The sequence below is a fragment of the Canis lupus genome, chromosome 7, assembly GCF_003254725.2.
Source record: "Canis lupus dingo isolate Sandy chromosome 7, ASM325472v2, whole genome shotgun sequence".
Classification (NCBI taxonomy): domain Eukaryota; kingdom Metazoa; phylum Chordata; class Mammalia; order Carnivora; family Canidae; genus Canis; species Canis lupus.
In genome coordinates, this window is record NC_064249.1 from 42448535 (window position 1) to 42862082 (window position 413548).

At 48.8% G+C, this 413548-nt stretch overlaps 18 protein-coding genes, 4 long non-coding RNA genes, 1 other non-coding gene and 1 pseudogene across 119 annotated transcripts; 13 read left to right on the plus strand and 11 right to left on the minus strand.

Moving 5' to 3' along the window:
- Positions 1-237: 237 nt before the first annotated feature.
- On the minus strand, positions 238-11029 carry CHRNB2 (cholinergic receptor nicotinic beta 2 subunit). Of its 2 annotated transcripts, none has more exons than XM_025431074.3 (6): positions 10456-11029; positions 9173-9318; positions 8946-8990; positions 8402-8511; positions 6728-7628; positions 238-3500 (listed from the first exon to the last, which is right to left on the minus strand). In XM_025431074.3, exons 1-6 carry the CDS (start codon positions 10517-10519, stop codon positions 3330-3332), a joined length of 1437 nt encoding a protein of 478 aa, XP_025286859.1. In that variant the 5' UTR covers positions 10520-11029; the 3' UTR covers positions 238-3329. The 2 variants fall into 2 exon arrangements, with proteins under 2 accessions (XP_025286859.1, XP_025286860.1); XM_025431075.3 differs by lacking the exon at positions 10456-11029 and adding an exon at positions 9954-10093.
- Positions 11030-19281: 8252 nt separating this feature from the next.
- Positions 19282-26944, plus strand: UBE2Q1 (ubiquitin conjugating enzyme E2 Q1). The gene is made up of 13 exons (XM_025428791.3): positions 19282-19716; positions 21792-21896; positions 22185-22289; positions 22909-22959; positions 24246-24386; positions 24539-24623; positions 24852-24912; positions 25054-25144; positions 25262-25320; positions 25405-25453; positions 25609-25704; positions 25921-25987; positions 26458-26944. The coding sequence occupies exons 1-13, from the start codon at positions 19390-19392 to the stop codon at positions 26487-26489; spliced, it is 1269 nt and encodes a 422-aa protein (XP_025284576.1). The 5' UTR covers positions 19282-19389; the 3' UTR covers positions 26490-26944.
- A 38738-nt stretch (positions 26945-65682) lies between these two features.
- Positions 65683-82642, plus strand: SHE (Src homology 2 domain containing E). The gene is made up of 8 exons (XM_049112982.1): positions 65683-65724; positions 65826-66031; positions 66194-67184; positions 69618-69744; positions 77313-77597; positions 78633-78789; positions 79229-79348; positions 80645-82642. Exons 1-8 carry the CDS (start codon positions 65683-65685, stop codon positions 80829-80831), a joined length of 2115 nt encoding a protein of 704 aa, XP_048968939.1. The 3' UTR covers positions 80832-82642.
- An 8431-nt stretch (positions 82643-91073) lies between these two features.
- IL6R (interleukin 6 receptor) lies at positions 91074-133505 on the minus strand. 5 transcript variants are annotated; one of them, XM_049112608.1, is made up of 11 exons: positions 124773-124967; positions 117597-117828; positions 117234-117482; positions 116751-116874; positions 114940-115121; positions 114485-114651; positions 113851-113992; positions 103373-103419; positions 102200-102269; positions 99429-99522; positions 91074-94473 (listed from the first exon to the last, which is right to left on the minus strand). In XM_049112608.1, exons 3-11 carry the CDS (start codon positions 117475-117477, stop codon positions 94227-94229), a joined length of 1317 nt encoding a protein of 438 aa, XP_048968565.1. In that variant the 5' UTR covers positions 117478-117482; positions 117597-117828; positions 124773-124967; the 3' UTR covers positions 91074-94226. The 5 variants fall into 5 exon arrangements, with proteins under 5 accessions (XP_048968565.1, XP_025284577.1, XP_035575023.1 ...); XM_025428792.3 differs by lacking the exons at positions 117597-117828; positions 124773-124967 and adding an exon at positions 133350-133504; XM_035719130.2 differs by lacking the exon at positions 117597-117828.
- Positions 133506-150387: 16882 nt separating this feature from the next.
- On the plus strand, positions 150388-152035 carry LOC118355261 (uncharacterized). The gene is made up of 2 exons (XR_007412043.1): positions 150388-150583; positions 151431-152035. It is a non-coding gene; the product is annotated as an uncharacterized LOC118355261 (long non-coding RNA).
- Positions 152036-153573: 1538 nt separating this feature from the next.
- ATP8B2 (ATPase phospholipid transporting 8B2) lies at positions 153574-173580 on the minus strand. Of its 5 annotated transcripts, XM_049112610.1 has the most exons (28): positions 173454-173580; positions 171596-171663; positions 169597-169655; positions 169184-169297; positions 168962-169060; positions 168620-168681; positions 168452-168524; positions 167672-167742; positions 167368-167447; positions 166386-166544; positions 166094-166182; positions 163990-164186; positions 161871-162079; positions 161169-161212; positions 160718-160883; positions 160420-160608; positions 160156-160271; positions 159906-160070; positions 159709-159820; positions 159502-159607; positions 159272-159416; positions 158941-159124; positions 158628-158851; positions 158389-158472; positions 157853-158098; positions 157569-157707; positions 155641-155771; positions 153574-155388 (listed from the first exon to the last, which is right to left on the minus strand). In XM_049112610.1, the coding sequence occupies exons 2-28, from the start codon at positions 171624-171626 to the stop codon at positions 155110-155112; spliced, it is 3573 nt and encodes a 1190-aa protein (XP_048968567.1). In that variant the 5' UTR covers positions 171627-171663; positions 173454-173580; the 3' UTR covers positions 153574-155109. The 5 variants fall into 5 exon arrangements, with proteins under 5 accessions (XP_048968567.1, XP_025284583.3, XP_048968566.1 ...); XM_025428798.3 differs by lacking the exons at positions 171596-171663; positions 173454-173580 and adding an exon at positions 170885-171053; XM_049112609.1 differs by lacking the exons at positions 171596-171663; positions 173454-173580 and adding an exon at positions 170048-170225.
- Positions 163361-179077, plus strand: LOC112647728 (uncharacterized). Of its 4 annotated transcripts, XR_003128441.3 has the most exons (4): positions 163404-163762; positions 171729-171942; positions 177475-178381; positions 178975-179077. It is a non-coding gene; the product is annotated as an uncharacterized LOC112647728 (long non-coding RNA). The 4 variants fall into 4 exon arrangements; XR_003128440.3 differs by lacking the exon at positions 178975-179077 and having other exon boundaries at positions 163415-163762; positions 171729-171906; positions 177475-178321; XR_003128442.3 differs by lacking the exon at positions 178975-179077 and having other exon boundaries at positions 163423-163762; positions 171729-171850; positions 177475-178321.
- AQP10 (aquaporin 10) lies at positions 174285-178292 on the minus strand. The gene is made up of 7 exons (XM_049112616.1): positions 178078-178292; positions 177488-177653; positions 176806-176932; positions 176061-176198; positions 175845-175963; positions 175412-175629; positions 174285-174983 (listed from the first exon to the last, which is right to left on the minus strand). Exons 1-7 carry the CDS (start codon positions 178290-178292, stop codon positions 174794-174796), a joined length of 1173 nt encoding a protein of 390 aa, XP_048968573.1. The 3' UTR covers positions 174285-174793.
- Positions 179078-183274: 4197 nt separating the features above from the next.
- HAX1 (HCLS1 associated protein X-1) lies at positions 183275-186313 on the minus strand. 3 transcript variants are annotated; one of them, XM_025428838.3, is made up of 7 exons: positions 186138-186313; positions 185413-185672; positions 185050-185243; positions 184126-184177; positions 183892-183998; positions 183676-183766; positions 183275-183527 (listed from the first exon to the last, which is right to left on the minus strand). In XM_025428838.3, the coding sequence occupies exons 1-7, from the start codon at positions 186188-186190 to the stop codon at positions 183442-183444; spliced, it is 843 nt and encodes a 280-aa protein (XP_025284623.1). In that variant the 5' UTR covers positions 186191-186313; the 3' UTR covers positions 183275-183441. The 3 variants fall into 3 exon arrangements, with proteins under 3 accessions (XP_025284623.1, XP_025284622.1, XP_025284627.1); XM_025428837.2 differs by having other exon boundaries at positions 185374-185672; positions 186138-186297; XM_025428842.3 differs by lacking the exon at positions 186138-186313 and adding an exon at positions 185926-186075 and having other exon boundaries at positions 185374-185672.
- A 75-nt stretch (positions 186314-186388) lies between these two features.
- Positions 186389-203014, plus strand: LOC112647734 (uncharacterized). 2 transcript variants are annotated; one of them, XR_003128444.3, is made up of 5 exons: positions 186389-186690; positions 186794-187166; positions 192697-192891; positions 197960-199526; positions 202647-203014. It is a non-coding gene; the product is annotated as an uncharacterized LOC112647734 (long non-coding RNA). The 2 variants fall into 2 exon arrangements; XR_003128445.3 differs by having other exon boundaries at positions 186927-187166.
- On the minus strand, positions 187162-228589 carry UBAP2L (ubiquitin associated protein 2 like). 29 transcript variants are annotated; one of them, XM_035719133.2, is made up of 29 exons: positions 228472-228589; positions 224288-224417; positions 223083-223160; positions 222407-222517; positions 217960-218128; positions 217419-217514; positions 216969-217014; positions 216374-216486; positions 213793-213867; positions 211811-211863; positions 210127-210212; positions 207692-207863; positions 203569-203767; positions 202675-202952; positions 201944-202116; positions 200800-200989; positions 200057-200111; positions 199385-199559; positions 198984-199056; positions 197982-198177; positions 197813-197901; positions 196742-196795; positions 196045-196126; positions 195110-195327; positions 194514-194619; positions 189953-190020; positions 189017-189214; positions 188572-188622; positions 187162-187751 (listed from the first exon to the last, which is right to left on the minus strand). In XM_035719133.2, the coding sequence occupies exons 2-29, from the start codon at positions 224375-224377 to the stop codon at positions 187656-187658; spliced, it is 3390 nt and encodes a 1129-aa protein (XP_035575026.1). In that variant the 5' UTR covers positions 224378-224417; positions 228472-228589; the 3' UTR covers positions 187162-187655. The 29 variants fall into 29 exon arrangements, with proteins under 29 accessions (XP_035575026.1, XP_025284595.1, XP_025284601.1 ...); XM_025428810.3 differs by having other exon boundaries at positions 217927-218128; XM_025428816.3 differs by having other exon boundaries at positions 213808-213867; positions 228407-228546.
- On the minus strand, positions 196202-196338 carry LOC112648985 (small nucleolar RNA SNORA58). Its single transcript, XR_003129420.1, has one exon. It is a non-coding gene; the product is annotated as a small nucleolar RNA SNORA58 (small nucleolar RNA).
- Positions 228590-228647: 58 nt separating the features above from the next.
- On the plus strand, positions 228648-247337 carry C7H1orf43 (chromosome 7 C1orf43 homolog). Of its 5 annotated transcripts, XM_025428833.3 has the most exons (10): positions 228648-229077; positions 229431-229532; positions 234400-234517; positions 234735-234788; positions 236034-236200; positions 236289-236347; positions 239413-239506; positions 241291-241331; positions 246270-246399; positions 246913-247160. In XM_025428833.3, exons 1-10 carry the CDS (start codon positions 229012-229014, stop codon positions 247012-247014), a joined length of 933 nt encoding a protein of 310 aa, XP_025284618.1. In that variant the 5' UTR covers positions 228648-229011; the 3' UTR covers positions 247015-247160. The 5 variants fall into 5 exon arrangements, with proteins under 5 accessions (XP_025284618.1, XP_025284616.1, XP_025284617.1 ...); XM_025428831.3 differs by lacking the exon at positions 241291-241331 and having other exon boundaries at positions 246913-247337; XM_025428832.3 differs by lacking the exons at positions 229431-229532; positions 241291-241331 and having other exon boundaries at positions 228696-229077; positions 246913-247337.
- Positions 247338-252574: 5237 nt separating this feature from the next.
- Positions 252575-280655, plus strand: TPM3 (tropomyosin 3). Of its 17 annotated transcripts, none has more exons than XM_025428861.3 (10): positions 252575-252923; positions 254020-254145; positions 264386-264519; positions 265972-266089; positions 266415-266485; positions 267707-267782; positions 268478-268540; positions 268749-268818; positions 269700-269778; positions 279311-280655. In XM_025428861.3, the coding sequence occupies exons 1-10, from the start codon at positions 252807-252809 to the stop codon at positions 279312-279314; spliced, it is 858 nt and encodes a 285-aa protein (XP_025284646.2). In that variant the 5' UTR covers positions 252575-252806; the 3' UTR covers positions 279315-280655. The 17 variants fall into 17 exon arrangements, with proteins under 17 accessions (XP_025284646.2, XP_025284644.1, XP_035575033.1 ...); XM_025428859.3 differs by lacking the exons at positions 267707-267782; positions 279311-280655 and adding exons at positions 267101-267176; positions 270502-270705; XM_035719140.2 differs by lacking the exon at positions 279311-280655 and adding an exon at positions 270502-270705.
- On the minus strand, positions 256164-258352 carry LOC112647743 (uncharacterized). The gene is made up of 2 exons (XR_004817368.2): positions 256620-258352; positions 256164-256517 (listed from the first exon to the last, which is right to left on the minus strand). It is a non-coding gene; the product is annotated as an uncharacterized LOC112647743 (long non-coding RNA).
- A 697-nt stretch (positions 280656-281352) lies between the features above and the next one.
- On the plus strand, positions 281353-362299 carry NUP210L (nucleoporin 210 like). 15 transcript variants are annotated; one of them, XM_025428847.3, is made up of 40 exons: positions 281370-281891; positions 282964-283100; positions 292337-292468; positions 293379-293472; positions 294413-294563; positions 295680-295812; positions 296494-296652; positions 301214-301282; positions 302376-302482; positions 303304-303444; positions 305984-306121; positions 307109-307264; positions 310237-310435; positions 312627-312772; positions 319273-319494; positions 321233-321406; positions 325473-325665; positions 329953-330041; positions 330265-330369; positions 330674-330775; positions 331686-331814; positions 332138-332265; positions 333283-333415; positions 334534-334596; positions 334969-335148; positions 335517-335597; positions 335683-335814; positions 338231-338389; positions 339316-339407; positions 340713-340788; positions 342584-342759; positions 343370-343587; positions 346727-346863; positions 352991-353117; positions 356350-356499; positions 358023-358273; positions 358918-359122; positions 361542-361646; positions 361925-361999; positions 362085-362299. In XM_025428847.3, exons 1-40 carry the CDS (start codon positions 281692-281694, stop codon positions 362186-362188), a joined length of 5568 nt encoding a protein of 1855 aa, XP_025284632.3. In that variant the 5' UTR covers positions 281370-281691; the 3' UTR covers positions 362189-362299. The 15 variants fall into 15 exon arrangements, 11 of the variants coding, with proteins under 11 accessions (XP_025284639.3, XP_048968577.1, XP_025284634.3 ...); XM_025428846.3 differs by having other exon boundaries at positions 281373-281891; positions 340609-340783; XM_049112619.1 differs by having other exon boundaries at positions 281689-281817; positions 340609-340783.
- On the minus strand, positions 324140-324666 carry LOC112647740 (ubiquitin-like; annotated as a pseudogene).
- Positions 362300-362563: 264 nt separating the features above from the next.
- Positions 362564-363748, minus strand: RPS27 (ribosomal protein S27). 2 transcript variants are annotated; one of them, XM_025428876.3, is made up of 4 exons: positions 363718-363748; positions 363331-363439; positions 363053-363163; positions 362564-362647 (listed from the first exon to the last, which is right to left on the minus strand). In XM_025428876.3, exons 1-4 carry the CDS (start codon positions 363721-363723, stop codon positions 362619-362621), a joined length of 255 nt encoding a protein of 84 aa, XP_025284661.1. In that variant the 5' UTR covers positions 363724-363748; the 3' UTR covers positions 362564-362618. The 2 variants fall into 2 exon arrangements, with proteins under 2 accessions (XP_025284661.1, XP_048968594.1); XM_049112637.1 differs by lacking the exon at positions 363718-363748 and adding an exon at positions 363651-363669.
- A 2243-nt stretch (positions 363749-365991) lies between these two features.
- On the plus strand, positions 365992-369818 carry RAB13 (RAB13, member RAS oncogene family). 6 transcript variants are annotated; one of them, XM_025428870.3, is made up of 10 exons: positions 366167-366246; positions 367542-367602; positions 367766-367992; positions 368075-368153; positions 368377-368437; positions 368672-368749; positions 368856-368945; positions 369025-369090; positions 369177-369230; positions 369421-369818. In XM_025428870.3, the coding sequence occupies exons 4-10, from the start codon at positions 368089-368091 to the stop codon at positions 369496-369498; spliced, it is 492 nt and encodes a 163-aa protein (XP_025284655.1). In that variant the 5' UTR covers positions 366167-366246; positions 367542-367602; positions 367766-367992; positions 368075-368088; the 3' UTR covers positions 369499-369818. The 6 variants fall into 6 exon arrangements, with proteins under 6 accessions (XP_025284658.1, XP_025284653.1, XP_025284654.1 ...); XM_025428871.1 differs by lacking the exon at positions 366167-366246 and having other exon boundaries at positions 367818-367992; XM_025428873.3 differs by lacking the exons at positions 367766-367992; positions 368075-368153 and having other exon boundaries at positions 365992-366246.
- A 1879-nt stretch (positions 369819-371697) lies between these two features.
- Positions 371698-375009, plus strand: JTB (jumping translocation breakpoint). Its single transcript, XM_025428874.3, has 5 exons — positions 371698-372674; positions 372777-372814; positions 372978-373060; positions 373973-374052; positions 374458-375009. The coding sequence occupies exons 1-5, from the start codon at positions 372592-372594 to the stop codon at positions 374612-374614; spliced, it is 441 nt and encodes a 146-aa protein (XP_025284659.1). The 5' UTR covers positions 371698-372591; the 3' UTR covers positions 374615-375009.
- Positions 374913-379259, minus strand: CREB3L4 (cAMP responsive element binding protein 3 like 4). Of its 2 annotated transcripts, none has more exons than XM_049112627.1 (10): positions 378815-379259; positions 378587-378731; positions 378253-378490; positions 377997-378118; positions 376315-376407; positions 376069-376175; positions 375914-375982; positions 375719-375803; positions 375437-375533; positions 374913-375319 (listed from the first exon to the last, which is right to left on the minus strand). In XM_049112627.1, the coding sequence occupies exons 2-10, from the start codon at positions 378728-378730 to the stop codon at positions 375126-375128; spliced, it is 1149 nt and encodes a 382-aa protein (XP_048968584.1). In that variant the 5' UTR covers position 378731; positions 378815-379259; the 3' UTR covers positions 374913-375125. The 2 variants fall into 2 exon arrangements, with proteins under 2 accessions (XP_048968584.1, XP_025284641.1); XM_025428856.3 differs by having other exon boundaries at positions 378587-378743.
- A 5102-nt stretch (positions 379260-384361) lies between these two features.
- On the plus strand, positions 384362-388030 carry SLC39A1 (solute carrier family 39 member 1). 4 transcript variants are annotated; one of them, XM_035719143.2, is made up of 5 exons: positions 384433-384486; positions 384642-384742; positions 384964-385182; positions 385347-385477; positions 386512-388030. In XM_035719143.2, the coding sequence occupies exons 3-5, from the start codon at positions 384996-384998 to the stop codon at positions 387166-387168; spliced, it is 975 nt and encodes a 324-aa protein (XP_035575036.1). In that variant the 5' UTR covers positions 384433-384486; positions 384642-384742; positions 384964-384995; the 3' UTR covers positions 387169-388030. The 4 variants fall into 4 exon arrangements, with proteins under 4 accessions (XP_025284667.1, XP_048968585.1, XP_025284668.1 ...); XM_025428882.3 differs by lacking the exon at positions 384642-384742 and having other exon boundaries at positions 384362-384486; XM_025428883.3 differs by lacking the exon at positions 384642-384742 and having other exon boundaries at positions 384418-384486; positions 384939-385182.
- Positions 388031-388492: 462 nt separating this feature from the next.
- On the plus strand, positions 388493-397380 carry CRTC2 (CREB regulated transcription coactivator 2). Of its 5 annotated transcripts, none has more exons than XM_049112625.1 (14): positions 388493-388764; positions 391257-391358; positions 391436-391548; positions 392008-392073; positions 392667-392735; positions 392917-393020; positions 393122-393151; positions 393307-393386; positions 393470-393516; positions 393622-393872; positions 394175-394581; positions 395721-395990; positions 396403-396610; positions 396739-397380. In XM_049112625.1, the coding sequence occupies exons 1-14, from the start codon at positions 388612-388614 to the stop codon at positions 396957-396959; spliced, it is 2121 nt and encodes a 706-aa protein (XP_048968582.1). In that variant the 5' UTR covers positions 388493-388611; the 3' UTR covers positions 396960-397380. The 5 variants fall into 5 exon arrangements, with proteins under 5 accessions (XP_048968582.1, XP_048968583.1, XP_048968579.1 ...); XM_049112626.1 differs by having other exon boundaries at positions 388497-388764; positions 393322-393386; positions 396424-396610; XM_049112622.1 differs by lacking the exon at positions 388493-388764 and adding an exon at positions 388994-389194 and having other exon boundaries at positions 393322-393386.
- An 892-nt stretch (positions 397381-398272) lies between these two features.
- Positions 398273-411398, plus strand: DENND4B (DENN domain containing 4B). Of its 6 annotated transcripts, none has more exons than XM_025428890.3 (28): positions 398273-398436; positions 399656-399995; positions 400427-400679; positions 401151-401220; positions 401367-401536; positions 401612-401856; positions 402132-402198; positions 402292-402350; positions 402527-402671; positions 402898-403073; positions 403186-403286; positions 403632-403847; positions 404188-404333; positions 404583-404722; positions 404805-404931; positions 405552-405758; positions 405999-406127; positions 406862-407057; positions 407330-407497; positions 407744-408132; positions 408290-408412; positions 408552-408721; positions 408803-408944; positions 409166-409402; positions 409887-410004; positions 410098-410263; positions 410350-410414; positions 410521-411398. In XM_025428890.3, exons 2-28 carry the CDS (start codon positions 399679-399681, stop codon positions 410664-410666), a joined length of 4488 nt encoding a protein of 1495 aa, XP_025284675.1. In that variant the 5' UTR covers positions 398273-398436; positions 399656-399678; the 3' UTR covers positions 410667-411398. The 6 variants fall into 6 exon arrangements, with proteins under 6 accessions (XP_025284675.1, XP_025284674.1, XP_035575040.1 ...); XM_025428889.3 differs by lacking the exon at positions 398273-398436 and adding an exon at positions 398791-398967 and having other exon boundaries at positions 409334-409402; XM_035719147.2 differs by lacking the exon at positions 398273-398436 and adding an exon at positions 398791-398967 and having other exon boundaries at positions 407750-408132.
- The last annotated feature ends 2150 nt before the right edge of the window (positions 411399-413548 follow it).

Consider the following 413548-nt stretch of genomic DNA (forward strand, 5'->3'; position numbering starts at 1 on the left):
TCTAGAGGAGCGTCCCCAGGAGCAGCCTCAGCTCTGCTGCCCCAGGTCCAGCCACGTGGCCATTTCTTCCCCAGCGACTAGAGTCCTTGTAAAGCACAAATCCCAGAAATCAAAGTGACTGCTCACCTTCAGGTTCTCGTACTTTCATGCCTCACAAGTCCAATTTCTCCAGCTCCCCTCACCCCCCGCTTTCCCACATCTGCCAACCCTGCCCCCAGATACAACAGAGACAAGACGTCTTTGGAAACAACTTTTCTTTGCGAGAATCTTGAGTTCCTAATGAATCTGGCCTGGCTAGACCAGTGCAAATATTCCAGAAGCACAGACAGGGGAGGCCAAGGCCGGGCAGGAAGCTCGGGGTCGGGAGGCACCTCAGCAACTCCTAGACCTGCAGTCCCTTAGGAGCCACAGGACATTCACCCTGGCCACTCGGGCCTGCTGGCCAAACACTGAAAGGTGCCACTGGCTCTCACTCTGGCCTGGGCACGTGATGGGCAACACCTGCTGGACCAAGGGACTGTGTGGCCATGCCTGAGAGCCGGAACCGAATCCTACATGCCCGTGGCTCTCCCCCAGCCTGCCGCGAGGCCCAGTGGTCCCTCCGCCTCTAAGTGAGGCTTCCATCAACAGGGGCCCCTTCCCTGCAGGCAAAGGCCCGGCGCTGGGAGGAGACAGGAGTCGTGCCCCCCAATTCCACCCAGAGCCTTCCCTGCCTCAGCCTCCCTACACGGACAGGCCTCCTCCACACAGAAGGCCAGCTGTGAGGCTTCCATGCCTCGTTTGCTTTCAAGTCTTCAGTAACATAGTCTAGCTACTGCCATATGAGACACCTAGCCGCCAAGAAACCACTTTCCTACAGCAGCACCAGCGACCCGAAGCAGAGTCTGCCCAGGCCCTCTCCTCGGACAAAGTGGTTTTCAGATGGCCTGTGACCCTGCTGTCCAGCCTGCTTCCCCAGCCCAGTGTCTGCAGTGCCCTCTCCACACTGAGGGCACCCAGCCCTGGGCAGGGGTGGGGAGCCCCAGACAGCACCAAGGGAGGGACAAGGGACCACCCTCAATGTACCTTCCGGTGCTCCCAAGGCTCCAACTCCCATCCGTGCCCTCCTCTCCCCACTGCCGGCATGTCCCCACAGAGAGCTGCACCCAGACATGGAGGGGATGGCACTGCCCCAAGGGCCCTGCCCACTCAGCCCCGTCACAGGCGGCCTGTCTTTCCTCAGCAGGCTCGGCCACCCTCACGTCACCGCTGAGAACGAGCAGGGTCGGAGCCCAGTGCTTGTGCAAAGTGAGGCAGCCATCTCCTGGCCTCAGTTTCCTTATGTGTCAGATGCTCGTGGAGAGCTGGGTAAGCTGGGGCCTGAAGCCTCTCAAGCATTTCTGGTGACCTGCTTGGACCACAGCCATGCATGGGCAGTCCTAAAGCAGGGAGCTGGCAGAGTTGTTCATCGGGCCTCCGTGGCAGAGGCCTCCCCATGTGGTCCAGGATGAGGCCAGAAGCCCAGGACAGCTAGATGGGAGGCCTCGGGCTGGCACCCCACCCCTGGGGGGAGGGTTCCTCTCCAGTTGCTCTCCCTAGGAATTTGCAGGTGGTACAGGCACAATACAGGCAACTCCCAATTTGCTGCTCTAGAAAAGCAGACACAAAAGCACTGTCTGCACAGTGCCCAACACCCCTCAGAAGACATGGCATGAGCCCACCTGGGCAGCTGGGGAAAGGTGCTGAGGCACAGCATGCTCAGCTGCTGGCTTACCATCCATCCGGGGCAGGACTAGGTCAGCCCAGGGGCCCCGAGCTCACCGGGTTAGGAGGAGCCCAGGGCCAAGCTCAGCCCAGGGCTGGAATGGCGCTTTGCCAAAGGCACACTCCGGAGTGGCACAGCCATCAGACCCACCAAGCCGCCCTGCAATGTTTCTCCCTTGCCCGGCCCCCCCAGGTCCCCACCCTACTTCAGGGGACTCAGTTGCACAAGGAAGAGAGAAACAGTTGGGTGAGCCCACTGCACACTTGTCACATCTCCGCCCTGTGCCAAGTACAGACAGCTTCTTCACGAACCTCCGTCCCTCTGTACAGCCAACTCACAAAGGGGGCGCTGCTGTCCCCATGTTAGAGATAAGGTCGCTGAGGCCAAGCAAGGCAGAGATGTGCTCCCAGCAGCTGAGAGAGCAGGTGTGAGCCAGGACTCAAATCCACACTGAGACTATCCTCCCTGTGGCCTATGCTGCGTATCCCCCCAACCCGTCAGTGCCGCCTGCACTGCTGCTGCGCCTACAGAACCTGTGTCTGGCCGGGATCCCAAAGAGAGCATGATCTGCAGTGGCCAGCCCTTTGGCTGCACTGGGCACGCTGACCCTTCTGTGACCGGCCACCTGCTGGCCTGGCAATGAGGACCAGCGGGACCCCAAATCAGACCCAGTCACGGGTCAGGGGTGGGGGCAGAAGGCCCGTAGGAGGTCTGTTTCCTAGGCTAAGAAGCCAGGTGGTCCCCAGCTAGTCGCTGGGAGCAGGGTCAAGACACAGCCTCCTAAGCCCACAGGACAGAAGCAGAGGCCGTGCTTCCTGAGGAGCCAATGACAGCAAGGAGGTTCTGCTTCACCCCGGCTGGTGGGGAGGGTGGGCAGCGCCGCAGGCAGAAAGGCTGGGGCTCCTTAGAGCTAACAGCATTACTTGACTGACCCCTGCCACCCGGGCAGTTCCTGCAGGGAGGGACAGCCGTGAGTTCGCATGTTGTGCAGAGTTGCAAGGACCTGGGTGGGCTCTGCGCAGGTCACCGGAAGACATGGAACCAGGGGCTCCTTTGCTGCCCAGCCCGGTTTGAGCAAGAAAGGAAGTGGGGAGACATGCAGGGACAGGGTGCAGGGCCGGGGGCTAGGCTCCAGAGCCCATGGAAGCAAGGGGCTGAGGGGCCTTGGAGGCCCCCTACGGGTCTGACCACAGCCCAGAGGCCAAGTCCTTAGGAAGGGGCCGAGTCGAGTCCCACAGGGCCCTCCTCCTGCTCATCCCTCAGAGCTACTATGACGTCAGCCCACCACATGCTGTCAGTTCGGCACCGCATCAGAGGCCCTGGGGCTGTGTCCCCTTCATGCTTTCCTGGGGTGGGATGCCCCACATCCACACCCTCAGCCTCCATGCCTGACCAGCAGCACCAGTGTGGGGCTGGGGCAGGGCAGCAGCCGGTTGGGCCTGGGGGTGCGCTGGGAGGGGCTCAGGTGGCGGGAAGGCTGGATTAGGGGCAGCACACCCCGCCACCTGTAGCCTCCCTGTCCCTCCTCTCCCCAAACTACTGTCAACGGAGAACGGGGTGGAGGAGCTGAGAGCTGGGGAGGGCCTCACTTGGCGCTGGGGGCCGAGTGGTCCGTATGCAGGAAGGTGGCAGCGGAATAGTTCTGGAACAGAGGTTGCAGGAACATGCCGATAGTGCCAAACACACAGACGAAGACAAAGATCCAAAGGAACAGGCGGTCGATCACCATGGCGACATACTTCCAGTCCTCACTCACCTGCACAGATGAGACAAGGGAGGCCGGGTTATGAATCACACGGTGCAGGAGAGGAGTGTGGATGGGAAATCGCAGGTCTCACCACACACACACCCTCCCTACTCTGCGACCCTCCATGACCCCAGAGCGCAGCTCCAAACTTACCTGCTGAAAAGCCTCTAGCAGCCCCACCACCTCCCGGGGTCATCCAAACTCCCAAATTTGGGTTCAAGACCCACCCACAATAAATCTGAGCCTCCACATGTGCTGTCCTCTCCCGCCCGAGACCCCAAACTCACCACAGCTCGGTGCACGCTCTCACATTGCTGTGCCTTTCTGTCTACCATTCCAGCCTTCCTTTCCTCTGCCTGGTAAACTCCTACACATCCTCTACAGCCCAAACTAAACGTTACCTCTTCTATGAAGTGATCTTTGCTGACACTCTCTGCACTCTCTCAGCAGTGTGGACATGTCTTGATCACAGTACGGCCTCCACAGCCCACCCCAGCCAGCGTTGAGCTCCTAAATGACAGAGACCCTACCAGATGCATTCTGTAATCCCAGCACCTGCAACAGAGTGCTGGTACCTGGGTGTCCCTGCAGGCCTCCCTCCTTACGTGACTACCTGGGAGCCCTGTCCAATGGTGCCACCTCCACACACAGGCAACCCCAGTGTGAGGACTGGTCCCTGGAAAGAGGACATCTAGGTCGGACAGCTGTCACAGGGCCTGCTTCCAGGGCCGGCCTCCCCTCAGAGCTCCTTCACTCAGCCCGAGTCAGGGCCTTGGCACACATCCCCCTGGGGGTCTGAGAAGGAGGCCGTTGTGTCCGTTGACCTGGTCAACCACTGAGTAACAGGCTTGTCCATGCCATGCTGGTTACTGCTGTGGCTTACTGTCCACCAAGGGAAGGGGGCCCAAATAAAATAATCACATGCTAGTGGGTGCTTCTAAGGAAAGTCGGGGCTGAGACACTTGGAGGGGTGTAGCCTGGGATGGCCTCTTTGAGGAAGTGACACCTGAGGTCACATCTGAAAAGCAAGAAGGAGCCAGCTGTGGCAGGAACAAAGTGGAGAAAGAGACAAGCAGGCAAACCCAAACTGAGGGCCCTTCGGCCAGCCTGCATCCCTCAAAATGTTGATGCCATGAAAACCAAAGCTGAGAAACTGTTGCAGATCGAAGGAAAAGAAAGACAGAACAGCTAAATGCAACTTGAGAACCTGATCAGGATGGGAGAGCGCTCCAAAAGACATTGCTGAGAAAGCTAGAAAACTTTTTTTTTTTTAAGATCTATTTATTTGTGGGTTTTTAAAAAGATTTTATTTATTTATTCATGAGAGACACAGAGAGAGAGGCAGACACATAGGCAGAGGGAGAAACAGGCTCCTCACAGGGATCCTCAAACTGGGATCACTCACAGGGATCCCCTCACTCGATCCCCAAACTGTGATCACACTCTGACCCAAAGGCAGATGCTCAACCGCTGAGCCACCCAGGCTTCTCTATTTATTTGTGAGAGAGAGAGAGAGAGAGAATGCACAGATGGGGGGGTTGGGGAGGGGGCAGAGGAACAGAGAATCTCAAGTGGATGCCACACTGAGCGTAGAGTCAGACACAGGACCCCATCACAACCCTTGAGTTTATGACCTGAGCTGAAGCCAAAAGTTGGACACTTAACCAAGTGAGCCACCCAGGAGCCCCAAGACCTGGAAATTTTTTTTTTACGATGAAATAAATAAATAAATAAATAAATAAATAAATAAATAAATAAAATTAAAAATAAAAAGATTTTTTTATTTATTCATGAGAGACATAGAAAGAGAGGCAGAGACACAGGCAGAGGGAGAAGCAGGCTCCTCACAAGGAGCCCAATGTGGAACTGGATCCCGGGAATCCAGGATCATGCCTTGAATCAAAGGCAGACACTCAACCGCTGAGCCACCCAAGTATCCCCTGAAAACTTTTAATATGGATTCTGTATCAGTTAAAGATATTATATGGATGTTGATTTTCCTGAATTTGATCATTGATCCTAGTTATGCAAGACAACATCCCTATTGTCAGGACAGAGTGAAGTATTCAGGATAAATGGTCACAATGTCTGCAACTTTCTCTCAAACAGGAGAGCAAATGTTAATAGCAATAATAATACTTTTCATTCAAAAGATTTGGGAGGGGAGAGAAAGAGAACAGGGGGAGAGGCAAAGGGGGAGGGAAAGAATCTCAAGTAGACTCCTCACTGAGCACAGAGCCAGATGCGGGGCTCAATCCTAGGACTTTGAGATCATGACCTGAGCCAAAATCAAAAGTCGGATGCTTACCTGACTGAGCCACCCAGGCGCCCCAGTAATAATATTTTTTAAAAGGAAAAGAAGAAGGGCATTCCAGGCAGAAAATCCTGAGCCAGGGCAGAGAAGGCACAAGATTTGAGAAGGAGATATTGTCTATTTGGATGGAAGAGAATAAAGCTGATTCAGGAAGACCAGCAAGAGATTCTGCATGGTCCAGCAAGAGCTGGTGGAGGCCTAGGGCCAGGGGAGTACCCTGGAGATGGACAAGGAAGGAAACACCTGAGAAGTATTGTGGACATTGTGCTCACAGGACAGGCCTTCGGCTGATGTGCACGGAGGGGACGGTTAGAGAGAGGAGTCAAGAATCACTCCAGGCTTTCAGTCTGAACTGCTGAGTGGACGATGATGCCATTTACTAAAAGATAGGGAGACTGCAGGAGAAGCCGGATGGTGGCGGGATGTGGATGGAGCACCACACCCAGCTAAGTCTGAGGCCTTACGCCCAGCTCTGTGCTCCTGTCTCCGGGGCCTGGCCTGCCCTCTGCCCATCAGGAAAGCTCCCCTCTTGGAAGAAAAGAGCCGGGTGTGCACACAGCGGGGGATGCTCTGGGAAGCCCCAGCCTTCACCTACCCCTCCTCCAAACCGGGGCCCAAGAGGAAGGAAAGAGGTGTGGACTTGGGCCCCTGCCCCCCACCTCACAGAACCCCTTCACCTCCCACCTTTGACCTCCAATTCTGTCGCCATGAGGCGCAGAGGGACTCCTCCGGGCACCAGCTCGAACTCGGGGGACCAGAGGGCCTCGGGTCTCTGGGGGGTCATGACTTCCCCCGTGTCCCCCTACCCTATCCCCACCGGCACGTCCCGCCCCGGCCTGTCGGACTCCTACTGACGCTACTCCCCGCGCCGCCGCCTCCTGGAAGCCCACCGATGTTAGCCCCGCGCAGCCGCGCCACTCACGCTCTGGTCGTCATCCTCGTTGCGCACGTGGTCCGCGATGAAGCGCACGCCATCCACCGCCGAGCGGAGGCCACAGCCATCTGTCCCCACCCCGCCGCGCGCAGACCCGGAGTACGACTCCCCCGGGGCTTCTCGGAAGAGGAGGGCGCCAGCCTCGCGCTCCCGCTGCCGCCGCCTTAGACGCAAGCGCTGGCGGGCGCAACGGTGGCGCGGCTGCTGCATAAAGAGCAGCGTGGGCAGCTTCTCCAGGAAGACCACCTTGACCCAGGGCGCCATGGTGTGCGTGGTGGGCGAGCGGTGGTGCACGTTGAGCACGCAGACGCTGGTGACGATGGAGAAGGTGACCAGCACCATGGTAAACATGAGGTACTTGCCAACGAGCGGCACGTCTAGGGACGTGGGCGGCACGATCTTGGAGATGAGCAGCAGGAAGACGGTGAGCGCCAGCAGCACAGAGATGCACAGTGTCATCTTCTCGCCACAGTCAGATGGCAGGTAGAAGACCAGAATGGCCAGCGAGGTGATGAGCACGCAGGGGATGATGAGGTTGATGGTGTAGAAGAGTGGCTTGCGCCTGATGATGAAGTCGTACGTGATGTCCACGTAGGTGGAGTCGTCTGGGTTCTCGTTGCGCCTGCCGGGCAGCGCCACGATGTCCCACTCGCCACTGGGGGTGAAGTCGTCCAGGCTGGCCACGTCACTCTTGAGCACCAGGTCGATCTCTGTCCGATCATAGGTCCACGAGCGGAACTTCATGGTGCAGTTCTGTTGGTCAAAGGGGAAGTGCTTGACTTCGATCTTGCATGCGCTCTTGTAGATGGCTGGCGGCAGCCAAAAGATGCTGCCATCATAGGAGACCACGGCATTGGAATAGAAGGACACCTCGTACATGCCGTCAGCACTGTCAAGAGATGAGCACGGTAAGCCGGGCTCAAGCACTCCTGCACCCCAGCCATCAACTCCCCCCTGAGCGGGAAGAGAGGAAAGCCAAGGGAGATAGGAGTGGGAAACCCTCTGGGCAGGAAACCCAGGTATGAGGGTAACCATCTGGGGCATCCAGAGGTGGGGCAGGAGCTGAGCAAGAAGAGGATATGGGTGAGTTGGTGGCCAGGAGGCCCCTGAGGCCTTTTGGAGGCAGAAGAGGGTGGTTGAGGGGGCTGTCTGCTACTTGTTGTGCATTGTGCCAGCTGGTTGCTCCACGCGAGTTTGGAGAAGTTGGGGGAGCCATGAGGGCCAGAGTAAGGAGCACCAAGCTATGAGGGGGACAGAGGTGAGTGGGAGAGGAGATGCACCCCTCTAGTGATTTGGGATCTCAGAGGTAAGTGGGATTATTGCAGGAAAGAGAAACTGGTTCTTTGACCCTGGACAATCCTCTAGGAAAGCCTATTCTTGAGTCAGTATAGACACTGGGGCGATCTTTATTTATCTTTATTTATATCCCACTGCAGCTCCAAACCGTGGGACTCATGTTGGCTGGGAGGGACCTGGCTATGACCCAAATTACCTTGTAGTCATCCAAGTTCTCCACATTACACTTCACCAGTCTGGTTCTGTGCCAGTGACAAGTCCCTTCTGTCCTGCAGCATGAGCTAATTTACATTCCTTAAGACCCCTTCCCTCCCAGAGCATTCTTGTGGTGTCCTCCAGCCTTCTCATTGCTCCAAGGCCACCTACTTGTTGTATAGGACCACGTCTGGGAGCCAGATGTGTTTGGAAGGGAGCCGAACTTTCTTCATGTTGTCAAACTCCTCAGGCTTCCAAGTAAGGCGATAGTCCTCCCATTCCTGGGACAGGGAGAGAGGGAGCATTACCAGCCCATGCCTTTGGTGAGGCTCAAGGTCAAGGACAAGGGCGGGGGGGCAGTCTGGCTTGAGGAGGTTTTCAAAATCCATCCCCTCCCCACAGTGACTTCTCTGTTCAGCAGATGTGGCTCATAAAACATTTTCTCACTTAATTTGCACATCTAAGCCAAGATATTAGAATCTACATTTTACAAATAGGAAAATGAATCTTATAGAATTTAACATATTCAAAGTCAAAGAGCTGGTGAGTGGAAGAACCAAGTTTCAGATCCAGTTATTTAGCATTCCAACAAATCTATACCTTTCTGCCTTTTTTGAGGAGATTAAAAGAAGGAAAAGCACATACAAAAGAGAGAGAGAGAGAGAGAGAGGAAAGAGGAGACCAGGGATGTGGACTGGGCAGGAAAAGCACTAACCTGGGTCAACCAGACATTGGTGGTCATGATCTGCTCCCGCTCATGCTGCAGGGAAGAAGAGAAGCTGCCAAGAAGGCCCCCCAGCCTGCAGGCTCACCACAACCACCCATGGCCCTTCCCATAGCTCCCCAAGCCTTGGGAACTCCAGAGGAATAAGCACACATGTGAATCCATTCTGGCTGTTCTGACTTCCATAGCTGGGCAAAGAGTTTGGGACCCCCACTCACCACACTAATGAGCTGGGCCAGGGACACCATGAGCTGTACCGTCACCAGCTCAGAGCCATTGGTGGCCGGGCGAATGAGCTTGTTGTACCGGGAAGGATCCAGGAGATGCTCCACTAGCCGCTCCTCTGTGTCAGTGCCCCAGACTCCTGGGCGGGTGGGGGGGGGGGGGTTGGCAGGAAGGAAGGAAGTAGGCAAGGAGGGCCCACCTAGCATCCCACTCTCTCTAGACCAGTGGGGCAACCAGGCCAAAACAGGAGCTTCCCACCACTCCATCCCTAAGGGTACAGCAAAATGCTTATGTTATCCCATGGGGTCCCTCATAGAGAAGCACTTCTCTGAGTTCACTGGCTGGGGACACCACACAGATGTCTCCAGACTAAAAGCCCAGTCTTCTAGGTTAGTGGAAACCTGCTCTTCCTGCAAGATCTCAGACCGTGGCTTCAAAAAACATGAGATTTCATGTTTTCATGGCTTCTCCTAAAAGATCTCTCCAATTCAAGGAGGGTTTTAGGTGGTGGTGAAAGGGAACAGCTCCTTATGTTCCACAACCTTTCTCCACAGTCCAGGTCCATCTGTGTATACAAGGAACATGAGGTGCCTCCACACGTGACTTTCGGTTTTGACCCCGTCCCATCCCCACCTTCAAAGACACTGGTTTGGGGTGGATGGCTGGGCTGCCTGTGCTGTGTGTCAGTCCCCAATTCCACACACACGGAAGCCCACCTCCCATGAGATGGCATGCAGGTGTGGAAAGCTTGTTTAGTTGTACAATCACTTTTACCTGCCCCTGCATAGACTGTCCTGCAACTCTGCACAAATGTACCCCACTCCCTCAGAGCTCCAGCCTGGCCCTCAGAGCTCCAGCCTGGCAGAGCGTCTTCCCTTGGAAGTCTTGTATCCCACCCTACAAGAGAGTCGAGAAGTCACTCAGTCCCCTTCCTGTCTGGTCCCTGTGGAGTGGTCAGACTTAGGAGCCCAATGTGGGGCACAGGAAATGATGGAGCGCTAAGGGAAGGTGCCCATCCAGGTAGAGTTCTGGAGATAATGTTTCACAAGAAGTCAAATGGCATCTCAACCACAGAGTGTGCCCTCCTGCTACCCCAGAAAGCCTGGGGAGACCCCCCCCTCCTCCCTGCCGGTGCCCCTGCCATCCCCACCATTGCCCAGATCTCCCTCGATTCCTTGCGTCGCCTACTCCTGCGAGAACGTCATCATTCCAGCTCGGTCTTCCTGGCGCCCCCCACCTCTGGGGATCCCCCTTCCCCTAGAACCGTGGTCCTTACCTGCGTGCAGCCCGAGGAGGCCAAAGCCCAGCAGCAGCGCTGCGGGCCCGGAGCGCGTTGCCATGCCGCGGGCGGGGCGCTGTCCGCGGTGCTGAAGCCGCGCCCGCGCCGCCAGAGGGGCCCTGCGCGGGGCCGCGGGGCGTCGGGGGTCCGGGGCTACGGGGCTGCGGTCGTCCGGGGCTATGGGGCTGCGGGAGAGACCAGGCTTCTTGCTAGCACCGGCCTGAGCAGACGGAGGCTTTTCCGGCTGCTCTTGCAGGGAACACAACTCGGACGGTGAGGGGGAGGAGTCTCCGCCCCGGAGGCGGAAGCGCCAGAGCCCAGAAAAAAAGGGGCGTCCCTGGGTGGGACGTTCTGCTGCTCAGCCAGCTCACCGGATGGGGGAGTGCAGGAGCCTGCAGTGGGGGCAGGGACCGGGAGGACTCTGAGAAGGGCGGGAAGCAGCAGCGCGGGGAAGACCAATAGGTCAGGACCCGGCGGGGAGTCAGGAGGAATTTCTGGGGCTCCCGCCTTCTTCTTTGCTCTTACTAATCCAAATGATACTGATTCTCTGGGAGACTCAGGATGCAGCTGAGAAAATGCATTGTAGGCCCTTCCAGAAAGAGACAGGGGCCGTGGGTTTGCTATTTTTAAAAAGCAAACAACTTCAGAGTCTGGAAACAATCAGTCATCTGTCCCCTTCTCTGCGTCCGAAAACTCCCTCAAAGGCCAAGCTTCCTGCCCTTCCCCAGGGGCCTGAAAAGAAAGCAACTTTCACGATTAGGGTAAGTGGCCCTTACTCCCTTTCACTGCAGGGTTTGGCTTCTGTGTTACAAAGGGGATCCAAGGACCATTTTCACAGAGGCCGACCTAAGAATGAAGCTAATGCAAAGAAGAGCAAACGTGAGACAGAGGATTCACAACCCAATGACATCTTTGACCAGAAAAGCCCTGCACTTTCAGCTTCTGAGTCAATCAAGTCTTCCCTTTTCTCTTAGGTGGATTTTTGTCACTTGCAACTAAAAGATTCCTGACTAAAGCAGCCTTATCATACGTCCAGGCTCTTTTTCCATCTCTGCCTCCTTCTTCAACCTGGTCTGGACCACTATACCCAGCTCCACACCCCACTGCTGGTGAGGTCTCTAAGACTCTGAACACTCTCTAAGACTATGAACGCTCTCCACCCCACATCTGTCCCATCCTCCACACTTCAGGGCCTTTTAAACATGTAGTTCCCTTGGCTATTTTATCACATTTCCCCTCAGCCGCCTTTTTTTTTTTTTTTTAAGATTTTGTTTATTTATTCATGAGAGACAGAGAGAGAGAGGTAGAGACACAGCCAGAGGGAGAAGCAAGCTCCATGCAGGAGCCCAATGTAGGGCTTGATCCCAGGACACGGGACTCATCCCCTGAGCTGAAGGCAGATGCTCAACTGCTGAGCCACCCAGGCGTCCCCCCTCAGCCACCTCCTAATGAACTTTGATCACTTGACAGAAGTGTCACTTCTTCAAGGAAGCTGTACCCTGCTGTACGTTTGCAAAGCTGCCCAGTGAAGAAAGGAGTCAACCAAAGCAGTGGCTGCCTCTACTGCTAGACCACGAACCAGCACAGGGCCAGTCTGGTCATGACAGCTCAACAATAAGCAAAGGGGCTGGTATAGGACCAACATCTTCTAGTGTAGGGAAAATTCCTTATTTATTTATTTTTAAACAGTTTGAAGATTTTATTTATTTATTCATGAGAGACACAGAGAGAGGCAGAGACATAGGCAAAGGGAGAAGAAGACTCCCTGTGGGGAGCTCGATGTGGGACATGATCCCAGGACCCTGGGACCACGACCTGAGCCTAAGGCAGATGTTCAACCACTGGGCTCAACCACCCAGGCACCCAGGAAATTCCTTTTTAAAAGCTCAGCTAAAATCAACTTATTTAACATGCCCTGTTCCGCAAACTGAACAGCAAAAACAAGACAAGTACCAGAAAGAGAGAAGTGGGTGGCCACAGACCCCATAATGCACATGACAGTGGGGGCTAAGACCTGCAGCACAAGCTCCAGGAAAAATGGACGCATGAACATGTAATGATCTCTTAAGAATCAGAGATCTTGGAAGCGTGGAAAGGAGTGGAGAAGAAAAGCCTTAAGGAAAAGAGAAGAAATGTGTGCCACTACTGTATTTGATGAAAGGGTCAAAGGTGGGGAAAAGACCCACCTTCAACAATTCAGATCAACATTTGTTGGGTATCAAGGATTGTATATGTGTTGATACAGTGACCAAAGGACCCAGCTATTAAGGAGATCACAGTGTGGTGGCTATTCAGGCAGAGAAGTGAACAAGGTGCAAGGAGGAGGGGAAGGTAACAGTGCCTGAGCATCTGCAAGAAGTGGAGATGAAACAGATTTCAGAGGAGGAAGCTTGCAACACAGGTGCCTTAAAGGCATTTCAAAGTCCTTACCAAGAGGACCAGTGACTGCACACGCAGATATACTTGGTACTTAAGCACTTTTTTCTTTTGGTGGATGCACAGTGACTGAGGAAAGCTCCTATGAAAATCTCTCTCTGGAGTGGTTGCTGGTTTCTGGGATGATGGACCAGATGGTCATCTGCTTGCTTGCTTGAAGCTCTTTTTTTTTTTTTTTTTTTTAATTTTTTTTTTTATTTATTTATGATAGTCACAGAGAGAGAGAGGCGCAGAGACACAGGCAGAGGGAGAAGCAGGCTCCATGCACCGGGAGCCCGAAGTGGGATTCGATCCCGGGTCTCCAGGATCGCGCCCTGGGCCAAAGGCAGGCGCCAAACTGCTGCGCCACCCAGGGATCCCTGCTTGAAGCTCTTGACAGCTCCTTGGCGCTCCTTTCAGGCCATCTATGTGGCCTGTTTACCGTGGCCTCTATCTTTTCTTTTGAGATTCCCCAGCTTTTGCTTCACTTTTTTTTTTTTTTTAAGATTTTATTTATTTATTCACGAGAGACAGAGAGAGAGGCAGAGACACAGGAAGAGGGAGAAGCAGGCTCCATGCAGGGAGCCCGATGTGGGACTCGATCCTGGGTCTCCAGGATCAGGCCCCGGTCCAAAGGCAAATGCTCAACCCCTGAGCCACCCAGGCGTCCCTTTTTTTTTTCTTTTTTTTAATAAAATACAGAACACTTCACGAATTTGCATGTCAGCCTTGCCCAGGGGCCATGCTACTCTACTGTTTTAGTCTATGTGCTGAGAAGTGAGCTTTACTTCAAGTTTAATTCCAGCTCAGCAGGGAGTCCTCTGAGTACAACCACCCAGTGGCCAAGGAGAGCTGGACCGCCTTCCCTCATGTCTCACACACGCTCACTCCTCGCACACCCACAAAAAGAAAGGCAGTCAGGGAGAGAATCATGCAGGGATGCTCAGATCTAGAAGGCTCAGCCCTGAAGCAAAACCGTGACCAGGAAAAGTTCTGGTGGGACACTCCATTGCCTCTGATGGTAAGGGACATTTTCTCTTGTGAAGCACTACAATTAATGCTATTTTCTTTTATTTAAGTTATTTAAAAAAAAATTTTTTTTTTTTTAATTTATGATAGTCACAGAGAGAGAAAGAGTGAGAGGCAGAGACATGGGCAGAGGGAGAAGCAGGCTCCATGCACCGGGAGCCTGATGTGGGATTCGATCCCGGGTCTCCAGGATCGCGCCCTGGGCCAAAGGCAGGCGCCAAACCGCTGCGCCACCCAGGGATCCCCCAAGTTATTTTAAAATTAAAAACTATTTAACTGTTAAAAACTATCACCACAGTAATACATATTCATGAAGACCGATTGGAAAACACCAATTAGCTACACAAAGTCCAAAAGGTTCATAATCCTACCTCTTAGGAAAAAATAACTGTTAGCACTTTACATATAAATATTTAAATATTTATATATTAATAAAATATATACAGTATACATATAATATCTATATGACAGGTATCTATATGAATATTATGTACTTCCAAATTTACCTATGTGTACTTAAATATTATATGCAAAACATATATAAATTACAAGTGCACAGCTAAATTTTCACACGAACACATCCATTAGTCCCACCCAGATAAAAAAAAAAAAAAATAGAACATTACCAAGATCCAGATTTTCCCATTATGTTCCCTCCCAGTCATTATTCCCTCCTTTTCAAAAGGAACATGATAGAGGGAGGGCAGAGCTGGGGGGAGGCTGCTTAAAGTTCTAGAACTAACAGAGATCATGAGTATACAATACTGTTGATGTATGGAATGCCACTGGACTGTACACTTTAAAGTGGTTACAATGTGTAAATCCTATGTTACACGTGTTTTCCCACAATTAAAAAACAACTGAAAAAAAAATAACCAGTATTCTAACAGAACACATTGGCTTTACCTGCTAAATTTTATACAAATGGAGTCATAGGGGTACCTGGGGGGGCTCAGTCAGTCAAGAGTCTGCCTTCGGCTCAGGTCATGATCTCAGGGTCCTGGGATTGCTTTCTGTGTCCGGCTCCCTGCTCAGCAGGGAATCTGTCTCTCCCTCTCCCTCTGCCCTCTCCCCACTCCTGGTCTCTCTCACAAAAATAATCTTTAAAAAAAAAGTAAATGGAATCATAACCTTTGTGTGTGTGGCTTTTTTAGACACGACATTAGTGTGACTTGTGGGCCCTGCTGAACACGCTACCCTGTGTGAATATGCCCTTGTTCATCCACACCACTACTGTCAGATTTGTGTTGTTTCCTGTTTTGAATTATTAAAAATAATATTGCCATGAACATACTTGTTCATGTTTTTGGTGTACAAAAATTTGCATTGGGTTCATAACTAAGTCATGTACATTTTTACTCATTTTTTTTAAAAGGAACATTCCGTAAATCTAGACTCGTAACCTTCCTTTTCTTTTTTTTTTTTAAGATTTTATTTATTTATTCATAGAGACAGAGAGAGAGAGGCAGAGACACAGGCAGAGGGAGAAGCAGGCTCCATGCAGGGAGCCTGACGTGGGACTCGATCCAGGGTCTCCAGGATCACGCCCTGGGCTGCAGGCGGCGCTAAACTGCTGCGCCACTGGGGCTGCCCCGTAACCTTCCTTTTCTATTTACTGTTCCTCCAACACCTCTCTATGCTGGTGAGTATTCTTTGGTAATTATTGTTAATAACTGCACTGTGTTCTACTGCAGGTAAGTTTTTGCACATTTCTTTAATAATTTCCAAATGACATTGCTGGATCAAAGATTTTTACATTTAATTACTGATGTATTGGTAAACTGATACTATCTGGGTTGCCCTGGGGCCTCAGCCTAAAATTCCAGGGTTGAACACCTCCACACTCTTAGGATCTTGTCTATGCTGAGCCTTCACCTATCCTCTCTTCTCCCTTACCTTTCCTCCGGATCTCCTTCTACTTTGGGACTCAGTTCTCTCAGACTGTCCCTCCATTTCCATCTAAGTAGGTTCCTCACATTCCATCTTGGGAGTTAACCCTGGTATCACCCTTTAAGGCTCCTGCTGCTCTTGATCCCTATTGTGTTCATCACATTGCCTTACAGTGATCCAATTTACCCATCACCATGTGCTTCTGAGGGCAGGAGTAAGAGACACAAGGAAAAACCATCCGTAAGCAGCAGCTGTCGTGGAAGGAGCCTCTGCTCTGTGCCAGGAGTCACTGCCTCCCAGTGTTCACAACAGTCCCTGGCAAAGAGCAAGAGCTCAGGATGTATTTGTTGAGTCTGGGACAGAATACTATGCTTCTGGGAGCAAGTCAAAAGAGAAAGCCACTCAGTTTGTCCCGAACAGGTACATGTCCTCACTTCAATAACACATGGCCTTTTGGAGAAAAAACAAAAATCTCTATACTTTACTTTTCATAGAGCAGTCAAAATGACCTTTTAACATTTTCTTTTTTTTTTTTTAATTTTTTTATTTATTTATGATAGTCACACAGAGAGAGAGAGAGAGGCAGAGACACAGGCAGAGGGAGAAGCAGGCTCCACGCACCAGGAGCCCGACATGGGATTTGATCCCGGGTCTCCAGGATCATGCCCTGGGCCAAAGGCAGGCGCTAAACCGCTGCGCCACCCAGGGATCCCGACCTTTAAACATTTTCAATCAGATCATGCCATTCCTAGCTTAAAATCTTAAGTGGTTTCCCAACGTACTGTAAATAAAACCCAGACAACCTTTCACCACTGGCCTCCTTTCCTCCCCTCTTTCCTCTTAGGAGACGGTACGTGGATTCTCTACTTTCCAAACCTTAAAAATTCCTTATCATGTGCACCATTCTAAGCACTTCTCATATCATCCCACCTGGTCTCCTCAGACGCCAGGACAATCTCCCCGTTCCAGGAACAGAAACCAAAGCAGACAGGCTGAGCAACTTGCCTGGTCAACATCTTCCTTGATCTTAAAGGAAAGCCCAAGCTCCTACACAGTTTTGAACATTTGCCAGGATGTAACTTCTGCCTGCTGTATGTGCACCCATCACCCTAGCTCTTCTTCTAACCTGCCACCATCCTAACCTCTAAACCTCCCCACACACCATACCTTCGACCTGGGACAGCACCCAGCCCTTTCCTCCCTACAGAAGGCAACTCATCGGTCAGAATGTTGCATGCTGCTTGTTCAGGGGAGCCTCCCACTGGACTAGTTGCAGGCAAAGGGCAGGACGGGCCCCTCATGTCCAGCGCTGCATTCCATGTATAGGTGCTCAGTAAGCATGATAAAACTAGTGAGTCAGTGGGTGTTAAAGAGGTCACCTTTGCTGTATCTATCTCTCCCAGTGAAATGCAGGCCCCACTAGAGCAGGGAGCTTTGTTTTATTCACTCCTGCTTCCCTAGCACCTAAGAGTTCATTAAATAATTGTAAGCACCAGTTGCTTTTATGCCTGATGCCCCTGCCCTGCATGTGTCAGCAGAACGCTACATAGCACTCCCTACCAGGCTTCCTCCAGAGGGCTCTTCCTGCCAGAGCTGCACCAGCAGGGACGGGAAGTTACAGGTCTGCCCTCACTGCAGGACCTGTCTGCACAGCACTGTGGAAACATCTCCTCACCTTGTTTTCTTCTAAGTAAAACTCTTTATAAAATATGGAGTTCAGAGGCGCCTCAGTGGGTTAAGTGTGGGATTCGGTTTGGGTTCAGATCATGACCTCACCGTGATGAAAGTGAGCCCCGCCTCTGCCTCTGCCTGGAGCTGAGCTGGAGCTTAGGATTCGGTCTCCCCTCTCCCTCTGCCTCTTCCTCCCTCCTGCTCACTTTGAATTACAAATAAGTAATTTAAAAAAATAAATAAATAAGGGCAGCCTGGGTAACTCAGAGGTTTAGCGCCGCCTTCAGCCCAGGGCCTGATCCTGGAGTCCCGGGATGGAGTCCCACGTCGGGCTCCCTGCATGGAGCCTGCTTCTCGCCTGTGTCTTTGCCTCTCTTTCCTGTGTCTCTCATGAATAAATAAAATCTTAAAAAATAAAAATAAGATAAAAAATAAAAATATGGAATTCGAGATTTCCCTAATGGTTTCATTTGTGGGATTCTCTCGTTTGGACTGGAGTCAAGCCGTGTGAAACCTCTGGAGAAAGCACCAGGGGAGGCCGAGGGGCAGGCAAGGCCCACGGGCAGGGCCAGCAGCTGCTAGGACTGCCTGTGTCCTTTCCCCTCTTGCAAACACGGTAAGACGCCGTCCTCACAGAGCTGGGGAGAGGGAGTGATAGAAACGCTTGCAGGATACCAAGACAGGCAGGGCTAGGTCAGGGGTTGTTGAGGCTACGGGCTCGCATCCCCAGACATGAAAATGACGCGAAAAGGAGGCTCGGCCCCCGAAAGACATAATTAGCCCCAAGAACAGAACACGGCATCCAACCTCGGCTCCTGACTCCCGGAGCTCACAGCCAAGACGGCCTTTATCACAGGAGCGAGAGCGCAGTCCACTCCCAACAAAGCTTGGTCCTCCCTGCCGGCCCCGGGGGAAGGGGGGGCGGCAGGCCGCGAGGTCGGTGGGCAGAACTCTCCTGGCCCCGGCCCCCCGTACCCCCCTCGCACCCTCGGTGACGGTATCCTCCGGCGGGGGCCAGGGCCACCGCCGGGGGAGAGGGATAGTGTGTGTGGGGAGGGGGGAGTCGGGGTCCCTGGGGATGGCGGACACCCCGGCTCGGCCCCGTACCCCCGCGACCAAAGCCCCCACGGCCCCAGCCTCGTCCTCCGCCACGGGGACCAAAAGGGCCGACCACACCTCGGTCAGGGGACCTGGGCACCGCGCGGTGACCTCTTGGTGTCCTGTGCACCGCCCGGCCCACGCCACGGCTCAGATGAGGAAACTGAGGCTCAGAAGAGCGGTGGTTACCCCAAGGTCACCGGGGAGGCCCGGCGGGCAGGAGGGGAGGAGACGAGCCCGCAAGCCCCCTAGCCGCTCCCCAAGCTCTCGCCGCCCCCCGCCCCGCACGGGCGCCGGGGTTCGGGGCCTCCTGTCAGCACGCCACAGGCTCGCCGCCGCGTGGGCCGGGGAAGACGCGCCCGGGCAGGAAGCCGGTCCCGCGCAGGAGGCCCCTGGGAACACGCGGCGCCGGGACACGTGACGGGGAAACGCCGGCGGGAGGGCGCACGCGCACGCTCACGCGCACGGCCTGCGTCAGCACGCACCGATGCGCGGAAAGCGCCGGGCCCAAAGCCCCCGGGTCACGTGTGGAGGGCGGCAGGCGAGCACCAGGGGGCGGGCGAGAGAGAGCGGTCACGTGAGGGAGGCCGGCGCCGCGCGGTCACGTGAGGGGCGGGGCGGGCCGCCGGAGCGGAGGGGGAGGGGCGCGCGGCTTCCGGCGGCTGGGGGCCGGCGAGCGGGGGGGCCCCGTCCCGGAGGCGGCGGCGGCGCCATCTTGGCGAAGGGGGGATCAGGAAGTGCGGACCGCGGCGGCGGCGGCGGCGGCGGAGCCCGAGCGGAGGCCGGAGGCTCCCGGCCCGCCGGCCCCGGAGCGGAGCGGAGCGGAGGATGCAGCAGCCGCAGCCGCAGGGGCAGCAGCAGCCGGGGCCGGGGCAGCAGCTGGGGGGCCAGGGGGCGGCGCCGGGGGCCGGGGGCGGCCCGGGGGGGGGCCCGGGGCCGGGGCCCTGCCTGAGGCGGGAGCTGAAGCTGCTCGAGTCCATCTTCCACCGCGGCCACGAGCGCTTCCGCATTGCCAGCGCCTGCCTGGACGAGCTGAGCTGCGAGTTCCTGCTGGCCGGGGCCGGAGGGGCCGGGGCGGGGGCCGCGCCCGGACCGCATCTGCCCCCGCGGGGGCCGGTGCCTGGGGATCCCGTCCGCATCCACTGCAACATCACGGTGAGGACCCCCGTCGGGGACCCGGGGCCACCCCGCACGACCCCGCGTCCCCGGACCCGGAGGCCCGGTCTCCCTCCCGGGCTCGGCTCCATCCCCGCGGGGCCACTGGCTTCTGCGGCGGGAGCCTGAGCCGTGCGCCCGGAGTCTGCCAGGGACCCGGGGGGCGAGGGGCGCCCCGACATATGGCGGCCGCACCGGTCCCTTTCGCTAACCCACATCCACACCCCGAAGGTCTTGAGCGGGCCCTGGCCACTTTACCTGCCGCCCGCGGAAGCCCCTTTCTGCCCCTGCTGTCATCGCGGGGCTCGGGGCCTCTGCCCCGGCTCCGCTGCAGGGACCTCCCGGCCTGAACCCTGCACGATTCACTGATGCTCCCTGTTCTCCCGTACCTTTGACTGAGGACGTTGCCACCTGTGGGATCCCTGCCCGGGCGCCTTTCCCGAAGCCCCCCTTTGCTCCCTGAATTTTACCAAGTGTTGGTTTCGCAGATCGTGGAGTTTTTTTTTTTCTCTTCTTTGGTTCCCTTTCCATTCCCATGTAACCTCTAACTCTCCTCCTTTTGCCCCAGCTGGTAGCAGATCTGCCACTCCCCTCCTGTGCCCTGGGTGGGTGCTTTTCTTGGCCACGATGGTGATGTGGGAGCACCATCTACTTGGTTCTGAGCAGTAACTGTCCCTTTTCTCCCCGGTGAACATCTCTCCATGCAAGAGCTTGCTGAACAAGGAGACACCCAGCGTGTCTCCTACTCATGCACTTTCTGACTTCCTGGGGAGGGGGTCAGTGGCTGATAACTACCTGCTGTGATAGCATCCCCCTTGCCAGGGGCATTAGCTGGGGAACCTGGGACAGCACCTGATCCAGGCTGGGGTCTGGGGAGAGACTGATGCTGGATGGTGTGGGACCCAGGGCCTGAGTGCAGTTTACACAGTTCTTGTGTTCTCTCCCTTTTTCTCCATCAAACCAGGTCAGGGTGTACGGCAAGCCTCAGTCTGGGTTGGATGGTGCCCCACCAAAATGCGTGTCCCATTTCTTTCTTTCTCCAGTTTTTTCCCACTAAAAAGTTGAGATTGGTGGACTGGGTGTGGTTAGCGAGGTGAAGATTTGAGCATCTTTTTTGTTAGGGTTTTCTAGCATTGAGGGTTAGCACCCTGAGAAAGTTAAGACCTTGGGTAGAAGTGGGTAGGTTTCCTTGACCTCGGTAGAACTCTCAGGAACTGATTCTGTTTCTGTATTAAACTTCCAGCTCCTGGAGGGTAGGTTGTCCCCTTCTCGCTGCCCATCTTGTGGCCAGAGTCTGTTTGTGGTCTTTGTGCCAGGAAAGAAGTCAGACTCTGTGGCCCCTGCAAAGGGGCCTGACCTGGGCCCCCGGGTTTGGGCAGAGGGGAAGTCTGGTCAGGCTGCATTTGGCACCGTGGCTCAGGAATGCTGGGAATGCTAGCAGCGTAGGCTTCTCCTAGCCTGCCATGTGGAGCCCTGCAGCCTACGCTGGGCGGAGAGGGTGGCAGGCTCCAAGGGAGCGATATGGAAAACTGGTCTTCCAGGGCGTGTGCTGTGGGTAACCCACGTGGGGAGAGTCTTCCTGCTCCCCTCTTACATTGAGGTTCTGGGGACAAAATCCAGTTTGTGTCTGTTCTTCCACAGCTAATGTGGAAGTGATCTGCAATCTTTGCTTTTATTCAGTGTGATTGTAGTGAGGGGATCCCTTCCTGAGCAGACAGTGGGATCTGAGGAGCCGAAGGGCCAGGGGGCTGTGTGCTGGGAGTGGGCAAAGCTGCACTGGCCGCGGGCTGGAGGGGCTGCCTCCCTCACCATTGGTGGTCTGCCGCCCCTGTCTCTGACGCTTCCTCTTGGGAAGAGAAAAAAATGTTCAGACTGTTTGGAAAGGGCCCTCTCAGGAATGAGTTCTCCTGGTGTGGGGTTCGTTGGGAAGTTGTTCGGTTAGATACTGACTTGCTGAGCTGGGCTTCTGTTGGGGAGAGGAGGAGCAAAGAAAATAGAAACATTGGGCAACAGAAGGCAAAATGGAGCCTTTCCCAGGGTCGTGCGTTTTGACCCTTCTCCCGCTTTTTTCTCAGGAGTCCTACCCTGCGGTGCCCCCAATCTGGTCAGTGGAGTCCGATGATCCAAACTTGGCTGCTGTCTTGGAGAGGCTGGTGGATATAAAGAAAGGGAATACTCTGGTGAGGGGCCAGGGTGTCGGGTGGGGGACACCCTTTCTAAGAGGCCCATGTCACGGAGACTCCCTGGAAAGGGTACATCTGGGGGCAGACTGCTGGGCAGGGGGTTCTCTGAAGCCGGAGGGGGAGCCTAGCGCCAGAGCGGGATGGTCCAGTAAATGCCCCCTGCAGCCACATGGCCTGTAAGGCTCAGAGAACTAGCCAGCACGTGTGGGTTCAGGGGCTCGTCCACACATCCATCCAGGTGGGGGGCACGGGGTGTTTGACGTCACTGTGATCCTCTACCCCCAGCTATTGCAGCATCTGAAGAGGATCATCTCCGACCTGTGTAAACTCTACAACCTGCCGCAGCACCCAGATGTGGAGATGCTAGACCAGCCCCTACCGGCGGAGCAGGTAAGCAGCAGAGGGGCCTAGGCACCATGGTGTGGGGCTGTCCCAGGACAGCACTCAGCGAATACCTGTTCGTCCGGATACACCTGCAGTCAATTCTCTCCACTTCTGGCCACTGCAAATATGTACCCATGTCGTGGCGCTCTCTGTCTCCAGATGGGCATGTAGCCAAATAGAGTACCTTCTATTAAGACGCAGGAGTGGGCAGGGTTTCCCCTTTTGGCAGGATGGGGAACATTTTATCGTTAACAGTAGCAGTGGGTGGCCATTGGGGACCCAGGCTCCTCGTTGAAAACTGACAACGTGGTGTCAGTCTAGAGGCACCTGTGTAGAAGAGGGGTTCTTGGGAGAATCAGCCCAGGTGGTAGGAGGTGGGTAACACAGCCACTGTGCATCTCTTGATCTTTAGCTCGTGGTGGGAAGAGAAAGACGGGCTGGGCTGCCCGTGGAGTCACTCCCTGGGCAGTGGCTTCCACTCCCACCTAGCCTGGGAGAGGCTGGGCACTTGAGGGCAGTCACACCACCCTCAGACCCAGGGCTCGGGGGCAGAGGTTGGAAGCTGCGTGCTGAGAAGCCACTGGGGCTCTGATTTCTGCCTCCCCCTTCCCCCCCCCCATCACAGTGCACACAGGAGGATGTGTCATCAGAAGATGAAGATGAGGAGATGCCCGAGGTAGGGTGGACCCCCTGGGCAGCATTGGCGGGTGACTTTTTCTGTCAGCACCACTGAGTGCTCCCTGTATGTAGCCCTGCGGTCTAGACCGGGCAGAGAAAGGATTAAGGCCAGATTTATTGACTTGGAAGAGCAGCCAGGGTGTGGGAGACAGACACCCCTACCTGTGTCTTTATGGCTCCAGGAGTCTTGGAGTCCTGCATCCCAAGTTTAATGGGGGGCTTTACCCGATCTCCCTAAGCTGCGCTTTTCCTATAAGATAGGATTTGTGACGACTACGTGTGGTTGTCGGGAAGGCAAAGCCAGGTGTTAAGTGCAGAATGCGCCGCACAGTGGGTGATAAGTGCTGAATCTTCGTGATCTGGTCTCTGGAAACAGATGCTTTCGCAGAATGTCACATAACGGTCAAGAACTTGGGCCATGTGGAATGGGATTCACATTGTAGCTCTGTTGAGGGTGGTGTCACTGTGAGCGTGGTGGTAACGCTCACTGACCTCAGCTGCCTCGTCAGGGTGGTGGGACGAACAGCCAGATAGTGGCGTGGTGATTGTAAGAAGTGGATGAGCCACAGTGCAGCACCTAGTATAGCACCTGGCACGTGACGGGTATCCCAAGGATGTCATGAGCTGGGGTGACAACCAGAGCATTAGTATTAACCGCATGGTGCTATGGCCTTGGGTTCGCTGCTTTTGTGAGGCAGGCGGCCTGTGCACCACCCCACATGGAGTGAACCAACTGCTGACCCACCTGCAACAGGGTGAACAAGGGGCTCATTCCTTCCTGACCTCTGCCACCTCCCTTGTTCCACCGTCTGCAGCGGGGGCCTCCGTGCGCTTGATCCAGGCCCTATGCTGACGGGGCGGGCAGGACACTTCCGACCCCGAGTCTTCAGAACTCGGGCACTGTAGTGACCTGGTGAGACGTGAGCTTTGAGTCACAGTGTCAGCCACAGTTACTCGAGGAACCATCCCTGCCAAGGGAGAGTTTCAGGGGTGGCTGGAGTGGAGTTCTAGGGAACAAGATGGCTGAGTCCTGCTTGCCTTCCCTGGGTCCGTGGGTAGTTCTGCTGCCTGAGACTGATGGGGAGGAGATTGGCCTCGTCCTTAGATCACGGACAGAACGGGGTTGGGACTCGCTGCAGGAACGGAGAGGCGCCATGTTCACCAGCCCACTGCATGCACTGTTGCTGCGCCTGTGGCTCTAAGCCAGATGGGACGGCCTGTGGCTCCCTGCACAACCTCTGCTGGTTCTCTCCTCTCCTGCCCTGCCCCGTGCCCCTGCCCCAGGACACGGAAGACCTAGATCACTATGAAATGAAAGAGGAGGAGCCAGCTGAGGGCAAGAAATCTGAAGATGACGGCATTGGAAAGGAAAATTTGGCTATACTAGAGAAGATAAAGAAGAATCAGAGGCAAGATTACTTAAACGTAGGTGCCTTCCCAGGAAAACTGGGCCCGGGGGGTGGTGGGTGCGGCTGTGGGTGGGGGGTCCTGGGACATCCAACTGGGAAACAGAGGCCTCCCTGGGGGCAGGGAGGCTGTGGTGTGTCTGAGCCTAGCCTGGTACCTCTCCCATGCAGGGTGCGGTGTCTGGCTCGGTGCAGGCCACTGACCGGCTGATGAAGGAGCTCAGGGATATATACCGGTCACAGAGTTTCAAAGGCGGTGAGTGTGGGTTGCACTGGGTCCTCGAGAAGTCCTGGGACACGTGAGTGTGCGTGCACCCTTCAGGCCAGGAATGCAGTGCCCCAGCAGTGGTTTAGGTTGGGTTTGTGTGTCCGTGTGGCCTGGACTTGGAGTCTTTGCCTCTGTTCTGTCAGCCTGGGGGGTGGGCTCATAGGCCGCTTGTACTCTGGACCTTCCCAACGGCCCATGTTGTCTTCCTTTTTCCAGGAAACTATGCAGTCGAACTTGTGAATGACAGCCTGTATGATTGGAACGTCAAACTCCTCAAGTGAGTGTTGACTGGGTAGTAAATGGGGAGCAGCGTGTGTGGACGGGCTTGTGCCCCTGTGGGCAGCCTGGGGGAGCTGGAGCTGTCTCTGGGCTCCTGGGCTGGGACCTGGGCTCTGAGCTCACCCTTCTGGCTTCACAGAGTCGACCAAGACAGCGCTTTGCACAACGATCTCCAGATCCTTAAAGAGAAGGAAGGAGCCGACTTCATCCTACTTAATTTTTCTTTCAAAGTAAGATTTCTCTTTGTGGCTGCTCCCTGGTCAGCCAGGTGACTTCCTTGCCTGGTGGAGGGCCATCCTGGGGGTGGACTCGGGCCCCTCTGACATCACCTTTGTCTTCCTTCACAGGATAACTTCCCCTTTGACCCGCCGTTTGTCAGGGTTGTGTCTCCAGTCCTCTCCGGAGGGTGAGTGCTCAGCAGGGGCGGAAGGTGAGGAAGGCGTGGAGTTTGGCCACATATATAGCTGCCTCACTGACCTTTCTTCTGCAGGTATGTTCTGGGCGGAGGTGCCATCTGCATGGAACTCCTCACCAAGCAGGTGAGCCTGTCGGTCCCTCCTGGCTGGCCTGGGCAGGGCAGGGCTGACATCAGCATACGTATACATCCCTGCAGCCTGGGTGGTGGGCATAACTCTGGGCAGGAACATGCACAAGAAAAGCTAACCCTTCTTTGCTCCATCCCTCCCTGTTCCAGGGCTGGAGCAGCGCCTACTCCATAGAGTCTGTGATCATGCAGATCAGCGCCACGCTGGTGAAGGGGAAGGCACGAGTGCAGTTTGGAGCCAACAAAGTAAGGAGCCAGGCCCTGAGGCTGCTCGCGTCGAAGCCCAAGAGGGTGAGGCCTCTGGCGCCTCTGCCGAGCGGGCCTGGGGGGCAGGGCTGTGGGCAGAAGGTACCACAGGTCAGCAGGGCACTGTGCCGGGGCACCAGGTCTCTGGCTGGCAGCTGTGGAGGGTGGGGCAGGAGGGCCGCAGCCTGCCGTGTTCACGGTCACCTCCTGCCGCAGTCCCAGTACAGCCTGACGAGAGCACAGCAGTCCTACAAGTCCCTGGTGCAGATCCACGAGAAGAACGGTGAGCTGCAACCAAGGCCCCGAGGACGGCACTTCCCACCACAGAGCAAGAATCCCTTCTCTTGGTTTCTGAGCCGTTACTACCCCCCTGTTTCTGTCCCGAGAAGGGCTGGAGGTGGTGGCTCCCTTCCCAGAAAAGGACTGCCTGCCTGTTGTATTGGGTTGGGGGGTGGGAGGTGGCGTCCTCAGTGCTGCCCTATTCCCGACTACCCTTTGAGACAAAAGCTCACATCACTATATCCTTTCATGTCAGGCAGCTCATGTGTGTCCCCCCCACCCCCATAGTCCTGACTTCCAGTGGGCGGCTTCCCAGCCCCCATACAGCTGCTCTGCCCCCCCTCCCCCCCACTGGGAAGCCCTTGCCATTGCTAGGATCTTTTCACCCCTGACCTTGGAGGTACCCTCCATGACTGGGCTGAGAGGGTGGGCATGGGCCTGCACCCCGTGACGGTCTCTTGGCTTTCTGTGCAGGCTGGTACACACCTCCCAAGGAAGATGGCTAACCCTGGAGAGCCGTCCCTCCCTCTTCCCCAGGCGCCACTGGACCAATTACCTTTGAATGCTGTATTCGGATCTCACGCTGCCTCTGTGGTTCCCTCCCTCATTTTTCCTGGACGTGATAGCTCTGCCTATTGCAGGACAATGATGGCTATTTTAAACGCTAAGGAAAAACAAAAACACAGACCTGTTTCAAGTACTCAAGACTGACTTACAGACCAACCAACCACCTGGCTGGAACCCCTGCTAGCAGGCATTCTTATAAAAAGAAACTTTCGAGCCTCCTTATATTGCTGGAAACTCAGCTGTGCTCCAGACTAGAGCCTCCTTACCTATGCTATGGATTTTTAATTTATTTTCTCTTATTTCATGTACACTGCTTTTTTTGGTTACAGTGTATGATGGATGTGTATGAAAAAAATGTATCTTTGGGAAAACAATTACAGTTTGTTAATTTGAAGATGCTGGTCTTGACTCATCTTTCTTTTTCTTCCCACCTCCTGCCCCCCCCATCCCCACCCCCACCCCCACGCTGCCTGGGCGGTGGGGGAGGGGCAGGGCCTCGAGGCTGGGACTTCGCAGTGAAGCTCACCTGGCTGGCCCCCAGGTTTCTCACGAAGGCCCCCTGGAGCAACCTGCAGCTGTCCCCTCGGGATGCAGAGCCTGGCCCACTAAACCACAACAGAGCAGGCTGGAATGATGCCCTTGATTCTTAGGATGACTTTTCTTAGTCACAGATGTTTTCAAATTTCTAAGAAAGTGAGGATGAAGGCTTGAGAGCCGCTTCAGAGAATTGCTTCTGAATGAATGGAGGGGGTGGTGGATGTGGTGCCCCCTGCTCCCCTCCCTCAGAAGGCTGGCTTCCAGCTGGCCCCAAGCACTCGGGCCTCTTCATTGGGCTTGTGCAGGAAGCTGGGCAGAGCTCTGAAGCAAGTTGGTGGCTTAGAGAAATGGGCTCTCTGAAGCTGCTCACCTGAGGTGGGTCCCGCTGGAGTGGTCAGCCTCCAGGGGCTTGTTCTGTGCACCCGGGTCCTCACTCCGGCTCTGGGAACTGCTGGTCAGGGGAGAGTGGGGTGAGGAGGCTGTGTGGTGTCGCACGGACCTGCCTCCTGACCAGCAAGCTTGCCCTGGGGCTGAGGTGGCCCCTTGGGACCCATCTGCCTGCACACTGGGTGGTGGGCAAGGCTGGCGAAGGCTAGTGTAGGGGAACTCAGACTCAGGACTGCTGGCTGCGCACCTGCAGGGCACCAGCACTCTGTCCTGTATTGAAGACCCTGGCCATTTGGCCCCTTTCCTGTTAGGGATGCTGAGTCTCCATCCAGCTCAGCCCTGTGCTGCTCTGGCTCTGCCCACACCCACCTGATGCGGGTGCTAATCCATGAAGAGGTTGAGATAAAGAGGGGCCCCGAGGGGAAACACTCCGTAGAGCTGAAATCTGGGTCTCCAGGCCTCTGTGGCTTTCCTCTGAACTTACCACCAGCCCTGGCTGGAATGTAGACTGTGTTTTTAGTAATGTGTACTGTGAGCTGTCCTCTGTATAATGTATTTTGTAATGTATTTTTCTCATCTACCAAAGGATGAAACAAATAAAATTATTTAAATAGTTTGGCTCTAATAAAATTATTTTTTCAAGATATATTTAAGTAATCACACCCAACATGGGGCTCGAACTCATGGCCCCAATATCAAGAGTCACAGGCTCCTTCAAACTGAAGGGACAGTGGGGCCCATGCCCACGGGCACGAAGGGAAGCGCCAGCCCCTGTGAGTTGACCACACCTGAAGAAAAGCCTCCACTTGTCCCGTCTAATTTGACCCTAATGATGGAAGGCTGCTGTGAGCAGAGTGAGCCGAGGCTGTAACAACAAATCAATGCTCTCCCTGCACTCGGAGGCAGAGGAAAGAGGAAACCAGCTCCTCTGGTCACCCTCCTACTCCTCAAAGTGGGGCTCGCAGGGGGCCACATGAACGCACGTGGGTACGGGCACAGTGGGTGCAGAAGCCGGGCTGGGGGCGGGGGTGGCAGGCAGGGATGGACAAGCGAGCTCTGATGGCATGCCATGCTTTGTGCACCAAGGTGATGGGTGTTGTTTCAATGCTCACTGATTCTGGTCTGGAATGCCAGAAAAACACATTTTTCTGGTCTGAAAAACTCCAGGAAGTTACCCCCCCCCTTCTCCAGAGTCCCTTAGGGCAGCATCTGTCATGTTCTTGGGGCACATAGGAGGATCCCCTCCCTGCCACAGGCCTCAACCTCGCGGAGGTGTCTGCACGGTAGACAAGCTCAGGCAGCTCTCTCCTGAGTGGTGAGCTGGGGGCCAGGCCAAATGGGGGTTGCAGCACTAGGGGGGACCGATGGCCTCTTCACTCCCAAGGCCTCTTCACCATCCTTGCAATGGGCCAGAGAGGGGGCAGGCTGACGGGTCGTGTGACTGGGAGTCTGGGGGTGGGGGAGGACCGCCCCCATCATTCCTCTATAACTTCAGCTTGCTTCCCTAGGGGATGCCAGGTCAGGGTGCAGCCTCCAGGCCCCAACAGGGGACAGGCGGGCAGGGAGCTGGTATTCAAGGCACCAGGGATTCTCCATTTGAGGATGTGCTGGACATGCCAGTATGGACTTGGCATGTCCGCACAGCACCGTGGAGGGCTGAATGGCAGGAAGAGGGTCGGGTAACACGAGATCAGGCCCCAGGCCAGGGAGAGGAGAGCAGGTGCGCAGCCGAGGCAGGAGGGAGGGTGAAGGGAGAGTGTGCCCGGCAGCCTTAACCCTGCTGCTGAAGCTCCTCGGGGATCTGGGTTCACTGCGTCTTGCGGGGAAGTTCCGGGGACACAAAGCTGTCTTTCCTCAGCTGCACATGGCAGAGCATTGGCTGGAGGGGTGGAGGGTGAGGAGCAGAGCAGCCTTTGCCCAACCCAGGCTCCTCCACTGGGGGGGCACAGCCCCCTACCCCAAGGCCTTCCCTGTGTGGGACCAGGGCCGCTCGAATGTACAGAACTAGCCATAGAGTGGACCTCAGGTTTGGCCCATTCCCAGCTGTGCAGTTTTGTTTTTACAAAATGTGAGGAAGTCCCTGTCACTTTTTGAGCCTTTTCTCCTCCATGAAGGGGGAAGCCATCGGCCTGACCTCTCAGGGGCACCCCAGTGTCCACACAAGATCTGAGCACCCTGGATCTGGGGGAGTGCTCTGTCCCCTCTGCCCTGCTGGGAGCTGCTGTTGGGCACGGAGCACCTCTACACCCACCCCCTCTGACACCTCAGCCATTAGCGCCTGCCTGGAGCTCCTGTGCCCTGGCCGGGAGCTGGCTACTTCCCAGGTCAGGCAGCAGGAGCTCCCCTCTGCTGTCATGACCCAGGATAACCTCCAGGGTGCCCCTCCCCAATGGGCCCCAGCCCCTGTCGCTGCACTTGGGCTGTGCCTTTCCTGGTGACTTCCTGTGCTTGTGCCCCCGGTGTCCCCGATGCCCATGAGCACTGTCCCCTGCATGGTTACCTGAGACCAACTTGACAAAAGGCTAGGAGCAGGCCTCTCCCTCTCAAAGATGTGCAAACAGGGCCAACAGGTGTCAGGATCTAACAAACAGCAGGTCAGGAGACCCCATGCCCGGTGCTAACCCCAATCACTGCATCTCAAATCACAGTTTTCTTCCACTCCAGAATCCTTTCCCAGTGAAATCAAGCCAAATTCAGTGGATGTAAGAAGAGAGCAAAGCACCTCTGGCAGGAGTGGGGGGACGCCTGCCCTCCCCCTCCACACCCCAGAACCCCACCCTTGGGCAGTCCCAGAGGCTCTCCCTAGCGAGAGGGGGAAGCTGCTATGCTAGGGGCAGCTCCAAAATCGGGGGTGGGAGGTGGGGAGGACCTAAGAAGACAGTAAGAGGCACCCAGAGGCCTGGGCTGCCCTCTGCTGCCCCCTGCTGCCCTCGGCTGTCCTCTGTTGCCCCCTGCTGCCCCCTGCTGCCACACTACTGTCCTCCTGCCGGCCCTCGGCTGTCCTGCTGAAGCCTGTCCAGTCTCAGAAGGGTGGAGAACAGCTCACTTCTCCAGCATGAACGGATAGCTGAGTCACAGGGGATTTGTCACTGTCCATGCTGGGCAAAGACTGCACCGGGAGGGGGCCCACCAGCCAAAATCGATGACCGTGATCTCAGCCCAGGCATCCACCCTGCTCAGCACCCAGCACCTGGCCAAGGAAGGGAGGTGGGAAAGGACAGTATCCTACCAGAGGTAGGTCACAGCCGTCCTCAATTAAGAGGGTGGAAACCATGTGAGCAGCAGGCTCTTGAGAGGGATGCGGCGACAGAGAATCCAGGTTCGGAAGGAGGGAGAAGGAAGGAGCGGCTCTGTCCAAGTCTCGCAAACCCCACCCCCATCCCACCCTAGCCCTGCCTGCAGGCACCTGCTACAGCAGCCTGTAACCCCCAGGTGGCACTCTGCTGGCCCCAGGCGGTGGCAGGCAGGCAGGTACGGCTGTGGCTCCACCTGGGCCGGTGAGGGGCGGCACCTGCACGTCCTGCGCAGCATCTGCAGGCTGCACAGAGGTAATGCGCCCCACGTCTGTCCCTGAAGATGCCTGTGAGTTTGCACCGCGGGTCCGCTCCCCGGGCTGAAGCCGAGGCAGGAGGATGGGCCTGAAACCATGCTTGCCCCAGAAAGGCTGTGCCTGAGAAGAAGAGGGTCTGAGGGACCATACTGGTCACCAGAGGCCCCTCCTCGCCATCGGCGGGGCTGAGGGTGGCCAGCCAGCTGGGTCTCAGAAGCATTCCCTCAGGAGCAGCACTAGGAAGGGGCCTCTGGGGGAGGAGCAGGGGAGGCGGACGAATGTGGGGTGGGCAGGAGGGCCAGACCCCACTACTGCACAGACAGGGCCTACAGCAAGAAAGTGCTGGAGGCACAGGGCCAGGAGGGTGGGCAGGGCCACAGAGTGCGGGTTGCTGGGGGACTGTGAGCTGTGAGCCGGTGTGCACTCTCCGGGCCGGACACATTTCCCACCGCTCATCACTGCCCCTGGGTTTAAGCACACGCTTCACACCACGCAAAAAGGGAAACAGACTGTATAAGTCGCCGTGGGCCACAGTGGCGCAGCCCGGGGCGGATGGGACCATTCTTGATACACCTCATCCCAGCCCAGCACATCCTGGCCCCATCCGCCAGGGACAGAAGGATGTCCTCAGTGGCCTTCGCCCTGGTGATCTCACTGCACCTCTGCATTCCTCATTTCTGTGGGAACCACACAGAAGGCTGTCCTCCACAGGTCAGTCTCAGGGGGTCACCAGGAGCTATAGGGGTGATGTATATACATGCTGGAGACAGATGCCCGAGCCCTGGGGGTGCCCAGGCCATCACTGCAGTACCACAGCCTGCACATGCACACCTCCCCCAGCCCTGCCCTTGGAGAAAGTGGTGATTCTCAGCCTGCAGGCCCACATCTGGGTGCACAGGCGGTGCTGGGTGGGTTTTCTGTGATGAAGAAAGCATCCCAGAGGAACAGACTCCTCCAACACTGAGGGCACCAACCAGGAGTGTGCTCAGGGAGGGGCAGCAGGAGTTGCAAAGACAGGTCGAGGGAGGAGCACCTCAGGATCTCCCAGTGGCTTGCCAAGTCCTCGACCGGAAGCCTTCTCCAAAACCCAAAAAAAGAAAAGGTATCACTCAGGAACAGCAGTATTTATTTCATTGATTTCTATGTGGAATTGCTCCAAGTAGGTTTGGAGTCAAAGAGCACCGACAGCCCCTGTGCTGACCCAGGATTTAGGAGACAATAGGGGCTCCCACCCACTTCCCCTTTTCCTGTGAGGATCCTGAGCCTACCCAAGAAAGGGCGCCCAGTAACAGGGAGGTGGGGAGGGCAGCTCTGGGGGGCTCCACCAGCCCTCCTCAGAGGGAGGAAGGGGGAGCTGTTTATGCTGGAAGCCGGTCTGGTTGAGAGAGACCTGGTGCCCTCAGCAGCCCCCGTGCCCTGCCTGCTTCTCCGCTGCTCTGGATGGAAAACCCCAGCCCTGGTTAACCCACATACCTGCCCACCAACCGCTGCCAACACTACCACCCCACCATAAACCCCTAGATACTTTCCTTCTCTCCAAACGGACACCACATCCCTGCTCCTACCCCCTGGAACCCACCCCCGGCCTTAGCCCCCATGTACAGGTGTCTCTCTGGGACCGCACTCGCAGGTGGACGTGCCACACCGCCCAGGCCACTCTGGGAGACACACACACTCAGCGCATCTGCCCCGGAGCAGCTTTCTCCATCTGAGTTAACAGCATCACAACCTACCTCCTGGCTTGGGCCACAGTCATCTGTCTCCCTGGATCTCTACACTAAAGTCCCTGGCGAGCCAAGTCAGCAATTCCTCGAAAACACACGGAGCTCATAAACTTCCCTCTGCCCACACCCACCAGCCCAATACCAGCCAGCGCCGTCCCCCAGCAGGGCCACAGCAACAGCATCCGGAGACTTCCCTGCTGCCACAGCAGACCCCCACAGTGCCACCCCCGCACACAACACCATCTCTTATGAACAAAGCTCAGATCCCGTCATTTCTCGGATTAAAACCTTCCAACAACTTTCATTGTACTTACAAAACCCAACCTCTCCATTTGGACTCACCAAGCCCACCATGATCTAATCCTCCTTCCCAGAGACCCCTCTGCACCCACCCTCCCCTGCACCTGCCATGTCACACACTGGGGCTCTCTTTGTCTGGAATGTGCTGGAATTTTTGGTATGTTCTTCCCCTGGTCTTCACAGGGCTGGCTCTGACCTATCATCCAGACCTCAGCAGAGATGCCACTTCTTACAAAGAGGCCGCCCTAAGAGTCATCTGAAGAAATGACTGCCTCCCCCGCCCCACCCATTACACCGCCTTATCTGAACTCTGTCTGGTACTTACTACCTGACATTTTATTTATTTATTGGTTTACTGTATGTCTCTTCCCATGGGAATACAAGCACCTTGAAAATCCAAGTCCTATTTGTCTTCTGACAACTACCTTGATCACAGAGGTAGCCCCACGGCCTTGCACGCTGTCTGGTGTTAGACTCTCCATTGGCATAGAAAAAGGAGGGGTGAGAAATGACCTGGGGCAAATTCTTCATTCTCTGAGCCGGGTTTCCTCTTCTACCGGATCACACCTGAGCAGATGTGCAGATTGAGTGGGCTGGCGTCTGCTCAGGACAGGGCATGATATAGGCCCCCAATAATTGCAGGCCGGGTCCTGGAGTCAATCCCAGTCCCAGGGCTGATGGGCTCCTTAGCGTCGTCATAGTCACATGTGCCAGCAGGAGACTCAGCCACTACCCCCGCTGCTATCATGACTTGGGTTCTCCCAGCAAAGCAGCCGGAATGCGGTTTGCAGAGCAAGCCCTCCACGCACAGTGAGCACTGCTGCTGACCAGCAAGACCCACAGCAAACCTCTGTGCTGACCCACGCTGCCCTCCAGCCAGGCAGGTGAGGTGCCCCTTTACTTGGAATCTCCAAATACCTACCCAAGAACCAATTAGCAGCAGTGATTTCAGGCTAAAAATTATCAATACAGAAACATTTAACCATTTTTGGTCTAATTATTATTCCCTAATGACTTAAGAGATAAATATAATAATCCCATTTTAGCAGTTTGTGAAATGAAGTTTCAGAACAAAATCTGCATAATTATCCAGCCAGCACAGCAGGTGTATCACCCCAAACGAGCCTCAAAGCTCAGGATGTTATTATTAAAAAATATATATATATATATATAATTTAAAAAAATATATATATATACATATATTATTAAAACAAAACAAAACAAAAAGCTCAGGGTGTATTCCTTACACGAAGCGGCCACCCGGAAGCTTCCAAGACCAGGACACCACCTCACCAGCTGCCATACAGGCCAATTTCAATTCAGTTCTACTGTTGCTACAAGCACAGCAACCCACCGACAGCCAGGTCAGTCCCATTACTTTGGGCATTTCCACCAGCTGGTCAAGTGTTCTGGAAGCAGCCTGCTGCTGAGTCTGAGCTGTGGGAAAGAAGACACAGGACACAAAGGTCAGTGGCCAGAAGGCCCTGGGGTGGAGGGGAGTCCATCGGGTTCCAGCATGCCCCAGGGAGAAATTGTCCCGCCAGCCAGTGCAGGAGTGCAGCTTCCTGGGACACTCAGAAAGGTGCTAGCAGCCTCCAAGTTCCTACACTTCCACGCACTGGGCCACTGCTGGCCACTCCAGACAGTCACCTCTTGAGACCCCTGTTTGTATTTGGGGAACTGTCCCAAGGCCACCTGAAGGGCACATCCTAGTGGAAATGTGATATTCATAGCAGTGACCTTCAGCCTCTCTCCCTGTCACCCAGCAATGCACCTGGCACATCTGCTGTGTGCAGACGCGGTGACAGATGCACCACACAGGCCCTGCTGGTCCTCAGGGGACCCATATTGAATCCCTCCACAAATTTTGTCAAACATGTGTGCTCCAGACACTGGGGCCACAAGTCGCACGTTTTAGCAGGTGCAGCAGACATTTTGTGTACGAAGAGGTATGACGTCGGTGACCACAGTACAATGAGGAAACTCGGACAATGAGAGAGGGCTAAGGGTACCCTGAGGGCAAGGGGTAACCACTGAACACAGGCCTGAAGAAGGGCAAGAGCCTCAGGGCCAGGGCAGCAGGTGCAGGGGCCTTCGGACGCGCACCAGTGCTGGGCCACCTGACATGGGCCTTCCTGCTTCTGCTCAGCCCCGACTCCGTTCCTTAGGGTCACCTTGAGTCCGGGTGAATGGGTGGGGGATCCATGGTGGCACATCCACAGAGCAGAATGCTGCCAGAATTGCCGATGTGGAACTATGCGGATGGACCTCAGGAACATTCCACAGAGTGGGAGAAGCCAGACGCACCGATCCCAGTGCACGAGACCTCGGAAGAGATGGACCTCACCTAGAGGGGCAGGGAGCGTCAGGGCGGGGACGGCTGACCGGCTGTGGACAGGAGAGCCTTCTGCACGGCTGACACGGTCCGCACAGGTGTGGCAGGGCTGCGTCCCTCCGTCACAATACACCGAACTCTACACCTAAAACGGGTTCATTATATTCCATGAAAACAATACTTCAGTTCATTTATTTATGTATTTTATGTATTTGCTGCTTCAATTGGATTGATTTTTCACACGTATTTGTTAGACCTGCCAAACCTTTCAGTGTTCCCATTTCCATGTGACTACAAAAAAGTCCATTGTTGCTGAATCATTATATGTTATGAAAATAAAAGCTTTAGGGCAGCCCAGTGACTTAGCGGTTTAGCACCGCCGTCAGCCCCGGGTGTGATCCTGGAGACCTGGGATCGAGTCCCACGTCGGGCTCCCTGCATGGAGCCTGCTTCTCCCTCTGCCTGTGTCTCTGCCTCTCTCACTCTCTCTGTGTGTCTCTCATGAATCAATAAATAAATTTTTAAAATCCTTAAAAAAAAGTTTTAATATTTATAAAGTTGTGTTTATGATTATTTGTATTCTTATACAACCTTCTCCGGAATTGACTGCTACTTTTTTCTTCCTCCATTCACTTGGGTTTCCTTAAATCACTAGCTAAGGTTTGCCACCCCCAATGACTCACAGCACCTCCTCATTCCGTTCACCTTTCTTCATGCAGATATCACCTGGCATCTCACACAGCCCTGCTCCAGCCAGGACTGGCTGCTGCATGAGCGCCCTGCCCCTTCCCCAGTAGCAGGGAGGTCACTGGTCCCTCTCCTGTTCCCAGATCTTCTCGCTTTTGGGCTTATGGGTTCATTTTATTGGAGCACATTCCTCCATAGCTTTTTGAGAACAAGTACGTGGGTCATATATTTTTTTGAAACCCAATTTTTCTGAACAAGTCCTAATTTTACCTTTATTCTAACTTAAAAATAGATTTGGATTTGGACATTATGTTGTGCAAAAATCAATGATGTTCCCCATATCCATTAATGTAGATTCTCTCTCTGAAGCTGAAGTCAATATCTAAAATAATTCCATACTTGTCTCAGTGTAGGTTTTAATTTTCCCATTTACTATCTTGGGTACTTGCCAGTTACTTTCAATCTGAAAACTCATATCCTTCCCTTCTAGGAGATTTTGTTCTATGACACTTGGCACTTCCTCCCCTGTGTTGATCTGCACTCTTGCTGAATGCATGTTGTACCACCGAAGCTGATTCTTTGATTTTACCTTTTCTCCTCTCTGCAGCAATTCTACTACAAAATATTTCAATTGATACATCCTCTCTCCAAAAAGCAATAATAAAACTTGACAAAATTGTCAAAAACAACCATCTCAGCATTCTGGGGGTTGACCAGAAGCATATAGCAAATTGAGAGCCGTTGGTGGGACAAGTGTTAGGTCTGTGTTTCAGCTTCTCCCACGCTCACTCTTGGCCCCTTCGGCAGACAGCTCCACCAGGGAGGCAAAGCCCTAAAAACCAGCAGCATTGGAAGTGGCTGCCTGCTGGAGCAGATAGCAGAGAAGCCCCGATGTGGTCAGAACTAGTCTGTCCCTCAGAGGCGTGCAGATGGGAGGATGAGCACTGCATCTCTCATGCCTCCCGGTCTACGAAATGCCGATTCCCAGCTCTTACCCAACTTCTTATTGGGTTGTTTTCTTTTCTCATCGATTTTCAGTTTGGGTTTTTTTTTTTTTTAAGACTTTACTTCTTTTTTTTTTTTTTTTAAGATTTTATTTATTTATTCATGAGAGACAGAGAGAGAGAGAGAGAGAGAGAGAGAGAGAGGCAGAGACACAGGCAGAGGGAGAAGCAGGCCCGACATGGGACTCGATCCCAGGACCCCGGGATCATGACCTGAGCCAAAGGTAAACACTCAACCACTGAGCTACCCACGCGGCTCGATTTTCAGGAGTTTTTATTTTGCTTTTCTTTTTGCTTCTTCTTTTTTTGTTTTAAAGACTTTATGTATTTATTCATGAGAGACACAGAAAGAGAAAGGCAGAGACACAGGCAGAGGGAGAAGCAGGCCCGACATGGGACTCGATCCCAGGACCCCGGGATCATGACCTGAGCCAAAGGTAAACACTCAACCACTGAGCTACCCACGCGGCTTGATTTTCAGGAGTTTTTATTTTGCTTTTCTTTTTGCTTCTTCTTTTTTTGTTTTAAAGACTTTATGTATTTATTCATGAGAGACACAGAAAGAGAAAGGCAGAGACACAGGCAGAGGGAGAAGCAGGCTCCATGCAGGGAGCCTGATGTGGGACTCGACCTTGGGACCCCAAGATCACGCCCTGGGCCAAAGGCAGGTGCTAAACCACTGAGCCACCTAGGGATCTCCTCTTTTTGCTTCTTTTTAAAAAGCATTCTGGATATTAATCCAGGGACCAAAAAATGTTTTGGTAAAGGGTGAGAGAATGAATACTTGAGGTTTTGCAAGCATATAGTGTCTGCTGTAGTGACTCAACTCTGCTACCGTGCAGTACTAGAGACAGTGTCTAAATGGGTGAGGCTGTTTTCCAATAAAACTTTATTTGTAGACATTGAAATTGGAATTTCATATAATTTTCATGTGTCATAAAAAATATTCTTCTGGGATCCCTGGGTGGCACAGCGGTTTAGCGCCTGCCTTTGGCCCGGGGCGTGATCCTGGAGACCTGGGATCGAATCCCACGTCGGGCTCCCGGTGCATGGAGCCTGCTTCTCCCTCTGCCTGTGTCTCTGCTTCTCTCTCTCTCTCTGTGACTATCATAAATAAATAAAAATTTAAAAAATATTCTTTTAAAAATTTCCCCCACCATTAAAAAACATAAAAAACAATCTTAGAACTTCTACTCTGGGAAGATGATGGTGTAAAAGGATCTTTTCCTATTCCTTCTGCTAAAAACCTAGGTATTAAATATAAAACAAACATAAGACAACCATGACCTTAGAACCAAGGGACAACATGGTAATGAATTCCCTGGGTTTTCTTCTTGCCTCCCATATCTAGACTTAGAATCAAAGAACCCACAAGCACCAACAGGCACAGATGAAAAAAGCCCCAACAAAAGCCTGCTCTTTCCAGCCAAAGGACTAGAAATGGGGCAGCTACACATGGTAGAAAACTTCTTTATTTTATTAAAATATTTATTTATTTATTTGGTGAGAGTAGAGAGAGAGGGAGAGAGTCCAGCTACACTCTACACTGAGGGTGGAGCCCAACATGGGACTCAATCCCATGACCCTGAGATCATAACCTGAGCCAAAACCAAGAGTCAGATATTCGACCAACTGCACCACCCAGGCACCTCCAGAAAACTTTTAACTAATAACTATTCTACCCTAGCTAAACACACACACCATAGCCCCAGGTCTATGCACCCCAGCAATGATGAGCAGGGAGCCTAGACTTCCACTCTCAGGAAGCTGTGATGAGTCACTCCAAAACTCCCACCCCAGTTATGTTGCAGAAGGCCAATCGGCAGCCAGGAATTTTATCCTGGTAGCCAGCAATGAAACCAGTCCCCACCACTGCTGTTGCCTGTGGACTCAGTGAAGGGCACCTGGGAAGCTTAGACTTCCACACCCACCCAGCAGCAATAAGCGCCTATACAGGTGGTGCCAAAGGAGCACTGTTGGAGAGTCAGGACTTGCCCGAGTGGTGACAAAACCACCTACACCCGGGTATCAATGAAGACCACGTGGAGAACCAGAATTCCCACTCTCCAACAGCAACAGAGGGCCCTGCACCTCTACCCTTATCTGGCAATATCAAGGTGGCACCCTGCTTCCCCTGCTGGAGCAGTGCCAGAGAAAGCCACGTAAAATAGAAGGTTTGCATAAAAGCTAGAGTCTCATAACATAATAAGAAAATGTCCAAGTTTCAATCAAAATTCACCTGTTATACCAAGAACCAGGGAAGTCTCAAACTGAATAAGAAAAGACAATTAATATCTGCCAACACCAAGATGACACAGTTGTTAGAATTACCTGACATTCTATTATTTTATTTATTTTATTTTATTTTATTTTATTTTATTTTATTTTAAAGAGGGAGATAGGGGGGATGAGAGGCAGAAAGAGAGAGGGAGGGAGGGAATCTTAAGCAGGTTCCATGCCCAGCACAGAGCCCAACACAGGGCTTGATCTCACCACTCTGAGATCATGACCTGAGCTGAAATCAAGTCAGACACTTAATCAGCTTGAGCCACCCATGCACCCTCTTAAAAACATTTTAAAGCAGCCATTATTAAATATTCAACAATTACAAGTACTCTTAAAACAAATGAAAAAAAAAACCCTCAGGAAAGAAAAATAAAGTGTCAGGGGGGGAAATGTATTAAAAATGGGGAAATTAGAATGAAAAATAGAATAATTGAAATTTTAAATAAATAAATAAATAAATAAATAAATAAATAAATAAATAAATGAAATTTCTAAAAAGTAGATAAACCCAACAACTGAATGAGGGACAGGAAACAACCAGTGACTAGAAGAGAGAACACCAGAAATTATATAATCTGAACAGAAGATTTTAAAAACCTATGCATTCAGAAAGCTGTGTGAGCTCAGAGTAGCATAAATTCAAAGAAATCCATGCCAAGACACATCACCATTAAACTTCTGAAAACCAAAGACGAAGAAAAAACCTTCAAAGTGCACAGAGAAAAATGACACTGTATATAAGAAAAACAATTTGAATGACAGTGGATTTCTCATCAGAAACCATGGTGGTCAGAAGAAAATGGTACACTATTTCTTAAGTTCTAAAAGAAAAGATCCATAAATGTAGTGAAAATATCTTTCAGGAATGAAGGGAAAATTAAGACATTCTCAAATGAAGGAAAACTAAGGATTTGTCACCAGCAGACCCACCCTAAAGAAAAAGGCCAAAGGAAGTTCTCTAAACAAAGAGGAAATGATAAAAGAAGGAACCTTGAAACATCAGGAAATAAGAAAGAACATGGTAAGAAAAAATATGAGTAAATACAATAGGCCTTCCTTCCCTTGAGTTTTCTGAATTACATTTGACGGTTGAACCAAAATTGTAGCACTGTCTGATATCGTTCTAAATGGACACAGAGGAAAATTTTAAGACAATTATATTATAAGCAGGAAGAGTAAAGGAAAGTAAGGTTTCTGTACTTCACTCAAATAAAGTCAATAGGCATGGACTATGATGAGTTGAGTATAAATAATATAACATCTTCAGTTTTAAGATACACTTAAAAACACTACAGATAAGTCAAAATTGAATTATAAAAAAATGTCCAAGTAAACTATAGGAAAACAGAAACAAAAAATAGGAAACAAAAAATAAAATGGCAGACTTGAACCCTAACATATCAATAATTACATCAGGCATAAATGGTCTAAAAAATATACCAATTTAAAGACATAGAATGCCACTGTGGACTAAAAAACATGACCAACTATATGATGTCTACAAAAAGCTCATTTCAAATATAGTGATATATTTTGAAGTAAAAAGATAGGAAAATAAAATAAGTAAAATGATAGGAAAATATATGTCACGCAAACATTAATCAAAGGAAAGAAAACATAGCTATATTAATATCAGATGAAACAGACCTCAAAGTAAAATCACTAAGAAAAACAGAGAGGGATACTATATAATTACAGAAGATCATTCCACCAAGAACACACAGCTATCCTAAATGTGTTGGCACCAAACAAGAGAGCTGCACAATATATGATGCACAAATTAATAGAATTGAAAGAAGAAATACACAAATCCACAATTATAATTGTAGCTTTCAATCTTTCAATGCCCCTCTCTCAACCAACAGAACAACTCAACAAAACATCAGCAAGGATACGGAAGAACTCAACAATACTATTAACCATCAGGATTCATTCCACATGTATTGAACACTCTGCCCAAGAGCAGAATACATATCTTTTTAAGTGCCCACAGAACATATACCAAGAAGGTTATATCCTGGGCCATGAAATAAGTCTCAATAAATGTAAAATAATTCAAGTCACATGCAGTGTGCTATCTAGCCACAGTTAGAATTAAATCAGAAATCAATAGTAGAAAATATGTGGAAATCTCCAAATATTTGGAAACTAAGTAACATACTTCAAAATAACCCACAGCATGAAGAAATCAAAAGGAAAACTAGAAAATATTTTGAACTGAATGAAATTGAAAACACAACACAAATTAAAATGAGAAACAATATCAAGATTTATGGGATGCAGATAAAGTATCACCTAAAGAGAAATATGTACCATAAAAAGCCTGTATCAGGAAATAAGGAAGCTTAGAAATTAATGACCTCAGCTTTGACTCTAAAGGAGAAACAAAAGAAGAAAAGCAAATGAAACCCCAAGAGAACAGAACAAAAGAAATAAGTAATTAAGAAAAACCGAAAATAGGGCAGCTCGGGTGGCTCAGCGGTTTAGCACCGCCTTCAGCCCAAGGCCTGATCCTGAAGACCCGGGATAGAGTCCCACGTCGGGCTCCCTGCATGGAGCTTGCTTCTCCCTATGCCTGTGTCTCTGCCTCTCTCTCTCTCTCTCTCTCTCTCTCTCTCTCTCTCATGAGTAAATAAATAAAATCTTAAAAAAAATAATAATAACATTGAAAACAGAAAAACAATAGAAAAATCAATGAAACAAAGAATTGGCTCTTTGTAAGGATCAACAAAATTAATAAACATCCAGCAAGACTAGATGAAAAGAAAAAGAGAAGACACATATTACCAATATCAGGAACAAAACAGGATAGACGTCACTGCAGACCCATAGACACTAAGGTAATAAGGGAATACTAAGAGAAACTCTTCACATGTAACCACAAGCACAAACGTCAAACACAAAGTTCGACAACATAGACAAGACATACTCCTTCCTCAAGGACTTATGATTGTCAAAAATCAATCTGAAATCAATCACTGGAGTAGCCCCTTAACTGTTAAAGAAATTGAACTCATAATTGAAAGCCTCCCAAAAAAGAAATATCTAAGCCCAGATGGTTTCACTAGAGAATTCTACCAAACAAAGAAAAATTAACATCAGTTTTACAGTCTAGTCCCAGTAGCGGAAACATTTCCTAATTCATTTCATTTTATTATTATTTTTAAAAGATTTTATTTATTTATTTGACAAAGAGAGAGAGAGCACAAGAGAGGGGAGCAGGAGAAGGAGAGGGAGAAGGAGTTTCCCCACTGAGCAGGGAACCTGACACAGGGCTCCATCCCTGGACCCCAGGATCATGACCTGAGCTGAAGGCAGATGTTTAACTAACTGAGCCACCCAGGTGCCCCTTCCCAATTCATCTTAGATAGCTAGTACCACAGAAATACTAAAACCAAAGATGGTGCAAAACAAACAAAACCAAAAAACTACAGGCCAATATCCTTCTTTAAAAAAATGCAAAAATACTTAAAGTATAATAAATTTAAAATCCTTAAATGTATTAGAAAATCATGTAATAGTAGTACTAAAAGTATTAGAAATTAGAAATCCTCAGCCAAGAGAACTTAGCAATATATACACAAAAAATTATACACCACAGCCACGTCGGGTTTATTTCAGGAATACAAAGCAGGTTCGATGTTTGAAAAAGCAATCACTATAATCCATCATGGAAAAGGTACTTGACAAAATTCAACATTTGTTATAGATTGAATTATGTCCCCCCCAAAAGGATACATTGCAGTCCTAACCCCCAGCACATCAGAATGTGACCTGACTTGGAAAAAGGGTCTTGACAGAGGTAATCAAGTTAAAATGAGGTCACTAAGGTGGGTCCTAATCCAATAGGACTACGTCCTTATGAAAAGAGGACAGAGAGACAGGGAAGACAGCATGAAGACACACACAGAGGATTCCACATGGAGATACAAGACTGGAAAAAAAAAAAAAAAAAGACTGGAATGATGCACCTGAACATGGCTAACAGGTGGCTGGAAGCTAGGGAGAAGAGAGGAACGGTTAAGAGGGAATCTGGACTTGCTGACACCTTCAGTTTGGACATACAGCCTCCAGAAACATGAGAACAAATTTCCATTGTTCTAAGTCACCCAGTCTGTGGTATTTTTTAAAAAAGATTTATTTGTTTATTTGAGTGAGGGAGAGAGAATGCTGGAAAGTGAGCACAAGAGAGAGTACAAGCAGGGGAGAGGGGCAGAGGGAGAGTGAGAAGCAGGTTCCCCACTGAGCAGGGAGCCAGAGGTGGGGCTACACCCCAGGACCTTGAGATCATGACCTGAGCCCAAGGCAGATGCTTCACTGACTGAGCCACTCAGATGCCCCTTGTGGTATTCTTTTAATAGCAGTCCTAGGAAACTAATATAACATCCATTCGTAATTTAACAACAAAACAAAACAAAAAACTCAAAAAACAAAAACCTCTGAAAAACAAGAACAGAGAAGAAGTCCTGCAACTTGATAAAGGATATCCGCAAAATCTACAGACACTGTTACATTTCATCGTGAGAAACTGTGAGAGAATAAAGCAAGGACACCCACACTCACTGCTCTAACTCAATGTAGAGCTGCACACATTAGCCAGTACTAAGGCAAGAAAAATATCAGAAGGCAGATAGATCAGAAAGGAAAACATAAAACTGGCCCTATTTACAAATGATATGATTTTCAACATAAAAAAAACTGACACACAGGGGTTCCCACAGGGTACAGTCACTTAAGCATCTAACTCTTGACTTCATCTCAGGTCATGATCTCAGGGTCTTGGGATTGAGCCCTGGTGTTGGGCTCTGCACTCATGGGGGAGTCTGCTTCTCCCTCCTCCCCTCCCCCCCAAATAAATAAATGAAAGAAAGAAAGAAAGAAAGAAAGAAAGAAAGAAAGAAAGAAAGAAAGAAAGGGATGCCTGGGTGGCTCAGTGGTTAAGCGCCTGCCTTTAGTTCAGGGGGTGATCCTGGAGTCCCGGAATTGAGTCCCACATCAGGCTCCCTGCATGGAGCCTGCTTCTCCCTCTGCCTATGTCTCTGCCTCTCTCTCTCTCTCTTCCTCTCTCTCTGTCTCATGAATAAATAAGTAAAATCTTTAAAAAGAAAAACTGACTTATAGGTTTAACACAATTCCTATCAAACAAAATCCCAGCCACAGTTTTTTAGACAAAGGACAAAGTTATTCTAAAGTTTATAGGAAAAAAAATAAATAAATAAAGTTTATAGGCATAGGAACTAGAATAGCTAAAACAATTTTGAAAAAGAAGAATAAAATAAGGAATTAGGCTTCCCAATTTCAATACATCTCAGATAACCACAGCAACCAAGACTGTGTGGTTTTGCTGAAGGCGCAGATCCATATATCAGTGCAATGAACTGAGAATCCAGAGACAAATCCATACAAATATGCCCAACAAATTCTTGATAAAGCTGTAAAAGCAATTTAATGGATGAAATACAATCTTTTCAACAAATGGTACTAGAGCAATTGGACATCTACAGGCCAAAGAAAGAAAGAGAGGAAGAGAGGAAGGAAGGGGGGGAAGGGAGACAGGGAGGGACTCACCCTAAGTCTCTCAGCTTATACAAAAATTAACTTAAAATGGATTGTGGGCTTAAAAAATGTAGAACATTTTATCTTTTTTTTTTTTAATTTTTATTTATTTATGATAGTCACACAGAGAGTGAGAGAGAGAGAGGCAGAGACACAGGCAGAGGGAGAAGCAGGCTCCATGCACCGGGAGCCCGACGTGGGATTCGATCCCGGGTCTCCAGGATCGTGCCCTGGGCCAAAGGCAGGCGCCAAACCGCTGCGCCACCCAGGGATCCCCATTTTATCTTTTAGAAAAAAAAAATAACAGACAATCTTTGGGATCTAGGGCTGGCCAAAATATTCTTAACCTTGACAATGAGAGCACCATTCATATTAGGAAAAACTGATAGATTGGACTTTACTAAAATTAAAAACTTTTGTCTGGGGGGAAAAAAAGACCCAAGACCCTGTTAAAAGGATGAAAAACAATTACAAAGTGGGAGAAAAATATTTGCAAACCACATATCCTGCAATGAACTAGTATCTAGAATACATAAAGAGCTCTCAAAACTCAATAACAAAAGAAAACGAGCAATCCAATTAGAGAATGGGGAAAAGAAACAAAGCAATACTTTGTGAAGTGGAAACACAGTACAGATGGCAAATAAGCACATGAAAAGATGTTCAACACCATTAGCATCAGGGAAACACAGATAAAGGGATCCCTGGGTGGCGCAGCGGTTTAGCGCCTGCCTTTGGCCCAGGGCGCGATTCTGGAGAACCGGGATCGAATCCCACGTCAGGCTCTCGGTGCATGGAGCCTGCTTCTCCCTCTGCCTGTGTCTCTGCCCCTCTCTCTCTCTCTCTCTGACTATCATAAATAAATAAAAAATTAAAAAAAAGAAACACAGATAAAAACCACAGTAAGATATCATTACACACCATCAGAATGGCTAAAATAAAGCATGGTGACAACATCAGTGCTGGAGGGATACAGGGAACCCTCCTAGGTTCCTAGCAGGAATGAAAAGTGCTACAGCTGCTTGAAAACAGTTTGGCTGTTTCATAAAAAAGTAAACACACAATGACCATACCACTCAGCATTATAGTTCCAGGCATTTATACCAGAGAAACACACAGACTCTACATGTTTACAGCAACTCTATTTGTAAGAGCCAAAAACTGGAAACAATTTGGACATGCTTCAGCAGGGGAATGGCAGTAAACTGTGGTCTGCCCCTACCTCGGACTGCTCCTCAGGCAGGAATAATTGTTGGCTGTGCAACAATGCTGAGCGAAAAAGCCAATCCCGAAAGGTTACACACCGTATCATGTCCTTTATGTGACATTCTTGAAGTCACGCTATGATACAAATGGAGAACAGACCAGTTGTTGCCCCGGGGTCGGGTGGGAAGAGGGTGAGTCTACGAAAGGCCTCAAAGGCTTGATCTTCACTGTATCACCATTAATGTCCTGGTTGTGATATCGTTTTGCAAAATGTTACCCCTGGAAGAAGCCGGGTAAAGAGTGCACTGGATCTCTCTGTACTGCTTCTTACAACTGTAGATGAATCTACAATTATCTCAAAAAAAAAAAAAAAAAAGCGTCCTTAGCTTGCCAGCAGTACAGAAACAGGCAATGGGCCAGGTGTGAACTGCCGGCCCAAGTTTGCAGACCTCTTTCCTGACCCTCCATTGGTTATATTATTGTGAATACATTCTCCCAGTTTCATGCTTGAATTCATCTTCCTTTATGTTATCTTTCAAAAGAAAAGCTCTTAATTTGAACTCATGCATCTTTTCTTTTTCAGTGAACTTTTTATGCCTTAGCACATCTTATCCTACTCTGGGGCCATAGATATTCTTCTACATTATTTTCTAAAAGTTTTAAGGTTTTGCCTCTCATATTAAGTCTGTAGTCAATCTAGCTTATTTTTGTGCCAGAGGTAAAATAGGATATAGGTTCTTATTTTTCTGCTTGAATATGCAATTGTCCCAATTCAACAAGTGTCGTGTCTGCCCATTCACCAGAGACCTGTGACTCTTCAAGAGGAAGAAGTCATCTCTGCATTTGCATGAGCCTCTCTTAGGCTGTCAATTGTATTTTATTGGTCTAACCGTCTATTCCAGGCTAACACCACATCTTCTTAGGGGGCAAGGCCTCTCATCTTCCTTCTCAGGAAGAAGTGTCTTAAATACTCATAGGCTTTTACTCTGCCATATACATTTTAGAACCAGCCTGTCCCATCCCTGAGAAAGCCCTGTGGGAATTTTTATTGGAATTATACAGAAGTAACAGATCAATTTGGGGAGAAAGACTCTTACAAAAACTCTTACTGCAGGGATGCTTTGGTGGCTCAGTTGGGTGCCTGCCTTCGGCCCAGGGCATGATCCTGAAGTCCTGGGATCAAGTCCCATGTCGGGCTCTCTGCATGGTGCCTGCTTCTCTCTCTGCCTGTGTCTCTGCCTCTCCCCCCCAACACCCCCCGTCTCTCATGAATGGATAAATAAAATCTTAAAAAAACAAAAACAAAAACAAAACCTCTTACTGCATCTTCCTCTCCATGCACATGACAATTGCTTATTTGAGTCTTCCTTAAAGACTTTCAATAATGTTCAATTACTTCCTCCAAACAGTCCAAGCTCACCTTTCATTGGATTTATTCCTAGGTAACTTAATTTCTTAGATTTTATTTATTTACTCATGAAAGACACAGAGAGAGAGGCAGAGACACAGGCAGAGGGAGAAGCAGGCTCTTCACAGTGACCCCGATGTGGGACTCGATCCCCAGATCCTAGGATCACAACCTGAGCTGAAGGTAGACGCTCAACCACTGAGCCACCCAGGCATCCCTAGGTAATTTAATTTATTAATTGCTCTTAAAAGTGGTTAATTTTTCAAATTACGTTTTATTGTCTCTTCGTGAAAAAATATAAATGCAATTAACGGGTACACCTGTCTTATGTATCCAGCTGCCTTGTTAAACTGTTACTGCTAATAATGTATGTATTATTTAAGTTTTCCTAGGTAAAGAAACATCATCTACAAATAATGACAGTTTTGTTTCTCCTGTTCCAAATGTATGTGCCCTTAGTTATTTTTCTTGTCTTAGTATACAAAACTAGAGCGTCCAGTATATGCTGGACAGGTGTGATGAGGGTTGGCATCCTTGTCTTGTCCCTGATTTTAAAGAAAATGCTTATAATGTTTCTCCATTAAATTACTGTTTTCTCTAGTTTTAGTAGATAATTTTTATGAGGGTAACAGTAATCTATTTCTAGCTGTTAAGAATCTGTATTTTGTAAACCATAAATTCATGCTGAATTTTATCAAATATTTTGCTGTGTCTGTTTAAGATGATCCTATGATTTTCATTCTTTAATCTGTTGGTGCAATTTCCTTCATATTAAACCACTTCTGCATCTGGGGGGAGAAAACCACTTGTCATGAAATGTTACCTTCACTAGCCAATTTTGCCCATGATCATCGTGCCAGCATTGTGTTTGCATGCAGCAGGTGTAGTCATGGGCGAAACCTGCCTATAATTTTTCTTTCTGATGTTATTCTGTCTGGTTTGATACCCAGGTTGTCATTTTGGCCTCACAGAATGAATAAAGTATCTCCCTTCGTTTATTCTCTGGAAGAATTTATATTATATTGAAATTTCCTGTTCCTTGAAAATTTGGTAAAATTTGCCTTTAAAACAACCAATTTTCTTTGTGAGAAGATTATAAAGTATGATTCAATGACTTTACAGTTAGAGGACCAGCAGGATCCTCCTATCGGTTTTAATTTATTTTATTTTATTTTGTTTAAGATTCATTTATTTATTTGCAAGAGAGAGAGAGAAGGACAAAGAGACAGAGCACGCAAGCAGAGGGAGAAACAGATTCAGGCTGAGCAGAGAGCCCATCGTGGGACTCGATCCCCAGATCCCGGGATCACGACCTGAGGCAGACACTCAATCACTGAGCCGCCAGGTGCCCCCTCATATTGGTTTTTAAAATAATACACTTTAAGAAATATGTGTATTTCTTCTGAGTTTTCAAACTCATTATATTATCTTACATTGTAGTCCCTGCTGGATCTACGGTTAGAATCTATTTCCAATTGAATATTGACTTACTACTTTTTTTTTTCTTGATTAGTTGTGGAAAAGTTTCTTCTATTTCATTCATCTTTTTAAAGAATGGCTTTATGGCTTTATCGACCTCTTCTACTGTAGCTCTGTTTCTTGTGCTTCCACCAGCCCGGGGGTATGGGAAGAGATGGGGAGGCATAACTGGCATGTAACTACAATTTTATTTAGGAAATTTGAATTAAAAAAAAACAAAAACTTTGTTTTTAAAATTTGTGTCTGCTCTTTATTTGGGCTTATCTTTATCTACTTCTTTAATCAACTCTTAGCTTCTGAACTTCCATCCGGTCTTTCGGGGCACCGAGGCATTCCATGCCGGGTTTGTCCCTGGAAGTGTGCTCTGACCCTGACCCACAATCCAGATGGCAAGTATTCTCCTTGTTACTCTGTTCTGAGCATTTTCAAATTCTTGTTGTCATTTCTTATTTCACCCATGTGTTGTTGACTTAGGGATGTGTTCTCTAAATTTCCAAATGCATGGCCCTTGGATTTCATCTTGTGATTACTTCTTACATCAAGGTATGTGCAGCGGTCCCAGGAAACCATATCCGTCCACTGGCCAGGCCAGCCCAAGGCCCTCATGCCTTGTCCCCAACTCCAGAAAGACAGAACCTGCTCTCCCACCCCACACAACTCCACACTTGGACAGTGTGGGAGCTAAGCAGCTCTGGCACAGGCTGGCCACGGTGGGCAGAGAGGGTCACTTGAGGAAAGGAGGGTGAGCTGGGTGAACACCACATCCAGCCGGCCTGGTGCCTGGGGGCACTTTTCCAAACCACAGGAAAGGGAACAGAGTGAACAGGTAGTGGCCCTGTCGCTGGGCAGAAGAGACACAGGTCAGTTTGGGTGCCAGGAATCTATGGGACGGCTACCAGGCAGGAAGGAGCCCCAGAAGTCCCAGAAGTCCAGGGGTTCACTTCGCGTCAGGGCCGATCCCTGTGCTGGGCCTGCCCAGAGTGCATGCTAGAGGCCCTGTAGGGAAGGGCTGCTGGGACACAACACTGTTCCAACCCAGCCGGGGTGGGGAGACCTTGGGAAGCACCCTGAGATCCTCCCCTGAGGCTCACGAAGCCCAAGCCAGGTCATTTGGGAAGAGTGGGAAGCTGTGGCCATGCACAGGCCCAGACCACTTGGCAAGGCTGTGTGGGTCTTTGGCGGCTCAGGGGCACTTCAGACCAGGAGGAGGGCCAGGTTTTGCAAGACAGGCCCCAAGCAGGTGAAGAAGTTCAGGGTGTTTGAACTAAGGCAGTTACAAGAAGGGCCTCTGAGCTGACAAGGAAGTAAGCTCGGACAAGCAAGTCCAGTGGGAACAAAAGGCCGGGGGCAGCAGATCTAGGGTCCCGTGCATCTCTGCTTCCCTAAGTGTGGCCCCACCTGGTGCTGATGCAAGGTCTCAGGCCGTGCCCTGGACATGGCCGCTCTCTGTGGGCAGCGCTCAGAAGCTGCTCTTCTGAGCAGTGACCTTCCAGAGGGAGAGAGGTGCAGAGGGCAGAGCGCCTCACCCTCAATGGGCATCTCGTGGATGGTCCACGGTGCCAGCAGTGGGGGGCCAAGACTCAGTGAGGGGAATGGGACGCTGGCCCAGCAGAAGGCAAGATCCCCAAAGGTACAGTGGCCGACAAAACGGGCAGGTCACCCATGCGGACACTGAATCTAGTGGCCACGGGCAAGAGCAACAGTGAGACCGAAGCCAAGGCTGTTGGGGACAGAGGTGAGACACAGGGCACGCAGACAGGCCAGGGAGGATGACCCGATAGCCACCCTTCGAGGGCTGGTGTATAAAGAGAAAGGGAGAAGAGCCGTTTGGAGTCAGCCAGGGGCCATGGCTGACAGCTGTTCTGTGGGGCCTGCAGGCAGCCCCTAGGCACCCAGCTGAGTCCCGCAGACTGCCTGCTGGCACACCCTCTCCTGCCCCTCAACAGGCCCCTGGACCCGCACCCCGGGCCTATTTGTCAGGCTCCTCGAATCTAACAACACAGAAGCACAACCGTGGTCCAGGCTTCCATGAGGACTTTCATGAGGACCCAGGAGACCCTGAGACCACCCTGCACTGCCCACACCAGCTGCGGACTCCCCACCCCCCGAATTCCTTTGCCAACACGGACCACTAACAGGTTGAAGTCCCCCTGCAATACGGCCCAGCCAGCCCCTGCCGATCTGGCTCTCAGGTGGGGTCCTCCACTGCCCGCTCACCTGTACCCGCTGCCAACAGGCCCGGCTCACCTGAGGGGAGCTGCTGGGGCTCCACAGTGGCTCTGCGTCTCTGCCCACCAAGGTAGCCCCCATGCACACCCCGTTTCCCACGCCTCCTGCTCTGGCACCATTTGTCTTCCAGGCAGGAAAGACCAGATTTCATTCATTCTGTCTTACTCTCACACCAGCAGCCAGAATGAGGCCACACAAACAGTAGGTACTCAGTAGGCACTTGCTACATTAAACAAGTAAAAATCTTGATTTCAGTAGCCCACCACCAAACTGCCTGATGACACCTGTGGTCCTGCCGAGAAGACAGGCTTCCCTTCATGTAAAAATCCCACATTTTCTGCACCTGGCCTGGCTCCTGACTGTTGAAGGTCATAAAATTCCCTCATGAGCCCGGAGCCCCAGAAGGATGTAGAGGAATGCAGGGTGGAAGGCCATGCACCACACTCTGGGGCCGAGAGACCGACAGCAGTTCCTGCGGCCTCTGGGCCATGGCAGGGGCGTCCCTGGGAGGCCTGCTGGGGGGATTCACACCAGTTCCCATCTGTGGAAGAGCCTCCCAGAGGGCTCCCAGAGGGCAAGTGCCCCTCCTTCGTGAAGCCCAGGTCTGTGACACAAGGCTGCAAAGTGGGGAGAGGCCACCCCAACCACATCTCTGAAGCACAGAGCCATAGGGGGTCATCTGCCCGAGCTAAGGGCACGGCTCTCCTGTCGGCAGCGGCAGAAGGAACAGGTTCCAGGGACACAAGCCAGACGTGCTGACATCAGCCTCGGCCACCCCAGCCATCAGGGGACCAGGAGACAGGCCCTGACCCGCCTCCCCCGGGGCTCCAGCTCTGGGCTGCTTCAGAGTGCTCCCCGCCAGAGGCTCAAAGCCCTTTACTGCCCTGAGAACAAGAAAGGGAAAATGTGAGTGGGCACGGTTTTCTGAGGAAACTGAGGCAGAGGGAGGCAGAGGCAGAAACAAAGGGAGGCCAGGCCTCCGGACTTCAGAGGCGAGGTGTGCAGCCAACGTGGCACCAGTGGCCCAGTCAAGGCACTAGGTACAGAGGGGCTCCCACGGGTCCTGGCCAAGCTGGAAGGAGGTGCTTCCCAGGGGAGGAATGGAGGAGCGGCCGCCAGCACCCGCAGCGCCTCCAGGCTGTGCGGCCATGGCCGGGCTGAAACCCGGAAGGCCTGAGCCGCCTCCCAACACTGAGGGTGTTAGAGAGAAAGCTATAAAACCAGTCTTCAAGGTTCCAGACCCTGAGTTAATCCGTCATCCACTGAACGTGTGCAGATGCAGGAGTCTATGCGTGCGAGGTGTGCAAACACAGACCTGAGAGAGACTCAGGCCCAGATCAGGACCCAGATCTGCAGGGACAGGAGCTAGTCAGGGCAGGCTCCCAGGAGGAAGCGGCTTTTAACATAGGAGGAGTGCAGGCTGCATCCCTTTCATGGGTTCCCCAGCGGGAGGCTGGCTCTCACCCTACCATGGGGCACGTTCCTTGCATCCTGCTCTCGGCCGCCTCCCCATGCACACGCAGGCCTCCTGTGGCCTGTCCACCCTGGCCTGGCACCCAGAGCTCACGGCCTGAGCCGTCTCCTGTCCTCTGGCGGGAAGGGGTTAAAAGGGGGGAAGGAAGGAAGCAGGATGCCATTCCTGGCCCCCATGGCACTCTGCACACCTCTGGGGGGGCCTGGCCCGCACTGCCCTGGGCCCCAGCCCCACTGCATCCCACTCCACACACACAGCCCTCCCCACTTTGACATGTCTACACCGCCCTCATGCCCTTTGAGGCTACACCCTATTTTTCCTCTTTTGTGCCAAACTGGCAGAAAGGGTTGTCTCCGCCTAGTGGCCCTTTTCTTTCTGAGCCAGTTTCTGTTCCGCCTCCTGGAAAGGCTTTCCTGAGGTTGAAGGTTGGGTGTGCTCACCAACCGCACCCACCCCCCCGCCCTTACCCTTGGGGAGGCTTTTCCTGGACCCCCTGTCACCTCCCCTGCCACCTCCCCCTAGCTCCCAGCCAGGGCATGACAGTGCTGCATTTCCCAACCATGATGAAAACCAATTTTCACTAGAAATTTTCATTTTGGAAAAATGTATTTTTACACCATTGTCTTTTTTTTTTTTAAAAGATTTATTTATTTATTCATTCAGAGAGAGAGAGAGAGGCAGAGACACAGGCAGAGGGAGAAGCAGGCTCCATGCAGGAAGCCCAATGTGGGACTTGATCCGGGGTCTCCAGGATCACACCCCGGGCTACAGGCGGCGCTAAACCGCTGCGGGACTGGGGCTGCCCCATCGTCTTTATTTCTTAAAAAAATATTATTTATTTATTCATGAAAGATACACAGAGAAGCAGAGATATAGGCAGAGGGAGAAGCAGGCTCTCCACGGGGAGCCCCATGCGGGACTTGATCCCAGAACCCCAAGATCACACCCTGAGCCAAAGACAGACGCTCAACTGCTGAGCCACCAAGGTGTCCCATACACCATCGTCCTTTAAAAGCAGCTTTTACTGATCCAAAATCACTTTGCTGGCTTAAGAAAATAGAAATGCATGATGTAGAACTCACTTTTCTCAGTCTTCATGTTTATATGACATTTAAATTCAAATTTTCTAATTTGCTTTACTTCTAAATATTTAATGTTTATTACACACGAATTTACAAGATGCCGAGCAACAAGCAATTTGTGAAAACATGCAATATGTTCCTAGCACTTATAATTTATAAAACATGTTCACATGCCTTATTCCATTTGATCTTTAAACCACCCTGTGTGGCCCACATTATCATTGTCCTTTCTCTGAAGCATAAGGATCAGAGAGGTTAAGTGACTTCCCTCAGATCCCATGGCAAATTTAGAGTAGGGTTTGAACGCAGAGCTTCTAACTTCAAATCCTACATTCTTTTCATTGTATCATGAAAAATCACAGTTTTCTTCTCTTTGGGTTTCACCATTATTAAATAAAATAGGAAACTAATATTTTTGTTTCTTCTACAGCAAGCGTCTGGAAACCACAGCCTTGGGCCAAATCCAACCCACCACATTTTCATAACTAAAGTTTTTTTTTTTTTATAACTAAAGTTTTATTGAAACAGAGCCACGTGCATTCGCTTACTTACTGTCTATGGCTGCCGTTGTGCTACAGTGTCAGATGTGAGTATTTGCAAGAGGCCTGTGGCCTGCAAAGCATAAAATATTCACTCTTGGCCCTCGTTCTACAGCCATGGTTCTCACTTCTGACTGCAAATGAGATTCTGCTAAAAAGTTACTTTTTCTTTCCTTTTTAAACTCCCAGTGCATTGCCTGGCCCATCCCAGATGGACACAGTCAGAATCTCTGGGGCTAGTCTTAAAGCTTCAATATTTTTAAAAGCCCTCCCAGGTGATTTTAATATGCAGCCAAGGTCAAACACTGCTGTTCCATGGTGTCATGCAGATTCAGGAAACACTGGTTTCCAGGAAATGTGCTTGAGGTGGGGAGTAGAGAAGAACCACCAGCAGCACCATACCCCCCGGAAAAGAAGCCCCGTCAACATCTTTCCATCTGTGGGGCTCCAACCAATGTCATCAGTGAGGGCAGCCTGTCAGCAGGTGCCATTAATGTTGACAGTTGTCATTAGGAACTCTTAAAATGGGAATGCAGGCCCTAACAGCGATGCTTTCTCTGCCCCCTGCTTTATGTACATTTTGGGGGGGCCCTGGGTGTCTCAGTCGGTGAAACTCTCTCTTGGTTTCAGCTCAAGCAATGATCTCAGGGTCGTGAGATGGAGCCCCGCATTAGGCTTTGTGCTCAGCGTGCAACCTGCCTGAGATTCTCTCTCTCCCTCTCCCTGTCCCTCCCCATGCACCGTCTTTCTGTCAAATAAATATAAATAAATAAAATATTTTTTAAAACTCTTATTTATTTATTCATGAGAGACACAGAGAGAAAGGCAGAGACAGGCAGAGGGGAAAGCAGGCTCCTGTGGGGAGCCCAACGTGGGACTCAATCCCAGGACCCCGGGGATCACACCCTGGGTCAAAGGCAGACCTCAACTACTGAGCCACCAGGAGTCCCAAGGTCTTTAAAAACATTTTTGATTGATTATAGATTTGACAGGAGGCTTGGTACATTAAGGTAGAGTCACCTCGGGGCAGCCTGGGTGGCTCAGCAGTTTAGCGCTGCTTTCAGCCCAGGGCGTGATCCTGGAGACCCAGGATCAAGCCCCATGTCAGACTCCCTGCAAGGAGCCTGCTTCTCCCTCTGCCTGTGTCTGTGCCTCTCTCTCTCTGTGTCTCTCATGAACAAATAAATAAAATCTTTAATAAAAAAAAGGTAGAGTCACCTCATGTCCCACAGGAAATCTTTTACATCTCATTTTAAATAATGAAAACACCTTATTAGAATTTTTCAGTTACAAAAGCACAAAAAGTTATCATAGAAATACAGAAAATATGGGGGCGCAGGAGGCCCAGTTAAGCATCTGACTCCTGATTTTGGCTGGGGTCTTGATCTCAGGGTTGTGGGATAGAGCCCTGGGTCAGGCTCCAGGATCAGCGGAAAGTTCTCTCATCTGCCTCTCACTCTGCCCCTCCCCTTCCCACTCAAATGCTCTCTCCTCGTCTCTAAAAAAAAAAAAATATATATATATATATATATTTTTTTTTATATATATATCTTTTCCTGGTTTTGTCCAAATGTCTAATCATTATATTTGGCTGTCATTTCTCTTAGACTCTCAATCTGCATCAGATCCTCTCCTTTAATTTTTCCATGACCATGACTTTGCTCAGAGACCAGGAGGCTGTCCTGTAGACAAGAGTGCCATGACCTACTATACCCCTCTTTCCTTTAGACTGTGCATGAGCCACAGAGCTTTGGATACTTTGGGTTATTTTTTGGCTAGAATACTTTATAGATGCTGTGCTCTCCTTCACGAACATTACACCACTTCAGGGTGCTTACATCTGGAGTCACTTCTGGTGACGCTAAATTCATCAGCACGTACAGATGCAGACATCCCGGTCCCTCTGCTCTAAGACTGCCATCAGTATTGTACCCGAGTTTACCATGTTCTGATAACCACTGTCTGAAACAGCATCTTATTGTGGTTTACAACGTGATGATATTCTAATCCAATGGTTCCTTCTGCATTTATGAGCTGGAGTTTGGCCTAAAATAGCATTTGTGTTCGAAAAGCAAGATACTTATTCATCCCCTTTAATCACCGAGTTTTATATTAACACATTCTTGTCTTCCCACCTTCAATTGTGTCCAGGGAATTTTATTTCCTTCTCCTTTCTCTACAGATATCATTACAAATCACTGCTTTGTCACCAGCAGCAAGTTTTAACCAGTCACTTGTATTTCTGGTACTCAATGTGCCTGGTCTTTATTTGGCCTGTGGGGCCTTCTCTGTGCTAGTTGTCTCTACATTTTATTTGGAAACTTTCAAACATACACAGGAAATAGTATGACAAACCCTACATACCCATCCTCAATGTCAGCAATTCTCAGAGACATCCCGCTTTCATCTGGGCCATCCTGAAACAAGCCTCCAACACCACACCACTTCATGTGCAAACGCTTCAGTACAAACCTCAGCTGCTAATACAACCTCCCGTCCTTTCCAGTGAAGCCCACAGCTTCTTAGAAGTCTGGCATAACAGCTCCAGGCCCAGGATCAGCCATTTCTGTTACAAGGCCTGGCTCCTCTTGAGGGGAAATGGTATTTCAGAGGGCACCAGTTGGGAAGCAAAGATACTGGAGGGTTTTTATTTTATTTTATTTTATTTTATTTTTTATTTTATTTTTTTTTTATTTTTATTTTTATTTTTATTTTTTACTGGAGGGTTTTTAATCACATTATGGAGGTTACCCATCTTCTCAGTGAGAAGAAACTCAGAAAACCAGGGAGGGTAGGAAGCACACTCACTGGCTCACACTAGAGAGTGGGTGGACCATTCCAAAACTCACTATGAAGCCACAGTTAGTGGATGCAGTGCTGGCACAAGGACAGACGTTTAGATCAATGGAACAGAATGATGGCCCAGAAATAACTTACTACAATGATAGCCACTGACAAAGGTGTCAAGGTAATTCAGTGGAGAAAGATGGGGACAGCTAAATGTCCACATGCAAAAGAAAGAGGTTGGCCCTTACACCATACACAAGAACAAATTCAGAAAGAATCACTGACCTAAATATAAGTGCTAAAACTATAAAAACTTGGAGCACCTGCGTGGCTCAGTTGGTTGAGGTCTGACTCTTGGTTTCTGCTCGGGATGTGATCTCAGGGTCGTGCGATTGAGTCCTGAGTTGGGCTCCATGCTCAGTCGGAGGTCAGTGAGTGAGAGTGAGAGTGAGAGTGAGATTCTCTCTCTCTCCTTCTCCCTGCTTGTGCACTATCTCTCTCTAGAATAAATATGGAAAATCTTTTTAAAGGGGGGGGGGCAGCCTGGATGGCTTAGTGGTTTAGCGCTGCCTTCAGCCCAGGGTGTGATCCTAGAGACCGGGGATCGAGTCCCACATCAGGCTCCCTGCATGGAACCTGCTTCTCCCTCTGCCTGTGTCTCTGCTTCTCTGTGTGTGTGTGTCTCTCATGAATAAGTAAATAAAATCTTTTAAAAAATCAATATTAAAAAAAAACTCTTAGAAGAAAATATGAGTATAAATCTTTGTGATCTTGGGTTAGGCAATGGATTCTTGGATAGGACACCCAAAGCATTTGCAAATGAGCAAGAAATAGAAACATTGGAATTCATCAAAATTAAACACCATCATGTATCAAAGAGCACTATAAAGACTGTGAACATAAGACCAATGGGAAGAATATCTGCAATTATGTGTCAGATAAGAAACCTGCATCCAAAATGTACAAAGAATTCTCAAAAGTCAGTGATGAAAAGACAAATAAACCAGTTTAACACAGACAAAAGATTAAGGAGACATTTCTCTGAAGAAGATACACAAACGGTCAACAAGCACATGAAAAGATGCTTGGTTATTAAGAAAATGCATATCAAAACCATGAGATGCCACTTCATATTCACTAGATGCTAAAATTAAAAGACAGACAACAGCAGGTTTTGGTGAGGAAACCAGGTGTTTTGGTGTAGAACCTAGAACCTTCTGTGCTGGTGGAAATCCAACTGAGTGCACCTGCTATGGGAACTGGTGTGGAGGAGAGTCATCACATGACCACAGGGCCACTCCTGAGTGTCTGCCCAGGACACACACTCACACGAACATTCCTACACCATGTTTTATTCACAAAAGCCAGGAAAATGGAAGCAACACAAATGTCCGTGAAATGCTGAATGGATAACAAACTATGGGCAGCCCTGGTGGCTCAGCGGTTTAGCGCTGCCTTCAGCCCAGGGGGTGATCCTGGAGACCTGGTCAAGTTTCCTGCATGGGGACTGCTTCTCCCTCTGCCTGTGTCTCTGGATCTCTCTCTCTCTCTCTCTGTCTCATGAATAAATAAATAAAATCTTTTTTTTTTTTTTTAAGGATAAACTGTGGTACATCCTCATCCTATCGTTCATGGATGGAACAAGGGACAGGGACATGCTGACATGGATGAACCCTGAGAACGTTATACTAAGTGAGGGAAAACAGAAAATGTCACCTGTCATATGATTTCATTTGTAGGAAATTCAGGAATAGGCAAACCCAGAGACAGAAAGTAGATGAGTAGTTGCCAGAGGCTGGGAAGGACGGGAAGAGAGGCAGCTAGTGTGCACAGGGCTGATCTTGGAGGTGATGAACATGCTCTGGAATTAGTGGTCATGGTTGCATGTCCTCGTGAATACACTTAAAACCACTGAATTGTACATCTTAGGATACTGATTTTTATGGTACGTGAAGATCTCAATATTAAAAAGAAATGTTAATACAATGAAAAACAGAAAGAAACAAAGGCCCACTGTTGTCACTGCTGTGAGCCCCAATCATCCCTCACCTCTGTTCACAGATGTCCACCTTCTACCAGAGGCTGTGAAACTTCCATGGCCAATCTGTCTATCTGAAAAAGTCTCACCCACTTCACAGCTCTTGACAGGGCAGTAAAGTTATAATCAGAAACTCCTCTTTAAAATCTTACTTCTTTGGGGGCGCCTGGCTGGCTCAGTCATGGAGCGTGTGGCCCTTATCTCAGGGTTGTGAGTCTGAGCCCACTTTGGATGTAGAGATTACTTATGCAAATAAAAATAAAATAAAATACTGCAGTTGCTCTGTGTTGGTAAGTTGACACCATGCACAGTGGGGAAGACTACTGCCTCCCTGTAAGGGGTGAAGACCACAGGTCCCTGATGCCCCCATGTGAGACAGCGAGGCCAAGCCAGCCCCAGGTACTGGGCCTCGACACAGGATCTACAGGAGGGTCAGCAGAGCCCCCACCCAAACACCACAAGAGCTGCCACAGGGACTCCTGTGCCATTTCACTGTCCTGGAACAGGTGGAACCAGCCTGCCAAGAAAGCAAGGGGACTCAGCCCCAGAGCCTGATCACATGCCAAGAATCCCCCAAAACCGCCCCTTTGACTCTCTTTCTTGACCAGGTCACAATGGGTTACTTCACACTCTGTGCCCCATTCCTGTTTTCTTCTCCTTTGTCAGATAAAAACACAATAGGTCCATCTTCTATTATGGAAAGTTATTTACACATCTTATCAGTTACGTGGTTTGGGGCAACGGGGACATGCATTCAACTCTTGGCTAACCACTCACAAGGGCCATGTGCTTGGCTGAGGATTCAACCTGTAGCCTCACTCCCAAGATGAGACACCACCCACCCTATGGCTGTTATAGGAATTTAATAAAACCACACCACGGCAGCATGTGGCCTCACTCCTGGAGAGTGCCTGATAACGAAACTGTGTAAGTGGCACAGAAGGAATACAGTACAAGTGGGCAAAATTGAGTTTAACTGCCTGGCAACGAGGTGCTGAGACCAGCAAATTCTTGACAAAGGTTTGGCCTGCAGCAGGGGCCCCACAAAGGTGATCCCCTCATCCAACACCCAGACTGAGCTTGGGCACAAGAACTAGGTTGTTTGTCTGAAGCATGCTGAGCCTCAAGCACATTATTTGGCATAATGTACAACAACAACAAAAAAGCCAGGGGCAGATTACCTGAGTAGATCCCACTTCCATTTCCCATTCTTCTTCAGATGTACTTACTACAAACTTCAAGCACTCGTGTTGCTACGTAATTATTTCAGGTTTGTTGGTCTGCCTCCCCATACAGTAAGATTCCTGGGGTCAAATACTATACTGTTCACATTCTACTCTCTAGGTACACAGCCAACTGATTGAACTGGTTCATTTCAGAACGAAATGGGTGCAGTTTTTTGGCTGAAATGCACCTCTCCCTATGATATGAGGCCTGAAGGCTGCACCTAACAAGTCCCCTCCTTCCAAAGTAACGGGTCGGGGGACCCCCCACCACCACCCAGGTTTACAGGGGACGGGGAGGGGTGATGAAGTGGGCAGGACACAGGACTTCCTGCGCCAAAACTGGCCAAGTCCAAGGCAGAGTGTGAGGGATTTGTCAGCCTCCTCGCAACTTCTTGCATAGTCATTGTTCTAAAATACCTTTTAAAACTGGTGAAATTGGGACACCTGGGTGGCTCAGCGGTTGAGCGTCTGCCTTTGGCTCAGGGTGTGATCCTGGGGTCCAGGATCGAGTCCCACGTCAGGCTCCCTGCATGGAGCCTGCTTCTCCCTCTGCCTGTGTCTCTGCCTCTCTGTCTCTCTCATGAAAGAATGAAATCTTTTTTTAAAAATAATAAATAAAATAAAACTGGTGAAATTAAGTCACTGGCAAGTTAATAAATTATATGGGGGGACAACCAAAGATAAGCAGCTGTTCAGAGTGAAGAATACCTTCCAGCGCTGTGGAAGATTGCCAACATATACTTCTGTCTCACTTTTCTTCAATCCTAAGAAGAGAAATAGTATACGGGGGTCTAAGTGTAGGGGACTTGGAGGGGTCAGAGCACATGATAGGTGACACATTTTCTTCAGTGGTAACCTCCCCCCCCAACACCCCTCCCCTTGTCAAGAGTAAATGTCTATGCCGTGCTCAACCATTTGGCAAATGCCTGGTGACTGACATCCCGGGAGCAGCCAGAGCCAAGTGGCAGAGCCGACATCACTGCCTTCCCAGTGGAAGCCCACCAGGAATGCAGCGCTTTCAATGAGGTCTTAGGAAGGGTTTCAGGGCCAGAGGGCGTTTGGGGGCTCAGGTTGGGCTGAGGAGGGAAGGGAAGCTGTCCTACAGCCCTCAGTGTACCTGCCTGAGCTGAAGAGTTTGAACCAGGGAGGGGGCCTCAGCACCACTGGGTTTGAGGCGGTGGGGGTGACAGGGAGGGGAGGAGGGAAGAATAAAGGGGAAACCTGGAGTAGGGAGCAGCAGGTGCACAGTGCGATGGCGGCAGGGGACGCATCCCATGTGAAGGCAGCACACTGTTAGTGTAGCTGGACAGACCCCACGTTTCAGGCCCGAACAGACACTGAGTAGGTTACTGGGATGCAGGTTACACAGACTGAGGGTCCCCGCACCGACTGCCCCCAGGCTGACTTACCTGCTCCTCTGGCACTTGCTTTCTTCCCTTTCTTTCCAAGCGGCTCAGCAGAGGGTGCAAAGCCACTGCTGTCAGGGACCTACCTGACCTGCCCCGCTTCCCAGCCCCCGAGCCCAGACTCTGGCAAAAGCAGCAGAGCCCTGCCTCTATGCCCCTTCCTCCTGCCAGGCCCACGTTCCACGAGGGAAGTCCTCCACTGCATATTCTTATATAACTTAATGTAATGCTCACAGCACATTTAGGGAAATGCTGGGGGTGACTCCTGAGCTGCAGTACTGGGGGGGGGGGGCGGGGGGCAGGAGAAGGGAAGGCTGTGGGGTGGAAGGATTGTTAATCAACAAAAGGAAGCAACTTTCAGCAGGTTCTCCTGCAAAGCCCACTAGCCACAGTGACAGGATGCCAGGACAATTCACCACCATGGAACTGCTGAACAGGTCCTGTGGCAGGCAGAATAATGGCCCCCCAAAGTGGCCAACTTCCTAATCCCTGGAACGTATTAAGGTTTCTGGTTAACAATCCCAATGTGGGGAGAATGGGGTTCACGCCACCATACAATTCTCCAGACACCCAGCTTGGTGTCCTACTATTCAACTCAATCCTGGCCCTACCTCCCCAGAGACAGCACCGGATGCCCCAGGTTAAGTGAGTCCCACACGATGGCCACCCCTCTTCAGACACCAGTCACAAGCAAGCCTGGCCTGTCACCTGTGCTTCTGGCTGACCAGCTGTAGCCTGGAGGTCCCCAGCGCCCCTGCCTTGAGCTCAGTTAATTTGCTACAGTGGCTCATGGGTTGCAGAGAAGCATTTTCCTTATGGAGCTCCGGTTTATTATAAAAGGAACTAGCTCCAATGCAGAAGGGTACACGTGTGTGGGAAGGGGCACAGAGCTCTCATGTCCTCCGGGGGGACCACTCTCCCCACATCTCCAAGCACTCACCAACAGAAAGCTCTCAGAATACTGTCTTCTGGGGTTTTTATGGAGGGTTCATTCCAGAGGCATGATTGATTAAGTCTTTGGCCACTGGTGATGGACTGGACCTCCAGCCCCTCTCTCTCCAGCCCCTCTCCCGTCCTGGAGGTGTGGGGGGGCTCCAATCACAGGTTGGTTCCCTTGGCAACCAGCCTCCATCCTTAGGCTACCTAGGGGCTTTCAGAGCCACCTCATTAGCATAACAAAAGACACGTTTAGGGCTCTTATCACAGGAAATTCCATGGGTTTTAAAAGCTCTGTGCCAGGAAGGGGATGAAGACCAAATACATGTTTCTTATTATAAATCACAAGATCACACCATCGATAGGTTTGGTCACATGAAAAGCGGAAATCGAATTGCTTATAGCTGATTTTAAAATAGAAAGATTACCCAATGGGCCCCATGTAATCACAGGGACCCTAGAGAGTGGAGGCACCAGGTAGAAGAGGGTTGGTGGAAGAAATGTGGCTACAGAAGCAAGATCATAGCAAAGCAGGCCAGCCCTCCCAGAGCTGGAAAGGCAAGGAAGCAGGTCTCCTCTGGAACCTCCCAACATCTCGATTTTTGCCCAGTGAGACCCGGGTCAGACTTCAGAACTACAGAAGCATCACTTGTGTTGTTGAAGACACAAAAAATGAGGTAATTTGTTACAGCAGCGAACAGGAAACTACTACAGGCACTGTGAGAAGCCCTGAAGCCACACTGGGCTGTGCAGAGCAGCCAGCTGGCCCACAGAACCACAGAACACAGCCTCTGGGCTTCCCCACTGCTCTGAGCCCAGCCCAGGGACCTGGGGTTAACCTGTCAAATGGGAATCCAAACACCGATGCCAGAGATCCCAAGGGTGTAAGGTCCTGCAACTCAGAGCACTTGACACGTTTTAGAGCAGCCACTGTGTCTACCTGTGCAGATTTCACAGGCTTGTTCTATGACCCTGTGGAGGATTATTTCCCCATTTGACAGATGGAAAAGGCAAAGCTCAAGGACAGGAGATGATTAGCTTATGATTATAAAAGATACTGAGGTAACTCAAGTCTGTGACTGAAGAGTTGGTTCTTTTCCTACAGAGAAGGCTGTCAAAGTCATTTTAAAGCGATTTTTTTTATTTTAGAAGAAATATAAATTATAACATTAAATTTTGAAAGAAAATGGTAATTCCTCTAAATGGTTCCCAGCTGTGGGAAGAAGCAAGTGCTCAGTGGCAACCACAGGAAAACAGAGCTGAAGTAGTGAAGGTGATCAGAAGATACCGACATGGATGAATAGAGAGGTTCATGGGCTGAATCAGCCCAGCTGTTCGAGGGTCAATTTCCCAGTAATCCCTGGAAGTCTGTGGGCTGGAACAGGGCTGGCACCCATACCTCCCAAGCAAAGGCCCCCCTAAATCTTTCAAAGGTGCCTTTAAGGGTCTGCCAGGTGCTCTGCTAAGCTGTGATTTCTCACAGTCTCATTAAATCCTCTTGAAACCCTAAGATCTAGGCATTACTACCCATGGTGCAGGTGAAGCCCCAGTGCTTGGACAGGACAACCTGCCAATTTGTCCAAGATCTCTGATCTCTGCTCATCAGTGGAGAAGCCTGTGTTTTAATCTAGACCACAGAAATACAAGGTCATGAGCTTCTACTCTCCTGCCTGGTCTGGAGTAGTATCCTATCTGTGTTTCCAAAAAGACACAGAATATATAAAGAACTCATAACTCAATAACAAGAAGACGATAACCAATTAAAAAGTGGCACCTGGGTGGCATGGTCAATTAAGCACCAGACTCTTGGGTTTCAGCTCAGGTCATGATCTCAGGGTCATGGAAGCCCTGGGTGGGGATCTGAGCTCAGAGCAGACTCTGCTTGAGACTCTCTCCCTCTGCCCTCCCGCTTCCCATGGGTGCTCTCTCACACTCTCAAATCTTCAAAAAATAAATTTAAAAAAATAAAAAATAAAATGGGCAAACAATCTGAAAGATATTTCTCCAAAGATACACAAATGGCCAAAACACACACACACACACACACACACACACATGAAGACCCTCAATCTCTTCAGCCATCAGTGAAACACAAGCCAAGGACATGATGATGCCAGTCACACCTGCTCAGAGGGCTCTAACTAAAGACACAGTGTCCAAGATATGCAGAAATGGAACCCCTCACACTGCTAGTAGGAATGTAATTGGTGCAGCTACTTTAACACTTTGGAAGTTTCTCAAAAAGTTAAAGAATTCCATGTAACCCAGCAATTCCACTGCCAGTTGTCTACCCAAGATAAATGAAAAACCTATGTCCACACAAAGACTTGTTCCCAGCAGCACTGCTCATGATGGCCAAAGTGGAAACAACCCAAATGTTCATTAACTGGTGGATGAATGGATAAATCAGACGTTGTGTATATATATATATATATATATATATATATATATATATGCACACACAATGTAGTAACATAACAACCTAGTAGCATAAAAGAACGGAAATATATTGCTAAATGCTACAACATGAATGAATGTCAAAAACATGATGCTAAGGAAAAGAAGCCAGACACTGAAGGCCATGTACTGTTTTGTTCCAATCATAGGAAAAGTCCAGAACAAAGTTGTAGAGGCAGAATGTAGATTAGTGGCTGGGGCGGTGGATTGCTAATGAGCACAAGGCTTCCTTTTGGGGTGGTGGAAATGTTCCAAAAGTAGATTGTGATGGCTGTACTGGAAGTATACTAACTACCTTTGTACACTTAAAACAGGTGAATTTTATGATGTGTAAATCATATCTCAATAAAGCCTTTTAAAGAAAAACTCAAGATACAGTTCCAAGAATGGCTGGTGTCAGCAAGCACCTCTTCTGCCACCCATCTCGGAGAGCATCTCGGACACAGATGAAGCTGATGGGGGGCCTGGGTCAATCAGTCCCCGTGGCTCATGGCTCGTTATGCAAGGATTTGGGACGCAGTACGGGAGCCTCCGCAGCGCGGTCAGATTTTTTCAGCTAAAAAGTCTTTAATGGCTTCGCAACGGGAAGGGTTGGCCTCTTCCAAGGTAAAGCGCACCCCCCCCCCCCCCCCGGTCCTGCAGACGTTGAGTCTCCGCTGTCCACTCCCGCCCACCACCCCCACCAAAAGTCTCGCAGACGCACCTGGCGAGAGCAAGCCACTGCCCGGGGATAACCGCGCGCCCTGCCCCCCGGAGTGGAAATGGGGGTGCGGCCTCCCAGGGGCCTCCAGCGCCCGGGTCCCGCCGCCCCTCGCCACGCAGCCTGGGGCCCGGAACCCCCGCGCCGGGTGTGCCCCGCGGCCGGGCTAGTCCACCTGCCGCCTCCGCGCCCCGGCTGCGCGCTCTGCCTCCTCGCGGCCTGCGGGCGGCGCCAGAAGGGAGGGGGATCGTCCCGGACGCCGGGGACCCTCCGTACCGCCCCCCCCCGCCCCCGCCCCCACCCCCACCAGACCGGCTGCGGCTCGCGCAGTGAGCGGACGCGGCGGCGCGCCAGGCTCGTGGCTGAGCGCGGGGGCCGCTCGGCGAGGGCGCGGGGGCTGCGGACCCGCAGGGGCCCCGGGCCGGCACGTGCAGCCGCGGCTCGTCTCCGCCCCCCCCCCCCCCGCCGCGCCCCGGCCGGAGGCGCCGACCCCGGCGGATCTGGGCGGGAGGCGCCAGCCGCCGAGGGAGGGGCCCGCCGAGGGTGGGCGGCCCGCCGTCGGTCCCCGTCCGTCGCGGCGCCGATCGTGTGTCCCCGGCGAGGGTGGGCAGGGCTGTCCCGCTCGGGGGGCCAGGGAGGGTGGCAAGAGCCCGGACGCCCCGCGGCCCGCCGCCCCGCAGAGCCCGGCCCCGGGCCCCACCCCGCCGGGCTGCGCGCCGGCCGGCGGGGGACGCGGAACAGCCCCGGGGAATGAGGCGGCCTCGGCCCCTGGCGCCCCTCCGCGTGTGCGCCGCGCCCCTCGCCCGCCTGCCCCGCGGGCCCCCCCCATGGCGGCCCGGTGGTTCAAAGAGTTCCCGCTGAACCTGAAGACGGCGTCCGAGCGCGCCCGGCCCGGTGGCGGCGGAGGCCGACTGCGCAAGAACTCGGAGGCGGGCGGCGCCGGGCCGGCCCCGGGCAAGGGCCGTAAGAACTCGGCGGCCGAGCTGGGGAGCGGCAGGGCGGGCGTCGGCGCCCCCAGGGACAGCCGGCCGCCCCGGGAGAGCCTGCAGGGCCTGATCCAGGCCGCCGCGGGCAAGGGCCGCAAGAACTCGCGGGCAGCGGACGACGAGCAGCACCGGGGCGTGGCCAGGAGCGCGGGCTGCAGCTCCTACATCGGCAGGCTCGTCAAGGTGGACGCTCAGGAGAAGAGCGGCAAGAGCAGCGCCAGCAGCACCAGCAGCTGCTCCTCGTCCGCGTCCTCGTCTCCGGCCTCCCTGGGCCCCGAGCTGGACAAGGGCAAGATTGGAAGGCAGCCAGAAACGGTGAGAACGCAGCCCCCGGGGGCCGCCTGTGCCCCCCCGCGTTGCCCCCCTGTGCCCGCCGTGGACACCCCCCTTCCCCGTACCCTCCGCCATACCCCGCCGAAGCGGACAGCGGGAGCGACCCCAGAGCACCTACTGAGCCCCGTGCTTCTCTGTACCCCGAGAAGGTAACTGTGTGCTTCCCTGCAACATCTGGTGACAAGGGACCATTGCACTGGTTCCATTCTTTTTTATCTTGAAAAATCCTCGTTCTAAGGATGAGGGACTCTCCGGAAACGTACTATCCATTTAATTTTGTTAGCCGTTTAGAAGAGTAATTGAGACATCCTTGTTTTGTTAAATTTGACCCCCTGATAAATGTGGTTTATTTTAATTTCGAGATCCAGGGGACTGCGGAGCCAGATCTGTGTATACATTCATGCTTCTTGAGCAGGAGTCTATGGACTTGAGAGCTTCTGGGAAGGGTTGACCGCACCCACCCAGCCCCTCCTCTGCTACCATGGAAGGCTGGTGCCGCTTCCCAGCGCTGGCTTCTCGGGCTGTGCCAGCAGCTTTGATTCCTCCCCTGCCTATTTTGCAGCAGCACAAGGAGAAGCCACCCAGGGCTTCGTGGGCTGCAGAGGGTACAGAGTGGGACCAGGAAATGCCCCTAAGGAAATCACACAGCAGAAGAGAAGGTGTTTCCTGCTTCTTACGCCCCAGAGGTTTTCTGGTTGCTGTCCAGTGCGAGGCTCTTAAGGAGCATGACCCTGTAAGGAGACCCACTCCATCTAAGATTTTTTTTTTTGAGTAAGGGAGAAATTATGAGCAGGGTGGAGGGGTGGAGGTAGAGAGAGAGAGAGAGAGAGAGAGAAGCAGACTCCCCGCTGAGCAGGGAGCCCATTGTGGGGTTCCACCCCAGGACCCCGGGATCATCACCTGAGCCGAAGGCAGATGTTTCACTGACTGAGCCCCCCAGGCGCCCCCAGAAATCAGGAGGAGCTTCCAGACCCCAGCCCAGGCTGTCACTTCCTGTCATAGGAACCTTAGCTTTCTCTTGCCTGGGCTGGAACACACAGCATGCCCTGCAGGCACATGCCATGTGTGTCTACACTGGGCACTTCATACCCCCACTTCTTCTTTACACAGATATTTACAGGGTGCCTGTGCTGTGCTGGGCACCAGGGTGGGGGAGAGGTAGAAAGATGACCAAGGACCCAGCTCACCCACATATTAGCCACCGGTCTCCCTGACTGTTGGACTCCATCTAAGCAGATCTAAGCACCGTGCAGCCATGGGCGAGAGCTGCACTCCACAGCCCTCTGTTCCTGGGAATGCAGGACGCATGTGGAGGAGTGAGGGCTGCTCAGGTGCTCTGCAGTGGCTGCTGGGCATCCCTCCTGGGTGTCCGCCATTTCGTAGGCCATCCCCTTCCAGGCAGGTTGGCCCCTCTCCTCATTTCTCCCTGTTCCTCTGAATTTCTCCAGCTAGCTCCAGTGATGCTTCTCGGTGTGTCCACGAACTGTCTGGCAAGTGTGATCGGACGTTGAAGGAGGACCTGCAGCTTCCTCCCTTCATTTTGATTCACCTTCTCTTGCCCTTCTGTTCTGATTTCTGTCCTTCTCTTTGGCTGCAATAAGTTGTTTCTACCCTCCCAGCTGTTTGCAGTGGAGCCACATGGATAACAGGTCAAGGGCTGTGCTGTTTGTTTCCCATATAATTCCCACAAAACTCCTCCTCCCTCAGAAGAGCCTATGAAGCTCAGGCTCCCTAGCCTGGACTGTCACCCACACTGAACACACCACATTCTAGGTACATTTTCTGTTTTTGGAAGGTTAGAGGCTCTCTGCCGCAAATGCTAACCAAAACTCTGTGAGGATCTGTCTGCCCATGAGTTATTGAACTGAGGACTCCCCTGGTTCTCCTCAGGTCTGACTAGTTCTTAGACTTCTTATGAAGCTTTCTGTTTGGAGGTGTTACAGGCAAGAAACGGGCTCTCGCCAGGCTGGTAGACTCTCAGTAGTCACTGGATGACCGGCTGACCTGCATCTAGATTGCTCACCAGGTTGGCATTAAAAAGACCAAAATTATGGGGAAGCTGGTAGACTAAGTTCATTTTGTTCTGCTCTACGGTGACAGCGTCCTCCACTCCCACCCCCCACCCCCCCACCCTGCCGCCAGCAAACACATTACTGTTTGGGAGAGAGCTGGATGGAGAGATGCTGGGGCACAAGCAAGAGCTTGGGTGAATGGTGGCCAGTCAGTTATACCACCAGAATCAGTCAGATGTTTGCCCACTTGATAATGTGGATAGTTACATGATCCAGTGCAAATGCCATTTACAGCTGGCTGGAAACCTTGACTCAAGTCTGCAGACCCGTAGTCACCATCTTGATACCAGCAGCCATTCTGGTGCTTGATAACCCGGCAGCTCTCCTCTCTGGTTCTCTTAAGGTCATCATTTTAGAAGACTATGCTGACCCTTATGATGCCAAAAGGACGAAGGGTCAAAGGGACGCAGAGAGAGCAGGAGAGAATGATGGCTACATGGAGCCCTATGACGCACAGCAAATGATAACAGGTTTGTAACTGGGAACATGGGTGGACCCAAGTCTCACACGCTGGCAGTGACAGCTGCTGACCTGCGTATTTGGGGAAGAGGGATAACAGGGCTGAACCAGACCTTGTCAACTGGAAGTAAGAGAAGTCGGACCCAGAAGTAAGGTCAAAATATCTAGTTAACTTCCTTTATGGTTTTATATCCTTTGGTGTCAGAATTTGCAGGATCTTTAAAGTTTTTCTGATTCTGTACAAAATGATACTTGTGAGTTTGCTTAGAACGTGACGTTCAGTGTTGAGATTGTTTATATGCATTTCTTGGCCACTTTGAAAGCTTTGACATTCGTCATGGAAGTTGAGACTCTCGAAATGCCGAGGAACTAATACACACTTAGAGGATTTCATGTTGTTGGAAGGTACGCACATGACCCCGCGTTAGCAGTGGAAGATTGATTTCTCAAGAAGCTCTACAACATTGGAGCAAAAAAATTAAATACTAATCAATGTGAGCTGAGCCATGCAACGCAAACCTTCTAAAATCAAACTCAACTGATCCTGTAGCTTTTCAGGTCGGAACATTCTCACTTGAGCAGAGCAATTACCCTGTCATTTTTTTTTTTAATTTTATTTATTTATTCATGGGAGACACACACACAGAGGGAGGCAGAGACATGGGCAGAGGGAGAAGCAGGCTCCATGCAAGGAACCTGATGTGGGACTCGATCTCGGGTCTCCAGGATCACACCTTGGGCTGCAGGCGGCGCTAAACTGCTGCGCCACCGGGGCTGCCCTCACTCTGTCATTTTTAGTGTTAGACCTTTCCCTTTTATTCATAATTCTCTTTAAGGTCATGTATATGATACTTAAAAATAACATGAACTAAGTTATTTAGATATGTTTGTGGAATTTAAATAGTTTATTCACCCAGTTTTTTCTTAAATGGTCTTCAATCCATAGTGACAAATGTTTTTCTGAGAGCTGAGCCATTGCTCCCTTCTCTGAGTGTTTCGTGCCTGGAGAAGGACTCGGCCACATGCTCAAGACTCTGTCCCCCCCATTTAGAGACAGATTGAAAAGCTGTCAGGGCACAGGCTTCACAGGCATGGTCCAAGGCGGTGAGTACAGAGAAGTCAGCATCCTGGAAGGGTCAGGGCAGGCTTCAGAATGAAAATGAGCCACAGCAGGAAAGGGGCGCCGCGTCCTGCTTCCCTGCTCACAGAGATAAGACTGTGCTCTGGGAGGGTGTACCCTGGCCAGTCTGTGACCCTGAAGGTCACTGGACTGTGACCTCTAATGAAATCTGTAAATGAAAGGAAGTGAAAATGAACTTAGTCAGAATTTTAAAAAATATCAGCGGCTTTGAAAGAAATAGGGGAAAAGATTTAGTTTTACATGAAATTAAGGGAAAAAATACTCTATAAAAGAAAAGAAGACTTAATTTTGATTTATTTTTCTTTTGTCCTTTAGTTTTTATTCTTCTCTCTTTTACCAGAATAAGTAGTTTATCTACACTGTCCCAGCTGTTTATTTCTGGGGCCACACTGATAATAGGGGGAAATGCCCTGCTTTTTTCCCCCCTATATAATCCCCATAAGACTTGGTGCTTATGGACTCCAGGAGACTCCCCTTGGTACAAAATCAGAGACTCTGACTTGCCTGTGCTCATAGATTTTTTAAGAAATAGCAGAAATCAGAACCCAGATCTCCCCACTCCCGATCGAGTGGTCTGCCTCCTATACCATGTCGTCTCTGCCCATGTTGGAAATGGTGTAAGCAAACGCACTTCATGCTTTCCACGTGAGTAAGGCATCTTTCCACTCAGACTCACGAAGACGGTTGTACTGAAAAGTCAGAATCGTCCAACATGAAGTAATGATAATAATAGTGGTTAATATTTGAGCATTTATTAAGTGCCAGGCTCTGTTTACAATTTTTTAAAAAGGTTTCGTTTATTTATTCATGAAAGACACAGAGAGAGAGGGCGGCAGAGACACAGGCAGAGGGAGAAGCAGGCTCCATGCACGGAGCCCGACGCGGGACTCAATTCCGGGTCTCCAGGATCACGCTCTAGGCCAAAGGCAGGCACTAAACCACTGAGCCACCCAGGTTTCCCCCTCTGTTTACAATTTCTGTGAATACATTTATTTAGGAATGTAAGAGTATCCAATTGGAGAATAAATTTATTAAACATCTAAACTACTAATTTTTTAAAAAATTGATAGCTTATTTTGTTTTAAGAAAATCCATGAATTTGTCTCCTTTAAAATCTATATCAAAGAGTCTGTCTCAGATCAGTAGAGAATACACCTCCTATTCTACCCACACACCCCACAGCTGGACAGAATAACAGGAAGTGAGTTTATCGGAAGCTGGAAATAAAAGATTTGCTGCTGGGGATTTTTTTTTGTTTTTGTTTTTGTTTTTAACCTACCTTTTCAGTTTGCTCCTTTATGCTTGGTTGTCATGTCCAATTTCAGAAATGTTTCTTATTTCTTGAAAACATTAGAGACATTTCTTTAATTTGGGCATTTTTCAGGACATGGACAGGCCCTAGCAAACACCAGCCCCTGTCCTGCCTTGCTGGCCCCCACGAGGTGAGGGTAGCACACCTGATTCAATGCTGTTCATAATATTATCTTACAACATCTAACAAATACTTGTTAGGTATTTATTTATCAGGTACCAGGCCCTGTGCTGGGCTCTGGGCATCCAGGAAACAAGACCCACGTGACCCAAGTCCTTGTGATCCGACCTTACAACCCAAGAGGCAAACAGACAAGGAAATATGTCCTGGAGAAGTGCGAGTGCCATGAAATACAGAGTGAGAATCACCGTCTGCATCAGGCAACAGACGAATAGACAGAAAAGGCATTTATTAACTTCCTGTGGTCCAGTAACTATGGGAGCCAGACTCCCTGGATCCCCCCACAAAACTTTGCTCTTAACTTTAAAAGCTAAAGGATCTATACATTTATGAATAAATCCTCTCTTAGATTTACCCAAAGGATTGTTCATAAAAAGATAGGATTATGAATATAAGGCAGTATTATTGTAAACCTCTCTGTTGTTCTGCTTACGTATATTTTAGCTAAATAATTAGCAGAAATATTCTATCTATTGAGTATGATGAGTTCTGGCTGCCAAATGAAAACTTTAGCACCGGAAGGGTCTTGAGCCATCTGCTGAGACCATATCGTTTGGTAGGAAAACTGCTTCCAAGCTGGCATCCTGTACGTTGGTGCCAGGCTTACCATCCAGCTGCCTAAATCCTACAGCTCTGTATGGTGGTGGTAGAAGTCGCCAGCCCGCAGTGAGGGTGCCGAAGTTCGGAACCATTCCACAATGTGTCCGCGTGGAGAGTGCAGACATTGGGTCATCCGTGTCTGCTTTTACTTGCCATACCCCGTCTCAGGTGATTTTAAGTTTTATTTTTGCCTACAAATGGTTTTTGTTGGCTTGTCCAAATAGTCAAATCTAAAGGATGACCTCAGTGTTGGGGTGTCCCTTTAAAAAATCCGTTTTGGAAAAAAAATAGACTTTTTGATTTATCTAATTTGTCTACTTCTTGTAAAACTTTGAATTTCAGAGCTCCTAGATTATATCTGCTTTTGTTCAGATCTTTAGATTTATTTGATAAGGAAATATTCAAATCATTTATTTTTTAGGGAGAGCTAGGGGAGGGGCAGAGGACAGAGACTCCCCTCTAAGCTTGGAACCCAAGTTGGGGCTCGATCTAATGACCCTGAAATGACCTGAACCAAGATCACAACCTGAGCCAAAATCAAGAGTTGGTCACTTAACCAACTGAGCCACCGAGGTACCCCTATTCATTTTAAATAAAAAATGAGAGTATTAATGAAAGATGTGACCAAGGGCACCTGGGTGGCTCAGTGGTTGAGCGTCTGCCTTCAGCTCAGGTTGTGATTGATCCAGGGTCCTGGGATCGAGTCCCACATCGGGCTCCCTACAGGGAGCCTGCTACTCCCTCTGCCTATGTCTCTGCCTCTCTCTGTGTGTCTCTCATGAATGAATAAATAAAATATTTTTTAAAAGATTTTCACTTGAAACAGCCCTTTTCTGATTCTGAGGGAAAAACAGCCTCTGAGTCTGTAAGTTTATCGTTTTGTAAGCATTGTGAGATGGGACGGGAAAGGTGCATTATAGAAATGTGATTAACATTCTGTGTGAACTCTGGGGTGGAAAGGCAGGGGCCCGGGGAGCTGGCTATAAACGGCTCCCCTGACCATGCACGGCCTCAGTTTATTCACCTGTGAAAATGGGCTCACACATTTCTCAGTGCATCACACAGATAGCTTCACGAAGATGCTGGTGTAACACACCTGGTGCACGCATGTCCAATGCATGGAGTCATTCCTTAGACACTCCAGAGAGAACTGCATTTTCCAAGAGAATTGCAGACAAGCGTAGAGGAATAGTAATTGCCAACTGCTGTCAGCTTTAGTAAGGGTCTTGCATGGGCCCAGGCCAGCCCAGCAGGTGGTGTTTATCTACGGCCACCACGGTGTGTTGTCGCCGAGGTAAATGGCCTCTATCATCGGAGCAGAGCCGGGGCGTAGCTTCCTCTGGCTGTTTCCTCCTCCTCAGCCCTGTTTCCTCTCAGAGCCAGCTCTCCACGTCAGGGGCTGCTCTCCCCCAGGAAGGTCGGAGCGCGGCTCCAGGATTGTTTCTGTTTCTATGGCGCCACAGGCTGAGGGCGGCCAGGTGCTGGGGTGGACGGGGGCCGGGGAAGGGAGGGTGTGCTCAGGCCCTGCTTTCCCCTAATTAAACATTGTTTTCAAGGTGATAATACCTCGCAAATTTTGTCCCACCCCAGGGCCATCCCAGGAAGGAGCATGGCCGGCCACACACTCCCCGGGGATTGGGCTCACAGGCCACCCCAAGGACGAGGAGGGCAGGGCCTCCCCTCCTGCACACACACACACGTGATGACAACCCAAGGTCCTAATTATTGACCATCGTTTCAACACAAACATTGAAATTTCCTGGTGATCAGGACTCTGGTCTTTTTTTTTTTTTTTTTTTTTTTAAGATTTTATTTATTCGTGAGAGACAGAGAGAGAGGGAGAGAGGCAGAGACAGGCAGGGGGAGAAGCAGGCTCCATGCAGGGAGCCCGATGTGGGACTTGATCCCGGGACTCCAGGATCAGGCCATGGGCTGAAGGCAGATGCTAAACCATTGAGTCACCCAGGGATCTGGACTCCGGTCTTAAGGTTGGAATCAAGTCTCTGTTTCTTTCAGCTGGGGCAGAGGTGAGGACCGTGGGAAAGGTGACCCCCGTGGCACCAGGCAGCCCAGACCAAGGACAGACTTGGGTTTTGATCAGAAACTTAAAATTTCTAAATTCACCCTTTGAATTATTTTGTGTTTTCTCTTTCCTCTTTCTTAGCTCTATAGAAACGTTCTTTAAAAAAAAAAAATTCCAGCCCTATCTTACTGGACCAGGAGCAGAGTGTTTTTCATTCTCTGTAACTTGGTCTAGAATAATGGAAAGGAGGCTTAGGATTGAAAGTCAAGAGGCAGGACAGAGAGGCAGCCCTGTGTCCTGCCCGGCTCTCGACAGGGCATCAGACAACTCCAGACACCACTTGGATGTGGGGGATTCAGACCTGGGGGAGCCCCTGTCCAATGACAGGATGGCCGTGGAGGGAAGGCCAGATGGGAGCTCTGGGGCCCAGGAAGGGTGCGGGTGCTTCTGGGGCTTCGCTTCCCAGGAGAATCCTGGGCCCTAGAGCTGCTGAATTGGGGTCCTGGTGACGGGCCGGGCCTCAGGGCGCTCTGGCAAGCTGTGGATGTGAGGTGTCAGGTTGGAGCTAGCTACATTCAGGGCCCCGTTCAGAATTAGAACCTAATCCTGAAGCCAGTGTCACCCTTTTGGATTTAGGGTCCTGGTTTTCCTACTTTACCTTGAATGTTTCATTTGTCATCCCCTCCTTGGGACGGAAGTCAGTAAGTCTACTCCCCAATGTCGCCAAGCCTGTTTCAAGTGACTGGCCCTTTCGTGCTCATCTGGCCTCTCCCTCTGTTTCTTTGCTGACACTTCTCCCTCCGCCCACCCGGACAACAGCAGCAACCTCCTCCTATGTAGAGGATAGGGAAGGAGTCCCCACACGGCCACAGACTTTGGAGACTCACTGCTGGGCCTGGGGGCTGTCCCAAGCCACCCGTACCTGGTCGGTAGACCGTTGAGAGCTCACAGGGCTGGAGCAGTGCCCCGAGTTGCTTGCACTTAGGAAGGTTCTAGACTGTATCCAGGTGGGCAGATTGGAGGCCTCGTGGTGGGCGGTTAGAAGAAATGCAGCACACTCTGGGGCCAGGCTCCAGCTCTAAGGCCTGTGGATCCCAAGCTGGCCAGTCCCACACACTGCTGGCTCCAGCCTGCTGAGGCAGCTTAGCCCCTGCTTGGTTTTTGGATCCTTTACTTCCAATGAAACACAGACATAATCCATGTGACCGTTTGTTTTTTTTTTTAATTTTTATTTATTTATGATAGTCACACAGAGAGAGAGAGAAAGAGGCAGAGACACAGGCAGAGGGAGAAGCAGGCTCCATGCACCGGGAGCCCGACGTGGGACTCGATCCCGGGTCTCCAGGATCGCGCCCTGGGCCAAAGGCAGGCGCCAAACCACTGCACCACCCAGGGATCCCTCCATGTGACCTGTTACACAGCATAAGATGCATGGCATGTGGAGCATCCTGAACTGTTCATCCTTGCCTTTACAACTTGTGCATTTGGAGCGTGGCACGTCCACCCTTCTGCTCCCTGGCCCTATGTTCCCTCCTGGCCTCTGTCCTCTGAGCCCCTCTCTCGCTTCCCCTGGGGTCCCCGCCCTGTATCTCCACTCAGGCAGGTTCCTCCACTGGAAGTGACCTCCTCTGTCACAGTAAACCCACCTTCCATTTCTCTTCCACTTGGAGTCAGTCCAAGCACAGTGGCTTCTGGAGCCCAGCTTCCTGCTCTTGCATCCAGGCTCTGCCACATTTGGGTTTGGACGGTTACCCTAAACTCTGCACTTCAACTTTCTCTTCTGTAAAATTAGGGAAATAACGGTACCCGCTTTGTCGGGCAGTTGTGAAAATCGGTGCACCCAAGACGATGTTAGCTGTTTCTCTTCATCCTGCAGTGATCAGCCTGTCACGTATTATTTGTGAGTGTGTCTGGCTCCCAGTCTTTTGAAACCACCTAGAAGTCCAGAACTCCATCCAGCGTAGGTAAACCTCTGCCATCAGGGTATGTGGCCCAGTGCTGGGAACACGGCAGACAGCTCTTCTTACAATACTATGGTCTCAGCTTTCTAGGCCAGTGGCACCCCAGGGCCATGGGGCAGGTACCCTGTGGCCATGTCCCTTCCCACTCGCAGCTGGGGGCCCCAGAGGCACGTGTGTTCAGGTGCTTCCTGCTCATCGGGCCCGGCTGCGTACCTGGCTCAGGTGCCTGGAGGAAGGTGTTGGGCACACTGCGGAGTGAGCTCCGTGTTCTCTGCCACCTCTATCCAGACAGCGGGAGCTCGGTTCATTAGGGGCTTCCTAGGCCTTTTCCTGTGAAGGTTTTGTCTGTGGTGTGTTTTCAGAAATCCGACGCCGAGGTTCAAAGGACCCCCTGGTGAAGGCTCTCCAGCTGCTTGAGGGTGCCTGTGAGCTGGGCGAGAACAGCGCGAAAACGGAGACTTTGGCCAAGAGACGGAGCTCAAAGGAGCTCCTGGGGAAGCCTCCCCAGCTGTACGACACGCCCTACGAGCCAGCAGATGCAGCTCCTGACCGGAGGGCACGGCTGCCCGTGGAGGACGAGAGGCCAGCGGCCGAGTACGAACAGCCCTGGGAGTGGAAGAAGGAGCAGATTGCGCGGGCACTGTCAGGTGAGGGTCCCCCGCCCCGCACTCCCCTGGCCTTCCTCCCTGCGGCCCCTGCGCCTGCACATCCGAGGGCCTGAGATTGCACCTGTGCCTTTGGCGGCTGAAAACTCCCAGTCCGATGGCTGCCTGCTTGCCTGCCCCTAGGCTCTGAGGTTGGAGCAGCTCTTACCAGCTCCTCCGCGGTGCTCCCCCCCAGAGCCAACGACGTTCCTCCTTAGACGATGGCAATACCGGGTCAGCACATCACGGACCGACCGGTGCTTGGGGGCTGCCGAACTCGCTTGTTTTTCTGTCAATAATCGTCCTACGGGAATCTTTCTCTGAGAGCGAGTATGTAGAATGACGGCAGAGGGGGTTAATGAGCAGGGTCAGTAGAGGGAGGGATATTCTTCCTTTTGCTTCTCCCAGGGTGTAGCTTTTCTGCCTGGCTGAAACCTTAGGAACACAGACCCTCCTTTTCCTTGGATTTAAAAGAGGGATGCCCGTTCCATCCCCCGATAGAGCAGGCTGCTATGGCTGGAGCGTAGAGGGGCAGGATGCCTGACCGCCAGCACCTGAGGCCATCGGCTTGAGTCCCGTGGCCTGTGGCCCCATGGGCACTGGCTCTCCCGCAGACGCCAGCCCCTGCGGCTCCAGACTGTCTGTGTTCTGTCCGGCCCAGGTGCCAGAGTGGCTATCATCCCATAGTTTTTGCTTCCAAGTGCAGTTCTCTGTTTTAATGATTTCATAGTAAAAACTGCTTCTTTGGTTTCATAGAATGAGATGCTCTTTTTTTCTTCTAAATATATTGAAGTAGAAGTTTTTAGAAGTACATGCCCATGTGTCCTGGCACCCCCACCCCACGCATCTCCCCACATGGGAGATGGGCATGTCCCAGGAAGGTGGCCATGGAGGACATCTGCGGTCAGGGTATCTGCAGGGCACTCCTGCTGTTATGATGGGGCTTCCTTCCTAAGCTGAGCCAGGCAAGGGGGTGTTTTCTCCAATGTGCACACGGGCCGCCCTGGGGGCTCTGAGGTGAACAAGCCCTCTTTCCAGTCCAGTTTGAAGGCTCTGACCGACCTTCCGTCAAGGAGGACACAGTGAAGCAGCACCAGCGGCAGAAAAGCTGGACGCAGAAGATCCTGAAGCCAGCTGCCTCAGACCACAGCGAGGGCGAGAGGGTGGACCCAGCCCTGCCACTGGGGAAGCAGCCGTGAGTGTCCTCCTCGCGCACGCCCCACATGAGGGCTGGGGCCTGCCCTCGAGGTGGGGGAACCTCGCCCATGTCACAGGATTATTTTCGTTCATGAGTTCAAGTCTGGGTGGGGCTAATATTATTAGTGAAAACCAGTCTCCAAAGCCCATTTTGTGCAGAATAGAAAGTGCACTGCATCCTAAGAGCCCGGCTTTAAATTTCATTTTCTGGTACAGGCTGAACACTTAAATGACACCAGCTCTATTAAGTCCCTTTCACAGGATCGATAGGTTTTGTGCCCAGGATCACCCACACCCGTACCTTGTCCTGTCTGAACATGAAGCAGGGTCCAGATCAGGCTATTGAGCTTCCCCCAGAACTGCATTAGAAACAGTCCTCTGTGGAGCGGGGCCCTGTCAGGGTCTGTATTTTGACAATGGTGCCTCCCCCTTTACAGTTGGTATCATGGTGCCATCACCCGTGCAGAGGCCGAGAGTCGACTCCAGCCCTGCAAAGAAGCTGGTTATCTGGTTCGAAACAGCGAGTCGGGGAACAGCAAGTACTCCATTGCACTGAAGTGAGTGCGGGAGCTGCGTGGGGCTTCACAGAAGGGGCAGGGAAGGGGGCGGTTGGGGTGAGGAGCATAACGAGTGGCCTTTCATCTCAGGCACAGGACCTGTCAGAAAAGACCAATGTGATGGGGGTTCTCAGGGTGCATATTGCCAGGAGACGCAGCGCCCTTGCTGGAACTGTGGGATGGGATGTGAGAGGCTCAGGTTGGCGAGCCCGTTGGGAGGGAGGTAGATGCCCCATAGTCTCCTGTGATAATGTGGGCCTCTCTTGTCCCTGTTTGTGCTGAACGTTCCCTGACCCATGAGGTCCAGCAGAGATAATCCTGACAAAAAGAGAGTTTCCAACAAGACAGATTGGTGGTTCTCTTATTCTCTAGCATCTGTAACTTTCAGATCCTTGATGTCAAAATGCCATGTGCAGTTTTGATACCAGTTTCTTGTGGGGAAGGAGGAAACGCTGACTTGCTGTTACTTCCCTGTTTAATTGAACCAGAACGTTCATTCTTGCACGAGGGGCCTGGTGGAGCTTGTATTATGGAAATTCTCGCTGCCCTGTGGGCTCAGCGGTGCTGTGTTGGAGGATCATTGTCAAAGCCCTACCAGAGTTTCCTTCCTGAGGAAGCTAAGCCCCTGCAGCTGAAACAATCAGACAGGCTGGGGGTGTTTGAGCAACGTGGCTTGCAGAGCAGGGCCAGCCAGCAGATACACAATACCAGGAATAGCTCTGCCGTGTTCCTGAAACAGGGCTTGTGGGGTAGATCTTGGGCCTTAATATACAACTAGAACAGCCTTCCAATGTGGGGGTGGGAGGGGAGGGAGGAGGAAACTGGGTTGGTTTTGTTGTTGTTGTTGTTGTTGTTGTTGTTATTATTACTATATTATCTGGGGGAGGGAAGAGGGCAGTAAACCTTATGTGTCCTTGTCCCATGACCAAGAAGGTTTTTTTTTTTTTTTTTTTTTTAAAGGTGGGTTTTTAAAGGTGGGTTTAAACCTCACATTTGTAATCTGGCAATTCAGAAGACAGGGGAACTGGGCTTTGGTTTTCTTCGTCTTTTTTGGTCCAGTCCCTGATGCCTTGTGTGTATGAAGGACAAACAACGCAAGATGCCCCACCATAGCCAAGGACTTCAAGGCCCTCTGTGATCCCCCTAGACTGCACAGTGTGTTTCTGTTGGCATCTGTGACCGTTCCAGGGACAGGACGGGCAAGACTGCCTGTGACTGTGGCCAACACGGTTGTCAGTGGGGTGGGACCCCTGGCCACCTCATTCACAGCTCCTCCTTGGTTTTGTTTTGGTCTAGGACTAGTCAAGGGTGTGTCCACATCATAGTGGCCCAGACCAAGGACAACAAGTACACACTGAACCAGACGAGCGCAGTCTTCGACAGCATCCCTGAGGTTGTACACTACTATTCCAATGAGAAGCTGCCTTTCAAGGGGGCAGAACACATGAGCTTACTCCACCCTGTGCACAGCAAGCTTCACTAGAGAGCCCGCCAGCAACGGCCCTGGCTGGTCACCCCCACCCCCCTGAGAAGGGTGTCAGCACCCAGCCAGCAGCAGGGGATGAGACTACGCCACAGTCGTCGGTGGGAAGTGGGTGTCTCCATCCAGAAGTCAAAATCTTTGGCCTTACATCCATTCTGTGACACTTGGTTACTGACCAAGTGGCTTTTCTGCAATAAGAAGTCATAATTTACCAGGTGCCTCCTCTCTCTGGAGTAGGCAGGTGGAGGGTGAGTCCGGGAATATTAAGGTTTTCCAAAAATGTACTTGTTTTTACCTGAACACCTGGTCTCTAAACAAACCAACACAAATGCAATTGGCTTTTATGTAAGGCAATAAAAAATGGTCATGTGGACCAGAAGAGCATGTATCACGGATCCGTCCTGGGGAAAAAGGATGAATAGTGGAAAACAAGTGCACAGTGGACGACTTGGAGAAAATGTCCTGCTTCAGCTCTGGAGTCCATGGAAATTCAACTCTCAAGAGATTATTCTGTTGCTCAGCCTTCTAAGAAAGTTTGTTTCCTCCATCTCTGTGGACTTTTTCACCATTATCATCAATATAAACATAAGTAGGAAGGAAGATGCCCCTGATTGAAGAATCCGCAATATAGATTAAGCATTGGTAGCATTATAATTCTGAATTATAGAATAAAATAATGATTTAATTCTTGATTTTTTAAAAATCTGAAAATTTGCACAGCTCAACTTATTGCATAATTATACAGAGCTTCTAAATCTTTCATTTCACCTTCGGACATTTCAGTTGTTAGGGTATGGTTTTTAATTTTGGTCCCCCCATTAGATTTACCTTGTATTTCAGAGTAAATTTTAAATATACGTACCTCTGTCCTAAGGATCTGAGTGCCTGAACTGGGTCTATAACACCTGCAGCTGCTCTTTGCAGAATGACCAGTTCACATTGTATACAAATGGTTTTGAAGACTGAGGTTCCTCTACTACTCCTTAAGATATTAAATTAATACTCATAGTATTATCATCCTTATGGATATTGCCAGTTTACTTACTGTGAAAATAAAAATAAACCATGAGACTGGCATTCTGTGAGGAGGCCCCAGCAAGTGGCCAAGAATGACAGCTGAGCAGGTGCTTCTGTCTCTGGCTTTGCTGTGTGGCTTTCAGAACTGATCCAGATGCAAGTGCGCTGCCATTCATGAAAAGTTCACTTTTGTAGCTTCTTTTAAATACATGAAAAAGGTTGATTTGGTTCATTTTTAGGAAAGTATATCTTTCTAGTTCTTAGTTATCATTTTATTATTATGGTTAGTAAATACCTGCTTCTTTATTCAATTAAGGTTGTAGCCAAACAGTTGTGTGATCTTTGATTTAAAAAATTTGAGAGGAACTTTTTCTTAACTGAATCTCAATGATTTTATTAATAGGGTGTCTGTTTTTTAAATACTGATAGAATTTTTTAAATGTGTATTAGTTCATGTGTGACATCTTTAGTCCAGATTTCTAAAAATTTTTAGCATCTATTAGTTCCAATTCCATTCAACAAATATTTATTATCTTCCATATACAAATAATTCATTTATTAAACTTATTTTTAGTTCGACATTTTAGAAGTGAAAGCTTATTTTTTAAACTTATTCTACAAAATATAGCAGTTATCCTAATTTTAATAAATGCTAAAAAGCCTTGTCAAGTTTTCCGTGTGCACTCGATGTTTGTTGGCCCATTCCCAGCAATGGTGACGAATGTATAACAAAACACCATCTTGAAAGCAAACCTGATGCATTAGGTATTTATTAAACTTCTATTGTATGCTCAGTATTGTGCTTTCTCCACACTGGTTCCCTGGACAGTTATATCATTTTATTTGTGTCATTGAAAGTAAAGATGTGGAGTTTGTATGTGGTCCGGGTCCTACACAGCAACGCAGGGGCTGGAAGAAGAAACGTACATTAGAGCTGAGCTGCCATGTTCTTCCTGGGGTTCTGAGCCTCTTGACAGAAGCAGGGGCTTAACTGTGGCTGTGGCAGCGCAGGCGCCCTGTGCTCAGAAGACAGGCCGGGCAGGTGTCCCTTGCAGGCGTCCCTGATGGCTTCCTCTGGAGGCCTCCTGGACCAGCTGATCTGAACCGCAGACACCTTTCCTCTTGGAGCCCCTGGTGCTTGGGCTTTTTGTCGTTTTGTATCCATACACATATTGTGTCTCCATTCTTTTGAGTTACCTCTATCTCTCAGAATCTTTTCTGATTCTTTCCGGAGAAAATTCTGTTCTCTAGCAGATTGGAGCTCGCCCGCCTTAAATGTGGCACCGGGAGCTCCCTGCGCCTGTGCACCTTCTCCATCACACCCCTTTGTAAACCACACTCTGCGCAGACTCCCTCGATGAATTTATTTAGTTGCTTCATTTCAGGCCATAAGACATTTCTGTTCATTTTGCTGCCATAGCGGTTTCTATCAGGATGAATTTCAACCAGAGGAGTTGTCTGTTTAAATAAGTAGGAATAAAATAGTGGAGTGCATTACGATATGTACAAAAAGGAAAATATTGAGGGGCGCCTGGGGAGTGCAGTTGGTCGTGTGTCCAACTTTTGATTTTGGCTACGATCATGATCTCAGGGTGGTGGGATCAGCCCCATGTCAGGCTCCCCACTCCCCAAGAAGTCTGCTGGAGATTTCTTCTCCCTCTGCCCCTCCCCCATATTCGTGCCCCCCCCTCTCTCTAAAATAAATCTTTTTTTCAAAAAAGGAAAATACCAATATGCCTACTCTCTTTTGGGGAGAGAAATGTCCTTTTAAGTTATCCAGAGTACTTTCTCAAGCATTTATGAAAAGAGCCTTTATTCTCTGCTGAATCCTTACCTATCTATTGGCCTCTGCCATAGGATGGGGAGGTGGGCTGACGATTTTGAGATACGTGGGAAAATAGTCCTGATTTATTAAGTGGATTATTCAACTTCTATTACTCTGTTAATGGCCATTGTGAGTAACTGTTAATACTGGATTGAGCAGATCCAAGCATCTAGGATATTCTACACTAGGGTGGCCTTCCCGTTCTATGAAAATATTGTTTTTCCATCAGTCTAGAGGGAACGCGAAGATATCTGCATCTCACTTCTCCTCTCATCCTTTCAGTAGTCGCCGAATTTCTGTGACCCTTTGTCACTCAGGAGCGCTCTCCCACTTGCCACAAGCGTCACTACTCGGACCTCGCGGTCTCTTTGGAAACATCCTCTTTATTTTAGCCTCCGCTTTTTGTGCCCCAGGAACTTGTACTTGGAGACTCCCGGCCTGGAGCAGCCTCACTTCCTCCAGCGATTCCTGACCCCACAGGAGCGAAGAGACGGCGCGTTACTGCCACCTGCCGGAAGCTCGGCAAATGGCCTCAGGCCGGGCTTGGGGGAGGGCGCTCTGAAGTGTCTGCAGCGGCTGAGACCGGACGGGGCGGGAGGACGCGGGCGCGGATGGGGCCGGGGCCGGGGACGAGGACGGGGCGGACGGGCGCAGACGGGCGCAGACGGGAACGGGGCACGGGGACGGGGAGAGCGCGCGGGCGCAGGCGGGGACGGGGACGGGGAGAGCGCGCGGGCGCAGGCGGGGACGGGGCGGGCGTAGACGCGGACGGGGGACCGGGCGGGCGCAGGCGAGGACGGGACGGGGATGGGGTGGGCGTAGGCGGGGACGGGGACGGGGAGAGCGCGCGGGCGCAGGCGGGGACGGGGGACGGGGCAGGCGCAGGCGGGGATGGGGATAGGGAGAGCGCGCGGGCGCTGACGGGGACTGGGGCCGGGGCGGGCGCAGGCGAGGACGCGGACGGGGGACGGGGCGGGCGCAGGCGGGGCCGGGGGACCCGGAGGGCGCAGGCGGGACACGAGGCGCAGCCGTTGCCATCCCGAAGCCCGGCTTCCCGTGCGGAAGGCAGGCGGCTGTGCGGCGCGGGTGCGGCTGAGAGCCCTGCGCCCTTGGGCCGCGGGTCTCGTCGTCGGCCAGTGAACAGCTGGCAACAGGCCCTGGAGATGGGCTTTGCATTCGGTCATGTCCGTAACCATTCGGTTATTTTGTTAGGGAGCTGTGACATTTGAACATAACTAATACATACTTCTGATGCTTGAGAATATCTGGAGATCCTGGGTGAGGCCAGTGCCCGTCTGGAGTGCTTTGGTAAATTATATGGAGACTGTACAATTTCTGGATGTGTTGCAGCTGCCAGTACAAGCCACGTGCCCTCCTGAAAATGGTTGAATCCGAGATGTAGCTTTAAATAAACATTGTTCCGTGAAAACCTGCCTGTGTGCTCACTTCCATCAGCTTTGAGAATCCCATCCCAGTGTCAACGCTTCCAGGGGCTGCTCACCTGAAGGCTAATGGGAGGGCGCGGAGACCGTGCTGGGCCTGGGTCACCATGAGACCCTCCAAGCATGGTTCCTCCCTAGTCACATGTGGCCCCGGGGAGCTTCAGGCTGGGCTCTTGGCATCTTCTAGAGCAGACAGCCGCTGCCTTGGTCCTCAGCCCCTAACCCACCTACCTGTCATCCGCCATCCTCTGGTAGCTCTGCTTTTGTTCCTATCCTTTGTTATTCATGCAGATGCCGCGTCCTACCCGAAGGAGTTGATGCTTTCTCCTGTTGTGAAGCTTGAAATCTATAATTGTTGAGACTTCTACTACCTGACTTTGATAGTAGCCATGGCTGAGAACCACCAAAGAAAACTGTTCAGAAATGCACAAATACGTTCTAGAATGCTACTATATTTTTTCAGGATCAATTTTTTAATTTCCAGGGCAGCCCCAGTGGCGCAGCGGTTTGGCGCCGCCTGCAGCCTGGGGTGTGATCCTGGAGACCCGGGATCGAGTCCCACATCGGGCTCCCTGCATGGAGCCTGCTTCTCCCTCTGCCTGTGTCTCTGCCTCTCTTTCTCTCTGTGTCTATGAATAAATAGATAAAATCTTTTTAAAAATTTTAATTTCCATTGAACATTTACCTAAATTGCCAGCAGGTGGTACAAGTGTCTGTTGTGTTTGCCCATCTCTGTGCAACAGAAAAGGAAGTTTGCACTGAGGAGTTTGCACTCTCCTCCCCCCAGCAGAGTACAGCATCACAGTCCAGGCTGAGCACATTTGTAAGAGCCCCTGGTTTGGCTGGAAAGGTCAATGTGTGAGCAACAAGAAGAGACATTGAGCACCGGTGCTGCTGAAACACATGCTCTTGTACATTGCCTGTCTTTAATTCTCCATAACTCTGTGAGCCACGTGGTAGCCTCGTTTTTTGGATCAAGACATCTGGAAGAATCCAATTCCTAGTCCTGGGTGAATCCCAGAGTGAGTTGTGGGGCACAGTCCATAGTCTCCTTGTCACTGTGCCTGCACCTTCTTATAGCCTGTCACCTCCCCACATGTGAAGAGCACAAACGAGTGGCACAAGGTCTGTCAAACTAGCCACTTGGTTTATGAGCAAGTGAAAAATGAAGTTTAAAAAAATGCACAAAAGCGAAGACATGGAAGCAAGCCAAGTGCCCGTGGACAGATGGAGGGATAAACCAAATGTGCAGACAACACAAAACAAATGTTACTCATCCTTAGAAAGAGGCAAGTTCTGACGCGGGCATCAACGTGAGGCTTGAGGATGCTGTATTGAGTGAGACGAGCCAGTCCCAAGAAGACAATACGGTAAGATCCCACTTATATGAGATACCCCATCAAACTCACAGAAACAAAAGAGAGCAGTGGGCAGCAGGCTTGGGGAGAGCGGGAAATGGGGATTATATGACAGCAGTTTTGGTTCTGCAAGATGAAATGTTTCAAGGTTGTGTGCACGATTGTGTAAATATACTCAATGCCACCAAACTGTATACTAGGAAACGGTTCCACGGAAAATTTTGTTATATGTATTTTGCCACAGAGGGAAATAAATAAAAACAACACCAGTGTCTAGACAACCAGGGACCAGGCTGTTCTCCCCACTTGTGAACCCCGTGGACTCGGGTTGAGGCATGGCATCTACCGCCGCACACACCATGCTGGATCTGAGGGCCTATCCTTTCCCCAGTGCGGGACAGGCTCTGCCATGGGACCCATGCTCTTATCAAGTCCAAAATCCAAAAAAAAAACGGTAAAAAAAAAAAAAAGGTCCAAAATCCACAGGTAGCCCCAGAATCACCTCCTCCAAGTCATGAATCACTATCATGTGAGCCACAGTATCCTCTTGGATTCAGACTTAAAATGCCTCCTAAGGATATGTTTTTAATGATTCAGATTACCTTCTGATTTATGATCATAAACAGGATGACTAGTTTTGGATTGAGGGAAGATGCATTCACATAGTAAAAGCTAATGTGAAAGTAATTAGTTTATTGAGGTACCAACCAGTGTGTTGTTGACAAGTGAGGATTGTGGTTTACCTTAGTGATAGTTAAGGAGGAATTATTTTAGGGCACCCCTGGCTGGCTCAGTGGGCAGGATACCCACGGAGATCACTTTAAAAAACAAAATCTTAAAAAAAAGAAAAAGATATATTTATATTCATTTTTAATTGTTTTAAATGGCATATTTGCAAGTGAAACATTCTGCTTAAAATCCTTTCGTTGTTTGTTTGTTTGTTTGTTTGTTTTCTGATGGAGGATGTCAGAGCTTTGGAAAGACTCACATAACGAGCTCCTCTACGCCAGCTTTGCCTTGGCTGTCTCGTGCCCCGCTTTGTTTAACCTGTGGTCCCACCTACTTCTCATACTTCTCCATCAATATTCTTGATAGCACAGTGTGGCTGAGCTATTCCAAAACAGGGACTTATAAATGTTAAATGAAAAGCTTTCTTCAATTGTAAAAGCATGCATGCTCATATGAAAAAATGTTTACTGTGCATAAAAGAAAAAAGTTGAGTATCTATCTAGTTTTTGGTGATTCCCTAATGCTCTTAGAACGTCACAAAAGTTGCTCAATAGAGTGTGTGTACAAGGCTGCCCACTGCCCCCCAGCCGCAGCTCTGGGCAAGCCCCTCATGTGCAACCACACTCCCACTGGACCTGTCTGCCTGAACTCCTAGGCAGACTGGCCATAGACTCCTGGAGACAGTGTTTGCTCACAAACTGTGGTGGACGGTCAGCATCCTAAGGAACAGGCTGGTCCCTCTGTCCCCCAGCCAGCACTGAGAGTCTCACTGTCCAAAGAGAACCACCATGGGATCCCTGGGTGGTGCAGCAGTTTGGCGCCTGCCTTTGGCCCAGGGCGTGATCCTGGAGACCCGGGATCGAATCCCACATCAGGCTACTGGTGCATGGAGCCTGCTTCTCCCTCTGCCTGTGTCTCTGCCTCTCTCTCTCTCTCTCTCTGTGACTATCATAAATAAAAAAAATAAAATAAATAAAATAAAAAAAAAAAACCAAAGAGAACCACCATATAGTGTGGTGACCAGAGAGAGTAGGTATAAGGTTTCCATAAAGCACAATTGGAGCATTTCGAGGAAGTTCACCAAAGTGTCTAGCAAGGAAATAGCAGGAGAAAACCAAACCATTCACTCAAGTTCAGAGGTGAGAGCTGGTACAGAGGGGGAAGGAGAGTGGTTAGATTTGGTTTCTGATCAAGGGTCATTTCGAGGAAGGAATTGGCTGCTGCCCCTCCCCTCTGCACCTCATCCTTTGGGGTTTGGCTGCCTTTGGAGGCTCCTGACCCACAGGCTTGGCTTCCTGTCCCTGCTCACATGACAGGTGTTGACAAACCAAACGGGGAACCCAGGTCTATCCACCCCCGTGGAGGTGAGTGGGCCAGGCCCCCGCCCACGAGAGATTGGGAAAAGAACCATCCAGGTGGTCACCAGTGCCTGTGGGCCTAAGGCACATGGTAAGGACAGAGCACGTGCCCCACGTGATCTTGGAGTCGAGCAGACCAGGTTTACGGTCCAGGTGAGCCCCTTAACCAACTCAGAGTCCTTGGACCGACCACTACCTCAAGCTCAACTTCATCCGTGAGCTGGCAAGAGCACTTACCTTGTAGCGTCATTAGGATGACAAAGAATATCCAGTTTGTGAGCACATGGTGGAGCGTCCACAGGCTGCAGCTATTACCAACAGCTCATTTTAACATACTCTTTCTACCAAAAAGGGGCTGTGGCCTTCAAGTGACCAGTAGGGCTGGTGGTGTCTTCTTTGCTGTCCACAGAGTTTGTTGCCCAGTTAATACCACACATGGTCGCAGGATCCTGCCTGCAGCCTAGTGGTCTCCAGCACAGAGACTAACACTGGTTGTGCTGTGGGGGACCTGGGAGTGCCCACTCAGGCCACAGACACCCTGAGCCAGAGACCTGGGGCTGGAGCCCAAGCTGCTCCTGACCCTCAGACCTGCCCACGGAAATGATCCGCCAAAGGACGCCATACGTCCTCAGGTGTGGAGCTCCCACAGCACCCACATCGTCCTAGAAATGGCCACGGTTCATAGTCACTCCTGAGCTCCATGACCATCTTCCTCAGAGCCATCTGGGAGGCTTGCTTTCTATGCCCACATCAGACCCGCTGAACAGGGGTCCCTGTGGATGCCCACGGGATTTTGGATGCCCACGGGATCCGCAGGGAGCCGCAGGCAAGTGGCTCTACAAGCGGGTGTCTGCCCCTCATCTCTCACTGGGCACAGACTCCAAGATGTCACACTTACAACATCCAGCATTCCAAAATCCCTATTGCACAGCACATCAGCTTAGCAACCAAAATAGAACGCAGTTGTCTTCTCAATGAATTCTATTCTGCAGAATCATAGTGAAGCTTCCATTATGCGCAGTGAGATTTGTGAACGCTGGCAACTCTATTAAGAGATCTGAAGTTCTCTTAGAAGAATGTCCTTAATTAAACAGTACATCTGTAGCACGAATGTTTTTTAATTTTTATTTATTTATGATAGTCACACAGAGATAGAGAGAGAGGTAGAGACATAGGCAGAGGGAGAAGCAGGCTCCATGCACCGGGAGCCCGACGTGGGATTCGATTCTGGGTCTCCAGGATCGCGCCCTGGGCCAAAGGCAGGCGCTAAACCGCTGCGCCACCCAGGGATCCCAGCACGAATGTTTAATGACTTTACTGAAAAACTTATTTTACTCGTTTTGAATCCTCACCTAAACGACTGGTGTGAAATAAGACACGGCTAAGGTGTTTGTGTGCTCAGTGACACACACTTGCAGTAGGCAGGGACTTCCATGAGGACACTGGGGCAGGTCAGCACCCGGAGACAGCACAGGGTTAGGTCATCGGTCATCACCATACCAGCACAGGCGGCATGTGCGGGGGCGGGGGGCTAACCCCCTAGCCTGGCCTTTGCACAGCCCAGCTGCGGCAGGAAGCCGGAGGCCTCCAGCAGCAAGCAGTGGGTCTCCTGCCCCTGGCCCGGGCATCTCTCGGGTGTGGACAGTCCTGGACGGAGGAGAGTTCTCTCCTCAGCGTCTGTTCTCATAGCTGGTGGCCCTTTGCCACCTCCAGGAATCACTCACTCACAGCACCCCCCAGTTCTGGTGGAAGGAGCCTCAGGACCATGTCACCCTGATGGTGACACTGGAGAGAGATGCACCTCCTTCTGTTTCCGGCCCGCTCCCACACTGGCACGGCCCACAGTGGCCACCCGGGGGGGACATCTGCTTCCTGCCACACTTCAGGCTGAACGGAGGCCAACCTCAAGGAGATGTGGCCCGCAGCTCATCCTGGGCCTCGGACTGCCAGCCCAACTCACATCAGTCCTCGGCTGCCCAGCCCAGAGCCGTTGGCATGACACCCCTGGTCCATGGAGCACCCACACGATGGCTCTCCTCTGTTTGGAAGATGTGGGGTGGCCGTGCCCTGGGTCTTTCCTGCCAAAGACCCTTTTCCAGAGGGGACACGTTTGGCTGATGATCGGGAGGGTGGGGTTGCCTTTGTGACACCATTCACATGCCCCCCACCCCCATACAACAAATAGTTTTTTGATGAATAACTGCCCTCCCTTCCTCCCTGACACGCCCATCACAGGGCCACAATGATAAACATGGCAGCAGTATCCACGCCCTTCCAGAAACCCCACGATTCATTTTGGGAAACATTTTTATAATTCAAGTCTTTCGAGAAATTGCTCATTTCTTGAAACTATCTCTTTTTAGAGGTAGCTCAATCCTGCCGGGGGCGGGGGGGGGGGGCTCCCCACGTGGTCCTGAGCTTGACGCTGTGTTTCTCCAACCCTTCCCTCTCTAAGCAGGCAAGTCTTTCCCCTAAACAACACAGGGCACCAAACCATAATTACATCTCAAGCATATTTTTAGAAATTATTTATTTCAAACATGTACAATTTTCACTTTGAATGCAAAATAGCTGATAAAAAGAGAAAAATATTGAAAAACATTATACTGACCCTTTGCCCCATATACAGACATCAGCCTTTGGTATTTGCTTTCAGGTAGTTAGGTAAAAAAATTTTTAAAAATTAAAACTATTATTTTTCTTTAAAAAAAAGGTAAAGTTGAGGTATTATATTTAACAGATGTGTGATACCCATCCAAACACAGTTTCTCTGCTAATTAACAGCCTTGCTAACGTGCTGTTCCAATCCTCTTCCTAAAGCAGACATTCATTTGAGCATATGTTCATAAAACTGGCAGCATTCCTTAATAATCAGTAAGGTTGTCATAGAAACTCCCTGGCACTGCCCCCAGGCCACCCCAAGGACACAACGCTAGCAGAACCTGCAGAGGATGCACAGGGGTGTCTGGCACAGAGCCTGAGCCAGCTGGCCTGCCTTCCAGCAATAGCCCCGCTGCCAACTGCCGCATGGGAGAGCTGGCATGACCTCGGAAGGGCCACCCATTGCCCCTGCTTCTCCAAATGAAGGCACATTTCTCACCAACTCTACCTGAAACTGGATGTCAGACTCTTCCCCAAGTGGGTCAACCTTCAGTACCTTTGATGAGGGGATATAGCTCAGCTGGGCAAGATATTCCTAAACATTCTGCAGGAAACCCACAGACATACCATGACCACGTCAAGCCTGCCCCACACGGCTCTTCTCACCAGCGGGAGGCTCCCAACATGGTTCCAGTGGCAGCTGCCACACCTCATCACGGTATCCTGCCCCTGGGATAGCAGGGGACTGGCAGAGGTTCTGTGAGCCCAGAGCCTGGCACACAGACTTCAAGGTCAAGACCTCGTCAGAGCAAAGAGCTCTCAGAGTTACCAAAAGCTTTGTAGGTCTATTCAATGCTACCCACTTGAAGTTTCAGAAACATTTCCATTAATGCTACAAGAATTACTGACCACATTAGTTGAGACCTTGACCCAGCATATTTTCAACTTTTCTCACCCAGCAAGAAGAGCTGTCATCTCAGGTCTGGCTGTGGTACAGGGGTCAGGTGAGTAACACCCCTCTCGAGGGAAACAGGTGCCCTGTAGGACATGGGGGAGGTCGGTTGAGGCATGCTCACTGACAGGGTTTCGAGATTCCAGCGCAAAGCCCAGCAGGTGCACTTGAGCACACTGAGCATGACCTACAATCCAGAGAAAAATACTTTTCCTTCATTTTCACTAGCTTATAAAGAAATAAAGGGAAAACACCCTCTCCAATACTTTAAAAAAAAAAAAAAAGGCAGTTTCATTACAATAATAATGAAAGTAACAACAGGAGATCAGAGCAGCGCCTGCGCTATCTGTTTCATCTTCCGCCACCCCTGGGGCCTGGCTCTGGTGGCACTCTTGGAAAAGAAGAGGCTTCTCGTGCACAGTCTCATTTGTGTATTTCTCTTTAACAGCATTTTTGCTGTTCTCAAACTTTAGAGAAAAACAACAACAAACACCTGCCTCACTTCTGGCAGCATCAGGACCCAAAGTCACACACAGAACCGCCCGGCCGTGGCGCCAGAGCACACAACCGATGGGACCCAGCAAATAGTCAATAAAGCATGGCTCTCCTCCTCCTGTCGCCACCTGTCGCCACCTGTGCGCCACTGTGCTTGTTTCTCCAAAAAGACAGGCTACTAGAAAAGTCTGTGGTCTGGTGACTTCTTAGGTGGTCACAAGGCTGACTTTAGTCACCGCTTCACTCTGGGACATCCCGTGCGGTGACCACACACATCCCTGAATTGGCAAGGCCACACTCACAAGTGTGAGTAGCCACCCCACCACAGCAACACACATGGTGACATACTCGGTCAGTGCCCTAATCCTACCCAACCTGAAGCAAATTGAGGAGTCACGTAAGAGGATAACCCCAAGGGAGAGGATGGTGTGACAAGGCCTTGGACAACCTGGGGCTCAGGGGTGGACGCTGGATGCCGTGTTCACAGCTGCCAGGACGGGAACAGCGTGCCCCCAGGTTACAGAAGACACACACTATGTTTTCATGTTTCACTATGTTTTTTAAGACAAAAACAAGATGTAGAATGAAACCAGACTCTCTGCTTTAAAAGGAAAACTGTGTTTTCTCCCTTTTCACTTGACTGTTTTGTGCTAAAAAGGTTACTAAGTTTTTCCCCCCAAGTTATTCATACATTGACAGTGAGCACAGGCTCTCCCACTCTCTCAACATAAAACAACAGGTGTTTCTTTCTTTCTTTCTTTCTTTTTTTTTTAAAGCAAGTTAAAATGCATTCTTGCCAGGATCTTTTTGTCTTTTCACATTAACATCATCTTCCCTTGTTTCTTCGGCTCAACTGAAAACAAAGTCGTGGCAGCAGGAGTACAGCAGCCGCAGGCCTGGACCCCCAAGGCAGAAGCCCCCTGCAGCCAGCTCTCCTCCCTGGGAACAGGGAGGCCTGTCCCCATGACCCTCTTCCTCTTGGTCCCTCCTCCTGAAGTCCTGGGATCCCAAGAGGGGAAGTAGACTAGTGCACCTGCTTCCGGATTCAGCAAGTGCCTGGGTCACCATTCACATTCAGCAAAATGCTAATGAGGAACTAATCACAACTGCATGCCAAACCCACAGGCCCTGAGATTCTCAGCAATACCTCTGTGCTGATTCCAGGTGTGGGGAAGAAGGCAGGTGCTTCTCCCATCCTCAGACCTGGAAAGACTGAATCGTGAAAGCAGAGGTTCCACAGACAAGCTGGGAGGTGAGGCTGTGCCGGGAGCTGCCAGGGGCGTCTCAGCAGGAAACCTGCCACCTGCTGTAGGCTGCAGCTTGTGCCTCCGCAACCACCCGGCTCTGCCCACCTGAGTGTCCTGCCCCCTCTGGGCACCGGCATGGACTCCAGCTCCTTTAGGCACTTGGGAAAGGAGGGTTCCAAGACTCAATCACCTCTTCCTTCTGAACAGAGGCAGCAAGCAAACCTGTTTCAAGAAGTGAAGCACCTTGCACGAGGCCCTCCTGCACAGGCAGAGCTCCAGGCCCCACGCCCCTGAGATGAGTTGGTTTGTGCTTCATTGTTCACACAGCTCAGCAGGTCTGGCGCCCTGCTGGCCAGGCGCCACCCAGCCAGCTATCTGGGGAAGAAGTAGTCTGTATTGCTGATGTCGTAGGGGCTCTGTGGGCCCCTGGCATCCGGGTGGCTGTGCCTCGAGGTGTTGTCAGACCCAAGGCTGCTGGGGGACACTGGTGGGGAGATGAGGGGCACACGAACCGGGGTGGGCTTGGGCCTCTCAGGGACCAGCTGTCCCAGAGAATACGGCGGGTGCACGCTGGCCTTGCCTTCCTTCAGGGCATGCAGCTTCCACGTCTTCTTGAACCTTCACAGGGACACACAAACACAAATCATACACATGTTTAGTTCCCCCATGACAGACCTGCTCTGGTGGCCTAGCACTCCCGGCTTTTGGCTCAAGAGTTACAACAATTTATTCCGTCACTGGGAGGTTGGTTACACAATACCCTGAGGAACCAGGGGTATCATGGTCCGACTTAGAGATGGGGAAACTGAGGCTCGCATGGCCATAAGTGTCCTTCTATAGCCCTGGGGACTTGGTCGGTCCTATACCAGAGGCTGCCCACAGGCCCACAGGCCCACAGGCCCACAGGCCCACATCACTGGCCCCAAATCCATTCGCTTAAAAAAGAGCACATATTCTTTTAGCGCGGAAGGAACTCAGGCCTCTCAGCTGGGCTGAGGTGGGCAGGGCACAGCAGCAGCAGGAAGGGCTGCCCCCCCTCCTGCTCCCAGTCCCCCAGCACTCGGCCCACTCCTGCCACCCCGCGTGGGCACCCCTGGGGCACGAGTGAGTCATCTGGCAGGAAAGTGGATGTGACACAGGAAGGAGATAAACATCTCTCTGATCACAGCTTCCTTGCCCTGCTCGGCTCTGAGCCCTCAGTCAGGGCTCAGGAACCAAGACAAGTCACTCTGCCGACCAGAGAACCATTAGCTGGCGACAGTCATCTCCTGAGATGTGTCAGGCCTGCGCTGGGGAAGCACCCCTCGCCCTGCCTCCCACTGTCACCACCAACTCCCACGCAGGCCCAGACGCTCCCCCAGTCCCTTCTCCAGGAAGGGCTTGGAGGCAGGAGGGAAGCCAAGGCCAAAAACAAGTTTTGGGGGTTTTCCTTGGGTTTCTTTTTATATCAACAGGCTATTCCTGTCGTGCTGATGATAAATCATTGATAGTTGGCTCCCAGCCCATTATCCAAATGGAATAAACAACGTGCAGAATGGGGCCGAGGGCTCCCCACCTGGCAGAGAGTACAGCAGGGGCGCTTCCCACAGCTCCGCTGGGCAGGGTCCTGGGGGTTAACACCCTCCCTCGGGACCCCAGTATAGACTGAGGGCAGGGGGCACTCTCAGACCCTCTGGCCCAGGAATCCACTTCTGGGAACAGAGCCTAAGGAAGTTCCAGAGCCGCGGGAAAAGCTTTATGCACAAAGATGTTTAGCACAGAGTTGTCTGTGAGAGCGAAACCACCACCAATAGGAGGTTGGCTGAGAGGCCTGGGTACATCCGCTTAACGGCACCTGCAGCTAAGGTGAGGGTTACAAAGAAATGAGATAATGCGAAAAAAAATGCTTATGTTATAATTGACACTAAATTTAAAAGGCAGGACTGAGAGTTCTAGATGCAAAATAATCACAGCTACATAAAAACAAGACACTGGGCCAAGGAAAGAGCCTCAGGAAACTCACCTGAACCTAAAAAATTCTTCATCTGGATTCAAACTGCAAGGGTGTGTTCACTTCGTGCAAGCTCGGGGATGTGTGTACTTTTCTGTGTGTTTGCAAGATTCTGATCACATTTGCATGTTAAAAATTAACAGTCTTTGGATAATTCATGATGTTTTTCTTTTATTTGTCACTATTTTTTTTAAGATTTTATTTATTTATTCATGAGAGACACAGAGAGATAGAGCCAGAGACATAGGCAGAGGGTAAAGCAGGCTCCATGCAGAGAACCCGATGTGGGACTCGATCCCAGAACCCCAGGATCATGACCTGACCCAAAGGCAGACACTCAACCACTGAGCCCCCCGGGTGCCCCTGTTTGTCACTATTTATCAAATCAGCATATACCACAATGAAGTCTCTGTTGACATTAGCTAACCCACAGGGAAAGCAGTGTCTGACCTCTTTTTTTCCAAAGCAAGTAACTGGATGTATAACTGAGAAAAATGAGCTTTGCTTCTTCTGAAATAGTTTGAGTGAATAAGATGATTTTGAAAAATCACTAAGGTCAGGGGCGCCTGGGTGGCTTAGTGGGTGAAGCTTCTGCCTTCAGCTCAGGTCGTGATCTCAGGGTCCTGGGGTCGAGCCCTGTGTCAGGCTCGCTGCTTATCGAAGAGTCTGCTTCTCCGTCTCCCTTTCCCTCTCCCCCTGGTCATGTTCTCTCTCAAATAAATAAATAAAATCTTAAAAAAATAATAAAAAATAAAAATCACTAAGCTCAAAGGGACTTTGGTAGCAGCCAGCCTGGGGGTGTCCACAGCTGGCTCTGCTCTGGCCTGAGAAGGGGACTGGTGGGCCAGGGACGAGGGAGGGTGGGACCCTGCTGCCAGACTTCACACCTCAGCCTCTTCCTCTATCTTACATATTGCGCTTCACAATGTTTTGCTTAAAGAAAACATTCTGCAGCCAAAACAAAATTTTAAAAACATAACAACCATCACTTCTAAACAAGTCACAGGTAGAAACCAAGACCTAGTGAGAAGTGACATAGAGAGCTGCCCGTTCACAGCCACATCTGCGGCACCAGGAGCAGCCTGTGCCCCCACCCTAGAGGTGGGGGCGTAGCTGGTTTTCAAATACTAGAATGAGGCACATAGTTAATTCACAGTGATTTAAACAGGCACGCCCGCAGGAAGTCCTCACTAAAGTGCAGGTCCATTCCAGATAAATACACAGAAAACCAATTCTCGGCTTTGAAGACCCTATTTCTCAGTGCCTCATAGCATAAACCACAGAAAGGGCCCTGGCGGGGCACAGGGCGTGGTGCAGGAGAACTACACCCCCACCTGGAGTCACAACACTGCTTCAGAAGATGCCACACCTGTTTTCAGACACATATAAGTGTCTTTTAATTATCACTAGTAATTGTGGGAAAATACTTAGGAAATACTATGCTTTGCTTGATATACAAAATAAACGTATTACATAGATAAAACGGACTGGCAGGATGTCATATCCTGCGTGTTGCAGTGTGGCCATTCCAGTGGTCACTGAGGCTCTTCCGAATTCCCAGTTTCCCCAGGTTTATATACCTTTCGACATGTGGGCTTTGGGAAAACGGGAAGCCACCAGGCTAGCAAACAAATCACTGAACACTGTCAACACGCGGCACCTGCCCCATCTGTGCCTCCAGGGGCTCTGGTTGTGTAGCAACCGGCTGGTGTCCAAGCACCATCAGCAGATTAGCAAACAAATGTTTATGAAAAACAGGGTCGGTTCCCAACCTAAAGCTTCTCTTTCGATGGTTCAGAGCACACCAAGATGGCGCTGCTTGTTAAGGAAGCCACTGGCCAACACAGGATGGAAGGGACTAGCTGGGCACCTCTCTTAGCTGACGGCCGTTAGTCTGGTGGGCAGGAACTCTTGGGACATGGGTTCTAGTCCTGGCTCCACTAGTAATAAGCTTGTGTCCTTGGGCGAGTCATCTCACCTCTCAAAGCTTTTCCTCATCTGTCAAATTAAAGAATTGGACTACCTGACCTGTAAGGCCCTATCCAAAGAGCATGAGCTTTGGGCTGGGGTCTTGGCTTTCTCGGCACCAGCTGTCATGACCTCGGCTCTTCCAGCTCCCATCTCCTCATCTGCCAAGTGGAAACCCTGACAGTTACTCTATAGGGTCTGTGGTGGCTTATAAGAAAGGTCCTTGGAAGCCCAGACAAGAAAGAGAAACAACATAGAAGTAGGTGCTGGAAGGGGGACCACGAATCCCTCCAAAGGCAGGAGGAAGACCCCAGAATGCCAGCACAGCCCCCCTCTGGTCCAGAGGTGTACGAGACCGCAAGCACTCAGCCCCTCCAAGGACCAACCTCCACACACTTGGAGGCTTATCTTCTGTACACCCTCAGACAGCTTGCTCACCACTACACTGGGACAACAGAGTGGACACAACCCTGGACACAGTTTGAGATGTCACCTTGCCAATCTTCCAACCCAGATAACTTGAGTGGCAAAGCTGTGGCTCAGAGTCTCCATGGGGATCCCATGTATGTGGAAATCTAACCCTCCCTTCCCAGACACCCCAAAACCTCCCCTCACAGTCACTGGTGAGAACCCCTGAAAGCCACGCATGAGGCAAGAGAAGGAGGGACAAGTCTGAAGTTCCTCCTGCGCTCGGGCAATTGTCGCTGTGAGCTGCCATCTGAGCCAAGACCCAACCTAACCTCCCCAGATCTTCAGCATGTGCAAAATTGCTCGTTCCTGTGCTCCAATCATGAACTCTGGAAGGTTCCTTACTGCCCACATAGGAGGAATACTGTTGGCTGACTCTGCAAGCTAGGGAATAGTGACCAAACCAATGGTGCCCAGCTGGAGAGATGGAGACGTGGGCACAGCACCAATGCAGCCCAAGTGTCTCTCCACCTTCAGCAGGACTGAGCACTGACAGGGCCCCTCTAGGTCAGCTGGTTTTGAGATACAGAATATTCCCAGGGGGTCTGGCCAGGCACTCAGACTTGCCAGGCACTCAGACTTTCATGGTGCTTCTCATGTGGCCCTGCCACCACTCTGGTCTATGACTTTTGGAGGATAGGTGAGGTCTTATCACCTACAGCCCCTCAAGCCTAAGGAGCTCCCTCCATATGGGACACACGCCCTCCCCCTCTAGGTCTGTCAAGCAGGCTTTCTGGCCCCTCTGGGTCTGCACAATTTTTCAACATCCGAATTCCAGGGGGCCCATCACAGCATCCTCCCCACCCCACCTCCCACACTGGCAGGGATCAGAATTGTCTACAAACACATCTGCCTGCGGTTTTCACAGGCACCTTGACCTCCATGGTCCCAAACTAGAATCACTGCCCTACCTGGTGGTCTCCCCTGCACCCAGCATCTCCGAGATAGTAACAACACTGCCATCTATACAATTGCCGAGGCCAGAGTCTTGAGGGTCACCCTGGACGTTCCCCCATCTTTCCTTCTCCTCATCTAATCTGTCATCCAATCTTGTCAGTTCCTCCTCTAAAACAGAATCCAAATCAGGTCACACCAGCCAGATAAGGGGCAGAAGGCCACCCCTGGCCACCGCCAGGACCTCACTTACCTGAGGACAATGCCGACACACAGGAGTGTCCCGAAGGCCAGGCTTCCTCCGGCCACCAGGAAGGTGGGCAGCGGTGCTGAAGAAGAATCTTGCACTAGAAGAAAGAAGACAAGGAGGAGGAGAAGGAGCAGAAGGAAGAGGAAGAGAAAACCACTCAGCTGCCTCAAAGGAATGTCAGCCCTAGAGGAGGAATTGGCTCTGTGGACCAACAGGCCATCGGAGGAGCTGGCCCCCCGCAAATCTGACCTCAGGCTCCCACCACATGACAGGAGAGACACCTGAAGCTCAGAGCCACTTGTCAGAGCAGCCTTTCTGGCGGCGTCCAGCCTGTCCCCACAGGGCACAGGGGGTGCAGGACACCAGGGCTTCACAGACTTCATCGACAGCAGCTCCACCAAGGATGCCATCAGAGTTCAGACAGGTTACATCAAGTTTCCTCCACAGGACATCGTGCCTTCTTGGTCACCCCACTCAGTGCTCAAGCCCCAGGAGTGAATTCCCTGAAAGCCGGGACCCCCTGTGTCTTTTCTGCTCTAATGCTCCTAGCTGCTCACATGGAGCCCAGTGCAAAGCAGGCTCTCCACAAATATCACCAAATAGACGAAGGAACAATTGGCTTCACAAGCAGCCATGTCCATCCATGGAGAGGCCTTTCCCACAGCTGACAGAGAGGCTCTGGGTGGCACACCGGCCACTCCAGAGAGGCCATCATGCTCCCTTGCCAGCACTGCACACACTTGCAGGCTCGAGGACTCAGGATTCTAGCTCGTCTGCCCACGTGGCATCCACTGCGGATGCTGGTGCCACCTGACAGTCACCACTTCCAGGGCCCACGGGATGTAGCTTTCAGAAGTCCAGACTGGGCCCAGGCTGCAAGGACAGCTTTCTCCCATCATAGCCTGCATCTCTTGGCAGAGACAGTGGTTTAACAGAGGCCGTGGGATTGGCTTCCTCATTGACGGATACTTCACCATCTTCGGTATTTGTTCCTTTCTCCCTTCAACAAATACTTAGGGACTAGTTACCACCATGTGTCAGAATTTGTTCCAATGTCTAAGCCTTGGGGATACAGGATGACAGAAAACTCCTGCCTTCAAGGAGCTTACTTTTTTTTTTTTTTTTTTAAGTAGGCTCCATGCACAGTGTGGAACCTTATGTGGGGCTTGAACTCATGACTCTGAGATCCATATCTAGGCTGAGACCAAGACTTGGATGCTTTATCCACTGACCCACCCAGGTGCCCCCCTGGATCTTACATTCTAATCAAGGGAGAGACAAACAAATGAACATGAAATATTACCTCAGTAATGACAGGGCAATGATGAAAAGTAAAGCATGGGAAGAAGAGAGTGACGGGGGGCTCTGTCAGACAGTGTGGCCAGGACAGGACTCCCTGACAAGGGAGTGTCTAAGCAGAGACCTGGATGTACAAAGCACCTGGCCAACTGGAGGTTGGAGGAAGAGCATGCAGTATGTGCAAAGGCCCTGAGGTAGAGCAAGGAAGGCAGAGTGAGTGACAGGGAGAATGCGGTAGGCAAAGTCTAAAGCTCTGACCCCACAGAGAACAGAGCTTGGATTTGTGGTTTCAGTCACTTTGGCTGCTGGTGGGAAAAGCATCTGCTGGGTGTTAACAGGAAAAGCCAAGAGACCAGTAGGTAGCTGCTAACGTCCTGCAGGAGGAGAGGCCATAGAGGAGGGCCCAGGAACTGGTGGGGGAGGTGGTGAGAAGTGGTAGCTCCCAGATGTGTCTGGGGAATAACAGGGCCTGCTGACCCCCAGCTTCTGCAACCCAGAGAATGAGCTGCCAATCACCAGGATGAGGAAGACATGAGAAAGGAGAGGAGGCATGAGGTGCTGTTTCAGATTTCCAGCGAGCACGATACCAAGTGCACACATCAACCAGACGGCTGCATACATGAATCTGGGTCATGAATTTGGGAGTCATCAGCCCACAGATGGCCTCTACGGAGACGGGGCTGGATGAGCTCAGCCCCCCGAGGGCCCCTCCCCTACAGCAGCCCTGGAGCTGCGCCCTTGCTTCCACCTCCCCATACCCTCTAGGGGGACACACCCCCTGAGGTCTCTAAAGTCCACCTTGCTCTATCTAGGCCTCTGTTTTGGCCCATCTCCCTGGCTGCCCTCTTTGAGCCTGACCTCAGAGCAGACCCTGGAGATCAGGGGTGCGGGGTTGCTGAGCAGATCTGAACCTCAGTCTGTTAGCAGGTGCTACCTAGCGTGCTCTGCCAAGGCTCACAACTGGGACAGTGCAGCATGGACATCAGGTGGGGCCAGAAATCTGCCCAGGGAAGGGTGGTGAGCCAAGGGCTTCCTCAGAAAGCCAAGAGCTGTCAGAGGAAGCTGCTCCAGGGCTGAAGCTCCGGAGTCGGAGCTCTGGGAATCCCACACATATAGGACCCCTGATTTTTCTTGATGCTTTGCTGGTCTTGTAGGTGTAGGAAAGCTAAGCGCTGAAATCAGGTGTGCCCCCAAGTAATGGTATCCCCCAACACGGCTTCCATTTCAGACTCTGGCAATATTGTTTGTGGCACATGTATTTGTGTTCTGGGCCACCCTTCTCATGGTTCCCTCTAACATATTTCCACTAACAACATCAGACTTGAACATCCAGAGTAGTAACAGAACATTTCTGCCAATGCTCCTTGTCTTCTACAGACTGGCCTCCTGGCAACATTTCCAAGTAAGAAAGGGGTTTTCTGCGGAGAAGACTTTTGTGCCCCTGAGACCACTGGAAAAAAACACCCAGTCCTTACCTGGGAGGCTGGTTGCATTTGCAATATCTTTAGAAATATTATTTTTATTGTCTTCATTAGTGGTCGGTGCCTAAAAGAGAGATTCCCCCGGTAAGTTGGTGTCTGCAGATTCCACCTTCAGCCCCAGCTCGGCACCCACTCTGAAGCAAGCTTTCTATCTCAGCGACCTCTCCATTTCTGGCTTCTTGCCTCAACATCTCGACCACTCTGTGTGTTATCTGTATCTACACCCTATCTACTCAAGGTGGGATTTCTTCCCATCTACCTCTCCAGCATGAGCTTGGGGCACAGCACCTTCTCCAGAAAAGCTTCCCGACAGACTGGCTACAACAGCACCATTCCCCAGGTCCCACACCAGGGTACAGGTGCCCCATCTCCTGGGAAAACCACAGACTAGAATCCTGGACCCAACACTTATTGGCTCTGTGACCTTGAACAGACTTTGTAACCCATGTAGGAGTGTTTTCCTCCCTCCCAGGCACAGCCATCCTGGCTTTGCACCTCAGTTAGCATAATGATTGAACAAGATTGCAGGTGCAAGGCTCAGGGCAGAGCACGGCTGGGCCGGTCCTCAGCCAGCAGCCATCCCCATACCCGGGCTTGGTCAGGAGTCCTCTGGCCACACAGCACAAGTGTCCCTCGGAGCCACTTCTGCTGGGGGCTGCACAGCCCTGCGGCAGGTATGAGTAAGGTGCAAGGCCTAGGTTGCTTCCCTGGGCCGTCAAGCTCCAGGGAGAGCTGAGCCTCCCAGCTTAGCTGGTCCTTAGGGAATTGAGGACTACAGGAGGACACACAGTTGGATGGGAAACTGGATTACACAAAGACCTATTAAGCAGCTTCAGAGGTAATCCTCTTTCCAGAAAATTATGACACCAGGAGCCATAGAGGAAAGGCTCGGATAAACTGAATCTGAGCCACAGGCTAGGTAATCCATGGCACCCACCAGTCAGAGATGAGACGGCAGCCGTGAGCCAGGCCAGCACCACTCCACATGCCACAGGGGCCACAACAGGCCCGGGATGACGGCTCTTACCCTAGTTCACAGGGGCTTGAAGAGGGTGGGCAACGCCACAGCCACGTGTCCAGTACGTGGCAGAGCTGGGATCTAGGGCCAGCCCACCTCCCCCACCCCTAGATGCTGATACCTGACCCCTGACAAGGGCGGGAGCTCACCTGAGTGGAGTGGGGCAGCTCAGTCTCGGCTGCAGGGCTCCTGGATTCTGTGGGGGGAGAGTCTCTATTAATGAATGATTCATGGACCCTGATGGGCTTCAGAAGCAGAGAAAAGCTCATTGCCAAGTTATTTAAACGAGCCTGAGGTTAGACAACCAGATAGCCAACCCTAAAGGATCAGTTTTATAAATGAGGTTATACCCCTATGTTGCAATAGTTTTTAAAAATAAATTAGAAAAGGGGTCCCTGGGTAGCCCAGTTGGTTGAGGGTCCCACTCTTGGGTTCCGCTCAGGTCGTGATCTCAGAGTGGTGAGATGGAGCCCCATGTCGGACTCTGTTCAGCATGGAGCCTGCTGGAGATTCTCTCTCCCTCTCCCTCTGCCTGTTCCCCTACTCACGTTCTCGCAAATAAAAAAATAAATAAAATATTTAAAATTAGATAAATTAGAAATATATTGAGAATATAATGTTGTATGAAAAACCCAAGACAAGGAAAGGCTTAATCTGACCCAAAGTCCCTAAAGAATAGTATTTATATCATAATTTATCCTGTATGATATTATACATCATAACATGTTCACACACAAGAGGAAAAAAACACAAGGACACATCACCAGATATAAGCACTATTAACATCTTAATATTCTTCTACTACTGTTTTTGCAATAAAAAATATTTAAACAAGTTCTCATCCCTCTGGGTGGGTTTGATAGGCTTGGCCTGAGAAGGCATGTGGTTCGGGCACACATGCAGGCCCCTCCCCTCCTGGGAACAGTATTTCTGTATTTCTGCAGAAACCGCAAGCCCCTCCCCCGCACCCCCACCCCAGCAGCAGCAGGTCAAGCATCCAAGCAAGAGCAGGAAGGCGAGGCCAGCTCTGAGGCCAACGCAGGCCCAGGGGACCAGGAGCTGAACTGTGACAGGCAATGGGTGGAATGCACTGGATTTTAAAATATTTTCTTTTCAGTCTATCATTTTTCCATCAAGAAATTTAAAATACCACAGAAATGGTTTACACAAAGATGTGGAGCCTCCCTGAAGCAGGAGGACAATAAGGGGACAGAAGACCAGGTGACCCTGCCCCTCCCAGGAGAGAACCTCCAGCAGGACAGTGTCGTCCCCAGGACAGAGGCAAGCACACACAAGCAGCCCTGTAGCAGACCCCAGGGCCTGCGCACCTCCCTTGGTATAGAGGACACAGAGCCCCAACGTCCCAACCACACAGCACGTCAGCCCACAGTCAGTCCGGGGTAAACGGGAAGGCCCGTCTCCATTCGTTGCTACTCGCCCAACCCAGCGCAGGCTCAGTGGGGTGATGGAAGGAGCAGCAAGAGAGTATAGGCACGATGAAGGTCAGGGGCAGCCCTACACGGGGCTGCTGTCTACTCTCCCCCCTCAGCTCCAATGCCCCACATGGCATGTCGTCCGGAGAAGGATGTTTCACTGCTGCGGCTTAGATTTCTGGGTGTAAAGTGGGGATTTTATCTCAAATAACCCAGAATGAATACAATTTTTCTAATGCATAATAACTCTTACATAACAAGACTCTTTCAAAACTCCCTGAATGACCACGAGGACACTAGATTCAGACCAGTTGGTCCCCAGAGATGAACGTAAACAACTTTTGTATTGTTACAAATAATCATCATTTCCATTTCACAGAAAAGAATGCGGGGCTCGGGGAAGTACTTGTTACCACAAGTAACACGTCACCCACACTGTGTGCGGTCTCGGCACACCTGCTCCAGGTCTCACCTGCCCGTGCTTCTGTCGACGGCCCACCCCTGGGGTGCCCTGGGAAGCGGGCACGCCTCTTTCAGTTTTACAAAGACACGAGGCTCAGAAAGGCGTGATCAAAGTCAGGGAACACATGTTTTTTTCTGTTCAGGCAAAAGTATTTTATATTTCTAACTCCCACATTCATTGAGCACTTACTATGTGCCAATCTCCCCACTTCACGTAAATCAATTTGTTTGGTCTCCACAACAAAATTGTGAGGAAGTATCATTATTTTCCCCCACTTTACAGATGGGGAAACTGAGGCACCAGGAGGTTTAATAACTTGCCGAAAGTTTTGTAAGAAACAAGTGGCAAATCTTTCTGGCTCTAAAAATGAACTTTTTTTTTTTTAAGATTTATTTATTTATTTGAGAAAGAGATGGAGGGAAGGAGGGAGGGGTAGAAGGAGAACTCCAGCAGACTCTGCGCTGAGCGCAAAGCCCAACGACCTCACAACCCTGAGATAATGACCTGAGCTGAAATGAAGAGTTGAATGCTTATCTGACTGTGCCATCCAGGCACCCTTGGACTTTTTTTGTTTGTTTGCTTATTTTAAAACCATCTCAAAAAAAAAAAAAAAAAAAACACATCTCCAGGGCAGCCCTGGTGGCTCAGCGGTTTAGCACTGCCTTCAGCCCAGGGTCTGATCCTGGAGACCCAGGATCGAGTCCCACGTCGGGCTCCCTGCATGGAGCCTGCTTCTCCCTCTGCCTGTGTCTCTACCTCCCTCTCTCTCTCTGTATCTCTCATTAATAAATATATTTTTTTAAATCAAAAAAATCTCCAGATTGAACATTCCTTATCTTTAGGAAAAAAGTAGGAGCTGAGGTAGAAAACAGACGAGTTTCCTCTTCTTCCTAAAACATCTCCCTGGATTTGGAGAGCCTTTAAAGACCCCTGATGCCTGGTCCATCCCAAGATGCTGAGGCCATAGGTCCCAAATGACCTGAACAGATGACACTGAACACAGCTGAGTTCGGGAAATCCTGGATCCAATGGCTATCTATGGTCACTCCTGGTGGACGGCTGCACCCAACCTTCATTAGTGCCACATACCCTCTTGCTTTTTTTTTTTTTTTTTTTACTTTTTAAATCATCTTTCTGAAAAACTGTGTAGTCAGTAAAATTTCAGTTATGGAAAACTACTTAGAAAAGACTAATAGAAACATTAACTGTAGTTGCTACTGTATATCTTCCTTCCATGAATGTTTCCAAGATTAGAGGACATACTTTCATATTCATAACAAAATGAGTGAATGATAAGAGACAATGGGGCCAGGACGCCTAGGTGGCTCAGCGGTTGAGCATCTGCCTTTGGCTCAGAGCATGATCCCGGGATCCATTATCGAGTCCTGCATCAGGCTCCCTGCATGGAGCCTGCTTCGCCCTCTGCCTCTCTCTCTCTCTGTGTTTCTCATGAATAAATAAATAAAATCTTAAAAAGAGAGAGAGAGAGAGAGAGAGAGAGAGATAATGGGGCCCCTGGGTGGCTCTGTCAGTGAAGCATCTGCCTTCAGCTCAGGTCATGAGTCCTGGGTCCTGGGATGGAGTCCTGTGTGGGGCTCCCTGCTCAGTGGGGAGTCTGCTTCTCCCTCTGCTCCTCCCTCTGCTCACACACTCTCTCAAATAAATAAAAAATAAATAAATAAATAAAATCTTTTAAAAAAAAGATTGAAAGAGCACATGTGAAGTATTTTTTTCCCACATGAGTTTTTTTTTTAAGATTTTATTTATTTATTCATGAGAGACAGAGAGAGAGAGGCAGAGACATAGGCAGAGGGAGAAGCAGGCTCCATTCAGGAAGCCTGATGTAGGACTTAATCCCAGGCCTCTAGGATCATGCCCTGAGCCCAAAGCAGACACTCAACCACTGAGTCACCCATGCATCCCTCCCACATGAGTTTTTAAAACAAGAAACTCATTTCTATCAACTTGAAGATTGGTTTGAGTTCACTTCCTTGGGTCTTAGAATGGAGAAATCGAATATAAAAGATGACAGAGGCCTTTGTGACAGATAAGTAATCTTGTTCACGACACTGAACCTCTCCTAGACATTGTTTCTTCATTTCCGAGCAGGGCGGATGGCTTCCTCTCAGACATACATATGCTGAAAGTAGCACCTGCCTGGCACACAATATTTGCTTAAACACTGATCTGACTCTCAAAATTAGGAACACAGAACATCACAAGCCCAGGGATGAGATGCCCAGCATGATGACCACAGTTAATAATACTGCATTGCATATTTGTGTGTTTTTAAATATTATATTCATTTATTCATGGGACACACACACACACACACACACATAGAGAGAGAGAGAGAGAGAGAGAGAGAGAGGCAGGGACACAGGCAGAGGGAGAAGCAGGCTCCACGCCAGGAGCCCAATGTGAGACTCGATCCTGGGACTCCAGGATCACGTCCTGGGCCGAAGACAGGTGCCAAACCACTGAGCCACCCAGGGATCCCCCTGCATTGCATATTTGAAAATTGCTAAAAGAGTGGACCTTAAAAGTTTTCATCAGAAGAAAAAGAAATTTGTGGGACATCTGGGTGGCTCAGCAGTTGAGCATCTGCCTTTGGCTCAGGGCGTGATCCTGGTTCAGGAATTGAGTCCCACATCGGGCTCCCTGCATGGAGCCTGCTTCTCCCTCTGCCTGTGTCTCTGCCTCTCTCTCTGTGTTTTTCATGAATATATAAATAAAATCTTTAAAAAAGAAATTTGTGACCATGTGAAGCAACAAATGCTGAGCAGACAATGTAATCGATCACCACTCAGCAACATAAACAAATATCAAATCATTAAGTTGTATACCTGAAACTAACATGATGTTATATGTTGATTATATCCCAATATAAGTAAAAAAAATATTGGGGGGGGGCGTTGGACAGAGAACAGAAAACATATTTTTCTTTTTATTTTATTTTATTTTATTTTATTTTATTTATTTTTATTTTTTTAGAAAACATATTTTTCTAACCAGGTGTGTTTAAATTGCGTATCATGAACAATTAAGGGTAGAGCTCAGGGGCAGGAGCACAGAGAGGGAAAGAGGAGTGAGCCAAGAATAAAAAGCAGGAAAAAAAGAAAAGGAGGCCAAGGGTGGTGGCAGAGAGATGAGAGGACAGGAAGGAGGGACCCAGTGCAGGACCAGGCAGGGGGCCAGGCAGCTTCCTGCAGGGTCTCCCCCTCCAGGCTCATTTGCTGCTTCACACTTGCAAATCACCCACCAGAAAGTCAATCACTGCTCCTCCCTTCGTGCAAAACACCAAACCCGCAGGGAGGAGCTGCCAGTCTCCTGGGGAGTCAGTCACCTCCGTCCTGCCCCAAGCACCCTGGGGTGGTCTGCACAGAAGTCCGCTGGTTGGGGGCCGAGGGGAAAACTGCCCAGAAGCAGCAGGACACCCACACGGCCTCCTTCCCCTCGCATAGGGAATGACCATAACCGTAAAGGGAATAGCTACTTTTTACCTAACTGTTTATGTCCTTACTTAGCAAAATTTTAAGTTGGCAATCTTATATGGTGCCCAAGATGACGGAATCCCAGGGTCCAGGACATGCGAGCTGGGCAGCCTGGTACACGGGCGACTGTGGCCCCCGGGCCGAGAGAGAGAGAGAGAGAGAGAGAGAGAGAGAGAGAGAGAGAGTGTGTGTGTGTGTGTGTGTGTGTGTGTATACACGCGCACACGCGCACACGCGCACACGAGGCAGGCCAGGCTGGAAGTGCGAGGCAGGCCAGGCTGGAAGTGCGTGCACATGTGGGGCCAGGCCGGGTTCAGGCCCGAGGGAGGGTGGGGAGCGAGGGCCTGGGTGTGAGGAGAGAGCCCATTAGGTTAGCTGAGCGCAGGGGGCACAGTCTCTCCAGAAATGCGTGCCCAGGGGCTCTTCCCCCAGAGACAGAAGGAGGGGGCAGAGGGTCTGAGCTCAGGGCACCCTGAGGCCCCTTGGTGCTACGTGTTTCCTGAGCACTGGGGAGCCGCCCTTGAGGGGGTCATGGGGTTTGCAAGCAGAGAGACATAACCCGCTGTCCTCATGGGCTTCCCAGGTACCCTGCCCCCACGCTCTCTTTGCAGAGGGGCCCTGGGGGCCCGAGGCTCATTCAACATCACTGTGTCAGAGCTGCGGGAGAAGTGTGGAGAACACCCTCCCATGGTGAGCAGGGCTGACTGGCTGCCTGCCCAGGGACCCCTCCTTCCAGCCAGACGTCGGGGGCACAGCTCCATGCGTCATGGCTGCAGGTGCCGTCAGGGGTGACTGGGCCCTACTGGCTGGAGTGCCCCCCAACGCAAGCAGTATGGCTCGGGGAGCAGCCCCCATGTTCCCTCCACCTGCCACCCTCTACCCGACCCTCAGGTGGACTTTCCAAGGTCTGCCTGCACCTGCCCTGCCACTCTCACACCTATTCTCCAGCCTCACCCAAAGCCCCCTTCCCACCTGACATACAGCCAGCCTATAATCTCCTTCTCTCCGGGGACACTCCCACACACCCTCTACCACACGACACAAAAACCTCCTCCATGAAGCTTTTCCTACTGTCTCCATGTGCCCCATAACATGCCAACACCACACTCGGGGAAACATCACACGCACACATGCCCTTTCCACTAGCAGCTGTAGGCCAGTATCCAGGGTAGGGATCCTGGGGTACCCACAGCCCCCTTCCTGTCAGCTCAGGAACCAACCAACACCACATCGCAACTGCCAATTCCTCCAACTGCGTATGCATCACTTTCTGGAGGATGTTTTCTCTTTGCGCTTATAAAAACTTTGCAAGGTCTCAATACTGTCCATCGTGGCAGCTGCCCTTGGTGGGGGACACAAAAGTCACTGGAGTTAATCACCTCTAGCCTCCAGTGTGTCAGGGAAAGGGGACAGCACATGCCCAGCCCAGAGTCCCTGGAGGAGAGCCCTCCGCACGTCAGCCCACGCTGCACCCAGGATGCCAGGGGCAACACGTGTGGAAGATACTGCAGAGTGCACACACTGGCTGGCCCCCACCCAGGGGAGTCTGACAGAGGTGCACCAGGACATATGTGAAAAGTCAATCAGGTAAAGTACTTCTTCAATAAAAATGGCCAGATCTGGTTTTAAAAATAAACTCTCCAAAGGGAGCAAGACTGGGAGCATCCCCACTTCACACATGACAGGGCTAAGGCTCTGAGAGGCTATACAACTGGACTCCTAGGGCCAGTGTGCTCCCCACAACCTCCGTGTCCCCCAGGGATCACCACCTCCACACTGAGGCAGGGAGGCAGTGGCAGCCTGCATCTTCAGGTCCTGGGGGTTGGGAAGCCCACTGATGCCCCAAACATCAAGGAACTGCTACTGTCTGTAAAACACACTGAACCTCACTCTCCAGAAGTGCTCCCCAATCACTTGCTTCAGCCACCAAAGTGCCTCTGGCTCCGCCCTCAGCAGTGGAGGAACAACTGGTTTCTCTCTTGGGCATATTTACCACTGGCTTTGAAGACCCACCAAAACCACACATGGACAGGATAGGGTCTCAAACACATCAGCTGCTTATAGGAGAAGCAGCTAAGTGTCCTGTCCAAGTGTTCACTGTCACTCCAGCAAGGCACAGAAGCTCAAGAATCAGAGACTGTGCCCTGTGCAGGCCAGGTGGCTGCAGCTCCACCACCTTCCACAAATGAGACCAAGTTCAGAGGACGGTAGCCAGACAGGGAAGGAGCCCAGAGGCCATCCTGGACAACAGCCTGGGAAGAGAAACCCAAGCAGACGCAGGTACTTTGGCCATCCCAGAGGACTTCCAAACAGTAGACCAGCAGACTTGTCTCCGGTTACCCCAGAGGACAGGGTTGGGTTCACAGGACAAAGAACTTTCTTCTTGAACAGACATTTCTGCAAGGAAGATACACAAATGCACAGAAGCACATAAAAAGGGATCCCTGGGTGGCGCAGCGGTTTGGCGCCTGCCTTTGGCCCAGGGCGCGATCCTGGAGACCCGGGATCGAATCCCACGTCGGGCTCCCCGTGCATGGAGCCTGCTTCTCCCTCTGCCTGTGTCTCTGCCTCTCTCTCTCTCTGTGACTATCATAAATAAAAAAAAATAAAATAAATAAAAAAAAAAGAAGCACATAAAAAAATGTTCCACATCTCTATTTGTTATGGAAATGTGAGTCAACTGCCACAATACCACTTCACACCCAGTAGGATGGCTATTACCAAAAACAAACAAAAAACAAAATCACAAGTGTTGAGTATGCAAAGAAACTGGAACCCTGGGCATTGCTGACAAGAATGTAAAATGGCACAGCCACCGTGGAAAACAGTGCAGTGGTTCCTCCAAAAATTAAAAACAGAACTACTGTACAATGTAGCAGTTCCACTTCTGGGTGTTTACACAAAAGAACTGAAAGCTGGGACCCAAACAGATATGCACACAGCGACATTCACTGCAGCATCCTCCATGGCCACTAAGAGGTGGACACAACCCAAGTGTCTGTCCACAGGCAAATGGATAAGCAAAATGTGGCCCAGTCACATAACAAATAGTGGTCAGCCTTCAAGAGGACAGAAGCTTTGACATGAGCTGCAGCACGGATGAAGCTCGAGGGCATCATGCTACGAGAAACACACCAGTCCCTAAAAAAGACAGATCCTACTTGATAGCACTTCCACACTTTCCTCCTCCACAAGGAGGAAACCCACAGAGTAGGTGGCGGTCCCCAGGGCTGGGGGGCTCGAGTTTAATGGGGACAAAGGTTCAAGATGAAGAGTCCCAGGAGTGGGTGCTGGATAGCTGCACTAAAGTGCTAATACACCTAATGCCACTGAACATACACTTAAGGATGGTTACAATGGTATTTTACCACAATTAGGCATTTTAAAAAAGAAAGGACTTTCTAACAAAACAGGGTTTCTTAAAGCTTTTTGTGACCTTCTAAATGCAGTGGTTGGGATACAAGGTAAACAGGTCAGCCTGTATCTGGAACATTTTCTCTGCACAACATTGTAAATAACTGTCTCCCCTCGCACAGGCTGCCAAGGCCACAGTCACACAATGAGCATGTTTTGGCTCAAAGTGTATACAAATCAAAGAAAATCATGGACAGGTCAACACAATCTGGCCTGAGGGGTATCACGATTTACTGAAATGGTCTCCCCAAGTAAGACAGGGTAGCTTGGCCTTCCTTCCTGTCCGGGCCTTCACAAGAAGTAAGCTTTTGAGAAGAGGGTCCAATAGAAACCTGCATCCTGGGATCCCTGGGTGGCACAGTGGTTTGGTGCCTGCCTTTGGCCCAGGGCGTGATCCTGGAGACCCAGGATTGAATCCCACATCAGGCTCCCGGTGCATGGAGCCTGCTTCTCCCTCTGCCTGTGTCTCTGCCTCTCTCTCTCTCTCTCTCTCTCTGTGACTATCATAAATAAATAAAAATTTAAAAAAAGTATTAAAAAAAAAAAAGGAACCTGCATCCTGCTCTCAATGGACAGCAGCAAGTAAAGGACCAGGAGAGACATGAGCCTGCACTGGACCTCATGGGCAACCAATGGCAAGTCTCCCTAACCTGGGCCTCCCCTGGGGGGCAGAGTGGGAGAAGGGGCAGGCCCAGATGGACCTGGGTGGTTGGTTTTATTTCTGTCTTTTCCTTTTTATCCACATGTACTCAATACATGGGTACTTTACTCTCTTTTTTAAATTGCCTGATAATAACAACCCTGTGGTTCAATCCTGTCGCTGGGCTACATAGATGTGACACTGAAGGCAGCCTGGAAGCCATTCTATGATGCCAACATTGGGAACCACGGGATGGGCTGGCTGCTAGAGTGAGTAGTAAGCTCTCTGTCTATGGAAGCATTCAACCAGAGACTGGATGGCCACCCTCTGCACTGTAATCCAGAAGTTCCTTTACCTGGTCCGGGTCTGCTAAATCCTAAGCTTTCATAGGAAGGGATCAAGAGATGCCTCAAACTTTTCTCAGGAAAAATGTAAAACAGCCATGTTAGATTGCTGGTCAGGAGGCAGCACGAGAAGAATTAGAAATAGCTTCCTCTGGAAAGCAGGCCTGGAAATGGGAAGGGCCAGGACGAGCGATGCTGTTATTATAAACCCTTCTCTGCTTCTGGGCCATAAGATTGTACTAACTTGATAAAAATTTCAGCAGTTAAACACACACACACACACACACACATATTAATCATGCTGTTGCTAAACAGTACATTTTCCAAAACTAATGACAGGCGAAGGCTCACTGTGTTCTCCATACACACAACCATACTCAGAAAGAGGAAAGCCACATGCTAAGATGTTCTCCCTGCTGTTCTACAGGTGGTGAAGACACTGACAATAGTTATTTTTCATACATTTGTGGGATAACAAGCATGGTGATTTCAATAATTCCCCAAAGGCAATCCTTATTGCCTTTAACGTCTTTCTAAAAATAAGCGATGTCAGTCACTGCGGCACACTAAATACAGCTACAGGTTCTTTGTGGCCTCCATCCAGCTGCAGGGTGAGCTTGCCACCTGCGCCTGCATGAGCAGCGGGAAGGGGAGGCTGGGGAGGCCACAGGAGGCCACAGGGATACACTGCCCACCGAGACAGAGCCGGCACAGGAGCGCCTGGGGGCCGGCCTTCCACAATCCTGAAGGATGTCCAATTTCGGGGTGACTTGCTGCACAGCAGGAGGTAACCGGGATGTCACCAGAGCTCACACAGCCCCCCGCGCCCCTCACGGTACCTGTCCAGGGGGTGCCCACTGCCTCCTGGCTCCACGTACTCCAGGAACCATGCCCAAACTCCTCTCGGGCCCGAAGCTGCACCACGTGCCTCATGCCCCTCCAGGCGTCATGGATGATGCAGTGATGCTGGAACTCCTTGATCTGAGGTTGGGAGGGCCACGAGGAGTCGGGGTAAGGCCTGGGGGCTCTGGTCAGGTCCCTTTGCAGAGACACAGGTGCCCCCCGGGCCAGCCCTGCCCTTAGGCCGCATCCTCCCTCGAGTGCCTGAGTGACCAGGCTACAGTGAGATGCTCCAGAGGCTCAGAGTGGGATGCCCCACCCCCGGTGCATGGGGGCGGGGGTGGGGGGTTTGGGGAGTGGGGGAGGTAGGGGGTGGACCGTGACACCCTCAACACATGCGTGGCCCACCTGCCCCTGCATCACACTTGTCCTCCATCCAGGCCTGTGAAGATGAGGGGCCCAACGTCCTCAGTCCCGTTTGAGAAATGAGACAATAAGGCTTAGAAAAATTCAGAGGCTACCCTAAGGCTGCTCTGGCACAAGGCACAGAGTGGCACCCAAATCCTGGTTTCTTTCCAATACCTTTCCTGCCACCCCTGAGTACCAAGCTGCAGAAGTAAAGGAAGAACTTACCATCAACATTGTGAACGTCTTTGACCTTTCAGCCCGGTACCGGAGTTCAAACTGTAGCCTGTAGAAATAGGAATTCCAGGAAGGAGGGTCTTGCCAGGAGACCCTGAGCCAGCGGGGGTTCCTGTCCACGGCAGTGACGGTGATGTTGACAGGCGGGTCAGGCTGAACTGTGGGCCAAGAGAACACGCTCTCATGCAGCAGCATGTGTGGGCTGGGCAAGCTCCCCCAAATCAGCCAGGACTACCCCACCCCCCCCACCTCTGGCATCCAGGCCATCTCCCCCACCTTCATCCACCAGTCAGGCCTCTGGCCAGTAAACCCCAAAAGGCAGCAGCTCATCAAACCTCGCAAGAGGCACCCCTTACCCCCCAGGAGGTCTCTGCAGGGCCCTGGGTCAGAAGGGATGGGGCATGGAGCAGTGGGGGCGGGGGGGGGTTCCAGAGGAGCTCACTCACGGATTCCGTAGCCCTCAAATGTTTGTGGAGTGCTGGACCTGCTCCCAGCGCTGTTGGTGACGCACAAGGACACGACATACAAGGAGTTGTCTCCCTCGGGGACGGCCAGCTGGCAAGAGAACTTCTGGGGCCCCTGAGCATAAGGGCATGGCTCCTGGGAATCTCCTACTGGGCGGCCCCGACTGTGGACACAGGACAGGGACAGGCTGGCTGATGCCCACCTCGCCGGGCTTTGTTAGGATCAAGTGGAAACTGAGCGAGACATCCAGGGTAGCACTTGGTAGGGCAGCTCAAAACCCTGAGCTAAAAGACTCACTGGGCCCTGGAGGCATTGGGCGGGGGGGGGGCAGCACACGCCAGGAAAGGCCCCAGCCCAGCCTCAAACCTCCAAGCAAACAGACTTGCTCTTTGGTGACAGGGACAGCCCGGGGACCTGGGCTTGCAGGCACTGCACTTCCCATTTCCCAAGGAGAAGGCAGCGTTTCCGGCCCAGGAGCCCATCAAGACTGCTGAGTGGGTGAGTCACACACGGTCACACCTGGCCTGGAAGCCTGAGACGTCATCCACGTAGGACAAGTGTGGGCACACGAGGTGCCAGCAGCCACTCGTCTTGCTGCCGGAGGACAGATCACTGCTGATTCAGGTTCAGACCCCAGGCCCAGAACAAACTCTTTCTGGGAAGCCTGCTACACTGCCCCCAGCGGGACTGAGAGCCCCCCCGCACCCCACCACCATCCAGGCTTCCACCCCACCTGACATGGAGAAGCAGCCCCCCACCACCACCGTGTAGGGACCGAGGGTGGTATCTCTCCCGCAGTCCTGGTAAGTGGCCATCCCTGGGCACCGCTGACCACCCGGCACCTGGGCCCAGGGTATAAATGTGTGCGCACACCTCGCCCAGGGGCCTGATGAGCCCCCACGGGCTTTGGCTGCTCCTGACTCCCTTCCACTGGCCCCACCATTCACCAGGCAGGTGGGAGCCAGCACTTGAAGTATGCAGGTTCCAGCAACACCTGAACCAGCTTCCTGGGCCGGCCTAGGCAGCTGCCAGCCTGGGCAAAACGTCCTATCTAGGGAGGAGCACTCTCCAGGCCCCAGTCACACCCACAACTCAGCTGTGGGATTGTGGGGTTTTGCAGTCCTCCCTCTGGGCAGCTGTGCCGTTTGCAGACGGATAGTCTACACAGCTGTGCACGGAGACCAAGACTTTCATATTAGTGCCCGACCACTCTCCACAGACACATGGGTGGAAACCCAGCCCCTGCTGAAGTCACTGCTCAGATTTTTTGACACCCTAATGACCAACAGCTCAAACGCCAGCAGGAACCCCCAGACTAAGGGGCCCTGCGCTCTGGCTCTGGCCTCTCCCATCTGCTGGTGGAGCCTCCGGAGCTCCCCCTAGGCTGGCTGTGCCTCCCCCACGGCCCCCTCCTCTCAGGGCCCATCTAGTGGGAGGAGCCTGAGGAAAGACTTGTGAGGAGCTAGCAGCTCTCCCTGCCCCTCCCAGGGACATGTGTCTCCTTCAGAGCAACACCCCAAACCTGGCGTTTGGAATGCAATCAGGCACACTGGGAGCTGAGTCCTAGCAGAGCCACTGGCAAGCAGGGCCACCTTAGGGCAAGCTACTTGCTTGCTGGCTCGACCTCAGCTTTGCCATCTGCTGCACAAGGAACACAACGCCTGCTCCCCAAGGCTCTCAGGGCCCTACACGCAGCACTGGCCAGCCCCCCCATGCTCCCAGGACAGAGTCGGGGAACCATCGGCCGGCCAGCCCGTCCCCCTCAGTGCAGGAGCCCAGCCCGGATACTCACAACTTCCTCACCAGTAACGTGGCTCTGGTCTTTGGGGAGGGAGGGTGCCGAGGACTCCACTCACAGAATACCATGCTCAGGGGACTCTTTCGGAAGCAGGCAAGCTGGGGCTCCTCGGGAGGGGCTAAAGGGGGAGCAGACCTGGCATGACGGGAGCCCGCCCCTCAGCCCCCAGCCCACTCACACCCACTCCATCCCACACTGACCATATTCACCAGCAAGGGCACCGGGCCCCCGGACTGAGCCGTAAAGGACAGCACTCAAATCTAGGCCTCAGGCTGGGACCCCAGGCCTCAGCCCTAAGCACTCAGGCCAGGGCAGGGAGGGGCCAGGTCAGCCAGATGCCCCCACCCAGGGGAGCCTCCCATCTCCCACGCTGGCAGAGGCCAGTGGATCTTTCCCAGAATTTGTCGGGCCAAGGAAACAACAGGGTTTCTAGGACATCTGGGACCTGTCTCCCAGCACTCTGAGCACACAACTCACCATCCACCAGCAGACGCACAGTTCCAGCCAGGCGGCCGTCCTGGTAACACGAATAGTTTCCGGAGTCGCTGAGCTGCACAGATCTCAGAAGCAGAGTCCTCCCCACAGCAGCCCTGCTGCCCAGATAGGAGTCGTCCACAAGATTCTGCAGCAGCCACTGAACAGTGCCATTGTCTTCTGGCTCCCCGCCTGGGCACGTCAGGGTCACACTGGCCCCAGGCAGGCTGGTTACCACACCGCTCATCACCTCTGGTGGGAAGACATCGGGGTGGGGGGAGGGCTGTCAGAACTACACATCTCTCAAGTCCATCCACTGATCCACTGGCCTGGCCACAGCCTCCACAGCCTCCTCCGCCTCCTCACCTCCTTGACCAGATCGTGGCAGCAATGGCCTTCCCAGGGGCCTCCGGAAGCCGCCCCTGGCCACCTGATCCTCTGATTAGAAAACCTTTGGGGGGCACGCCTGGGTGGCTCAGCAGTTGAGCATCTGCCTTTGGCTCAGGGCGTGATCCTGGGGTCCTGGGACTGAGGCTCCTTGCAGGGAGGCCTGCTTCTCCCTCTGCCTGTGTCTCTGCCTCTCTCTCTCTCAGTGTCTCTAATGAATAAATAAATAAAATCTTAAAAAACAAAAAAAGAAAACCTTTGGGACACCTGGGGGGCTCAGTGGTTGAGTGTCTGCCTTCAGCTCAGGTCATTGTCACGGGGTCCTGACATGTTAAATCCCATGTTGGGCTCCCTGCTCAGCAGGAATCTGCTTTTTCCTCTGTCCCTCTGCTGGCCCATATGTGTGTACAAGCACTCTCTCTAATACATAAATAAACTCTTGTAAAAATGTATAAGTAAATAAAAATTAATTTAAAAAAATTAAAAAGAAACCCCTTGGGGGTCTGCACTGTTCATAGCATGAATTCTGAGTGTGAGGCACCCCCAGCACTTGCAGGCTCATCTCTCCACAGTCCCCTCAGAAGGGACAGAGCCCCTCCTCCACCCCACACACCCTCTGATTTCAGGTCACACCTCCATACCCCCTCCCTGAGGCCTTCCCTCGCCCCAGGCTGGATTAGGCCTGGGCAGGTGCCATCTTCCTCACCCACCACACACGGCCATGTGGTTACTGAGTCTGTATCTGCCTTCTCTTCAAGACTCTGATGCTACAAGCGTTGACACTGTTTTGTTCTGTTAACATTTCAGCATCTAGACCACTGCCTGGCACATGACAGGGGCCCAGCCAGCATCTGACAGGTTAGTGACAGAAATACCAGGTACCCATGGTGAGGGTGCTCACAAGACGCGGGATACATGAGGAGTCTCGGAACACCTGGGTCTCGAGAGTGGGTGGTCCATTTCACAGACAGTAACCAAGACACAGAGGTTTTGGGAGAGCTGCCCAAGATCACCTGTAAGCTGGCTGCACACCTCTCTATGCAACCACATAGGGAGATGCTGTTTTTATTCCAGGGAGCAAACTCGAAGGTAAAAAAGAACAAATGTGCTCCCTTACCCACGAAAATAATCATGTATGTGCTACTCAAGGAAAGGAATACTGAAATGTAAAGGAACAGGTAAACTTTTTTTAGTATAGGTTTAATACAGTCATAGAATTTGAGATAAAATTAGTCTAACCAATTAATTAAATTAGTCCAAGCAGCTAAGGGAACCGGAGCCAGGAAACTGCCAGTTTTCATAGTAAGCACACTTGGACCTTCAAACCAAATGTACGACTGCTTATTAGACAGCAGCAGCAGTAAACCTGGCCAAAGATTTCAGAAAATCCCAGAAACAACTGGACCTCACTGTCTTCCATGCTCCAGGGCCTAGAGGGCCAGCATGTGTGTCCCCGACCTGCAGAGCCTCCTGCTTAGGAGGACAGGTTCTGACATCACAGCACACCCACAGTGGCCTCAGAGGGACTAAGGGCCAGGGAGTTCCAGGAAGACAGCACCCTCAGAGTGACTGCAGGGCACAGTCCAGAGACCAGGACACCGTGAACCGCCTTCCAGTGTCTCCCTCACCTGACCACTGGGAGCAATCTCTGCCCTGAGGCTGGTGGCAAGGGGCAGGCAGCTACCGGTCATCGTGGGACTTCTTCATTCCAGAGCCGTGGACTCCAGGTGAGAAAAGCAGCTGCATCTCACTGTGCAGAGGGCCCATGTGGCAAGTTCTGACCCTTTTGCCTTGACTTCTCCTCCCTCTGTCCTATATTCCACAAATATCTGAGAAGGCCCCCAGAGCCACGTACCCATGAGGAGGACCAAGCAGTCAGGCAGCAGAAAGATCCTGTCTGCAGGACAGAAGACCACACACCACTGCAGAACGGGGACATATCCCAGCCCTGGAAGCCCAAGTCCATGGAGGGTGCATCTCTGCCCAAGGGGCTTTCCAAAAAGCCCTAATTACAGCACCCCTTCCACATGGGATCCTCAATAATATATTTCTAGGATTTCAGGTACTGTTTTAAACATCCTGGGATGTACTGAAAACACACACGGTAACGTATGCAAATACAAAAACTTTAAGAAGCATGAGATGCCCCTGGACCTTAGCACGACCACTAATCCAGAGCCTCCCTGCCTTCGTGGAGTTATATCTCGGGGGCAACACTCCTTTACTTTTAAAAACAGGCTCATGACGCACAGATCCTGAATTCCTTCTTGGCCTTGGCTGATTTGGGGGCTTTCTATAAGAAGTTTGCTGAGGGTCTGCTGGAACGTGCTCTCATCACTCATGGTGTGTCTGTGACTCATCCCCATGCAGCTGCAGTTCAGTTGCCGAGCACTGATGTGATTCTGCAGAGGCAGGTTTGGGTGGCTTCAGGAGCTCTGCTGCATCAAAGAGCATGGCTCTTGGTCATTTGCCCAAGACTTTCCTGGAGCACGACTGCTAGTCTGAGTGTGTGCCTGTCACACTTGTCCTCTTCTTTCATGGCTGAATACACAGTCTAGCGTGCACAAGCCCAGGGGCACCCAATGGGCAAGTCCAGTCCACAGAACAATTTCCATATGTGCCTGAATGAGGCTATGTTTAGAAGACCCATCCAATGCTCCTCTCTCTCTCTCTCTCTTTAAGATTTTATTTTTAATTAATATCTACACCCAAGGTGAGGCTTGAACTCACAACCCTGAGATCAAGTCACATGCTCTACTGACAGAGTGGCCACATGCCCCTGTCTTTCAACCTTTTTTTCCCCAGATTTTATGTTTACCCCCCTAACACCTCTGATCACCATATCCATATTTCTACTTTTCAATTTTCCACTTGATAAAGCAGCTATAAGGATAAAACTTAACATGAGGTCAAGCTCAAGCACAAATTACCAACACGGTAAGAACAAAGATGGAAATACTGCCAAAGAGGACTGTCTGCTGGTGGGTGTGGTGCATGAAGATCTTCCCATTGGCTAATGCGTGGAAATCAGAATTCACAAGGCACCGATACCCGACAGACACAGGCAAGTTGCATGAAGGCCCACGTAGAGGTCAAGGACCATGAGTGCCTCATCCTTGGACACTTTCACAGGGCACTATCCCCATCCCCAAGCATGACTATGAGACAGTGAGCTTCTGCTAGTGCTCATCAAAGAACTCAGTACGCGCTTAAGATGTGTTTTACGTCCTCCCAGAGGGACAGGGCCTCCACCCTGAAACCCGCCAGCGGGCTTGTCACAGATGACACAGAGGTCCTGCGGCTGCCATGGAGTGCACAGCCAACACTGCAGTCCAGAGGAGCCAGTCACAACAGGAGGTGCTGCAGAAAGAACCTGTGAGCCAGGAGCCAGAGGGAACCCTCTCTTCTGCGTCCACTTGTCTGGTCACTTCACCTCCCCCAGGGTCAGACGGAAGCTCGCGCAGTGTGCAGCACCAGCCTGAGCAACAGTGGTGGCCGTTCCTTCCCAGCTCTCACAATGGCCAAAGCACTGGGGCAGCTTAGAGAAATAGCAAATAAAAAGGCTTTTTTTCTCATCCACAAAAGCAGAGCTGCTGTGATGGCCACTCCCTCTGCCAAGGAGCTTGAGTAATGGTTTTCTGAACCTTTAAAACTGAGTCACTATTTTTTTTTAACCGGGAATGATTAATTATCAACCACCCATTGGCAACTTGCCTGTCCCAGCCCTTCTTCAAAATATGTTTCTTCTAGGGGCGCCTGGCTGGCTCGGTCAGTACAGCACACAACTCTTGATCTCAGGGTCATGGGTTCAAGCCACATGTCGAGCACAGAAGTTACTCCAAAAAAAATTTTTTTTTAATGTGCAAACTATGTTTCTTCTAGACCTTCTAAAAGCACCATATGCAGACTAGTCAAATACTCAGAGAGAAAAAAACCACAAGAAAAGAATCGTGCCAAAGCCAGAGCAGGTAGGGCTGTCCCTCTGCACCAGCCACCCACTCACCCCTGCTCCTGACGGGTCTCTGAGCCAGTGCCCACGACACCCGCGTGGCTGTGCCAGGGCCTCAGGGCACCTCTTTGAAGGGAGGAAGTGATGTGCCCAGATCCATCCTGGCAGCTCTGCCCGCCTCTCCAGGGGGTGGGACAAGAGCTGAGTCTTTCTCTTCCTCCTCCTTCAGTTTTTGGATTTTCTATAAGCTGTATTAACGTTAGAACCAAGACACATGTGTATTTAAAACAAAGAAGCCATCTGGGTCTGTCAGCAGGAAGGAGGAGATGGGCAGAGTACAAGGCAGGTAGGGGTCCCGGGAGGGTTAGCGCGTCTCCTTAGACCAGCACCTTCCAGGTCAGAGCAGGTCTGCCCTCCCCTGGGGTCTGGGCTCTACAGGCCCGGCCCCCAGCCCTGCTGGCCCATCCAGGCTCCTCCCCAGCAGCCTCACCTCCCCTGAGCAGCCAGGACCCTCCCGAAGCGGGTCTCCTGGGGTGGGGGTGTGGAGGGCCAGAGGGAAGAGACCCCATGGCCGAGCAGTGCTCCTGAGTTCTCCAGGGGCAGCTCAGTGCCCAATGTCCCACGCTGGGCCATGGGAGCAGCAGGAAAGGGGCCACCCTACCCGCGTCAGCCCTGCACCAGGAGCAGCTGCTTAGCTGTTTGGGGGCCGGCTTGTCACCCGTGAAGAATTTCAGGGTTTTGACCTCACTTTGGGGAGAATTGCTGGTGCTCGTCACAATGTACTCCTCTCCCTCCCTGCCCACACTGCAATCTTCAACCTCCACAAAACTCTGCAGGGAGCTTAAAACTGCCCATAACACAGGCTGTTCTGACATAGAAGTCCCCGACATACTGCGGGGTTCAGGGAGGAGGTCTGAGTCAGAGGTCTGACCAGGGGAGGCGCAGAAAGTGCAAGCCCCCCTGAGGGGGACAGCTAGGGTCCTAATGGATGAGACCTGCACAGAGCAGAGGCCCAGTGCCTGCAACCCCGGTCCCTACAGGAGCCACGACTGCCTTCCTTCTGCTTATACTCCAGTCACCCTGACCATGAACCAGCTGTCCCCCAGGTGCCGGTATGAGGGCCCTGAAGGCAGGAGAGTGGAAAGAGCCACCCAGGACCAGGAGCCTCGTCTGTGCTCCCCACAGCCAACGTCAGAAGCAGGACAGCGGCACCTCAGTTTCCTGCGAAGACTGGGGCACCTCACTTGGAACTGAAATCAGGCAAGTGACCACTCCTTCAAACAAACGTCCCAATGCCTCCTCCCTAAACGCCGGTGCACTGGGTGTGTCTGGTCTGCGGGCCTAATGCCTGCCGTGAAGCACACATCTAAGAGCAGGGACAGCCTGGCATGGAAGAAACAGGAGACCCGAATCCACTCCTGGTCTCACCAACAGTTCACGGGCACCTGGGGCCCTTCACGGAGCTGTCGCCTGAGCCCGGCTCTCTGGGAAGGGAGTGTTCAGACCATGGTGCCTACTGCCCAAGTTCCCTCCTCTGGCATCTTACCACACAGAGTCGGAGGCGTCAGCCCTGAAGGCAGGAAGGCCATCCATGTCTGTTTACCTCAGACAATACCAGCTTCAAAACATGTAATTGATCAAGAGGTTTACTATCCTAACAGCTGACAACTTTGGTTTGGAGACAGGTGACAGCCACATGCCAGGCCCTCCAACGAATGCAGTTCCTCTCCCTGGAAAGCTCTAAGTGAGGGCAAGTCCCACAGCCTCCCTGCCTCCTCTTCCTGGAGAGGAAGCGAATCCAGGTCCTAGTAGCCCCTGGCAGCCAGTCCCACCCCTGTGGGCCCTGCAGGCCCAAGAGATCTCGGTCTCTGGGGCCCTGGGGCGCCACACTGCCGGGGGCCCCACACATAGCTCTGGGAAACAGGGCCCCTCCCCTTTCTGGACCTCAGGTCGGGTGCCAGAAACCAAAACAGCTTTGCTGCTTTTCTACTTTTTTTCCTCTTCAAGTAAACTTGCAAATGTCAATAATCAGAAAAACACGCACACAGAGACATATTTCTCAATTCAGTTTCAGCTGCCGTTGCCCTTGCCAGCAAAAACCAGCCCAGCTGCCTGGCCCCACTTATGTAAGCAGTGAACCAGTGGCCCTGCACGCTGCCACTGAGGACACATGCTTCGTGCACACCTGCCAATGCCACAGCCCCGGTTTCTGAGGGACTCAGGTCTGGCTGACAGGCCAGCTGGCAGTACAGGATGGAATCTAACCTCTCGGGTTGCAGAGGCCCAGGATCTCAGAAGGGATGACAGAGAAACCAGGTCCCTTCTCAGCAATAGGGGCCCTGAATTGAAGGGAGTGGCTGCTGAGAAGTGTCCCGAAGAATGTGAGTACCACAGTCCAGACGCATAATTGAGTCCCAGGAACCTAGAAGACGGCCAGGGCTCTGCACCTACCAGCTGAAACACGTTTCCTGATTTCTGTGTTGTCGTCACAATGCTCATCAACAACCATGAGCACTTAGCACCCCCAGTGATGCACCCATGAACCTGCCCCTCCTCACAACCACCCTGCTAGGAAGGGAAGCTCGTCCCATGGCACCATTGGAGCAACACGAGTTCAGAGCAGTTCAGGAACTTGCCAAATTCAAATAGCTGGTGAGGGCAGGGGTCTGGACGGCTCCAGGGACGTCTGGCCAAGTGCCTCTCTCTCCCCTGGGGCAGGTGTCTCTCTGGCCTCCCCCCAGCTCCCCCTCCCCCGAGCTGCCCACCACCTGTCTCTTCCTGCCCTTCTGCCTCTCCACCCAACACAGAGGCTGGTGGGAGGGAGTCCAAGCTGTGAGGGGTCAGGGCAAGAGGCCTCCTCAGGCATCCTGCCACCTAGAATAGTGCCTGGGGGCTCGAACAGGAGTCAGGGACCAAGAACCCTGACCTTCCCGAGGGCACCACTTTGTGAGACCCACACACACACTCCTGCTCTCACCAGGTCACCCATTCACATGCCTAAACACTTAACATCCCCAGGCCCCAAGGAGAGGCCAGGCTGCAGGCTCTGAGGCCCTGCCGCCTTCTCTAACTCAGCTCACCCCCTCCTGCCTCTTCCCAGCACCTCCAGACCCTGACCCCTGCCAGCAGCCTCACCCCTGCTCTCTCGTGTTTACGGTGCTGTACCTGCTTGTATTTGTCTTGTGTTTGGCAGAGCTGGTGTTTACCTTGGCTCCGCACCACGGACTACGCCCTACTTGGGGAGAGGAGGCTCCTCTGGCTACAGATGAGGTGCTGGACGCAGCTCATGGATCCGTGCGGTGACCAACTCAAGAGAGAAACATGGAATCCTGCCCTGGCGGCCTCCGAGGTAACCTGCTGGGTCAACCCCAGACGTCTGGCCTGGTCACCTCCCAGAGATTATCACCTAAATAGAGGAAGAGATACGGAAGGAGGGCAAATGGTTCAACTGCCCCAGAGGCCCACTGAGATTGGCACTGCCTAAGGCCAGAAAGGGACTGCGCCAGGGTGCTGGGCAGGGGGCTCCCCGGGGGCTGCAGCAGGCCTCCTGGGGCCAGGTGCCCCAGGAGGCGTGGCCGGGACTGGACTGGAGCTCACACCCTATTCACATCTAGCCCTTGGCTGGTGTTTCCAGAGCACAGCCATTCTGGTCCCTGAACTCAGCCCGGGGTGGGGGGGGTGTCCTCCTGCAGCCCCACCCTGCGAAGGTGCTGCTGGGTGCTCCCCCATCCCAAACCATCCCCACAGCCTACCCCTCCAGACCTGAGGAAGCTAAGGATTTGAGGAGCCACAGAGTGGTGGGGCAGCACGGAGGCTGATGGTGTTCTCCTCATACGAGTCACGCTCACATGGGCATGCGTTTTGGGAAAATTCATCCAGCTGCACATTTACGCTGAGCGCTCTCATCTGTGGGTGTGCACCAGCACGCGCATTATTATGGAGGCCCTAAAGTCGGCGACTGCAGTCCCATAGCTGCCTGAGCTAGGTCTAGGACCTGAGCACATACTCACCTGAATGCATCCGTGCACACACACGTACCTGCACACGCACAGCCGCGTGCACACACACCCATGCACCTCACTGGTTGGTCCAGCACACCCTGTGGCCCAGAAGGAGCCGTTCCCAGGCGGGCACTAGGCAGGTCCCTGCCCTACTACACTCTATGACAGGAAGACTCAGCATTGTGAATGCTCCCAACACCATTCTCCAACTTTTACCTAATCCTGGTAAAAATACCAACAGGAATTTTTGGGGACTAGACAATCTGATTCCAAAGGAAAAGTCAGCAAGAGCAGCTAGGGCGATTCCGAGGAAGCAGAGGAAGGAGGCAGGAATGAGCCGACCAAACCTTAAAGCAGGTGTTAGGGTTGCCTTTGTGAAAGCAGCGTGGTGCTGCTACAGAGACTACAGCATGGAGAAAATGAGAAATGGTTCAGAAATGACAATGACCAAGAATCGCTTAGTCTGCACTCATGAACTGCACATTTGAAATGGCTAAGATGATACATTTGATGTGTATCTTACCACAATCTCTAACAAGTAGCTCAGTCTGAGCACTGGCTGAATACAGGTCTTATTCCAAGCACTCCTGTATCCCAGCCTGCGCCTCCCCACAGTCAGCCTTCCAGGGGAGGAGGCTGGCGATCCCACTAATGAGGGGAGAGGAAGATTCAAACCCAGGCCTCAGAACATATGCTACTATTCACTACTCACTATGCTGAGAAGCAGTATCAACCAGAACATTTTAGAATTTGGTTGATTTGAAAGGTGGCTTTTTACATCAGTGGGAGAGGGGTGCCTGGGTGGCTCAGTGGGTTAGGGCCTAGTCAGGTCATGCTCTCAGGGTCATGAGATTGGGCACTGCACTCAGCACGGAGTCTGCTTCGTATTCTCTGCCCTTCCCCCATCTAAATGAATAAAATAAAACCAATGGGGGGAAAGTGGATTATTCAATAAACTGTAAAGGGACATTATATTACATAACTGGGGAAACAAAGAGCCACACCCCATGCCTTAGTGTATGATAAATTCAAAATGGACTAAATATTTAAATGTAAAAAGCTCTTTAAGCCATCAAAAAAAGAATAATCTTTTAAAATAATATTGGCGGGGATCCCTGGGTGGCTCGGCGGTTTGGCGCCTGCCTTTGGCCCGGGGCGTGGTCCTGGGGTCCCAGGATCGAGTCCCGCGTCGGGCTCCTAGCGTGGAGCCTGCTTCTCCCTCCTCCCGTGTCTCTGCCTCTCTCTTTCTTTCTATGTCTATCATAAATAAATGAATAAATCTTTAAAAAAAATTTTTTTAAATAATATTGGCTTGGGACACCTGGGTGGCTCAGCAGTTGAGCATCTGCCTTTGGCTCAGGGCGTGATCAGAGTCCTGGGATCAAGTCCCACATCATGCTCCCTGCATGCTGAGCCTGCTTCTCCCTCTGCCTGTGTCTCTGCCTCTGTGTGTGTGTGTGTGTGTGTCCCTCATGAATAAATAAATAAAATCTTAAAAAAAAAAAGACGAACAACCCAATTTTTTAAGTCCGCAATTAGTATGAACAAGAAATTCATAGAAATAGGTTATGCAAATGTCTCTTAAACAGGAAGAAACCTATACAATCTCACTCAGATAAGGTAATTCCACAGAAACACCTTTTTCTGTGTAGATTCTAGTTTAATAACACATTTTTGGCAAAGGTGTAGAGACACGGGCAATCTCTCATTGCAACTGGGGATAGGAATTGGTGCAGCTTCTGTTCTCTCTCAAAATTACAAATGAACATGCCCTTTGACCCACAGACTCTGCTTCAGGGAATGTGGCATTACTGGGGCAAGATGAGAAACAAGTAGGTTACCCACGAGAGGGGACGGGGCAGAGGGACTCTGCACATCCCCATAAGGAGATATCAAAACAGTCCAGAGGAAGTTCTTTATGTGAGTTCCCTCCTACCCCATTAGGTGCAGGGTCAAGAGGCCAAGCACAGGGTTCAGAGCCAAGTTCCAGCCAAAGGGCATTACTCAGGAGCAATGTGACTACGAGCTAGCTGCTCAGGCTCCATTTTCCCATCTGGAAATCGGAAATAATAAGACTACGCACTTCAAGATGCTGTTCTGAGGATCATATTTGATCATTAAGGTTAAAACCCCAGCTCTATTTTCCAGACGTACCTAATCTCTCAAGAAATATGAGTTCTAATCCTTTTTTGTTCCTTTTAAGATTTATTTATTTTAAAGAGAGCGAAAGAGCTGGGGGAGGAGCAAAGGGAGAGAGAGAGAATCCCAAGCAGACTCCCCGCTGAGCTGAGTGGCAGAGCCCCACAGGGGGCTGGATCTCATGACCTGAGAACACGACCTGAGCCAAAACCAAGAGTTAGCCACCTAACCTACTGAGCTGCCTGGGCAGCTCAATAATTCTTAATGCCACTGCATGCACATGTCTCCATTTCTCTGCAAGAAAAGTCCTCATACAATAGCTTCCCCTCCTCTCAGGGTCAATGACATCCATCAAGCCCCACTTTGTGTTGGAAGTGTTGCCTGCTGAGGCGGGAAGGAACCTGCCCTAAACTGGGGGGTTGGCAAGTGGGCCCAACCCCAGGCAGAACCACTGCCTCCCTCGGGGAAAGCTCACTGACAGTAACATGTGTTTGCAAACACACTCCCCCCCACCCCCGCCCGCCCCAGGGAAGGTGAATGCACACAGTGGAAAAGGGACATGTGCATTGTGTTCTTCAGCACTGTTCAGTCCTTGAGACAGGCAGCAGAGCCCACCTGGGCCACCCCAAGGCATGGTGTTGGGGAGACTCTAATACAGATGCTGTGAAAAGAGAAGGTGACCTTAGCATCTCAGTACTTTGTGGGCAGTGGGGGTTGGGGGTGGACTTAGCAGCACACGTTGGCGCAGAAAGCAGGCTTCAGAGCCTGTCACTTCCTTGCTGCGTGATCTTAGGCAAGTTAGAACGTCTTTGAGCATCAGTCTCCCCTTGGCCACTCAAGGACTATTTCAGCGGCCCTCACCTCCGTGTGCATGCTGCATCGTCTCCATCAGCATGCCAGCAAGTTGACAGCTCATTCATCTCTCTCAAAATCCCTTCTCTTGCCCCCACTTTTCCAGTGAAACCACACTGCATTTCTTTAGCCCCTTTATAGCTCACATCCTCAAAGAGCAGCCTATGCTGGCCACTCCCAGTTTTCCTGCCCCCAGCAGGCTGTGAACCTACTCCTGGAAACTTTCGGCCTCCACCATTTCACTGAAACTTCTCCCTTGGAGGTCACCAAAGGCCTGCTTGTTGCTGGGTGCGCTGGTCAGGCCCCTGCCCTGTGGGTCACTGTGGGGCCCTGTGGACTGCCTGTCCTCTTCGACAAGCTGTCCTCAAGGGGCTTTCAGACACCAATTCTCAGGCTCCCTGGGACTGGCCTCACCTCCCCTGCCAGCCTGAGAGGGCTCCACCAGGGCCTCTGCTCTCCTGTTCTCCAGACACACAGCCTGTGTGAGGGCATGAAGTGACATGTGCCCTTAGACAACTCCACACTCATACCTCAAGCCCAGGCCCCACTCCCAAACCCAGATGTCTGCATCCAGCTCCTCAGCATCTTCTGCTGACTCTATGACAGATGTCTCCGTTCCCATAAGTCCCAAACTGACCTCCTGATCTTCCCCTCCAACGAAACCTGTGCAGCCTCCGGCCTGTACCACACACACTTAAGATGTTCGGCTGCTGCTCTGAGTAGAAGCTCTAGAAGCTTCTCTCTCTAGTAGAAGCTGGCACACTTCCCCACACACAGTCTATGCTCACCGTGCTGTTATTTTAATGGGTAAGCAGAGACGGCAGCCCAAAGGCTGCTTCTAGGGACAGGCAGTTGGGAGGTGGAGGGACATCATGGGCGCTGGAGACGCGGCCTGGACACAGGGTCTCCAGGCCACCAGGCAGAGCTAGCGGATGGCAGGTAAGAGTGGAGGGCCTGTCAAGGACGCAGCACCACACTGGACCAGGCCCTGACTCCACCAGGACCGCACACCTCTTTGGATCTCAAGCCCAGGGGAGACATAGTACACAGATTAATTAACCGAAGGAAGCCACGGGGCCTCACCAGCAAGAGGACAAGGTTAGGAGCCTTCCTTTGCCACTCTGGCCCTCCTGGATTCTCTTCTCAAGATTCCGACCTCGATGGCCGTTAAGGACACGACCTCTAGCACTTCCCCATCCAGCCATTGTCTCAGGGGCACCCAAGTGTCCCCATGAAGCCCTCTGCTCCAGAACCTCACAGGCCCTCAGTGTCAGGTCGTATCTGACTGCCAAAGAGCCTGGACCTTCCGTGCCCAGAGTGGGAGTACAAGAAATCTCTAAAGACTTTCTCATTCCTTCAGGCCTTTATCCCAATGTCCTCCCTTCCATGAGAACGTCCCTGGCCAGTTCCACATGCCCCTACATATACACAGTCCCAATTCCCCTCCCCTGCTTTTTTTTCCTCCTTGGCACTAGTAAGCACCTAACTCACATCTCCAAAAGTGGAAGCTTCATTGAACCAGGCAGGGATTTTGTCTGTCTTGCTCATTTTTGCATCTACAGTTCTAAGAATACCACCTGGACCACATGACTAGCTCAAAACACCTTTTTCAAATGTGTGATTTAGCTACACATACTTCAGCACTGGCTCTGCAGAGGGACTTCTCTATGCACCCTGCACAATACCATCTCTCCTTTCATCTTTACCACTACCCATTACACAGTAGAATAATTCATATTCTCTGGATGAGGACAGTGAGTCTCCAAGAAGTAATTTCACTCACAAAAGCTCACATCATTTCTACATAGCAAGGCTGGGCGGAGGTCTGTCCAGCTCCAAAGCCACAACCCCAGCCTGTGATGGTGAACTGTACTCTCATGGAGAAGAGGAGGTCTGGAGAGGGATAACAAGCTACAGCAGAAAAGCTCTAGAAGAAACTGTGCAGTGCTCCACGCAGTGTCGCATCCATAGAACTTCCTACAGAGTTGGAGGACGCTTGCCTCTATTCATACCTGCTACTGAACAACTAAAGAACTCCATTTGTAACTTGACTTCATTATAATTAATTTAAATGTAAACAGCTACCCTGGTAAGTAGGTTAGTGGGACAGTGAGGCAGGGAGAAGGAAGGGATGCACATTTCCAGGAGAGAGCACCCAGGTGGCTTCATGTGATGCTCACAAACATGTGGCAGGGGAGGGGGGTTTGATGCAGTCTGCTGGGGTCATGTACCTACTGTCTGGGGCCCGGTCCTCCCTCCAAGGAGCTTCCTCTCTGCAGCATCCCTATCATCAGATACTTTATCTTTGGGAAGTTGGTAACACGAGGCCTCAGGCAGCTGGGTTTGCTAAGTCCCTCTGAGGGATTTACACTTGGCCATTCTCAAGCTCCTTGCAGGGTGGAGTCTGGGTGGCTGGGACCACACTGGCCCCATAGGGCTTTACAGGGACGCAGTGTTTGCTGAAATGAATAAACAAAGGCAGAGCCAAAGCGGGGAGACATTTCTGGCAACGGAGGAGCCTGATGGGGGAGGGCCTGCCTGATGGGGGAGGGCTCATCTTCGGCCCCTCAGGCGCACACTCCAGTCAGTCATCCCTAAACCAGCGAATCATCAGCCTCGTGTGTTGAAAAGGGCGCTTCCCGAGCCTCACTCCCAGATAGCTCTCTTCAGGAAGGCTGGGGTTGGGGAGTGCAAATATTAGGCAGCACACACATGGCTTCTGATACATCTAAACCCAGAACTACCCTGTGGAGAAATGCTGGTTCAGGGTGAGGCTAGGAACACAGGTAGGCATGGGGGCAGGAAGACATCGCCTAAAGGGAAGTTCAGAAGTTGAAACAGGACTTTTAAGAGACTTAAAGCCGTATGTGCTTGTCTTGTACACTGTCATACCTTGTAGTGGGCGGAAGGACCCTGAGTCACCCGTGTCCTCCCACACCCCACACCGAAGTCCCCAGTCAGTATCCCTAGACTGCAAGTCCACCTGAGCAGCGCTGCCAGCTCTCAGCATGTGGGCTGCACTCATGGCAAGGAAAGCACGCCTCCCAGCTACACACACACACACACACACACACACACACACGTACACACATGAGCCCTCTCCCCGCCCCCCCCCCCCCCGCGGATTTCCCCTCCAACCAACTCTAGCCTCTGCCGCCCTGCCGCTTCTCCAAAGCGAGACATTCACAGTCCTCTACTACTCGCTTCCTGGACGATGTATTTTTACTCCTCAGCTTGTGGGCTGAGTGAGTCTACGTGGGTGTGGGAGGAGAGCTGGGTATTTTCTACTTCTCTGCATTTTCCTTCTGAACCGGGCTTTCACTTCCTCCCCCGACTCTCAGTTCTGTCTTTCCGGGGCTGTCCAGGCCTGGAGATCACCTGGCTCGTCCCTCCGGAGTACCAGGCGAATGAAGACTGCCTACAACAGGCTGTCCTTGCAGAGCCTTGCAACCACTTAGGAGTAACGGGGCACGGCAACTACAGCAGGAACCTCCCAGGGGCAGGTGCCCTGGGGTGTGCTGTGAGGAGCAACAGAGGCGGACCAGAGATCTGTTCCCTCCCCGGGGGAGACTGAAGCAACCCCACCACAGTGGGACAAGCCCAGGCCTCACTTCCCTTCCTGAGGCCCCTTCTGTCCCAGCCCTCAGCCAGCTCTCAACTTGCCCAAAAACACCCCCAGTTCTGCCCGTGGGGCCAGTTCTACATTTGGGTGCCTTGGGGATCTACAGCAGTGAAGCCAAGGGGGGGAGGGCCTCCCCCAAACACCTGACAGTCTCCCATCCCCACTCTCTGAACCTGGCTCCTCTCAAACAAAGTATATTTTATAATCAGCAGAGGATAAAAATAGGCATGTAAGGAACCTGAGGCACAGTCAACAGGGGTTGCTCCTGAAGGAGTTAACCAGTGTGTGCTGAGAAAGGGGACCCATTTATTTTCCTCTGCCCAGCATAAGGGGCCCCACCATCCAGAAAGCAGAGAGCTCACCAGCCTCCAGCTCTAGAGTCCTCTCCCTCCTCAAAGAGAATGATCAGGCTGAGGATGTTTGTCCAGGACAGGAGCCATGGGTTCCCAGAGACCCGCAGGCTGCTCCTCAAAGAAGCCCTGGGATCCTAAAATAAACCTCTTGAAAAGCAGCCCTGGTGCTGGGCTAGAGGGCAGCCTGGACACACAGCTGGGCACACTGCCAGGGCCCAGAGACTGGCCTGGCTGCCAGAGGTGATTACTGTCAACAGGAGCAAAAGGTGCCCACTGCCCTCTGCCTGGGCCTCCTCTCCTCTGGAAAAAGAGGCCTGGATACACCAGCCCCGAGACAACCTCCCCACCCAGGTTAAATTCCCAAGGGACACACACACACACACACACACACACACACACACAGCCTGCCAGCCCTGGTGTCTGCCCAAGTAAGTGCGGTCGGTGGGAGCCCACGATGCCAGCCCCTTGGCAGTCCCTGCGTTGGGGGCAGAGCCAGCCACCGGACTGCCAGAGTTGACAGCGAGAGGAGAGAAGCTTGCGGGTACCAGGGACCTGCGCACCGGGGGAGGGGTCGTCCCCTTCCCCCCTCCCCCGCCCCAGGGGACCTCTGCCCTCCGTCGGGGCTCCCGGGGCGCAGGCAGGAGGCTCGCCCAGGCCGGGCAGCGTGTAGTCACGCGGACTCGAGGCCGAAGGCGCAGGACGGCGGGGGCGCACGTGTGTCGGGTGGGCGCGGAGCCCGCGGGGACCTCCAGCAACCCCGGGAAGGGGCGCCGCCCCCGCCCTCCCCCGCCCTCCAGGTACGCCCGGTGCCCTTACCCGGCGCGGGGCAGCCCCACGGGGCCAGGGCGGCCCCCGGCGCGGCCAGCAGGGCTGTCAGCAGCGCGCAGCGCAGGGCCAGCATGCTTCCTCCACGGCCGAGGCCCGAGGTCCAGGGCTGCGGGCCGGGCCGGGCGGGCGGCGGGGCGGGGCGGGCTGCGGGGCGGGCTCAGGCCCGGAGGGCAGCGCTCTTGCCCGGGTGGCCTGCTCCCAGCGCGCGGCGAGCCCCCGAGCTCCCTCTGCCCAGGCTCCGTGTCAGCGCCACTTCCCACTCGCGCATGACTCAGAGCCGCCGACCGTCCCGGCAGCGCAGGACGACACTGGAGGAACTCGCGCTGGAGCGTCCCCGCCGGCCCCGGGCGCTGTTACGAAAGCGGAGCGCGTGGCGCAACCGCCCAGCGCTCAACCGACCGCCAGGCCGCTTCCGGCCGCAAGCGCCACACCTGGGCCGCAGCACCCGCGATCCCCCGTCTGTCCCCCGTCCGTGGCCCCCCCGCCCCCGGCCCGGCGGCCTGAGCGCAAGGAGTGAGCACCACCGCTCTGTTTCGATTTTTGGTTTCCAGGATGGGATTGCGCTGTGAAAAGAGCACCTGGAGAGCCAAGAGGAGGCCAAGGACTCAGCATGGGGGTGAAGCTGTCCTCCGCAGCCTGAATTGTCTCTTGGGACCACTTGGGGAGCCCTGAAAACTACGGATGTCTGGGACTCCCCCTCTGAGATTCTGGGGTCAGGTTTGGACATCGGTAGACTATGGGAAAGGTCCCTTCTCTCCCCAGCCTGCTCTCCAGGTGTGCAACAGGGCTGTGAGGTCTGGTTCAGATCTCCCCCGCAACCAGACTTCTGCTTCTTGTGTGTGACTGCTGTCCCAAATCTCTGACTTTACACTCTGCTTGCCCGTCAGATACACAGATCAGAAAGTCTGTCTGGTCAGGGTGACTGTGATGATCCCAGGGGATGACATTGATACAGGTGACACAAGTCTGGGCCACAGGTGCTCAATGAGGTCAGAACCAGCATGTCCAGCCTCCCCATTTGACAGATAGAAACTGGTGCTTGGCTTTCAGGAGCAACCACACAGACCTCTGGAGGGCCCACCTGTGCTCCCCAGGGAGCCTGGGGCTGATAGGGTGGCCTCAGAGTTCAATCTAAAGGGGGGGGAAAAAAACTCCTAAAATAAGGTCTAGGCTGAGCAGTCTCTGGAAAACCAACCACCAATCAGAATGTGCTTTTCCATTTTTGGCTTCAGACTGATCCTCACCCAAATCAAGGTTCCTGGGCCAGCTGGAACGGGCATGACCTGACAGGGGCTCCAAGCTGAAGTGCAGCTCTCAGACCCCATGCATTGGGGTCTCTTTGTGGGAACACCCATCAGCAGTCTAGGCAGAAGCTGGCACACACCCTGCCCCAGCTCATGGTGGAAGCTGGTTCCGGTAGGCTTCCTTCAGCCACAGCCACAGGCAGGGAAAGAATCACTTGTTGAAGGGTAGATCTTTTGGCCACTAGCCTTCTCTTCCATCTGTAGTAGATGCACACCTGAGAATCACCAGAGGGACAGGCTGCATACCTGTGACCAGAAAGCCTTCTGCTCAAAGAGGAGAGTTTGAAAGAGGGATGTTAAAGCCCAAGAAGAGGTGTCTCAGATCCCACCCCGCTGACTGCACCACACTGAGCCTCCCGTCTCTAATCCACTGGTGAGGAGAGTGTGTTCTGTAGTCAGGACAGGCTGAGTTCCTACCCCAGCTGTGCCACTTGCTGGCTGTGTGACTTGGGCAAGTTACTTAACCTCTCTTGAGCCTCTGATTCCTGATTTTTTTTTTTCTAGATTTTACTTAATTATTCATGAGAGACACACACACACAGAGAGGCAGAGATACAGGCAGAGGGAGAAGCAGACTCCATAAAGGGAGCCTGACGTGGGACTCGATTCTGGGTCTCCAGGATCATGCCCTGGGCCAAAGGCGGTGCTAAACCGCTGAGCCACCTGGGCTGCCCTGATTCCTGATTTTTGAGAGGAGAGCAACAGCATGCAAAGTACTGGTGGTGTTCCAATGAAAAGATCGGCCCATCTTTTCTCAGCCTCATTTTCTGATTTCCATGTCTTGAATATAGTTACATATCTACAATATTATTTTTTAAAGATTTATTTATTTATTCATTAGAGACACACATAGAAAGAACAAGGCAGAGAGAAAAGCAGGCTCCCTGCAGGGAACTCGATGTGGGACTCGATCCTGACTCCAGGATCATGCTCTGAGCTGAAGGCAGACGCCCAACCGCTGAGCCACCCAGGCATCCCTCCAATATTATTTTTATGGCTCCTCACCCCCAGGCCATTCTTCAAGCTATGTCCTCTACCAGAGACTCTGCTCCTTTGTCCTACATCCTGCTCACCCTTAAGATGCACTGGTATGTCTTCTCCCAGAAGGTGTCTACTCTCTTCCACAAGTGCCTGGAACGCTTTCATCCACAAGGTTAGATTAAGTGGCCCATCTCTATGCTCCTCCAAGAGCCCAGGCTGACCTCGTTCACCACCCTGATTTCCCCAACACATCACAAGACCCATCTGTGTATTCTCACCACTGAGCAGGGCCCGGCCCATGAAGAGGGTTTCATATATGATGTGGCCTTCCAGCTCTCTGACCTCTGTCAAGCCCCACCAGAACTCTACATGAAGTGGAGACTCAAAATTCTTTTTTTTTTTTTTTTTTTTAAGATTTTATCTGGGGACACCTGGGTGGCTCAGCGGTTGAGCATCTGCCTTCAGCTCTGGGCATAATCCTGGGGTCCAGGATTGAGTCCTGCCTTGGGCTCCCTGTGGAGAGCCTGCTTCTCCCTCTATCTGTGTCTCTGCCTCTTGCTGTGTCTCTCATGAATAAATAAATAAAATATTTTTTAAAAAAGGTTTTGCCTATCTGAGAGAAAGAGCATGAGCAGGAGGAGGGACAGAGGCAGAGGGAGAAGCAGGCTTCCCACTGAGCAGGGAACCTGATGCAGGGCTTGATCCCAGGACCCCAAGATTATGACCTGAGCCCAAACCAAGTCAAATGCTCAACCGACTGAGCCACCCAGGTGCCCCTGAAAATTCTTGAGACAACATCCTAGACCTTGATCTGAAAAACACTGATAAAAAAGGGAAGAAAATCTACCTGTGTGGCTCATCCTGACCTGCCCTCGCCCAGACCTGGTCCCTGGTACCCATGGAGCTGCCAGCACATCTCACCCTTGGCTTCTCATCCCTGGGGGAGGGGAGAGACTCAGGCTCCGGGGTGAATCACCGAGTGGGAATAGGGCTGTGGGGTCACCAGGAAACAAATGAGAACAGAGTGGGCCGAGGTGAGGTGAGTGGGGTCCCTGGGACCCTACACACCGCACAGCGACTCTGCAGATCCTGGACCAGGGCTTCTCCCTCAGATAACCATGTTGCCAGTGAAGTGCTTTCTCAGGAAGAAGCCTTTGAATTTGTCAACCCCAAGGGCTAGGAGACATAAGTACACTGAGGATCAGAGAAGTTAAGGGCATTGTTCAAGACAGGCTCCGGAGTTAAGTCTGTCCCCCCGCCCCCACCCCCAGCTCTCCTTGTGGAGGGTGCACAGGCCCAGGACCAAGGACATGCCTGCCACACAAGCAGGCACTTGGGGATGGGTCACTCGGGGATGGGTCACTCGGGGATGGGTAGGCTGGGAGGGGAGAGAAGAAGAGCGGGACCTGGCCAGTGGGACACCGCCTTCTGGGGCCCCCCAGCCCTTTGCCACCATGCCCAGTGCGTGTTCCTGTAGTGCCCTTCGTCTCCCCTAGGGGGAGCAGAGGGCGGGGCCACTCCATCAGACTGCCTGCAGTCCTCTCCCACCTCTGACCCCAGAGGCTAACTTCAGAGTGGACCATCTGAGCAATCCTCATTTGTTTCCTTTTAAAATAAACCTGTGATCTAGTGGCAGGTCCGTAGCCATGTGGCATCCAGAAATCACTGTAACTGCAACAGTATCTCATGCAATTGTTGAGTATTTTCTGTTCAAGGATTTCAAAACACTTTTCTAGTTTTTTTGTTTTCTCTCTCACAGAGAGAGAGGCAGAGACACAGGCAGAGGGAGAAGCAGGCTCCTCACAGGGAGCCCGATGTGGGACTCTATCCCAGAACCCGGGGATCACGCCCCTGAGCCAAAGACAGACGCTCAAACACTGAGCAGGTGTCCCTTTTCTAGTGTTTTTAGAACTCTCTTTATCTTGTGTTACTAAAGGCTCATTTTCTATATCATTCCTAATTTTCATGGCATATGCTCTTGGCCAACTCCTGAAAGGAAGGTCTAATAGTCCATAAGCAGAAGCGCAGATAAAGCATGTCCTAATTTTAGTATTTCAAAGGGAGGTGAAATTTTACTTTTAACTTGCTAAAGTTGTTAAAGAAAAACAAGGAATGAAACTCGGTGTCATCACTACATCTGGCCCTGTGAACCCAGAAACCAGGGTCACTGATATTTGAAAAATGTAACATCATTGACTAGTTGCAGTTATTTGAATCAGAAATTGAATGTGAGTGAACGAAGGTTACTTTGTTTTCTTGAAAATTATCTCTTTTTTTTTTTTTTTGAAAATTATCTCTGTTAAAACGAATTCAACCTTTATTTCTTAAAAACAAAACAAAAAATGTAGCACGCTATTTCCTAAATTATGCTCCCTGGAATTGTAGTGGGATAATTCAATATGTGTCTAGAGTCTGCTACCTTGCAAATGTTCTTTATAAGAAAATAATTAGGGATGCCTGAGTGGCTCAGCGGTTAAACATCTGCCTTCAGCTCAGGGCATGATCCTGGAAGCCCAATACAGGAGTTGGAATAGAGCTTGTCCCACCCAGCTGGGTAGCTTTTTGGGTCCTTGTTGCCACACTGCCCTTTCCTGGGGCTCTGAGATAACAGTTGGGCCAACTCCCAATTTATTCATTTCTTGGTGAATCTAGAGCCCCTCTCCTGCCACCACTCAGGGGGAGGTGGCACCCCAGGAAGGGACTGGGTGGCATGGTGCCTGGAGGCAGCAGTGCCCATCTTTGATTGTTGGACCAGGGACTCTGAGGCCAGGAAAGGGGCGAAGAAGGAGAGTGGTGGGGTGGGGTGGGTGGGTGTGGGAAGCCCAATACAGGGTTGCTGGAAATTAAAAACACAGCAACAGAAATGAAGCAACGCAAATTATTTCCCCAAATCCCCAAAAGGCTCAAAGTGACAGTTTGGACTTTGGGAATGGAAGGTGTATAAGTAAGGAAGCAGGTCTCTATTCCTGGCAACAGATCCGTGTCTGGACAGGGCAAAGCAGAGGGTCCTTGAGCTGGGAGACACGCAAGCACAGCGGAGAACCCTGGTGTGGTCTCTGGAATACAGGGCAGTCTGTGTGTATGCGGAGTGTGACCAGCCTGCACCCTCTGCTTCCTTTCAGCAAACAGGATGCTGAGGGCCAAACCTTTTCCCTCCTAGAAGGCGATTGCTAGATTCTGCTCCAGAAAACCTGACCAGCCCAAGAGAAGACCTAACAATCCAGATGTTTGAGAATTCTTGCAGCAGACAGCTGCATCTAGACACCCACTCCACACAGATCTTCCGACCAGTATTTTGGCTCCTCTGCCCCTCTGGCTTGCCCTCTGCACAGGGATGCTCCTGGCCATGGACACCACGAGTAGGCTCTGCCCCCTGGCTTCTGTTTGGTTCAGCCAGTGTGAGACCCAGAAAGAAGGCAAGAGGGAGGGAGAGGCTGGGGCATGTATCCCTCTGTCTCCTGGGATGGGCCACCTCAGACTTCCTGTGTCTCTCAACCCAAGTGATCTCTTGAGATCTATCTATCTCTCTTGCCTTTGTAGGTAAATCCTCCTGAAATTACCTAGTTTGAGTGGACCATATGTTTACTGCCGAGGCCTGACTGATGTAGTGCCCTGCTCATAAATGAACAGTCAAGGATCACCAGACAACTGAGAAAAGATACAAAGACAGAAAAAGCAAGCAATTTGCAGAAATACTCTATATTTAAAAAAAAGGATCACTAATGTCATCAGAGTGACATTGGAAGATCTGGCATCCGTGAAACAAAACGGGATCCAATTCGCAGGGGTTGCTGGAAATTAAAAACACAGCAACAGAAATGAAAAGTGTTGAGGTGACAAAGTTAAAGATAAATAGAAGTGGGCAGCCCTGGTGGCTCAGCGGTTTAGCGCCGCCTTCGGCCCAGGGTCTCACATCGGGCTCCCTGCGTGGAGCCTGGTTCTCCCTCTGCCTGTGTCTCTGCCTATCTCTCTGTGTCTCTCATGAATAAATAAATAAAATCTTTTTTTAAAAAATGATAAATGGAAGTGTTGAAAGATAAAGTCCCAGAAGCTGGAGCAACAAAACCCAAAGAAAGGAAAGAAAAGATGAGAAATGTAGAAAAATAGTCCAAGAGGTGCACTATTTGAATAATAAGAAAAGAGAGAAGAAAAAATAAAGTAATTCAATCAGATTTCTCAGAACTCAGGGAGCCAGGTTTCTGCCCTGAAGAGCCAGTGGAGAACCTCACACAGGGGACCCTGGGGACAAACTCTCAGAAAGAGGGAGAGTGAGCCCCACAGCCGGCTGACATGCCCATCGTCAATCTCCTGCTTCACAGCTCATAATGCCTTTTCACTGATGACTGAGGAATCAGCACAGAACTCTTGAAGCACTTCTCCCTCATGAAAATGCTAAGCTTCTAGGTAGAAGGTGCTGGAGGGACCCAGAAGGAGGAATGGGCTCATCCTTCTGGTTCCAGCAGCTGCACTGCATGCGAAGATGGATGGAAGGGCATGCTGGGGTGCTGCCCCCTGGACACGTACCCCCAGTCCTCCTAAGACAGCCCTTCAGGCAGGACACTGAGCATCCCAGGCCTTCTGCTCCCTCTGTGTGGCAGGCTGTCTGCATCCTGAGGGTTTGCATCCTGCTTGCCCAGTGACTGCAGACCGGCTCCTGCCCGGGAGACCAACCAACTGCTCTGCCATCCACTGGGCTGCAACTTGACCTTCTCTACTGAGGTCTGAACACCTGCATTGAGGAAGGATCCCTTCCAAATGTAGTCTTCCTTGGCTGCCTCAGCCCTCAGTTACCATAGAGTTCTTTTTCATCTTACTATAATTATTTTGTTATAGTTTAATGCTTCTTTATGGTAAAATTCCCTGTTTGTTTTTTTAAATATTTATTTCAGAGAGAGAGAGAGACAGGGAGAGCAAGCAGGGAGAGAACAGGAGAGAGAGAAACAGGATCTCCACAGAGCAGGGAGCCCGACATGGTGCTTGACTCCAGGACCCTGGGGGGGATCAATCAGAGTTGGAGACTTCACCAACTGAGCCACCCATGCTCCCCCCAAATTTTCTATTTATTTTTTTTTAAGATTTTATTTATTCATGAGAGACACACAGAGAGGCAGAGACACAGGCAGAGGGAGAAGCATTCTCCCCGTGGGAAGCCCGATGCAGGACCCCGGGATCACGACCTGAGCCAAAGGCAGACCCTCAACCACTGAGACACCCAGGTGCCCCTAAAATATCCTATTTAAATCACTGTGTGATTCTGTGTCCTGATTGGGCCCAGACTGATAGAACCAGGAGTCAGAAGAGCTTGCTCTGGACAGCAGTACTAGAAGGCGACAGAGTCACACTTTCAAAACGGTGACAGGGAAACATTTCCAGCCCAGGGTCCTATACTCCTGCCAAAGCCCGAGTCACACTGGGACAGAATAAAGCTTTGAAACAAACGTCTGAGAGTCTGGAGCTTCACATACAATGTGGCCAATAAGAGAACAGGTCTGTGGGGTCTAGAGGCAGGAAACAGCAGCAGCGAGCGACCCCCCCCCCCACATACACACACACCCCACCCCTCCAGCCGAGGAGGTGGCAGCTGAGCCAGGGACAAGCCTGTCCTACTGGGGACAGAGGTGTCCACGTGGCACAACCAACCATTTCCTCCTCTCTCTCAGAATCGGGCTCTTGCCTCCAGAAGCACTCAGGGGCTCAAAGGACTCTCCAGAGGCTTCACTTCCCCACCTTCCCACACCCACCCACCCCACCCCACCACTCTCCTTCTTCGCCTCTTTCCTGGCCTCAGAGTCCCTGGTCCAACAGTCAAAGATGGCCACTGCTGCCTCCAGGCACCATGCCACCCAGTCCCTTCCTGGGGTGCCACCTCCCCCTGAGTGGTGGCAGGAGAGGGGCTCTAGATTCACCAAGAAATGAATAAATTGGGAGTTGGCCCAACTGTTATCTCAGAGCCCCAGGAAAGGGCAGTGTGGCAACAAGGACCCAAAAAGCTACCCAGCTGGGTGGGACAAGCTCTCTTCCAACTCCTACCCCTCAGGCCCTGGCTCATACCAGAAGGCGGAGTGCCCTGTGCCCATGCCCTGTGCTGTGTACCCTGTGCCCCGGCTGAGAAAGTTCACAGAAACCCTTCCATCTCCCGGCTCATCTCTGGCTGCTCTCCCTCTTCTGCCTGGGCACCCATGACAAACCGTGTCCTTGTCCTGAACACCGACTTGATGTGAGTGTATGTGGTTCTCGCCTGGGGCCCCACACTTAGAGCACTCTGCACCCCACGCACACGCATGCCCACACTCATACCCACGTGCACACATACTGCACAGCACTCGGTTCAGGCTGGGGACAGGCCTGCGTGCACCACAGGAGATACCTCCTCTCTCGCTCTGGACAGGGATGCACTGAGGGCGGATGCAAGTTCTGGGGAATGATACAGCCCACTTGCTGCTCTGGGAGGAGCTGGCCCAGAACCACCATCACCCAAAGGACAACAGCAAATGGCTGAGCCGAAGCCTATTCGCTGCTGTTTGCACCTTGCTGACCCCAGCCCAGGGGCAGCAAACCGTAGCCCTCAGGCCCCTTCGGGCTACCGCTTGTTTTTTAATAGCACATGATGGATGAATCTCATGAATATAAAAAAAGCCAATCACAAAATTGTACAGAGTACGTGATTCAACTTATATAAAATGCAAAAAGTGGCAAAACTGACCTATGATGTCAGGGGGGTGGGCAAGGATAGAGGTTGCCTTTGGGGAAGTGGTGGATAGTGTCTGGAGCAGGGCACAATGAGGTCTCAGGTGGTAATTACATGGGCACTTATTTCTTATTAGAGTTATTTCTAGATATTTGTTTTTGAAGCTGTTATTTTTCCTTCTAAGACACTTCTTTAAAAAATATATTTCTTGGGGCACCTGGGAGGCTCAGTCAGTTAAGTATCTGCCTTCGGCTCAGGTCATGATCTCAGGGTCCTAGGATCGAGTCTCATGTTGGGCTCCCTGGTCAGTGAGGAGTCTGCTTCTCCCTCTGTCCCTCCCTCTTGCTTGTGCTCTTTCAGATAAATATAAAATATTTTTAAAAATAATTTAAAATATGGGGATCCCTGGGTGGTGCAGCGGTTTGGCGCCTGCCTTTGGCCCAGGGCGCGATCCTGGAGACCTGGGATCGAATCCCACATCGGGCTCCCGGTGCATGGAGCCTGCTTCTCCCTCTGCCTGTATCTCTGCCTCTCTCTCTCTCTCTCTGTAACTATCATAAATAAATAAAAATTTTAAAAAATTTAAAAAAATAAAAATTAAAAATAAAAATAATTTAAAATACTTCTTTTGGGGATCCCTGGGTGGCGCAGTGGTTTGGTGCCTGCCTTTGGCCCAGGGCACGATCCTAGAGACCCGGGATCGAATCCCACATCAGGCTCCCGGTGCATGGAGCCTGCTTCTCCCTCTGCCTGTGTCTCTGCCTCTCTCTCTCTCTCTGTGACTATCATAAATAAATAAAATAAAATAAAAAATTTAAAAAAAATAAAATAAAATACTTCTTTTATTGAAATACATTATATATAGACATGAATTGCACTAAACTTAAGTGTATATATAGTTCAGTGGATTTTTGCATAAGTTTACATCGACGAAAGCTCCAGCCAGATCAAGATATAGAATATTTCAAACACAGGTTCTTCCAAATCCCCATCCCCCACAAGAGTAACCACTACTTTGATGATGACTACTGATTGGGTCTGCCTCCTCTTCATTTTGGCATCAATGAGATCACATGGAATGATATCTTTTGTGTCTGTTTTTTTTTTTAAGATTTTATTTATTCATGAGAGACATAGAGAGGCAGAGACATAGGCAGAGGGAGAAGCAGGCTCCCCACGGGGAGCTCGATGGGGGGACTTGATCTCAAGACGCCCCAGGACCCCGGGAATTAGGACCTGAGCCAGAGGCAGATGCTCAACCACTGAATCACCCAGGTGCCCCAAGATTTTTTATTTATTAATTTGAGAGAGAGAAAGTGAAAGTATGAGCAGGGAAGAGGGACAGAAAGAGAGGGAGAAGCAGACTCCCTACTGAGCAGGGAGCCAAGGACTTGGGGCTTGATCCCAGGACCCCGAGATCATGATCTAAATCAAAGGCAGACACCCAACCAATTGAGCCAGCCGGGCACTCCTTGTACATACATCTTTTGATGGATATATATGCACACATTTCTCTCACCTGCAGTGGATTTTCTGGTCATAGGGTGGGCATACATTTAGCTGTAGTTGGTAGTAATAAATATTGCCAAACAGTTTACCATGAACCAATGTCCAATCCTATCATCAAGACATGAGAGTTACAGTTAACTTCACATCGTTGTCAACACCTGCTGTGGCCACTCTGACTCACTCTAGCCCTTTTTGTACACATGTAGCGGTATTTAGCTGTGGTTTTAATTTACATTCCCCTAGGGCAGCCTGGGTGGCTCTGCGGTTTAGCGACACCTTTGGCCCGGGGCATGATCCTGGAGACCCGGGATGGAGTCCTACATCAGGCTCCCTGCGTGGAGCCTGCTTCTAACCTCTGCCAGTGTCTCTGCCTCTCTCTCTGTTTCTCATGAATAAATAAATAAAATCTTTAAAAAATAATAATTTACATTCCTTTATTGGTAAACATGTTTGTATGTTTATTATTTCTTTGGATATCATCTTCTTTGAAATGCCCAGTCAGGTCTTATGCTCGTTTTTAAATTGGATTATTTTTCTGTTCCCTTATTTATTTGCAGTTTTTTATGTGGCCTGATGTAAATCATTTTGTTGGGTATGTATAATCCAAACATGTTTTCAGAGAATGCACCTTTTCTCTTTTTATGATGTATTTTGGTAAACTGAAGTTCTTTGTTTTATTAAAATTTATAGCTTATTGTGTTGATGTTTTAATTTTTTGGTTAATATATTTTATACCTTGTTTAAGAAACCTCTTCCTAACTCAAGGTCATAAAATTAGTCATTGTTTTCTTCTAGAAGTTTTATAGTCATACCTTTTATATTTTAGCCTATGATTTTTTTTTTTTTAAGTAGACTCCACACCCAGTATGGCACCTGAACTCATGACCCTGAGATTAAAAGTCACATGCTCTACCAACTGAGCCAGCTAGGTACCTCTGATTTATTTTCTATTAATGTTTTGTATGTGGTGTAAGGTAAGGGTATTTATTGTTTCCATGTATATCCAATTGTACTGGCACTATTTATTTACTTTTTTAAATTAATTTATTTTTTAAAGACTTTTTTTATTTATTTGGCAGAGAGAGAGAGTACAGGTATAGGGAGAGTGACAGAGGGAGAGGGAGAAGTAGACTCCCCACCAAGGAGGGAGCCTGACATGGGACTTGATCTCAGGACACCAGGATCATGACCTGAGACGAAGGCAGACACTTAACCCACTGAGCCACCCAGGTGCCCCTTCTTGTTATCCTCTTAATATCTATCATGCTATTTCCCTTTTCATTCTTGATTTTTGGCAATATATGCCTTTTTTCAAAAATTTTTATCAGTCTTGGGGATCCCTGGGTGGCTCAGTGGTTTGACGCCTGCCTTTGGCCCAGGGTGCGATCCTGGAGTCCCAGGAATGAGTCCCACGTTGGGCACCCGGCATGGAGCCTGCTTCTCCATCTGCCTATGTCTCTGCCTCTCTCTCTCTCTCTCTCTCTCTCTCTCTCTCAGTGTGTGTGTGTCTATCATAAATAAATAAATAAATCTTTTAAAAAATTAAAAAAAATTTTATCAGTCTTGGCTGGGGGGAGATCATCAATTTTAGTAGTCCTTCAAAAAAACAACTTTTGTTTTGTTGATTCATACTATTACATGTTTGGTTTTTATTTCATTAATTTTCATTCTTAGATTTGCTATTTCCTTCCTCCTATGTTCTTTGTTTTTTTTTTCAAATCTTGAAAATTATTTATTATATTATTAATTTTTAGCCTACTTTTCTAACATATGCATTTATAACTTCTTTTTTAAAGATTTTATTTATTTATTCATGAGAAACAGCGCATGCGAGAAAGGCAGCAACACAGACAGAGGGAGAAGCAGGCTCCATGCAGGAAGCCCAGTGTGGGACTCCATCCCTGGACTCCAGGATCATCCCTGAGCTGAAGGTAGACGCTCAACTTCTAAGCCACCCAGGGATCCCTAACATGCATTTAAAGCTATACATTTCTCTCTAAGCATGACTTTATCTGCATCCTATAAGTTTCGGTACGTTGTAACTTCTATGCCAAACAAAATTAGACATTACATAGTTGGAAAATGGAAAACTATTTTAATAGCATTTTTAGATAATTGCAAATATTATTTTTTTCATATAGAACTCAAGAAGTGATAATTTCTTTTTTTTTTTAATTTTTATTTTTTATTTTTATTTTTTTTTATTTATTTATTCATGAGAGACACAGAGAGGGAGAGAGAGGCAGAGACACAGGGAGAGGGAGAAGCAGGCTCCATGCACCGGGAGCCCAACGTGGGATTCGATCCCGGGTCTCCAGGATCGTGCCCTGGGCCAAAGGCAGGCGCCAAACCGCTGCGCCACCCAGGGATCCCAAGAAGTGATAATTTCTTAAATGTGGAATTTAAAACCATATCAATAAATAAATAAATAAAACAATATCAATAAAATGTTCAAAAAATAAAAATAAATTTAAAATTAAATATTCTCTTTTTTGTACATAAAAAGATTGATCTATCTTGTAATTTTTTTTTTTTAAGATTTTATTTTGGGGGCACCTCTCTGGCTCAGTCAGTTAAGCATCCAACTCTTGATCTCAGGGTCATGAGTTCAAGACCAGCATTGCTCTACCACCATAGTTGTCACCTGGTCTCCCCTCCACAAAACAACACATCAGAGAGCCTATGAACTTGCCTTCCTAGAGCCTCATTGATTCCTTCTATTTTTTTTTAAGATTTTATTTATTTATTTGTGACAGAGAGAGAGAGAAAGAGAGGCAGAGACACAGGCAGAGGGAGAAGCAGGCTCCATGCTGGGAGCCCGACGTGGGACTCGATCCTGGGTCTCCAGGATCACACTGAGGGCTGCAGGCAGTGCTAAACCGCTGAGCCACCCGGGCTGCCCTCATTGATTCCTCCTAAAGCTACTCAGAGTGTGGCCTTCTAACTACCAAGTCACAAACTGCTTGTTGCCGATCCTCCTTGTGCTAAGTATAGAACTTGAAATACGCATTTAGAAATGTTATCACAAGATGGCGGCAGAGTAAGAGGACCCTAGGTTTATCTAGTCTCACCAATAGAGCTGGATAACTATCAAATCCTAAATACTCCAGAATCTACCTCGAGTCTGGCAGAATAAACTCCACAAGTGAAAGCGGAGAAGAGGCCACCCTGATGAAGGTAGCAAGTGCCAAGACAATGGCTGCTTGGTGGGGAAGGAGCCACAGTCACAGAGAAGGGTGAGAAACTGACCAGTGCGCAGGGGAGAACAGAGGGAAAATGATTCCCAATAGCAACTGGCTTGGGAAGCAGAAGGTGAGAGGGGCCGAATTTCATGAGTTCTTGCAACTAATAGGACTTAAAGCCTCGAGTTTACAGGTCCACAGAGAGCTGCACTGGAGTTCGTACTGCTCCAGGAGAGAAGGCAGAGCAAATGGCCCATGGACATGTAGCATGGAAACAGTGATCTGAGGAATATCTGGGGCACACAGTGGGGAGATTATCTGCTGTTCTCCAACTGTGTCCCAGAGGGGCAGCATTCACAGAGACCCCTCCGGGAATAGAGAGCTGGGAAGTGCCATTTCCCTCCCCAGTCCTCAGCGCCCTCAGCATAAGCACAGGGGTCACTCACTGCCTCACTTGCTTTTATCAAGCCCTGTCCCCTTATGCTCTGGTGGAACTACCACTCCTCCTCACACTTGCCTCAGTCCCAGCACAGCACATCCCTTCCCCCAGAACACCAGCAGGAAACCCTGCCCATACCTCCTCTCCCAGCCTTCCTAGAGTTTTGTGAGGCCTCTCTGTTCCAGCATTGGTGGCTCAAGTTTCATCTTACAAGTAGACCAGAGTACACCTAGTTTAAAAGTTGCCACATTTGGGCCAGTGTCCAACACTGCTCACCTCAGGCAGAGAGAGCCTCTGCAGATGGCTGGCCTGAGGGAGAGAATGGCCTGGACACAGCAGCAGAGCACTGGCAGCACACATCAGAGACACTCCTGGAAGCTCAGGCCTGGGGAACAGGAGATACTCTACAGCAGGGAAACCAGGACCTCTACTTCACAAGGCCCTGACCTCCAACAGCAGGAGACCTGGCTGGCTTTCCCAACAAAGAAACAGGCAGACACTTAGACAAAATGAGAAGACAGAGGACTGTATCCCAAATGAAAGAACAGGACAAGACCGCTGCTAGAGATCTGAGTGAAACAGATATAAGTAAAAAAATAAGTAATGATCATAAAGATACTGTCTGGACTTGAGAATAGGGTAGAAAGCATCAGGGAGACCATCAATACAGACATAAGGAATAAAGAGCAGGGATACCTGGGTGACTCAGCAGTTGAGGACCTGCCTTTGACTCAGGGTGTGATCCTGGAGTCCTAGGATCGAGTCCCACATCAGGCTCCCTACATGGAGCCTGCTTCTCCCTCTGCCTGTGTCTCTGCCTCTCTCTCTGTGTTTCTCATAAATAAATAAATAAACAAACAAATAAATAAAATCTTCAAAAAAAAAAGGAATAAAGAGCAGAGAAAAAGGTCTTGATAAATAAAATGAGAACATGCTTGATGGAACGGACAGCAGGCTGGAAGAAGCAGAGGAAGGAGTCCATGATCTAGAAGACAGAGTACTGGAAAGCTCAGCAAAAGAGAAAAAAAGAATTACACAAAACGAGAATAGGCTTAGGGAACTCAGAGACTCCATCTAACATAGTCACATCTATAAGATAGGAATCCCAGAAGAAGAAGAGACAGAAAAGTGGGCAAGGGATGTATTAGAACTAATAGGTGAAAACTTCTCTAATCTGAAGAAGGAAACAGATATCCAGATCCAGGAGGCACAGAAAACCTCCAACAGGGGCAGCCCCGGGTGGCTCAGCGGTTTAGCGCCGCCTTCAGCCCAGGGTGTGATCCTGGAGACCTGGGATTGAGTCCCACGTTGGGCTCCCGGTGCATGGAGCCTGCTTCTCCCTCTGCCTGTGTCTTTACCTCTGTGTGTGTGTGTGTGTGTGTGTGTGTGTGTGTGTGTGTGTGTCTCGTGGATAAATAAATAAAATCTAAAATAAAAATAAAAAAAAGAAAGAAAACCTCCAACAAAAAGAAAAGAAAACCCCTAACAGAAGCAGATCCATTCCAAGACATATGGTAATTAAAATGGCAGAATACAGTGAAAAAGAAAGAATATTAAAAGCAAGAAGACGGGGGATCCCTGGGTGGCTTAGTGGTTTAGTGCCTGCCTTCAGCCCAGAGCATGATCCTGGAGACCCGGGATCGAGTCCCACATCAGGCTCCCTGCGTGGAGCCTGCTTCTCCCTCTGCCTGTGTCTCTGCCTCTCTCTGTATGTCTATCACAAATAAATAAATAAATCTTAAAAAAATAAAATAAAATAAATAAAAGCAAGAAGACTCTTACATGGAATTTTATTGCAATTCCCCTTTGCTGTAACACCCAAGCTCCTGATCATTTTCCTTTTTTCCAATAATGCTAGTATCATACTGTAGTGCTAGTACCAATACTAATAAAACGCTGTTATTTTACAGAAGTATCCATCCGTCACAGATTGGAAACATTCACCAGAAGCACCATTGCTGGCTCTGGCATTGTCTGCCAGAATAGCCTGAGCCGACTCAGGGGTCTCTGCTTTCCTCTCCTTCTGCTGTCCTGAGATCAGGCCCAGAGTTGGGCTCCAGCTCAGCAGAGTTTGCTTGTCCCTTTCCCTCTCCCTCTGCCCCTCCACTCATGCGTGTACTCTCTCTCTCTCTCTCTATATATATATATATATATATGTACATATATACACATATATACATATATAGATATATTTTAAAATCTAAAAAAAAAAGAGGGGTACCTGGGTGGCTCAGTCAGCTCAGATCATGATCTCAGGGTCCTGAGATGGAGCTGCACATTGGGCTCCCTGCTCAGTGGGGAGCCTGCTTCTCCCTCTTCCTCTGCTGCGTCCCCTGCTTGTGTGCGCTCTCTCTGTGTCAAATAAATGGATAAAATCTTAAAAGAAAGAAATTGGGTGATAAGCATTATGGAGGGCACATGATGTGAAGAGCACTGGGTGTTATACACAACTACTAAATTATTGAATACTACATCTGAAACTAATGATGTACTATATGTTCGCTAACTGAATTTAAATTAAAAAAATTTGGAGGGGCAGCCCCGGTGGTGCAGCGGTTTAGCACCGCCTGCAGCCCAGGGTGTGATCCTGGAGACCCAGGATCGAGTCCCACATCAGGCTCCTTACATGGAGCCTGCTTCTCCCTCTGCCTGTGTCTCTACCTCTCTCTGTGTGTGTTTCTTATGAATAAATAAATAAATAAATCTTAAAAAAAATTTTTTTTTAATTTAAAAATTTTTTAAAAAGAAAGAACTACCACTCGAGATATTGCAGAACATCAGACAGGACGGGTTGGCCCCTCCTCCCATGCTAGTTCCAGGGACAAGGTCAAGGACTATGTCTTCCCCTTCTCAGCATGAGGTTAGACCTAGACAGTGACCGTCACCAGTGGTTGAGCAGGTCTACTGTAGTCTCCCTATGTCCTTTATATCTTCACAGAGCCGAGTTTCTGCTTTTCTGGGAGTTGTCCCTTCTGCTCCAGTAAAGACCAAGCTCCAGCTCCAGCAAAGCCACCTTAAGGGCCTTTCCCTGCCTGGGGAGCAGCCGCTGACCCAGGACCCCTCTAACCAGTGCTCTGCACCCAGCACGTTCCCGTAGGAGGCACCCAGTGCTGTGGCTGGTGAGTGGGGAGGGCATGCCCCACAGCCCCCTCCTCACCCTTGCAGGACCACAATTCCCCCCGATGTCCCATGGCCCAGTGTCCCACATGTCCCACACTCCGGCCCACACAAGTCACTGCCAGGCCCTGGGGGATAGCGAGAGAGTCCTTCTCAGGCTGTCTCCAGCCCCCCAGTCATGGCAGGGTGGACAATTTCTTCAGAATCTTCAGCCCAGGGGACCCCGGTGTTCTCTGTCCAACACTCATCTCTTAAGGGACAGCACCTTTAAGAGTTTTAACATCCCAGCTCCCAGAAATGTTTGGGAAAGCCTCCCTCTGTCAACCCAGAGAGATGAAGCCTCCCTCTGTCAACCCATCCTGCTAGCATGGCAGCTGTCCCCAACCAGCGGGAGCTGGAAGCCCCAGAGGGCAGGCGGAAGGCCAGTGTCCGGATGTGGTGCTTCACAGAGGACCAGCACCAGAGGAGGGCTGGCTCTCCTTTCACCAGACCCACAGCTGCCCCACCCCTGCCTTCACTGACCTCAGGCCTCAGCTCCCAGCAAACCCCTCCTCAAACAATGGTAGGCCATGGGTGTAGGCTTCCCGACTTTGTTCTGAAAACAGAGATAAGACGGAGAGTTCAGCCCCTCCCGTGGCCCCTGGCCCAGCTGCCACCACAGGGATGCTGCCAACAGCAGCTCCTTCCGAGAGGCCACTGCAGGCCCAGGCCTGGGTTTTCATCAGCAATCCCGCTCCTGCTGACCTGGAGCCACTGGCTTGTCCGCTCCAGCGAGCTCTCCCCGCCCCTGCAGGGCCTGGGCAGGCAGTAGGACAGAGCTCTCCTTGCAGAAGGCTTTATCTCCTTCAGGGCCACGGAGCTGTCCTGACGCTGACTGGCTCACACCCCAGGACTAGCAGCTTAAGACATCACACTTGGACTCATCCCCGTGCTGTGCATCAAGGAGGGCGACATGTATCACACGGAGCATGGTGGCACCAGAGCAGAGGCTGGGGGCTCTCCTTGTGTCCTCCACACAAGCATGTTCACTGTGGAAGGCGTCCCTGGCTGGGCAGTGAAGGGCAGGATGTCAGAGAGACTCTTGGGCCTGGTACTCATGACTAAATGGTATCCCGCCCACTGAAGTGCGGGTGCGGCAGGGGGAGCAGATATTGAGGAGGATCATGTTCCATGTTGAATATGAGGAGCGGGTGGGTGACCCATGGGGAGAGGGCCAATGGAGAGGTGGGTACTGAGGTCCAGCAAGTGGGGTGAGGGGACAGAAACCCAATCTGGCAGTAATGATCATGATCTCCCAAATCTCATATAAACCACAGGGTTCAGTGGCTGGCACCTGAGGACCTTGACCAAACCAGAAGAGCTCAGAGCCAGATGGAGCCTTGGCCAAGAGGAGCAGGAGGAGCAGTAGGGACGTCACAAGAGATCTAAAAAAAAAAAAAAAAGGAAGAGGCTGGCCAAGTAAGATCAGGCCTAGACATTCTGGGTGGCCACACGAAGATCAAAGGTGATGCTAGCAGTTAGGGAAAGCATTTAGGCAAGAGAACACAAAGGCAGGGGGGCAGGGGGTGCTGAGGGAGCGGAGGCAAAGGGTGAAATTGGAGAAGCAGTACAGTGGGGGCTGCCCTCTTCTCCCCAACTCGGGGTGGTTGGTCTGCCACAGCTCAGCAGAGCAGATATAGGAAGCCCCAGCGGGGGAGAGGCTGGGGGGACCACAGCCTGTGGGGGGGGACCACAGCCTCAAAGGGGCGGTCACAGTGGAGGCCAGCAAGCAGCAGAGGCAGGAGGTCATCGTGTGGTGGGAGTGCTGGGGAAAGGACGGTCAAACCCTGGACTGAAATCTGGGGGGTACACCGCTCCTGGGGACACGGGGTGCCCAGACTCATCCACAAAGTCTGGGAAGCCCTGGGGGACGGTGGGAATAGGGGGGTCAGACCGCATGCAGGGAAGTGGGAGGCTAAGGGGGAGCTGGGGGGAGTCCCCCACACAAGCATGTTCACTGTGAAAGGCATCCCTGACTGGGCAGTGGAGGGCAGAATGTCAGAGGGCTTTCACAGTAGGGCCCGGCGAGGGCGGTCTCCGTTCACCCAGGTGCAGGGAGACCACCCCTCCATGGTGGGTCATCTCTCCTCTTCCCTGAGGCCCCTGGTAGGTCAGCACTAGGGGCAGAGGCAGAGGGGCTCTGTCACTGGGGGAGGGAGGGGCAGCACTCTTTTGGTCCACAGGGAGAAGGAAGTTGTGAGCCATCAACATCAGGGAATTATGGCCTGTTTCCATGTCCTGGGGGTTCAGGAAGGAGGCGGGGGACAGGCTGCAGGCAGGTGCCCCGCTGTGTTCAGGGCTGTGTGGTGCTTCACCTGTCCTGGCCCCCAAGACACTCATCTTGTCTCCACATCTCCCCTCCAGCCTGGTACCTGCTCGGAACTCCATCATAGAGAAGAAAGATAGTCAGTGATTGAAAAGACTGGCCAGGTCAGGGGTGGCCGGGCTGGGGGGTGGTTGGAGACCAGCAGCAGCCCCCAGCCATCCTGGGACATGGTGCCCCCCTTCCATGCCACAAAGTTCACATTATCTGTGAATCTGAAATTAACTTAGGCTCCTCAACATTCACTTCTGTGAAAAGCCAGGAAGATGCGAGGCTAGGAGGCCAGTGCCAGTGGGAAAAGCACGATGTCAGGGTAAAAAGTCAACATACAGTATTTACCTGGTTCTTTCCCCACCCATCTGGCTGTGTTAGGACTGTGTGGAGGACTTATTTGCAAAAGCAAACAGTTCGAGGCCCTAATCGTGAAAGCCGTCATCCAAACAGAGTGCCCAGGTCTGCTCACTGCTCCGCTGTCCAACTGAGACTCCATCCCAGGCAGTGTGCAGAGACCAGCCAGACCATTTTCTCCACCTCAACATAGATCTACCCACTTAATTCCACTTTAAAAAGTTTGTCTTTGCATTTACCACCAGCCTTAATTAAATATTAGAAAAGAGACAAATTGCACACTTCTCAGAAACTGGAATTTTATAAAAAGGCATTTTTTCTCTTATGTCCATAAAATGATAGAATTCTTGCAAGTATAGAAATGTGTCATAAATTATACAGAATGTTCCTTAATTACAGCTCAATGCAACTTGGTACTGCCTCCCTCGCTAAAAAATGAGAGAGAACCAAAAAAATAATATATATATAGCTGTATATATATATATATTTATATATTTATATAATATAGACAAATCAAATATGAAAAAAAATCATTTCCTCTTTGGTATAAAAATCAGACTCTCACCTTGAGAGACACACAAACAGACATGATGTTGGGTTTGTAAACTGTGTGGCCAAAGGGACTTCCCTGTCAAGCTTCCCCTGCCCACCTCTCCCCACCCCCCCACCTGGCCCACCTCCCTGGAGGCTCCCACAGGACACCTGCACAGCTCTCCCCACTCCGTACCAGTCCTTAGCACCCCCCATACTACCAACACTGAACTGGTAACAACTAACTCAAGAGAAGCCTCATTTGGGGTGTAAATGGTGGGGAGAAAGGACAGCCACATTGGACCCTACCAGGCACTGCTACCCCAGCCCCCAACCCCATGGAAGCCAGCCAGCGGGTCCTGCCTCGCCTCATCCCCCTCCTCCTCCACACCACTGCCTGCTGCCTGGACCATGCTGGGCCCGGAGGGCTGGGTTCCACTTGTTCAGTGCAGGAACATGCCAAATGGAGGAGGGAAGACAGATACACTCTGCTGATGAACCCAGATCCACATCTAAAATGAACAGAATCTCTTTTTTTGGACTGCATCTTACACCCAGCTCAGTGAAAATGACGGGGAGCCCGAAACCAGCAGGACTCATGGGTCCAGGGACTGATACTTGTGTCAGGGGAAGGAACAGCACATCCCCCTCAAGCTGAGGAGGGAGTCAGCCTATCAGGGGGACAGTGCATCCCACCTCAGCCAGACCCAATAGAGGGCTCTGCAGCTGGATGGAAGTGCCCCTGAGCATCGGGATCTCAAGTCCCGCCATCCAGCCTGGTGGGGCGCTCCTGGGGGCCAGGTTCCTCTTCCCACAACACAGAAGTCGTTCAGAGGCCCCCTCCTCTTGCCAAATAAAAAACACAAAACCAAACTGGACACGACCACAAATCAAGGAGAGACATAGACAACATGAGGGGCCCACAGGCCCCAGCAGGCCGCTGGCTTCCCGGCAGGATACATTCTTGTGTGATTCAGGAACAGGGGCTCTTGGCCCCTCTGGGGAGTGGGAGTAAAAAAATACAGAGATTACAGTCTCCCCAGGGGCTCCAGGCAGGGCAGGGGCAGACCAATCTCAATCTCTTCCCGGTTTGGATTCCACATCTGATCCCTTCCCAAGGTGGCTCCTGCTGGCCTTGCCTCTGCACTGCCCTTGGGCCCCCTGTCTCCCGGCCCCCCCGCCCGGAGATGCTGATGGGACAGTCTGCAGGGAGGGATGCGAGCATGGCTGGGGGCCTGCAGTCCCAAGTAGCTGGCCCCTCACGGCTGGACCGCCCCGCGGTCACCGTCACTCCTTGAGAGGCTTGTCTGCCGCACTGCAGGGGCTGCTGGCACTGTCACTCTTCTTCCTGCGCAGGCTCTCTATCCAGTTGGAGCTGGAGCGCGTGGCAAAGCTGGCCAGTGCCAAGGAGCTGAGCCGCATGTTCTTGCCTGACATAATGAGCTCCCCGAAGCCCTCCTGGTGGGAGAAGGCGTAGCCCGAGCGACGTGAACTGGTGCGGCCCACCCGCCGCAGGCATCGGTGCTGGGCCTTCTGCTTCTTTCTCACCAGCTGGGTATAGCGGACCTGGTGGGGGAAGCGCAGGAGACAGGGCCACGTCGGTGATGGTGACAGTGATGGTGATGGGGCGGACATTATGGGCTGGACCCCAGAGCCTCTGGGATGAGAATCACTAGGGCCGCACAGGTGATGGGCCCACAAACAGCAGGTGACCCTGTCAACACGCAGGCTCCCACAGCCAAGAAGATGCAGCCATGCGGCCCTGCGACATCCCGTCCTGGTCCCCAGTCCCCCAGATCCCTTGGCCCGACTGCTCACCGTGTCAGAGAGATCAGGCTTCAGACTCAGCTTTAGGAACCGGAAGGCGACAACAGGCATGATGCAGACGACCGTGGTGAGAGTGATTGTCAGCCACACAGTGGGCTGGGCCAGGGTGTTCTGGGCATTGCCTGGGGACGCAAGCAGCCAGTGGCCAAGGGGTCACAGGCAGACCAGGGGCGCCCTATTAGCCCCGTCTCCATACCCAAGTCCTCCCTCCTCCCCAGATGTCTGACTCCCTGGATCTCGGGCTCATCTCCTTTCCTGGATGTCCCTGCCGTCACCCCCTTGTCAATCCTGATTCCTCCTACAACACCGGGCTCCATGTCCAAACTTCCCCGGGGGAAGTGGTGCAGCTCCAGCCTCCCTCACCCCAAGTCCAGGTCACCATCTGAGCCTCCAAACTGGTCACCACTTTCCACCTTTGCCCTCAGAGCCGTCTCACCCAGAAAACCCTCAGTGTCCTTTAAAAGTCACAGATGGATTTCCGACACTTCTTGCACATTACCCTCCAATGGCTTCCTATCATACTCAGATTAAAATTCAAAGTTCTGACCCTGAATAACAAGGGGTTAAGGACCTGGACCCCTTTTTACCCCCCACCCCCCACCCCACCAACCAGCCAGGCCCTGCCTTTGAACTCCAGCCTAGAACCTCACTTCCTCCACACACTCCTCCTCCGGCGCGGCCCCGCCTCCACAGCCCCTCCGCCGCCGCGGCCCCGCCTCCGTCCCGCCTCCACACGCCGCTTCACTGCAGCAGGGACCGCCTCCACACACCCCTCCTCTGCCACAGGGACCTCTAGGCAAGCCCCCCCAGCTCCTCTACTGCTTCCTCTTCCAGGCTCACTCTTCCTCTTTATTCAGATTTCTCTGTACCAAAGTTCTCTCTCTTCGGAGGGTCTTCCCTGACTCCTCTCCTGTATCTACCCTGCTTAATGGTTTTTATAAGACTTTTTTTTTTTTTTAAGATTTTTATTTATTTATTTGTGAGAGACACAGAGAGCAGCAGAGACACAGGCAGAGGGAGAAGCAGGCTCCCTATGGGCAGCCCAACGTGGGACTCAATCCCAGGACCCAGGATCACACCCTGAGCTGAAGGCAGGTGTTCAACCACTGAGCCACCCAGGTGTCCCTATAAGACTTATTAATTCTAGACGTTTCACCTATTAATCCATAAACTGCCCTTCTGTCTCCCTGAAATACAAAGTCAAAGAGAGCGAGGAGAGCCTGCTCTGTCAACTACTGCATCCCCAGCACCCAGGACAGTGGGGGGGCATACAGCAGGTGCCAACCACTCACCAAATGGATGGACAAACAGATCTAAATCCAACACACTGTGCCTCCCAAGTGGCCCTCTCTACCACCTCCAGCCCCACCAGCACCAGGGCTGAAAGCCCAGTCACTACGGTAGCTCCTCAATGACCATCAGATTCATCTTTCTAAACTAATCCTCTCTCTTTCTTCAAAACAAACAAAAACTCCTAGTAAAACCAATCGAAATCTGATAGCCTGGCATTCTGACCCCTCCCACTCCCTGGCTTTCTAGCCTCTCATCCAGCCCACTTACACTTCCAGCTCTCTGGCCTGGAATCAGACTCTTGTCCTAGCTCTGCTGGCAGCGGCCTCCCTGGGGGTTGTCCCTGACTACCCCGACCAGTCGTCTTGCTGACCATGAGGTCTGCTACCACTTGACCTCCCTTTGAGCCTGACTTCCATGTCCTGGCAGGACTTTCTTCACTTTAGTGGACGTGGGAGCCCTCTGAGGGCCAGGTCTGGGTCACAGACACCCAGACGTGCCCGCAGCACTTGCAGAACCCCCGACAGAGAGGAGGGCTGAACAAATGCTCACAACATGCCAATGAGCTACTGACTCCCTTCATCACAGAACAGCCCCTACTGATTCAAGAAGAAGCCACAGGGACTCACCCACAAACCGGAACTGGTTTGGAAACATATCGAAGAGCCCATTGCTGTGCATGGCAAAGAGGATGGCGAAGTAAACAGCTAGGCTGCCCCAGATGAAGAAGTGGTTGATGGCTGTCCAGTAGCCTGTGTCCAGCCCAATCTGGGAAAAGCAGGTGTCACAGGCAGAAAGAGCATCCCCCCCAAACCCTTCCTCATAACAGGAAGAGAACTTAGTGCCCAGGGTGGTCGCATGGACAGGAGGCTTACTCCTTCCAGGGGAGGGCAGGCCCTGGTCTGCCTCATACCTGCACGCTGACCACGATGACCAATGAAGTAGCCACAGTGACTGCAAAGGACTGGTAGTCAGCTAGCTGGGTACCATCATCCCGAGTAGCCTCAGCAAACACCCCATATGGGATGAAGAACATGAGCACGGAGGTATAGATGCCTCGGGCAATGCAGATGAAGAATTGGCGTTTGTTGAAGAGCAGGTTCAGCTGGCCTGGTTCATACAGCTTAGGGTACTCCATGCTCCGTTGCTCAGGGACGTCCTGCATGCAGGGGGCCAGGCGGGCCAGGAGGCTTCAGGAGGGCTAAAGGTACAGCCCACCCCGGCCGCCTCCTTCCCAAATTCTTTCATAGCGAGATCCAACCTCAAGCCCCCCCATCCATCTTTGTTCAGCAACCAGGAAAGTCACAGGGCGGCTGCAGCTGAGCCGGAGCATCAGCCACAGCCTCCTGTGTGTGGAGCATGGCCTGCCTGGGCCCCGTCTGTGTGCTTCCTCCCCAGAGCAGCCCATCCCTGCCCCCAGGCCCCCCGACCTCCCTCCATGTCCCTTACCTGGTCAAAGACCCCCATGGCTAGGACCGGAAGGGACGTGTACACGATGTTATAAAGGGTGATAAAATACTGATCGTAGACAGTCTGGGAAGAGAACAGAGAGCAAGATAGGAGTAAATACACACTCCTTCTTCAGGCAAAAGAAGGCTGCTGAGGGGCATGCAGGGCCCTAAGGGATTATCTGGAGCCTGTCTCTGCTCCCTCACAGACAGGCAAGCAGTGGGCTGTGGGCACCATACCTGGGCAGAGAAGCCGCAGAAGAAGCCAAACCAGAAGTGGACCATGGTGAAGGCAAAGTTCTTGTAGAAGAAATAGCAGAGGAACTTGCACATGCGCAGGTAGGACCAGCGCCCGTGGACCAGCAGGAGGCGCTGCAGGAACTTGAACTGGGAGAAGGAGTAGTCGGAGGCCAGCACAGCCTGGATGCCCTCCTGTCCACTGATGCCCACGCCAATGTGAGCCGCTGCAGAGACGAGAGCGCAGAGGATCCCACACCCAGCACCCCAGCAGGGCAGAGCCTCCCCAGCCCCCGCCCTGCAAATCCACACTCACTTTTGATCATGCTGACATCGTTGGCTCCATCCCCAATGGCGAGGGTCACGGCTTTCTTGTGTTTCTTAACCAGCTCCACCACTTGTGCCTTCTGCAGAGGGGTCACGCGGCAGCAGATGACAGCTTTGCATGCACAGGCCGTCTCCAGAAACTCCAGCTCCATGTCTGCCTCCAACGCATGGGCCTGGAACACAGAGCCTGAGAGAGCCCCACCTTCCCCGGGGTAGGCCCCACTGAGGTCAGGGCAGAAAGCACAGGGTAAGACGAATGGCCCTGTGGGGAGAAGCGTGCTCTGGAAGGACTGTGCCGCAGGAAGCATGGGGATGCTCACCAGGCTGTGCCCATTGATGACCAGAGCATACTCGCCAGCCACGGCCTCCAGGACAGAGGTGAGCTTGGCGGACGAACGCCTCTCCTGGCAAGTGAAGCCGTTTCCCACCGAGTGGGATGCATCCATCATCTTCTCCCGGGCTTTCCTGGGAAGGGGAAATGCCACCGTGGGCTTCCAGACGAGCGGGGGCTTCGAAGCGCAGGACGTCCGCCTGCAAGGCCTCCATCTACCTGAGCTCCTCCCGTACTTCCAGGACAGTGTGGCCAGTGACCACGAACACCTCTGTCATGTCATCCGTCAGCATCTTGCAAGAATAGCCGATGTTCACGGCCGTCTCTACCAATAGAGAGACAGTGAGGTCAGCACGCCCTCCAGCCCTAGGTCCTAGGCTCAGGCTGGGCCCAGATGCAGCTTCCTCTGCCCCAGTGGGCAATCACCTTGCTTATCTCCAGTCAGTACCCAAATCTTGATGTTGGCCAGCGTCAGGAGGGCAATGGTCTCCGGGACCCCCTGTTGAAGCTTGTCCTCAATGGCTGTTGCACCCAGCAACTGAAAATACCACAAGGGTTCCAGGCAGAAGAGGCCCAGGTGTGAGCCCCCCACGACCACCCTTGGCCCACCGTGTGGCCCATACCACCATGTCGCTCTCAACCTCCTCGTACACGCTGGCCAGCCTGTCCTCCCGGCTGTCCTGGGCCAGGCTGGCTTGCAGCCGCCTCTGGGCCCACGCCCCATAATACTCTTCATCCAGATCCTTGTAGGCCAGAACCAGGGTCCTCAGCCCTTCCCCTGCATACTCCTGGGGACAGAGCCGAGAAGGTCACCGTCTCCCCCAGCTCCCATGACACTGAGGTCAGAACCACAAGGCCTCTCATCACACCTACATTCAGGTGGTCCGTGGTGGTGCTGAGCAGCTCCGGGGTGGACGGGTGGAGTCTGTCCAGCAGGAGAGTGTCAGCCCCTTTGCAGTAGAGTCGGATCCTCCCTTCTGGATTGCGCACTATGATCGCGGCATGGGGAAAAGACCCAGAAAGACTCAGGCAGGCAAAGACCCCCCACTCTAACACAAACAAAGGCCACCCAGCCCCTCACCCACCCCAGGCCTTTATGCTGCCCCAAACACCTCCCGCAGCCAGGCCTGGCCTCACCGATGACTGACATCCGCTTGCGGATGTTATTGAAGTCCAGGATGGCCAGCAGCTGATAGGTGACGGCTGTGCCCATCTCGTGGACAGTGATGGTTTTGGGGGTGCGAGAGCGGAATACAAAACCGAAGTTCCTGGCTGCGGTGACCAGGGCCCCCTCGTCCGGGGACTGAGCCTTGTAGTACAGCTCCCCTGGGTGGGGAGGAAGGCACAAGCGGTGTTAGCAGCTGCCTGGGCCTCATGTCCTGCCCAAGAAGCCCCTGCCAGACTGGGGACAGTGCCAGCTAGCTCCTAGGCTCACCTTCGTTTTTTTCTTCTGACATGACAGTATGACACAGAGAAAGGAGGCGGAAGAACTCATGCGTGTGGGGGTCCCCCATCTTGACAGCCTCCAAGAGTGTAGAGTCCCAAAATAAGAACTTCTTGTCGGCCAGGGGATTGAAGGAGAAGTCGACGGGCTCTGGTCTCTAGAGAAGTCAGGAGAGCAACAAGCAGAGGCCGAGCCGTCAGGTTGCACCGCGGAGGGCTGTCCTTGCCTATTGTTCCTTGCCCTTCCAGAGGACAGCCCAGGACCCTGTGCTCTGCGGGCCCCAGATCCTCCCTTTTGCTACCAGTTCTTCCTGAAAACACACATTTCTCCCAACAGCCTCCACTTCTGGATCAAAGAACACCCCCCTCCTTACCATGCCCACTGTTACTGGGTGGGTGCCCCGCATTGTCGGCACAGAGTGACTATGGAGGCCAGACCTTACCTCTCCCAATTCAGCCTTGTGTCCCAGGACATCAAACACGTCCCCTGCACGTAGCCAGGACAGAAGGAGACATCACGTCAGAGCTATGAGCCTTGGGGAGGAGCCTCTAGGATAGAATCCCTGCAGGCATCTGGAACCCTCAACCCCAACCACCGAGCCACAGTCACAGGATTGCATTGCAGACCTCAAAACCCCACTCACGGCCCCCCCTACCCCCACCAGCTCTCCTGCTGGGACCCCAGGCCCCTCGGATGCCCTCACCCTGTAGGCCTCACCCCACATGCTAGCCGCAGGCCCGGGTTAGCACTGAGGGAGCTCCGTCTGCCTTGGAGTTGGGCCTCACACACCCCGTGGCTCGGCTGCGAGGCCACACTGGAGACCACGGTCACATTCCAGAGACTCCCAAGGGCACTGAACAGCAGGGTGGGGAGGGTCTAGCACCCCCTTTGCCACGATGCCGCCCTACACGGCTGCGGGGCTGAGACCAGGGGCAGGGCGTCAGCAGAGGAAGGGGAGGCACTCTGCGCTGCATCCTGACCCTGGGATACAGAGCCCATGAGGTCCCAGCCCCACAGACCCGAGCAGGAGGGAACAAATCCCAAATGACAAGGTGACCGCAGGTGCCCCTTGTATATGGGGGGAGCCCCTCGGGGGGGAGCCCCTCAGGGGGGAATGGGGTAGCGTGGGTCAGCGCGGCCCTACCGTAGCTGTGGCCGCTGATGGAGCACTTGCTGAAGACCATGATGTTCTGGGTGAGGGTGCCCGTCTTGTCAGAAAACACATACTCCACCTGACCCAGCTCCTCGTTCAGGGTGGTGGTGCGTGCCTCAGCAGGTGTCCGCTTCTTCGCACAAAACATTTTCTTGTCCCAATTGATGAAGTAGCTGTGGCCCAGGCGGATGACTTCCACACTGCACAGGGGACCAGTGGTGAGGCCCAGGCAGGAGCAGAGGAGGGCCCCCCAATGGGCCTTTGCCACAGGCCACCCTGCCCTGCCTGGGGAGGGAGACAGGATGGATGGAGGGGACACCCGGGCATGGACACCTGGGCGGGAAGGGCCAGGGGACCCTGAGAGTGCCTCCGGCCCCGGAGCCCGACCCTCAGGGACTCTCCAGACACGAAGGTGCAGAGGGCCTGGGGCCTGGGGCAGGCAGACAGACGGGATGGACAGCAGGGAGGGGGCTGCACACGAGGCACCAGGCCGGGTCTTACCTCAGGACTAACAACACAGAAACCATGCAGAGAAAACAAGAGAAAGTGTGTGAAGGAAGGAAGAGAAGCGAGAGCTGGTGAGAGCCCTGGCCCCTCATGGCCTGTGGCGCAGTGCAGGGCGGCCCCACACGGGGACATGGGACTGACCGCAGGGGGAAGTAACCCAGGCAACCCAGCTCGGCACTTCCCTCTGACCCCACGCCTAGGTCCACTGTCCTCTTGCTTGGGAAGGAGACCAAGCCAGGGGCAGCCTGGAATCCCGCATGCTGCTTGCTGCCAAGAGGGGTCCCCGCACCTTCCCCCCAGTATGTGGCTCACCCCCAACACAGCCCGGAACCTCATCAGACTCGGCAAGAGGCTTAGTGGCTACCTCGGACACTGGATGAACAGCAAGCCCAAGATGGAAGTCAGATAGCAGACCCACGGCAGCAGTGACCACCCTGTGTCTCCCAGCGCCAGGTCCTCCAATCTAGTCTCTGCCCCCCATCCCCTCCCCTACAACATCTATGAGGATAGGATAGGAACTCCGGTGGCCCTGGGCCTCCCAAGGTCATGTGGCCTGGGAGCCAGCGGCCAGCATTGTGGGTGCTAGGACTGTGGGGTGGTGGAGAGACCACGGGGGCACCTGGGGAGGCTGTGTGAATGACGCTGAGCCCTTGGCAAGAGTCCCGAGCATCCAGACAGGACTTCCTTTGCCACATACCAGGCACCCTCACCTCCCATGTGGTAAGGACACAGGGAAGGGGCTGTCTTCCCTTTTCCCCTCCCACTTATGCTTACAGGCCCAGGCCCCATTCACATTCTCTGTACCCAGACATCCCGGTGTCTCCTAGACCCTGTTCATGCTGCTCACTCTGCCAGCCAACACTTCCTGAAGCATTCCTGGAACTTTTTTTTAAAAGAATCTTTCAATGGCTTACTAAATACAAAGTCCACTGACAGAGCATCATTAAGAACCAGCTCAGCTGCCCAGTCATGCTCTGTGATGCTGCCAAACAATGACCATACCTAGGGTCCCATGTCCATGCCTTCAACTTCATCCAGCCCAGTCATCTCTTCCAAGAAGTCCTCCCTGATTAACTACCCAGGGAATGGTGGTCTTCCCACTCCATGCCTCCCATGTGACGTCACAATGGGAATGTGGGGTACCATGTGTCACCCTGTTGGCATCTCTCCTCCTTCCTAGCCCGCTGCTGGTGACGGCAGACACCCTCCTGTACACCTGTGACCCCCTCATGTTCCATACTAGCCTACAGGGAGAATGACTCCCAGGGCACTTGCTCCTGATTTGTTTTAGATTTCTCTATGAGGCTGAAGCACCTGGAGGGAAGGCGGCCCATCCTCAACATGTCTTTGCAGATGGCACAGCACAAATTTGGCACGTAAGCAACATGTACTGCATAAATCGATATGGTTTTGGTTCTAATACAGTCCAAAGGGCCAGGAAACCGTGATGAAGCTTGCTCCACACACAGATAAACAGAGTACAAGATACTTAAGGCCTAAAAAGGAGCTCCAGGTTCTTGCCCAAAGGTTTTGTTTTCACAGAAAAGTCTGCCAAGGGACCACCTGGGCTCCTTGGGAGACCCGGGGCAGAACAAGTGCTTACCTGACATAGAGCGATATGGGCACAACGGTGTTGAGGATGATGATGTAAGACCAAAAGGAGAGGAAGCCAGAGAAGAAGGCACTGTTCACTGCCTCGTCCCAGGGCAGGTAAACCTGGAAGCGCGTCCCAACCTCGTGCTCCCAGATGGCATTGCCAATGGCCAGGATCACCCCCATACACACCAGGAATCCAAAAATCTGGTGAGGAATGAGAAGCAGAGGCTAGGCTGCCACTTAGGAAGCCCCCAAAACCAAGCACACCCCTGAAGATCAGCACTCATACCCTAAATCCTCAAAAGCGCAGGCATCTTTAAAATGCTGGCATGAAAAAATAAATAAATAAATAAATAAATAAATAAATAAATAAATAAATAAATAAAATGCTGGCATGAAAAAAAAGTAAAATAACATAAAATAACATAAAATAAAATAAAATAAAAAACAAAATAAAATAAAATAAAATAAATAAAATAAAATAACATAACATAAATAAAATAAAATAAAATAAAATAAAATAAAATAAAATGCTGGCATGTTCTCCTGGGAAGCACTCAGAACTGGTAAAAGGTTCCAGCTGACCAACAATCATGTGACCCTCGCTCTGAACATTTCTTTTTTTTTTTTTTTTTTTAAATATTTTATTTATTTAGGATAGTCACAGAGAGAGAGAGAGAGAGAGAGAGAGGCAGAGACACAGGCAGAGGGAGAAGCAGGCTCCATGCACCGGGAGCCTGACGTGGGATTCGATCCCGGGTCTCCAGGATCGCGCCCTGGGCCAAAGGCAGGCGCCAAACCGCTGCGCCACCCAGGGATCCCGCTCTGAACATTTCTTAACCATGTGACGTGGGAGCTCAGACACCTGTACAGCTTCCAAACGGACACACTGGGGCCCTTCCCAGACAGAGGAGATGCGAGCAAGCTACCCTCAATGTGACAAGGCAACTCATCCATCTACCTGAACTGAGCCTCCACAAGCCAACAAAAATGCCAAGTTTCTGTAATGTTCACCATCTCATACAAATTGCCAGAAAAAATTTTTACCCTGGGAAACAAATTTTATCTTCATAAATATAGATTATTTGAAAGTAAAACATCTTTTAAAGATCGTAAAAGATTCTTTTAAAGATTTAAATCTTGTAACCCCCGAAAAAGGTTCATAAGAAGATTCTCTGGTGGTTAAAAGTAAAAAGCGGAGACTGATTTCAGACATGTTTCTGAAGCTCCATCCACCATGGATGCTTCGTAACCAAACAGGAATTGCCCAGGGGCCCAAGGACCGCCAGGGGGCGATATAAGCCTGTGCATGAGAGACTCAACGACCCTTGGCAGCGAGCGAGGTTTCAGCAAACCCTTTAAGGCTGGGGCTGGCCCCAACCTTGGCAAGCTGGCATGTGGGGGGTCAGCAGCAGGCAGTGGGGGCGCAAGAGGAGGAGAACCCAACAAGGAGCTCAAATTTCTAGTCAAACAAGACAAGGATTCAGGAATGGTCAAAAACTAAAACAGAGACTTTTCCTTTGGAATCATCCACTCTTAGAAGTCTGGGGAGGGACACCTGGGTGGCTCAGTGGTTGAGCATTTGCCTTTGGCTCAGGACATGATCCTGGGGTCCAGGATGGAGTCCCACATTAAGCTCCTTGTGGGGAGCCTGCTTCTCCCTCTTCCTGTGTGTCCCTGCCTCTCTTTGTCTCTCATGAATAAATAAATAAAATCTTTCTTAAAAAAAAAAGTCAGGGGAAAAGACCCCATTCATTATCCATCTGCCAAATGGAAATTTTTCTTTTAATTCCCTCTCCATCCCCATGAAGGCCTCCTTGTCCCTGCCAAAAGCAAACAGAAGGTCACATGCTGCAGCAAAGTACCACCATAACTGCAATCCAGAGAAGGGAAGATCTGTTTTAGCTCTCATCCAGTCCTTGATTCATCCACGTTCTGAAGGTTCTTTTAAATAACATCTACCAAGGCTCAAGGGAGCCTGAAATAAACGCTGCCTTTGAGTGGCTGACCTGTCAGTGGCTTCACTGCCAAAACCTGCAGCCTGACTACTGACCAGGGAGGGGAGGTGGGAGCAACGAGAACTGCCCGGGGACTCCTGGGAGGAGACTCACCCAGAGCACCAGTGTATTCATTAGGCGATCAATACTTGTTCTCTTGAACTTGGTCCTGCCACTGTTCTGCATCAGCTTAGTGTCAGGACCTAGAAAGGAATGGGAGAAGCTGGGGAAGCCAAACCACCAATGTGCCTCTGGGTTTTTACCCCCATCACCAGACTGCAGGACCTCAGGGTGGAGCAGTGATGCTGGCTGGAAATGTGCCTGGACAGAGGGCTCCTCCAGCTCCCCGGAGGGTGGCTGTGGCTCCACCACTCACTCTTCATTCCTGGGGCCCTGGGAGGCTCACCTGCAAAGACGACCAGCCCAAAGCACCACTCGGTGTTCCGCAGCACGCAGCCTCGCAGGAGCATGTTCTGGTTGCTCAGGGGGAACTTGCTCTCCTTCCAGTAAAGGGTCCCACTGAACTTGTCCAGCTTGTTGTTGGGAGGCTCGCAGACGACCTCACCTGAGCAGGAGACAGAATGCTGCCATTCCAGGCGCCGCTGACAGCCTTCCTATGAGCCAAGATACAGCTGAGAGAGGTGCCTCTGCACACGGCCAGGGGCTGAGGTTTGGTGACTTAGCAGGAAGAAAGAGCTGGCATGAACGGATATTAAAGGTACACATACCCTCCGGCCCTGTGATCCCACTGCGGGGACTCTGTTCTACAGAAACAACAGCATACGTCACAATGGGTTTACTCAAGCGTTCTCTGAACAGCAAAAAACTGGCAATGGAATGGTCAAGCAACATTGTACCGCATCAGCTCTGAGGAACATGACACAGCCAGTAAAAGGAACGAGGGAGGTTTCTGTAAACCATGATGCAACAAGATAACCTGATGGATTTAATAGGTAAGGAAAAGCAGGTGTAGAGATTTGGGTGCAGTACGATCCCAGGGCTTGGTGTTCACATCTGTATAAACAGAGTGTGGACAGATACGCACTAAAGGACCAGGGCACCTGGCTACCTAACAGGGTGGAAGGGAGGAGGTGTTTTTCTTATACACACTATAGTCTGGCCTTCTAACATATACCACTATTTGGAGCCAGATAAGAATAAACTGAATTTCTCTCAACACACACAGCAAGGAGGGAGGTATCAGCCATGAAGACCTCCTGTAACAGCCATGAACTCAAAAGTAGTGGTAGCCACCTTACATTGCTGACACTCCTCCACAAAGAAAAATCCAGGGAGCTGCATCACAGCAAAACGGAGAAGGTACAACTGAAACCCCAAAACCCAACCCGCCTCCTCTACCTGAAAGCCGCTTCTCCAAAATCACTCACCATCAAACTTGGCGAGCCTACTGATGTCTCCCAACTCCGAGGTGACTGGGATTGCCTGGCGCACTTTCATGTTGGTCTCTCTGGAAGGACAGCGTCCCTAAGTCCTGGCTCCCTTCACTTCCTCTAGACTCTATCTGGGAGCACCTGACCTTGGGGCATCACCTTCATTACTGAGTGTACTTCCACATACCCAAAGCCTTTCTGATCCCTAAATTTTTCAAAAGGTAGAGATCCCAGACCTGGTAATCTCTTCCAAAAAATTAGCTTTTTACCCTTAAGGAGACAGAAAATTTGTGACACTCACCCATCAAGTTCTGCTGTCTCTATGTAACACAGGCCATGGGGCTCACTGCTGCAAAGGAGGAGGAGATCCGCCTAGAGAGAAAGCCTGGTGAGAAGCCTGACAGCCAGCCCTCCACTCGCAATGCACTCCTTGTTGATCCTTCCTTCCCCTAAGGATTCTTGGTTTGCTTAGTCCCAAGTGTGAATGGCTAGAAAGAAGCCAGCCCAGGTATATTAATATGGCACAGAGGCTTCCCACCCAGGGCACCTCGGGGGCTCAGTCGGTTAAGCATCGGACTCTTGATTTCAGCTCAGGTTGTGATCTGAGGGTGGTGAGATAGAGCTCTGTGATGGGCTCTGCACTGAGCGTGGAGACTGCTTATGATTCTCCTCTCCCTCTGCCCCTCCCCCTTTCACGTGTGCGCACACATGCACTCTCTCTCAAAAAGTAAATAAATAGGGCAGCCCTGGTGGCGCAGTGGTTTAGCGCCACCTGCAGCCCAGGGTGTGATCCTGGAGACCTGGGATCAAGTCCCGCGTCGGGCTCCCTGCATAGAGCCTGCTTCTCCCTCTGCCTGTGTCTCTGCCTCTCTCTCTCTGTATCTCTCATGAATAAGTAAATTAAAAAAAAAAAAAAGTAAATAAATAAAATTAAATTTAAAAAAAGAAGCTCCCCACTCAAGAAAGTTCAATCCACAGATAATTATGAGACAGTAATAAATGAAGAAAGACTTATTTCTCTGCCAAAAAAAAAAAAAAGAGGAAGAGACTTGCAGGCCCAGAGGGCCACCTTGTCCCTTACCGCCACAAACTGATTATTTTCTAGCTTGATAATATCACCAACACAGACATTCATCCACTGCTCTTGCTGGAGGCTGAGGCAATGAGAAGACAGAGAAGAAGCCGTCAGAGAGAAGTTCCCAGGGGGCCCCTTCCTCCTGGCGGCCCTCTGTCCCCAACAGATACTCACCTTCCATTGATGAGCACTTGAGACTGCCGGTTATTCACCTGGTTATCACTCTTGTGGCGGAACTGAAAAGAACTAAGAACAGTAAGACACCTTCCTTCCCCCCCTCCTAGGGACTGAGATGATCAGTGGGATGCAAAGTGTGCTGGGTCCTCATCTCCAGTGCACCTATCCACAGATTGCCTCTTTCTGTGGCTCTGCCCCCTGCCCTTGGCCAAGATGCCACGGATCTAGGGGCCAGGTGGGGGATGGCATGGTCCCCAAGGACCAGTCCCAGGCAGAGGAGAGCATGTTGGGAGTAGGGGTGAGGAAGACGTGCAGGAATGGAAGAATGGAAGCACTCACATAGTCATCAGTGGCATCTTTCACAGCTGTGATGGCAAGGACAAGAACCAAAGGCACTATGGTGGTGAACCAGGACAGGGAAGACACCTGCGGGATCAACTGCAAGAGAAAAGAGGGCATGGCTCTGAGGCCCCATCCCATGTGCCTCAGCCCCCTAATCTGACCTTGCTCCTAGACTTTACTTGGCTTCGTGAGTTGCAAGTTTCCCTATAGGACACTCACCTGCAGAATGAGAAGGAACAGGAAGTAGGTATTGGCAACTTCCTGGAACTGCTCAAAGAGGTTGACGGGCAGGAAGGTGAGAATATTGTACTTGGAGGTTTTGATGCAGTTACTCTGCGACAATGGGAGAGAAGATTACCAGACAGCCTCCAATCCCAACCCAGAACCAGGAGGAGGTTGCCCCCCTGCTTCGACACTTCCCAAACCTCTGCCCCTAAAAGCTAGTAATCACAGGTGTGGGAGGGGGAAGTGGCGGAGAGAAGACAGTCTTGTGGGGTCCAGGTGAAGGTAAGAAAAAATAGGTATGGAAAGCGGTTGGGGGGTGGGGTTCCCTGCCCTGGCCCCAGCCTAAAGGGGGCCTGTGCCCTCTGGCCCTCAGGAGGATGGAGCAGGTGGGGGCTACAGTCACTCACCGCATACTGGAACTTCTCGTTGTATTCTCGGTCATTGGCTCGTGCCCTCCTTTCTTCTTCTGCAATAGAACGATGCTGCAATCAGGAGGAGCAAACAGGAGGCCTGACAAGATGTCAGGCCTACCCATTTTGTGGGGTTTCCAGTGAGGGCCCTTGGCCCTTTCCAGAGTACTCAATTTTAAGGAGCTGGTGCCACATGTGAGGTGTCACTTGGTTCTTCCCTCTTACCACCAGCCTGGCCAATCGGCTCTGCAGGCATTCATTCACAAGACAAGACCAACAAGTCAAGGTCTTCTGCTAGGGGCACTCACATCCCCTCCCCCACCCCTTTAATTAACACCTTAGTCATTATGGCCTCAGGAATCCTCAGAGGAACAGCAGCTGCAGACATAGACCTTCCTTCCCCTGGGAGCCCCTGCAGATCTGGTTGGAGCACTGCCCTCTTCCTAACCTGGGGGTGGGGTGAGTGGCAAGACGGTGGTCACCAGGTCACTGTGCTCTGCAACTGCTCTGCGGCAGCATCCCAGCTCACAGCCCCACGTGCGTACCCCCTCCAGGAGCCTTTGCTCATCACATGTCACCAGCAGAGCCTTCTGACTGGCCCACAATGACATCACCTTATTTCAAAGCCCGTCTTCAGGCAGGAGAAGGGGGGGTCAGGGATATGGGTCATGCAGACCAAGACAGCAACAGCAGTGAAGGAGGCAGGAACAGGGTGGACTTTACAGGGCTGGCCACCTGCACACCTCGCCCTCAAACAACTACCACTAACTGAGTGACAGATGCGCTACACCCATCTTCAACACCCGCTGATGGGGGACGGCAGGCACCAAGTCCATGTCCCAGAACATGGGGCTGTCCTGTGAAGGGTCCTCCAGCCCACCTCTGAGGGTCACAAGGGCCACAGGCCGAAAAAGAGGGGCTTCCTGGGGGGCAGGCAACACAAGGCACTCAACCTATGCTAAAGCCAAAGGCAGGATTCCAGGCCCCTGCCACCAGCCTTGCAAAAACCCCTGCAGAGCTCAGAACAGCACCCTCTGCCTACTCAAGGCTCCTTCCCCGCGTGGCACTTTACTCCCAGAAACCTCCCCGGGGGGCCTGGGGCCTGAGCCCCCAGCATCCTCAACAAGGACCATGCAAGAGAGAGGCGGGAGCAGATCCTCTGGAGCCAGGATCTCAGGGCCTGGCAAGGAGAGGCCCAGGGAAGGCTGGGGAAGGCTGCGGACAACACAACTTGGGGGAGGGGGGCACGAGCTCGGGAGAGCTACCAGGCGCCGCCTCCCGTTACCTGTCCCCCAAGAGGGCTTCTTTCTGCTCCAGGAGAGGGGCGCCCCGGCCCGGGCCCACTTCTCGGGCATCTCCTTGGGGACCGTCATGATCCCGGTTTGAGCGGGGGAGAGCGGGCGGTCCGCGGTCGTCCTCGGCCTCAGCGGCGCCGACGCGGCAGCCCCCCGGGCAGGCGCACCAGCCGCGGCCGCTCACAGGGGAGCCCCGGCCGTCGGGCGCGCGCCCCACCTGCAGCCCGGGCCATGCCCGCGGCCGCCGCCCCCAACCCCGCCGCCCGCGCGCCCAGTGGCCGGAGCGCCGCGGCCCGGCTCCACCCTCCGCCCGCCCCCCGCCCGCAGGGCCGCGCTTGCCAGCGCCGCGTAGGCGAAACCCGCGAAGCCCCGCCCCTGGGGGGGGCAGCGTTGTCTGGGTAACCGCTTTCCTCCCGCCCCCGCCCGCAGGGAAAGCGGGAGGGCCGCACGGATGGAGAAAGGAGAAGAGACGTGGGAACCCAGTGCCCCAGGCCCTAGGCGAGGCGTTCAGGTGCCCCTGGCGCCCCGGGCTCCCCCCAGGGTTGTGATCCGGGCTCCCCCCAGGGTTGTGATCCGCCCTCCCCCAGATTCACTGCGGCTAGTCCGTCCCTCAGCTCCCTGAGCCACAGTATAACACCCAGTCTCAATGACACAGGGCCTCCACTTCCCCCACCCCCCGCCCCTCGCTGCCCCCGTCTTACCTGGGGGGCGCTTTTGTGCACACAGTGCCATCTCACCCAGCAAGGTCCCAGCAATCCCATGGGAGACCCTGCAGGAAGGTGACATATGTGTGAGGTCAGAAAGCCAAGGGTAACCCTTCATTCCCCTCTGCAGAGGCCTCAGCCCTGGATACGTGTGTGTCAGAACTGCCAGTCTACAAAAGCCAAGACCTGCAGAGAAGGAAGCAGACAAGAAGGAGAAATGGCCAGACAGACAGGAGGAGCACAGCACTCAGGGTACCCATCCCCGCAGCAATGGATGCTCCCCTGTGCCCTCCTGGTGGCCATGAGAGGTGCCTGTGTTTACTGGAAAGCAGAGTTTCCAAAGGGTAGGGTGGAGGGAACCTGAGCCAGGAAACACCTGGCAGAGCCTCAGGAAACAGTGGGCAAGCTCCACCCTTCTCAAAATGCTTATAATCCTGCCATCCCACACTGCTGGGGCTTCCATTCTCACCTCCTCCAGGGGAGCTCACACTACAGGCCTGGGCTTCATTTCCTGAACAGGTCCCCAAACCACTTCCTCTCACTTCCTGGGTCAGCAGAGGGGCCTTGCCCACTGTGCTGGGGAGTCACCCTCTCTCTCCCTCCCCACAAGCCCAGCCCCGCCAGGATGGCAGTAGATACAGGCTCAGGGAGCATCACACAGGTCTTTGTTTTTCCTTCCATCTTACCATGTCCCTTTCACCTAAAAAGGTAAAAGGTCTGGCCTAGGAGACAGGGTCAGAGCCTCATCCCTATTGCCAGCCAGGCCCTGGGTCCTCTTGTCACCTCCTCTTTCTCTGTCTGGGTGAAAAGCCTTCCCCCTCATCTGTTCCCTTGTCCAGGGCCTCCGAGGCACAGCCTGCCAGCCTGTCAGCCCAAAAAGATACTGATTGCCTGTCTGACCAACCTCTATAATTACAGACTCTGGCCACAGCCTGTCACCCACACCAGCCATCCCTTTACTAACTCAGACTCCCTTTCTGAACCCCAGGTCAGGCAGAAAGCCAGAAGTCCTCTTCCTCCCCGACCCTTCCCAACACTGATCTTGCCAAGGGTGCCTGGCTCAGGAGGAAAAAACTTCATCCATGTTTGGGAGATGCCAAGCCCTCCTCCAGGGGCCCTGGCCAGGGTCTCCACCCAGTCTAGAGCATGAGTCACAGCAGGGTGGGGTGTGGAGGAAGAGGCTAAAGGAGAAGATGGGAGGGTGGGCACCACAAGTTCCATAGCCAGCCCCACCCTCCAAAAGAGAGTCCATCAAGAAACACCACCAGCCTGAAGATCTGGGCTTGAGTCCTACGAAAGAATTAATGAAGGGACCACACACACTCTTAGGATTCCCGAGTCTGGACACAGATCAGGAAAGTTGTTTTACTTCTAAGGCCCTGAGGAGAATGAAAGCTGACTTGCTCCCAGAACTCATCCCCTCTGGGGCTCTGGTGGGGAGGGAGCAAGAGTGGGAGACATGGGGGACGGCACTCGCTTCTCCCCAGGCTCCTACAGCCTGGGTTTCTTTAACACTAGGCACACCAGCCACGTTGCCCTGCCCATCACCCGGCCCCAGCCCCCTCTGCAGCCACATTTAGAATAAAAATAGCCGGCTCTGGGAGGAAGGCAGTGCTCCTCCTCTGGCCGGGCCCCCACTCCCTTCCAGCCCGAAGCCTAAGCCGGGAAGACGGACCCCTTCTCCCAGAGAAGGTTGGCAGGTCAAGGGGACGGCAGGAAATGGGATCCCGTACCCCTTCCGTGGTCAGGGTCAGACTCCTCCTGGGGCCCCCTCCAGAGACGCATCCCTCACCCTACAAGTGTCGGGCGGCACTCCCCGCCGCGCCGCCCCCTCCCTTCAGCCCCCCTGCCTCACCTCAGCGCGCGGCGCCGGGCGCCCGCCCCGGCCGCCCCGTCCAGCCCATGCCGGGGGCTGCGGCGGGGGGCGCTCGGCTCGGCTCCCCCGGGCTCCCGCCCCCAGCTGCAGCCCCGCTCCCCCGGGGCTCGGCCCGCTACTTTGTGTCAGTTTCGGCCGCAGCGGGGCGGAAGTGACGGAGTCGGCGGCAGAGGCGGGGGGCGGGCGGGGGCTTTGGGGAGGAGGAGAGGGGGAGGGAAGGAGGGAGCCGCCATCTTTGTGCGGGGCGGGGGATTGGGGGTCTTAACCCTTCCGAGCCGTGGCCCCCGCCCCTCCCGCGGCACCTCCATCCCGGAGCACCTCCACCCCGGGACCCCTCCATCCCGCGGCCCCTGCACCCAGGGGCCCCTCCATCCCACGGCGCTCCACCCAGGGGCCCCTCCATCCCACGGCCCCTCCACCCAGGGGCCCCTCCATCCCACCGCCCCTCCACCCAGGGGCCCCTCCATCCCACCGCCCCTCCACCCAGGGGCCCCTCCATCCCACGGCCCCTTCATCCAGGGGCACCTCCACCCAGGGGCCCCTCCACCTCACCGCACGTCTCCAGTCGGCCAGAGAGTAACGAGCCCAGACGTTTTTTGTTTTTTGTTTTTTTTTTTTAAGTTCATTTACTTAAGTAATCTGCACACCCAACATGGGGCTCCAACTCACGGCCTCCGAGATCAACTGGCAAGTCCTCCGACTGAGCCAGCCGGGCACCCCAAAGGGAGCCCTGGCGCTCTTATTCACTGGAAAGGGTCCCGGGAGGGCGGCCAGGTAGGGGCGTGAGAGCGAGCCTCCCCCGCCCCCCCGCCCCCCCCCCCCCCCCCCCGCGGCCCCAGAGTCAGGGCCTTACTCCTGGGCGCACCGCACCCCTCTCCGGGAGGGATGGCTGGAGCGTCTGGGCACCGGGCTGTGCCTCAGTTCTCCCCCTGCGCTCCCGGTCGTCTCCTCGCCACCTGGGGAGCTGCCCCGCGAGGCTGCGCAGAGGTCTTGGGGCTAGGAGCCCCCCTCACCGAGGCTGCCCGCCCCCCACCCCACCCCGGGCCCCTCCAGGGTGCACCCTTTGGCGGCCACTGGGAGGCTCTTCGTCCGCGGAAGCCATCATTGTCCCAAGACCTGCTGGGGGGGGGGGGGGGGGAGCAAGGAGGGCCAGCGGGAGGGGCCTGGCGCGGGGTTACCGCCCCGTCCAAGTATCCTGCCCAGTTCAGGGGAAAGGATGGCTTGAAGAGCGAACTGGTACAGAGAATGTCTTGTCACCAGCCCTGGGTCTCTGGCCCTCTCCAGTGTCCACAAGGGAGATGAGGGCTGCAATGTCAGAATCATAGCTTACACTGAGCGGAGGCAGGAATTTCCAAGTCTGAAGCTTTATGTTGGGCAAACTCTAGATCCTGAGCCGGCTCTGACTCTTCAGAATGGTGGAGAGCCACCAGCAGCTGATATGTGGCTGTGCCAAGAGTAGCCCCTACCAGAGGGGCCACTACAGGCACCCACCACCAGCCATTACCAGCACTACAAGAGAAGGACACAAGATGACCTCAGGGCTGGCTCCCCTAGCCTTCATGGCAGACTGGGGGCAGTACCTAGTGCACTCTTGAAAGCAGTTCCTGGGGAGCTTCAACAGCATGGCACTTAAGAGACCCCAGGAGAGCCTGGTCCAGCCTCTTGCCTTAGGGAATTATCTGAATATATCCATTTTGCTGATGAGGTCGCTACTGCCCAAGGAGGTCATATGATATGCCCAAGAACACCATCTCTACAGTTTGTATGGGAAGGGAGTAGGAGGTAAGAGGCAAAGGGAGAACCAGGGCTTAGATGAGGGACATTGTCCTAACAGGCCAGGAGAACTATGCAAGAGGAGAGAGCTGGGACCTAGACTCAGAGCCCTTCGCAGAGGGAGGAGAGTGCAGGTACTGGAGAGGGACGCTGTCCTCTCTCACCTGAAGACTTCAGGGCCCCAACCGGCCACGTAGGTGAAAAGCCGTGGGCCCAGGTCCCGGGCGGGGTTGAGTGGGAACCCACAGTTGGCACCCATGGATAGCCCAATGGCCAGGATCAGCAGCCCAACAGCCACAGGCTCCAGACCCGCAGGCACTCCTTTGTTCCGTGTGTCCAGGATGGCCAAGATCCCCACAATCAGGATCCCTGTGCCCAGAACCTTGGGGTCAACAGAGGCAGAGGAGCCCCCATAAGCTGCCAGATGGTCCAACTGTTCTTTCTCACCCAAGCATCCTAGGCCACCAGCCCATGTCATCTGACTTTGTCCAATACAGGAATGGGGGTGGTGCTGAAATAGACCCAACCCCACATTCCCCAGGGCCAGAGGGGACAAGGCAAAGACTGGGGCTTTTCCAACTCTCCCTTCACAGTTACCTGATCCAGGAAGCCATTGTTCAGGGACAGATAAGGGGCAGGGTAGGTGGCAAATATGGAGGCCGTCTCCTTGGGGCCCATCACTGTCAGGTTCCCACCTGTATAGTTCTGTAGGGCATCTGCAGGGGAGAAGGACACCCAGGATTTCCATCTTCATTGGCTCAAAATCACTGCAAGGCACTCCTAGCCACATGCAGATGCTCCTGACCACATTACCGTAATAGAGAGCATAGGTGGCTCCTGAAGCACAGAAAGCAGACAGAAGCTGCACCAGGCAGTAAATGGGGAGCTTGGCCCAGGGGAGGCGTCCCAGGAGGCACATGGCCAGGGAGAAGGCTGGATTCAGGTGGGCCCCTTTAGCGATCCAGAAAAGAAAACAACATCCATTAAGTGCCACTGCCAGGCACACACCAGGTACTACTGCTACTCTTCACGACTTTGAAAAATTTTTTACTTATTTAAAATAGTATTCCCAGCGTAGGGCTCAAACTCACAATCCTGAGATCAAGAGTCACACACTCCTCTGAGCCTGCCAGGTGCCCCTGCCACCCCCCTACTCCTCAGGCAGATGTGTCAGGAAGCTGAGGCTCAACCGGATCACACAAGAAAGCCCCAGATCTTCCTAAGACAGTGTTCACATCTCAGGGCTGCAGCCAGGCACACTGACAATAGCACCTGTCTGGGGACCAGCAGGTGATGACTCCAGAGGGCTTCAGCAGGGGACACAAGAAGGCAAGCACTTACCCTAACGCTTTGCCAAAGATCTCTGCCTAAGTGAGTTCAGGAGACACACACACAGGGGAGGGGCTGGACCCAGCCCAAGGCATATCCCAGTCATCCCAGTCCAAGGCACCGGTCAAGCTCAAGGAGACAATGTTTATGAGTCACTGGAGGATCTGCCATCTACCCACACTCACGTGCATGTTCTGTCCCAAGGATGACCAGTTCCCACCCTCCTCACCTGAAACATTACCACTCACGTAGATGGCTATCGTAACAGCTAGGGAGGCAGCCAGGAACATGGTGAAGAAGTTGCCTTTGCCTTCTCCACTGGTGACAGCTTGTGCCACAGCACCCTGAGTGAGGATCTGGTAGGAGAGGAAAGATGAGGAACGAGAACCAGGAACAGGGAGCCCCAGGAACAGGGAGCCCGGGCAACCAGAGGGGGACAGAGCACCTGGCAAAGCCAGAGGAACAGCCAGGGTTGTTGAATGAGCAGGAGTCGACAGGGAAGGGAGAAAAACACATGGAGGGAAAATAAAGGAGAGATGTGAAGGACGAGTGACAACAGGGAAGGAGGATGAGAGATGGACAGGAATGGAAGGGACAAGGGCAGGGAGAGAAATGATGGGCAGGGACGCCTACGTGGCTCAGTGGTTGAGTTTCTGTCTTGGCTCAGGGCATAATCCCTGGTCCGGGGATCCAGTCCCACATCAGGATCCCCACAGGGAGCCTGCTTCTCCCTCTGCCTGTGTCTCTGCCTCTCTCTGGGTCTCTCACATGAAGAAAAGGGAAGGGAAGGGGAGGGGAGGGGAGGGGAGGGAAGGGAGAGAATTGATAGGCAGTTAAAGAAGGGAGACACCAAGAGGAGCCAAAAACTTCTCCCCACCTCCCCTCTTTCCTTCCCCAGTTACCCAGCCTACCATGAGCACGAACACTCCCAGAAACTCTGCCAGGCACTGTCGGACCAGGTGGCTGCGGATCTGGAGCCTGCTCTTGACTTTGGCCAGGGGGTGGCTGTAGGCCATGGTGAGGACACCCTGTCTCTGGCTGCTGCTCCCTCCGTCTGCATAGGCACACGAGTAGTGCCTGCCAGATAAGGAACAGACTTTAAAACCAATTACCTCAGCTCTTGAACAGCAGTATCTGTACACGTGTGTAGGCTAAGGACATAGAGATGATGGGAGAATGTCCAAGGACAAGCTTGGTGCACGACCAGAGCCTGGAGTTTGCCCGGGCTCTGTGTACTTTGTCTGCCATTGTCATTCTTCCTGTGCTGATGGGCAGGAGGAAGTGTCCTGCATCAATGCAGGTGGCCTCGACCACCCTGGAAGGAAGCACCACTCCTCCCACTCTGCTCATGAGGGACTGGAGACCCTCAGGACTCTCCAAGGCCACACAGCTACTTAAGGGCTAAGCCTGAATTCAAATCCAGATCTTCTGACTCTCCATCCCCTATTGCACAATGCTTTTCATGTGGAATGCGAAGTGTTTCTTCCATTTGGATGCTTACAAAGTTCCACAGTCATCCAGAGAAGCTGGGCCAACGACCAGAAGCTGCAGAAATGAAATCCACTCGGTGAACACTTGCACTTCCCTCGTGCAGAGCTCACCTTGGTTAGAAAGTGCTACAGCTTTGTGTCCCCTGCCATGGCTAAAGGAGCACTTTTTGCCCACAGGGAGCCCCACCCCCCCCTTCTCTGGATGCTTGCCACCCTGATTCTGCATAACACAGAGCCACCACTTCCTACTTCTTATCACAAGCCTCCAATTAGCTTCATTCAACTATGAGTCAAATTCCAGACCTGGGGAGCAGGGTGAGCAAAATACAGTGTGTGTTCTCCCATAGAGCATGTTCTTCTGGTAGGTGGAAACATACACATGAAGATACTATATATAGTTTACAAGGTTCTTGAGAGGTGGGCCCCATAAGCCCCAGGTTCTAATGCAATAGTGGGCATATCTGTACGCAGTAGTTCTTTACTGGGTTTAGTGGATATCAGAATGCTCTACACGCAGGTGCCCATTCAGGGGCAATGCACCCATTTCCCAGCTGCTGGGAATATCAGATGCTGAGAGCACACACCTGTTTCCCTCGTGGTACTACCTTCCATGGCTTAAGATGGCTTCACCCAAGGTGACATGCTCTCCTATAGGGTTCATGTCAACAACTGGTTGATGCAGGGATACAACGACCTGGCCTCTTTGCCTCAATACAGAACAACCCTGAAGGGTCACTCTAGCTTCAAAGTCCCCTTAGCATTAGCTGAGGCTTCTCTTGCAACTTCCTTGTGTCAGTCCCCACTCTGCCTCATCCTGCCTTCAACTTCCTAGCATTTGTATCCCCAGAGAGTGCTAGCACCCCCAAGAAACCTTGCTCATGTCTCTTTTCATCTTTGTCTTTTCCCAGGGAACCCAATTTAAGAGTTGGTGTCAGGAGTGGTTCCACAAAATCTAGAACGGAATTTGGGCGATCACTCACGGGCTGGTTGACAAGAACTCTATCATGGTAGTAGGTAGAATATGGATCGTCTCTAGCTTGAAATAATGCAATGATTAAAACGGCCAGCAGTGGGCAGCTGGAAGCGGTGACTGGTTGGAAGGACATGCACTTGTGCAGTATCTCCAGCACTGAAGAAGAGGCTGAGGGAAATGGTCACTGGGTTCTGCAAAACCCATCACCAAGCAAAGGCAGACCGCAAAAGCCACTGGGCTCCCTTGACAGCATTTCAGGAAAGCCTAACCTCTTGCAACCAGTGAGCATTAGAGTGGAGGACCAGCTCAGATGTGAAGTGTATGAGTAGCAGAGTTTTAGAGAAAGTGCAATTCTCAGCCCCAGTAGGTTTCCTGTGTCAAGGGTAGGGTCCTGAAAGAAAAAGGGTAGGATCCTGACACTTGAGATAGGGACATCTGGGTAGATGCAACTAAGAATCCTGAATCCCGATTCCTCTGAACCTTCTCTCAAATCATTTTGATTTTCCTTTGTCTCTAGTGTTCTGAAGTAGTGTGGGTTTATTTTTTTCCTTGCTATTTAGCATGTAGCGGGTCTTTCAGGTTAGAAGTAAAATTCTCGGGCAGCCCCGGTGGCTCAGTGGTTTAGCGCCACCTTCAGCCCAGGGCCTGATCCTGGAGACCTGGGATGGAGTCCCACATCGGGCTCCCTGCATGGAGCCTGCTTCTCCCTCTGCCTGTGTCTCTGCCTTTAAAAATTTTTAAAAAGAAGTAAAACTCTCCACTTCTGGGATATTTTCTTGGTTTATTTCATTGATGGTTTACATTGTTAGTTTTTCTTTTTTTTTTTTTTTAAAGATTTTATTTATTTATTCATAGACATACAGAGAGGCAGAGACACAGGCAAGGGAGAAGCAGGCTCCATGCAGGGAGCCCGACGCGGGCCTCGATCCCTGGTCTCCAGGATCACACCCCAGGCTACAGGCGGCGCCAAACCGCTGCACCACTGGGGCTGCCCCATTGTTAGTTTTCTTATCGTTTTTTTCTTTTTCTAAGATTTTACTTATTCACGAGAGACACAAAGAGAGGTGCAGAGAGAGACACAGAGGGAGAAGCAGGCTCCCTCAGGGGAGCCTGATGCAGGACTCAATCCCAGGACCCTGGTATTACACCCTGAGCCAAAGGGAAGCGCTCAATCGCTGAGCCACCCAAGCGTCCCCCTCTTTTTTTCCTTTTCTAAAAAAATTTTTATGAAACATAGTCAACATGTAAACATTCTATTAGTTTCAGGTGTACTTTTTTCCTGTTTTCTATCTCTATCACTTGGTCTTTCTAGAGATTTCCTCACCTTTGTCATTAAAATCTTTATACAGGGGCAGCCCTGTAAAATCTTTAAAATAAAATTAAAAAATAAAAAATAGAAAATAAAATCTTTAAAAAAAATTAAAATAAGGGCAGCCCTGGTAGCTCAGCGGTTTAGCGCTGCCTTCAGCCCAGGGCCTGATCCTGGAGACCCAGGTTCAAGTCCCACGTCGGGCTCACTACATGGAGCCTGCTCCTCCCTCTGCCTGTGTCTCTGCCTCTATCTCAGGAATAAATAAAAAAATTTTTTTCTTAATTAAAATAAAATAAAATCTTTTTACAGTTTTTCATTTCTGCCATCACATTTTTTTAAACTCCTCAAAGTTCATTCTTATTTTGTTTATTCCTCTTTTGCAAGAATACCTTCTTTATGGATGTATCATCTTATATTTCTAAGGACATTAAAACGTGCCCTTGCTAAATCATCTTTCTGCAGGTATGTTTCTCCCAAGTCGCTTCTCTTGTCTGAGTCCACTGTTCATGCTGGAGGCTATCCACAAATGTCTGGTCATCTCCAGCTCCATGTGTTTAAAGTGGTACTCTGAAAAGCTGATTAGAAAAATCAATTGTGGGCAACCCCGGTGGCCCAGCGGTTTAGCACCGCCTTTGGCCCAAGGCATAAAATCCTGGAGACCCAGGATCGAGTTCCGCATTGGGCTCCCTGCGTGGTGCCTGCTTCTCCCTCTGCCTGTGTCTCTGCCTCTTTGTGTCTCTCATGAATAAATAAATAAAATCCTAAAAGAAAAATCAATTGTAAGGGTGCCTGGGTGGCTCAGTGAGTTCAGAATCCAACTCTTGGCTTCGGCTCAGGTCATGATCTCAGGGCTGTGGGATAGAGCTGGGCTCTATGCTCAGCAGAGTCTGGTTGAGATTCTCTCTCCCTCTGCCCCCCGCCCCCACTCATACATGTGCTTTTTCAAACTTTTTTTTTTTTTTTTTTTAAGATTTTATTCACCTATTAGAGACAGAGACAGAGAGAGAGAGAGAGAGAGGCAGAGACACAGGCAGATGGAGAAGCAGCCTCCATGCAGGGAGCCCGACGTGGGACTCAAACCCGGGTCTGAAGGCGGCGCTAAACCACTAAGCCACCGGGGCTGCCCACGTGTGCTTTTTCTAATTAATTAATTAATTAATTAATTAAGAAATTGTATCCTTACATACTAAAAGGAGAAAAAAGTCAGAGGACATGTTCTACTAAATACAAGTCTGCAATTTTAAAATGTGAGTAGGCACAGAGACAAATAGATTAACAGGACAGACAGAAAGGCCCAGCACAGGGAACCATGTGTATTTGTGTGTGTACAAAATATATTCATATCTGTACATACATATGCATATGTATTTTCCCAAATAGAATAAAATGAAGTTGGTCCCATGTTTCTTTTTTTTTTTTTTTTTTAGATTCCATTTATTTATTCATGAGACACAGAGAGAAACAGGCAGAGACATAGGCAGAGGGAGAAGCAGGCTCCATGCAGGGAGCTCAATATGGGACTCAATCCCAGGACCCTGGGATCATGCCCTGAGCCAAAGGCAGACACTCAATTGCTGAGCTGCCGAGGCATCCTGGTTCTGTGGTTCATACCCCATAGGAAGATAAATTCTTGATGGATTTAAAAACTTAAATGTAGGGATACCTGGGTGGCTCAGTGGTTGAGCATCTGCCTCCAGCTCAGGGCATGATCCCAGAGTCCTGGCATCAAATCCTGCATTGGGCTCCCCACAGGGAGCCTGTCTTTCATGAATAAATACATAAAATCTTTTTAAAATAATAAATAAATAAAAACCTAAATATAAAAAGCAGAACTAATAAAACTTGTAGAGGATAAAGAAATATTTTTTTAACCTTGGGTTGGGGATATTCCTAAGATATAAAGAGCACTAACTATAAAGAGAAATATAAACAACTTCTTGGGTAATAAATCAACTTCTGTTCACATAAAGATATAATAAAGAGAAAAGACAAAATTTCATGATTATATCTCTTTGTTCTTATGATTTGCTTCCTTAGAAAAATCCCTTTATTGTCATTTTAGTGAAATTTCAAGAAAACAGAGGTAAACAAATGTTTAAGATCTGCCACTATAAACCACAGTGCTAAAGTTTTGTTTTTGTTTAAAGGTTTATTATTTGAGAAAGAGAGAGAGAGACTGAGCAGGGGGGTAGAGTGGGGAAAGAGTGGGAAGGAAAAAAAAAGAGTGGGAAGGAGATGGACAAGCAGACTCGAGCTCAGCATGGAGCCTGATGCAGGGCTCAGTCTCATGACTGAGATCATGACCTGAGCTGAAACCAAAAGTTGGATGCTCAACCGACTGAGCCACCTAGGTGCTCTTAAGAATTTCTTTAATGAGAAAAAAAAAATCTAGCAACGTTTGTCCTAGTTATATTTTCTCCAACATACATGGGGCGGGGCGGGGGGGGGAATACATACCCACTAAAGGAAAAAATATTTGCCAATGTATTTCATCAAATTACCTCGTGAAATGTCCGATCATAGTGATCCCACACCTGGGGAAGCAGGTGTCCCTACATTTCCACACACACTTCCGCTTGTTAGACTCTAATGCATCCCTGTGTAAATTTTCCTGGAATTGTCTCTAGGTATCTCCTCCATAAGAATACTCATTTTCTACCAGTACCTGACCAAATTATCCTGATTATCCTGACCAAATTAACCTGATTATCAAATCAGGGTTGGGAAGCAGAACAAAAAATTAAGAAGTAAGAATACTGTGGGCCAAAATAATCTGGGAAGCCCTGGATGGTACTACAAAGTAGAAGAGCCTCCACTCACCCCGCGCAGCAGGCGGGTCCCGCCGACTGGAGAGAGCTTGGGAGGCCTTTAAAAAAAAGGGGGGGGGGGGAAGAACAGCCTAGACAAAACTAAGACCAAGGAGTTAGCATAAATAAAGGTTTTATTGGTCAGTTTAGGTGAGTCACATACTGACATACCCCCAACTCACTGTTCCATACACCCAAGACCCTGAGGTGGCAGGAGAAGCTAAGCCCACTGACAGTGAGCGAAGGGTGGAAAGGATCTGAAGGCCTCTGAGGGTTAACAAGGCTACCGGGACCGGAACCAACGTCCTAGAAATAAATCCAGGATGGAATAGGCATCATCCAGGGCTGGAGGTGTTGGTGATTCTGGATCTAAGGAGAAAGTGATACATACAGACACACTAAATGAAAAAGAATGGGCAGTGGACAAGGAGAAGAATATCAAAGGCTGAAAAAGTATGTGTGTTTTTTGCCCAAGGAAATAAGAGATGGACCTTTTTGATTCACAAACTTTACTTACCATCTCTAGGACTGCCATCTGCTTCTTGATGGGTTACTGTGGTCTCTGTCCGGCCCTCACTATCCACCACAGTCCGGCGCTCCTCTACTGTCTACAAGGAGAGACCCCAACCATATCTCTAAGATCAATAGAAGTGAGCTCACTGGTTTCTTTATATAGATTGCTCTTCCATGGCATCCTCTGGCCACATTTCCCTTTACTCCTCTTCCAACTCACCCCATCTGGCTTAGTGATCTTAGTCACCGTGACACTCTTGAAATAGGATTTGGGCTGGGGCTGCAGAACTGGGCCGAGGCCTTCCTGGGAAACCTGCGAATCAAGATCTAGAAGGGCAGAGAGGAAACACGAAATCAAAAGTCCAAAGGAAAAGAAGGGGCCAAGTGTGACAAGAAGAAATGTAAGGGAGAGAGAACAAAGGGTACGTTAAATGTCCCCTCCCTCCAGACTCACCATTGTCTTCTCTGGCTCTAGAACGGGGGGTCACAGGCCACATATCATCAAACTGTAGAAGGCAAAATAGGTGAAATGATACCTTTCAATCTGAAACTTGAGAGGTCACAGAATCCAAAATATTCCTAAGTTCCGTAACTACTTTTCCCCTGGGACAGAGGATTCCACTCAGGATAGCTTTATTTACTCACCCCTTTCTCTGTCCTACCCGTTCAATCTATCTTTCCACCAAAAGGCTCTCCTCAACTGACACTCTATCCTATCCAACAATCCGTCTTGTCCCAGAATCATACAGACTGGTGATTTTTTTTTAAGGTTTTACGCATTTGAGAGAGACAGGGAGTACAGGAGGGGCTGAGGGAAAGGGAGAAACAGACTCCCCACAGAGCAGGGAGCCCAATGTGGGGCTGGATCTCAGGACTCTGGGATCACGTCCCTGCATGGAGCCTGCTTCTCCCTCTGCCTGTGTCTCTGCTTCTCTCTCTCTGTCTCTCATGAATAAATGAATAAAATCTTTAAAAAAAGTTATATGGCAGCCCGGGTGGCTCAGCGGTTTAGCGCCGCCTTCAGCCCGGGGCGTGATCCTGGAGATCCAGGATCAAGTCCCGCATCGGGCTCCCTGCATGGAGCCTTCTTCTCCGTCTGCCTGTGTCTCTGCCTCTATCTCTCTCTCAGGAATAAATAAATAAAATAAACCTTTTTTTAAAAAGTCATAAAAAAAAATAGAGAAAAAAGCTGAACTCCCACCCTCATGCGCCCCCTCCGCCCAATCCTACAAGGAGCTTAATAGAGAAAACAGATAAATACACTAGACAGTGGAGAACCTAGGATCCCAACCCAACTTTGCTAGATTCTGACAAGCTCCAGTCTGTGCTTTATTAGTTACCTCCTGCAGGCTCTCACTTGGGGCCCAGAAGCACTCACCAGACCAAAAGGTCTCTGGGAGCCCCAGTCTGGTGCTGGTTTGGAGGATTCACTTCTTGTATCACTCTCCAAGACCCCCCCAAAGATCCTGGGCTGGTGACTATCTGGATACTTAAGCATTGAGTCCCGAAGTGTCTGTCCCTCCCGTCGTCTCTCACCAGGTGTCTCTGATTCAGGACCAGGACCTGGAAGTTCTGGGAAAAGGGGGCAGATGGATGCTGGGGGGGGGAGAGGACCTGGGCTCCTCACAGCCTTGATATTATCATTCTTCTCACACTTCCCACCCCCACTACTCTCTTCAGGCTCCTGGCTTCACCCACTAACCCAGGAGAAACCAGAGGTGCTCCAGGGGCAGCCACACACCAGAAGGCCGGGAAGGCAAGGTCCAGGCCTCCATCTCGCTGAAGATGTTATTAAAATCACGAATCAGGTCATCAAAGCCGAAGTTATCATGGAAACGCATCCCTCCTGGAGTGAAGGTGAAGCCAAAGCCAAATTCCTCCGGGGTCTGGGGACCCTCAGACCTCGAGCTCCCATGGCTCCACGGGGCTGCTTCTTCCTCCTCTTCCTCATCGTCCTCATCTTCATCTCGAGTCATCCCTCCAAAAAAGGGATCTCTGTGGCTGGGAGTGAAGGTAGATTGAGCACCAGAATCTCAGCCACACCTTCGGCCGCACAATCAGCTCCGGGTGGCCGAGGAGCCAAGGGCAGAGGTCTGCGCACCGAGGTGCGGGAGTGAGGCTGGCGGGGCGCCGTCGGGGTTCCGTCTGTGTCAGGGTCGGTCCTCACCTCGCGGGCAGGCCGTGCCCCCGCCCCCCGCGCCCCACCCCCGCCCGGCCCCCACTGTTTCTCCCGCCCAGGCCCCTGTTGCATCACCCCAGACTGGAGAAAGGCTTAAACTGCGGTTAGTCCTCCTCTCAGCGGCCGCCCAGGTGACCGCCGCGGGGCGAGTGCGCAGTGTGCTGACTTCTGTCCTCTCCGCAGCTGGTGAAGGAGTGACGAAGAGGACGGCTTCCCAAGAACTGGGTGTCAGAGATCAAGCTCCCCTCAGGAGACCCCACCCTCGTCCGACCCCGACCCACTCTAACCTCCGAGGTCCAGAAAGGCCGAAAAAGCCCCGAAAGAGATCAAAGAAGCTCATCCCCGTTTTGGGACTCGAACCTGCAGACCCCACCGAGGCCCATTCGCACCTGGCCGCAGCTGCACTCCGCCGCCGGAAGTTGAGAGCAGCGTCGGGCCGCCTGCCGGAAAGCAGGCAGGCGGCGCGGCACGCTGTCGTAACACGACCGTCTGCTCGGCGCAGGCGGCGCGGGGCGCCGCCCGGTCCCGAGCCGCACCCCCTGCCCGCGAAGGGAGCGGGCGAGGGCCCGGAACCCTAAGCCGCCTTCCTGCCCGGGACCGGCCGCCGCCGCCAGGGGGCAGCCTCCGCCCAGCGAGCCGGTGCGGCAGGTGCTCCAGGCTCGGCGTTTGAATCCACGGGTCGGTTGGGGATGCTCGGACTTGGCGCTCCCCGGCCAACGGGCATGCGGTGACCGTGACCGATACTAGCTGCCCTAGGCAGGCTCTGCAGCCTGCAGGCACAGGCTTGGCAAGAGAGCCGGGGAAATCCCGTAAGCTTTGCCGGGGGAGGAGTTTGGAGCTGTAAGTAACCCTCTGCCTGCCCCCTGACTTTCAAGCCTTTCCTTTCCTGCGCCCCCACCCTCCCTGCACCCCGGCCCTGGTCTCCTGACCCCTCCTTTTCAAGGGGCCGGCAGCACTCAAGAAGCAGGAACTGCATGCCCCCCCACCATTGTCCTGGACCATCTACAGTACACGACCGCTCCCCAAACCCACTCTCCAGCTTTCTACCCTGTGTCTGCTGTCCATTCCTGTCACAGCCTGAAATCTGCAGAGGAAGCAGCTTCTGGAGGAAATGAAAATTTGCAGCAGCTCCTTCTAGGCTGTGAAGCCCCTGGGGAAGGAGGAGAGGGAATCCCAGCAGGGCAGGTGAAGGCAGAAGCTCTCTTTATTCTGGGGCCTCCAGAGCCTGCCAGGGGCCCAGCTGGAACGGAATATTCATTCACCGAGCTGGCTGACCAGACTGTCTTAGAATGAGCAAGAACGGGCAGAGGCTGAAGGTAGAGGTTTTCTTTTTATATATACAAGACACATTAATCCATTAAATTCGAGGACACAGTACAAAAAAAAAACACTTCAACTAATTCATCTGACAATGCTGTTCATATTCATGACGCCATTTTGTTGTTGTTTTGTTTCCTAATAATAAAGGAGGAGACGTAGGGCTGTTGGGCTGATATATATTTGGGGGTCCCCCTGCCCCACCTCACCTATACACCACCAGGGTGAACAGGAGGAGAAGGAAGGCGGGGCCCACAGCAAAGTTTCATAATCTTGAATGCAAGGGGGGAGGAGGAGAGGAAAGGGGGAAAAAAAAGGAGAAAATACAAATCCTATAATACATACAACAGAGTAGGGGTGGTATGGGGACGGGACAGACATGAAGCTGAGGCATAGGGTGGGACACTGGAGGTAGGGGCAGCGGAACCCCCCCTTCCTCTCTCTCTGATGCCGTTTCCGTGGTTGCCGGGCAGGAGGGGGGTCAGGCCTCAGTTAGCCCCCCAGCTGTAGCTGTTGTAGGCAGACTTGTTGGTCTGGGGCTTCTGCGGGATGGAGCTGGTCTGGCTACGTTGCCCGCTGCCCGTCTGCAGGGAATGGGATGATGAGGAGGAGGAAAAAGGTGTCTGGTTAGTGGGACAAATCTGTGACATCTGCAGGTAGAGCTCTGGAAACTGTCTTGCTCTCCCACTCCCCTTGCTTAGAAATGACTCTGAAGTTTACTTCCCCACCACAGAAAATTTGGTTTCTATAGGTGCTAGAGGACCTGTGACATGGAAGAGAGCATTTTCAAGCTTTGAACAGGGGAACAACATAAAGACGGCAGAATACCTTTTGGAGACAAGACAGTGAATGAGTTCTCCCCACTTTCAATTCCACTTTCTCCCTCCACTCCCACCTACACTGCTCTGAGAAAAGGCTCTCTCTCTCTAGAGAGAATCACAGCCTCTTGGAGAGGAGTGATCACACGGAGATTTCATTTTCATCAATCCCATGAATACCTCAATTTGGAAAGCTGTCTTATCCCAGCTCCTCAGCCACCTGTGATGGAGGAGAGGTCACTTGTACCACCCCAAGCTCCCCACCCCTACCACAGAGCACAGCTGAGAGCCCACTGCAGGTGAGGTAGGAGAGACAGTCTGAGGCCCCAGGCTCCAGAGGCTGCCCCAAGAATCCTTTCCATTCCAGTAACCAAGTGCTTCCAGAGTCAGGGAAGGGCAGAAAGAAAGAGGGCGCTGGGGAGGGAGGACAAGAGAGGAATGGGAGGCCAGAGAGCTCAGCGAGGTGTCTGTGTTTGTGTGTCCTGATCTGTGACCGTGCAGCCTTTCCAAGTTCCCTGACGCTGTGGAGGTGAAATGGGGGCTGGAAAGGAGTGGGTTCAAGCACATCATCATTCAGTTTCATTACCTGCTCCTCCTGCTGGCGCTGGCAACAGAGAATCATCTGCAAATATGGTAGCTGAGGCAGAACCAGGATATATGGAAAATAAAGGGACAAACTTTGACAATAGAACTCCACCATTAGAAGGGAAAGCTACAATGTCAGGGAATGGGGGAGGCTGGGAGAGGTTGGAGGGGAGGCGTGACCCAGGTCTGATGGGATGAGGCAGCTGTGTTATAGGAGGCAGAAGAGAAAGGCCCCAAAGGAAATTTCAGCCTGGCCCCTTCTCTGACATCTCCTCTGCCGGCAGCTGGTGTTATGTGCACTTGTGTGTGTATGTGCTGTGTGCCCATGGCTGGCGCTGGGAGGGGTAGGTGAAGGTGGTTGTGAGGAAGGGTAAGAGAAGGAAAGGGAGGCAGTTGTAGGGGACAGGAAGGAAGAGGAAGGGAGAGGAGAGGGGGAGGGCTATTACCTGGCCATCCTGCTGCAGGTGATGGTGGAGGATCTGGGAGTGCGGCTGCTGATGGGGGGTCAGAATGTGCATAAAGGGGGCAGGTGGGTAGGCAGCAGCTGTGGCCGGATTGATGGGCCCCCCACTTCCTAGGGCTGAAGGCAAGTTGAAGGAGGCAGCAGGAGTACCGGAATGAAAACCTTGTTTCTCAAAGGACTGCTATCCAGAGGGATGGGGAGAGACAGTAAAAGGGGTCAGCAAACCAAGCCCTGGAGTTTCAGAGCCCAAGTCCCCCACCCCCCAAGAGCAGTATGCAGCAGAACAGCAGCACTAAAGGCACGTGAGCGGGTCTGCTCTGTTCTCCAAGGGCTGTGGGATCCTGAGAGAAGTACTCACTCATTCTGATCTTTGCTCACACATAACCCAGGGGTGCTGACTCCCAGCTGTCAGCACAGCAGGAGAGGACAGCTGTGAGCGTGCTCTGGGACTCTACCATCACAAACCACCCCCACCGTGCAGCTCGGGCATCCTGGTGGCAAAGGTCTCGGTCACCAAGTGCTCCACCATAACTCCGAACACTGCATGTATCAGGCTTAATAGTTCAGATGCACTCTTCCGTTCCCACCTTTTGTTTTTACAAAGAACGGAACTAGTTTCCCTTCATTCCATTCTCTTGGAAAGTTGCAAAAAGGCTGGTGGTATGGAAAGAAAGGACAGTTGCCACAGTAAGTCTCAAGACACATCACAGCCACCTGCCACGCCTTACCTTCCTGGCACACTTCTCTTGCCTTTCTCAGAGAGCTAAATTTAAAGTTCTTTGAGAAACTGAAATCTAGAGACCACTCATCTTCGAGGACAGGTTTCCTACACCTCTTGGGGTCGTGCTTGTTCACTGGACTTCTGTCACTGCAACACCACCTCCTCTATGCCCATCTCTTTCCACTTCTAGGCACCTACCTGGGTTTTGGAGTACACAGAACCCGAGATATCTGGCACGCCCGTGTTACTGGAGGTGACTGATACACCTGGGGGAGGAGGAAACAGACAGGAGGATTAGCTGGGCTCGCTGCTGGCCCCTCTCTAGACAAGGAGATGGCGTGTGCGGCCTTTCTAGTTACCACACTGCAAGGGGACTCTGGTCTGTTTTTCCAGCTCAGGTCAGCACCGAGAGAGATGAGAGCTCATGACCCAAATCTCTTGTCCTTTCCAGGTTATGTACTGAGAATGTATGTGAGAAAGTGAGCTGAGCTACTTTTTGTGGGGCAAGTGGATATAGCCAAATCTCACTAGCATATAGTTTTCAAAACACTTTTGTGCCAAAGCTGAAAAGAAATGTAATAAAATTTTAATGTCCATTTCAAATCAACCCACCCAGACTCCACCCAGTCCTGCTCCTAAGATAGGTAATCTGGGCTCTTCCTGTTCAGAAGAGACCTTTGGGCTCAGGATCTGTGCTTTCACAGCATAAGAAAAGTGCTCAAGGAGCAATCCAGTCCAGCCCCAAGAGCGTGGTCTGTTCTTGGGAGTCTCAGCTTCCCTGGCCCGGCTGCTCCAGTCTTGGCTCTTCTCGGCTATGTACTTCTGACTTAACGAGCTGATGCAAAGGTGCACTTCCAGCTAACTAATTTAAGCCTAAGCATGGGGAAGGGAGGGGGTTAGGAAGGCAGTGGGGGTAGGCTATCTCCTACAGTCTATGTGGAACACAAAACCTGACATCCTCGTTGTTTACAACTTGAGCTTCTCCATTAGACACGGGCTCTGATCCATACTCCCACCAACCTGCACATTTCCTGGTGAACTCCCTCCTACCACTACCACCACCTAAAGGAAACTAAAGCAGTACCATTCCTCATTTTAATTTCTACTCCCTAAACTGAAATACATATAACTACTCTCAGGTATGGGGCCATGGGTCAGGGAGACAGGAAAAAGTAATCAGATAAAATAATCCAGCATCTTACTAGAGAGATTTTATGCCAAGATTTGAGGAAAAATAACTCCATTTAATTTGGAATTTAAAGCACACTTTTAAGGAAACATTCAGTCTCATCACAGGAGATAAAATGAAACCAGAAAAACTGCATTTCAGCCTGTGTCCTTGATCCTTCTCTCCGGCTGGGAGGGGCACTTTGATGGAAGAGTATTTTAGAAGCACTGTCTATAAACTGACCAAATCACAAATTCCCCCATAACTCAATAGCAGTTCCCCCTTCAAACTCCAGAACCCCAATCCCCCCAATGCCTAGGACAAAGGCAGCCTTCAAAAAGTTAAGCCCCCTTTGGATAGCCGCTGCAGGATCTTTCTTTCATAGCACAAGTCTAGATGGTTTGGTGGAGGAGCCAAGAAAAAGAACAGAACTATGGAAACAGCCTGAGAAATACGGCCCCATCACTTCAAAGGCCCTGAAATAAAAGGGGTCGACCCAGGGACCGATGGGGTAGATCTTCCCCTTCCCTCTTAATGGGTGATAGGCATTAAGAACAGTTCATTTATGGAAAAGACTAGGCCACTGGGAAGGTCTGTGTGGAAGGGCTGAGAGTGAGGCAGTACAGACAGGATACAAATAACGTTTTTGAAGGAAATCAAAGACACAAAAGTTCAAACACCCTGCAGACACCCAGGGTCACCCCACCACACTGGATGGGAGAAAAGGCCTACTGGTTTCTAGAGCTGGGTAGCAGGGAGGAGTTTAGTTCTGGAGTGCCCCCCACCCCGGTTTCATTCTTTCCAGAGTCTGGACTAGTTAACATCCAGCTTCTAGGCCTGAGGCTGTAGTCTGGGTGGTTAAAGGGACTAGAGATGCAGGATGAGACGACAGTGTAGCAGCCCTAACAGCCTGAGTGTGAGCACTAATGGAATAGCTGTCAGCTTCCCCACTTACCCTTCACCAGTTATGAGAAAGCTCATCAGACTAGAGCTTTCCTTCCAACAGTCAACATCTCATCTATCCCCCACTCCCAAGCAGTGAAGACCACACTGACATGATGTGGACAGTGGAGGAGAAACGAGAACTAACGTCTCCCAGCATGGCAGCCTCTAGGGGAATGGGGTATCTGGGTTTCCAATGAACAAAGGGTGGTGTTCTCAGCCTACAAGGTAACTGTCAACAAAGGGGTGAGGTGTACTAGTAATTAGACTGAGTGAGGATAAGAATTTCCATAGTCAAGGAGTCGTCTAAGCAAACGTCTCCCACGCATCCTTAGCTACACCCACAAGTGCAAAACCACGAGTACTCCACAATCCCTGAAAAGCCTACCAAGGGATAAAGAATAAGAACGATGTTGCAGGCTAGCACAGTGTACACAGCCTGAGTCATCAACTAGCTGGTCACTAAAGACTTCATCAGATCTCAACCAGCCACCTGGCCAAGGCCCTTGGAAGCCACTTCCCTAAACCAGCTCTGAAAACCACCTCTTCTGCCTTTCACCATGACAGGACACTCCAAGCGGTTTCTGTCCTTTCCCTCTGCTCACGTCAGAGACCAGGGAAAGAGCTGAGTGGAAAAGTGAAGAGCTGTAATAAGCAGGGAGAATCAGGGATTTTCTACAAATAGCTTTCTTTACTGATCAATCAAAGGGTTGGAAACAGGCTGCTGCCCCTCGCCCCCCTTCATAAAATCACCATGACGAGAAGTTAATAGTTCTTTGGCTATGCTGGGATTTGATTGAAAAGCCCCCCCCGCCCCCCCTTTCATCCACAGCACAACATTGGCTCCTAGTGTCCAGAAAGACATGCACGGAAAGAACGCCAGAGTTAGCTAAAGAAATACCACAGTTTATTGAAGACTACAAATATTTTGTTACAAGTTGAAACTACATGCCTTCCAGAATCAAAAGCAACAGCAGGTGTGTGCATTGATGCTTCGGAGGTGCTGCACCGCTTGAACTCGAAATGGGTAAGACAGGGTCAGACACATGGGGGAGAGGGAAATGGGGGAAGGGCAAGTTCAAAGCCCAGAAGGTATCCACCAACTCATTTCCCCAAGCCACGCAGGCCATGGCCTCAGCTCAGCAGGCTCTCCTCAGTGGTCTGGTTTCTGAAACAAGACTTCAGTGCAAATTTATACACACACACAAAACATAGCCCCCAGCCTTGGGCCAAATTAGCTCTCTGCCGTCCAGAAATGCTTGTAAGGGGGTGGATATTTTCTTCCTAAAAGGAATCAAATACATAAAAATAAATGAATTTAGAGGTTGATGCGGAATGGGATGACAAGAGCCCTCTGTGGGGTTGGGAACTGGGGGTGCTCAAAAAACTGTTACAGTAGATTTCTGAAATCTTAAGGGAGATAAGAAACTAAGATTTCCAGAATGAGGTTTGCCACTCTCTTATGTTATCAATCACCTACCTCTTAAAATTCTTGAATCTGGTCCAACTAAACCTTAAATCTAATGTTCTGAGAATGGGGCCATTCCAAGTCCAGAGAGCTTATAATCCTCCCCACCAAGGATTAGGGTGCATCTTGCTCAGTGAGAGAAGCAGCTCCAAGGAGTGAGGCAGGCCAGGATTTCTCCAGGTTAAATCCAGACTCACCCAGAGTGCTCCGACACAGCTCACAGCTCCACCTCGCGGTTAGGTTAGTTCCCAGGCCTACTGCCCTCCGTGCTCAGCTCAGTTCCCCAATTAGGGAAAACCTTGGGCAACTGACCCACCTGGAGCCCACACAGGGGTAAGAACACAGATGCAGCTCCATCCAAATCACCATGAACACGTAAGTGAGCTTAGAATTTTGAAAAACCCCCAACCCCAACTCTCTGCAACTCCAACAACCTCTTCCCCATATTTGTCTACAAATCATGGACAAAAGTAGATGGCACGGTTTTATTCAAAAACGACTCCTTAGTCCCTGTCCTCCAGAAGCGGAGTGCAGGTGTCAGGTATAGGAGCAGGGGACAGACTGGGTATCTTTCCGGTCAGTGCCCATTGAGAGGATTTCTGCATTTTCCTCCTGCCATCAAATGTGCAAACAGACCTTGCCAAGAAACCAACCATACAAACAAGGGATTCTAAGGTCCAGCTCTCCCTGTGTTGACCATTCACAACCCATGCTTTTCTCTGCACATCCTAGATCTCCCAAATAGGGAACGGAAAGGGGTTGCATGAGAAAAGGAGTGTATGCCAAACCCACCCAACTCTGCTATTCAGGAAGCACCTCTGCTTCTGTACTACCACTACCAAACATCCTAACACGTACCTCCACTGACATCTCCATGAAATACTGGGGCCCTTGGCTCTGCTTCCCGCCCAACGTTTAGGTCAGCCAACATATTCTAACAGCCAACACATGCCCCAGGGCATTCCCATCATGAGTGCTGGACATGTGTTTTAACGTTAAGCATCTCCGCTGGTGCTGCTCAGATAGACACCCATATCAGCCAAACATGAAAAATCTTACATGGAGCTGCTAGTGGCACACTTCACCAACCCTGTTTTCTCAAGCAGCACATCTTCCTCCCTAAAACTCCTTCAGTCACATCCTATAACCATTATGGACAGCCCAGGTCAAGGTAAGCTTACCAGTGTTGTATCCATGAGACCCATATCCACTTGGCTGTTGGAAAGGGGTGGCCGATGCATTCACGCTGACATTCACACCATGCTGCTTGGAAGAGGTAGGAGCCACCTAGAGAGCAAAAGGGCCAGGAGTGAGGTGACACGGTGACAGTGAGCCTTTCCCCCGACCTGTCCTACTCCAGGAATCAGGCATTCAGACAGCTACCATCCTGAGGCAGGCTGATCAGTCTGCTTAGTGAAATAAGCTTTATAGAGCTCCCTATGGAGCTTTATAAAATCTACCAGTGAAGTCACAAAATGGTTGCCTGAAGGAAGAGAAAGGGGCGAGTGGCAGCAGGGAAGAAGGGCAGTCCAGGGGACACATCTGTATGGTGTCACATCCCCTCTTTAGAGAACGGAGAACAGGTAACCTCTATCCCAATACCACCAATTCCAGCCCCCCTCCCATCCCCAGGCCAGAAACAGGCCAAAGGGGGAACTATTTCTACTTCTCCTCATCCATTATTAAAAAGTCATATAGCCTTGAAGGCAGCTAGGACAGTGTCTGGGAAGCTGGGACTCTTCATGGCCACAAGGAAAGGCCAAGGCCAGGTACTCACAGGGAACACAGCAGGCCCATACTGGAAGGTGCTGGGGAGGCCCGGAACCCCTGTGTAGTATGGCAGGCTGGTATAACTGTAGCCAGGAGGCAGCGCCGGGTTCAGGAATGTCTGCTGTGTGGTGTGGTGAGTCTGCGTCTGGTTCTGTTGGGGTTGGGCCAAGGTTGTGGCCGGGGCCGGGGAGGAGGCATCCCCACGGCCAAACTTTGTGAGGTCACCTATGACAGAAGAAGCTAAATGTACCTGCTACTTCCTTCACCCCTGACCCTAAAGCAAATTTCCTTCTCTTGGCTTCACAAGATTCCAGAAGACCCTGATCCAAGACTCTTTGAATTACGTTTCCTTGCAGCAACATGTGGCACCACTGAGCACACAGCACAGTGCAAAGTTGAGCCAAATGTCGGATGCCTGTACCGTCCTGTGGGAGACAGGCCCCCAGATCAAAGCTCCTGCATGATTTCCCTATCCATTCCTATCCTTCATCCCCCACCCTTCCCACCTTCCCCTGCTTCCCCTCAAAGAACACTCTTTGCTGGACTCAGAATAGTAACAGGGAAAACGATAGGTCAAAGAGGACAACCTGTCAGGCATAAAAAGGATCATGGCTTAGCAAGGCAACGAGACTACCACTGTGAGCAGGGAAGAGGAGCAAAGAGGGGCAAAGGAAGGCCAGTTCAAGCACTGTACTTCCTGGAAAAAACTGGAGAATGGCAGAGAAAACTAAGTCAAGGTATTACTTCGGAACTTCAGGGAGGCGACAAAGCAGGAAGAGAAGGAAATCTCAATCTTCAGCAGCATTGCAAATCTACCCACCCTGATTCATCACATCTGCTCTATACCTTCTGCCAAAGGTCTTAAAGTGAGAAATGGGTCCTTTCTTGCTATTCACCAATCCCAACACATTCTCCCTTCATTCGGCTCCATCCCAACCATACCAGAGTAAGGGTTGCTGGCCAGGCTACCATCCCTCCCAGTCAGTGGAGTGGTGGGCGTGGGAAATGGGATGCTGTAGTAATCCTAGAAGAGAGAAATCAAAGAGCAGACACTCAATGCCACTCCCCAGCATGAGTAACAGCACAGGGTTAAGAGGCAGAATGTTGGGAGTGCTGCAATTTATCCAGCTACTGATTTAGCTGGCTAGACCTGGCACAAACTCCAAGTTACTCTTGCATACACTGTCCCCCTCGCCTGGCCACAAGCACAGTCAGACGAGGTCTACGGGTATGCTCACCAGGAAATACATCAAGTCCAACAGAACCAAAAATATTCTCAAATCTTTAGGTACTATCCCTAAGAATCTACTACTGAAAAATAACTAGTCTTTCTGTAATTCAAAGGGCCTGATACATAAAAAGCATCCAGAGAGCTCCAGAGAACTCTGAGCTATACCTTAGCTTAAAACTTGTTTACTTCGAGGAAGTCACAACCAATTAAAAAAAGGAAAGTTATCTTCTGTTAAAACCACTTCCCAAGTCCCTGTATTCTAAGAGATCTTGAACCAAAGTTTGCACATGGAGGGTACAGGCTGGGGAGAGCTAAGCCTGTGAGTTATCAACTGAACACCTACAATAATCCTCTCAACAGTAAGGTGAAAATCACTTTCTTTTCTTAAGCTCTACATCACATACTCACCAAGGGAAACCTTGTCTGAAGCATCTGTAAGTCATCATAACCATATACTTGTGGCTAGAAAATACAAACACGTAACAATATTAATAGGAACTGGTTACCATAGGAGCAAACCAAGTGCTAAGAGACAAGCTAAGCCATTCTTTTTTTTTTTTTTTTAATATTTTATTTAGTCATGAGAGAGACAGAGAGAGGCAGAGACAAAGGCAGAGGGAGAAGCAGGCTCCCCACAGGCTCAACCACTGAGCCACCCAGGCACCCAGAGCTAAGTCATTTTTAGGAAGAATAGGATATAGATTACTTCTTTCAGTTTCGTTTAAGAGGAAAGAAGTGAAATACAAAGAGATTAAGTGATTTGGGAAAAGGTCCTAAGGCTTTCCCTGGGATGCCTGGGTGGCTCAGTGGTGGAATGTCTGCCTTCAGCTCAGGGCATTATCCTGGGATCCAGGATCAAGTCCCACATCAGGCTCCTTGTGGGGAGCCTGCTTCTCCCTCTGTGTCTCTGCCTCTCTGTATATGTCTCTCATGAATGAATAAATACTTAAAATTATCTCTTTCAGAAAGAATTCACATTTTACTCATTTTCTGTAACATATAGCTACTAAGTTATGTTTATTGTTAAAAAACATGTAAAATGGATGTTTCCTCTGTATGACATTCACCTACACTGAGGAGCAAGAACAGATATCTTTTTAAACATTTCAAATAAATACGCTTCATCTTAATAGACACTGAATCCACGGATTTGACGGAAGATGCCCCAGGGCAAACAGCTACCACTGTCCATCGGCCCCTCTTAGATAGTCCCAGATATCAGGTCAGGGAACTCTGCTCTGACTAGTCAAAGCCAGCACAGACCCTCCAAGACAGGGAATCAATCCAACCAGAGAAAATATTCTCCGAGAAAACAAAAAGGGATTCCAGGTGGGCAATCTGGCCTTTGGCTTCAGAGGCCCAGAATCTGTGTTTCACTCACAGAAAATACAAATAGAAGAAATGGCTTTTGTTTAGTCCTTCCTCTCTAGAGTGGCCACCCACCTTCACCTTCTGGAGAAGGTACATCGTCTCACTTACCGGATAGGCATGTAACAGCCCAGGAGCCATAATGTACGGATTAGGCAACAATGGCGGGACCCCAGGAGGGAGGTTGGGAGGAGCTTTTCCTAAAAGAGAAACCACATTTGTATCCTGTCACACAATTACTTCTCTCCTCTGTCCCAGACGAATGCCATCCACCTTCTACCTGAAGTTGTAGCAACTGAGCTCCGAGTCGAGGCTGTTACAGTGGAATTGCTGCTGAGGCTGAGGCCCAAGCTGCTGCCGCTGTTGAGACTGGAAGAGACACTGACCACTGGGGGAGGCGCAGAAACCGTGCTGGATGTGGTGGAAAAAGTGCTGGAGGAAGAATGGAGGTTCGCCTCACTGTCCACGCTTGTGTGCTTAAAAAGGGGGAGCAGTGGAAGACAGGAGGAGGAAACAGTGATTAGCAAAACAGGTCAGAAGAGATGCACACTCCCTTCTGTTGGTGAGAGCGTATCAGCTTTCCAATTTAAAAAGCTGAGGCAGAGTACAGGGTGCCCTCTGCCAAAGGAATTAGAAGAAATTACAAATTATCCTCCAGCTACCCATTCCCCAAGACTCATCAAGGAGAATATTTATATTTAAGGAAAAAGACTTTTCAGGAAGCCTCAGCACTATCTTCCCCTTGGTTTCTGGCAAACCAGACACCTTTGCCCAGAATGAGTCTTCCTTACCATCTCAGCCTAATTCCACAAATGGTTGTTCCAAATCACAATAGCGAAATTAATTATTTGGTCAAAAGCTTTCATCTGGCCTGCACTTTCAAAGGATGCTCAGACTCACACATGACTTTTAGTAGCCATGTTCAGCATACTCAGACCAAGGAATGAGAATGCTGTAGCAGTGAGAAAGGGGCGTCCCTACAGCATTTACCAGAGCACACAAAGCCCTACCCACTTCAGTGTTGAGAAGAATAGCAAAGAAAAAGTCACATAAAGACTCAAGAGTCACATCCAGGGTGTGGAGAACTGGCTCACAGCTCTCTAGTATTTCTTGATTCTCCTGCCTCCCAACATCCTTTTATTCCATTCCCGCAACCTGAGATCAATGATCATTTTGCCACCTCGTGAAGAGATTTCCAAGAATCATTTCTTCAGAAGTCTTAGAATTGGAGAGTTCTAAGTGCAAGAAAACCACATGTTCTCTTTTGCAGCATCACACTTACCAAAAGAGTGGATGTAGAAGTGCGCCCCGAAGATGTGGATGACGAAAGGGTATTCTGCTGTGTGGATAATGTGCTGCAAAGAAGAGGTTGCCATCAGCCACAGTGCTATGATTATTTGACTGGGAGCTTCTGTCAGGAACACAGACGAGGAGATAAGGCAGAATAAGGGACCAAAGAAGCCTGAGATCGTGGGTAGCACTGTGGCCAGCCAAAGGTGGGCAGCAGACAGAACGAGAGTGGCTGCTGAGAAAGGAGGACAGGCCTCCTCTGCTTCTGCTTCCCACAGCTTTCAAGTCGTCCACCTCACTAATGTGGCCCCCACCAGGCAGCAAGGGCAGGACCGAGGCAGGGAGCCAATACCACCCTTCCCAACCCCAGCGTCCAGCCGTAACCCAAATCACCTGCTGTGTTGTGTGGTGGTAGTATTTGGACTCTCCTCACCGTGGCTCAAGCCACCCAACGATGATGAATGTTGACCGGCTGTTGTCAGTAAGGAAGCTGCAGACACGGTTTCACTGAGAGGGGGGATGCCAGGAGCAGAAGGTGAGTCAGATTTCACTGCAGGGCCTGTAGCACCTAGAAATAAAGCATAAATAATTCACCTCATCAGAGGAAGAGGAGTGTCTATGAGAAGTGAAGAGATAACTCCTGTTCATGGGAGTCCTAGGCTGTCCCCAAGCTAAAAGTGTTGAGTTATTTAATAATGGACCGTATGTGTTTAGGTTGACTCTCTCCTTTTTCTTTTCTTTCTTTTCTTTCTTCCTTTCTTCCTTTCTTTCTTTCTCTCTCTCTCTCTTTCCTTTCTTTCTTTCTTTTTTTTTTTTTTTTTTTCTAAATTCCAAGCATTTCAGAGCACTGATCTCATTTACCCAACAAAGGAGCCAAGGGTGTTATCATTGTTCTAAAACACAGAAAAACTTAGGTTTGTTTGCTATTAAATAGCAAAGCAGAACCAAATGAAAAGTATAACCAGAAGAGCCAGGCTCTTCTCACTATAATCTAAGAAAAGCAAAAATACTAAGAGAGGAAGAAAAATACTAGAATGTAGAGGCAAATGTCTAGAGAACACTCACCTTCAACAGATTGCGTGGTCTGTAACTGCGTGGCCTGCACAGAGCTGAAGCCATTCTGGGACAAAAAACAGAGGAGTAAGGAAGAGACAAACTCAAGTAAACAGGTCAAGTTAACACTGACTCAGCTCAATTTCCATTAATAAATCTGCAAGCTAACTAAAGAATTAACAGAACAAAGACTAGCAAACAAAACTACAAGAATTTAAAATGGGAACGAAAACAAGGTACACCAATCCTTTGTGACCCATGGCAGCAAAGACAACCCCTAAACTGCTCAAGAGGTCACAAACCCAGAGGAGACACAGGGAAGGCCTAAGTCCAGGGCCCTGGGGGAGGACAGGAAGTATGTCAGTTCAGCCAAACCAGCCAGTTTCTGGCTGCACATGACTGTCCCTCCACAGCACCCTGGGACATGCTGTCCCCTTGCTGGGTCAGCAAGGTATCTACTGATAGACACCCAGGGGTCTAGCACTCAGATCGTCTCAAAAAAGTAAACAATTATTTGACACTGATTCTACCATAGAGAAGGAATCTTTACTGCAAAGAGAATGGTTTTCTGGCTCTGAATCTCTAGGTTTGCTGAAAAGAACTTTTTAATTTCACCAATCACAGAAATGTGGTTTCAGCTTCTCAGTCAGCACTTCTGAGATATCCCAGCACCATTTGTCAAGAAGAGAGAGACACTGAAGAGTCTTTGCCCAATACTGTCCTAACTAGCACCCAGGGACTTGTAAACCCACTACCTTTGCCTGAGTCAGGTCCTTTTGGGGTGATGAGGAGATCGAGCTGGGGTATCGCCGAGTCTGTGTGGACCTCTGTTCATACAGAGGACCCTGAGCATTATTTTGGGAGGTATAGGTTGTCGACTGAATTGGACCGCTCTGATAACCGGATTCCTGACTCTGGTTAGATGAGATTGTGGATGAAGATTCACTGTGGGGAATGCAGAAGGAAAGTCTCAGAGAAATGAAGCAGAACAGACCCACTGGTAACAAGGAAATGGCGGAGATCTTCTATAATAGTAATTCCATTACATTCAGAAAGAAAACTTCTAGCAACAAATAAACGATTTTCTCCTGACAACCATAGGTATTCCACATCCTACAGAGTCAGGGGTCTAACCTAAAACAGTTCACCTACATTCTTACACCCGTAAGAAAAAGAGGCCAAAGTAGAAAGGACTACTCTGACTCCTTTGATATATCCTTTTTTTTTTTCCTTTGATATATCCTAACGTGAACCCTAAGCACAGGAAAAGTTACCTTTTACTCATATTCATTTTAAGGAATTCTGAGACCCCGGCTCTCTCAATACCCCTATTAGATATCAAGTAGAACTCCCCTGAGAAGAACTTTTAAAATATTCACATGCATTAATGGCAGTTATGATTCGCTAGGGCTTAATACCTGTATTTTTAAATTCAAAGTACTGAGGAAAACAGCCTAGTCCCAGAAATTCCTCCAGGATTTTCTATTGCTTATGTTGGCCCTCCCCTAAAAGTTATCAGAGAAGGCAGGAAAGGTTTCCTTTAACTTATATGCTATATCAATACTATATATTCCCTAGTAGGCCAGTCACACCCTTCATTGGCATAAAGCCCACACCAAAGGACCAAATGTGCCAAAAGCATCATTAGCCAGATGCCAAGGTCCTCCCGTTAAAGGTGCTACACATGCCTCTTCAGAACTGGGCATGGACACTCCAGAAGTACCCTAGTGGTGTATTTCCATCTGTTTATTTCGAAATGCTTCACAAAATACAATCGGGCTACTTTTCCTTCGCTCAGTCAGAGGCTGGGCCTCTTCAGAGTTATAGGAATCAGCAAGAGACTCAGAAAAAGTAGTAGAAGCTCAAGAACTAAACTCTTAAAATTGATGTTTCTTCTACCTGGCCGTGCTGGTATAGAGGCTACTTGGAGCCTGGCTTGAAGAGGCGCTCGTGGTGGGGGTGGACTCATAATCAGAAAGGACAGGCTCTGACCCAAACTGCAATGCCCCAAACTGCAGGTTTAGCCCTGAGATATCTGCTGAGCCAGGCATTTCCACAGCCAGAGCAGGAATCTGTAAAGTAAAAGTAATGGTTTTATTACAACCTTACTATAGGACTAATAAAAAAAAAAATTTCTCCTTCAAATATGCAGACTCCCCCCCCCCTTTTTTTTTAATTAATTTATTTATGATAGTCACACAGAGAGAGAGAGAGGCAGAGACACAGGCAGAGGGAGAAGCAGGCTCCATGAACCGGGAGCCCGACGTGGGATTCAATCCCGGGTCTCCAGGATCGCGCCCTGGGCCAAAGGCAGGCGCCAAACCGCTGCGCCACCCAGGGATCCCCCCTCCCCTTTTTTTTTAATGTTTATTTATTCATATGAGAGAGAGAGAGAGAGAGAGAGAGAGAGAGAGAGAGGCAGAGAACACAGGCAGAGGGAAAAGCAGGCTCCATGCAGGAGTCGGATATGGGACTCGATCCCAGGACTCCAGGATCACTCCCTGGGCTGAAGGCAGGCGCTAAATCGCTGAGTCACCCAGGGATCCACAGCCTATCCCCTTAGACTCTCAATTCTCTAATCCCGCATCCCTTTTGCCCTCAGATGACACCCATCTCAAAAATTCAAATACCTTTGAAGTCAAGGAGGCCTTTTTCTTCTGCTGTTTCAATTTTTGCTGAGCCGGCTGTGGACTGGAGGACTGGTTGTCTGAAGACCCGGGAGACATCTGTGGGGCCGAGGTGGATTTGCTTGGCAGAGGAGAAGAGGGGGGTGGAGGTGCAGCTGTGGAGGTAGCCACTGCGGATGGCTTCTCCTGAAGGAACACCTCCATCATGGTTGAAGATGGGGTGAAAGCCTGGCGTTTGGTGAAGGGGCTGTGCACTGTTGAATCATTTGGGTTCTTCAAATCTGCATGAAGAAACCCAGTATGTGTAAGGCCAGAGATGCTAATAAACCTCAATAAAATGCTATTATCCTGCTCTAGAGCTACAAAATAAGGCCTTAAAGATTCAGTACCCCATATAAACAGGTTCTCTTTTAGGATTTACTCTCATTTCTAAAAGTGACAATCACTGGATCATATCCGTTCTAAGTATAGGTTAATGGAATCAGTGCTATTACCCTGCCTGTGTAAGAAGGAGCCCAGGAAATGCCCATATTTAGAGTGTAAAATTCTAAAATGGTCAAGTCCGTGAACCTTTTCAAAGGTAACATGTTGTTTTCAAACACTAAAAACCAATCTAGGGAGAATCTAAAAAAACCCCAGGGCAACTGAAGACTACAACTATGTATGTATCTAATTTTGATAAAGACATACTGAGTCTCAACTCTTTACTATTCCCCCTAGCTTTCTAAACTCAGCCTATCTGACTGGGGAAAATCAGTTCGGGAAACTAGCCAGCTGGCAGCCCTTCCCCTAACTTCAGGACACGTTTTCCACCCAACCCCACCCCTGACTTTTGCCAGCTCCTGGGATTAATGCTCCAATGCTTAAAGAATTCAAGTCACTTTCCATCCTTCTCACCGTACTGCACCAGCGAAGGGGATTGGGAGGCAGAGCCCATGTCCCAAGAGGAGGTGGTGGTGGTTCCAGACTGAGAATGTTGTGCTGCCAATTGGGCCAGGGCCTGAGCAGTCTTGAACTGCTCCAAGAACTGGGAGCCTGTGGTACTGCCACCTTTGGCTTCACCGACATCACCAAATCCTTTCCCTAACATGCTCACCTGTAAATCAACACAGAGAGGAGAAATATCTACAGCAAGCAAATGTGTTCACTACTCAGAAACACACTTTTCTACAGGGAGAGCCAGTAGAGATCAGACAAGTAAAGAATGTCACTAGACTGAGTACACAATCTAGCCCTTTAGGGCACAATCTCTGCAGCCAGACTGCCTCCTTTCAAATCCTGGCTATGTAATCGTGGAAAAGTTATTTGTAATTTTTCTGTACCTCATTTTCCTTACCTGAAAATAGTATTGCATAAAGTTGGAGGAGGATCAAACAGATTATGTACATAAAGCATTTAATACATGCATGGCACATAATAAGCACTCAAAAAGATGAGAACCATTAAAAGTTACACTATCACTTCCTCCCCAGGGATAAAGATCTAATGACTAGAAGAAATTTTTTTCCCTTTTAAAGTTTTAAATCAACCAGTATGTAATTATTAAATTAATATGAAAGCTAACATCAAATTTCACTTTAATCAAGAAGGTCATTCCCCCCTCCACTAAATAGCTGCAGAGTAAGAAGAACTGACGGGAGCCTCACCTCAATGCTGCTAGTAAACTAGCACAGAAGCAAAGAGAAGAAGCCAAGGGCCTATCAAAACTTCTGCACTAGACAATCAAATAATGACTCAATATGATTTGTTTTGTCTGTGTGGATCCAAGTTCTATAGAGTGATCATGATCACGAATAACAAAGCAAAATTTACTCAATGCTTTGGGGAGATTTTCCCCACTCCCTATTGCCAGGTAAGACTAGCCTCCTCCAGAAGATGAAGGCCCTGACTACTCCAAAACACATTCAGGGAGATTTATTTATTTATTTATTTATTTATTTTTTTATTTATGATAGTCACACACACAGAGAGAGAGGCAGAGACACAGGCAGAGGGAGGAGCAAGCTCCATGCACCGGGAGCCCGATGTGGGATTCGATCCCGGGTCTCCAGGATCGCGCCCTGGGCCAAAGACAGGTGCTAAACCGCTGCACCACCCAGGGATCCCTTCAGGGAGATTTAAAATCTAGTTTTCCTTAGGGTCTTACTCAACCATTTCATCCTCATCAACATTAAGCAGTGCTTTGTTTTATTTTGAAGATTTAATTATTTTTAGAGAGAGAGAGAAAGCACAAGTGGGGGAAGGGAGGGCGACAGAATCCCAGGCAGATTCCCCACTGAGCACAGAGCCTGGTGCAGGGCTCAATCCCTCAACCTCGAGATCACAATCTGAGCCAAAACCAAGAGGGACACTTAGCTGACTGAGCCACCCAGGTGCCCCTGAGCAGAGCTTTCTTATACAAAACCAATCTGTCCAATCCAAAGTAAGTCATTTTTCCCACTTCAGTCTACATCACAAGATTATAAAAACAAACACCAAAAGTCAAGTTGAAAGTATGGGATTGTGACAGAGAGATGATCTCACATAGCAATGATTATCAAATAGTCTGCAAGTGCAAAGCTTTACATTAAAGACATAGCACAGGAGGGCAGCCCCGGTGGCTCAGAGGTTTAGTGCCGCCTTCAGCCCAGGGCCTGATTCTGGAGACCCCAGATGCAGTCCCACATCGGGCTCCCTGCATGGAGCCCGCTTCTCCCTCTGCCTGTGTCTCTGTCTCCCTCTCTCTGTGTCTCTCATTAATAAATTTTAAAAAAGGGCAGCCCCGGTGGCGCAGCGGTTTAGCGCCGCCTGCAGCCCAGGGTGTGATCCTGGAGACCCAGGATCGAGTCCCATGTCAGGCTTCCTGCACGGAGCCTGCTTCTCCCTCTGCCTGTCTCTGCCCCTCTCTCGCTCTCTCTGAATAAATAAATAAATAAATAAACCTTTAAAAAATGAAAGAGAAAGAAAAGAAAGAAAGAAAGAAAGAAAGAAAGAAAGAAAGAAAGAAAGAAGAAAAGAAAGAAGAAAAGAAAGAAAAGAAAAGAAAAGAAAAGAAAAGAAAAGAAAAGAAAAGAAAAGAAAAGAAAAGAAAAGAAAAGAAAAGAAAAGAAAAACATAGCACGGGACACCTGCGTGGTGCAGCAGTTTAGCACCTTTGGCCCCGGGGAGTGATTCCAGGGTTCCGGGATCGAGTCCCACATCAGGCTCCCTGCATGGAGCCTGCTTCTCCCTCTGCTTTTGTCTTTGTCTCTGTCTCTCTCTCTCCCTCTCTCTCTCATGAATAAGTAAATATAAATATTTAAAAAAAGAGATAGCACATTAGATAATGTCCATGTATCATCCACGATAATGGGGAAGGCCTGTATTATTTACATTTATTATGTTTTAAGGAAAATTAATCCTCTAACATTAAAAATAAATAGCACACTGATTAATATAACTAATAGAATACGACGTTATTTTTATTTACTTTAACTTCATGTGACATATTAAACAGAATGTTAGGATAAATGAAATATGCTGACATTAATTTCGATATCAGAGTTTGAATTTGGTTGTAAATCTTCACAATTCCAGACATTATAAAGCCAATTAAAAGAAATACAGAGCACTTCACCTTTTCCTGCCATATATATCTCAAGAATTGACAGTTATTTCCTTATCTTCATGACCCCATCTTATGATTTTTGTCTCATTTTTTTAATCCTACTGTTCCTAATGTTCCACTCCCCGTCCCTTCTTTCCCACCTTTTCTCACCTGTCACCTTTCATATATGACAGAGTAATTACCAAATTACTATTAACACACACAAAATTTTAAGACAGTAGTTAAAAACTGACAGTTCTGGATCAGAGGCTAGCTCAGCTGTTTCCCATTTAAAATAATTACTATAATCCTACTACTAGAAAAATAAAACTATATGCACACACATGGTCTCTTACCTCTTACAACTACAGTATACCTCCACCAAAAAATAAACAGACAGGAAGGGAAAAGCAAAGAGAAAAAAAGAAAAAGCAATTCTTCTTAGGATTTGCTATTAAAAAAAAAAATTGGTCCCTCCCCACCCAAAATAGGTCTCTCCCCAAATGATCCTTATTTACTGCAAATAAAGTTTCCTTTAAGTGACAAAAAAAAAAAAAAAAGGTCCTTGCATCATCTTAGTTCAGCTTAAATTTTTTTTTTTTAAGATTTTATTTATTTATTCATGAGAGACAGAGAGAGAGAGAGTGAGAAAGAGAGAGAGAGAGGCAGAGACACAGGCAGAGGGAGAAGCAGGCTCCCTGCAAGGAGCCCAATGTGGGACTCAATCCCAGATCCCGGATTCGGGATCACGCCCTGAGCCAAAGGCAGATGCTCCACCGCTGAGCCACCCAGGCATCCCTAGCTTAAATGATTTTTTTGCTATAGTTAACGACCTTGAATGTTTTAGCTGAATCAATGAGTCATATGGCCATAAGTATTCTATGTATTAATAAACAGTATCACTGTTGCTCTCAGTTGTAGAGCCCTTATCCATGATCTTATTCCATCTTTCTACAGCTCTATAAGGCACACAGAGCAAGTGACCTGATCCTTGCTTATAGAAAAAAGGAGTAACAGATAGTAAGTAGAAACATTCAGGAAAACCTCAAGTTTTTGGAAGTCTAGTCCAAAAATGTCTGGTTTAAACAATTTATGGTAATACTGCTCTATGAAGAAATAGGGAAGTGCTACAACCTTCCATCAAAGTTTAAGATTAAAAAAAGATTAAAATTTTGTCATTTTTTTTCTTCTTTAAGAGCAAATAATGTTCAGCACAGTGAGCATTCAGTAAGTGATGCTGACTCATTTTTAGAAGACTTAGTCCATCCAAAACTAAGTCCTCCTCTGGTGGCACCCTTACTATACAACTCTTTATTTCTACATCTAAGGTTGCTTAAGGCACAAAAGGGGATGCTTTACCCTGCCCCAAATCTGTGTCACCAGAAGGCAATATTGCATGTATGTGCTGGGGTTGACAGGAAAGTGTGGTTAAAAGACACCATGTTTCTTACTTACCATACTGTGATGAGAAAATGTGTTTCCAGAAGCAGGCTGTGTTATGGCACTCTGCTTCGAATTACTGAACACAAGAGGCTGGGCAAGAGAAGGAGCCTGAGATGGATCCAGATTAGATGAATCATTCTCCACTGAAGATGGTGTCTTCCCCAATAGAACAGCAAGGTCAATTCTAGTGGAGGGATGCAATATCTTGATAATGATGGAACATTCTATAGCATTCCCCAACTTCCAACTCAAATTATGGTTAGGTCAAAATAAAGTCACACATCAAAAACACAAAGACCTGAAATGCTTAATTTGCCAAAATAATTTATATATAAGAGCCATACATGATCTAGCTGTATTCCAGTGGTGTTGTCAAGCATAATAATGTTAAATATTTCAATTTAGTGAAATCAATTTAATAGAATAGCAAATGTTAGTTTGAACACAGTAGCGTGATATTGGGCCAAAATTTACAAGTTTTTAGCCAATTGTTTTAATACTGAATACTTGTCATTACCAATACCTAATACATAAAAACATACACCAGAACACTGGCATCTTTCTCAAGTGTCTTTGGAATTACCCCCCTTAATTTTTATGAAATTTCCAAAGTTGGGCAGTCCAGGTGGCTCAGCAGTTTAGCGCTGCTTTCATTCAGCCCAGGGCCTGATCCTGGAGACCCAGGATCGAGTCCCGCGTCGGGCTCCCTGTATGGAGCCTGCTTCTCTCTCTGCCTGTGTTTCTGCCTCTCTCTGTCTCTCATGAATAAATAAATAAAATCTTAAAAAGAAAGTTTCCAAAGTTAGTTGTGGTATAATAAAAACATATAGCTTGACTTTACCTCTAGTTCTTGGCACAGAGCTTCTAAAACCCTTAAAATTTCCTGAGTGTGTTTTGTTATTTTTATTAGAGAAAGTGAATCTTAAGCAGACTCCATGCCCAGGATGGAGCACTACATGGGGCTCCATCTCATGACTCTAAGAGATCATGACCTGATCCAAAATCAAGAGTTGGATGCTTAATTGACTGAGCAACCCCAGGTGTCCCATAATGAGCCTTTTTTTTTTTTTTTGAAAGCTTTATTTATTTATTCCTAAGAGACACAGAAAGAGGCAGAGACACAGGCAGAAGGAGAAGCAGGCTCCTTGCAGGGAGCCCAATGCAGGACTCAATCCCAGAACCCCAGGACTATGCCCTGAGCCAAAAGCAGATGCTCAACCACTGAGCCACCCAGGCATCCCAATGAGCCTCTTTCAACCAAAGTTTACAATAATGAGGTTACTCAGAGTGAGAGGCCCCCCCACATAGCTTCAGGAAGGGGGCTGCCACCAGAAACACCAGGAAGGGGATCAGAAGATTAGAACTTTCAGCCCTGGCACACACTACCCACTTTTACTGTTGCAAGGGAGCTGGAAACTGCCTTCAACAGCCAACAGCTTAATCAATCAGGCCAATCTAAGTAATGAAACTTCAAGGCTTTGCACCCCATGCCATGCCCTGCCGCATCCAAGTCTTATATTTGGCACTGGTTATGATAAACCAGCTATGGCAAGGAAACTCTTCCTTAAGTTCTGTGAGTCATTTTAGCTGATTACTGAACCTAAGAAGGAGGCTATGAGAATCCCCAAATCTGTAGTCAGCCAGGCAGAAATGTGTGGATAGCCTGAGCTCAAGTTGCAGCTGACCTCGAAAGCAAGGGCAGTCTTATGGAATAAAGGTGTCAACTAGGGTCTGTGCTAACTCTGGATACTGTCAGAATTGAACTGAATTATTGAACATCTGGTTGGTGTCAAAGAATTGAAGAATTGGTTTCAGAAAAACAATACACCTCACTTCTGGGGACGATGTCCCTAATATCCTATTTCTAGTGCAATTTAGGACCCTCTGAGTCTAGACCTATCATACCTATCATACCCACGTCTAGAAATAATCCAAGAGGCTTTCCAGGGATAAAAATATTCCTGGTAGGTATATTTCCCTCTCCTGACCCTAAGACCTAGGGTTCAAGTTCAAAAAAGTTCATTAGCCAGATCCTAAGGTAGAACTGATCAATTTACTCAGTAGACTCAGTGGACAAAGATTTTAATTATAAAGCCTGAGAAGCTACTGAACAGTTCTGCAAACTCAAATAAATGAAAATATTTCCATGTTTAACTTTACCTTACTACCAGAAAAGTTACATTATGCTTAAGTTTTAATTCAGATCGACCTATGTAATTAAAGAGGCTATTATGAAGAGAATCATCTTTAAAATTATAATATATGGACTTCTACTCAGTAAATCTACTCCTATAAACCTATCGATCAACTGGAGAGGAACCTAGTAGGCTTGGGTACCATTACTACTAGCACCATGGGAGCTTATAAAAGGCCCAGTGCTACTCCTCCTTGCAGCTCTCTCACCAGGTCCTCCTGGGAAAAGACGCTGAACTTTACCACACACTTGCCTCTGACCAGCAGTGATTGTCACATTCTCCGCAGGCAGAGGTACTGAAGACACATTAGAGGCAGTGAAGATCTTGGTCTCAGAAAGCTGGAAAACAGAGAGATTAGTCACTCCTGGTGTTAGGTGGGCTACAGTCAGAAACTTGGCATAGGTAAGTGGAATTTAATACAAAGGTAAAGGAAAAACCCTCAGAAAAGAGGACCACCTACCCAGAGGAACCCTACATGGATTGACTTGCATGCCCCTTCTAGACAGGTTCAATGATTTTATCGAGAGGGTAAAATCAAGAAACCTAATAAAATATAGTGGAGTCACAGGATACGCACATTCAACTTATGAGAAGCTGAGTACACACGCCACACAGAAATAGAGAAACCTTATTATACTTTCTCATCAGAGTTCCCAACTCCCACCGCTACCCAAACCAAACTTTAATCTTCCACTGCTCCTTTCAAAGAAAGGTTACAGCCAAGACAAAGACAGAAATAAAATAATTTAATTAACTCCTAGCTTTTGAGCAGTAAGAACCCAAGTGCTGGTGTATTAAGGTCTTTTTAGGGATAATTTCAACAATATGCAATTTTTGCCTTAATAGTGACTTTATTACACCTACTCTTTGCATTGTAAAACCCTAAAACTCGATAAGCAATTGTTAAGGAAAAATTCATCCTACTATGTAAAACTTGTTTTGGTTTTGTTTTCACTTTCTGATTAAAATCTCTTCTCTAAAAACCAGGGAATCCATTCCTCCAAATATACCATTCTCTGAAAATTGCTTAAACAGACAAGCCAAATCATAGAAAGTATTCACAAGGCAATCTAGCTCAGTTACAACCGAAAAGAATCACCCTCTGATGCTGATGCATCTGAAATTTTAAAAACTCAGATCTCACAAATCAAAAGTTTGACATATCACCCTCTCACTGTATGAGCTGTCTTGCCTGAATAGATACAAATATATGAAAGTAGACTGAAAATGTTAAAAAAGTTAATCCATGATCACTGAAAACTAGAATTCACAACAAAAGCTTGACTGTGACCAAGAATCAGCAGAATTCTTTTGCTCAGGTTCTACTCCAGAGAATTCATGGAGCTTGTTTATGTGTCATCTTTGTACCACCCATGTATGAGGCTTCCAAGTTGAGTCAAGCTGGAAGACAGCCAGTTCTATATATTCATCTCAATTACACAGTTGGGCTTCAAGTGAATAGAAGGGTTCCAGAACCAACCAGATTGTAAACTTGAGGACATGATACCGTATCTTTCATTTTGCACCCACCTCTAAGCCAATTACAGGACCATACTTCAGTGCCTGAATGTAAACCAAATAACGGAACTAACTCCAAAGGAGTCAGCTATTACTCAGTGCACTACCTGCCTGACTCCATTTCTGGTGCCCTACCCAACCACCATCTCTTCCTGGGATAAATCCGACAATCAGATATTGGACTTACACAGGTGCACTTGCCCTTTCCATAGTCTGGTTCCACAGAGTCCTGTTCATGCCCAGTCTCCTTCATATAACATATGTGAAATGTTCTGGCTCAGAACACTATTTTGGATGTAAAAGTTTTGGGTCAGAATCTCAAGGGTGATTTTAAGGGGTAGAAACATACCCATTTTCTATCCCTAAACACCACTTAAGGATAGAAGGCACTAGTGAGGAATGACCTGGGAATACCTACATCTTCATTCCAATCTTCAGTTCCCCATTCCTCTGTTGCAGTCCTCCACGCACCTGGCAATAAAGAGAAAACAGTGAAGTACTTTAAGTGCCAATACAAAGCATGTGCAAAAAACACTAATGTATTAACATTTTGGCAGCCTAAAGTGTAACCAGATTTTAGTAATCAGAAGGGATTCCTAGGCTCTAAGGAGAGAAAAAGACTAGAGTGATACCTCAGAACACCAGGGTTTTAATAAGATTATGATTTCACACTTACTTTCAGGTTTTGTTAGTTTTAACAGCAAAGATAGTGGGGGGTTGGGGGTGGGGGGACCACAGACGCAATGCTCCAGGCAATCTCTTACATCCTTCAGCCCTCTGACTTAGTGGTTAGTTCAAGTGAAATGGCAGCAGCCAATGTAAACCAGAACATAAACTACACCTACTCATCTGGTATAAGACAACACAGTGGGCAGTCTGGAGAGAGAATAGCAGTGATGAGGAATACAAATGGCTGCCACGTGATCGTGGAACAGCAGTGAAAGTAGACAGGCTTCCAAACTAAGGGCAGGGACAAACATCTGCTATAGGAGCTCACTTTAAAAATGCATACTCAGCAGCAGTCAAATTTATAGATCTTTTAAGTCTAACCACAGAAACTCTCACAGGTCTGCTCTTTTCAGAAGACACTGGACAAAACTGAAGAAACAAATGTGTCTGTTAGTTATCCTAATCCTAATCCTATAGAACATGGCATCTATCTGCCAAGGGCACGGTGCAGACAATGCAGGTGTACACCCTCCTCATGGTGGTAACAATGAAGTCAGGAGAGTTTCTAGAGAAAAGGTCCATCAGCAATCAAACCACCTTAAACACTCCTATTGTTTTGCTTCGTGTATACACGTATCCTCAGAAAGGGAAACTGTTCTGAGAGCCAGGATTCTTCCCTTAACCAAAAGACCAGAGTAAGAAATAACAACCTGCCTATATAAAAGGACATTTCTCATTTTCTTCTCTAGAACAGTACACACCGATTAACTTTAAAGCCTTCTTTCCAAATGAAGAAACTTTGTTCTAAGAATGAAAGTCTGGCATTCAGATATTTCACTGTCTCTGAAGAGAAATATTCATCTACAAAGCCCACAGAAATTCTTCTAGGGGTGCCCGGCTGACTCCATCAGTAGAACATGCAATTCTTGATCTTGGGGTCATGTGTTTAAGCTCCATGTTGGGTGTGGAGATTACTTCATAATATAATCTTTAAAAAAAATTAAATCTTCTAAACTTTTGATAATGAAATAACTCTATTTCCTAGAAAAAAAGATGTTCATTATAATGCCTCTCCCAGGCCATTATAACTGGTCCACGGAAATTCCAAACCACTTAAAGATGGCAACCTTCTCCAAACCAAACTAAAGTTCAATCTCAAAAAAAAATAAATAAAATAAAATAAAATAAAATAAAATAAAGTTCAATCTCAGGTCAGACAAGTTATAAAGCACATTCTCTCTCTCTGGTGACTCTTCTTCCTCTGCATTGACATCCATCCTGCTCTAGATAAATGGAGCCCAAGATCTGTCCATATACATAATCCTGGAGTTGAAAGTGACCTGGGAAGTTACCTCCTACTGACAGACCCTCTCAAGGCAGAAATGTTTTCCTGCACTCTGACGACTGCATCTGGGATGGAAAGGAAGAACGCAGATGCCTACTTGATCCCATACAGAATGCACAGTCGTGGCCAAGAAGGCTGTACTGAGGAGGCACGAAGGAATAGAAAGAGCACAAAGGGTCTGAATGACAAAGGTTTCCATTCTGTCAGCAGACAGTAGTCAATGTAAATGTTAAATATTTGTTAATGAACAAAATTTTTTAAGGAAAAAAAGCACAGAATATGAGAAAGGCAGAAAAGGAAAAAAAGCAAGACGACAGAAAAATGACATATCCACAGATATTTCAATTCATAAAAATCTGTAAAAATATCCGGGGCAGTTTAGGCACCTGGATGTATCATACCAGGAGCAGTCTCAAATTTTCGGGGATAATTTGACCCCTCAACCCCAATGAAATCAAGTCCTGAAACAAAAAAAGAAAAAAAGAAAAAACAACCAGTGAAATTTTGCTTATGAATGAAAACATTTTCCCCAAAAACATAATTCCCATTGTACCTGTGGATATTTTAAGGGTAGGTTTGAAATTCTTTTTAAGTAAAATAGGGAATTTGAAGTATGCTATCATGAAAACAGAGAGATCATGCAGGAAGGTCAGTTCAAACTGCAAATGAACTGAAATGCATTTTACAATTCTTTCACATTAACAAGTTGATAGCAGCATCACATAGTTTTTCATTCAGCCACAAATCAGATTTCTGATTCTAACCTCCCAAATCTGCCATTCTCTACTCAAAAGACATAAATACACACCTTATAATTTCTAGTTTTCCAAACTACATCTTTGCTGAAAACAGCTAAGGCTTGCAATCTTGCAACTCCATGCCTAATTTTCTAGCCACAACTGAAAACAAACCCCTCAACACCTATTATTTTTTCTACCAATGATAAAAAATCAAATGCCCAAGAACTAGAACTCAAAAACAGTAAGTTTTGTTATTCAGACTGCTACACTGCTACCACTGCCTCTATAAAACCATCAAAAGATGAATGAAGTACAACTATGTGCCTCCAAAGAATAAAAAAGATATTTCATAGCCAACTGGTCTATGTCATAAAAAGATAACCATCTTGTCAATAACTCAACTTCAGCCTCCACCAATGGGAAAATTGTATTCAAAATGAATTTCTAAGATAGTGTGATAAACAAAAAGCTAGTAACATTTAGAACCTGAGGTATAATATAACATTTTGTGGGCAGTAGATGAACTGCTTGTGCCAAAGGCTATCCTAAAGACAGAAGACAAAGATCAATGATATTTGAAAAGGGGCAAGGCAAATAAATGGGTAAGGAGTCAAAGAACCTAACTCACACTCTACTATTAACTCATTTCCCCCTTTACAGGAGAAAAAGGTCTCAAGCTCTCCATGTGCTGGCTCAGGCATAAGGAAGTTGGTGATATCATAATAATAATTTCTCCCTTTACAGGAGAAAAAGGTCTCAAGCTCTCCATGTGCTGGCTCAAGCATAAGGAAGTTGGTGATCCCATAATAAAATACTCTGGAGGGCAGCCCAGATGGCTCAGGGGTTTAGTGCTAGTGTCGGCCCAGGGTGTGATCCTGGAGACCTGGGATCGAGTCCCGTGTCGGGACTGCTTCTCCCTCTGCCTGTGTCTCTGCCTCTCTCTCTGTGTGTGTCTCTCATGAATAAACAGATTTAAAAAAATCTTTTTATAAATAAATAAATAAATAAATAAATAATAATAATAATAATAATAAAAAACTCTGGAGCCCAGAGACGGTTCTTATTTAAAAGGGTAAAAATGGGCAGCCCCGGTGGCTCAGCAGTTTAACGCCGCTTTCGGCCCAGGGCATGATCCTGGGGACCTGGGATCGAATCCCACATCGGGCTCCCTGCATGGAGCCTGCTTCTCCCTATGCCTGTGTCTCTGCCCCTCTCTCTCTGTGTCTCTCATGAAGAAATAAAATCTTAAAAAAATAAAATAAAATAAATAAAAGGGTAAAAGTAGGGACGCCTGGGTTACTCAGCAGTTGAGCACCTGCCTTCGGCTCAGGGTGTGATCCCAGGATTCAGGATCAAGTCCCACATTGGGCTCCTTATGAGGAGTCTGCTTCTCTCTCTGCCTATGTCTCTGCCCCTCTCTCTCTCTGTCTCTTTCATGAATAAATAAATTAAAAAATAATAAAAAAAGGTTAAAGTATTTTTTATTCCAAAACACATCTTGCTGTATCCCACAAGTCTAAAATATCCTTAAATATATACATCCTACCCAGATACAGACACTAAAATTAGCTAACAAAAAATCTTATTCAAAAAAATTAAAAAAAAAATCTTATTCAAACCCCCTAGTATCCTTTGATGTTCAGAAGACAATCCAATAAATAAATAGAGCTAGAAAAATACAATTTCATTTTTTCCTAGATATGGAAATTTTTCCAAAAATGAAGGGAAAAAAGGTATTATCTCAGTGCCAAAAAATAATCAGTGAGCTTTGATTCTGGGCAATGTTCACCTCTACAAGTAGTGGCTTGATTAATTAAGGATACCTTTTCAGAAGGCAGAGCTAGACACCCTAACAGAAACCCTAGGAATCATACCTGGACCTAATGGCAGCCACACAGGGAGATAGAAGGAGCATGGGCTTTGAGTCCAGCAATTCTGAGTTCAAATACTAGCAAATTTCACTCACAACCACCCTTTCAGTCTGTCATCTGGAGAGGACGATCAGTGTCAATCTCACAGAACAGTGATGAAGACCAGCTGAAACAGCGTTATGAAGTGCCTACAGGCACCCAGTCAGGGAAGAGAAGAGACAGTATTTCAATGGCCATCTCTATCTCCCCTATCTCTGCGCCAGAAAACTATTCATCTACTTGTAAATGTGACCACAACCTCAAAGTAATTATTTCCTTAGGTTTTTAGAGACAGGAAACAATAAACAGTCACTCACTCGTCCCATCATCTGGTTCGAAGTGGCCAGTGTTGTTCCACGTATTCCCGCTATTATTGCCATAGTTATCATCAGTATTGGCCGGCTCTGCATAATCAGCTGGGTTAAAGGTTCTGGGGGTGGGGAAAAAAAAGCTTAAAAGAGTCTCTGACCTCTAAGCAGCACCAGCAAATATTAACTCAGCGAGGAGGGCCACAAGAATCCTGACTTTTTCCTAGTACAGATCAACCACAGCCCCATTCTACAATCCTGTATATGTCTCCTTTCCTCACCTAAATTCTATGGTGTAATCTCAATTTAAATCTTGACCTATTTTGGATTAGGACATCAATAATCATAATAAAATCCACACGGAATATTGGAAGACAACAGTTATATGCATTCAAATAAAGCTATGAGAGGTAATGACCCAGGTGGTAAACATTTATCTGTAGGCCCTAAGTCTACATACCTATCTGATTAAATGATCTAGAAAGCTTTCTAATCGCATTTCGGTTATCCTCAGGATACCAAGATATCAGCCACTCTAGAATATTATAGTGATACATAGGGGAAAAATAGTTAAAAAGTCTGGCATCAAATCAATGAAACCTACCCCATTCCTTGAGCAGAAAACCTTCCTCCTCGTCTACCAGAGCCACCTAACAACAAAAAAAAGAGAAAGAAATGTTTTAGAAATTAATATAAAACTACCTTGCCAACTAAGGTAACTCTGGAATAGTAAGTGGTTGATATTATTAAATATTTTTTCTATCACCCTGTAGTATAGTCAATATACTACAGTAGTATACTCATTACTATTGACAGATTGTTCCTTTGCTGACCAAACTGCTGAGTCCTTAAGCAAATACTTTAACATCAACAATAAAGACTAAAGAAAATGACACCTACCTTCTTTTCCACTTCCCACTCCACAATCTCTATAATTTGCATAACATCTCAACAATTAGGGTCATGAGATGCCATGTAAATTTGCTGGTTTTCAAATAAAGTAAACCCGTATAGAACTAGCAAGAATAACCCTGCCCCCCAAGAAATCGATCACCTCTGCCTCGGCCACGTCCTCTTCTGCCTCTTTCTGTGCCTCTTCCAGAAGGCCCTCCACTCTTGGTGCCATCTAATCCATTTTCCTGACCCCGAACTGAAATTAAAAACACAGATAGCCAGAGCAGAGTCAATAGAATTTATGTAAATATGTAAGTAGCACGTACAGATGGTGTGGGGAGACAAAAACAAGGAAAAGAAAGTGAGCTGGATAGATGGGACATGATGGTTACTAGGGGAAGGTCATGAACCACAACAGAGAGGTCTAAGTCAGACAATTTTACAAATGACTGCAGGGTAATTTCATACCAAACTGGTAGCTGTAGCCAGAAAATGTTACATATAAGAGATACCCCCCCAAAAAAAAAATTTAAAAAAAAAAAAAAAAAAGAGAGATACCCGGGTCTCAGAACAAATGGAGGCAAGAAAAAACTAAAAAGAATGATAAAATGGTGACTACGTCCAGCCTAGCAGAGCCCTGACATCCCTGATGTCCAGACATTACTGACCCACAGCTGGTTTTGATAAAGCCCTATGCATACACTCTCGTCCACGGCTGGCACCTCTCCCCCGTCTTGGTGGCCCACCACGTCGCCGACTATAGTCTCTGTCACGGTCTCGATTTTCTTTGCCTTCCTCGTTGGATTCCGTTTGGCCACCATCCTTCTGTCCTGAGACTCCCTTCTTCTTCCCGACCATCTCCCACGAATGCTAAAGAAGAGCAGAGCAATGACATCGAATCAATACGGATTGCTATTGGGAAGCCACAGGTAAAAGTTGGGAAAACTGTTAACCATTCCTCTCTCATTATCCAAATCTAAAACATTTCTACTAATTTATATCTATTTAAATGGAGGATACAATCTCAAAACAAATTCTATCACTGCAAAACTAAAATCCTTTTTTATACAGGAGGCACTTATAGCTGGATTGCAGGGATCACTTCCAAAGGGATGGTCAAGATCATCCAGTGTAGTCACTAGGCAAATTAGTCAAAAAACCTAGTTACTGGTCCTTATCTTTCAAGTGTGTTTCCTGGGCTGAAAAAATTAACTCCCTTTGGATTCAGTGACACTCAATTTTTTATAGTCTTATTCATGTCATAGCAGAAAAGAAAACTAAAAGTTTCTAAAGGCTGGGGCACGTGGGTGGCTTAGTGGTTTAGTGTCTGCCTTTGGCTCAGGTGGTGATCCTGGGGTCCTAGGATCAAGTCCCCAGTAGGCTCTCTGCAGGGGAAGCCTACTTCTCCCCCTGTATATGTCTCTGCCTCTCTGTCTCTCATGAACAAATAAAATCTTTAAAAGAAGAATAACTTAAAAATTAAAGTTTCTAAAGGTTAACTTTGAATTCAGAATGAATGAACAGCATAGGCATTCTCTAATCAAGTAACCAGAATTTAGGAGAATAACTACACCTACTCCTCACTACACCACCCCCAACCCCACTCCCTGACATGCACACCAACTTCTTTTGCTAAAAGACCAGGTAGCAGTCAAGAAGGCACAGCCCTGGCCCTGAGACATGGACTATAGGAAGCCCTCCATTCCAGGTTTTACATATTGTATTCTACTTATACTTCCTAACTTGATATAGTCCAATTAAACTTTCCCCAAAGCAGAATAATCTATGATTCATTCCACACTGCAGGAGGGAAAATTTGTGATAAGGAAAATAAGCTAATCCGTCTTGCAAAAACCTCATTCCTCAAGAAATGAGTTTTATAAATTTGAAATTTTAAAAACACACCCCTTCATTCACACTATCTTTGCAGAAAATATGTACAAACCAAAATTTCCAAACACCAAAACTACCAGATCTTTACTAGCCTAGTTACCATCTTACTCAAGGACCTAGTGCTCAGCAACAGCTATCTAATATCTAATAACTTTCAAGAATATGGACCAAGTATAATATGAAATGACTTAATTTTTCCAGAGTTGACAATATTGTGATCATATAGAAGAGTATCCTTCTTTAAGGGAACCATGCTGCAGAGTATTTTATGACGTCTATAACTTTCTTCCAAATAATTCCAAGTGTCCATCAACGGATGAATAAAATATGGCATATACATATATTAGAATATTGTTAAAAAAAAAAGAATATTGTTCAGCCTTAAAAAGAAGTGAAATTCTGACACATGGCCACAATATGAGCATCTAAAAACACCATGCCAAATAAGACATAAAAAAGCAAATACTGTATGATTCCACTTACATGAGGTACCTAGCATAGGCAAATTCATAGAAACAGAAAATAGAAGACGTTACCAGGAGCTGGCAATATGCGGACAGGGGGTTATTAATAGATACAGTATTTAGGAAATGAAAAAGTCCTGCAAATGCGTAATGCTAATGGTTGTACAACATCATCAGTGTATTTAATGCCACTAAATTGTACACTTAAAAATGGTTAAAATGATAAATTTTAAATATATTTTACTATAATTTATTTATTTAAAAATTTTATTTATTCATGAGAGACAGAGAGGGAGGGAGGGGGAGAGAGAGAGGCAGAGACACAGGCAAGAGGGAGAAGCAGACTCCACACAGGGAGCCCAACGTGGGACTTGATCCCCGGTCTCCAGGATCAGGCCCTGGGCCAAGGCGGTGCCAAACCGCTGAGCCACCTGGGCTGCCCTATTTCACTATAATTTTTAAAAAGTTTTTAAGTTAAAAACTCAGCTTAAAATTATAGCAAAATCATATTCACATATTCTGAAGAATCTATAATCGTTCACTAATAATTTTTAAAAAGATTAAGTATCCATCCAGGACTTGGCAGCTCCTTGTTGCCTACCCTTCCAGTCTAAGCTCATTCCACACTACAACTGGTGGGTCATTCTATGCTCACAGTAGCTTCGATTCATAAGTTATAGTATCCCTATTATAACTAAATCTGCATCAGGAACCCTGGAAACTAGACTCAAAACAGCTAGCTCTCAGAGTTTTCAGCTAGTCTGTCTGGCAAGTTTCAGAAACTTCTCACCTTTTTCCTTCTCTATGGTATGTATCAGCTGCTGGCACTACCCAGGTTTATAAGGAAAAGGAATTACTATAATCTTCCCAAAGGTGCTGCAGTTTTCTGATATGATCTCATCCACCAACATCCAACTTCCCTTGGCAGTTGCTATTACTCCCCACTGGTTTCACTAGTGGCTGTTTTATTCATGCCACAAGCCTACATTCTCCAGTTTATTTTCCTTTCTGATACTATAGAAGGTTAGATTTGCAGCATTAGGCAGAAGATGCTAGAAAGTGAAACAAAATGTGACTTACGCAAAGAAAAAGAAAGGAAGAAAGGAAGGGGGAGAGAGGGAGGGAAGAAAGAAATCCAGACTTTTTTTTTAAAGAAGTTGTTCTTTTTTTTTTTAAAGATTTTATTTATTTATTCATGAGAGACACAAAGAGAGAGAGAGAAACAGACACAGGCAGAGGGAGAAGCAGGCCCCACGCAGGAAGCCCGACATGGGACTCGATCCCGGGTCTCCAGGATCACACCCTGGGCTGGAAGGCAGATGCTTAATCGCTGAGCCACCCAGGCGTCCCTGAAATCCAGACTTTTAAAAGCCAGGACTAGTCCCACTCTTCCCCTAACCCAAAAATCTGCAGTAAACTCACAATGAGCCAAAGGCACTATTATCTGATTATCCAGACAGTAATTTTCAAATAAGATCAGTAATGTAAAATCAAAAACCACATTTTTTTAAAAAGTAAACTCTACACCCAACATGGGGCTTGAACACAAAACCCTGAGATCAAGAGCCCCATACTCCCAAGTCAGTCAGGTTCCCCTAAGACCACATTTCTGAAGAGAAAAATCCACAAATTTAAATTCAATGATTAAAAAAAGTTTCCCACTGGGGCAGCTGCCCTCTTTCTGTGTCTCTCATGAATAAGTAAAAAAAGAAAAAAAAAAAGGTTTCCCACTATTATTTCCTATTGTCTCAAGGAATCTGACAAACCTCCAATATTTAGCTAATGTGATGCTGTAACACCAGTAAGCTGATCTCTCAAAGGGTAAAACTCTGGTTATCTATCCCAACCAAAGATCCCCAGTGTAAGACCAAGTAAATGAAAATTACTTTAAAATGATACATTGGTTGTTAAAACAATAAAGTTCTCTGCTAAACACTATAGGAACATTCCAAAGGTTAGTAAAGCAGAACCCTGTTCTTAAGGGACTTAACAATTTGGGTAAATGATAAGCACAAAAATATAAGGATCTCATTAAGTGGAAAAGAGAAGAGGTGAAACTTTAGGGTAAGAGATGTCATCTCAAAAAAAAAAAAAAAAAAAAAAAAAAAAAGATATCCCATCATCTCCAGGGATGGTCAACAGGCTGTTAACTCTCTCTACTACCTCAACAGAAATTAAGTTCAAACAATGAAAATGTATTGTATTTTTTTTTAAAGATTTTATTTATTTATTCATGATAGTCACACACGGGGGCGGGGGGGGGGGGGGCAGAGACATAGGTAGAGGGAGAAGCAGGCTCCATGCAGGGAGCCTGACGTGGGATTCGATCCCGGGTCTCCAGGATCGCGCCCTGGGCCAAAGGCAGATGCTAAACCACTGCGCCACTCAGGGATCCCTGAAAATGTATTGTAAAAGGTGACACTGATGGGAATATCTTGAAATGAGAATCTGCTAGTTTCTATGACTTTGTTCAACACAATAAAACAGGTGAGCAGAATGTTCTATGATTAGTAACTAAGGCTAATATATAGCATCTCCAATTTAGGCCAACTCAGTCTGGAAAACAGTCACTAGCCTGGAATGAATAATTTAGTCTAAGCTAATTAAGGGAGATGGATTTTATGTTTTCTTCTACTTATTCTATATAAATTTTAAGTATCTGCAACCCACAGCTCCATTTGGAGAATAAAGTACTCTCCTTTAAGTTGAGTTACTCCACTTGCTATTTTTAGAATATTCTGAGCTTCTCAGCCAAGGACCCACTTTCTAGAACACTCTATTAACACTCTACCGTATCTGGGTTTCCTTCCAGTAGGACATTGATGGCTCTGTTGACATCTCCATTGCAGTCATGCAAAGCAATGACACATTCATCTTGGTTCTTGCCAGTGATATCAATCAACTGAAAGAAAAAGATCAGCAACCATTATGAACAAGTTTGCACTCCTCACAAAAGAAAACCAGGTGAACAAGAGAAAAGGGAGAAGACACCAGCTGAGTCTGAAAGAACCTCAGGCTTAAAAAACCAAAATATGCATAATTTTGGTACGCTAGTTCAATAAGCAAAATATGAACAACTGTGATTAGGGATGGGGTCAAAAGTACTTATAAAACAAAGAGTAAAATATCTGATAGAGAATCAAATCCAGAAGCACACAGGCTTCAGCATACTGTGAATTTCTACAATTCCTAGATGGCACAACTGCTCAAAATTGCTATAAAAATGGCATTAACAAAGTCGCCCAATAAATAAGTTAAAATTAAGATAAAACCTTTTCGAATAAGGTAGCTGTCCAAAGGGGGTACAGTAAATCAAACAAAAGCACTTACAGGCTTAATACATTTCAGGTCATAATTCTTTCAATATCTACAGTACAAAATACCCTGGTAGCCACCTATGACATTTAACTATGTTTTAATCCTGAGGTCTTTCCCCATCGCTTAGAGCAAATTAGCAATACACTCACTTGTTTCACCTTTTCCTCAAAGTCAGCATCATTATGGTCTGAAATCATCTGTGCAAGTCGAATTTGTTCCGCAGTAGCCTAGGAATTAAGTCAAGTTCAAGAAAGCATGATCAAGAGACAAGAGTTTAGAGAAATAAGAGGGACCTATGTAGTCAATAACCCACCCCATCTCCCTGCCCAATTTCCTTCTCCTTGTTACAAATGACCAAGTAACAAAATGCTAACACCAGTTAAGATACCTAAATTGGGACGCCTAAATGGCTCAGCAGTTGAGCATCTGCCTTTGACTCAGGGTGTGATCCTGAGGTCCCAGGATCGAGTCCCACATCAGGCTTCCTGCATGGAGCCTGCTTCTCCCTCTGCCTAGGTCTCTGCCTCTCTCTCTCTCTCTGTCTCTCATGAATAAACAAAATCTAAAAAAAAATAAAATAAGATGCCTAAATTTGCAAAATGACAAAGAACTAAACACTGAAGCTGTCACTATTCTGCTCTATAATCCTTAAAAAAAAACAGGAAGCTTTTTCACCAAAGTTCACAATTAAAGAAGCTCCCATTTTGGGATCACTGTACCTCTTTGAAACATTTATACCTCAAATAATTCATTTTTTATTTACAAAGTCACGTGTAAACCCTATTCCCATTCCTGCAAGAACCAATGCTACCCTCTTATCTCTAGGCCTGAGAATAACATAAGATTTCGTCCTGGGGAAATGCTACCTTAGGTATTCAAAGCACAGGACCCGGGGATCCCTGGGTGGCTCAGCGGTTTAGCGCCTGCCTTTGGCCCAGGGCGCGATCCTGGAGTCCCGGGATCGAGTCCCACGTCAGGCTCCCGGCATGGAGCCTGCTTCTCCCTCCTCCTGTGTCTCTGCCTCTTTCTCTCTCTCTCTATCATAAATAAATAAATAAATAAATAAATAAATAAATAAATAAATAAATCTTTTTTAAAAAGTTTATAAAAAACAAAAAGCACAGGACCCATTCTTTCCAAGTCTCATAATGCAGTATTGAACAACAAAAAGCAAGCACATTGCATCATAGCATATCAACAATCATCAGGTTCTAAGTAAAATGAAGCAAGGACTAGAAATCAAGAATAAAAAACCCAAACCAACAATCCAAAGCAAAGAATGATGCTGCACTGAATGGAAACCAACATCAACCAGCAGTGCTACCAACAGATCCAGACCCCTTGGGTTCTTTACCTGCGGCCGCTGCTTGTGCTGCATCTGGTTTTGGTTTTGAGGTTGTTCCCAGTTTCCCCGGGCTCGGTTAGTGCCCACCGACGTCATCATTTACAGTATATACAAATAACAGTATTTACAAGGTAGAATACTGAAAGATTAAAAAAAAACAATTTAGAGGTTAAATATGGGCAAAATGTATTTTCATCGTCTTTCATCAGCATCTTTGCCATTTTCATTTCTTTAAAGGAAAAAAAACAAAAGGATTCATCTGTTGAGACATATTTAGTTGATAAATTCCTTAAGGAACAATGGCTGTTAATCCATTTTTGTAAAACAAGAAATATAAAAAGCATGTGTCAAGTGACAGTTTTTGTTTTTGTTTTTAAGTTACGGGCATGCTTTGGTTCCTAGTCCCCTATACATAGGCTTAGCGAAGTTTTGCTATCTTAATAGCAAGCAAAATGATGTTAAGAATCAAAAGCCTTCTACACAAAAATATCTAAAGTCCCTTTGACAAAAGAAAAGACAATCAGCAAAACCTGGAAAATAAAGCCTTCCAGGAAGGGGATTAGTCTATACTCCAAATAAAAATAACTTAAAATATTGTACTCAAGTCTACCTATGAAAAGTCCTATCTTCCTTACAACCAGTTTATATAAATTGCATGTGACCACCATCCTTGGGAAAGGACAAGCTCAAGTTTAGTCTTTCTCCTTCAAGTTGTAACTCTCGTCATGCAGTGGGAGCTTGTATAACCTTCAACAAGGCAAGTATTGGCCCCAGTGACTTTGCTCAGAATCTCAGTTCCCTAGATAATTCCAACAGTTTTTGCAGCTACTTCTGTTGACCTCCTACTCCACAGTTCCCAGGCACCAGAAATGCAAATACCCTTTACCACTCACCTTAATATACAGATCTGTCCCAAACCAAAAGCATCTAGTACAAAGTTTTATTCGGAAGAAAGGACTTCTAGGATTATCATTTTAAACTTGAGACACTATTGCCAGCAATAGCACTTTGTTGAGTCTTTAGAGAGACAGAGAGCATAAAGAGCCTTTCCCAAAACGAGAATGGTTTTCATTATTAACAGTTCTAGCAAACTAGGATTCTCCTGAACTTAAGTTCCCTTTATTCATACTTTGCTTTAACGCAACCTCAGCTGTTGCATTTAGTAAACAAAGAAAATATTCACGATATGATGGAATGTTCAAAATATGCCATTACTGTTTTGTTTTATTCACTCTCAAAGAGGGTAAGTTTGTATTTTCTGCTCTACTTATAATTTTTTCATTAATAAAAACTTTATATGGGGTAATGCTAAGCTGCCCAAAGACAATGCTGAATTTGAGGAAGAGGCAGGTTGAGCCTCTAAAGAAATACAGAAGGATTAATTATTAGGGAAGTGAATTTCACCAGTTTTTCAGGTTACAAAGAAAGCTGACTTCTCTGTGGATAGATTCTTCACCAAGTTGAATCAATTTGTTTTTTGATACAATCAATAAGAATTAAGAGTTTTTCAGTCTCTATCATCAGAATTTTTTATTTTTTTCTCGGATTTATTCATTTATTCATTAGAGACACAGAGAGACAGAGAGGCAGAGACATAGGCAGAGGGAGAAGCAGGCTCCATGCAGGGAGTCCGATGTGGACTTGATCCCGGGACTCCAGGATCACACCCTGAGCGGAAGGCAGATGCTTAACCGCTGAGCCACCCAGGAGTCCCTATCATCAGAATTTCTGAGGAAATCTCAAAGCTAATTCTTTAACTACTGTCTCTTCTCCCTACACACATGCACATGTGCACACAAAGGCCTGTACATATTTCCAACTAGTACAGGATTATTTGCTACACAGTAGTCCATTTTCCCAGACTGGCATTATAGCCAAGTTTCATCACTCACAAAAGAACAAGTGTTCTTTAACCAGTACCCCTGGATTCAAATCAAAGAGAAAAATTAAAACGGACGAAAACTATTATACTTACTAATTGGCTCTAAAATGAAGTTTCTAATGCAAATAATAAACGCTTTTGTAACTTAGAAACTGACCGCTTTCTACTTCACATGTGGTTTCAACCTACAACCGTAATACTATAAACTGCGTGACTAACAATACAGATAACTGCATATACTATACCAGTGTAAATATATATTAAAAAGTCCTCTTGAAAGCCACTTAATTACCAAAGGGGGGGGACCCACCACTCCTGATCACTCCCACTGTTAACTTCCATCTCTCTCTTGTGCTTTGAGACGTGTGACTAAGAAAATTTTACCGCCTAGGTAGTAACACCACTGAAGGACGGGTCAAACAAAACTAAGTGATCTGGGATGGATCACTGGAGGGCACAAAATCAGTAGCCTTTTAGTAGCAAGCAGAGACATGTAACTAGAGTTATCACAGTGGAATGGAGGAATCTTAAGAACTTTTCCTTAGCAAATAAAAATATTTACGGGAAACACATGAGATGTGTTGGGAGACCAAGGGAACAGCGTAGAAACAAATACTGGTTTGAACACAGGTGTGTCCTTGACCATCTTTTGAAAACCAGCTACTTGAAAAAATAGCCAGAGAAATTTTACAGAAAAAAATAAATAACAAGTATTTATTGAGTATCTACTATGTGTCCAGTACTTTAGGAAATACAAAAGCAGTATGACTCGGTTGCTGCCCTCAGGGAGCTTACAATCTAAGTTGAGCAACAATTCAGACACTCTGAAGCTGGACTGGGATGGGTGAGGCTTGCTACCTCTAACAGAACGACTAACTCCCTTAGGTGCTTTGTGGAAATGACCCTGCGTCCCCTTCTCCGTACACTCTAGTCTAATTTTAAAAAGAGTACTTGCCAGATAGGACACATTCAGCAAAGAGGGGCTTCAAAACTCGGGACCCAAACAGCCCGACTTAAGGTCTTTCATCATTAGCTCCGGGCCAGCGATGCTCGCTGTCCACAGCGGAAACCATCACTGGCACCGGCTACTCCTTACGGACAATGCTGGGGGAGTTCAGCGTCGCGGACCAACGCGGTTCCCTCCTCCTCCTCCGGGAGGGCTGGCGGTCAGCGGCCCTCGCCACCCCGGCAGGACCGTCCCTCGGCAGCACCCGGGCGGCGGAGGGGGATGGAGAGAACGCAGCAAACGCCTTTCTCCGCCTCATGCTCGGGGACACTGGGCGAACACGGTAACAATGACAACAAAAAGGGCCTGTTACTGTGTTTTGCTTCCACGACACCCTCCACCCGAGGAGACTACACTTCAAGGCGGAGAGACCGTCTCCTGTTTGTGACATCAGTTTGCAAGGCAATTTGGGGCTTGTCCACAGAGCACAGGGTCTGAAGGAATTTGGGATCCCCGCGCTACCCTAGGGGCGCGGACCCAGGCCCGGGCTCAGGGGCGCCCCCGAGGCGGACACCCCCACGGGCCTCCCCGACTGCTCCTCGCCAGCCCGCGCGGCCGCCGCGAACACGTTCCCGGAGCCGGGGCTCCCGCAGGCTGACAAAGAGGCCGGGGCCGAGAGGGGCCGCAGCCCACGCGCGGAGAAGGGAGGCGCACCCCGCGCCGCGCCCCCGCGGGGCTCCCGGCCCGCCGCCTCACCTCCCACCCGGAACAAATTCATCCTCCGCACTCCAGACCGAGGGCCACATGGGGGAGTTCGGGGCAGCTCCACCCCGCCGCCCTGCCCCCGCCGCCCCCAAACCAGGCCGGATCCGGACCCGAAGAGGCCGCAGCGGGCCAGGAAGGGAGGAGGCCCCCCGGGCGTCTTCACAGGCAGCGGCCGGGGCTCAGCGGGCCCTACCTCAGGCGGGGCCCAGGCCGCGCTCGCCCGCGCTCTTCCTTGCTCTCCCCGCTCGGGCTCTAGCCGCATGGCCCCCCCCCCTCCGGCCGCCCAAGCCCCGCCCCGGCCACGCTCCCAAATCGAGGCCCCGGCTCCGGCGCGGCCCACTAGGCCGCAAATCCAACCATAAACAAAACCCCCGGCGGCCGACTCGAGGGGGGGCGCCGGGTTCGCGCGACCGGGAGGGGTGTCCAGTGGGGGGAACGCATGGGGCGGGGGGCCTACTGGGGGGGGCGGCGGGGTAGGGGAGAAGGGAGGGAGGGGAAAAGGAGACCGCGGATTTAAAGGGGCCGCGGACAATACCCGGCCCCGCCGCGCTGCCGCTGCTGCCGCCGCCGCCGCCAACGCCGCTGCGCTCCCAACTTTACCTCAGTCTCCTCCACACTGACACCCCGGGCCGCGCCGCCCCTGTCACGTGATGTGAGGTTCCCTCCTCCCCACCCCCTCCCTCCTTTCCTCTCTCGCGCTCGCGCTCGCGCCTTCCCCCTCCCACTTGCTTGCCTGCGTCCCCCGGCACGTGACGCGAAAAGGGACGCGCACGCAAGCGTGCGCGCGCCACCTGGCCAGGAGCCGCTGCGCTGCGGCTCCGCGCGCTCGCCTCGTCTCTGCCGTGTGACGCACGGCGGCCTCCGTTTCCTGTTCCTGGCGTTGCTCGGCGCCTCCGCGCGCGCCGCTCGCGGGGCCGGTGCGGGTCTAGGTCACGTGCTGAGGGGAGCGGGAAGGCGACGTTCTTCTTTCCTCGGCCGTCGTCCGCCATGTTTTCAGGCCGGGTCAGCCTTGGATTTTCTCTGTGAGGAAATGGCCAGGGGGCTTTGGGGAGCCCCGGCGCCAGTGCCTCGGCGGAGCCCAGGCTGACGAAGCGAGGCGGCGGGGAGACCTGGAGCAGTTGTGTGCGGGGTGGGGAGGCCATGGCGTCCAGCAGTAACTGGCTGTCCGGCGTGAATGTCGTGCTGGTGATGGCCTACGGGAGCCTGGTGAGGAGATTCCCCCACCCCTTTCTGCCGTCGCTTCTGACCCAAGAGAGACCTGGTCTTCAACCTCCACCCACTCTCCTGCACCTTCTCTGGGCCTGGACTCCTCCCAGACCCGGGGACCGAAGCCACGGCCTCGGCCGCCCCGCCCCCCGCCGGGCCGTGAGCCCTGCCCCGGACCCGACCCCCCGAGCCTAGCCCGACCCCCGCAGCCTGCCACCCCACTTTGTCCCCGAAGCACCCGTGAGAGCCGCATCTGGGCATTTAAAACGGAGGCGTGTTTTGTTTTGTTTTGTTTTGTTCTGTTTTATCGTCTTGTTATTAAAGATTCCGTACTTGTTTCACTTTTTGCACAGGTGTTTGTTCTGCTATTTATTTTTGTGAAGAGACAAATCATGCGCTTTGCAATGAAATCCCGAAGGGGACCTCATGTCCCTGTGGGACACAATGCCCCCAAGGTAGGTCCTGCAGGCGCAGGAGGGCCCAGGAGGGCGCAGGACGGGATGTGTTTTGCCTTGAGGATGAGTCTGCGCGCTGTGCTTGTCAGTGGCCCGGGCGCTCTCGGGTTGGAGAGAGCGGGGAGGGGAGGAGAGGGAAGGGTAACTCGCGGGGTTAGCGCTCCTGCCCGGCGCCATCCGCATTCGCGGAGTGAAAGACTCGGGTTAATGTTGTCGGCTCTGTGCTGACAGTCGGCGTTGAGCGTCGTGTTTCCTGCTCAGGTTTCGCTATGGGATGGGTTGGGGGGTTGTTAGCCCGGATACAAGGGTTCTCCTGAAGGTCCAAGTCCCCCATTCCTGTGACAGGGACCTGAGGAAGCCGCGGGGCGTGCAGACCGCGAGTGGTCTTTTGTCCGCGGTTTCTCCTCAGAAAACTGGTTTCCTCTCAGCGTTTAAATACAGGCGAAATTTTCTCTCTCCCAAATGTCTGCTGAATCCTGCATGTATGTAGCTTTCTGCCGTCCGACAGGCACGCGAGGCCCCCGCCCTTGAGTGCGGTGCTCCCTACCTCCCAGAGGTCTAGCTGGGCTCCAGCTGCACGTGCCTTGCTGTGCCCTAGTGATCTCCCTCCTCGCTCTCGCTAGCTGATTTGCCCTTTAGATCTCAGCTCAGATGTGATTTTTCTCCAAAGAAGAATATTTATTGCTTATTTTGAAGTAGGTGCTCTTAATTTTTTTCATACTATCCTGATATTTTTCTAGATACTAATTTATCACAAATTTGAGTGTGTCAATTTGTTTAATGCCCAGCTTCCACTAGACTGTAAGCTTCAAGAATGCAGGCCCCTGGGGCAGCCTGGGTGGCTCAGAGGTATGGCGCTGCCTTAGGCCCAGGCGGTGATCCTGGGGACCTGGGATCGAGTCCCATGTCGGGCTCCCTGCATGGAGCCTGTTTCTCCCTCTGCCTGTGTCTCTTCCTCTCTTTCTGTTTCTCGTAAATAAATAATCAAAATCTTAAAAAAAAAAAAAAAATGCAGGCCCCTGCCTACATCTAACAGTAGGCAGTAATTTTTGAGTCACAAAACAGGCTACTGGGAGAATTAAAGCTAGTACATAATTCCCTCAACTCCTAGATCAGCGTCCTTTCATCAACCGGTGCTGCTAATCCTCCTCTTTTTGTTCTTTGCTAAGGTATTTCATGGAAACCTTAAAGTGTTGTGGCCTAAACGCTCAACAGAGCTTCTTCCACATTCCCTCAGTTCTCCAGATGCCAACTGCTCTATAAGAGGGATTTAGGGCTGGCTTCCAACACATCATGATCCAGGCAAAAGTTTATTTAGGAGCTTTCTGGACTACATGAGATAAGATGTAGAATTCTACTTTAAAGAATTCTCTACTTTAAAGAATTCTCTACTTTAAAGAATTCTCTCATCTAGATTCTCATTTATTGCTGGTGGAAATGCAAATAAGTGAAACTACTTTGGAAAATAATTGGGCATGATCTAGTAAGATAGCACATGTACCTAATCTGTAATGCAGCAGTTCTACTTTTACCTTAAGAGAAATTAATTTTTTGCTAGTGTTGTACCAAAAGACATGTATGAGTGTTTTAGTGATTGTGATATTTCAAGAAGAAATTTAGTTCAAATGTCTAGTTGAGCATATTTATTAAAATGTATTTATATTTTGGAATACTACAAGAATAAGCTAAGCAACAAATATATAAACATTAAACTTTTTTTATGATTTTATTTACTCATTGAGAGAGACACAGGCAGAGACACAGGCAGAGGGAGAAGCAGGTTCCCTGTAGGGAGCCTGATATGGGACTTAATCCTAGGACCTTGGGATCACACACGCCCTGAGGCAAAGGCAAAGGCAGACACTCAACCCCTGAGCCATCCAGGCATCCCCACTAAACTGTTTTTGAATGAAAAAAGCCACAAACATGAGTAAACCTCAAAAACATACTGAGTGGAAAAAAAAAAAAAAAAAACAGGAGGCCATTCATAAAAAACTACCATTTTGTTCCAGTCCTTTTTTATGAAATTCTACAACAGACAACTATATCAATAGTACATAATGTTGCCTGAAGCAGGGAAGCAGAGGTTGACTGCAGAGACGTGTAGAAGTGTAGAACGTTTTGGGATGATGGAAGTGTTCTATATCTTGGCTGTAGTGGTGGTTGAATGGGTGTATTCATTTGTCAAAAGTCATCAACCCAAGTTGGATGTATTTTATCTCCTTTAAGTTCAACCTCAATATAAAGTGTTTAAAATTTTAAAAGACAATTTATAGAGGAATTCAAAACATATTTTTCCATTTGTGTGAAGTTCAAAACCAGACAAAGCTAAACATCTAGTTTAGGTTGGTAATGTGATAAAATAGTAAAGAAAAGTGAGATTCTTGACAAATTAAGGTTGGAAGTTGCATTCAGTCAGGGATAGGCACTCAAGGCTTCAGAGTCATTGGTAACATGTTCATAAACAGGATAGTGGTTGTAGATGTTCATCTTAATGATTTTTCAGCTCCTTAAAATGTAGGTAACAGGTATTCCACACTTGATATATTTCACAGTGGAAGTTTCTAAAAGTTTCTAAAAAGTAACAAGGAGCACCTGGGGAGCTCAGTCAATTATCACAAGTTTAGGTATCCATCTCAGGTTCTGAGTTCAAGCCCTGCATTGGGCTGTATGCTGAATGTAGAGCCTACTTAAATATGGGGCGCCTGGATGGCTTAGTTAAACGTCTGCCTTTGGCTTGGGTCATGATCCTAGGGTCCTGGGATTGAGTGCCTTGTCTCCCTGCTCAGTGGGAATCCTGCTGCTGCTTCTCCCTGCTGCTTGTGCTTGCTCGTGCGTGCACTTACTCTAAAATAAAATCTTAAAAAATGTTTAAGTAAATAAACGTAAAAGTTAGAAGAAAATCTGCTGAGGCTCTTAAGAGACATGAACTTGGAACTATTAACAGTGGTTCTGGGTAAGTGAGGGGTGGCTTTAGTACTTTTTTGGAATTTTAAGCCATGGGTGTAAATTACCTATTTAAAAGGATTGAGGGCAGCCCGGGTGGCTCAGTGGTTTAGCGCCACCTTCAGCCCAGGACCTGGTCCTGGAGACCCGGGATGGAGTCCCACGTCAGGCTCCCTGCATGGAGCCTGCTTCTCCCTCTGCCTGTGTCTCTGCATATCTCTCTCTGTGTGTGTCTCTCATGAATAAATAAATAAAATCTTTAAATAAATAAATAAATAAATAAATAAATAAATAAATAAATAAATGATTGATAAACTTTAGGGACGTCTGAGTGGCTCAGCGATTGCCTTGGGCTCAGGGTGTGATCCTGGATTCCGGGAATCAGAATCGAGTCCCCCATCAGGCTCCCCAGAGGGAGCCTGCTTCTCCCTCTGCCTGTGTCTCCACCTCTCTCTGTGTCTCTGATGAATAAATAAATAAAATCAGAAAAAAATGTTTTAAAGGATTAATAGACTCTAGAAGAAAGCCTTAAGAAGTTCTGTGGTCCATCAGGTAGAATGGCCCCTATGGTATTATATATTATGTACAGGCTTGCTTTTTTTTTTTTTTTTTTTTTTTTTTTAAGATTTATTTTATTCATGAGAGAGGCAGGTTCCCTGTGGGGAGCCCGATGGGGGACTCTATTCCAGGCCCCCCGGGATCACACCCTGAGCAGAAGGCAGATGCTCAACCCCTGAGCCACCCAGGCGTCCCTATATAGGCTTTCTTATGGATATATATTTTTTAAAGATGTATTTGTTTATTCATGAGAGACAGACTGAGAGAGGCAGAGACAGGCAGATAGAGAAGCAGGCTCCTAGCAGGGAGCCCGATATGGGATTCTATCCTGGATCCCGAGATCACAACCTGAATCACAGGCCAGCACCCAACTGCTGAGTCACCCAGGCATCCCTTTTACGGCTTTTTTTTTTATTTTTTATTTTTTTAAGATTTTTATTTATTCATGAGAGACTCAGAGAGAGAGGCAGGCTCCATATAGGGAGCCGGACGTGGGACTCAATCCTGGGTCTCCAGGATCATGCCCTGGGCTGAAGGCGGTGCTAAACCGCTGAGCCACCCTGGCTGCCCATCTCTTACAGATATTTAGAGTAGATTATGACTCCCGGTTTTTGTCCATTTTTTCTTTTTCTGGAAGTTCTTTGTAACACCCAACTAAGATTTTAAACCAGTCAGAAATAATATTGGTACTGTAGAACTTAAGTTCTAGCAGGTTAAAAGATCTAGCTTAGGAATGTACAGTTTAGGGGCAGCCCCGGTGGCTCAGCGGTTTAGCGCCACCTTCAGCCCAGGATGTGATGATCTTGGAGACCCAGGATCAAGGCCCACGTCAGGTTCCCTGCATGGAGTCTGCTACTCTCTCTGCCTGTGTCTCTGCCTCTCTCTCTCTGTGTCTTCCGTGAATAAATAAATAAAATCTTTAAAAAATAAAAAAAATTAAAAAAAGGAATGTACAGTTTAGAGAAGTTTTTAGAGAACCTAATTCCAGCCTTAAATTTTTTAGTCTTACCTGGCAATTTTATCAGCCAGATGAGCATTTTTTTTTTAATTTTTTTTTTAAATTTATTTATGATAGTCACAGAGAGAGAGAGAGAGAGAGAGAGAGGCAGAGACACAGGCAGAGGGAGAAGCAGGCTCCATGCACCGGGAGCCTGACATGGGATTCGATCCTGGGTCTCCAGGATCGCGCCCTGGGCCAAAGGCAGGCGCCAAACCGCTGCGCCACCCAGGGATCCCCCAGATGAGCATTTTTATTTTTCTGCTTCTTTTGTCTTAGTTGTTCACTTGCTCGGCCCCATTTCCAGGTTGATGGAAAGCAGAGTATAAAGTAAATGGTTGTATATTGTTTTCTCTGTGTGAACAGGACTTGAAAGAGGAGATTGATATCCGGCTATCCAGGGTTCAAGATATCAAGTATGAACCTCAGCTCCTTGCAGATGGTGATACAAGACTGCTACAGCTGGAAACCCAGGGAAATCAGAGTATGTGGCATGCTCTTGGAGGATGCTTCAGTGAGGAATCCCACAAGTTCAGAATTCCTTTGGTCTCCGAGCTGTTAGCATAGCTGCTAGCAATACCTGCATCTGTGGTTCCTCAGTTGCTGGGTATATTTCAGATACGGGGAGGCAACTTATTAGCTTGCTGGAGTTTGGGGAGTCTTCTGAGGGTTATATCTATGACCAGTCTCTTTCTTAACAGATTGCTACAACTATCTATACAGGATGAAAGCTCTGGATGCCATCCGTGCCTCTGGTAAGGGTTATCCAACAGGATAGTCAGAATTCTGAAAGCCCACCTGGGGAAGAGGGAGGAACCCACTTTATAGATACTAGAATTTGTCCTTTCTGTACATCATTGGCTAGGAGGAATTTCCTAGAGTTTGAGAGTACTAGGTTATTATTTTGTCTAAGGAAATGATGGAGGCACGTTATTTCTTCAGTAAGTGAATTTTGTTTTTGTTTTTTTTTTGTTTTTTTTTTAAGATTTTATTTATTCATTCATGAGAGACACACAGAGAGGCAGAGACACAGGCAGAGGGAGAAACAGGGTCCATGTAGGAAGCCTGATGTGGGACTCAATCCCGAGTCTCCAGGATCAGACCCTGGGCTGAAGGCGGTGCTAAACCGCTCAGATACCCGGGCTGCCCTTGTTTTGTTTCATGAACTGGATTGGATGGTGGTGATTTGCTTGTTTTTCCACCAAAAAAAGGTGATCTCTGCTTTTTCAGTAAGACCAAGATAAATGGTTATTAGGTTTTTTTTATTCTATGACCATTGTCAAATATGCTTCATCTCTGCTAAAACCTGGTTTTGGGAGGGGGGGTTGTTGTGGGGTTTTTTTGTTTGTTTTTTAAAGATTTTACTTATTTATTCATGAGAGACACAGAGGGGGAGAGGGCAGCCCAGGTGGCTCAGTGGTTCAGTGCCGCCTTCATTCAGCCCAGGGCTTGATCCTGGAGACCCGGGATCGAGTCCCTGCATGGAGCCTGCTTCTCCCTCTGCCTGTGTCTCTGCCGCCCTCTCTCTCTTTCTGTGTTTCTCATGAATAAATAAATAAAATCTTTAAAATAAATAAACAAACAGGGGGAGAGAGGGAGGCAGAGACACAGGCAGAGGGAGAAGCAGGCTCCACGCAGGGAGCCCGACGTGGGACTCGATCCCGGGTCTCCAGGAGCAGGCCCTGGGCTGAATGAAGGCAGCACTAAACCGCTGAGCCACCTGGGCTGCCCGTAAAACATGGTTTATATTATAGAGCCAGGATGAGCGAGTAGGAGGGTAAATTAGAGACACTGTTGTGTACCTTTGGTGTAGGTTATAACACAGGTTATAGCTGTGTTGTCACCACCAAATGACCACTCAGGTATAGCTCTATGAGTCTGGTCTTCATTCTATTAGAATTTTCCTCTAATTCACTCATTGGACCCATTTCTTAACTTGGGTGATAACTAGGAAGACTAATAAATGGGGGAAGGGTTATCATTATCTATTATCCCCACAGAGATACCATTTCACGCTGAAGGCAGGCATCCCCGTTCCTTAATGGGCAAGAATTTCCGCTCCTACCTGCTAGATCTTCGGAACACTAGTACTCCTTTTAAGGGTGTACGCAAAGCCCTCATTGATACCTTGCTGGATGGCTATGAAACAGCCCGCTACGGGACAGGGGTAAGAGGGATGGCCACTTTTTCCTTCAGGGACCTAAAGGGATACCGCAACCTGAGGGGGGTCTCACTCTTCCTTCATCTTTCCTCAGGTCTTTGGCCAGAGTGAGTACCTGCGCTACCAGGAGGCCCTGAGTGAGCTTGCCACCGTGTAAGTGTGGCGGAGACTATGTCGTTGGGGCTGGTTGGAGAGTGCTGCTATGCCCCCCACCCCCAGCGAGGTGCCCTTCCTAAGCAGTGGTAACAAAATCACCATGATGAGCTGCCAGGTCCTGCCTCTCCCTCACAGCTGAGAGCATGTGCTTCTCTACAAGCTTAGAGAAGGGGAAGCCTCTCCTACTCTAGTGCCTTCTCCTGTTTTTGTGGTTTTGTTTTTTGGACTAGCTCAGTAAAATAGTGAACTGTCAGAATTGGTGTAACATTTATACCAATAAAGGGAATAAAGTTATTTAGTATAGAGATTCCTTCTCTTCTAGGGTTCCAGTGTCATCTTTTTTAATGTCTTGGTCTGATAAAAGTAACAGCTCAGTGCCATCTATTTTTATTAGCACTTAAACAGCATTGGGAACCCTGTCAGAAACTAAGGGCATCACTGTAGTAGTATCAGCTGTTGAGTGTGTGTTACAGGATTCACGACTTTTGTCTGGCATAGTTTTATTTTTTTAAAGGTTTTATTTATTCAAGAGAGACACAGAGTGGGAACCCCGGGTGGCTCAGCAGTTTAGCACCACCTTCAGTCCAAGGTCTGATCCTAGAGACCCAGGATTGAGTCCCGTGTCAGGCTCCCTGCATGGAGCCTGCTTCTCCCTCTGCCTGTGTCTCTTCCCCCGCCCTCCCCCTCTGTCTCTCATGAATAAATAAAATCTTTAAAAAAAAAAAAAAGAGAGAGAGAAGCAGGTCCCCTGTGGGGAGCCTGATGTGGGACTCAATCCCAGGACACTGGATCACGCCATGAGCTGAAGGCAGACACTCCACCCCTGAGCCACCCAGACGTCCCACATCTGGCATAGTTTTAAATGTGCACTAACAGTAGCTTCATGGTGGTGTTTATGCAAATTTCAAAAGGGTGGGAAGGGAAAACCAATGTAGAATAAAGTTAGTTACCAGCCTTGAAAAGAACCACCTCTGTTTTCTGCTGTGTTGAATATGGCTCTTTCTCAAAAGAGGAGTATATCTATCCTTTCTTATCTATGTCCTTAAAAAGAAACTGCCTTGTTCCAAAAGCTAAAGGTCCAGTAAAAACTGCTCAAAACAGGAGTAAAAGTGAGCAGGGAAGAGGGTGAGGAAGGGGGCTTAGTCCGGAAGTCACTCAAAGGAGCCTATTTGAGTACCTTCTGCTTCTACTCATCTGGGGTCCCTAGATTTATCGAATTCATAAGGACAGGAAGGAGATGGTGGATGCCAGGAGCTGGAGGGTTAGGGTTTAATGGGAACAGAGCTTCAGTTTTGCAGCATGAGAAGAGCTCTGGAGACGGATGGTAGAGATGACTGCACAGCCAATGAATGTATTTAATGCTGCTGAACTGTAAAAATTTAAAACTGATTAAGGAAAAAAAATGAAGATAAAACTGGTTAAGGTAGTAAATGTGTGTATTTTACCACAGTTTTGTTGAAAATTCAGTCCTGGGCGTGGGGGCACACATGGGTGGCTCAGTAATATAAGTGTCCGACTCTTGTTTTTGGGTCCGGTCAGGAGATTGAGTCCCATGCAGGTGTCAGGCTCTGCACTTAGCAGGGAGTTTGCTTGAGATTCTCCATCTCGCTCTGCTCTTCACCCCTGTATGTGTGCACATTCTCTTTTCTCTTTTTCTCTCAAATAAATAAGTCTGTCTTTTGTTTGTTTTTTGTTTTATTCAGTCCTTGGGGTTCCTGGCAGGCTCAGTTGGTAGAGCATGCGACTTGTCATCTTGGAACCATGAGTTCAAGCCCCACCTTGGGCTTAGAGCTTAAAAAATAAAAAGTGGTACCTGGCTGGCCCAGTTGGAAGAACATGTGACTCCTTTTTTGGGGTTTTGTTTTGTTTTAAGATTTATTTGAAAGAGAAAAACAGTACAAGTGGGAGGGGCAGAGGGAGGGAATCTCAAGCTGACTCCCTGCTGAGCATGGAGCCCAAAGAGGGGTGTATCCCAGGACCCTGAGATCATGACCTGAGCCAAAACCAAGAGTCTTGACTGCCACCCAGGCACCCCAAGCACATGATTCTTGATCTTGGAGTTGTGAGTTCAAGCCCCATGGTAGGTATAAAGATCACTTTAATAAACTTTAAAAAAAAATTCAGTCCTTGATTGCTGGTTTCTAGAAATTTTCAGTGAGTCTAGTGAAGAGGATAGGCGCTGAAACCTGGCAAACTTAGATTTGCACTCCAACCCTGTCACTTGATAGCTTTGGGACCTCAGGCCGTTTCCTAACCTGGAAAATGGGGATGTTACCACCATTTAGAGATACTGGGATATCAGTAAATTAGATGTTGGTAAAACACCAAATTTAATATCCTAACATGTCCTAAGTACTCAGTAGCTGCTCCTGTTCTTATTTTTTGGTGTTGAGTTTTCAAAGGACTGTTTTTGGACTGGGAATATATTAGTGGCATACATGCATTAGAGGAATCGGCAGAACTTAAAGTTTTCTTTAAATAACTTTTTTTTTTTTAAGATTTTATTTATTAATGAGAGACACAGGCAGAGGGAGAAGCAGACTTCATGCAAGGAGCCTGATGTGGGACTCAATCCAGGTCTCCAGGATCAGGCCCTGGACTGAAGGCGGTGCTAAACCGCTGAGCCAACCGGGCTGCCCTAAAGTTTTCTTTATAGTGAGAGGAAGAAAATGTTGAGCCAGGGGCAGCCCCAGTGGCGCAGCGGTTTAGCGCCGCCTGCAGCCCAGGGTGTGATCCTGGAGACCCGGGATTGAGTCCCACGTTGGGTTCCCTGCATGGAGCCTGCTTCTCTCTCTGCCTGTGTCTCTGCCCCCCTCTCTCTCTCTGTGTCTCTATAAATAAATAAAATCTTTAAAAAAAAAAATGTTGAGGCAGGGACTCAGTGGGAAAATTGGTTTCTCTGTTACTTCCAAGCTATCAGATGGGATTTTAGTAACTAGTTTTTAGATGGGATGGGATCAGTTGTGGCTATAGCTACGTTTATATAGAATGGACAAGCTTTGAATTGTACTCTTGTGCTAGTCCTTGTTCTGTCCTCGACCTGCCCTCTCTGTATTCTCCAGGGTCAAAGCACGAAGCGGGAGCTCTCAGAGACAGCACCAGTCAGCAGCCAAAGATCTAACCCAGTCTCCTGAAGTCTCCCCGACAACCATCCAGGTGACATACCTCCCCTCCAGTCAGAAGAGTAAACGTGCCAAGCACTTCCTGGAGTTGAAAAGTTTTAAGGACAACTATAACACTTTGGAAAGTACACTGTGACTGCCTGATGGACGCTGCTGCTGCTGGCAGGGCCAGTGGCCTCGGGTCATCTGGCTTGTGGGCCCAGGTCAGCTGAAGTGCCACCGTATCCAGCACTTTTAGGGTTCATTCCTAGAGAATCGTTCTTCAGCCTGTTCTTACAGTCAGTTTCAGAGAGTCAGGACTTTATTTTCCTTTGGTAGTACTTTTTCCTGGAGTTGAATTCAGATGTTTTTCTTAATGTTCCATTAATGCTTCCTTAAAAATCCTCACTTGGTTTTGATTATAGTTCATTTGCCCTTCTTTTTTTCCATTTTCCAGACTATAAATAATCCTGAGTGAGAGTTGGGGTGGTTGGGCTTGGTGTCTTCCATGTCTACCCCTTCATGCACAGCTGAATGGGGACCATTTGGGTTTGAGCTCTCTTAGAGGTGATTGGCAGGAAAGACAGACACGAACTAGTGGGGAGGTCTCGTGAGGCCGTGGGATCAATGTGGAGTGGCTTGCCTGGTTCTCCACTTAAACTGGTGTGTGGGGAAACATTAACACAACCTCCCTGACATGCAAGGATTTGCCCTTGTGCTTTCTTTCCATACTGTCTTGAATAAATGAAAAGGGAATGTTGGCACCTATCCTAATCCCATCCCCCCACTTACTTGGGGTGCTTATGGGACAGTGAAGAAATGTCAGACCAACGTATGGTTCTGACATTCTAAATTATTTAATAAAATGAGTAATTAAAAACATGATTCATTTTTTATAGTTATTCTGTTTTTAAAGATTTATTTATTTGGGAATGTGCATGTATGTGAGCAGAGGGAGAGAAGCAGATAACCCCACTGAGGGTGGAGCCTGACAGGAGGCTCCATCTCAGGACCCTGAGATCCTGATTAAGGATCAGATGCTTGGGATCCCTGGGTGGCACAGTGGTTTGGCGCCTTCCTTTGGCCCAGGGCGCGATCCTGGAGACCTGGGATCGAATCCCACGTCGGGCTCCCGGTGCATGGAGCCTGCTTCTCCCTCTGCCTGTGTCTCTGCCTCTCTCTCTCTCTCTGTGACTATCATAAATAAATAAATTGAAAAAGGAAAAAAAAAAAAAAAGGATCAGATGCTTAACAGACTGAGCCACTCAGGTGTTCTTTGGACCTAGGATCATACAGAGACCCCACAAAAGTCCTAAAATTGGGACTATGGTCCTTGCTTCTAAAATGGCCTGTGTCACTAATAGAAGGCAGGAGAACCAGGATTCACCTCAGGTCTCCAGGGCAACAGGCCAGGTGACCAATCAAGTCCTAGGCTCAATGTTTTGTTGGAGGAGAATGTGTTACTATGACTACTGAGTCCTGGGTGACCCATTGGACAGAAAGGAGAGCCTGTTTCGCGTCTCACGTCCCGCCAGCTTGGGAACATGTCTGTGGAAAAGACAATGAAAGTAGAAGAGGTATGCAGAGGAGGAAGGGGGCTAGCTGACCAGAAGCAGACGGTTTCCTGAGGGGCCCATGCTGTAACTGCTGGTCGTTCCCTACCAGCTCCTTCCGCATGTTTTCTCTGACCCCTTCTGAAAGGAGTAGCATTTTTGTCCTCACTTCCCTAGGAAGTGGCCATTCTCCGTCAAGAAACAAAAGCCCATGTGCCCTCAGGGAAAGGTGCTGGGGACGGGGTGCTGGACATCAAGGGACATGAGCAACTCGCTTTTCTTGCAGAGTTTTCAAAGGGTCCAGGGATTTAAGAAGATGGTTGACAGGTAATGTCTGCTTCTACCCCTTCCCTTACCTGTCCACTTGACCTTGTCACCCTCTCATGACACGTCCCTTCCAGCCACCTCTCAGATCGGCCTCGTCCTCATCCTGGTCCTCGTACTCCTCCTGGTTCCCGTTCTAGTTTGGGGCTCCTTGAGAAGGAAGTGGGGGTGGGGGCAGGAAGCAGCCCTTTTCAGGGACAGCCTCCCAGTGCCCACTAGGTCCTGCTACCCACATGGTGATTTTATTGTCCCTTTCTTCCTATTCTCTGAAGGGAAATCAGGTCGACTTTTTGTTCTTTTATTTGTTAAGGAGAATGCAAGTATTTGCTTTGTTAATTATGTGATGGGTATGCTGTATTTTTATTTTTAAGATTTTATTTACTTGAAAGAGAGCAGGAGCAGGGAAGGGACAGAGGGAGAGGGAGACTCCCCACTGAGCAGGGAGCCCGACGATATGGGGCTCGATCCCAGGACTGTGGAATCATGACCTGAGCTGAAGGCAGACATTTCACTGACAGAATCCCCTGGGCGCCCCTGCAGTAAGTATTTGGTGAGTGAGTGAATGAGAAGACTAGGCTATATGTCATCTCTTTTTCACCATGAAGCTTTTTAAAAGACATGTGCTCAGGTCTTAATCTAGAAAATTCTGACTATGATGGTCTGCGATCAGGTAGGATAAGCCAGTTTTCTGAGGCTTTGCAGGTGGTTATACGCAGAGCTAGCAATTAGGATATGAGGGAGCAACTGCATATAATTTTAATGGGAGTCCAGACTGATGGAGACTTTTTACAAAGACACTTTGATGAAATCTGTCAAAACTTAAGATCTCAAAATTCACACATCCTTGGAACTGGCAACTATACTTCTAGAAGTTTACCATATATATATACACACACCAGCAAAGACTCAAGATTGTACAGACACAAGAGTGTTCTAGACAGCCATTGTTTATAAAAGTAAAAAAGGGGGCACCTAGCTGGCACAATCGGTGGAGCAGGCAGCTCTTGATCTCAGGGTTGTGAGTTCAGGCACCATGTTGGGGGTAGAGATTACTTTTAAAAAATAAACCAAAAAAACTAAAAAGTGGAAACAATCTAGCTGGTTAAATTATGGTATAAAAATACTAGGCAGCTTTTACACAGAATGAAGCAATTCTCTGTGCTGGAAGAAAAAGTCCAAGTTGTTAGATAATAGTATTTACGTAAATATATGAATTCATGGTAGGTAATAATAGTGGTATATGATAGTAAAATATTCTGGAAGTATACACAAATACAGCTTTGTTGAGAACTGGAACAAAAGAAGAAAGATTTCACTTTTCATTTAGTATATATTTTTAAGATTTTATTATTTTATTTTTGTTAACGTTTTATTTATTTGACAGGGAGGGAGGGAGGGAGAGGAAGGGTTAGAGGGGGAAGAAGAGGGAGAATCCCAAGCAGGTTCCACACCCAGCACGGAGCCTGACAGGAGCTGGATTTCAACCCTGAGATCACTACCTGACTGAAGTCAAGAGTTAGACACTTAACCAACTGAGCCACCCAGGCACCCCAAAGATTTTAAGTAATCTCTACACCAGCATGAGGCTCAAACTCATGATACCAAGATCAAGAGCCACATGCTCCACCAACCGAGCCAGCCCTTCTTTTTAAAAATTTTCTAAGAAGATTTTATGTATTTGAGAGAGCTCGCACAAGCAGGGGTAGCAGCAGAGGGAGAGGGAGAAGCAGACTCCCTGCTGAGCAGGGAGCCCGCCATGAGGTTTGATCCTAAAACCCTGGGATTATGACCTGAGCTGAAGGTAGATGCTTCACTGACTAAGCTACCCAGGCACCTCCCCACCCTTTTTTTTAAACACAGTGTATTTATTGAATATATCACAACTGTTCAACCAGAGACTTCATTTAAAAAACAGGGACACCTGGGTGGCTCAGGGTTGGTCATCTGCCTTTGGCTCGGCATGATCCCCAAGTTACGGGGTCGAGTCCCACATCGGGCTTCTTGCATGGAGCCTGCTTCTCCATCTGCCTGTGTGTCTGCCTCTCTGTGTGTGTGTCTATCATGAATAAATAAATAAAATCTTAAAAAAATTAATAAAAAACAAAACAAAGATGATACCACAGCTTAGAAAGCAAAATCCCAGGCAGAAATGAAAGGACAGAACATCTAAGGAAAAAATAAAAAGACAGCGCTTTTTTAAGGAGAGACAGTCCATAGTCAGGGTTCTTGGCTGGAGACCTGCTCTGAGGTTTCTTGCAGGTACATCTGAAAGACCATGGGTTTTTCTGGAGCTCATAGGGCTATCAGTGTTGGTTTCTCCCAGAAGGCTCTCAGTGGATAGCAGTGGTCCTAATGTCACCCACGGCAGATTACCTGTCCTGCAGGATGTCCAGGCAGGTGTGACCCTGGGTGTCCACATTGGGGTGGTAGCAGACGTGAAAAACTTCACTGTGGGCGACTTGTAAGGGGAGCCCCTTGGGAGCGCCAAGGAGAGCTTGTACCTCAGTCTCCTACACATTGCCAGCTGTTCTGTGATGGTCCCCACCCATTTGAAAAGGTCTGATTCAGGGAAGGCAGAAATTCCTTTGTTGCCAGACATCCGTGAGGGACATAAGCTCCTCATGCAGCCTCTTGCCCACAGGGTCCCAGGCAGCACCTTTGTTGGCAGCCGCTGGGTGGCAGTTGCGGGAGGCCATCTGGGCAGCGTGGGCAGGAAGACAGGAACTCAGCACGACTGCGACTCTCAGTATATTTCTATATGGGTTAAATTTTCTATCATCTGTAAAAAGAATACTTGATTTTTTTAAAAAATTTCAACAGGGCGGGAGCGCCTGACTGGCTTCGTAGGTGAAGCACATAACTTTTTTTTTTTTTTTTTAAAGTCTCTATCCACCTATTCATGAGAGACACAGATAGAGAGGCAGAGACACAGGCAGAGGGAGAAGCAGGCTTCTCACAGGGAGCCCGATGTGGGACCTGATCCCAGGACTCTGAGATCATGCCCTGAGCCGAAGGCAGATGCTCAACAGCTGAGCCACCCAGGCATCCCATGCACATAACTTAATCTTGGGACTGAGTTCAACCCCACACTTGGCGTAGAGATGACTTAAAATCTTTACGGGCTCAGATGATTAAGTACCCGACTCCTGATTTTGGCTCGGATCAGTGATCTCAGGGTCATGATGGTGAGAGATCAGAAAGCAAGCTGAGGACAAAGCATAGGCTGACACCCCACAGTCCCCCCAACTTCCAGGTGGGATATGTGTGACATTCCCTGGCTGCCCTGCACTAAGGGAGGGAAAACCAAATGGTTAATTTATAGAGATTACAATCCTGCAGGACTGGAGTCTCCCTCAATTTACAAAATTTACAATTTTCTTAGTGATTTACAAGAAAAAGGCGTTTTTATCAATAACCTCACTTCCAGAAGGAAGCTCCCAAATGTCTTAATGTTAATGCTTTCCTAGAGGGAAAAACAGCCTTAACTCGACAATGGCAAGGCCTCCAGTATCCTGTGAGTCTTCTTTAGCAGATGAAAGTTCTTTAAAAAAGCCCTCTGTGTCATGGGATCCCTGGGTGGCACAGCGGTTTAGCGCCTGCCTTTGGACCAGGGCGCGATCCTGGAGACCCAGGATCGAATCCCATGTCAGGCTCCCGGCATGGAGCCTGCTTCTCCCTCTGCCTATGTCTCTGCCCCTCTCTCTCTCTCTCTGTGTGTGACTATCATAAATAAATAAAAATTAAAAAAAAAAAAAAGCCCTCTGTTTTTCCTTACCTCACCCAACCCCAATGTTTATAATCATTGACCCCTCACAAACCTGGGGCAGCAGCTTTTTCGCCCAAGGTCTGGTGTCTCTCCCCTGCCCCCCAGCCCACCCTCTGCTTTAATAAAACCACCATTTTGCACCAAAGACTTCTCAAGAATTCTTTCTAGGCCATTGGCTCTGGACCTTCCCAACATTCCAAAACTACATCAGTGAGATCAAGACCTTCTTCAGGCTCTGCACTCAATGTGGAATCTGCTTAAGATTCTTTCTCTCCCACTGCCTCTGCCCCTCTCCCCTCTCTAAAAAAAAATAAAAATAAAATGTTTTTTAAAATTTTTCAACAGGATTTATCTGAGCAGAGGATGTGGTGTGTGTGTGTGTGTGAGAGAGAGAGAGAGAGGGAGAGAGAGAGAGAAATGCATAATTGTCTTCTGTATTAGGGGCACCTGGGTGGCTCCATCGATTGAGCAGCTGACTTCTGATTTCAGCTTGGATTGTGATCTCAGGGTCCTGGGATCAAGCTGCATATTGGGCTCCCTGCTCGGTGCAGTCTGCTTGTTCCTCTCTCTGTTCCTCCCCCTGCTTGGTCTTTCTAAATAAAATCTTAAAAAAGAAAAAAAGCAACCTGGGGATGCCTGGGTGGCTCAGTTGGTGGAGCATGCAACTCTTGATCTTGGGGTTGTGGGTTTGAACCCCACACTGGGTGTAGAGATTGCTTAAAAATAAAATCTAAAAATAATAATAATAATAAAAAATAATAAAAATATAAATAAATAAAATAAAATCTAAAATAACAACAACAAAACGCACCTTACCAAATGATTCCAGAATCTGTCTAGCTAAGATTGAGAATCATGGTATAACAGAAGGTATTAATTCTTACACTGGGTTTGATACCCACGTCTGCCATTAAGTGACCTTGGGTACCTTACCTAACTCTGTTTTCTCATGGTATGATGCAAAATTTGGTATCTGACGCATGGCTGTTATGATTAAATGGCCTGCATATTCAACATAGACTAGGGTTCTAAGTTAGTTCTAGTTACCCTTTCAAGGAGTTTGCCATCTTCTGACATTGGCATGGAGGTTCTGGGAAGAAAGTGACCTCACCAATAGGGTTTGTATCTCCATTCCTCACTAACCCATCTAGCTCCTACTTCTGTATCTGGGGCAGGTGGCGAAATTCACATACTCGCTGTATGTGGCAGATGACACTGAGCCAGAGGAGAAACCTGTATGCTACCCTAAGGATGCAGGACACCATGGGACAGGAGTTGGCACTAGCCAACAAGCAGCTACTGATGGTGAGTTCTAGCAAGGGTGACTTGAAGCCTCATCCACTATTACCCTGTGCCAATGCCCACTGGATTCCCAGATTCTTTGTGGCTGCCATTACTCACACACCTCATCTGCCTCTGAGGGTTTCAGCACTACACCAGAGATGTGACCTTCTTCATGAAGTGGCTCTTTGCATTCAGTGGCAGGTGGCACGTTCTCACGTCCCAGAGCGCAGACTCGTCCTTGTTCAGTGTCCTTGCTCACTGGCCTCCTAGAGCCTCTCTTTCCTGGGTGCCTAGCAGAGCTCATGGTTCCTGGTGCTCTCAGCAACTATTTGCTGAACATGAGGCTTCATCCATGCAGAAAAAATTGGGTGGGCTTCCCCTCTGGCGGTGCAGCCTCTCTGCTACCGCCCAGCTCTATGTCCCTGCTAAATCCAAATCCACAAGAGGACACAAGCTGGAAAGCTACCAGGGGGAGAGTGAGGACGAGGGCAGGCAGAAAGCAAACCTGACACTGTGTTCTGCCCTCCCCGCCAGGTCCGTCAAGCGGCCCTGCACCAGCTGTTTGCAAAGGAGCATCGGCAGTACAAGCAGGAGCTAAGTCAGATGGGCAAAGCATTTTATGTGGAGAGACTCTGATGGCAGCTGAGACAAAGCTGGCTCTCAAAGGCTCGACTGTAGACATACGCTCGTTCTTCAGCCCTAAATCTTCATTGTTTGGACAATGTTTATTCATAGCTGTAACCTTAAAACAACTTCGTGGGTTTTGCTCACTGCTGCTCAGATGTCATTTCCTCTGGTCTTTCTTTCTTTTTTTTTTTTTTAAGATTTTATTTATTCACAAGAGACACAGAGAGAGAGGCAGAGACATAGGCAGAGGGAGAAGCAGGCTCCCTGCAGGGAGCCCAATGTGGGACTTGATTCTGGATCCTGGGATCATGCCCTGAGCCAAAAGCAGACACTCAACTGCTGAGCCACCCAGGCGTCCCTGGTCTTTCTGTCTTCTTGGGCAAATATCTCTAAGTGTGGCTGTTTACCCACAGGGCCCCTGTGCTTGGGTGTCGGGAAGTCTGGAGTCATGAGACCCAGGACAGGTATCTCTCTTTTAATTCAAATTCCTGCCTTTCCCACCCTTGCCAATTGACAGGGCTCCAAACTGAAGTGCCCTGGGCAGTGAGGCAGGGAAACTAGCAGGCGGAGGGAAGTGGGGAGCAGTGACATTTATGGTGAACTGCCAAGAGCATGTTACATCTAAGGACATTCAAATTCTGAAGAATTCTAAGTACTGATGGATCACATATGTTTGTAGACCATGGAGATCCACTTCACATCAAACCACAAGGCAAGCCTGAGGGATCCGCATTGTGCAGCTTTAACAAAGTACAGGGACACCACCAGGCCTCTGTCCCTGTTCCTTCACCTGCTGTCTGTGTCCTCATTGGCGACTCATCCTCTGCATACTAACCTGGCACCCCCCTGCACTCCAGGGGGCTATGTGCATGTGCTGCACAACTCCCATCTCCCCTCCCCTCCCTGCCCCTGCCCCTCATCTGGCTCCACCTTCCAGGGTGCAGTTCTTGTCAGAGCCCGCTCCTTTTCTCCCTCCACACCCCACCGCTGGGCACAGAAGCAGCAGGTATAGAGAAGGGTACGGGCTTTGGAATCATGTGGGTTCAGAGTCCAGCTTCATCCCTGAACTGTCCTCACCTTGTGTAAGGTAATTCTCTGAGCCTCACTTTCCTTTTCTGAAAGTGGAGGAAATAATTTCCATCTCACAGGATCATTATGAGAATTAAATGAGATAATGTATGCAGAGAGCAAGCCTAGTGCTGGACAAATGGTGGGAATCCTCCCCTTCCCTCTCTGATTTCCCTGTGACCCTGGCCACCCCTGGTGGTGCTGAGGTGTCACTCCATCCCATGCCTGCCTCTCTGCCCTGTGCATCTGCTCATCCTCCAGCCTCCATCACCCTGTTTCCCAAGTGTCTTTAGTCAATGACTCCCAAGTTCCTGTACCCAACAAGACCTGGGGCCGTGGGGTTGTTGGGAAGGTGGGCATGGACAAGGAAGGAAAGTGAGGGGCGCCTGGGGTGTCCAGGTCATGATGTCAGGGTCCTTGGATCAAGCCCTGCGTCCTCAGCAGGGAGTCGGCTTGGGATTCTCTCCCTCTGCCCCTCCACCTTCCCATCACTCTCTAAGATAAATAGGGGAGGTGAGGTAACCGCGTTGCCAGGGACAGAAGTGGGCACACTCAGCCGGGATCTGACCTGCAGCTGGAGGCCGGGGCTCCCGCTCGCCCGAACCCCTCTGTTCACGTCCTAGCCTGTGCCCCCCGCCCCCCCGGCTTTATCTGCGCCCGGCATCCACCCCCAGCCGGCTCTGCAGCTTCCATGCCCCCAGGAGAGCCTGGCCTTGGTCTCATGGAACACAGCAGATCTGGGTCCGGATCTGGCCTCCGTCACTTACTCCCTGTGTGGCTTGGGGCGTGCTGCCTTAACTCTCTGCGTCATGGTTCCTTGTTTATAAAATGGAGGTGACACCCCCCTCACTGGGGATTAAATAAAGCACTCTGTAGAGAGGTGGCATCTGATGTCCAATGAATGGTCAGCCATCGTGATGACTTCCTGCCCTGGGATACTTCTTCCCCTCTTTATTTCCTCTCTGCTACCTGGCTGCTCCCCATCCCCCCACCACACTCCTTGGCATCTCCTTAGTTCCCCTTTCCGCAGTTCAGGGCATCCACAGAACACCCTGCCCCCTCTGCCTCCCTGACCTTGGCCTCTGTCCCCAGGGCTTGTCAGTGCTAGGCTGGCTCGGGTATTGGCAGGCTGGCCCCTCGGGAGCCCGTCTCCCCCAGTCCCCTCTGTCTGCTCTGTCTGCTCTCATCACATCAACTATTTCACCCCATCACACCCAGCCACCCCCTTCTTCTTCTATGGCTAGTTCCTGACCCATCTCTGGCTCAGAGGGGCTACACAGAAGGCACTTGCAGGAGAGCGAGAAAGCTTTCACGTGAGGCCTGCCTCTCTGCCCTGTGCGTTCCTTCATCCTAGGTATGCTGTTCCTGCCTAGGGATGCCTGGACTCAGTCTCCTCTACACCAACACTCACTACCTCCGTCCCCTGGTGCCCCAAACACCAAGTCCCTTCAACTCCTGCTGGTCCTTTCCCAGCCTCTAGCTCCCTCGGGATAGTCCAGGTTCCCAGAGAAAGGAACTAAATGTGGGCTTTGGGGTAAGAAAGGTGGCCACAAAAGCAGAACTGATGCAGGCCCAGCAGGAGCCACAAAGGAGTGGGGACAAGAGCACAGGGCTACCTTGGGCTTGGATGCCCTTGTGTCTGTCTTCCCTGGAAGGCAGGGGCCACAGAATGGGAATTGACTAGGCCTTCGGACAAGCTATTGATCTACATCAAGGGCACTGTGCCGTTGGGGGATGTGTTGGGGTGAGGGGGGGCGGGAATCCAGACTAATGGGAACAAGGACACATGGAACAAGCCTGGGGCTGAAACAGAGCCCCCTCCTCCCACCCCTGCACTTCCACCCGAGCCCCCTGCCTGCCCTGTGCGGCTATAACTTGGGCTCCTTTCTGCCACAGTAGAGAGAAGCATCTGCCTGCCGCATGACATTCAACAGATCTGATCCTCTTCAGAAGAAAAATCCCCCAGAAAGGAACCAGGCTGGATCCCATGAGGGAAGACTCTTAGAGAAGCCAGGCCAGGAATTCTTGGTGTAAAATGTTCCAGAAGACAAGAGCCCTAAGAACTGCAGGCTTCTTTCTGGCAGAGGGGTTCTTCCCCTGATTCCATTCTACCCGGCAGGGGAGACCATAAACCTCTGGAGCCTAGGCTGGAGCCTGCCAATGAGACAGGCCACTCTTCTCTTCTGGACACCCAAGGGTGACCTTAAAGGTGCCTGCAAGACATGGGGAGAAGGTGAGAAGGGACAAGATGATGGGAGGAAGCAGCCAGGCATTCTGGAAGTTTCTCTGGCTACTTTTCTGTCATATTTGAGGTGGGAGGATTCTAGGAGGGGGTCAGCTGGAAGGCTCTCAGCGTTTGCTGGGGGTGATCTGGAAGATTAAGTGTTCTGTTGGAAAGGTAAATCAGGATGTGCAAGCCCCCTGCCCCCAACCCCCGGAAAGCCTCAAGGCAGTGGGAAGGAGGATGAGGGGAGCAGGTGGCCAGGCTGGCTCTCAGCACTGTGGTCATGACATGAGGGGGAGAGGCTCTGTGTGGGAGCCCTTGTTAAGGATAGGAGCTCGGATGTGGAGCTCTGCCAGGTACGCTTCCTGGTTTAGGCTAACGTGATCCAGCAAAGGCCAGGCACTGGTAGGAGAGGAGTTGATATAGGGATGGCACGAAGGGCAGATGAATAAAAGCCAGCTATCTTGGGAGGTGAAGAGCAGGGTTCAGTGTCCTTCCCTAAGGATATGGCTTGCCATCTAGCCATGCTTGGTGGCTGGAGGGGAGGGAGGCAAATGACCACTAAAGCTTTCCTGCCTGCTTCTGTGTGATATGTTTGATATTGGGTTGTTTAATTAGGAATCAACTAAATATCGAACATATTCTTACAGCAGTGGGCAATTTGGCATCAACCTCTGGGGCTCTGGGGCTCTGACTGAACCGTTTATTTCCAGGACTCCTTTGGAAAGCTAGTGGCGGCAATGTATGTGGGTATCAATATTAAGCTGGAGAGCTAGTGTGGGAGTGCGAGGGCTGGAGTTTGAGTATTGAATCTCTCTGTATTTTTCCCTTGTACTAGAAGGGATGGATCTCTCATCTTCTGTCCTTGTACGTTTTTCCTCCTTATTCAACACTGCCCTGACCCTTATGGACTATTGCTTCCTATCCCTGGGGCCTCCTTGTTCACTCATCTTGCAGTGAGGGGCTGTGGTTTTTCTGCTTTCCTTGAAGAGTCAATTGATGGTCTAGCTGCCGATCTACCTCTAGTGACTGGAAGCTCCTAATAGTGGACTCCAGTTTTACCCTGTGCCCTGGTGGGTGTCTCAGTTACCCCACTGCTGGGGCTTAATATTAACAATAGCCATCAATCCTTGACATATGACTACTTGGAACCCTTCATGTTCTTTTCTGATAGCTTTGGTCATCTTGAATAGTGCCCTTCTCTCCCCGGGCATATTCTCAGATTGTATGGTGCTGGTATACTGGGATCAATTGCCACCTGTCAGTAAGAGGCTCCAAGTGGAAGAATGACATGGCCTGGAAAGAAGCCAGGGAGAACAGAGATCATGAGGGTGATGTGATTGTGATGAGTGTGTGTTAGTAGGAAGGTCAGGTGGGGGTAAGGAGGGAACAGAGAGCTAGGAGAGTGGAGAGCAGCGCAGAGCTTGGTCAGTGTGGGTATGAAAGTTCTACTTAAAGATCCCTGTTGGCAAACAGAGGGCATGACCCTACCCAGAAGACTCTGACCCTCCCCTGCTTCTTTCCCCCACCGCACTTTAAGCTCTGGGAGGGCCTTCCAGATACCAACCTTCACTGCTCACTCCATCCCTGTGGCTCTTAAGGGGGAGGAATGATGTCTCCCTGCCAATTAGAGACTCTTGAAATAGCACGGTAATTTGATCTGGGGATCTGGGGGACTTGTCAAGGATCAGGAGTGACCTCCCTCTTCACTATTACTCAAGGTTCCTGAATACTGGGAATCAAAAGGTAAAAGTCAACCAGTGGAGTCTGACCAGCATCCATTATAGCAGGGTAAGGGTAATGGGGAAACAGAAGGGTAACTGGGACCCTCTGGACGAGAACCACCCATCTGGAATTGCCAAAGTATGCTTCTCTCTCTCTCTCTCTCTCTCTCTCTCTCTCTCTCTCTCCCTCTCTCTCTCTCTCTCCCTCTCTTTTTAAGATTTTATTTATTCATGAGAGACACACAGAGAGGGGTAGAGACACAGGCAGAGGGAGAAGCAGGCTCCCCACAGGGACCCGATGTGGGACTTGATCCCAGGACCCCAGGGTCACGACCTGAGCAGAAGGCAGACACTCAACCATTGAGCCACCCAGGTGCCCCCCCCCCCCCCCCCCCCCCCCCCCCCCGTCAGTGTTCTCCTTCTCCCTGTGCCTTGTTCTTTTAAAACACCCACAGAGCTGTATGGAGAGTGGAAAGTTTCAGGGTCAGGGAGAACCTCTCCCTGCCCCCACTTTCCATTGTCTAAAATCAGCCTCAGCTGTTCCCTAATTTTTCTTTGCTGGTGATGTCAGTCCATCAAAGTGTCTCACCCCTGCTTCCCCAGGGAGAACAATAATGGGATGGAAGGAGCTGGAAATACCATATTAGGAAGGAGAGGTGGAGCCATGAACAGAGATAAAGGCTTGAGTCTAGGAGAACTCCGTCATTCAGGCAACAGCCCCTCCTTTCTTGCCCTCATCTCTGGTTCTTCAGGGTTACAGGTGAGCTCACCAACAGCCACTGCTCATGATGGAGGCCATCAAGAAAAAGATGCAGATGCTGAAGTTGGACAAAGAGAATGCTCTGGACCGGGCAGAGCAAGCTGAAGCTGAGCAGAAGCAGGCAGAAGAGAGAAGTAAACAGGTGGGTTCTGGCATCGGTTCCCTCAGCTGCTGGTAAGCAAACCAATGAGACAGGAGACAGTCCTCACAGGAAAGGCAATGAGTGGGAGCGACCCTCTTCGTCCCCAGGTCTCGCTGGATAGGCAGAGGACATCTAGGATATTTGTCTCAGGCTGCCTATGTGACTTTAGAGAAACCTGTGGCCTCCTCTGAGCCATGGTGTGTCTGCTGGATCTAAATGGGAGCAGATTATGTTTTGGGAGGACCTGATTTCTAGAGGAAAAGGTGGGAGCTTGGCATGTAGCATCTCTTTTCCCTTAATTTTTTTTTAAGATTCTATTAAAAAAGAGTAATCTCTATGTCCAACATGGGGCTTGAACTTACAACCTTGACATCGAGAGTCACATGCTCAGGGATGCCTGGGTAGCTCAGCAGTTGAGTGTCTGCCTTTGGCTCGGGGTGTGATCCCACGGTCCCGGGATGGAGTCCCGCATTGGACTCCTGCGTGGAGCCTGCTTCTCCCTCTGCCTGTGTCTCTGCCTCTCTCTCTGTGTGTGTCTCTCATGAATAAATAAATAAAATCTTTTTTTTTTTTTTTTTAAAGAAGCAGCTTCTTTTTATTTATTTATTTATGTCACACAGAGAGAGAGAGGCAGAGACACAGGCAGAGGGAGAAGCAGGCTCCATGCACCGGGAGCCCGACGTGGGATTCGATCCCGGGTCTCCAGGATCGCGCCCTGGGCCAAAGGCAGGCGCTAAACCGCTGCGCCACCCAGGGATCCCCAATAAATAAATAAAATCTTAAAAAAAAAAGTCATATGCTCTACCAACTGAGCCACAGGCATCTATTCCCTAAGATATTTCCCATCCCAGAGTCTTAAGATGAAAATCCATCATGGCTTGGTTATGTTGGGGTTGGAGATCCCAGGGTCACACAGCAAGGCCTGACTCCTAGGGCAGCTGGCTGGAAGTGGACAGAGGGAAAGTACATCTCTTTAGGAATGCTAACCCATGTTAGCATAGGCTGGGTACAGAGGTCCATCAGGGCTTCGGAGCCCAGGATCTGAGCCTGTACTATTGTGTGTATGTCTTGTGTGTGACTCTTGGGGCTCCTGTAGCTGGAAGATGAGCTGGCTGCCATGCAGAAGAAGCTGAAAGGGACAGAGGACGAGCTTGACAAGTACTCTGAGGCCCTGAAAGATGCGCAGGAGAAGCTGGAGCTGGCAGAGAAGAAGGCTGCTGACGTGAGTACTAAAGAGATGGAAAGGGGTTAACCCACACATGCACAGCACCATGTTAACATCACTAAAGCCAAACACACTTGGACACATACATACGTGTGGAGTCACAGAGCGGAGACATAGATACATACATTCTTATCCATAGTCACACATGGACACACTCTTGTACACACATTTGTTCTCAGGCATGTGGAGAAATCTCATGTTTGTCTTGCCCTCAACCCAGGAATTTAACTAGGTTTCTCAGGATCTGGACAAAGGGAGGGGACTCCAGGTTCAGATTGCTACCACTTGTTCCATCTCCTCCCCCATGCCACATTCTTAGCTTTTGTGTCCAAGACTTGGCACGTAGGTATGTGTATTAATAGGGAAACGCTCATCTCTCAACTGCCCAGCAGAGCCAGCTCAGATTTCACAATGGGACAAAAGAGGTCACATTGACCCTGGCCCTATATGGGTTTATTTATCAGGGCCGATGTGGGCATCTGCCCTTATGCCACGGAGAGGCCATAGCAGGCATTGCTCATAGGGCAGCAGACAGGATCTTTGATAGATCAGAAACAAGAACAGAAACAAGAAGGGTAAAACTGTCACCACCAGCCCTTACTCTGTGGCATTGATTTAATTACTCAGCCTCTCTAGGGTTGAATTTTTCAATTTGAACATGAAATAAATTCTTTTTTCCATTCATATTTGTCCTGTCACCACCTATTTCCCTTTGTGTTCAACTTGAAGCTTAGCACAATGATAAATGAGAGGCTACAAAGGAAAGATGTTTGGAAGAAAAGTGACATACCAGCAACAAAAGAATGCCGTGGTATTCATGGAAATGAAGTCACTTCTTAGCACTAAGTTAATAGGAAAATAAGAGCAAGTATTTTTTCTTAATTAATTTTTAAAAAAAAAGTAGGCTCCACATCCAATGTGGGGCTCGAATTCATGACCCTGAGATCAAGAGTCACATGGTCCACCAACAGAGCCAGCTGAGTGCCCCTAAGGAGAACTTTTTTTTTTTTTTTAAATCACATTTTGTTTTGGACGATAGGTGGAGAGACAAAGTGAGCCATTCACAAATGTTTCCAGATGCTTACATTTGGTCTCTTTGCTCTTAGGTCTCTCATCTTCTTTGGTTTTTTGGCACTTTCAGTGGCCAGGGAACACAGTGATGGTTGTACGTATCATACTACAGATCAGAAATAAAGCAGATCATATACTTTATACATATTCATAATTTCCAAAAGTTTAGGCCTCTGCAAACCATTAATGCTCCCTTGTTGGAAAACTGCAATGAACTCAGGTTACCTCCAGAGCTTTGGGCAAATGCTCAATGGCCTGCTGGAACTGCCTGGCCAAGGTTCCAGGTATAGATGGATAGATCTCTCTGGCTCCAATAGACGGATACAGGGACAGGAGTTTTCCCAAACTAGCAGAGTGTCAGGCTAATGACAGTTTTGTGAGATGTTGGGTGACAACTTTCCGGGAGAGTCTGGAGGCTGAAACAGCTAGTATGTGAGCTAGAGGAAGTGTGTTCAGGAGCAATGAAAACAACAAAGTCTAACCTAGATCTTGGGAGAAAGAGAGTAACATAGAGGGTCTAGACAATACCTCAGTTTTACTCAGAAGATAAAGGAAATTCCTTCCCAGGGAAGGATGAATTCTATCTGTCCTAAGGAAGCTGTTGGACTCATACTTAAAACACACTGTCATTCTCCATCTAGACAGGATAGACTCCGTATATTCACTTGAAAGAAATTTTTGTTTATATAGGAACCCACCAAAACCCATTTCAATATGTAACATGTGGGTAGAAAATCTCATTTAGCTTCTCTCCCTGTTAGCTTTCCTTCCAAGTCAGTAAGTGCCCTTAGAGGTGTGCTGGAGAACAAGAAATGGGAGAGGAAAGCTGTAAGCAGGAGGCAAGAATCCTTTAGGCAGGGTTAAGATGGAAGCAGGAAGAAAGGTTTCTTTCCCCAAAGCTGGGGTTAGTAAACTTCCACTTGTGAGGTAAACCCTGCCATAGCCTAGTTTTGTACTGTTTTATTGGAACAACACCCATGCCCATTCACTTACATATTATTTATTGGCTTTCTCCCTACACCAGAGTAGTTACCACACCCTGTGGCTTCCCTACAAAGCCAGGAAAAGGTACTGTCTGGCCTTTTACAGAAAAAGTTGGGGGATTTCTGGCTCAAAGGATCAAAGAAGGAAAGTGAAGTGTTTATAGGAATTGGAAAGTGCTGAGTAAGGAGAAGGCAACAAAGTTTAAAGTAGAGAGCAAGGGTCAGAGTCATCAGCAACATGATATATGCCTTTTGAGGGTGAAGGGCACTCTGTCCAATACCACGGTCCAAGGAAGTTCACAGCTCAGCTTCCACCTTTGAGATTAACAGACAGAGCATGTAACTTTGATGTAGGTATAAGGGGCAGAGAGAAGAGGGAATCAGTAAGTGTATGTTTACACAGGGAGTTCTGGTTACCTGAGAAGCTTTTCTGAAAAGCACAGACTTTGCTGGATTGCTTGAACAAAGAAAGGGAAGGGTATGGCAAGGTCAGTCCAAACTTGTTTTTCCTCCTGGAATTTGTCTGAGGTCCTCTTTTAAAAAAATTGTAACAAAATATCCGTAACATTTGCCATTTTAACCATTTTTAAGTGTATAGTTCAGTGGCTTCTGCCATTCACAATGTTGTACAACCATGTCCAAGGTCCTCTCAGTCCTAGGTGAAGTCATATGCTCATTAGGGTAAAACAAGGGGAAAGAGGAGTGTGATGGTCAGGACATAGAGTCATACCAGATGTGGAAGGGATGGGAGACAAGAATTGGGGATGGACATATACACCTGCTGATATATTGTTGTATTGTTGGTCACCAGGAAAACAATAGCACTGGGCCCCGTGCTGCCCATCCATCATGCCTTTAAAGGGTGTCACCTGTTTCCCTGGATCAAGAGAAGATTATCTGTTCACATCTACCAGTCTCAGAAATACTGTGGTGCTCTCAGCCGCCTTGGGTTTGTCTAAGATCAAGTCTCCTGTGGCTTCTCTAGGACAAAGGGAGGTAAACAGTGCCCCCTGCTGATTAGCACCTAGATGACAACGTCTCATTTCTGCTTCCATAGTCCGTCCCTCTGATTAGATTTCTTCAAAGAGAGAAAAATTCTTAGGCCATCAGGGTAGAGTTTACTGAGGTTCAAAACCTTGTTCTTCCTTTCCAATTTCTGTGGGCAGAAACCAGTGTTACTCTACCAAGCAAATTATTTACTGTTTGAATTGTTTCCTCTAAATAGGCTCATTGTTTCTAAAAGGAGATAGGAAGACAGAGCCTCTGGAGGGAGTGTCCTCAAAATCAGGCTTTGAGGGCAGCGCTTGTCTTACCTACCAGCCGTTTCAGGAGTCAGGATTCTTCAAAGTCCTGCTCCACAACATAATTCTGAGGAGGAAAGAGAATTGCACCAAGGAGACATTTGTTATGATGGTTTACTAGAAAGGCAGGAGGGGTGCAAACAAACAAGAGAGAAGATAGTACAACTTTCAAGTCTCTTTACTATTGTGCTTTCAAAAATCCTGCACGGCAGTGCCTACAGAGGCAGTTTGTAGCATAAACAGCTCCCTCAGGCCCCTGAAAGCAGAAGTGGCAGTGAAATTGGGGGAAGTTAATCCAGAGCAGACACTGGGTTGCACAGGACAGTGTTCCAGGCACTCATGTGGCTGTTGCACGAAGGCTCTGGTAACAGTGATCGATAATAGAGGATTCCTTCTTGATAAAGTAGGGGCAGAAAGACACCTTTCCCAATTGAGAAGAGAAACGTAAGTGATGATTAGTTAGCGAAGCCCCAGTTACTTAGGATTTGGAAGGGCGAGCAGGTTGGTAAGCCGCTGGTGTGCCGGGTAGTCTTGCTCCGTAATAAGAGGGAAAGAGCGCATCGCTGATGCCAAGCAGAAGACGCAGAGTGCCCACCCGGCTTCCGTCCCAGTCCGCGCGTCCCTCGTTGATTCTCAGACGGCGGAGAGGACCTGCCGGCCACGCTGGAGATGGAGATTAGGCTGCGGGCCCCGCGGGCCGGGCACCTGCCTTCGGAGCCCGCGTGCGGGGCGCGGAGGCAGAGGCACGTCGGGCGCCCGACGGCCGGGCGGCTGCACGTCCCGACCGAGGGGAGGTAGGACCGCGGCTCGCCTCAGGGTTGCCATGGCGGCCCGCCCCACTCCCCGAGCAGCCCCGCCCCCCTTTGCTGGCCAGGGAAGGCCCCGCCCCCCCGCTAGGGCCGCGGGCGGTCCTTCAGCGGCGCCGCGCGGCAGGGCGCGGCGGTGACGTCAGGTCCGGGCGGGTGGGCGAGTTCCGGTATTTCAGGGCGGAGCAGGCGGAAGTGGGGGTGAGAAGCGGCTGCAGCGCCGAGCGGAGGAGGCGAGAAGCCGAGCGCGAGCAGGGGCTGGGTGGGCACCATGGCCGGGATCACCACCATCGAGGCGGTGAAGCGTAAGATCCAGGTTCTGCAGCAGCAAGCCGATGACGCAGAGGAGAGGGCCGAGCGCCTGCAGCGGGAAGTGGAAGGGGAAAGGCGGGCCCGGGAGCAGGTACAGAGACGGCGAGGCGCGCGAGGGGAGCAGGCGTGCAGCGGCGGGGACCCTGAACGGGGCCCGGGTTTGGCTTCGGAGCGCGGTCCTTCGGCTCTGGCGGGCCCGGAGCAGGGGTGGGGCGCAGCCACAGTGGGACCCGGGGTGGGCGAGGGGGGAACTGGGTTCTCGGGTGAGCAGGCTGGGCCTCTGAGGGAACGGGATCTTTCGGGGTCCGGAACCTTGTATTGCTCCTCCCGTCGCCCAGCTCATTCATTCGGGCCCTCGGAGCCAGGCGCGGCCGGGGGAGGGGCTCGGCGGCTTCGCCCTCCCCCACTCCACCGTGGAGGGCGGGGAGGGGTGCGGAATTGGCTCTCGTTGGAGGTTTCCGGCCCGAAGGGTGAGAGTAGGTGGGTGCTTCTCTGGTCTGGGAGGGGCAGGGCCGAGCCTCCGGTGCGAGAGTGGGGGTTGGGGGTTGGAACCGCCGGAAAGCCCCCGGCCTGGTCTGCTGCTAGCTTTTCCGCTCCCTCCTCCTGCTCAGGAAATGAGGCAGCAGTCGGCAGGGAGGAAGCGCGGTGCCCTCCCTGGAGGAGGTTCAGGCCACAGCAGCACCTCCCATCCTCGGGCCTGGGCTCTTCTTCCTCTCGTGGGAGCAGCTGCTGAACCCACTCTCTCAGTGGACGGGAAGCAGCGGAGCGGAGTCGGTGTTTCGCTCGCTCTGTTCTTGCAAATGTACGAGCCGACTGAACCCGCCTGCCACCCCCCGACCCCCACCCCCCGCGAGATGCCGGACCTCAGGCCTGTATTGCCCAAGTTTGATCAGTACAAGCGAACCCGTGAAAAGCGTTTCTAGACACAGCCGACAAGCCCGCTTGTGCGGCGGCGAACTGGAGAGAGTGCCAATGTCTGTTCCCGGTTTCTGGTCGACCCCCAGTGTGCTTGATGCAGACAGAATAATGAGATCCAGGGGGCCTCTGACGATGTGATTTGATTCTTGCTGTTCCGATAACCTGCCACAATGTCTTGTTTTGTTGTTTTTTGTTTTTGTTTTGTTTTAAGATCAGTAAATATTTGTTCAACTGAAAGTTGGAACATAAAATGTTGATGGAATGAGTTGTGACTCTTGAAACTTTCTGTTTAGAAGCGTAATCTCAGATTTTCCAGGGTTTAGGGTGCAGTCTGGTGGGTGGAGCTGACCTCCTGACTTCAGGCTTTGGTTTGGGAGGATCCGGAGGCTGGAGAGAAAAGTAACTGTTGCTAAAATTTGAAGAGGTAATGAAGAACTTTTGTGGTTTATTGGTATTTCTTGTTCTTTTCCTTGGTTTTAAAAAAAAAGTTTTATTTTTTGACTACTTCTCTGGGGAGTGGCTGATAATTATTTTTGGGGTATAAAGAATTATTGTTAGTACATAAAGATTGTTAGAATATTTTTTATAACGGCATGGGAATGCTGGGAGTTTGTCTTTCTCCCTCACCTTATTCTCAGGGGCTTTTGCCCTATTCTGCTAATTTCTAATTATTTATTCAAGTGACATGGACTGGCTAGATGACTCTTTATGACTTGTGACACGTTTTCATCTCCTTTGTTATGGAGACCAGGTTCCCCTAAAGAGGAAGGCAGGATGGCTTTTAAACAAGTAGCCGTGTGTTGAGCTGTATTATGGGTGTCTGAGGAATAGTTCTAGGGTGGATGACGCCCAGTCTCCTCCTAGGATTGGGTAGTTCTCCTTGCAAGAAAATTTGGGTTCCCTACCCCCATCCTAGGTGACCTGAGATGATAGGCAGCAGAGTGAACAGCTTCAAATGTTTCTTAAGCTGTTCCTTTCTCAGAGCCTGCTAATTTGCTTACCAAGTTGAGGTCTTAGTGAGGAAGTTCTCAGATGGGGAAGTAGAGTGATAGTTAAATGTTGATGAAACCAGTATCTTCTTACTCCCCAACTTGAGGGAGCTTCATGGATGGACTTTCTGATCTGGAGAACTTTGGACTCCTCCTGAGGAGACACCCCTGGGGAGGGAGGGGGTGCTTGGGCTACCTGTTATCCTCTTAGGGCATTCTGGAATGTGGGTTTTGCAGGCTCCTCCCTCTGGAGCTGGAAACTCAGCACTCCCTGATGGTATCTCATGCTGTTTGTGGGATTGTCACTTGATTATTCTTCTGGTTGCTTTGTGTGAACATTCACTGTTTGTTGGGCACCTGGAAGAATCCAAAGCTGAGACTCAGGAGTTGCTCTGGGATCCATCTTTCTTATCTACTTTCAGCCCAGAGATTGATCTTTTACATTGTAGTCCTGTCCTTTCGATTTTGAATTTCCTTTGCAGTTCTTGCTAAACAGGGTGCATAAACATATTCAAATGCAGTCTTTTTCCTTACCTGTTTTTTGATAGTAGTAACAATACACATAACAAAACTTACCATTTTACCACTTTTAAGTACAGTTCACCCTTTTTCAATATATCTCTCCTCTTATCCTGGTATTTACCTCTTTTTTTTTTTTTTTTTTTTTCCTGGTCTAAAAAATTGAGGCATGTTATTGAAGAAGTGTGTGGGCTTTCAAACAGCAGTTTTGAGTCTGGCTTTATTCCCAATTCCTAGTCTCTGGAGGGGTTAGCATGCCTGAGTACTGTGTGACTTTACTATTTGTGGGGTCTGGTGGACTGCACAACCACTTTTATCACCTTTCTTTGGTTTAGGTTTACTTTACTGCTGATTACCTTTCTCCTTCATGTTAGAGCACACACTCGGAGAGGAGAGGCAAATAGCCCTTTGCTCTGAGTGCCTTGGCTATACTCCACCTTTGTTTACTCTGGGGCAGATAGCTCTACTTCCTTCCCTCCAGCTGGCCTCCCCCTTGGTGAATTTAAAGTCCCTGAGGACACAGTATCTCCCTGGGTAGATATATTTCTGAACACAGTGAATCCAGCAGCCCTTTACTAACCAGCTGGGGCCTAACTTTGTCTATTACTGGTTTCCTTTGAATTTCATCTGTGGCTTTTGTCTAAAAAGAGAAACCCCAGAGTGGCAGATTGCCAGATTTAGGCTAATCCCCTTCTGTCCTTGGCCCTGATCTGCCTCCAAGCACTGTACTCTGTCAGTTCCTTGCCTTGAGGTGTGTGGTGTGCTTGGGGAATCTTCTCTATGGGGGATGGTAGCATTGAAGCCAAACTCATTTCCTAACTGAAGCTGTGATCAGCCATCTGCTAATGGGCCCGAATTGCTGCTGTGTCCTTCCTCCTCCCTGATCTTCACTTCCTGGACAATGGAGAATCCTATTATTACCTAAAGGAAAGAATCTTCCAGGTGGGGCAGAGATGGGCAGGCTGAAGATTCAAAACCACATCTGGACATGCTAACCCTAGGGTGATTAGAATAGCATAAAGTTGAATGTTTCCTGTCTGGTTTGCACAAGTAAGCCCCACCCAGTCTTTTGCAGGACTTGGTTGACCTGGAAGGGACAGGCATTATACATAGGTTCTGGCTTGAAGGAAGAGTCTTCCTTGTTCCCTTCCATGTAGTAATAGATCTTGATTCTGCAAACTTCTGTTCATTGTAAAGAACTGATCCTCTGTGGGAGGAGAAAAAAGAAAACAGTAAACATCCCCCCACCCCACCCCCACCCCCCTACCCCCATCCCTGAAGCTTTTGCTGGGACACCCATGACAGGTTCTGCCTTTGATACAGGTTTGTTCAGTGTGCACATGCCCTTGTGAGGGCAGCAGGATGTGTTTTTTCCTCCCTTTTCAGCCTTGCTAAGAATTCTATTGTAAATGCTGATTTGTGGGAGAAACTGCCCAAGCTAGCTTGTTGTCATGGAAACTGTACACCCCGCCCTCATAGCCTGTTATCTTCTACTCCATTTGGGTAACAACTGGTGAGCTGGATGGGGACTGAGATTTTATGAGCTTCTTCCAAATCTAGTTCCTTTTTAATTAAAATGTTTTTAATGTTCTGGGCATTTGAAGGGAGAGATGAGGTAAATAGTTCTTGCTTGATAGTTTAACTTGTTCTTGTGATCTTGACACAAGATCTTGCTTGATAGTTTAACTTGTTGGCCTTTTTGAGCTTATGAGGTGCAGTGTGTCTTGTCCTGGGGGACATGGGACATCTGTTGTCTTGGAAGAGACAGGATCAGAGAATACTTGTCTTTGTGATATTTTATTTTATTTTTATTTTTTTTGTGATATTTTAAATAGTAAGAGACACAAATGGTTTCTTAGTAATTTCAGCTTATGTGGATTCCTTGTTATTTTTCTCCTAGGGGTTGGTGGTTATATAGTCCGAACTCCCACAGTACTTTGAACCTCCCATGTTTGTATCTGGTGATTTTTGTGCCAAATAACCTGATTTTCCCCCCCTTTTTGAGTGAGAGTGAGAGCTTGAGGGGGAAGGGTAGAGGAAGAGAGAATCCCAAGCAAGCTCCTTAGGAGCCCTAGGTGGGGCTTGAGATCATGATCTGAACTGAAGTTGAGTCAGACACCTAAGTCACTGAGCCCCCTGGTACCCCCAAATAACCTGAAGGAGTCTTTTGGGCTATATTCCTCCCATAGAGGCTGTGGCCCGGATTATTTCTGTAGCTGTTTCCACCCACTGACTGCCAGGAGGGAAATCAGGGTAATAGAATTCAGGTACAATCTGGACTGTAGAAGAGAGATCATGTTAACCAAGCACTTGGATAAGCATCTGAACTGGGTAGCATGCAGAGCAGATTAAATTCTTGTATGATTGTGGTGCAGCCAGTGTACTTGCCACCAGTAAAGGTGTAGGAAGGGTAAAGATAGTCTGAAGAGGGAGGCTTTTCTGCCGGTAGAATTCATCCACACACAGGCTGCCTCCTTTCCTTGTTCCTCACTACACATCCCAAGGAGGCTTGGGATGGCTTGCAGTCTAGCCTCTGCCTTATAATACGCTGGAGGCCATGAGGGACTGTCACAAGCCGTGAGGAGGGGGAGACTCAGGGATGACTGCAGCAGTTGCAGGGAGTCACAGTTCAGAAATTTGCAGGAGTGGGGGTGGACACGGAGGAAACATTTTCTTCTGCTCCCGTGTTTTTTGTGTGTGTCATCAAGGCAGGTCATTTTAGCTAGAAGAGCTTCTTGACACCTCTGAAAAGGTGGAGGTGGGGAGCAAGTCACAGGGTTAAGGGATAAATATCCCAGTGTTCCATCCTTTTGCTTTCTGATCTAATCTGTTACTCTGAAAAACCTTCTCTTAGCTAGTGATCCTCTTGGTATATTAGGATAAGGTCATTGGAGGATTGGGTTAAGCAGCATATTAATAGATAATCCAAATTTTCCTCTTTAGGAAACTTTGCTTACTTATTTTTTCATTTTATGAGACACTTAGATGAAAGTTGCTAAAGACTAGGACACTGCTCTAAGCCAAGGGCTCAGGCAGCAGAAACCTTCACTGGCCACCTTTTCTGACACTAGTGTGTTCAGGGTTTGACCTGAGTCCAGAAAGGAGGTAGTACTAACTGGCACTGGGCTGGGCAAAGGAACTGAGTTTTAAAACTCACTTCCTGCGGAGCACATGGAAGTCTGGTGCTGATGGGAAGGGAGGAAATGGGTGTATATGTCACCGTGTCTGTTTCTGCGCTAAAACAGGTGTTGCCATGTTGGACCTTGGCTTCTTCTTGGCAATCAGCTCCAAACTTAGTCAGCTCTGCTTCTCCTTTCCACTCTTTCGTTCAAACACAGGCTGAGGCTGAGGTGGCCTCCTTGAACCGTAGGATCCAGCTGGTTGAAGAGGAGCTGGACCGCGCCCAGGAGCGCCTGGCCACTGCCCTGCAAAAGCTGGAGGAAGCGGAGAAAGCTGCTGATGAGAGTGAGAGGTGTGTAGATGAGCACCTGTTGGAGTGTGGGTTTTAGGAGCTCATGACACTCTGGATTTCTTTACAGTCCTGCTCCCCCTCCCCCAAGTTTTTATTTAAATTCTACTTAGTTAACATAGTAGAATAGTAACCTATCTCTGTTTCTGTTTTGCATATTCTTTTTACTTGAAGACAGAGTAAGGGTTACCTGGGTGGAGTGGCCTGGTGTGACCTTTTATAATTGGTGTTACCCTATAGACTGATCTAATGATAAGTCAATAAGGTAACCTTCAATAAGGTTACCAGGATGGCCTCCACTGAGTGCATCAGACTTAATTTGTGAGGTTAGTCCCTCTGAAGCAGTAGTTCTTAGAGTAAGCTCCCAGGTTTTCCTCCAAGTTTGAATTTCCATTCAAATTCTCAGCCCTTACCCCACCCAGATCTAGGAGTCCGGAACTCTGAAGGTGGAGCCCAGCAATCAGTGTGTAAAAAGCTTGTCAGCATCCACTACACCTAAGAATCATAGGTCTGTAGGGGCAGGGAATCATTGGAAAGTTAAAAATACTGGAATGCCTGGAATTCCACCCCAATTCAGTGAGAGTGCATTGCAAGAGGCCCGGGTGTTCTTTTTTTTTTTTTTTTTTTTTTAAGATTTTATTTCTTTATTCATGAGAGGGAGAGAGAGAGAGAGAGAGAGAGACAGGCAGAGGGAGAGGCAGCTCCATGCAGGGAGCCTGACATGGGACTCAATCCTGGGTCTCTAGGATAAGGCCCTGGGCTGAAGGCAGCTCTAAAAGAGGCCCGGGTGTTCTTAAAGTTCCTCTGATAATGTGTGTCCAGGGTTGAGAATCAAAGTCCTTGAACCAAGTCAAAACTTTCTTTGGTGAAAATAGCAATTGGCTTTTGGCTTCTTGCCGTGAGTTAAACTAGAACAAAGGTGTGTGACGACATGCATGGGGTCAGAGGAAGACTTTCAGAATTGAAAATGCACTATCAGAATATGCGACACTGTGCCACTGTGAAAACGAGAAATGTGGCAGTATGCACTATGTTAGAGAGTAGTGTCCAAATTCTAGAAAGTGAAGAAAATGTGTTGCAGAATAAGGTAGTGTATGATTCTCTTGGAGTGTGGGGAAGTGGGGCTAAAGTTTATTGGCATTTTATCTATATAAAATGCTTCTAAAAGGGTTATGAAGAGTTTTTCCCTGTTGAGCAGGGCTAGAAGTGGGGAGGCTTATTTTGTGCCCTTAAACTTTATAGTTAAATATTAAGTGCATATTTTTTCTTAATAAAAAAAAGCTTATTGTTTTGAAAAAATATTAAAACAAATGAAGTAAGGTGGGGGTTGCTGTGGGAGTTCTTTTTGGGTGGTAGGCAGAAAGGGATGGGTGCCCTTCCGAGGCCCTTGGAGTGGAGCTGGTGACAGACTCCCCAGGGTGACAGTGTTACATTTGTTCTTCTTGTCTTTGGCAGAGGTATGAAGGTTATTGAGAATCGAGCCTTAAAAGATGAAGAAAAGATGGAACTCCAGGAAATCCAACTCAAAGAGGCCAAGCACATTGCAGAAGAGGCAGACCGGAAGTATGAAGAGGTATAGTGCCTTGTGTTTGTCTTCTTTGTTGTCATTGGGTATCTTTTTTTTTTTTTTTTTTTTATAGATTTTATTTATTTATTCGTGAGAGATAGAGAGAGAAACAGAGACACAGGCAGAGGGAGAAGCAGGCTCCATGGTAGGGAGTCTGGCATGGGACTCGATCCTGGGACTCCAGGATCACGCCCTGGACCAAAGGCAGACACTCAACGGCTGAGCCACCCAGGGATCCCTGTCATTGGGTTTCTGAAAAGAATCATGGTAGAGGGAAATGGGGGGAATAACTTTCTCTTTGCTTCACTGAGCTGTATGGGGTCTTCTGTAGGTGGCTAGGAAGTTGGTGATCATTGAGGGGGACTTGGAACGTACAGAGGAACGAGCTGAGCTGGCAGAGTCGTGAGTATCTTGCTCCCAAAATCTTTCCATACCATTCTGTCCCTTCCCCTTTGGCTTGCGCATTCATGTGATTAAACTAGCATTCCTTCAGCCTTGTTAAACAGGGCCTAGAGAGGGGGCTTTTCTAACTCTCTCCACTAGTGACAGCTGACAAACGACACTTCCTCTATTTCTTGTAGGGAGGGTTTGCAAACTAGGGGCAGGTAAAGACTACTTAATCCTTGGTGAGTGGTAAACTGGAAGGCCCTACAGGGTGCTCCCACCCGGAGTCTGTTTCTCCTTGAGGCGTGGCGCCTATGTTGACTGCAGATCTCTTTTACTACATTGCTAGTCTGGGGACCTTGAGGGCCAGGGCAGACAGGGAGTGCTCCTCTGTTGGCACCTTCTGGGCCTTGTATAACAAAGGCAGTGCTGATGCGTATGTATTTGTGCTTCCTTTGTATTCCCCTCTCCCAGACATGACATATCATGACCATGGTGGTATTTTCTTCCCATGTTTTGGAAAAAAAAAATTTTTTTTTTTCGTTTTGCTGCTTGTTTCCTTGCTGTGTCCTTTTTGACCTTTCTCCCTCCCTACCACCTGGCTTGTGCGACCCCTGTGACTGTCACTAACAGCCGTTGCCGAGAGATGGATGAGCAGATCAGGCTGATGGACCAGAACCTGAAGTGTCTGAGTGCTGCTGAGGAAAAGGTACTAACCGTCAGACCCACAGAGAGGTTACGTGTGTGGTGTGGTTTCGTTCTGTTCCGTTTCTGTTTTTATTTTGCAGCTGCCTCCCCTCCACTGGTTGATTGTTGAGTGCTTTCTCATCTCTTCATGGAATGCTCCATTCTATCCCACTTACTTGGCATCTTTCATCTCTTTCCTAGTTGCTTCACCACCTCTTCACAGGCTCTCTCCTTCCCGTGGGTGATTTGGGGGGCTCTTTGGGTTGGGTGTCTATTCCCACCTCTGCCCCAGCTAGCAGTGGTGACTTGTTCCTGCTAGTGATTTTTCTCAAGTATTTTGAGTCCTAGCCCAGCAGAGCCCAGCTTCTGATAGTGGTAGAGGGAGGAGGGTTGACACTTGCTCAGGTGACCTGGGAACTTCTCTTTTCCCCAGTATGCCTTTCAGCTCTCTCTACATATAGGTTCAATTCACGTCTGTGTGTCTTTCTCTCCCTTTTTTTTATTCTCTCCTCCTTCCCCTTTCCTCTCCTGCGGTATTTAAAACATTCACAGTAAGTGTTCTGAGCTGGAGGAGGAGCTGAAGAATGTCACCAACAACCTCAAGTCTCTTGAGGCTCAGGCGGAGAAGGTAGGGGCTGGTTGTGAGAGTGACAGGCTTTGGGGCCTGGGCTCAGCTCTGCCCTTGGTGAGAGACTGGAGAAACCCATTCCTTATGTAATCTAGTGAGACATATCTTTGTCATCCAGATTCTGGGTTTAATGCTAATTCCTTTGCACTTTGATTTCTTTAGTCCAAAGTCACTTCATGGTCTCAGGTGCTTGGGGTCATGGTGTCAGGCTGATACCACTGTGCTAAATACCAATAATTATGGGTCCTAAAAGGTTTTCTAGCAGACCGATGGGGGCATCAAATAGTAGATATGAGACTTAAGGAATTAAGACAGATGACTTGTCTTTACCATGATATGGGACAATTTCAGCCATGTGGCCTTGGGGTGTTGCTACACCTACTCATTAAACAGGAGGAAGGAAAAATACCTCCTCGAGTTGATCTAAGATAAAAACTTCGACCATTTTAAAAATAAAGATCTGGAGGATTCTAATTTGAGGATATCAAGGCTCGTAAGGACACCGATTTGTGGATTTAAAGGATCTGTTGTCCAGTAATGGGCCTTGCTCTTTTTCTCAGGGGCCATTCAGCACATTAAATCCAAGAGGCTATTTACTGTAAGAGTGAATATAGTGGCAGGGGGTAGGGTAGGGTGGTAGGATTGTCTGTATGAGTAATTTCTACTCTGAAACTTTGATTCCACTTGTCTTATAGTACTCTCAAAAGGAAGACAAATATGAGGAAGAGATAAAGATTCTCACGGATAAACTCAAGGAGGTGAGCTGAGGGGTTATAAGGAAGGGACAAGGTGGGTTGTAGGGAAAGGATCAAAACATTCTGAGGTGTATGAGGCGGTCATTTAGACATAGACAAGCTGAGTTTGGTTCTGAAAGGTCTACAGGTAGAAAATAGTGGAAGAGATAGAGAATCCTTCTCTTATTGTCTTGTTCATGTCTGATTCTTTCTGCTGTCATATTTCCCCCAGGCAGAGACCCGTGCTGAGTTTGCTGAGAGATCGGTAGCCAAGCTGGAGAAGACAATTGATGATTTGGAAGGTATGGAGCCTGGGAGAGGAATTAGAGGGATACAGAGGAAGACCTTGCCCATTGATGTTAACCTTTTTCCCTGTCCACCAGAGGGAGGTGGTCGTGACCTGGCACATGTCCTGTGCTCTGTCCTCTGCCAGAGCTAGGTGAAATACATCCAAACCTAGAATTGGGTTTTTATATATACAACCTTTTCCTTTAGTAAGATTTCATCTAGTATTCTGGAATTTGCATCCTTCCCTTGGAGGAGACTAGTAATGGAGGCATTTACCTCCCAATTTAGTAGTCTTAAATCCTGGTCTCTGGGTTGAAATGGTAGCCATGCTTTCAGGAGGCATAAGAGCGCATGTTACCCTGTGGCTACATTTGGCAATCCTGTTTATCACTTCAGCTGTGGGGGACCTGTCTAAGAGATAAAGAATCTCGGAGCTGACCAATCCCAGGGGCTTTCTAAATACTTTTCTCCCCACATTTTGGCAACTGTGTCTGCTCTAACGAGCGAAAATTTGGAGATCTCTGAGATGTGCTCCGTTGGGAGAGTTTGGGGAGGTAGCCTGTAGAGCAGAGGGTCCAAGAATACTGGTCTTGCTTGGTAGATAAAGAAGTGTTGGAATATTAATGTGTGCTTTTTCCTTTTTCTATTTTTATTGTGCCATCCCTGCTAGGAATGAGATTAACTGGGTGGGAGTGGGATCCTCCTGAGTGCCTTTGGTAATAGGAATTTCTAGTCGTGACTGTGTCCAGGTTCTCAACCCAGGACAGATGTTCTAACCTGTGGTATTAGACCTGCAGTCACACTTTTCCGAATTTCTAATGATTCCCTCTCTCCATATGCTTCTGACCTTTTTCACTGTCCCCACGCTCCTCTCTGTACTCCTGTTCCTATCCAGATGAGCTCTATGCCCAGAAACTGAAGTACAAGGCCATTAGTGAGGAGCTGGACCACGCCCTCAATGACATGACCTCTATGTAACTATCTGACAGAGTGGGGCTGGAACCTTGGCTTGTGGGTGGGTGGGGTTATAGGCTATGTATAGTGTGCTTTGGTTTTATCCTCTGGAAACTAGAATCTTCATGCTATCTTAAAATATTGGTGCTTATTACTCGTTGGCAAAAGCTGGGGTGGCATTTCATATTGAATGGGTAGCACCCTGATCTCCATGTGGTTTTTGAATACTTTGTGCTAATAGATCCTTCATTATAACACCACGGTTTTTCTGTTTGCTTCTCAAATTTAGTCTTCTTAGAGGGGTTGCTACTGAAAGCAGAATCGCATCATCCTGTAACTAAGGATGTAGGGCCCAAAGAGCCAGTGACTTGGGCCCTAACGTTGCATAACAATTCATGACTCCTCCTTTAATTTGTGTCCTGATAGTAAAGTTCCGGGGGAAACCCATGATTGGAAATACCAAATTCACCAAAGAATTAAGCTGAGTCCCAGAGCAAGCCAGGAGAGGTAAAAAGCACCAAAAAGAGTTGTTGGGGACTTTATCCGTTTGCTGTGGACACTTGATGCTAATTCTCCTCTTTGTATCTTTCCCACTAACCCTGGGAAGTCACATGACTCAGGCTATGAGTCTTGTCTGGCTGTCTTTTCCCATTCCTACTGCCTTCTCTTCCCTTTTCTCCCAAATTGCTGTGTAGATGGATGCTAGTCCTTCTTACCTAGAGTCTCCTTACTTTTTCATACAGATAACTATCACCGTTTCTGCTCTGTTCTGGATCTGCCCCCCTTTCCTCGGGGAGCCCAACGCCCCACTCTCGCTCTGGATTCCATGTGGGTCGGCCTGGCTGGTCCCCAAGGCAATAGGATGTAGTGGGGGGCACAAAGCAACTTATGTATTCTTCCACTCCACCACCCCTCCTCCCCCAAATTAAAATCTTGAGCTGTTGGAAGCCTCTTGCCCCCCCCTGCATTTGTGTCATTTACAAAGCGGCTGCTGTCCCTGAGAAGGAGCCTTGGGGGTGTGATGTGGAGAACAGCCCTCCCTCCTCTGACTTATATAATCAAAGCCACTTTTGTGTGTGTCTATTTTTTCTTGACATTTAAGCTCAACTGATGTAAGTCTATCAGAGTGGTGGGCTAGCAGAGGTTCTTTTGGGTAGGAGCTTGAGTCTACATGTGGGCCATGGGAAGCTGAGCACTTCACTTAGCCCACCTGGAGGGCTCTGTGGCTCCTATTCTCAATCTCTCCTCCTTTGATAGCATCCAAGAGCCTCCCGATAACGTATTCTCTGCCCTTTTTCTAGTTGTTCAAATGGTGGTACATCCTCAGAGCATCTGATGAACTCAGATGTCTTACTACCAAACTTGACTGATTAGATCATCCCAAGTCACAGAAAAGCACACAGAATTTTCAACAGATTTTTGGTTTCTTGTCCAAACCCTTCTCACATACTTGAGGCTCATTGCCACTTGTTTGTTGGTATGTGCCTGTGGAATCTAAAACAGATGATAAACGATTATTACTGGAAAAACTAGAACAACCCATCATGTATGTTTCAGATAACGTGCACAAGGTAGTAATAGTTTATTACATACATAAAAATGGTAAGTTTCTGCTAGTAAAATTGTTCCTAGTTTATATTGTGGGATTATATGAAAACATTTTGCAAACTCTTACTCCAATTTACACAGCAGGATGATTCTAGTCTAGTGTGGTGGTCACCAAGGGGCTCACTTAGTACTTCAGTTTCACAGCAGATTATATATTTAAACTTGCTTTTTTTTCCTTAAAGATTTTGTTTATTTATTTGAGACACGCAGAGAGAGAGGCAGGCTCCATGCAGGGAGCCCCATGTGGGACTCAATTCTGCGACTCCACGATCACGCCCTGGGCCAAAGGCAGGCGCTCAACTGCTGAGCCACCCAGGTGTCCCGAAACTTGCTTTTCTTTTAAACAGAGCCAAGTGGAGAGGTTTTCCCTATGGGTCCCTATGAGACCCAGTGAGACTTGAATTCAGGTTTCTTTTTGTTCATACCATTTCCTGCTGCTACATAGCCTTTGAGATTAAGGTATTGATTATTCAGCTGACATTTAACTGGTATCTTTTAGGTACAAAGTTACTGAGGTGGGGACAGAAATAATCCAAGATGGATGCACCATCCTTATTTTTAGGTTGCCCAGAATCTAGTAGGAGAGAGAGCATATATATAAAGCTAAAGATGATCTGTGATCAGTGCCACAAATAATAAACTTGTGGAATTCAGAAGGAAAGAGATTGATTACAGGAGGATTGATTAGGAAAGACTCACAGAAGGAGGCACATAATAGTTACTTAATAAACATGTTAAAACTCTTCATTTTTATTGGGTTCTAAAAGATTGATTTTCTGACAAACAGATTTTGGTTGAGGGATAGTTATTGAGCATTTTGGTCAAAGAGAAGCAAAAGTAGAAGCATAGATAGAGGTGGGAAGGATATAATAGTTGTGAAAGTAGATTTGGACAGAGAAGGGGCCGCTGTGTACTGAAATCAGGTGTGGAGTTTTCTTGTGTAGAGATTGAGGATACCAATGGAGATTTTGAACAGGGATATATGTTCTGGTGTGAGTAGCAAAAAGAAGAGTTGATTTGGCAGCTAAGTTAATGTGTTGCAAGGCATGCGGATGATCAAAGTGATCCGTTAAGGTGATGATTCCTGAATTTCGGTCATTCGTATGTCACTTGGTGGCTTTTGCCATATTCATGTGCTCCCTACACTATTGTTTTCTTCACATATACTCTTGTTTTCAGATTTTCTTCTTTTTTTTTTTTTTTAAGATTTTATTTATTTATTCATTAGAGACACAGAGAGACAGAGACACAGGCAGAGGGAGAAGCAGGCTCCATGCAGGGAGCTCGACGTGGGACTCGATTCTGGGTCTCCAGGATCACACCCTGGGCTGAAGGCGGCGCTAAACCGCTGAGCCACCTGGGCTGCCCTCAGATTTTCTTACTGTAATCTAATTTAGAATCAAATGTTTGAGGTACGCTAGTGATTTTTTCTAATGTACTTAATGTACATTAACAATATAGCAAGTAAGTTTTTTTTTTTAAGTTGAGAATCATATACAGTCAGAAATCTTGCATAGCACTAGCAGTGAGTATGCCATGCTTCGAGAAAAACTGGGTTAGCTATTGCAGTTTTCCCAGAGATTGTATCGCAGAGAGATGGCATTGAAGATGCTCACTGTGAAGGGCACTCAGTGTGAGGAGGAAGAGTCAGGGCTGACTGGTTTGAATCCTAGGAAACAGCAGTAAGACAGGTGTTGGGAGGTCAAGTGGTCCTTTTTTGAAGAGGCAAGAGAGGTGTAAGGGAATAAGAGTTTGAAATACTGGCAGGTATCCAGGTGAAAACAAAATTCTGGGGGGTTGAGGGGAGAGGCTGATTGATTTAAGAGAGGTTTGGAACTCCACACAGGTGGCAAGCCGTTTAGACCATGAAAGTACATTTAGAACCCTAAAGACAGTTGCAGATGTAAAAGGAATGAAGCAAAAAGGAAAATCTGTGCAGAGGAGGAATCCAAATGGGACTGGTTGGTGGGATGGAAAGAGAGAGAGTAACTTTGCTGATATAAAAACTTGATGACTGGATGATTTCCAGAGGTTCTCAACAAGTTGAGAGGAAGATAGCTCAAGATGGGACATTGTCATTGACACTTTATTAATTCGAGGGTGTGTTTTGAACATTAAAATCAAGGAGAGAAGCCACATTTCAAGGAGCAGAAAAGTAAACTAGTGTGAGGAAAATACAGGCAAGACATAAGGCTTAGACCAGTGCCATCCAGCAAAACTTTAGACAGTGATGCCCAGTACAGTAGCCACTAGCCACATGTAGAGCCTGTCGAGCACTCAAAACATGGCTTATAGGACTGAGGAGCTAAGATTCTGTTCCTTGTTTTTAGTGCATCTGCATTTAAGTAGCTATGTGTGGCTTAGTGACTCTGTGTTGAATAGTACAATTCTAGATGTTTTAGTATTTGGGCAGAAAGAGTTGACTGGCACAGAGAAAGGCTTAGAAAAGAAAGAAGTATGTGAGAATGGAGAGAAGTTAGAGGAAAAGTGAGGCACTGTGCTTCTAGTAGCTCTTTCTTTCCCCACGGGTGTGACTGGTGTAAGCAAGGATGGAGACCAACAAGCCAGCATACCTGAGTGAAATTTGAAATATGGTGTCATGCTAATAAAATCATTCCTCCACCCTGTGTTACTTGAGCCTGGATTAGCAATCAGAATGGGGTCAAGAAGCATCATTGGTAATCTCAGAGCAAAGCATTTGATCTCTTTTCCCACTTGATTTCTTTCTTAATTTTTTAAAAAGATTTTACTTATTTATTCATAAGAGACACACAGAGAGAGGCAGAGACATAGACAGAGGGAGAAGCAGGCTACCTGTGGGGAGCCTGATGGTGGGACTCAATACCAGGACCCCAGGATCACAACCTGAGCTGAAGGAAGACACTCAACTACTGAACCACCCAGGTGTCCCTCCCACTTTATTTCTGGGAATGAACCCCAGGCTGATGTGTTAGAGTCTTTTCTACCTGTCCTTATGACGGTGTTGCGATGAGGCACAACACATGACTAGATCCCAAATTACTTAGTGTTACCTAGTGGGTGGAACTGCCCTGTTGTGCTGGGCAGCCTTATTTTAGCCCCACCCAATCTCTACCTTTCTCTTGGTTCTTAGCTAAATACCCGCCCCCCAGCTTTAATTTTAGGGGAAAGTTAAAAAAAAAAAAAAAAAGGCAAAACCCATTCCTTCTCATCTCTAGAATTGTTTTTGTTTTGTTTTTAAAGGTTTTATTTATGAGAGACATAGGCAGAGGGAGAAGCAGGGTCCCATGGAGAGCCCAGTGTCGGACTCTATCCAGGGATACTGGGATCATACCCTGAGCTGAAGGCAGACGCTCAACCACTGTGCCACCCTGGTGTCCCAAATTGTGAGGCTTTAAAGCATGTGTAATTTGCTTTACTCTTAGCCTCCCCACTGCCTTTTCCTATTATAGAATGGAATTGACCTGATTCAGACCAGTGGAGCCTAAGTACGTCCAGCATCCATGGAATTGTTCCCTACTTAATTGAACATGTCTAAAAGAAACATCAGACCAAATAGATTCTTTGGCTTGCCTTTTTTTGTTTGCTTTATTTTGCTGTTATCAGGGAACTAAGAACTTTTACTAATGAGCTGGTATCTGATCCTGAATTTGTAGTCACTAGAGACAGCAGTGTTAAAAACCTTCTGTACTGGGACGCCTGGGTGGCTCAGTGGTTGGGCATCTGCCTTTGGATCAGGGTGTAATCTTGCGGTCCCAGGATTGAGTCCCACACTGGGCTTCCTGCATGGAGCCTGCTTCTCCCTCTTCCTCCGTCTCTGCCTCTCTCTGTGTTTCTCATGAATAAATAAATAAAATCTTTAAAAAAATACAGAAAATCTTCCGTACTAAGTTTAAAGTGAGAGAATAACCACATTTGCCTTTTGACTTCCTGTAGTTCTTAGGGAACTGTGCGTTCTAGGATTTAATCAGGCAAGAAAATGATTCCACTTCTGTCTCTTTTTTACTTCCCTAAATGGAACAAAACCCTCACTGACCAAGCTGTTTTGAGGGATTAGATTCTGATAGGACCTTTCTCTCTCCAGAGTGGGAGTCACGCTCAGTAACCTGGATATGGATGCTACAGAAGAGTCAGGCAGTACTTGGAATCTGTTTATAACACCACAGAAAGCTTGAGAAAGTTCACAAATTTGAACCTCTACATTTGTCAAGGATGCCCAGTGAATAAGACAGGTCCAATCCCTGGCCTCGTGGAGTTATAGACTCTTGTAGTGTTTCTTAGTGGGGGACTTTGGTCATTTAAGCCAGGATAATTCTGGGATGTACAGAACAGTCCTACTTATTGCTGTCCCCTGCCCGATAAATATGTGTAGGGTCCTCTGGTTATTGTGACAATTAAAACCTGTCCCCACACGTTTCCAGTTTTCCTTCCAAGGGGAGAGAACGGGCACGCGTAATGAGAGCCACTGGTACAATTCTGAAAGTTCGCTCTAATTCTGCCCTTTAGTACACTATGATTTTTGGCTATTCCCCTCCAGGATAATTTTGTATACATATGTTTTATGTTTTGATAGTGTACATAAAGTGGCAAATAACCTTGGGACCATACTGGCCACCATCTTCCAGGGAGAGCTGGAGAAAGACCTCTGCCCAGAGGGCAAAGTACTTGGCAGTGCCTCGACTGTGGGCACAGCAGCTCCACAGATGCAATAGGTCTTTAAGACAGAAGAGTATATCTTTGTATTGAGGTCCTAAGACCATTTGAAACGGACTGTAAAACATGGGAAGAAATCTGTTTGTGAGCTTGAGAGTCAGAGACCAGGAAGGTCTGTCCCTAGATCCCTCTTATCCCTGCGCTGCTCAGATGGGTTTGGTTTCTTTGTACTCTGTCTTGAAGGGTGCATTCCAAGCGGAAAATTCAGATAAAGTCAGTGATTTGAGCACTTAACTACTCTTACCAGGAATGCTTTTGGTTATGGGAAACCACTTAACCGTAGCTTTACTAAATATGGGGACTTAGGGCACTTGGGTGGCTCAGTGATTGAGCGTCTGCCTTTGGCTCAGGTCATGATCCCGCAGTTCTGGGATCGTGTCCCACATTGGGCTCCCTGCAGAGAGCCTGCTTTTCCCCCTGCCTGTGTCTCTCGTGAATAAATAAATAAATAATCCTTAAAAATAAATAAATAAATAAATATGGGACTTATTTTTCTCCCATAATAATATGTCCCAGTTGGAGCAGCTGTGGCCTCGTCTTGCTCAGTTTCTGTGATTCTCTTATGGTTGAAATCTGTTAACTCTCACCCTCACATCCATATTCAAGGTGAGAAAGCAAGTTAGTTTTCCCAGAATACTTCCAGCAGAGTACCCCCTGTGTCTCATTGGCCAGAACTGGATCCCATGATCACCCCTAACTGCAAGAGAGGCTCGAAAAACAGAACAGGATAATCTTGATTCACCTTCCCTGAGCTGGATGTGTTGCTGGCCCTAATAGGGTTGAGTTCTTTTTTGGAAAGGGGAGGTGAGATTTTGATGGACAGGCCACTAAGGTAGGTTTACCACTGAGCACCTATAACAAGGAGCAGTAGAAAGTAGGACTGAGTGGGTGTCAGGATATTGACCTCAATTTAACATTCCTAATGCTGTACTGAATGCTTTTACAGAAAGTGTTCCCACTGTTGGCTCCAGTTCTTGTCAAACCCTGATTATAAGCCAGCTGTGTTCCTTCCTTTGCCCTGTTGTGCTTGTCTGTTTCTCAACCCAGGGAATAAATACCTTTGCAGAGGAGATACTGTTTTCTTTCTCAGAATGTTGTCCTTCCAACTTGTCAGTCGGGATTTTTTATTTTGTTCCTCTGTTAGTCTTTCCACCACCTGGTAACTCTTACTGTCCTCTGAATCTTCCTTGCATCCTCTTGGACTTACAGATGCATGTTACGTATACCAGCTCGTCAGAAGTCTCAGAATTTAACCTCTGCTACTCTATTAACCTCCCATTTTCCTTTTTCTCTTCTGTTTCCCCTCCTCCTCTTGTGTTCTTTCCTCTCTGTTGCTGCTGCAGAGCATGTCTATAGTCAACTTGAGCAAAACCGCCTGCTCTCTAGCAAGCTGCGGCTGACACTACATGTTCTGTGTGACTGACAGGCAGGACTCACTGGTGCCCATTAGGCCAAGCTTACTGCTCACACCACTGACCTGGACCCCAGCAAAAAGCTGATTGTTTTTTCTATTTTTATTTTTTTTAATTTTTTAATTTTTTTTTTTTAAATTTTTTAATTTTTTAATTTATGGTAGTCATACAGAGAGAGAGAGAGAGGCAGAGACACAGGCAGAGGGAGAAGCAGGCTCCATGCACCGGGAGCCTGACGTGGGATTCGATCCCGGGTCTCCAGGATCGCGCCCTGGACCAAAGGCAGGTGCCAAACGGCTACGCCACCCAGGGATCCCCGATTGTTTTTTTAAAAAGTCATTTTGCCCTAGCAAATTGTTTTGTTTTTTTAAAGATTTTATTCATGAGAGACACAGAGAGGGGCAGAGACCTAGGCAGAGGGAGAAGCAAGATCCTCAGAGGGAGCCTGATACGGGAATCAATCCCAGGACCCGAGATCATGCCCTGAGCCGAAGGCAGACACTCAACCACTGAGCCACCCAGGCGTCCCTTTTGTTTTAAGATTTTATTTATTTGAGAGAGCAAGAGCAGGGGGAGGCAGAAAGAGAGGGAGAAGCAGAGTCTGTGCTGAGCAGGGAGCCCAATGTGGGGCTCCATCCCAGGACCTTGGGATCATGACCTGAGCCAAAGGCAGATGCTTCACTGACTAAGCCCCCAGGCACTCCACAAATTGTTTTTTAGTCGGGGCAGTGAGAATATTGTTGACTTCCTAACTGAACTGTAGAGTAAGAATAGTTGACACTGCATTTTTATCCCTTTTCAAGAGATAATGGACGATGAAAGGAGGGGCCTGAGAGATCATAGTGAGGAACCTGGGAGAGGTTTCTGGTTTTTACCTTTACTTCCTGCTCTGTCACCTGTGCATCAACTGTAGGCTATGTTCCCCCTGCATGGATGTTTTCTCACAATAAAAGGACCAACTGGACAAAGTGTTGTGACTGCTTCATCTACAGGCCCAGAGATGGGCCTTTCTGACTAGGTGGAAAAAAGGGAAGGGAAAGAAAAGGGGTGTAGGTATTAATAGCTATGTATGTATTGAGTATTTCCCCCACTCCATTAGAATAGTCTGAGTGGTGGTTTGCTTGCTGAGCAGATTAGATTTTCCTTGGTGTTCATGCAACTGGTTTTCTTTCTAACATGTTCCTTCTTGCTTCTTTTTCCTGGTTTTATGTTGAATTGTAAGTAACTATCAGGCTAGTTTTGGACAATAAATAGCTCTATAAAAATCTCAGTTGAGATTTTGCTTATATTTTTGGTAGTATTCTTGGCTTTGTTTCCTCTAATGATTCTGTGATAGGCCACGGGGGGTTATTCATTTATCCCCAGTTCCTTTCCCTTCCTTTTTAGAGGAAGCCTATAGTGTACAATGTTCCTTTTATATTCTTCTCAACTGAGATTCTTTTTACTGGTGGAAACATGCCCATCCTTGTTCTTGGGGGGTCACACCCCAGTGAGCCAGGGCAGGTAGGCACTGTCCTATGGGCAAAACCTAGAAGAAAGGATGGCTGATGCTTGAGGCTTGTTGCCTCCTTCAGTGATGGAAAACCGAAAGCCTTGTTGGGTGTGAATGAATGAGGAAAGGACTGATAAGCCCCAGCCTCCTCCTCCCGAAGTATAGCAACACCTGCAACTCCAGCCAGAGGCTCTGCAGAAGCCACTGGTGCAGTAGCTCAGGCTTGCTGAGAAGACAGCTGCTCTATGAGTCCGCAGCTTTCCTGCAGCAGGAGTGATTGATTCTCGGAGTGGGTAGATATTGACATTTACTTCTATTTTTGTGATGTCTCTCCTTTACCTCCATTAGATAAGCTGAAATGCACCAAAGAGGAGCACCTGTGTACACAAAGGATGCTGGACCAGACTCTTCTTGACCTGAATGAGATGTAGAGCACCTCAGTCCCACCGTGCCGCCGCTCCTCCCTCTGACCCTGACTCTGCCTGAGGCCCAGCCTGCCCGAAGCTGGCCTTGAAACTGAGGGCTGATCTTTAACTGGAAGGCTGCTTTCTCCTTTTGCTGCCTCTCCCACCCCTACCCCTGTGTCTTTTTCACCAAACTGTCTCTGCCTCTCCCTAGAGATTCCAGTTGGGCTTGAGGCTGAGCACCTTTGGGAACAATGTTTAAGGGAATGTGAGCACAATGCAAAGTGTCTTTAAAAGCATGTTGTGATGTACACATTTTGTAATTACCTTTTTTGTTGTAGTTGATGTAGCGACATTTGTAAAACATTCCAAATAATTCCACAGTTCTGAAGCAGCAGTCTAACCCCTTCCTCCCATTTGGAATTAACTTTTCAGCCTAATGAATACTGCCCTCTCCACAGAGGAAGGAGTGGACAGGGCCCTGCCTTACTGAGAGCTAGGGCCCAGAAAGAGACCCACTCTGGGAGCCTCGTTGCTCTGTCCAAAATACCAGCCAAATTAGAAAGGTGATTCCAGAAGTTGGCCAAAAAAGTGTGGCTAAGGTTTTCAGCTTTAAGGTATCTTTGAGCAACATGTTTTTTTTCCATCAGATGTGACCAAACAAAAATTAAGATGGTGAGACCTCGATCTGAGACCAAATCCTTATCCTATCTTTGCCCTAACTGCTTACAGAATGGATCATGTTCCCCTTATGTCGAGGTGACCACTTATTTGCTCTCCTGCCTCCTTGAAAGAAAAAAGAGAATTATGTTCACCACTGATTTAGCCACATGAATCAAACTCATCTCATCACCCTTTTCTGGGTCCAAAGCTGCTGCCTCTAAACGTGCCATCTCATTGTGCTTTGTATCAGTTAGTGCTGGAGAAATCTTGAATAGCTTATGTACAAAACTGTTTTTAAATTTTATATTATTTTGAAACTTTGCTTCTTTAGGGTTGGGGCACATTGACCACCCCGTCTGGCTGAGAACTCTCTACAGTCTATGGGCTGACAGTGTGCTGATCTTTTAAAAGTTTCTTTCCCTCCCCAACTCCCCTTTTAGGTGAGGTTTCCGTGAGGTCTGTTAGGTGTGCATCCTGCAGCTTATTGGCTTAAAATGCACTCTTCCTTTGGTGGCCTCTCTTTGGGGGCCGATTGGGAGAAAGAAACCAATAGTGCAAACTGTTTTGATACTGAAAATTGACAAGTGTCTTTTTGAAATAAAGAACCAGTCCCTCTGATCCTCAGACCTACTAGACTCTTATTTACTAATCCATATATGTTTTCTCCACAGGAACTATGAAATTTGAGTGAAAAATCAGATCTTTGTGGGTGGTAGCAACAGGATTTAAAGAGAGCATATGCTTTGAAAGCTGTCCGAAATTGGGTTCCAAAGTCAGCTCGGAGATTCTTAACTTGTATGTCCTGATATAAACAATTTCGATCTTCCATCTGTAAAAAAAAAGACAATATGTATGAGCAGGGTAAATGTAAATACTCGAGCTGGTAGCTATGTGCCAGGCTTCTTATGAGTTACTTGATTCAGTGCTGGCACGTTCAGGGTAGGCTGTGCTTTTCCCTTCAGCACGGTGTTCATTCTTGTGCAGTGTGGCCTTGTGAGGCTCAGGGCTCTGAACTGGCCTGGATAGCCTGCGACACCGATCACATGGCCCAGGATCGCCTCTGAACGGATAGTCCGCCAGCTGTTCCGAGAAAACCACTTAATTGAGCCTGAGGGCCTCTCGGGTCTGTGGAGGCGGGCAGTGCGTGATGGAGACACTGGCAACTCTTGCACTCTGGCCTGGGAGCCCGGCACCACGCAGGTCCTTGGCACAGTGCAGCTGTTGATACCAGGCCTAGGGTGCTGGGGGCCGAGGGGCTGTGGGTCGGGGGCCTGGAGAGCGGGGTGGGAGAAGCCTGGGGGTGCTCGCCGTTTGCAGGCGCGGACCAGTGTGGATGGGGAAACTGAGAATGTTTGTTTGTGGCTAGTAGCCGAACACAAGGTAGGCAGCAGAAGTTAAACTGGGAGGAGTCCGCACCACTCAGACGTTTTGCTGCTTTACCATTAAAGAAAAGTCGCCCAAGACGTCGGGACCTCGGAGCAACGGGCTCCCTTCGCGCCTCCAGCGGCCGTCGCAGCCTTGCCAAGCGCTCCCTGGAGGAACTCCCACAATTCCCAGCCAGGCGGAGGGACCGCCCCCTGTGACGTCGTGCCCGCGGACTGGCCGGCGTTGGGGTCGGGCCTCAGCCGCAGGCGAGCGGGAACTGCAGACCCAGTGGTCGCCATGACTGGCTCGGGGACCTCGCGGCACCGACGTGTCCAGCCGTTTGTCGGCTGGCCAGCACCTGGCATCCTGCTGCTGCTTCAGAGCCTGCTTGGGACCCTGGCCAGCAAACTCAACGTGCCGCAGGTGTTGCTCCCCTTCGGCCGGGAGCCAGGCCGCGTGCCCTTCCTGCTGGAGGCGCAGCGGGGCTGCTACACCTGGTGAGGGGTGGGGGGCCCCGAGGCTTTGCGCCCCGGCGGTCCCGCCAGGGTGGACGGGCTGCCTTCGACGAGGACCGCAGCCCACAGGGGCCTTTGTTGTGGGGTGCTGCTGGAGCGGGAGGTGGGCCACGCATGGCCTGAGGGCACATCGCTGCGGGCCGGGGGTCTCGGGGCAGGGCTGGCGTCCCCACCGACCCACCGAACTTGGCCTGGTGGGTTGAGCTTCCGCTTCTCGGAGCGAGGCGAGGCCCCAACACGGTGAAGCGGGGAGACTCGCCTCTCGCTTCGGGTGGAGAGGAGGCCTGCCTGGGGGCGGTATAGGGGGGCTGCCTCAGCTCCGGGGGAAGTGGGCGCCGCCGCCCCGCACCCCCGGATTGCTCTTTCCCCTTTCCTGAGGGGCAGTAAGGCTGGTGTGGAGCGTGAGGACTTCACCCCCGCCCTGCGGAAGGGTGAGGGCATCGGTTTCCAGGATGACCCCGGTCGGGCTGATGCACAGAACCTCAGCCTCCAAAGCCAAAACACTTTTTTTTTTTTTTTTTTAACTTTTAAAGATTTTATTTATTTGAGAGAGGGAGTGAGGGAGGGGGCAGGGAGCCAGATGTGGGGCTCAGTCCCTGACCCAAGCCACCGAGGCGTCCCAAAACATTAACTTTAAAATTGTGTTTTGAGTTGGACTCACACCTTGTAATTTAGGCAGTTTTTCTGTCTTAACAGCCCAGTTTTAAGATTGGACAAAACTCATTTTTCGGGGTATGTCATAGAAATCTATGTCTCGTTATTGAAAACATCAGTCTTGTTTTTACAAACTGAGGGAAGAATGGAACAATCTTATTTTAAATATTGAGAGAGGAATATAATACTTGTGTAACATTGCTGAAGTGGTCATTGGGAAAAGGTTGTGATCAGTCTCTGAAATCTTGGTCTCAGCATGGATTCTACTAAATTTAAGGAATATCATTTAAATATACCTGGTAACATGTAACACGGAAACACTAAGAATCTGTGTTCTGCTAAAAGTTAATTTTAACCCACATTCTTATTTCAGACTCTTTTAAGTTTTTTATTTTGGCAGGCATTCCACCCATCATGACGCAGTAACTGTTGAGCCTTTATATGAAAATGGCACCTTATGTTCCCAAAAAGCTGTGCTCATTGCTGAATCTACCCAACCGATTCGCCTAAGCAGTATTATTCTTGCTCGAGAGATAGGTATGTTGAGAGAAAACATTATGAAATCTTTCATCCAGAGTAGAATAATCTGATACCTTTTATGCATGAATAATACGAACAGTGTTGGCTCAAATGATAAGTAGAAAAGAGCATTCTGCAGAATAACCCTAATTGTGGCATCCTATTCTGTGACTTTATCTGTATCTGTGTCTATATCTCTATATATCTAGTACCTGGCATAGTAGCAGATACAGAGTGAAAACCCTGGTTGTTTGAATCATTGAAGAAAGAAAGGAATTCTTTATTGGAACTAGCTTAGGTGTTAAGGTCTGAAGTGGGTCTTGAGTAAGGCAAAATGTACTATAGAAGCTAGTACTTCTCAGTGTGGTTTGTGAACCTATGTCATCAGCATCATCGATATCACCTGGAGTCTTAGAAATGTAAATCCTTGGGACACCTGGCTCAGTTGATGGAGCACATAACTATTTATCCCTGGGTTGTGAGTTTGAGCCCCACACTGGATTTAGAGATTACTTAAAAATAAAATCTTGGAAGGAAAAGAATGCACTCGGTGACTTTTCCAAGTTGTTGGCTATGTGGGTTGGGGTAGCCTGAGTCAGGGGTCCTGTGCCAAGATGCTTTAAAGCCTTGTTAAAAATGTCTGGGTCCCCATGAGGCCTTACTGTACCCAGATTTACCAGGAGATTTGGGTAGGAATGGAGTTAATGGGCTTCTTTTATAAAACCAGGATTGCTAAAACAAAACAAAACAAACAAAAAACCCAGGATTGCTGATAAAAGAAGTAAAACTATGAAAGCTTCGAGTCCTGCACCTGCTCATACTCATCATCAACCACCTTTTTTTTTTTTTTTTTTATCATCAACCACCTTTACTTAGGGTACACATCAGATGGAATGTCATTCTGTCAGAGCAAGCTCTGTTGGATGGGAACAGGGATCATTGCTGTACACTTATAGATGTGTCGTTTCCTTTGTGGCATGAATAAATGTAACTGTGAGATGCAAGAAGAAAGAAAGGAAATGTAAATTCTCAGGCCCCATCTCAGTTCTGCTGAATTAGAATCTCAGGAGTGGACCCAGGGAATTAAAAAGCTCTCAGTGATTCTCATGCATACTAAAATTTGGGAAGCACAGCACCAGTCTATTTTAGATCAGAGCAGCAAGAGAAATGCTATTTGTATCCCAAACCAGAGCAAGGCTTTTTCTATCCCAGAGTTTCTGGCACTTCATTGCTACATTGATAGGCCAGAAATATCTGTATGATATACCTATACTGTACGTTATTAAATATGTTATTAAACAGAAGTTCACGTTTTTTGGTATGCCGTATTTCACGTGATTGAAGACCCATCTAGTATAAAGCTGGGTTTTTTGTGTGTTTTTTTTTTAAAGATTTTACTTATTCATGGGAGACAGAGTCAGAGACATAGGCAGAGGGAGAAGGAGGCTCCACGCAGGGAGCCCAACGTGGGACTCGATCCTGGGTCTCCAGGATCATGCCCTGGGCTGAAGGCGGTGTTAACCCACTGAGCCACCTGGGCTGCCCAAGCTGGGTTTTTTTTTTTTTTTTTTTAAGATTTATTTATTCATGAGAGATAGAGGGGGGCAGAGGGAGAAGCAGGCTCCCTGTAGGGAGCTCGATGCGGGACTCGATCCCAGATCCCAGGATCATGACCTGGGACCTAAGGCAGGCGCCCGACCGCTGAGCCACCCAGGCATCCCTAAAGCTGTTTTGTTTTGTTTTTTTTTAAATGTACATTAAGAAAAACATACCCCCCCAAAAAAAAAGAAAAAAAAAAACATAGCCAATTAGACTATGCTTTTCTTCACTTAGAATTTCTACTTTGTACCTACAGAAGAACCGTGACTTAATTAGATGGTTATTTTTTATTATGCTTCACTCTCATGCCTAATAAGAGGGAAAATATAAATAAAATGGTTAAGATATTTTTTTAAGATTTCATTTATTTATTCCAGGTGCCCCTGTTAAGGTATTTCTAAAACTACTACCTTAGTGTTTCTCTCTCAGATGAAACGCTGTTTCACTGGGAATCATCAATGTCTCTGTTTATCCACAATATCTTCCTCTGTGCCATCAAGACTGTTAGAAGTGCAGTATTCTTAAAAGAATCAATTGAGGGCAGACCAGGTGGCTCACTGGTTTAGTGCTGCCTTCAGCCTGGGGCCTAATCCTGGAGACCCAGGATTGAGTCCCATGTCAGGCTCCCTGTGTGGAGCCTGCTTCTTCTTCTGCCTGTGTCTCTGCCTCTGTGTGTGTGTGTGTGTGTGTGTGTGTGTGTGTGTGTGTCTCATAAATAAATAAATAAAATCTTAAAAGAAAAAAAAGAATCAATTGAGGGATGCCTGGGTTGAGCATCTGCCTTCGGCTCAGGGTGTGTGATCCCAGAGTCCCAGGATCAAGTCCCATATTGGGCTTCCTTCATGGAGCCTGCTTCTCCCTCTGCCTATGTCTCAGCCTCTCTGTGTGTGTCTCTCATGAATACATAAATAAGATATTAAAAAAAAAAATCAGTTGAGGTGCCTGGGTGGCTCAGTTAAGTATCTGCCTTCAGCTCACATCATGATCCCAGGGTCCTGAGATGGAGTCCCATGTTAGGCTCCTTGCTCAGTGGGGAGCCTGCTTTTTCCCTCCCTCTGCCTTTTGTTCCCCTGCATGTCTCTCTGTCAAATAAATAAATACAATCTTAAAAAAAAAATTAAGACCATCAACACCTAAAAGCTGGGGCACCTGACTGCCTCATTGGAAGAGCATGCAACTTTAAGATTTTATTTATTTTTTAAATATTTCATTTATTAATGACAGAGAGAGGCAGGCTCCCCACAGTGAGCCTGATGTGGGACTCAATCCAAGGGTTCCCAGGCTCACACCCTGAGCCCAAGGCAGATGCTCAACCACTGAACAGCCACCCTAGTGTCCCAAGATTTTATTTTTAAGTGATCTCTGTACCCAAAGTGGGGCTCTAACTCCCAACTCTGAATCAAGAGTCACATGCTCCCACTGACTGACCCAGCCAATTGCTCCAGGAGTGTGTAACTCTATCTCAGGTTGTGAGTTCTAGCCCCATATTGGGTGTAGAGATTACTTAAATAAGTAAAACTTTTTAAAAAGCCTGAAAGCTATAATATTGGGCTATTTTTTTAAAGATTTATTTATTTATTCATTCATTCATGAGAGACACAGAGAGAGAGGCAGAGACACAGGCAGAGGGAGAAGCAGGCTCCATGCAGGGAGCCCGACGTGGGACTTGATCCCGGGTCCCCAGGATCATGCCCTGGGCTGCAGGCAGTGCTAAACCGTTGCACCACCAGGGCTTCCCTAATATTGGTCTCTTAAGTTAGCTTTGCAACCATATGAAAGTGGTCTTTTTTTTTTTTTTTCTAGTTATGGAAAAGTGCCTGGCACATCTGAGTTACTACCCTTCCCACCCCATCTCTTTAACCATTGGATTCCCAGGGGATTAAAGAGTGTGCCACTATTGGCCACCAGATTTTCTTCCTACTACTAATACCCATTCTACGAGTTTTGATGCTGGCCCTTTTAATGTTCTCACAAATGAGATCGGTGACAACTATGTCATGACTGTGGCCAGGCTGACAGCAATTTTAAGAACCATCAGTTATAAGACAAAAATCTCAATTTTAATAGAGATGTTAAAATATCAAAAAGTAACTTAGAATCAGTGAAATATGATATAAGAACTCTCAAAGATAAGAATCTTTGAGGAATATATCATACAGGGCAGCTACAATAGTCTACCAAGGTCAGAAAAGAATTGTTTCGTCACATAAGCCATTTTTTAATGTAATTGCTCCTCACTACATGAATTCATTCTGATACCAAAAGATTTGTTTACACAGTTGCTAGGAAAAATGCCAAATCTGGCTCTCAGTTTAATTTCAAAGTTAAGTATCTTTTAAATCAGCTTTCCTGGACACCTGGGTGGCTCAGTGGTTGAGTGTCTGCCTTCAGCTCAGGGCGTGATCCCAGGATGTGGGATAAAGTCCCACATTGGGCTTCTTGCGAGAGCCTGCTTTTTCCTTTGCCTGTGTCTCTGCCTCTCTTTCTGTGTGTCTCTCATGAATAAATAAAATCTTTTAAAAAATCAATCAGCTTTCCCAATTTTGCTAGACTCTCAATGATAAATGCCTGTTTCAGTGTCAGTTTCAGTGTCCTACCAGGTACATTCTCATCTGAGTAGAAAAGAGCACTCTGATGCAGGAAGTGGGAGAGGGAGAGGACATTGTGAAAGGGAAGTATATGCTTAAGAGAGATTGTTCATTCATTTGACAATATATTTATTGAAATGCCTACTAACTGTAAGGTGTCTGTGAAGATAGATTTAAGCACTCCATTGGTGTTAAAGTGCTTAGAATTTTGTTTGTGATATTTTTTTATGACACTAGTAAAGCAAATTAGTGCCTATGATAGATGACAGATAGAGGTGATAGACTGAAGGGGGCTTGTTTTATTTGGTAGGTGTGCTGGATTTCTTTCTTTTTTTTTTTTAAGATTTTATTTATTTATTCATGAGAGACAGAGAAGTGAGGCATAGGTAGAGGTTAAAGCAGACTCCCTGCAGGGAGCTTGATGTGGGATTTGATCCCAGGATTCCGGGATCATGACCTGAGCCTAAGGCAGATGCTCAACCACTGAGCTACCCAGGCATACTGCTAGGTTATTTTTTCATGAGAAACAGAGAGAGGCAGAGACACAGGCAGAGGGAGAAGCAGGCTCCATGTAGGGAGCCCAACGTGGGACTTGATCCCAGGTCTCCAGGATCACGCCCTGGGCTGAAGGCAGCGCTAAACCGCTGAGCCACCCAGGCTGCCCTGATTTTTGTTTTGTTTTGACTAGGTGTTACTTCATTGGGTAAAACCTTCAAAGAATATAGAAGGTTATATAATGAAAAGCCTCTAATTTCATTTCTCCAAGAGGCAGCCACTTTTTTGTATCCGTGCCCTTTTAGGTAAAGGACAGTGGAGGAGTCTGGAGATGAAGGCATGATTTTAGCTCACATGGAGGATGAAGAAAGTATTTGGATAACTGGATGATTTTGGTGTGGAGAGAGAGGTATATAGGGCAATCCGTACTTTTTTTGTGGTGGCCTCAGCGTTTTATTGATGTTCCATAAGTACTCACTGGTTGATGAGGTGCTATGGTGGATTATAATTACATAATACAAGAGAAGTTGATTTGGAAGCTAAGATAAATATGAGAATCAGGGAAGGCAGGAAATATTTGCCATTTTTGCTCCCTCTTTTTTACTACTAGCTCTGCATCCCTTTGGTTCTTACAATACTGGCATCATTCTTTTATTTTTTTTCTTCTTCCTTATTCATTTCCCTGGATCAACTCTCCTATTTCATTTTTTTTCTTTCTTTATAACCTTAGTCCTGGGCAGCCCGGGTGGCTCAGTGGTTTAGCGCCGCCTTCAGCCCAGGGCGTGATCCTGGAGACCCAGGATCGAGTCCCACATCAGGCTCCCTGCATGGAGCCTGCTTTTCCCTCTGCCTGTGTCTCTGCCTCTTTTTCTCTCTGTGTCTCTCATGAATAAATAAATAAAATCTTTAAAAAAATAAAATAAAAATCTAACCTTAGTCCTGTGTAGACCTAAAGTATACCTGAAGTAATGTGGACATGTAGATAAGAATATTGATTGTATTATTTAATAAAGTTATTCATTTTTATTTTTAAAAGAGATAAGTTGGAGGGCGCCTGGGTGCCTCAGTTGGTTAAATATCTGATGCATAATTTTGGCTCAGGTCATGAGCTCAGGGCTGTGAGATCCAGCTGTCAGGCCCTGCACTGGGTGTGGAACCTGCTTAAGATTCTGTCTCCCTTTGCCCCTCCCCCTGCCTCTTCCTGACCAAAAAAAAAAAAAAAAGAGAGAGAGAAAAGAAAGGAAAAAAATAATGAATAAATAAAATATTTTAAAAAAATTTAAAGTTGGAGGTATGATATTTCTCTTAATCACTCTAAATTTACCTATAATTCATACAAGGTAATTTTTCTTCTTTATACTCAATGGCCATGTATTAAAAAGCTTATTGCTCTTGTAGTCAGATGGGTAGTCATTGCATGCACAAGGGTTTTCATATTTTTTATGTAAGGTTACAGCTACTTCTTTCCTACCATTGCCCTATGTATTTCTCCATAGAAGAAAAGTATTTTTTTTAAAGATTTTATTTATTCATGAGAGATACACAGAGAGGCAGACACACAGGCAAAGGGAGAAGCAGGCTCCCTCTGGGGAGCCTGATGTGGGACTCAATCCTGGGACAAGGACCATGTCCTGAGCTGAAGGCAGATGCTCAACCACTGAGCCACCCAGGCGTCCCAGAAAAAAAGTATTTAATTTCCCATTTAATTACTATTAGATTATCCAGTGCCTGATTATCTAGTGTATTTTATCTAGGGTCACCCTTCCTTCCTTTGCCGTCCTTGGAATACTTCCTTAATAGTATGTTTTACCAGCAGATCCCGTGAGATTTCAGCTTCTCTTGGTTCTTTTTTTTTTTTTTAAAGATTTTATTTATTTATTCATGAGAGGGACACAGAGAGAGAGAGAGGCAGAGACAACAGGCAGAGGAAGAAGCAGGCTCTATGCAGGGAGCCCGACGTGGGACTCCACTCTGGTCCCCAGGATCACGCCCTGGGCTGAAGGCAGGAGCTCAACCGCTGAGCCACTACCCAGTCGTCCCATTAAGTAAAAGAATAATCAAGTAAATTTTTAATACTTTTTTTTAAAAAAAGATTTTATTTATTTGAGCGAGAGAAAGAGAATGAGCAGCGGGGAGGGGAGAGGAAGAGGGAGAAGCAGACTGCCAAATGAGCAGAGAGCCCAATGCAAGACTAGATTTCAGGACCTCAAGATCATGACCTGAGCCGAAGGCAGATGCTTAACTGACTGAGCCACCCAGGCACCCTCAAATGAATTAAAACATTCTCTTTTAAAATAATTTTAGATTTACAGAAGTCATGCAAAGATAATACAGAGTTCCTATTTACTCTTCACTCAGTTTTCATTTAATGTTCCACTAATAACCTTTTTCTGTTCTAGGACTTAATTCAAAATACCACATTACTAAACTATGTTGTTGTGTTTCCTTCATCTTCTGTGACTTATGATGGTTTCTCAATCTTTGTCTTTCATGACCTTGACACTTCTAAAGAGGACTGGTCAAGTATTTTGTAGAATGGCTTTCAGTTTGGGTTTGTCTGATGTTCCTCATGATTAGGTTGGTTTATAGATTTTTAGGAAGAAAACCACAGAAGTGAAGAGCCCTTTCCAATGCATTGTCAGGAGGTACATATCAACATGATTTATCACTAGTGACATTAAGCTTGATCACTTAGTTAAAGGTAGTATCTGTCAGATTTCTCCACTCTAAAGTTTCCATATACTGTTCGTTAAAATTATCACTAAATTCAGCCCACACTCAAAGGAAGAGAAATTAAGCTTCACCTCCTAAACGAAGGAGTGTCAAAGAATTTGTGGATGTTATTAAAATCACTACAGTAACTAATAAATATTTGAGGGAGATGCTTTGCTATATCTTGTTTCTCTTCAAAGTTTCACCCGCTGGGGATCCCTGGGTGGCTCAGCGGTTTAGCGCCTGCCTTTGGCCCAGGGCGCAATCCTGGAGTCCTGGGATCGAGTCCCACGTCGGGCTCCTGGCATGGAGCCTGCTTCTCTCTCCTCCTGTGTCTCTGCCTCTCTATGTTTATCATAAATAAATAAATAAATCTTTGAAAAAAAAAAACAAAGTTTCACCCTCTAATTTTAGCATTTATCTATGAATCTTGCCTGTCACAGTTATTACTGTGGAGTTCTGATGGTGATTTTCTATTTCCCTCATTCTTTCCACACTTTAGTAGCATTCTTCTGTAAGGAAGATAACTTATATCTTACAAACACGTTCTCATTTATTTATTCATTCATTATTTATGTAAGTATCAACTCATGGATATTTTTGGTTTATAATCCAATATTTTCATAATTTATTTTCTTACTCCAGTTTTTCTAGCTTAGGCTATTGGGAACTTTCAGGTTGACTCCTGTGTCCTTTGGGCCTGCCCCATCTTAATTAAGTAATTAGTTGTAGCACTTCCTTACTTTTTAGCGCTATAAGATGATCCAGGCCCATCTTGTATTTTCCCCGCCCAGCCTGGTTCTTTTTGTTAAAGAACTATATTTAGAAACCAAGATCTGCCTGCTAGTGTGCCCGCTGCTCCTGTGGTATCACTGTTTCTAGGCCCTCTCAGCAGACCGTGCTAGGAAGTATATGTATATATACATCTGTATTTACTTTTTTTTTCTGTATTTACTTCTATACTTGTGTATATATTAATGTAAACATGAGATCATATTGATATCTTTGGTACTAATCTTGCACCACAGTGTAACTCCTTTCTTTGCTAGTAAGAAACCTGACACTGTATCTATAGTATATTTACTTATTTGTTGAACCCCAGTGTAATTCTAATTTCCGAATGATTAAGTCAGTTTCTGTGTTTTCTTGTGAAAGGAAGTATAGCTTTGCCTGAAATAGCATATTTTGTTGCTCCTTGACCTTTTATGAGGAGCACTTGCCTGTATTATCTGATTAATAATATTCTCCTTTGCTTTTCGTTTTTTTGTTGTTGTTGTTGTCGTTGTTTTGTTTTAAGATTTTATTTACTTATGAGAGAGAGAGGGGCAGAAGGAGAAGCAGGCTCCGTGTAGGTAGCCCGACACAGGACTCAATCCTGGGACTCTGGCATCACGCCCTGAGCTAAAGGCAGATGCTCAACCGCTGAGCCACCCAGGGGTCCCAATTTTTTTTTTAAGTCATCTCTATACCCAGCAGGTGTCTCAAACTCACAACCCAAGATCAAAAGTTGCATGCTCCATTGATTGAGCCAGCCAGGCTCCCCTAAAATATATTCCGTTAAAGTGAATCCATTTACTTTTATTACTCATTATGTTAAGATTCTTACCTTTCTCATTTTTCCATGGGTGAATGAAAACATCACTATAGATCAGTGTTTGAGAATGCCTGGTCTGCTGTCTCTTATAAACTGAGGTTTTTGTATTTTGTCATTATGTTCCTTTCTTCCACAGGTTAAAAGCAACTGTTATACAACTGTTATAGCTTTCTTTTTTATAATATAGAATAAGTTTTTGAGTGTTTGAGACATTTATAGATTCATGATCTATTGAATTAAATTCTAAGTTTTTGGGTTCATCATAGTGACTGACCATGAACTGCGCTGTGATGTTAAGGTTGATGTGATAAACAGCATTGAAATTGTATCTCGAACCCGGGAACTCTATGTAGATGATTCACCACTGGAACTGATGGTGAGGGCATTGGATGCTGAAGGTAAAGGACTTTAAAGGATTCAACAAATTACCTAAAATAAAGTAGTAATCATTTGTGTTTAGCACTTGGAAAAAAAGCAACTTGAAAGATAAAAGTAGATTAGAAATAGCATTTATTTTTTTATATGAAGATAATGTACATGAAGGATTGATAATTAGGATGTTTCAATGTATTAGCTACATATTTTCATAAGATCTTCCTGCTATATTCAATTATTGGCTATCTCAGAAGTTTTCTTAAATACCCAGATTCAGTCGCTGAGCTTCTGCTGATGGTCCCTAGATTAGCCCATAAGAACATTCATTTGGGATTTATTCCTAGCTCTGTTTTGATCAGTCCACCTTCTGTAGGCCAGGGGAATTATGTGTAAACCTGTGAAAAAATTTTATAATTTTATCTTTCTTGAGACTAATTTAAATTGCTTTTATTGTATTAATATGCAATATACTTAAAACATTTAAATTTATTGCCACTTTCTTTGTAAACTATTGTAAAGAATAATTTTTTAATCTGAAAAATGAACATTATTAGGAATATTCTGGAATCTAGTTTTATAAAAATTTTTGTTGAAGGGAGCAGGATTTAGGGATGCCTGTCAACCCTGAGGTAGACTGTACAGTGGCCTTTATGTAGAAAGGTACAGAAAGAGTAGCATAACTTTTGTCAGCCAGAGGTTAATCAGCTTGAGTCCTTTCTACATTCAGAAAGTTTGTGTAGCAATAGCACTTCAATTGTTTGTGTAGGTATCTTCCTGGTATTATGTGTTTTAAATTTGTTAATGGCAGTGTCTATTTGTTAATGAAAGAGGCCTAAATAAAATTTTCTAGTTAGATTTCTCTTTCTTGTTAAAGATACCTGAATATTTTTGAATATGTGATTTTGTCCTATCTACTTTTGGCTTGCTCTACAGGAAATACTTTTAGTAGTTTGGCAGGTATGATGTTTGAGTGGAGTGTCGCCCAGGATAACGAATCAGCAAGAGAAGAATTGTCTAGCAAAATTAGGTAACATTGAAACCAAACATAAACCATTTGACTTTGAAGGAAACATAAACCATTCTACCATTTGTATGGGTTTTGATAATGCTGCTGTCTGGACTTTTTTTTTTAAGATTTAATTTATTTATTCATGAGAGACACACACACACACAGAGGCAGAGACATAGGCAGAGGGAGAAGCAGGCTCCATGCAGGGAGCCTGACGTGGGCCTCGATCCCAGGTCTCCAGGATCATGCCCTGGGCGGAAGGTGGTGCTAAACCTCTGAGCCACCCGGGCTGCCCTGTCTGGAATTTTTTGGAACCGATAACTTTACCAGGAGGAAATGTCTTTGATAAAATGACATATGGTGTGGGTGCAGATACTTTAGTGATCACTTAATTTGAACTACTGCATAAGAATTCATGAGCTCAGAACTATATAAATTGTTTGAGCCAAGTGTATCTTCCAGCAGCTTTGTTGTTCACGCTATTTGCGCATGCTGGAATACAGTGAGTTGATGATAGTGTGAAATTTTGTCTTAATTCTTTTATTTTTTTTAAAGATTTATTTATTCATAGAGAGACACACAGAGAGAGACAGAGACACAGGCAGAGGGAAAAGCAGGCACCATGTTACAGAGAGCCTGACGTGGGACTTGATCCAGGGTCTCCAGGATCACACCCTGGGCTGCAGGCGGCGCTAACCGCTGCGCCACTGAGGCTGCCCAAATCTTGTCTTTAGTACTAAGATAGCTCTCAGACAGTCCCAAAATTGATTTTCACAACAGTTTTAGCCAGAGGCACACTAAGTACTTTTGTTCTAGCTAACCCTTATGGAAAACAAATTTTAAGACTTTTTACACTGTATAGACAGTGAAGAGACTATGTTTAAAGTCTCGTAGGGCCTTTTAGAAGATGACTCATTATTTGATTTCACTAGAAACAAACTTTATTTTGTTTCTTAAGGATTCTGAAATACTCCGAAGCAGAATATTCTCCACCAGTGTATATAGCTGAGATGGAAAAAGAAGAGAAACAAGGAGATATGATTTTGGTGTCTGGGATCAGAACTGGTGCTGCTGTTGTAAAAGTTCGAATTTATGAGCCATTCTATAAGGTAAAAAGTTTGTGCCATAAACATTCAAACTTTCATTTAAGGGCCTTGCCCATGGAAAATACTGTTCTTTATACTTATCTATAATAGAAGCCGTCTAACCTGATATGATTGGGGTCAGTAGTTGTTCATTTAATTGAAAAGTCATTTGAAGTAGGTAGACATTAAAAAAAAAAACTTGTTTTCTGTAAGTGTTACTACCTAATTATAATTATACATACAACTGGTATTTCTCTTCCAGTGTGTAAGTGCAGTTAGTTCACCCGTCCCTTGGGGATAGGCCCAAACTATTTCTTTGGCCACGAGCTTATGGGTTAGAAACACGTATGCTCATGCTTGCACCTGTCACAGTTCCTACTTTCTTTTTCTTTTCATTTTTCATTTCATTTTATAGTCGAGTGAAAAATTAGACATGTGAAGCAATTTGAGTACATAATCCTGTATTTTTCAGGATTTTTCTCTAATTTTTTACATTTCTCACCTACACCTAACTGATAACAGTATATTTTAGCAGGTTACTTTTGACTTCTTTTCAAGACATTTAAATTTTTTATAGAAATAGCTCTGTTTTCACATTTGTGGCTTATTTTTTAAGGTAATTATAATTAAAAGTGCAAATGGCATAAATAGGTTTGGGGAAAATCCGTGTCTTTTGGTGAGTGTCTAATTCAAATGGCAAGGACACAGTGTGGATATCATAGAGAGCAGCCTCCCAGCCTTGTGTCAGGTCAGCCTTCACAATAATCAAGGTGTTCAACAAGTGTAGAGAGTACTTTCTGGAAAGTCAGTATGTTGGAGGCTGGCTAAATGAATTTCTGTGGTACCCCATAAAGTCTTCCCTTGTTTCATTTTAGCATATGTACCTATTTATTTACCAACTCTTCTGCTTTAGAAGTCTTGTCATTTTCTGTTCTTAGTTTGAGTGACTTAGAAAGTAGTTATTAAGATTCATGATCACTTTTTAAGGCTAACTGAAATTATGATTTGTGATTAGGAAAGCATTTTTAAATCTCTATAAGATATTTTAGAAGAGACTTACAAGAAGTAAACTTTTAACAAGGAAAATGTCCTTCAGGATTTTGCCTACGGAACCTAGTTTTTCTTTCCTTCTTCTTTTAGAAAGTGGCAGCAGCATTGATACGTCTGCTAGTTTTGGAGAATATATTTCTTATACCATCCCATGATATTTATCTCTTAGTTGGAGCATATATTAAATACCGAGTTGCAAAAATGGTGCAGGGAAGAATGACAGGTAAGGTGATTTATCTTTTCCTAAGACTAACATTTCCCAAATCCTTCCTGCTGACAGTAAGAGAAGCACCTCTTCTTTATGTATACAAATACTTCTTTGTGTTTTTAAACTTTGTGATAAAGTATTCTTTAATTGCTATACTTGAGATAATATTGGACTGAGATGGTCCCCATGTCTTGAACAGGCTAATGCTTAGCATCAGTGCCTGTAGGCATCTGAATTCTCTGTTAAAACAATAACCAAATATTTACTAGATTTTGTAGAGCAAGTGAGGAAACTATGAGAAGGGACCTGAATGATCTTTGCAAAAGTTGTTTCTTGAGAAACTCAATTTATTAACTGAAAATTTAACATTCTGTTGACCCTAGTAGTCCCATTGAGTTTATAAAGTGTGCGTTGGCTCCATTAGCATTACTCCTTACTTGGGATCCTTCCTATTTCTTTCAGTTCATTGGTTTTTAAGAATGCAAGAAAAACCAACAATAAACTCATATATAGTACCCCCACACACCTGCCAAAATGGCTACATGTTGAAATTCATCATAGTGGGAAAGAGAGTAGAAACAGATCATACTCTTATTTAGGCCTGCTTCCTGGTTTTCCTCTTATAATCCAACAATACATTGTTACCTCTTGCAGTGGCTGCTCTTGCTACACTTACGTACCTTTCATGTCTTATAGAGGTGGGATTTCCTCTGGAACACTACACACTGGAATTGCAAGACCCCAGAGCTGGATGTAATGGGTCTCTTTCTGGGAAAGTGGCTTTACTGGATGAGAAAACAGCCATGGTGACTGCTGTCCACCTGGGCCAAACTAACCTTGTCTTTGTCCATAAAAGTATCCTTTTCAAGTTTTAGCTGCCAATATATTTCATGAACATGCTAGTCATGTTACTTGATAAAGTAATTTGTTAAGATTTTCCTTATTTTGATAGGTTTTATTTAACATGGAACTATAAATTATTATTGTCATAATTTCTAGCAAAGGGTAGATGGAGAAAAGAATAATTCAGACTTGGGGTCTGTTGACTCCAGTGCTTATTTGCAACCTCAGTTAAATTATAATTAGGAGATTGTGGAAAACAACTTGAAAAAATTTGTGTGAATTTTATTTAATATGTTCTTTCCCAGGACGCCTGGGTGGCTTGTGGTTGAGCATCTGCCTTTGACTCAGGGCATGATCCCAGTCCTGGGATCGAGTCCCACATCAGGCTCCCTGTGAGGAGCCTGCTTCTCTCTCTGCCTGTGTCTGTGCCTCTCTCTGTGTATCTGTCATGAATAATAAATAAGTAAAATCTTAAAAAAAATAATTTGTTCTTTCCCATTTCCACGTGAATAATTAAGAAAAGATGGTGTGGTATTGTCTGCAGTAGATGCTTAATTAATATTTGTTGAGTTGGGAGTAATTTTTATTTTACTTATTTAGTTTTAAAGAGTTTATTTACTTATATGATAGAGAATAAGAGAGAGAGCACAACTAGGCGGAGCAGCAGGCAGAAGAAGAGGGAGAACAGGTTCCCTGCTAAGCAGAGAGCCTGATGTGGGGCTTGATCTCAGGGCCTTGGGGATCATGACCCAAGCCAAAGGCAGACATTTAACTGACTCACCTACCCAGGCACCCCTGAGAGTAATTTTTAAAAATTCACTAAACATGCTCTGTAAGGACCAAAGAGAGATATTTAGAGCTCTGTTATAGTCAAAGAAAACAAAACAGAACAAAGACTTAAACCTTAGAAAATTGAAATGTTTGGACTCCATTTCTCAGTGTTTGATTTTGAAATATTTAGTATTTAGTATTTTTGGATATTTGAATCTGAAAGAAATTAATTCATTTAGCAAATATCTATGATATTCCTGCAATATGCTGAACATTGTTCTAAACTCTGGGGATGCGGACTGCTGTTGTTAGGAAAGTCTTCTCTGATAAGACACTGCCGCAGTGAGTCAGGCCGATACCTGGGGGTGGAGCTCTAGGAAGATGAAGTAGTGGTTGCCAAGATTGTGAAGCAGGAACGTATCTGACCTGTTTAAAAATGAGCACAGGAGGCTCTGAGGCTTAAGTGCCAAGAATCAGGGGAAGAAAGTAGAAGTGGTGGCAGAGCAGGGGAGGGATGAAGTCATGTAGCACCCAGTAGGCTGGAAAAGACAGTATTTCTTGTATAATCATGTTAGTTAGTTAGCTGTTATAGTACTCGTCTAAAACATAGTAAGGAGGGTTTTGGTCCAGAGTTGTTCTATAGTCATTGTAAGGTGCATAGGATATTGGTCGTCAGATACAATAGTAGCTACAAAACAAACTAAGTTATTTAATATTTGAGCCCCAGCTGAAGGTCAGGGAACTCTCCAAATTCCCCAGGCAGATTTTTTAAAAATATTTTTTATTTTATTTATTCATGAGAGAGAGAGAGAGAGAGAAAGAGAGAGAGAAAGGCACAGACATGTGCAATGGGAGAAGCAGGCTCCATGCAGGGAGCCCAATGTGGGACTTGATCCCAGGACTCCAGGATCACGCCATGAGTCGAAGGCACACGCTTAATCGTTGAGCCACCCAGGTGTCCCTTCCCAGGCAGATTTAGATGGACTTTGTTGTGTTTTTTATTTATTCCAAAGTAGTAGATATTAAAATATATTTATTTATATGCCTTCCTTGAGAATATAGATAATGACTATTCGTAATTTCTTCAGTGTGGGGTAACTGCTGGCACTGTTCAGACTGGATAGAGAACAAGAGAAACAGCAGGTTTAAGGGAAAAGAAAACTAGATTAGTTTTTCACAAATTAACTTGAAGTACCTGTGGGAAAGGCATGCCAGCAGATATTTATTTTTATTTTTAAATTTTTATTATTTTTTAAGATTTTATTTGAGGGACGCCTGGGTGACTCAATGGTTGAGCGTCTGCTTTTGGCTCAAGGTGTGATCCCAGATGTGGAGATCGGGTCCTGTGTCGGGCTCCCTGCGTGGAGCCTGCTTCTCCCTCTGCCTGTGTCTCTGCCTCTCTCTCTCTCTCTCTCTCTCTCTCTCTCTCTCTCTCTGTGTCTCTCATGAATAAACAAACAAAAATCCTTAATAAAAAAATTAAAAAATAAAAATAAATTTAAAGACTTATTTAAAAAAAAATTATTTGAGACAGAGAGTGCCCGAGAAAGCACAAGGTCAGGGGAGAGTCAGAGGGAGCAGGAGAAGCAGGCTCCCCACTGAGCAGGGAGCCCAACTGGGGTTCAATCCCAGGACCCCGGGATCATGACCCGAGCCAAAGGGAGATGTGTTACCAAGTAAGCCACCCAGGTGCCCTCAGCAGATATTTTTATTATGCATCTGAAGGAGAAAGATTCAGGATAAAGATAGATACTTGAGAGTTATCAGTTTATAGATAGGTGATAGTTGAATGGTTACTGTTAACAAAAATCACTTAGGGAGAGTATATAGAGTGAGAGGAGAAGAGGACCAAAGACTATAATGCCAGCTTTTAAGGTTCATATGGAAAAAGAGAAATTCTCTTTTTTTTTTTTTTTTTTTTTTTTTCAAGATTTTATTTTATTGGGACGCCTGGGTAGCTTAGTGGTTGAACATCTGCCTTTGGCTCAGGGCGTGATCCTGGATTCTCAGGATCCAGTCCCACATCGGGTTCCCTGCATAGAGCCCACTTCTCTCTCTGCCTCTGTCTTTCTCTCTCTCTCACGAATAAATAAATAAAATCTTAAAAAAATATTATTTATTTATTTGAGAGAGACAGAGAGAAAACAAGCAGGAGGGAAGGGCAGAGGGAGAGGGAGAAAATCTTTTTTTTTTTTTTTTTTAAGATTTTATTCATGGAGACACAGAGAGAGGCAGAGACACAGGCAGAGGGAGAAGCAGGCTCCATTCAGGGAGCTCGATGCGGGACTTGATCCTGGGTCTCCAGGATCACACCCTGGCTGTAGGTGGCACTAAACCACTTCGCCACCAGGGCTGCCTGAGGGAAAGAATCTTAAGTAGACCTGGCTGAGTGCGGAGCCCATGTGGCAGGGCTCTTGTCTCACAACCCTGAAGTCACAACCTGAGCTGAGATCAAGAGTTGGTCGCTTAACCAACTGAGCCACCCAGGTACCCCAAGACATGAGAACTTTTTAAAGATAAAACAGACTTGAATGTAAGGTAAACAGAAAGATGGGGAAAGGAGGGTCAGTTGATGGAACAAGGCTTCTGAAGGGCAAAAGAAAATGAGATTCAAAACAGGTGGAAAGGATAAGGAGGAAGGTCTCTTACTCTGACAGAGGATTAATGAATTCGCTTAGAGATCTATCAAGATCTGTTTCTACCTCTGTAAAATGGAGGGAATGTTGTATCTCTGAATTTATTTGTAGCTCTTATATTTTATGAATGTTACATTAGAGTACATATCAGAACCAAACCTAGATTGGCACAGAGGTGTCTGTACAGTCTTTAATGACTAGATAAAAGTAATCTTTAATTGACATATAAACTATATGTGTATCAATATCTCATTTGGAATATTGAGACAGTTTTAAAGTTTGATCACTCCAGTGGATTAAATAATATCTTCCATTATCACAATGGATGATGTAGTGATAAATTGTAATCTAACACATGACTGAATTACTACAACTCCTAAATTAATGTACTTTGAATGAATATTTTCTGTTCAGTCATCTCAGTTATCTATTTCTTCTTTTTATATATATATTTTTTTACTTTTTATATATATATTTTTATATATTTCTTCTAAGCCTTTGGATACACTATTTTAGAGATGGAAGTATATTCGTACTTAGATTCTGTATAGGACAAAAACAATAAATTAAAAAAAACAATAATTTGTATTTTTGCTAGAATTTAACTGCAGAGATGGGGGTAGTATGGTATAAGTAAGTAGGAGTATCTTTCATGGTAAAGAGAAAACATTTTGGTAATAATATTTACCATAGATAATGGAAAGTCAGCTCATGAATTTTATAACTGTCTACAAAGCCGGAGGCAAATTGCTGGGCTGGATGGTAAGTCATGGCCCTCCCTCCTCTTCATTACCATATTCATTTCAACAGCCAGAGTGATGCCACTTTGTCCTGCTTTCCATAATGCGCCCCTTATGTAAGAATTTACTTACAGAAAGGGTTCTATAGCTAAATGAATACTGAAACCATGGAGCACGATCTTTTTTCAATCATTCCATTCTCCTTAAATTTGAAATTCAAGAGTACCTGATTCCTGTTATGATGGAGTCAGTCCCTCAGACTTTTCTCAGAAGTGTACACACTTAAGTTTTTGGTTTCCAAAGGATAATAAAAGATAAGATTTTTGTTTGTTTCTGTTTGTGCATTTATTATTTTTTTCTTTGGTAACTCACATTTCTCTTTTTACTCAACTCTGGTTCATGTAACTTCCTTAAACAAAAGTTAAGATGTACATATGCGATCTGTGTCTGGACTCCCAAATTGCACCATATATGTCGTAGAGCCTGGATTTTTAGGTATATATATATATATATATATATATATATATATATATATATATATTTTTTTTTTTTTTTTTTTAGAGGTTGGGGGAGAGGAAGGGCAGAGAGACAGAGAGAGAGAGGAGAGAGAGGCTTAAGCAGACTTCACGCCTAGTGTGGAGCCTCACTTGGCGCTCAATCCACAACCCTGAGATCATGACTTGAGCTGAAATCAATTTGGTCACCCAACTGACCAAACCACCCAGGCGCCCTTGGATTTTTAGGTATTTTTAGATCATGATTTTCAGAAAGCTGAATAGCTTAAACTATTTCATTAAAATGAGTGCATTAGAAACTAGAGTGCTTCTTGAACCTTCAAATTTAACCTTCCTTTGACATGTTTTCTCGCATTGTTGTGATTATACGCAGTTTGCAGGAGTGAAACCTCTTGAAACAGATTGTGGAAAAAATATGAAGATCTATGTGATGCAATGTTGGGTTAGAAAGAGACGTTATACAAAGAAAAAAGAATACTAATGTCCTTAGGTCATATGAAATTAGTTTGACTGAAAGAAGCCAGAATCTCACACATTAGGAGTGAGCAAAATTCTCGCAAATAAATAAAATCTTTAAATAAAAAATTAAAAGGGACGCCTGGGTGACTCAGTGGTTGAGTGTCTGCCTTCGGCTTAGGGCTTGATCCTTGGGTCCTGGGATCGAGTCCCACATAGGGCTCCCTGCAAGGAGCCTGCTTCTCCCTCTGCCTATGTCTCTGCCTCTCTCTCTTTCTCTCTTTCTCTCTCTCTCTCTCTCTCTCTCTCTGTCTCTCATGAATAAATAAAATCTTTAAAAAATATTTTTTTAAAAGGAATGAGCAAAACTGTGGTTTGTTTTGTATACAGATGTGAGAGTGTTTCTTTATACCTGAGATGAACTAAGTTAAGCCAGTATATTTAGAATCCCAAATTATTCAATTTGATGGAGGAAACTAAAAGGTCAACTTTGGAAACCATCTCCATCTGTTAGCAAGTTTTGCTCATTCAATAGTTTTTATAAATTTGTATTTTATAACTCATTGTAGAAAATTCTTGGCCTCTTCTGATATTTTTGTTTCTTGATTTGTGTACAGGTTTCACAGTTCAACCTGGAGACCGCTGGAGTCTAGAGGTGGGACAGGTGTATGTCATTACAGTAGAAGTGTTTGATAAAAGCAGTACAAAGGTCTATATTTCAGATGTGAGTGTCTCGTATTTTCCTAGCCCCGTATATGGATAACTTCTTGAAGGGCTTCTCTCTGGCTAGAAAGGCTTTTTTTATTTTGTTTCCAGATTTTATTAAATTTAATACTTTATTATGGTTATTAAATAGTTCTGTCCATGAGGAAAACTAAACCAGAAGTAAGATATATAGTTTGGTCAGAATAATAGAAAAGAGTTGAAGAGAAGGCCAAAACACTTGGGAGGGTGTCTCATTCTAGAACTCCCTCAGAGCTGGCCACCTCTCTGTGGCAGTGTTAAGAGCAGTGGAGGGCAGCCCCAGTGGTGCAGCGGTTTGGCGCCGCCTGCAGCCTGGGGTGTGATCCTGGAGACCCGGGATCGAGTCCCGCGTCGGGCTCCCTGCATGAAGCCTGCTTCTCCCTCTGTCTGTGTCTCTGCCCCTCTCTCTCTGTGTCTATGAATAAATAAATAAAATCTTAAAAAAAAAAAAAAGAGCAGTGGAGCCTCAAGAGTAACAGTGCTTCACTAACTCTCTCTAGCACTCTTCTGGGTTTTCTTCCCTGAAAAATGTCAACTTATGGAATGGCAAAAATTATAACAAAATTTATATAAACATAGACTCTGTTTCTGCTTACTTGCCATTAATGGATCTTTCAAGTACTATTTTAAAATTATATCTTTCCAACTTAGAATTTCCATGAGGAGAGCAAAGGTTTTGTTTTTATTTATCCCCAGAGTGCATAGCTATACTTTTTATTTTTTTAAATGCTTTCAGATTACGATGACTTTAGGGGGAAAAAAATCTTCTCAGTTTTGTGTTGCTGTTGGGCTGATTTTCAGAATCTCAGGATTATGTGCCAGTTCCTAAGGGAGTACTTTGAAGAGCAGCTAACTACTGTGAATGGATCTTACCATGTAGTAAAAGCTGTGAAGAGTGGTGTCGTGGTGATAAATGCATCCCTGACTTCCATCATTTACCAGGTAGGAATTCAAAGGCTCAAAACATTTGAATCCCAAGAACACTGATGAAGCTTGGCTGACTTCTTGATTTGTGAGCAGATACATGGCATATTTCACCTTTATCTTTCATAAAAAAGATTTTTTTTTCACTTTTATCAGTGATAAACAGATACATTTGGTATCTGATAAACAGTACATTTGGTAGTTAATACCTGTACAGATTTTCTTTTGCAATCTTTGTTATTGCTCATGCCTGCATTTGTGGTCATTGTGTATATATACACCATTAGAGGCTCCTTTAAAAAATTATTTCATGTGTACATTTCCATGTGTTGTCAGGCTTACAAAGAGTACTTTCTAGTCTGATAATCCAAAAGGTTAATATATCTATTTATCTATTTTTTAAAGATTGTATTTATTTACTCATGAGAGACATAGAGAGAGGCAAACACATAGGCAGAGGGAGAAGCAGGCTCCCTGCGAGGAGTCCAATGCAGGACTTGATGCCAGGACCCCAGGATTACAACCTGAGCCACCCAGGTGTCCCAGATTTTACTTATTTGAGAGACAGAGAGAGAGGAGGGAAGTAGCAGAGGGAGAAGGAGAGACAGTCTTAAGCAGACTCTGCACTGAGCGACAAGCCCAACATAGGGCTCAATTTCAAAACCCTGAGATCAGGACCTTAGCTAAAACCTAGAGTCAGATGCTTAACCAACTGTGACACCCAGGCACCTGCATGTACAGGTTTTTGTATGAACATGTTTTCAGTTCTCTTGAGAATATACCTAAGAGTGGAATTGCTAACATTATATAATTTGACTTTTTGAGGATCTGCCAGACTGTTTTCATAGTAATTGAATATTTTACATTTCTACCAGCAGTGTACAAGGGCTCCAGTTTCTCCACATCTTTGCCAACACTTGTTCTTTTCAGTTTTCTTTTATTTTTTTTTAAGATTTTACTTATCATGAGAGACATGGGGAGAGAGAGAGAGAGAGAGAATGAGGCAGGCAGAAGCAGAAGCAGAGGGAGAAACCGGCTCCATGCAGGGTGTCTGATGTGGGACTTGATCCCGGGTCTCCAGGATCAGGCCCTGGGCTGAAGGTGGCGCTAAACCGCTGAGTCACCCATGCTGCCCTCCGTTTTCTTTTAAAATTTTTATTACAAACATCCTAAAGTGGTATCTCATTGAGATTTTGAGTTGCATTTCCCTAATGACTAATGATTTTGACCATCTTTTCATGTTCTTATTGGCCATATGTATTTCCTTTGGAGAAATATCTATTCAAGATCTTTGCTGGGACACCTGGGTGGCTCAGTCCATTGAGTGTCTGCCTTCAGCTCAGGTCATGCTCAGGGTCCTGGGATGGAGCTCCGTGTCAGGCTCCCTGCTCAGCGAGGAGTCTGCTTCTCCCTCTACCTCTGCCCCTCCCCCTGCTCGTGCTCTCTCTCTCTGTGTGTCTCAAATAAATAAGTAAAATCTTAAAAAAAAAATCTTTGCCCATTTTTTAATTTAGTTTGATTGTCTATTTGTTGTTGAGTTGTAAGAGTTCTTTATATATTCTGGATACTAGACCCTTATCAGATATACAATTTATGAATATTTTCTCCCATTCTATAGGTTATGTTTTCACTTTTTTTTTTTACATTTTTAAAATATTCTAAGTAATCTGTAAACCCAAAGTGAAGTTCAAACCTACAACCCTGAGATCATGAGTTGCACACTCTACCAACTGAGCCAGCCAGGCACTACACTTATCATTTTCTTGATACACTCCTTTTTTTTTTTTTAAGATTTTATTCATTTATTCATGAGAGACACAGAGAGAGAGAGAGAGGCAGAGACACAGGCAGAGGGAGAAGCAGGCTCCATGCAGGGAGCCTGACGTGGGACTTGATCCCATGTCTCCAGGATCAGGCCCTGGACTGAAGGTGGCGCTAAACCGCTGAGCCACCCAGGCTGCCCAATGATACACTCCTTTGATGGACAAGTTTTTAGCTTTCTTTTTTTCCTCCCACAAGATTCTGTTTATTTATTTGGGGGAGAGAGAGCAGAAGCAGGGGGAATGGTAAAGAGAGAGGGAGAAGCAGAATCCTCACTGAGCAGGAAGCCCAGTGCAGGGCTTATGTGAGCCAAAGGCAGATGCTTAACCAACTGAGCCACCCAAATGCTCCGGTTCTTTTCTTTTTAAGATTTTATTTATTCATTTGAGAGAGGGTATATGAGTCGGGGGAGAGGCAGAGAGAAAGGGAGAAACTGACTCCCTGCTGATCATGGAACCCAGCAGGCAGGGCTCAGTCTCACAACCCTGAGATCATGACCTGAGCCAAAATCAAGAGTCAGATATTTAACTGAGCCAACCAGGAGCCCCTCATTATTGTTTAACCAAAATAGCTATGCTTCTTTAATGAATAGGAACATTTATTTACTTCTTTTATAGAAAGAAACTGGTTGAATAATTCATTAGCACACCGTTTTGCTGATGCTTTGAATATGAATGTGGATTATAAAAAGTCCTTATAAAATCTGTTTTGCTCCTTTTTTCCCCTGCTCTTATAGAATAAAAATATTCAGCCTGTAAAATTTCCAATCATACATCAGCAAGAAGTGAAGATTTATTTTCCCATCCAGCTTACACCCAACTTTCTGGCATTTCCTCATCATCCTATGGGAATGTTGTATCGTTATAAAGTACAGGTATGGTGTCCTATTATATGAGAATTTACAAAAAGATAAGTCAGTTTCTCTGTTATCTTAATTTATTGAAATTTGGTTAATGTTAATTTTTATTTTTCCCTAATCCTAATTCAGTTTCTGTTGATAACCAAGTCATAGTCTTGAATAGTATCATTGTAACAAGACTTGCTGTACTTTCTCTCTCTTCCATGTATCCTTTACTTGTGACTTTTGTAAAGTTTTTGTCAAGCTCCCTTGTGCTCTTTTTGACATTTTGTGATACTGCCAATTACATAACCTACCTCCAGTATTTCTCTTGCCCATTTAGCTACTTTACTGTTGCACTACAGCTTTTTAAAAAGTTTAATTCATTTGAGTAATCTCTGCACCCCATGTGGGGCTCAAACTTACGACCCCAGGATGAAGAGTCACATGCTCTTCCAACTGAGCCAGCAAGGCATCCCAGCATCACAGCTTTTTTTTTTTTTTTTTTAGATTTTTTTAAAAATATTTTTTTATTTATTAGAGATACAGAGACAGAGAAAGAGTGAGAGAGAAGCAGGCTCCATGCTGGGAGCCTGACGTGGGACTCTATCCCGGGTCTCCAGGATCACGCCCTGGGCTGAAGGTGGCGCTAGACCGCTAAGCCACCGGGGCTGCCCTTTTTTTAGATTTTTTAATTTAATTATTCATGAGAGACACAGAGAGAGAGATAGAGGCAGAGACACAGGCAGAGGGAGAAGCAGGCTCCTTGTAGGGAGCCCGATGTGGGACTTGATCCCAGGTCACCAGGATCAGGCCCTGGGCTGAAGGTGACGCTAAACCGCTGAGGCACCTGGGCTGCCTGCATCACAACTTCTTAATGTGTCCAGAAATAATTTGTTATATAGTTTTATTATTATCTTATTTGCTATTATTATTATTTCTTATTTCATCAGATTTTACATCTTTACTTAAATTTCATTTTCCTCCTTTGGCAGTTAAATATAAAATTGTATTTTTTCACAGGTAGAGGGTGGCAGTGGCAACTTCACTTGGACTTCTTCTAATGAAACAGTGGCCATGGTGACCACTAAAGGAGTAGTGACTGCTGGTCAGGTCAGGGGGAACAGTACTATTTTGGCTCGAGATGTACAAAATCCCTTTCGATATGGAGAAATTAAGGTAAACAACTCTCCAAAGAACATATTATCACCCCTGAGACATTGGCGTCTAAATTTAAGTACAGAACGTGTTTAAAAAGTCTTTGTATTGGGGAATATAAATAATAGTGAAAGGGAATATAAGGGAAGGGAGAAGAAATGTGTGGGAAATATCAGAAAGGGAGACAGAACATAAAGACTCCTAACTGGGAAACGAACTAGGGGTGATGGAAGGGGAGGAGGGCGGGGGGTGGGGGTGAATGAATGGGTGACGGGCACTGAGGGGGGCACTTGACGGGATGAGCACTGGGTGTTATTCTGTATGTTGGCAAATTGAACAGCAATAAAAAATAAATTTATTATTAAAAAAAATTCTTTGTAGTCCAAATTGGGTATTTGAAAATGAAGCTCAAATTCCATCTGGAAGTACATATTCCTAAATATTCCTGGACCAGGGTTGAATCCTACGTCACTTAATAGCAAGTTACTAAAAAAAAAAAAAAAAAAAAAAAAGGCAAGTTACTGAATGGGTGTCTATGTTTCCTTGTCTCTAAAATAGGGATAATGATAGTATCTACCTCAAAGAGTTATTTTTTTTAACAATTTTTTTAAAGATTTTATTCATTTATTAATTAGAGACATAGAGAGAGAGAGAGGCAGAGACACAGGCAGAGGGAGAAGCAGGCTCCCTGCAGGGAGCCTGACCCTCAAAGGGTTACTGTCCAAATTAAATGAGATAATGTTTTACCTCAATGCTTGGAATATATTCATTCAATACTTAATGTTACCTATTTTTGTTATCATGTTTTGTCATTATCATATAATATGACTTTTTTTTTAAGATTTTATTTATTCATGAGAGACACAGAGAGAGAGAAAGGCAGAGACACAGACAGAGGGAGATGCAGGTTTCCCATGAGGAGTCTGATGTGGGACTCGATCCTGGGACTCCGGGATCATGCCCCAAGCCGAAGGCAGATGCTCAAAAGCTGAGCCACCCAGGCATCCCATAATATGACTTTCATAGTAACTTTATTTCTGGTCTCATATTTGTCAGTCTTGTTTCTAAAAATGGAAAACTCCTTTTCACTATATTATATAACCATATTACTATTTTCCCCCTCATCTAATACATGTTTATGTATGTTGTTGTTCTCTGAAAAACTTAGTGTTTTGTTATCATTCATTGAACATTTACTGAGTACCCTTACCACCATACCAGGATCGTAGGACATTCAAAGAAATATTATATATCATCTCTACTTTAAACAATTTAAATTATGATAGTAAGATCTAGTCACATGAAGTTAAATAACACTAAGAAAATGACGTTGGGACACCTGGGTGGCTCAGCAGTTGAGCACCTGCCTTCAGCCCAGGGTGTGATCCTGGAGTCCCACATCGGGCTCCCTGCATAGAGCCTGCTTCTCCCTCTGCCTGTGTCTCTGCCATTCTCTCTCTCGCTGCCTCTCATGAATGAATAGGCAGAGGGAGAAGCAGGCTCCATGCAGGGAGCCCGATGTGGGACTCCAGCATCACACCCTGGGCTGAAGGCAGGTGCTCAACTGCTGAGCCACCCAGGGATCCCTGGAAGATTATTTTGGAGGTAGACTTAGATTTGATGCCTAGTGGGTTGGGGAAAAGTGAAGGATTTAGACATAGGCATTTCTAGCTTTGGCAGCTAGATGGATAGAAAACATAGAAAAAGAAAAAGAGGAAGATGATGAATTCAGTTTTGGATACATTTAGTGTGACTCACCTATGGTGCATCTGGGCGAATGTTAGTAATTGGAAATAGGGCTCTAAAGTACAACTGGAAGATTAGGACTGGAAATAAAAATTTGGAATTATCAGCATATGGTTGGTCATTGAAATTTTGGAACCAGATAAGATTTCCCAGGAAGAGCATATGGTCAGAAGAGAAGATGAACTCTGAGGAATAGGTGCCGTTATAAGGGACATAGAACAAGATGAAGTCGCAGAAGGAGCTTAGAAAGCGACAGAAAAAAGCTATCCCTTTGGGCAGCCATAACAAAATACCATGGATCAATGGCATATATACAACCTAAATGCATTTATCATAGTTTTGGAGGCTGGCAATTCCAAAATCCTGGCACCAGCAGGTTTGGTGTCTGGTGAGGGAAAATTCGTGCGTCATGGAAAGCTGTCTTTTTGCTGCATCCTCACGGTGGAAGGGCTGCAGAACTCTCTGGGGTCTCTTTTATAAAGGCACTAGTTTCATTTATGACCTAATCACCTCCCAAAGGCCTTGCCTCCTAAAACCATCATATTGGGAGTTTAGGATTTCAACATAGGAATTTGAGGGGGGGACACAAACATTCAATCTATAGCAAAGACAAAAGATTTTTTTTTAAGATACCAAGAAAGAGGAAGTGCTCTGTATCTGAAGTCAGCAAACTTTGTTCCTAAAGGGCCAGATAGATAGTAAATATGTTAGTGTCTATAGACCTATAGACATATACTCTCATATTCTTATTTATTGTTTATTATAAAACCTTTTAAGAAAGTAAAAATGGGTGGCCCAGTCAGTTGAGTATCTGCCTTTTGCCCGGGTCTTGATCTCAGGGTCCTGGGATGGAGCCCCATAGCTGGCTCCGTCCTCAGAAGGGAATCTGCTTCTTCCTTTACCTCTGCCCCCTGCTTTTGCTCTCCCTCCTTCTCTTTGCCAAGTAAATAAATAAAATCTTTTTTTTTAAATGTAAAAACCATTCACTTACAAAAACTAAGAAAATTGGGCACTGGCCATCATTTGGAAGACTCCTGCTGTATGGTGTCAGATGCTGTAGAGGAATCAATTGATGGAGGAATGAAATGAATGACATGCTCAAGCACCCAACCCCCCAACACACACATGGTATATGATACATATTTTTATATATAAAATATATGTGTGTATTCAAATATTTAAGAAATGTTTTCTTCTAAGATTTTCCTAACATAACTTTGTTGGAAGATTAATTTTTTTCTCCCCAGATATATGTCTTGAAACTGAACAAAATGGAACTGTTACCATTTCATGCTGATGTGGAGATTGGCCAGATTATAGAAGTCCCCATTGCAATGTATCATGTAAATAAGGAGACCAAAGAAGTCATTGTGTTCAGTGACTGCTCTCATTTATTATTGGATCTGAACATGGATAAGCAAGGAGTTTTTACTCTTCTCAAGGAAGGTACGAGTAGGTCTTTTATTTTGTCCTTTCTTTGTCATTGAATGAGAGGACCAGTCATCAGTTCAGAAACTACAAATTATAATCTAAATTTACATATTACCTTTCTTTATAATACTTCTATTTATTCTGTCAACTGCCTTGTAATGTAATTTAAAAACAAAAGCCCAGAAATTGAAAACATGTTCAGAGAAGTGTTATGGCTGTTCCTTCAGCTCAAATGAAGGTCTTGAGCTCTTTTCTTATTTATTTATTTGTTTGTTTGTTTGTTTATTTGTTTATTTATTTATTTATTTTTAAGATTTATTTATTTATTCATTCAGAGAGAGCGAGAGAGAGGCAGAGACACAGGCAGAGGGAGAAGCAGGCTCCATGCAGGAAGCCCGATGTGGGACTCCATCCTGGGTCTCCAGGATCACACCCCGGGCTGCAGGCGGCGCTAAACCGCTGCGCCACCGGGGCTGCCCTCTTCTTTATTTAATACATATATCATACCTCTTTCTAGGATGGATGTGGTGCCATTATTAAATTTATTCAAAGAAAGAATCTTTGTTTTTTCTTTTTTTAAGATTTTATTTATTTGACACATAGAGCGAGAGAGAATGAGCAAGGGGGGAGAGGCAGAGGAAGAGAGAAAGAGGCAGAGTCCCTGCTGAGCAGGAAGCCAGATGTGAGGCTCCATCCCAGGACTCCAGAGATTATGACCTGAGCCAAAGGCAGATGCTTAGCCAATTCAGCTACCCAGGCACCCCCCAAAAATATCTTTTTCTAATAAAAGGAGAACGTGAACAAGCTATCCATGAAGACCAATATTATTTTCTGTTATTGAATGTCTGTGTGATCCTGATTACCATTGTTTTTTTGAATTTTTGTTTTTGTTTTAAGGATTTTATTTATTTATTAATGAGAGACAGAGAGAGAGAGAGAGAGAGGCAGAGACACAAGCAGAGGGAGAAGTAGGCTCCATGCAGGGAGCCTGATGTGGGACTCGATCCCCAGACTCCAGGATCATGCCCTGGGCGGAAGGCAAGCTCTAAACCGCTGAGCCACCCGGGCTGCCCTTACCATTGTTTTTTAATCAGTAATAATAGTAGTAGTAGTAGCATCTAACATTTACTTAGTATTTGCTATTTACTGTAACTTGAACTTCTGCCTTGCCCTTGCTAAGTATAATCTCTCTTATCTCTGTTCTCTGGGTATGTCTCCTAATTTTTATGCCCTCACTATTTCTCACCTAGAATAGAACAATATCCTCCTAACTGTTGCTCACCTTTGATAATCCGTGGCTACCAGATGGACCTTCATGAAGCTCACTTTCAGTATTACTTTTTCTGCTCAAAAAATGTGAGGGGGTTCTCATTGCCAGTGGAGTAGAGCTAAAGTCCTTTTAGTTTAATGTTCAAGGTCTCTACAAGATAACCCAATCTATTTTTCTTTCTTTCTTTTTTTCCAATCTATTTTTCATAACTACTTCATACTTGGGTTTCCTTTATATGTGGCTCCAGCTAAACAAACTATTTAAGTTAAAATTTCCTGTATTGCTCCTTTATATACTCATGTGTATATCATTATATTTCTATCTTTGCTCATTCATCAATTTGAGATACTGTCTTCTATGTATCTGAATCTTCCATGATCTCTCCAACTAGAAGTAACCTGTTTCCTAGACCTCTATACTGCTTATCATTTTCTACTATTAATTTTTAAAAATTTTTTTTAATTTTTAATTTTTTAAAAGGTTTTATTTATTCATGAGAGACACAGACATAGGTAGAGACATAGGCCGAGGAAGAAGCAGGCTCCCAGAGGGAGTCCGACACGGACCCGATACCAGGACCCCAGGATCACAACCTGTGCTGAAGGCAGATGCTCAACCACTGAGTCACCCAGGCATCCCATTATACCTTAATTTATGTAAATGTTCACTCTCCCTTAGCCTTGAAGTTGGGATCTTTGCTTATGTTTGTATCCTCACTGAACATAAAATTGTGTCTTACGTTCTTACTTGATATATATCTGTTAATAAAAGGAACAGATGTTTATATTGATATGATATAAACAATTGAGGCCTAGTAGTTAATGTATGAAATCAAGATGTTTCTTAATGTATTAAAATTCTTATATTTCTGTAGATTGATCCCCTTGAGAACTGACTGCTTATTACTGTAATGAAGTCATGTTTTTTGATTTGCAGGTATTCAAAGACCTGGACCAACACACTGCTCTAGTACACATATAGCAGCCAAGTCTTTAGGCCATACCCTGGTCACAGTGAGTGTGACTGAGTCTGAAGAGTACTTGGAGAGCAGTGCCACATTTGCTGCTTATGAACCCCTAAAGGTGAGATGTTTTATGGTTATATTTGTGTTCTCTTTATTTACCACTCTCGTTTTTATATCTAAAGTTATCAAACCTGAGTATCAGGGAGTTTACTCCCTCATGTTTCTACCACAGGAATATCTTTAGGTTGCTTTTGTTTGTTTTGTTTTGTTTTTTAAAAAGATTTTATTTATTTATTCATGAGAAACACAGAGAGAAAGGCAGAGACATAGGCAGAGGGAGAAGCATGCTCCCTGCGGGGAGCCCGATGTGGGACTTGATCCCAGGACCCCAGGATCACGACCTGAGCTGAAGTCCGATGTCAACTGCTTGAACCACCCAGGTGCCCCGAATATCTTTAAGTTGTGTCAGCAAGCTTTAGATATTCCCCGTTTATTTCTTCTTTTTTACTGAAGTATAAAATATGCATATAGTAAGGTATATAAAGTACGCCACTCTTAAGATACTATTTGAATTTTTACATGTGCATATGTCACTGTTAACACGATGCTGAATAAAATATTGGATATTAGGATGGTCTCTTTTGAAGAACTCTGAAAGAGAACTATTCTAGAGAGGGAGATTTGTCATCTTTAATCTTTATACTTAAGGATTTTCAGCACAACAGTCATTATTTAGGGCCTAAGGATTAGTCCATTATGATTCAGACATTATGACAGGTAGCAGTTCAAAACAAAAGTAAAGCCTGGTATCTGTTCATATTTGAATCCTTCAGGAGCTAGAATTGATGTCTACAAATTCTTGCTGGTAGAGCCTGGCAAATCTTGAATCAGGGTCTTTTGAGATAAGGAGTCACCCTTGGGGGAAAAATTAACACTAATGAAAGAAGCAAGGTAAGTTATTAATTTTAAAGCTTGCGGGACACCTGGGTGGCTCAGTGGTTGAGCCTTCAGCTCAGGGTGTGATCGGGTCATCAGGCTCCCTGTATGGAGCTGGCTTCTCCCTCTGCCTATGTATGTCTCTCCTTCTCTCCCTGTCTCATGAATAAATAAATAAAATCTTAAAAAAATTTTTAAAGCCTTGCATTTTGAGTTGGCCTTACTGCACATTATGCAGCATTAAGTATTAAACATCCAGTTCAAGCATATTTCATTTGTTCTCAGTGGATGAATCATCCTAGTTGCCTAGTTCAGTGAAAGTACTTGGCTGTGACTCATTGTCATTTCATTAGGTTTTTTATTTTATGATTATTCCCAGCCTTATTTTATATTTATTGAGTATCTACAGATCATATCTCCCCTGGATGAAAACCACCCTTAAAAGAAAGGAAATAAGATGATGATTTTCCTTCTATATGTAGTGCTTTGGTTGTATGTTTCCCCCCTACCTGCTTAAAAGGATATATGCTTTCTGCCTTTATTTAATCAGTATTATGTTTCAGTACATGGTATAGTTTTCAATTTGTCCTTTTACGTATCAGTCCAATTCAGTTGGTCTGGTTAATTTTGGACTATGTATCTAGGATAAAGGAATGATTTCTGTCTTGTTTTCTGAGGAAGGCCTTTTGTGAAACCTCTAATTGTGTTTCTTCTATTAGAGGGTTGTATGGCACACTGTACGATGCCTTTTTGTAATGCCCAATATACTCTACCTATTCAAATCTGTTTTTCCCAGACTGTGAGTTCTACTGTGAGGCAAAACCTTATTTGACTTGTTACTACTATATCCCCAATGGGCCATCAATGAATAATTGTTGAATTAAGTTATATAGACACACATTATTTAAGAGAATACTGCCATCAGACATAGGAATGTTTAATTTTAATAGTATTCAAGAATAAACTTGCCCAGTTCAGGAAAGAAATACTAAGGCATGGTTTATTTACATCTTTAGAATGATTGCTGAAACTCTATACTTCATTTTGCAACTTAGTCACTGTGTACTACATGAAAATCACCTTCACTTTGATGTTCTCCTAAAACACATTTGCTCATTTGTAATAGGATCCGATTTCTCTGGATACTGGAGTAAATAATACCAATCTTGACTATACTCTTAGGTGAGAGTTCTTTGAGAAATAGGATGAAGTATATAGCTGTATTATATTTTTATCTTTAGGATAAAAGTTCTTTGCTAACTTAATAAAATATCCATTTAATGGATAAATTTTTAGAAACCTACAATCTTCCTGGGGTGCCTGGGTGGCTTAGTCAGTTAAGTGTCCAACTCTTGATTTTAGCTCAGGTCAGGATCTCAGGGTTGTGAGACTAAGCCATGTATCAGGCTCTGTGCTCAGCAGGGAGTGTGCTGATTCTCTCTCCCTCTGCCCCTCTCCCCCTTCTTTCTAAAATAAATGAATCAAATCAATCAGTCAATCAATCAATCAATACAATACAATACGTCTTCCAGAACTGAATCAGGAAGAAATAGAAAATCTGAACAGACTGATTGCTAATCAGTAATCAAAAAACTGCCAAGACAAAAGTCCAGGGCCAGATGCATTCACAGGTGAATTCTACCAAGCTTTTAAAAAAGAGTTAATAGCTATTCTCCTCAAACTATCCCAAAAAATAGAAAAGGAAGGAAAGCTTCCAAATACATCCCACAAGGCCAGCATTACCCTGATACCAAAACTAGATAAAGGACACCATAAAGAAAGAAAATTACAGGCCAGTATCACAGATGAACATAGCTGCAAAAGTCCCCAACAAAATATTAGCAAACCACCTACAACAATATATTAATTAAAAGGATCATGGGACGCCTGAGTGGCTCAGCAGTTAAGCGTTTGCCTTCCAGCTTAGGGCATGATCCTGGAGTCCTGGGATCGAGTCCCACATTGGGCTCCCTGCATGTAGTGTGCTCTCTCTGCCTTTCTCTCTGTGTGTCTCTAATGAATAAATAAATAAAATCTTAAAAAAAAAAAAAAAAAAAAAAAAAAGGAGGGCAGCCCGGGTGGCTCAGTGGTTTAGTGCCTGCCTTTGGCCTAGGGTGTGATCCTGGGGACTCGGGATCAAGTCCCACATCAGGCTCCCTGCATGGAGCCTGCTTCTCCCTCTGCCTGTGTCTCTGCCTCTCTCTTTCTCTCTGTCTCTCTCTCTCTCTCTCTCTCTGTGTATCTCTCATAAATAAATAAATAAAAACTTAAAAAAAATGATTCACTGCTATCAAATGGGATTTATTCCAGGAAAGCAAGGATGATTCAATATTCACAAATCAATCAATGTGATTTACTACATCAACAAAACAAATTATAAAAATCATGATTAAAAAAAAAATAAAAAAAATAAAAAAATAAAAAAAAAATCATGATTATCTCAACAGATGCAGAAAAAGCATTTGATAAAATTCAACATCTATTAATGATAAAAACTCTCAAGATTTAGAGGTAACATGCCTCAACACATTAAGGACCATATTTGAAAAAGCCACAGATAACATCATACTCAATAGTGAAAACTCAGAGCTTTTCCTCTAAGATCAGAACAAGACAAGAATGTTCACTCTCCCCACTTTTATGGAACATAGTATTGGAAGTCTTAGCTGTTGCAATCAGACAGTGAAAAAGAGACAAAAGGCTTCCATTTGGTAAAGAAGCTAAACTATCACATTTTGCAGAGGACATGATACTACACATAGGAAATCCTAAAGACTCCACCAAAAAAATATTAGAAGTAATAAATTAATTAGTAAAGTTGCAGGATACAAAATTAATACCCAGAAATCAGTGATGTTTCTATGCACTAATAATGAAGTAGCAGAGAGAGAAATTAAGAAAATAAACATCATTTATAATTATACCAAAAAGAATTTAAATGCCTGGAAATAAATTTAATCAAGGAGGTGAAAGACCTATACTCTGAAAACTATAAAACATTGATGAAAGAAATTGAAGATGACAAAAATGGAAAGATAGCCCATGCTCATGGATTGGAAGAATTAATATTGTTAAAATGTCCATATTAGCCAAAGCAATCTATAGATTCATTGCAATCCCTATCAAAATGCCAACAGCATTTTTCATGAAACCAGAAAAAATACTAAAATTTGTATGGAACTACAAAAGACCCCAAATAACTGAAGCAATCCTGAGAAAGAAGAACAAAGCTTGGAAGTATCACAATCCCAGATTTCAATATATGTTACAATGCTATAATAATCCAAATAGTATGGAACTGACGCAAAAATAGACACATAGGTCAATGCAACAGGCTAGAGATCTCAAAAATAAACCCATGATTATATGATCAATTAATCTTCAACAATCATGGCAAGAATATACAATAGGGAAAGGACAGTCTCTTCCATAAATGGTGCTGGGAAAACGACATCTGCATGATGCAAAAGAATGAAATTGGACCACTTTCTAACACCATACGCAGAAATAAACACAAAATGGATTAAAGACCTAAATAAGGCCTTAAATTATAAAAATCCTAGAAGAGGGGTTTCCTGGGTGGCTCAGTGGTTTAGCACCTGTCTTCGGCCCAGGGTGTGATCCTGGAATCCTGGGATCGAGTCCTGCACCGAGCTTCCTGCATGGAGCCAGTTTCTCTCTGTGCCTGTGTCTCTGCTTCTCTCTTTCTCTGTCTCTCATGAATAAATAAATAAAATCTTAAAATCTTAAAAAAAAATCCTAGAAAAGAACATAGGCAGTAATTTCTCTGACATTAGCCAATGACATTGAACATTTTTCTAGCTGTCTCCTGAGGCAAGGGAAACAAAAGCAAAAATAAACCTTTGGAAAAACAAACAAAAAACCCCATTGGGACTACATCAAAATAAAAAGCCTTTGCACAGTGAAAGAAACCAACAACAAAACAAAAGGTAACCTATGGAATGGGAACAGATACATCTAATGAGATACATCTAATGAGGGTTTAATATCCAAAATATATGAAGAACTTACACATCTCAACACTAAAAAACTAAGTCCAATAAAAAAATAGGCAGGGCACCTGGGTGGCTCAGGGGTTGAGCATCTGCCTTCAATTCAGGTTGTGAGCCTAGGGTCCTGGGATCAAATCCTGTATCAGGCTCCCCACAGGGAGCCTGCTTCTCCCTCTACCTATGTCTCTGCCTCTCTCTGTGTGTCTCTCTTGAATAAATACATAAAATCTTTAAAAAATAATAAAAATAAATAAATAGGCAGAGAACCTGAAGAGACATTTTTCCAAAGAAGACACACAGATGGCCAACACATGAAAACATGCTCAGCATCACTCATCATCAGGGAAATGCAAATCAAAACCACAACGAGATCATTTCACACCTGTGTCAGAATGGCTAAAATGAAAGAAGAAACAGCAAGTGTTGGTGAGGATCTGGAGAAAAAGGAACCCTTGTGCACTGTTGGTGGGAATGTACATTGCGGCAGCCACTCTGGAAAACAGTATTGTGGTTCCTCATAAAACTGAAATAGAGCTATCATATGATCTAGTAATTCCACTACTGAGTATTTAACCAAAGAAAATGAAAACACTAATCTGAGAAGATGTAAGCATCCTATGTTTATGGCAGCATTATTTACAATAGTCAAGATGTGTATGGAAGCAGCCCAAAAGTCCCATTGGTAGATGAGCGGGTAAGGAAGATGTGTGTATATGTACACACACACAGAGAGGAATATTACACAGCCATAAAAAGATGAGATCAAACCATTGTGACAACAGGGATGGGCCTATATGGTATTATGCTAAGTGAAATAAGTCAGACTGAGGAAGACCAGTGATTCCATACAACTTCACTCATATGTGGAATTAGAAAAACAAAACCAATGAATAAATAAACAAAATGCACAATCAGTCCCAAGAACAAACTGATGGTTACCAGATTGAGGGGGGAGGTGGATGGGCAAAATGAATGAAGGGGAGTGGGACATATGAGCTTCTAGTTATGGAATGAATTAAGTCATGGGAATAAAAGTCACTGCATAGGGAACATAATGGTACTGTAATAGTGTGGTACAGGGACAGAGGGTAGCTAGACAGCATAACAGATGTCAAATCTCTGTGTCATACATGTGAAACTAATATTGTGTGTCACCTATATTCAGATTTTTAAAAAAATCTCCATTTAAAATGCTTATACAGTTACTTGTTCAATACCGCTTATGTGCCCAACATTGTAGTAAATCCCAATAAGGAAGAGACAGTCTCTTTTAAAATACAGGTAAAAGATATTCTTTTCTCTGAATAATTTTAGATAATAGCATAAGAATTATTATACATGTGAAACATTAGATACCTTCAAACAGCTTTAGGAGATGAATTAGTATACAGTGAATAGTAGAGATGAGTATTATAAGAGGATGTGGAAGTGGTTGTGGTCTGGAATGATCAGATATTATTAGGTAAGGTAACACACAAGTTAGGCCTGAATGATAGGATCAAAATAAGTACAGAGGTTGAGAAACATCCAAGTGAGAGGCATCGTGTACATGTCTCCTGATTTGGAAATTAAGTCTAATGTCATTTTCAGCAATCAACCGGTTTTTTACTTTAGAAAACTGTTGAGTTCCCTGACCAATCAAGGATTCATTTCTTTGAATGCCAATCAGGCTGTAAACCCTGTGGAGGTGGCATTGGTGACATGGCAGTCTGTGAAGGAAATGGTATTTGAAGGGGGCCCCCGCCCATGGATCTTGGAGCCCTCTCGATTCTTTTTGGAGTTGAGCATGGAGAAGACAGAGAAAATTGAATTAACACAAGTTCGGCTGCCAGCCAAGAGAAAACAGAACCAGTATATCTACCGGGTCTTGTGCCTGGATTTAGGGGAACAAGTAAGTAGGAAAATGATATTTTTTGAACATTTGTTTTAGTCACTAAACTAAATATTCCAGTAATATTCCAAATCTTTTATACTTCTAGTCATTCCTTAAATATTCCAGTAATATTCCAAATCTTTTATACTTCTAGTCATTCCTTTTTAGATTCTAACAGATTTCATTTATAGACAGGAAAATACTTTTTTTCTTCCAAAATTTTATTTAAATTCTAGTTAATTAACATAGGAAAATTCTAATTATTGATTAAAGGGTTTTTTTTTAACTTTACTATCCTTTAAATATACTCAAAGATTTCACTCATTTGAGAATTCTGACAATCTGCCAAATGGCTCAAGATCTTTTTGTAGTAACGAACTTATTTCAATAAGTTCAATAAATTTCAACTTTATCACTATAATCCATTTGCTTGTTGTCTAGACTAGAGGATATATGGTTTCCCACTTCCAAAAAAATGCAAGGAAGGGAAAGGGAAAGTTGAAATGTCACTCTTAGCAGTTTTGATTGGTTAGCAATTGTGAGTGGTGAGCACTTTTGAAGAACCATTTAGATCTGCTATAAGATAGCAAGTGTGTTGCCCTTTATCAGTTGAATTAGTTTTATTATTTTAGAGGTAGTGATAGATCCACAGTTGTGCCCTGTTTCTTTACAGTTTGACCAGGTTGAGAATTCAGTGTATGACTGTATGGAACCAGCCCACAAGGAATCGATGTATGATTTTAACTTAGTAAGAACTGAGCTTCTTTTTTTTTTTAATTTTTTATTTATTTATTCATAGAGATGCAGAGAGAGAGAGAGAGAGAGAGAGAGAGAAAAGCAGAGACACAGGCAGAAGGAGAAGCAGGTTCCCTGCAGGGAGCCTGATGTGGGACTCATCCAGGGTCTCCAGGATCACACCCTGGGCTGCAGGCGGCACTAAACCGCTGCACCACCGGGGCTGCCCAAGAACTGAGCTTCTTTTTTAATGTCTTTTATGAACTTGGCTGGCTGTCAGCACTGTCAGAGTTGTCACTCCTGTTGGAGCCTTCTTGTCTTTTGTCTCCACATTCTGTTACTCATTTGGTGCTTCCACTAGAGACAGGTTGAAACACAAAATAGTTTTTCTACTTTTTGCCAACTGATAACAAAAGATTTGAAAGATTTGGTGGAGGGCAGCCTGTGGCTCAGCGGTTTAGTGCCTCCTTCAGCCCAGGGCCTGATCCTGGAGATTGGGGATCGAGTCCCATGTTGGGCTCCCTGCATGGAGCCTGCTTCTCCCTCTGCCTGTGTCTCTGCCTCTCTCTCTCTCTCTCATGAATAAATAAATCTTTTTTTAAATGGAAGATTTGGTGGAGAAAAAGACAAGTGATTGGTCAGAATTAGATTTTTAAAAAATATTTTCTTTGTTTATAAATTTCCATGATACCCTTGTTTGTCTTAGCCATGATCAAGAACTATGATGATTTTGGGCAGCCCCAGTGGCCCAGCGGTTTAACGCCGCCTTCAACCCAGGGTTTGACCCTGGAGACCCGGGATCGAGTCCCACATCGGGCTCCCTGCATGGAGCCTGCTTCTCCCTCTGCCTCTCTCTCTCTCTCTGTCTGTCATGAATAAATAAAATCTTTAAAAGAAAGAACTATGATGATTTTAATGTCCAGAAAGATCCTATACTAGAGTTTGAATAATTCTAACACATGTAGATTGGTACAACTGATGTCAACCCACAGTTGCCTCTTGCTCTGTTGTTTCCTTAAAGACTCTGACGTTCCGAATTGGAAATAACCCAGGTGTCCTGAACCCAAGTCCAGCTGTTGAGGCTGTACAGGTACGCTTCATGTGTGCCCACCCTGCCAGCATGTCAGTAACCCCAGTATACAGAGAGCCAGCTGGTGCCCAGCCTTGCCCTCTGCCACAGCACAATAAACAACTGGTAAGTACAATGCTTTCATCTAACTTGGTACTTTTGTCTTCTGTGCCTTACAGCTAAATGGTCTAAAGTATGTATAGCTTTTATCTTATTAAAGTTAAGGACACTTTTATTTGTTATTCTCTAACAGTGTCTGAAAAGAGATAATTAAACAGGTCAGAATTGGCTATACTTAGTGATTTAGTGAGTTTGCTTATACGTAGGGATGTAGTCAGCTTGCAGTTATGGCAATAGACAGTGGAGATGTCTCTGAACTTCCAGATAGTTTGGATAATATCTTTCTCTACCAGATCTTTTATTGGCATTATTGGTAAGTAATAGAATCTATCTCCACTCCAAACCCATCATATAGAGTAATGATAAGTAATAGCATAGCTAGTAGGGGTTAAGGAAAAAATGAGTTTTCTAATTAGAAACTAGAACATCAGACTGTATACTAAATGAGGTGGGCTTTAATTATAAGCACAGGAGAATAGAAGTGCTTTCTTAGCCTGTACCGAACAATCAATTATTCCTGTTTTACAGATGGAGAAACTGAGGCTCCTAGAGGTTGAATAATTATTCCAAAGGCATAAAGCTAAAACATAGCACAGTCTGACTGACTGCAAAGCACATTATTGACTTTTATACTATTCTTTTTTTTAAGATTATTTATTTATTTATTCATGAGAGACACACAGAGAGAAAAAGAGAGGTAGAGACACCAGCAGAGGGAGAAGCAGGGTCCACACAGGGAGCCCGACGTGGGACTTGATCCTGGGTTCCCAGGATCACGCCCCCAGCCGAAGGTGGTGCTAAACTGCTGAGCCACCAGGGCTGCCCTTATTCTATCTTTTTATTTTAAAAGAACAAGAATTGGGGTGCCTGGGTGGCTCAGCAGTTTAGCGCCTGCCTTCAGCCCAGGGCGTGATCCTGGAGTCCCGGGATCGAGTCCCACATCAGGCTCCCTGCATGGAGCCTGCTTCTCCCTTTGCCTGTGTCTCTGCCTCTCTCTCTCTCTCTGTCTCTCATGAATAAATAAAAAAATCTTTAAAAAAATCTGTCATAAATAAATAAATAGGGGGATCCTTGGGTGGCGCAGCGGTTTGGCGCCTGCCTTTGGCCCAGGGCGTGATCCTGGACACCCAGGATCGAGTCCCACATCAGGCTCCCTGCATGGAGCCTGCTTCTCCCTCTGCCTGTGTCTCTGCCTCTCTCTCTCTCTCTCTGTGTGTGACTATCATAAATAAATAAAAATTTTAAAAAAAATAAATAAATAAACGAACAAGAATATGAGGTGTTACAGATTAAGGAACTCATTTTTTTCAGAACTAAATTCCACGTGAAGTATTATTTGAAGTTTGTAAATGATGTACTTTTTAAAAAGATTTATTTCAGAGAGAGAGAGACCACAGGTGGGAGGAACAGAGGAAGAGGGATAGAGAAACTCAAGTAGACTCAGAGCTAAGCACGGAACCAGACTTGGGGCTCGATCCAGGACCCTGAAATCAGATCTAAGCTGAAACCAGCAGTGTTACACTCAACTGACTGTGCCATGCAGGCACCCCTATAAATGATTTACTTTTTAAAAAATCACTTAGATGGAGCAGAATAAAAGTTATCCATATAATTGTCATTCAGTGTCAAGTTTTTCATTTGAAATAATTTAAATTTATAGAAGATTTGCAAGAAAAGGAGCATCTCAGTGGCTCAGTCATTTGAGTGCCCAACTCTTTTTTTTTAAGATTTTATTTAAAAGAGAGAGAGAGAGAGAGGCAGAGACACAGGCAGACAGAGAAGCAGGCTGCATGCAAGGAGCCTGATGTGGGACTTGAACCTGGGAATCCAGGATCATACCTTGAGCCAAAGGCAGGCGCTCAACCGCTGAGCCACCCAGGTGTCCCTGAGTGCCCAACTCTTGGTTTTGGCTCAGGTCTGATCTCAGAGTCCTGGGATTGAGCACACATCAGGCTCAGCACTCAGCATGGAGTCAGTTTGAGATTCTCTCTCGTCCTCTCCCTCTGCTCCTCCTCCCAGCTCATACTCTCTTGCTCTCTCTCAAATAAACAAAATCTTTAAAAAAAAAATTGCAAGACATTTTTTTCTTAGAAACGTAAGGATTAATTTACAGTTGTAATTCTCCATACTTAGAATTTCTTCCTTAATAATTAAGTACAATTTGCATACTGTAAAATTTACCCTTTTAAAACTGTATAGGTAAGAGTTTTGCAGCCATTGCCACTGTTCAACTCCAGAATATTTTCATTTCCCCCCCAAAAAATGCACACCCAGTAGCAGTCACTTCCCCCCCAATCCCTCCACCCCAGCCCCTGGACCATATGTCTCTATGGATTTCATATAAATGGAATCATATATGTGGCCTTTGCAGCTAGCTTCTTTCATTTCCCATGTTTTCAAGATTCATTCATATTGTAGCATGAATGAGTACTGCATTCTTTTTTATGGCTTCATAATATTCCTTTGCATAGATATACATACTACATTTTGTTTGTCCATGTATCAATTGATGGATATAGGGGTGGTTCCCACTTTTTGGCTGTAACATAAGAATAATGCTGCCTGTGAACATTCATGCACACATTTTTGTATGAACATGTTTTCATTTCTTTTGAGTTCTACCTAGAGATGGAATTTCTTGGCATATGATAACTCAGTATTTAGCCTTTTGAAGAACCACCAGCTATTTTCCAGAGCAGCCACAGCATTTTACATTTCCTTTTTTTTTTTTTTTTCCAGTCAATGAAAGGGAAACTTTATTGAGCCCCCAGGACCTATTGAGGCCCGGGCAGGAGGCCACCCTGCGGGCAAAGGAAGAGCCGGCGGAGGGGCCTTATTTGACCTTCTTTTTGGGGCGCAGGTTGTTGGTGTGGCCGCACTTCTTGTGGCAGTTGACAGCGGGGTGCAGGCGAGCATAACACTTGCGGCAGATCATCTTGTTGCAGTTGTATTTCTGGGCCAGCTGGCGGAGTGAAGGCTTGATGATGCCACCTCGCAGGCGAAGCACCAAGTGCAAGGTGGACTCTTTCTGATATTGTAGTCTGACAGAGTTCGGCCATCTTCTAGCTGTTTGCCCGCAAAAATCAGACGCTGCTGGTCAGGTGGGATGCCCTCTTTGTCTTGGATTTTGGCTTTGACATTTTCAGTGGTGTCACTGGGCTCGACCTCAAGGGTGATAGTTTTGCCCATCAGGGTCTTCACAAAGAGCTGCATCTCTGCGTCTGGAGCGAACCCGCAAGGCTGCCGCCACCAAACCGCTCGCCCACCTCATTCCATTTTACATTTCCTAAGCGAGGGATGAGAATTCCAATTTTTCCACAGCCTTTCCAACACTTGTTATTGTTTGTCATTTTGATATCACCTTCCTAGTGAGTGAGAAGTAGTATCTCGTGCTGGTTTTGATTTACATTTTTTTAAAGATTTTATTTATTCATGAGAGACACAGAGAGAGGCAGAGATGCAGGCAGAGGGAGATGCAGGCTCCATGCAGGGAGCCTGATGCAGGACTCAATCTCAGGACTCCAGGATCATGCCCTGGGCCAAAGGCAGGTGCTAAACCGCTGAGCCACCCAGGGATCCCCTTGATTTATATTTTCTAGTGATTAATGATGTTGTACCTTTTTCTGTGCTTATTGGCCATTTGTAAATCTTCTTTGGAGAGATGTTTATTCAAATCTTTCGTAAGGCAAATGGTGAATCCAGATGAGGTGTGTGTACTCATACTATTCTTTCAACATATTAGTAGGTTTGAAAATTATCAAAGAGGGGCACCTGGGCAGCTCAGTTAGTTGAGTGCACAATTCTTGGTTTCGGCTCAGGTCATGATCTCAAAGTCATAAAATCAAGCCCCACGTTGGGCTCCATGCTCAGCAGGTAGTCTGCTTGAGATTCTGCCTCTGTCCCTCCCCTCCTCCTCTCTCTCTCAAATAAAAAATAAATCTTAAAATTTTTTTTTCAAAGTAAAAAGACTGTGATAAAAATGAGCTCTAGCTTCAGGGGTATCTCACTGCCTCCTAAGCTACTGTTGGTTTCTTTTTTTTTTTTTTTTTTTCTTTTTTCTTTTTAAATGCAGATTCCTGTATCAAGCCTGAGGGACACAGTCCTGGAACTGGCAGTATTTGATCAACACAGGAGAAAGTTTGATAATTTCAGTTCACTAATACTGGAATGGAAATCCTCAAATGAAACACTAGCTCATTTTGAAAATTATAATTCAGTGGAGATGGTAGCAAAGGATGACGGCAGTGGCCAAACTCGGCTACATGGTATTATGGTGATTTACAAATCCTTTTACATATCTGCTAAATGTTTCTCCACTAAGTATTTCCCTTGCTTGGGTAACAGTTTATTTCAGATTTTATCATATCTCTCCTTTTATCTTTGATCATTGTATGTTTTAACAAACATAAATGTACATTTCTTGGTTGCAAAGCCAGGGTCTAGGATCCAACATTTCTCACAGGAACATAAAATTAAATTTTTAATGTATTGCCTCTTATTTGCCTAATATTACAAAAATTTCATTCATTTATTTAGAAAATATTTGTTGAGTGATTGCTCCATATAAGGCCCTGTTCTGGGTACCTGAAGATAGAATGGTACATGAGATAGTCATGGCCTCTGCCCTCATAGACTTTATATATATATATGTTTTAAAGATTTTATTTATTTATTTATTTTAGAGGAGGAGAGGGAGAGAATCTCAGGCAGGCTCCCTGCTAAGTGCAGAGCCCAATGTAAAGCTCAATCTCATGACACTAAGATCAGGATCTGATTAAAAACCAAGAGAGATGCTTAACTGACTGGGCCCCTTGGTTCCCCACTCATAGGCTTTAAATATTATAATTGTGTTAGGTGTTTTGAAGGAAAAATATGGGTTTAAGAGTCATAGCAGGAGGGATCCCTGGATGGCTCAGCGGCTTAGTGCCTGCCTTTGGTCCAAGGACATGATCCTGGAGACCCGGGATCAAGTCCCACATCGGGCTCCCTGCATGGGGCCTGCTTCTCCCTCTGCCTCTCTCTCTCTCTCTCTCTCTCTCTCTCTGTGTGTGTCTCTCCTGAATAAATAAATAAAATCTTAAAAAAAAAAAAAAGAGTCATAGCAGGAGAACCTAACTTAGTTTAGAACAGAGAAGGCTGGGCAGCCCTGATGGCGCAGCGGATTAGCGCCGCCTTCAGCCCAGGGCATGATCCCAGAGACCCGGGATCGAGTCCCACGTTGGGCTCCCTGCAGGGAGCCTGCTTCTCCCTCTGCCTGTGTCTCTGCCTTTCTCTCTCTCTCTCTCATGAATTAATAAATAAAATCTTTAAAAAAAAAAAAAAGAGTAAGTAGAAACAGCACACTGTCACATGTCATCAGCCCTCAAGCCTCGATTCACCAAAGCCGGTCACCCACGAAAACCAGACTCAGGGTGAATGAGCACTGCTCAAGGGCATGGGTACCAGCAGGCATGGTTCGCTGCAGGCCAATAGCATGGAAGTCTGCCACAGAGCAAAGAAGTGAAGAAGAAAGGGGTACAGAGGGCAACTTTTTTTTTTTTAAGAGTTTTATTTATTTATTCATGAAAGACCGAAAGAGGCAGAGACATAGGCAGAGGGAGAAGCAGGCTCCATGCAGGAAGCCTGATGTGGGACTAGAACCTGGGACTCCAGGATCACGCCCCGAGCTGAAGGCAGGTGCTCATCCGCTGTCCCACTCCCACAGAGGACAACTTTTAAATTTCTCACATGAGCATTTGGATGGAAGTATAACCATTCAAGGAGTAAGAAACACTAAAAGAGAAACAAGATTCAGCCTTCTCTACACCCACAGGGAGCTCACCCACAGGATGAGTCTAAGACCTTAGCTAGAGAACATGGCAGCATAAATACTATGTATATGTAATACTATAATACTTTAATATCAACAATATGGTACACTTAGTGTAAAAACCAGTAGCAAGGAGGGGTGCCTGGCCGGCTCCGTCAATGTGGCGTGTGACTCTTGATTTCAGGGTTGTGGGTTCAAGCCCCCCATTACGTGTAGAGATTACTTAAAAATCTAAAAAAAAAGGGGGGGATAGCAAGGAAAGAGATGCTCCCTACATGCTGTAACATTCAACCACCAGATACCACCAGTGCTACTTTCTATTTTCTGGTTTCATCCCTTCCTCTAAATCCATCACTGTGTCTTCATCATGTCTGTCCCATGTTGCCACAGTAGCCTCCTGACTGACCTCTAATCTGTCCATACCACTACTATCTAGATAACCTTTCTAAAGTACAAATCTGAACCTCTTCCTTAAAATTCTTGTTTTGGGGTGCCTGGATGGCGCTGTTGGTTAAGCATCCCACTTGGTTTCAGCTCAGGTCTTGATCTTAGGGTCATGAATTTGAGCCCCCGCATTGGGCTCTGAGCTCAGTAGGGACTCAAGTTTTTCCCTCTCCCTCTGCCCCTCCTGCTTTCTGTGTGTTTGGCTACCATGTACTGAACTCCAATGATATGCCAAGCACTGCACTGAATACTTTATATGCATTTTCTTTAATTTTTTAAAAATATTTTATTTACTTATTCATGAGACACAGAGAGAGAGGCAGAGACACAGGCAGAGGGAGAAGCAGGCTCCATGCAGGGAGCCCGACATGGGACTTGATCCCGGGCCTCCAGGATCACACCCTGGGCTGAAGGTGACGCTAAACCGCCCAGCCACCCGGGCTGCCCTATATGCATTTCTTATATCATCCTTGTAACAGCCATGAGAGACTGACATTATTATTCCCATTATGTACGTTTGCTCACTCATCATTTATGTATTCTTACTGTATTCTAGGTATAGTTTTTTTTTAAGATTTTATTTATTTATTTATGAGAGACAGAGACAGAGAGGCAGAGACCTAGGCAGAGGGAGAAGCAGGCTATCTGCAGGAGCTGGATGGTGGGACTCAATCCCAGACCCTGGGATCACGCCCTGAGTCAAAGGCAGACACTCAACTGCTGAGTGTCACAGGGGTCCCTCTAGTTTTAAGCTCTGAGATTACAACAGTAAAATACATGAAGCTGCAAGCTCTCTGACACCAAAGCCTATACTCTAAACCACTGATTGTACTATCACAACACTGCCCTTAGGGACTTCCTGTGTTTTTCAGGATAAAATTTATATGTTGTAGCTTAACATACCAACCCCTGCCTACCTCTTTGGCTTTACTTGCCCTTATTACCCTTGTATACCCTACATTTTTTTCACACTCAACAACTTTATTTATTTTTAAAAGATTTTAAAGATTGTACTGTTTTAAGTAATTTTTACATCCAGTATGGGGCTTGAACTGACAACCCCAAGATCAGAAGTCGCACACTATTTCCGCTGAGCTGGCTGGGCACCCCCACTCAACTACTTTGTATGTACATGTACTTAGTCATGACAAGGCTTGTCGTACCTCTTCCCTTTCATCTGTTTATGTTTTCTTTTCTTGCATCGTTGCTGGGCTTAAGTTCTCCTCTTGCCATCTGTGAGTTTTCTGTTCCTCTATATCACCAATCTAAGGAAAGCATTCATTTTCTTATGAATGTTCTGTACTTAACTGCTGTAGTAGCACTCAATACATAGTATTGTAGTGTTGGTTTACCCCATAGTCACCATACTAAAGCTGCAGGCTTCTTGAAGCAAGGATTGTGTTTTCTTTCTTCATCTCTGCATCCTTTTTTTTTTTTTTTTCCATCTCTGCATCCTAATTACCTGGCATAGTACCTGGCATATAGTAGCCTCTCAATAAATCCTTGTTTATGGATGGATGGGTGGATGGATTGATGGATGGATGGAGCATCATGAGAAACTCTCACATTGACTTAAGTGGTAGATTTATGTTAAAGTTTTAAAAAGAAAGAAAAAATAATAGGGAAGACAGGATCAGATTATAGAACATTTCAAATACTAGTTGAAGGAGTTTTAATTGCTTTAATGAGGAATAACTGTTTAAAGTGGACAAGATGTGATGTTCACATTTACAAGACAGTTTAGAATAGTGAAAGGCCTTGCAGGACTGGATCTTTATTTCTCACTCCAATTTTTAAATCAGAATTTCCCCATACACTGTTGTCAGTCTGTGTATGGACCCACAGACCATTAGAGCTAGAAAGAATTTTAGGTTTTTCCTGGCCCAATCCCTCATTTAATAAAGAAACAGAAATAAAGTGGTTGCCCAGAGTCACATAGGAATATAATAACACAAAATTCAATTTTCTGGTTTTTTTTTTTTAAGATTTTATTTATTTATTCATGACAGACACACAGAGAGAGGTAGAGACACAGGCAGAGGGAGAAGCAAGCTCCATGCAGGGAGCCCGACATGGGACTCGATCCCAGGTCCCCAGGATCACACCCTGGGCCGAAGGCAGCGCTAAACCACTGGGCCACCAGGGCTGCCTCAATTTTCTGTTTTGTGTGTCTTTCCCCACAAAGTTTTTTTTTTTTTTTCTTCCTTCAATAGAATATGATTTGGAAAAAATTGGGGCAAAATTGGTTTTCTGGAGACACTTTTGTATTCTACATGTTATCATTTCTCCATGTCTCCAGGTCACCAGGTCCTTAAAGTACATCAGTTAAAAGGGACTGTACTCATTGGAGTCAATTTTGTGGGCTACTCAGAGAAGAAAAGTCCAGAGGTAAGATATAGAAATGACTGAAATGTAAGGATCTTCATTTATAACTTAAAAACAAAGAAATGTCATTTATAATCTGAGAATTGAGATTCTGAGAATGTATATCTGAGAATTGTGCATCTCTCTGGTTCTGTTATCTTTGGCATGTGAGAGAGCACTGGAATCTTCTTCTCACTTGAGCAGTTAAAAGTTTATACTCACTTTTGTGGTTCTTGTGCATTTCTAGGAACTTTTCAACTTGCTCAGATCTGCGGCTATAGAGCTGCTGCTGGTAGATGATGTAACTGTACTGCCTGAGAATGCCACCATCTATAACCACCCTGATGTGAAGGTGAAACTTGGAGGCATCTAATTAATGGGCTCTGATTGGAGGGGAAGAGTATGAGGTTATTAATAGTATGGCAATTAAAAAATTCACTTATATGTTGAAAATCACTGATAAGCATATATGACGTATATGCAGTAATTAGCTGCAATATCCTTAGCAGTAATACTTGAATAGTCATAGTTTGTCTTTGGTCCATTGACCTTAATCTTTTAATCCCATACTCTTCCTTAAGTAGATAAGAGTTATTTTCTCTGAATTATTTATAAACTGAGGAGAATGGAATGTCCTGTTTCTGATCTTTCCATAGGAGATATTTAGCCTTGTGGAAGGATCTGGTTATTTCCTGGTCAACAGCAGTGAGCAGGACATTGTCACCATCACTTACATGGAAGCAGAAAGCTCTATCCAGGTGAGGTCTAAAGATAGCCTAGAGGTTGATAATCTCAAGTCAGATCTTATCCTTATGAGACTGATTGGGAAAATTCCATTGTATGTCTCAGAGTTGTTATAAAAGTGACATTTGCCTCTTTTTTTTTTTAACTTTCATAGATTCTCCAACCAAAAACAAGCTTGTGGTTTTTTTTCTTCAACTAGGTGGGCAATTTTTGTTTGTGGTTGAACTGAGAGAGTGTAGAAGACATCTAATTTTAAGGTTTCCATGAAAAGAAGGTTCATTTCTATAAACTGCAAAGCATAGAACTATGTGGGTAATTAGATATACTGTTGACTTTATAACCTGTGTATATAGTGTTTTTAGCCAGGATATGACAACTCAATATATTGCTATTTTTGTAGTCAGTTACGCCAAGGGATTTGCTTTTAGTGGACTTTTAGTAATAAAAATAATATCTTACATTAACATATGTGTATATTTTCTTTTCTTCTAAGAGCTCAAAGGAATTTAACTTACATTGGTCATAATGTTTAAGTGAGGAGATTGCAGCACTGTGTACAGGGTGTGAAAGTACCTGCCATGCGGGTTAGGACCTGCCACACATGGCACAAAACCAGGTCCCCTTATACTTCCTCCCCCACTGGTGATTTCGGCATAACTGGACTGGATTTTCTTCATGAACTCCTTTCCCTATTCATGATTCAGAAGCTGGCTATCTATGTTGGATTCTGCTTCGATTCAGTCAACTTAAATCTTGCTCTTTATCAGTTAATATTTGTTAAGGGTGCATATTATGCTGTGCCTGAAACCGGTAATGTGACCTCTCCGTTCCCATCACGAAGGAAATACGTTATTATATTTTCTGCTTTGATTATATTTGGAGCGTGTGTGCTTCTTTACCCAGCGGCTCTCTTCTTCCTTCTAGTTAGTTCCGGTACACTCTGGATTTCTCACCTTGGAGGTCTATGATCTGTGCTTGGCTTTCTTGGGTCCAGCAGTGGCCTACCTCAGGGTGTCAGACATACAAGAGCTGGAACTTGATCTGATTGATAAGGTGAGGGTGGTTGGCAGCTTTGCATCAGAGAAGCAGGCCTCGGTCTTGCTCTGTAGCCCCACTTCCTGTAGCCTATTTGGATCTGGTGCACCCAGCAGGACGCTCAGGGATGTTAATAGACATGTCCTTTAAGAACAATGCTCCAACATTGTAAGGAAAATTGGGTGTGAAAGAGCAGATACCTTGTAGGTTAGGTTTCTTTGATCAAAAGCTGACCAGGAGCATTCAGCACAAACAAAACAGTTTATTGCCCTCAAAGAATTAGACTGTCCCTGGTGAATGAGACATGTCTACTAAAATTACCTTTGTTTTTTAACTACCAGGTTGAAATAGGTAAAACTGTGTTAGTAACTCTGAGGGTTCTTGGCTCTTCCAAACGCCCATTCCGAAATAAATACTTCAGAAACATGGAGCTTAAACTGCAGTTGGCTTCTGCCATTGTTACCCTGACGTGAGTGCCACCTCCACACTTCCTTTTCCCCAGGCTGAACATCAGAGACTCAGCGCTCTCTGCACGTTACTTTAGATTTTCTTCTTTTCTCTCTCTCTCACAGTGCCTTTCGGCACATACTCTTCCCACATTCAGCTCTCTTCCATGTCTTCAGATGTGTTGTTTTGGGACAAACTTGTGTGTCTCGTGAATATTTCCATTTTATGAAACTTCTCCTTGGATGATATCCCTGGGGTGTTTAGAGGATAAACCTTGAAAAATCTAAAAAAAAAAAAAAAAAAAAAAAAAAAGAAAGAAAGATCTATCTAGAAGCAGAGGTGCTGGTATTACCTTCTGCAAAAGGGGAGTACAGAAATTCTGAGGTGATTTAGTATTTGCAATTTTGCCAGTCTTATGTTTATGTTGTCCTTATTCCTTTAGGGTCTTAGAACAAATATGTAGCCTTCAGGAGCTTTCTGCCATTGCCATGAACTTTGTCTTAACTCTGGAAATTTATTTTCTGGAAGTTCCCTCTAACTAGAGTTAAAATGAACAGAAAATGCTACATATCTTAGAAAGAAGCATAACTGGCCACTCTTAAAATCAAATTTTTAAAAATGGTATTATTTAATTATTTTGGCCAGAGGGCAGAGGGGGAGGGAGAGCCAGACAAGGGGCTCAGTCCCATGACTCTGAGACCAGGACCCAAGCCAAAACCAAGAGTTGGACACCTAACTTACTGAACCACCCAGGTGCCCCAAAATCAAATCTTTCTTACCTAAAAACATGTATTTGGGGGCACCTGGGTGGCTCAGTCAGTGAAGTATCTGCCTTCAGCTCAGGTCATGATCTCAGGGTCCTAGGATTGAGCCCTGCATGCATGGGGCTCCCTGCTCACTGGGGAGTCTGCTTCTCCTTCTCCCTCTGTCCCTCCTCTCCACTCATTCTCTCTCTCTCTCTCTCTCTCATAAATAAATAAAATGTTAAAAAAAATAACTTGCCCTTCCTTTGCCTTAAAAAAACCATACGTCTTTGCAGGCTAGTGGAGGAACAGGATGAATACTCTGAAAATTATATCCTTCGAGCTGTCTCTGTTGGGCAAACCACACTTGTGGCCATTGCCAGGGACAAGATGGGGAGGAAATTCACATCAGCTCCTCGCCAGGTTGAGGTAAGGAAATTATCTCATCCAAAATTAATACCTCATTTTTTAGCTTTATTCATCTTTTTCCATTTAGTTTGCACAAGTTAAAAATTATTTGACTGAATAAAATGATAGTTGTCTAACTCTTGAAACAATATGTAATTTGCTTTAAGTTTTTGTTTTAGTGTATAAAAATAATATACTTGTAGAAAATTTGGAGAGCAAAAAATAATAATATACAGAATGAAAATCACCTATAATTGCACTACTTAGAGCAACAATTATTAATATTCCTTCACTTCTTCCCCAGGCTTATTTTAAGATAGATGAACCATACTGCTTTTTTCATCCTAATCTTATATCAAAAGTGTTTTTTATGTCATTAAAAGCTCATTGTTGGCCATGTGTTGGCAGTTGTTGAAGCTGGGTAATGGGTAATAGGTCCCTGAGAGTTCTTTATACTGTTCTCTCTACTTTTATATATGTCTTTGAAAAAAGGTAAAAAAGAGGGCAGCCCTGGTGGCGCAGCGGATTAGCGCCGCCTGCGGCCCAGGGCGTGATCCTGGAGACCCTGGATCGAGGCCCACATCGGGCTCTCTGTATGGTGCCTGCTTCTCCCTCTGCCTGTGTCTCTGCCTCTCTCTGTCTCTATGAATAAATAAATAAAATCTTTAAAAACAAAAAAGAAAAAGGGTAAAAAAGAAAGAGTAGCCCGGTGGCTCAGCGGTTTAGTGCCGCTTTCGGCGCAGTGCCTGATCCTGGAGACCTGGGATTGAGTCCCATGTCGGGCTCCCTGCATGGAGCCTGCTTTTCCCTCTGCCTGTGTCTACGCCTCTCTTTCTCTTTCTCTCTCTCTCTCTCTCTCTCTCTCTCTCTGTCTCTCATGAATAAATAAGTAAATAAAATCTTAAAAAAAAAGATAATTGTAAATATAACTTTAATGACCACCTTTATTCCAGTGAGTGAATATATAATTTTTAAGCATTCTCATTTATAATTTTTTGCTATTTTAAATAAAATTTATATTTATTTAAAAAAGTAAAATACATATCCGTGTATAGGATTTTTTCCATAGAATAAGCTGTGTAATCATTTGTTACAAAATTGTCATCCATCCCTGTTGTCTTTTTGGTCTTCTCCTTAAGGTATTTCCTCCATTCAAACTTGTTCCAGAGAAAATGACACTGATTCCAGCCAACATGATGCAGGTGATCTCAAAGTCAGGAAATGGGATTTACCCTCTTTCCTCACCCTGCTCTGCCTTACCCCAGCACACATGCACTCCCTTCTTCCTATTGGCCTCCTCTTGTCTCCTCCCAGCCAAGTACAGCAGGATCTGATAAAGAAGAAAATGAGGACTTCCCTGCTCCCTAATGAACAGGGTATAACCTGCCTTGCGAACCCCATAGATCATGTATGGTGTGGCACTTGAGTTTCTTCTGCATTTGAGCTGATGTGTGTGATATGTCTGTTGGCAAGTGGGGGAAAGTAAGAGGTCAAATTGCTTGGACAAAATATTGGGAAAAGAGATGTGATTTCTCCCCATGTTCCAGGCATTTACTGGCATGTTTAAATTCCAGGTAATGTCTGAAGGTGGCCCCCAGCCCCAATCTATTATTCACTTCTCTATCAGTAACCAGACTGTGGCTGTAGTGAATAGGAGGGGGCAGGTTACAGGGAAGGTAGTCGGCACAGCTGTGGTCCATGGCACCATCCAGACTGTAAATGAAGATACTGGCAAAGTCATTGTGTTTTCCCAGGTATTGGTTCTTACCTCTGTTCTACTTCCACTTTTCCATCTGGGAACCATATTGGGGCATGTGGGGTGGTGATTAGGGGGCTGTCAGCAGCCGAGAAAAATCTTTTGAGTCCCTTACCTGTTATTCTCTTAACCAAGCATGGGAAATATGTAATCTTTAGTGAAAACCCCACAGAATACTTGGCATTGTTATAAGACATAGTGTTCCTATTCTTAAGGAATTGTGTAGGGGACAAAAACAAACACATCTATGGCATATTTTTTTTATTGAATGCCCTAAACAACAAAGTAGTTATCATAAGCATCCTCTGCCCACTGCACAGACACCCCCTCTTAGCCTATGCTTGCTCCTTCCCACCTGCTGAGCAGGATGAAGTATACATTGAGGTGGTCCAGCTACGGGCTGTTAGGATCCTCGCAGCTGCTACTCGACTCATTACAGCCACTGAGGTCAGTAAGTTGACTCTGTTTTCAGTGTGCTCTGTTAGTGCTAGCTGGGCAGGACATAGAGTACAGTGCTATTTCTTCTTTTCAGATGCCAGTTTATGTCATGGGAGTGACGAGTACCCAGACCCCTTTCTCCTTCAGCAATGCCAACCCTGGGCTCACATTCCATTGGTCCATGAGCAAAAGGGATGTATTGGATCTAGTGCCCAGGCATTCAGAGGTATGAATGTGTCTATTATATAATTTCAGGACAATGATAGTAAACTCACCTTATTTCATCTTAAATTTGAGACTGACTGACTTTCTAAACTACACAGTGTTACTACTTACCTCCTTTTCCTCTTGTTCTGTGAACTCTGGAAACCCACAAATCATATGGAAAAATTCAATTTGAGTACTCAGTTAATGCTATGTAATTTTTAATATACTTTGCTGGAACGGGCTCTTGAAAACCATGTTTCCTTTATTATTGTATTTGTGAGTATTTGACTATGTTCATGAGTAGTAACACATTATGAATATAAGGTCTATATCTAGGCACACCGCACTGTGCTGGGCTTTGCTCCATAGGGCTTCACAGATATTGCATGTTTTTACAAATGGAAGCTTTGTGGCAACCGCAAGTCTGTTGGTGCCATTTTTTAAAATATTATATTTATTTATTCATGAGAGACACACAGAGAGAGGCAGAGACATAGGCAGAGGGAGAAGTAGGCTCCATGCAAGGAGCCAGGATCAGGCCCTGGGCCAAAGGCAGGCACTAAACTGCGGAGCCACCCAGGGATCCCTGGTGCCATTTTTCTGACAGCATTTGCTCACTCTGTGTCTCTGTGTCACATTTTGGTAATTCTCACAATATTTCAGATTTTTCCATTATTATTTGTTACAGTGACCTGTGATCAGTGAGTATGATTCACTGAAAGCGCAGATGATGGTTAACATTTTTTAGCAATAGGTATTTTTAATTAAGATACATACATTGTTTTAGATATAATGCTATTTATTGCATAACAGTATAGTGTAAACATAGCTTTTACATGCACTGAAAAACCAGAAAATTCATTTGATCCACTTTATTGCAATATTTGCTTTATTGTGGTAGTCTGAAACTGAACCTGCAGTATCTCTGAGCTGTACCTGTACTCTGTGGTAAGTGAAAATAGCTTTCATGTCTTAATGCACATAGTTACTCTGAAACCTGAAAAAGAAAGAAAAAAAAGATAGGTATTTCTGGAGCCAGCTAAAAAGAGAAGTCTAAAAAAAAGTCAAAAAATCTATTTGTAATCCTAAAAATATCCTAGATCTTTAGTCTAGGAAAACCCTGGTGTTTGGGTCTTCTGTCATGGCTTCCTCGAGCCTGTGTATTCTCAGCATTGAGGAGAGATGGAACTGTACTTAGTTTGGCAGAGTTCTGCACAGGGATTCAGCTCTTTTTCTTGACTGGCAACCAGGGATTATATGAAGAGAAGGGATGCTGTAGGCTTTTAGCATCTGTTCTGCTTCTCCTTTCCTCCACCTTTATCTAAAGCCCCACTCTTGTCTCTAGGAGTAGTGACTGAGAGCCATACACAGTTTCTCCTCCTGCCTCAGATGCTGCAGGGTGAGCCGATCAGTGTAGTAGCAAGGGAAGGGTCCCCCAGCCCCATGTGGAGGTCTCCTGCAAGGTGCTGTCATCATTCAGAAAGTCACGTGGGTCAAACATATTATAAACCACTTGTTCTTTAGCATAAGACTTCCTTCCAGACAGCCGATTAAGATCTGCATAAAGGGAATGGGAATATTTCTGTGGAGGAGGAGGGAAAGGTGATTTTGGAACATGAGTCAAGAGAGCTGGAAGAAATATCTTGAGGGGGGGATCCCTGGGTGGCGCAGCGGTTTGGCGCCTGCCTTTGGCCCAGGGCGCGATCCTGGAGACCCGGGATCGAATCCCACATCAGGCTCCCGGTGCATGGAGCCTGCTTCTCCCTCTGCCTGTGTCTCTGCCTCTCTCTCTCTCTGTGACTATCATAAATAAATAAAAAAAAATTAAAAAAAAATATATAAAAAAAAAAAAAAAAAAAAAAAGAAATATCTTGAGGGCTGTGGACACCAAACAGGCAGGAGAAAAAGGACATGAAACAAGTGCCCCGAAGGTAGACGAGTGTCTACTACAACATCTGTCTAAATGTTGGCCCTGCCTTCCCGATGGCCTTATCTGGCCTGGGCCAGAATAGTGGGGAAGCAGGAGGGAGATGGCCAGCTAGTGTGAACATAGTCCTGAAATAGCTTTCCTTTCTTGTTCCTCCTTCCTTGCTACCACTCTGAACTCCAGATGTTCATTGCCTCACTTTGCCAATTCAAGTTCTACTATCTGAATCCATTTTAGAAACCTCTTCCTTCATTTTCATTCTTCAAGATTGTATGAGACTCTCACAGAGGCTTGCCAGAATTAGTTGAGTGCTATACACAGATTTTACTTCAGAGATGACTGTGTTGCTGGGAATATGAAAAGAAATAACTATGAAAATACCCCCTGGTACTCTAGTTCTCTTATACAGATCTACCTAGCATACATTTTCTTTATTGTTACAACACAGAGGGAAGGGCACAATGATTATTAATGAATATTTCTTAATCCATTCCTGACTATTTTCCAGGTTTTCCTACAGCTCCCAGTAGAAAATAACTTTGCCATGGTTGTCCACACAAAAGCAGCTGGTCGGACCAGTATCAAAGTCACTGTCCGCTGCATGAACAGTTCCTCTGGGCAGCTTGAGGGGAATTTGTTAGAACTGTCTGATGAAGTTCAGATCCTGGTAAGATCCCAAACCTAAATCTTTTTACATATCAAGAAGAAGAAAGTGATATCCTCTTATCATCTATGAGGAGATTTGTCTGGATAGAAGTAGAGGAAATTGCTAAGAGGGAGCCCTAGAACATGCTCATACTTTCTAGATCTTTGTCATTCTTGCTAGTTGCATCTATGTGGATATTGGCATTAGAAGCTGTAAGAACCTGCACTCCCCTTAACTCCCCACACAATGAACACAGGATATGAAGCCATAATAACTAAAAAGGGATTCATTTCTGAGCTGCTCTGCCTGACATAGATACTATGATAACCATCAACTTAGGAGCTCTAACCCTAACTTCTAGTAAGGTGTAAGAGCATGAATGGTTGGTTTCTACAGGTGTTCTCAGGCTGAAAGCTAACTGGTCCTGTTGTTTTTAGTGTTCAAAACAAAAATGATCATTTGTGAGGGGCAAGTAAGTTTCTCTACCTTTGAATTTAGAACTGATTTTTTTTTTCTATTTTTCTCCTTTATTTTGGTTTTGTTTCTCCAATTCAGTGAGGAGGGTAGAGGAAAGAGCATTTTACTAGGGAGAACCTGAGTAGTGTCTCTTGCTAACTTATTATTACAGGTTTTCTTGTTCTCAGATCTCTTTTCAGGTTACCGGAGCTAAAATTTGAAATTTTAAAATTATTTTATGTCTAATATCTAAGTGATATAGAGGATGTGGTGGGTCGGTGCAAATTTTGTCAGAAGCAGGACTACTAATAGATCTGTATTCTGGAATACCAAGGTGTGTTTTTAAGTGTCTGGCTCATTTGGAAAAGAGTGCTATGGGCCCTCTGGTTAAGCTGGAGTGAGGAGGACATTGATTGTAGTTGTCGATATGGGAGCAGAGGTCATCGTTAGTCTCTTTCAGAAATGAGGAAGACATTATTTTCTCACTTTAGGTATTTGAGAAACTCCAACTGTTCTTTCCAGAGTGTCAGCCTGAGCAAATTCTGATGCCTATGAATTCCCAGCTCAGACTCCACACCAACAGGTGAGGAGAGTGGGGAAGACAGGCCAGGTTCCAACCCTACCCTTAGGAACATGGAGAGAACTGTTGCCTTCTAGGTGATTTTTCTAACCCACAAGTAAATTATTTTAGTTGAAGTGAAAGTCACACAACATAAAATTAACCATTTTAAAGTGGACAATTTAGTGGCATTTAGTGCATCACAGAATTGTACAACTGTCACCTCTGTCTGGTTCCAGAACATCTTCATCACCACTAAAACCTCTGGCAACCACTGATCATCTCTCTCTGGATTTAACCTTCTGTGTATCTCATTTACATGGAATCATACAACATGTGACTTTTTGTGTTGGGTTCTTTCAGCTAGCATGTTTTTGAGGTTCATTCTCAGCACAGGATGTATCAGTATTTCATTCCTTTTATTTATTTATTTTTTAAGATTTTACTTGTTTATTTGAAAGAGCATGCATGCGCATGAGCCCAAGCAGGGGGAGCAGCAGAGGCGGAGGGAGTAGCAGATTCCCGCTGAGCAGGAAGCCCAACCTGGGGGCTTGACCCCAGGACCCCAGGATCATGACCTGAGTTGAAGGCAGATACTTCACCCACTGAACCACCCAGGCGCCCCTATTTCATTCCTTTAAATAACTAAATAATACTCCATGGTATGGATATAACATACTTAGTTTATCCATTCATCTGTTGTTGGACATTTGGGTTGTTTTCACCTTTTGGCCGCAATGAATAATGCTGCTATGAACATTCACACACAACTGTTTGTTTGAATACTTGTTCAAAAAGACTGAACTTTTTAGCTGAGTGATTTTTTTTTAATTTTTTATTTATTTATGATAGTCACACAGAGAGAGAGAGAGAGGCAGAGACATAGGCAGAGGGAGAAGCAGGCTCCATGCACCAAAAGCCTGACGTGGGATTCGATCCCGGGTCTCCAGGATCGCGCCCTGGGCCAAAGGCGGGTGCTAAACCACTGCACCACCCAGGGATCCCTTTTTTTTTTTTTTTTAATGATAATATGGGATGTGATTTTTAAAGAGATAGGCATAATGCAAAGGCAGATTTTTACATGAGGAACAAATAAGCACACAACATGGAGAATGGCAAACAGTTTCTTCAGAGTATAGTCTCTAACAATAATCCTGGCAATATCTACTCCTTTCTTTCTGGTCAGAGCCCCCAAGAGATGTCACATGTTCCATTTGTTCCCTAGGGAAGGGGCCGCCTTTGTGAGTTCTCGTGTTCTCAAGTGTTTCCCTAATTCATCTGTCATCGAGGAGGATGGTGAAGGGCTACTGAAAGCTGGTTCCATTGCAGGTACTGCTGTGTTGGAAGTCACTTCTGTAGAACCTTTTGGAGTCAACCAAACAACCATAACTGGAGTTCAGGTGAGGTCAGTGACTTATTCAAAAAAAATAAAAGGGATATCGTGGCCTGAAGAGGCAGATTTCCTGGTTTAATAACTAGAAACTATTCTGGCAGACAGAAGGAACTGTAAGATAAGTCAACAATCTTGACATTGGTATAAACCATCCAATTAAAATGGCCTTTAGAGGCCTTGTTACAAGAGGGATTAGCTTCAAATTGGTACACTTCTGAGCAGTGTTGGCAAAAGGGTGTGGGAGAGAGTAGAACTATTGTTACCAAAATTAGGCTTTGTTATTAGAATTAAAAAAAATTAATCAAAAAAAGTCCAACATGGAGTGCCTGGGTGGCACATTCAGTTAAGCATCCAACTCTTGGTTTCAGCTCAGATCAAGATCTCAGAGTTGTGAGATTGAGCCCTGTGTCAGGCTCCATGCTTGGTATGGAGTCGGCTTGAGATTCTCTCTCACCCTCTCCCTTTGCCCCTCCCCGTAATTCTGCATGTGCTCTCTTGCTCTCTCCCTCAATAAATAAATCTTTTAAAAAAATTTAACATACACAAAAATATTTCAGGCATTAAACATCTAGCATATTCTAGCCGCTATGTTGCTTCTTTTGTGTATATTATCTCTTCTAACTACCAAAGAAGCCCTTGAGGGTGGGCATTATTATTCTCCACTAAACAGACACCAAATCTGGGGGCACCTGGCTGACTCAGTTGGGGGAACCTGCCACTCTTGGTCTGGAAACCATGGACTCAAGCCCCATGCTGGGTGTAGAGATTACTTTAAAATCTTTAGGGGTACATAGTTGGCTCAGTTGGTTAACTGTCTGCTTTTGACTCAGGTCATGATCTCAGGGTTCTAGGATGGAAGCCCCACATCGGGCTCCCTGCTCAGTGGCAAGTCTGCTTCTCCTCTCTCTGCCCATTGTGAGGTCTCTTTCTCTCTCTCTCTCAAATACATAAAGTCCTTTAAAAAGACAAAATATTTTTTAAAAAATCTATAAGTTGATAATAAATCTGAGACTTGGGCAGCCTGGATGGCTCAGCAGTTTAGTGCTGCCTTCAGCCCAGGGCCTGATCTAGAGATCCAGGATCAAGTCCCACGTCAGGCTCCCTGCATGGAGCCTGCTTCTCCCTCTGCCTGTGTCTCTGCCCGCCCCCCCGTGTCTCTCATGAATAAAATAAAAATCATAAATAAATAAATAAATAAATAAATAAATAAATAAAATCTTAAAGCTCCAACTACTTTCCACATTCCTACAGCTTTAATAATTAAGGAGCCATTTCCTGTGCTGTCATATTTCTTTAAAAAAAAAAGATTTTATTTATTCGTTCATGAGACACACAGAGAGAGTCAGAGACATAAGCAGAGAGAGAAGCAGGCTCCATGCAGGAAGCCCAATGTGGGACTCGATCCCAGGTCTCCAGGATCTCACCCTGGGTGAAAGGCAGGAGCTCAGCCGCTGAGCCACCCAGGTGTCCCTTGTACTGTCATATTTCTTACTCACTCTGATTTAAGTCATCTCAGATCAGGAGCTGTTTCATATGAAAGAAGAACCCTGTTTTTATTTTATTATTTATTTATTTTAAAGATTTTATTTATTCATGAGAGAGACAGAGATATAGGCAGTGGGAGAAGCAGGCTCCCTGCGGGGAGCCCAATATGAGACTCGATTCTGGGACTCCAGGACCATGTCCTGAGTGGAAGGCAGATGCTCAACCACTGAGGCACCCAGGCGTCCCAAGAACCCTGTTTTTACTGTGAACTGTGAACTTCAGAATCTGTCGCAGCTCCCCTCTAGCAGCCCTTCTCCCACAGGTGGCACCAGTGACATACCTGCGGATGAGCAGCCAACCCAAGCTGTATGCAGCCCATGGGAGGACCCTGCCAGCCTTCCCCGTGGGCATGTCTCTCACCTTCATTGTCCAGTTTTATAACAGCATCGGAGAGAAATTCCACACACACAATACCCAGCTTCATCTGGCTCTGAACAGGTGTGGAGTCAAAGGAGTGATGTCCACATTGTAGTAAAAACTGTGTAGATAGGCTAGGGTGATAAAGTAGCTCCAGTAAATTAAAGTTCTCTACTCAGAATCTGATCTTTATTTCTTTCGTTAGGATGTGAAACACTAGAATGGTATTAGTTGTTTAATGAAGAAGAATTTCAGGGTGTCTTCAGTCTGTTAAGCCCTAGTTCACAGAAAGCTCCCATAGGGAGCTTGTTGGAGTATTATTATCAAAAAGCTGTCCTGGGGCACCTGGATGGCTCAGTTGGTTAAGTATCCAACTCTTGATCTCAGCTCAGGTCTTGATTTCAGGATTGTCAGTTCAAGCCCCACACTGGGGCTCCATGCCAAACAAAAACAAAACAAAAACTGTACTTAAGATAAATTTTTAATTAAAAAAGGGGGGGGGGTTTACTGAGTACTCTGTGTATGAAGGTAATAGACCTGACCCTTGGCCACTCACTGCTTGCCTTCCACCTTAAAGTTGCTTCTGAACCTTTGAGCTATTGAATAGAAAATGCTGTGATCAGCTCTGCCCCCAGAACTGTGTCCTAACAATGATCTTTCAGAGATGACCTGCTTTCTTACTTCCTTTCAGAGATGACCTGCTCCTTATTGGGCCAGGGAATAGAAACTATACTTACGTGGCCCAGGCAGTGAACACAGGAGTGACACTTTTGGGAATCTGGGACCGGAGGCACCCAGGTGTGGCAGATTACATCCCTGTTGCTGTGGAGCATGCCATTGAGCCTGACACCCACCTCACCTTTGTTGGAGATGTCATCTGCTTCAGTACTCACCTCCTCAGCCACAATGGTTTGGATACCTTCCCTTTCTTAACCTCATAGCAGACAGGATGAGAAAGCAACTCATTCCTTAGATAATTTTTTCAAACTGATTTAAATCTGAGGGCCATGGAGTGCCTGGCTGGCTTAGTTAGTAGAGTGTGTGACTCTTGATCTCAAAGTTGTAGGTTCAAGCCCCACGTTGAATGTAGTGATTACTTAAAAAAATAAAATCTTTTTAAAACTTTATTTAAGTTCAATTTAACATATAAGGTATTGGTTTCAGAGGTAGAGGTCAGTGATTCATTGGTCTACATAACACCTAGTGCTCGTTATATCATGTGCCCTCCTTAATGTCCATCATCCAGATACCCCATCCCCCCAGCCCTCACCCCTCCACAGATCTTCAGTTTCCTATGATTAAGAGTCTCTTACGGTTTGTCTCCCTCTCTGATTTTGTCTTGTTTTATTTTTTCCTCTCTTCCAAAAATAAAATCTTTTTTTTTAAGGATTTATTTAGGGGTGCCTGGGTGGCTCAGTTGGTTAAGCATCTGCCTTTTGCTCAGGTCATGATCTCGGGGTCCTGGGATTGAGTCCCACAATGGGCTCCTGGCTCAGCGGGGAGCTTGCTTCTCTCTCTCCCTCTGCCTGCCACTCCCCCTGTTTGTGCTTTCTGTGTCAAATAAATAAATAAAATCTTTTAAAAAAAAGATAATAAAAACTTGATTTATTTATTTTAGAGACAGAGTGAGAAAGCAAGCACAGTGGGAGCAGGGGCAGAGTGAGAAGGAGAGAGAATCAAGCAGACTCCCGCTGAGGCCAGCCTGAGCTGGGGCTTGATCCCACCACCCTGAGATCATGACCTGAGCCAAAATCAAAAGTCAGATGCTTAACCAACTAAGCCAGCCAGGTGCCCCCCAAAATAAAATCTTTAAAAAAAGTCTGAGGGCCTCTCTAGGAATATTGATCATACACCTCCTGAGTGCTTGGCTCACTGTATTATTATGTAGATGATGGCAGGTACTTTGCCTTTTCCCTATTTCCAGCTTCTGAAGAAAAGTAATAAGTTGAAGAACACTAAAGGATGAACTAAAAGGAAGGAAAGGGTACTAAGACTTTTGTTCTAGGAACCAATTTTGAGTACACTGTTTTGTGAGGGACATTTGAAGGCCTAACTCTTAAATATATCATCACTGTAATAAGGTTTGGCCTTGTACTGGGCTAAACTATACTCTTGATCAGCAAAGCATTTCTACCCTAAGAAGTACTACTGAGGGCAGCCTGGGTGGCTCAGCAATTTAGCGCCTCCTTCAGCTCAGGGTGTGATCCTGGAGACCTGGGATGGAGTCCCACGTCGGGCTCCCTTCATGGAGCCTGTTTCTCCCTCTGCCTGTGTCTCTGCCTCTCTTTCTCTCTCTCTGTCATTCTCTCCCTCCCTCTCTCTCTGATGAATAAATTAAAAAAATTTTTTTTGAATAAATAAAATCTTAAAAAAAAAAAGAAGTACTACTGAGTGCAAGAAAATCCATCTTTGGTTAAGAAATGAATATTAATTCTCTGGGTTTATAGAAAGCATATTCCAAAGCGGTGCACCCTGCCTGAGTGTATGCTCCCAAATAATCCATCCAAGTAGGACTGGTGGGGGTGGTATGTGGCTCTGGGAACTATGGATCCGTGTGTCTGAGTGCAGTGATGTGACATGGGGCAGATTCTGTATATTTAGGGCTTGATGCAGAGGGAGTCTACTCGGTCAGGTCAGATACCCTAATCCTATAATGACTGAGTTGCAAGCAACCACCATTAACATGTAATTAGGTTGCCAGAATTGCAGTCTTAAGGTTGTTCATTTCTTTTTTTTTTTTCTTTTTTTTTTTTTAAAGATTTTATTTATTCATGAGAGACACAGAGAGAGGCAGAGACACAGGCAGAGGGAGAAGCAGGCTCCATGCAGGGAGCCTGATATGGGACTCGATCCCGGGTCTCCAGGATCACATTCTGGGCCGAAGACAGGCGCTAAACCACTGAGCTACCCAGGCGTTCCTGGTTGTTCATTTCTTGTCACTGAAACAACACTTGTTACTTTACTCTTTTGCTAGGTTTTTTCAAGACTGTCCCTCTCGGGCAGCCCCGGTGGCGCAGCGGTTTAGCGCCGCCTGCAGCCCGGGGTGTGATCCTGGAGACCTGGGATCGAGTCCCACATCGGGCTCGCTGCATGGAGCCTGCTTCTCCCTCTGCCTGTGTCTCTGCCTGTCTCTCTCTCTCTCTATGTGTCTCTATGAATAAATAAATAAAATCTTTAAAAAAAAAAAAAAAAGACTGTCCCTCTCTCTTCCCCTCTGGAATACTTGGGCATCCTAAATCTATACTACTTTGGATGAGGAAGCAAAAGGATCAGTAATCTAACCTAAATTCAAGGTGGCATTCTTTTGCCACTTTGAGACTTCAGCCAAAGTGAACAATTGTCTCCTGCCAATTGTCACCTGTTGCAGTAAGAGAATTATCCCTGGGTGTAAAACGAGTTTGTTTTTTTTTAAGGTTTTATTTATTTATTCATGAGAGACAAAGACAGACAGAGGCAGAGACACAGGCAGAGAGGGAAGCAAGCTCCATGTGGGTGCCCGATGTGGAACTCGATCCTGAGACTCCAGGATCACACCTTGGGCCAAAGGCAGGCGCTCAACCACTGAGCCACCTGGGCATCCCAGTTTTTCCTTTTTCCTCAGGAAAAAACATTAAATTCTCCAGCTAAGTAGCTCCTTCTGTGATTCTGAAGATCAGTAGTTCTTGTTTTATTTTGTGGGTATGATGGTGTATAAAGGGGAGCCTGACACTCAGAAAATGAAGTTATCTTCAGAGCTGGATGTTCCGGGACACCTAGGTGGCTCAGTGGTTGAGCATCTGCCTTTGACTCAGGGCGTGATCCCAGAGTCCCGGGATCGAGTCCCACATTGGGCTTCCTGCATGGAGCCTGCTTTTCCCTCTGCCTATGTCTCTGCCTCTCTCTCTCTCTCTCATGAATAATATTTTTTTTTTTTTAAGAGCTGGTTGTTTCTTCTAGGAAAGCAGATCTGTATGCTTGAATGGTCTACTGACATAGAGTCTGAATGAGGTTAGTGAGCATCCATTTAGATAGAGTCTGTGACCAAGTACTTTCTCTTGTCTTTTCTTAGGTGAACCTGGGATATGGATGATTTCTGCTGACAACATTCTACAAACAGATACTGGCACTGGAGTGGGAGTAGCCAGGAGTCCAGGAATAGCAGTGGTCTTTCATGACATCCCAGGAGTGGTGAAAACATATCGAGAGGTAACCCTAACAAAGCCAGGGTGACTATTCCCATATTTGGGGGTATGCATATAGAAAACACATCCCAGGAAAAGAAATATACTCACATGTCAAATAGAAAACTAGCCAGAAAACTTTATTGGAACACAAAGCTAAATAGTGATTAGGATTTTTTTTTTAAGATTGTATTTATTTATTCATGAGAGACACAAAGAGAGGCAGAGACATAGGCAGAGGGAGAAGCAGGCTCCCAGGGAGCCCAACATGGGACTCAATACCCAGTTCCTGGGATCACACCCTGAGCTGAAGGCAGACGCCCAACAACTGAGACACCCAGGTGTCCCAGTGATTACGATTCTTAACCAGAAGATTGACTAGTGTGATTTATACTTTAAAATATTACTGTGACGGGGCCTCTGGTGGCTCAGTCAGTTCAGTGATTCAGCTCAGGTCATGATCTCAGGGCTGTGAGATGGAGCCCTGCATCAGGCTCTGTGCTCAGCAGGGAGTCTGCTTGATTCTCTTTCTCCCTCTGTTTCTGTCTGTCTGTCTCTCAAATAAATTTTTATTTATTTATTTTTTAAGATTTTATTTACTTATTCGTAAGAGACACACACACACACACACACACACACACAGAGGCAGGCAGAGACATAGGCAGAGGGAGAAGCAGGCTCTATGCAGGGAGCCTGATGTGGGACTCGATCCAGGGACTGTGGGATCATGCCCTGAGCCAAAGGCAAATGCTCAACCGCTGAGCCACCCAGGCATCCCCAAATAAAATTTTAAAACAACACCAACCCTCCCCCTGCAGAAACATGGTGAGTGTTTTTAAAATCTCTCTCTCTCTCTCTCTCTCTCTCTCTCTCTCTCCCTCCCTCCCTCCCTCTCACTGTAGCTAATGGTTGGTACTAGACTGTAGTGCAAGGATCGAAGTTGGGAAGCTAGCTATTCTTGAAATGATCCAGATGAGACATGATGTGGACCAGGGGACCAGGCTGGTAACAGAGGTGGTACTGAGAAGTTGGTCAGATTCTAGTGTACTTTATAGGTAGATCCAGTATAATTTCCTGACAGATTGTATGTAATGCATCTGATAAAATCAAGAATGACTTCAAATTTAACAAAAAAAAATAGCTTTAGGTTTTGGTTTTTTTTTTTTCTTTTTTTTTCTTTTCTTTTTTTTTAATATTTATTGGGCAGCCCAGGTAGCTCAGCGGTTTAGTGTTGCCTTCAGCCCAGGGTGTGATCCTGGAGACCTGGGATCGAATCCCATGTTGGGATCCCTGCATGGAGACTGCTTCTCCCTCTACCTGTGTCTCTGCCTCTCTCCCTGTGTCTCTCATGAATACATAAATAAATAAAATATTTAAAATAAATAAATAAGTAAAAATTAAAAATTAAAAATAAAAATAAAAATATTTATTTATGTATTCATGAGAGACACAGGGAGAGAGGCAGAGACATAGTCAGAGGGAGAAGCAGCCTTCTCACAGGGAGCCTGTTGTGGGACATCCCAGCTCCTGGGATCATGACCTGGGCCGAAGGCAGATGCTCAACCACTGAGCCACCCAGACGTCCCAGCTTCAAGTTTTTGACTGAATAGCAAAAAGGACAGAATTGCCATCACTTGAGGGGCGTCTGGGTGGTGCAGTAGGTTAAACATCCAACTCTTGATTTCAGCTCAGGTTGTTTTATCAGGGTCCTGAGATTGAGTCCTACATCTGGCTCTGTGCTTAGCATAGAGTCTGCTTGTCCCTACCCCACCTCTGCTACCCCCCTCTCCACTCATGCTCTCTCTCTCTCTCTCTCAAATAAGTAAAATCTGGAGGGAGGGGGAAGGCCGCATGGCTGAATGCCGAGCTGCTGAGTGTGGTTCCCAGGAAAGGGGCCTGGGGTGCATACTGCCTCTATAATGGTTTCCTGCAAAACATGCTGAATGCTATTTTTACCTTTTACCTTTTTTTTGGAAAAGCAAAAATCTTCTTTGGATTTCTTTTCCTTAGGGAAATCACATATTTATGTCTTTCATAAAAGCGATGGGGCTTAATGCAAATTTTCAAGAAGTTGGAGGGGTCCCTGTATTTCAAGGAAGGAGGAAATGATCAGCCATGTCAAATGTTATTGATAGGTCAAGTAAGCTGAAAATAGAAAGGACTAATGGGGGACGGCTGGGTGGCTCAGCGGTTGAGTATCTGCCTTTGGCTCAGGGCATGATCCTGGTCCCAGGATCGAGTCCCACGTCTGGCTCCCTGCGAGAAGCCTGCTTCTCCCTCTGCCTGTGTCTCTGCCTTTCTCTCTCTTTTTCTCTCTCTGTTGTCTCTAATGAAGAAATAAATAAAATCTTTAAAAAAAAAAAAAAGAAATGACTAATGGGTTCGCAGTAGAGTATGGTTACTTTGATGAGTGGCTTCAGTGCAGTGATGGGAGCGTAAGTCTGGAGAATTGAGAGGATATGGGGATGGCAGGCATAAGACAGCTCTGTGAGGAACTAGAGTCAAGTTTTTGTTGATCATTTTTTGAGATGGGAGAGATTAAGTAGAGAAGGAAAATGTGATGCAGAAATAGGAATTCCTGAAGCAAGGTGAGATGGGCAAACAAGTGAAGGATGGGCTTGAAGCCTTTCCTCTTTCCCCTGAAATGACTGTCTCCTTCCTCTGTGCCCAGAGGACTTGTTTGTTCCTCCTTACATTACTCAAATGTAACAGCTATTGTTTGTTGAGCATCTACTATGGGCTTAGCATTTTGCGTCTGTGTTTCTTAAATTTTGATTTTACATCCAGTATAATTTTAATCTTAACAACTCTGCAAAGTATTATCCCAATTTTTTTAGATGAGTAAATTGCCTAAGATGTGCCTACATAGTATGTGGTGTCTTACTGTACAGAGTTCACAGTCTAGTGGTGATAGAAATCATTACATTTAGATGGTTTTTTAAAAATATTTATTTATTCATGAGAGACACAGAAAGAGGCAGAGACAGGAGAAGCAGGCTCCTTGCAAGGAGCCCTCAAGGAGCCCAATATGGGACTCAATCCCAGGACTCTGGGATCACGCCCTGAGCCAAAGGCAGACACTCAACAACTGAGCCACCCAGGCATCCCACATTTAGTCCCCCCACCCCCCACATTTAGTTTAAATAACTACAACATAACTGACCAGTGCTTTATAAGTGACATGTCAGAAATGCTCCTGGAGTCTGGACACACCTGGCTGCCTCAGTTGGGGGAACATGCAATTCTTGATGTACAGCTTTAAAAAAAAAAATTGTCAACTTTAAAAATAAATTGCTCTTAGAATACATTAGAGGGGTGCCTTAGTGGCTCAGTCAGTTAAGTGTCTGACTCTTGATTTCGGGTTGGGTCATTATCTCAGGAGCATGGGATTAAGCCCTGAGTAGTGCTGAGTGCTCAGCACAGAGTTTGCTTCTCTTCCTCTCCCTTCCCTCCCCCACCCCCTAACATTCTTGCTTTCTCTCTCAAATAGGTGGCTAAGTCTTAAAAAAAAAAAAAAAAAAAAGAATGCAGAAGAAAATCATTTAATTCTGCTTAGACACTAAGGCTAAATTTTCTAGAAGTGACATTTAAAAAAAATATTTATCTACTTATTTGAGAGAGAGAGAGCACATACAAGCAGGGGCAGTGGCAAGAGAAGCAGACTCCCCAGTGAGCAGGGAGCCCGATGTGGGGACCGCAGGATCATGACCTGAGTCAAAGGCAAATGCTTTACCAACTGAGCCACCCAGGCACCCCTTTAGAAGTGACACTTAAACCTAATCTTGAGATCTGAGTCATGGTACACAAAACAATAAACGGTGTCTTGAGGATTAGGAATTTGTCTGGCAGATAAGAGAAAGCATTTTATTTTCTCTTTAAGATATATTTATTTTAGGGATCCCTGGGTGGTGCAGCGGTTTAGAGCCTGCCTTTGGCCCAGGGCGCGATCCTGGAGACCCAGGATCGAGTCCCACGTCGGGTTCCCGGTGCATGGAGCCTGCTTCTCCCTCTGCTTGTGTCTCTGCCTCTCTCTCTCTCTCTGTATGACTATCATAAATAAATAAAAATTTAAAAAAAAGATATATTTATTTTAGAGAGATAATATGCACAAGTTGGAGAGGGGCAGAGAGAGAGAATCTCAAGCAGACTCCCCGCCAAGACAAGTGCAGAGGCTGTCATGGGGCTCTGTCTCACGACCCTGAGGATCATGACCTGAGTGAAACCAAGAGTCAGGCACTTAACCAACAGAGCCACCCAGATGCCCCAAAAGAACAGGTTATTTTAGACTAAAGGCGTAGATGTGCAAAGGCAAACAAAAGTAGATGTTGAAGACCAATGAATAAATCAGGGTGGCTTCAGCAAAAGTTTATAAAGGTAGAAAGGGAAAATCAGATAACATCTAAAGAGAACTTCTATGGTGAGCAGATGAGTGGGCTGGGGGCAGAGGCGGCATGAGAAGACAACCTGAGGAGACTGAGAAGGGTCAGTGCTAGGAAAGCAAGAAGAGAGGGGATCACAAGGGAGGAAGCCGTCTGTGCTGTCAGAGGCTACAGAGAAGTCAAAAGGTTGTGATCTCCTAGTCCGTGTACTTTGTTTTTTATTTTCTTTAGAGAGAGAATGTGAGCCGGTGGTGGAGGGGGGATGGTGGTGGGGAGGAAGAGGGAAAAGCAGACGCCTTGCTGAGGAGCTCCATCCCAGGACCCCGGGACCATGACTTGAGCCTAAGGCAGGCAATTGAGCCACCCAGGCGCCCCCTAGTTTGTGTCCTTTATAAAATCATCACTAGGGGATCCCTGGGTGGCTCAGCAGTTTAGTGCCTGGCTTCAGCCCAGGGCCTGATCTTGGAGTCCTGGAATTGAGTCCCACGTCCGGCTCCCTGCATGGAGCCTGCTTCTCCCTCTGCCTGTGTCTCTGATTCTCTCTCTCTCTCTCTGTCTCTCATGAATAAATAGATTATTTAATTTTTAATTTTTATTTATTTATGATAGTCACACAGAGAGAGAGAGAGGCAGAGACATAGGCAGAGGGAGAAGCAGGCTCCATGCACTGAGAGCCCGACGTGGGATTCGATCCTGGGTCTCCAGGATCGCGCCCTGGGCCAAAGGCAGGCACTAAACCGCTGCGCCACCCAGGGATCCCTTTTTTTTTTTTTTTTTAAATCATCACTTAATTATTCACTAACTAGCAGATACTCATTGAGGCCTCTTCTGTGTCATCCCTGTACCAGGCTCTGGAAACACAAAGATAAAAAAAAGCCAAACTCCTTTCCTTACTGAGCTTTTAATGTCACTAACTTGCTTTCAAGGGCCTTGAATATTTGCAAAGCAAAAAACTGTGGTAGTACTGAGGAGACTATATTATATGTTTACTATAATGACACAATGTCATGAATAATGACATATGACAATATACATGAAGTTGAAGATATTTGGGGAGAAAGGATCATAATTATCTTCTCTCATTGTAATCATTAAGCACTTGCCTTAAAGACAAGGCACAGGCAGCCCCGGTAGCTTAGTGGTTTAGTGCCACCTTCAGCCTGGGGCGTGATCCTGGGGACCCGGAATCGAGTCCCATGTCAGGTTCCCTGCATGGAGTCTGCTTCTCTCTGCCTGTCTCTGTCTCTGTTTCTGTCTCTAATGGATAAATAAAATCTTAAAAAAAAAAAAAAGACAAGGCACAATACAGGATATACAAAGATAAATTAGGGTTCTCCACTGAAGAACTTAGATTCTAATAGGAGTGATTTTTGACAAAAAAAAATACCTGCAATAACAAGACCGAACATTACAAATATTATTGAGAGAAACAAAGTACTTTGGAGTTTCAGAAAAGGCTGAGATACTATGCAACTAAAAGAAGCCTTTCTAAAGAAAGTTGCACTTGTCTTCAAAGGCATTTTAATAGGGAGTCATCCAAAGGGAAAGATGTCAAACGGAATAATGGACTAAGACCAACTTTTAGGAAAAAATATTATTTTCTTCTCAAAGGTAAACAGATTTTGTAGTTCTTAAATATGTGATGAAATAGAAGGGCAGTTTGCACTTGTGTGAAACAGATGCTTTTGGCTGAATAATTTATGAAGCCTAGAAAGGGAGGGAACAATATTTTCTAAGAACTTAGGTACAGATTTTCCTTTGGTTTGTTGACAGGTGGTGGTCAATGCATCATCAAGATTAACACTCAGTTTTGACCTCAAGACCCACCTCACCAATACCCCCAATTCAACTGTGTTCAAGCTCTTCATTACCACTGGCAGAAATGGTGCTAATCTTAAAGGTCAGGAATCTCTTTATATGTCTGGGTGATTGTTTCCAACTTTCCCATCCTCCTTCAACTCATTTACCCCCTAGACTAGTAATCCAAATTTCCTTTTATTTCAAAACCAACTCTACCTTAACAAATAAATCACAGGGATGCCTGGATGGCTCAGTGGTTGAGCGTCTGCCTTTGGCTCAGGACATGATCCCGGAGTCCCGGGATCAGGTCCCACTTCGGCTCCCTACGGAAAGCCTGCTTCTCCCTCTGCCTATGTCTCTGCCTCTCTCTCTCTTTGTGTGTGTGTGTGCGTCTCTCATGAATAAATAAATAAAATATTTGATAAATCACTGACAACAATGACCTCACAAATGACTGGATATCAGGTTTTGATATAGGCTAAATCTAGTCACTTGTTTTTCTAGTTATAACCTTGCCTGAGAGGTAACCTAAACAAGGGATTTCCAAACATGGCTGATTTTCAAGGATACCCATGAAAATTTTTAAAAATATGGTCTTAGGCTCCATCCAGAGATTGAATAAGTTTGGGATAAAGCCTAAGACCCAATTCTTTTCCAGCTTCTCTAGATTTAAGAACTGTTGGGGGAATCCCTGGGTGGCTCAGTGGTTTCGTGCCTGCCTTTGGCCCAGGGAGCAATCCTGGAGTCCCGGGATCGAGTCCTGCGTCGGGCTCCCGGCATGGAGCCTGCTCCTCTCTCTGCCTCTCTATCATGAATAAATAAATTAAAAAAAAAATCTTAAAAAAAAATTAAAAAAAGAACGGTTGGAGTAGGCAACATCTTAACTGTTACTTGTTCAGCACATTTACTTTGTGGTGTTTTTTTGTTATTGGGCTATAATTTAGTGTCAAAAAAAGGTGAGGGGGTGGTGCCTGATTGGCTCAGAGGTGCGTGAAACTGTTGATCTCAGGGTCTTGAGTTCAAGCCCCACATTGGGTATAGAAATTCATATATATATATATATTTTTTTTTTTTTTAAGATTTTGTTTATTCATGAGAGACACAGAGAGGCAGACACATAGGCAGAGGGAGAAGCAGACTCCCTGCAAGTCCTGATGTGGGACTCAATGCCAGGATCTCAGGATCATGACCTGAGCCAAAGGCAGATGCTCAACCACTGAGCCACCCACGTGCCCCTAAAGATTACTTTTTAAAAAATAATAAAAATCATTAAAGAGTAAAGAAAACTAAAATACAAGAAACTCCTAATAGATTCTAGTGTGCTATGTTAGCAGTTTTTATATATTTTATCTCATTTAACAATCTTTGTTTTTTTGTCTTTTTTTAAAGTAGGCTCCATGCCCCGTACCCAACATGGGGCTTGAACTCACACTTGAGATCAAGACCTGAGCTGGATCAAGAGTCGGATGTTTAACCGACTGAGCTACCCAGACGCCCCTCATTTAACAATCTTACGTAATTATTATCATCATTATAAAGATGAGAAATACCAAATCTAAGAGCAAGTAACATGTACAAGGTAACAATTAGTGGCAGAAGTGGTAGATCTTCCCACTCCAAAGTCCACATAAATTCTTTCATTCTTTTTTTTTAAGAAAGAACAAATTCGGGGATCCCTGGGTGGCGCAGCGGTTTGGCGCCTGCCTTTGGCCCAGGGCACGATCCTGGAGACCCAGGATCGAATCCCACGTCGGGCTCCCGGTGCATGGAGCCTGCTTCTCCTTCTGCCTATGTCTCTGCCTCTCTCTCTCTCTCTCTCTCTCTGTGACTATCATAAATAAAAAAATAAAATAAAATAAAAAATAAAAAAAAAAGAACAAATTCTAATTTTTTTTTGCCAAGAGAACATGCAAAACTAAAGTCCAGAATATAATTACTATCTATAAGTTTATTATTCTTTTTTATTTTTTTAATATTGTATTTATTTATTCATGAGAGGTGGCGGGGGGGGTGCGGCAGAGAGAGGCAGAAACACAGGCAGAGGGAGAAGCAGGCTCCATGCAGGGAGCCCAACACGGGATGGGGTCTCCAGGATCACGTCCTGGACTGAAGGTGGTGCTAAACTGCTGAGCCACCTGGGCTGACCTATCTATAAAGTGTAATTGCCCTTTTTGTCCTTAAATTTTTAAACTTATTTTCTTTTCAGATTATTTAATTTTATCATAGTATAAGTATATATAAATATTTAATTTTTAAAGTTTTCAAGGTTCTTTTACAAAGTACTGTTTATAACATATCCACTCATTATGGTCTATCTTATGATTTACACCTTGCAATTTTTTCCCCCAGAATCTTTCTAAGACAACTTATTTTATTACAAAACCTCATGAAACAGCTCCTTTGCTATTACTTGCTGATAGTTTCCAAAAGATAAGAATGGTCACTGGACTACTGGCAGCTAAGAAAGAGTTTCAACCAACTGAGACCATTAAGAAACTGTGCAGGGGAAAATCTTGTTAACAGGACACCAGCTCCTATTTAATCTAGAATGTCATCCATTGCAGCTGACCCAACCATGGCACCAGTCCATTTCTTGCTGGCTGTGTGGCTTCTGTTTAAGATACCATTTGTAATAAAATTCTAGAGATCTCTAATTTGAATCACACTGCAATTGGTTATGGGAAACAAACCTTCTTAGACTGAAAAGCTACCTTGCAACTGTAATAGCTGTCTAGTTTCACTAGAGTCTATCTCATTTCCACTGATGAATTCCAAAAACTTTTGAAAGAGGGCCCCTATGATATTGATAATGGAAGCCCCCACTATAGTCATTCACAAACCAGCAAAAGCAAGGGTCTTAGCTATTCTTTCACCTTGATTGTAGCAGGAGCCAACAGGGCTGGCCAGATCAGAGAGAATTGACCCTCTTTTTCACTATTTTTTTAAAAGTTTTTATTCACGTAAATGATCTCTACATTGGGTGATGTGGGCCTTGAACTCACAACCCTGAGATCAAGAGTTGCATGCTCTTCTGACTAAGCCGGCCAGCTGCCACCCCTTTTCCCTCCTTTAATAAAAAATGATTTATTCATGGGGTGGGGGGCAGAAGGAGGAATCTCCAGCAGACTCCTGCTGGGCACAGAGCCTGACACAGGACTCAATCTCACAACCCCAAGATCACAACCTGAGCCCAAACCCAAGAGTCAGATGCTCAACCAATTGAGCATCTTTCCCTTTCCCTTTTTTTTTTTCTTAAATCAAATTGCTACCTATATATGTTTCCTCTTTCACAAATTCTTAAGGCAGTTATTTATCTTTTTTCTGCTTATTAGGATCCTGTACCCCAAGTCAGGCCTTGGCCATTACAACAATACTTCTTCCTGAGACTCTTGTGCTATGCCATGTGCAGTTCAGTAATACTTTGCTAGACATCCCAGCAAGCAAAATCTTCAATGTCCATGCAGGTTTCAGCATGGAGAAAGGTGGGTTCCACCAGCTGGATCTGGTGCCCTTGTTTCCATCTCTAACAGTTGTCACTTCCTTATTGGATTGCAATTGCACTTTCCAGTTTCATTGACTATATAACAATGGAAACTTTCTCAACCAACATTTTTGTTCAGTCTCTGTATCACCCTGTGCTTTTCTGTTGTAGTCTTCTATTTTCTTCTTAGCTAGTCCCTGTTATCTCTAGGCTTGGATCATTCATCTTTAACCCCCAGCAAGTAGCAGTATCTGTTGTTGAACTGAAGGATATTCCAAGCAGAGTAGCATTAACTAGCATAAAGTAGAAATAGGCATGACATTGGAATGCTTTCATATTAATCAACTGATCCAAAATGGGAGAATTCATGTCAAACATAACATATAAATAGGACAATATTACAGCCTAAGACCTGCTCCAAGGCCAGGCACTATGGTGTGAGTACGGATTACTGAGCAGCTCACTCAGCAAACTAGTGGGCACTGAACTGACTACTGAGTGCAAAGACAGACCATGGTTGTAAACAGGAGAGCAAGACAGGGCTTTTTCATTTTCATCAGCGCTGTGTACAGAATAGATGGATGAGATGCTGCAGAGGTAGGAGGAGGAGCATCAACCTCGAACCCAGGGCTTAAGAGTGCAGTTTTAGGGATCCCTGGGTGGCGCAGCGGTTTGGCGCCTGCCTTTGGCCCAGGGCGCGATCCTGGAGACCCGGGATCGAATCCCACGTCGGGCTTCCGATGCATGGAGCCTGCTTCTCTCTCTGCCTGTGTCTCTGCCCCTCTCTCTCTCTCTGTGACTATCATGAATAAATAAATAAAATCTTTAAAAAAAAATAATAAAAAAAAAAAAAATAAGAGTGCAGTTTTACACAGCAAGGCCTGTGGAAGGGTGACATCTCAGGACATAGAGCTCCAAGCTTGGCAGGACACAGAATGGAGAGGGAAGAGTGGGAGGCAGGGAGGCCAATGAAGGGGCCACTGCAGTACTCCCAAGTACGAACTGATGAGAGTCTAGCCCAGAGTAACAGGGAGATATATATAGAGGGGCAGATGTCAGACATTTCAAAAAATAAGTTAGCAAGATTTGGAGGATAGTTGGATTTAGGAATGAAGGAAAGGGTGTCTGTCAAAAACCAGCTGACTTTGAGCATGGATAACTAGAACAATACTGTTGTCAGAAATAAGGCCATCTAAGGCCGCTGAGATACAGTCAGAGACATGACTAAGCCACACTCTCAAAGCGTCTTTCACAAACCTTTTCCTGATCTCAGCAACTCTTGGTTACTTCATTCTATATATTCAATTTCCCTGTTGGCACTGTGTTATTTATTACTGCCTGACATGTTGATTTAAACAAGTTCAAACTTAGGTTGCCTGGGACTGTTTTTCTTTGGTATCCTCCCCCTCTAGAGGCCAATAATTTGCTAATAGTAAACACTCAAAGTTGAGTTCACATTTTCTTCTGAATTTGCTTCCATTTTGTCTCTGAACCTTCCTGCTCAGTTTTTCATTTTTTCTTCAGGAGTTTATGTCTGCCTAATCAAGGTTCGACCCCAGTCAGAAGAGCTGCTACAGGCCCTCAGTGTGGCCGACACCTCAGTCTATGGGTGGGCTACATTGGTCAGTGAACGGAGCAGGAACGGAATGCAAAGAATCCTCATTCCTTTCATCCCAGCCTTTTACATCAATCAGTCAGAAGTGGTTCTCAGCCACAGACAAGACATCGGGGAGATAAGAGTGCTGGGGGTCGACAGAGTTCTTGAGAAGCTAGAGGTATATGAAGCACTGAACCAAAAACATAATGGAGATCAAGGTTTTGGAAAAGGAGTCTTCATTTTTAGTCCAAGGGCAAAGGAAGAGTTATGGAGTGACATGATAAAATTCACCATGGGGGCTGTTTCTTAAAACAGAATGAAGAAAACCTATCCCATTCACAATGGCAGGGGACTCCCAGAATCCAAAATTTAGGTCATGAGCTTTGTCAGTCTGGAAGAGAACACCAGTGTTCTCTTAAAAAAATATTTAGGATTCTAGTTTAAAAGTTAAAAAAGAAATTTGAGAGTGAGGGTGGGCAGGGGGTGGCAGAGGGTGTAAATATCCAAGCAGACTCCTGCTGAGCATGGAACCCCATGACCCATGAGGTCAGGACCTGAGCCGAATCCAAGAATCGAATGCTTGACTGATTGAGCCACACAGGCACCGCTAGTTCAGAGCTTTCTGGAAGCCTATTTCATCCTCACAAACCATTTTCTTCCTTATCTACTTCAACACATCTAAGTGTGAAAAAGCAGATGACTTATTGTCAGATTGCTAGCTAGTAATACAGGGATCTTACTGTATGTTTAAGATTGGAATGCAATATTGATACAAAACTGATTTTTCTTGTCAAACAAGTGCCATTTTATCTTTTCTTCAAGGTCTTCCCCAGCTCCCCAGTTCTAGTGGTCTCTGGCCACAGGGAGTCTTCCCTCACACCTGGCCTGGCTGTCTACCGGGTAAGAGTAGTCAACTTCACCTCCCTTCAGCAGACGGCATCACCCATTTTCATCAATATTTCCTGTGCGCTCACCAGTCAAAGTGAGGCTGTGCTAGTGAGAGCTCTGAAGGATAAATCTGGTACAGGTGAGCAGTGGGGGCTCTGGTTTTTAATACAGAGGTGGAAATGACAATATATTGCTTAGTTAACGAAAAACGTTCAGCCACTTGACCAAGATTATTCAAATTAGCTGGGGCCTGATATTTATTTTCCACACCTACCTAAAACATAACCTTCAGGTAGCTCTATCACCATCAAGATGTTCTACTTAACATACAATTATTTAAGGGTAGTTATTATCAGCTTAAGAGCTTCTCAGCTTTAAGTGTACCACTTTCCCTATTTTAAACCTCTTGTTAAGTGTTTTTCTTCAAAAATATCTGGCAGATTTTTTTTTAAGACTTTATTCATGAGACACACACACACACACACAGAGACAGGCAGAGGGAGAAGCAGGCTCCACACAGGGAGCCTGACGTGGGACTCGATCCCAGGTCTCCAGGATCAGGCCCTGGGCTGAAGACGGTGCTAAACCGCTGAGCTACCCGGGCTGCCCTGGCAGATCTTTTTATATCAAGCAAGCAGCAAATGGTGATAGCCCTAGAACTAAGACTTTGCTTTCCAAAATCCCTGATTCTAGCCATTATTCAGTTTAGAAACTATGCCATGTGTAGTCATGGGAAAGTGTTAGGAAAGCCAAAAAAAATGGTCCTCTTTATACTGCCACCTCTACTTGTCCATCCCTCCAGAGAAAGTGAGAAAGTGTTCTTTGAATTAACTGGGAGTGAACTAGATGGAGCCCTCATTTGTCTCCAGTAGGAGGAAGGTTTGTTTTTACAAGAACCTGTTATATACTGGCCAGTACAAGTGCATTTGTTCTCTGGTAACTCTAAAGTAGATGTTTTTCCCTTTAAGAACTGAGGAAATTGAGGTGCTCAAGGTCCCAGCACTATAAACAGTGTTCAACTCTAATCTATGTTCTTTCTGCTGGAGTTTTTAAATCTAGAGTTTTAACAGGTTTTTGCTAGGGTCCATGGATGGAATTTTAGGTGCCCATGATCTTCAATGGGAGGAAAAACTGCACATTTTCAATTAACCTCTAATTGAAAGCTTGTATTTCCACCAATTTTATGAATATAGGCAACAGACCACAGTAACAGCATTATGTGACTGTCACCAACAGAATTCAAATATTTTCATGTTCCAATTATTAGATCTCAAAATTCACTTCAACATTACATAAAAGTTATAGGTTTCCTTATTTTTTGTGTTAAAAATTATATTTTGAGATAGGATCCATAGGTTTTACCATACTGCCCAAGTTGCTCATGGCACAATAAATGGTTAAGAACCCTTGCACTTCTCAGACCTAAGAGGGCCAGTGGGAACAATACAATCATGATGGTTAGGAGTAGTCAGACACTAAGATCCAAACCAGCCTTCACGTTCTTCACACAAGCACATTGAGTGCCCACTGGTTTATGCCAGACATACCTAGTACAGAAATCAAATTTAAAACAGGGCCTAGGGCACCTGGGTGGCTCAGTGGTTGAGCGTCTGCCTTCGGCTCAGGTCGTGGTCCCGGGATCGAGTCCCGCATTGGGCTCCCTGCAGGAGCCTGCTTCTCTCTCTGGCTCTATCTCTGTCTCTCATGAACAAATAAATAAACTTTAAAAAAATAAAAACATAATAAAAAAATAAATAAAACAGGGCCTAATTAACAAAATAGTAATTAGTTCAATGAAGCCAGAACAAAGGGGTACTGGAAAGGCTGATAATGTCCCATAAGTTTTATTTGGACTCTTACGCTATGAACATTGGAAAGCCAAAAGCTTTCAACAGTTGGACCTGATCAAGGATTAGAATAGAATATTTTTTTTAGGGGCAGCCCCAGTGGCGCAGCGGTTTAGTGCCACCTGCAGCCTGGGGTGTGATCCTGGAGACCTGGGATTGAGTCCCATGTTGGGCTCCCGGCATGGAGCCTGCTTCTCCCTCTGCCTGTGTCTCTGCCATGAATAAATAAAATCTTTAAGGAAAAAAAAAAAAAAAAAAAGAAAGGACATCCAAAGTAAAAAAGGACAGGAGGACTCCTGGATTTAAGAGGTGGTTGGTGATTGGTGATCCAAAGATTTTCAGGGTAGAAGGAATTAGAACTGGAAGCTCAGTTGCCACAATTACAATTCTGGTGAAGAGAACCAAGTGACTTGGAATTAAAGTACACAGGAAAGGCAACAGGTATTTTAAGTAGCAGAGTATTTATCCATTTGTAAGTGGAGAAGAAATAGAAGACTCAAAGTTTAGGAGTTTATAACCTAGGAGATAGGAACAAGCCAAAAAAGAGGTGGAGGAGCCAAGTACATAATTCGCCTCTTTTAGAATCCCAACTATTTCCCAGAGGGCTGGGCTGGAGCTTCTGCTGGATACCCATGATGGGTTTTCAAATGTGGTCACCTGCCCTAAATGCTTTAAGTGACTATTACACCTTTTGTTCTGACCAATGCACAGATCAGTGTAAAGGTTCAAGTGTCCTCCAGAAGTTCCTGAGCTCTCACCAGACCATCCTCTTTACCCTTTTTGCAATGCTGGCATCAACAGCTTTCATCTTTCTAGGTAAGGAGCCTTTACGTTCAACACCCTGGACTTTTAACTTAGAAACTGCTTTCCTTTATTTTCACCTACAATGAGGATAAAAATCAGGTGTTTATCACATCTCATTTGTGATAAGCAGCTGGAACTCATTCAGCCTACCTAGCCCCAGTCGCCAAGTGGATGACAGGTCCCGCTCAACTTACCAAGGAGCAGTAAACTGCATGTGACAGACCCCACTTAGAACTGGAATCCACTGCTAAACCTTGAGATAATGGGGACGTCTGCCTTGTTTTTTCCAGCATACAATGCCGTCTTAAACAAGATACAGACAGTTCCCATTGTTTATGTGCCAACTCTAGGAACATCACAACCAGGTAAAGAATCACCACCCTTACCTTTGAAAAATTCAAATACCCACATTTCATTCACACTTCATCTGTCTCTCATTTTTACTCCTAGGTTCTTATGCCCCCACCACACGTTCTCCTCCGCCTTTCCTGAGTCCCCAACCCCCACCAGCTCAGAGTCGGCTACAACACTGGCTGTGGAGTGTAAGGCACTAAACTCCACTTGGACAAATCCCTTCAGCTGTAAAGAACTGGAGCCATAAGCCCCCAAACTAGGTTTCCAAAAACTGTAAATAAAGGATCGATCCTAAGGTGTTCGGCACTAAAGTGGTGTGGTAGACTGTTTTCAACTAGCGGCTAAAAAATGGAAACGTAAGAGTTAAAGAAAATATCCCATTTATATAGCATCCTATGTTTCTATCAAGTTCCAAAGATTTAGTCAGTGAGCCTAGCTGGATAGCAATGTTCCATATGGATTTAAGTACTTGGCCACTTACTTGCCCCAAATGACTAGCAGTCCACTCTTCTGGGTGCCCCTGAGTACTTGAGTAGGAACTTCCTAGCAGTAAAACAAAGACAATAAACAGGATGTATCCAAAATCTGTTTATTGGGATAGTGTCCCACTCATCTTGATTCAGGGAGCTTTTAGTGCTGCTTCCGCCTGAAGGAGCATCCTGGAAGAAAAAACGGTTCAGAGATTGATAGCAGCCTACTTATCCTGCCACCCCCCAAGAAACGAGCGTGGCTGCTAATCCATCCACAGGAAAACTACATCTTTACTTTCCTCAAAACTTATAGCTACCAAAAAAAAAAAAAACAAAACTTATAGCTACCACTTCAGCCGTTTATAGCCCTCGCGCTCCCTCATATGAAGCCCCTTTCATCATTACCCAGGTACAGCTTTAGGTTTGTTTTGGATCTAAGGAATGTGTGGTTTCTGGCAATCCTCTTGCGGGAGGGTGGCCGGCGGACTTTACAATCCAACAGCCTGCACGAGGCGGTCTGAGGACACACGACACCCCCCCCGCCCCCCGCTCCAAGATTCAAGCCCCAACGACGACGTTCGCTCAGCAGCTCACCTTCTGTAAGCCTTGCTTTTCCTCCCGTGGGCTGGCAGAGGACAGTAGAACAGCCGACACACAGAACTACCGTCTGTGCGTGGCTGAAGACGGTGGTGATTTTGTAGCATCCTGGGAAGAGACGTCAGGAAGCGGGGAGTGAGGACCTTTCAGGCCTTTTCAGGCCCTCCTCGCTGGAGCCCGCTGGGAACCCGCCGCTCTCCTCACCCCCGCCCCGGGACCCTCCCCTCCCCCTCCCCCCCCCTCCCGCGTCGTTCCCCCCTGGCGGCGCCCCTCACCCGGGCACTTAACGTCCATGAAGTAGGAGTTGGGGCTCTGCACCAGGCGCTTCTTCTTGTGCTTCCTCTTCTCCTCTTCCGGGGACGGGTGCAGGAGATCCTTCGCAAGCTACGGGGGCACAAGGTGTGGTCAGAGCAGCAACGGCCCGGGGTAGTAGAGTGGGGAGGAGGAGGAACAGGAGCAAGAAGCAATAGCAGCGGCAGCAACAGCCCGCACCGCTCGGCGTCCGCAGCGGGGCCGCCATCTTATCCCCGCCCCGGGCCGCCCGCCGCCCGCCCCCGGCCGCCCGCGGTCCGCGGCCGGCCCCCACGGCCCGCACCCGGCGGAGGAGCACGCGCGCGCGCGGGAAGCGAGGGCTCCGCCGAGACCCGGGCGGAGGAACTCACGGGCATGTTCTCGTGGGGAGGTCGTCACCGCCGGAAAGGAGCGAAAGCGGAAATCCTGCCGCTTATATCCGCCGTCCGCCGGAAGTGACGCGCGCGCGCGTTCGGCCGCCATGCCGAAGTCCGCGCGCCGCCTGTGGCAGAAACCAGCGCCTTTGGACGGGCTGCTGCGCCGCGACCGTGGGAGCGCGTCCGTAGGGTACGCTGACGAACAGGCGCGCCCCGCCCTGCCTGGGACCTCTCCGCTTCCTTTGCTGTTTTTCCGTGGGTTTACTTTGCCCAGTCAGCACCCCGAAGTGTAAACACGGGAAAAGAAGGCCCGCCTATTTCCCCGCTTCCCCAGCTTGCTGCGAGGTCAGCGGCTGTTTTGTTTTATCCAGTGGTTTTCCTCTAAGTGACGATGACATCAGACGCTGGCGTAGTGCTCGCCCTGGGCGGCTGTGGCGGCCGGACATTGCACATCCGCACCGACACACTTGGAAAGGGCGAGGAGAAAGCAAACCGGGACCGGAGCCACGTCTTGTACAGTCGGGCCCAGCGTCTAGAAGGTCCCTTTGTCACCAGAGGACCGAAGACTTCTCGACGGCGTCTGGGAATGCAAGCAGAGGCGTGTGAACTCCGGTCAGGGGCGTGGAGTGTCGGGTGCAAACACCCGCCCCGCGGCCAGAGTCGAACTTCCAGAGTGACAGCGGCACTGGGAAGAGGGATCTCTGAGGGGCCGGAGTCTGGACAGAAGCACTGTGTGGGTTGACGGACAAAACCCAGGGCCAGACGGAGGGGAGGCATAGTTGCCGGAGCTCCGAGTGAAAGGCAGAGCGTCCGGGGCCGGGTTCAGGAACAGCTATTGTACCCCAGCATCGGTACCGTTTGGAGGGGTGGGCACCACACGCACCACACTCTGGGGATGGAGTCCAGTTCCAAGCAAAATGGAAAAAAAAAAAAAGAAGAATTGCTGGGTTATTGTCAGAATTAATGAAAGTTGAAGAATAAAGGACACTTTGGCTAGTGAGGAGAAATAGCGAAAACTCAAGATTTGTGATACAGCTTGAAGACATGGTGGGAGGTGAGAGAATGGACAAAGTGGGTTCAGTGGTGGTGTCTGAGAAGGGGCAAGCGCCGGCGCGAACGTGACCAGATGAGGGAAGTGTAGTACCAGTACGCTCTACATGAGGACAATTCTGACCCACTGTTAGAAAAGCAAATAGTTTGAACAGTTTTTTTTTTTTTTTTTCCCAAAAAGCAAAGATAAACTTGTTTCTTTATAGCCATGTTTTCCACTTAAGCTTTTTCCTTGCCTTTTCACAAACCTTTCATGTGGTCCCAAGAGGGCGGCCTCGGGGCTATGTTAAAGATCCATACCTCATCCAAAGAATGAAACCATGGGTCCCTGAGTGGCTCAGTCGGTTAAATATCTCCCTTTCGGCTCAGGTCATGATCCCTGGGGTCCTGGGGTCGAGCTCCTTTTCGGGATCCCTGCTCAGCGGGGAGCCTGCTTCTCCCTCTCCCTCTGCCCTGATGTCAAATAAAATCTTAAAAAAAAAAATGTAGGAAACCAGACATTTATAGTACCAATATCTCTCTTCCTGTAACTGGCTTGTCTGAGAAACGCGCACACAGGTTCCCAGAAGGAATACTGTTGCTAATGAAGCCCCAGAATGTGTCTCTGTGAAAGTGTATCTGTATGTGTGGTATATGTCTGATGTGTGTGTGGGGGGCTGTGGTATGGGGTGTGCTGGGGTTGCGTTGTGTGTGGTATATGGGTGTGTGTGTGTGTGTGAGATATGGTATATGTGTGGTATGTGCGTGGTGTGTGTCTATTTGGTGTGGGGGATGTGTGCGTGGTATATGTATGTGGTGTGTGTGTACGTGGTACGTTGTGTAGTGCTTGCTGTATGTGTTGTGCGGTGTGTATATTGTGTGCTGTGTGTGTCCCGCCTCTCCCCCTCCCCCTGCGGGGCGGCAGCTTCCTCGCGCGGTACAGCAGGGGGCACCCGGTCCCAACCTGAGCTGGTGCTCCTGGCGCGCGGCAGCGATCCCGGGAAGCTGGGGCGGGACCTGAGGGCCGGGAAGGCCGAAGCCCAGAGGTGCCCCGAAGGCGTCCACCCCGGAGTGACCCTCGGGTCCTCGAGCTCAGCCCCCCGCGTAGCCCAGACTCGGCCCGCGGTCCTGAGGCGGCCAGGGCGGCGGGCAGCGGCTACCCCTTCGCGGCCGTCAGGGGCAGGGGCAGGCGGCCGGGGGCGGGGGCGGGAGGCCGGGGGTGGGGCCCACAGCGGGGCCGCCTCCCCTCCGTCCCGGAGCCTGGGTGGAGAGGGAGGGAAACTCCTTCCTGGCCTGGGCTCCGGGCAACTCCGTCCGCCAGTCCCGCGGTCCCGCCCCCCGGCGCCGCCCCCGGCTCCCCAGTGTCCGCCATGGCCAAAGCCTACGACCACCTCTTCAAGTTGCTGCTCATCGGGGACTCGGGCGTGGGCAAGACCTGTCTCATCATTCGCTTCGCCGAGGACAGCTTCAACAACACCTACATCTCCACCATTGGTGAGCCCGCTGGCCAAGCCCCCGACCCCCGGCGCCCCCAGGCCTTCACCCCTGCATCTCCACCATCGGTGACCCCTCTGGGCTCACTAGCCCTGGCGCCCCAGGCTCCCAGGTTACTAGTGGCCCTACTTTTCAGTGCCCCAGAAGGAGGCTTCTAAAGTCCAGTGTCTTAGCCCCCGTGTCAGCCCCATGCCGGACACGGCTCGGGATGGTTCCCGACCTCCAAGCTCTCTGAGGCCCCCAGTAACTCCCTGTGCCCGCCCCTCATTTTCCTGGTACCGTCCTTCTCTGGCATCCCCCAGATCCACAGGATCCGTCTGTCCTTCCCGCCGCGCATCTCTCCCCACCGCCTCCCTAGAACCCCTGACCGGTTGGTACCCAGCCCCCCCAACTTGCTCTCCAATCCCACCAGCCTCTTCCTGTCCTGCTGAGTTCCATCCCCAGCACTTCCCAGTCTCCCTGCCACCACTTCATGGGGGTTGGGGGTGGGGAGGTTGGAACAGAGTGGCTGGCTGTGCTGAAAGGGGGGGCCCGAGGACCAGGATGGTGAATGTGCGGTCAGCCAGTCAAGGAAGGTAGGAGTGGGGGAACTTTTGGGGGCTCTGAGTCAGCCTGGTGACTCAGCGTCCTCTTGGGGCTCCCCACAGGCTCTGGGGAGGGGCCCACATTGCCACTAAGAACCGCTGCTTCTCTGCTTCTCCTCCCCCTCTTAGTCCACCTCCTCTGGCCTGGAAACAAAAGCCAGGGGAGTTTCAAGACCATTCTGGTCAGGAAATGGAAGGAAAGTGCCCGTCTTTCCTAGTTGTGTCGCAAGAGGAGTGGGCCTGGCCCACTAGTGGACACACAGATGGCATCAACCTTTTCCGGTTCTTGGTCTTGGGACCAAATCTCTTGGTTCCAGAGGCTGGGGATGGCTGGAGCCTCAGACTACTGGGTTCTGGGGACCAAGGAAAGAGGAATCAGAAAGCTCTCTTTTGAGGGAGACCCTGAATTGGGAGAGCTGTCAACTGGTGCCTCTGAGGGGACCCAAGCGGAGCCTTACACTTCTCTGCAGAGTTTCTGTCACCTCCCCCTCAGGTCCATGACATCCCCAGAAAAACAATATGCTTACTATACAAATACAGAGTTGAGAAAAATTCTCCTAGTCTTACACTTGCAACAAGGTTGCTTCCCAGGCGCACCCCCTACAGAATTCCTGGCACTGCTGGCGCTCCATTCCTGGTCTCCCCTGGTGACCCCTCGTGCCCCCCATGTACCCACATGGCCTCAGCCTCACTGTGTGTGTCCCTTCCTAGGAATCGACTTCAAGATCCGCACTGTGGATGTAGAGGGGAAGAAGATCAAGTTGCAGGTCTGGTGAGTGAACCCTGGGCTGCGAGGCATATTCCCTCATTCACCTCTGAGCACCAGTCCCCTCCCTGTGGCTGCCCATCTCTCCCTCTCCCCTCCTGCTCCTTCCGGTACTTCTCCCAGGCCACTTCCTATCCCCCACCCAGACGTCCTTCCATCTCTCTTCCAGTTTGCTCAACTCTTTTCAGCTCTTTGGTAACTCTTGCCTCTCCTGGCTCCAGAGACTTCTCTGAACTTGACAGCAGGTGTCTGCAGAGCTGTCACATGGAGATGGCATGAAAGCCGATCCATGGCAAGCAGCAGAATTTGTTAAGTCTGTACTCTCTCTCAAGTCTGGGGAGCCCAGAAAGCCGAGGAAAGAGGGCTGACCTGCCACAGGACCTGGACATCCTGAAGGTGTGGAAGTGGCTGGTGGCTCAAAGGTTTAGGGCGCTACAGATAGAAGCAGATTGTGGTTTGCATTCTCCTTCTGATGCAGGATGACCTTCAGTGATGGAGCCTCTCGAAATCTCTGTTCTCCTTTGTAAAACAGGGGCCAGAAAACATCTCTCCCAAGGGTAGGGTGAAGATGGTGCTTGGCATAAAGTGCTCAATGAGACCTTGTACCTTAAGCCTGTGTCCTCTCCCAGCCATCCTCTGTCCTTTTCTCCCTTTACTGTTTTCTGATTCTGTTTGGTTCAGCCCCACCCTGGTATAAAAGCTAAGTTCTTAGCAGGGGGGATTCACTCCTGGGAGAAGCATTCCCTCTGTCCTGCCCCACGAAACATGCCACTTTTTCAGGGACACAGCTGGCCAGGAACGATTCAAGACAATAACTACTGCATATTACCGTGGAGCCATGGTATGAGCTATGGGTCTGGACGAGGGATGAGGCCATAAAGTGGAGATTTCTGAGTCCCCAGGGGCTGAGCTTGGGCAGGGAAACTGCGAGGGGGCTCTGGGTGACAGGGGAGGGCCCCATGTGGACCAAGGGGTAGATTCATGGGTAGAACTTACAGGGTCACTTAAAGGGGCAGGAAGCAGAAATGGGGGCATGTGGCCCAAGGCTCCATGGTGAACTCTTGCCATTCCCCAGGGCATTATCCTCGTATATGACATCACAGATGAGAAATCCTTTGAGAATATCCAGAACTGGATGAAAAGCATCAAAGAGGTGAGGACCCCCCTAGAGAGCCAGAGGACTGGGTAGAACCTGGAGGGTGAGGAAGCCATGAAGCTAAGCAGGACCCAATTGTACTCTTCCTACCATTTGCATCCAGAATGCCTCAGCTGGGGTGGAGCGCCTGCTTCTAGGGAACAAGTGTGACATGGAGGCCAAGAGAAAGGTGCAGAAGGAGCAGGCCATCAAGGTGAGGGCCAGGCCAGATGGAGCTGGATGCCAGAGGGCTGCTATCCTTGACCCACCTCTGTTCTCCCTCCACCCCACAGCTGGCTCGGGAGCATGGAATCCGATTCTTTGAGACAAGTGCCAAATCCAGCACGAATGTGGATGAGGTGAGCCACAGTCTGTGCCCACACCTGCTCCCGGGACATTGTTGGTCGGCAGGCCTGTCCTCACCACTCACTCCTTTCCCTGGCAGGCTTTCAGTTCCCTGGCCCGGGACATCCTGCTCAAGTCAGGAGGCCGGAGATCGGTGAGTTGGTTCTGTGGGACTGAGCCCAGCTGTGTGTGTGTGCATGTGCGCACACACACACATGCTAGAAATGAAACCCCAGGAAGAGGAGCACTAACACTGCCCATGAGGGTAGGTCCCCTTCAAACAATGTTGTGTCAGACCCCAGCCCACCATTGTCACTCTAATCCCGGTGCCTTTCCATCTCTAGGGAAACAGCCACAAGGCCCCCGGCACTGACCTGAAACCCTGTGATAAGAAGAACACCAGCAAGTGCTCCCTCGGCTGAGGACACTAGGCCCAGAGGCTGAACCTCAGGGAGGCAGGGCTATGGGTGGGCAGGGGAGAAACAGCAGGTGGGGTGAGGGGAGGGGGTCTAGAGGAGATAGATGGTGGAAGAGTAGGGAGCAAATGTAAAAGAAAGTAGGAAGGGGAGAGGAGAGAAGACAGGGGAAGGAGAGGCAAGGAGGAGAGAGAAGCAAGCGAGCAGAAAGAGGTGAGGGGGTAGGAAGAAGGGGAGGAGGAAACCACTGGCCCTGGGTGTCAGCCTTTCCCGGGACTTGAGGGCAGACACAAATGTAAATAAAAAGTTGACTTGTTGTTACTGAATCCGGCTTTAGGATTGTATGAGGTTGGCTCAGCACCCCTCTAGAGATTTGACCCTAGGACTCTACATGCTTTGGCTCGGTATGAAAGGCCACCACCCACACAGAGGTCCCTGGTTTGGGTAACGAAATTTATCATCAGACCTAATTCCCGCCTCTAAGGTGGTTGGGCTGGGTTCCTGTGACACCAGGACCTGTCCCTACACAATGAGAAAAAGAGCAAGGAGGTTCTCTGAACCTGAAGGTCTGGTCATCTTTCCATTATGGGGTTTAGAGGGTCCTATGGGCAGAGCCTTGTCTGGTTTCCAGGACTCTTCTTTTTTCAGAAAGACTCTTTTCTTGGGCCTTCCCAGGGGAGTGACACGCAGACTCAAGGAAATAACAGGACCTTGTACTGTTTAACCTGTGATTTCTTCAAGCATCTCTGATTCCGCCAGTAATCCTTTTAGGTAGCTGGTAAGCATTTTTTCCACTTTCAGACACAGAAGAGGTTTATTTAGTCATTTTTTTTTTAAATATTTAATTTATTTATTTGAAAGAAGGAGAGGGAGCACAAGCGGGAGGTGGGGGGAGGCAGAAGGAGAAGCAGACTTCTGGCTGAGCAGGGAGCGCGATGACCCTGGGATCATGACCTGAGCTGAACACAGACACTTCACTGACTGAGCCACCCAGGCGCCCTAGTCATCAATCTATTGAGCATCTGATATGTGCCATACAACATAGTCAAGTTAATATAATCTTTGAGTGGAACTTACAAGAAGGACAATAAAATTTTAACAAAAACAGCTCCTAAGTACTGAATTACAAAGAGGCAAAACTATTGGCATGCAAAAGAACCAGCACCGGGATCCCTGGGTGGTGCAGCTGTTTAGCACCTGCCTTTGGCCCAGGGCACGATCCTGGAGACCCGGGATCAAGTCCCACATCGGGCTCCCTGCGAGGAGCCTGCTTCTCCCTCTGCCTGTGTCTCTGCCTCTCTCTCTCTCATGAATAAATAAAATCTTAAATTAAAAAAAAAAAGGAAATTCAGGCATTAAAAAAATCCCCACACCTATTGTGAGGAAGCGAATGGCACAACCCTGGGTCAGCAGCAAAGCTTTCTGTGTTGCTGTTTGTTGGTAAAACACACCCCTGGGAAAAAGCCTGACCATGCTGGGAGAACTTCAGGATAATTGGATAAATGTGTTAAGTACCAAACTTCTATGGGGTAAAGATCATGCCTAGGCTCTGTAGTCAACTGCCCAGCTGGTGTACTTTGCTTAAGGTTATGAGAAAAGACTTGCTATTTTGTGAATCCCAGAAAGAACACTAACTGACATCATCACACCCCAGGGCAGATGTTTTAAGATCCAGTTTCAGTGTAGAGACCTACTCAGTGGCTTGGTACAGCTATTGGAAGTGAGAGCTTACAACTCCCCAGCTTGTCAAGAGACGTGGTCAGGTTTGATAAGATACTAGAAGATTTCGGCAAGACTTTCCGTATGCCTAAAAGCTACTGGAGAACACTCACACCTACTTTCCGGAACATACAACTACTGATACACAGAAACAGTAACTTAACGGAATGAGGGTATAGTCACAAGAAAAGTAAAGATCAGTCTCAACTGCCATCTAATGACCTTTCCACAGTCTGATTGTTCCTGCTTCTGAGGAGCCAGCTCTATGTCTGAAGGGAAGATAGAATTTGTGGGACATCACAGGGCTTACTTATACTCTCATTCCTGGAAGAAAGTGCTGGCGCCCTTAGGGCTGCCCAGGACCCGGGAGGAAGCACAAAACCAGCGCAGGCCCAGGGCCCAACTCTGACTGCAGGGGGCGGCACGTCTACTTGGGCTCCCACTCACTGGGTCACCTTGGAAGTCACTTCTACCCCGAGCTTACTCGCAAGATACCAGAGTCCTCAGCATTACTGAAGACACGCAGACCTAAGTGTGTAATTCAAGAAGCAGGGCAGTAACGGGCGCCGTCGTAGGGGAAGGAAAGGCTCCCGCCAAACCCCGACGCTGCCAGTCGGCGACTCGGCTCTGGAGGCTCCCCGGAGGGTGCAGGGCCTTCTCCCGAGCACACCGCATCGGAGTCGGCGGCAGACGCGTCCCAGGCCGCAGGGACCACGCAACCAACCAAACTCCAATGACCTGAAAGGCGACAGCGCGCCCAGGGGCAGCAAGTGCAGCGTCGCCTCCCGCCCGGCCACCGGGGCCACCCTGGCGTTTTCGCAGGCAGCGACGACTGTGCTTCCGTGTCGCTGCTCACGTCGCCCAGAACGGGCCCACGAACGACAGCCCGGGTCGTCCCAGCCTGAGCCAGCCGAGGGAAAACGGACCCGGGGCGGCCTCCAGCGGCTCCGCCCCGCGCGCCTGCGCGGAGCGACGCAGCCTCCTGAACCTTCCCCGCTCCCGGCATCCCCCGAGGCTGCGGCGTCTCTCCGCCCCCACCCCCCCCCGCCCCTCCCGCGGCCCGGCATCCTCCGCAGCCCGGCATCCTCTGCGGGGCAAGATGGCCGCGACAGCGACGGCCCCGGAGGTGACGGGGCAGTAGACCGTACGCGCCGCGGCTTTTCCCGAGGGCTGTGCGGGTCCGAAGACGTGAGCTCACAGCCCTGTCCACAGGTGGCCGTGGGGCCGTCCCAGTAATGCCTGGGCCCTGACAGGCAGTCCCAGCATTTCGCAGCCCTGACCTGGAAGCTCCCGGAGGGCTGCAGTGTACGCGCCCCGACGGAGGCAAGCGGCCAGTCAGGCAGGTCCCTTGGTCCCGACGGGCGCGACCCTGAGCACTCCATGCCTGCGGGCGCGGGGAGGCACAGCCTCCCCCAGCGCAGCCACCTGTGCTGGCTGCTCTGCGCTCTCACCTTACAGCTCTGGTGAGGAGAGGCTGAGCGCCGAGGACGGGAAGGGAGGGGGGAGGGGCGAGTCCCTGTCTTCCGGCCTCTGACTTGTGCCTCCCCTCCCCCCCGCGGCTGCAGCCGAGCGGAGGCTCCTGTGAGGGCAGAGAAGCTGTCAGGTGGGTGATGCTGCGCTGATCCGACACTCCCGGGAGCACAGGTGGGACGGGGGGCGCCGCGGCGAAGGAGGGCGCTCAGCTGTGCTGGGAAGTGGGATGGGCAGCATCTTTGGGAGAAATCTTCTCAATGAGGTCTGGGGCCGGCATTTCTCTCCCTCTCTAGTGAGCACCTCAAATCTGCCTTGCTGGCTGGTGGAAGAGTTTGTGGTGGCAGAGGAATGTGCACCGTGTTCTAGTTTTCGGGCCGTGAGTATTCGTTCTCTCTCCGTCTCAGTGTGCCGCTGCATCGTCCTCCTGTAGCAGCCTCAATGTCCACACCTGAACCTGTTTTTCCTCTGAAAACGTGCCCTTTCCTAAGTGAATGGGAGTATTTGGGTAATAATCATGTTCATTTTTTTAAAAAGATCTCATGGGGGGGGTCGCCTGAATGGCTCAGTCAGTTGAGCCTCTGACTTGGGGGGTGATTTCTCAAGGTCCTGCCCCTCCCCTCGCTCGTGTGTCCTCACTCTCTCTAGATTAAGAAAGAAATCTTTAAAGATTTTTTAAAAAACCTGTAATTAGGGCAGCCTGGGTGGCTCAGTGGTTTAGCGCCGCCTTCAGCCCAGGGTGTGGATCTGGAGACCCAGGATCGAGTCCCATGTCGGGCTCCTTGCATAGAGCCTGCTTCTCCCTCTGCCTATGCCTGTGGCTCTTTCTCTGTGTCTCTCATGAATGAATAAATAAATAAGATCTTAAAAAAAAACCCAAACCTGTAATTATTCCAGATGGGTTTTTAAAGGTTTTGTTTGAGAAAAAGAGAGCATAAGCCTGGGGGAAGGGCAGAGAAAGAGGGAGAAGCAGACTCCTGATCAGGGAGCAGCCCATTGCCAGGCTGGATCCCAGGATCCCAAGATCATAACCTGAGCCGAAGACAGATGCCCATCCAACTGAGCCACCCAGGTACCCCTAAAATCTTGTTTTTAAGTCAGTTCTACACCAACGTGGGGCTCAAACTCAACCCAGAAATCAAGAGACGCATGCTCCATGGGCTGAACCAGCCAGGCACCCCAGTCATGATAATTTTTAATCCAGTAGGCCCTGGAACCTGTCCCTGCACCTCCTAGACTATTGCTCAAGTGTCCTTTCCTGACATGTGCTTTGATCCCTTTTTCCTGACAGAAAACCACCCCTGAGTGTGGCTCCACGGGGTACGTGGAGAAAATCACATGCAGCTCTTCTAAGAGGAATGAATTCAAAAGGCAAGTGCTGTTTTTCATCTTGTAACCTCCTACATCACCTCTTGTTCTCATGATTTTAGGGAGACTAATAGTCCTACATCTTCCTTTCTGTCTAGGGTAGCATGGCATATTGGAAGAGGGGGGAACCAAAGTATTTAAACCCAAGTCCCAGCTCTACTTCTCAGCACTTCGTCATTGGTTTTATTTTCTCATCACTAGATTTGATTAATACCAGCTCTGTTTACCTCACTAGAAAATAAATTGTAGATATATTTGAGTGGGGTTTGTTTAGGGTAAACATGTTAGAAGGCTGACTGTGGCTTCCTCTGTTCTCAGGTATATCTTGGTTAGGCTTCACTAGAAGGGAGATTGGAGGGAGTGGTGGTCCAGCCTTCCCTGGGAATAACTGTCTCTTCCTGCTCTTAGCTGTCGTTCAGCTCTGATGGAACAACACTTATTCTGGAAATTTGAAGGGGCTGTCGTGGGTGTGGCCTTGGTCTTCGCTTGCCTTGTCATCGTTCGTCAGCGACAGCTGGACAGAAAAGCTCTGGAAAAGGTCCGGAAGCAAATCGAGTCCATATAGCTACCTCCCACTCTTCAATGGGGTCTAAGAGATTATATCTCAGAAACAGACAGAATGAATGGATTTGTGCCCCTCCTTCTTAGGAACCTGTGGTGGTACCACCTTCTCTATCTCTTGTTTAGATCATTAATGAGCAAAATATAAATAGTTTTTTTCTCTATTATAATTTGGTTTAAAAAAATAATAATAATTTGGTTTGGGACAGGAAGTCCTGGCGGCAGAAATGAGATAGCAACCTTCAACCCCAGTTTACCAACTACCTATCTTCTTCTTCTACTTATTTAAAACTTTCAAGATGTAATTCCAGGAAAAAAGTTTATTCCTCAGCCCAAACTTCTGTTTTCCCTCAACCCTAACCACCCCCAAAAATAAAATTGCAGATGTATAACAAAGTATCTGCAATGACTGGTTATATAGCCTGGGCCTTGAGTACAGACCCTAAGGGTGTCCTGAAATGATTCAGACCCCTGGGGGAACCTGGACTCCTTACTGTGGTTGGGATGTGTCCAGCTCACATCTCATCTGCATGCAGGACAGTCCTGATGTGCCCACCAGGGCCCGTCTTCCCTCCCATCTTCTCAAGCAGGGTCCTTGTTGAGCCATTTACATCCTTCGTCCTAGGTGGCCCCTCCAATCTGGACTCTACCACCGTGGTCTCCAAATTTTCTATCATGTCCTTATGAGTCAGGATATTTCTAGAAATTACTGGAAAGTGAAAGAAAAATGGCAGTAGTAGAGTGCTTCCTTGGTGGGGGAATCCTAGACAGGACCTCCCTTCCACATCTTGACCACCCTGGGAAAGTAGCCCTGCCTCTGCTTTACCTCCATGAGGCTGGTAATCCTCAGAACCAGCTTCCCGGAGACCCTGTAAGGGGCTGACACTGGGCAGGACGATGAGAGCCAGAGAAAAAAGAAGGATCTGGAGAAAGCAAAAGGACACTTGAGCTGTGGAGACACTAATGGAAGGAACCTAAGGGCAGAACGAACAAAGGGCAGTTGGAATCATCAGGGATGGGAAGGTGAGTATGGTTGGGACTGGGGGTGTCAGGATGGAAGTGTGGCAGAAGATGGTGGAAGTAGGGGGAGACAGGAAGTAGACAGTACCAGAACACAGGTGCTGGTCTGAGCAGCTTTGTTGGACGTTTGGGCAATGAGCGTCTGCAGCTGGCGGAGCTGAGTTACCAGGGAGCTAGAGAAGGATGAATAAAGAGTAAGCTCCCCTGGGGGCTGGAGCACAGGAATGGTGCCCCCATGTGCCACATACCCTTTTCCAGGGGTGCACACTATGCTTTCACTTACATGTTGTGCCTCTCCAGCTCCTGGACTTTCTTCTGTAGTTCCTGGTTCTGTGCAGAACAGGCAGCCACCCTAGGGAGTGTGGACAGGTAGGACCGTTTGCAGTCAGGTGGTCCCTGACCTTGCCTTCCTTGGTAAGGAGGGAGGCCCAGACATACCTGCTCTCTAGCCCGTCGATGTACTCCTTCTTCCGACGCCGACTGTCCTGAGCTGACTGCTTGTTCCGGATCTTCCTCCTGATCTTCTTAAGGACCCTCTCCTCTGCCTGAGGGCCCAAAGTGTGTCAGTCCTGGGCCCTTAACCTCCCTCAACTACCCCTTAACCTTGTAATACTGGCTCTTTCAGAGGCCACAATGAGACAGGTTGGGGTTGGGACTGGGAGGCCCTTTGGGGAAGCATGTTACCTTGGTGAGGGGCAGGTGAGTGGGCAGGGAAACCCCTTCCTGTCCCAGCAGACGCTTCTCCTCCTCTGTAAGGAACACGGTTTGACAAGGCAGCTGGTAGAGTAGAGAGCAGGGAAGGTAGATGAGAGGTGGAGAGGGTCTTCCCTTTTCTGGCATCCAAGGCCACACACCCCTGTATGCCTTTTGGAGAATTTCCCGTTTGCACTTAGGAGTAAATAACCATGAAGTGAGCGGAGGGAAGGGACCTTAATTCAGACGGGCTCTGGACCAAGCCCAGGGGACCTTCTGGAGCTGTGAAAGGAGACCTTACATCCTCTGCCCCCAGACTCAGGAATTTGGCACCCTGAGCAAACTAAGGAGGGCTTGTTCTGGTCTGCACCTCCCCAGAGCTTAAGGGTATTTGAAGACAGGGAGGAACACACTAAGGTGGGGTTTGCTTAATCTCACAATAAGCAAATGATTCACATTTGGCCATTAACTTCCACTTGGCAGTGTGTTATTCCATCAGGTCAACCTCAGGGAGCTCCCTGGGGGCAGTGGCCCACTTGCCCTCAGGGTCTCGGCTCCACTTTTGAGACTGAAGCTCTGTCTTGTCTCCAAGAACTCCCATGGCCAGCAAACTTAACATCTTCTAGGAACATAGTATGTGGAGCAAGTAGACGACATCTGGGGAACCTGAGCCTGCCCACTGAGTAACCTGGCCTTCTGATACTTTTTTTTTTTTTTTTTTAATATTTTTAATTTATTTATTCAGAGAGAGAGGCAGAGACACAGGCAGAGGGAGAAGCAAGCTCCATGCAGGGAGCCCGACGTGTGACTTGATCCCGGGTCTCCAGGATCACACCCCGGGCTGCAGGCAGTGCTAAACCGCTGCGCTACCGGGGCTGCCCTGATACTCCTTTTTGAAATACTTATGCTTCACTTTCGCTTAAGAGGAATTTGTTTTTGCTTTTGACTCCTGATGGTCTTTGGCTTTTAACCAAACCATTTCTTGACTTCTTGCCTTTTCTTGATGATCCCTTCTTGCTCTCCTGAAGCCACAAATTCCCCAGTGTTTTGATGGAAAGCCTAGAAATATCAGACTTTTTAGGGTCCCTTGATTCTGAGTTGCTTGGCTTCCACTCTGGTCTCAGCTTCAAGCACAGCCTGGCCGAGAGCTGAGAATCTGTTCCCTGTTTCACACACAAGCAGTTCTTCCCAGTGACTCTTGGTTGACAGTGACCTGAGCAAGACCCCTGCTCACTCCCACTGCAGGAACCAATGTGGTGCACAGTTCCAGTGGAAATGATGGCACTTGCTTCTCCTATACCTTGTTTCTCGTAGCCGGCTGGATTCCCAGGCAGCCTGTTCATGTCCTAACCCAAAGCTGAAACAATGGCTGGCTGTGGCTGAGCAAACTGCACACAAGGTCTGGGCTTTCTTCCAGGCCCTATCCCCAGATTCCGTGACCTAACTTTCTCCTTAACTGAGTCGTCACCACCACACCCCCAAGGGCTTCTGTCTCCCTTGTCCTTTCCTGCTCTTAAAGTTGCTCATGCCACTTTGATGTTCAGGCCCGTTGACATGAAAAATTGGAGCAAAGAGTTTAGCATCAGTTTCTCCCTCTCTCAAGCCCTTTCCCACCTGTGTGGGTACATATCTTTGTACCTGGGAGTACTGGATCCAGCTGACTGAAGACTCACCAGGGTGGCAGGAGGCACTGGGTTCACACTGCCTGCTCTGGGCAGGGTGTGAGTGTGAGCATCAAGGGGCAGCTCGCAGACCATGCAAGCCTCAGGCACTGGAAGTGGTGGGTTCCACTGATCTGAGGGAGACACAGGTGACCAGGAGAAAGGAGATGAAGGGCCTCGGAGAGGCACAGGTTGGGGAAACCCCTTAGCCCAAGGACTAGGGCTGGACCTGAAAGGCCAGTGTCTCCTTCCCACAAAGAACACTGACCTAGGTGGACAGAGATGAGCCGCCCAGGTGGCCCTTCCATCCTCTGCAAAACCCCTGCCTCAAAGACAACCTCACAGACAGCAGGGGAACTGGGTGCCTTGGGGGCACGAGGACCATCAGGATGGCCAGGGTCCTCCGAGATTCCACTGTCACTGCCAGGAGATGCTTGTGAGCAGTACACTTCATTGGGGTCGATGAAAAGCTTCAGAAAATCTTCGGGCTCACTCTCTTGAAGGCCCTACAGAAGGAGAGAGTTGTGGAGTGCCACCTGACCCCAGACCCAGATTCGCCGCGGCCCTGGACAGCCCAGCCCCACCTGCGCTGTCACACTCACATTGCCTGGCAGCCCCTGCTCAGGGGTCCCGGGAGCCTCTGCATGGGGGCAGGGGGGCCCCAGCTCCAGGAAGGCCCCTGCCGAGAAGACCTCTTCTGGGGGCTCCAGCCACTGGTCCAGCAGGCCTGGGGCTCGGAAGTCCATTCTGCGGGCAGAGCTGCAGGAAGGTGAGGGCGGCCTGCCTACCGAGCGGCTGATTCCCCCTCCTTCCCTTCACCCTTTCCTCACCTGCCACCGGGGGTCTCGTCTCGGGCCTTCTCTCCGCTTCAGACTTGGGGGCCGACTGCCGCCCCGGCCCTGCCCTGCCCTGCCCTCCCCACCCCTCTGCAGCCCGCCGGCAGCCTTTCTTCCCTCCAGGATCTCGCATCCTGGACCTGCCCAGCCAAGCCCCGCCCCCGGCCTGACCCCTGGACCGCGAAGTGGGGGGTTGGGAGCCTGGACGTCCGCCAACCGGACTTCAGGAAAGCACGGGCCGCCCCGCCCTTTGCGTCCGTTTCTCCTAGCGACAGCAAATCTTCCTGAGGGGTTGGGCTCTTCGGGAAAGGACGGCGATGACTGTGGCCGCAGCGTACGAAGCGCCGGCCGTCACTGGTGTCAAAAGCAGCTCACAGGCTGGAAAACAAAACCGGAAAACCGCGCGACCGGATCGCTGGAGACTCGCGCAAGCATCTCCTCCCCCACCCCAGGAGCTCTTTCCACTCGAGCTTGATTGGACGCAAGAGGTTTAAGGGGCAGCGCGTGGAGCCAATAGGAGTGCCGTGTCGGGGCAGGCTGCGCGCTGACTGGTCGGGCAGCCGCCGGGGAGGATCCGCGAGCCCGAGGGCAGGTGCTGGGAGCGGATACAACCTCCGCCAGGCTGACTGACCTGTCGGCCCGACTGGAGCTCCCAGGACTCTGCTAACTGGCAGGAGCCAGGGGCTGGGAGCCCAGAGGATAACGGCCGCCGAGGTTGGTGCAGGAATTCGTCCTACTGTTTGCATGTCATGTCCTACATCTGTCGAGCTCGACAGTGGCGTCCCCTATTTAACACCACGCGACCCTGGGGCAAGGAGCGTTTCCCCAGCCTGACCGGTGAGGACACAGAGCCGGGACACCGACGGGCCAGGAACTCACTTGAGATGCAGTCGTGCAGCTGCTCTCAGGGAAAAAGGCAGGAAAGTCTGGGGTGTGGATCCAGAATTCAAATTGGTATTCTCGTAAAATGCGCACGTGCTGAGAATAAAGACAGGAACAGGACTTAGTATTTATTGAGTGACCATTAGTATGCTCACATTACTCACACAGTTTCCATAGGAAGTCATAGCTGGAAGACAGAAATGACTTTTTCAAGGTTATTCCGTAAGTAGAGCTAGGGTTTGGAGGCCTGAGCTCACATTGTTTGCACTCTGCTATCTTGCTGGGGTTTTCTCAGATTTCCTGCTCATCTTCCTGCATTCCTGCCCAAGGACTGAGGAGACAAGGTAGGCTTCCTGGATTGATGCAGAGTTCTAAGGAAAGCTGGAGCTGTCCTTGCGGAGATCTTTCCTAGAGCAACACAGGCCTCAAGGGGCTTCCTACAGGTTGCGTTGGCAGAGATGATTATGTGGAAAATAGAATCTGCTTACATTAATTAGAACTGAATGGCATCACTTTTTTAAATTTTTATTTATTTATGAGAGACAAGGAGAGAGAGAGAGAGCGCAGAGACATAGGCAGAAAGAGGCAGGCTCCATGGAGGAGCCCGACGTGGGACTCAATCCTGGGACTCCAGGATCATGCCCTGGGCCAAAGGCAGGTGCTCAACCGCTGAGCCACCCAGGTGTCCTGGCATCATCATCTTCTAGTACGACTTCTCTTTCGTCTGCTTTATCAAATTCCTGAGAAGGAGAATGACTTGCTTAAGATCACACATCAAATTAAAGTAGATGGGTGCATGGCTGGTTCAGTTAGTGGAACATGCGGCTTTTGATCTCAGGGTTGTGAATTCAAGCTCCACGTTGGGCATTGACCTTATTTAAAAATAAAAATTAAGGGATGCCTGGTGGCTCAGCAATTGAGCTTTGCTTTTGGCTCAGGGCGTGATCTTGGAGTTCAGGGATCAAGTCCCACATACGGCTATCTCTGTCTCTCATGAATAAATAAAATCTTCTATAATTTTTTTTCTTTTTTAAATTTTTTTTTTTTTTTTTTTATGATAGTCACAGAGAGAGAGAGAGAGGCGCAGAGACACAGGCAGAGGGAGAAGCAGGCTCCATGCACCGGGAGCCCGACGTGGGATTCGATCCCGGGCCTCCAGGATCGCGCCCTGGGCCAAAGGCAGGCGCCAAACCGCTGCGCCACCCAGGGATCCCATAATTTTTTTTTTTTTTTAAAGGAACACATAGGGGCAGCCCGGGTGGCTCAGCGGTTTAGCGCCACCTTCAGTCCAGGGCGTGATACTGGAGACCCAGGATCAATACCCACGTCAGGCTCCCTGCATGGAGCCTGCTTCTCCCTCTGCCTGTTGTCTCTGCCTCTCTCTCTCTCTCTCTGTGTATTCTCATGAATAAATAAATAAAATCTTTTAAAAAAAATAACACATAAAAATTAATATTAAAAAAACCAAATTGAGGTACCTGGGTGGCTCAGTCAGTTAAATGACTTTTGAATTTCAGCTTAGGGGATCCCTGGGTGGCTCAGTGACTTAGTGCCGCCTTCAGCCCAGGGCATGATCCTGGGGACTGGGAATCGAGTCCCGTGTCGGGCTCCCTGCATGATGCCTGCTTCTCCCTCTGCCTGTGTCTCTGCCTCTCTGTGTCTCTCATAAATAAATAAATAAAATCTTTAAAAAAAATGAATTTCAGCTCAGGCATGTTCTCCAGGTTCTAGGATCCACCCCGAGTTGGGGTCTGTAATTAATGGGAGACTACTTCAGGATTCTCCCTCTCCCTCTGACCCTCCCTCTGTTTTTTTTTTTTTTTCTCTCTCAAATAAATAAAACCTTTAAAAACAAAAACAACCAAATTAAGGTACAGCTGAGACAAGTACCCAGGTGTCCTGTCCTGTCTCCCAGTCCATGATTCCTTGTTAATGCTACTAGTTTTCAATAATCTTAAGGAGCACCTGGGTGACTCTTGGTTTCCACTTGGGTCATGATCTTCAGGTCTTGGGATCAATCCCTATATCAGGCTCTGTGCTCAGCATGGAGTCTGCTTGAGATTCTCTCTCCCTTTCCTTCTGCCCCTCCCAGTCATGCTGTCTATCTCTCTAAAATAAATAAATAAATAAATAAATCTTTTAAAAATAATAATCTTAAAAGCATAATTTGCCATAAACCATAGCGTGCATAATATTCTCAAATAATTTGGAGTTTTCTCCTTAAAAATTTATTTATTTATTTATTTGAGAGAGAGAAAGCACAAGCAGTGGGGAGGGGCAGAGGGATAGGGAGAAGCAGACTCCTTGCTGAGCAGGAAGCCCAATGATGTGGGGCTGGGGCTGGATCTCTGGGAGCAGATGCTCAACCAAGTGAGGCATCCCCAGAGGTTCCTCTTTTTTTTTTTATTTATTTTTAATTTTTGATAGTCACACACACAGAGAGAGAGAGAGGCAGAGACACAGGCTCCATGCACCGGGAGCCCGACGTGGGATTCGATCCTGGGTCTCCAGGATCGCGCCCTGGGCCAAAAGCAGGCGCCAAACCGCTGCACCACCCAGGGATCCCCCCAGAGGTTCCTCTTAACACTAATTTTTATGTTTAAGAGCTTGAGGGACACCTGGGTGGCTCAGTGGTTGAGCGGCTGCCTTTGGCTCACGTGATTTTGGAGTTCCATGATTGAGTCCCACATTGGGCTCCCTGCATGGAGCCTGCTTCTCTTTCTGCCTGTCTCTGCCTCTCTCTGTGTCTCTCACGAATAAACAAATAGAATTGTAAAAAAAAAAAAAAAAAAAAGCTTGGAACAGCGATGAATTCTTTTTTCGGCAATAATAATTATTAAATGATGGTACAGTTCTTTCCCATTTCACTTACAACCTAATCTTAAGAGTCCTATCTGATTACTTTCTCCTGGACTCTCCCTCAAGAAGTGCTCCCATTCTCACTTAAGGAAGTTGCTGGCCTCTGTTCCCAGAGCCTTAGAGCCATCACTCTGCCTCTTCTTGAGACAAGGTCTTTCTGCCTTTGCAAAGACTAGGCTGAGCCCCCTTCTTAATTTCTTCTTTTATATCCTGCGCTCCCATGCGGTTAGAAGAGGATTCTGATAGCACAGGGAATGTGGGTCAAAAGATCCAGCCTGGGGATCCCTGGGTGGCTCAGCGGTTTAGCACCTGCTTTTGGTCCGGGCGCGATCCTGGAGTCCTGGGATAGGGTCCCACGTCGGTCTCCCGGCATGGAGCCTGCTTCTCCCTCCTCCGTGTCTCTGCCTCTCTCTCTCTCTCTCTCTATGTCTATCATAAATAAATAAATAAATAAATAAATAAATAAATAAATAAATAAATAAATCTATCTTTAAAAACAAACAAACAAACAAACAAAAGATCCAGCCTAAGGAAACAATGAGGATCCTGAGTAGAAAATGATGAAGTTTTGGAATATAGGTGAGGCCCGTAGCCGATGAACAAGAAAGAATTCTTGAGACGTCTTTGGTGCAAAATGGTGGTTTTATTAAACCCCAGGGATGGGACCCGCGGGCAGGAAGAGCTGCTGCCCCAGGCCTGTGAGGGGTGGCTGATTATATACCTCGGAGTTGGGAGGGGTTTGGCGATAGCTTACTCTCTAAGGAATTTTGGAAGCAAGGTTTCCAGGACCTTGAGGGGGCTAGCTGTGGTTGGGAAAAGGTCACTTATTACTGTCTAATAAACTGAGTCATGAGACCCTTCAGATGGATATCGGTGGGCCATGTGCTTGGGGGATGACTGCCAATCTGGATCTTGGGGGGGTTTAGAGACAAAGGAAATTTCTTTTTTTTTTTTAATTTTTATTTATTTATGATAGTCACAGAGAGAGAGAGAGAGAGGCAGAGACACAGGCAGAGGGAGAAGCAGGCTCCATGCACTGGGAGCCGGTCTCCAGGATCGCGCCCTGGGCCAAAGACAGGCGCTAAACTGCTGCGCCACCCAGGGATCCCGGAAATTTCTAAAGGAATTTTTATATGTTAAAGTAGATTTACAGGATCGGGGGGGGGGGGGGGGCTAAGATTGCCTTTGGCCTTAGTAAAGTATGAACATCCAGGCAGTTGAGCCGTAGAGGAACGTCTTCTGTTCCTGTTTGAAGGACTTGTCAATGTGCTTTGTCCTCAGTTCTGTTTCCCCATCAGAAAATGCTTTGGTGCAGGGAGGCCAGGAGAGCAGGGGGAGAGGAGCTGCAGAGTTCAAGGTGACTTTGGAGGCGGGGTAAAAGAGGGGGTCCCAGCAGTCCTGAGCTCAGGCCACTGGTTGCCGAGAAGGGATCCTTCTCAAGAGGTGCCCTCTCTGCCAGTCGGCCTCGTGTTTCTCCCTCGCTGTGAGCGCTGGCGAGCCCAGACAGGAAGAAGTCGGTCTCAGAAGGGAGGCTTTCCCTCTGGCGCCAAGATGCACAGGAGGGGCCTTACAGCCTTCCCTAGACCAGGAAGAAGAGCTCAGCAAGCCGGGCGGAAGATTTGGGAATGCGGGTGGGCCCGGGCTCTGGCCTAGCCCTCGGGCGTCCCAGCTTCCGGCCAGTCGGTCCAGTCCGACCGCCCCGCTGCACCCCAGGCCGGCAGACCCACGCCCCGCCCCCTAGCCGCCCCGCCCCCACCAGGCAGCCTACCGGTCTCGGATTGGTCTTGGGGCACGTCACTCCGGACCTGGACCCGCCCCCCCTGGGGCCGTCATTGGCCCCCGGAGGCGAGGGGGCGGGGCGCGGCGGGGCAGGGTCCCGAGTCGCGTAGGATCCCGGCGGCTGCGGCGGAGGGGCCTCTGGCGAGGTGAGTATGCGACCTCGACTATGCGGGCTGGGCGGCCGGGGGCTGGCCGAGGGCGGGAGGCGCCTGTGACCATCTGCCCGCCGCTCTCCGCTTCGGGCGCGGCGCTGGGCAGACCGGAGCGCGGACGGACCGAGCCCCACACTCGCCCTGCCCAGGTGGCCCACGAAGCGCCCCGCGACAGCTCAGCTCCGTCTGCCGCTTCCTGCGGTGGTCCCCGCCTCTCCTCTCCCGGGAGCACCCAGCTCCAGGTGGAAGGGTAATGAGTCGTCCATACCGCCCCGACGCCGGCTCCCGAAGGGGCTATTTGAAGGGGTGAAGCGTGCGGGGGCCGGGGACCGTTCCCGGTACCGGGGAGCCTGAGTCACACCGGGCTGGAGAGGGTGCAGGTCGGCAGGGTGTGGGAGCTCTCCTCGGCTGACCAGCCCTCCCCTTTGCTTGGCCCCATCTTCAAGTGGCCAATACCCCACTTTGTCTTAGGTGTGACCGTCGTTGGAGCAGCCGCAGCCACCATGGGGCCCTGGGGAGAGCCAGAGCTCCTGGTGTGGCGCCCGGAGGCGGTGGCCTCCGAACCCCCAGGGCCCGTGGGGCTGGAGGTGAAAATGGGGGCCCTGGTGCTGCTGCTGTTGCTGACGCTCCTCTGCAGTCTCGTGCCCATCTGTGTGCTGCGCCGGCCGGGGGCTGGTCCTGAAGCCTTAGGTGAGCCTCTGCTGTCCCTGCTGCCTCCCCAAGCCTGGGGTAGGGAGGGCTCTGGGGCTGAGGATGTCCACCTGAAGAAGGGAAGGTGAGAGTGACCACTGCTTGGGTTGGGCAGTGAGGCTCCAGGGGTGCGTCGCTCACGGGGTCTGTATGCTCCACTCCAGCCTCCCGCCAAAAAGCCTTGAGCCTAGTAAGCTGCTTCGCAGGGGGTGTCTTTCTGGCTACTTGTCTCCTGGACCTACTGCCTGACTACCTGGCTGCCATAGATGAGGCCTTGGCAGCCCTGCACGTGACGGTGAGCCCTTACTGGCTGCATGTGACCCTGTGTGGGTGTGTTCGATCATATACCTGTGGGACAAGTGGCACTTGCAGTGGAGGGCACTCAGCATGGGACCCTCTGAATTGGGGTTTGTAGTTATGGGGCATAACTCTTCTGGGGGTGCTTGCCCTCGCCCCCAATCCCTCTGTGACTGCTGTGCACTCTCTGGAACAGTGAGAGGAGCCTCTTCCCAGGCATGTGACCTACTCTGAGTTTCTTGTCCCAGCCTCCAAAAATCCTCTTCGCCCTCATACCACTTTTCTGAAGGGGTTAGCAACAGAGGGCCCTACAGGCTTCGGAAGGGTGGGAGGCCTGGAGTTCCTAACCACAGAGGCCATAGCCCAAGGAAGTTGGACGTGAAGGTCAAGTACCAGACAGAGGAAAGTCTCATGGGAAAAACTGAGACAATCGTGTGGAGGTGCCAGGAAGGCACCCTGTGCTCTTCCACTTCCTAAAACTGGGGAAGTAACGTGGGATGTACCTTCCGTGACTGTGACTCTGTGTAAGTCTGAACAGCCCCACGAGAGTGGGTTAGGTGGGTAACATGTGGTCCTTTGTGTGTATGTACCTTCATGTCACACTTTGTGTAACCTGCATCAGTGACTCTCGGGGGCGGGGGGGGTGTCTTGCACCTCCTCCACTGGAAGCATGTGGAAACATGTTTGGTTGTCACAACTCCTGGACAGAAGACTTTGTTCTTGCTTTTGGCATCTAATGGGCATCAGCTAGGGATGCAGTTAAACACTCTACTGAGCACAGGACAGCCCTCCAAAATGAATTATCCAACCTAAAATTTTAAATAGTGCTGAGGTTGAGAAACTGGTCTCTGTATAGTACTGTGAGTGACACTATAGTCTGTGTGATTGTGTATTATTCTGTGTTTGCGTAACTGAGTGGCCTGCGTCTATAGGGGATCCTGAGTCTGTACAACTGGGACTCTTCTAGACTGAATTTGACTCCTTTCCCATTCTTGGCCTGTCTCCTGAACTTGCTCCTCTGTCTGCCTGCAGCTCCAGTTCCCCCTACAAGAGTTTATCCTGGCAATGGGCTTCTTCCTAGTCCTGGTGATGGAGCAGATCACACTAGCTTACAAGGAGCAGTCGGGGCCACCACCTCGAGAGGAGACGAGGGCGCTGCTGGGAACGGCAAATGGTGGGCCACAGCACTGGCACGATGGGCCAGGGGTTCCACAGGCAGGTGGAGCTCCAGCAGCCCCCTCAGCCCTGCGTGCCTGCGTACTGGTCTTCTCCCTGGCCCTGCACTCGGTGTTCGAAGGATTGGCAGTGGGGCTGCAGCGAGACCGGGCTCGGGCCATGGAGCTGTGCCTGGCTTTGCTGCTCCACAAGGGTATTCTGGCAGTCAGCTTGTCCCTGCGGCTGCTGCAGAGCCATCTGCGAGCGCAGGTGGTAGCTGGTTGTGGGATCCTCTTCTCATGCATGACACCTCTGGGCATTGGGCTGGGTGCAGCTCTGGCAGAGTCTGCGGGGCCACTGCACCAGCTGGCCCAGTCTGTGCTGGAGGGCATGGCGGCTGGCACCTTTCTCTATATCACCTTCCTGGAAATCCTGCCCCAGGAGCTGGCCGCATCTGAGCAGAGGATCCTCAAGGTCATCCTGCTCCTCGCAGGCTTTGCCCTGCTCACTGGCCTACTCTTCATCCAAGTCTAAGGGCTCCAGGTGCTCTTCCCCAGGGTAAGCAGGAGCGGGGAAGGGAGGTACTGAGGATCCAAGGGTTCTCCGGGAGGTAGGGATGGAGTCTTTGGGACTACCTGACCAATGACAGGGATGTGGTAGACAAGAGCCTGGCCCCAAGGGACTGGGGATAGTCAGGTGACTAAAGATGACTAGTGATTCCTATTGGGGACGACTGCTAGAGTCCAGGGTCAGATACTACATACAGGGCCGAGCTGACACTGGGAAGGCTGCTGTGGGATGGAGGTGTAGAGAAGGCACAGCTCCAAGTCAGCAGTCCTGCGTCTAGCCCAGTTCAGCCCTCTGTCTCTTGAGGTGGAGTGGACTTCTACTACTCTTTCTTAGCTCCTAATCTATCTTCTGCTTCCTTTCTTCCAGGGAACTAGTGCCAAATGGCCTTTTCCTGCCAGTTTTGGTACCTTTTCTGGCTTCTCTATTCCTGCTCACTTCTCTATTTTTAAAGTGCCAAATAAATCCCTTCCCCTTTGTCAGAAAGCACAGTGATGGCCCTGAGCCCTACCTGAGACCTCATGGGAGGGGCCCGGCTTGCTCTTTGTTAGGGGCAGCAATGTTTGCTGAGTTGAGGCTGGCGGGGGTGGTGGCAGAGCTCCTGCGCCCTAGGAGGACGATAGGGACATGGTGCCCCGTGCCCAGGTGATAAATACTGAGCTGCCAAAACTTTTTATATCAGAGGAGCCCAAGGGGAAGGGGGGGAAGGCTCACCCCCGCTATTTTTGGGGAGGGAGGGCTGTGGATAGAGCCATGTTCTCCAGAATCTATTTTACTAACTGACCTGTTTTGGGACTTGTTACCCGAATAAAAGCAGTTTCTATACGTTTGTACAGTGCCTCGGCTCTTTCATCTTGGGCGAGGGGTGGGCACGTGGCCAGTCTGAGAGGCTTGAGTCCCAGTCGTACTATCCCTGCTCTCACGGTTTTCAGGATCCGTAGTCCCCTTCCCTGATGACCCCAAATTTCCCTCTTTTGTTCCTTCCTTCTTCCCGCCCTGTCTCCACCCCTTCCCCTTCCTCTTCCTCCCGGTCTTTCCCTCCCCTGTATCTCGCTCCCCTTCGCGCTCAGAGGCTCCAGATCAATTTTGAACTACTTTTCCCAGCTTGCCTCGCGCAGGGAGGAACCGGGGAGGGGCCAGGCTTCCAGGCCCCGGGGACCCAGGGCTACTGGGAAATGAAGTCCGCTTCCTGCTCGCGCTGCTCGCCTAGGGCCGCGCAGGGGTCACGTAAACAAACTACAGTACCCGGCGGTCCCCGCGCGCGGCAGGTCCGGGCTAGGCTGGGGCCGGGTTCGCGGTGCTCGCCGAGGCGGCGGCGGCGGCGGCGGCTGCGGCTGGAGGCGCGAGCCGGAGCCCGCGACGGGGCCGTGGCTTGTCCGGGAGGGTGGCGGGGAGGGACGCACAGGGAAGATGGCGACGGCGGGCGCGAACGGGCCCGGCTCGGCCACGGCCGCAGCTTCCAATCCGCGTAAGTTTAGCGAGAAGATCGCGCTGCAGAAGCAGCGTCAGGCCGAAGAGACGGCGGCCTTCGAGGAGGTGATGATGGACATCGGCTCCACCCGGGTGAGGGGCCGCCGGGCCGCGGGAGCCCAGAGAGCTGTCTCGGAGCTGGGGACCGGGAGGCGGGGCGGGGGCGGGCGCCGCGGCGAGGGAGGCGGAGCGGGGCCGCGGCAGTCCGGGAGACGCGGGTGGAGGGCCGCGGGGGGGGTGTGGGGGCGGCGGGCCCGGCTCCCCTGTCGACGCCCCGGGGACGTTCCTGCACTGGGGCGGGGGCATGGTCCGGGTGCCCGGCCCGGCCCCTCCGAGTCGGGGATCTCCAGCCGGTCGCTCTGCCCCGCGGGGCCACTCTCGGCACTTGCGTCCCTCCGGGAAAGGGCCCCTGAGTGGTTTGCGCCGCCGCGCTGGGTCTGCTGGGGCAGGAAGTCCCCTCCTGAGTCCCTTCCCTTTGCTTCCTTTTTCAAATATTTCTTGTGGTTTTCCGACGAGAATGAAGGTGAGGTCCATTGCTTACGGACTGTGTTTGATGTTTTCCCTGGCCGCCGCGGAGGGGAGGTGGGATTTTGAAGCTGCGAAGCGGGTAACCAGTTGGCGACAGGTTAGGTTTGCTGAGCTTTCTAGGAAGACGGCTGCTTTGTGGTCAGTTATAAGGTGCCTTGGAGGGACTTTTCTGTGTAGCGGATATTCATTCCCACATAGTTCCAGGAGGGAGGCATCCTGGCAAAGTTGGCTTTGGAACCCCTCTGGCCTTCGTTTTTTGTTTCCCGGGACTGGATGTCAGAGGGAGTGAGGGTGGGGAGTCTGCCCAGCTGGTATGCAGTCCTAATTTAGGGACACTTTACTCTCAAAACAGCAGGTGAGGATATTGCAGTGATCCCCTAGGGCAGGGAGGTAGAAGGAACTTTCGGGGAGATGGTTCAGAGCTCTCTGCTGATCTGACGGGTTGAGTCTATGGCTGTGGTTCTGCTGTATTCTTGCTTCTGTCTCCCCTGTTAGTTTTTCTTGTGTTTTTTCCCCCCCTTTTGGTCTCTGGAGACCGTGTGTCCTAGTTTGTGGGAGTCAGAACAGAGAGACGTGGGGAAACAAATGTTGCACACATACACAACTCCCTCTAAATGCCACAAGGATCATGATCTAACTGCTGACTGCTCCCTGGAGGAGCTTTTGATCATGGTGAGTGTGGAGGCAAGAAGGTAGGCAAGAAGCTCGGCTTGGGCCTCTATCCTCTGTCTGGACTGTAACTCCAGCAGAGGCATGGTGGGATTTTAGGGTTTGTGTGTGCAAAGAGAAGGGCTGGGAAAAGCTCAGAGCTGAGGCCTCTGACTTTCTAATGCCTCAGTTTGTCGAAACGCCCCCTCCACCCATCTTGCAACTGCAGGGTTACTCCTCTGCTGCACATACATGTCTAGTGGGCATACAAGGCCAGGGTGTCGGTACCCAAGGGTCTAAAGCTAGAGATAAGAGATCTGGGGCTTAGCTTGTTATCTGGCTAGGAGAGGGCTCCTTTGAGGCAGATACAGCTTAAGGTCCTCTACTGCTGAGAGGCTGGGGTTAGCACATGTATTAATAGCAATCTTGAGTGGCCCAAAGGTTTATATAGTGTCTGCTACACTCAGTGGGTTGGCCTCTTGGAACAGAAAGTTAGTTCTGATGTTGGCCTGTGCACAACACTACATGATCCCCGAAGCTCATCAGCTGCCCTGGGTCTAGTTTTTGGCTGGTTGCAGTTGTTGAGCCCCAGAAGTAGGTGTTCACCTCTCACAGAGGGACTTAAGATCTGTAGACAGACTGACGCTGTGCCGGACTGAGGGTTGTGGCTTCTCACTGCAGTGCTGGATACGTTTCCCCACTGTGGGGATCAGGCCAGGGACATGGCTCTGCCCAGGCTTAACTTGGCTATTGATCCTCCTCTCACCACCCTTCTCAAAGCTCCCCTGCCAGTTTGGGGGCTTTAGAGCTAGGTGGAAGAAAACTGCCTCCTGATTTTGGCACTGGTTTTCCAGCTAGGAGAGCCATCATTTCCTAGATGTTTTAGGGTGGTGCAGGATCTGCATAGCTTTCCTAATGCTGGCCAAGTGGCAGAGCCTAGAAGCCTGTGCCCTCCAGAGTGGGAGGGAAAGAGGCTGTTGATAATGGCTCTGTGGCATCCACCTGTGGCCTTCCCTTCATGTTCCAATTAGTCCTGGACGCATCTGGGAGGGAAAGCAGAGATGCCTAATAGGCACCCTTCCCAGGAGTTAAGTCATATGACTAGCCTGGGGGCTCCCGGCAAGCCCTCGGGGACTCTGTTCAGGCTGATGCCAACCGGGACAGGCCCTGAGCAAAGTGTCAGGCCCTGCCTGGCAGGGTAATGCCAGCCATGAGTGCTGTTGGTGGCCTGCAGAAGAGCTGGGCAGATTCCACACCCTGTCTGCCCAGCTCTGGCTTTTCTTTTGGCAGCTTTCCTAAATGCACCAACAATAGTGGCATACCCTGGGGAGAGATGGCCAGAGTGGCCAAAGAATAGTAACGGTAGTCAGAATCTTTCCTGACTTTCCCACTTGTCCTCCATGTCTCAGTTACAGGCCCAAAAATTGCGATTGGCCTACACGAGGAGCTCCCATTACGGCGGCTCTCTGCCCAACGTGAACCAGATTGGCTGTGGCCTGGCCGAGTTCCAGGTGAGTGGACAGCAGCCCAGGGGGAGCACAAGCTGTCGGGCAGCTTCCCCTGCTGACTGACCTATCTCTTTTGGCAGAGCCCCCTCCATTCGCCTCTGGACTCCTCCCGGGGCACGCGGCACCACGGGCTGGTGGAACGGGTGCAGCGAGACCCCCGAAGGATGGTGTCCCCGCTCCGCCGCCACCCCCGTCACATATCCTTCACCAAGGATTCGGGCTGTCTGCAGGGTTGGGGACGGGATTCCGCGTGAAGGGACACTGCCTGTGGGTTGGGCCCGTCGTATGCCAGCCTCCCAGGAAAGCCGCCATCCAGCCTGTGTGGCTGTGCCTCATTCTCTCTGGCTGTGTGCAGCCTGCTCTTTGCTGCCAGAGCAGGACACATGTCTCCTGCCGAAGGGGGTTTGGTCCCCCTTTCAGTCGCTGAGGTTTCACGACCTGATTCCCAAGCCCTGTCCAGTTACTCTCCCTTGTTCTTCCAACTCGGCTGGGCATGGTTCACTTTTCCATCCTTCAGCCCTATCGTTGCTACTTGAGGAAGAGGGGGGGTACTTGCTTGTAAAAATGACTCATCAGTCTCCTCCAGTATTCTCCTCTCCCCTGGTCTCTGATCCTCTGCCCCCCTCATCCTTGTCTCCTTAACTGGTGCGGCTCACGTCGACAGCTCTCCCTATAGTCCTGCCTACCTATCTCCTCCCCCGGAGTCCAGCTGGCGGAGGTCAGTGTCTAGGGCAGACAGGATCTCCTGTCTACTCTCTGACATGTCTTTGGGGGAGCTTGGGTCGGGGCTAGGCTCTCTGGGCAGGCTTGGAACAGTACCTGCTCCATAATGCAGGGCTGGGAGGGGTGAGGGCAGGTGTAGTAGGTGGGTCAGAGTCCAGTCTTGGCCATGTTGACACGGGCAGCCGAGCCTCCCAGGCCAGCCAGTGCAGGACCAATGGTAACTGTGGCTGGCTGGGGTGTGTGTGTTGCGAGGAAGAATGACTGCCTCTCAACAGAAGTGGGTGCCAACTGCACGGTTTCTGACGCTCAGATTTCCGAGTCTCTCCTATCTATGGTGTCCTCAGTGGCCAGTTGCTGGGCTCCAGGATTCCCATTCAGCTTGTCCCGACAGAGACAGGTTGAGAATATCCAGATCTCTTAGCTTGATTGTGGGAGAGGGGTCATGGGTCACAGGTAGCAGAAGAACCAGAAAGGAGGCACCGCGCTGGGTGCCCAGCCCTGTCCATCTTGGCCTGGACTGCACGGCTCTCTCCAGCCCCTTTCCTGTCTGTTTGCCTTTCTCCTCATGACCTTGTGTTTCCACCCCAGGACGATGCCCTGGGGCAACTTCCCTGCAGAGAAGGGGCAGTTGTTTCGACTACCATCTGCACTGAACAGGTGATGGCCCTGGCCTTCTCTGTGCCACGTCTCTTATCTGTGCTTTCTGGGCCCTGCTCCCTCGCCCCACCCTGTCCCAGCCCAGCCAGTGTTTTCCCCCACTGAGCAGGGCACAGGAACCGGGAAGACGGGCACAGGTGCCAGCTCATGTCCTCCACCACCCCCCACCCCCCCGCCACAGGACAAGTTCTGACTCTGCCCTTCACACCAGTGTGATGAACCCCAGCCCTCAGGACACATATCCAGGCCCTGCCCCTCCCGGCATCCTGCCCAGCCGCCGCGGAGGTAAACGGCCCTGGCCCCGGGCAGGGAGTAGCCTGAGAAGCTTTGGTTCGAAGTGGGTAGAGAAGTATGGACTGTACCCAACTCTACTGCATCCTTTGTAGGTTTTTTGGATGGTGACTTGGGCTCTAAAGGTATGTTTTTCTTGCCATTTGTGGGTCCTGATACCCAAGAACCTCTGGGCTGGTGTTGGGGGCTTCATGTCGGGCCTGGAAGCAGGGCCGGCTCCCACTCGCCTCTGCTCCCTCTCCGGTCTGACTGGCTCCTTCTCCAACCCTCTCATCGCCAGTCTTTCTCTTTCAAGTCCCTGCTGTTGAGGAGAACTTGCTAGATGACGAGCATCTGCTGAAGCCATGGGATGCTAAGAAGGTCAGTGTGATGCCCTGCCCTCTTCCTTCTGTGGGACAGGCCCCTCTCAGTCCTCCGTTCCCACATTCTTTATCTCTCCTCAGCTGTCATCCTCCTCCCGACCTCGGTCCTGTGAAGTCCCTGGAATTAAGTAGGTGCCTCTGTGAGGTTGGCCAAGGGGCTGAGGGAAACGTGGGAGGCCAGCCTCCATGCCCTTCCCCGACCACCGCCCCCATCTACGGCTCTCCTCCCGCAGCATCTTTCCATCTCCCGACCAGCCTCCCAGCGTGCCCGTCCTCCCACCTGCCATGAACACAGGCGGCTCCCTACCTGACCTCACCAATCTGCACTTTCCCCCACCACTGCCCACCCCCCTGGACCCTGAGGAGACAGCCTACCCCAGCCTGAGTGGAGGCAACAGTACCTCCAACTTGACTCACACCATGACCCACCTTGGCATCAGCGGGGGCCTGGGACTGGGCCCGGGCTCGGGCTATGAGGTGCCAGGTGAGTGGTGGTCCTGGCTGTGTGCTGTGGAGCACTGCCCGGCTGAGGGTTGAAGGGGTGTGGGTCTGGCGCACCTGGGAGCCCAGGGACCGTGCACACCAGCCCTCCCCAGCATTCTCTCAGGCAGACGTGAGGGAGGGCAGCCCCCAGGTGGGCCATGCCAAGCTCACGGTCAGGGACAGAGCAGGGAGGACATCGTGCTGCCACCTTCATAGTCTGGTCGCTGCTACCCGTTCTGGGCGGAGGAAGGCCCGGCTCCCATCGGTAACGTCGGCATCTCTGCTTTTTGTCTGTGTCTGCAGGACTTCACTCTCCTCTCAGCCATCCATCCTTGCAGTCCTCCCTGAGCAATCCCAACCTGCAGGCCTCCCTGAGCAGCCCCCAGCCCCCGCTCCAGGGCTCCCACAGCCACCCCTCCCTTCCCGCATCCTCCCTGGCCCGCCATGCACTGCCCACCGCCTCCCTGGGCCATCCCTCGCTCAGCGCCCCAGCCCTCTCCTCCTCCACATCCTCCTCCTCCACTGCCTCTCCTGTGCCGAGTGCCCCCCCTTACCCCACATCGACCCCTGGAGCCTCCCCCCGCCACCGCCGCGTGCCCCTCAGCCCCCTGAGTTTGCCCGCGGGCCCAGCTGACGCCAGAAGGTCCCAACAGCAGCTGCCCAAACAGTTTTCGCCAACAATGTCACCCACCTTGTCCTCCATCACTCAGGTATGCGTGGCTGCCTTCCGTCTATGTCCGTTGGCTTCCCCCCCGCCACGTGTTCCCTCCCACCTTCCTTTCTTCAGACACCCCCTCCTCACTTCTGTGCTCCCCTTCCATTCCTCTGTCCCTCTCACCTCCTGCCTGATGGGTACAAGCCCTGGGTAAGCTCCCCGGTTCCTGTCCCGACCCCGCCTCTTCCTAGCAGTCTCCTTGGACAGGTGGTATCCCAGCTGTGAGCCTCACATCCTCACCTGTAAAACAAGGATGCTGTTGTAAGGATCACAGGAGTCACGTACGGGACATGTTTAGGCTGTGCCCACCCAGGTGCATGCTCCCCAGATGGTAGCTGCTTCTTCTCTTCTCCCTCTTCTCCTCATGCTTCTTTTCTTTCCTTGTCTGTCTGTCTCTCATGCCTCCATCCTGTCCCATGCCCGCTCCCATTGCTGTCCTTCCACAAATTTCATAGAGTCAGGGGCTCTCGATCCTAGAGCCTCGTCTCTTCATGTTACAGATGAGGACCCTGCCCAGAGGGAAGGTTCACTGTGAGCTTACTCAGCAAGTTAGGAAGAGTTGGGAGCAGGCTGAGAACCTAGCAGGGGGCTCTTCCCCCAGTGCTGAGTTATGTGGCTCCCCACCCCCTCACCCAGCCCCCACCCCCCTGCCCTGGTCTGCACCTCTACTGCTTCCTAGGATGTGTGTTCCGGGTTCCATCCCTACGCAGGCCCCTTTCCCAGAGGAAAGGGTAAGCCCGGGCCAGCACAGCTCTGCTCCCTTGGAGCTTAGAGTGGCCTGACCTCCCTCCCTCCTGTAGGCTCTCCCTGCCACTGGCCTCAGGTTCAGTGCATGTGGACGCTTGCCTGTGGGCCCTGCTGCTGCAGGCAGTGTGACAGTGCACAGCTTTGGAGCAGTTTCCCTCTGCCGGGAACCTGGGGCCTCCTGACACTGGCCTCACTCAGTCGCTTTCATTTTGTGTTTGAGTGTCGGCACCCAGCCCCGGGGCACCCCACGGAACACCCCCCCACAGAACACCGTCATGTGTGCGCTGAGGATGGTTGCAGCTTCACAGGGTGGGAAGCCCTGACCAAGCTCCCCTGGGGGGCGTTCCTGAGGGGTAAGTATCTCCCCCTCTCCTTGCTTCTCTTTAGGGCGTCCCCCTGGATACCAGCAAACTGTCCACTGACCAGCGGCTGCCTCCATACCCATACAGCCCCCCGAGTTTGGTTCTGCCCAGCCAGGCACCCACCCCAAAGCCTCTGCAGCAGCCAGGGCTGTCTTCTCAGGCCTGTTCCATGCAGCCCTCAGGTGGGCAGCCCCCGGGCCGGCCGCCACACTATGGTACACTGTGCCCGCCTGGCTCCAGTGGGCATGGGCAGCAGTCTTACCTCCGGCCGATGAGTGACTTCAGCCTGGGAAACGTGAGTACCCAGGTCCCTGGCTTGGAAGCAGGGCAGGGGTTGGGGGAGGCTCAGAGAGGCCAGTGCAGGATCACTGGTGCACTCTGAATTGGGGAGATCCTCGCTCCCTCCAGATAACAGAGCACTGCCTACCTGAGGCTTCTCTCCTCCTGCTTTGACCCCTGCTCCTGCTCCCTCCACCCAGTGAGCTCTTTGGTGACTGCTGCTCTGCCCTGAGTTCTTCCTGGCATGTACTTGCTGTGTCGCAGGAGGCATGGTACCCATACCTACTCCGGGCCCTGTGCTCCCTTCTGTTGCTTTGCCTGTGGCCTTCTTTCTGTCTCTGCTCTTATTCCTGGAGTCCAGGAGTGGGGGTGCTTTGCAGGGCAGGCAGGGTGGCCGGGACACCCTGCTGTGAAGCTCTCTTCCTCAGGGTTTGTCTGTGCGTCCACAGCTGGAGCAGTTCAGCATGGCGAGCCCATCAACCAGCCTGGCGCTGGATCCCCCCAGCTTTTCTGAAGGGCCTGCATTTTTAGGGGGTGAGGGACCAGTGAGTAGCCTCCAGGACCCTCATGCCCTCAATCACCAGAACTTGACCCACTGTTCCCGCCATGCCTCAGGGCCCAACATCATTCTTCCAGGTGAGCGGGTGGGTGGTGACAGGGCACGGCAGGAGGCGATGATACATTTGCTGATGGGGTGGGAGATGGAGGGGTCCCAGAGGAGTTCGAGGGTCATGGGTCCTCACTCATCTCTTCTGCCTACACAGGAGAGTCCTCCCCAGGTTTCTCTAAGGAGATTGCGGCAGCCCTGGCTGGAGTGCCTGGCTTCGAGGTGTCAGCAGCGGGGCTGGGGTTGGGGCTGGGGCTGGAGGAGGAGCTGCGCATGGAGCCACTAGGCCTGGAGGGGCTCCACATGCTCAGTGACCCTTGTGCCCTATTGCCTGACCCTGCGGTGGAGGACTCATTCCGTAGTGACCGGCTGCAATGATGGGCCTCCTGGGCACCCCTCTCCGTGGCCCTGCCCCATCACTGTTCCTTTCCTCCCTTCCCCCTGGCCAGTAGACTCCACTCTGCCCCAAGATCCTCTTTCTAATGTGAATGAGGGATCCCAAGAGTGAGGAAAAGCAAAGGATTTGTCCAGGTGGCCCCTGAATTCTGCACAAGGGGTGGGCCTAGGGGAGCTCAAGGGAGGGCCTAAAGCACTTGTAACTTTGAACCGTCTGTCTGGAGGTCAGAGCCTGTTGGAGAGCAGGGGTGGAGGGGAGCCCCGGAGGCAGGGCTTGCCCAGATGCCTAGGGGTGGGCAGTGCCAGCCCCTCCTCACCACTCTTCCCGTTGCAATGGAGAGAGCCAGAGTGGATATTATTTTTTATTAAATATATTACACGTTAATAAAAAAATTATATCAAACACTTGGTGTGGTTTCTACTCTTGGGGATGCATTTGGGAATTTAGAGGATCCTGGGGGTGGGGTCCTCATCACCTTCTCATCACTGTTGGGGCCCCAAGCCTCAGAATTTGTACCCAGCATCGAACCCGGGAGTCCAGACTGAATGTAGGCTCCCAGGGCAGCACCTGTTCCCTCCTGTGCCCTCCCACCTGTCTGTCCCGGCTGAGTCAGTCGTGAGGCGACTGCTGCCTGAGATACCTGGTGTTTCCCCAGGGGCAGCAGGCCCCCAGGTGAGGGCGTCTCCCCAGGATGTCCTACCTGCTGGGGATGCCAGACAGGGCTCGGGTTGGTCTCCCCTGCGTCCCGGCCTTTGCAGCCTAGAGAACCTGGAAGACGAGTGGTCCAGGGCCAGCCTCTGACCTCACTCCAAGTTGGCTACCTCCCCGCGCGTGCCCTCCCTGCCCTGAGTGCTGGCCTGCTCCCAGGGTTCCCGAGGGGTGCCTGTTGCCGCCACAGGCTGCCAGCCCCGCGCCCTCTCGGCGTCCATCCCACTGGCTCCAGCCTCGGCCCCCGCTCCCCTCGGGGCACACCCCGCAGCTCCGCCCTCTCTTCCTCTTTTCGAAGCCCTGCTCTTTTTCAGAAAGGGAACTGAGAGCTCGCAACCCAGGCCCGCAGGGAATGCAGAGCGCCTTAAGCCTGGAAGTCGGGGCGTCGCCGGGTCGGCGCAGCCCGGCCCCCACCCCCCACCTCTGGCCACATGTGACCGGGCCCCCGGGAGGGACGGGCGCCGTCGCCTGCGTGCAGGGGGCCCTCCCGGCCGCCAGGGGTCGCGCTGCGGGCGCCGAGCGGGCGCGGCGGGGTCACGGCCCGGGTGGGGGGGGTGGGGGGGCCGCGGAGAAAGCGGGGCGCGCCGACGAGCCCGGCGCGGCGCCCGGGCCGCCTGTGCCTCCGCCCGCCGCCCGGCGGGAGCGTGCCGAGCCGGGCGCCATGTCCGGGGCCGGGTAGCCCGCCGCCCGCCGCCCGCCTCCGAGCCGCCCGCCCGCGGGCCGGGGGGCCGGGGAGCCGCGGGCCGGCAGGTAGGGCCGGGCTGGCGGCGGGCGGGGAGGGGGCGCGGGGAGGCCGGGGCTCCGGCGGCGCAGCTGGTTCCGCTTCCTCCGCCGCGGGGAAGTGAAAGCGCGGGGAGCCCGCGGGACAAGGGCGGGCGCGCAGGTGTGCGGCGGCCGGAGGGCGCTCCCCCTCCACCCCGCCCCGGGCCCCCCGCTCCCTGCCCCCCACGCTGCCCGCGGCCGCGGCTCCCCCCCGGGGTGGGGACGGACGGTCTGGCTGCGTGTGGCCGCGCTGGGCGGCGAGGCGGGGTTGGGGGGCCCGGGCGGGGGCGGGGCAGGCGGGGGGAGGAGGGCCGCGCTGCCGGCCTGGCGGTGCCCCCGCCGCACGCCCCGGGGCCGACTTCCGCCCGCGCAGCTTCCCCTCCGGGGTTTCGGGAAGTCCCCTCCCTTCCCCTCCCGAGCGCCCCACGCCTCCCGTCCGGTGCTGCAGCCACTCGCCGAGCTGCGCCCCGGCTCCGTGCCCCGGGCTCTGGGGACCCCCGGGTTAGGCCATGGCGGCAGGTGAGCACACAGGGGAGGCCCGTGGAGCGCCCTTGTTCCCCCGCCCCCGCGGCCGCGTCGGACCCAACTTCAGGAGCCTGGAGGTGGGAGGGCGCTGGTGTGTGGGGTCAGTGCACCCGCAGGCAGGAGGACACCCGAGGCTGGTGGAAAGACACGAAAACTTGGATTTTCTGGGCCTTCCTGGAACCCGGGGGGTCCTCTTGAAAACGTAGAGGTGCGCTCTTTAAGAACCTCTGCTGGACCATGAGGTTCTAGTGATGTCATCAGGAGGGGTGGGAAGGTCAGAAACCCCGAAAACAGACTGTCAGGTTGGCGAAGTCACGGCAGGGCCAGTGCAGGAAAGATAGTGACCTCGACTGTGGGGAGTGAGGGCGGCCGGGCCTGTGTAGAGGCCGCAGCAGCGGTTCGAGGTCAGAGCCCCCGGGCGGCTGCTGCGGTCAGCTGTGCGCGGGCGTGCTGCTGGGGCGCTGCTGGGGCGCTGCTGGGGCGCTGCTGGGGGAGAGGGCTGCTGCTGCTCGCGGGAAGGGCCGGGTCCCTTTAAGGGTCTGGTGACGTCACAGGCGGGAGAGCTCGGGGTTGGCGGACCTCTGCGACCCTCCCCTCCCCTGTAAGGACTGGGGACAGGAGGGAGCGGAGGGGGGCCTTGGTTGCCTCCCTTCTTCACCTCTGCCCCACTTGACCGTTCCAGATGCAGTGAGTGAGGGGGGGGCCATGGCGGAGGAGCGGCCCCCCCGGCTGGTGGATTACTTCGTGATAGCCGGGCTTGCAGGGAACGGAGCTCCCATTCCCGAGGAGACACGGGTTCCCGAACCCAGTGGGCCCCTGCGCCCTCCCCGGCCAGCCGAGCCCATCACAGACATGGCGGTCATTGCTCGGGCACTGGGCGAGGAAGTGCCCCAGGGCTACACCTGCATCCAGTCCTCCGCTGGGGGCCACCCCTTGGAACTCAGTGCCGGGCTCTTGGGTGGAACGCAGCCCGTCATCTGCTACCGCAGGGGCCGTGACAAGCCCCCCCTCGTGGAGCTGGGGTGCGTGCCCTTTCTGTACAGGCACCAGGGGAGGCAGGGTGAGGTGGGGGCTGGGATGAGAGCAGGAAGGGGGCAGGGGTGGGGGGATGCACTTAGTCCCCACGTGGAATCAGCGGGTAGACTCTGCAGCTGCTTGCTAGCTATGGGATCTTGGCCAGGGTGGTGAGCCCTTGTGGGCCCATGTCCCCCTTCAACGGGGAGAACACCTCCGCAGGGTGCTTGAGAAGACCCAACAGGGTCATCCGTATGTGGGATGTGGCACACAGTGAGTCCACGGGAGCCTTTCCCCGTCGCATTTGTGAACAGTTAGGAGCCACAGAAGGCTGGAGGGCAGAGTCCAGCGAGAAGTGGGCCCTGGTGCTCGCTGTGACAAGACTGGTCAGTAGGACTTGCCCCGAACCCCTGACCTTTGCCCTGCTCTCCATGTTCAGGGTCCTGTACGAGGGGAAGGAAAGACCCAAGCCTGGCTTTCAGGTGCTGGACACAACGCCCTACAGCCACTCGGCCAACCTGGCCCCTCCTGGCCCTGGGCACCCCCGCACCTACCTCACTTGCCGACGGGCAGCAGAGGGGGCAGGGCTGCATGCCCTTGGCATCACCGACGTCTGCCTGGTGCTGCCCAGCAAGGGGGAGGGCACTCCTCATACTTACTGCCGACTGCCCCGCAACCTCAACCCTGGTGTGGTGAGCAGGGCCTGTGGTGTGCTGGGGTGTGGGCGCTGGGGCAGAGAGGCTACCTAGGGCTAGAGGGCTTCCGACACCTGCGGCAGGCCTTCAGGGGTGACTCTCCTCTTGGGGGACCAGGATTCCTGGGAGGGCTTCTTCTTTTTCTTGAGATTTATTTATTTGAGGGGCAGAAAGTGAATGAGGGGAGGAGCAGAGGCTCAACTGACTGAGCCACCAGGCACCCCAGGGTTGTTGGGAATTTTAAAGACAAAAGACCACTGGAACCCCAAGCTGGCTGGGTCACTTAGGTGTCTGACTCTCCCTCTCAGGGTTGTGAGTTTAAGCCTCGCTCTGGGGCTCAACACTGGGCATGGAGCCTACTTACAATCACTTTTTAAATAAAGAGAAAGATTGCTAAGGGATGGTAGACAAAATGGAGCCCAGAAAACTTTGTGAGTGTGTATCTATGTCTTGTCATTCTTGGGACAGTGGGGTCCAGCGGTATACCTGTGCTACAAAGTGGGCCTAGCCAAGGCCCACACTCTGGTCTACGAGGCAGGTGAGTGGCCCCCGTGTGCCTCCAGACCCTTGCTCCTTCGTGTCCCCCTGCCCTGGTGCCTATTGGCTGGCAACATCGCCATGCTCAGAACTCGCTTCTCCTTTGCCACCTGGCTTTTCTCTGGCATCTCCTGGGTCCCCCCACAGAGCTGCTGGGCCGGTACCCTGAGGAGGACAATGAGGCGTTCCCCCTGCCCGAGTCCGTACCCGTCTTCTGTTTGCCCATGGGAGCCACTGTTGAGTGCTGGCCTGCCCACACCAAGTACCCCGTGCCCGTCTTCTCTACCTTCGTGCTCACGGGTGCAGCTGGTGACAAGGTGGGTGAACAGCATGCCGTGCCCAGGGGTCCAGCTCTGCTGAGCCCACCTCACGGCCTCTCTGCCCCCCGCCAGGTGTACGGCGCTGCCCTGCAGTTCTATGAGGCCTTCCCGAGGGCCAGGCTGTCGGAGCGCCAAGCACGGGCCCTGGGGCTCTTGAGCGCCGTGGAGCGGGGCCGGGCGCTGGGGGGTCGGGCAGTGCGCAGCCGGCGCGCCATCGCTGTGCTGTCCCGCTGGCCGGCCTTCCCCGCCTTCCGCGCCTTCCTCACCTTCCTCTACCGCTACTCCGTCTCAGGCCCCCACCGCCTGCCCTTGGAAGCGTGAGCATGGCAGCCCCCGCTGCTGGGCAGGGGTGACGAGGGAGGGCCAGGCGGGCGGAGGAACAGGGACAGGATCGTGCAGTCTGTCCACCGGGAAAGTGCCCCTGGCTGAGGGAAGAGTGGGGCCTGAAGCCTGGTTTACCCTGGCCCGGCCCCAGGGCAGGGGCTGTGCTGAGTTTAGGGACTACGAGGTTCTGGTGCACAGGTGAAGAAGGGCGGAACATGGGCGGGGGGCTGGGGCGTCTGCCTCTGACCCGGATCCCTCTCTTTCCCAGGCACATCTCCCACTTCATTCACAACGTCCCCTTCCCTTCCCCGCAGAGACCTCGCATCCTGGTGCAGGTGAGAGCTGCCACCCAGCGTGGGGCTACCTGGGCGGAGGGAGTTGGCAGGGGCCAGCCTCTCATTCTGACCTGCGGCTCTTCTGCCTCCCAGATGTCGCCCTATGACAACCTGCTCCTCTGCCAGCCTGTATCCTCACCCCTGCCGCTCAGGTATGTGTCCAGGTTGGGGGGAGGGCTGTGGCTACTGAGGACCTGGTAGGTGCTAGGCAGGTGGGCATGGCCATTGAGGTCTGCACAGGTCAGGCCCTAGCAGTATCTGCGCCCTGTGTCTGGGGAGGGGTCTCCTGGGCACCCTGGTGACCCTGCCCCTCTTGCACTGCCTGCAGCGGTGCCAGCTTCTTGCAGCTGCTGCAGAGCCTCGGCCCCGAGCTGGCCATCACGCTGCTGCTGGCTGTGCTCACGGAGCACAAGCTGCTGGTGCACTCGTTGCGGCCTGACCTGCTCACCAGTGTTTGTGAGGCCCTGGTCTCTGTGAGTGCCGCCCTGCCCAGCCCACCTTCCCTGAAGCTTTTCACACGTGCCCCCACCCCTGTCCAGATTCTACTTCCTTTACCTTCCTCTGGGGTTTGGGGGGCACAGTCTATACACAACTTGCATCAGGGGCTGTTCTCGGGATCCCACCTCCAGCAGCTTCCATGACCCTGGCCAACACTCCGGCCACCCCCCGCCCACTGGTTCTTGTTCCCTGCCGCTCCAGATGATCTTCCCGCTGCACTGGCAGTGCCCCTACATCCCGCTCTGTCCACTGGTGCTGGCAGATGTGCTGAGCGCCCCTGTGCCCTTCATTGTGGGTATCCACTCCAGTTACTTTGATCTGCACGACCCGCCTGCTGATGTCATTTGCGTCGACCTTGACACCAACACGCTCTTCCAGTAAGAGGGCTGGGTGTCCATCAGTCAGGGCTGCTTGCAGAGCTGTGGGCAAGCAGTGGGAGAGACCAGCCAGGAGCCTCACAGCCCTTCCTTCCCTCTGCTCATGTCATAGGACTGAGGAGAAGAAGCCACTGTCTCCTCGGACCCTGCCCCGCAGACCTTACAAGGTTCTGCTGGCAACTCTGACAAACTTGTACCAGCAGTTGGATCAGAGTGAGTACCCTGGGCAGGGGTGGGTGGGACTGGGAACCCACCTGACCAGGGGACCCCAGGCTGGAAGGCCTGTGCAGAACCAGACCTCACTCGCTTGAGGAGGTGGCCAGGATGCCAATTTCCCGGGAGTGTGGGGACTGCTGCATCACGATTCCAAATGTGTGCGTCAGGGATGGGGTGGTGGTGGTGGTGAGTTGGGGGGGTGGCGGGGGGCAAGGGCTTGGGGGCAATCCAGTCACTGGGGAGGCCTGAAGAGGATACCTACCAGGGACGCCTTAGCTTCAGCACAGGTGTGGGAGGAGAAGGGTTGGGGCCAGCCCTGACCCAGGCTGCCCTGGTCCCCAGCATACACAGGGCCCGAGGAGGAGGCGTCCCTGGAGTTTCTGCTGACAGACTACGAGGCAGTATGTGGCCGCCGGGCCCGGCTGGAGCGCGAAGTGCAGGGAGCCTTCCTCCGCTTCATGGCCTGTCTGCTCAAGGGCTACCGGGACTTCCTGCGGCCGCTCACCCAGGCCCCCTCGGAGGGTGTTCGAGATGTGGACAACCTCTTCTTCCTGCAGGGTAGGGAGAGCTGGCCCGGGGTGGGGGTCGGGGGGTAGGCTCCCTGGCTTGTTCTTCCACTGGTACCAGCCCTGAGCCTGTATGGTCCTTGGGGCCTTGGCTCTGCCCTCCGAAGGCTCAGGGCTTGGGGTAAGCAGCCCGTAGGCCAAACCATCCCCAGGACCCTGACCTCAGGGCTCCCCATCTGAGGGAGCAGGTGCAGACAGAAGGGAGGGACCCCCGGCCAGCTTGGCACCTGTAGTTGTCCTGCCAGAGGGGCCCCGACTGGGTCCCAGGGTCTCAGGAAGGTCGTGATAGGGCCTGTGGCCTGCTGAGCCCCATGGTCCACATTCACTCCCAGGCTTCCTCAAGTCCCGGGAGCGCTCCAGCCACAAGCTGTATTGCCAGCTGCTGCGCACACAGATGTTCTCCCAGTTTATCGAGGAATGCTCGTTTGGCTCTGCTCGGCACGCCGCCCTTGAGTTCTTCGACTCTTGCGTTGACAAGGTATTGGATGCTGTCCCCCTGCCCATAGTCACTGTTAAAAGCGCATCGTCTCACCAGTTGTCGGGGCCACACAGCTGTCTGCCCTCCCATTCCTGACTCCATCCCCGGCGATGTCTCCAGGATCTTGGGGAGCCTGAGTGCCTGTGCTTCTTCCCCACAGCTGTGCTTTTCAGGGGTGCTGTCCTCTGGATGTTCTGGCTCTTCCCTGTGCCCACTGTCTCCATGCTCACTCTTACCGTCCTGCTTCAGGTCCACCCGGAGCAGGAGAAGCCTGAGCCCACACCCTTGGTGGAGCTTGAGGAGCTGTCAGGGAGTGAGCTCACCGTCTTCATCACACCTCCTGAAGAGCCTGCAGCGCCTGAGGGCAGTGACTCCACCCCCCAGTACTGGTGAGAGCCTCTGTTGGGAAGCCTAGGCCATGGCTGGCTGCTCATCGACCACTCCTAACCCTGCCTCTTTCGGCCCCTCCAGCTACGACGGGTTTCCCGAGCTGCGGGCTGAGCTGTTTGAGTCCCCTCGTGAGCAGCCTGGTGCTCTGCCTGTGCCAGGCCCATCCCGCAGCGCCCCCAGCAGCCCTGCCCCTCGCCGTACCAAACAGGTAACAGGGATGTGGGCCCTACAGAGGCACCTGACTCAGGCCGTGTCTTCGTCTGTGGAACGGATCTGATAGTACCTATGCTATTATTAGCAGGTTTCTTTCTTTTTTTTTTTTTTAAAGGGAGTCTAGGAATCAGTAAACTAGAGAAGAAAGGTTTTATTTTATTTATTTATTTATTTTATGATAGTCACAGAGAGAGAAAGAGAGAGAGGCAGAGACACAGGCAGAGGGAGAAGCAGGCTCCATGCACCGGGAGCCTGACGTGGGATTCGATCCTGGGTCTCCAGGATCGTGCCCTGGGCCAAAGGCAGGCCCAAACCGCTGTGCCACCCAGGGATCCCTATTAGCAGGTTTCAATGTGCCTGGCCCATAAAAAGCACTTAAAATGTTAGCTGTTAGTGTCGTCCCCATCACTTTTGTCTTCCGAGCACTCTGGGAAGGTGGGGGCCCCGGCTCTAGAGCTAGGCCACGGTGCCAGGGATGAAATGAACCCTGTGTGCAGCATCCCTCCTGCCTTCTCAGAGCACAGACCCTGGGGAGGGTGCCGCTTCTCCCACCCCATCCCCAGGCCTGCTCTGGCCTGGTACCGTCCTCACCAGGGTGTGCCCTGCCCCATCCAGGAGATGAAGGTTGCGCAGCGGATGGCGCAGAAGTCAGCAGCTGTACCCGAGCTGTGGGCGCGCTGCCTGCTGGGGCACTGCTATGGGCTGTGGTTCCTGTGTCTGCCTGCCTATGTGCGCTCAGCGCCCTCCCGCGTGCAGGCCCTGCATACGGCCTACCAAGTGCTGCGCCAGATGGAGAGCCGCAAGGTGGTGCTGCCCGATGAGGTGGGTATCCACGCCCAGCCCCAGGGAGGCCCCTGAAGTGGTAGGGAGCTGGGCAGGTGCCTGTGACGCTCATTGAGTATGTTCAGGGTGCATCCGTGAACCCCAAGGGCGTAGATCAGCAGGAAGGGCAAGTAGCTCTTCTCTGCAGTACCCTGGGAGCTGTCCTGGGCTGGTGACGTCTGCAGGACCTGGGGGTTGGGGATGGGAAGGGGCCCCTCACACTGTCCTCTCCTGGCCCAGGTGTGTTACCGCGTACTAATGCAGTTGTGCTCCCATTATGGGCAGCCTGTGCTGTCCGTGCGGGTCATGCTGGAGATGAGGCGGGCAGGCATTGTGCCCAACACCATCACTTACGGCTACTACAACAAGGTACTGAAACTGTTTGGGGTAAGATGGCAGCCGGTGCCAGTGTGGATACAGGGAGGATGCTGCTCCCTCATGCCCCCTTGAAGAGTGACCATGGAAAGTCCACAGGGCCCTGTAACCCCTGTCAGCCACTGGACCATTGGAGCGGTTTAGCACCAGATAGCATCCCTCCTGCTTGGCAGCTTACTCATTCCTCATAGCTTTGATGGGGTGGCCGGGCAAGGACTGCTACCCCCCACTGGTAGCCATGCTGTCAGCCAGCGTGCCAGGCACTGTTCCAGACATGTCATGTGTTTTCTATCCTTTCATCGTTTCCGCAGCCCCGCCTCCCTCTAGCCCCATGTTACAGGTCCAGGATCCCATAGGGAAGAGGTCAGGGAGTCAGGACATGAACACAGACATAGTGATGTTTTGTGTGTCCAGAACTTTAACCACAATACAAAAGTGCCTCCTGGTTTTTATGTGATACAACTCATGACTAGAAACATGAAAAAACTTCTTCAAAGCCTTATGCTTAACAAGTAGCGGAGACTGCATACAAAGTATCCGCATAGCTTCTGGCTTCCTTCAGCTCCCTCAGAGTGGCGGTGGCCGAGCCATCAGCAGAACAGACCAGGCAGGACATCTGCAGGGGGAGATGGCCCCTGGGTCCCTGGTGTCCCTGGAACAGGCAGTGGCCATCAGGCTAGAGTCAGGGTGTGGAAGTAGGCCATGTTGATGAGCACTGTGCTTGGCAGGCTGTGCTGGAAAGCAAGTGGCTCTCTGGTACACCGGGTGGGCGCCTGCGCTGGGCCAAGCTCCGGAATGTCGTCCTGGGGGCTGCTCAGTTCCGCCAGCCTTTGAAGGAACGACGGCGGCAGCAGCAGCAGCAGCAGCAGCAACAGCAGCAACAGCAGCAAGCAGCAGCACAGGAGGCAGGCAGCTCCCAGACAGGTGGGTAGGAGACCCGGAACCTGCTTGGGGACATGCAGCCAAGCCCTGGTGGGGCAGGGGCACAGAGAACTGGTGCTAGCTTCATGGCTGGCATGGGTTGTTCTGGGGACCTGGGTGTTTTGGGGACAGGTCTGTGCACTTGGCTGGTCACGAAGGAGAGGATGTTCGGTCTGGGAGGAGCCCTACAACCCCAGGCCCATGCAAGAAGCCCTGTTTTGGGACAGGGTGGGCTTTCTGGTGGGCTGTCTTCAGCCTCCTCCTGGTGTTTGCAGAGCCCTATCTCGAGCGTCACTCCCCTACCCGCCCACTTCAGCGCCAGACTACTTGGGCTGGTCAAAGCTTCCGGGACCCAGCTTCACCCACAGGGCGCCTGGTGAAAAGCGGCAGTCTGGGCAGTGCCCGTGGGGCCCAGCCCACCGTGGAGGCCGGCGTGGCCCACAGTGAGTGCCCAGCCTGACCCATACCCCGGCCTGCTCTCCTGACTGCTTCCCAGGGAGAGAGGAGGAGAGCAGAGCCAGGCTCCAGGGGCCCTCTGTGGGGTGTGCTGTAGAGGATGGGGGACCTTGCCTGGGACATGTCACTGTGGTGGTAGTAGTGGCAGTGCCAGGGTCTGTGCGGCCAGGGGGTGTCTCCCTGGCTCCTGGACAGCGAGGCGCTGTCTCCTACGGTTCTCCTCTGCCCTGCAGTGATAGAGGCCTTGGGGGTACTGGAGCCCCGGGGGTCGCCTGTGCCCTGGCATGATGGAAGCCTCTCAGACCTGAGCCTGACGGGTGAAGAGCTGGCCCCTGGAGGCAGCCTGGAGGACTCAGGCTCAGCCCTGGGTGCCCAGTCCACTGAAGCCCTGGAAGGGCCAAGTGGGCGGGCGTCCAAGGCCAGTGGACGTCAGGATGAGGCCAGCACCCCCAGACGAGGGCTGGGCGCTCGCCTCCAACAACTGCTCACTCCTTCCCGCCGCTCCCCCGCCTCTCATGTTCCCCCACCTGAGCTGCCCCCCGACCTGCCTCCCCCCACCCGCCGCAGCCCTATGGACAGCCTCCTGCGCCCCCGCGAGCGCCCTGGATCCACTGCGTCTGAGGTAGCCAGCTGGGGTGGGGGGAGCCAGCTGTGGGGGAGCCAACGTGGAGGGGGAGCCAGCCACGGGGGGGTGTCCAGCTGCTGTAACCCCATGGGGCCCGGAGCGGGGCTGCTAACAGAGAGCCTCCTGCTGACCACTCCTTCTCACGTGCCGGCAGAGCTCAGCCTCTCTGGGCAGCGAGTGGGACCTCTCTGAGTCTTCTGCCAGCAGCCTGAGCCTCCGCCGGTCCTCGGAGCGCCTCAGCGACACCCCCGGGTCCTCGCAGCCACCATCCCTGGAAGTGAGGAGCAGTCCACCCACCTAGATGTGCTAGAAACATGCACAGGGCCTAGTCCCTCTGTCTCTCCATTGAAGGCAGGGGCTGCGGCACCTGCAAGGAGCTTGGACTCTTCAGCCTGGGGGGGTCTTCTTGCCTGCAGATCCTGCTGTCCAGCTGCTCCTCCTGCCGTGCCTGTGACTCACTGGTGTATGATGAGGAAATCATGGCCGGCTGGGCACCCGACGACTCTAACCTCAACACCATCTGCCCCTTCTGCGCCTGCCCCTTTGTGCCTCTGCTCAGTGTCCAGACCCTGGATTCCCGACCCAGGTGCCCAAAGCAGGGCCAGTGCTTCAGGGTGGAAACAGGGAGGCAGAGGTTCAAGGGCTGACCCCCGTTGTTCCCCCACAGTGCCCCCAGCCCCAAACCTGCCCCAGCTGGTGCCAGTAACAGCAAAGATGCCCCCACCCCTGGGGGCTCAGGCCCTGTGCTCAGTGACCGCAGGCTCTGCCTTGCTCTGGATGAGCCCCAGCTCTGCAACGGGCACATGGGGGTAAGGTGTGGGCCGCAGGGGCTTGGGGGACAGCGTGCATGTGTCTGTGTGTTCCCCAGTGGTGGCAGGGCATTATGAGCCCAGAGCTGCTGGATGAGGTGACTCAGTGGGAAGCATGGTCCTGGGGGTGGGGTCCTGGGGATGGGGCCTGGGGGGGGTGGGCACCCCAGGGGCATGGCCGGCATCTGCCCTGTACTGCTCTCCATCTTTATACCTGACAGGCTGTGCCCCGGCGGGTTGAGGGTGGGGCCTGGGCCTACCTGAGCCCCCTGGTGCTGCGAAAAGAGCTGGAGTCACTGGTGGAGAATGAGGGCAGTGAGGTGCTGGCATTGCCTGAGCTGCCTGCTGCCCACCCCATCATCTTCTGGAACCTTCTGTGGTATTTCCAGCGGCTGCGCCTGCCTAACATTCTGCCATGCCTGGTGCTGGCCTCCTGTGATGGGCCCCCACTGCCCCAGGTCAGTGCCCTTATGTGGCCCCGCTTGCTGGGTATGGCCCACCTCACCTCCTGGTGTCTCACGCCCCGAAGAGCTGGCACAGGCTCTTTGGGTCCATTGCCCCAGTCTGATCCCTGGCCTGTTCACTTTACAACTAAGCCTTCGTCTGCGGACTTGTGACGTGGCCTAGGTGCCCAAGGCCCAGGGTTAGATGCCTGTGTGGTGCCCAGTACCTCCCACAATGATTCCTGGATGTCTGTCTCTCATGACACCAGTATTTATTGAGCACCTTTCAGGTTCCAGGCAGTTTTTAGGCACGAGGGATGCAGATGTCAGGACAAATGCATGCTCTCAGAGCTTGCGCTCTTGTGGGGGATACAGGTTCCTTCCCCTTGTTTTTTTGGCTGCATCCCATGATGCCCCTCTCTCTCTCGGGGCATTGCTGGTCCATCTCAAGCCCTCCGCCTGCAGTTTGTGAACCTGCCTTTGTCTTGGCTCTTTACAGGCCCCATCTCCTTGGCTGATGCCTGATCCAGCATCTGTGCAGGTGCGGCTGCTGTGGGATGTCCTCACCCCTGATCCCAGTAGCTGCCCACCTCTCTACGTGCTCTGGAGGATCCACAGTGAGTGTGGTGTTTGGCCCAGGCTGGGAAGGAGTGCGTCCCACGCCCAGAGGGCTCAGTAATATCCTGGCTGCTTTCCTTTCTTTCACCCAGGCCAGATCCCACAGCGGGTGGTATGGCCAGGCCCCATCCCTGCACCCCTCAGCCTGGACCTGCTGGAGTCAGTATTGCGCCACGTGGGTCTCAATGAGGTGCACAAGGCTGTAGGGCTCCTACTGGAAACGCTAGGGCCGCCTCCCGCTGGTCTGCACTTGCAGAGGTATGGTGCACCTCTCTGGGAGGTACCTGGCCTGTCCCAGGCTCCATAACTCCTTCTCTCATTCATACCTTCTGCCTCCACTCCAGGGGCATCTACCGTGAAATCTTGTTCCTGACAATGGCTGCTCTGGGCAAGGACCACGTGGACATAGGTAAGGGAGCAGCAGGGGCCTGAGGAGTTTAAGTATTTGGGGCTGGATGTCGGAGGAGGGGGGTGGGAATCCTCCTCTGTTGACCTACTTTCATCCTCTTCCCTAGTGGCTTTCGACAAGAAGTACAAGTCCGCCTTTAACAAGCTGGCCAGCAGCATGGGCAAGGAGGAGCTGAGGCAGCGACGGGCACAGATGCCCACCCCAAAGGCCATAGATTGCCGGAAATGTTTTGGAGCACCTCTGGAATGCTAGGAACCCTTAAGCTCTCCTCTCTGGCCTGGGGTGGGGAGGTGAGGGAGAAGGCATCCTGGAGATAACTGCTCTCCTTACTCCTTTCATAGAGGAGTTGGAAAGCAGACCCAGCCCTAGGCTCCGAATGTGGGCAACAAAAGAGAGGAGGGACCCCTGTTACCAGAAGTCATGATGCCCCTATCTCCAGCCTACCCAGTACGCTTATGCTGATGTAGTACGATATCTGGCGGGAGTTGGCACAGCTCTGTTCCTCCCCAGATTACACCGGGGACTCTCCTCCAGGCCACCCACAGGTCTGTACTGCCCTGGGCATTTTCTAAGTTTTTGTTTTAAAAAACAACTGGAAAGCGACAGAGCTGCTGAGCCTTTGCCCTGAGTAGGAGGGAGGGATGTCATTCCTTGCCAGGCCGGGTGACAGGCCTCCTTTCCTGGAACTGCTGAAGTAGCCTGAAGCTCCCCACTGTCTACCTTAGTGTTTGTATTTTAAGTTATTTATTTTGGAGCCACAGCCCCCTTGCTGATGAGGTTCCTGGGGATGATGAGAGAGAAGGGAAATGGGGCACCGTGGTTCAGCGGTTTGTAGCTCCTGGAAAGTCAGGAGGGAGCTGAGGGAGCCCCATCCAGTCCTCATTGTTACCTCCACTGTGCCCAGGGCCCTGGCTGTGCAGTAAGGATTGTTCCTTGCGAAGTTTTGTTGGATGTAAATATAGTAAAAGCTGCTTCTGTTTTTTCCTTCTGCCTCCTGTTCCCTGGGTCTGGGATAATGAACGGCAGAGGTATTTCTTTTTCCTCCTTTCCACCTTTTCATCCCCTGCAGCATGAAGTCTGCCATGCCTTCCCTGACCAGGTCTGGTGCTGGTCCCTTGGTGCTCAGGGAGTTGTCGGAGCAGGAGAGGGGTGAATCCGGTGCTGGCTATGGTGGTGCCAGGCTGTGTGGCACTTCCGGCCCTCCCACACAATCACCCCCTTGTCCCTCATTTGTACCCCACACAAAGGCTCCATTCTCTGGGGGCCTTGAGCTCATCTCTGCCTTCTTTCCTCTCTCCCAGCTTCTCTAGTACCTCCACAGAGAGGACAGCCCACTCCCGGGTAGGCGGTACTGGCAGCTCTCATGTACCCTGGGAGCTCTGGCAGCTCCCCTAGACCCCCTCAGTTGCTCTAGGTGCAGGCGGTGCTCTTCCAACTAGGGTCTCAGCCTGTGGACAGGACCAGGAAGACAGGCAAGGATGAAGGAGCTCACTGGGCAAGAAGGAGACGCTCAGAATTCTCCCTTTCCTGTAGAATGAAATTAACACAGGAAACAACTCCCAAAGAGCTGCAGAACCAATCACCAAAGGGAATTAGCCAACAAAACATGTGCCTTGGGGAAGGAGGGCAGGAGTGTCAATGGAAGTAATAACTTACATGAGGCTTTAGTGCAAATTCCTGGGGGTGGTGAACAGTGGATGGAGAGAGGAGTACTGGAAACTTCGAGCCACAGGACCGACCCTTCCGCATCCTGCAGTGAGCATGGTGGATGCTTTTCCAGCATCCTAAAAGAGCTGCATGGGAGGGAAGCGAGGGTTTAGGAGATGCACTCTGTCCTGCTGGGGACTGGGAGGTGTGTCCTTCAGAAGGGAAACCCTCCTGTCAGTCCAGGTTCTGATTGGACCTGACTCCCCAGAATCATCCTGTGCCTGTATCTGCAAGGAGCAACCGCCTTCCTGATATCCCAAGTGTTTGTAGGGCATAGTATGTCCAGCAGAGTGAACTGTCTGGAATGAGAGGATTTTAGTCCCTTACCTTCACAGAGCATACCATCTTGATGGTCTAGAGCACCCCTTGCCTCAGACAGTAATGATAATCACTCTCACTTCCAACTCCTGTACTTCTTACCTTTGGGCCTCCTTGTAGAGACCTACAGTCAGGTGGACAGGACTACAGAATCCTTTAGCCCCAGGAATATCTGGAAATTCCAAGAGTAAAGTACTCACTACAGCCTATGACATCTCTGTGCTATGGCCTAGGGAGCTAGATGAGGGAGGACAGGCCTATTCCTGGCTCGTTTTTCTTACCAGACTTGAGAGCCTATACAGGCTTGAGTTTGACAGTTCAATTAAATCTTGTCTCTGCAATTTACTAATTTTATTACATCAGCCAAATTACTTAACTCCTGCACCTCAGTGTTTCCTCATCTGCAAATTGAGATTGTTTACCAAGATTAACCCTACAATCCTTATCAAGTGCTAAGAACACTTCGTAAACACTGGCTTTGGAAAGAAAAGCCAACGAACAGGTGGTCTGTGAAGGGAAAGGTCAGGTCCGCTGGGCAGTGGAGGCCTCACGCCTGTCCTTGGAGTCTGATGGCCCCATATTCAAAGTCCCTTCCACAGTCTGCCTTTAAGGTATTTTCTGGGGCTTCCCTGGCACCTTGGTCAGGCTGGCATCTCCGGCCACCGCCTTTCCCCTGTCTGCCCTGGAGGGCCAGGTGGGGGGGGGTGCAGAACAGGACAGGAAGAGGGCGGCCGCTCCTGAAGGCAGGTCACCCGCCACATCCCCGCACACAGGGGCCTGTGGGTTTGTGTCAAATGACCGAGTCGCTGAGAACGTTAGGACGGGAAACCGCGTTCGGTGCCTGCAAGGAGGGCACCGATGGAAGCGGGATGTGCGACTCAGTGCAATTGTTGGAAAAGTCTGCTCGTGGCTGCCATCGCGCTGGCTCAGTGCTGCCCGCGTCCTCGGCGCCGACCTGCGCTCCTTGAACGTACTATCTTATCGTCACGATGACCCGGTGCGACGGGCGCTCCTCTCCATCCTTCCCGTTTGACAGATGGGGAAACTGAGGCACAGAGCGTCCAGGCGAGGGGACGTGCAGCGGAGCCGCAGGGACTCGGCCGGGGCGC

Excerpts from the sequence above, each read along its gene's own strand:
- CHRNB2 (XM_025431074.3), bottom strand. The coding sequence starts at position 10,519 with ATGGCAACGCGCTCCGGGCCCGCAGCGCTGCTGCTGGGCTTTGGCCTC. Across the intron at positions 8,991-9,172 it reads TGGCCCAGCTCATTAGTGTG|CATGAGCGGGAGCAGATCAT; the intron begins GTGAGTGGGGGT and ends TCTTCCCTGCAG. Across the intron at positions 7,629-8,401 it reads GACGTGGTCCTATACAACAA|TGCTGACGGCATGTACGAGG; the intron begins GTAGGTGGCCTT and ends ATCTCTTGACAG.
- UBE2Q1 (XM_025428791.3), top strand. The coding sequence starts at position 19,390 with ATGCAGCAGCCGCAGCCGCAGGGGCAGCAGCAGCCGGGGCCGGGGCAG. Across the intron at positions 21,897-22,184 it reads TAAAGAAAGGGAATACTCTG|CTATTGCAGCATCTGAAGAG; the intron begins GTGAGGGGCCAG and ends CTCTACCCCCAG. Across the intron at positions 25,988-26,457 it reads GCAGATCCACGAGAAGAACG|GCTGGTACACACCTCCCAAG; the intron begins GTGAGCTGCAAC and ends CTTTCTGTGCAG.
- SHE (XM_049112982.1), top strand. The coding sequence starts at position 65,683 with ATGCAAGGATTTGGGACGCAGTACGGGAGCCTCCGCAGCGCG. Across the intron at positions 65,725-65,825 it reads ACGGGAGCCTCCGCAGCGCG|ACGTTGAGTCTCCGCTGTCC; the intron begins GTCAGATTTTTT and ends CCGGTCCTGCAG. Across the intron at positions 69,745-77,312 it reads CGCACAGCAAATGATAACAG|AAATCCGACGCCGAGGTTCA; the intron begins GTTTGTAACTGG and ends GTGTGTTTTCAG.
- IL6R (XM_025428792.3), bottom strand. The coding sequence starts at position 133,434 with ATGCTGGCCCTGCGCTGCGCGCTGCTGACAGCCCTGCTGGCCGCGCCG. Across the intron at positions 103,420-113,850 it reads AGTGGGCACCCCCTGGACAG|AATCCAGGAGCCCTGCAGCC; the intron begins GTACCGTGAGGG and ends CTCCCCCCACAG. Across the intron at positions 99,523-102,199 it reads AAATGCAACCAGCCTCCCAG|TGCAAGATTCTTCTTCAGCA; the intron begins GTAAGGACTGGG and ends TCTTTCTTCTAG.
- ATP8B2 (XM_049112609.1), bottom strand. The coding sequence starts at position 170,210 with ATGTCATTGTGGGCCAGTCAGAAGGCTCTGCTGGTGACATGTGATGAG. Across the intron at positions 169,061-169,183 it reads TGTTCCTTCTCATTCTGCAG|TTGATCCCGCAGGTGTCTTC; the intron begins GTGAGTGTCCTA and ends TTTCTCTTGCAG. Across the intron at positions 160,884-161,168 it reads ACAAGGCTGAATTGGGAGAG|AGACCAGAGCCCGTCGACTT; the intron begins GTAAGGTCTGGC and ends TGACTTCTCTAG.
- AQP10 (XM_049112616.1), bottom strand. The coding sequence starts at position 178,292 with ATGCAGAATCAGGGTGGCAAGCATCCAGAGAAGGGGGGGGTGGGGCTC. Across the intron at positions 177,654-178,077 it reads CTGGATGACTGTGGAACTTT|GCACTACTCGTGTGCCTATG; the intron begins GTAAGCATCCAA and ends CTTATCTGGCAG. Across the intron at positions 176,199-176,805 it reads CGTGAGTGGTAATGTTTCAG|GGGCCCACCTGAATCCAGCC; the intron begins GTGAGGAGGGTG and ends GGATCGCTAAAG.
- HAX1 (XM_025428837.2), bottom strand. The coding sequence starts at position 186,190 with ATGAGCTTCTTTGATCTCTTTCGGGGCTTTTTCGGCCTTTCTGGACCT. Across the intron at positions 184,178-185,049 it reads CCCAGAGACCTTTTGGTCTG|TTTGATGATATGTGGCCTGT; the intron begins GTGAGTGCTTCT and ends TGCCTTCTACAG. Across the intron at positions 183,767-183,891 it reads AGATCACTAAGCCAGATGGG|ACAGTAGAGGAGCGCCGGAC; the intron begins GTGAGTTGGAAG and ends CTCTCCTTGTAG.
- UBAP2L (XM_025428810.3), bottom strand. The coding sequence starts at position 224,377 with ATGATGACGTCGGTGGGCACTAACCGAGCCCGGGGAAACTGGGAACAA. Across the intron at positions 199,560-200,056 it reads GACCACGCAATCTGTTGAAG|GTGCTACAGGCCCTGCAGTG; the intron begins GTGAGTGTTCTC and ends CTTTATTTCTAG. Across the intron at positions 196,127-196,741 it reads TTCAGACAAGGTTTCCCTTG|GATTACTACAGCATCCCATT; the intron begins GTGAGTATGTGA and ends TCTCTCTTCTAG.
- C7H1orf43 (XM_025428831.3), top strand. The coding sequence starts at position 229,012 with ATGGCGTCCAGCAGTAACTGGCTGTCCGGCGTGAATGTCGTGCTGGTG. Across the intron at positions 229,078-229,430 it reads TGATGGCCTACGGGAGCCTG|GTGTTTGTTCTGCTATTTAT; the intron begins GTGAGGAGATTC and ends CTTTTTGCACAG. Across the intron at positions 236,348-239,412 it reads CTGAGTGAGCTTGCCACCGT|GGTCAAAGCACGAAGCGGGA; the intron begins GTAAGTGTGGCG and ends TGTATTCTCCAG.
- TPM3 (XM_025428857.3), top strand. The coding sequence starts at position 252,807 with ATGATGGAGGCCATCAAGAAAAAGATGCAGATGCTGAAGTTGGACAAA. Across the intron at positions 252,924-254,019 it reads CAGAAGAGAGAAGTAAACAG|CTGGAAGATGAGCTGGCTGC; the intron begins GTGGGTTCTGGC and ends GGGCTCCTGTAG. Across the intron at positions 266,090-266,414 it reads CAGACCGGAAGTATGAAGAG|GTGGCTAGGAAGTTGGTGAT; the intron begins GTATAGTGCCTT and ends GGTCTTCTGTAG.
- NUP210L (XM_025428846.3), top strand. The coding sequence starts at position 281,692 with ATGACTGGCTCGGGGACCTCGCGGCACCGACGTGTCCAGCCGTTTGTC. Across the intron at positions 302,483-303,303 it reads CAAAGGTCTATATTTCAGAT|AATCTCAGGATTATGTGCCA; the intron begins GTGAGTGTCTCG and ends GCTGATTTTCAG. Across the intron at positions 321,407-325,472 it reads CACAGCACAATAAACAACTG|ATTCCTGTATCAAGCCTGAG; the intron begins GTAAGTACAATG and ends TTTTAAATGCAG.
- RPS27 (XM_025428876.3), bottom strand. Across the intron at positions 363,164-363,330 it reads CATGGACGTTAAGTGCCCGG|GATGCTACAAAATCACCACC; the intron begins GTGAGGGGCGCC and ends GTCTCTTCCCAG. Across the intron at positions 362,648-363,052 it reads AAAAGCAAGGCTTACAGAAG|GATGCTCCTTCAGGCGGAAG; the intron begins GTGAGCTGCTGA and ends TTTTTCTTCCAG.
- RAB13 (XM_025428873.3), top strand. The coding sequence starts at position 366,123 with ATGGCCAAAGCCTACGACCACCTCTTCAAGTTGCTGCTCATCGGGGAC. Across the intron at positions 368,438-368,671 it reads CATATTACCGTGGAGCCATG|GGCATTATCCTCGTATATGA; the intron begins GTATGAGCTATG and ends GCCATTCCCCAG. Across the intron at positions 369,091-369,176 it reads CCAGCACGAATGTGGATGAG|GCTTTCAGTTCCCTGGCCCG; the intron begins GTGAGCCACAGT and ends TTTCCCTGGCAG.
- JTB (XM_025428874.3), top strand. The coding sequence starts at position 372,592 with ATGCCTGCGGGCGCGGGGAGGCACAGCCTCCCCCAGCGCAGCCACCTG. Across the intron at positions 372,815-372,977 it reads GAGGGCAGAGAAGCTGTCAG|TGAGCACCTCAAATCTGCCT; the intron begins GTGGGTGATGCT and ends CTCCCTCTCTAG. Across the intron at positions 373,061-373,972 it reads CGTGTTCTAGTTTTCGGGCC|AAAACCACCCCTGAGTGTGG; the intron begins GTGAGTATTCGT and ends TTTTCCTGACAG.
- CREB3L4 (XM_049112627.1), bottom strand. The coding sequence starts at position 378,730 with ATGGACTTCCGAGCCCCAGGCCTGCTGGACCAGTGGCTGGAGCCCCCA. Across the intron at positions 378,491-378,586 it reads AGCAGGGGCTGCCAGGCAAT|GGCCTTCAAGAGAGTGAGCC; the intron begins GTGAGTGTGACA and ends CTCCTTCTGTAG. Across the intron at positions 375,983-376,068 it reads ATCGACGGGCTAGAGAGCAG|GGTGGCTGCCTGTTCTGCAC; the intron begins GTATGTCTGGGC and ends CACACTCCCTAG.
- SLC39A1 (XM_025428882.3), top strand. The coding sequence starts at position 384,996 with ATGGGGCCCTGGGGAGAGCCAGAGCTCCTGGTGTGGCGCCCGGAGGCG. Across the intron at positions 385,183-385,346 it reads GGCTGGTCCTGAAGCCTTAG|CCTCCCGCCAAAAAGCCTTG; the intron begins GTGAGCCTCTGC and ends GCTCCACTCCAG. Across the intron at positions 385,478-386,511 it reads TGGCAGCCCTGCACGTGACG|CTCCAGTTCCCCCTACAAGA; the intron begins GTGAGCCCTTAC and ends GTCTGCCTGCAG.
- CRTC2 (XM_049112625.1), top strand. The coding sequence starts at position 388,612 with ATGGCGACGGCGGGCGCGAACGGGCCCGGCTCGGCCACGGCCGCAGCT. Across the intron at positions 392,736-392,916 it reads CTACCATCTGCACTGAACAG|GACAAGTTCTGACTCTGCCC; the intron begins GTGATGGCCCTG and ends CCCCCGCCACAG. Across the intron at positions 393,517-393,621 it reads TGTGAAGTCCCTGGAATTAA|CATCTTTCCATCTCCCGACC; the intron begins GTAGGTGCCTCT and ends CTCCTCCCGCAG.
- DENND4B (XM_025428886.3), top strand. Across the intron at positions 401,221-401,366 it reads CACTCTGGTCTACGAGGCAG|AGCTGCTGGGCCGGTACCCT; the intron begins GTGAGTGGCCCC and ends GTCCCCCCACAG. Across the intron at positions 403,074-403,185 it reads GACACCAACACGCTCTTCCA|GACTGAGGAGAAGAAGCCAC; the intron begins GTAAGAGGGCTG and ends CTCATGTCATAG.